The sequence below is a fragment of the Aedes aegypti genome, chromosome 3 (assembly GCF_002204515.2).
Source record: "Aedes aegypti strain LVP_AGWG chromosome 3, AaegL5.0 Primary Assembly, whole genome shotgun sequence".
NCBI classification, from domain to species: Eukaryota; Metazoa; Arthropoda; class Insecta; order Diptera; family Culicidae; genus Aedes; species Aedes aegypti.
Window position 1 is genome coordinate 292,616,170 of NC_035109.1, and position 572,942 is coordinate 293,189,111.

General features: G+C 37.5%; 4 protein-coding genes and 4 long non-coding RNA genes across 25 annotated transcripts; 5 read left to right on the forward strand and 3 right to left on the reverse strand.

Moving 5' to 3' along the window:
• Positions 1-6,999: 6,999 nt before the first annotated feature.
• Positions 7,000-7,644, forward strand: LOC110679675. The gene is made up of 3 exons (XR_002502701.1): positions 7,000-7,151; positions 7,214-7,311; positions 7,380-7,644. It is a non-coding gene; the product is annotated as an uncharacterized LOC110679675 (long non-coding RNA).
• A 38,002-nt stretch (positions 7,645-45,646) lies between these two features.
• On the forward strand, positions 45,647-406,095 carry LOC5564333 (igLON family member 5). 12 transcript variants are annotated; one of them, XM_021852752.1, is made up of 13 exons: positions 45,651-45,776; positions 46,562-46,702; positions 46,824-47,150; positions 287,481-287,486; positions 371,718-371,945; positions 386,811-387,009; positions 387,079-387,220; positions 387,283-387,448; positions 387,566-387,631; positions 387,833-388,080; positions 388,146-388,307; positions 404,252-404,319; positions 404,414-406,095. In XM_021852752.1, exons 3-13 carry the CDS (start codon positions 47,084-47,086, stop codon positions 404,643-404,645), a joined length of 1,584 nt encoding a protein of 527 aa, XP_021708444.1. In that variant the 5' UTR covers positions 45,651-45,776; positions 46,562-46,702; positions 46,824-47,083; the 3' UTR covers positions 404,646-406,095. The 12 variants fall into 12 exon arrangements, with proteins under 12 accessions (XP_021708441.1, XP_021708442.1, XP_021708444.1 ...); XM_021852749.1 differs by lacking the exon at positions 46,562-46,702 and having other exon boundaries at positions 45,647-45,785; XM_021852750.1 differs by lacking the exon at positions 46,562-46,702 and having other exon boundaries at positions 45,649-45,776; positions 46,803-47,150.
• Positions 266,426-270,237, reverse strand: LOC5564336. Its single transcript, XR_002502105.1, has 5 exons — positions 269,916-270,237; positions 269,736-269,848; positions 269,546-269,659; positions 269,364-269,458; positions 266,426-266,560 (listed from the first exon to the last, which is right to left on the reverse strand). It is a non-coding gene; the product is annotated as an uncharacterized LOC5564336 (long non-coding RNA).
• A 41,711-nt stretch (positions 406,096-447,806) lies between the features above and the next one.
• LOC5564338 (zinc finger protein OZF) lies at positions 447,807-449,807 on the forward strand. Its single transcript, XM_021852522.1, has 3 exons — positions 447,807-447,935; positions 448,252-448,382; positions 448,446-449,807. Exons 2-3 carry the CDS (start codon positions 448,277-448,279, stop codon positions 449,735-449,737), a joined length of 1,398 nt encoding a protein of 465 aa, XP_021708214.1. The 5' UTR covers positions 447,807-447,935; positions 448,252-448,276; the 3' UTR covers positions 449,738-449,807.
• A 7,826-nt stretch (positions 449,808-457,633) lies between these two features.
• On the forward strand, positions 457,634-459,290 carry LOC5563893 (zinc finger protein 271). The gene is made up of 3 exons (XM_001648152.2): positions 457,634-457,662; positions 457,778-457,916; positions 457,972-459,290. The coding sequence occupies exons 2-3, from the start codon at positions 457,802-457,804 to the stop codon at positions 459,168-459,170; spliced, it is 1,314 nt and encodes a 437-aa protein (XP_001648202.2). The 5' UTR covers positions 457,634-457,662; positions 457,778-457,801; the 3' UTR covers positions 459,171-459,290.
• A 6,131-nt stretch (positions 459,291-465,421) lies between these two features.
• On the reverse strand, positions 465,422-538,027 carry LOC5564332 (EH domain-binding protein 1). Of its 7 annotated transcripts, XM_021854520.1 has the most exons (14): positions 537,655-538,027; positions 490,911-491,497; positions 490,057-490,756; positions 489,419-489,621; positions 488,683-488,766; positions 479,499-479,744; positions 479,209-479,324; positions 478,968-479,066; positions 477,618-477,983; positions 475,999-476,122; positions 475,843-475,939; positions 475,583-475,771; positions 475,366-475,513; positions 465,534-466,786 (listed from the first exon to the last, which is right to left on the reverse strand). In XM_021854520.1, the coding sequence occupies exons 1-13, from the start codon at positions 537,756-537,758 to the stop codon at positions 475,432-475,434; spliced, it is 2,997 nt and encodes a 998-aa protein (XP_021710212.1). In that variant the 5' UTR covers positions 537,759-538,027; the 3' UTR covers positions 465,534-466,786; positions 475,366-475,431. The 7 variants fall into 7 exon arrangements, with proteins under 7 accessions (XP_021710208.1, XP_021710215.1, XP_021710214.1 ...); XM_021854516.1 differs by having other exon boundaries at positions 465,422-466,786; positions 479,209-479,744; XM_021854521.1 differs by lacking the exon at positions 478,968-479,066.
• Positions 505,075-506,232, forward strand: LOC110679560. The gene is made up of 3 exons (XR_002502589.1): positions 505,075-505,224; positions 505,283-505,622; positions 505,855-506,232. It is a non-coding gene; the product is annotated as an uncharacterized LOC110679560 (long non-coding RNA).
• A 208-nt stretch (positions 538,028-538,235) lies between the features above and the next one.
• LOC110679559 lies at positions 538,236-552,544 on the reverse strand. Its single transcript, XR_002502588.1, has 2 exons — positions 552,341-552,544; positions 538,236-538,269 (listed from the first exon to the last, which is right to left on the reverse strand). It is a non-coding gene; the product is annotated as an uncharacterized LOC110679559 (long non-coding RNA).
• Between the last annotated feature and the right edge of the window lie 20,398 nt (positions 552,545-572,942).

Here is a 572,942-nt window from a genome sequence, read left to right on the forward strand (position 1 = left end):
AAGAAAATCTCCATTACGAAAAGATCCTGAACCGACCGGGAATCGAACCCAGACACCTTCAGCATGGCTTTGCTTTGTAGCCGCGGACTCTAACCATTCGGCTAAGGAAGGCCCCAACTTATTCACATGCATTTGAAACTTTTTCAATTTTGCATACAAAATGACCAACTTTGGTAAGTTAGATCTCAGTTATTTATGGAAATATTTTCGTATGAAACTTTCACAGAACATCAGATGTAACTTGAGTTTTAACATATATTTTTGAATAATTTTTCCAATCACAAGTTTATAAGTAATAACGGTTTGACTAAACTGTAATTTTCGACGAAAAATTCAAAACTTTTTATCTTAAAATCTGATAGCCTTACACAAAAACTGTCTTCAGCAAACTTATTCATCTCGTCAAAATCTACAACTTTGCTGAAGATACCATGAAGCTATTCCTTCAATATGTTTAGTTATGTCAATTATAAAAAATCGTCAAAAAATTCACTTTAGTCAAACCGTTACTGCTGTTCAACGTGTGATTGGAAAAATCACTCAATAATATATGTTAAAATTTAAGTTATGTCTAATATTCTGTGAAAATTTCATTCTAATCGGTCCATAAATAACTGAGATATAGTTTATCAAAGTTGGTCATTTTGCATGAAAAATCAAAAAAGTTGCAGTTTTTTTTTCTCAGCGAAGAATCACACCATCAACGAAAATAGCGCGAAAGCAATAACCAATCGCGTGCGAGTAGCGAACGGAGTGACGAAACAACCAAGCGAGAACCCCACCACTCGCCATCAGTGAACGGAGCTCGAGCAAATAAAACAACTGGTTGTTCTGCTCCCAGCTCATTCACAAATCGAACGGCATAACGAACGGATCAAGCAGCGGAGCAGCAAAGAAGAGCGCGTGAAAGCCACAGCAGTGTGCGAGTAGCGAACGGAACCAGAGAGCAACGAAGCGAAAGCAACAACTGAAAATCATTCAGTGGACGGACTAGTAGTCAGCGCCAACCGGCGATCTGTTGGAAAGTAACGCCAGCGAAATATACACCATCTGCCTCTCCTGACCATTCATATTCTTGTACTTGATGAATTCAATGAAATGGTTTGGTTTGGCGATGGTGCAAAGAGTTATTTAGGATGATTTTACTTTACAAAGAGTTGTTGATAAATATTTCAATCAAAAAGAGTTGTTTTGAAAAAGTTCACTTTTAGCAGAATTTTCCTCGGTAAATTTATGCTTTACCAAAGAGTTGTTAATGAAATTCCTGCAGCAAAGGGTTGAGTTTTTCCCCACGAATATTTCCAGCCAGGACCAGTCATGGCCCCCGCTTCCAAAATTCTCGAGTACGGAAATTGGAAAATGTATTAAAATTGCGACAGATTTTAAATACTGTTCAATAAACTGTTTCTTGACCAATTGTAATGAGCAACTATTGATCTGAATTGATTTTTTTATATGTTGTCTATTGCATTGATCTGGAAAATAGGCTATATGAAATTGATGTCTTGGCAAGGGATATACAAGATGAGCATTATGCTGTTATTGCATCCCGACGGCACTGCAGCAGCGTTCTCGGAACATCCTCAAATTGTCGTATTGTAGATTATTCGTGATCAGATATTGTATGATGCTACGAGATGAATTAAGAGATTATAGCAAGTATGTGGTAAGCACATTAGGAAATATTACTAGCTATACTGTGTTTATCACGAGAAGTTCTTACTAGCTCGAAAGTGTAAATGAAATGAACCGAATCCTGTTGTTGTTACAGAGGGATTTTAATCCGAAGGTCATTCGTCCCTTAAATGAACCGAATCTGTCGAAGATAGTATGTTTTACATAATTTGAATTGCAGACGATACTCCTCCCTTTCGTATTCTTCGCCTTCTTCTGATTGACCAAACTAGGATAAGATACATGAAGTTGATGTCTTGGTTAGGGATTTACATATCTTGGAAAATTCACATGCGCGTTCGTATGGACAGTAAATATATCAACATTATTTTAACAGCTTACAATAAATTAAAATCACGCATGTTTTGGTTTCGTGCAAATTTTAAATATTTCTGATCAATGTTCAATGTGTTCTGATATATACTATGACATTTGCAATAGACTAACCTGTAGAAAAAATTCAGATCAATAGTTGCTCATTACAATTAGTCAGGAAACAGTTTATTGAACAGTATTTAAAATCTGTCGCAATTTTAATACATTTTCCAATTTCCATACTCGAGAATTTAGGAAGTGATTATATGATAAATCAACGATGCTGTTAGAAATACCATACAATGCTGAGTAGTATGATGTTATTACGGTCCGACGGTGCTGCAGCGGTAAATTCTCAAACTCATGTAATTATGTGGGGTAAATTATGTGAACCAAATTGTAGTATACCGCGATATTTAGATCATTATAGATAAATCAGTAAACATCATCCAATAAACCCTTTTATGAACGTATGTTGGCCCTGAAAAGGGCCGATTGAGCTTGGATGCTGTGACCACGAGTTTACCATGAGTCGAAATCTAGAAGCGCGGATCGGTCAACCTAGAAATCTTGAGCGATTTCACAAACCAGATGCTGGATTGGCAGCTTGAAGATTAACAGCTCAGCAGATTTCTAGCAGCGAGGTACTTTTCGCTGAGCAAGTTCGGAGGAGCTCTTACCAGCTCGAAAGCGGAATTGGAATGAAACTGAATCCAACGAAGGAAGCATGTTTTATAACATCAGAATAGCAGACGTTGCTCCTCCCTTTTGTGCTCTTCGCTTTCTGATCGACCAATCTGGGGAATGGGTATGTGCCAATAATGTGTTGGGCTTGGAATTACTTGAAAATTGCGTAGAATGCTAATGCGTGACAAATTGGTCAAACATGAATTGCTGGAATGATTGACATTAAGTAAATATTCAATACGAGCTATTGATAATCAATAGTTTTCTTTATTATGGCGGTAAATTTCTGATCCATGGGTGCCAAAATTATTACAATTGTTCAATGAGAATGTCTTTTCAAAAGCATTCTTAATATGTCGCAATTTTGTTACATGGGATAATTTTGCAAATCAAAGTGTTCCCGTAAAACATGGAACATCAAAGACGCTGTTGGAAATGCCACTCTATTTTACAATTGTTGTGGAATGTTGAGCACTCACCCCGACGGCACTGCAGCAGCGTCCACGATTACAGTCTCAAAATGTTTAGTCATAAATTATTCATGACAAATGAAATTTTGTATGAAGCTGTGAAATTGATTTAGGAATATAAGAAGTCATAAATAAAGTCGGAAATGTTTCTCTTTCAACTCTTTTGCACTAGTTTGATGGCCCTGAAAAGGGCCGATGGCTTTGTTAGCTTTGATGCTTTTACAGATAAATAACACTGCGGGATGTTATCAGTTGATTGCCATGGTCAAACGGGGAATCCTCAAATCAAATGTATAAATTTGAGCAAGTAATTTGCTTATACGACGAACCGAAAGTTTCGTGGCGTGGATGGCGCACAACAGTAACAGGTAGTGGATCACCGGGCTTAAGTCGAAATCTGATGATGGCGGCGATGGCGATGGCTGGGTGAACGCAAACAAGCGGTGAAGCACAAAGCCAGAATGACTTGCCCGACCGTGTTCACAGTTCGACCGCAAATTTTCCTGTGGACTGCTTCCTCTTCTTCTTCTTCTTCTTGGCGGCGGCAGCGGTGATGACTTTGGCTTCGGACGGCATCTTCTCTCGCTCGCTCGACAGTTTGATTTGAGCGAAGCAAGACAAACGGGGAGTTCCTTCGCTATCGATGTCTGTGCCTGAGAAGCACGCCCGGTCAGAGCCAGACGATCTATTGCCTGCTGAGATGCGATCCAAGCGGAGAATGGAAAGCAAATGACGTCAAATTTTCTCTAGCACCCCTATTTATAAATTTGCTTGAAATCAACGTTCTATTTTAAAACAGTAATTAAACTATTTGGACAGGTATGTGGGATTCAGTGAGTAAACGACATGACCCTTTGATGTCCTGTCTGTCAATTGAGGTGCCATTCAAGGAATTTCGTTAAACCAGCAAACAGTTATAAGAGTTCAAAATTTTTCATGCCAACGTAAGGCTCTTGGTTTTGAAATTCAAATTTCACTCCTGTATAGAGAATGTTTATGTTACTTTCAAACTGTGCGGTATAATCTGCGTTTGCATTTACGCATCCATTTCCCGATGGTTAGTGCCTGTGCTTTTACTGTTCATAAGTCGCAAGGGGAAACTTTCCCCGAGGTCGTATACGACTATGACAAAAGCCAGGATCAGCAATTGGTATATGTTGGTTTGTTGCGGGTTACTTCACTGCAAGGACTATTTTTGACAAACTCTTCCAATTTTTTTAAGTTCCATCACGCCAAAAGCAGCAATTCTCCCAAGAGGGTTGACTTGAGGAATGAGCTGCAGCGCTTAGGCAATCATCGATTAGTGACGCTTTGAGACGAACTGCGTGAAATACTGGATCATAGCGGCCAAGCCTGCATATTGATGAGTAGGTGTCAATGTACAGAGCCTAAATGCTCATGCAATGGATATTGCTACAGCCCAAAGCACTGGACCGATTCTATCGATTCTAACGATCGAAGCACCCGAGCTATCAAACATCTAATCTACTGGAGGAGTTTGGCGAACTACAGCTGGAGCCAGATCACCCAACCAAGCAACACAAGGAAGCAACGACCAAACAAACAAATTCAATCATCTGGCATTATTCCTGGAACACCAAACACTGGTTCTCGGAACCACAGAACGACAAATGGTTCTTTTCAAGACTACCAAAATGAGTCCAAAAAGAGTTAACTTCTGAAAACTTCATCCGATCAATAACAACACAAAACTAGTACACTTACAAATTCAAACACATGACAAATTATAAATCGTCGTAGTTCTACGTCAACCCCGCGGTAATGTAATAGACATTACCCACCCCAAATTTTTTTCCAACTCTCATCTGTGTTTTCGGCTGAAAAAATCTTTTTGCAATTCGATTGCGTATCGGATTACTTTTTATCAAGGAAATGACCTACATAACAGCCTACTTTTCCTACCGATACAAACAGTGCTGAAAAGTGTTACTTTTTAGCACTGATAACAGTATCGAAAAGTAGCACTTTTCAGTTTGTTTTGGAAGTTACCGAATCGGCGTCGGATCACCTCCATACGTCATTTATTGAAATGCTGTGATTTTCTCAAACCATCACTTAAGTTGATTCTCCATCCATTTGACGAACCGAATTAAATCGGATTCGGATCCTAGATTCAGAAGCTGGTTGACTGTGGGAATTCTGAGTCTTGCGAAAGTAGAGGATTTATGGGTTCACTACACTGAAAATAATCCACACGTTCGATCCTAATTCTTTTCAACGTGGATCTGTCGTGTCAAATGTCAAGATGAAATAACGTGTAAAACTTGTAATTCTGTTAAGGTTTGCTTTTGGTTCGGTATCAAAGGCTTTTACATACAAATTCAACGTGTTTTAGAATTGCGATACCAATCACTAGTAGAACTAGTTGGCCTGACATGACAAGGCCTTACATTTGCCATCCACGAGTGACATGTTTGTAGACATGTAATTTTTGGGAAACCGTGCGCGCGTGATGGGCGCCTGGTATCATAAAGTCAAGCCATAGCTGTGTTCTACACTCAGGCAAATAAATTAACGAATTTCATAAATTTTCCCTTATGAAGCGTTGAAAAATCTATAAAAACCCTTTTCAGAAGGCTAATATGGATTTCATACCGTTGATAATCATAATTCATAAAATAGTTAATTGTAATGAACGTTCTCAAATTTCATTGCGCGCCTTATGATTTCCATTGTTGTCATTAGTCATTTCCTTAGTGATACCATCTTTCATAAGGCCATTATGGATTTCATATTAGTTCAATGAAAACCATAATTGCGAAGCATGTTATACCTCATTAAGGTATATCAATTTCATTGGGCCACCTTATGAAGTACATAGCTGTCACTAGTGTGAAAAACTCATAATGTTATTATTATGAAAATTTGCAAATGGAAACAAAACTGCACGCTGATTGCGGATCTTAAAAGGTAATAAGTTGGTAATTTTTCGGATAATTTGTAATTAATACGGAATTGAATTTTCAGATAAAATTTCAGACAAAACCGTCATTCGACTATAGAGCAGCATGAAATCACCGCCATCGTTGACATCCCACATACTGCAGTCAACTTTTTTATAAATCTAGTTATGGGGAAGGAAGTACGGCAATGGAGGATTGTGAAAATCGAAAACAACAAAAGAACAGATTAATAAAAAGATAGTAATGGTTAAATCCAGTTAATATCTATTTTGCCTCAGAAAAATGGCTTAACCAACGTTTAAAAATCGAATTTTCATTCTTCGCCGCGTTACAGCTCGATATGCAAACTTCACTTCATAATATGCATATCATTATTGTAAATCGAGTAGCAACACGAGAAACTAGGTGGAAATTCGATTTCTACACGTTAGGTAATCAATTACCTAATATTAGGAAAATGAAAGAATTGAAATATTCAAGAATGGAATGTATTGTCAACGAGGTATGAAAACGAATAAAGACATAATAATTAGTGTTATGAAAAGTAATGCAGTTTATACTACTAAAAGAAGAAATTCTTAAATTATCATATCAATGTTCATAAGGCTGATCTATGAAATGAGCAAGACACCACATTGGCAGGATTCAGATAAATTCATAAGGTGAATCAATGAAATACTTACCGATTTCTTGTGGCAAATAAACATAAGGGAAAACAATGAATATTCATAGTATTTTTGCCTGAGTGTACAGCAAACTTTTCGAAAATTCGTAAATTAACGTGTTTTACATCTGTTCCGTCTGGGGGAACGAGCTAAGGGTCTGTCCCAATTGGTGAATTAAATTGAAATCGAACTTAAATTTGACAGTTCGAAAATTATTTCCCCTCCGATTTCGATCTGTCAAAAATAAGTCTGCTGCCGAGCAGACTTAAATTTGACAGACCAATAATTTTTCTCTCGGTCGTGTTCGCTGTTTTCTTGTTCACCCCTATATAGTTTTCGATTTCGGTAATTCGCGTAGTGACCGTCGCTCAGAACCCTCCGAATAGAACCGGAATCACGATTGAAGACCAGAAAAAGTAGATATCGACGGTAACAGATTCTTGCCAGGATAACACTTACCAGCGATTTGTTTACACAGTGACTGGCACAGCAACAAAGATAGCCTGCCGAATGGAATTCAACTGGAACTGAAGTTTTCTGGAACCGGAGGAAGCTTCCTGAAAAGCCGACATGGAGGTAATTATATTTTACACTCTTCCGTAAGTTCCGCCTAATCAGTTCCCAAATGTTTTTTTTTATTACAGCATGAAGACAAGTCAGCAACTTTATCAGCATTAACTTCCGTCGTATTGCTCAGTTTCAAAGCCGAAGCCAACGGAGTCTTGGTCGCCGTAGGAATGTGAACAGAATTGCCGGTGTTTCAAATGATATTTCTCTGATGGTCAGCCTCAAATCATCATGTGCCATTGGGCACGTCACGCCGTTGCAAATATGCCTTAGAGTGGATCGAACCATTTGCGGATCGGTGAACCCGCATAGAAAAATACATTTTGGCTTACATTGAAAACAGTACATTTCTTCTAACTGGTAAGGTTACTGTATCTCAAACCGTCACTTATATGTTGCACAATATAAAGCAAAAAGCTTTAGACTATGAAAAACGGTTTCACCAACTCATGTCAAATAGTGACAGTATGTCGTAATACTTAAATACTGTTTAATGATACAGGGATGAAAACCTGGAAGAAATTGTGGAAATATAACGCCACATTTTGTCAAATTGTTTGATAGTTGACATTTTTGCTACCTAACACACACATTGACATTTTACTATATGTTACATTTAATGAACTGTTCGGCAAAATGTTGAATGCATTGGCAGTTGTAAGCTATTTGCTTACCCATCGTATTCATGCACACGCATGAAAAAAGTGAAAAACTAGCTGTGCAAGTTCGATTTAAAAATCGATAATATCGCTCAATCGTTATTTTCCTCGTAGACTTGTACTCATGCATTTCATCAAAAAAGTAGACAAAACAAAACCAAAACCTCAAAAAAGTAGACAAAACAAAACCAAAAACCTCGATTTTCTTTGACCGATATGTGACTATACCGGGAAATAAACAAAAAAAAATTTGTCTAGCGCTGACTTTAAGCCCTGCAAAACCATGGTATTTTTTTTTAGTGTGCATATTGTTTATTTTGTGATAGCTCCTCTTGTGGAAAAATGTAGACGCAGTGAAAAACGAAAAAAAAACCGTGCATCTGCCGCTGATTCTCGAGGAATCTCAGTGGATCCCCCGGATGTATCATCGTGGCATCGGTTGGAATCTTCGAGCATCGGCAACGCTGAAACTTCCCCCCAAGAATTCATCCATAGTACCCGAACGACAGATTTTGACCACCGATCAGATTTCAATTCAACCTGATGATGTCATCCGCGGGATAGTGCTGCTGTTGCTCGCGGTACAGTGGTACCAGACAAGGCAGACATAGGAGGAGATTGCCTAACAGTGAGTGCATCAGGATCAGGATACATCGCTCTGGAAAAAGTGTTTTCCCGGAATGAATATCGCGTCTCCAGTTCAATGCTGGAATGATCGACACGCGAAAACCGATGTTTTTCTAATTCTATGCGTCCAACCTAACGTCGGTCATACTGCGCTGGACAGCGGATTTGGTGTGCTACACCACGCACGTTGCCCGACATAACTCCAACGCATGGATTTGAGGATAATTTGTGTTTCGCGGGTCGAAAATTGCGAGTTTCAACTGTGTGACTGAAAATCTTTTGTATTATTCAAAAGTTATGCAACTAATTTTTAATGTATTTTTAATGATAACTAAAAATGTTGAAGTTTATGCGATTCATATAATAAAAGTGTTTTAGTGCATTAAAAAATAAATGTTTGTTCTGGATTTATCGTGTTTGAAAGAAAAACATGGAATCATTTTTGGGTCTATTTAAAAAAAAAACATATGGTATGAATACAACAAAACAATAAAGCAAAGCGTTAAAATACCATTAGGCAAAATAAAACAATAGTTCTACATACAGTGAACATTTTTATTTCTCAGTTATTGTTAAACAGTTTTTGAACTGTTCGCATTATAGTGGATTGGGAGAAAAATGGATAGTATATTGACCAAATAGCAAATTGTAAGTCGCAAAATTTGTTCGGGAAAATCGCCAAATTTGAATGGTTACATAACTTAACCGCCTATTCCCCACATTGTAATTTGTTCAATTAACGTTTACCAAACTGTAAAAACAGTTTGTGGTACAGCAGACATATTGTTATTTTTTACGTTGCACGAAATCATTTCAATATTGTCATAAATGGTTGTGGATGGTATATGGAACAGTACTAGTATGGTTCGTATTTATGCGGGAACTCCATTCTGGCTGGGATCACCAAATAATGTTAAGAAAATGCTGTGGACCTCACGCAGGGCAGATCAAGTTGGAGAGAATATAGGAACAACAACAGGGGACGACAATGGCTTTGTCTGCAGTTATGATGGAAGCTTGGAAGCGGCTTAAAATTGTCATGCAGCAGGACGTTTAAATCGATTACTGACTTCAGACACAGTAGTGCAGTTTCACAAGGATTCGTCTATGGCTTCAGAAACCAGCACCTAGACATCGCAGATAATTGGTTCAATTCGGATGCATGGCAACACATTAATGCGAGTAGTTGGTCTCTTGAGGAACTTAATGAAATTGATAACATCAAGGACAGCACACGCTATGTCTGAACCAAAAGATTATAAAAATCGAATATACATTGGATTTTTATTCGCTGAGCAGTTTTTGGTCCATATTTTCATAGTCGGAAGTTTTAAAATATTCTATCAATGAAATTTTTTCCATACTTTTGATATGGACAGAAATGAATAACAAAGCGGGATTTCTATAAATTTTAGTAAGAAAAATCGCTAAAAAGTGAAAAAATCTTAATTTTACCGGTAGAATATTTTAAAACCTTCCATTATGAAAACATAGACTGAATACTAATCTCTAGCGAGGAAACATCCAATTTTTATAAACTCCTAGTTCAGACATAGCGTGAACCGTTTACCAGAATTTACTAGCGTGTTGAAAGATTTTTCACAAGCTTAACAGACATAGGTACTAAAGCTATACTACCACAATCCGAAGCAAAAGTCTGCCTTCGAAACCTTTGCTTTTAATGTTGCTTTCAAATGAGTGTCTCCCAAGTTACGGTCTCCTCAATTTGAAACCATATTTTGTTTCAGATGTGATGCGAAGGTGTCTGGGTTCGATTCCCGGTAGGTCCAGGACATTTTCGTGATGGAAATTTCCTCGACATCCCTGGGAATAGAGTATCGTCGTACCTGCCACACAACATGCGAATGCGAAAATGACAGCTTTGGTAAAGAAAGCTCTCAGTTAATAACTGTGGAAGTGTTCTTTGAACATGAAGCTGCTCTGCCCTGCATGAGAAACATGCTCTGCCCGAGTTGGGACGTAATGCCACGAAGAAGAATGTGATGCACTATGGCTGAATCGCTGCTAACAAGTAATTTCTTGGCCTATCTTGATGCATGGGAAATTCCTGCAAGGAATCGATCAATAAAGCCCTTTTTTCTTATCGCAGTTCCTAGGAAAGAAATGTCAGTTCAAACGGGAGCGGCTGTAGAAAATGTCTGCAAGGAATCTGTAAGAAATTTCTTTAGCGATTTCTTTCTAGCAGCAAATCAGGCTTTAGCGTGTGCAATGTGCATCTGCAATGGTGCCTTAAAATGCACTTGGGGCCCATTCACAAATTTCATAACGCTGAAGGGGGTGGGTGGGTGTCCTTAAAATGTTACAGCTCACACAAAATTCGAAAAATATTCATACAAAATGCGGTGGGTGGGTATCAAAAATGGCCATTTTCGGCGTTATGAAATTTGTGAACAAACCCTTGCGCATGCTAGTGCCTAGCTACAAATTCCACTTCTAGGTTTAAAATAGTAGACGCGAAAGATGATATATGAAACGAAAATCCAGTGAGGGTATTTCCACAATACTGACGGTATCAAGCTTGAAGATTTTTGATTAAGACTGAGGGGAGCCTTCTGGCATATTTGTACACTCCGCGTTCCTGGCAACGAGTACCTCTTGTTATAAGAACAGCATCCACACGTTTGCAAAAACATATAACGTTCAGTGACTCAAAACATGCTACACTTGTAAAGCAAATAATAAATAGTTAAGAATAAAAATAACAATTTGTAATAAGGTTTAAATAAACTGTGTTGTGATTATCTCGTTCCATGCGAAAACTCGTACTCACCTTCTGAAGCGATTACCGAAATTTGGGAATTGGACCAGGAGAGTATCAAATTTGACAGTTCATTGATTAATTGGAGGGGAAATAATTTTCGAACTGTCAAATTTAAGTGTGAATTATTTTTAATAGCCCAATTGAGACAGACCCTAAGTGGACTGTAACACTTTTTCGGGGGACGGTCGAAGCTAGAGGGTAAGGATCCCTCGCTGGACGCTTCTTGTAGCCGATACACTTTACGGCTCTTTCGGGAGGACACTTCTTCGGAACTAGGACTGGGTTACTGGGAATTCAACTAAAACACTGGGTTTTGTACTTAGCTACTGTATATTAACTACTAATTAACACGAGAGTTTGAACTTTCATCTAAACACGTTGGTTGCTGTCGACACTTTCTTGAAGACTGTACTTTTTCACTCTTCCTTCCTCTGCACAGAGCCTTGCGTGGCGTGATCGTGCATGAAGGTGGGGCGTGGAAGAAAAGTCTCCACACGCGCGGGATAGAAACGGTAGGGAAAGGAAACACAAAAGATGTTCACGCATCGCATGACTTCTTCCGTACACGGAACAACATCTGAATTCGGATTGCCAATAGCGACTGGTTTCACACCATCGATTGATGTGTTTTACAATTAGTGAAAATTCACGTGTAAAACACATTGATCGAGCTTGTAGAATGTTTTCAGTGTGTGAATAGTACCGGAAACAGTACAGATATGGTTCTCGAGTATGCGGGAAGAACCGCCCCATAACGTTCCCGTCCTTTTATATATTTTCGTATATTCGTATATTTACGTATTTTCGTATACGACGTTTGCACTGAGGCAAAAAAACTTAATAATTTCTTAAGGAATAATTATGATTTGGCGCCACAACGATTATTGTTGAAATTTGTAAGTTTTACTTATGATTTTGGTGAAGAATTGCAGTAATGAGTTTCATAAGTCAATCAATGAAATTCGGTAATAAACGCAATGATAATAAAACAAATCGAAATATCAATCGATAATGTTGTTCGCCTTTTATTTCAAGCGTGCTCAAAAATTGACATGTTTTGATAACATGTGATCTGTTTTCAAATTTTTCAAATTAAATTCATATTTATTTTACTTTTTTGTTTTGCATGGAAAATGATTTACAATTCAAGAGGTTGACCAAAGTGGTCCTTCAGCTTTGTTTCTGTCATTTGTTTTGTTACTTAGTTTTTAGTTCGGATTTACCCGGTAATTAATTTGGCCTTATAGGCTCTGGCAGTTTTAAAAGAAAAATTTGATAACCTAACTACTATATACAAGACTAAACGAATAAATTTGAGAACGTAAAGTGTGGGAAACAGGTCCCTAATGACCTGCTGGTCAGATGACTGGCAACGTGCCCTATACCTCTCTTTGAACTCACTAAAGCGATCTTCAAGTATTTTCATGTCGGCCAGACGATGGACCTCAGTGGTGCGCATCCGCGGGGGAGTGTTCAGGATCATTCTGAGATATTTGTTCTGAACTCGTTGGAGCTTCAGATGGTGTTTTCTGGCGCAACACTCCCAGACTGGCATGCCGTATTCAATGACAGGAAGGACAATTTGCTTGTAGACAGCAAGCTTGTTCTTCAGAGACAGGGTCGACCTTCGGTTGATCAAAGGATAAAGCGATTTTAGCAGGATGTTGCACTTGGTGATCGTCTTGTCGACCTGTGCTCTGAAGTTCGTTTTGCTGTCTAGGGTCAAGCCAAGATAATCAGCAGTGTCAGACCACTCCACCGCTGAACCGTCCATGATGATTTTACAGTCCTCAGGCGGAACAAGTCTCGGGGATTGGGAATGGGGATAGAGGATGACCTGGGTCTTCGCCGCGTTGATACAAATTTTCCAGCTGTGAAGGTACTCTGCTAGGACGTCTAGGCTTTTCTGCAGTTTGGAGGCGAGCGCACGTATGACCCTACCTTTGTGGACGACTGCGGTATCATCGGCGAACAACGACAGAGTTCCGTTATCAGGGAGCGGGGGCATGTCCGAGGTGAAGATGTTAAATAGAAGTGGACCTAATATACTTCCCTGGGGGACACCAGCGGAGATCCTTTGCGTCTCAAGCCGTACCGCACCGTTCAGATACACGCTAAACGCCCGTGACGAGAGATAATCTTTGATGATCTTCACAAGGTATGTAGCTGGGAAAATTAAATCGTTGTAGCTTGTACACCAGGCCATCGTGCCAGACATTGTCAAAGGCTTTTTCAATGTCTAGCAGTGCCATGGCGGATGTTTTGGAGACAGACTTGTTCCGCTTGAGGATGTTGGTAACTCGAGTCAGTTGGTTCACGGTGGACCGACCGCGTCGGAATCCAAACTGTTCCTTGAGCAAGATGTTGTTTTGGTCGGTAAAAGATAGGAGTCGACTGTGGATCGTTTTCTCAAACAACTTTGATAACGCTGAGAGAAGGCTGATGGGACGATAGCTTTAGGGGGAGGAAGGATCCTTCCCAGGCTTCTGAATTGGGATGACTTTCGCTGACTTCCAGGCGGAGGGGAAATAGCTAAGCCGGAGACATTGATTAAAGATTTCCGCGAGATGTTCAAAGAACTCGCGGCTCAGGTGTTTAAGCTCCAAATTAAGGATTTTGTCAAAGCCTGGGACCTTCATGTTTTTAAAGGACCTAATATTGGTCGACAATTCGTCAGTGGTGACCTCCAACCCCTCCGAAATGTCATTGGTGGTCAGATGCAGATTGGCAGCATCCTGTGATCTGTTTTCGATTAACTTGTAGCCAACATCGAAAGCGGAGTAGTTTTTCTAGCGATTGCTATGATAAATATTTCAAGTAATAGGGCGATATTCAAAACTGAAAAGGCAATAGATGGCTCTTTTTCAGTGGTAGTAAAAACGAAATCCTGAAGCAAAGAAAGCACCACGGAAGATGAACTGAACACAAAAAGTTATGTATTCACATTACACTTGATTTCTAATCACTACTTTTTTGATCCAGTTCCCTAATTGCAAGTAATTTACGTTTTTCATTATTTTCCATACGTTTTGACAGTTCTCCGACTACCATTCTTCCGTGCGCTTGTGTTGAAAGTTTGAGAAATTTGAGAATCCAGCGTAGCGCGATCAGTGGAAGGAATACAAACAACAGTGTCGTCGCTCGGCGGCCAGTGAAAGAAACTAAATGTTCTAAAAGTTGTTGTCTGTACTTTTTGCCGCTGGCGCCAACTGTTAGCGTTTGAGAACAAAATAAACAGTCGTTACCCTATTGTTGTTAAAGAATTCAAAGCTCTCACTTATGAAACTTATGATCCCATTTTCGAAATTTTTAAGCGTGCAATGAAACCATAATTTGGCTGTTTCATAAGTCTTGATTTATGGAAAACCTAAGTATTTTTGCCTCAGTGTGGATAACCGATGTGTTGCTTACGTCAGGATGCATACGTCAGCATAAGCATAGAGCAACAGATAGGACAGGTGGAATAATGATAACAAAGATTACAAATACGGATGTTTTACGAAGTTCTGTGTCATGAAACTTGTGCGCATTGTGACCTTCACAAAACTGTAAGTATTTGCTCGGCATGTTTAACTTACTAACAACCATAACATCTTAAAAATTATGTTCACAGGTGTTGCGGATTTCATCGTATGTAAGCCGTATGTAAGAATAAGTGAAAGAGCATAACCGGTAAATACACTGAGGCAAAAAAACTTAGGTTTTCCATAAATCAAGACTTATGAACCAGCCAAATTACACTGAGGCAAAAAAACTTAATAATTTCTTAAGGAATAATTATGATTTGGCGCCACAACAATTATTGTTGAAATTGTTAAGTTTTACTTATGATTTTGGTGAAGAATTTCAGTTATAAATTTCATAAGTCAATCAATGAAATTCGAAAATAAACGCAATGATGTTAACTTATTTCAAATTATCAATCGATAATATTATTCGCCTTTTATTTCAGGCGTGCTCAAAAATTGACATGTTTTAATAACATGTGATCTGATTTCGATTAACTTGTAGCCAACATCGAAAGCGGAGTAGTTCTTCTAGCGATTGCTATGATAAATATTTCAAGTAATTCTTGTTAAAGAATTCAAAGCTCTCACTTATGAAACTTATGATCCCATTTTCGAAATGTTTAACCGTGCAATGAAACCATAATATGGCTGGTTCATAAGTCTTGATTTATGGAAAACCTAAGTATTTTTGCCTCAGTGTATGGTTTGCACGCTTAAACATTTCGAAAATGGGATCATAAGTTTCATAAGTGAGAGCTTTGAATTCTTTGACAACAATTATATGAAACAATTATCATAGCAATCGCTAGAAGAACTACTCCGCTTTCGATGTTGGCTACAAGTTAATCGAGAACACAAAATTTGAGCACGCCTGAAATAAAAGGCGAATAATATTATCGATTGATAATACGAATTAAGCTAATATCATTGCGTTTATTATCGAATTTCATTGATTGACTTATGAAATTCATAACTGAAATCGGAGTCGGAGAACTGTCAAAACGTATGGAAAATAATGAAAAACGTAAATTACTTGAAATTAGGAAATTGGATCAAAAAAGTAGTGATTACAAAACAAGTGTAAAGTGAATACATAACTTTTTGTGTTTCGTTCATCTTCTGTGGTGCTTTCTTTGCTTCAGGATTTCGATTTTACTACCACTGAAAAAGAGCCATCTATTGCCTTTACAGTTTTGAATATCGCCCTATTGGCAAGGAAAAATAACGTGTAAAACTTGTAATTCTGTTAAGGTTTGACTTTGGTTCGACAGCAAAGGCTTTTACATACAATTTCAACGTGTTTCACGTTTGCGATATCAATCACTAGTGCAACTAGGTTACCTAACATCACAAAGACTTACATTTGCCATTCACGCATGACATGATTCTTTAACATGTTAGTTTTGGGAAAACGGGCGCCCATAATGGGTGGCTGGCATCAGAAAATAAAGAAATCGCTACAGCAAGTTTTTAGAAAATTTGTAAATTAACGTGTTTAACATTTGAATTTCGATTGCCGATAGCGACTGGTTTTACACCATCGATTGATGTGTTGTACAATTAGTGAAAATTCACGTGTGAAACACATTGATCGAGCTAGTAGAATGTTTTCAGTGTACCGCAACAAGAAGGCAGACGTGACCCAGTGTATGAACTGCCTCCATCTTGGCCACGGCACCCGGAACTGCCACTTGAAGAGTAGGTGCAATTGTTGTGGGGAAAACCACGACACCGACAAGTGCCCGATGAAGGAAGCCTCGGCGAAGCGATGCGCCAACTGTGGCGGAAACCATCCAGCTACGGACCGTAGCTGCCCCAAGCGAGCCGAATACATCCGTATCCGGCAACAAGCGACCACAACCAATCAACCCTGACCCTGCATTCCCTGCACTGTCCAAAAGCCCGGCAACCGCCGGACCACCGATCGCTACTGACAGTCAGCCTGCATCCAACACCGGGACCTACCCACGTCGCATTGATCCCCGCATCAGAGCGGGCGGGGACAGTTCCCGCCGAGCTGTGGAGCATCTTTACGGAGTTCCGTGGCCGGCTGCTCCAATGCAAGACTCGAACGGACCAAGTCAACATCCTAGGCTATATGGTATGCAAATATGGGGTCAATTGAGCCCCGCATCCGTATAGTTAACTGGAACGCTCGCTCTATCAGGGCGAAAAAGTTTGAATTGGGCAACTTCCTTACCCAACACGACATCGATGTGGGAGTGATCTCCGAGACCCGGCTCAACCCATCAATCAACTTCTCGCTCCCGACACACACCATGGTCCGGCTCGATCGGCCCATCCCAAGCGGCGAAGGCGGAGTGGCTGTCCTTATCAAGCAGGGCATCCGCTACGAAATTCTGACGCATCCGAAAACCACCGTCATCGAGGCAATCGGGGTGAAAATCCACGCACTCAGTGGTGACATCTCTCTCTATGCTGTATACGCTCCCCGACAGTGTACGGACAACTACGGCACAACCATCCAATTCTCCAAGGTCCTCGAGAAGCTCACCAGCGGAACTGGCTTAGTGATAGCCGGCGACCACAACGCACAACATACCCTGTGGCGAAACCACACCTGCAACAGGAACGGCAACCTCCTTGCCGACCACCTCAGCTCGAGGTCGTGCGTTCTGCACTTCTCAGACGAACCAACGTTCCTCTCTCCAGCCGGAAGAACTTCAACCTTGGATGTCTTCATCACGGACCTGGACCTCTCGAAGCCAGTCACCCACCAAGAACTGAGTTCCGACCACTATCCGGTGATATGCGAACTCGAATGCAGTCCAACACCAGCTGCGCCGACAATGAGACGGGATTACCATCGAGTCAACTGGGTGGCTTTTAGTCGCCTAGTGGACGCCCGTCTACCCGAAGATCCGGACTCCCGAAGCAATAGAGAACCAGCTCGGCCTGTTTGAGGATGCCGTACATGCCGCAGAAGACGCCTGTATCCGCTGGGTACCGGTGAGGCGACAATTCACTACGATTGACGCTTACACTCGGCAGCTAATCCAGCAACGCAACACGGTGGGGAGGCAATTCCAACGCACTAGATGTCCCATGAAGAAGCACGAACACTCGCTGCTCAACAAGCTGATCGGAGACAGGATGACCACAATCCGGAACCAGCAGTTCGCCAACAACATCCAACAAATGAAGGACCACTCACGGCCGTTTTGGAAGGTGGCAAAAATCCTGCAAAAACGACCAACTGCGGTACCCCCACTAAAGGACGACGACGGTGGCATCCTGGTATCACCGTGTGAAAAGGCAAATGCCATCGCTGGCAAGCTTGTTCAAGCGCACAACCTCGGTGCGGCCATGGTGAGCCCGCATGAAGCCTCGGTACAGCGGACCATCAATCAGTTGGACGAAGCTGACGGCGCCTCAGTGCCTCAGTGTGAACCTAAAGAAGTAGGCCGTTATTAAAATTTGTACGCGTCGTTGATGATTGTTGCTAATTTATCTCACGATTTCGAATTAAAGAAAATCAGTTGGTTTTGCACTGACACAGCTGTATATATATGACCTGACATACTTTTGATATGTACCTAGGGTCGGGATTTGTAACAAAATTTGTTATAAATTTGATATGCTGTTGTGAAAATTCGAGTCATTGTTCTGCATCTAATTTATAACATCGATTAACAGAAAAAAATAACGGTAACAATATAACTACAAAATCAGTGCGATCTCTTCTCTACAAATTTTACTGGTGTTTTCACGCAGTGCGTTGTTACATTCTCACCCAATGCTTAACTAATTTCCATTTATTGTGTACTGCAGTGAGAATGAAGAGAAACGAGAGCGTAAAACTTTAAATTCTGCTCAGCGGCTCTCCTTCTCTCCATCTCTATGTTGAGGCGTACCGCGTGCGTATCGTCGTGACTGACTCACATGTTCGCCAGCCACCATCACCAACCGACCGACCACGCTGTGTCTGCTTCTCGCGCCGTCTGAATTTGAATAATCGTCGTCCACTAACCAACCATGCGAGCAAAGCACCACGCGAGTCGAGAAGTTATTAGCAAAAGGGGGATTCGCGCGCGCGCCTTCGATAATATACAGTATGGGACAATACAATCGCAACTTTTTCGATTATTTCATACAGAATGGTCAACTTCAGAGGACCGATTCGATTGAAATTATCGCCGTTCTTCAAATATAACGTGAATTTCAAATTATATTTAGGAGTGTATTTTCTAATCCCGAGTTCAAAAGTAGCAACGATCTGACTCAAATGTTTTTTTTTTCACAATTAATTACAATTGATGTAACCCAATAATTGAAGCAATAGATTAGATAGAAGATACCACGACGAGATGTTTTCCAAATACATTTTTTTTTGCGTAGGGCCTTCATATTTACAGATAAATCGTATATAATTTTTCATCCACTTTAGTTAACTTACAGCGAGATTCTGATATTTCGCAATAATTAGTTTTAAGAATATCATTGGGATATTGTTAGGTCGTCCTTATGGAATCATATGATGGACTATGGCGTGAATGTATATATCCATAGTGTTGATTATACATAGTTTCTTATAATTAGGCAAAAAAAAAATCGTGGATATATGTGAATTTCATGATATGCTAGTTTGGACAAAGCCTTTCTTAAAATAACTAAAGAATAGTTCTAGAAGAATTGAACACAGCATTATCTGAAGTTTTGATTCGCATTGAATCTGCATAGAATAACTGGAAACAAAAATAGAAGGATTTGTGAAAAAAATCTAAAAAAAAGCAAGTTTGCTAGAGAAATACGTCATGAAAATACAGAAGTTCAATGATCTAAATCAAATCTAAAAAATAGTATAAAAAATTAGGATTTCTTTTCTGTATTTGTTTGAGGTTAAAGCTTTCAGTCTTAATTAAAACTCAAAAACGGAAGACATAACCTCAAACATCAACATAACAGTCGTACCTCCAAGAAAGTTTGCTGTATTTATTAGTTAATTTATGGAAACACATATTCAAATTGTTTTGAAGAACCCTATTTGGAAATATCTGAATATAAACCTGCAGTAACGCTTACATAAATCATGAATCAGTTTCTGAATGTTAACTGTAGCAATTACTGAAGGAATCCCTGAACATACATTTGGAAGTGTCCTTAGTACAGTCCCGGAAGAAAGATCTCTAAAAGAAATATTAGAAAAGATAGGTAGATAATTTCCAAGAAAGAAATCGGTAGAGAATGCAGCTGATACATCTGGTGAAATATGAACTTTGCCATTTAAACGACAAGAGAGATTCATCAAAGAATTGATTAAAGAGATTGATTAAAGAATTGAGATTAAAGAATTCACGGAAAGATCTTTAAAGTTTTGCGGGAACATTTCTGAAGAAATTCCCAAAAGAAGCTTAGAAGGTGTTCCTAGAAAAATCAATGAAGGAATTCCTAAAAGTATCCAAAGAGGGATTCACAAAAATTCTATAGGAATTTATTGGATGATTTCTTTTAAAAAATAAATCAGATCTTGGTTTCTTAAAGGTGACCTCCGATGAAACTTGTGTAAGTTCTAAAGTCACCCTTGATGAACAAGAATCTAGAAAAAAAAACTGAACTCTGCAGGAGTATTGGAAGATTTCCTCGATGAATTCCTAAGATATTCAAAAAAAAAAACATCAAGCGGAGCTTGGTTTGTTTTAATAACTTTTAGTCAGCGATATGTATTTTTTACTAAACGCGCAAGTCAAAAAAAAAATGTATCATGGTGTATAGAGGAGGATAGATCGCAATGAACTGAAAACAGAATTCTACCTTGAAGACACACACTGAAAATATTCTACAAGCTGGATCAATGTGTTTCACACGTGAATTTTCACTAATTGTAAAACACATCAAACGATCGGTAATCAGAATTCAAATGTAAAACACGTTAATTTACAAATTATCGAAAACTTTGCAGTAGGATTTATTAGCGATTGCTTGATTTTCTGATTTCAGGCTCCTATTACAGGCACCCGGTTTCTCCAAAAATAACATGTCATTTAACATGTCACGCGTGGATGGCAAATGTGAGTCGTTGTCATGATAGGCAAACTAGTTCTACTAGTGATGGATATCGCCATTGTGAAACACGTTCAAATCATGTGTAAAAGACGTTGCTATCGAACCAAAGTCAATCTTTCACAGAATCACAAGTTTTACACATCATTTCACCTTGCAATTTGACACGACAGATCCACGTTGAAAAGAATTAGGATCGAACGTGTGGATTATTTTCAGTGCACAATTAGATTATTGTTAGTAACAAGGAATACGCCAAATTTATTATCATGAGAAGATAGCTAAAGGACATATTTAAAATCACTTGTCATTAAGGTAAACGTCAAACATTTCGATTAAAGAAAGGGAGATGTGGTGACGAGTGCCTTATCCGTGCATTCTCATGCATACATGTACCTGCGTGGTGGCGTGACCGTCAGATGTACATCACACAATGCTTAGTCTTCTGTGCGCACTCGAGCTTGGAACACGCGGCTACCACATCATCTATATTCTATCGGATAAATTCCAAGTGAGCAACTTTGCCGAAGACTCCAACCTTCTAGCTTTTCAGGGTTTCGAGATACCCGTTGAATGGATAATTTGGCCACCTAAGACAATTCAGAATAACTTCGAAACCACTTGGACCATATTCCCAAGTTTTCCGGACCATAAACTAGAAGAGTTTAATAGGGAAGTTCTGAAAATTTCAACAAAATTCATCGAGAAAAAAAAATATGCACATTTCAGTGCGTTTTCCAGCATGTGGAAAGTATGATGGCTGGATGAAGGTTGATAACTGTGGAAGGGCTCATAAGAACACTCACTGAGAAAAATCTACACGTCAAGGTCGTGTGTTTTACTTATAGATTTGCGCAATGAAAAAAACCACATGATTTGAGTGTGGTAGCCATATGGATTTCATCATTGATTTCACGGTATAATAACATGTGTATCAACATTAGGTTGTCATGTGAAACAAACATGAATTTCCAAATATTAAATCATGAAACCCAACTGATTTGCTTATTGAATTCGAAATGTAGTAGCTTTAGATAGTCATGTGTGATTGAACATAAATGTCATGGGGCTGAAAGAAGAAATTTGGTAGAAAAACTTTTGCTCCCCAAAATATGGATCCGAGGCTCCTCTGCTTGTCGCAAGCTCTCTTGATTTTTTTTTTTCAAACCCGTGAGCCAGCAACAAGCGGGGCGCCGCAAATCCATAATTTGGGAAGCTAGGGATAAGCATATTCCATTTTTTTCGAAACTGAAAGCCAGGAAAATCTGTTAGTGGAATCCGATTTTTCTACTAAACCATACATTACAATCAATGTTTTCTTATAGAAAGGTAGAATTCTCGTACATCGGTCAACTTCACTAATAAAAGAAAAATCGAATTCACAAATTTTCATCTAACACTTTCAGCTTCAAAATTTGCTTCTTCTCTTTGGAAGCATGATGATGACTGTCGTTCGACACGAGGTCCAACCGCAATTCTGTTCACTATGCATCCCATGGGTTGATCACAAACAATTTAGAAGCTTTGAACATGGAAATCGATAGCATAGCTCATGGATTTCATCATAACAATCTCATTGCGCAAATCAATGAATCGACCAACTTGAACATGATGATTATGACACAAGATAACCATAAGCAAAACACACTGAATCCGTGTTGGAGTGATGATCTATGCGTCCATAGGTTGACACATACGAATCTGAAGAGAAAGCTTCGGGAACTTATGTGGAAAAAATATGGAATCCCTGTTGTCGGTTGATGAATCAATCCATGAAGCAAAACACAGGAATTTAATGTGTAACACACACGAAGTTTACAAGAAAATCATAGCAAATCGATATGGACGTTCATGAATCGATCCATAATTTTAAACACACAGATCGAGCGTGTGGATTTTTATCAGTGTAAGCTGAGAAGCAGGCTCTGTCCCAGTGAAGGATTCTACACCCCATTACCCCGAATGCCATTTTCCCGAATGCCATCACCTCGAATTCCATTACCCCGAATGTACCATTACCCGAATTCCATCACCCCGAATACGATCTCCCCGAATTTACAATTAGCTTGACAAGATGATATTGGTGACATTTCTTCATGATTTTGGAATTCGGGGTGATTGGTCTTTCGGGGTTTTGGAATTCAGGGTAATGGCGTTCGGGTTAATGGCATTCGTGGTAATGGGGTAGAATCCAGTGAAAACTTAATGACAAGAAGAAGAAACATCATCGAATTTATCGAGGAATTCCTGTAAGAGTTTATAATAAATTTCCTCCCTTAAGGAATTTTTGAGCAATTTCTGGGAGTATCCGTGAATGAATTCTTAAAAGATTACTGGAAGAAGAGTTTCTTGGAAAAAATCCCAAACGAATTTCTTTGAAAAATCTGCATCAAATCTTTGTGAATTTTCTCGGAATCTTTAGAAGCCGAGAGAACCTGAAGAAGGAATTGAATGGATAGTGCAAACATATCTGGAGAAAATCCTAGGATAATCTTTGAAACAAAGAATCAATGTTATTTCTGAGGAAATAACTGGAGGCAGTGGTGTTGGTGTGCGCGAGGCTTTCATGGAGCAAATTTTGGAGACATATCTCTAAGCATTATTTAAGGAACCGTTGGAAAAATAGAATTGATAGTGCAATCTCTAGAAGAATTTCTTGTATATTGTTCCAGATGAAATTTCTGATAAAATGACTAAGATAATTCCTGAAGCTCTTCCTCAGTTTCAGACGAAATTCTTGAAGAATCTGTTGAATAGTCACGTTATAGTTTTTGATGTTTTCTCTGAAGCCTGTAGAATTTTGCATAAGAACTCACTCCAATTAATAATGAAAAACAAAGATTTTATAGACCATTATGATTAAAATAGAGACTCCAAAGTTTTACATTACAAACCTTACATTTAAAATAGAGACTTTTAAGAGACTTGCATTAAAAAAAGAACAAAGTCACTAAAAAGAGATTTACTACCATACCTGTTACCTAAGAGGACAAAAATGTTTGCGCCTAAACCGTCGTTTTTAGATGGTGTCTCCGGGAAAGTTTCTCCATATTTTTCAGACATTTTTTCAGTAATTTGAAATTAGGGTGGCCCACGTGGTTTAAGAGGTCAGAATATAAACTTTTTTGCTTATGCATTATGCAATACAATGTTCTACACTGTTTTAGAACAATCAATTTGGAGCAACGTTTTCAAAAAACCCAAATTACTATCTCTGATAATTCACGAGTTATGTTTTTTTTAAACAAATAAGTTGGTGTTGTCCTGAAAAATCAGTTATTTTCTCAATAACTTTTTAAGCGATAACTTCTCGCAGAAACTTTGGTTCGATCCCTTGTTTTTATTTCGTGTTTTGGCAAAGAAACTACTGTTATATCTCTCATGGTTTCAGAATTAGTAGATGTTTTCTTCGAAAATATGGTTGTTTTCAAATGTCGATATCTCTGGAAGGCGTAGACGGATTTTAAATCTTTTGACATCAGTAGAAAGATTATCTTGTTTTGTTAATGGGGAGAATATTGTGAGGATGCTTTTTGTTTGGAAAGAATAATTGAATTTTGAAAATAATATGTTTTTAACGAAAAACGTTTATATTTTGACAAAAAATCAGCAAAAATGTGCACATCTGAAAGTTCTAAAAGTCTATTTGCAAGTACAGGTTTGACTTGATTATCGGGAGACTCGATTATCCGGTGACTCCATTATCCGGAATTCGATTATCCTGAATTTTAGACTCGATTATCCGGAATATATTTTTTATGTTCATGTTTTTCAGTGTTTATGCATAATTTTGAGATAATTGCAATTTACAAAATGAATTATTTAGTAGTTTTGGACGTACGAACGAAAACGTTTTTTTTTGTGTATTCCTGTCAAAAATCCATTGTTCTTCTCAAGACCCCTAATATTCCTAGAAATAATTTCTGGTCACGCCATTGCATTATATAAATAAAACAATAAAAAAAGATAATGTTTAAGTTCTTTTATCGCAGATTTCAATGTTTCTTTTGGTGATTCGATTATCCGGAGTGAAAAAATAATCGATACTCCGGATAATTGAGTCCGACCTGTAGTTGCAAAATAAAAAGTGCTAAAAGTGCTCGGAACAAAGATTTTGTGAGAAATTATCGCATAAAAAGTTATCGAGAAAAAAATGATTTTTCAAGACCACCCTAACTTATTGTCATGCCCCTAGCGCACCCTGCGCATTCGAACATCCTCATTCGTGTATCTGTCAAACATCGTTTGCCTTCGGGTTCGGGCAACAAATCTGTATTTGATCGGTTACCTTCCTGGAGAAGGAATAAACAACAGTTAGTTGATTTTGTGACTTGAAACGTGAAGGTTGTAATTTCACCGGTGTATAAAGGAAAGAACTTAAAAGTGGCGTACGAGGGAAAAAGTTGATTCGCGTGACAGTGGAACAGATTTTTCTGGCAGAATTCTCGGCACAGCAGCGGATTATAACGGCAGTGATTCTCGTCCATCCGACACTTGTTTGATCGAGACGCACACGCACGACAAAGAGAGGAGCAATCGTTCCGGACAAGAGTGCTGGCAAACATGTTGGAAGGTGTGAGGACGTAATCCGCCAGGAATCCCCAAGGTTTGATTGGTAATGGAATAAAATTCCCATTGACGTTTTTTGAGCAATAGTGATTATACCACACAGTACACGTTACTGGCAGTGTAGCTGGAGTACTTAATCGGTGCATTGGAACACGGCAACCTGTATCGGATCGTTTTCCCGCATCAAGGAAGCAATTCGCCGGTTTGTCCGGACCGCATTTTCTCCGGGACATCCTTTTTGTCGGAAGGTATCCGTTCGACAACGGTCGATTGTTGGCGAAGGTCAAAGGACGTGATCGATAAATTTTAAACAAATTTCACTTGAAACCTTATAAGTTTTTGAAAGCTGATAACCATGAGTTCAAGTGTTGCTTGCACTATTGAACCATATCGAAGAGGTGTTAGCTTCAACGACTGGTTTGCTAGATTGAAGTTCTACTTCAAAGTCAATAAAATAATTGACGAAGACAGAATGGCCTATTTTGTGACACTCAGTGGACCAGTAATGTTTGAGGAGATCAAACTACTGTACCCAACTGGTAACTTTGAGGAGGCAGGCTTCGATGAATTGATATCAAAGCTGAAAAATCGTTTGGATAAAACTGAGCCAGATCTAGTCCAACGTTATAAATTTAGTACAAGAGTGCAAAACCCTGATGAGACAACTGAAGATTTTGTTTTGGCTTTAAAATTACAAGCGGAATTCTGTGGATTTTCAAACTTTAAAGAAACTGCTATTTTGGACCGCTTAATAGCGGGGACAAGAGATAAACATTTACGTCAGCGCTTACTTGGCGAAGAGAAACTTACTCTAGCAAATGCTGAAAAAATCATAGTTACGTGGGAGGTTGCAAGGGCAAATGCGGGTACGGCAGTAGAGCCACTAAACGCAGGACCAGGGCATATAGGAGCAATCCAGCACAAACCAGGCATGCAGTATGGAACACATTACGGAAAGCTGAGACAGACGTTGGATTTAGCGCGGAAATACCAGGAAGAAGAATTCAATAGAGGAGCTGAAAGCAGCAGAGGTCTGGTGAAAAGTCGTCTGGGCGCGAGGCCATATGACATTGGACAGCAAGGGAGAGGACAGCGTCAGTATGGATCGAAAGCAATGAATTTCAGGCAGGATGGAAGAGACATGACAAGGCCTAAACCAGATTATTCGCAGATGATCTGCATTTTTTGTGGGATGAAGGGTCATATCAAGAAAAAGTGCTTCAAACTCAAGAACCTTCATAGGGATGCCGTTAACCTGGTGGATTCTTACAGGCCAGGGCCCTCTGCGGACCGCCATATAGCCAAACTAATGGAAAGGATGCAAACGAACGTTTCGGATGGAGAAGAGAGTGATTCAGATACGTATTGGAAACGTAGAGGCAATGGCACATCGAAACCAGATAAGAGTTCGTGAGGACGAGGCACTCGGGCAAAGGCCAAATATCATCATCACCAAAAGCAACCAATGCGAAACCAGGAACAATACGCTAGAGGATACGAATCAGAGAAAGGAAGGTTGCGAAAACGAAATAGAGGAGCTCTCAAGGGGGAGTGTCTGACGCCGAAAGCGGAAACACCAGATCTCTGACACGGATCAACATGAACCAAGAAGATCCAAACGCAAGACAAAATTGAACCGATGTGAAGACTATAGATATGATTAAGTTTCTGCTAATTGCTCTTTCGAATTATTTTTGAATTATCTCAGATTTACTATTCGATTATAGATGTTAAGTTATTTTAAAAGTGAATTCATAAAATATTGGCAAATGTCAATTCTGAATTAATTTCTATGCTAAATGGGGAAGGACTGTCATGCCCCTAGCGCACCCTGCGCATTCGAACATCCTCATTCGTGTATCTGTCAAACATCGTTTGCCTTCGGGCAACAAATCTGTACTTGATCGGTTACCTTCCTGGAGAAGGAATAAACAACTGTGACTTGAAACGTGAAGGTTGTAATTTCACCGGTGTATAAAGGAAAGAACCCCCCCCCCCTGTTTGATCGAACTTAAAACTTATTAGCATTACCATTAAGCATTTCGCACAAATTCGTAGGTGGTACAGTCCTAGACCATTGTATGAGGGTTGCCTCCTTCCCGTCCGTTACCAAAGTCAGAAATTTGGGATTAACCTCTAACTCTAAGACAAGATTGACGCATCCTCCAATAATCGAGAGCTGTCCTGGCCAAGTCCTTGCGAAAGCTGGGGAATGGGAAAGGATGATTGATTGAACGGCTACTTAAGGTGAAACTCCTTTGAATCCACTAATAACTGTATAAAAGTAGTGGTACACAAAAAATATTCTCCTATTTGTTGGTAATAGTGAAATTATAATTGATAAGACGTTGTTGCCAGTAATCGCTAATTCAATTTGAGTCTTTTCCCCTTCGACTAAATAAGATTGTTTGATGTCGTACGTAACCACGTACGTCTAGCGAAAGTGGTAAAATTCAGCGAAAAGTGTTCTTCGCTCGCAGGCGGATAAGTGTAAACAATTGTAGCAAAGTTAAACGTCCGTGTTGAAAATTAGCACGGTTCATGAAATTCCCACCAGTTAGGTCGTTTTCACCGGTGCTCCATTTTTTTGGTCCAATTGTATAACAGTTCTAAAAAAATAGATCACAAAATATAGAACAAATTTCATCCGCTCCCACCGCAGTTTGATGTAAATCCTGTTTCAAATAAATTTGTCCTTAATTCAACATCAGCTCTCATGTCTGATGGTGAAGCAAATCAAAAACATCTTTGCGGCGATCTGTGATAGTGAATACGGCGATTACTGCTCATTATCAACCAAGAATAGATTTTCTCGAAGTCTACGATGTATGTAACTTCGGAAACGGCGCGTTTTTTTTTTTTGTATTTTTTTGTATGTGATGTAATCTCAACTACCAAACATGGACATCTTGCATATTCTAGATTAATTCTAGAATTAATTTGGCAATAGGAATGCTTTGTTTATCTACCATGTCAACAATATCTGGGAAGAGTAAATATGAACCATATCAGAGTAAAAACGCATTTCTCCAAGATTTTGTCAAGAAATTTCTCAATAGGCAATAGTTCAGATTTTTTTTTCAAAAACTTGTTCAGAGAATGCAGTAATTCCTTCAAAAATTTCACCAAGAAATGTGTCAGATATTTTCAAAAATTCTTCCAATGACAGCTCCAGAGAGTTTTTAACAGTTCATCCACAGATTCCTCGAGAGATTTTTATGAAAATTCTCATAGGGACTCTTCCAGGATTTCACCAAGGATTCCTCCTTCTGTTGACCATTTTTTCCCCAGAAACTTCTTCAAGTATTTCTTCATGTTCATAAAAATTCCACCACGAAAGAATCCAGAGATTTTTTTCAAAAGCTTTTCCAAGGATTTCAATAGTTCCTGCAAAGATTTCACCTGGATATAGTTCAGACATTTTCCAGAAATTTCTCTACGGAATCCTCGAGGGATCTCTCCAAATATTCCACCTAGAAATTCTCCAGAATTCTACCAGGGATACCTCCAGGAACTCTTTCTACAAAAAACTCGACAAGGGATTCCTCATGAGAATCCTGCTGAGAATTTTTAAGGAATTTATCCATCGATTCCTCCAGGAGTTTCTCCAGAACTTTCTTCAGGAATTTCTCAAGGATTTTCTATAAGGACATATTGCCAGGAAATGATTCAAAGATATTTTTTAAAAATTTCTTCAGGTATTCCAGTTTTTCCTTGAAGAATTTCTTCGAATATTCCACCAAGAATTAAATCAGATATTTTCCACAAATTCCTCCAAGGGTACATGCAGAGACTTCTCCAAAATTTTCTACACGGATTCAACCAGGAATTCTTCCGAGGATTTCTCCAGGGTTCTACCAAGGATAGCTCCAGGAATTCCTTCTGCAATTTCTCCAGGATTTGCTCTAGAAAACCCTTAAGAGGCTTCCCAAGAAATTTCTCTATGGAATTTTGCCGCCAAAAAATTCAGAGACTCCTCTAGGGTTCCATCAAGGAGTCCTGCAATTTCTCGAGAGATTTTTCCACAGAATTATTTAAGGGATTCGTCTAGAAACTCCTTCAGCGATTTTTGAAGGAATAGATCTAGGAAAATTTCACCGCTTTATAATTTAGAGTTTTTTTTTTTACAAATTTCATCTCGAAATAATGCAGATTTTTTCCCGAAATTTTTTCAAGGATTCTTTCGGGATTCCTCTAGAATTTCACCCGAAATTCCTCCAGAGATTCTTCTAAGATTTATTCTTTCAATTTATCCATGGATTATTAAAGATGATCTTCCAGGGATTTATCCTGGAAAATTTCCAGTGATTCCATTAGGAATTTCTTCGAAATCCATTTAAAAGATATCTCGAGGAATTTGTCTAAGATCATTTTGCCAGAATATAAGAGATATTTTCGAGAACTTCTAGAGAACGATTTTTCTCTGGATTCCTCCTGTAATTCTTTTAGGAATTTGTCCTAAGATTTGCTTGAGAATTACTCTAGAAACTCCTTCAGGGAGTTCTCAACGAATTTCTTTAGGAACATGTCAACAGGAAATGGTTCAATGATTTTATTTTCGAAAAGTCGTCCCATGAATGCATTGAATCCTTCAGAGATTTACTTAATAATTTCCCCATAAAAAAATTAAGATATTTTCGAAAAGGATACACCTGAGAGTTTTCCAGGAATTTTCCAGGGAATCTTCCAAGAAGGGTTCCCTAGGATTCCAGTACTTTTTCTGGGATTCTTCTACATAATTCCTTTGACTTCTTCAGGAAGTTTTCAAGAAATTGCTTTTGGAAAATTTCGCTGCTCAATAATTAGGAGTTCTTTTTTTCTGCAGGAGATCCTGCAGAGATTTCAGTAATTCATCACCTTGACATTTTCCATGTATTTCTTCAAGGATTCCTCCAGAGGCTCTTCCAGGAGTTCCGCCGAGAATTCTTTGGAATTTTTCTAAGGTTTTCTTCAGGAATTTCCCCATAAGCTACTTAATGTATTTCTCATGGATTTTTTTCCAAGATTGTTTCGACAGGGAATAAGAGATATTTGCGAGAACTTCTCCATGAATTCCAGTATTTCCTTAAAGAATTTCTTCAATGATTTCACCAAAAAAGAAATTCAGATGGTTTTCAGAAATTCCTCCAGGAATACCTTCGGAGACTTCTCCGAGAATTATCTCTGGGATTCCTCTCAAAGTTTCACCTGTAATTTCACTCCGCAATTTCTCCAGAAAATTCCTTCAATGATTCCTCCAGAGAACGGTCTTCCTCAGAGTTTTTCAATGGATTTTGTCAGGAATTCTTCTAAGGCTTCCTTCAAAAATTTCTCCAAGGATTTTACCAGATATTGTCTTCGGAATTCCACTTAAATCTCGTCATGGAATACTACTGAAATGTGTATGCACCATGGTCTTTTGCCATAACCATCAGTGATAATTTCAGTAAATTCCCTAATAACCTCAGGAACACAACAGAAATTTTATCAGCAACATATGTACCTCCAGAAATAACACTTGGGGATCTTTCAGAAATTCTACAAGCAATACCTCCATTATTTCTGACAGTAAAAATCTCTTCAGGAGTTAAGCCAGCATTTTCTCTAGGAATTTTGGCAAAAATTCCGCCAGTATTCCTTGAGAAATTACGTCAATAATTCCTTCAAAAATACTTTCGGGAAAACTGCCAGAGATATCTCTAGGAATCCCATAAAGTATTCTTCGAGTAAATCACTCTAGGATTCTTTCACATAAGAATTTAACTATTAATTTTACCAAAAACATAAAAAAAAACTCGAACCGCGGAATACGCCTAAATGTAGGCAATTTACTAAGGAAGTTTTGCATTTTGTAAAATAATTAGCAAATTTAGCTTTATTGAACATAGTTATGAAAGTTTTGACAATGGAATCGTTTTTGGCGATGCCAAATTTAGTACCAAAAGCATTTTTTTTCGATCATATCGTTTGCAGAACTCATGTGAGACATGAATCTTCGATAGTGTCATCCATAATCATATAATTCACAGTTTCAAAAAGTTCAAAATTCACGCAAAAATGTAGATTCAAACAAAGAGGGTCATTCCGATCAATGTTATCCCGGATTACAGCAAATCACTGAAGATTCCTCCTGGAGAACTATGTGGAATCCTCTATCCATGTGGAATCCGTCTATCTCCCAATGGTGATAATATTTATCTTGGTCCAATGTTTTGCTAAAACACAACGAGATACTTGCTCCGCTACCAATGACTTGTAGGGTGAGATAATGAGTTTTTCGAAAAATGTACTATGGCAGCAAAGTTAACGATTTTTAACAAATCCGCAGATACAACGCAGCATACCCTTCCGCCCACAACATCGATTCTGAAATCAAAACCACAAACACGCCTACATAAACCACGCCAGAGAAAATTTCAATTTGCTTTTGTAGGGTTCCAAAAAAAAATAGAAGGGCTGGTTGTCGTTCCAAATGTTGCGCAGTGAACCGAGCAAAGTCCAACATCAAAAAGAAAGCAAATCGAAAACATATTTTGTTGTCTGCATCAAGTTGATATAATTTTTTCATTAATTTATTCTGTATCATATTTTGTTATATGAGAATATGAGGATAAAAAAATAAAGCAATCATCTTGACGCAGACTCATTTCTTTATCAAACGAAAACACGTTTACCTCAGTGCGTTCTCAATTTGCTGTCCATGATAGCAGAAATAGTTTTCAATTTGCTTTAACTGACGGCAAAAATAGTTTTCAACTAGATTTCATGGGAACATTTTTCTACTCTCAGTTTTGATATTATAACCGTTAAAATGACCAAAATGACAACAAACTCAAATAACTCAAAATCTACGACATCACAACATTAAAATTAGTTTTCAGTATGATCTCAAGCTTTTCTCGGGAATACTGCAATTATTGTTGGTTATCAACCAAAAATGCTTGCATATTCTAGATGAAAATTTATGGGGCGATAGGAATGTTTTGTTTTTCTACCATATCAACAATATCTGTGAAGAGTAAATATAAACCATATCAGACTTAAAACCATGGTTTTGTCAGGGAATTTATCAAGAGACATTATGCAGGCAATAGTTCAGGGAAAACGCCCAGAGAATGCAAATACTCCTTCAATTATTTCTTCAAAAATTTCACCAATAAATATGTCAGACATTCTTCAGAAATTCTTCCAATGACTCCTCCAAAGAGTACTCTCAAAGGGGCTCCTTCACGATTTCTCTTGCCTTTTCTCCAAAGAATGCCTCATTTTTTTTTTATTTAAAAACTCCTTCTAGGATTTCTTCTCGGCCATTTCTCAAGGAATTTATGTTGGAAAATTTCACCACGAAATAATTCAGAGATTTTTTTGAAACTCTTCCAAGGATTTCAAAACTTCCTTCAAATACTAGACATGGTGTATACATTTTCCAGAAATTTCTCTACGAATTCTTCCAGGGTCCTATCCGAGTACTCCACCAGGGATTCCTCCAGGAATTATAAATCTAGGGATTCCTTATGGGTGTGCTGTTGAGAAAGGAATTTGTCCATCGATTCCCTCAGAAATTTCTCCAAAAGTTACTGCAAGGATTTATCAAGGATCTCTAGCGACATATTGTCAGGAAATAATTCAAAATTATTTTTGAAAACTTCTTTAGGCACTTAAGTGTTTCATTAAAGGATTTCTTAAATGATTTCACCAAGAAATAATTCAGATATTGTCCACAAATTCCTCTAAGGATACATGCAGAAACTTCTCCAGAAATTCCTACACAGATTGACCAGAAATTCTTCCGATAATTCTCATCCAGGATTTTCTTCTTCAATTTCTTAAGGTATTCCTCAAAAAAATCCTTCAGGGCTTCCTAAGGAATTCCTCTAGCGAAACTTTGCCGTCAAATAATTCAGAGATTCTTTCGAAAACTCCTTCAAGGATATCAGTAATTCTTTCAAAAAAATTATCTTAACATATATCAGATACCGTGAATTCGGGTGAAATTGATCAGGAGGGTGAAATTGATCACTGTGTCATTCGATTTAATTTCTTCCTAATGAAGCACAAATATCAATGTAACCTGCAGTGAATGAACGTTGTTTGTCGTAAGTATGTCCAAATAGTGTGTTGTGAAGTTTTTTGCGTTCAAAAATGTTTATTTCTATGAAAATAATGTAAAATTTCAAAATCTTGTACGGTGCAGTGTTGACAAACATCAATAAACTTCTAGTTCTAGACAAGGATTTGGGCATGGTATAATCCTGAAAATTTGTAAGGATACTTAAGATATATCCTCAAACTAGATTTCATAACCAAAACTCGTACCAATTCGTTGATTTGGTTGAAATAATTGAATTTCTGTTAAATATCAGGAAATTCCTTAGGAAATTGCATACATTTAGGCGTTTTCTGCGTTATTCTTGAAATTTAAACATTCATTATTTCTATAAATATTGTATTGTTAAGAATTTGGCAAGCATAATCGGATTCAGGGAGCTTAAATTTATTATGTAAAGTTGTTTTGAAAACTAACAATAATGGCATTGATAAGTGATCAATTTCACCCCGAAATGAGATCTTCCGATTTTTTATTTTAGACTTATATTTTAGCACTAAAATAACATTTGTTAGAAAATTTCGGTACTTGAGTCAATGAGGCTCACCTTCATACTTGTTTTCCTGCATTCAGTTGTTTGCCATTGTCAACATTATAGAAATCAGACAAGAAAAACCGTGAAAAGTGATCAATTTCACCCGAAATTACGGTACTTTACAACAAATTTCCATGGATTTCCCCTGAGACTTCTTCTCGAATTCTTCCACAGATTTCTCCAGAGAGTCTTCCAAGAAATTTCAAAGGGACTCCTCCAAGGTTCTATCAGGGAGAGAACAATGTCTCGAGGAATTCTTCTAATGAATTCCTTCAGGAATTCATCTAGTCAGTAATTCAGCGGTTTTTCAAGGAATTGCTCTAGAAAATTTTCACTGTCTTATAATTCAGAGTTTTTTTTTCGAAAACTCCTCCAGAGATTTCAGTAATTCCTACATAGATTTCACTGCGACATAATTCAGATATTTTCCAGAAATTTCTCCAAGAATTCTTTCGAGAATTACTAGTTCAAAGATATATCGAGGATTTTTTCTAAGATCATTTTGCCAGGAAATAAGAGATAATTTCGAGATCTTCTCCACGTATTCCAGTAATTCATTCAAGGCCTTTCTGGAAAATCTCACCAAGAAATATTTTAAATATAACCACCAGGAATTCCTCCAGAGAATACTCCAAAAATTTTATCAATTCTATCTCCATAGATTTAACCTTGATATTTCCCATGGTGATTCCTATAGAGATTGTCTACAGGACATGTCTCCAGAGAACCTTCACAGTATTCCTCAAGAAAATCATTCAGCAAAAGGAATTTCTCTAGAGAAATTTCTCCACGAAAAAAATTAGAGATTGTTTCGAAAACTCCTCGAAGTATCTCAGTAATTCTTTCAAGATTTCACCTAGACCTAGACATAATATTTTTTTTTAGAAATTTCTCAACGGGTTCTTCCAGAGACTATTCTAGACTTTTTTCCAAGAATTCCTCCAGAGTTCCTCCAAAGATTCCTCCATGAATTCCATCTGCAATTTCTCTATTTTGCAATTGCTCTAAAGAATTTCTCAAAAGGATTCCTCTAGGAATTTGTTCTAGGATTCCCTCAGAAATTCCTCCAAGGGCTCATTCAGAGATTTTTAAACGAATTTCTCTAATAACATATCCCCAGGTTATATTTCAGAAATATTTTTGAAAACTTCTTCAAGGATTTCCTTAAAAAATGTCTTCAAGAAATATATCAGATATTTCTCAAAAATTCTTCTAAAGAAACATCTAGTAATTCTTCAAAAGATGTCTTCAAAGAATTCTTAAAAGCATTCCTCCTCATATTTCCTTCAGAAACCCCTATAGAAATAATTCAGGCATTGCAGTAATTCATTCGAAAATTTCACCCGGACGGATATCTGAATTCAATTTCTAAAAATTTCATGGCATTCCTTCAGAGTTCCTCAAGGAATCCGTCCACAAATTCTTTTCGGAATTTGTTCTAGATTTTTCTGAGGAATCACTCCAGAAGTTCCTCTAGGGAGTTCTCAATGAATTTTATCAGGAATATTTCAATAGGATATGATTCAATGATTTTTTTTCGAAAATTTATCCAGACAATGCAGTAAATCCTTCAAAGAATTTCTTCAAAATGAAGAGTAGAGTTTGGTCCATTGAATCTGTTGCATACTCCTTTGTGGACTAGCGACGAAATCAAGATCGTGTCTGGTTTGCGTAGTAACCGCGCTGTCGGTATCGTTCATCCGTTTATAAAGTCACATAATCATTTCAATATAAATCTTAATCGTTTTTCAAACGATATTTATCCTTTTTCAAATCTAATCCTTTCTCAAAACCAAACTCTCAGTGTTTTCTTGTAGAAGTGCAGAGGACTCCTCGGCTTCCATAAAGCAAGTAACAACATTTCCCTCCCATCCTCAAATTGACCTGCATACGGTCGCAGCCGATGTTGTTATTGTTTATTGTAATAAGGAGAGCACCAGTACTTCGACATTGAGGATGCTACTGATCGTGAGAAGCGCCCTTGGAAGCGTCTGTTGGTTCCCTGTGTAAGTACAGCTCTTTTTGCAATAGCATCTGCGGGCGGTCAATCATGCTCGTGCTCATGCTCATAGAATTACTTGAAAAAATCCTCAATGAAATATTTCAGATATTTTTGAAAAGGGTACACCTGGTACACAGGGTTCCAGCATTTTTTTTTTTTCAGGGATTCCTCCACAGAATTCCATTAGCTCTTTCAGGAATTTGACAAAGAATTGCTCTAGGGAAATTTCACCGCTAAATAATAAAGAGATTTTTTCGAAAACTCCTGCAGGAATCTCAGTAATTCCTCCATAGATTTTACCTTGACATTTTCCAAAAAATTCTTCTGGGATTTCCTCCAGAGACTCTTTCAGGGGTTCCTCCGAGAATTCTCTGTTATACCTGCTTAATGTATTTCTCTAAGATCATTTTGGCTAGACATAAAAAATGTTTTCGAGAATTTGTACATGGATTCCAGTATTTTTTCAAGAATTTCTCAAAGATTTCACCAAGAAAGAAGTTCAGATAGTTTCCAGAAGTTCCTCCAGGAATAACTTCGGAGACTCCTCCGAGAATTAACCCTGAAATTTCTCCCAGAGTTTCATCAGTAATTCCGCCAGGGATTTCCTCAGTAAACACTCCACAATTTCTCCAGAAAATTACTTCAATGATTTCTCCAGAGAATGTTCTCCTTCAGAGTTTCTCTATGTATTTTTTCAGGAATTCTTCTAAGGCTTCCTTCAAAAATTTCTCCAAGGATTCAACCATTATTTCTGCAAGTAATTCCTTAAGGAGTTCTGCCAGTAATTTCCCCAGGAATTCCGCCAGTTATTCCTCCAGGCATTTCGCTAAAAATTCCTCAAGAAAATTCGCTAGTAATTCCTTCAGGAAACTATCACAGATTTCTCCAGGAATCCCATAAGGTATTTTTTCAGGAAGTCACTCAAGGATTCCTACAGCAATTAACATAAGGATTTCACTATCTATTGTATCAGAGATTCCTCCAGAAGTTCCACCAGAAATTCCTGAAGAAATTCCACCAGGTATTCCGCTAAAAATTCCACCAAGGATTCCTCAAGATATTTTCGAGAAAATTCCAATTATTTACCCCCTCCAGACACCGCTCCAGGATATCTTCTATGATGTTTTTCAGAAATTTATCTTCGGATTTAGAAGGTCTATATTTATTCCCTTTCTACATTTATTCTTCAAGAACTGCAGGCAATATTCAATGGATTCTATCAGGATTTATTTCAAACATTGCTCTATAAATTTCTCCAGAAATTGTAGATTCAGAAAATGTTCCATATGTTCTTCCAAGGACTTCTCAAGTTTTTCATATTAATATTCCCATATATTTTTCCAGAAAACCGTCCAGTTTCCTCCAGGAAATCCATCAGGATTCCTTTAAAAGTTTCTTAAACTACGTACTACATACCCGAGCAGATGCATGTTTTATTTTGTATCTTTTTACCATATCACAGTCTCGGCTAGACGTTACACTTAAAATATTCTGCCAGGAAGTTGTAACTACTGAAATTCTTCAGAAATTTCTGATATTCCTTTAAAAGTACCTTCAAAGTTTTCTTCAAGAACTATCTTTGAAATTCCCACATTAATTCCTGTAGGCAATTCTTCAAGAAAATTTTATCATGAATTCCGGAGGTAAATACTGCATAAGAAGCGATCAGAGCAAGAATGCATGGCTGTTTTCTTGTATAACTCCTACAGGAATCCTAAAATGAATCGATTCTTTGGCAGAAAGAAGGCATGAAAGAATCCTTAAAAAAAATCACTAAGAATTCATTGGAAAAATTAATAAACAACACTGGAAAAAAATCCCACGAAAAATACATGGAGACATTACACTTAAGAGAAATTCTTCAAACTGTTACTTCAATGATTATTTAGAAGTTTCTTCTTCAATTTCTCTTCAGATCCCTCGAAAAATAAATAATTCAAATATTCATGCTAGATGCTAGTAAATATACATATCCGTTTCCGATCAATCAGCGGGGTAACATTGTTCGAAATGCATTTCATCGTCAAAAATTTGCAATCATTGTTTCGAATTAAATAAATTTACTCAAAAACAAAACTCATTTTTGGCAAAAACCTTAGTTCTTAGAAGCTCATGACACAATTGAAGATTCATGCTTTACATGAATGCTGCAAATAATTAACGAAAATCATGTTTTACTAAAAATAATATCACTGAAAACGATTCCGTTGTCAATTTTTTTATAAGTATATTCATTTTAGCAAAATCAATGCATTACTACAAAGAATTCCCAATTTTCCTAATTTTATTTTAATTTGGAAATAAGGCCGGAACAAATTCAAAATTTTACTTTTGTCACCTCGTCCCTTAAATTCAGAGAAAATCCAGAAGGGAGGAATAAATAAAATGACTTATTTTCAATGATGTTTTATATGACTTTTAGTGTTTTGGCTTGTTTTATTATTCATTCCTCACAATATTGTATTAGATATTAGACAACTGATATTATCAGATAAACACTTATGATTTGTTATGACAAACATGACCAAAGAGATATCAAGAAACATTAATTATTGATTTTTTCATAATGCAACCTTCTGCGCCTGGATATATTTATTTAATATTAATTAATATTTAGGGAACTTACATGAATCGAGAAATCCTTATTAAAAATAACCTGTATCTAAACTTACAATGAAAATCTTGTCAGAATGGTGCATCTCCATTATTTAAGTGTTCTTCTAATGTTTAGAATCATTTTTTTTACGGAAAAAAATTCATAAATTCAAAAATGTGTTTGTCGAAAACAGCACTAATTGTATATTTCAGTTTACTTTAAGGCTACTACAGTTCACGAAGAAAATTCAACTAAATTTTATTTTATTCACCAGTGGAATATGTCCACTTAAAATCATAAATTGAACTTTTTTTTTAATTTTCGTAAGATTTGATTTTATTTTGAAAGGCTACAAGATAACGTAACCATTGTTGCCAAAAGTCAGAGAGTTGATCATTGCAAATTAATATGAGCACATATTGTATAGGTAAATGTAAAGCTCAAGATAACGACGTACAGATCTAACTCAATGAAAATAATGAAAAAAGCAGTAAATTTGTTATAAACGTGGATTTCTAGCATTAAGGTGAAGATGAATCGAAGCCAAACCTCAAACATTCAAGAGCACAAATCTGGAGAACCGAACACCCGATTGAGCTGAAAAACTAATCGATTGGTCACCACCAGCTAGTGACCAATCGATTAAGTTTTCAGCATAAACGGAAGTTTGGTTCTCCAGATTAGTGCTCTTGAAAATTTGAGGTGTGGCTTCGATTCATCTTCACCTTAAGAATTAACAAAAAATGTTAGAATTTTCATTTTATCTTTAATTTAAGATTGAGACGAAATTTCTGCAAGAATTCATGGAGAATCTTGGCCAAAAATTCAAAAGGCTACAGAGTTTCGCGGATTTCCGCTTAAAATCCTCAAAAACTCATCCAGCCACTTTTGCAGGGATTTGATCAGGAACTACCGTAAATTCGGGTGAAATTGATCACTGTGTCACACGATTTTATTTCCCTCTAATAGAGCACAGAAATCAATGCAACCTATGTAAATGAACGTTGTTCGTCTTAACTATTGTCGAATTGCATGTTGTGAAGCTTTTTGTGTTAAGGAATGTTTATTTCTATGAAAATAATAGAAAATTCCATAATAGTGTTTTGTGTGGTATTGCCAGACATCAATAAACTTATAGTTTTAAACAAGGATTTGAACATGGTGTAAACTTGCTGGAAATATATCCCCAAAACGAATTTTATCATCAAAATTCGTACAAATTTGTTCATTTTGTTGTAATAATTGAATTTTTTATGGATTTCAGAATATTCCTTCGGAAATTGCCTACATTTAGGCGTTTTCTGCGGTATTGTTGAAAATTAATTGTTTATTATTTTCATAAATTTTGCATTGTTAAGAATTTGGCAAGCATATTTGGATTCAGGAGGCCCAAATTAAATAAGTTAAGTTGTTTTCAAAACTAACAATCATTGTTTTGACAGGTGATCAATTTCACCCCGAAATGGAATTCCTTGATTTTTTATTTTATAGACGATTTTCAGCACTAAAATCACAACTGTATGACAATTTGAGTATATAAACCAGTGAGGCTCACCATCGTACTTGTTTTCCTGGATTAAGTTGTTTGCAATTGGCAACATCATAGGAAACAGACATGGAAAACAGTGAAAAGTTATCAATTTCACCCGAAATTACGGTACTCCAGTAATTTTTCGAGGAAAGCCTAATAAATTTCCTCCAGGGATTTTCCGCAGTTTTCTGCAGTAGTTACTGTAGGAGACTTTCCCAAGATTCCAACAGAAATTCTGACAGGATAACTCACAATGATTCATTAAAATTCTACAAGAGTTCCTCCAGGATTTCATGTCTTTTTTTCTGTTATTCTTGAAGCCAATACCACAGAAGTTCCTTCGAATAATCGCTCCAGAAATTATTCTAGGAAATCCTCCCCCCAGAATTTCTTGAACAATCGTTCTGGAGAACTATGTGGAATCCTACAGTCATTTCAACAGTGTGTTCAACAACGACGTAGGAGGAACTATTGGGGCAAATCTCGGTTAGTTTATGATTTCGCCCTAAAAGCCATTGGTAACCAAGTGTGTAGCTTCTTGTTATTGGGCAAACGAATGGATACATGTTAATTAACAATGCTACGATGAAGAGAAAATACTCCTCTATCTCCCAGTGGTGATAATATTTATTTTGGTCCAATGATTTGTTAAAACGCAACGAGATACTTGCTACGCTACCAATGGATAGTAGGGCGAGATAATAAGTTATTTGATAAATGTACCGTGCAGCAAAGTTAACGCTTTTTAACAAAACCGCAGATACAACGCAGCATACGTTTCCGCCCACAACATCGATTCTGAAATCAAAACCCGAATCACATCTTCAACACAAACGTCGCCAAACAGAGCAAATTTCAATTTGCTTTTGTAGGGTTCACAAAATTTGGAACGGGCTGGCTGCCGTTCCAAATGTTGTGCAGAATGAAACGAAACCGTATGACAGTTTCATTTATTTGAACCAGAACTGTCCGAAAATCAAATTTAGAACGCCCCGGTGGAGATGCAAAACTTTGGTTTGATCTATTTAACTGTCAATATTTAGAATAGACCACGACCGGTGAAACCGACCTTACTAGTGTTGAAACTATGGTAATCGTAAGGTACCCAGACAACCAAAATGTACGTATAACTAAATCACCTGGAGGCTTTGTATGTGCAACATTTCACTTATAAGATGTCGCGAAAAGGCCTTCTACGTACAAAAGTGGAGGCGATATGCGTGCATATATTATGTGATGAATAATAACATACAATGCGAGTGTATAAATATTCCACCGAGCAAACCTGTGATCTTATGCGACTTAAGTTATGATAACAAATGTCGATTTGACAGCTGCTACGGATTGATTCGACTTACTTTGTACGAGTGTACGAGTCGAAACTAAATGTACAAATAAACTCAGAAAAGAAGTGTTTTATGCGAGGAAGCTCATCAATCTGACGAGTTTATCAACGGTGTTTTGCGAGTTTGATGTAATTAGTATGAATAAATGAGTTGTAACATGAACTTTCATGCGATTTCTGGTTGTCTGGGTAATAGTGTTCTGATGTCTCGTTAGCAATTTGGGAGTGAACTTAGTGTAGGTAAGTGAAATATTTTGAAAAATAATGTGGACTTCCAGAAATGTGTATATGCGAGGAAGCCATTTTCACTGCCATTGGGATTCCTTCCTTATTTACGCATCTTAATCATGCGCTTCTGATCAGAACAAACTCACCAAATTCCTTCTTCGAAACTTCTCTGAAATCCGTCGCTCCTCTAATAATGAAGCACCGCTCGAAAAATAGACATTAAAACTTCAATTTTTGAATAAACACACTCAACATACGCCGAAGATAAAAATAAAACGAGTCGCGCGAAACGAATTCAATTGCTGAGCACTCTCGAGCAAAACGCAAGCAAATCAAATAAAAGTAAAAAAAAAAACATTTTAATTACTTTGAAGAATGTATTTCCACAGAACATTTGCACGTGGCATAGCACCATCCGCCGAATCTGGTGAAAACCAGCCGAATTGAGAAAAAAGAAAAAAAAAGCGTGAAACGAGGTAAACGTGACACAAAATTCCTTCAGGACCACCCTGAATTATTTGTTTAAAAATAATAATAATTGTTCTAAGACATTGTAAAACATTATGTTGTTCGAAATGCATCAGCAAAAAAGTGTATATTCTGATCTGCTAAACCACGGGCCACCCTAATTTCACATTACTGAAAAAAATGGAGAAGTATCTAAAACTGATGGTTTAGGTGCAAACATTTTTGTCATCCTAGATATGGCTTTGGGACCAATGCACATTGGTCCCAGAGCCATATCTAGGAAGACAAAAATGATTGCGCCTAAACCGTCAATTTTAGATATATGGTGTCTTCGGCAAAGTTTCTCCATATTTTTCAGAAATTTTTTTCAGAGATGTTAAATTAGGGTGGCCCACGTGGTTTACGAGATCAGCACATAAACTTTTTTGCTGACGCATTTAGGACTACACAATGTTCTACAATGTTTTAGAACAACCAATTTGGAGCAATTTTGCCGAAGAACACAAATTACTATCTCTTATGGTTCGCGAGTTTTGATTTTTTTTAACAAATGTTGTTTTCAAATACCGATATCTCCGAAAGGCGCAAATGGATTTTCAATCTTTTGTCGGCATTAGAAAGATTATTTCTTTCTCTGTTTATGGTGAAAAAAACTGTGAGGACGTTTTTTGTTTGAAAAGATTGACAACATTTTGAAAATGATATGTTTTTCAACCGAAAATTGTCCATAACTTGAAAAATATTCGAGATAGCTCTTTGGTGCCTTCAGCAAAAATGTGCAAAATTGAATGTTCTGAAAGTGCTTCATACAAAGTATTCATAAAAAATCATTGCTTTAAGATATATTCACCATAAACCGAATTTTGTATGGTAAAGAAAGCGAAAAAAAGAGATATTTGCTGGAACAACCGGAATAACTGTATGTAAAGTCATTTAAAATTGAAAATATATGTAATGAAATAAGATCGATCACAGTAAGCGAAATGTTTGGAGTTAGGGAAAGTTAGTTGCTGAAGCAGTTTTAACAGTGATCCATGGAACATTGATCCAAAAAGGGGTTTCTTGTTATTTCACGCAACATAATGTTTGTCCAGCTAACGTATGCAGTGGTTGGTTATAAATTGCTACCGCTTCGGCTTACTAAGCAGAAGGTCATGCGTTCAATACCGGTTCCGTTTATTATATTATCAACCCCAAACGATAACAAAACGTATACTTTGAATAATTCCTTCAAATTACCAAAACCTTACTTCCCGTGATAGCCTCCCATAGAAATATAGAAGTATCTGCAATTATTATATCTGTACATCCAACTTAACCCTATTCAATTCAATCAAATCTAATAAATCTGCCACAACGAATTAGTCAGATTAGATTATTAATTAGATATAAATCCCAAATATCTGTCTAAGGTTACGAACCAGAAGGTGGGCCTTGATCACTTGAAAACTGCTTCAGCAAATAATTTTCCTTTTTTCAACTTCTTAGATTCCGCTTACTATGATCGATAGCAATACATGTGTATTCAATTTTAAATGACATTATTTCGATTGTTCTAGCAAATATCTCTTTTTTCGCTTTCTTTACCATATAAAATTCGCTTTATGGTGAATATATATATGTAAGCGTTGATTTTTTATGAATACCTTGTATGAAGCACTATCATAACTTTCAATTTTGCACATTTTTGCAGAAGGCACCAAAGAGCTATCTCGAATATTTGTCAAGTTATAGACAATTTTCGGATAAAAACATATTATTTTCAAAATTTTGTCAATCTTTTCAAACAAAAAACGTCCTCACAGTTTTATCACCATAAACAGAGAAAAAAATAATCTTTCTAATGCCGACAAAAGATTGAAAATCCGTTTGCGCCTTTCGGAGATATCGGCATTTGAAAACAACAATTTTTTCGAAGAAAATTTCTGATAACTCTGTAATCATAAGAGATAGAACAGTAGTTTCTTCGGCAAGTTGCGCAATCAAAAGTCCTAAAAGTGCTCGGAACAAAGTTTTTGCGAGAAATTATGGTATAAAAAGTTATCAAGAAAAAACTGATTTTTCAGTACCACCCTAACTTTTTTGTTAAAAAAAAATCATAACTCGCGAACCATAAGAGATAGAAATTTGTGTTCTTCGGCAAAGTTGCCCCAAATCGGTTGTTCTAAAACATTGTAGAACATTGTGTAGTGCTAAATGCGTCAGCAAACAAGTTTATGTGCTGATCTCGTAAACCATGTGGGCCACCCTAATTTCACATCTCTGAAAAAAATGTCTGAAAAATATGGGGAAACTTTGCCGAAGACACCATATATCTAAAATAGACGGTTTAGGCGCAATCATTTTTGTCTTCCTAGATATGGCTTTGGGACCAATGTGCAATGTGAAATGTACCCAAAAAATATACATCCCTTCTAGCACTTGACCGAATAGCGCCTTCCGCTTTTTTACTAGCGCTGCCTTCCCTGTACGTTGAACCTAATGTCAGAAGTAGTGCGCTGTATAGATTATCAGATGATCTATACAGCGTACTACTTTCGACATTAGGTTCAACGTACGTGGAAGGCAGCGCTAGTTAAAAAGCGGAAGGCGCTATGCGGTTTAGTGCTAGAAGGGGTATATGTTGAAAGTAGCGTTGGGCAATTTTGAATCGATTTTCCGAAAATCAATGTTTCCATGTAGATTAAACGATTTTTGAATTGATGTTAGGAGCAGCAATAATCGATTGCGTCGAATTTTTTATTCGATGGCTTGATTCAATTTAAAATAGTGAAATCAAGGTATATTTTTCTATATATATATATATATATATATATATATATATATATATATATATATATATATATATATATATATATATATATATATATATATATATATATATATATATATATATATATATATATATATATATATATATATATATATATATATATATATATATATATATATATATATATATATATATATAGATATATATATATATATATATATAAAAAAAAAATTTGAATTAGTTCTAAAGTATGTCATGTATACTTTTTAAAATTAAGGGTGAATAAACTGAAATAAAAACAATTTAAAATCGAATATAAATGGATTTTTATCTCAAACAGAGCGTTTTTAACTAAATTTTAATCGATTTAGAGGATTACATCAATTTGGTAAATCGATTCAACAGTTCAAATGCCTGACGTGCCGTGACAATTTCACTCGAATCACTAGCCTACCAAAATTGAACATTTTGGGTGGAAAATCTTAAAAGTTACCAATGTATTGTTCAATACTGTTAGTAGCGGCTAGCAGGCACGTAGCATAAAGAGCAAAACTACTCACGCTCGGGAACCGGCAAAGGCGGCCAGCGGGATTGCAGCACCATTAAGCGTTAGACAGCTTTTAGTGTCAATTTACCTCCCGTGCGGATCAGTTGGTTTTGTATCGCAGCGCTGCTCGACTCAGAGTCAGTTCAGTTCAGTTCAGTCAGTAATCGGTCGGTCGGTTGGATTGTTTCGCAACAGGGTTGGTTCGGTGTGTGACCTTTTCTGCTGAGTTAAGGTCCGAGGAAAATCGTTGCGCGGTTAAGGTGAAAATGCATCGGAGCCATATCTTAAAACATTAAGAGCACACATTTGGGGAACCAGATAGCCATTCACGAAAATTCAAACAACGAGTAACCAATAGATTAGGTTTTCAACGTAAACATTTTTAGTTTTACTGATTCATTTTTAATAGGCTCAAGCACCATTAGGCAACACGAAGCCGGTTATCGCGCTTTGGTCTAGGTTAGGGACACAATTATGTTTGATAAAAGGATTGTATTAGAAGTTCTTTTCATTGTTTTTCAGCATAAACAGTTGTCCTGTTCTCCAGATTCGTGCTCTTGAAGATTTGAGGTTTGGCTTCGATTAATCTTCACCTTAATCCGATTGGCGATTGGGTGTGGGGCTGACTTGGAGCTTTTATTGCCGCGCCTTTGAAAAGGTTCCATTCCGTTATCCTTGGACAGTGAGCGTGGACTGATTGGCGACGATTTCGCTCCTAGGGGGAAAGAGTTATTGTAAGAGGAGGACGATTTTTTCCGCGAAGAACTTGATAAATTGATGTGTCTAGTGGGAGAGGGAAAGCTGTTGGAAAAGTGTTTTCTATGCAAATTAATAGATATTGAAATCAGTAACGTGCGGCGTGGTGGTGATGAAATAAGAATAGTGTGACCCAAACTGCACGAAAGCATTAAGGCCATTTGCTGTGGTTGTGCATAATTTTCGGTGTATATGAGTGGTGTTATAATTAGAAAATTCTTCTAGTTTTCCCAACTACGCAGTGCATGCTGATGAATGCCAAGATCGTGCTTCAAATGTGTGGATTACGAGAAGAAGAAGGATGGTTGGCGCAAAACGTGCAAATTCACTATCGTTACTAAAAATCTAGAGAAAAGTGCAAGTGTGGTCTGTGAATCATCAGAACTTAAGAGAAAGGGGATCGAAATTTCAAACAGCTGTCAAATTCAAGATCAATCTATATTCCTTACCAAAATTTCATCTGTAGGTATTTTCTTTCGTTTCGCAGTTTTCCTGTTTCGGTTCGACAATTTATGATAAAAATAAATTGCCAGTAGAGAGTGAGAGGGCAAAAACATATCGCGAGTGAAAAAGTTCTGTGCCGGGAAGAAGTTTTGTTAAAACACCATCAGCGGAGTAGTGATTCCCGCGTCAGAGCAATTCCGTAACGCACAAGTGAGTGATTTCCACACACTGAAAATAGCCTGCGAAAACATCAACAGCGCAAAAAAGCCGACCCAACATCAACAACAGACTACGGACGACAACATGTGTCAGGATCGAGTTATGAAGCTGCTAATATTCGGCTTTATCGCCGGCTTCCTGCTTCAAGAATGTAAGTTGATCAGATCATAATTTTCCTCATTTATACGGAACGTAGAACTTTGGGTGCGGCGCGTACTCATGTGATTCATATGGTTCTGTTCGGTATCGAGGTATCAGGTACACTGAAACCGCTTTTAACGTAAATTGTGTTTACGTCATTCCATTCACGTTATTGTGAATGTTTTGTAAACTTGGATCGTTGCAGCTTGTGTTAAACTAAGAAAAATCTTAAAGGTGATTATCTAAGATATGTCATACAGAACCCTTGAACATCATTAAGGGTACCAGTGATAATCCGAAGCTTTATCGTTACAATTCATGCTCACCCAAGATCAAACAACTATTACTTATAAATTCTTGAGTTCAACATCTATCTAAGACCGTTTAAGTACACTTTTCACTATAGGACTGCAGATCTACACGCATAACCAATGACTTTTTTGTCTAGGAACTTCATTGAGTACTGAATTTTTGATCAAGAAACGTTATCAATTATCTCTTGAGGAAAAAAATAATTAATTATTAATAATATTTACACTCTTGGGGACTCTTTAAATTATGTTAATCTAAGTGTTGATTCCAAAAAAGCTTTCAGCTTGTCATTAAACATCTTTGAGTAAAGGACTTGAGTCTACAAGCATGAGTAATAATCTCTTGAAGGTGGGCAACGATAATACCAAAAAAGGCCAAATAAAACATGTCCTACCCAGAGAATATGATTATACTAGAGAAACGCGGAGAGAATTTTGACTTCACGCTAAACTTCATCCGCTCAAAAATGAGTGCCGAGTACACAAAATCCGCCTCTCTGCATGTAGCACAGATTATGTGCAAAGGGGGCTGTACACAGTTTTGTGCAAACGGTGGTAAACAAACCGAATGAGTGAAATGCGCAAAGAGGAGGAACGCTTGGAATGCGGAATTCGCTTCCATGTTTGTTTTGCTTCTGAAAACATTAAAAACATTCCGATTTTAAATTTTTCAAAGATTTTTTCATTAGAATAGCCGAAGCGGAAGCAAATGGGGAAAAAACTTTCTCATTTGCGACCATATTCCGGCTTTTCGCTGGAAAAAATCCCTGAAAACTCCTCATCTTACCAACGGTCAACTGTTTGCTGCCGCGCGGGAGATGACTGACAGCTCCATTTCCATCGATCCGCGCACAGCCAATGGCCAACACATCGGTTACACATAGCATGAGTGCGACTTACACAGAATTTCACTCAGCCAGCCAGTCCTGCATTGGTTGCCTCATTCTGTGTAGTTTTAACACATGCGCTGCGTTGAGCAGGCTTAGCGTGTAGTGTTCAAAACTAAAGATCATTCGATGAAAATGTGTTCACTGTGCTTCGGTTGGAAAATAAAATACAATGAACACATTTTCGTGTACATTTTCTTAATTTTCAACGAAAAAACTGCTTTTGAAAATTCCAAAAACAATGACGGATACTGCCTCCTTAAGTCGAGACTATAATCTATAATATATCTCTTTCTCCTGATTGCTGATCATTCTTTCTAGTTCAGCAAACTGTCACTAGAGATTATTTTTGCACCAGTGTTTGAACTAAATCATTTTCGGAGAAACGGGTCGTTCGGGGAAAAGTAACACAATCATGTTAAACAGTTGTAAAATTGTTGAATAGCATTTGAACAAAGTTTTCCCTTAAGATTTTTGCAGGGTCTGGCCATGAACAACTTAGTCATTTATTTTGAATTTTCTAGACTACCCTTCCTTATTCCTGATGTTTTGTATATATAAACGTTTTGAAATTTGTATGGGCCGTGGTCTCCGCCATAGATGACCAAGTGGTTAATGGATGGCCCCTTAGATGGTTTGCCTAAGATAAGGGATGTAAACATTCAACTTTTTAAGAGTCTTTTTTCGACTCAATTCCGATTTTATTCGCTGAGATCCATAGTAATGATTTTAACCGGGATTCGAACTTCTGGAAATTCGAACCAATGTGAAATGTACATTGTTTAAACTAAAAAAATAAAAAAAATAATGTTCCTCGCTCTTTAATATTTTATAAAAACGATACTGGGGAATGTCGTTCAGGGGTTTGACTTTCTGGGAAATATCCTACAACCTTTGATGGTTTGTGGGCATCAGATATGAATTTATTTCATTTTTAAAACTTTGGTGTGGTCATATTTTCAACACTCTTTTATGGGTGTCCTAGGACGACTTCTCAGTATACATTTGACAAATTTTGGGCATTAGGCATGGACCCGCTTTGATTTTATAGCTCTTGTGAAGTGAAATTGGCGAATTAATGATTTTCGCTAGCAAATATAAGATATTTCCCCGTTCAATACGCTGATATCCCTACTCACTTTTCCTCTTCTAGAAACCCTTCTACAACTGGAGTAGTGTTTGATCCTTTGGTCGCGTTGTGTTCGGAATCGGTAAAGAAATAACTATTTTTCTGTAGCAGTCCTTTTTTCGATCATCTCAAACTAAAATTAGATTTATTTCACAACATTTTCAAATATTTGTGTCTTAACTTACAAGAAATAGTTTTTCCTCACTCCAGCGATGACCTACCGCAATTTCAGCACTTTATGTGATGATTTCCAGCGCTAGTTCTAGATGAACAAACAATTTCAGATCAGTCTAAACTAATCCATTTTTTATCAGTGTTTACTCACGGCTATTGGGGGTAATAAGCTACCTACTAGCTTTCGGAACAGATCACTGCTGCTTCTTATCAATTGCACACACTTTCAGTGACTATGAAAATCCACCTAAACTGCCGTTTATACATAAAAAGTTTTCTACACAAAACTAATTCCTATCCAACACTCAGGCAAAAATACTATGAATATTCATTATTTTCCCTTATGTTTATTTGCCACAAGAAGTCGGTAAGCATTTCATTGATTCACCTTATGAATTGATCTCAATCATGCCAATGCTGTGTTCTGCTCATTTCATAAAACAGCATTATGAACATTGATACAAAAATTTAAGGATTCCTTCTATCAACAGTATAAACTACATTACTTTTAATGAAATAAATCATTATCTCACCAGTCGTTTTTTTATAATTATTAGTTGACTATTGTATACATACGTCAAAAAATGGAAATCTGATTTTTACACGTTGGTTCAGCCATTTTCTAACACAAATCAGATATTGAACCAATATGCAATTGGTTTATTCGAATTTTTATACAAACTGCAATATAGTTGACGTAAAATCGACCATTACTCTACGTTTATTATAGTCTACATTTGTTTATCTCAACAATCGTTCATTTCTGCAGTTCCTTCCCATGACTGGGCTTCTTGGTTGAGCAGTATGCTGGGTGTCAACGATAGGGAGCTGCTTTCCGGTCGAATGACAGCTCCTTACCTTTCTCTGGTTCCGTTCATGTTCCGCTGTTACCATGTCCAAACTATTTCGAGGAAGCTCGTTCTCGAATCGCCGTCTCTGTGATAGAACTGGCTGTTTACCTTCGTTGGCTAGTCAGACTGAAAGTTTGAAAAAAGTAAATATTTAAGTATTAAAGTTCACGTGCATTACGGCAAACTTTTTCGAAATAAAAATCTAAAATCGATTTCTCATAGCCGTCCATGTTAATGGCGATTTTTTTTAAAGGCTTATATTCAAACTTACCTCTTAATCGTCAGCTGGAGTACACCAATTTCGAGTCTGAAGTCACAATTAAATTATCTAAAATGTTATTGAATATAGGCCGGCACTAAGATCTCGATTTCATTAAGTTCTAGCGAGGATTCCGGCAGCGTAATTGCAAATTTTCATAATAACAACCATATGAGCTGTTCACACTAGTGATAGCTATGTGAATCGTGAGGTAGCTTAATGAAATTGATTACTTAAATTAAGTATAACATGCTTCGCAATTATGGTTTTCATTGAACTAATATGAAATCCATAGAAGCCTTATGAAATTTGGTATCGTTAAGGAAATGACTAATGACGGCAATGAAAATCATAAGGCGCGCAATGAAATGTGTGAATCTTCATTATGTTCAACTATTTTCTCAATTATGAGTATCATTTCAATGGTATGGAATCCATATTAGCCTTATGAAAGCGATTTTTATAGATTTTTCAATGCTTCATAAGGGAAGATTAATGAAATTCGATAATTAATTTGCCTGAGTGAAGAACATTAAGTTTGTTTTTGTTTTTAATTTCTCTCCGTTTCACAACAAATCATCGTCAATTCGTCATCAAACGTCAACATCCCTCCGCAAAATCGCTAGTGTTTGGAGGGGATTTTAACCTCCAAATTGCCAAATAACCTCCAAATCATCACATCCAAGTTAGTTCTAATACCCTTCGTTATATGAAATATGGTGGCGCGTCGATCGTCGAAAGTTTATCGTTAGACAGTCAATAGACTGTGAACGGAAAGATAGAGCTCGATACCGTCAACACGTAGCTTGCTATTGCGAAGGCAAGCGATGAACACTCGTGTAGCGTACAATGCGTTTATCGAATAATGTTCCAAACCCGGTTAGGCGTGAATGTATCATGGATCCCATCATTAACCAAAGGTGACTTCCAGATCTTTTATCCCACTAACTCAATATCCTTCCCATGACAACTGTGAAGATGCGAAAGATTATTCGATCTCTATATATACTATAGTAACAATAGTAACAATGGTTGTCTTACTAAAGCCCTCAGTACACTCTTTGCCAAGTGTGCAAATTTTTCCACACGCATAAACTAACACTTCAATATCCACTTGACACTTCAGATGTTTTGTCATTGTTGAGACCGATGTTTGCATGTTGGTTTATGCGTGCGGAGAAATTTGCACACTCGACAAACAGTGTACTGAGGGCTTAACATTCCTTTCCTTCCCCGATGACCCTAGGAACGTGGCCACCGTTATTGACTATCAAATTTTGAGCTCTTGATTTGTGCTCATTGGGAATGGTAAACTAAACCCAAGCCCCATTCATTGAATCTATGTGCAACTTCGATAGCTCTGGTCAATCACGGAGTGAGAACTACGAATTGTACGGTCATCTATGTTCATACTAGAAACCCTTCAATGATTGATTTGGTCTTAACCGACTCTAGTCACTTTATAGCCAACTGGTAACTAATGTTGATTTTGATTCTGATCATGAAATAAAACAGGGTATTTCAAATATCCCATGAAGCGATTATCAATCCTATCAGCTCAATTATTTTCGAGCCGACTGAACAACACCAACATATGACACATACATCGATAGTAATCTTGATCTTAACATTTCTTTGCAAACGAAACTTGATATTGTCAATGCTCTCGAAACGTTAACTAATTCCGTTTTCGAAAATTCCTGGGAGACTGATTTAGAAAAAGTTGAAACTATTGTGTAAAAAACAACGCTGGCGATGATGGATTTTTCTACATCCTCATCAAGAAACTTCCAGAAAGAAGCTTATCATTCTTAGTTGATATATTTAACAAATGTTTTCAATTAGCATATTTTCCTCACAAATGGAAAAATGCTAAGGTTGTACCAATTTTAAAACCAGACAAAAATCCTGTAGAAGTTTCTAGTTATCGTCCAATTAGTTTGCTTTCCTCCATCAGTAAAGGTCCTTTTGAACAGAATGATAGTCCACATCAATAAAAAAAATCAATTTCTGCCAATGTGTTCAGATTTCGCCATGGACATTCGATCACTCATCAACTTTTACGTGTAACAAATTTGATCCGTTCCAACAAATCTAAAGGCTATTCTACTGGTCTTGCTCTTCTAGACAAAGAAAAAGCATTGGACAGTGTTTGGCATGGAGCTTCAATTTTTCAACATATATTGTTAGAATAATGCAAAGTTATCTGTCAAATCGTACGCTTCAGGTTAATTATCAGAAATCCAATTCTGAAAGACTTCGTATAAGAGCCGATGATCCCGAAGGCAACATTTGGGACCAATATTATACAATATTTTCACATCTGACTTACCTGAGTTACCTCAGGGATGTCAAAAATCTTTGTTTGCGGATGACACAGGCCTCTCCGCCAAAGGACGAAGCCTGCGTGTCATCTGTAGTAGATTCCAAAAAAGTTTGGATACATAACTCAAAATCCTCTTAGAACACCAGCATGATAAATCCCATCAGTAGAGAATCCCACGTCAGAGCAATTAAATAACGCACAAGTGAGTGATTTCACTCTGAAAATAAATGCAAAAACATCTACATTACATAAACACGAAAAAAGCAAAAATCCGACCCAACATCAACAACAGACAGCAGACAACAACATGTGTCAAGATCGAGTAATTAAGCTGCTAATATTCGGCTTTATCGCCGGCTTCCTGCTCCAGGAATGTAAGTTGATCAGCTCTCATAATGTTCTTCATTTATACGGAACGTAGAACTCTTTGGGTGCGGCAGGCGCGCACTCATGTGATCCATATGGTCCATCGAGCGGTTTTGATGGGCGTTGGAGCGAATAGCAGGGATGATCCCAGTCAGTCGGCTACATAGATCGTTGACGGGCTTGCGCTAGTGCGATTGCAATATGGGACTTAATGCGATTATGTCACATAAAAGGTCGCCTGGATGTGGGCGATTGATGCACTTTTTTCGTTCGTTCGTAATGGATGTACTGAAAGAAGAGTATGAAGATTAATTGGGATCATTAATGCTGGGTGGATTGAGTCAGATAGGCTTATGTAGATACTTAGCACGATTCTGTGTTAGGAATGGGCATGAAGTGGTATTTCGATGACATTATTCAATGGAATCTATTAGTAAGTAGGGTTTTTGGATAATTTTATATTTATTCTTAATTAGATGCCTTCTCCTCACGTTTTTAAGACGGATCTAGAGTTTAATATCATCGTCTATAATCACGGATTCGAATTTTACTTCACATTTTGGTATTGCAATGCCTGTTGTTGTTTCAACAATGCAATCAGTTAAAGTTTTGAGAGCATTGTCAATATCATGTTTTGTTTGCAAAGAAACGTTAATATAAAGATGTATGTTTCATATGTATACCAGTTGGCCCGAAAATAATTGAAAATGGAGCTGATAGGATTGAAAATCACTTCATGGGATATTTGAAATGTAACAGGGACATGATCAGAATCAAAATCAGCGTTAGTAACCAGTTGGCTACAAAGATGACTAGAGTCGGTTAAGACTAAATCAAACTTAGAAGGATTTCTAGGAGAGGAAAAACAATTAGGGCTATCAGGGTATTTAATTAAGAAATATACTAAAGAGCACTCGTCAAATAATATTCTGTCGTCGGAATTACTTTGCGAATTATTCCATGAGCGATGTTTTGCCTAAAGGTCACCAATGACAAAAAATTTTGACTGAAACAAAATAACTTGCTGCCCAGTGCATTGAAAAGGCAAATAGGCAGCTATGAAAGTATATTTACCAAGCTGTATTTCAACTTATACACTTAAAGTTGAAAAAACTTTTGTTTCAAATGACAAAAAAGCTGCTGTTTTATATGCCTATGAATGCTATAGCAACTCCACCATATGCTCCATCCAGCCGAACAATTTGTGAGGTTTTTTGAATGGATTAGTTGAAAAAGAAAACGTAAATGTTTTCATAAACTTAAAATTCCACAGCATTTTTGAAAACACTATAAAACTAAGTACATATATATGATTCGCTACGGCTGTTTACACGTTGAGATAATATTTGTTATCCCCGTTGTAACATCTTCTACGCGTAGAATACCATCAAGCTCAGTGTCAAGTGATCCAACATGAGAGAGGAGAAAAAAAAATGAAAATATCGTTCAAACACGTCATCCATCTGCCGTCCCATATCGCGTCTCGTGGACGACCGGCATTCCCCCTCAATCACCCAAACGGCATCCACCGAGCTCTCGTCCCGACTTCTGCTGACCGGAGATGATCTCCGACGTCAAAACTGGTGGGCGTTCTATTATGAAATACGGATGGATGCGCGGTATATCGTATTTTTATCTCAATTACGACCAAATGATGCTCCCACTGAATTGAAGGCCTGGTCGTTGGTGCCGTTCGTTCTGAATCTATGTGCGGCTCCATAAATGTCTGCCTTGTATTCGGGGTGATGTGCTTCAATATTGTACGCCCGGCGACTGTTTTGGAGTTCGGAAGCGACAGTCCAATCTGTATCTGAGTAATTAGTATCGACAACTCAATGCCAGACTTCTTCGGTGCATCGGAGTCGGATTGCAAACGAGCGATCGGTATTCATCATCAAATCATGGTAGACAATACACCTGCGCAGGTCTGCAACTGATCTGGACTGACAAACACTTCACTTATGTAGTTGGAATGACGTAATTTAGGCGCCTCTAGTTTGAATCGAGCACATGGCTGGCTGCTGGTGATGCTCGTAAAGCAAACACATCCGTTGTTTGTGCACGGCTAGACCTGTGCGCCGCCGCACTTCTTGTTTTTCTTGGCATTAACGTCCTCACTGGGACAGAGCCTGCTTCTCAGCTTAGTGTTCCTATAAGCACTTCCACAGTTATTAACTGAGAGCTTTCTTTGCCAAAGTTGCCATTTTCGCATTCGTATATCGTGTGACAGGTACGATGATACTCTATGCCCAGGGAAGTCGAGGAAATGTTCATTACGAAAAGATTCTGAACCGACCGGGAATCGAACCCAGACACCTTCATCATGGCTTTGCTTTGTAGTCGCGGACTCTAACTACTCGGCTAAGGAAGGCCCCCACACCACGCCACTTAATTTGTATGTTCACGTCGATACACAATTCAATTCGAAAAAAATATTTAGGAAAAAGTTTACTTAGATACACACCAATAAAATCTTAGATTTACACGTAACGTAATATTAGCCTCAATCATGTAAAGCCATTTCTCATGTATTATTCAATGATAAAACCTATAAACACATCTATTCTATCCAACATTGTTACCAAAATCCTTATCCGCGAAACGTCTTCTCTCGAAGAATGTTGCATGCAAAACGGCTCGGTTTACACGATTTTCACGCTGAATGTTCAATCATAAATAATGCACATGGAATGACAAGCCGTCGATCCATCCATGTCTAGAGGAATTCGCGATTAGGGCTTATCTGACAAATCAATAACAATGAGAAAATATTAAATGAAATTCTCATGTTCAATTTTAAATCCCAATTGGAAAATATACTCAAACTTAAACCTTTTCACTTTAAAACATATTTCATAAACCTAGTTTTAAAATCCTCATCAACACCACACACATCTCCTATAATATTCCCTAGCTATTTCGTACTCAAAAAATCTTTAAAGGTTTCGCCTAAAACGTACTCGAGCCTGTAATCGATATTATTTTCAGTGTCGCCCATTACTTTTGCGCCCTGTTTACATTCTGGTTTCAATTAAGCCCGCCATGTACGCCTTGTTTATTTTTTGTTTGCAGTGTCGCCGTTTACTCTCGCCGTGTTTTGATTTCGATTTCAGATGCGCCCATCACTTTGATAAACAAAAACACAGGCGTAATCAATAAAGTGTGTGGTTTTGCATGAGGTGAAGTTTCGTCTTCTACAAATTTGCGTTTTCCGAATAGTTAAATTATCGATAGGGGGAAAGTTCAAGTGCAGTGGATAGACAATCAAGCTACAATTTCAACGCTATATTTTCTTAAATTGTGTACATTTTGTCAGTTTCGCCTGATTCGCGAATCTTTCTCGATGTGCATTATTTTTGACAGAATATTCAGCGTAGAATCATGTAAACCGAGAATTATTGCTTGCAATTTCACTTTCAAGATGCAAGAAAGCATGCAACATTGGCGAATGTTGAATGGAAGATCATGAAATGTTTCAGCTTCACTCAAGTTTGCAAGCATTATCGAATGCAATGAGACAGTTTACATTAATTATCGTTGAATGTTCAGTTGTAACTCGTTTTACATGATTATCATAAAAAAATACGTGCCATGTAAATTTGAGAATTTTTTGCTGTGTATTGTTTAAGAAATTCCTACAGGGATCTCTATAAGTTTGACCAATTGGCATTACAAGAATTCTATAAGAATCAAAGTTACGCAAGTTGTAACAATCTTGATAAACAGCAGCAGCGAAGGATAGCCCCGATGAGAGAACGATGATAAAACCCATTTTCTCGCTTTTTTACCATTCATTTGCTAGATCATTTTGCCGTTCTTCATACAAAATTGCCAGGTTTGGAAACTTGGATCTTGACTCCTAGAGCTCCGATTGATCTGAAAAATCAACCGGCTCTAGGAAATTACTTGAAATTTGTGCAGTAAAACACTCACACCATTTCAATCACACGCTTTTCACTTATCGCAAATGTCCCATATTGATAGAAATGTCTAAATTTTGGTTTTGATATATTTTGAAAAGTATGAATTTTACAGAAAAAAATGGTTTTACATACTTGTTTCTCTTGTTAAATCAAACATTTTTGCCAAAAGGTGAATGGCTCTAAATCTTCTCGTTTCAAAAATAGTTCAAAATGAAAAATTAATTAACTTGCGATAACTTTAAAGTGGGTGATCAAAATGTATTGTTGTACTACGTCTTCAGTTAAAAAAATAAATAAATAAAATACTGTGAATTTTTCACAAATTTCAAGATATTTCCTAGTTGCGTTAAAAATTTGCTCGCTCGAAGCTGCAGGTGCCAAGATCCAAGCCACATAACTTGATAATTTTGTATGGAAAACGGTAAAATGATCTATTTTTCGCCGGTCACTGTAGGTGTTTTATGCATGCTACTGGCATCATGAACAATCCCCAAACATAGCAATACTGTTTCCCAGGTTTGTGTTTGGATGGGTTTTATCATGCACTTTTATCCCCCCGATGTAATCAGAGCTGTAGCAATAGACGATACACATACTCTCATAATGTGTAGCGGATCATGATTGTTACGGGGAGCGATAAGTGAGGGATATTCTCAATTTTCTCAGAATTCAACTTCTGCTCATGAAATTTTTCATGGGTTTCCTTCAATAATTTCTGAAGTGGTTCGTCATGGAATGCTCATAGGCATTGTTATGAACACTTCCAAAGTTTGCACCAGAGCTTCCCCAGGAACTCTAAATGATTACCTCCGTTAGTTGACATGAATGATTTTCATATTTTTTCAGAAATGGATTCAGAAATTTCACTAAAATTAACTAGTTATATCTCTACATTCCTCCAAGAATTCCTATAGGGATTAGTAATGACTCTACGAATTTCCTGAGGAATTTGTCGATAAATTTAATCAGAAATTGCGAGAGGGGGTTTATAACGATTTTCTTCAGAGATTCCTCCAAAAAATCGCTCAAGTATTCAGGATTTTTTTCAAGAACTCTCGTGGGGCTTCTTCCACGAATTTCATCACGATTCCTACAGAGGTTTTATGTGGAAAGAATTCCTCCAGAAATTTATTCACAACGCACTCAGTTGATTCCTCCAGCAATTTCTCCACAGATTGCTGAAGAAATTCCACAAATGAATTAACACGTTTGTGCCTAATGATGTCTTCAGGCATTTTTCAAGCAAAGTAACCCAAGGCCAGGCTTGATAGAAATTCCTCTGCGATGCAAAGAGAAGGCGATTTTGCCGTTTTTTTTCTGAGGAGAATAAATTTAATTCAAAATTTTCAACAAAAATCCTCAAGCGATTCGAGTGAGAGTGCAAAAAAAATATGCGAGGATTTTTTCTGGTACTCTCTCTTTCTCTCTTGTTGCGATGCTCACCTTCACGCACGCTTCAAAAGAACTCTTGAGCGTCCCGTCCGAACAAGGCAGCCCTCGGGGAGTTGTGAGAGCATTCATTTTTGATGGAATTTTACTCTGGTGTGTTTTGTGCTGCTCATTTTTCGTTGCCTCTCTGCTGAGAACTTTTCCTCTCCCTCGCAAAAGGCAAAGGTAGCACGCTGCTCTAGAGTATGCCACCGAACTCTGATGAGGCAAGCTAGTTGTACTATAATTTTCACATAAATGTAAATTAAAAATGTAAAAAATGTAAATGTAAATGTAAAAAATGTAAATGTAAATGTAAAAAAGTAAATTTACTACTTGTATAACAACTACATCCAAGCTGTTTTCCTCATGCGATACATAGCATAGACTATCTGTACATGTGACTTGTTACTGCTCCGTGATTGATCGAAACTAGTAAGAATTGCACTTTGATCCAAATGAAAAATGGATGGGACTTTTCGCTTATTCTCGAAGTGCACATTTTAGCAGCATTAGCATTAGCCTTACAGTCCCAAGTAGCACACGAAACATCTTCCAAAGAGATGCTTTTCAAAAATGGTTTCATTCGCGTATCAATAAAAGCATCTGTAACTTACCTGTTTCTAATTCGGTTGCATATCAAGGCTCATAAAGTTTCATGGCCGTCCCAATGAACATGCATTTCACTCCTTGTTTGACGTTCAACATTTTTGAAACGACAAGATTTGCTTCAAATGTCCTTTGAAAATAGCAATGAAGTCAAGTTTATCAAGATGTTTTCAGCAACTTTTCAAACAAACTCTTAAAACTTCTCCCAAAATAATGGTTTTACTGTTATGTTTCAAATTAATTTGTTTCAGAGCATCCGCAACTTGCATTCAATTTTCGTTCCCATACCCACAACTCAAGAGGATTCATCCCAGTTGCGAGAAAGTAGCACTAAACTACGTATATGACAGCTAGAAGTTTGTTTGTTTCAATCCAGTTGCAATATGGTTGAGGTGCTCTTTACGTACCAACTAGCAACGAAACATGTGTTGCACGGAAGTTTTTGCGAATAGTTTACATTGTTTTAGGCGTTGCCAGATTTCGTATTTTGAAGGGTGCAGTAAAGTTATAAGCAACAAGATCCTATTATTGGGCCATGTGGTCGCTTTTATAGTGCATTGGTGAAGCAATTGTTCGAATATGCAATTTCGATATAATTTAAATATGTTGCAAACAGACTCCGCCTCTTGCGCCTTTTGCGTTGCTATTCAGTGCAATTGTAAATCATATTTGCAACAATTGACAACTCTGATTAGTTTCAAGAGATAATTTTATTCTTGATTTGAAACAAACTGTGCTGCTTGGGTTGGGATGGGGAAGGAATGTTAGTGTGTAAAGATTGTTGCTATTCGAGTTCGAGAATACCTCTGCATATCCATATCCACCACGGGAAGGGTGTTTATTAGTGAGGGAAAAAAAATGTGGCAGTAACGTTAGGTTGGTGATACAATACATGGATAAGGAAGTAAAACATCACTCTTACTTAAAACAAGATTTTTTTTTAAATTTTTTTCTCGTGGTGAAAAGATATTGGTAGAAAATTTAAAAATTACGTCGACATTAATAATGGTGAACTATTCAAAGGTTGTTTTTGGTAATGACAAAAAATGAATGACAAGTGTATATTGAAATTATATCAAAAAGGAATAAGGGTTTATTTCGACACTTGTAGTGACAAACCATCCATAGTTTGTTGAAAATTACTTAAATGGAACATTTCCACGTAAAAATTTGTTATTGTAAGCATGGAACGAGCTCACCAGTTGGTAATCCATCCTAGATTGAACACGAAAATCTATACGCACCTTCAGAAAAAGAACCGAACACGATTGATCTTGATTCCGTCGCTCACCCGAAATGAGCATGAAACAGATTAAAAACACCACTCACAACTACCTGTTTTCCTTATACGAGATTTTACATACAAACCCATGTAAATCGACTCGGGGCAAGCTGGCTCATCTTCAAATTTTAACGCATTTACAAAGTTTTGTCAAATGTTTTATTTAATATAGATAGCACACATCATTTAAGCGATTAGAAAGCCACAATTTCATGTGACTTTTATGATAAAAGCTTTATTTTTGACGGAGAATCACAAAAAAAAACAATGGAAATGGTCCATTGTATTATTTAACTAATAATGTTTTTTGTTTTGCATGAAATAATTCGAAATGGCTGTCTCTTTTTTATCATCGAATCGTATTTATTTAGAAAAAAAATAAACATTTTGAAAAGCCCTCATAAGTTGTTCATAGAAACTTTTCTTTATTAAAAATTTCTTCATCATGAAACTTTGTCTCAAACATTTGTTTCCCATCAAGATTCTATGGTGGAAATGAGTTAATATATATGTTTATGTAACTTAATATTTAAGTTTTATTTTTAAATTTTGTAATCCGTAATCCGAGGAAACATTGATCGCAATGACTCTCCTCGTCAAAAGTTCGATTCAACATTGATTGATGAAATATTTTCAATACATGAAAGATGATTCATCTCCTTTTCTTTATAAGCTAATAAAAATTAAGGTTTTGCGGAATTTGAGTTATGTTCGTGCGTAATTTTTTTTAACTTAGGAAACAATGATTTTCACAATTATGGATGACACGATCAAATAATAATGGCTCACATGAGTTCTGAAAAAGGTATGAGCGAGAGAAATGCGGTTGTTACTAAAAATGACATCGCCGAAAACGATTCCGTTGCCAAAATTTTCATTAATAGAACAACAATAATTCACAAATTACTATAAAGAATACAGAATTTCTTTAGGAAATTGCCTACATTTAGGCATATTCCACAATCTAAATTGTTTTTAATTTTGAAATAACCACATAAGCTAAATGAAAAAACCACTTAAAACATTTTCTTATAAAAGCTTTAAACTTAAAAAAAAGGTTTATAGAGGGAAGCTATGGGTGTCAGTACTTGTTTGATAGGCCATTTTCAAAACTTATTCTTGAGTCAAAATTATCGGTTTATCTATGGAAAACACTTATTTTACTAAACTGAAAACATGTGCAAAATTTACTGTGAGTCGAAGATGGTTGAAGTCTGTGACTGACCGATTTGGCATGGAATCCATCTTATGTGACTATCATTCTGTTTTAATATTTTTTTTTTTTCAAAAATCTTGCTGATGGAGGAAAGCAAATTGATTGGATGATTACTTTCTCCAAATTAGTCTCTCATCGTTTGTAGAACATGTTCTCTTGATTGAGAATGCTTTTGAAGTGTCCAGTTAAAACTATCGCCGGAATCATCTCCTTTTTTCTCCAAATTGTTGATTATTTTCAAAACGACATTTCTCCAGAGATTTTTTCAGGGATTCTACCTCGATTTCCACCAGATATTTCTTTGAATTAGTCTGATAATTTCTTCAGAACGCCTTTCATGGAAGTTGTCAGGATTTTCATTATAAGTTCCTGTACGAATTCCTCATAGAGCTTTCTCTCTTTTCCTGCAAGAGATTTTCTGAGGAATCTTGCCGGTGATTTTTTTGGAATATTTCTGGGATTTCACAATTGAAACTTCCAAGTATTTTTTCCAGGGATATATTTATCAATACATTATTTAAGGAAGATGACTTAAATGATGAATACAGAGATTGTTCTTTGTGTTCATATGAATTTTATTCCAAAAATAATCTCCCGCGCAAAAAAAAAACTTTCAAGGTATGCCCTTAGAGTTCATCCCAGAACTTTTTCAGTAGCACTTTTAGTAATGGTCGCAAGAGTTTGTGAAAGATTTCTATGATTATTTTTACAGAACTTCATGCAAAGATTTTTCCAGAAGTTCTTCAAGGAAGTTTTATGGTGTTTTTTCATATATTCCTGCTAGATTGTTCATGGATTCTTCTAGATTTTGTTTGGAGTTTCCATCGAACATTTCTGAAAGGATTTTGCTAGGAATTCCTTCAGGGACTGCATTCATTTTTCGATTATAAAAAAAAATTCTCACGTAATGTATTCAGAGCGGTTTCTTGAAGAAATTTTTTAAAGAAATTGTCTAAGAATTACCCAAAACAATTCTTAAGTACTAGGGTAGAAGCAATGGTTTTGGCCATGGCCATAGTTGAAGCCATAGTGGATTATACACCGTTTTACATAGCCAATTAGCATGAAACCTTTTGTGTCACATAGATCACATACACTACATTCATTTACTCGTCTAAATTGCTTCAAAACATAAGGACAACATTTTTTTTCGACTGTTTATTTTCCTTATAATTTTAACTCCCATACACCTAATTTGGCCACTCTCATAAGAAATCAATGTGATTGGCCAATTCAGGAGCTGAAATCTATGGTCGAAACTGATTCTGGTGGCCTTTATTGACCAACAAGATTTTCAAAGCGAAAAAATGATTTCAGCTCAGTTTCGATATTTTACATACATAATATGGATTGAAAGCTTGCATTTGACACATTTGTAGTATAAATGTGTTGATAGACTCACACTCAAATCTCAATCAATACGCTCTCCCGTGAAAGCAAACTCATTAGAGATCTGTTTCGCAAATCTCACGCTTGAATTTTTGATGCAAAATCACTCAATCAACTCAAAACGTAAAAAATGATTCAGTTGCAAAACTCGTCAAAAACTCGTGAAACCCGAATGTTGTTGTTTACGTTAGAAAGGATTACAATAATTTTACCAGACTAACAACAAATTATTGCCGTGTGTAAGTAAACTGTGGAAATACGAGACAATTAGTCAAAAAGGTGAGCCAACTCAACCATGATTTTTTGACTGCTGAGTTGCGTGATTGATAACTCACGCATGATAAATCTCAAGCGTGAGTTATGAGAAATTGAGTTTTTTACAACACTGCTTCCCGTATAATTTGTATTGACATTTTCTCTTAGGCTGGCCAAAGCCGGTGCTTTTACCCTACTTTACGAATTAATTCCAGGATTCTTGCAAGGATCATGAATTCCCATAGAATTGTTTCACAGAGGTTTTGCCTAGATTAATTTTTCAAGACTATTTTTATGAGTTTTTTCTATGAGAAATTCTTAAAGGTTTCAAACATTAGTTTCTCCATGAACTCCTTCATTTAAGGGATTCAAAAGAATATTGAAGGATTTTTTTTCAAGGAGCTTCATTGATACCTGAAAGTTAATACCATCTATGCTATTGCAAGACAGCATCTTGAATCTCTGTGTTATACAAAATGTAATATAAAGTTGTAGGGTAGGTGTACCAGTTATGGACATAGTGGTTCCCTATTTCGCCATACGTAATTACTTTAATATCTTCAAATTTTGAAAATTTTTGTTTGTTGTAGGAGTTAGATTTAAGATATATCTTGATGTTAAAACATTCAAAAAGATTTAAAATGTGAAAGTTATCAAAATTTCACATATGGCCAAATAGGGAACCACTATGGCCATAACTGGTACACTTTCCCTATGTAGTTTTTTCGAGGTTTCTTAGCTATATTTTCAAACATTTTTTAAATCAATCTTCTCCACGCTGATGTACGTTGCTTCCGATATTAAAATTTTCGGCACACAGCTCTATTCACGCTGGTTAGTAGCTACATCTGAATGCTTCGGGGAATCTTCCACTTTGAGTCGTCCCCTTAATCCCTTCGTTATCGCTTATCAGCGCTCTTGATTTCATTGTATACTCAATAAGATTGCACGATTAAAATTGTGTAATTTCTTCTCGGTAATTAGCGTATAGTTGCTTTCGATTACTAAAACGTGCCGCATGAGTGCTCGCACTTTAGAATTAGATTGTTTCGAGCGATAAACCACAGACAAATAGACGATTTTTTTCAAAATCCACCGCCCACTTCACACAGTCATCATCTAGTAGCATTGTTGCACGAACTACAATTATGTGCAACAAAGCCTGCAGAAGGCGCTAGTGTGAAACGTCAAACACGAAAAGACGATGCGTGCGCCTCTGGCGGCATTTTTTAACTGATTCATTGAGTGATCGATGGACCCATCTTTAGTGTTACGTCTATTTGTCTGTGGGAAAACGATGGCCTTGCTAATTATCGTTTTCCTGGACTATGATCTATTGCCAAAGGGTTTGCAAACACGATTCGGAACGCGTCCCCCAATTAGACACGGCAACATTGCGATCCGCACCTTAAAACGGCCCAAACACACGCGCGACCCGCTCGCTATAAATAATTCCGATGGGCAATTCAGCGCCTTAATTTCTTTTTATTGGAGAAATACATTAAATAAATTAATACATATCCATTTTCCCCCTTTTGTGTGTGCCCTGCTGAACCAAACTTTCGTGTGGCATGGGAGCGAGCAAGAGATGCGCCCCCTCTCGGGATCTGGTTTGGACGTATTTGGGCATGGCACCCTTTCTACCAGTAGCGGAGTGCCTCCATTATTGTTGGGTTATAGAGCAGCTCACTCCCCGCCGCCATGACAGTAAATGAGTTTTACGGACGTATCTTCCATTATCAGGCGTTGTGCGTTGGCGCTTTGTTATGCAACTATACCGATCTCTGTACGAACTCGAGCTCGATAAAGTTTTCACTTTTCCTATCGAACAGCTGAGCTGGAGATAATAGTTCTGGGCCTAGGTTTCTGCCTACGTGCACGAACATTTAGACACTTGGAGTCTATGTGATTGTTATCAATTTTATAGATAGATATTCAATTGTTACGGTGGTATCTGATAGAAGCCGAATTAAGTTAAACTGATTTAATTGGATGAAATATTCCTAATAGGGTGGGATCTATCGAAACACACCATTTCTTAGGTATATGTTGCTTAACAGTGCTCGATTCCGGGTAATAAGAAAGCGGACTCACATGTCAATTTAGGCACTGCACGCTTAGAATCAGTTATCCAGTACATGTGTAAGTTTTTTGCAGTAGTCGAGTATTCTTTTGTATTTTTACGCATTTTTGCGTTTTTTTCCAAAATTCTGCTTTGAAAAACTCCAACTCTTACAGGGAGTCTTTGAGACGTATAGTTTTGATAATTAACCTGAAGTGTACAGATTTGTGCCAATGCCTTCAGATTTGTTAGAACGAATCAAATTTGTTACACGTAAAATTTGATGATGTACGTCCATGTCGGAATCCAAAGTGTTCATTGGCAAAAATTTAATTTCTTCAATAATTGTTCCCTGTAGATGAAAAAAAAAACTTTTGAACTGCCCTTCAGGATTTGGAAAACAATCACATTTTACACAGTATCCCAGAAACGCTAAACTTTGCGTAATTGATTATTTCTAGGGTATGCTCGATGAACTTGTCAATAGCGAACATTCCTCAAACCCAACCCAAATCATCTTCCGCTTTTCCATTGTTCGAAAACATGCTTCCAATCCATTTAACAAATTCCATTTATCTTATCTAGTTATACTTCGGTTGCTTACTCGCTCGGTACCCACCATCAGCAAGCCAAAGTGATGCAACAGGCGAGATAGGGAAACTCGTTCATCTTCCCTGTAAGCAAAGGCACCTCTCAGCTCAGCATCGCGTCTGCAATGCTTAGAGGAGACTGGGGAGAGATGGTCACCTTTTCTAAATGCAGCTATGACTTTGCACGTTAATCAACATTTGACAAGATTGCTGCACAGGCTAACCTGTAAACATGTTTTGCAATATCCGAACGAGATATATTTTTTAAAATCGTTAAGGTATTCAAAATTTTGGGGTGCGATGAAGTCACCCCAGGGATCAAGTCTTCCCAGTCTCCCCTATGGACCGAAGTCAACCGAGAATCAAACAGACAAACAGACCGTAATGTTGACGACGAATCGGCGCGTCTATGCAATGCAAGCGAGTATCCGAGAAGACACAAGCTCGGTGTCGTCCACTGTTTGTCGTACTTATTACGACTTTAAGCCAGGTATCTAGGTAGTAAGACCGACGAATGTCTGAGAGAACCCGTTAGAGCGCGCGCGGGTAAAAGGAGTTAACTACCACGTGAGGGGGGTCGTAAAACATTCGGATAGATAAAAATACGCATACCGTCGTTGGGGGTGACAATGGGTCAAAAAGGGATATGTGCGATTTATTTTTTGAATAACTATCGCAATTTAACTCCAAAAAACTTCAAATTTGGTGTGTATGTACTTTGATGGTACATTAACAACTGTTCAAAAAATTAAAGACAAATATTTATTCACAGCGGCACCACAAGTGAATGAAAAATGACCCAATCTCACCCCATAGAGGGGGTGACATTGGGTCACTGTAATTGAAATAACTTGTTTTTGAGAATATGATTTCAAAACCATTCACAACTGAAAAATTTTGACAAAAAACGATGCAAACTAGACAAAAAGATATCTAAGATGTTTCACAAGTACGATAAACCCACTTAAAAGAAAGATTATACTGAAAATTGAAGAGCTATGAGAAAAATACGTAAACCCAACATTTATCGTCAAGTTTACATACATTTTCTTGGTTTTTCCCTCAAATTGTCTTCAAAGTCTCATCCCCATTGCTATAAAGCCCATTCAGTTTCCCCAAAGTTGTACTGAAACAGTGATTATTTTGAACCTTCGCAAATAGTTAAATTTCGGTGCGACATTCCACGATCAATAAATTTCAGGCAGAAGTTGATGTCATAATCCCAGTATTTCAGCGATCCAACTCATTTGTACTTCCGTGAGATGTATCTATAATATGAAAACACTGATAAAAAATCAAATTTAGAAAAAAAACACCCTTTTGATAAAAAAATTTACGATGTTGCTGCGCACGAAACACAGTTGCTGGTTTGAGAAGTTGTCAAAATGCGTTGTATTGTTATTCAATTTACGGAATACTCAAGTAGACTTGTTTGATGCTTCAGAGATGCTGTATTTAGAAAAAATAAACACATCTTGATGAAAAAAGAGAACACCCAGCACCGTAAAATGTCAAAAAAGTGGACTTGGAATTTCATTAACTATCGTTCTTGCTTGACCCAATCTCACCCCCATTTTCAATTTTTTAGACATCGTACAGAAAAAAATGTTTTTTTTTATGGGAAAATCAAACAGATTCCGGAATATACATGTGATGTATAATGAAAAGACTTTCAACATTCTACTAATACAACGATAGAGGCTAGAGTACATGCGTGATACTTTGTACAGGAGAAATTTAATGGTGTAAATTTTATCTAGTTTCAACATGCAAGTTTATTGACGTAGTATACAAAAACTACTATTTCTAAAAATGTATATTGTTATGAATTATGTGTAATAATATGTTCCCTAACATAAAAATTATTAATTTTAGTAATATCAGCGTTATTAGCTGAAATATTTCACAAAACATATTTTTCCGTTTTGACCCAATCTCACCCCCTAGACCCATTGTCACCCCCATCGACGGTACTGTTTAGAGACGACTAGTGCTCTACTTTCCGCTCCCGGTGGATGGTTTCCCCCTCTCATGCGCTACCGAAAGTGATAAACGATTCTTGGCTTCAATGCGAGTTTTGTCCACCACCGACCGTTAGCTTCGACAGTTGGCCATAGACAAATGAACAGATTATGTTCTCTCTCTCACTGTCTTTTGATTAACAGTGCAATACTAGAGCTTCAAGAAAGTTTTTTACTAAAGATCGAGAGACAATGTCGTTGGATTGCGTTTCTAACAAAAAAAAACGCAACAAACAGGTAAGGTGACTCTGTTATTGATTTAAGAGAAAGTAAACAAAGAGAGCCACTGAATAGGTTCTTTTGAAAAGTTACGTGAGAATTGTTTTATTTTTAAACGAAATTTCCTAATATTCGAATGTTTCTTTTACTGGTTTGTGTTCAACTTTAAACATGTTTATTTTGGTGCTCTAAGGGCATCTTCAGCAGAGTAACAAATTATATGGCGGGTTTAATAATGTTTGTAACACGTCTAACACACTTGCATTGAGAAGAGGTGAAGACTTATGATGACGAGGTCGCAAGTTAGATTTTAGTTTATATTTGTTGTTTTTTTTATATTTTAAATATTTTGCAACAAATAAGCAATTTCACCATAACAGTGACTATTCAGTGCAATTGTTAGTCATATCTTCAACAATTGACTACTCTGATTAGTTTTGAGAGATATTTTTATGCTTGAGTTGAAACAAACTGTGCTGCTTGGGCATTTAGAGATTTTCCTGAAGCAATCCTTTATGAAATTCGAGAAGAAGAAGCTACAAAAATCTTTGCAAGAATCGCTGTAGAGATTTTACTTTAGCTTAGCTTAGCTTAGACTGACTACACATATCAATGGTTGCTATTCCGTGATTGACCGAAGTCAGTGAAAATGCACAAAGAATCAACTAGAAGTTCGGCTGGGATTGGCCATAATCTTCTTCAGTGTGCATAATTCAGTGCCTCTATTTATACAGGGTCAATAACGGCGCCGGCCACGTCCTTGCAGTCAGGTGGGATTGGGGAAGGAATGTTAGTGTGTAACCTTTGCTTTTTGGAGACCGTGTTTGCCTCTGCATCTCCACAAAGGTTACTGGGAGGGATGTTTGTTAATGGGGAGGATCGTTGGGTCATAGGATTCACTTTGATAAGCGATTAGACCATGATAAACAATGATTTGTGAGATATATACATGCTTATACGTAAATATAATATTTTCATTTGATATGAACAATTTCTATGTAGAGGAAAATTATGCCGACACTTGAGGTGACGAACCATTCAAAGTTTGTTGAACAAATACCTAAATGTAACATTCCTACAGCTGTCAGGACGAAAGCATGTGTTATTATATTTTACTCATTTGAAAAGAAACAAAAAACTAGATTGGTTGGGACATCATAGAACACTCTTATTCTTATGCCGACACTTACAGTGGCGAACCATCCAAAGTTTGTTGAATAAAGTGAACCTTTCGCAAGTCTACACTTGTAGTGTCGAACCATTCAAAGTTTTTTTAATTACAAAAATAAAGGTATATAAGAGGTGTTCTGAAAAAAAAATGTTAAACATAAATAAATCATGAATCAGAGTTTGTGTCGACACTCACAGTGACGAACCATCCATAGTTTGTTGAAAAATCATATTTACATCCCACCATTGTAACGATTGAATGTGCAGTCATACATATTTTATAGATTAGAAATAGTAGCATGAAACGAGCTCACCAATTGATCCGTTATCCTTGACTGAGCAGCCACAATCCACTTTCGGCTTCACTCGTTTGCTCGGCTATAAAAAAGCACTCAGGAAAAAAAAATAAGCGCGCGACCCAAAAAGAATAAAAAAAAACTGTTCGGGCTTTCTTGACGCACTGCCCAGGAGCAAGCGTCAAGGTCGAAGGATCAAACAGAACTAACCGATCGCGGCACTTTTTCAGTTACTCCAACCGAACTCACCGATCACGCCACTTTTTCACTTACTAGACCAACGCGCGACATGTTTGATCCTGCCCTCGTCGCTCGCCCCGGCAAAAGCAAGTGTCAAGGTCGAAAGATCAAACAGAACTAATCGATCGCGGCACTTTTTCACTTTCTTCAACCGAACTCATCGATCACGCCACTTTTTCACTTACGAGAGCGACGCGCGACATGTTTGATCCTGCCCTCGTCGCTTGCCCCGGGAAAAGCAAGTGTCAAGGTCGAAAGATCAAACAGAACTCAACTTTGCAAGAATCGCTGTAGAGATTTTACTAGAGAAAAACCTGAATGAGTCTCTGGAGAAACTCCTGCAGGAATCTCTGAAGGGCTTCTAGAATAATTTCTGGAGAATCCTTGGAGGTATCCAAAAAAACCCTGTAGAGATTTTTCTGGAGATTTGTTGGAGGAATCCTAGGAGCAGGGATTGAATCCTGAGAAAATTGAGAGAATCTCTCACGTATCGCTCTCTGTAACTATCATAACATGCTGCACATTATGAGAGACTGTTTATCGTATACTGCTACAACTTTGATCAGATTGGGGGGATAGTAGTGCATAATAAAATCCCTCTAAACATGTTCCAAGCCTGGGGGACACTATTGCTATTGGAAGTTCGTGATTGCGCGAGTTGAGGCGCGTTGCGAGTCTCACTGGCGCGATCCGGTTTGGTGGCGGTGCGACAATACAATGACGAAAGTGGACCGCAACAGATGGGATGTTTTTCTTTGCTTGCTTTGATCGTGCTTCACACTCAAATGAGAGCGAATTCTGCAATGCCTGCCCAGGAAAAATCTCTGGAGGACTCATTGAAGAGATTTTCAAGAAGAAATTTATGTAGAAGATTTACTGGAGGATTTTTTGTAGAGATTTCCCTAAAATAATCCCTGAAGTAATGCTTAGGATAATTTCTGATGAAATTCCTCCAGGAATTCATAGGAGAATCTCTGAAGAAATTTTAAGAAGAACTCTTGGAAGAATCTCCGAAGGATTTTTTTTTAAAGGAGGGATCTTTGAAGGAATTACTTGAGCAATTATTGCAGGAAATCTTTGCGAAATCTCTAAAGGAATTCCTGTAAATATGTTTTTGCAGGAATCCTTGGACGAATTTCTGGAGAAATTCCTGGAGGAATTGCTAAGATATTCCTGGACCCTTGTCGGAATCGGTCTAAAATGTATCATGGGGAACAAAAGTTCTTTCTGAAGTAATCTCTGGCAAAAGCATAGCGATTACGGTAGAGATTATCGCTGAAGGGATCTTCGAAATAATTCCTGGAGAATTCTCTGATAGAGTCTCTGGAGATATTTAGAGAGTAATTAATGAAAAAATCTATGGAAGTTTTCCTATAAGAACGTCTGGTTACAAAATTGCGATTGGTGCCAAAAGTTATTATTCGCCAGCAATAACATATCGTTTTACTTATACAAAACAAGAATTATGACTGATTCCGATTCCTTATATTATATTTTTTTTCTAATGTAGTAATAACGGAAATGGAATTAGAGTTTGGTAACTTTATGTTTGAGAGGCCCATAAAGCCTTAGCGGTAAACGCACAGCTTTTCAGCTAGACCAAACTGAGGGGATTCGAATCCCGACGGTCGAGGATATTTCCGGGTTGAAAATTTTCTCGGCTTCGTGGTTGCCAAACGATATATCCCTTGTGACCCTTCCACGAACTTTTCAGATATTCAACCAGATTCCTCTGAGAATTCCTACGAGGATTTCTTCATGAATTATTTCCATATCTTTCAGTGCTTTCTTCAATAACTTATTTATCTGTTTTCACTTACTTCCACCTGAGATTCCCACGGAAAATCATTTCCGGGTTAGTAGTTATTATTCAACAGATTTTTATTTGAGTTTTTTTAGGTTTTCTAAACTTACCAAAAACATTCTAGAAGGATTTCTATCAAATTGTTTAAAAAATTCTCTTAAAGAATTCCGTCAGAGAATGCTTACTGATTACCTATAAATTTCAATTGTTAGTTCAAAATATCATACAGTTGTTCATTAATTATTTGTTCGGAATATTCTGGAATTATTGAGGATTTTTCCAAGAAATTCAAGAAGTCTCGCTAAAACTAAGGCCAACCAAGCAAGGATTCTTTCTACAAATGCTTCAAAGAATTCACCACCAGTATTTCCAACTTTGATTTTGAGGTTCTTCCTGAAGATTCTCTTCAGATTATTTCAACAAATCTTTCAGAAAATATTCCTAAAAATCTTCTAAGCTTATTTGAAAAATTGGCAGCATAAATTATCCGAGACTTCCTGCAAAAAAACATAATTTTCACCTCTAGGGGCAAAGAGTGGCAAGAAAAACTATTGCATGTCAGAAAGTATGGATGATTTGCTGCATCATAGTGAGTGATTCACTTTCTCGAAATATATTTTTTTGAAAATAAAAAATCGGTCATTTTTCATCGGCACACACTGTAGGTCTCAGCGCATTAGATTTTTTATTTAAAAATTAAATCATAACTTTTGAACTGCTCAACCGATTTTCAATCTTTTTTTATGGAATAAAAGCTTAAGATTCAGAAAAAATATCAAACTCTAAAAACAAAATTTTTTTTTTACATGAAAAAATATAAAAATTATAAATATAAAGTTATTTTTTGTATTTTTTCTTGGAAAAAAATAATATTTTTTTCACAGTTTTATATTATTTTTATGAATAGTTAGAATTTTAAGCTTCTTTCTATCAAAAAAGATTGGAAATTGGTTGAGCTGTTCGAAAGTTATGATTTTTTTTTTTTAATAAAAAATGTGGCGATGAACAATGACTGATTTTTTATTTAAAAAAAAAATATATCTCAAAAACTAAAAAACATACATTGCTGATTTACAGTAAACGTATACTTTTCTGAACTTTCAAGAAAAAATTAGAACAGCAATAGCCCCTTTTGTCCCGAGGCCTGTAAAACACGAAAAAACGGAAATTTCTAAGTTTTTCATGTAAAAAAACAATGTTGGTGAAATTTTATATTTTCCTTGAAAAGTCAAAATTTTTAGCGTTCACTTCGTCCAAGAAAATTGAAAATCGGTCAAGCGGTTCAAAAGTTATAATTTTTTTAAAAATAAAAATTTCGCAACATCGCGATTTTTTTGGTCACTCTAATCGAAAAATCCAAAAACACGTGTATCCTTATTTCGGATAAGGAACAAAAGAGCAATTTTTTACGGAATTCGGGGACCCACTAGATCGGTTTTTCATAGAATGGCTGTATGGGTTTTCCGTTTTCTCCGTGAGGCCTATTGAACAGGCCCAACCAAACGTCAAATAAACTGATTCCTACCAGAAATAGAGCTTGCTTGCAGCAGTTATTAGCGCACGTAAAAAGCTGGGTTTGCGTGATTACAAGCTAGTCTGTACTTTATTTTAGTGGTGACTGTATCCCAAAAATGTTATTAGTCGCAAATTAGATTGAAGCTAACTATTCGTTGTTTCCTAATCATTATCCGTTTGTCTGTGCTCAGAGTGAGTATGATGACACATATCAGCCTCTGTCGGGCGCACACCGTACAGGTTGCTCAAGGTTTTGGGGTGAATTCCTTGGCGTATTCAACCAACGACGACCGAGACGGCGAAAACGCACTGAATTATAAATAGCAGGTTCAAAAGTTTTCGAATTCCTTGCGAGTTTCTTGGTCTGTAAATGCCGCTCGGAGCAGATGTTCGACGGCACTGACTGTGGAGATACCGAAGGTATATCAATCAGTATGTATACTGCTCAGAATAAGCGATTTTTGGTGTGAAAGTTTCGATTTGCATTGGAAAACTTTTTGCATTAGATTTGAATTGAACTGGATGAAGGGCAAGGGAGATGGAGAGCCCTATCCCAATTTTTCAACGTGTATGCTTAGGCCAGAAATACATATTTACTCATTTTGTAAAGATTTGTATAAGCTTAAGGACAGAAAAATATATTATTCCGAAATTAGATGAAAACCCGAATTTGATACTATACCATTTAATTCAACTAGAGTTTGTATCCTTTGACAGATACGCGTATTTCGACCTCAACTGTAAGGCCGTCTTCAGTGTCGTATACTAGACATCGACTTAGACAAGTCGAGCCTAGTATGTATAAGACACTGAAGACGACATTACAGTTGTGGTCTAAATACGCGTATCTGTCAAATAATACAAACTCTAGTGGAATTAAATGGTATAGTACTAAATTCGGGTTTTCATCTACTTTTAGGTATTCCTCTAAACAGCTCGAAGATTTATTATCAATATTATTCTGGCTTCTGAGATTTCGCCACATTTCGCAATTTAAACTTTAATTTTTGATGAGTTTTGTTTTCCGTGGACCTTTTTAAATGTCAGATAAAAACCCTGTGGCGTTTTTGTTGATAAAGTAAACGTCAAAGTTGAATACCAAATGGTTGGTAACTAATTTTTCAATTGAAGTTTAACTATGCATAAGTTGTTATTTCAGCGAGATGCTTGACTGACACTTTGAATTATAAAGAATAATAATAAATTGATCATATTCTCTCTAGTAGGATTATTTGCATCATTTGCTGCTAATAACATGCCCAACCCAATCGTATTCAAAATAGCATTAAGTTCCCATGAGACGAAAGCAATATATCTACGGGGTCTTTATACCTGATAGTCGATAAACATACCTCAATTCGAAGAGAAATTGCACAATCATTAGCATCAGAAAGGAAACCCTTTCTCAACCAGCTGTCACTTGTGTGTTGGAAAACAGTGCCAATGGGAAAGAACTGATGAATTTGGGATTGGCGTTACTTTACTGTTGCGTCTTTATGTGTGGTTAGGATCACGAGACCAGGCATTCCCGATCAGAATAATATAACAAGATTATATTTAACAGCAGTTACAAATAACATAAATTGATATAATTTTGTTATCAAGAATGATGTTTTTAACTTGTTGATTTTTTTTGTAACAGATTTATTACAACATTTGTAACATTTTTGATATTGAATTTATAGATTTGTTTAAAATAATATTCAAAGCTATGAAGAGTAACAAAATTTGAAATTATTTTATTTTTTTTTGTTGTATCCTTGAAACACATTTTGTAATAATATTTCTATATTCTTGTTTTGTTATGTTAAATATTTGTTATTGTAACTACTAACGGTACACGTGTTATAACAAATGACGCTATAAAAAAGCTATCAGAGAAACACACTATGTTAAGGACATTATAAAGGGAAGCCAAAAATGGCTACCAGTATGGTGCTTACTGTACCTCCCCTCACTTCTTCCCCCACTGGCCTGTGGTTGGTTGGAGCAAACAGGCATATTGATCGAATTTTAGTCACTCTTACCTCTTAGTTGCAATGCAGAACTGCTACTGTTTACTGTTTACTATGAAAGTATTCCCCAAAACTCATTTATACCCTCAAATACGGCTTAAAAAGCTCAAATACTGCAATTTTCTCACGCACTTGAAGTGGCATTTCTTTCAGCTTATTCTTCCAATCTTCTTCAACACATTTTGGAAACATTCTTTGAGCTTCGTTTTTTGACATTTTCACACATAGAAATCTTATAAAAATGTTATCACTGTGATAATTGATCACCATATTATTCATCATCATTAGCAAAATTACGGAAAACCATCGGAAATCGCGTTTAACTGCAGGAAAAACCCAGATCAGATTTCACTTTTGCGAAATGTAAACAACCACGACGGTGACTAAACGCAATTTTGTTGAGTAGTAATATTGGTGACTTTCGATGCAGTGTTGCCATAAAATTTAAAGCGAATAATTCATACAGACCAAATTAATTTTCGATTCATAGTGTTTTATGTAATATAGAAAGCAACGAATGTATGTTTCCATTATAAAATACTCGTCTGAAATGTTGGTTGATCATTGAAAACCCATTTTTCAATAACTTTTCAATTACTAGGAATATTCAACATACAATATCCGCAGCACTGTTGTATTAGCTGGGACGGATGTTGTTGTAACATGTTTTTGTCACACAAATATTATCATTGTGTGTAAAATGCACATTCTACTAATACCTATGCAGTCATTTTACATGGCTTTGCTTTATAATGTCCTTAAAATCGTGTTTCTTCCGGCTGGTTGGGTTGAGATGCAATTGAGGAGATGGTGATCGTTTTCTTCGCACTTAATCCTGTATAGGTGATGTTTCTTCTGGGCGATAGATATTGCATCGAGCTGCGTTGTTTTCATTTCCAACACCACGAAAGCTGCGCGACCTGCAATGCAATTTTCTCATGAAAGATGCTGACAGTCACATGTGGGGCTGGCTCTCTGAGGCGGGATATTTATTATTTCACCAAGCAGGACTGCGTTATGTGTTTGTGTCCGCGGGAGGAAACCCCTTTCGTTCAAGCAAGATCGACGCTCTCGTCTTTCAGTGCCTGAAGCGAAATGTGTTGACTAGGAGAAATATGGGACTCGTAGGGATCGTTTTCGCTGCAGGAATGTGCAGACTGTCGGTGGTGTAATATGGATGATGTATATGGATTGTTGTTCACGATCAAGTTTTACATTAGATTGGATGGTTTTTCGATAAAACACACTTATATAAACTAAATTAGTCTTTTTATCAAGGGTCACTTATAAAAGTTATGAAGAGAGTCAGAAATATGCTAACCATTGATTTCACCCATCTAATGTCAAAATTGTTCGTTGTTCATCAAGCTTTCTGCCCACGCTGGGCGGGTAATTGTTCAAATTTATTAACGGATCCATATATGAACATTTCGCTACCCACGGTGATGTGCTAATATGTGCTAATTCCTTTGATCAGTGAGATGCTGCAATTTTTCCAGCATTGCAGTGAATGATGCTAATATAAACCCATTCTTTCCTAAGACGCATTATGCTATAAGATTTTGATAAATCTTGATCGTTTATAGGAATTATTGCAACAAAATTATTACTTACCGTTACCTATATTCGTCGTATCCATTTTCATTTCGGTCGCTATCGGTTTTGATTCGTCTCACAGCTAACGGCTTAATGTGATATAATGAGTGGTCAAAGCACAACACTTTAACGTTATAGTAATATGTTTTACTACAATATCGATAGATCCACGAGAATCTCTCGGCATGATGAAATATGCGGATTTCCTTTAAAATTCAATGGCGCCATAAAAATACAGCCCAATTCCTTTTGATCGAGCAATCATGACAGCTGCTTTCAAAAACGCACTGAAAAAACATTGCCAATTTCCTCAGCTTTGGATCGAACAAAATTTTAAATCAATGTGTCATTAGAATCATCTTAAATTCTTTGAAAAGCGCTCACGAAATTTTGGCGGAAAATATAAAAACTATTCAAAATCAGTGAAACAGTCAATCAAGTCATCGTGCAAAAGATTGGGTTCACCCCTCAGTATGATGCGTAACGTGCAAAAGTTTGGGATCACTTAAGCCGCACGCAAATCATTTTTGCCAATATCTCAGCAAATTTTCAACCTATTTCAACAGTTCATAGCTTTTTCAATCGAATATAATGGCGCGTACATGATTGGTTTGAGATTTTACAGATTTTTCGTGTTATAAGTAAGTTCAGGTGAACCCACTCTTTTGCATGATGACTTGAATGACTGTTTTATTCATTTCGGATAGTTTTCAGTTTTTTTTCCGCCAAAATTTCGTGAGCGTCCTAAAAAGAGTATAAGATTACGAATCTAATGACACATTGATTTAAAATTTTGTTCAATCCAATGCTAAGGAAATCAGCCATGTTTTTTCTGAGTATTTTTTGAAAAATGTCACAACTTTAGGTAAAAATTTAGTATACAAAATTAAGAAAATGTTTAAAAACAAATACGAAGTATGAATACAAGAAAAACTCATAACAACAAGTTGTTTTTTTCAGATTATTGGCCACTTGATCGACCCCAGTAATTACCTGCGAATAATACTTGAAACAACATTTTTTTTATATAGTAATACTTCGATATAACATAACGCGATTTTTATTTTCGGTACGTTATATTGAGGTTACGTTATATCCAAGCAAAATATTTCTTGTTTTAAATTTAGTTTAGCATGTATTTTTTATGAGAAAATGAATCTTAAATTTTATCAGGTATTTTCAGTCTTTCTTACATATTTTTTTTCTATATTTTTCCGTGGTTATTTTTTTGTTTTATTATTCTTTTTTTTGTATCATAAAGTCTCTTAAGTTATCCTTAGAGAAATGTATTCTGTAAAAATCTTTGGATAAATTCTTGAACACTCGGAGAAATCCATGGATGAGATATTTCAAAAATCTATAAAAAAAAAGTTAATTTTATGTCTTGCAGGCAATTATGGACCTTAAATCCAATGTATTTTTTGGAAGAGCTTTTTTTTGAGCGACCCTCTGCTCTCCCCCACACCAAAAGGCTCAAGATTGAGCCCCCTGGTAGTGGACACTCAATTCTCAGCAATGACAACACAATAATCAAATTGAACACATTAATTTAGTAATAATTGCTGAGAATAATAGAATTTAACTTTAATCAAATGAGAGATTGAAACTACAAATAAAAACAAAAAGGTGCTTCTAGTGGATGGAGTATCCTTTTAAAGAAGCACAATTGATTATTGAATACCAAAGATATTTTACGTAATATTAAGAAATATTATTTAATAATTTTATAAATAATTTAAGTTGTTTGTTGGCGGTTAGCATACATATTATAAAAAAGAAAAGTATAATTAAATAAGTAATTCAGAAATTTGGTATCTAAGGAAACGTTTAATTCAAAATTTAAATGATAATCGATTTGTTATTGATTCGATATTTCTTGGTAGATTATTGAATTTGGTTGGACCTATGGAAGTGAACCTTTTCTGCCCAAAGTTTGTATTTACACGAGATCGTGAGAGATTATGCCTTTACCTTGTGTTGTGCAGCCGTGGAAGAACATAAATATTTAAGTTATTCATACAGGATGGATTATGCAGAACATTATGAATTAAAAGTAGAGTTTGTTCATCACACATTCCTTGTACTGGCAATATCCTGTGTGAGAAATGAGTGTACAGCTGAAGAGATGAAAACCGAAAAGGAAGATTGTAAATTATTTTTAAGCATCTATTTTGTAATGCTTGCAATTTTTTAAGATTTGATTTGCAAGCTCTACCCCCAGCTACAATTTAATAATTTAAGTGGGAATGAATGTGGGCAAAGTAAAACATGAGCAGAACTTTTCGAGGGAGAAACTGGCTAACTCGTTTTAAGATTCCACACATGGATGAAACTTTTCCAGCTGTTTTGTTGGTATGATGTTCCCAAGATAAAGCACAATCTAGATAAATTCCTAAGTATTTAAATGTGTCAACTCTTTCTATTACATCAGTACCCATTACTAAATCTGGACTTCCTCGGGGAACGAAAAATCATGTAAGGTACAGTGGGGGAAGTGTATCAGTGGGGTAAGTGGATCATTTGTCAATATAAAGCATAAATGCTTGAATATGTTGAATTTTTTCGCACCATTGCTTCGTTTTAGGTTATATTCTTATGCCCACACTGATACTATTGCAAAACTGGTACTACACGTACACTAACACAAGCAAACTTGTTAGCTGCAAAAAGTAATTAATTTCAAAATTGTTTTCCATCAATCAAAAATCCATTGTATCTCTGTCTTAAATCGAATTCTATTATTTTTTTCGACACATGGTGAGCACTTCGGTTCTAATTGAATAAATCACAATGAAAAATATGCGATTTTTATAAATAAATACAAATATATTGGACATGGTACACTTGCCCGTACTTTTTGATGGGGTGGGGTAAGTGGATCAAGAATTATTATCATTTATTGGCAGACTGCTTACGAGAATTTTATTAAGCTTTAATATCCGCAAATGTTGTTTTCCTTTATTTTCTTCCATTCCCAGCTTGAATTAGTCAATAACCATAGAAAATTTGAATTAATCTACCTAAAAGTTTTTTTAACCTTTCTGGCATAAAAAAAAATAAAAGAATAATAATTTCAAAATGTACACGAAACTTTTCGCGTTTTATCTAAGTTGAGTTGTAAAAGAGCAATATATACTAATTCTCCAATTGAACGCTTAGTATCGTACCTTATTTGACCATGAAAATTGTTCTCGACAGATGATACACATATGTTCATTAATAAAATAGAAGTATTTCAGTTTGTTATTCCAAAGTAAAAGTAACTAATATTTTAGAAAATATCGTTAGGAATAATCCAACAATACTTCTGTATAACTTATGCGTATAAATAGATGAATTTTCTCCAAATTTTTCTAGAGTCAATGTTTTTTTTTTGTTAGATTTAGTATGAACTAATATATACACACTTTTATTATATTTTGATTAAATAAAGGAACTTTTTTATTCTTAAAGTATTATAATGTAACATTACTAGCACTAATAACAAGAACGAGAGTAATATCATTTTTATTATACATAATCACACCACATTTATTTCGAGAACAGATTTTTTTAATTGGTGATTCACTTACCCCACCATGGTGGGACAAGTGGATCATTTGGCGCAAATTTTTAAGTCTCTCATACTCAATACATAACAATCAGAAAAATAAAAATAAATGACGATTTGAAGTATAATAGTCCCTCATTTGTTATCCACAGAAAAAAGTTTGAATTACATTATTCACGTTAACTGTACATAACAATGAAGTTAATTATTGATTTTTCTGTATCCACTTACCCCACGGTACCTTATTTAGTTTTTAGCAAGTTGAGTGCTAGGAGATTGTCGCAAAAAGCGTCAGCCAGTTTACACAAAACATGGTCTAAAATATTTGCGCTCGCTGGTCTTGTGACAAAAGTATTTGAACATACAAAACCATATGATTGTAACAGATATTTATATTTTAGAACAACATTATGATTTGATAAGTCTTAGAATAAATGAGTAATTTTTGCTGAGACCGACCCATTATTTACACTTGGTCTTTTAAAATGTTCAAATTTATGCTTATTCGAAAGCCTCTGTCGAGTAAGTAAAGAAACTGCATTCGGTTGGTCAAATTGATGGACCCTTCGGTAGTTATGATTGGAACAGTTTTTGAGGACCCCTCGATTTTCGACAAATCTTATTTCACTCAAACTGCCATAACTCGGAAATTTTTCCAATAAACCCTGCACAGTAAAAATAAACAAAGGAGTTTCTTTTGCAAAAATAAAATATTTGGCGTCCATATTGGATTTTATCGGAAGAAATGACCCTAATTAGGCGTCCCTATGCTCATAAGCTATTAATATAGACACCATCCCAAACCAATAATATTCGACAATTGTCCCAACTCCATCACACCGATGCTGTTTTGCGTGTGACTAATTGTTCGCGTTGTTAATGATTACCATTTGTAACAGAGTGACAATTTCCTGAACATGAGGGCCACGTTGGGATGTGACTGTGACCAACCAGAACCGCACACCATCCCCACAATTACCGCCACCACCACCATAGTAATTGAATAATTGGGCACTCTGTGAAACATGCGGTTATCGACAATGGGCGTCTCGTCGTCGTCGTCATCGTTGTAGTCGCGTGTGTTTGGTGTGCTGTAGTAATTGTTCAAACACTTGACGCCCCACTCACAAATGGTCCGTCATTATCTGCGATTATCGCTCTATCGTCGCGTCGCCATCGTCGGATTGGATGGGTTGTGATCTCCCATCAGCGTAAACAAAAGACAGATTAATTCCTCTTCACGGTGTGTCTGAAACCGATATTGAAGAAAAAAAAATTCCAATTCCAATTCAAAAGTTATTGAAGTTTTTGTGATAAAAATTCTTTGCTTTTCAAGGCATTTTATTAGAGTTACAAATGTAGCACACCTATAATTTTTTGATGTAATACACAATTTCATTTTGTGTTCTGAATGCCGTCATAAGATATTTTTCTCCAATCAGAGATAAACATTATCAAATTAGGCGTGTTCTTGCAAGACAAACAACAATAACTCCCAAATGGAAAGAGGTATCAGATTCCTTCATTCGTCAAAAAACGTATTTCTCATTGCTCTAAAAGTGTTTCATACACTACTCTTATAAGATAATAGAATTGAAAACGTTGGAGCCAAAAAAAACAAACAGTTTTCTCTGGACTACCCTATAACACCATAGGAAAAAACTCCTAATTAAGCTATAAAAAACTTTTTTGACAAAATTGCTTGAAATTGAATGGTCTACATTTTTACTGAAACATGTATACCACATTTAGCTTTCGAATGCAATGAGACAGTTTACATTATTTATCGCTGAACATTCAGTTATAACTCGTTTAACATGTTTATCATAGAAGTTTACGTGCTATGTAAATTTAAGATTTTTTTAATTTCTTATTCACGAAGAAGATGCTTGAATACAATAACTCTCAAGTGATGGGGGCCAAATTTATGTACATTTTTCAACAATAACTGTTTCAGACACACCGTGTCTCCGTTTGCTCTCGGTTTATGGCGATGACAGGTGTGTCCGTCTCCACCCCACCGCTTCTTGGTGGGTCCACTTCAAGTGTGAAACCTTGAAATCGGCATGATCTTGACGGGCCCTGAGCGAGCGAGATCTATATGATCTTGGGGCCCTTGTTCGGTGTGGACGTGATCCGAAGAGGATTAATCAACTTAATTCGTTTAGCCATTCTCACATGGTCCGGACTTGTAGCAGGTCCCCGAATGTCCAAATCGCTCATTCTAATTTTAAAATTATGAAAATTAGGTAACTGACCCCCCAATTCTCACTTGTCCCTAGCATTCCGCGGACGAGGAAGACGACAAAGCGTGAAAACTAAACTTCCACGAGTGGATGTTTAAATATTTATAGCAGAATTAGCATAAATTTGGAGCGCTTGCTAATAGTTAACTTTACCGTCACTATCTAGCTGAAGTTAGCGCTGAAATCCCAAAGATGGTGGTATTTTGCTCTGTAAACCCTGCTACATCGAGCGAGCATAAGCGTAGCTAGGGTTTGCATGAGGTGGGAAAGGACAATCTCCCCCCCAGGAATTTTACGCAAAACGATAATTTTTGAAGCCCTTCGCACCAATCAGCAGCCTTTTGTATAGAAAACCTGGTTTGGGTGTATTGGAAAAAACGGTTAAAATCCGACAAGCAACGGGTTGTTTTTTTAACCATTCTCAATTGAAAAACTTTTCTGATTCAGAGAATTCTGAAGAATTTGTAACTAATGGAATTCCTTCAGAATTTCTGCAAGTATATCTGTTAAAGTCCTTGTAGAATATACTGTTGTGATGATTCTCTGAGTCTTCCAGCCTTTCTTACAGATTTATTTCCTATTTCGGAAAGGAATAGAGACCACAGAAGCCACGATATTCAGGAATTCCTTGAGGGATTCGTTTATATTCGATAGTGCACTATTTGGACACTTTAGTTATTCATCCAGAATTTCCCCTGTTATTCCTCAAGGAATACCTTTTAGAAAATTTATTAACAATTTCTTCTGCAGTTCCTATGGTGATTTGTTCTCTCATTTCCACAAGGATTGGTGTAATTTTTTAGACATTCCACCATCGAAATTAGCCGCAATTTCTTTTCCAAAGATTTCTCTTGGAGGTCTTTCTGAGATGTCTACACGAATTCTTCCAAGGAATCAATAATGATCTCATTAAAAATTTCTCAGGGAATTCGACCAGGGAAGTAATTTCTATGATTAGGCACACGATTTCTAATAGGAATCCTTTAGGTTCAGCGATCACCCAATGAAATCATTCTGGGACCCCATGAGATCTGCACGGGGATATTAAACCTTATCTTTAACGTGATCGATGCAGGGTTCCTTGCATGATGTTTTCCTTCTTCCTTCTGAGCAATTCCACCGAACATGACGATTTTTTTTTAAATTTAATTTTTGTATTTTTTGAATCGCCTGAAAATTTGCATACAGATTCTTTATGACCAAAAATGCCATTTTGCACCTTCAGACCGCCATTTTGAACCTCGCCTTATTTTTGAGAAGGGCGTATCGGAAAATGCATGGCAAATCTTTAAAAAACTGTAACTCGAAAACGGTTTGTCCGATCGATTTTGAGATCTTCTACAAAGTTGTAGGTATTGCTTAGGACTACAGTGAAACCTCCATGAGTCGATATTGAAGGGACCATCGACTCATGGAAATATCGAGTCATGGAACAGCAATCCTTTGGAAACCTGCTTCTAGGGACCATCATAGTAATCATGAAATTTTGTTTTTAGTATGGTTCCATGAGTCGATATCGAGTCATGGAACATCGACTCATGGAGGTATCACTGTATATGGAGAAAAATATGCACGGTAAAAAAAAGTTACAGATTATTTTTTATTTCAAAAACAAAATTTTAAAATCGATTTTCTCCAGAAACGCAGTTTCGGTTTTTTTATTTTTGGATATGTTTTAGGGGACAATTTATGTGATTTATTGCACAATTTTTCAAAATGGAAGAATTATGCACAAAAAAGTTATGATTTTTTAAAAAATTACAGATTTTGAAAAAAAAAAACAAAACAGAGGAAAACAATTATTTTTAATGTGATTATTTTAAAGTACAGAAAAATTGCAATCGAAAAGTACTTAAGTAATTTTTTTCTAGGTTGCATCAATTTCGAGATATACTCATGTTTATATAAAATTTTCAAATAAAAAAAGTTAAATAGGCCCTTTTCAAACATATTTCGTGTTTCTCCATTCCAGAAATATTTTATTTTGATTGAGTGAATCGTAGCTGAATTGTTTATTGTTTGATCAAAACCTATATACTAAAGTATTTAAAAAAGTATGCACGGTAAAAAAATATAAACGAAATTTTCAAATGAAAATTTAAAGTTTGAACCGCAAAATTGATGTTTTTAATTTTTGGATATGTTTTGCAACATATTGTTTGTAATTTCTTGCACAATGCCTCAAAACGGAAAAAATTTGGATAAAAAATAAATTATTTAAAAAAATAAATAAAACAAATTTATGTAAAACGATATTTTTGGTGCGTTTTTTGAGTACAGAAAAATAACTTTATATTTTTAAATATGAAACATTTCGAAAAATACTCAAGTAAAATTTAGCTGAGATGCATCACTTCCGAGATATACACGGTAAATCTAAACGTGGCATTAAAAATGTGATTCTATCACAACGATGTACCTTTGGTCCCCAGGGCTAAGCCCGGCTAATGGGTAAAGCCCTCTCATTGCGGCAAGATCGTGCAACCATGGAGAAAGAGTTTGTTTTTTTTTTATTTTTTTGTTTTTTTGGTTTATGTATATATATATATATATATATATATATATATATATATATATATATATATATATATATATATATATATATATATATATATATATATATATATATATATATATATATATATATATATATATATATATATATATATATACTGAAAATTTATTTCTTAATTGTATCAACTACTTTCTTGTTATCGTCACAGCTCAAAAATTGTCTTAATTCAATTTGTGTTTCAGAGTTTATTTCTGATATTTCTGAGTGCATTGAACTTGAAAATAGTTGGTTAAGTTCTTGTGCAATGATATCATATTCCTCAGTAGTTGAATAACAAAAGAAGATTTGTGTAAACTGCTCTTCTTGCCCATTTTTAGTCCAATCATATAGTTCCTTAGCATTTTTTATCGGATGTTCACGTTCTTTGGCAAGACTGGCTCTGGTAGCCATACGTTTTAGTGTCCCTCCTATGGCATCGCATGGCCCTTTTCCATGTGATGTTGCAAAAAATGCCATTCAACTTCTATATCATATTTGATTTTAAATTGTCAAAGAGTTGAAAAGTTCTTCCTATTTTTATACTGTGATGCAGCTCCGTCAGACATAAAATATATCTTGTTGATAGTTAATTTGTGATCCAATCGCAAAAAATCTATCATTTTAGATATGAATAAGTTGACAGATACAGAATCGTGGCGCAAATCTTCTGAAATTACAACAAAACTTAAATGATTGACTTTGCCATCTTGACGATAATATATTACAAACGGATGCAAAGTAGCTTGCTGAGCATTCCAATGATGGCTTTGAACTTCATCTTGAAGAATAAATGTGTAGTTTTCCGAAAAATCATAAATTACCACAAATTCACCTTCTATCAAATTGTTTTTTGTGTTATTTCAAAATGTAGCTTGCTCATTTTTGATGAAATCATGAGGTAATAGTTTCTCCAATTTACGAGTAGTTCTAATCTGCATCATAAGATCTAACCAATTTGACAGTTAACGAAATATCAAAGACATTCATTGTATTTTATAATAGGTTTGTAAGGATCAATTTCTTGACATTTCATAACCTATGAACCTCTATGAGTTGTTTTTAGATCTATTACTGAAAAAAAAAACAAAAAATGAAGATGTTTTGGAAAAATCGTAGAGAACGCTTCGGTATATTTCTCTAAAAAATCTAGAACAATTTTTAGTATAATTTGTTGAGGATTCTTGGAAATTATACACAAGAATATTTGGAAAATTTGTAGGGTGATTTGTGAGATACAGTGCTGTTCTGAATAATAGCAGCGCATGTCGATTTTCATACAAAATGCTCAACTTTGACATGCTGTAGTTTTGTTCCCTTTCAAGCAATCGAGTTGAAATTTTCTCCACAGAACTACAAATATGCCCAATTTTTTAAACACAAAATTTCAAAATTTTCTAAGCCCCTGCCGGAAAGTGAGATATTAGGTGAAATTGTTCGAAAAAATAGCAGTTTTAAAAATTTGAATTTCTGCTTGACATTATAGTTTTAAATTGTATATCACTTACCATTGGAACAATCTCCTCCTACTTATCAAACCTACACCTAAACCGAAAATGTTTAAAATATTTGTAGAAGAAAAATTTTAAAATGAAAAACTGCTATTTTTTCGAAAAATTTCACCTAGTGTCTCACTTTTCGGCAGGGACTCAGAAAAAACTGAAATTTTTTAGTTACAAAATTGATCATATTTGTAGTTCTGTGGAGAAAATTTCAGCTCGATTGCTTGAAAGAGAACAAAACTACAGCATGCCAAAGTTGAGCATTTTGTATGAAAATCGACATGCGCTGCTATTATTCAGAACAGCACTGTAATTCTTGCCGATATTTTTGAAAAAAAAATTGTTTGATTTTTTCATGAGATTAAATATGGAAGAGCAATCCATTCTTCTTACAAGACTCCTAGTTACATCCAAGAGAGTAAGTACTTAAAAAGTGGAATATCCGTCTCCAACGAATGGAGAGATAGGTAACAACCAAATTATTCCGACCACGAACTTCGGAGGCCAAAAAGAAAAAATCCTCACCGCACACTTCCCAACAAACACACATTAATTCCGGTCGGTTTCGTCGCCCACCAAACAAAGCCACTTTCGAAACCCTGGTGCTGCTGTTTTGTTTGCGGAAGTGTCTCTCAAAAAGTGTCGGAAGAAAAGCGCACCACTTTTCTCATCAGGGGGGGAAACTCTTTTCCTCTTTTTTACAGCCCGAGTGCTAGATATGGAGGTACATTCATTTGCCTGCTGCACTCAAAATTGAAACGACCAAAGGACTTCCACAATATAGCACATATCTACGTGTGGGTGGATGGCTTCAGAGTACCACTAGCCCACAAAGAGCATAAAGGATTCATCCGGATTCGGTACCACCAAACCGACACGTTCCTCCACTCACTTTTCACTCAACGAGCGATGTTCGTTTGTACCATTACCAGGAATTTTATAGGGCGGTTCCAGCTCAAAACTCAAATCTCGAAGATACTACACACCAAAAAATTAATAGATTTACACCTAACGTTACTTTAGTTTCAATCATGCAAAGCCATTTCTTATGTATTATTCAATGATAAAACCCATAAACACATCTATCATATCCAACATTGTTACCAAATTCTTCAATATTGAACGCGAAACGTCTTCTTTCAAAGAATGTTGCATGCAAAACGGTTCGGTTTACATGATTTTTCCACTGAAAATTCAATCACAAATAATGCACATGGAATGATAAGCCGTCGATCTATCGATGTGCATTATTTTTGGCAGAATATTCAGCGTAGAATCGTGTGAACCGAGCATTCTTGTTTGTGATTTCTTTTTCAAGATGCAAGAAAGCATGCAATATTGACGAATGTCACTTAAGATTGCAAGCATTTTCGAATGCAATGCGACAGTTTACAACAATTAAAGTTGGATGTTCAGTTACAACTCGTTTAACATGATTATCATAGAAGTTTACGTGCCATGTAAATTTAAGATTTTTTTTGCCGTGTACCTTTTTTGATTTGAATGACGCTTTGAATATGTGTATGTGGCTACCCAATGAGTCATTTTACGAAGCTGGTCAAATGACAGGAGACCTGGGAGAATGAGCCATTTTACGAGACGTTTCGGAACAGCTGATCGCCGCAACGGCGTCAATTGAAAGGAGACCTGGGATTAAATCCAGCGTGATTTTCAATAACGCCTCATCTTACCAAACGAGGACATGGAGAAAATGACAAAAATGAGATCCAAAAATGTTCGTTACTGCAACATTACACCTAGTTATTGTATCAGCTACCTCTTTGTTACCCATATTGCACATAAAAAAGCACTTTTGTGATCAGAAATATTTTGATAATTTTTCTCCATTTAAGTTTTCGCCTGGATGAAAAGCTACGCTAGAAATGCGCACAGTCATCAACCATCATCATCGCAAAAACTGACGCCGATGATTGAAAAATCCCAGGTCTCCTGTCATTTGACCAGGCTTCGTAAAATGGCTTATTCCATCATCGTCATCAGTTTTCGCGATGATGATGGTTGATGACTGTGCGCGTTTCTAGCGTAGCTTTTCATCCAGGCGAAAACTTAAATGGAGAAAAATTATTAAAATATTTCTGATTACAAATGTGCCTTTTATGTGCAAAATGGGTAACAAAGAGGTAGCTGATACAATAACTAGGTGTAATGTTGCAGTAACGAACATTTTTGGATCTCTTTTTTGGCATTTTCTCCATGTCCTCGTTTGGTATGATGAGGCGTTGTTAAAAATCACGCTGGATTGAATCCCAGGTCTCCTGTCAGTTGACGCCGTTGCGGCGATCAGCTGTTCCGAAACGTCTCGTAAAATTGGTCATTAGGAATGAAACGATTCCATAAAGGTACAGACACTTTTACTTGAAAGCAGTATTGCATGAAAGGGGAGCCGGATCATATTCTTGGCACTTTTGATTCACTAGGGCAGTGAAGTTTTTTGAATGCTACAGAGCTGATATTTGGCCACACTGTACGCCATACTAAAGTTTTAGATAATTCGTCCGTGAAAAACCTCCCATGCCAAAGTGAATCATGGAAGTGCCCAAGTGGTTCTGCACCCTATCGATACCAACAACTTATGGAATAAAAATTATTGATACACACTTGAACCATGGTCTACAAGCAAAGTGCCACGAATACCAACACACGATCAATGTAACACATGTCGATTTCATCAAATTCGAATCGATGTTTGATTGATGTCTTGTGAGCTTTCAGTCAACGTCAGTCCAATAAGGAATGCTCGACAGCAATTATGATTATGTTTTCTTTCTCACAGCAAACAAAAGCAATGTTGTGACAGTTCTCACAGCAAACAGAGAAAATTTAGTAAACATTGCACTACTACGCAGGCAATTGGATCATTTCAAAGAAAACGAAGAACAAATGTGATTAACCACATTTTTAACGTTCAACGCTCCGTCATCGTAATCATCGTCAGCATCGAAACTTCGAAAGCAGTTTTTCTGTTCAAAACTAAAAATTATTCAATGAAAATGTGTTCTCTGTGTTTCGGTTGGAGAAAAGAATACAGAGAACACATTTTCCCGTAAATTTTCTTGATTTAGAACAGGCCTGCCCAACCTTTTTGAACCGCGGGCCAAATCGCAGAAAAAAAATTGTGTGGCGGGCCACATTTTTGGACGTTCAAATATATGCATGAAGCCTGACAAAACCAAACCTCGGATTTTCAAGCGTTAGCGTTAGCGTAGTTACGGTATACTTCGTAGATTGGATACTAGCAACATTCATGTTTCTTTTTAATAATCTCATCCTGACTAATTTCAGGAACAAGGCAGGGGAGTATATCTTGTTCAAATCATAAACAAGAATACTAAAAGCATGAATATCACTATTCCCGGCCACGCCCATCTTTACCGTAACTTGGGATAGGGGAAGGAAATGTTGATGTAGCTTTTACTTAATGAGAGGCCACCGACTCAGCGACACCCTCATAAGTGCTACGGAGTTGGAGGTTGGGGAAGGTATATTGTCAGGATTCGCCTAGAAAGCTGGCGATAGACCATAAACATGTGTTGTTTAAGCGTTTTCAATTTGATCTTTTCAATGCCGGCATTCAAAAAAGAAAACAATAGTTTATTTATAGTATAAATAGTATTTCGCGAAATGCTTGGCGATTGTGCAGTAATATTTTTGCTCAATAGCCAGTAAAAAGCAAAACCGATCCCTCCAGGGTCATCGGATTGTATATAATAACGATACGCGTAAAAAAAAAACCACGCCCATTCAAAAACAAAAAAATACCCGGTGGTACTGTATTTTTAGATAATCGAAAAACGAAAGGTAGCGCGTTCGAACTAAACACCCTAGGATAACACAGTTGGTTTTTCTGCTCAAAATTCTACGAAAAGCAGAATCGGTCCCTCCAGGGTCAACGAACGGTTAAAAAGCATCCACAACCGATTGTTAGTTGCGTAACACCCGCCCGGACAGAATGCGCAATCTGAACATAATTATCAAACTCCGAAAATAACATTTTCCGTTCAAGAAACGATCAGAAGTTCCACGACGCGGACAAAAACGATCCGGAAGGCTCACAAAAGAAAAAGTATCATACTGGAACAAACAAAAAAAAACCTCAGATTTTCAAAAGCACAAACTAGAAAACAATCGTTCGCTGTAATTTTGATCGACTGGTCACCAATGGCTGTTTAGTTCCCTATATTTGTGCTGTTGAAAATTCGAGGCTTAGCTTCGATGTATTTTCGCCTTAAGTTCCAACATTGTTTATCACTCGTTATGTTCTCATAAAATAAACACAGTGAATATGACAGAAGTCAGTAAACGAAGTTCAACGAAACAAATTTAATTACGAAAAACTGAAAAACAAACATCCTGCTAGATATCGTAGAAGCTCATTTCAAAATTATGAAATAAATTCCAGCATATTTTGAAAGATCTGAGTACACCAGAAAATAAAAACCCTGTGAGAAAAGTGCCCAGGATTTTATAAAATCATACTCCGAATTCTTCCAGAACCCGACCTAGTATTATCAGAATGCCCCAGAATGTTTAAAAACCCTGAACAAGCTTTTACGAAAATCTTGGTTGGAATTTTCAGGATTTTACAAGTATCGTGTCTATGATTCCTTCAGAATCTCACCCAATAATCATTCCGGAATCCTTTCTTGAAAACGTTGTAAATGCTTACCAGTATATAAAAACAAATCTGCTCAATACTCTATCATTTTTTCGCTTAAGATTCTGTCAAAATCCTACATGGTGTGGTAACCTTTCCCAGGATTTTAGAAAATTACGTTTTAAACCACGCCCAGCTGTTGGTAAAATTTACTTTCAAATTTCTGTGAAAATTTGAGCCTTGATTTAGTAAAATTTTGTTTGAAAATTTATCCTTTTGACAATGACATTTTTGTTGTAATCACATTAATATTAATCTGATATTTGTGTTTTCTCCGTTTTCTCTCATAATGAACCTCAAATCATTATCTCAAGTCAGATTTATAAGTAGAATAAATTTAACCTTTATAAAAACTACAATCGGCAGTGCTTAAATCTAGCTGCAAAATGCCCAGATTCTAAAATTATGAACTCAAATCATTCACAAAATAAACAGTTTCCGAGCTAAAATGTTAGCTTGAAACTAAATTGCAAATTGAAACGGTTAGTCTTGGTATGCTCTATTTAACTTCGGGTTGGTAGAATAGCCAACGGGCCAAATATGAGAAGTATCTTTGAACCCTTCGCGGGCCGCACAAAATGCGGGCCGTACGTTGGGCAGGCCTGATTTAGAAACGAAAAATCTGATTTTGAAAATTCCGAAATCAATGATGGATCCTGCCCCCTTCAGGATCGCATAAACTTGGTATTTTGACCTGCTATCAAAAATTAAAAATCATTAAAGTATATGTTTGGGCATTTGAATTTTCTAGGCTATAGTGTCAAATTTAGAGAAAGACTTCAGCTTTCTCTAAAAAATGTATTTTTTACAGAAAGTAGTTGTTAATAATGAAACTGAGTTATAAATTCTCAATTATAAAAAATGAAAATGCCTAACGTATAGTCTACGAAATAATTACTGATTGCCACTACCACACCCAAGTAACACAACATGTCTTATATGAATCACAATGACTTCAATATGACTAATGAGAATGTTCTGTTTCATAGCGAAAAAACTGGAATTCATACTTATATATGACTGGAAAAGCGCAGAAGGTGGAGCTTGTGCAACATATTTTTGTTGTCACAATTATGTATCATATGGGTTTAGGTATACATAACTATGTATTATACTTTGTCCAACAAACCATTTACGCAACAAAATACTGAGAACATTTGGTAGTGGAAATGCATTGGATGGTCAACAATGAAAAATGTAAAAGTGCAAACATTGACAAGCCTTCATTTTTGATTGCATAACTGTTACTGATTGATAACTGTTATTTAACAGCAAATTAATATGCAAAACAAAAATTATGGTGAAATATGGAGTTTTGCTTCGAAAAAATTAATTCGCCCTTATACATCGTTCGATATACATTTTTCGACATCAATTTCCAAAAAGGAATCATCACATTTTGCAAATTAGTTCATTATTTTGTTTTTTACTAATACATTGAACTTTTACTGAACTATTATTACTTTTTTCAAAGCTTCAGAACAAAAGTCTCATCGTTATGATGAATATTCAAAATTAAATTCAAAAATTAAAGATGGTCCCCTTAGACACACTGCATGACGAGTGTTTTGAGAAAAGACAAAAAAATCATTGCTAATCATTTGCCATTGTTTCATTCAAGGCAGTGAAAAGTTTTCAGGGACAACTAGTGTGATCATGAATTTACAGTGTGATATAAGTTTGATAAATCACTTGACTATGACAGCATAAATGGAAGTTGTAGCATGGAAGTTGCTTCTCAAATCTCACGAACCGTTGTTGATTGTACCCGAAATAAAATAGTCTAATCAGATTATTACCAAAAACTATTCAGGCAAACTTTATGTTACAATTTTGTTGACGGAAAACTCCTATACCAAATGACTATGAAGTGTTTTCTGAGTATTTATATTTTTTTTTCCTACAATTTTTAACAAAAACACGTAAGCCCTGCATGAACACAACTGTAAGCGAGTTAGGTAATTCCATTGAACCTTTTTCGTACTAAACAGTGGAAAATAACCACCACACTCTATTCATTCATATCAATTGATAAATCAGCATTTAGAGCATACCTTTAAAATAATAATTTACTCAAAACATTTGCATAAAAGTATTCAGTGAACACCATATGGTGAATTTCTTAGCCGGCAGTGTATCATCCATGCTATCAAAAGTATTAAATGTCACTTTTGTTGCATTTGTTTTATAGACAACTAGAAAAACTTATATTTGACTGAAAATAAACATAATTTGTTTATTCAGAACATGTTTGAAAAGAGTATATATTATGACATATATGTAACATGAATATGACATATTGAGACTGTTTATTTGTCGTACATGTCTAAAACAACCGAAATAAGACATATAACCAAACACATGTTTTGATAAACATAAGAAGACAAATATAAAACATAATATGGTTGAAACAAATTAAACATAATTAGAACATTTTCAGCAAAAGGGTAGATTTGTATTGCAAAACAAATTAGGCCGGAACAAATCTTAAAATCTTCTTTTGTCACCTTCCATCAAAATGTGTCGAGGGGGGGGACAAAAAATAATAAAATGTAAATTCAGGGAAATGCATCATTTTTTATTCTCATATGGTGAAAAACCATGTTTTGCCACATATAACCGTCAAATCAAAATGTTTGAATATCAAACACGATATTTTTTAATTGTTCGTAACATTGATGGCATAACATTTTTAATAAAACGGCTTTCAAATTGTACTCTAGCTATTACCGATTTCAAGAAGACTGCGAAAATGTTGTACTTATATGTAACTTGAAATCATATTTAGATTGTATCAATTTGGTCCAACATGTATGTAACATTAGGGCGATTCAAATTTTAAAAATGTTTGAAAATCCAATCTCTCATATCTTTCTTATAATCTTCACCATAAAAATAGTGTTCTGTGAAATTTTCAGCTTTCTAGGTGGTGGATGGCCCAAAGACTATGTAGGTTTATATGAAAATCAATATGCAGAAATTCTGAAAAATGTTTTAATTACGTTAGTACTGTAAGTACAAACATATCATCCCATAGGGAAAACTTATTCTTCAAGTCTTAATGAAGGAAGTTGCTGAAGAAACAAATGCATTTTGAGCAAATTTTGTTTGGGATTTTTGTAGATGTTTGTAGGGCTGTGAAGCTAAATAATAGCTAACAAACTCCTGAATATCTTTTCTCCTATCGGTTGGATTGAATTGCTCTCTTCAACAAACTTCTTTATTATGGTTTGAAGAATGAGTTTTTACTATGGTATGATAAATTTGTACTTACATTCCAGTACTAACTTGCTTAGAACATTGTTCAACATTTCTCCATAGTTATTACCACATAAACCAACATAGTCTTTGGGCCACCTTCAAATCACCACCTAGAAAGTTGAAAATTTCACCGAACTCTATTTTTATGGTAAGGATTGTAAGATCCCTGGGCATTAAGTGTCATCGTACCTGCCACACGATATACGAATGCGAAAATTGGCAAAGAAAGCTCTCAATTAATAACTGTGAAAGTGTTCATAAGGACACTAAGCTGAGAAAAGCAGCCTCTGTCCCAAAGGGGACGTAATGCCAAGAAGAAGAAGAATTGATGTAAATCATCAAAAAATCTATTTTCATAGGCCACACTGTTACAGTAAAACAAACAGATTGAGGACTTGTAATCCAATAACACCTGTTATCTTATATAATACAGTTAAGACGAATTACAAAGCGAGCTAAAAACACGATGAATAATGAAAATTTACACTGAAAATACGATATTTTAACAAACAAACAGACGTAACACTCTTGTTTTCATCGTACAGCAGAATAGCGCCCAATTCTAATATTTTTTAGATGGCCGACGGGCCACTCGTGGCGCTCGCATCACTTTTGTTAGAGTTTGACGTTTGCTCACTACCGCCACCTAGTTCACGGTTGGCCAAATGAAGTATTTTTAGCATTAGGCGTAAATGTTCATGTGACTATGTTTTAAATTGATAATTGTTCTAGCTGTTACGTCTATTTGTCTGTGATATTTTATTTATTTTCCCCTTCTGACTTTTTGAAAATTTTGAAGGGGGGGGAGACAAAAGTAAAATTTTAAATTTGTTCCGGCCTTATATGCCTTAGTAGAACATCTCCATTCAAGTTCAATATTGAAAGGTTTAACAAAACAAAATAGCGACTTACGTGAGACATGACATGTTTCAAAAACTTTCTAGCAATCATTGTAGGACAAACTGTGTATTTTTAAATTTGGATTTATGTTTTCGGTGTTACTTGGGACATGCACAAAGTTTCATATTAAAATTTAATAATAATTAAATTAAATTAAAAAAAGTCCCAAAATGCCATTTTTATTTACATTTTAAGCTGGAAATACTCTATAGCTGCTTGGTGATAGAGCAACAGCCAGAGCACCCCCCAAACGACAAAAACGGAAAGGAGATATCTCGTCCAACATCGGCGGAGCAAAAAGGAACAATCGTTAAATAACACTGGCGCCGCCAGGATGTCTCCCGCCGGTCTCCCCCTTGGCCACCACTGCTCCCCTGGGTGCTTGAGGGTCCCCCAAATTGTGTTTGTAGTTCGGAGTGGAGAGCTCTCGTGTTCGTCCTTGCTATACTAGCTGGCAAAATGATGGCGGCAGCTAGGTCCAGTGGCGAAACATAAAGAAATGGAAAATTACTCCGTGTGAACTTATGGTTCGTCGTCGTCGATGTGGGAATTTTTCGAACTGGTACCTATACAAATTTAAGTTTTTTTTGTTTGCGATTATTCACTTTTAGTGAAGTGAATAAATATTCTACGTTTTGATAATGTGGTCCAGAGACAGATTAAAAGGCCAAAAAAATGGGGGTGGGTAATGTCTGTTACACTACCGCGGGATTGACGTAGGACTACTATGGACAAAACTTCGATCAATTCTGGGTCAGACTCTAACAACAGTGCTGTAGTTTTTTTTTTTCAGATGATAGAGGATAGGTGCTGTGATTGTGAGTATTCAATTACGTTATGGTTTTAAGAAGATCTATCATTAGGTTTGGAAGCTTTTTCGAAGTTTCGGATTTCAAAGTAAAATATTTCAAAAAATCAGTGGGGATTGTGTACAAGACACGACCGCATGACGTTAACTACGCCATGTGATTTGCTGCATTTGAATTTAAGTCAATTGTCATAATTGCAACCTTCAGAATGTAATGGTTTGTGAATTTAAGAACAGTGAGGAGCTTTACGTTCGGAGAACTACCCCAGTCATCGATATCGTCATCGCCACCGCATAACGTTCTCACTGGGACAAAGCCGGCTACTCAGTGTAGTGTTCTAAGAGCACTTCCACAGTTATTAACTGAGAGCATTCTTTGCCAAAGTTGCCATTTTCGCATTCGTATATCGTGTGGCAGGTACGATGATACTCTATGCCCAAGGAAGTCAAGGAAATTTCCATTACGAAAAGATCCTGGACCGACCGGGAATCGAACCCAGACACCTTCAGCATGCCTTTGCTTTGTAGCCGCGGACTCCAACCACTCGACTAAGGAAGGCCCCACTTGTAAGGCTGAAAATTTCACAGAACACTATTTTTTATGGAAAGGATGGCAAGAAAGACATGGGAAATTGGCTTTCAAAAGATTTTAAATTCTACAAGAAAAAAAAGAATTCCTGTAGTAATGATTGAAAATTCTCTGAATATATCCTCAATGGAATTTGGGGATGAATGCTGGAAGATATCTGAAGAAACGATCAGAGAAATTATAGAAGACATATAAGTTTAGAAGAGATTTTCAATGTATATATCAACAATATACTTGGCAAACTTGTGTCGTCATACCATGGATTATTAGAATATTTCAAGTGAGTCTCTTGCATGCAAAGAAGCAGTCATAAACCTACCGTAGTTTGGGATAAGTGATTAAATAAGTTGAATTAGATTCTAAATCATCATTGCCATATACTAATAGCAATCACCCTTTGCCAATTTATCTCATCGAGTGCAATTCTCCGTTGCCTCTCAAACAGAGATTCCAATTCAATTAAAACCGTTCGACAGATATTGATTATATTTTCATAGCATGTGGCACTGGCGAAATAGTTCTTTCCTCTGTGTGGCTCAAAAATAACATGATATCATAGCACTTTCTATCGCTGAACTGCATGTAGAGAGCTATATCGATGCATTCCACGCTGTTGTATCCTATGATATAATTCCCATTTCCCGTCTGCACCCCCGGAGCACTCTTCATTACTGAAAATATTTATTTTCTCGACAGACAGTTCCTTTGCTGCTGCTCTTCTCTTCCCGTTTCGATTCGTCCGACCGATCCAATCTAACCGAAGACGATCTGAATGAAATGCAATTTCCTCGTTTCTTCTTGTTTTCGGTATACTTCTTCTGCCCTGCAATTCCAATGCTGGAGGAGATGTTTTATCGGGTGCGAGATCGGAGAAAGAGATTCATTGTACAAATATACGAACGAACGAACGGACGGATGAACGAAGTGCATTTCCCTGCCCTAAAGGGGTGCACCAAAAGAACAGTGTGAGAATGAGGCAGCGTTGAATTGCGCTGAAGAGGCAATCGAACGGATCGAACGAAGAAAAAAAGAGCATTCCGATCTGAGTCCGGATCGGATCAACGGATCCCATCAATGAGAGAGAGTCGTCCCCATCGTCGTCACCACTTTCTCATTAAAAGGAGTTCAACTTCATTCATTCGCTTTGACAGATGCACAGTGGTCCACACGGAGAAATATTTTTACCTAATTTTTGAGTTTACTTTACCCAAAAATACTTAATCTAATAATCGATTATAGTTTCTACCCAAAATCTCTCGGTTTTCTCTTTCCCCACACGAATGTTGTCAAAAATAGAGAGAGCTGCATCTACCCAATGGGGGTACTTTGGCCCAATAAGCCAAATTTGGGTAAATGCAACTTTTCTTATGTTTGGGTCGAAAGAACTCAATTTTGCGTTAAATCAATCCAAAATTGAGTATATTTTTCTAATGAAATTAATGCCAAGCTACCTAGTGGGGACCTTGGAAATTTAGCCAAAATTGAGTTATTGGGCTCAACTACGGAATTGCGTTGAAACAACCCAAAATTGAGTTGAATTCCGTCTCCGTGTAGGTTAAAAAAAAATCATGGCGAAAATTACGAATTCTTAGGAGTTCACCTTTTTTGTTCATAAAAGTATTGAAGAACATGTGTAAGGGTTGAAGATCTTATTTTGGTCATAGCAACCATTATTTTGTTTCCACAAAATAAAACTTGTTTTCCATTCATTTTGTGGTAACCAACTTTTTTTTTTAAAAGACCAATGTTTATTCAAACCTACACTGAGGCAAAAAAACTTAATAATTTCTTAAGGAATAATTATGATTTGGCGCCACAACAATTATTGTTGAAATTGTTAACTTTTACTTATGATTTTGGTGAAGAATTTCAGTAATAAATTTCATAAGTCAATCAATGAAATTCGGAAATAAACGCAATGATATTAACTTATTTCGAATTATCAATCGATAATATTATTCGCCTTTTATTTCAGGCGTGCTCAAAAATTGACATGTTTTGATAACATGTGATCTGTTTTCGATTAACTTGTAGCCAACATCGAAAGCGGAGTAGTTCTTCTAGCGATTGCTATGATAATTATTTCAAGTAATTCTTGTTAAAGAATTTAAAGTGAGAGCTTATGAAACTTATGATCCCATTTTTGAAATTTTTAAGCGTGCAATGAAACCATAATTTGGCTGGTTCATAAGTCTTGATGTATGGAAAACCTAAGTATTTTTGTCTCAGTGTAGGCAAGAGAAATCTTGCCTAATCTGTTCCTTAACACCTCTACTAGCTGTATCATTTTTAACAACACATAACACTGCGGAACACGTTTATGTCTCATGCATCAAAATACCGCTATATACTCAATTAAGGGTTGCTGAATCCATTGCCGTTTGCAAAAATATGATAGCACGTCTACACTGAAAAAAATCCACACGTTCGATCCATATTCTTTTCAACGTGGATCTGTCGTGTCAAATGGCAAGGTGAAATAACGTGTAAAACTTATAATTTTGTAAAGGTTTGATTTTGGTTCGATAGCAAAGGCATCTACATACAATTTCAACGTGTTTTACGATTGCGATATCAATCACTTGTAGAACTAGTTTGCCCAACATGACAAGGACTTACATTTGTCATCCACGCGTGATTTATTTACTAACAAGTTAATTTTTGGGAAACCGTGCGCCCGCAATAGGTGCCTGGTAGCAGAAAACCAAGCAATCGCTAATAAATTCTACAGCAAATTTTTCGAAAATTTGTAAATTAACGTGTTTAACATTTGAATTTCGATTGCCGATAGCGACTGGTTTTACACCATCGATTGATGTGTTTTACAATTAGTGAAAATTCACGTGTGAAACATATTGATCGAGCTTGTAGAATGTTTTCAGTGTAGTTTTTGAGATATTGGCTGTTGAAAATACAAAATATGACTATATCAGCCAACTTGCATGCAAGTTCGCCAGCTTGTATGGAAATTTATTTGCTTAATTTGCCACAGAATTCAAACTTCAGTTCAGTAAAGTTCGATGCTCAAAAGTTATTTTTTGGAGATTTATGAAATTATTGTATTTTGCCATATAAGAGTAACCAAAGAGACTACGAACATGTTGATAAAAAAAGAGTTTAATCTAAATTTTATCGTGCGATTCAAACCGAATTATATCTAAAATGAAAGTTTAAATCCTATTTCGCATGCTTGGATTAGATTACGAAAAAGTTTGATAAATCATACTTTAAATTTCAAGAGAACATCAATTGAATCAGTGTTTTATAAAACTTTGGCTACCTGTAGCTAAAAATTGTGACGTGCAGGGACATTTCTAAGATCGGCATCAGATTCAGCGACCCAGAATTTACTAGAGACACATAATTTAATTCTTGAGACACGCAAAAATGTCATATTTGTTACGCTGTGTATTTGTTCAAATAACAACATTTTTTTTTGTTTCCCGATATTTTTGCTTCATTTCTTCATAAGTTCTAAAAAAACCTCTTCTTCTTTCAGAACCTGTGTCAATTTTGATCATTGATCTGAATCATTGTTAGACAAACTGAATAAAACCAAAATGGGGATCAAAGACATTTTAATGGGGAATGTCGGTCCACCAAGATAAATCGGGATATCTTCAAAACCTAAAAATTTTTGACTATGGGATCTGACAGCAATTTGAATGTTTGTTTGAGTCTCGAGAAATTTAGGCGAAGGCTAACACTCCTCTGGCATATCATCGTACCTGTTTGTAGCACACTCCGTTCCTGGAATCTTTGGTAGATATACTGCTGAAATTCTTTAAGGGATTGATGGAGAAAGCTTTGAAGTTTTGCAAGTGTGCGCTGAAGAAATCCATGAAAAATCCTCTCAGAAATATTCAATCCAACTTCTAAAAAATATATGAATATATGAGGATGTTTTCAAAAGATGAAAAGGATGAACCTCTGGAAAATGTCTTGCAGAAATTCCTAGGAATATTCCAGAAGAAATCCATAGAAATCTCTTGAATAAATTGACGCTTATATTGAGCTGTACGGTATTCCAATCCGCATGGTTATTAAATTAATTAACTCATTACGCGTGGTAAAGATGGACAAATTATGGGTGAAATTATGAAAAACCTTGTAACCAACTCAGTTATTGGGTCACCAAGTGGCTCGGTAGCTTAATTGGTAAAGCGCTCGTCTAGCATACAAGAGTCCAAGGTTCAAATCCCCCTGATCACTTAGAAAGATGGCGTCTTTGGCAAACTTGTTCTGTACACTGAAAAAAATTTACAAGCTCGATCAATGTGTTTCACACGTGAATTTTCACTAATTGTAAAGCACATCAATCGATGGTGTAAAACCAGTCGCTATCGACAATCGAAATTCAAATGTAAAACACGTCAATTTACAAATTTTTGAAACGTTTGCTGTAGATTTTGTTAGCGATTTCTTGATTTTCTGATACCAGGCATCCATTACGGGCGCACGGTTTTCCAAAAAAATAACATATTCATAAATATGTCACGCGTGGGTGGTAAATGTTAGTCGTTGTCATGTTAAGTAAACTAGTTCTACTAGTGATTGATATCGTAATCGTAAAACACGTTGAAAGTGTATGTAAAAGCCTTTGCTATCGATCCAAAGTCAAACCATAACAGAATCACAAGTTTTACACGTTATATCACCTTGCCATTTCACACGACAGATCCACGTAGAAAAGAATATGGATCCCACGTGTGGATTATTTTCAGTGTATGTGATCGGGCTCAGTGTTGTCACCTTTTTTCCGAATTTCATCTGTGTTTTTGGCTGAAAAAATCTTTTTTATCTTAAGTCAACCTCCAAAAATCTTGGTAAAAATCTGTGTTGCATAAATACCCATTTTTTATATTTTAGATCAAAAAGAATTTTTGTAAACGTATTGTGATAGTTTTTGGCATGTCAACAATTTTAAATTTGAACTTATTCTTCTAAAAGTAAGTTAAAGGTACAATGAACCTGCACACTGAAAATATTCCACACGTTCGATCCTAATTCTTTTCAACGTGGATCTGTTGTGTCTAATGGCAAGGTAAAATAACGTGTAAAACTTGTAATTCTGTTAAGGTTTGACTTTGGATCGATAGCAAAGGCTTTCACATACAATTTCAACGTGTTTTACAATTGCGATATCAATCACTAATGGAACTAGTTTGCCTAACATGACAAGGACTTACATTTGCCATCCTCGCGTGACATGTTAATTAACGTGTTATTTTTTGAGAAACCGTGCGCCCGTAATGGGTACCTGGTATCAGAAAATCAAGAAATCGCTGATAAATTCCACAGAAATTTTTTCGAAAATTTATTTTACATTTGAATTCGGATTGCCGATAGCGACCGGTTTTACACCATCGATTGATGTGTTTTACAATTAGTGAAAATTCATGTGTGAAACACATTGATCGAGCTTGTAGAATGTTTTCAGTGTGGTACATCATAGTTTCTAAAATATTCAAACACTTAAGTTTATTTTGTTTTATGGCTGTAGCGGTCATGCGACTCAAAGCTTCAGGGAGAAGCAAATGATGGAAATGAATAGGTGGATAGGCGTCGCAAGGGAGCGACAAGTTTGAAATTGAATTAAGTGTTGAATAATAAACAATCACGGTTGATACCTTCTCCTATGTATCAAACACTTAAGTTTTTGAGAAAAACTAAATAGAGTAAAGGCAATTCTGATTTATATCTTCCAAAATCGTGTTCTAAACTTGTGAAATATCCTAAAATCTTAAAAATCTTTTTTTTTATCTAAAAAATCTGTGATCTGTTATCACAGATATCTGTAGGCAAGAACAGGAAAAAATCTGTGTAATTACAGATAAATCTGTGTATGTGGTATCACTGATCGGGCTGCTTTGATATTTGCAAAACAAATGTTTCATGATCATTGACGTCTCCTGGTGGCAACATTTAGAATCAACTAGGTCGATCAACGATTGCCCTTGGATTATCAACCATATTTTCCGAAGACGCCATCTGGTGGCAAAATTTCGTATTTTTTGGCTCAAATAATGATAGCCCTTGAGCTACACAGCAAAAAAAATCTGAAATTTACATGGCACGTATTTTTTTATGATAATCATGTAAAAGGAGTTGCAACTGAACATTCAACGATAATCAATGTAAACTGTCTCATTGCATTCTATAATGCTTGCAATCTTGAGTGAAACTGAAAAAATTCATGATCTTACATCCAACATTCGCCAATCTTGCATGCTTTCTTGCATCTTGAAAGTGAAATTGACAAGAAGAAATCTCGGTTTACATGATTCTACGCTGAATATTCTGTCAAAAATAATGCACATGGATGGATCGACGGCTTGTCATTTATTGTGCATTATTAATGATTGAATTTTCAGCGTGAAAATCATGTAAACCGAGCCGCTTTGCATGCAACATTCTTCGAGAGAAGACATTTTGCATTCAATATTAACGATTTTGGTAACAATGTTGTATATAATAGATGTGTTTATAGGGTTTATCATTGAATAATACATGAGAAATGGCTTTGCATGATGGAGGCTAAAATTACGTTACGTGTAAATCTAAGATTTTTTTGGTGTGTACTGAACAACTTTGCCAAAAGCGCAATCCTTCTAAGTTGTCAGGATCCTAAAACAAAAGTTTCATGCTCACTAGCACCACCTAGTGGCAAAATCTCGAATTTCTTGGCTGAAATAATGATAGCCTTTGAGCTACTGAGCAAGTTTACCGAAGACGTCATCATTCTAACTGGTCAGGCTCACGAGATATTTGCAAAAAAAAACTTTCATGCATCATTTTCTAGCGCTGCCTAGTGGCGGAATTCCGATACTGAATAATCACCGCATGTTAGCCATTGATCTCATAAACAACTTTGTCGAAGATGGTTTTTCTATATTTAATCTAGATCGCGAGGTCTTTTCGATCGAAGTGTGTGGTGATTAAAAACGGAAGCAAAAATGTTTTGCTCCGTCAATTTTCTGAAAATTGTTTTATTTTGCCTAGTATAGAAACATGACGAATAGTTCAAGTAATTTGTGTAATTCGTTCAATTCTGGATGTGATTTGTAAGCCGCTCTATTATGGAGTTATTGCAACTAAGTATCGACAGGACCCGATGGATCGTGGGTCGCTCATCATCCTTCTTAAATGGTTCACAGATAAGGAGACGTTTCAGCTGAAAGGTGTATCCGGTGAGTTTGTTTCAATTGAATCTCACATGGTTTGTGATTGCTTGAGGGCCATTGGTGCTCGAGTGCGGATAATGCTCTAAACTCAGAAGCGACAAACTGCACAATCGATGACCAATTGCTTTTGAACATTCCATGAAACATGTGAGGATTATCCTAATGATTACTCCGCCGTTTTTCATTTCATGGGGGGAAAGTAATCATATAATTTGTGTACTGGACACAAATCGAACATGGGTACAAAGAGGTAAGATACTTTAATAACACTATATATGATATATTACTATATATTGGGTATTGGGGAGGGGTAGCCTAAGGGAGTTAATTGAACTGTTGACTGGATGAAAGTGCGTGGGGTCGCCAGCCTTTTATCATGAGAAAACAGCCTTAGTGTCTTCCAAAGGTCTTCAAAGATATTAACTAGCCCTGCTACAACAAACCATCAGGTAGATCATTCCATCCCGGTATGATTCTGCAGCCATAGGTAATCCTTGCGCTGATGGTGGCTAAATAATCATCATCATCATTTAATCTAGATCGCGAGGTATTTCATAAGTAGATGAAAAAACCGAATTTAGTACTATACCATTTAATTCCACTAGAGTTTGCATCCTTTGACAGATACGCGTATTTCGACCTCAACTGTAAGGCCGTCTTCAGTGTCGTGTACTAGACTCGAATTCGGTTTTTTCATCTACTTATAGGTATTCTACTAAACAGCTCGAAGATTTATTATCAGGTATTTCATGTTGAACATGAAAAAGCAAGGTTGTTGTACAAAGTTTAACGCGCGACTACTCGCGTTACAAAAATTCGCGCAACAACTGAAAGGTTAAGACAAGCTTTGCTTAATTTGTGTTCCCACAACTTAAAAGAATTTGTATAACACGAAAGGGATTTTTATTAGCTATATCACGTATCGCGAGATTTTAGAAGAAACAAGGACGCAACATGGTAGCGGCATAAATAATAAAATAATAGTTGCAATGGGCAAAACGGCTCATTTTAGTGAACCGGATCTTTGAACAATTCAGTGACTCAGTGGCTTGCAAAGGAAGAGCAAACTGAACCGAGTGAATGGAAGAAAGAGCGGTTCACTTCCTGTAGCGCGCCATGCCTCGCATGTGTGCCGTGGCGTGCAAAGCAAGGCACGTGTCAAGCGTTATAATAAAGCCGAGAAACGAACGAAGGAGAATGGACTTTGACGTTTGAGCGGTGCCGAATTCTCTGGTTTTCATGGTCACATAAATAACACGGCACCACTAAAACGTCAAATAGTGATCTCTTGCATGGGTCCATACGGGAAAATAATAAGTTCATTCTTTTTCCGGGTCTTTTGTTTTTGTCTAATCCGTACTGATCAAATGATCCGACTCTCACCAAAAAAGAGCTACGGATCACTCGTTCTTTTGAGTGATCCGGATCTTAGAAAGACTCCGATTCTTTTTGCCCATCTCTAGTTTAGTGATAAACAAATGACACCATTAACAATTTACGTAACACTCTATGGAGAGTCAGAGTTTGGGATTATGGTTTGAATAAAATAAAAAAAAATAATGAAATTGAAAATATTTATATAAAATGCATTCTGTAGGTGAGGAAGTAAATCAATAACATTCAAATATTACAATAAAGAATCAAACGCCACATCAAGATAAAGAAATAAGTTGATGAAAACCAGCAAAAAAGGTCGTAAAACCGAATTTTTATGGTTTAACTACATTACAATCAAAAGGCCGCTCCAAGCCAAAAGTTTAAAGTCTCATTTGAAAGTCAAAGAATAGTTCTTTGAAAATTGCAAACGGTTGTGTGCGTCATTCTGCGTCCCAACTAATGCTATCAGTCGAAAAAACCCCCTAAAAATCGATTACTTGAAAACTACTATTTTACCATAACAGATAACAAGTTACAATGTTCAGCATAAACACGTAGTTTTGGTAGGTCAACAACTTTGTAGAGAACAAAAAAAAATTTAGAGAACAGTTATATAAACAACACGATTTTTAGGGACGATTATGAGATGATATGACATATAATAATGAGATGTCCTCTCAGGTTAACATAAAAAAACATTTATTTTCTTCTTACACACTAATTACACTTGCTTAAATGACTAATACCTATCACTGATCACTACTAAAAGAGGCCGATCGATTGTTCGATCGGGCTTTTGTACCTCAAATCTGCTGATGGGACAATTCGTCGGGTTTGCTGATGGCGTTGGACTTTGCTCGGGTGGCGTGGTTCAATTATTGATGACTTGTTGGTTCTACTGGTGGTGCCTGGCCTAGCCTGTCACGTAATTATATACATTGGCGTAGCTAGGATTTTTTTCTGGAGGGGGCCTAGGGGGAGGGAGGGGTGTTAGCAAATATTTGTTTTACAGATGTAATGTCGGTCACAATAATCACGATTTTCACAAATTTCATAGTTTTAACAGATTTGTATTGATTTTTTTTCTTATTGTCATATTAAGTTCGTTCGTTTTGTAATCCAGTCAAAAATCCTTCAAGAATTGAAGCAAAAAAAAAAAAAACTCACCAGATATGTCCTATGTGATTCTTTCACGAACTTCTCAGATATTCAACCATGTTCTTTGATGAGATTCCTCTGATAATTCGTACGGAAATTTCTCCATGAATTATTTTCGTACTTTTCAGTACTTTCTCCAAGAAATCCCTTACCAGTTTTCACTGAGTTCGTCTCTTGAAGAATTCTGCCAGAGTATGCATTTGAGATTCTTTTAATTATTTCTCCTGAAAGGTCTCCTACGCACTTATTACATATAAATTGCAATTGTTAGTATACAGTGTTTATTAATAACTATTTTTAATGTATTCGAATCCTCTGAGCAGAATCTTAAAAGAGAAACTTAAAAGTAGATTGGAGTATCTTGTACCTTTTAATTCCACCCTAAATGCTTATATTTGACAGATACGCGTATTTTGGCTACCACTTGCAGTCTTCTTCTGTGTCAGTTACTCGTATCCCTTATTTATACGAGTAACTGACACTGAAGAAGACTGTAAGTGGTAGTCGAAATACGCGTATCTGACAAAGATAAGCATTTAAGGCGGAATTAAAAGGAAAAAGGTACTCCAACCTACTGTTCATTAATAATTTGTTTAGAATTTTTAGGAATATCTGAGGATTTCTTCAAAATATAGTACCCAAAATTCTAGGTTTCTCACCAACAATGACTTCAAGATCACTAAGCAAGTATTCATTCTACGAATTCTTGAGAGAGTTTACCAACAGTTTTTCCAACTTTGCTTTTGAAGATCTTCCTAAAGTTTCTTTACACGAAATCGCAGCAATTATTTAGGCTTCCTGCTAAAAAATTGATTGACTCTTCCTAGTGTTACTGTAAGGATATAATACTGTAATATTCCACAAGAATTTCATGAGCAATTACGGTGAAACATCTCGGAATCCAAAGATGGCCGGCACAATGGCCGACTTCTCCCCCTACTCACGTTTTTAAAGGCACAAAACTGGAGAAATAGTTGGCAAACGTTCCTGATCTTCTTATTTTAAGCTTTCTGCTAGTGCACAAAGCCAAAATAAAAAGTTCACTGTTGGATGTTTTCTTCGCGATATTTGTGCCTTTGAAGTTTCAGTGCAATCTTAAGAGTTGATTCCAAACTGTGTCACCTTAAACGATTCTTTTGGGAAATTTTTGAAGAAATTTTTCATAAGATTTATTAGGATTTAGCATTTTTTTCTCAACTTCTCAAAAAATTTCTCCAAAAATTCCATCAAGTATTATTTTTGGTTCTAGAAATAACTTCTTTTTTTTTGGAATGGTAATCTCTGGAATCTTCCATAAATAACATTTAAAAGTGTATCCACTCTCCAGTTTTTTGGTTCAAAAACTACTCCCGGAATATCTCAATATTTTTTAGGGATTGTTTTACAAAATCCTCTACGAATCACTTCATACCAGATTTCTAAAGAAACAAAAACAAAAATAACTTTCTTGGTATTTTTTAATAATTTTAGCTTAAATGTTATTTGGAAAATTTACTACATTCTTGTCGTAAAATTTAAGAATTTAAAATCGTTGAATTTCTGAAACTTGTTGACAATCTACCTCACAGAAAAGCTGCACTACAAAAATTATTGTTTTTTTTTCTTCGTCTTTTATAATAGAAAATGATTACAGTTAAAACGGATGGAATTTTTACTGAAAAACTAAAATCTAAAAGATAATATTTTGCATGAACTCAGAAGTTTCATGATACTATGGTGAACATACTGATTCCTACCTTTAGAAAATCAAAAAAAAAACTTTTTTGAAGGGTCTATTAGCGATTAACGAATTAACGCAAAAATATTACAGGTGTGTTTTTTAAGAACATTACCGAAGATGTATTGTGATAATATTCTTAATTTAAGATTTTAATGAATTGAAATATAAGGGGAAACTTTTGCATTACTTTGAAAATTTGATGAGGATCTCCTGATGGACTTTTAGGAATCAGGAACTATACCAAGGAAGGGTTAACCACAAAATGTTGAAGCAGGTAGAACAATAGATGGGCAATGGCACAATGAAAGATAATTTATAATCTTTAAACCTCTATAATTAATTTACGAATAAAACAAATTTCTCAATTAAGTCCATCAAAATCTTCTTTAGAAATAATCCTTGAAATCTATCCTTCCTTGACTTTTGGTTCTCTAGAATCCACTCTGTCAATAATTGGAAAAATTATTTCTAAAGAAGTATTTTAAGGAAGATCAAGACAAAAATCTTCAAGAATATCTTAATATATCTCCTCACTCTTCCCAGTTATTTTGCTACATGTTTCTCTAAAGAATCCTTTACCGCAATGCTGATTTCGGAAGCAAAAGTTTTCCGTGGGGGGGGGGGGGGGGGGGGGGGGTGAACAAATTCCCTCTGAAAATTCGGAGGCAAGAGACAACAACAATTTTCTTTCTAATTCTTGGATAATTCGGGGATTGAAAGCAAAATTTCTAGAAAAAAAAACATAGAAGAATTTTTGGCGCAATTCGTGCAGTTTTTTGGAAATATTTCCTAAGGACTTTCAATGAACTTCGCGAAAGAATTTGTAATACATTTTTTGGAAAATGATATAAAGAAATTTACAGAAGAATTTCGAACAGAACTTTCAGCAAATTATCTTAGTGTTAGATTAAACAGAATCAATGTTTTTTTTTGGAAAAATTGCAAGGAAAAACTGAACTTTAGAAAAATAATGAACATTTTTTAGGTGAAACCCGGGGAAATTTTCCGGAATCAATTGCTAATGAAAAGTATACATAGAAGGAATGGATGTCAGCCAGGAGGAAGTTGCGATGAAAGTATGAATAAGCCCCACAACTGTATTTGGCTAATTTCCAAGAGATTTGCAAAAGGTCTGAGGCCACCCTTAAATATTCCTTGAAGAATTTGATTATTTATACTAAAATTCTATAAAGACCATCGAAATGTTTTTTAAAATTTATGTTGGAAATTAATCAAAAAAATTATGAAATAATAAGCTGTCCTAGAAAAATAAAGTTTAAGCAATTAATTTATTAATGCAAAAATAATTAATGATTTGAATCAAAATCAAAGAGAAAATTGATTGCTGAAATAAAACACTATGGTCGGTTTTGTTACATCTTTTTATACCAGGTTAAGTTTCTGTTATTCATCGGAAGAAAACTTGGCCATGCCGGAAAGTCTTGAAAGTTAAGCCTATTTTTTTGACAAAATTCCCCGCTTTGTATTGTCTGAGAAATTCCTTTAGTAATCTCGTTTAGTTTTTCAATTATTTGTTTTCGGATTCTGTACGAGTTATAGTTAATTTATGGATTTCTTTAGTGAATTCTTTTAAGGGAAATCTTCATCACCGGACACCTCGAGAAAGGATTCCTCCAAACACATGAGAATGCAGTGAATGTTCTGCTTTATGCTGAAACAGCATTATTCAGAAAAAGACGAATTTTGGGAATCGAATTTCCAGGATATCAACGCTTTTTGCACCAGGGTATTTTTTTGCAACAAAAATGTCGAAAAATTAACAGTAGCCATTCGATCGACAGCCGGACGGTTAAGCTTTCGGTTGTCCTACGATTCACCGAAGTCAGAACTACCACGCTGATGTTGTGTAAGACAAGCGAGGTTTTCTCAATATAGTTGTACAACATAAAATAACGTAAAAATTCAGAAGATTCTGCTTCATCCTAAATTGTTTTATTTTTTCAAATTTTTATTTCTATTACCATCGAAAATTCTGGGGGGGTTGCTTGGATGATTCTGAAGGGCGCCAATGGCCGCCACAAAGAAGCTCGCTTTCTGGCAGGGACTAGGCGATCTGACATTTGGCTTGGGTCGTTTGATAGTACATCGATAATATCGATCTAAAGCTTATCGATTAGCTGTCAAACGACCCAACCCAAATATCAGATCGACAAAGTGTCTTCAATTGACGTGTGCAACAACTTTGATGAAGACACCATTTTTTTCTCTCACTTTTAATTATCTGGCCGCTAGTGCTAAAAGAAGTGCTCATTAATTAATTAAACTAATACTAATCAAGAAACATGCAAAATTTTTGTAGGTACTTCATGATTAATCCATGAACAAGTTATTGGAAGAATCTCCTGAGACATCTTCGAAAGGATCCAGATATAGTGAAGGAATTCCAGGAGGAACTCCTGAAGACATTCTAGGAGAAGTCCTTTGACGAATTGTTGTAAAATAAATGGCAAAGGAATATTGTAAAATAATCTCTAAATAAACTACTATGAAAGTTGTGTAGAATACTGAAATGACTAGAAGGGTTCGTTCCAGTGAGAACATAAATGCAACAAAGTGCTCAATAGAATTAACATTTTTCATGTAAATGTAACAAATACTTTGAATTGATAACTAATTACCGTTTTGTCTCAAATTCCAAACCTGACTCATATTCCGAACTGTGACGATTTTAAAGGTAAGAATTGAGACTTTCACAACTTTTTAATGAAGAAGATTTGAATTAAATTTGAGTGGTTCTATTCAAAAATTGTTTAAAAAGTAGAGTGTTCCGAATATGAGTCATGTTCAGAATTTGAGACAAAACGGTACTATTCGTGGAGTAAAATCATTCCACGATGTACAAATTAGGTTTCGCGACATTTCCAGATTTTGTGCGGCCACCTTCTAAGATTAGTCAACTTGGTCCTCAAAAACCCACAAAATGTTCGAGCGCTAATAAGATGATAACATTTATCATAAATTGATAACAAGTTCACATGAAACCAATAATTTGGAAGCATGAATCTACCGGCTTAAGTGTCCGGTACTGGGGGTTCTTCCCCTATTATTCTAAAATGTGCAATAACTTGAAAACGGATTAATGTACAAAATTCTTCGGCCATTTCTGACGGATTGCATTCGCTTTTGTTGCAATGAAATCGTTTTTTAAGAGTCAATCAGAATAAGGTCCTGTAATTTTTGACAAAATCTTGTTTTCATTAAACAACACGAAAGAACGTGTTCTTGTTACTACTTTGGTACATTTTCTTGCTCAAAAGCTAAATACATCATATTTAAAGTTTAATTTTTAAAATGGATCCATATTTGAACCTTGACATACTCTAAAGGGTTTAAACTTTTTAACACAGGGGTGGTTCCTATCTGACATTTCGGAATGGATACGGAAAACAAAATATACACAAAACTTGAGTTCAAACCAAAATGTATGACAAAATCTAAGCCGAAAAAAAATGTTTTTGTACATAAACCAACGAAAAACATTTTAAAATTGAATGAACATGTGTTTATTGCCTAAACATAAACCACAGACCTTAAACATTTGGTATTAAAATTGCGACAGGGCTTCAAGACCCATTTGACGGAAAAGGAAGTTGGGTTTTTTATCCGATTTGACCCGAGTAACTGGATTGGTAAACATTTCCAATAGTTCTTATGACCCTCGGAGAGCAAGACATCCATTTGAATCCATCAGAGGTAACACGAAAGTAATCCGTCAAGTCTTGCCGAAATGATAGAATTTTGAATTTTTATCCAGTTGCTGTATGGTTCCGGGCTAACAAAATTGAGAGGAATTTTAAGTAAACTCTTATTTTCGTATAATTTTGCTATTTTGTCTTTTATATTTTTAATCATTTGACCATCTCAGGCTTTATGGTCAAACTTAGGGTTAGGCTTCAGTTTTCTCAATAAAAAAAAATATAATAATGATTATGAGAACATCGGCTTTACATGAAAACCTAACTTAAATTCACTTAATTTTTAACAGTGTGTGGTAGCTCTTGTTTTGCTTCTTTAACTTCCTAGTAGACAGTATTTTAATCAAATACACCGATTTATGAGTTACAAATTTTCAAATTATAAACATTATTTTATTTTAAAGGCTCTTTCCAAAACGTTGTCTATGAAATTTCGATATATTTTGATGGGAAATGTAGTATTGTATATGTAGGTACTAATACAGATGAAGAGTTTCCTTCGACGCGTTTAGCGCTTCCAGCTAGAAATGGTCATGTGATTCCATACTATCTGATACTGTCTATGAATATTCATAGTTGTATTATGTGACAACATATTTGAAAAATTTGATTTTTGTCAGTATTTTATTAAACCTGAACCTCTGTGCAACAAAGACGTGATGATTGACGCTTCTTACGGGGACCGGCTGAAATTGCATTCGACTATCACTGTTAGATTATCACATCACTGGGACTTGACCTACATACATCTTCTTCCAGTAGTCTACCCGGTCGACCGGAAAGAGAGATGTGCTTCTCACTGCTAATGGAATGCATTGCGCACCCATCACATCATGTTCTCTTCGCCCATTATCAATGGGAATCGATTATGTATCGAATTACTGCCCGCGGAGATCCCATCCCGTCCCATTCCAACCCAAGAAGACACAGCACCAAACACTGGCTAGATCTGATGACGGTTGGCAGATCCTATGACATCATTCGCTCGATGCACTTTTGCATCTTCTTCGGTCGAGATAGAAGCACCCCACGCGTAAAAGACGGAAAACTTGGCTTCCATTCAGAGATCCAACGAACGGAGATAGAGGAATCTACAGTGGTGGACAATACATCTGCAAATTTTTCGATTTTACATACAAAATGGTCAACTGTTTAGATCTGAGATATTCATGGAACGATTTGAATGAAATATCGCGTAACTTTTCAGAAGGACCTATGAAACAATGATATTTTCTCTCTTCGATAAGAACAGTTCAATACTGAAGCTTTTTAAAAGTTTTTCTCTATAGATCGAAAGACAATGTCCTTGGCTAGCGTTTGATACAGAGGTTAAGAGAGGTAAAAGTGGCTCAGCTATTGATTAAAAAAGAGTAAACAAAAAGAATCTCTCAATGTTAGATAGGCCCTTTTGAGAAGTTGAGCGATAAATCATCAAATATCATGCCTTCTTGTATACATTAGTGTTGATGGACTAATTAACACAAATAGCATATTTACACTTAAAATTCCTGTTAACACTAATTAACAGACATATGACCAGAGCTTGAGAGGTGAGAATTTTCCATTGGTACATACGGCCTTTAGTAAAATTCAGCGAGAATTGTACTCAATTCTCGCGAAACATTACTAAAGGACCTATGTACAAATGAGAGATTCTCTCCTCTCTTACTCTCTTTCGATTATAACAGTAGAATACTAAAGCTTTTGGGAATTTTTTCACTACAGAATGTGACTTAGTTATTGACCAAAGAGAAAGTAAACAAAGAGAACCTCCCATTTGTACATAGGTCCTTTAGTAATGTTTTGCGAGAATTCAGCTAATTCTTGAATAAAATTCGAGAGATGTTATTTTTATTTCAACTTCACTCTAATATAGCAAAAATTTAAGAGTGCTTATTTCACAGTGGACATCAGTAAGATAAATTAAATAGTTTTGGTAAAACAACAGAAAACAGGGTGGCGCTATTTTAATTTTGCTGAAATGCTGCAGAAACTTCATTCAAATCGGTTGATCATTTCGTACGAAAAATCAAAAAACTTGCCAATGCATCGTCCAACACTGTAGCAAGTGGTCGCGTTTCGTGACGATTGTACATTTGCGATGCTTTTTCCTCTTCAACTTGTTATTTATTTGATGATGAAAATGCTTTGCCCTAGTTCTCGCTCTTTTTTTATGGGACTGACTATCAAACGATACACACAAGTACCATCATCATCGTTGTCGTGAGCTTTCGTGAGCCGGAATAAAGACAAGATGGTTCGGTTCGGAGACAGAGTGGCGAATGACGATTACCAGCGACTGACATTATGGTAGTGACGGGAAAGATTCTTTCCTCCGCTTGGGACTCACGGAAGCGTGAAATGGAAAATGCTCAGCTGTTTTGACAAAATGGTGATGCGGAAGAGTTGTGGTAAACCATGAACGGAATGATATCAATGTGCGTTGAATGATTTTTATTGGATCAAATACATTTATGTTAATTCAAATGTAATGTTTTATCATAGCTTTTAGATTAATTCTTCTTCTTCTTATTCCATGTCCACTAGGATTAAAAAAGACTCTATGTTCAATAAGTGCACTTTTACTATTCTTGTTTAATTTCAAACTATACATTCATTTGTTATATCTAGCTGTTCTGTGCTTTGTAACACTATTTTGGTAAATCCAAATTAAGCTATTATTAACATTTTGTTAACAGTATATTAAATTTCTTTTGACGTAGCAGTTCAAATTTGTTACAAATGAAGTGAATTCAGCTTTTTATAAGAGTAAACAAACGCTTTAAAATAACTTTACCTAACATTACCTGAATATATAACAAAGATTTTTACTTAATCCGTATTTTTCTTCTCCTTACAGGTATGTACTCTTCTATTTCATTCCATTAAACTGATGTCATACACTTTCATCCAAATTGTTTAAGTAATAAGTAAGTACTCAGAGTATTCCGATTCAGTTTCAGGAACGAACTAGTACGGTAATGACGGATGTTATAAATTACAGTCACTCCACGCAGTTGAATCACCCACAATTTATGAATCAGCTGATTTCAAAATACAAAATTATTATCAAATTTATCACAAAACATCACATAATCATTTTTACTGACAAGCTTCACATAGTGTTCAACCATTTCAAGGCTTTTTATCTCAGTAAAATAGATCTTGATCGCGGTATGAATCAACAATATTACTAAATTCTTCTTGTAGCTATTTGGGCTGTATTTTTGGACAACTTCGTAAGCTGTGTACCTATTGACGCCTAGCTAGAAATGACGTTTTGAAGTATGTATCAAAGATTTTTTGTGAGAGTTCGAGCCCCAGACAACATTTACAGATTCAATAAACATAGCTATTAGAGATTTTGATGAGATTTTTGAGTAAAATACTTGATCAATAAATTGTGGGAAATATACACACCAGTCACAATTTATCAATCAGCGTTCAAACTACTAGTACTTAGATTCTAAGTTTCAAAAAATGTTCAATGTAAAATTTTGTTACGGGAGAGCAAAAGTGCAAAGGGACCGTTCATAAACTACGAAAATTTCTTTTTTATTGTGGAAAAGGAGTCTGAACATACCGTCGTTGGGGGTGACAATGGGTCAAAAAGGGATGTGTACGAATTATTTATTGAATAACTATCGCAATTTAACTCCAATAAACTTCAAATTTGGTGTGTATGTACTTTGATGGTACATTAACAACTGTTCAAAACATTAAAGAAAAATATTTATTCACAGCGGCACCACAAGTGAATGAAAAATGACCCAATCTCACCCCATAGAGGGGGTGACATTGGGTCACTGTAATTAAAATAACTTGTTTTTGATAATATGGTTGCAAAACCATTCACAGCTGAAGAATATTGATGAAATACGATGCAAACAAGATGAAAAGATATCTAAGATGTTTCACAAGTATGATAAACCCACTTAAAAGAACGATTATACCAAAAAAATAAAGAGCTATGAGAAAAAATATGTAAACACAATATTCATCGTCAAGTTTACATAAATTTTCTATTTTTTCCCCTCGAATTGTCTTCAAAGTCTCATCCCCATTGCCATGAAGCCTATTCAGTTTCCCCAAAGGTGTACTGAAACAGTGATTATTTTAATTCTTCGCAAATAGTTAAATTTCGGAGCGACATTCCACGATCAATACATTTCAGGCAGATGTTGACGTCATAATCACGATATTTCAGTGTTTCAACTCATTTGTACTTCCAGGAGATGTTTCTATAATATGAAAACACTGATAAATAATTAAATTAAAAAAAAAAACAATCCATTTGATAAAATTTTACGATGTTGCTGCGCACGAAACACAGTTGCTGGATTGAGAAGTTGTCAAAATGTGTTGCATTGTTATTCAATGTACGGAATCCTCAAGTAGACTAGTTTGATGTTTCAAAGATACTGTATTTAGAAAGAATAAACACATCTTAATGAAAAAGAGAACTACCGGCACCGTAAAATGTCAAAAAAGTGGACTTGCAATTTCATTTACTGTCGTTCTTGCTTGACCCAATCTCACCCCCATTTTTGATGTTTTAGACACCGTACCGAAAAAAATAATTTTTTTGTTGAAAAATCAAATAGATTCCGGAAAATACGTGTGAAGTGTAATGAAAAGACTTAAAACCTTCTACTAATATAACGGTAGAGGTTAAAGTACATGCGTGATACTTTGCACAGGAGAAATTTAATGTTGTAAATTTTATCTAATTTCAACATACAAGTTTATTGATATAGTAAACAAAAACTACTATTTCTAAAAAATTATATTGTGATGAATTATGTGTAATAATATGTTCCCTAACATATGAATTCTTAATTTTAGTAATATCACCGTTATTAGGTGAAATATTTCATAAATCATATTTTTCCGTTTTGACCCAATCTCACCCCCCAGACCCATTGTCACCCCCATCGACGGTAATAATGAATTTCCATGATGTAAAATACGTAAAGAATTTTATAACTACACCTGATAGGTTCTTCCTAATTTTTTAAAACGGGGTTTTGATTCTGTAAAAGGACCAAAAGCAACAAGTGGGAATTAAAAGAACTGGTTTGCATCCTACCTGATTGATATAAATACCGTGTTTTGTCATTTTTATGATCTCTTTTGTTGCACGTAAGTTTTTTAGATTAACTCCCAGGCTAAACTGTTGGCTCTTCTATCAGACACATGGAGAAGTAAAAGATATTCACACTTTTAAAAAATCCAAAGAACAGAGGTCATGGAGTATCGTTTACATTCCGATTTTTCACGTGCATAATGTGACACCATATAATATTGGAATTCAAACACTGAGGAATATCTACGCGTCAAGGTCATGTGTTTTACTTATAGATTTGCGCAATGAGGAGACCACATGACTTGAGTGGGGTAGCCATATGGATTCCGTCATTTCTTCACATGTGTATCAAAATTAAGTTGTCATGTGAAGCAAACATGAATGTCTAAATAATAAATTATGAAATCCGACTGACAGATCCATGTGTGACAGAACATGAATGTCATAAGAATGAAGGAAGTAATTTGGTAGAAGAACTCTTGTTCCCCAAAATATGTATTCAAGGCTTCTCTGCCTACATTCAAGCTCACTTGAATGTTTTTTTATTCAAGTGAGTCAGCAACAAGCGGGACGCTGCAAATCCATAATTTGGGAAGCCGGGGATTAGCATATTCTTTTTTTTTCAAACCTGAAAAACAGAAAAATCTGTTAGTAGAATCCGGTTTTTCTTCCAAACCATATATTATGTTCCATTTTTGTAGAGAAAGGTAGAATCCTCTTATATCGGACAACTTTACAAAAAAAGAAGCATCGAATTCACAAATTCCATTTAACACTTTCAGCTTCAAAACTGGCTTCATCTCTTTGGAAGAATGATGACTGTCGTTCAACACGACGTCCAACCGCAATTTAGTTCGCTATGGGTTGATCACAAACAATTTAGAAATATTGAACATGGAAATTGAGCAAAGCTCATCGATTTCATCATAACAAACTCATTGCGCAAATCGATAAATTGACCAATTTGAACATGATGATCATGACACAAGCTAACCATAAGCAAAACACACTGAATTCGTGTTGGGTAATGATCTATGCGTCCATAGGTTGACGCATACGAATCTGAAGGGAAAGCTTCGGGAATTAATGTGGAAAAATGAATCAATCCATGAAGCAAAACAAAGGAATTTAATTTTGTAACACTCACGAAGTTTGCAAGAAAATCACAGCAAATCGATATGGACGTTCATGAATCGATCCACAATTTTAAACAAACAAATCGAACGTGTGGATTTTTTATAGAAGACAATTTACACCGTCTTCAGCACTTAAGCTGCGCTGCACAGACTGAACGATCACTAACATTAGGCAACGGACAACACGAAACACCCAGTACTCCAGCGATGAATTTTTCGTTTGACGAAAACTTTCCACCGACTGGAGCGGGAATCGAACCCACACCCCGTGGCACAATACGCCTAGACGACTGACGCCGCTAACCGCAAGGCCACGAGGCAGTGCTCTAATAAACATATGAACTATATAGCATTTAATTGCAAAATAATTGAAAGTAGACAACTGATTCATAAATCGTGTTCACTTTGATTCATATTTGTGGACAACTTTTTTGCCGATTCATAAATTGTGGTTTTAGACAATATTCAAATAAGTGAAAATTTCAAATGTTTTCACTAATTTTAATGACAACATTGTGCATGAACTGCAGGTATATACCCCACATTACCATTCGGAATTGATTTCATAAGAGAATATTGTTTATTTTGTTCTCTATAATTTTTCAAATTTAAGCAGAGCCTTAAATGATTCATAACTGTGGGACCAGTGTATGTGCAGGATGATTTTAAATTTTTCATATCGAAATTGTAACATATTTTGTTGCAAACAACACTTCAACAGAATTTTAAGTCCGCTTTGGAAGCCCAAGCATATAGTTTCGTATTTTTTCACCACATTCAAAGACTCTTAACGCGTTTTTCTGTCCAGTGGTTTGCGACGACAATGCAAGCCATCAGGATCATTTGCACAACCTACACTCGTGGACATTTTTGTTTGGACGGTCGATTGAAGGTTGAACTGCAGAGAAGTTTGAAATGCAGAATTTAGTGAGTTTGTTCCAATATGGACCGTGGAGTTCTCTGCATCTTTCTTAAGTACGTGTATTCGCAAGGACGTGGCCAGGGCAGCTCTCAACTGTTGGATGTTCGTCGTTGTATCAGTGTGAATGATCTTTGATCGCTCTTAACTTATCGTTAGTACTCTGATCAACAATTATGATAGTTTACGAAATCTGTTACTCGCAGATAAAGGCGGCAACGAATTGTCGGGTTGCTTGGAAAATGCCCATTTTCGTCTCATTTCCGCGACAATTTCATTCACTGCTGGTGAGAACATACACTTCCGTGCAAAAGTTTGGGTTCACGCCCTAAAAAACATGCAAAAGTGATCTGCCCATATCTCTGTGATTGAATTTTAAAACAATGTGTCATTAGAATCGTAATCTTATATTCTTTGAAGAGACGCCACGAAACTTTGGCGGAAAAATCTGAAAAGTATTCAAAATCAATGAAACAGTCAGTCAAGTCATCGTGCAAAAGTTTTGGTTTACCTCTCAGTATGGTGTATCGTGCAGAAGTTTGGGTTCATCTGAACTTACTTAAATCTGTGAAATCTCAAACCAATCATGTACGCACCATTATTTGCGCTCAAAAAAGCTTTAAACTATTAAAATCGCTTGAAAAATGACAAAGATATTGACAAAAATGATGTGCGTGCGGCTCAGGTGAACCCAAACTTTTGCACGATTTGCATCATACTGATGGGTGAACCCAAACTTTTGCACGATGACTTGACTGACTGTTTCATTGATTTTGAATAGTTTCCAGATTTTTCCGCCAAAGTTTCGTGGGGTCTCTTCAAAGAATATAAGATTACGATTCTAATGACACTTTGATTTAAAATTTTGGTCGACCCAATGCTGAGGAAATTAAATATGATTTTTCAGTGTGTTTTTTGAAAAATGTCACAACTTTAAGTAAAAAATCAGTATACAAAATTCAAAAAATGTTTTTGGAAAAATACGTACGAAGTAAGAATAACTCAATAAGAAGTGTTTCAATTGGACGTGTAATCACAGAGATATGGACAGAACACTTTTGTATGTTTTTGAGGGGGTGAACCCAAACTTTTGCACGGGAGTGTATAAGCTAAAATGCCTCTTCATCATCTTTGCTCTGAGCATGGACTTGTCTTTCTTTAAGGTGATATTTGCTTGAGTATGGCCTATATTATTTGAAGTATCAAACCTTATAGGGCGAGGGATGGTTTTCAACTAACAGCATTCTATAAGGTGTTCACAATTTTCTAGTTTTTTATAATGCAAACACGTATATGGAGACAATGAAGTACTCAAAAGTGAGTACATTCCACTCAATTCCTGGGGTTCGTGCATTAACCTAATTTTGAGTTGATACGGTAGAAGTTGTTTTCATTAGAAACCATGCAAAAATACCTACTGGCTAAGTTCTTTTCACTCAACCGGGAGATCAATTAACTCAATTTCCAGTACTATGCAATTTACTCAAATTTGAGGTAGCGTACTATGGTTCGGTTTTTGGGTTGTTTTGCTCTTCATTCAACAGTATAAGGGGCGAATGAAATAGAGAGAGAAAAATAACTCAAAAATAAGTTTAAAAATATGGGTTTTCCGTTTTCTCTGTGCAGCGATTTGTGCAAAAATACCACTCATTGAATTACACCTTTTTCACGCACCGTGTTTTTGTTTGTTGACTTTTCTGTGAACGATCTAAAACTTTAATTATATTCATACTCACCGTAGTAATTCAAAAATCTGATGTGATACTTGAAACACTTTGATTTTTCTTGCATCGTGTTCCTGAGAGCAATAAATCACTTATATTCATCAATTTGTCTTCGAAAAACAACACAGGAACGTGAGTTTACTGAGACAATATTGTTTATGAAAGGAATGTGCAACTCTCACTGATTGAAAATAATGCCAGTTTTTATATTTTAGAGTATTTTTTCTATGTTCAAACGCTCGTTTCAATCGCATGCTCCACAATTTTAAAACTCTCCAGAGGTTTACAATGTCTCAAGTGTAGCGAAAGATTTTTATGTGTGAAAAAAAAAATATATATAAGGCGCAATGTTACAGCAAAAATGATAATAACATATAATACATTAAAATTTACCGTACAATTCCAATGCATACTGATGGAAACTCAGTGGATAGCGAGATAAAAGAGAAGAAAACTGTTAAAAAATGTTAATAAAACACGTGTAGTGTGTAAAATGCTTGAAATTTTGTTCGAAAACCATATTTTCACTACAAAATGAAATTAATTGCGATTTCAAGCTTTTTTGAATATATTGATGATACATATCTTCAATAATACGATTGTATGGAATGAAAAAATGAACAGAATAACAACTACCGAACTAAAACTTCCACTCGGCTGGTTGGCCCTAAACCACGATTCATAATTAAAAACAAGTATGAACAGAATAGATGAAATTTGAGCTGCAGCAAAAGCACGATTTCTTTTCTTTTCTGTGGAAGAATTAATATAATTTTACGTATGAGCCTTATTTAAAACCTCCGATAGATCTCTAGTAGATTAGAAGGCTTGCCATTAACCACTGGTTACCGTTATAAATCTTAATACCTATACTTCAAAAATTTCGTAAGATCAGGAAAACATATCGTAGATCATCGCGATGGACTTAGTTCCCTTTAGATGTGCGTATGGTTTTGCATACCCAAGCAACCAAAAGTTCAGATAAAAGTGCATGTTTTGGCTTAAGCAGCTAGCTTTTTAAGTAATTAACCGAACTTCAGCTCACAAAAAGTTCATTTAAGTTCCTTAATTAGTATGATGTTTACCATAAAATAAGGGAAAAGTTCTTAATATGTACATTAATTACTTTTCCAAGAATCATCTGTAATTTTCTCTTATTCAGCGATTTAGCTTCAATGGAACTCAAAATCTACTAGAAGTGAACTTTTGAGTTCACTGCTTAAGTAAAATCCGAACTATTGTTTGCTTGGGTAAGCTTCAATGTTTCGAATTGTTATATTGTATGAGTTATATGAATGCTATGCGTAGCATCAAATGAACACGAATAGGATAGGCATACTAGCTTTGGCCATGTTGGTTTCCTGGTTCACTATACGTGATAATTTGAATGTTTCCACATTTCGAAAGATTTTGTGTGTTTTAGTAGTATGATATATCTTGTTGTTAAAACATACAAAAAGATCAAAACTGTAAAAGTTATCTAAATTTTACATATCACCAAATAGGGAACAACTATAACTATAACTGGTACTTTCTTTTATTTATTTGCTTAATATTAGGTAAATAGAATTTACGGTAATTAGAAGAAGTACGAAGTAATTGACTGATTCGATAAAGTTTACTTAAAATGTGTTACAAGAAATTACAGAAATCAATAATATACTGCCTAAATATCTTACATCGCATTTCCAACTTAATTATTCCGTTGATAAATTGATTTCTGTGGCAGCTCATCGGAGTTGTGAAATATTAAATGCTAAACGCTGTTCAGCGTCAGCCAAAACTTCAATCCACCTCCAACGCCCGTCCCGGGGCCAGAATAGCAACAAGATACCTCGAGTTCGAAACCGCCGAAGAATGTGCATTGTACGCGGTGTGTTGAATAAAACATTTCGTAAAGCCAAATCATTGCTCAACTCACACATCTCAGCGCACGTCACTCACATGCCATGTAAAAAAAGCGCGCTGCAACAGATGCTTCGATCCGATATGTGGGCCGAGTTTTGGTTTGGTTGATTGCACCAGCCGCAGCATATTAGAACCTCACGTACCTACGTTGGCCTTTTAATTTATGGATTACAATGTCCATCGCATCGAACCGGCGATGCCCCCTCATTTCCCCCTGAATCCCACCGAGTAACCTCACATGGAACACCTTTAACGGTATCCCCAGATACGTCTCTAGAACATGTATAGCCCTGCAGTTGGCAAACGTGGTTCATTAGGGTAGTTCAAACAACAAAAAAGTTGGAATAGCCCATCTTCCATTCTTCCTTATAATGTTTGTACGGAAAATAGAATACTCTCAAATTTTCAGTCGATTTGACAATGAATCGCCCAAAGCCATTAAACGATTAAATGGAAATTTATGAGCATGAACATATCATATCTATTTCTTGTATTCTAAGGTAGTGCTGCCAGCTCCGGATAGAATGTAAATAATATAATATAATAGGAATCCTCGATAATTCATAGTAAACTTATAAAACAAAATTGACTCGTTTATTTAACATTTTGGAATTCTGAGGTGATTGTGACTTTCACTATTTTTTCAATATAAAACACGCTTAATGAAAAAAAAAACAAATTTTGATTTTTTTTTCAGTGCGGGCCACAAATGATAAGTTGCCATTTTCCGATTGAATTATTTTGAAAAAAAAAAAAAAATCCGATAAAGTTAAGTTTGGCCTTTTCCAAGTGAAAGCACAGATAAATTTTGGAAAAACTAAGTATGCAAAGTGGCTTACTAAGTCGAGTCCACGGTCCACAAAATTCCATAGAAATCTGAGAGAGTGCGGCCAACTCAGAATACGATTTGGGTCAATCGATAAAACAACGTTCAGTTTCTGAAGGGATGTGCGATTGCTAGTACACAGTGAAGTGGAACTCTTCTTCCGGCTGGTTTCCTGATTTTATTCGGCTTCATCTATGGTTACATTAATCTAAAGCCTGAAGACGAGCAATTGTGGTAGCTGTTCCAATTGGAAGTTTCACTCCAATTCGTCGCCGATTTTTTCTATAAACCGGTTCGCAAAATCTTATAGAAACTTCTACTAGGAACAATTGTTTCTGAAACCCCTTCAGTAAGTTCAGTATCGGTTGTATGATACGTCATACCTGTCAACTTGACGTTTTATGAGACGTTTCTAATCATTTTACAAGTTTATGAGACGTTTCGAATCATATGGTTTCCGTTTGTTTACCAGCTTTGAAAGTTTCTGGCGGGCCAATTTATTTACGTTTCTTCTAGTGCTACATTTGGAAACAGCTTTTTTCAACAATGGCGCTGGTGACAATGCAACAAATCAGCAGGCAGGGAAGATATTTTTCATCTACATGTAACATAAAACATATAAACCGGGTAGAAACATGCGCTGAAAGAGACGGGGACGTCATCACCAACATGCTAGTTTTTTGAACAACAACAATGAGCGGCCCGCCAGAAAACGTCATTCGAACGTCTCGTAAAATGGCTTATTTACAATGACTTGCTGAACAATGTACACAAGTTTGACGAGCTCTGCGAAAAGATGCAACCGATGTTCCAGAAAGTTCAAGACAACATTGCATCTAAAGTCAATGCTCACCAGCATGAGCTCAGTGAGAGGATCAACTGCATTAAGGCCCGTATTTCAACTATCCGTGATGAGAGCATAGCCAACGTCGAAAAAATGATCGAGAGTGTGAAAAAAGTTCGCTCGGATTCGATAAGCTACAGTTCGTCAACAGAAACAAGGAACTGATCATTTTGGGAGTTTTAAACGATGTAAACAAGAACCTGTATGAAGTTTTCCGCAGTATTACCGAACGTCTGGAATATGAGGATAAAGATGTCTGTTTTCGATTTGGATCGATTACCTTCAACATCATCAGATAAATCCTTCATAGTCTGCCGTTTCGCACTCCGTACTAGTAGATACAAGTTCTTCAAAAGCTATCTGTCGGATTTGTCCCGTTGCTTAAAGGATATTGGCTACCCTCCGAACCCTAACGATACCAATGGAAGTCTGTCCCGTATATTCATCAATGAAGGCCTATCGAAACGAGTACGAGATGTTTGATCTACAGTTCTACAGCAATGAGGATGAAGAATGCTGAACTCATCGAGAAGGTGTCGATCGACGGCGAGGTTCTGGTGCAGCTGCACAAGATGGATCCGTTTCTTTCCTGTCGTACCAAGCAGGCGCTTCTATAGAAGTTTCTGTAGAAACTCTAAACCTTTCCAAATAAGTTTCTCTTTTCCTGCCCAGTTTCTTCCCATGTTGCCTCTCCTTCCATTAAATGTTATCCTCCCCTCCTGAAAGTTATAAAATACTGATTTGAACCTTTCCTCATTATGCTCTTTTATCCTTATCAAAATTTCTTCCTGTGTTTCCCATCCCTGTCTGCCGGAATACGATGACAACCATTCATTCACAAGCTTTGCTATGGATTTAATTGATTTGTTACTTCTTGGTAGTTATAAGTTCTTGCGTGCTGTTGTGTTTGTTATGCGTTCTCTCAGCTTTTGGATAGGTGTTCGTTTTTGGCTCGGTGTTTGTACTATAGAGGATTATGGCTAGTTCACCAATTGACGATACCTCTTCAAACAGCATCATTACTAAAGCGGTGATGGATTCAGTGTTTAGGACTGATGAATTAAATATATGCCATATTAATGTTCAGAGCGTTTGCGTTCGAGAATTTTCCAAGTTTGATTAATTGAAAGCGGTGTTTTTCAACAGTAAAGCTCACATCGTCTGTATGTTTGAAACATGGCTAAATGAATCAATCAATGATTCGATGATTCGAAATGAAGGCTACAATCCAATTCGTAACGATCGAACCCGTCATGGTGGTGGACTATGCGTCTACTTTAGGCAAAATTTAAGCTTGAAGCTCCTAAAAAGTCTACTCTTAGTCCGTATGAACCTAGTCATATTACCGAATATTTGCTATTTGAAGTTGCTACAAGCAATCGAAAGTTTTTTCTTTGTGTATTACAACCCGCCGAATAGCGATTGCAGTAATTTGATTTTTGAACATCTCGAGGAGTTCAAAATGAAACACGATTTGACGTTCATTACGGGGGATTTTAACACAGATTTGAAAAAAGTTACACCTAGGACCAACAGATTTACAGATGTTTTATCTAACCTATCATATGTTTGCTTAAATCAAGAACCAACTTGTTTTCATACAACAGGTTGCTTTTTACTTGACCTTTTCATTATTGATTCTCCGGAGATTGTCTTCAGAATTAACAAGGTACATACATGATACGATTCTTGCAGTTCTAGATATTTTCTCCGATCCATCCGAACAAGGTTTTTTCCATCGTGATTACAAAAACTATGACAGTCAAGGATTATTCACTGCTTTTAATAACATACATTGGAATTATTTCTACAGTTTTAGTGATTTTGATATGTTGATTCACATTCTGACTGAACACTTCCAATATTTACATGGAGAATTTTTCCCTCTAAAGTTCAGTAAATACAGAAAAAATCCTTGGTATAATGAAGACATTGAAAAGGATATAATTGACAGGGATTTAGCCTACAGAAACTGGAAGGCCAGTCGCTTACAATCTCATAATCTTCTTTTCAAAACACTGAGAAACAGGGAAACTACAATTATCAGGAATGCAGGGAGAAATTGCTACAATCAGCGGATTAACACAAATGTTTCCAGTAAGCAAATCTGGAGAAACATTAAAAGTATAGGAATAGCCAACAAAAAACAATCTTCTGCTAATTGTGATACAACAGCTGATGAAATCAATGATTTCTTTTCAAAAAATTACGCTTTTGATGAAAATCCTCGTTTAAACTTAAACTACGGTCTCCTTGGTTTCAGATGTGTAGAAGAATTTGAAATAGTTAATGCACTGTTTTCAATTAAGTCTAATGCCAGTGGTCTAGACAATCTTCCAAAAGATTTTTTTTTCAAAATTATGCTCCCACTAGCCCTTCCACTCATTTGTTCAATACAATCATTACAACTTCCAAATTTCCACAAGCTTGGAAATGTGTAAAAGTGATTAGAATAAAAAATAAGCCTCGTTCAACTAGCATTACCTCAGACCAATAAAAACATATAAAATGCGCTTTCCAAAGCATCTGCTCAAATTTCTGCCTATGTGAACAGAAATAATTTCTTAAGTCCTTTTCAATCAGGTTTTGGCCGAAACCACAGTACTGAGACAACTTTGACAAAGGTGCATGATGATATTGCTTCATCAATTGATAAAAAAGGGATAGCAGGGATCTTGTTGATAGATTTTGCGAAAGCGCTTGATCGTGTTTCACATAGAAAACTGTTAAATAAACTTGGTGCTCTTTTTGGATTCTCCCGTCCTGCTGTCAAATTAAAAGAAACTTATCTTACAAATAGATACCACGACTTTTCTGACCTTCTACATAGTTATTTTCAAGTAAACCTACACTGTCTTTGGGTCAACTTCATATCACCACTTAAATTACTGTAAACTTGACAGAACTCACCATCTTGATTGTAAGGAAAATATGTAAAATCAGATTTTCCAATATTTCTATTATTTGAACCGCCCTATTGGCTCATATGCATGAATAAGCCCTATTTTTAGATTAATGTGCACGCTATAGACATTTCGAACTGGCCAAAGCCAGAACGGTTCGGTTGCTAATGGTTGATCCTACACTTGGATTTGGGGAGCTGCCACTTCTAAAGCACGTACGTTGAGACCCACATGTATAGCTTCCCATTTAACGTATGGGAACAGATAGTAGTGGTCAGCGAGGTTGAAAAGTCGATACAAATCACAGCTTCGCCACCTTCTTCATCAGTGCTGCAGAACGAGTTCTTTTCTGATGAAAACGTTTAGAAGTGTGATTAATCGGTGCGGCGCATAGGTCCACCATGGGCGAGCAAGTGGCCAATGATCGGAAAAATATATAATGACTTGTTCTGATAGGATTTTATTGTTCAGCATACTTTTTGTCCCAGGCTTCAAATTATTTCCAAGACTATTTTAAGATGTAAACCAAAGGATCATGAAGAATTTAGCTGCATACATTCGCACTTTTTCATTTAGGGCTTTTTGACTTATATTTCGATTTCAAGTTTCAATATGTTTAAGGGTTTTCGCATAAGTGGCCTATACGCATCATTAGTAACAAAACTTCTTATTTCACTATAGACCCTATTTACAAGTTTGTCTAAAATTTTTTTTAAGCAAAACATCGAACTTGTATCACAAGACTCATAAACATGGCATGAGACGAAAAAACCGAATTTAGTATTTTTTCATCTACTTATAGGTATTCTACTAATCAGCTCGAAGATTTATTATGGCATGAGACGCCAAAAATATTTTTGGCCACCAGTCCACATGGAAACTGCCCATAGTGATAGGTCGATAGGGGGGTCATGTCGAGAGCAGACACTTGATCACAAAAGGCAGCAAAACTTTCAACTTCTGATTTATTCAGTATGCATATTTTCTCATTTATCACATGAAATGCTCCCACCAATCCACACAATTGATCCATCTTCAGGTTCTGTGCGGAAAACTCACTTCAAAGCAGAAGTAATCTTCGAATACCAGTTGGAGCTCAAAGGAATTCCTCCGTAGCCAGTGGTCAACCCTCCCCTCAAACGGAGCCCTCTGACCGAAAACCTACCTTTTAGAAATATTAGAAGCAGGAAGGCATGTGCAATGCAATGAATGCCTGGCACGAACCGGCCACCAATCCAGACTGCTTTCATATTCAAAGTGTGGTTGGGTAAAAAATCTCGCTTACCTTCGTTCAGAATGTTAGACTGAAGATCTCTATCAAATGAATTATGCATGTGATTTACGAATAGCAGACGTACAAATAGCGGTTTATTCATTTGCTGAAATGGGACTCATTGTTGAGCTTTGCTCGGTTCATAAATATGTCGAATCTCAATCAAATATTGAATATTACAGCGATTGAAAACTGGCGTTGAATTGGCATCCGATTCTGAAGTGTTTAAAAAAAATCTGTAAATTTTTGCCATTTCAAACTAGTACAAAAGTGCCACGAATATCATCAAATGACCAATCTGACACTAGTCGAGCACATCCGAGCTTTCTTCTCTGTTTATGTTTCATTTATCACAGCAAACAAAAGCAATGTTGTGACAGTTTTCACAGTAAACAAAGAAATTTTGTCAACATTGCACATTTTGTCACATTTTGTCAACATTGCACTACTACGCAGGCAATAGGCCTGTTCCCAAGACGTTCCTAATCAACTGATCGGGAAGCTCTTTGACAGTTCTTCTACGTATGAGCCATTTTACGAGACGTTTCGGAACAGCTGATCGCCGCAACGGCGTCAATTGACAGGAGACCTGGGATTAAATCCAGCGTGATTTTCAATAACGCCTCATCTTACCAAACGAGGACATGGAGAAAATGACAAAAATGAGATCCAAAAATGTTCGTTACTGCAACATTACACCTAGTTATTGTATCAGCTACCTCTTTGTTACCCATATTGCACATAAAAAAGCACTTTTGTGATCAGAACTATTTTAATAATTTTTCTCCATTTAAGTTTTCGCCTGGATGAAAAGCTACGCTAGAAATGCGCACAGTCATCAACCATCAGCATCGCGAAAACTGACGCCGATGATTGAAAAATCCCAGGTCTCCTGTCATTTGACAAGGCTTCGTAAAATGGCTTATACGTATATATATGGAAATGGCAGCCTCGTGTATGCACTGGCTCTTTACCGATGTTAACAAATGCATAGACGGACCTGTCACATGAAAAGGCTTATTGGATTGGTCTACACGGAGAAATCTGACTACTAAAAATAAGTTTTTTAAACTGAAATTTGAGTAAACTGCATTCAGTTTTTACCCAGAGTTGGGTTGTTTTATCTTTCTCGCAACAGCAATGTTGTCAAAAACAAAGCATACAATGCCGGTGGAATAAGTCAATTTTTTTGTTTCGAGTTCACCTAACTATTTTTTAACCCACTACAAAGACTTCGAAAATTGTTTACACGAAACCTACCTACTGAGAGTTATATGCCAAATTTGGGTTATCCCTTATCCCACGGATTGCAATGTAACGTAGATACAATGAGCTCTTTTTACAAATAAATTATAGAAATAAGCAAACCCGCAGCGTTTTCTAATAACGTCATCGTGGTCAGCTGCATTCAATTGACATTTTTCTTTCGTACGTTCGTTTGATCGCTCGTGTTGTGAATGTTGAAGGCAATTCATGTCGAAGGTCAACAAAAACGTATCGAATACCGTGCGTGATTGCTAACAACACTGAGCATAACCAATGATGATTTTGAGATTGATTAACATGGATTATACTTATGACCTGAAGGCTCATACAATTATCTCACAGACAAACAGACGTCACACTCTCATCGTTGTCCATCGACCACCTTTTTAACGGTCAATTCAAAAATATGTTAGGTGGCCAATCCGCCACCCACAGCGTTCGCTTCGTTTTTGTTCGCGTTTACACACTACCGCCATCTGTTGGCCCGTCGGCCAATTACACTACTTTTAGCATTGGGCGTACATGTCCTCGTGACTATGATTTGGATCGAGATTTTTTCTAAGTTCTTCTTCTTCTTCTTCTTCTTCTTTTCTGGCGTTACGTCCCCACTGGGACAGAGCCTGCTTCTCAGCTTAGTGTTCTTATGAGCACTTCCACAGTTATTAACTGAGAGATTACTATGCCAATGACCATTTTTGCATGCGTATATCGTGTGGCAGGTACGAAGATACTCTATGCCCTGGGAAATCGAGAAAATTTCCAACCCGAAAAGATCCTCGACCGGTGGGATTCGAACCCACAACCCTCAGCTTGGTCTTGCTAAATAGCTGCGCGTTTACCGCTACTGCTATTTGGGCCCTAAGTGTTACGTCTGTTTGTCTGTGATTATGTTCTACCTCGTTTTTATTTCAACTACGCTTCCACTCTTCCAGGTTATCCATGAACTCCAAAGAATATTTGCTATCAGATCTACAAGCATATCCACTGCTTTTTGGAGTTTACTTTGACAAAATATAATTGTGTAAGCCTAAACGCCTAGATACAAAACTCTTGACATTCACATTCATACATTATTCATACCACAAATTTTACGTTACGGTTTGTGTCAATGCTCATATTTAGAACTAACACTCCTTTATTACTTCTCTGTTAATTTTATTAGACTCCATTTCTGCAGAGAACTTTTTGGAGGACACTGTAAAGGCCTGTACACCTTTTTATATTTTTGTAGACTTCTGTGGAAGGTTGTGACGACCACCGTGAGGAGCCCTGTAAAGACAATTGTGCTTACAGTGGAGATCTTTGTAGTAAGTCCTGTCGATGTTACTGTGGAGCCTCAAAATTTTAACTCCAGATCTGAACTGTAGAGTCTTACCTTTCGGATTAACGCCAACACTCCAAACCAATTCACAAAACACTTTAGATTTCTACTCGTTTATTTTCCACAACCGTCCGCTTACAATACACAACACCAAGTCCCCTCCGGTTCCGACTCTCCTATCTCTCTACCCCGCTTTTCTACATATCTCTCCAGTTACACTCTTATTTCCAACTCAACAGTTTACCATACTCTACATCCCTCTCCTACTCAAAAAAAAAAAAATCATTCGACTGTATTGATAACTTGTACATATCTTTTAGGCACTTTTTTGTTCCTCATGGGACGTTTTGCAGGCGTGGCTTGTTCCCCATGTGCATTACCATTCTTCCGCTTTCCTTCATTTGAGCATCCGTGTAAAGATGTTCCGTCCACTCCTTGATTAGATGATGTGAGCGATGATGGAGAGGCCGGCGTTAGTTCTGATGAAGTTTGTTGAAATGATGCAGATGGTGATTTGGGCCATTTCCTAAGATGGGTAACAGAGCGACGCAACGTGACCCCGTCTTCGCCTTTAACGGTAGTGTCGTTTCCAGACTTACTGACGACTTTAAATTTTTCCAGTCTGAAAGTAGGCTCCAGTTTTCCGCTATTGAAGTTTTTGATCATCACTTCATCTCCTACTTCTATCTTGGAGGTTTTGGCATGTCGACGCTGATCAGCATAGATTTTACCCTGCATTTTCCTAATGGCATCTTTATCACGCACGCTTTCGTCGCGGTTCCAAGCTGGGTCCGTTCGCAAGGACGGTAGTAGATCTTTTACCGGACGTCCTGTTAGAAGTTCCATCGGTGCTTTCTCAGTAACCGAATGAGGAGTCGTATTATAGATGTACACATGCTCCTTCAATGCTTTTCGCCAATCCGTGTTAGTCGCTTTAGCGATCCTGAGTGCACGAAGAATACCCTGATTCACCCTTTCTACGAGCCCGTTCATTTGGGGCCAGTACGGTATTGTGCGAACGAGCTTGATGTTTTTAATCGAACAGTAATTAGCAAATTCTTCACTCGAAAATGGCGGGCCGTTGTCGCTGCGTATACACTCCGGGTACGTGTGATCCAAGAAAATTGCTTCCAATGCATCAACTGTTTTAGTAGCCGTTGTACTTTTCATTTCGACGACTTGCAAAAATCTGCTATAATAATCAATGACTACTAAAAACGTAGCACATTCTTTCGCCGAAAAGAAGTCGATAGCTATCTGCTGCCAAGCACGATCCGGCATTTCCTTTCTGAACATCGGTTCGGGTGGCATTTGACTTCTGACAGCTGCGCAGCCAGCACACTCCTCAATTTTCTCGATAACGTCACGGTCCATACACGGCCACCACACCTTTTCCCTCAAATTTCTACGCATGGCTACTATTCCGGGATGGCCCCTATGAGCAATATCCAGAGCCCTGGAACGAAGTTTTTTCGGAAGTACAATTCTTTCATTCCGAATAATTATACCATTGGAAATCCCCAACTCCTTAGAAAATGCCTGGAAGCGGAATAAATCAGGGTGCCAATTTCCAGATTCAAGTGCCAGTTTGACTGCGATCAATATTTCGTCCCGTTTAGTTTCGTCTCTAATTTCCTCGAGCGATATTGCCGTGGGTCCTTCTCCGACGGCGAATAGGTAATGATCAGCGTTATCGTCAAACGGAGCATCTATTTGGGAGCACAATCTGGATAACGGATCAGATATGTTCATCAGCCCTGCAATGTGTTTAACCTCAAAATCAAACGGTTGAAGGCGCAGAGCCCAGCCTTCGGCCCTCGAAAGAGCTCTTTTCCCTTCTACGTGCTTGTTTCCGTAAATGAACTCAAGCGTTTTATGGTCCGTGAATATGGTGAAGCGTAGACCGAAGAGGTACAAGTAAAATTTCTCGACGGCCCATACAACTGCTAGCGCTTCACGTTGTGTTTGAGGATACACACGTTCGGCCGCAGTTAAACCCTTTGACGCGAAGCAAATGATTCTGGGGGAACCTCGATATCGCTGTACCAGCACAGCCCCGAGGCCAACGGGAGACGCATCTACGTATAATTCGGTCTCATCAGCCGAATCAAAGTAGCCTAGTTTTCTTACGCTGTTAGCCAGTTCACATCGCAGGTCATCAAATGCCTTTGTTTGCTCCTCGCCAAAGACAGTAGCATCACCACGAATAAACTGACGTAAGGGTTCTGTTCTAGTCGAAAGATGAGGGATAAAATGACCTACGAAGTTTACAAGCCCCAGAAAACTTCTAACTTCCTCCTTGCTTTCAGGTTTTCTGAAGTTCTTGATAGCTTCAATTTTCTCTTCCGTTGGACTGATACCCGCAGCACTCACCTTGAAACCAAGGATTTCGAGCTCACCCACGCCAAATACACACTTGTCTCTGTTGAGTTTAGCGTTGTTTTTCTCAAGAATCTCCAGGACCTGTCGCAGTCGTTCATCATGCTCCTGCTGATTTCTACCAAATACGACAATGTCGTCAATGTAAACGATTACCCCTTCAACACCTGAGTTAAAACAGAGTATTGTATATCATGTAATTTAACCCAACCCCTTAAAAGCATAAGGAACATAAAAACGTACCTGCAAGCATCTGAGTCATGATCCGCTGAAAGATCTCAGGGGCACAGTTTATGCCAAACATCAGCCTTTTAAACCGCATTAGACCTCTATCCGTCATAAACGTAGTGATGCTTCGTGACTCTGGATGCAGCTCCACGTGATGATATGCTGACGTTATATCGAGCTTCGAAAAATACGTAGCACCCCGCAATTTATTTAAAAATGTTTCGATAATCGGTAATGGAAAATGCTCGCGCTGAATCGCTTTGTTGGGGTGTCTCATATTTATACAGAGCCGGATGTCGTCCTTGCCTTTTGGCACAACGACCATAGGTGAAATCCATTCCGCTGGACCGTTGGCTGGTTCAATCACGTCAGAACGCAACATATCCATAATCTTCATATCCACTTTCTCTTTCAGTGCTTCGGGTACTTTAAGGTAAGCAATTTTCCGAGGAACAATCGACTTATCAATGGACAGCTTTACAAGTACGTTGGGAAATTTGGGAAAATGTTCGGTCGACACATCAACATTGTTCACATCGAGACCAATTTTGAGTATTTTCAATAGTTCGGCGGTAGTTTTGCTCAGGAGTGACTTGGTTGCTCCTTCTATCACAAAAAACTCTGCGTAACAGCTGGGTTTCGAATCATTAACTGAAATCCATGCTTCGAACATAGCTCTTACTCGTAACGGTTGTTGGCTCGCGTATGCCGTAAATGTTCGATTGCATTGTAGTTTTGTTTTGTATACAGTTGCATTATTTCTAACGAGACTGTTCCATACCTCCTCCGTGACAGCGTTAATTGCTGATCCCGAATCAACTAAGAAAGTCACCGGGTAATTGTCTATCGAACACTCTACCATTCCATTACTACAAACATCCGGTTCAATTAGAGTTTTAACCTAGGACAAATAAGAGAACAGTGAGCTATATGGACATATACGTTCTTATTAAATAAAATTCTCAAAATATTCGGTTTGATTTATTCATCAGAAATCCAACCCATCATTATTATTCACATTTTTTTTAATTTATTTATAACACACTACCTTTGGTCTCGGCTCCTCATCAGTTAGCGGTTTTGTTTCCTTCGTCCACTCTTCGTAACGGTTAACAGCATTCAGATCAGCATTCGGGCGACCTCGTCTGTATCGAGTATCGGAGCCAGCGCGTTGTCTGGTCACGTTCCGACCAAGGTACCGACATTTCCTCATGTAGTGCCCAAGTCTTCCGCACCCATTGCAACGTGCATTCCGGGCGTAACAGGTTGGAGATTCGGTCTTGTGGTTTGATGATCCGCATCGGCCGCATTCGGACTGATCCCGTTTACCAACGGTTTGTCGGTTCTCGACCTCCAAATTTCTACGATGTTTGACCTGGTTCGCATCGTTATAATTTTGCCGCTTATTCCAGTTCTGATGCACTGCAGCTACTGATGATCCCGGTTGCTCATCTCCAAGTAGCTTCGATTTTCCTTTTTGCTTCATGAGGATTTCACGATTGATGGCGTAATTGATCAATTCGTCGAGGTCCATAACATCCTCAAGCCCCTTGTCGCGCACTCTTTCATCCTGTGCGCCCATGGTGATTTGTTGAAGTACCTCTTTTTCTTCTCGGTCGGAAAAATCGCATCTCGCTGCTTGTCCACGAAGCCTCAACAGGAATTGATTAAAAGTTTCATCACCTGTCTGTTTCATCGAACGGAACACTTCCAACTCAATCCGTTCATTCCGTTTGCCAATAAAGAACTTATTTAGCCTCTTTATGGCGTTATCGTACTCGGGAACTTCAACAGGCATCAATGGCACTTTCACAGGTCCGGGGTAGATTTCATCCGACGACGGCCTCAGGTTATAAAATATACGCTGTAGACCTCTTCCGCCGCTAGCTAGCAACAGAACGAGTTTCTCATGTTGCGACTCGAGATTCCGTAGCTCCAGTGTCAACTCGAAAGCTCTGTGCCACTCCTCCCACTCGCGCCTTAAATCGTGGGTGTCGACCTTATCATTGAAAGGTTCAAACGATAACTGCTTTCCTTCGAAAACCATCTGTAAATGTTGGTCATAAGAATGTAATTATAGCACTTGATTTTCTTAAGTTCTTTGCAATTTACTTCAATAGTTTCACGTAGACGACGGTTATGAGCAAACTTAACACCAGCAGATAAAAACAAAACCGACACTCAATGTTTATGTTCATCGTTCTGTAAACAGATGACAGTTCGATAGGTACACCGAAAGAAACGATCGACCTAGTTTATGAACATATATCATTACTTTAATATTCAGCGTGAGGTCTAGGAAGTTTGAAATAATCGTGAATTAAATTGAAATCGTTAACATGCCGATGATTTAACAATCAGGAAGGACGTCAATACCGTTAGATATTTAAAACTCATTGAGAATAATACGTAATAAAACACATTAAAAAAAAACAAATCAAGACATGGAATTTCAAAACTTTTTTTTTCTGGTGTTTTTTTTTTCTCTTTTTTGCAAGCCAAAGATAAGCTGGTGAGCTAAGATTGTAATGGTGCGCTTGGGTGTGTGTACCGGACTCATATTTGCTCCCAGTGTATGGGCTGGGCTGATTTGTAGTGGTGCGCTTCGGTACAAGGCCGGACTCGCTGACTATACTATTGTCATATGTCTCTGCGCTTCGGTACAAAAACCGGACTCGCTGAACAGTATTGGTGCGCTTCGGTACTGAGCCGGACTCGCTTTTTTTAAATCACATTTGCAAATGGTGCTAGTGCGCTTCGGTGCAAGACCGGACTCGCTAATTTCACAGCATACAGACTGGTATTGGTGCGCTTCGGTACAAAACCGGACTCGCATTAAACATTTGTTCTTTGGTTATGTTTTTTTTTTCGCTGCTGCAATTTTTTTTATTATAATCGTAATTATAATTTTATAGCTTGCGGAATCATATCCTACCGACGGTGCGCCAAAATGTAGAGTCTTACCTTTCGGATTAACGCCAACACTCCAAACCAATTCACAAAACACTTTAGATTTCTACTCGTTTATTTTCCACAACCGTCCGCTTACAATACACAACACCAAGTCCCCTCCGGTTCCGACTCTCCTATCTCTCTACCCCGCTTTTCTACATATCTCTCCAGTTACACTCTTATTTCCAACTCAACAGTTTACCATACTCTACATGAACTTATGATCCCTTCTTTAGAATTTGTCTTGCCGAATGTTTGGAAACTTCTTTAAAGCCCTTTTTGGAAGGTTATATGGAGAATCGCTATGAAACCCTTGAACAACAGATATTTGAGGGAATCGTTGTAGAGATAGCTTTGTAAACTACAGTGGAGGTAATCGTGTAGCCTCTTGTGCTCACCGGACACCGTCTTCAGCCATTTAGCTGCACAGACTGTAGTTTAACACTAGACAGCGAAAGCATGCTCCAATGGCATAGCCGAGAAACATTTCCGATGTAAAGTTTTTATGGAATCAAAGTCACACTGCATGACACGATGCGTTAAACTGCATGACGGTACTCTCTACACGACCATGAAGCCCAGAAGATAGAAGACATAATAGACGAATAAACAGGAGAGACAGAAAAGACCGATGATACAGAAAAGACAGAATAGACAGGAGAGACAGAAGAAACAGAAAGACGGAAGAGATAGAAGAGATAGAAGAGGCAGAAGAGATAGAAGAGACAGAAGAGACGAGAAGAAACAGAATATACAGAAGGTACAGAAGAGACAGAAGGGACAAAATAGGCCTGAAGAGACAGAACAGAAGAGACATAAGAGACAGAATAAACCGGAGAGACATAAGAGGCAGAAGAAACAGAAGAGACGGGAGAGACAGAATAGACAGTAGATATAGAATAGCGAGACAAGACAGAAGACACATAAGAGAAGGAAGAGACAGAAGAGACAGAAGAAACAGAAGACACAGAAGATACAGAAGAGACAGAAGGAACAGAAGAGACGAGAAGAGACAGAAGATACAAAAGAGACGGAAGAGATAGAATAGACACAAGGAACAGTAGGGATAGAAGAAACAGAAGAGAACGAAAAGACAGAAGAGATAGATGAGACGGAAGATATAGGCGGGACAGAAGAGACAGAAGGGACAGAAGAAATAGAAGAGACATAAGATACAGAAGAGAGGGACAAAAGAGATGATAAGAGATAGACACAGGAGACAAAAGAGACGGAAGAGATAGACGAGACAGAAGAGTCAGAAGGGACAGAAGAAACAGAAGGGACAGACGGGATAGAAGAGACAGTAGAAGCAGAAGAGCATGAAGAGACAGAAGATACAGAAGAGACGGGAGAGATGGAAAATACAGAAGAGACAAGAGAGGCAGAAGGGATAGAAGAGACAGGAGAGGCAGAAGGGATAGAAGTGACAGAAGAAACAGAAGAGACAGAAGAGACTTAAGGGACAGAAGAGACGATAATTAACAAAAGAGCCTGAAGCAACAGAAGAGATAGAAGAGACAGAAGAGCCTGAAGAGACAGAAGAGCCTGAAGAGACAGAAGAAACAGGAGAGACATAAGAGACAGAAGAGGCAGCGAGGTTGAGAAGTCGATACAAATCACAGCTGCACACCCTTCTTCATCAGCGCTGTTGAACAAGTTCTTTTCTGATGAAAACGTTTAGAAGTGTGATAAATAGGTGTGGTGATTGGATAGGTCCATTGAAGAGGCAGAAGGCAAAGAAGATACAGTATAAACAGAAGAGACAGAAGAGACAGAAGAAATAGAAGAGACAGAAGAGACAGATGAGATTAAAGAGACAGACGAAACAGAAAAGACGAAAGAGATAGCAAAGACAGAAGAGCCAAACGAAACAGAAGAGGCAGAAGAGATAGAATAGACAGAAGAGGCAGAAGATCTGTATAAGAGACTGAAGAGACAGAAGAGAAAAGACAGGAAGCAGAGAACGGAAGATAGAAAATATAAAAATAAAATCTTTAAGAAACAGAGTTTTTCTACTATTCTGACCAGAGCTGTTGAATGTCATGAATATCACGTGCCTTTGACAATTGAATATTGCTAACATCTGTCTTCCCCGTGAAAAAAGTCATCGGAAAATGTTTTTCCCGGTGACTTTTTCCGAATAACTATCGGTTGGTAAAATTTGCTGACGTGATATTTCATTTGGAAGGGTACTATAAGCATTTTAAATTTTCAACAATGTTTCTGACACAACTGGAATCTTTTTTTCTGTCTTTTTTGTCCCTTCTATATCTGTCACGCTACTGTGAGAAAAAAACACCCGTAGACTACGGTGACCCCAAAACAGCGTTACACGGCCTTTTCAATAAATCATAACATCACATATATTTGTCCAAATGCTGAAAGTTTTTCACTAACGAAAACATTGTAGTCAAACTCATATAGAAAAATAACACACGTAGCAAGGTAGACGATCCGTAAGGGGCTGGGCAAAGATGGTCAACCTGAGATAAAACAGCGTTACAATGGTTCAGGGCTCATATCTCAGCCATCACACAAATAAATTTTAGTTTTATTTCATCGTTGGAAACATTCAGGACCAGCACTGCATGGAAAAATAACAAACAGCGTCGTAGCAAGGTAAATGGAGAATGGGGGGCTCCCATTTGGAATGTTTACCAAACCTATAAAAAAATATTTTTGTTCCGTTATGCAATCAATTTTTGATTTTATTTCACGATTCGATACTTCTAGTGTAGATTTTCAAAAGAAAAATACTAAACATGGTCGCAGCTAGAAAATATAGAAGTGAGGGGCTTCCATTAAAAAATTGCCATAAAACTTCAAAAAATCATAACTTTATAATGAACTAATCGATTTTTGATTTTCTTTCACCATTTGAATGCTTAAAGTTATGTCTTTCGAAGAAAAATAATATTATACATAGTCGTAGTAAGATATTAGGTTTTTGAGGGGCATTCTTTGTTTATTGTTTGTTTTTTTTTTGCCTGGAAATTAAAAAATAAGGGATGACGTAGTTTTATCTCGATAAGATTGATTATAAAAGTCTTGTTAACAAATTGGTATAGAGGTTCACATTTTTGAAAACACTCTAAACTGATTTTACCCTAAAACTACAAAAAAAAAACTTTTTTTAAATCTGTTTGCCTATGGCTGAAAATTCAAAGCAATGGCATGTTTTTTTTTCGATATACAATTGATTGAAGAAGACAAGTTTAGATGTTAAGTGTATAAATAGCAGTTTTTAATAACACTCAAAATTCATTTTACCTGAAAAGCTACGTAAAGTCCTGTTTCATAAACATGTTTAATTGTAAATTGAAATTCGGCAACGGCAATTAGTTTTTTCTTCATGAAATTGATTGTAGAAGTCAAGTGAACATGTTTGAGAAGAACGAGAAATTTTTGATAACACTCAAAATTTATTTTACCTAAGAAGCAATGAAAACCTTTATTTTATGAATCTGTTTGCTAAAAACCCAAATTTCAAAGCCATGGTTGTGTGTTCGGCATAAATTTACTTATAGATATGGAGGGATCATGTTTGAGTAAAAAAATAAACTTTTGATTACACTCAAAATATATGTTATCCCAAAACCACGAAATAATATTTGTTGTACCTGTGTGTCTGCGGGGGGGAGGGGGTGGCTTCCTAAGCCAAGTGGTTAGAGTCCGCGGCTACAAAACAAAGCCATGCTGAAGGCTGCCATACGATATACAGTGTTGGACAAAACATTTGCAACTTTTTCGATTTTCCATACAAAATGACCAACTTTGGTAAGCTTTATCTCGGTTATTTATGGACCGATTTGAATGTAACTTTGGCCGAACATCAGACATAACTTGAATTTTAACATATAATTTTGAATATTCTTTTTAATCACGAGTTTATAAGTAATAAGTGTTACACTAAACTGTAATTTATGATGAAAAATTTAAAGCTATTTATCTCAAAATCCGATACACAAAAACAGTCTTCAGTAAACTTGTTTATCTCGTTCAAATCTACAACTTTGCTGAAAACACCATGAAGCAAATCCTTCAATATGTTTAGTTAAATCATTTATAAAAAAAATCTTTAGAAAAATCACTTTAGTCAAACCGTTACTGCTTTTGAACTTGTGATTGGAAAAATCACTCAAAAATATCATAAAAAAAATAATAATCAATTAGCATGGAAGAAGAAATTTTACACTTTTTTCTAATTATCGAAGAAGATTATGATTCTGAATTGAGAAATGCTTATGTGGAAGATAAAACCATTCCTCCCCCTTTTGATACCTTATTCCTAGCTACGACCATGACTGATGATAACTTTCAAATCTGATGTTTTCTAGGGTATGACTACTTTTGCAGACATAACTGTTTGAATAACTGTGTATTTTTCCCTTCCCATCAATCAATCGCTTAGAGTCCAAGCAAAAATACTAATTTATTATTTTTTTTAGACATAAAACATAAATCAAAACTGTTATATATGTAAGCTTTTTCTCGTTACACCCCTTAAAAACCTAATTCTAAGCTTTCAAATTGTAAAAGAAAATTGAAGCTCAGTGAGTTCATTGTGAAGTTATGATTTTTGAGAATCTATGACATTTGGTCGAAAGACATTTGGTCGAATGACATTTAGTCGAATGACATTTGGTCGAAAGTACATTTGGTCGAACGGACATTTCGTCGAATGGACATTTGGTCGAAAATGTTTAGTTGTAACAGGAAGCATATGATATTTGGCCGAACCGACATTTCGTGGAAAAGATAGTGGTCGAATCTAAATAGTATGAAAACGAAGGTTTACCTTTAGTCTGACTATCGTCAAGAGTAGCATTTTGTCGTTAATACAAAAATGATTGAGTAATTGAAAAAGTATCAGTCATTTTACCAATATTCCATATACGCAATCCCACTTTTGACGCCTCAGTCAACTCGTCTTCCCATAGATTTGCTTGAAGAATATTATTAAGCTGGAAGTCATAATAAGCCAATTGGCCATAAGTAGAGATACCGACACCTAAAAATCACTTCACCATAAAGGGTTTGCCCAAACAAATTTTTTTCTTCCGTTTTATTCCTAATTTCCACATCAAAAATCTTACCCACGTCCATAAACTGCAAGACACGGAATTCAAAGAAAGATACCGAGTACTCTCTCCGAATGCTTCCATCAGGTGAAGATCAGCAGTTCATTACGAATAACGGTGACATTTCAAAAGAATAATTTATAATAAAAACATTATGTTCGCATCGTTGAGCAATAAAATAACTTTTTTATTAGTTTTTTCAAACAATGATGAAATTTTCAAAGAATAATAAATTTACTAGAGATAAACAGTTCAGGCAATGTACAAAAACCTACATCTTAAACTAAACGTCATTCGACCAAAATAAATGTTCCAAAGCAATTCGACCAAATGTCCATTCGACCAAATGTCCATTCGACCAAATGTCCTTTCGACCAAATGTACTTTCGACCAAATGTCATTCGACCAAACGTCATTCGACCAAATGTCATTCGACGAAATGTCCTAAAGCCGATTTTTGAAGTTATGGAGAAATTTTATAATGAGAGTCCCTTAACACTGTTTTCTCTAGCTACGACCATATTCATTTTTGTTAAGATCTGCACTGAAAGTGTCGAATCGTGGAACAAAATTAAAATTTTCTTGAATAACGCACCGATATATTCAAACCTATGGTGAACATTTAAAAGAGGAATTCCCCATCCACCATTTTCCTTATTACGAACATGTCGGATATTTTCCCCTGAAATACCAGCGTTTTTGATGGTGAAAGAAAAATGAAATTTTATTGTCTGAGAGCTGCAATATAACCTCTGAACCATTGCAACGCGGTTTTTTTTTGGAAGGCCTGTTTTTATACTCCCCTTAAGAAGCATTGTAATTTGCTACGACTATGTAGGATATTTTTATTAATTACTTATAATGTCAAGGTTTTGAACTATGAAAGAAATTTGTTGACCGTTAATTTGTGGCACCGTTTCCTGACAGCTAAACAGTTTCTTAGGTAAAATAAATGTTGAGTGTAGTAAAAAAACTGTATTGCTTCTTAAACATGTTTGCTTGACTTCTAAAATCAATTTAATGTTGAGAAAAAACGACATACTGTCACTTTGAATTTTGATTTTAAAATATATATGTTTATGAAATATAGTTTACCTATTTTCTTGGGTAAAATAAGTTTGGCGTGTAATACAAAAATTCTATTTCTGCTCAAACATGTTAACCTAATTTCTATAAGCAAATTAATTCGGAAAAGCTACATGCCATCGAATTGAATTTGCATTTATAGACAAACAAGCACATAGAATAGGGTTTTTCGTAGTTTCTTAGGTAAGATAAATTTTGAGTGTTATCAGAAAATTTATATTTCTCCTCAAACATGTTTTTTTCCTTCTATAAGCTGTATCATGCCGGAAATAATATTTGTTATTGCTTTGCATTTTGATTTACAGGTAATAAAGGCTAATGAACTAGGGTTTTAGAAAATTCTTGGATAAAATAAATTTTAAGTGTAATCAAAAACTTCTATTATTATTCAAACATCTTAACTTGACTTCTACAATTGATTTACTGTCGAAAAAAAAAATGTAATTGTTTTAATTTTAAGATACAGGCAAATAGAACAAACAATATTTTATGTTCTTTTTAGTTAAAATTAATTTTGAGTGTTTTCAAAAATGTACACCTCTATTCTAATTATTAACTAGATTTCTACAATAAATCTTTGGAAGATAAAGCTACGTCATCCCTTTGATTTTTGATTCATAGATTCATTTTGATTTATAGGCTAACGGAAACACGAAGGAAGTATGCCCCTTAAAAACCTAACATCTTGCTACGGCTATGAATAATATTATTTTTCTCTCAAAGACACAACTCTAACCATTCAAATGGTGAAAGAAAACCAAAAATCGGTTAGTTCATTAAAGAGTTATGATTTTTTGAAGTTAAAGGGCTCTTAACACTGTTTTCCCTAACTACGACCATGTTTAATATTTTTGCTTTGTAGGTCTACTTTAGAAGTGTTGAATCGTGAAACAAAATCAAAAATTGATTGCAAAGCGGCGCCGAAATATTTTTTTATAGGTTTGGTAAACATATCAAATGGAAGCCCCCCATTCTCAATTTCCCTTGCTACGACTATGTCTGATATTTTTTCTCGAAAGGCTAGTCTTGGAAGTTCCCAACGGTGAAATAAAATTAAAATTCATTTGTCTGATGGCTGAGATATGAGCTCTTAACCATTGTAACGCTGTTTTTTTAAGAGGACATACTTTCACAGCCCCCTTAAAACTCTTTGGTCCTTGCTACGACTATGTAGAATATTTTTATTTATTAGTTGAAGAGTCAAGCTTTACTACTGTGAAAGAAAATTGAAAATCGAATCATTAGTTTCAGAGTAATGGCTGTTCAAAAATCTGTGTAACGCTATTTTTTAGCACCGTATCCTGACAGATATTGTTCCCCAAGCATACATTACTGATTAGCATAATCGGCAGATTTGTGTGGCTCCATATTAAATGTAGCAGTTGAAGCTTCCCAGTCAATGGCACACCAGAGGCAACGTGATCTGTTTAAGCAATGACCACCGCAAGTCGAACAAAAGGGCGCGAAATAGCTTTCCTAGGAGTACACGATCGGCACCGCGCCACGTCGCTGATCGTAATCGCACGTGGACCTTGGGCCATGGACAAATCTTTCGAAGAAATCGGTCAATTGTTCGGTGCAAACATGGATTGAATTTTGAACGTTTGAAATTTCGACAGAAAAATGGTTCATTATCCAACACGTTACGTTGGGCAATTCCAACTCGATGAACGGTAAGACATGAATTCAAATCAATTAGGGCCACTCACTTCCAATGCACTAAATATGTGCCCTAAAACAATCGGCTCTCATTCCCGGACAAACGCAGCGGAAATCAGATTCCACTGATTTCGATCGACCGACAGACAGACAGAATGAGAACGAAGTCGCAGCAAAAATGCTGAGCGCATTTCATGAACAGCTGAACAATCAACAGAAGCGCATTATAGACGCCATATATACCCTGAATGGGTCAACTTTTATTTTATATTTTTTCCGCTACGTCATCAGGTTCCAGACGGTCAATCGGTGTCGTCGGATGGCTTGCTGGGAGGCGGGTGCGATTATAATGACAGCTCAATTTGATCATCGGAACGATTGGACGGAACTTGATGATGATGATGATGATGTTTATGGGAGGCACGGCCGTTCAGTTCGATGAAGACATTTGCGCTTATTTCCATTCCAATCAAATTAAGTGCTGAATAAAGGGAATGGCCAGGGCAATACATACAAGTTTTTTAGTTGTGCGTATACGCGAACAAATTGAACAAATCAATTTGCTGATATGCATTAAAAAGCTAGTTCCGGAGATGAAAAATCTCAAATTGGACGATCTTTTTGGCTGTTCCTCGAGGAATAAATGAAGATTGATCACTACATCGGTTTGCCAAAATCGCCTCAATCCGCTTTCTTAATTTGCCATTTATTGTAAAATTGATTGCAACAGCTTTTTCAAGTTGGTTTTCAAGGAGCGTTAGGATCAATGCATCGAAGTCTGCCTTAGCCTAAAGTTAACGTCTGCGGCTATAAAATAGAGCCAAGCTGCGTTCGATTCCCGGTCTGTCCGAGTGGAGACGTAAATGAACAAAACGATCAACAGACTTATTTTCAGAGTCATCATTGACAATGCACTGCATCCAGTTGCTTGGAAAATGTTGGCCTTGGCATATCATTGGTACTTCGCGTACCTCCTTCATCTTCTTTATGGCGTTACGTCCAAACTGGAACAGAGCCTACTTTTCAGATTTGTGTTCTTATGAGCACTTCCACAGTTATTAACTGAGAGCTTTCTTTGCCAATAGAGTTATATTTTTCTATGAAATCTTATTTTTATGTAATGACACGATGGAGCATGTTCCTTGGAACCACTTTGGCTATTTCCCCGGTCAAATACATAACAGAAAATCTATATTTAAACTTTTGATCATCTTTAAATTTCATTTCACCGAGAAAAAAACACACTGGAACTGCTATCAACATTTCCAGAATCAGACACTAACTTTGAATACTATACAAATTTACGTCATTTGGCTCGCTTCTTTTATGTGAATCCCAAAAGACGAAAATCACATGATTTTTTGGGAGTGTGTACTTTGGCTATTTAATAAATCTCGCATAATCTGGGATAACGCCCTAAAAGCCATTGGTAACCAGGTGTGTAACTCGTTGTTTCTGAGCAAATGAACGAATAAGCATCCAAACCTACACCACTGACAGGTAGGGAATGATCCTTTCTTCACTATAGCGTTGTTAAATAACGTGTAATTCCATTCAAATACTCAGAAACAACGAGCAACACACATGGTTACCAATGGCTTTTAGGGCGAGATCATAAGTTATGCGTGAAATAACAGCAAATCCATAATTAATCTATAATTTAAAAAATGCAATGAAATTTTAACCTTGATACTTTAGATTATCTTTGACGTTCACTTTGCCGAAAAAAACCACTGGGGTTTTGCTTTTTGACATTGCCCATTGCACGGTGACGTCATCAGAAAATCGCTCTCTCTCCCTCCTTCGAGAAATCTGAAAACAACGGTGCCAGTTCCTGTCAAAGTTGACAGGTACTGGCACCATTGTTTTCAAGTTTCGTTGAAGCGCGAAAGAGCGAGAATTTCGCCGTGAAATGCCTAATTGGGTTTGTTCCTACACGGAGAAAATGAAGTACTCAAAAGTGAGTCCATTCCACTCAAAATCGAGAGGGTTTTGAGTAAGCCTATTTTTGAGTTAATGGGTTTGAAATTGTTTTCACTCAGAAACACGGGTAGTCACAGAATGACTAAATTTTAGTAATTTATGACTATTTTCTATCTGCTTCTCTTTCATCCTGTAGGGAATTTTATTCCTATTTCCATTCAATTCACCTTAGTTGAAGCATCGCTAAGCTTCAACCCAGGCAAAATGACTGTTAGAGTGAAAATTCACAGTAGAATGAAAGAGAGGCAGATAGAAAATAGTCATTAATGCATAAACTTTAGTATTTCTGTGAATATTTTTATTTCATACGAAAAAAAACCTGGCTAAGTTCTTTTCACTCAAGATCAATTTACTCAACTTTTAGTACTGTGCCACTAACTCAAATTTGAAGTAACGCACTACACGAAAAAAAAACCGTTGTCGATTTCATGTTTTTGTTCAAAAAAATTTTTTTGTTTCATAATATCATGACTACGAGTCATGAAACCATGACTTATAATCAAGAATTTTTATGCTTAGGGCGTTACACAAATCTGTCACTATTTCAGCTTAGTATTTTGTTATCGGTGGTGTTTTTTTTTTGTTTGAAATTATAAAATGTCATCGATATGATGACAAAGTTATAAACAACAGTGAAAAAGGTTAATTTGAAGACCATGATCATTAGAACTTTGTCATCATATCGATGACATTCCTTATGACCTAATTAAACTGCCAATGCTGTTAGATGTTCCAAAACATACTAGCAAGCTGATAGGCCTATTCAAATGACGTCTCAAATCAGCTGATCGGGAAGCACTTTGACATTTCTTCTATGAAAATGACAGGCCCGTGTTAGCACCGGTCCTCCACCGATGTAAACAAATGCATAGACGGATCTGTCACATCAAAAGGCCTATAATGCAGTACCAGGCAATGATTGACATACAGTGAAGATTCGGTTTGACAAGTGCGTCGGTGATTTTAACTATTTGGATGTGATGGAAGAATGCAACAAACATTAGAGCAGCTCACACAAACCTTCGGTAGTCGGAAGTTCCAGTTCCACGTTCCACTATTTTTAAGACACAGTCGCCAATACAATCCAGCAGCCATTTGTATCTCACGGACGATCTGCCAATTTAATTGATGTTTGAAATAACATTTAGCGTACAAACCTAACCACCGGATGCTAGCGATCCTGCTAGAAATGTGTGGCTCTTGTTAAGTTGACTCTTTATTCCGAAACTGCGATCCCAATCTTCGTGTTATTTGTTTATCTATGACACCTATAAACTGGGATCATAATCGACGTTTGTACGTTTTCATGAAATTAGTTCAAGATTGCAAGATCCTGCTTCACAATTTTATTACTTATATTTCCACTTATCATCATCAAAACCGAAATCATAAACGACAGGTATCTAAATTCATGAATAATGCATATGTTTTCATGAACTGCATTCATGATTCCAGATCAGTGTTGATAGATTCACACTCAAATGTCAATCAATAAGATCTCTCGTGAGAGCAAACTCATTAGAGATCTGTTTCAAATAACTCACGCTTGATATTTTCATTCAAAATCGCTCAATCACATTCAAGCCGTTAAAAATTATTCAGAAAACCCGTCTGAACTGAACTGAATGTTGTTGTTTACGTGAGAAAGGATTATTATGAGTCTACCTTACTAACTAGAAATCATGGCTTTGTACGAGAGAACAGTGGAAATACGAGGCAATGAATCAAACAGTTGAGCCAACTCATCCCTGATTTTTTGACTGCTGAGTTGCGTGGTTGACAACTCACGCATGAAAAATATCAGAAGTGAGTATGAGAATTTGAGTTTTTCACAAGACTGTTCCAGATCCTACTTCATGATTTCATGACCAAAAATGCCACTTTCCATATCAAAAATAAGAATCTTAAATGACAGATAAAACTAGATCCATGAATAATGGTTATGTATTCATAAATCTTATTCATGGTTTCAGCATACATACTTTATGATTATATTATTTAAATTGACACTTTGAAAACGTAATACAGCTGGCATACGATAAAATTATTCAACCCTAGTACCATTGATAGCTGAATAGCAGCTGATTCAGCTAAAATTCAGTTCATGAAGCCTTTTTTTCAGCTGAATAAACTGTTATTCGGCTGTTAATTGGCATGATTTCATGACTTTTGGTCCATGACACCGTCTTCCTGACATCATAACTTTTTCTCCTTGTTTGGAGTGTCGCATTTTTGCATTTTTAGCGAATGAAATAGGGAGAGAAAAATAACTCGAAAGTAAGTAAAAAACATTCAATTAAGGTACCCCGAGGTAAGTGAGAATCCAGGGTAAAGCTTATGAAAAGCTTTCGTCATAACTTATGAAAAGTTTTCCATGGGGATATTCTTCAGAAAGCTACAATGACAAGGAATGTATTAAGTACAAAAAATATTGTTATTTTTATTACCATGTGGTTCATGTAACAGTTGCCAATTTTCAACTTGCATGATAAATTGTGATACGTTTCACGTCTTGCATTAACACAAAAAAATGTGTTGTAAATCGAATTTCCATCAGTAAGCCATAATTTTAAGTATTAATACAAACTGCTAACGATAAACAGGTTTTTATGTTTTCATTTCATATGAAATTTTCGACAGTATAACTTACGTTTGGTACAAAAATTCAGATGGGGCTTTAGGACCCTATTGACCATATTTGCATTTGTGTATCGAGTGGCACACGAATTAAGATCTGATTCCCAAATCGTGATGCCATGAAAGTCATAAATTGGTAAGTTGATGATGGACGACTAATCCTGGTTCCTGGATTCATAATCATGATTTTTCACAAGGGTAACATCCAGAGTGAAACTACTAAGCGGTGCGCTTTGCTGCAACTGATTCATATCGATCACTCATAATAGGGTCCTAAAATTTTTAATGAAATCTTATTTTTCGTTATGAACAGTTTGAACGTTTCTCGCTCAAATAACGACTAGGAAAAGTGTACCAGTTATGGCCATAGTGGTTCCTATTTGGCCATATGTGAAATTTTGAGAACTTTCTCATTTTAAATCTTTTTGAATGTTTTAACATCAAGATCTATCTTAAATCTAACTACTACAACACACAAAAGTTTTCAAAATTTAAAGATATGATAGTAATCACGTATGGCGAAATAGGGAGCCATTATGTCCATAACTGGTACACCTACCTCATATCATATTTAAATTTTGATCTTAAAAATCAATTTAAATATGAATCTTGACACTTTTGGCCATGTTTGACGTTAACAAAACACCACAGTGGCTTTAGTTTCAACACTGGAGTTGTTCCTATGGACTTTTATCCACGGTCTTCTTCTGCTGTCGATTTTCTTTTTCTTTTCCATTCTCAATGCGTTTACATAAAATGACATCCGGACCAACTTGCAGTGAATGAATGTTCACCGGATGAACATTGAGTGGATGAATGCGCAGCAAAATCCTTCATTTTTTGTAAACACGACCTGCAATAATGGTTTTCTGCTCGCTGAAAGTTGCAGCGTGACCTCACCGTAAATTAGAATTAGGTTTGGAGCTTGTTTAGATGGGTTTTATAATGCATTGTTATCCCCCCGGTCTAATCAGATCCGTAGCATAAGACGATGAATAGGCTATCATGATGTGATGTAGATCATGATTTTTACGATCTCTGGATCTTGACAGTTCTTCTATGGGAATGACAGGCCCGTGTATGCATCGTTCCTCCACCGAAGTAAACAAATGCATAAATGTCACATGAAAAGGCCTACTCTACTTCCTACGTCGGTGGGATTCGAGCCCACGACCCTCAGTTAGATCTTGCTGGGCCAATAATGATAAACGCGAATAAAATATAATAAAATCAAGGGTTCTTACCCAAAGGTCCCATGGCGCTCCAAGAGTACTCGCCCGAGCTGCTGCGATCGATAATCGATGTACTCGTACCACATCACCTCACAAGCCCATGGAACCCCGGAACCACACAAAGAAGAAGTGACGAGGGTGACGTACGAGAGCTGGCCGAAGTCGTGAAATCATTCGCGTCAAAGAAGGCACCGGGACCCGATGGTATGCCGAATATTTCCTTAAAAATGGCAGTCAATTTGGATCTTGGATATTCAGTACCGCGATGCAATGCTGCACTGATGAAGAAATTTTCCCGGATGTATGGTACCTTGATACCTTGATGGCTACAGCGTAGCATCACGCCATTGCCGGGCGTATTGTAGAGCTCCATCTTCGTCGGTCTTGGGCGAAACTTCTCCAGTTGCCCCGAACGTTTTGTAACATCTGGACTGTCACTGTAATAAATTGACCCAACTCAGTTGATTGTCGACACAAGAATGAAATTTTATTTTTCTCTATGCTTAATGCTACTCGCGGTTGGTGTGCCTACGTGACACTTTTCGCTGCAGTCAGCATAAACAGCAATGGTCCGAGTTTGTTTAACTTTGGACTTGATTGCGGTATGCTGACCGTGCATTGAATAAGGTCCGTATCTACCACACGCCCTATATATAATTTTAAAATTTTTGCTTCAGTTAATAATTTTAAATATAATAGTTATAATAAATTGTATAGTTTACAAACTTTATAATGCTTTCTTTATTATTATAGCTATTATTATTATTATTATTATTATTATTATTATTATTATTTTATCACTAAATATTACAATCATTATCCACCACACGTCTCTAGCGTTAGCGTAGTTACGGTATACTTCGTAGATTGGATACTAGCAACATTCATGTTTCTTTTTAATAATCTCATCCTGACTACTTTCAAGAACAAGGCAGGGGAGTATACCTTGTTCAAATCATAAACAAGAATACTAAAAGCATGAATATCGCTATTCCCGGCCACGCCCATCTTTACCGTAACTTGGGATAGGGGAAGGAAATGTTGATGTAGCACTTACTTAATGAGAGGCCACCGACTCAGCGACACCCTCATAAGTGCTACGGAGTTGGAGGTTGGGGAAGGTATATTGTCAGGATTCGCCTAGAAAGCTGGCGATAGACCATAAATATTTGTTGTTTAAGCGTTTTCAAATTAATCTTTTGAATGCCGGCAATCAAAAGAGAAAACAATAGCTTATTTATAGTATAAATAGTATTTCGCGAAATGCTTGTCGATTGTGCAGTAATATTTTTGCTCAACAACCAGTAAAAAGCAAAACCGATCCCTCCAGGGTCATCGGATTGTGTAACGATACGCGTAAAAAAAAAAAATCACGCCTATTGAAAAACTGTACTGTGCCCATTGAAAAACTGTACTGGGTGGTACTGTATTTTTAGATAATCGAAAAACGAAAGGAAGCGCGTTCGAACTAAACACCCTAGGACACAGTCGGTTTTTCTGCTCAAAATTATACGAAAAGCAGGATCGATCCCTCCAGGGTCATCGAACAGTTAAAAAGCATCCACAACCGATTGTTAGTTGCGTTACACCCGCCCGGACAGAATGCGCAATCTGAACATAATTATCAAACTCCGAAAATAACATTTTCCGTTCAAGAAACGATCAGAAGTTCCACGACGCGAACAAAAACGATCCGGAAGGCTCACAAAAGAAAAAGTATCATACTGGAACAAACTCACCGGATTGATTCTCTAAATTTATGTGCTGCATGTCACTTCCGGATGGTTCGGTGAACTTCGGGCGGCCAAAAACCAACAGTACTGAGGACACAAATCAAACAAATCACTTTTTCATTTTTCACTATTCCATTTCTGAATGTAAAAACGGTCCTGCTTGGGCTTCACGAAGCACTACCCAGCAAGACGCTCCAAAACAGAAGAAAAAAAAAATCTCCGGCGACGAAAACATGCGCGAAACTGTGAGCTAAATCTATCGAACGACGCAAAACCGAACTGTCCTGCTTGGGCTTCACGAAGCACTACCCAGCAAGACGCTCCAAAACAGGAAAAAACAAAATCTCCGGCGACTAAAACATGCGCGAAACTGTGAGCTAAATCTATCGGACGACGCAAAACCGAACTGTCCTGCTTGGGCTTCACGAAGCACTACCCAGCAAGACGCTCCAAAACAGGAAAAAACAAAATCTCCGGCGACGAAAACATGCGCGAAACTGTGAGCTAAATCTATCGGACGACGCAAAACCGAACTGTCCTGCTTGGGCTTCACGAAGCACTACCCAGCAAGACGCTCCAAAACAGGAAAAATTCATTATCCACCACACGTCTCTATTGTATAAACTTCTTTATCCGATTCTTATGCACTAACTCTGTTTTTCCATTGATATCTATTTCTATATTCGGTTCTTTGTCACAAATTACATTAAAAGGTCCGAGATATTTACTATCTAGTTTGGTTCCTGTTTCGTGTTTCACTAGAACGAGTTCACCAGGTTTGAATTTTGAGTATACCTTGTTGATACCGTCGATGGGGGTGACAATGGGTCTAGGGGGTGAGATTGGGTCAAAACGGAAAAATATGTTTTGTGAAATATTTCAGCTAATAACGCTGATATTACTAAAACTAATAATTCATATGTTAGGGAACATATTATTACACATAATTCATAACAATATACATTTTTAGAAATAGTAGTTTTTGTGTACTACATCAATAAACTTGCATGTTGAAACTAGATAAAATTTACAACATTAAATTTCTCCTGTACAAAGTATCACGCATGTACTCTAGCCTCTATCGTTGTATTAGTAGAATGTTGAAAGTCTTTTTATTACACATCACAGGTATTTTCCGGAATCTGTTTGATTTTCCCACAAAAAAAATCATTTTTTTCGGTACGATGTCCAAAACATTGAAAATGGGGGTGAGATTGGGTCAAGCAAGAACGATAGTAAATGAAATTCCAAGTCCACTTTTTTGACATTTTACGGCGCCGGGTGTTCTCTTTTTTCATTAAGATGTGTTTATTCTTTCTAAATACAGCATCTCTGAAACATCAAACAAGTCTACTTGAGTATTCCGTGCATTGAATAACAATACAACGCATTTTGACAACTTCTCAAACCAGCAACTGTGTTTCGTGCGCAGCAACATCGTACATTTTTATCAAAAGGGTGTTTTTTCTAAATTTGATTATTTATCAGTGTTTTCATTATAGAAATATCGCACGGAATTACAAATGAGTTGGATCGCTGAAATACTGGGATTATGACGTCAACTTCTGCCTGAAATTTATTGATCGTGGAATGTCGCACCGAAATTTAACTATTTGCGAAGGTTTAAAATAATCACTGTTTCAGTACACCTTTGGGGAAACTGAATGGGCTTTATAGCAATGGGGATGAGACTTTGAAGACAATTTGAGGGAAAAACTAAGAAAATTTATGTAAACTTGACGATAAGTGTTGGGTTTTCATATTTTTTCTCATAGCTCTTCAATTTTCAGTATAATCTTTCTTTTGAGTGGGTTTATCATACTTGTGAAACATCTTAGATATCTTTTTGTCTTGTTTGCATCGTTTTCTGTCAAGATTTTTCACTTGTGAATGATTTTGAAATCATATTCTCAAAAACAAGTTATTTCAATTACAGTGACCCAATGTCACCCCTCTATGGCTCTCCTGTCACCCCTCTATGGGGTGAGATTGGGTCATTTTTCATTCACTTGTGGTGCCGCTGTGAATAAATATTTGTGTTTAATATTTTGAATAGTTGTTAATGTACCATCAAAGTACATACACACCAAATTTGAAGTTTATTGTAGTTAAATTGCGATAGTTATTCAAAAAATAAATCGCACATATCCCTTTTTGACCCATTGTCACCCCCAACGACGGTATTATAGTTTGTGGTTCTTTTCTGTTTAGAAGCTAATATTTTTTCTCTTACTTCTGATTGGAGGGTTTGTAATTTAAATTTTAACACTTTACTGTATTCATTCTTCTTCTTGGCATTTACGTCCTCACTGGGACAGAGCCTGCTTCTCAGCATAGTGTTCTTATGAGCACTTCCACAGTTATTAACTGAGAGCTTTCTTTGCCAAAGTTGCCATTTTCGCATTCGTATATCGTGTGGCAGGTACGATGATACTCTATGCCCAGGGAAGTCAAGGAAATTTCCATTACGAAAAGATCCTGGACCGACCGGGATTCGAACCCAGACACCTTCAGCATGGCTTTGCTTTGTAGCCGTGGACTCTAACCACTCGGCTAAAGAAGGCCCCTACTGTATTCATATATATTATAAATAGGATCAATTCTATCGGGTTCAGTAAGGCTGGTTGGCAATTGACATTGTTTCCCAAAAACGAGTTCAAACGGAGTTTTATCAGTTTCTGTATGACAAGTCGTGTTGTAAGCGAATTGAAAGAATGGCACCCAAGATGACCATTCAAAAAATTTGCTGCTTGAGTATATTCGTATAAAATTTCCAAGTGTGTTGTGTGCGTTTTCTAACGCTCCTATAGATTCGTGATGATAAGCTGTCGAATTGAGCTTACCAATTTTTAATAATACACATATGTCTTTAAACAATTGTGACATAAATTCTGTACCTTTATCCGTCGCAATTTGTTTTTTGTTTTGGCACTCCATAGTTAAGAATAACTTTCTCCACGAATGCCTTTGCAACTTCCGCTGAGCATTTGTCTTTAATTGGTGTTGTTGTTATATACTTGGTTAACTCGCATTGAGTCGTAAGTATATATTTGTTTCCTTCTTTATCTGGCACTAATGGCCCAACTAAATCCAGGTATAGTTTTTCAAATGCTGTGTTAGCAGTTGAAGTCATTACCATAGGTGTCTTCTTTACTGGTAAAATCTTGTTCTTTTGACATAGTTCACATTTTTTAATAAAGTTTTCTATGTCTTTGTTTTGAGGGGCCCAGATAGCCGTAGCGGTGAACGCGCAGCTATTCAGCATGACCATGCTGAGGGTCGTGGGTTCGAATCCCGCTGGTCGAGGATCTTTTCGTAAAGGAAATTTTCTCGATTCCCTGGGCATAGAGTATCTCGTACCTGCCACACGATATACACATGCAAAAATGGTCAATCGGCAAAGAAAGCTCTCAGTTAATAACTGTGGAAGTGCTCATAAGAACACTAATCTGAGAAGCAGGCTTTGTCCCAGTTGGGACGTAACGCCGCCAGAAAGAAAGATGTCTTTGTTTATATTTTTCCAGAAATATCTTTTTCTAATAGTTCTCTGAGTCCTCTTGATTCCAGAGTGACCTGAGGTTGGTAGTATATGAAAATCGTTCAATATTATTTGTTTCTCGTTATCGTCATGGATTATTTTAATATTCTTTTGCAAGATATGAATTTTAGGGATCCCTTCTAATAAGTCATTTTTTACGACATTTTTATAAAATTTTAGTGCACTTCCATTATTATTCATGATAACGAGCTCGTTTATATGTTTATCCTTGCATATTTCTGTCAGACTTCTCATTGATCGCCGTAGCTGATCCAATGACTTTGCTGGATTTAACACGATTTTCTTATTACACGCAGATATTTGTATATCAGTTTGAATTTTATTGTCAAATATAATTTCCGCAATCCCTTCAGTAGAAGGAGGTTGGCCATTCTTCTCTCTCCGCTGAGGATGCAGTCTTAGCTTTGTTCTTTCTCGTTTGTGCTCTGGTTGTCATTAGCACATCTTGATTGATTTTGTTATTATTTCCTTTAACTCAGAAGATGAAATACGTGACAACGCGTCCGCTACCACGTTTCGACTTCCTTGTATGTAGGTAATGTCAAATTCGTATTCCTCAATTGCCAGTCTAAATTTAGTTAACCGACTTGAGGGTTCTTTCATCGAGAAGAGATAGACTAGCGGTCGATGATCTGTGCAAATTGTGAATTTCTTCCCATATAAATATGGTCTGAAATGCTTAACTGCCCAGACTACCGCCAATAACTCTTTCTCAATTGTTGCGTAGTTTTTCTCTGCCTTGTTATGAGCTTTACTGGCATAGGCAATAGGTTTTCCGTTTTTGTTTGATAAAACGGCTCCAATTGCGTATCCAGAAGCGTCTGTATGTAATGTAAAATGATTATCTTCTCTGAAGTCTGGAAATCTAGAATCGGTGGTTTTGCAAATTTTTCTTTTAGAGTGTTGAAAGCTTTTTGGCACTCTTTGTTCCATATAAATTTAGTGTCTTTCCGAGTAAGTTTGTTGAGGGGTATGCAAATTTTTGCGAAATTTTCAACATGTTTCCGATAATAATTTGCGAATGCAATAAACCGCTTGACCTCATTGGCATTTTTTGGTATTGGCCATGTTTTGATACATTCAGTTTTTTCAGGATCAGGTCTGATTCCTTCCGAAGAAATAAAATGACCAAGGTATAGTAACTCTTGCTTGAAAACATTACATTTCTCGGGATTTAATTTTAAATTGACTTTTCTGAGTCTATCAAATATGTCAATAAGGTTTCTATTATGTTCTTGTATTGTACTCCCAAAAATGATTAAATCATCCAAGTAAACTAAACACTTTTCCATATTCAATCCTGACATGGCTATGGTCATCATTCTCGAGAAACTTGATGGACTGATTTTAAGTCCCATTGGCAACCTGGTCATCTGGTATTGACCTGTTGGTGTTGTAAATGCTGTTATAGCTCTATCTTTGGGTTTTATCTCGCATTGATAATAACCCTGTGACAAATCCAAATGCGAAAAATACTTTGCTCCTGATAGCGAATTAATGACTTCTTCGATGTTCGGTAAAGGAAACTTATCATCTTGAAGTTTTTCGTTGACTTTCCTGTAGTCCACTACTAAACGCCATTTTTTGCAATCATTCGCGGATTTTTAAGGAACCAGCAATATTGGGCTGTTCCATTCAGATTGAGCATTTTGGATTATATTGTTTTTTTTTTAACATTTTACTTATTTGCGCATTAATTTCATCTTTTTGATAATGTGGGATTTTGTAAGGGTCGCCAGGTCCTCTTCCACTGCGTACAGCCAGCGTATTCGTGGTCTTCCCCGAAGCCGCCGACCTCTACCTGGTTCCCTGCTGAATATTATTTTGGCAATTCTTTCTTCCGACATTGGCACTAAGTGACCAGCCCACTGAAGTCTGCCGTATTTTACACGATTGATAATATTCGCATCTTTGTACAGTTGATACAACTCGTGGTTCATGCGTCTGGCGCACACACCATTTTCGAGTTTCCCACCGAGTATTGTCCGCAGCACTTTACGCTCGAAAACACCGAGAGCTTTCCGGTCTGACTCTTTCAACGTCCACGCTTCGTGCCCGTAGAGAGCCACCGGAAGAATCAATGTTTTATACAGGGCGAATTTTGTTTCCGTTTGCAAGCTGCGGGACCTAAGCTGGTTACGTAGTCCGTAAAAGGCCCTATTTGCAGCCGCAACACGTCTTTTCACTTCGCGGGAAACGTCGTTGTCACATGTCACAAGTGTTCCAAGATAAACAAATTCTTCAACTACTTCAAACACATCCCCATCAAACACTACCTCAGCACTTACACCACCATGCCTGACTCTATCTCTACCTGCAACCATGTACTTCGTCTTGGTAGAATTGATGGTCAGGCCTATCCTCGCTGTCTCCCTCTTCAGAGGCACGAAGGCCTCTTCCACTGACCTGCGATCGATTCCAATCAGGTCTATATCGTCCGCAAAGCCAAGGAGCATGTGTGACCTTGTGATAATAGTACCATTTCTTTGCACGTCAGATCTCCTAATAGCACCCTCAAGTGCAATGTTGAACAGTGAATTCGAAAGTGCGCTTCCATGCTTCAATCCGTCTAACGTCACGAACGAGGTTGACACCTCGTCTGCGTTCCGAACACTTGATTTCGAACCATCCAGCGTAGCATCAGCCTAATTAGTTTCGCCAGAAAACCATTTTCAGACATTATCTGCCAAAGCTCATTTCTTTTCACTGAGTCGTACGCCGCCTTGAAATCAATAAACAGATGTTGAGTCTGCAAGTTATACTCCCGGAAATTGTCTAGGATCATTCGCAAGCTAAACATCTGGTCCGTTGTCGAACGGCCCTCACGAAAATCAGCTTGGCATTCGCCGACGAAGGACTCCTCGAGCGGTCTCAGTCTGTTAAACAGGATGCGCGACAGAATTTTGTACGCCGAATTCAGCAGGGTAATTCCTCTGTAATTGGCACACTCCAGTCTGTGCCGTTTCTTGTAGATAGGGCGGATGAGGCCATCCAACCAGCCGGTGGGCAATTCTTCGTCCTCCCATACCTTCAGAAGTACTCGGTGGATCGACTGGTAAAGCTGCTCGCTTCCGTGCTTGAGAAGCTCGACCGGGATCTCGTCCTTCCCAGCAGCCTTACAGTTCTTCAGCTCGCTGATAGCCTTTTTAACCTCTCCTATGGTCGGTGGGTCCACAGCTTGATCGTCATCATCTATGTTCATCCTGTTCCTCGCTACATTTCCATTCTCACCGTTCAACAATTGCTGAAAGTGCTCCTTCCACCTGGCAGCCACCGCCGTTTAATCGGTCAGCAAATTCTCTTCTTGGTCATTGCACATGGCGGGCACTGGTACGGTATTGTGCCGCGCACCATTGACCGTTGCATAAAATCTCCGCATATCATTCCGGTTCATGCTTTCTTGTGCGTCAGCTACCACACTTTCTTCGTGCTGCCTTTTCTTTCTGCGGTGGATTCGCTTTTCTTCGGCTCTCGCTGCCCTGTACCGCTCTCTGTTCTGTCGTGTACCGGCCACAAGCATACGGCTTCTGGCGACATTCTTCATGTCTGTCACCCTCTGGCACTCTTCATCGAACCAGTCGTTCCGTCTTCGTCGTTGACCAGTGCCGATCACTTCCCGCGCCGTTGTTGTCACAGCTTCGTGGATAGGGTCCCACAGGCTGTCGACGCCTCCAGCAACGTTGACTCTTCCCTCCCGCGCCGTTCTTTTTCTCGTCTAGTTGCTGACGGTACTGCGCAGCTACCCCATCAGTCGACAAGCGTTGTATATTGAAGCGTAGCGTTCTGTGTGTTGCGGAACTCGTGACGCTGGATAACCGCGCCCGAATTTTAGCTACAACGAGATAATGATCCGAGTCGATATTAGGGCCTCGGAAGGTCCTGACATCAATGACATCTGAGAAATGTCGCCCATCAACCAGCACGTGGTCTATTTGGGAGCAGGCATCGCCACTCGGGTGTCGCCAGATGTATTTGCGGATATTCTTTCGCGCGAAGTATGTACTGCTGATTGCCATCCCTCTAGCAGCAGCGAAGGTTACTAGCCGCAGGCCATTATCATTGGTAACGGAATGAAGGCTTTCCGTTCCAATGACGGGTCGGAAGAAATCTTCTTTCCCGATCTGCCCATTTGCGTCGCCGATGACTATCTTGACGTCTTGTTTTGGGCACTCTCCGTAGGCCTTATCCAGGCTCTCATAGAACTCATGCTTCATGTCATCGGGCTTATCGTTCGTTGGCGCAAATATGCTGATCAGGCTGTAGTTGAAGAACTTACCCTTCATTCTCAACACACAGATTCGGTCGCTTACCGGTTTCCACCGAATAATTCGCTTCATCTGCATCCCAATCACTATGAAGCCAACCCCACTTTCTGCTCTGTCGCCACCGCTGTAGTAGATGTGGTACTTGAATGAAGTGTTGGCGATGGGGTCCACCGCTCGGAATTCGAGTTCTCCGGTTCTCGGCCAGCGTATTTCCTGGATAGCTGCCACGTTCACGCCGACATTCCGCAGTTCACGAGCCAGAAGCCCAACACGCGCGGGTTCATTCAAAGTTCTCACGTTCCAAGATCCAACTTTCCAATCGTTGTCCTTTATTCGTTGCCGGGTCTGCTGCCGTAAAATCAATCCGTTTGCTCTACTTTTACCTTTCTTGGTTGGTAAAGAGTCTTCGATAGGCCACCTAACCAGGGTTTCGCTACCTACATCGTGCTAGAGGGGCTGCCTCCTCGATGCTGACACGATACAGCATCGTCCGCTTGTTCTTTACATGATGACCACGGTCATAGCCATCACAACCATCCACCTTTATCAGGGCTTTGGACCTGTAGCTCTGGTTCTCAATAGTTTCAAGTTCTTTCGGACATGCTACTATGGTGAGCCGTCATGCGCTAGCGGTGTTCATGGATGTATGGATGAATGGAAGCGACATAAATTGGTGCTATTACCAAAGGCGGAAAAACCACCCAGTCGGCGTATAAACCTAGGGGCTGTCCATTTATTACATGAAACAATTTTGGCGGTTTTAGACCGCTCCTCCCCTCATAGTAAGCTTTTTTGTGTGAAAATTAAAAATATTTTGAATGGCAAGAAATCTATTTTCATTTTGTTTTGTTGACGGATAATTTCGCAAGGCAGCTTTTCGAAGAAAATTGTTGCGAGGGAGAAATCCATTATCGTAAGAGTAAGTGAGAATTCGGAACCTTGCAGTACAACTCTGCTGTAATGGCCAGCAAACGCAAGCTCCTTGCCGGCGTAGCGTCCATACTGAGGTATGGAGGACCGATCTGGTCAAAAGCGCATGGAACGAGCAGAAACCTAAAGCGATTGGAATGCACGTATAGTATAGAGGTTTGCAGCAGGAATAAGATAGCTCCACTAAAGGTAGATGGACCCATCGGCTAAAACCAAATGTGCTAGATTGGTACCGTTTTGATTCATATTACGGACAGCTTCAAATTCCGGACACTCTCGTTTGTATGGGAAACATTTCACACGAAATGTTTCAATTTTCGCCGTCCAAAAGTTCTCATTTTCGAGGCTCGTTTTATAAGGTTTTTTCCATGAATATCATTGCAAATTTATAATGCCCAACTACCTTAGACGTCTCTTAAGTGGTTGAATGATTTCAATTGATTATTTGACTGTTCCATCAATGATTATCATGAGCTGTCCGTAATTCGAATCAAAGCGTCCGGAATATGAGGCAAAAGTGAGGGAGCGTCCGGAATAAGAATCATGAAAAGGCCACATGTTTTTATTTATTTAAATTTATTCAAGTTGCGGACGCGTATTCTTCACCCACCATCCGAAAGTTAAGGGCTTCCGACGCTCGATAACGCTAAAAAATCATACAGAATGATTTATTTTGTATGGTCCAAGCTGGGTTATACTTCACTGAGGCCTTAAGTGTCCGTAATATGAATCAAAACGGTATAAAAGAAACCATAGGAAAGTGAACTTCCACCTGACGCAGTTTCTGTCAGGACATGGTTGCTATAGGCATTACCTGCATAGGTTAGGCCACTCATGATCTCCTGCGTGCCCCAATTGTGCTGATGTGGAGGGTACAGCGGAGCATGTCGTGTTCGATTGCCTGCGTTTCATTGCTGTGAGAGATCGCATGTTCGCTAAATGCGGAGGAGATATGTCCCCGGAGGTGTCCGGCCATTTGGCCGAACGCCGTTTGGCCGAATGCCGTTTGGCCGAACGCCATTTGGCCGAATGCCATTTGGCCGAAAGGGTCATTTGGCCGAATGCCGTTTGGCCGAATCATGAACAAAAAAATAAAAATTGCTACAACGCTGATGTGTAGGATTCATAAGTGTGACCCAATAACTGATAAGCTAATTAATTAGTTGATTTTTATGATGTGACGGGACGTCATGTTTATTACTATATAAGAGCTTCAAGAGAATGATAACATCGACCCTTTTATTCAGGACGAAGTTGTGAACTCCACACTTCACGTTAAGACTCTGAGGTGATGATTGATTCGCCACTGAATTACCAATGGTGTAATAAGGTTTCAAGTGCTTTTAATGATTTCATCAGAAATTTTTCCTTCTTTTAAACATAGGCTATTCTTTCTAGTTATACTGGTTCTATTACTACCGGCAATGATTGACCTTATATTTTAATTGGGAATTTTTCCTTCTTTAAATCATCGGCAATTCTTTGTTGTTGTACTGGTGAATTAAATTATTATATGCATTGCACTTGTTTTAATTTTCATAAGAGATTTATCCTTCTTTTGTTCATAGGCTGTTCTTTCAAGAGGGAAATTTTTTTCATAATTAATTTAATTAAAGCTTAAAATACGTTCTTTCAAAACATATTTTTTAGCTCAAGGGTTAACTTACACACTCCGAAAAAATCATACGATTTTACGTCTTTTGGATGCACATAAAAGAAGCGAGCCAAATGACGTGAATTTGTGTCTCATTTTAAATACGATGGTGTCTGATTTGGGAAATGTCAATCAAAGCGGCATCGTTTTCATGTCCTTCATCATGTAAAATTACATTTTTCTTTCAATACATCTCTCAGAACCCATTTTTACGTCATTTCATCACTTACATAATATGCCATTCAATCATAATGTGAATTACGTCCGGAGTGATTTTCATTATTTTAAAGAGTGTAGATGAGATGTCATTCTCCTCCAAGATTAAAATTACAACTTGGGAACTGAACACTGCACCGTTTCTTGAATATAGCAATAAACGACTCGGTAAACACTTACGTCAAAGAAGTACACTGTTTATCCGTTGTGAAAAGAAGAAGCCAAGACTTGTTGATGTCAGAACTAGGACATATATTACTAAGTACGATTCGAGGGATCGAAGCAAGCCGATCCAGCAGAAGGACGAATAAGTTTTAAACTGTTTCAGTTACTGTCAAAAGTTAACTACAAACGCGATGCCAAAACATCTGCTGGTAGCTATTACCACTAGCATAGCATTAAACAACTGCTTACATTTAGGATGTTCTTCTTTCAGCTCTGACAGTTTGTTCAACTAACACTAAAAAGCTTCTGTATATCAATGATGATATCTCCTATTTTTATGAATAAGCTAAATACGTTCTTTGAAATTCATAATAAATCCATGCTAACTGTAGTTCACTTTTGTTTTCAATTTCGGCCAAACGGCATTCGGCCAAATGGCGTTCGGCCAAATGACCCTTTCGGCCAAATGGCGTTCGGCCAAACGGCATTCGGCCAAATGGCATTCGGCCAAATGACCCGGAACCGTCCCCGGACCAGGGCTGGAAAGCGTCAATGTAAATAGAAAGTATCGTGCGACTTTTACATACATGCTTCCCTCGCTGTCATCGGACGGCGAGACAATGACAGAGATTTTTTTCAAACTCTCTTTCATTTTTCCGTCGCTACGGCTTGTGACGGAATTGTGAACTTGATAATTTTTAGTTCATTGTAATGTATAATTGTTATTCATAACGCTGGAATCATAGAAGGATGTTCACTCAACTTATCAAACACATTTACTTCCCAAAATTTTCCAAAATGAGATAGTAATTTTAAAAGCAAAACAACATTAGAATTGCTCTCGTGAAAGCCCGTCATCGCGACGTGACGAAATGAGCGCACTTCGTCTAGTGACAGTGAGGAGACTCGTTTCGTCAGTGTTGCAAGTCGGTCATGAAACTTCACAGCCCTGCCCCGGACAATGTAATCCAGAGAATGTGTGCGCATGCCGAGTGCTGAAATGCAGTAACTACGGCTGTCACTCACATTATACAACACTATAGTGCAAACTTATGCCGCAAGGCTGAGGTATCAATAAAATTGATTTCTAAGCAAAGCACTAAAATTTTCACGTTATATTAAATGTACTCTGAATGTTATTAGTTTCATTTTTTTTGGTTTTTCATATTATATCAGAACGGCTCAGAAAACAACTTCATTTATAATTTCGTAACAATTTGATGAAGTTTTCATGTTTGTATCTATGATCAGCTGACTTAATAAGGTACCAAATCCATGCAGTGTTGCCAGGCCATCTGTCTCGTATGTCAAATCCACCCACTGCGATCTTTTGCCCCGAATTATTGTGCTCTGCAAGATAAAGCCACGTAATGCGATTATCTGGAAATGTAGATATACCGTCGCGATGATAATAAAAATCACCAAATGTTTCAGATTTAGCAAATTTGAAACATTTGCGTCCATGAAGAACGAAAAAATCCAAGCCTACTTGAATTTTGACGTTGCGTTCGAATTGCGCGCATATCTTCTGCGCGTTACCGCCGCCGCTGGATGTGGATTTAAAATGAGCGCCGCAATACTCTATCTCGGACATACATAACAGTGCGTTTCTTTCATTCTATGTCGTATATTCTTTGAATTTAATTAAAAACTTTTATCTTTTCATCAATGGCATCTTTACGGTAATTCAGCTCGGTTATGTCTATTTTTTCAAGGCATGTGAGTATTTTTTGCTTCGATCAACTTCCTCGCATTAATTTTTCTACTGTTTATTTACCTTTCGGTCCACGTCTAAACCTTACGAGTATAGAACGGCGGGGCATTAGCTGCTGCTGCTACCGGTACAGATGATGGGCAAGTGAGAATGAAATCCCCGTGAAACACAGCGGTCCCACTTCGAAGATGGTGGCAGCATCATCCAATTTTTTCCCTCCCATAGTTAGAGACTCATAAAACTGATCATCATGCTTTCAACACTCAATAACAATATTTTCCGGGCGGAATGTTTTATTTACAGTGCCAAGGTGCTTTCGCTGCCGTAGATGGTGGGCTTCCCGATGCGTATTTGGAAGTGTAAATCAGCTGACAGAAGCGGAAGTAATCGCCTAGGTAGATGGCGCGGTGGTACCAATTTGTATCGCCCATACATCAGTTTTTGACAGTTGATTTCGTCGAGCTATCGTGAATTTGGCTTGAACTCGACCAGGTTTTAGTATCTCTGACCACGTGTCTCGATTGGCGCCAGGCCAAACCATGCCATGCCGGAAAAGTGCGTTGGTGGAATGTTTATGCGAGTCATCGTAGATGGACGGCACACGCGACTTTCACAATAATTACGACCAGACCCGACCAAACTGAATGTTTAGGTTAGCCGCGATTTAAACGATTGTTCGTTCCATCATTTCTAAATTTGCGGCCAATTCGGAGAAAGGCGCGCGCGAGTGTGCCATATCGTAACGGGGTAGAAGCGTAAAGTTAGGTCAGGCTATCAATTTTCACCTTTTGGCTATGACCGTTGCCTTCCCACGGCTGAACCTTTCAGGAAACCACGGTTCGTTGAGTGCGGAATTCCTCGAAATTCCTACCTGTTTAGATACGGACAGATATCTACCTCTTTTCGCCAATCCGGTTTGCAAGAAGTTCCTCTGCTGCCTCTCGCACAATTATGTTTGTTAATGAGCCGAACCGGTCTTGAAGATTCCACCAGTTTGACCGCCATCATAAGCACCACACGCGGCTTTGTGATGTTTCTTAGATCGAAAGAGCCACTTTATGTTTATACACCGATTCTCGTAAACAAGCACTCTGTTTTTAGCGTTCAGCTAATATTATTTAGCATCTCGGCTGATTCGATGTGGTTCAGGATTATCATAAATGTCCGCCAGCAAATGCCTTCCCTTTGATGGAAGAGATGCGCCGCCTGACTACATGACGTCACGAAATAAACGCGCAGCTCTATGTCTGCCAAGGTCACCAAACCTCTAAGCTAAGCGACTTTTCGGCTGATCGTGTTTTCAGCTGAATCGGTTTACATTTCTCCTGAAAGAACACAAAGGCGTGAAAAAGTTAACTGCGCGTACCATGTGACATAATTTATTAGCACCGTCAGTTAGCGAGAATGCAGTACCCGAGCAGAAGGGAAGTTCTGACCATCAAATCGAGATTGGTTTTGATTGACATAAGAGATACAAGGTTTGAAGATATTAAATATCAAAATTTCGTACTACTGAGCCATAGCAAAATATCATATTTGCAGATCTAATGAATATATTGCTGATACTGGTAAGATCTTACAAAATCTAAATATGATATGCTAATGGTATTCCACAAGTAAATGTAAGATATTATTTTCAGATCCCTTATATCTATCAAGTTAATATCACTTTTAGATGTAAATATCAAATTTTTCTATTACTAAGCTTTAGGGGCCTATTTTGTAAATCGAGCAGATTCATGTGACTCGTCTGTAATCACTGTCGATCAAAGTAAGCATGCATATTTCAGATGTCACCCGTCGACTCCCATAGTAATCCAGTCACATAGAGTGACAACTGTCGAGAAACTCGAGTGACAGAGCCGAGTCGAGCGATTTTTTGGTCGACAGTGACTCCAGTCGAGTCATTTCGATCGACTCGACTTATAAAATAGACCCCTTATTCACCTGCTCGGGTACGGTTCGCATCTGAATGTCACTGTTACTTACAATAGTTGCGCGATCACCAATGAACAACGCAAAATTATATGTAAGGCCAACCAAGACAAAGCAAACAAAATGTGTCCTTCTGTTATAGCTTTTTACTATCATTCTAGCATGTTCAGAAGAGTTAGCGTCATTTATTTATGGATTAGTCTATATCAGCGGTTTTCAGAACGTGCTCCTCGGAGCACTTGGCACTCCGCGAAACTTCAGAGCATGTGCTCCACGATATATTTTTTATAAATTTCTGACGATGATCTTAAATACCTCAACTTTCTGCTTTAAAATACTCCTTTATTTTTTTTTATTCAGTACACATCTGAACAAATAGCACCGAATCAACTATTTCACAATACAATGCTCGATTCATGGCCGCATCTATCTATCCTCGGTTCCCACGCTCGTCAAATCGCTATGCACTTGATCCACCCAGTAAGCTCGCTGCCCTCCACGCCTTCTTGTACCGACCGGATTCGGAGCGAACACCATCATTGCAGGGTTTCTGTTCGGCATTCTTGCAACATGCCCTGCTAGTCGAATCCTTCCAGCTTTTGCCACCTTCTGGATACTGGGTTCGCCGTAGAGTCGGCCCAGCTCGTGGTTCATCCGTCGCCACCACATACCGTCTTTCGTCAACCGGTGGGCGCTGAACTTTCCTCCTCCTGGCCATCTTGAGCGTTTAGATCTCTGGTAGATGGTATGGTTATCACTAAACGTTCGCACCATTGATCCCTTTCAACAAACTTCCTGCAGCGCTACGATGCCGAATCCACGATCCTTCAGCACATCAGCGAGTTTCTCCCTCTTCCCTGTCAGCATACGACCAAAGTTCCTGAAGGGGTTGTTTACCCGATCTTTTCTAAGTAGGCTTACCAGCGGATAACATCTGGGAGGACATGTCCTCCTTTTCGATTAAATGTCCTCCCGTCCTCCTTTGGACTTATTTGGACTGAAAATGTCCTCCTTTTTTGAAGTAAGCAAACATCCATTCTTATCTCTTAACATTTTTGTTGAAATGTCAACTTTTCTGGCTTGAATAAACTTTGATGAAAGTCTACTAAGTATGATACAAAGTAAAACAAGTTTTCATCAGTTTTTCAAACGCTTGTAAAGTGTATACCATATCACTGTTCTTCAGAGTTTTCAAGATGTTTTTGCATTTAATGTTTACGTTTTTGCAGCTCTTGTTGGATCACAATGCTCGTATATCAATATAATTATGCATACCACCAGCATACCTACCATTTATCCGAATGTTCTATTTATTACCCTGATTTCTATAATATTAAATGTACCATTACCCTGAATGACATAACTATAGAGTAATGAAATTTGGGGTAGTGGTCAGTTCAGAGAGCTGTTATTCTTAGTGATAGCAGTTAGTTTTATGTAATATGGGTTGCTTGTGAAGAATCAATAGCTATCGCGCTATTGCATCCATTTACTAAGTAGAAGTTCAAGTTTATCCCAGGACCAGAAAAAGTGAAACCTACTCTATACTCAGCTGGGACTGGGACATTTCGCATACCAAAAGAACGTTTCGCATGAGCGAACAGAGAAATAATGAGAAGGGTCTTCTTTAAAATGTTTCTGTACTTTTATGAAACTGCTTTGTGTGAAACATCTATGATGTCAACGTCCTTATGTGAAACTTCTCATAAGAATGTTCTTATGCGAATCGTTTTTTTTTCTACGAAATGGGACAAATGCCCCAAATCAAATGTCACTAGGACGGACGTGACCAAGGTATCTTTTAATATTGTAAAAAAAATGAATGTCCTCCTTTTCCAAAGCCACTCATCAAAAATGTCCTCCTCTCCAAATTTTCATCTGGTAAGCTTATCCCTAAGGCTGCTCGTACCGCGAGGAGGTTGCTATAGGAGTTGCTGGGCAGGAGGGTAAGGACCAAACAATGGGGTATAATTTATTCCTTCAAGAATGTAAGGTACCAATGGTATGCCATGCCCAACATTAACCATAAAATGTCAGCTTCTTCGGGACTGTTTCAATGAGTTCAGATCCTATATTATCCTTATCAGCTGCTTTGTCGTTCTTGAACTGTTAGGCATCCTCAATTTGCCATAAACGTTGATTTCCATCGTCCGCAGCACTGACGAAGATATTTCCACAGACAAACAGACGTAACACTTAGAACAAATCTCGATCCAAATCATAGTCACGAGGACATGTACGCCCAATGCTAAAATTAGTGTATTTGGCCGACGGGCCAACAGATGGCGGTAGTGTGTAAACGTCAAACACAAATAAAAACGATGCGAGCGCTGCGGGTGGCGGATTGGCCACCTACCATATTTTTGAATCGACCGTTAAAAAGGTGGTCGATGGACAATGATGAGAGTGTGACGTCTGTTTTGTCTGTGATATTTCCTTCGTTGCCTTGACCCTCATTGCCTACGTTATCAGCATCATTCAAGTGTTCATCGAACTGCTTATGCGTCCCATACTCATGCTTGTACAATATAGAGGGAGAACCTCCAGTGTTGTATGACATTTGCCAGAAAATCATTTGCCAGAAAGCCGTTTGCCAGAATGGATCATTTGCCAGAAAACTATTTGCCAGAATGGACCATTCCCCAGAAAGCCATTCCCCAGAAAAACCATTTCCCAGAAAAAAAAAAAAAAATATATATATATATATATATATATATATATATATATAACCTAACCTAACTTATCCTATATAATATATATAATATATAATATATATATATAATATATATATATATATATATATATATATATATATATATATATATATATATATATAATATATATATTATTATATAATATATATATATAATATATATATATATATGTATATATATATATATATATATATATATATATATATATATATATATATATATATATATATATATATATTATATATATATAACTTAACCTAACTTAACCTAAACATATATGCCACGATTAGCAATAGAAGATTGTAAAGATTTTTGCCTGAAATTATTTATTATTTTATTTGACATTTGTTCCAATGTTTCAACATTGGATATTCTATGTAACTCATTGGTACTATACCAGGGAGGAAGCCTCAGAATCATTTTCAAAATTTTATTTTGAATTCTCTGCAGAGCTTTCTTCCTGGTATTACAACAGCTAGTCCATATTGGTACAGCATACAACATGGCTGGCCTGAAAATTTGTTTGAATATCAAAAGCTTGTTCTTAAGACAAAGTTTTGATTTTCTATTAATAAGGGGATAGAGACATTTTACATATTTATTACATTTGGCTTGAATGCCCTCAATGTGATTTTTGAAAGTTAAATTCTTATCTAGCATGAGCCCTAGATACTTAACTTCATCTGACCAATTTATTGGAACCCCTCTTATCGTGACAACATGTCTACTTGAAGGTTTCAAATAAAGAGCTTTTGGTTTATGTGGGAATATTATTAGTTGAGTTTTGGAAGCATTAGGAGAAATCTTCCATTTTTGCAAGTATGAAGAAAAAATATCCAAACTTTTTTGCAATCGACTACACATGACACGCAGGCTTCGTCCTTTGGCGGAGAGGCCTGTGTCATCCGCAAACAAAGATTTTTGACATCCCTGAGGTAGTTCAGGTAAGTCAGATGTGAAAATATTGTATAATATTGGTCCCAAAATGCTGCCTTGAGGAACACCAGCTCTTACAGGAAGTCTTTCAGATCTGGAGTTCTGATAATTAACCTGAAGTGTACGATTTGACAGATAACTTTGAATTATTCTAACAATGTATGTTGGAAAATTAAAGTTTTTTAATTTTACAATCAAACCTTCATGCCAAACACTGTCGAATGCTTTTTCTATGTCTAGAAGAGCAAGACCAGTAGAATAACCTTCAGATTTGTTGGAACGGATCAAATTTGTTACACGTAAAAGTTGATGAGTGGTCGAATGTCCATGGCGGAATCCGAACTGTTCATTGGCAAAAATTGAATTTTCGTTGATGTAGACCATCATTCTGTTCAAAATGACCTTTTCAAAAAGTTTACTGATGGAGGAAAGCAAACTGATTGGACGATAGCTAGAAGCTTCTGCAGGATTTTTGTCTGGTTTTAAAATTGGAACAACCTTAGCATTTTTCCATTTGTCAGGAAAATATGCTAATTGAAAACATTTGTTAAATATATCAACTAAAAATGATAAGCTACTTTCTGGAAGTTTCTTGATGAGGATGTAGAAAATTCCATCATCGCCAGGAGCTTTCATGTTTTTGAATTTTTTAATAATAGTTCTCACTTCTTCCAAATCAGTCTCCCAGGCATTTTCGAAAACGTTCTCTTGATTGAGAATATTTTCGAACTCCTGAGTAACTTCATTTTCAATTGGACTAGTAAGTCCTAAATTAAAATTGTGCGCACTTTCAAACTGCATAGCAAGTTTTTGAGCTTTTTCGCAATTAGTTAGTAATAATTTGTTTTCCTCTTTCAATGCCGGTATAGGCTTCTGAGGTTTTTTTCAAGATTTTAGATAATTTCCAAAAGGGCTTAGAGCCAGGGTCCAATTGAGAAATTTTATTTTCAAAATTTTTGTTTCTTAATTGAGCAAAACGTTTCTTGATTTCTTTCTGCAAATACTGCCATATAATTTTCATAGCAGGATCGCGAGTGCGTTGAAATTGCCTTCTCCTCACGTTTTTAAGACGGATCAAGAGTTTAAGATCATCGTCTATAATCACGGATTCAAATTTTACTTCGCATTTTGGAATTGCAATGCTCCTGGCTTCAACAATGGAATTTGTTAAAGTTTCAAGAGCATTGTCAATATCAAGTTTAGTTTCTAAAGAAATGTTAACATCAAGATTAGAGTCAACATACGTTTCATATGTATTCCAGTCAGCTCGTAAATAATTGAAAGTGGAGCTGATAGGATTGAGAATCGCTTCTTGGGATATTTGAAATGTAACAGGGACATGATCAGAATCAAAATCAGCATGAGTAATCAGTTGGCTACAAAGATGACTAGAGTCGGTTAAGACCAAATCAATCGTAGATGGATTTCTAGAAGAGGAAAAACATGTGGGGCTATCAGGATATTGAATTGAGAAATATCCTGAAGAGCACTCATCAAATAAAATTCTGCCGTTGGAATTACTTTGAGAATTATTCCATGACCGATGTTTGGCATTAATGTCACCAATGACAAAAAATGTTGGCTTATTGCGAGTCAATTTTCGCAAGTCAGTTTGGAGCAAATTAACTTGCTGTCCAGAGCATTGAAAAGGCAAATAGGCAGCTATGAAAGTATATTTACCAAACTGTGTTTCAACAGAAACACCTAAAGTTTCAAAAACTTTAGTCTCAAATGATGAAAACAGTTGATGTTTTATACGCCTATGAATGATGATTGCAACTCCCCCACATGCCCCATCAAGTCGATCATTACGATAAACAAAAAAGTTAGGATCTCTTTTGAGTTTAGATCCAGGTTTTAAATACGTTTCGGTAATAACTGCTATATGCACGTTATTAACCGTAAGAAAATAAGAAAAATATATTACTTCATTACTTCTTTTTTGTATAGGGATAAACGTGCAACTATTCAGCAAGTCTTAGCTAACGGACGTGGGTTCAAATCCCACCGGCCGAGAAATTTATCGAATTGGAAATTTTCTCGACTCCCCAGGGCATAAAGTATCTTCGTATTTGAAATCGGTTTTTTTTTATAAGGCACTCTGTGCTCGTGGCCACTACTGTGCCGGAATCATTTGATCTATTTATTTATTATTTATTTATTTATTTTCACTAAAATTTGGAAGAGGGAAAAACCCCTTTGAGTGATCAATTGAAAAGATCTTTCTCAAAAAGGCACAAAACCTCTTCATCTTTTCTAAAACGTTATAACAAATATCTTATGAACTAAAGGCACACTCGGCTTGAACCATAACAGCGCCAGGATCTTGATCTTCCGATGTTGGATCAGAAAAAGGAAAAGGAGAATCCGTCTTGGTAAATTGCTCAAATTTTAATCCTGAAAATAAACAAAGAAAATTACGGCAGTAAAAATCAAACAAGATATGATATCTCATTTAAATAATTAAATAATAAATTCAAACAAGGATGAAATTTACTACCAAGGATATCACGGACAGATGTAGGAGGAGTTTGATATAAAGTTTTCAAACTACTAATGAATTTACTTCTGGGTACCGTATATTTAGTACACACAAAAACAATATGATCAATATCTTCATAAAATTCCCCACAATCACATAAATTTGAATCCTTCATATCTACACTGAGAACAGCGTTGCGGTTGAAAATACTATATCAGAGGGTTAAATTAAATACACAACGCCACTTGATTTGTGCAGACTAAATTCGCATTTATTTAGAATATTTTGTGCATTCAATTTTACCATGGCACCATTTGTATAGTAAAAATTACTATATCATGGTTAAAAACTTGCAGCAGACCAGAATCGAACCGAGGATCTGGCGATTGTCAAGCGCGAACGCTAGCCGCTCGGCTATCGACGCGGTTGGATAGAGCGAGAACAAAACGCAAATAAAAATTGTTCATGATAGCTCAATCATGGTTGGAATAGTAAATTTAAAAACACGTTCATGGTTCTCATTACTGCAACGCTTGTTTCAGTGTACGCGATATAAATAGCTGTTGCATATGTAATGGTTCGATATTATTCGTGAAAAAATCATTTGATCTGTAGCTTCTTCTTTATCGATACAGATCTATTTTCAACTTATCTATATTTACATCTTACTTTCACTCTCTCCTACTCTTTTACTCTCACACCGAGCAGGTAGGAGAGAGCTCTGCTGTTAGTGAGGCTAGCTGCCTGCGAAGAGGGTCAGTTTGTCTCAGTCACCATCTGATACTGACGGAGAATGGAGGTGCTCCCCAAAGCACGGTCCTCCGTGAGGCGTCTTCTGGTGGCTGGACGGGTTTTTTGTGGAGGGGCTGGGAACCGAACCCATGACCTTCCGCTTATGAAGCGGAAGCGTAACCTCAAGGCTACAGACCCCCCTTAAAATACGTTATATACATGCAAAAATGGTCAATTGTCAATGAAAGCTCTCAGACAATAACTGTAGAAGTGCTCGTAATAGCAATAAGATGAGAAGCAAGCTCCGTCCCAGTTTGGACGTTACGGCAAATAAGAAAGAAAAAGTACCCAGGTAACCAATAAGCACTTGAAACAGCATCCATTCTGCATTATATACGCATACACGGCAGTGTATATAATGCTCATGGACCGTATAGCTGCATGGCGTGCTACCCAAAAGCAGGTTTTGGCGAAATAACGGGCTGCTTCAGTGCTATACCTTAAGGAACGTTTCATTTTACTGTCAAAAAAGCGTAACGCCTCCGAAAGGGCAAACCAAAACAAAAAAGTTTTCCACCTTCTCCTCCTTGTATCTCTCATCTCGCTGTTGTTGTTGGAATTTATTGGATACTTTTCAATGTTGCGGTGCATGTTTTTTGCCTCTCATTGCTGATAGCGAATTGAACTGGTGATCCGGTGATTGCTGATGCTGATAGAAGTGTCTCACGCTGCAATGTATGCTACAGATGATGCAGTTCCGAGCATAGATTTTAGACATTCATTAAGATACGTTCTGACCAAAGGTTCATTCAATTATTGAGCAGATAACGAATATCTTTGATATTCGATATGCGATGTTGTGATTATTAGGTGCTAATGCGTTGAACTTAATCAAGATTAAGTCAAATCATATTTATTCCCTAATACCACATCAGCCAGCGACATTTTTGATCGTGATACCAGCCCTCCCGAAAAAAATAAATTGGCGCCTTCAGGCTAGCTCGATGTTTTCCCTCACCCGTAATCGACTCCACCAAATGTCAAAACAAGGCACGGGTGTGAGCGAGACGAAATACAATGTCAAACATGTAACATACTACCTGCGCCACTTTTTCATTGCATTCGAACAGCAACAAAAGAGCATTTCTATTGCTAAATGACGAAAATATAATTTGCAGTGGAAATGCATGTTAACAACTAAAAGATTTTAAATGGCAAAGCTTATGCTGATTCAAGACAGGTAAGCAATCCAACTGCTTGAACAGGGCAACAGGCAGATCAAATGCTGTAAGCAGTCTATTGTGTGGCCTATTGGAATGCTTATTGGTTACCTGGGTAATATAGACTTCCGAGTTTTTATAGTTCCTAAAACAACTATTTCTTAATAATGTTATGGTGATCATCTTCCAGACTATTTTGTAAGCAACTGATTTTCCCTTCTTTGAAAACTAGGCTGTTTTTTAGGGCTAACTAATACAAGGACTTACCGTTTTGACTCATATTCCGAACACTTAAGGCCTACAGTGACTTCAAATGCATCTGATTACCATAAATTGGCTTATATTTGTGTAAATTTTAATTTCTTCGCAAAGTCTAACTGTTAGTTGTTGATTTTACCAATAGTAATTTTGATTTAATTAGTTTTAATATTGTTTTTACCTAGAAGTATGGAACAACATTTTGATTCACATGCCGAACGCTGTGATCATTCTGTCTCATATTCCGAACACCTTGATTGAAATTCCGAACAGCACGAATAAATCGTATTCAAATGAATAATTTCGCAAATAAATTTATCTGAGCTTATTCTACTGGTCTCAAACTAGAGAATCATAACAACTCTCGTGGTATAAATAATATTAAAGAAGTTAAAATTGAATTGCAATTGATTGCCATTTCCTTGTTATTTGGTGCCATATTTCAGCCAAACATTTCAACCAAATCGCCATACAAAAACCGAGTGTTCGGAATATGAGTCTGTTCGGAATTTGAGACAAACGGTATATGCTTCATAGGAGATTTGCCCTTCTTTAGATCATTGGCGGTTCTTAATAATTTCAATTTCATTTCAATTTTAATTAAATACAGTTTAAAAAAAAAGCAAAGAAAAACTGGTGGCAATAAAAATGTATGCGAAGAAGACTAAAGTGAAATTTAAATGCAAAAATCGGTAAATGGATAGACAACACCTGTTCCTAAATAAAGAAGCTATACAGAAAGTTAGTTGATCATGGAATGTTAACCATGACGTTTATCTAATTTGTAGTCTTCGATGTGTCGAGTGATTCCAAAAACATAAATCTTCATAACCGACTTGCTCCGTATCTCTGAGTTTTACTGTTTACACTGTAAATCATGGCCGCGTTGCACTCTTCCAAGGGATTTCTAAATATTTCCGGTACCAGATAGCTAAAACTAATAATCAGAATACTGAATGCTGAGTATAATACTGAAGATTGAAGAAATTTTCAGCAGCCTGTCACAAATGGTGTGAACTAATTCATAACAAAAATAACGTGGTACAAATTATTTTTAGGAGTAACAAAGTTTAACGTTCTTCTCAAGGACTGAATAATCTATTGTAGCAGGCTTTGATGAATACTAAGTAGAGAATATGATAATAAAGTAATCCTTGTTCGGAACTACATGTATCTTCCTTCAGTATACAAATGTACAATGCTAGTAATCCAATCCTCTTAATATAAATAATATGAAAGTTGGCTACACAATCTTTAATACTATAAGTACAAATAATATTAGTATAATCAGATACCAAAATGACGAGTATCGAAAAATTCGGTAGCCATCAATTTTCCATAAATTTGTCGTCAGAATAACTGGTGCTCAGTGACCAATTGTCAGAATAACTTCCAAGAATCCTGCACAGATGGTCAGGTACCTTGGTGTATCCAGCAAGTTTTGGTAGTAGTACTAGTTTTTGCCTTTTCCAGTGATATGGAAAACGGATTGTATGACATTTGCCAGAATCATTTCGCCAGAATAATACAATAACTAGAGAAATACTATACAATACTAGAGAAGGTAAGAAGAATATTTCTTCTTCTTTTATTCTGGGCAACTAGCACCGTTCGGTGCCAGTTGTTTGTTTAACGTCGACAAGGTCTAGAAGCGAAGAATTAAAATCCCAACGCCCAAAGAAACAGCCACACACACATTGGACCCTACATATCATCATATGGACTGCGACCAACGACTTTACTTCCCTTCCAAAGGAAGTCGTGAACAGAGATTTTATGTCTCAGAAAATCCCAATGGCGTTGTCGGGAATTGATACCCGACCGACTGGGGTGATCACGCTTACCACTACACCACCGACACCACTCAGAATAATATTGTGATCAATGCGGGCGTGCCCCAAGGCTCTATTCTGGGTCCGACGTTGTGGAACGCAATGTACGACGGAGTGCCGAACCTGAAGCTACCAAGAGGCGTCGAAATCGTAGAATTTGCAGATGACATAACGCTGGTGGTGGTTGGCGAATAACTGGAAAGAGTGGAGATGTTCGCTACAAAGGCAGTTGAAAACTGGAAGCGGGTGAAGAAGTTGACCATAACAATAGAAATATTAGTAGTAGAACGCTAGTGGCGCTGTTACCACAAAACTGATTTCAATTATTTTTACCTTCAGTTATGAGTTTTCGCTGTTTTCAAATGTCAATGATTTGTTTTGGTCTTTAAAATTGATTTGACACTTTGAGGCCCGGTACTCAGGCTGTCAGCGCGTGGCAAACTAGATGTTGGTAACATGAACAGTAGCGACATTAGCATTCTTAGGTTAATGCTTCTACTACCATGACTCACCAAAAAATGGATTGGAGCTCATCAGCAACTGTAAAATGGTTCATAAGGCTGGAATCATAGTTGGGAAACACGTCAAAGCCTCAAAACGTGTATTGAAATAGCTCGGCGTAATGATCCATGATCAGCTCAACTTTGATAGCCATGTCGATTATGCCAACGAGAAGGCAACGAAGGTGATTACGGCGCTGTCCAGAATTATCGGCTACGATTTGGAAGAAAATTGTGAGTGCTACGAGGCCAAAGGCACTAAAGGAGTTCGGAAGACTGTAGGAATCGAAATAATCAAATTTCTATCAGGCCACGGCTGTTTTAAAAAGTACCTGCATAGTACGACCACGTTGGATCGCCGCTCTTTTTTTTTCTATCTTTTTTAACGAGATTTTTAGCCCTGGGCTAGTTCATCTCGGGACCAACGGCTTTACTTCCCTTCCGAAGGAAGTCGTCACTGAAATTTTTTGTGACTATCTCTGGGATGGGATTCGATCCCAGGTCCTCGGCGTGAGAGGCGTGTGTTCTAAACCCTACACCAGGTCCGTCCCCTGGATCGCCGCTCTGTCTAGAGTGCGGCGATGTAAAGAAAACGCCGGAACTCGGAATTGTCGAGTGCCCACGTTTCTATACGGAGCGTAGAAAAATGAAAACTGTCAGTGGTGAAGACGTCCGAGTAAGCAACATCGTGGACAAAATGTGTAGTGACGAAAATATCTGGAATACGATGAATGTCGTTTCGCCAGCAAACGAGTGATTGTCGATACAATTTTTGCCGGGTGTCGTACGACGAGGAGCTCTGACGGAGTTGGGTAGATCCACCGCCTGCGGCTATCCGAGTAGAGCACAGAAACTTTATAGGTTTAATGGCTCACGGTTGGTTGCGCAGTGAATTCCTTTGGAATAAGGCAGACTCACCGATGAGGACTGCCGGAATAGAACACGATAAACGCGAGAGCCAATGGGCGCGTCTACTGTGGATCAAGTAGAGAGCGCGACATGACTCGCTGTCGGTTTTCGGGAGATCTTCCAACGGCGTGGAACTCTTGGTCGTAGTAGGGATTATCCGAGTAGAGCCGAAAAGTTTGACAGCTCAATGGCTCACGGTCGGTGTTGGGGTAAATTTCTTCGTTGAGAACTAACTGGTTCCAAGATGAGTCACTGAATGGCGACAGTTGAACAAAGTAGGTTATGCTAACAGGATCGCTGAATGGCGAAATTATGGGACTCTGCACAAAAATCATTTGGTCTCTTTCACTCCTCTGTGAAATTAGTAAACAACAAGGCCAGTAAACGTCAAAGTCCCATGCAAAAATCTTTCTCTCTCTTTCACTCTTACATATAATTTGTAAACAACAAGGCCAGTAAACGTCAAAATCCCATGCAAAATCAAAACAGTGCAGAGCCCCATAGCATGTTACCAATAGCACTAACAGGAGCCAAAGGGCTATAGAATACGTTGAAATCTCACATAAATCGGTGCAAACAGCACATAACACCTCTCTTTCGAAGTAATACTGCAAGGTGTTGCCGAAGGGGAAGTCTGGTGAAAGGCATCCTATGAGAGTGTTTTAGTGGGAAGGCACACAAGTAGAGTGTGCATCCCAGGACATCCCGGGACAAATAATCCCGGGATTAGACGATTTTCGGGATTTCCCGTTTCCCGGAATATAAGATCTGACGTCCCGGGAATCCCGGGTTTCCCGAATTGAATATAAATGTTGATGAAAATCACTTAAGTTATATGCAAAACAATGAAGTTTTTCTTCACCCTCAAGCTTTTTTCGATAAAATGGAAAAGCACCATAAAGAGAAGTGAATAAATTTAAAATAAATATCATGACGAGACCAAATTACGAAATAAGGCAAAAATATTGTTAATTGTCTTGTTGTAAAGGTTTGTTCTCTTATTCAATAAAGCCCTCGATAAGCCTAGGCTAACAAAGCTAATGTGAAAGTACACATTGACATCTGTTAAGAATTTTAAGTTATTAACTTTCAGTTTATTAATATTAAAAATTTTGTTTTGTTCTTCAGAGTTTTGATTATGTTTTTTGTGTTTTCGAAATTGTTGAATATTATGACTCAAATGTTCACCATAATTTCATTTATATTATAAAGAATTGAAAGAAATCACTAGCAAAACCATAATAAATCAAAGTTAGCTTTTACTTTTGTTCTTAATTACTTTATCATAATTAAAAAGAAAGTCATGTATGTAAAACACAATATGTTGTAACTAACTTCTTATCTAGGAATTTTTTTTTCATTATATTTAATTTTGAAAACATTGTGTTGATGAAATTTTACTTTCATTTCAACAAAAAAAAAACAGGTTTTATTGAAAATCTTAAAAATCTCGGGATTCCGGGATTTTCCGAGACAAGCATCAATTTTTGTCTCAAATCCAGGGACAAGCAAAACGGGCGGGAAATGGACACTCTGCACACAGGTGAATCCCACGCAGCGCCAACCAAATCTGTACACTGGCATGTGCATAAACAATACGCACAACAGGCCAACCTTTATTAGATTTTTAAACTTCTAGATTGCATACACACTCCGAAAAAATCATGTGATTTTACGTCTTTTGGATGCACATAAAAGAAGCGAGCCTTATGACGTGAATTTATGTCACATTTCAAATACCACAGCGTCTGATTCTAGAAATGCCGATCATAGTGACATCGCTTTCGTGTCCTTTAACGTGTAAAATTACATTTTTTGTTCAATACATCTTCAGGGACATTTTTTGTCGTTTTATCATTTACATCATGTGTCATTCAGTCATACTATGAATTACGTCCACAGTAATTTCCATTATTTTTAACAGTGTAGCATTGACGACTGTACAATGCTCAACTCTATTGGTTTTGAGAAATCTAAAAGTAATGTCGCAAAAAAAGGTTTGGGATGAACGTCTTTTTCTACGTAATAGAAATACACAAAACAAGCATCACATTGTACACATAGCCATGTCCTCAAAATCGCTAGGGGAAAGGAAGGAATGTTAGTTCAACGTCTACTTAAGAAGATACAGGGAACCCAAATTAGCTTCATAGACGTCACGGGATAGGGAGATTGTGTTAGTAGGGAAGGGTGTATATAAAGATCAGCTCAATTCAACAATTTAGAGCATTTTTGATAATGGAAATAATAATATGTATCTATTTTGGATTTACCTGATCACTTCAATGTTTGGTGATGCTCTAACCAGATTCGCGATATAATTCGATACTCACATGTACGCCAAACAAGTGTTCATCATTCGCCCTCGCAAGAGTAAGCGACGCGATCAATAGATCAAACACTAATAACGATCCCCAAATAGCCGTAGCGGTAAACGCGCAGCTATTCAGCAAGACCAAGCTGAGGGTCGTGGGTTCGAATCCCACCGGTCGAGGATCTTTCCGGGTTGGAAATTTTCTCGACTTCCCAGGGCATAGAGTATCTTCGTACCTGCCACACGATATACGCATGCAAAAATGGTCATTGGCATAATAATCTCTCAGTTAACCCCTCTACCGGCAGCTTCATTTTTTACCGCAAAATTCAAATTCAAATCGTTATAACTTTTTTGTTTCCAATATTTTTGCACCATTTTTTCACAAGTTCTCAAACAACTCTTCTAGTTTAGGAATCCGTGTCGATATTCATTATTGGTGATCTGGTTTTAAAGATATTCCGATATTCCTTGGGGGACCGACATTTTCCATATAAAATGTCTTTGGCGGCCAATTTGTTTTTGATCAATTTATCAAAAATAAAAATAAAATATGGGCTATATAATGCCAGGTAATACGGAGCTTCTCTGAAAAAATCATACAAATCGGTTCAGTATTCTTGGAGATATCTGAAAATTACGATATGATGTTTTTTTGAAGATTTTAAGATCTTTATTTAGCCAGCGTGGTTCCAGAAACCTAAATGGTCATTACTTAAAGACGGCTGCACCAAATTGCTTCATTTTTTCACAACATACTCTCATTAATGTGTTGTTCCGAAGAGTGAATATCCGAATACGATAAAAATTCTGTAGCCAGAGAAATTAACGGGGGGTTCTAGTTACGGTTCGGTACCCCAAGGAATTTTGGAATATCTTCAAAACCAGATGACCAATGATCAATATCGACACAGATACTAAAACTAGAAGAGTTTTATGAGAGCTTGTGAAAAAATGGTGCAGAAATATTGAAAAAAAAAAAAAAGTTATAACGATTTAAATTTGAATTTTGCGGGAAAAAATGATGCTGCCGGTAGAGGGGTTAATAACTGTGGAAGTGCTCATAAGAACACTAAGCTGAGAAGCAGGCTCTGTCCCAGTGGGGACGTAACGCCAGAAAAGAAGAAGAACTACTAACGATCCGCGGTGCTTTTTCGTTTCCCTACACCAGCGGTTTTTAGATCGTGCTCCGCGATTGTCTTGGCTGGTGCTCCGCGATTGTCTTGAAGATTTGTACCAATGACTTGAAATATTTCATTTTAATGCTTTCAAATATGGTAGATTGCCAATTATTACACAAGCGCTTCAAACCAAGCCATACCTATAATTTTCAAGAGTATAAACTTAGAGAACAAGACAATCGATCGCGCTGTGAATTTGATCGATAAGTAACTCGTTGGTTGCGACCAATTGATCGATTTTTCATTTAAGACCACTGTTTTGTTCTTTAAATTTGTGTTCGCGGCAAAATTCTTGAAATTTTGGGGTTACCAAAACAATAAAACTAAAATTCGCGGCTTGGTCGCGGTTCCATAGTTTTGATAACATGTTACATAAAAAAGCATGTTTACAGTGAAAATATCCTTTTTATGTATAAATTTCACGAAATTTCATTGTTTTTTTTTTACAAATTGAGATGATAAGTTTAATATCATTGTCAATGTAAAATTTAAAACAAAACAAGGAAGCTAGAAAAGCGTCCAACATGCAACTTATTAATAAGAACATGTTTGATGGGATCTCTACCTAAAAATTAATTTAAAAAAATCCATAAGCAAAACTCCAAAATTTACTGCGTTTGTCAAATAAATTCTCAAAAATTAACATATTTCGTAGCGTTTCGCGGGATTCGCTAAATTTCGCGGCTACTGCGAAACCGCGAATTTCCATTGTTCCTTTTTATAATGGACGTCACACATTCCTCTACGAGTCTTATACATACAGTGCCAACATGTCGAACATTATCAAACTTTTATGTACCTTTTTAGGAAAACGTTCAGCGTTTGGGCTAAGATTTCGGAAGGTTGAAAATAATCTGCCGGCAAAAATTTTCCCATACATTTTATATGGGACAGTTTTAGCTGCAAAAATATGAAAAACAACCCTTCAAGTTGAAGAAATCAAATATTCCCCGGCAGAATATTTTGAAACTTTCAGGTGTATAGATGCGAGCTTCATCAAAATTATGAATATTTCCGTGAGTGTTGAACTTGTAGTTATTCCGTTCAAACACTCTAATAAAGGGTCAAAATCAAATATTTCGCTTCGAAAACTCGTTCAGTTCAAAACAAAACTGAAACAAAATTTCTTAACGAAAGCAATTTTGCGTTTTTAAGCCATGAATTTTTGATTTTTTGACGAAAACCCAAATCTAGTTTCATGTAGCTGCCTTATTGTCACAAATTAGTCTGTAATTAAAAAAGATTGCTCAATTGAATAAAAAAATCTTCTTAGATTAGTATTAAAAGTAAACCTAAACTTATTGTTGTTTACGTTTGACGTGCAAACCTTGGCTAACACAAAGCAATGAAAGGATACTTAGCAACCAGGATCCAAATCACCGCCAACCTAGCAATGAAAATCAAACTTTGACTTCGCCTTCCTTGTAAAAAATCTTACCGCGTTCAGTGTTCCCGCATTTCATATTTGCATTTCAAACACACACAGCAATAAAATTATTGAAAGATCGACCAACATAAATCTCACTTCAAGATTTTATTAGAAATTATAGGGTAAAACGACCTTGTAAAAAATCCAGTTTTAAACAAAGTGGTGACACGTGCTCAGCGCAACAATTTTATTTCAAAAAGTGCTCCGCGAGCCAAAAAGGCTGAAAACCCCTACACGATCAACGCGTGACATGTTTGATCCTGCCCTCGTCACCCGCCCCCGCAGGAACAAGCATGTAGGTCGAAGGAGCAAACACTACTCATCAGATTTCAATACACAAACATTACTCTCCATAATCCTAGCTTTCTTTTATTCTAATACATCATCTTAATTGGACCATGTCTTCTAAATTTTTCGACTTTGTTCGGTATTGAGTGCTGTCCGGTACTGGAGGGATTGTATGACATTTGCCAGAAAGTCGTTTGCCAGAATCAATTCGCCAGAATGGACCCCTTGCCAGAAAACCATTTGCCAGAATGGACCATTCCCCAGAAAGTCATTCCCCAGAAAGACCATTTCCCAGAAAAAGATATAACTCTAGAAAGATTCGAGAATTAGGCGAAACTGACAAAATGTACACAATTTAAGAAACTATAGCGTTGAAATTGTAGCTTGATTGTCCAGTCACTGCACTTGAACTTTTCCCCTATCGATAATTTAACTATTCAAAAAACTATAAGGGCACATCCCTATGGGGTTGTACGAACTGGTGACGTAGGACCACGATGGTTAATTTAACTGAATTTGATGTCGTTCTTGTTGCTCGTTTTGACTTCATACTGTTTTCAGTGCTCGAAACTTTCGTAAATATTTATGCATATAACGATTTGCAGCCAAGTGTACGTTCTATCATGTCCCAAATATACTTTATCTTTATTCGATGAATTCGTCATATTTATCTATGAAAATGTGAAATTTCGCTTCAGGTTGTATGATAATTTTGAAATAATATTAGTAACCTCCTATGAAATATATGGTAGCATCGGAAAGAACAGTAGTGATTGAGGCTTGTTCAGTATGCTGAAGCAAAATCTAAGTAATTCTAATTAAAGAATATTTAACAGCAATGTGTATAGGATGTTATTCGAGGATTATAATGAAAGCTTCAGTCATCGCTTTGTTGATGCTTATGGTTTGAGAGAAATATTATTCATTGCTTGGTTATCACATTAAAGTCGAAAATATTACTCTGTTAACTCTCTTACACACATTTGGTGGCCCTGAAAAGAGCCAAAGGCTTTGTTAGCTCGGATGCTGTCATAGATGAATCGCACTACAGGATGTTATCAGTTGATTGCCATGGTTAAACAAAGAATTCCCAACCAGTTGAATGTTTCGTGGTGTGGATGGCACACATCGGCAACAGCTATTAGATCACACGGCTGAAGTCGAAATCTGAAAACGTAGCCTAAGTTTGAAATCTTGAGCGATACCACAAGCCGGACGCTCGATTTGTCTATTAAAAGTAGTAATGATGCCTAACGGGCTTGATTCTTGACTGCACCACAGATGAGTTTATCACGAGCCGAAATCTCATAAACCAGATGCTGATCAACAGCTCAGCAGGCTTCTGGCTACGAGGTGCTCCTCGCTAAGTAGGTTCGGGGAGCTCTTACCAGATCGAAAGCGAAAATGGAATGAAACCGAATCCGGCGAAGGAAGCATGCTTTAAACCCTTAGATTAGCAGATGATGCTCCTCCCATTCGTGCTCTTCTCTTCTAGTCTACCAATCTGGAAAATGGGTATGTGCCAATAATGTGTTGGGCTTAGAATTACTTTAAAATTGCGAAAAATGGTAATGCATGAGAAATTGATCAAATATTAATAGTAGGAATGCTTGACATTTACTAAATGTTTTCTAGTTAGCTATTGATAATCAATAAATTTCTTTAGTATGAAGAAAAATTTTTGATTAATGGGTGCCAAAATGATGGAAATTGTTCTATCAGAATTTCCCTTGAAAACCATTCTAAGTATGTCGCAATTTTGTTACATGTGATAATCTTCATAATCGAAATGCTCCCATAAAATATGGCAAATCAAAGACACTGTTGGAAATGCCACTCTAGTTTACAATCGTTGTGAAATGTTGACGGCGACGGCACAGCGGCAGCGTCCAAGAATAGTCTCAAATTGTCGTGCCATCAATTATTCATGACAAATTAAATGTTGTACGAAACTGTGAGATTGATTGAGGAATGAAAGATGTAATAAAGTCGGAAATATTATTCTTTCAACTCTTTTCCACAAATTTGATGGCCCTGACAAGGGCCGATGGCTTTCTTAGCCTCAATGCGGTCACAGATAAATTGCACTGCGGGATTGATCAGTTGATTGCCATGGTCCGTGGATGGCGCACAACAACAACGGGTAGTGGATTACCGGTCACAAGGCGAAATCTGGAAACGGTGCTCACTCTTGAAATCTTGAGCGATTTCATAAGTCCGACGCTTGATTCGCAACAGCTCTTCGGATCAGCAATTCTGGGGGCTTCTGGTACTTGGCTCCTAACGGGCTTGCTTCTTGACCGCCGATAACCAGACGCTGGATCGCTAGCTTGGAGTTCAGCAGGTGCGAACGTCGCTACACAGGATCGGAGGAGCTCTTGCCAGCTCGGAAGTCGAAACGGAATGAAACCGAATCCGACGAAGGAAGCATGCTATATACCCTTAGATTAGCAGATTATGCTCCTCCCATTCGTGCTCTTCTGTTTCTAGTCGACCAATCTGGAAAATGGGTATGTGCCAATAACGTGTTGGGCTAAGAATTACTTGAAAATTGCGGAAAATGATAATGCGTGAGAAATTGATCGAACATGAATAGTTGGAAGGGTTGACATTTACTAAATATTCTATAGATAGCTATTGATAATCAATAGTTTTCCTTTGTATGAAGGTGAATTTCTGATTAATGCGTGCCAAAATGATTAAAATTGTTCTATCAGAATTTCTCTTCAAAACCATTCTAAATATGACCAGGGTGGCCACCAAATATCGATTTTGAAATTCCCGCTTTTTTCCCGGTTTTCCCGGTAAAATTTTCAAAATTTTCCCGGTTTTTAATTGAATAGCCCAAACGCAAAATGGTCGGTTTTTTAATTGAATACACTAAAAAAAATCTTCATTAAGCTTTTCGATAATACTTTTAAGTGTTTTTTTGTCCAGAAGGAAAAATAATATTATTCATAGAAGGTTGGCTTGTTTTATAACTCCTGTACAATTAGTATAGAATGAAAAAATCTGAAAAAAAAAACTTTAAAGTTGATTTCATCAAAACAAGGTTTTTGTCACTTACACCGTTTTGTTTCTAACCCCGTTTCCCGTTTTTTTCGGGGGATTTCCAAAAATATTATTCCCCACAAACACGTCAGAGCCCTAGAGGAAGACAAAAGTGAAAGAATGGTTCAAATCGGTCGTCCTGTTCTCAAGCCAACTCGTGACATACAAACACCATTCCATTTTAATTTATATAGATATGCCCCTTTTTTACATCTTATTACCCCTTATAAAAGAGTTTCAATTCCTAATCATTCGGTTTTTTTTTTTCTTCACAAAAATGAAGAATTCACTAAAACAAAAACGTTTAAGGTAATCCAATATTTTTGAATACATAAACATTCTGCAATAAAAAAAAACTTTGAGTCAGATAAGTTAGAAAAAAATCAAGCCCACATAAGGTAAAACGAATAATAAAATATTTCGAAACATTGCCAACCAACTTGAAACATTTCTTAGAAGTTTTGTGTAGTAAAATAGACATTATTAAGTCTATTTTACTACATTAAACTATAGAAATGAATCATTAATGTTTAAGTGTTATTTCGGTATGATTGCACATGTCTAATGTCAATACTATCAACCATATCCATATTATTTTCGGGGGTTTGTAAATTAAGAGCATGAAGATATTAGTTCAGAATGATTTTCCCGGTGACCATCTCAAATTCCCGGTTTTTCCCGTCTTTTTCCCGGCGGATTCCAATTCCCGTCTTTTTCCCGCTTTTCCCGTTTTTCCCGGTTCGGTGGCCACCCTGTATGACGCAATTTTGTTACATGTGATAATTTTCATAATCGAAATGCTCCCATAAAATATGGCAAATCAAAGACACTGTTGGAAATGCCACTCTAGTTTACAATCGTTGTGAAATGTAGAGCTTCCACCCCGACGGCACAGCAGCAGCGTCCAAGAATAGTCTCAAATTGTCGTGCCATCAATTATTCATGACAAATTAAATTGTGTACGAAGCTGTGAGATTGATTGAGGAATATAAGATGTAATAAGGTCGGAAATATTATTCTTTCAACTCTTTTCCACAAATTTGATAGCCCTGACAAGGGCCGATGACTTTCTTAGCCTCGAAGCGGTCACAGATAAATAGCACTGCGGAATTGATCAGTTGATTGCCATGGTCCGTGGATGGCGCACAACAACAACGGGTAGTGGATTACCGGTCACAAGGCGAAATCTGGAAACGATGCTCACTCTTGAAATCTTGAACGATTTCATAAGTCCGACGCTTGATTCGCAACAGCTCTTCGGATCAGCAATTCTGGGGGCATCTGGTACTTGGCTCCTAACGGGCTTGCTTCTTGACCGCCGATCACCAGACGCTGGATCGCTAGCTTGGAGTTCAGCAGGTGCGGACGTCGCTACACAGGATCGGAGGAGCTCTTGCCAGCTCGGAAGTCGAAACGGAATGAAACCGAATCCGACGAAGGAAGCATGCTATATACCCTTAGATTAGCAGATTATGCTCCTCCCATTCGTGCTCTTCTCTTTCCAGTCGACCAATCTGGAAAATGGGTATGTGCCAATAACGTGTTGGGCTATGAATTATTTGAAATTTGCGGAAAATGATAACGCGTGAGAAATTGATCGAACATGAATAGTTGGAAGGGTTGACATTTACTATATATTCTCTAGTTAGCTATTGATAATCAATAGTTTTCTTTAGTATGAAGGTGAATTTCTAATTAATGGGTGCCTAAATGATGTTTTTTTTTAATATGAAGGTAAATTTTTGATCCATAGTGCCAAAATTATGAAAATTGTTCAATGGGAATTTCTTTTCAAAAGCATTCTAAACATGTCACAATTTTGTTACATGTGATCATTTTCGTAATCGAAGTGTTCTCATAAAATATGGCAAATCAAAGACACTGTCGGAAATTCCGCTCTAGTTTACAATAGTTGTGAAATGTTGAGCACTCACCCCGACGGCACTGCAGTAGCGTCCACGAATCAAGACCAACAATTGAAAAGGCCTCAAGTCCAAAATGTAAACAAATCGGGTTTCTGCTGATTTAAGTGTATAAGAGCCTATTCTTACTGTAACATACAATAGTCATGCAAAAATATGCATGAAAGTTGAAAAAATATCATTTTTCTAAAAGGCCCCATCTCATTTCCCGATAATTAGGATATTAATCGCAAATGCGGCCTTTTTCCAAAAAGGCCCCATTTCTATATTTACTTGAAACCGAGTTGAGGCCTATTAAACAAACATCAAAATTGAAACTAAAATTACGAAAAAATGTTTCAAATTTACTAAGCAGATACAAGTTATACTTCAGCTGCTCCGCTCCATGTATTATTTTACACAGCGATAGTCTCAACGGCGAACATAATCAAATTTTCCGTCGGGTTCCCGTGGAGTGATGTATTTTGTATCATACTACCTAATAATACCTGTGTCAGCATGTCTGTACTTCACGACTTATTGATAACAACACGATTTCGTTACAATTGCATAAAACATAACGTTCAATTGAAATATTACTTCAATTGAACAAATATTTCCATATAATTGCTCGACGACACTCTCGCTTAGCACATCCATTATGTTTATCGATGACGATGATTGGATAAATCACATATTTAATCGACCGCAAGAATCTCCTCTTGCTGCAGAGATCCCATGTACCTTGCTTTACCACGTAACACTCTTCTACACTTCAATTATCGTATTTTATCATGAATTTTGAATGATTTCCAAAAGGCCACATCTGAAGATGATGAAAAAACAAGCCACAACTAGAAGGCCTCAACACATTTTAGAGTAAACAAAGGCGTCAACTCACAGGCCTCATCAGCGTCGGCCGGCGTCTATGGGCACAAATGAAAAGGGCTGCACAGCTTTTGGTGAAATAAAAGCCTCATTTCCTTTGACTCGTTTTTTTAGCAGGATTTTTTGCTAAAATGATAGTAATGAATATTCATAGCTATAAATCAGTTTATCCATCGACTTTCTGGACGATAAAATAACATAAAATGCTTAAATTCATAATTTAAATTTGATTTATTGTTTGACAAAACAAGAATGCATTTTTCTCATTGTTTACTTTTTGGAGATGAGGCCTTTTGAATTGTTAGTCTTGGAATAGTCAATTATTCATAACAAATTAAATTTTGTATGAAGCTGTGAGATTGATTGAGAAATATAAGATCTAATAAGGTCGGAAATATTATACCTTCAACTCTTTTCCACAAATTTGATGGTCCTGACAAGGTCCGATGGCAGATAAATAGCACTGCGGGAAGTTATCACTTGATTGCCATGGTCAAACGGGAAATCCTCAACGCAAACAGCAACAGCAACGGGTAGTGGATCCCCGGGCACAAGTCGAAATCTGGAAACGATGCTCACTCTTGGAATCTCGAGCGATTCCGACGCTCGATTAGCAGCAACTCCTCGGATCAGCAACTCTGGGGGCTTCTGGTAATTGGCTCCTAACGGGCTTGCTTCTTGACGGCCGATGCTGACTTTATCACGGGTCGAAATCTGGGAGCGCGGATAAATTTGCGGCGGCGACGACGATGGCTTGGACGCTTCTCCGAGCAGCAGTAGTTTGCCACTCGGAGAAGCGCCCAAGCCATCGTCATCGCCGCCGCAAATCAATCTTGCGTCTTCCTCTTCCGACGACGCAAATTGGACTGTGACGCGGGTGCAAAAGCAAAGCGAGAATGACTCGCCCGATCGTGTTCACAGTCCGACCGCAAAAAGAAGACTGAGGGAAGAAGCAGGGACCCGTTTGCTTTTATAGTGGGAAGCGATACCGTCGAAAAATGCTCGAACGTGATTGGTTGGATAAGAAAGGGGTCAACATTTATCAAATTTTCAATAGTTTAACAACAAAATTCACTTATCGGATATATTACTTACGATGCGTAGATACATTTCTGATCGAATGATACTAAAATCGTAATAATTGGTTCATAAACAACTGGGTTATTAACGTTCAAAATCTCCCCTAATTTCGTTACATGTCTCATTTTCCGTACTTTTAAAGAGCACCCCAATATAGAAAACAAAGACGTAGTCCTACGTCAAAACGCAAATTTGTAGAAGACGAAACTTCACCTCATGCAAAGCCACACACTGTATTGATTACGCCTGTGTTTTTGTTTATCAAATTGATGGGCGCATCTGAAATCGAAATCAAAACACGGCGAGAGTAAACGGCAACACTGCAAACAAAAAATAAACAAGGCGTACATGGCGGGCTTAATTGAAACCAGAATGTAAACACGGCGCAAAAGTAATAGGCGCCACTGAAAATATTATCGATTACAGGCTCATAACATTGGGCGATACTGGCATTCTTGAGTGTGTTTAAGGCGAAACCTTATAACACAGACAAACAGACGTCACACTCTCATCATTGTCCATCGACCACCTTTTTAACGGTCGATTCAAAAATATGGTAGGTGGCCAATCCGCCACCCGCAGCGCTCGCATCGTTTTTATTTGTGTTTGACGTTTACACACTACCGCCATCTGTTGGCCCGTCGGCCAAATACACTAATTTTAGCATTGGGCGTACATGTCCTCGTGACTATGATTTGGATCGAGATTTGTTCTAAGTGTTACGTCTGTTTGTCTGTGCTTATAATATATTTATTATTACGAAATAGCTAGGGAAATTGTAGGAGATGTATGTGGTATTGATGAGGATTTTGAAACTAGGTTTATGGAATGTGTATTAAAGTGAAAAGGTTAAAGTTTGAGTATATTTTCTCCAATAGGGATTAAACATTGAACATGAAAATTTCATTAGTTATTTTCTCATTGTTATTGATTTGTCAGATAGGCCCTTAATATTTTCCAACCAGCGAACATCCAACCATCGAGTCATTGCATGTAGCGGACCCCAGTTGTGGTCGAAATATGCGTATCTGTCAAAGGATACAAACTCTAGTGGAAATAAATAGTGTAGTACTTAATTCGGATTTTCATTTACGTAAGGATTGGGAAGATTTTATTTCAAACCATTATTAACAACAACAAGATAACGCCGATCGATTCACAACCAGAAGTGATTCCAGCTAGTTATAATTGATTAAAATTTTGAAAATAGTCAACAGAATATGTCTTTGGTTAACCGGTCTTAATGGTTTATTCATATCACATTACATTTTCAACGGCTCAAAATAACGAGAATACTGAATTCAAATAATGATCTCTTACCATTTCCCAACGTGAAAATAACATGATAAATCATTGCGTACAACTAAAACTAATTTCGAAATTTTCTTATCTTTACAGGTACGTATACAAACCCTTGTTTATCAGACAACTAGGCTACAACCACTTCACTAATCTAAGGCGACAAGGTAATCTAGCTCCAGTTCAGATTTGAACTAGTTTCCACATACCTATCTCTAATCGCAATCAACCGCGATAAGATCTGAATCTGTGTAACATAATGCTGGGATTTGCACTTTAGTCGTAAATTATTCGGAAAACATGGTCGGGAGTATTTAAAATTTAACGATTTATTGAATTTTGATTCCCATTCTATTGAGTCATCAGCAATCGAAGTACTTTAATGCCTCCGCAATTAAATGATGTGCATGTACTATACTCTCTCCCTCTTTCCAATGAGTATTTGAATTTGACTGCATCCGTGTCATCAGAGCCACCATCAGCTGCATCAATCACATCACTCACTCACTGCATCTCTATCGGCAACTTTCGAACCAACCAATCAAGATTAATTCACGTTTGCACGATGATTTAATAACCAGCCGTAGCTGTTTGTTCGTTTAGGTCCCTGTGCCTGAAGTTGTTGATTGCATGATGCACATAATCATTGTTTTATTATTAATATTAATAATAGCCACCGTGCAGCAATTGTAGGTTCTTTCTCCTTGCCCTCCCTTTGCTCCGATAGACGTCGCGACGAGACGTGAGGGAATCTAATGAACGTGCAACGTGGTTACCTCCAATGCAATTCACTCTGAAACATCCGTCTGCTGCTTGCTGAACGCCTACCCAGTCGTAGTCAAGCAACAACGCTTCGAAACGTGTACTTTTCAGCTGTCCCGTATTACAGCTATTAGTACTAAACAGCAGATTGCAGCCTCTAATCGAGTTTTGATTCGTTCAACCGGCGCAAAAGGTTGACCAAACATTGCGCCTAGCGTTGTTGGGTAATTGTTCGTAACACCTACGAAATTTGTTCGATTGCCGCGCCGTCCGTGTTGGAAGTTCGTGTGAGATGGTGACGTCGTTCTTGATCGGAAAACGAGTACGTTACGTTGTACAGTGAAACCTCTTTTTTCACGTAAATTCAATTGATGTATTTTTTACGATGTTCGACTTAAAACAACTAAAGCGACTAAAGTTTCCGAAATGTCTCAAAATCGTGTACTCCTCTGAATTCAAATCACATAAAAAGAAAAACCTCAAATTTCGAATTTGCAAGTTATGAAATATGACCTTCAGTGAAGTAGTTATAACTTCATTTTCAAACCAATTTTTAAGCTTTTCCATCATTCTCTTCAAAATGAAATTTATTATTAAAAAATTTGCAGAATATCTCAAATTTGTCTAAAATCAAAACTAGTCTTAGTTAAAAGTAATTTTCTTTAAATTTTTCCACTTTTAACTAAAAAAATACATTTTTGTTTGACCATCACTTCATGAATACTCATCCGATTCCAGATCTTTTTACATACATTTAATTTTGTCACAAATAACTGAATTTTTCATAGGCTCAAGTGCTATGGGACATTACGGAGCCAATTTAATCATGTAACTAACCTTTATGCCAGTGTGTCCAATCCAAATAAAAAAAAACACCAAAAAAAGGAAGCACACGAAAAATTCTTCAATTAGTTAAATATTTAAACCACTTTATGATAGACCAGCTAACTACTCCACAGAACAGTTTAAGATTTTCCGGAAACTAAAACACAACGTTTCACTATTCATTCATTTTTTACTTTGCTGAAATTGTGTCTTGTGTGCGCTAAACTAATAAAATTTTAGGTTTTGATTAAAACATGCAAAAGTGGTACGATTTTGAATTCGTCAATCCGAGCAGAAAAAAGCGCCACATAACAGGCGTAACTCAAAACATTGTTGATCTCTTTACCGAAACATCAATCCAGAAGCTACAAATAACTAAACAAATAAACTTTGAACCAAGTTTTGATGGCCTTCTTCAAGGCCGCAGCCTCTAAAATTCTTGAAGAAGGAGAAATATACTCCGAAATGTCGGAGCCGATAAAACCCAGGAAGAAATCTAAAGAGTATTCATCAAAAAGGGTACTGCGATCTGTCAAGTACAATACCAAGGGACTGATGCAGTGCACTGGAGCATGGGCGTAGTCAGCGGAGGGGGTGGGGGCAGATTTAAGTCCGTTGCCCTCCCCTCCCCTCCTGGCCGGTGGAAAACAAAATTCCAAATCAACTAGTTTGCTATAATGTTTAGCATACTTTTTTAATTTTCCATAGATTGTTTTCAGCATTCGTATTTGAAAATTTCCTTGACTTCCCTGGGTTTAGAGTATCATCGTACCTGCCACACGATATACGAATGCGAAAATGGCAACTTAGGCAAAGGAAGCTCTCAGTTAATAACTGTGGAAGTGCTCATAAGAACACTAATCTGAGCAGCAGGCTTTGTCCCAGTGGGGACGTTAATGTCAAGAAGAAGAAGAAGACATGTTCCTGAAAGAATTTCTAGAGCAGGGGTTTTCAGCCTTTTCGGCTCGTGGAGCAATTTTTGAAATAAAATTGTTGCGCGGAGCCCTATTTTTCATCATCATTCAGTTTGAAATCTGATTTTGTACACACTGAAATCTATCTTCTGATTCCTACGATAATCGTGAATAACGATTTATGTTTGTCAATATCTCATTTATATTGATTTTATTTTTTAAATTGATTTCTTTTATAAGAGGAATCAATGTCGATTTCAAGGCATTGATGCAAATATTCAGAACTGTTGTAGAACACCTGCGGTGACGATATGAAAACCGCTTTTTACTATTGTGAAGAAGTTTCTAAAGAAATCCGTGAAGTAATTTTAATATGATAGATATATGTAGGAATATTGGTGATCTGAAAAAAAAAATCATAGTTCTGCTCAAAGATATCTTTGAAAGAAAGTTTGATAAATACCTTGTAAGAATTTCATTATTTTTTTAGAGAAATTTCTCAGGGAATGAAATATTTTTTCAAAGAATTCATGAGTAATTTATGGCAGAGCCCCAGCAAATTTGCCAAGAGTAATAGGTATAATTAGCAATAATTGTAATACTCTTAGGAAATATCTTTTTTTACTTATTCGTTTATTTTGTAGGCTCAAGCGCCGTCAGGCATAATGGAGCCAAATTCATTTGATTTGGTTTTCAAAATTTTGTATGTTTCTTAAGCATCTGTGTTAGTTTTGGGGAACCGTAAACTCGCGCTTTGGTCGAGGTTAGGGAAGAAAAGATAGCCAATTATCTTTGGGTAAGGATGGGATTCGAGGGTTTGATTGATCTCAGTTGACAGCAAAGTGGCGGTATGATGCTGTTCGTCAATCTAGGAGCGGACTTAAACGGCCTGTAACGATACAACAAAATAATTTCAAGGGAAACGAGGCGGACAAGCGGGCGACAGACAGACGGGTTATGAAATAATAACAGTATGAAATATCTTGAGGATATCTCAAGAAAGTGTTAAATGAAATTTGAAAGAGTTCCTTCAATATTCAGAGGAATTTCAAATGTGATTATTTAGTGGATTCAAAAGGAATTATAAAAGCAATCTGTTGAGAGTTGAACCCTTAAAAAAGTGTTAGGTAGAATGCAGACAAAAATCACTGGAATAGTTTACGAAGGAATCTCTGCAATAAATGTTGGTATAAATCTCATGAACTCATGTCTTCTGTTTTAAAGCAAATAATTCGATGGAATACTCTGACAGTTTATAGATAAACTTCTTAAAGATTACAAATCACTTGCAGAGAAAATTCAAACCAAATTCAGGAAAAAGCTCTACGTGAATCCGTAGACAAATTTCTGAGGGAATTTTTGTCTGATCATTGGAAAAATATATGCGAGATGCCTAGATAAATTTGGTAGATATTCCTAGAAGAAATGCTTGTGGAATCTATTATTAGGAACTGTTGGATGAATTTAATGGAATCTTTATATCCCGTTTCAATAACTGGCTTCGCAATTGGTCAATGGACCTTTACCAATCAAATCTTCAGATTTTTTTCCAATCCGGAATTTCCTAAGGCGTTATTGAGCTCGTTACTCATCCAACAAATTGAACCAATGCGCGTTTCAAATTGCACTTTGCTAACTGTGAAAGAAAAAGGATGTGGATGACCTTCAAAGTTTAATGTTTCAAGCAAAAATGGTAAAGAGGTTGTGTATAATGATCATTTTGCGTAAAATTACTATACATTTTTAAAGTTACTCGCCCTCCCTCATGAAAATTCTGGCTACGCCCATGCACTGTAAACTAAGTTTACGAACCAGATTGGGGAGTTCGTTAATGAGTCTGTTCGAAAAACAAGGCTTGGCTTTTTGAAAATAAAATGTTTGAAAAAGTATATTCACTTTTTTGGACTCATAGAGCTAATATACGATATACAGGACAGAATAAAAATCACATTGGTTGTTTTCCCTTCAAATGGCCATGATTGGAGGCTTTTTTGATTGACTAGTGCTAGTGCTTCGATTGACCTATGATTTTCACCGCAGCTTGAACATAATTTAAAATTTGATGAGCTAAAAGTTCAGAGCTTTACCTAAGCAAACTTTAATGCTTTCGTCAATCTCAATTTGGCAGAAATTTTGTACTTTGAATTAGAAAAAAATGGAAATATTCAGTGCAATATGCCCTTCTGCAAAATTGTTCAATTTGCTAAAACACACAAAATTGTAGAATAACATTTTTCAGTGGAACTGATTATTTATAGAATATTTTAAGAATAATATTTGCTATTTTCCGCAAAATGAGAAATTTTTGGAAACTCGAAAGTTTGTGATTCAAACATTGTGATTTTTCAGTTGAGTAAAATTCATATTGTTTCTGATATGTGGTGCAAAATTTCAGATGTATGGCCAGTAGAATCCAAGCTCCAGATATCCAAACTTGACCATTTTGTATGAAAAACGTCCAATGCGTACTATATGTTGTTTAATACCTACCTTGATACCTTGATGGCTACAGAGTAGCGTCACGCCATTGCCGGGCGTATCCATCTTCGTCGGTCTTGGGCGAAACTTCTCCAGTTGCCCCGAACGTTTAGGGTCGCCAGGTCCTCTTCCACTGCGTACAGCCAGCGTATTCGTGGTCTTCCCCGAAGCCGCCGACCTCTACCTGGTTTTCTGCTGAATATTATTCTCGAAATTCTTTCTTCCGACATTCGCACTAAGTGACTAGCCCACTGAAATCTGCCGTATTTTACTCGATTGATAATATTCGCATCTTTGTACACTTGATACAACTCGTCATTCATGCGTCTGCGCCACACACCATTTTCGAGTTTCCCACCGAGTATTGTTCGCAGCACTTTACGCTCGAAAACACCGAGAGCTTTCCGGTCTGACTCTTTCAACGTCCACACTTTGTTTGTAAGCTGCGGGACCTAAGCTGGTTACGTAGTCCGTAAGAGGCCCTATTCGCAGCCGCAATACGTCTTTTCACTTCGCGGGATACTTCGTTGTCACATGTCACATGTGTTCCAAGATAAACAAATTCTTCAACAACTTCAAACACATCCCCATCAAACACTACCTCAGCACCTACACCACCATGCCTGACTCTATCTCTACCTGCAACCATGTACTTCGTTTTGGTAGAATTAATAGTCAGGCCTATCCTCGCTGTATCCCTCTTCAGAGGCACGAAGGCCTCTTCCAATGACCTGCGATCAATTCCAATTAGGTCTATATCGTCCGTAAAGCCAAGGAGCATGTGCGACCTTGTGATAATAGTGCCATTTCTCTGCACGCCAGATCTCCTAATAGCACCCTCCAGTGCAATGTTGAACAGTAAATTCGAAAGTGCGTCTCCCTGCTTCAATCCGTCTAACGTCACGAATGAGGTTGACACCTCGTCTGCGATCCGAACACTTGATTTCGAACCATCCAGCGTAGCACGTATCAGCCTAATTAGTTTCGCCGGAAAACCATTTTCAGACATTATCTGCCAAAGCTCATTTCTTTGCACTGAGTCGTACGCCGCCTTGAAATCAATAAACAGATGGTGAGTCTTTTGTACGCCGAATTCAGCAGGGTAATTCCTCTGTAATTGGCACACTCCAGTCTGTGCCCTTTCTTGTAGATAGGGCGGATGAGGCCATCCAACCAGCCGGCGGGCGATTCTTTGTTCTTCCATACCATGAGAAGTACTCGGTGGATCGACTGGTAAAGCTGCTCGCTTCCGTGCTTGAGAAGCTCGACCGGAATCTCGTCCTTCCTAGCAGCCTTACAGTTCTTCAGCTCGCTGATAGCCTTTTTAACCTCTCCTATGGTCGGTGGGTCCACGGCTTGATCGTCGTCATCTATGTTCATCCTGTTCCTCGCTACATTTCCATTTCCACCGTTCAACAATTGCTGAAAGTGCTCCTTCCACCTGGCAGCCACCGCCGTTTTATCGGTCAGCAAATTCCCTTCTCGGTCATTGCACATGGCGGACACTGGTACGGTATTGTGCCGCGCACCATTGACCGTTGCATAGAATCGCCGCATTCATTCCGGTTCATGCTTTCTTGAGCGTCAGCTATCACACTTTCTTCGTGCTGCCTTTTCTTTCTGCGGTGGATTCGCTTTTCGTCGGCTCTCGCTGCCCTGTACCGCTCTCTGTTCTGTCGGGTACCGGCTGCAAGCATACGGCTTCTGGCGACATTCTTCATGTCTGTCACTCTCTGGCACTCTCCATCGAACCAGTCGTTTCGTCTTCGTCGTTGACCAGTGCCGATCACTTCCCGCGCCGTTGTTGTCACAGCTTCGTGGATAGGGTCCCACAGGCTGTCGACGTCTTCAGCAACGTTGATTCTTCCCAACTGCTCGTCTAGTTGCTGACGGTATTGCGCAGCTACCCCATCAGTCAACAAGCGTTGTATATTGAAGCGCAGCGTTCTGTTTGTTGTGGAATTCGTGACGCTGGATATCCGCGCCCGAATTTCAGCTACAACGAGATAATTATCCGAGTCGATATTAGGGCCTCGGAAGGTCCTGACATCCATGACATCTGAGAAATGTCGCCCATCAACCAGCACGTGGTCTATTTGGGAGCAGGCATCGCCACTCGGGTGTCGCCAGATGTGTTTGTGGATATTCTTTCGTGCGAAGTAGGTACTGCTGATTGCCATACCTCTAGCAGCAGCGAAGGTTACTAGCCGCAGGCCATTATCATTGGTAACGGAATGAAGGCTTTCCATTCCAATGACGGGTCGGAAGAAATCTTCTTTCCCGATCTGCGCATTTGCGTCGCCGATGACTATCGCGACGTCTTGTTTTGGGCACTCTCCGTAGGCCTTATCCAGGCTCTCACAGAACTCATCCTTCATGTCATCGGGCTTATCGTTCGTTGGCGCATATATGCTGATCAGGCTGTAGTTGAAGAACTTGCCCTTCAATCTCAACACACAGATTCGGTCGCTTACCGGTTTCCACCGAATAACTGGCTTCATCTGCTTTCCAATCACTATGAAGCCAACTCCACGTTCTGCTCTGTCGCCACCACTGTAGTAGATGTGGTACTTGAATGAAGTGTTGGCGATGGGGTCCACCGCTCGGTATTCGCGTTCTCCGGTTCTCCGCCAGCGTATTTCCTGGATAGCTGCCATGTTCACGCCGATATTCCGCATTTCACGAGCCAGGAGCCCAACACGCGCGGGTTCATTCAAAGTTCTCACGTTCCACTATGGGCCAGAAAACAAAATTTCGCGACAAAATTCCAAACACCTTCAAAATGAACAAAAATGAACCTAAAAGTAATACAAACTTAAGGAAGCATGAAAATGTTGTGTTTGGGATGACTAAGGTGCATTTTAAATTGAATTGAGAATATTTGTAAGAATTGGGAGTATTTGAGTATTTGGGAAAATATGGTAATTAACCCCTCTACAGGTATTCTAAATTTAGAAGAGTTTTATGAAAAAAAAAATGAAGTTGCCGTTAGAGGGGTTGAGGCATTTTTAATTCATATTCATATCAATTCATATATCATTTTACAAAATATATAGTACATTTTCAAAGATATGTTTCAAACATTTCAAAGTATTTTGAAGATACACTGTTAAGTTTCTCAGAATAGTTAAAAAATGCATGAAAAATGTGATTATAGTTGTTTGGAATCCATTGACAACTGTTTATTTAATGTGTTTATTGGTTTTTACCGTACATTTGCACTATTGCACTATTAAAATTTTCTAACGCAACATTGTTACTGTACATAACCTATGAAAAAGCCATACAACCATCAGAGAGTTATAAAGGCATGGTCCAGAATGGAACAAGATAATATGGATTACATGTTTGTAGATGTTATGCTGTTTTAGAATGTGACAATTCAAATTTTTTGAAGTGTTCCAATCAAATTCACTTTCGAAACATTATTGTCAGAAATATTTTGGCTGTAATGAAGTTCAAACTTGATAGGTTAGAACTTCATAACATCTGGTTTACACAAGCTTATGAAATCCATTATATGATTACGTGCAACAAATTCTTATATAAGAAACGTGAATTTTTGTCCAGATCTCGTATTTGATTGATTATAAATTGAAATAAATCAAGTAGTATTAAAAATCTTCATTTCCTTTCAACGGAATGAGATGATTGTTTTATGTACAAACGAATAGTTCATCTGATAAAACTAGTAACATTCTCCAAACAAAAAAAGGAATCAAACGATTTTTTTTAACGTTCTTCGTTGATGGCCATTTGGTGCTGTCTTTTTTATTTTTGTTTTCTTTCAATCTTTTATATTGTATTTTTCTGATATTCCAACGTAGTTGAGGAAGATAGTACAGGAGGTTGCCTAATTCTTTTATAATCTATAAGGGAAAATCAATTCACTCTATGTGAACCATCAAACTTAAAAACGGTCAAATTTTCGATGTTTCTACTTAATGTTTATAAATTTTGTAAAATATTATACCAATGATTTAATCCTGGTTGAGAAATAACCAGCAGAGTTTGTATGATATTTTTTAAAAAAATTCTACTAAATATCTATGTTAAATTTAAGCCACTGCGATTTGAACAAAATACATAGACACATAACAATCTCAGCCGTTTCATATTTCTTCAAAAATCTGTTATTTTTAACTGGATGTTGTCCAGAAACCACGCATTAGTCCCTATATCGTGAACCTCAAACAGATTCCTCTGTTATGGTCTTATCATACCATGCAAATCATGGCCTCGAAGAAAATTAGCAAAACTATTATTTTTTGTAATTTTTCAACCGACTCAACCCAGATTTCTGGATGTCACCTAGCTAATGAATGGAAACTTGCTCAAAAGTAGTGGATTATGACTGCTTTAGTTGTTTTATTCCAATCAAACTTATTTAATTTGTGATTGTATGAACAGCAGCGAAGTTAAAAATATGGGGTTAAAAAATCGACTAAATTATCGCATGTACTTAAACCGATGTATCTCGTCCATCCGCAAATATATGCAAAAACTTTTGGTAGCACATAAAAGCGTGGAGTCTAGGCTTCCACCTCTTACTGGTTGCAAGCCGAATACGGTGGAATACCTTAACTTTTAAGGTGAAATAGTAAAAATATAGTGAATATTACTGGTACATTGTAAAATCAATACTAAAATTTAAAATTAACGTTATTATTATACCAGACATGTAAAATGCACTTAATTTGCTTTTCAAAAATGTACTCACAATAATTTTGCTTGCCATTTTTCCCCTCAAACCAAATTTTCGTAAGATAGGGTGAAATTCAAGTTTTACTGTTTAGCCAATATTGAGCCCCATAAAGTGCAATAAAATAATGTAATTAATCAAATAAGAAAATTTATTTTTGTTTTATGGCTGTATCGGTCATGCGACTCAAAGGTAAAGGGAGTCTATAGAAGCAAATGATGGAAACGAATAGGTGCATAGGCGTCGCAAGGGAGCGACAAGATTGAAATTTTCAAAATTTGGAAATTTTCCTTGCGACGCCTATGCACCTATTCGTTTCCATCATTTGCTTCTATAGACTCCCTTTACCTTTGAGTCGCATGACCGATACAGCCATAAAACAAAAATAAATTAAAAACAATCACGGTCGAAACCTTCTCCTTCAAATAAGAAAGTTGGTATACAATCACACATGTTCTCAATAATAAGAAATTCATCTCAATAATTCATGTTATTGAAAAAAGGTTTTTGGACTTTTGTCGCGAAATTTTGATTTCTGGCCCATAGTGCGTTCCAAGATCCAACTTTACAATCGTTGTCCTTTATTCGTTGCCGGGTCTGTTGCCGTAAAATCAATCCGTTTGCTCTACTTTTGCCTTTCTTGGTTGGTGAAGAGTCTTCGATAGGCCACATAACCAGGGTTGAGCTGGCTACATCGTGCTAGAGGGGCTGCCTCCTCGGTGCTGACACGATACAGCAATGTCCGTTTGTTCTTTACATGATGACCACGGTCATAGCCATCACAACCATCCACCTTTATCAGGGCTTTGGACCTGTAGCTCTGGTTCTCAATAGTTTCAAGTTCTTTCGGACATGCTACTATGGTGAGCCGTCATGCGCTAGCGGTGTTGACACGCAGTGCAAATTTAATTGTTTTTTGATTACTTGGGTGGGATAGAGCCTGTTTTTCAGTGTTTTTATGAGCACATCCATCCAACTGAGAGTTTTCTTTATCATTTTACCATTTTTACATTAGTATATTTTGTGGCAAATACCTAAGCACGAAGTTATTCTATACCCCGGGAAGTCCAAACCCGAAGAAATCCTTGAACTGCGTGGTTCAAACTTGCTGCCCCCGGCATGGTCTTGCTGAATTACTATGCGTTTATCGCTACGGATTTCCAATATCAATGGAAACCTTTTGACGTTCATTATGCAAGTTACATCAACCAAAGGCCTTTAAAACCAGCACCACCTAGTATTTTCGTCAAAACAAACACACTAATTCAGCATGAAAGTCAAAACAACCAACCAATCAATATCCAATCACGACTTCGAAGTCATTACAAACCTCCGCGAGGCACAACTCTGCCCTACGCCATTACATCTCCAGTGAGCTACAATACAAGACTGAATCCATGCGAAGGTGATCATCACCTCGACGGTTCAAATCATAAACCGAGCGCCTTCTTGGTATCCAAATGGCAGACGCGCGCGCAGCTGGCAGAAGATGAATAGAAAATTCCCACCGCGCTCCCACTTTACAAGCTTGTCAATTATTCGTCTTCTTGACAGTGGGCAATAAAATTTGATTGCAACCGTCGTTGTATTCATCGTCGTTCGTTGTGTTATTTTTGCTGTATTCATCATTCGTGTAAAACTATCAAGGGCATATTTATGGCCACCTCGCAGGAATAGGGCCAGAGAGGGCTTCTGTTTGAATTCGAAGTGTATACTCTTTCGATGATCGTCTCACAATGTTACAAAGGTTATCGCCGAGAATGCGGTTGCAACATTCAATTACACTGGAATCTCAGTTTACAAACTAGATCGGGTTTGTAATTTGAATTAGTTCGTAAAACATGGTGTGCTTTTTAGAATGAAACGATATGCTGGGCATGTTATTGATTTTTGTGCATCTTAATAAGACTAAATTGTTTTCAAATGAAGGCCTACCAATTATTTGCAAATGGATATCTGATTTTTAAGGTATATGAACATCTCGTCACTTAGAAGATCTTCAACTATTCGTTGAGAAACTTATGATCCAGTCTCTGGAAGAACTTTGAAGTTATCTTTAGAAGATTACCAGGAAGAATCTCTGGAGTATTGCCTGAGAAAATGTATGTATGAGTATAACCAGATACACCCTTGAAGAATTGCTGGTTCGAATTATCGGAATAGCTCTTAGAATCTTAGAATGAAGTTCTGAAAGAATCCCAGGTAGAATTTCTGGAATAATGCAAGGAGAAAATTCTGAAACATTTAGAAAGAATCCAGAAAATCACTGGATGAGATCCTAGAGTAATGAATACCGTTCTGATTCAAATTCCGGACACTCAACTTTGTATGGGGAAGGTTTCAATTCAAATATTTCAAAATTTGCCGTTCAAATGCTCCTAGTTTGTAGATTGGATTGAATAAGCTTTTCCATAGCAATCCATGAAAATTTACAGTGCTAAACAGGTTTTGACGTTTTCTAAAGACTGGTAGTGTTTAATAAATGGTCGGCGTTAAGTCAGAGTGGACCAAGTGCCATTTTTCATTTTTTGTGAAAATGGGTTTAAAGTCTAACGCTCTGTAATTTTTGAACTCGTTTCAAATTTGGTTCAATATGTCTACACATCTTTGTGTTACTTTCAAACAATATAATGTGATGTGGTAATCATGAACAATCATAATCCAAACCTCTGATAGAACGATTTTCTGATGGACTATGTGAACTTGGTCCACTTTGACTGAACTAAAAACCACCGTTCAGTGAGTTGGTTCACTCTGACTGAACAATTTATAGGAAAATAACAATCATTCACTGCTTGCATGGTCAAACTGGGGCATATCTCTAAAAAAAACAGATTATCAAGACCCTTCGACACAAGTATCGCAAATTCTTCAATAATCCATATCGTCAATACCGAATTCAGTGGCATTACGATAGCTTGAAAATTAAGGTTTTGCAGGGTCAGAGTATTGAAGGCCAGAAATATTCAAATATGTGTTCAGTCAGAGTGGACCACGTGAAAATCTTGAGTACCGACCAAAATATACCGGTCCAATATGCGGGTTCTAACACATTTCATACATACACCAAAGAACTACCATAAACTTCTATCGGACTCTGAAATTGACTCAAAAAATGCAATAATCAATCAGTTTATTGCTTTTCAACACTTGGTCCACTCTGTCTGAACAGAAATTGTTGCAATTTCTGACCACCCATCCAAATATGGTAAATGGTCAAAAATCAAATTCAAATGCATCGAATTAAGTGATATTTATAAATTTTTATTGATAGATAAGTAGAAGAACCATTCGATGTTGAGAAATCCGACAAATCTCTTGAAATGGTTTTCATTTCCTCACATTCCTCAGCGCGCTGGTCATTTTCGCTGATATGATAATAAGTACTTGGTCCACTCTGACTGCACACTTTTATCGATTTTTATTGATCATTCAGAGTAAATTTGTTGCACATCTCTCGCAGTTTATAGTATTCTTAAAATCTGATCAAAGTGAAACGGAGGTAAGGTAGTTTCGCATCTAATGAGGGAATAATCCAATTTTCCCAAGTTTTGTACTTGGTCCCCTCTGACTTAACGCCGACCAAATGGTTTTACTTTTCCAACGTTGCTTTTTACGAGCTGTCCGGAATTCGAATCAAAGCGTCCGTAATAAGAAGCAAAAGTGAGGTGGTGTCTGGAATAAGAATCATAAAGAGGGCACCTATCCGGCATAGGTTCAAAGTGACGAATACTAGCCCGAAGTTATCAAGGAGTATCTGCGGATAAGTAACAAAGTTCGAACAAGAATTAACATTTGGTGACCTCCAGAGAGGATCAGTGCTGAAAGAACTCACGTGCAGAACGGATTTCGGAGAGAATGTCTAAAGCCAAGTATGTCATCAACACCGTGGGCAATTGCCGCCTTTGCAAGGAACCTGATGCTAAGGATGATATGATAGCATGCGACGAGTGCATGTCATGGTTCCATTTTTGCTGTGTCGGGATCACGGAGAAACCCGGCAAGGATGACAAATGGTCTTGTGTCAAATGCAGTGAACATGCTGCATTAGCACAAAAGGTAGAGGAACTAAGTCAGGCTCTTTCCAAATCAGCCATTGGAAATCCTGTGTTGGAAACAAAACCATCACCATCTACGGGAAATGCATCGAAAACGTTTACAACGACGTCGATTCCAGTTACAACAGCTATTCAAGATAGCATAATGATACATCTGAAGCGTCAAGCATTGCTACAATTACCAACGTTTTCTGGTGCTGCCAAAGATTGGCCGAAATTTAAACAAATTTATGACCAAACAACAAGGGAAGGTATGTTTAGCAATCTGGAAAACTTAACCAGATTACATTCAGTGCTTCAAGGAGCTGCAGCAAGGAGTGTGCAGCTGCTAATGATGGATCCAGCGAATATTCCAAGAATTATCGCAAGATTGGAAGAAAACTTTGGAAAAAGAATAATAAAGAATAGAATATAGGATGAAGAAAGATGCTCACAACTCCGTGATAGAGGTATCAGAAGCACTAGAAAATCTAGTGAACAACATGAGGGCTTTAAATAAGCCAAATTATCTGCAAGATCATCGTTTAATCGATGACATCGTTGAAAAATTACCATATGGCCTGCTATTGCAATGGGCAGATGTGCTCATAGGAAATGCGAATGCTGCGCAACCTTCATTGGTTGATCTGAGTGACTGGCTGATTATCGAAAGTAAAAGCTACGCATAATTACGATCGAAAATTACCAATCAACTTCCATGAAACATCTCATGGAAAATGTATTCTATGTAAGCATCCACATAAGCTATATCAGTGCAACAACTACAAACAATTGAAAGTTGAGGACAAAATTCAGCTTGTTCGATCGAAGGATTTATGTTTCAACTGTTTACTTTCGGGTCATCGTTCAATGCAATGCAGAAATACTCGAAGGTGCAACGTGAATGGTTGCACTAGGAAGCATCATGCATCCTTGCATGAATCGAAGCCAATGAAACAATCAAATACGCTAAGTAACAGTGAAAAAAGAACAAAACAGCAACCCATTACACAAGCACCAAACAAAATTGAGCAAAAATCAACGGACATTGTTGAAAATATAAATCATCACCAGCAATTCAAACGGAAAATCCTGTACCAAATTATTCCGGTAGAGCTAAGCAGTGGTTCTAAGAGCATAAAGACCTTTGCCTTCCTAGATTCATCCTCTACTCTAATTGATCAAGAAGTAGCAGACTATCTGGAATTGCAGGGTAGAACAGAAATAATTACCCTAAATTGGACTCAAAATATAAGCAAAGATGTTGAAAGCAAATATGTGACATTGAGAATCAAAGAAGTCACAAATCATCAGTTTACATTAAAAGGAGTTCAAACGATCGAGAACCAGCAATTACCAACACAATCTGTAAACCCACTCATTATTAAGGAACAATTTTTACAATTTGAAGACATCAATATTGAAGGATACGAGAATGCCAAACCCACTATTTTAATTGGAGCAGATAATGCTCATCTTTTGTTACCTCTTAAATGGAAAGGTCATGGACCATATTCCATAAAAACAAAATTAGGGTGGACTTTGTTCGGAAAAGTGACGGCATCAACAAATGAAAAAATCTATTCAATGGTTATCGATTCCTATAAAATTGAGAAAATGCTGAATAACTATTTTTCCATTGAGGATCATGGAGTGCAACCGGATGCCCTAATTAATCTTCCCAAATCCAAGGCTGAGAAACGTGCAGCTGATATAATTGAAAACACTTTATAAAGTACAAAGATGGCCGATACGAAATTGGATTACTTTGGAAGCAAGAAACAATCTGCTTTTCGGATAGTTTTCATTACGCATTGAAAAGACTATCTACGATGGAAAAAGGACTGCTCACTAATCCAGAACTAAAAACTTGGGCAATCAATACTTTCAAGGATTACGAGAGAAAAGGATATATTCGTAAACTAACTCAAGCTGAGCTAGCAGAACCAAATAGTAGAACATTTTACCTGCCACATTTCATCGTAATCAACAGAAATAAGCCAAAGCCTCGATTAGTATTCGACGCAGCAGCCGTCGTAAAAGGAACTTCTATAAATTCCACTTTGTTGAGTGGACCACCCAAATAACCAAGAAGCATTTAAAAAGGCATATAATCAGCATTATATGCGCCAGCACGGCAGAGCATTTAATGCTGATTGAACATATAGCTGCTAGTAGTGCTACCTCATAGCAGGTTTTGGAGAAATATCGGGCTGCTCCAATGCTGCACCTTCAGAAACATTGTATTTTATTGTCAAAAACTGTAACGCTTGCTTGTAGAAAAAAAAAAAACGAAACAAAAATATTTCGGCCCGAACTGATAACCTGGTGATTATTAGTGACGATATCGACGACGTTGCAGGATATACTGCAGTTGATGTATTGTCGAGCATTGATTTATGAGTATACCCTATTAGGCATAAAGACGTTAGGCATAAGGACGTTAGGCATAAGGATGTTAGGCATAATGGACGTTAGGCATAATGGACGTTTGGCATAATGGATGCTAGGCATAATATACGTTAGGCATAATGGACGTTTGGCATAAAATAACTTGCGCGTGTGTCATTTGAAACTCGTCTTATATCGAAAAATTTTCGGGCCCATTTCAATTACGCTGATGGGGGTGGGTATTTGTCCTTAAGGTGTGACAGTTCATAAAAAAGTGCGATGTTCAAACAAAAAGCGTTACGAAAGGGTGGATTGATTGGCTAAATTGATTGGTATTAAATGACTTTTTGCGGTGCTATGAAATGTGACCATGAATCAAATGACAGATATGGAGGTTAATTGGTTGTCATTTTTATTGTCATCATTCTAAAATCCAGCTCAATCCATTTTTGTAAGTATCAATTTAAATTTGCGATGTGCAATCAAAGTGTTATTTGTTTCTAAAGATGTTTATTTTAATGAGTATATGACATTTTTTGTTATATTTCTCTTACATAATTGAGTTAATTCTAAAGAAGGGAAATCTTCCATATAAATATTAATACTTACACACAAAAAAATTGTGCGGTAAAAACTACAATTTTAGGGGGTTAACTTAAGCGCTCGCACCGGCAATTTTCAGCAGACCAGACATGCGTTTGTTTTTACCATGTCTGTAGTTGGAATCAGATTGTTGTAAATCAGTTCTGTCAAATATACCAGTAATGCGGTGGGGTGTACCGTAAACATAGTAAATTGGACTGAATTTCCATGGTAGTTTTAAGAATGGGCGTAGTCAGCTAAAATAGTTATTTTTACCACAGAATTTTTTCCCGTGTATAGTGCAAATGAGTACCTTGAAGACAAAAATCGAGAGGCAAGTCAAGAATTTATGTTATGATAGGTGACATTATCTTCAGCAATAATTTTCTGGTGGTATGACAACTATCTTCTTGGCGTTACATTGCTACTTCGAGTCTGCTCGTCAATTAATTGTAGTGAGAACGGTTCCTTTGCTACTTGTGCAAACAATGTTCGATGATTTTCAATCAATTTCCTCGATATTCGTCGAGTTTGAAAATTAAAATTTGATTAGATATTTATGCAGCATTAAACAATTCCAGAAACTATTAGAAAAATAAAAATACAAATAACAACATATATTGGAAGAAGGTGATTTCTCAAACAGTCTTTTCCTCCAACCATTTGATTAACCGTATAAGTATAAAGAAAAGCCTATGATTCAAAGAAGGGAAAATGTATGATGGAAAAATTAAAAGCAATAATGACAATAATGTCTCGAAAGAACAGCTTATTTATAGAAGAAGGGAAATTTTCTGATTAAGGCATTAGCAGCACTAACTCCAATAATTTTGTTAACATCAAAACTATAAAGAACAGCCTTCAATTTAAAGAAGGGATAATCTCTGATGAAAAATTTGTCAGTTATATGTGTAGAACCAAACCCAAAATATGAGCAACAGATCATGTACAGCGTCGTTCTTATTCTTGGCTTTCTCATTTGTGCACGATACACGATTATGCTTCATGGCCAAGAAAGTGAAGAAAACGAGAAGATCCTGGATCGACTAGGAACCGAACTAAGATACCTTCAGCATGGCTTCGCTCTATGGTTAGAACTCACGCCACTCACGCCGAAGACCTGGGATCAAATCCCAACCCCGAGATAGTCACTTATGATATGAAAGTCATAGTTACTACTTCCTTCGGAAGGGAAGAAAAGCCGTTGGTCTCGAGATGAACTAGCCCAGGGCTAAAAATCTCGTTAATGAAGATAGGAAAAAAAATTATCAAAAAAGTCAATACACTTTTCCAGTAAACCATTTCTATTTTCATTTTGAAAATTATGCCTATCGTCCATTATGCCTAACGTCCATTATGCCAAACATCTATTATGCCAAACGTCCATTATGCCTATCGTATTTATGCCTATCGTACTTATGCCTAACGTCTTTATGCCTAACGTATTTATGCCTAACGTCGTGCACCCTTGATTTATGCCCTACACAAGGTACGTTTTGTCAGTAAAAACATTCATTTGCGAACCAACTCATCATGAATGGCTCCGTGAATGGTTACCTAATGTAGGAACGCGCTAAGATAATTAAAATTTATGAAGCAGATCAAGATAGGTTGATACATTGGTTTCATCTCACATGTCAGAAGGATCTGTGAAACTACCGCTCCAATAAAAAAAATGGCAGCTACCGTGGAAATCAGTTTGTTTTTAACTATACTTCTCGTACACTGAATCGTCTCCATAAGATGCCACTCGTGGGTGAGAAAGAGATGAAAAGTGTTGTGAAACATGTAACACACAACCCGTACTTCTCTTTCATTGCATTCGTGCGGCTATCTGAAAGCATTTTGTTTGCTATGACTCGAAAATAGCCTGTGCAGTTCAATTGCTTATTAAGAACCGATAGATGTTAAATAGCAGTGCTTGTGCTGGAGCATTGCTGCTAAGCAATGAACTTGCTTCCATAGGGCAGCAAGCAAAGCAAATGCTGTTGGGAGTCTACTGCGCGGCTTATTTTAATGCTTATTGGTTACCTGGGCAGATGCGACAACTCCGTTGTTTGGAGTGTTATTGCGCTTCCGCGAAGGACAATACGCTGTAAGTGGTGACATCGCAGAAATGTTCACCCAGATCAAAATTATAGAAAAAGATCAACACGCCCAACGATTCTTGTGGCGCGATTGTAATCCAGAAAAGGAACCCGAAGTATTTGTCATGCAAGGTAATGACATTTGGATCCACATGTTCACCTTCATGTGCCCAAGCCGTAAAGAACTTTAACGCAAGCAAGTTCACGGAAAAGTATCCAAAAGCAGCTATAGCAGTCGTTAAACAACATTAGATTGACGATTACTTGGATAGCTTTGATACGGAAGAAGAAGTTTCTCAAATAATAAATCAAGTGATCGACGTTCACGATACGGCCGGATTCTTCATTCGAAACTTCATTTCGAACAGCAAATCAATTACGGATACCTTACCGAAGGATCGTCAAGAGCAGAAGTCTATGAAATTATTCAGCCAGAAGGAATCTGAGTTTGAAAAGGTTTTGGGAGTCTATTGGAATACGAATAATGACGCAATAGGCTATACAATAAACATGAACAAACTATCCATCGAAGTTCTTCGGCAGGTAAATCTACCTAGGAAAAGAGAAGTGCTAGCCTTCGTTGCATCTATTTATGATCCGTTAGGATTAATTGCCAACATCACAATTCATGATAGAATATTAGTTCAAATGATGCACAAGGAAACTATAGATTGGGATCAACGAATGTCTGAGCATATGGAACAATATTGGACACATTGGTTAGATTTGATTAAACAAGCTGAAAACTTGTCCATACTAAGATACGTTTCAACACCACGTGCAAGTGATATTGAGCTTCATACATTTGTTGATGCATCAGAACGTGCTTATGCCGCCTGTATATATGTAAAGAGCAAGAATAAAGATCAAGCAATATCAAAATTACTTTGCGCTAAATCAAAAGTTGCGCCTACGAGAACAAAATCCATTCCAAGATTGGAGTTGCAAGGAGCACTTCTTGGAGCAAGACTACTAAAGCAAGTCAGGGAAGACCTAAGATTAGTACCATCAAAGGTAGTATTATGGACTAATTCTCAAAATGTCCTTTTTTCGATCGCCAGTGATCAGTGGAAGTACAAACAAATAGTTGTAGTAAGAGTTGGAGAAATACTCACCACAACATCATTAGACCAATGGAGATGGGTGCCATCAAAATTAAATCCTGCTGACGAGGCAACAAAAGAAATAACTGGAAAATCAATATGGTTTGATGGGCCAGATTTTCTTGGATTACCTGAAGAGCATTGGCCAGCAACAAAGAAAATTACTGAGCCAACAGAGGAACTAAAACATGTCGGAGTGCATGCGGAGACCATTCAGCAGCCATTTGAAGAGAGATATTCCAGTTGGGAAAGATTAATTCGTCATATGTGCATTCTAAAGAAATTTGTGGAATGGCTACGGAATAATAACATCAAACGTGAAATCACCATGAAAGATCGTACCTACGTAGAAAGAATCATATTTAAAAGGGTACAGTCTGCAGCTTTTGCAGAAGAATTTAAAGATATACATAACAACAAGCCATTGTCAAAGAAAAGTAAGCTTTGTCTGGTAAACCTAATCATTGATCAATATGGATTACTACGAATTAATGGGCGATTAGCAAATTCAACAATTCCAGAAGTACCAAATTTTCAAATTATATTACCCAAAAAACAACATGCGACAAATTTAATACTGACAATGTATCATGAAAAATTTTGGCATCAAGGCGATAACATAGTTATATACAACTTTTCACTGAATTTTTATGTACCAGCGTTAAATTATGTCAAATCTAAATGTCCAAGATGTATTTTGTTGAAGGCAAAACCGGTATATCCTCAAATGGCCTGTGTTCCTGATTCAAGATTGGAAATTTATGCACCACCATTCACTAATACTGGTGTAGATTATTTTGGAACTCTCGAAGTAAAGGTGCATCGTTCAATTGAGAAACGATGGGGAGTTATATGTACATGTATGATAACTCGAGCAGTACATCTGGAATTAGCAGAAAAACAGGGGCGCAAACTATTAAACGAACAAAAAATGCAAACTTCAGTGGGTTGGTCATATAGTGTGAATGCCGTAAGAAAAAGTTACATCATTCAGGTGGAGGTCAGCGGCCCCGTGGAACACATCCGCGTATGTTCATTCTGATATTGACGTGAGCGTACCAGAGCAACCAAATCATTCCAGATTTGAAACAAACGGTTGATACTAGTTCTAATCGACTATGAAAGTATTCACATGGGTTATCTTCTTACTATTATTGTGCTACATTTGTTCTCAAATCCTTTTTTTAAATAACAACATTGTTTATTGTTAATTTATTTGATTAATCTTTCAATCGGTTCAACATAGAAAACAACAATCAATTAAATTTAAACCGGTAAACTATGAAAAGCTATTGCAAAATTTTAATAAGGATTATATTGAAATTTTGAGTCAAAAATTCCAAATCAAGATTTCTTGAGATTCCTCCTAGGGATTTTTTTTGAATTGTTCCAGAGGTGCAAAAATGACATTATGAATTGAGCCAGGTGCTCAAATTTGATGATCATTTTTTTTCATAATAACGGACTGTTGGGGCACCGTGAACAAAGTTCAAATTTTAATCAATTAGTTCAATTATAAAATATTTTTTTGAAACAGGAATACGGGATTATGTCGACACTTGTAGTGACGAACCATTCAGTTTGTTTGAAAATTACATAAACTTGACGTTGACTAGACAAAAATGTGTTATCATAAGCATGAAACAAACTCATCAGTTGGCAATCCATCCTCGACTGAGCACGAATATCTATTCGCACTCGCCCAATACGAACTGGACATTATTGATCCTGAATGTCTGTGGAGCCAACGAACCAATTTGGGAGGGAATGCTTTTTAGTACCGACCTGATCGAATTCGCCCAGTGATCAATTTGCCTCCGGTTTACGGTACATCAATATCCATGCGCCATTCGGGTTTTATTATCCAAAACCAAAATATTGCCCAACCATCTCTCCCTTACTCAATAGACCTCATACCTTGTAATGCACCACAAAAAAAGGTGATCTTACAACTCCACGAGCCAAAACGAAGACTCAAACGCATGATCATAATATTGATCGAAGGTTGATGAGATTAGGCGGGAAAATCGTACTGAACTCCAATGATCAAACTCTATCTGACCGCGTTGACGAGCGAGACATGGTGTCTCCTCAGTCAATCAGTAGCGGTCGGTAGTTTTCCTATGATGGCTCATTCTGGTGGTAGATACAAAAAAAAACTACGTCTCACATTAGTCCCGCTTACTCGTTTACGTCCCTAATAACGAAAGGTGTTCAGTAGGTGGCCCTCTCAGGTGATGTTTATGTTTGTTGTTTTTAATTTTTTATATCTTGAAGGGGAACCAGCGGAAGTAACTATGGGAGAGAGTGAGTGGTTAAACGCACCGACTACCTCACCTATTCCACGGTACCTTCCTAGAGGGAGGAAGCCGGTTTACGATCAGACACACTCGAGCGTGTTGTTTGGTATTATTTAGCAAGTCAGCGTATGAACTAGCAAGCACCGTGTCCCATTAGGGGGAATCGGGGTAAAACAGAACCCTGGCAGAACTATATGAGTTTGACACCTTATTGTTTCATCTCTGTAGTATAAGGAAGGTGTCTGGGTTCGATTCCCGGTCGGTTTAGGATCTTTTCGTAATGGAAATTTCCTTGACTTCCCTGGGCATAGAGTATCGTCGTACCTGCCACACGACATACGAATGCGAAAATGGCAACTTTGGCAAAGAAAGCTCTCAGTTAATAACTGTGGAAGTGCTCATTGAACACTAAGCTGAGAAGCAGACTCTGTCCCAGTGAGGACGTCATTCCAGAAAAAAAGAACGTTTAGTAGAAGTAGTGTTTTTATATTACTTTGGCTTTGGAGCAATTTTTCGCAGGACACATTAATGTAAGAAGGGCATAAAACCCCACCCACCCCTACTAGTAGCTAGTGCTGGGGTAACCGCGAAGGCAGGTGTGCACGACCGGTATTTTAATTGAAATTAAAATTCATTCAAGATTTTGACCTCTTTGGGTGCACGTGAATGTTGTTTTGGGCGAACATTACGCGGAGAAGGGGGAATATACATGATGGTCATGAGGCGTTAGGTTTCGTATTTTGATGGAATCGACAGCTATATAACAGATGGTTGGAAATATGTTTTGAAAAATAATGTGTTTTAAGCTGAAATATCATTACTTCGCCTACCGTATGGATAATTTATTTAACATTGCTATTCTTACACTTATCACATCACGATGCCACTCTATCACAGTAACCCTCGAAAACCCGCTCTCAAATTATCATATCAATCATAAAGTTAATGATTCGTATCCTCCCCGAGTCCAGATTAGCACCCTGTGGTCAACTCGATTGGAGAAACCGGTGTCATCATTGAGCAGTTTCACATGATGTTGATGAGCCGCGCAAAAATCTCACCCTCGTCCATCTCTTCTCACATCATCCCATCATAATTTCGATCCTGTAGTTACCTACCAAGTGAAGACCTTGTCATGATCGCTACTTGGTCAAATTATCTCATGTTCTTCATAATCGGATTTCCTCGCACCCACAGACTCCGGTTCCTCTTCTAGTTAAAAGATGATGGTCTACTCCACGATGCTATCACAACTCGGAATAGACCAGTTTTATCGAGGCGACAGCTACAGGCGTAGCCAGGACTCCCTTCACGGTAGGGGAGCAAACAGTCTTTGAAGATATTTCTCATAAAATTGTATGTTCTTGAAAGAGGGTTCTTTATAAGATTACCCAACATCCCAGGTAACAATTTGATGCTGCTCAAAAAATTTTCTAGCTAATTCAAATATTTGGAAAACAATAATTATATTCTTGAACAGATGCCTACCAAGAAAAGCTTAACGATCGCTTATTCAACAATAAACAAACAAATATTAACAAATTCATAGTTTTGGGAATTATTAATGCCACTATCAAGTACATGGAAGTGATGTATGCGGAAATTTAAAGATGAATAATAATCACGAATAATTGAGAGTTCAGTGCGCATCGTACCTTCGTGCTGTGCGTACACGAATTCTCTCTGCTCTTGGAAGTTTTCTTAAAAACTACCTAAAGCAATAAAACAGTACTTTTCAGTGCTAAAATTAAAAACGGTACTTTTCAGTGCTACTTAAACAATACTTTTCAGTACTATTTTTTCTACTATTGATCCCTTTACGATCCTTGTTTGGACCCGTGCCTTCGATTTTTCGTTGGACCCGTTGGCGAAAGCTAGCGGTGGTAATCCTTCTTGGACGCCGTCTTGGGAAAAAACAATAGAAATATTAGTAGTAGAACGCTAGTAGCGCTGTTGTCACAAAACTGATTTTAATTATTCTTACCTTTAATTATGGTTTTTCATTGTTTGTTCAATGCCTTGTCGTTGTTTATGTTTTTATAATTAATTTGGCACTTTGATGCCCGGTACTCAGGCTGTCAGTTCGTGGCAAACTAGATGTTGGTAACACAAACAGCAGCGACATTAGCATTCTTAGGTTAATGCTTCTACTGAAAAAAACCTCTTAGGAGGTCTTCCGTTTATTAACTTAACATGGTATCAACAACAAACAAAAGGAAGGGTGAATCTCTGAATTCACAACTTCCTTCCAAAAAAGTGGGATTTAAAACTGTCACTAAACGTGGCAAGAATGGAAGAAAGGACGTTTCCCCGGAATGCGAACTTTTTTCCAAGGGTGAAATGAATAATTGTATCGAAAAGAGAAATCAGTTCGATGCTCTAGACAATTTTCCGAACACCAAATCGAAGCAGCCTCTAGCCCAGGCTCTTTGATTCAAGTGAGGAAACAAAGAGTGCCGCCTGACCACGGTTGTTCCGAATTTGCGGGATTTAGGCAGGAGATCTTGAACTCCATTAGGGGAATCAAGGTTTCCTTCCAAATCGCAAAGAAAGGAGACTGTTGCGTTTTGCCGGAAACTCTTAAAGATCGCGAAATTCGTCTCAAACATCTTGAAGAGAGGAAGCACACATTTTTGACGTTAACTACGTCTTACGGCAATATACTGGGTGTCAATTGAAAATCTAAAATTTTGCGACCGTCACGAAATTATGAAAGATTTTGAACGCTAATAACTCAGTCATTTATCGATAGATTTTCAATATTTTCCCACCAATCGGTCGGAAATTTATACAACAATTTCCTCGAATGGAGAAAACTTTTGATTATTGACAATAAACTATTGAAAATTGGGAAAATGTCGACCCCTTTCTTACGCAACCAATCACGTGCAAGCAGTTTTCCACGCTTCTTTTGCGTTCCGCTTCGCACTATAAAAGCAGACCGATTCCTGCTTCTTTGCTCATTCTTCTTTTTGCCGTCAGACTGTGAACATGGTCGGCGAGCAAGTCTCGAGTGCCTTTCGCATTCTCAGCTCAGTTTTCAATGGAACGCGAATGGAATAACAACACGCTGCCGCGACTGAAGCCGCTTGTTGAAGCGCCCATCGTCATCGCCACCGCAAACCTCATCGGGCGAGGAGGATTTCTACCAGTGCACCGTCAAAATGTGTCCGTGTTACGCAAATTCAACAATTCAATCGGCCTTTTCCAGAGCCAACAAATGTGTTTTAAAGAGATGATTGTGTAATATTCCCTAATGTGTTTACCACATCTCTTTATTCATCTCGTAGCATCATTCAATAACCGATTTATTACGAATAATTGACAATACGGCAATTTGAGGATGCTTTCGAGGACGCTGCTGCAGTGCCATTGGGATGAGTGCTCAACATTTCACAACGATTGTAAAATAGAGTGGCATTTCAAACAGCGTCTTTGATTTCCCATATTTTATGGGAAAACTTCGATGACGAAAATTATCACATGTAACAAAATTGCACAGTCGAGTCTATTACACGACACTGAAGACGGCCTTACAGTTGAGGTCGAAATACGCGTATCTGTCAAAGGATACAAACTCTAGTGGAATTTAATGGTATTATACTAAATTCAGTTTTATAATCTACTTCAAATTGCACAATTGTAATAATTTTGGCAATTGTAATAATGGATCAGAAATTTACCTTCATAATAAATAAAACTAATGATTATCAATAGCTAATTATTGAATATTTAGTAAATGTAGTAAATAAATATTGAATATTTAGTAAAACAAATCATTCATTTCCTACGCATTAGCATTTTCTGAGATTTTCAAGTAATTCTCAGCCCAACACATCATTGGCACATGCCCATTTCCCAGATTGGACTATCAGAAAGAGAAGAACACGAAAGGGAGGAGCATCATTTGCTATTCTAAGGTAATAAAACATGCTTTTTACGTCAGATTCGGTTTCATTCCATTTTCGCTTTCGAGCTGGTAAGTGCTCCGAACCTGCTCAGCGAGAAGCCTGCTGAGATGTAGATTTTCAAGTTGCCAATCCAGCGTCTGGTTTGTGAAATCGAACAAGATTTCTAGATTGGCTCGCGCTTTGAAAATTGGACCTGCAGGAATCAGGATATTTCTCAATTCAATACCCTGATAGCTCTACATGTTTTTCCTCTTCTAGAAATCCATCTAGGATTGACTTGGTCTTAACCGACTCTAGTCATCTTTGTAGCCAATTAGTTACTCATGCTGATTTTGATTCTGATCTTGTCCCTGTTACATTTCAAATATCCCATGAAGCGATTCTCAATCCTATCAGCGCCACTTTCAATTATTTACGAGCCGACTGGAATTTATATGAAACGTTTGTTGACTCTAATCTTGATGTTAACATTTCTTTAGAAACTAAACGTGATATTGACAATGCTCTTGAAACTTTAACAAATTCCATTGTTGAAGCCAATACCAGCATTGAAAGAGGAAAATAAATTATTACTAACTAATTGCTAAAAAGCTCAAAAACTTGCTACGCAGTTTGAAAGTGCGCACAATTTTAATTTAGGACTTACTAGTCCAATTGAAAATCAAGTTACTCAGGAGTTCGAAAATATTCTCAATCAAGAGAACGTTTTCGAAAATGCCTGGGAGACTGATTTGGAAGAAGTGAGAACTATTATTAAAAAATTCAAAAATATGAAATCTCCTGGCGATGATGGAATTTTCTACATCCTCATCAAGAAACTTCCAGAAAGTAGCTTATCATTTTTAGTTGACATATTTAACAAATGTTTTCAATTAGCATATTTTCCTGACAAATGGAAAAATGCTAAGGTTGTTCCAATTTTAAAACCAGGCAAAAATCCTGCAGAAGCATTTAGCTATCGTCCAATCAGTTTGCTTTCCTCCATCAGTAAACTTTTTGAAAAGGTTATTTTGAACAGAATGATGGTCCACATCAACCAAAATTCAATTTTTGCCAATGAACAGTTCGAATTCCGCCATGGACATTCGACCACTCATCAACTCTTGCGTGTAACAAATTTGATCCGTTCCACCAGTCTGAAGGCTATTCTACTGGTCTCGCTCTTCTAGACATAGAAAAAGCATTCGACAGTGTTTGGCATGAAGGTTTGATTGTAAAATTAAAAAACTTTAATTTTCCAACATACATTGTTAGAATAATTCAAAGTTATCTGTCAAATCGTACACTTCAGGTTAATTATCAGAACTCCAGATCTGAAAGACTTCCTGTAAGAGCTGGTGTTCCCCAAGGCAGCATTTTGGGACCAATATTATACAATATTTTCACATCTGACTTACCTGAGTTACCTCAGGGATGTCAAAAATCTTTGTTTGCGGATGACACAGGCCTCTCCGACGTCGATTGCAAAAAAGTTTGGATATTTTTTCTTCATACTTGCAGAAATGGAAGATTTCTCCTAATGCTTCCAAAACTCAACTAATAATTTTCACACATAAACCAAAAGCTCTTTATTTCAAACCTTCAAGTAGACATGTTGTCACGATGAGAGGGGTTCCAATAAATTGGTCAGATGAAGTTAAGTATCTAGGGCTCATGCTAGATAAGAATTTAATTTTCAAAAATCACATTGAGGGCATTCTAGCCAAATGTAACAAATATGTAAAATGTCTCTATCCACTTATTAATAGAAAATCAAAACTTTGTCTTAAGAACAAGCTTTTGATATTTAAACAAATTTTTAGGCCAGCCATGTTGTATGCTGTACCAATATGGACTAGCTGTTGTAATACCAGGAAGAAAGCTCTGCAGAGAATTCAAAATAAAATTTTGAAAATGATTCTGAGGCTTCCTCCCTGGTATAGTACCAATGAGTTACATAGAATATCCAATGTTAAAACATTGGAACAAATGTCAAATAAAATAATTAATAATTTCAGGCAAAAAACGTTACAATCTTCTATTGCCACGATTAATGCGTTATATGTTTAGGTTAAGTTAGGTTAAGTATATTCAAAACGTTTTTTTTCTCTTATAAACAGGTGAAATCAATTCAACTGTAAAAAATCTGAACTGCTACGGCAAATGAAATGTAATATGTTGTTAACAATATGTTAATAAAATCTTAGATTTGTTTTACCAAATTAGGATGATAGTGTTGTCTAATAACACAGAACAACTAGATATAAGAAATAATGAATGTTATGTTTGGAATAATACTAATAAAGAATTATAAAAAAATTGAGAATTGAACTGCGATTCATTGATTTATAGCCAACCTTCCTTATCATAAACTCCACACAAGACTGTATGAACATTACTCGAAGAAAGAGGATAACTTAACTACTCGTTTGAATAACGGTTACATTCTATTTAAGTAAAGGTTACATTGAAGCTGGAGAAACGAAATCAACGCTTTTCGGAATCACTAGAATTAGCTGTTATAAGTGTGTTGATTTGTGTTTTTTAAACGACATCTTACGTGTTTATAGAAGCCCAACCCAAATAACCAGAATGTAAGTATAACGAAATCGCCTTTTGCGTTATGCGATGGTTATATGCGCAAAATTTTCGTATTAGATGTCATCAAAAGCCCTTACACAGTATGGCCCATAAAAATATGCGATTTTCGTAGATTAATGTAATTTCTGATTACTGTAGTGTATTCTCACATAAATTCGTCATGTAGGACAAGCTTAGTCATATATTTTTTAGTAACCTATATAATATTCTAAAGAATAAAAGGTCGATGGTTTTGTTCTCTAAGAGATAGAAAAAGCCACCATACACTTTCAAAAATTGCATCTATTTGCTGAAAAATATAAATTTGTTCGGTATTAGAGGATGGAGGAGGCCATAGAGAACTTGTTTTCAATGTTCACTATATAAAGCATTTTTCAAAATTCATTGTTTTGGAAGCAATAGGGTAACGCCTGTTCTTAAGGACATATAGGAAGGAATCTCTATCATGGCAGAGAAATTGACTTCCTCACACATACAAATACATTTCCTAACAATTCACACTATTTCTCAAAATATTTCACTTACCCTTTATTTGATCATTCTCAAATTGCTAACAGGACATCAGAACACTATAATCAAACCATTTCCATAGTTATAGTAACTCTAAACTAGTTAAATTTCTCGAATCGTGCTCATTTTCAATACAAACGACGAACATTCCTTCGTTTGTTTATATTTATTCATCCGCGAATGGAAGACACTTTTCACCCAATTCTATCATTTTCACTGCACGTAGAAAACCGTACACGGTTTACTTTCACTCCCTGGTTATTAAAAACACTTTCTAGATAAATTCTGATGGACACAACTTAATACTTCACAAAACCATGCTTCAAACAATCACCGATAACACTTTCCGCTTTTTTTTTATTTTTATAATATCGAGTCGGCTTCCTGCTAGCTGTGCTGTCAGGAATGTTGATGATTGCATACAGCATCAAGCAATATTGTTCAATTGAAGTGAAAATGACTCAAACTGACACAGCGATTACTGGCAACGACATGTTATTAATTGATTATTAATCATGTGACGAGGGATTACTTTGAAAGGACAAGACTAGTGTGGCTGTAGCATTGTAAGAATGATCTGAGGTAGATAAAACTTGGCAACAAAGTCACGAGAAATGTTCCTGTGTCATCGGGGTAGCTCATGTTGATTCCAAGCTGTAAATTTTCACCCACATTTCGAATTATTCTTGATGTTTTCGGCTGACACTGTTGTAGCCCTCGTACTTGCTTCAGCCACACTTAGATTCGGCCTTGCTGTTCATGAAGAAGCAGTATTTCATTGAGTTAGATACACTTAGATAGAACGTCAAGAAATTCGAGACAAGTTTATTTTGAGCACAGAATGGTGAAGATTTGTATAATCCCTTCTTATCAATGGTTTATCAATGCAACTAAGTATGTCGTGTCAAAATTCTTGAATTGGAATCCATCGGCCGATGACATCATGCTGAGATTGCTTGGAGTAGCTTGGCAAGGTCGCGAAATCCTGGGCGCAACACATTTTGAACAACTCTAAATTTAAGGATTTTCGGAAATAGTTATTTATTCAACAAGTTGTGAAAATATGATTTTTCAGCACGAGTTGTACATTTATCCAACGAAGCTCAAAATCAAAATCTTAATCTACAATCTTTAGAAACTTGAAAATATTATAATATTGTAAAAAAAAAACTGTAGATTTCCTGAAAAGTTGAACCCAGCTAACTTTTTTTTGTTGGTTATTAGTCTGTGAACTTTGGTAAGACTCATGAAACTATGAAACTGTTAAAATCCGTAAATTTCCGAAAGCGTTGAATAAATATCAATGGATTTTCGATTCCACAGCATTAAATGCTTCATTTAACTCATAGCTAACTTCCCGTGTGATGGAATTATCAATTTGCATTGGCCAAAATCTTAGCCAGCACGAGACTTATTTCGATTGCAAATTGTCTGCTCGTTCGTTTGGCACCATTGGTTTTTCCTCAAAATGCTTCCAATCCTGAGCCATCAAAAAATTCCAACAATTTGTAGGTCCAAAGAACCTTACAGCAGCATTTATTTTTTTTTTTTTTTTGAGGCTAAATAGATGCTAACTACTACTACCTTTCTCGCTACGTTGTCCCTTCTGGCTACGCCCTTGCCTACTACCTTCTAGTGGCGCGCCCAACTCATCGCTCAGCCCAAGCCTCTCGCTGTTGTAGTAGAGCCGAGCATATTTTCACACTAGGATGTAAATGAACTAAGTAAACACCGGACGCCCGGACGGACATCCATTTTGGCTTTGGCTCGCTCGCTGGGCCCTGTCCCACTAATCGCGTGCTGGTTTAGATGGTGTTGTTTGTAGATTGTTAGCGTCATCTTCACGCTTGCCAATACGTTCCTCCGTGCACATGGTGCTGCCCTGGCCAGTATCTACGGTCGATGGCAGGCTCCATTCAGATTTGTTGACTATGATAGCATCACGCCATCGACCGTCGATGGGTTTTAAACGAATAGAGTAGAGTCTGACGCCCAGCAGATTCCGATAGTCATCAGGCAAACACACATCTCTTCAAGCCCATCCAAAGGCAGTCGAGTAGATCCATGCGGGAAGTTCAGGGTTATGATTGATGAGCACCGGTCAGAGATCGAATTAATCGTCCCCCCGTATTTAGCTGTGGAATTTGATACGCAGTTTATGAGTCATTTGAGGAACAATACCCGCTCTAGACAGATATGCTTATAGAGTCGACGAGTGAAGACTACAGCGTCATCACTAACCTTGAGCTTCCGGCACTGGCTAGTTGCCTGTAGGTTTTGGCTCTTCCATTTGAATTTCATCGCTACGGTTCACCCTGACTGGGAGCGGGCAATAAAAACGGCTCCCATGTGGCTGCGAAGTTTTCCAATGTCCGACGGACTGCACAGGAGAACGCGATGGGGACAGGATGACGAACTTTGGTCGAACAGCTGATATTTTTATTTTTCGCACTGAATTATGTCAGACGCAGTGGCATTATGAAATAAAATCGAATCGACTTGTGTACGATGGCTTGACAACAGTTACTTCTTTTGTGTAGGCTGGACAATTGGTTCAAAGCAATTCCATGCAAATAATGTATGGGGCGATGCATGAACCCATTTGAAATTCGCATTCTTCAACTTCCTCCAATTCCTTCGTAGACTAAAGTAGGCTTTTAACAAACCATCAAATAGAATTATGGTAAACATTGGATACACAATTACACCGCATCAACAAATCTACACCATAACACTTGATGTTGCCTGCGGCATTCTTATTACATGCCTTTCCTACTATCGTATTCTTACAGCTTCTGAATACAACCGATTCTGTTTTTGCACGGATTTTTTTTACACGGCCGTGCAAAAAAAAGTTTCCATACATTTTTTTTCGCCAAAACCTTATTTTTGCATGAAACATCGAGAAATTGTGTTACTTTTTTTGCAGGGTTTTTGAAATTTTCTACTGAAAACTTTTTTTTTGCACGGTACGCATCCCCCGTGCAAAAACAGAATCGTGGTAAAGTTTTCGCCACAACACACTGCCAAAGATGGTTTTTGGTACCCGTGGAATGTCAGTACAAACTGATCAAGGTTTATTAAGGTTTAAGGAATGAGTTTACACTATGGGATGACAAGTTTGTATTTACATTACAATACTAGCGTGCTTGGAATATTTCTCAAACTTTCTCCATAGTAATTTTCATATAAACCTACATTGTCTTTGGGCCACCTTTAATCCACCACTAGAACAAGCTGAAAATTTCACAGAACTCTATTTTTATGGTAAGTATGGTAAAGAACATATGGGAGACTAGATTTTCAAACATTTTTAAATTTTGAATCACCCTAGTGTATATGTCTGCCACCGTTTCATATATTCTTCTGATCATATCTATGGCATCAGCGAAGCAAACTAATAGACTGGACCTTGTGAAATCGTACGTCGGCTGTAAAATCTGGCTCTCTACATGACACCCTCTCCGCAATGTTGAACAACTAACATGTAAGCCTAACATCTTATCTTATTCACTTCGCAGCACCAATCTGGAGTTCGGTTGAACTTCTGAAGCGAAGTTTTGAACGAACTAACTGTCATTGCTCTGCCGGCTCGGCTTTTATCTCGACTGTTTTTGAAAACAGTCCAACATCACGTCGCCGGAAGAAGTTTCACCACAACGGAGGATTTTTCAGTTCGAGCGCGCCAAAATCCTTCCGATTGAAAATGTGTTGGCGGCGCTTAAGGTGCAACTGTTTGCTATACATAAATGATGATCAATTTTGTAGTTTTGGGGATGTGATATCGGTTCTACCGGACAGAGATGAACTGAAAGTGTATCAACATGCCTGTTGTTAGCAAGTATATGATCCGATATATGTATTTTATTAAGAATTATATCACACTAATAGCAATCTGTACGACTTAGTCGAATATGAAGTATAAATAAATATATAAACCTCCGTGCTTTTGCTCTCATAGCCATTCAGATATTCATGGAAGTGCTGTTTCCAACATTCGATCAACTCATGTTCGTTTGACAAAATGCTCCCATATCTATCCCTGCATATTCCGGCTAGCAGCACTCGACTTTTTATAGCGATTTTCAAGAAAATCACTCAAGTATCTGCACAGGATGATCAATTCTTCTATGATTTGAGTTCATAAATCATGCTCTACGATTTTGAAGTATATGGCGAACATCATTTTTTGTTTAACAAAGTAGCAAGTATTTCATCGTTCTTCGAGTCGAGTGAATAATAGGATTATCATTTTGAGTGAAAACATCTGACGAGCATTTTAGATTTGGCTCCGTCTGAGAACACATTAAGTTCAATTATGAGGCTTTCGTTAAGAAACAAACAACCAGGTTATTTCAACCTAATCTCTTAAGTATTCGCAAAACAACCACTATGGGACTATTCCTGCGCCTCAGCTGTTTATTTTACTTTTTTTTTGTAAATGTTTATCCGGTGGCAGTTAAGATTATACCTAATAGCTCAGAAAATCTAGAAAATTTTCAGCTCAAAATATTTAGAGTTTTCATTAGCACTTTTAGCAATGCTTCACATTAAAACTACAGATTTAATCGTGAAACTTACTTATGCCCCAACGTCCAATCTTTAACATTCTAATACCGAATGTTTTATTTCCGATCTAAATATCATTTTGCGTTATTTTCATATTTTCTTGAAGCCTCTCCTGATTACTGATCTTTGACAATAATAAAAATTCAAGTTTCTACGTTACTTTTGAAAATATTTAATTTTATTTTTTTCTGGGACATATTTCATTTTCCGTGTAACTAATATAGAAAACAGGTTCGAAGTTATATTAATACCATCAGACTCTTCTTCTGTGCAAAAATATTAAAGATACTGTCGGATTCACTTATTAACAACGCACTTCTTAAACTTTTACAAAAACCATTTATTTGCGACTATCCGTTCACGCTACCGTCCGATCCTCAACTGCTTTTCCTCTCTCCTCTACTCAACGTCCTGTGTTGCCAGACTTACCTATTCTATGACCCAGTATTACAAAGGGCCTAGTTGGTCCCGACATCCCCCCTTTTCTTTAAAGTCTTACACTGCATCCGTTTCGTATTCATTAAGATAAGCTGGAATACGATGAAGCCTTTTCGGTCGTGTGGTGTTGCTGGATTCACCAGCAACGTTGTCGTCATTTATGGATTTATTCTCGTTCATTCCCGTTGGCGTTGGTTCTTCCGTTTGTTTACGTTCTTCCGGTTTGTCGCTAGTCAGCCGTCTGAGATGAGCCACATTTCGATGCACTTCCCGACCCGAGTTGATTGACCGCAATGAGGCATCTGAACCTTCCAATCTAATGACTTCATACTCCTCTGGTGCAAATGTGCTCGACAGCTTATTCTCTTTCACCATTCGCTTGCACACTACTACATCGCCCTCCTTTAGGTCAGAATGCTTTGCTTGCCGGCGTTCATTCGAGTATTCCGCATCCTTCAATTTCCGCTCCTAATCTCTATCACGTATTGCTTCTTGATCCATTCGTAATGATACATCTCCGAAAGCAGGAAATTTGTCACGTAATATGCGTCCAAACATTAAAGTTGATGGAGCCACTCCAGTTGATGCATGAGGGGTTGAATTGTACATCAATAGGAACGATCTTAGATCCCACATCCAATCATCACTTCCTGTCTCTTGACTTATTTTAAGGTGCTTCAATATTGTTTTGTTTGCCCGCTCTACTTCTCCGTTGGCCTGTGGCCAATACGGTGTCGTCCTCCTGATCCCATATTCTTCACAGTATGTTTTAAATTCCTCGCTAATGAACTGTGGTCCATTGTCTGATCTAATGGACTCGGGAACACCGAATCTACTGAAGGTTTCATGCAGTGCCTCGATTGTACGCCTTGCGGTCATCGTTCTCATAACAACTGCTTCCGTAAAACGACTAAAATAGTCAACTATTACAAACAGCGAGTGACCTGAGGGCAGTGGACCCATAAAATCTACTGCGATATCTTTCCAGGGCTTTTCCGGTGCGTTTCAATGGTTCTGGAGCTCCTAGACAGGAAACTATAGTACACTCTTTACACCGTTTAACAAACGACTCCACCTGTTTGTCCATTTGTGGCCACCATACCTTCTGGCGAAGCCGCCGTTTCATAGCTGCCATTCCTGGGTGAGCTTCATGGGCCAAAGTAACTATTCGTTCTTGTAGCTGTGTAGGGATGACTAGCCGATTACCTCTCAAGAGTACGCCATCAACCGAGCATAATTCATCAACATACGGTTTGAATTCTTTAGGCATATTCTCTCGGATTCCCTCCTGTAATGCTTCAATGGCTTTTTGAATACTTGCATCATTTTTAGAATCTTCAATGACCTTCTCAAACGTTACTGCAATTGGTATTGATTCTGCAACGATATTCCGTATATATCCTTCAGTCGGTTCATCAAACGTCTCGTTTACTGGCATACTTAATCTTGATAGTGCATCTGCTACGTTTTCAGACCCTGGAACGTGTTCTACCTTGAATGTATACCCTGAAGCCTTAGAACCCAGCGCTCAATGCGGGCACAGGACCTCGATCTAGGGTTAAAAAGAAACTTTAGAGCTTTGCAGTCAGTTACTATAGTGAACCGGATGCCTAGAAGGTACAACCGGAACTTTTCGACTCCCCAGACTAACGACAAAGCTTCTCGCTCTGTTTGAAAATATTTCCTCTCCAACTCCGTTAAGGCCTTACTCGCGTATGCAATCACCCGACATCTTCCTTTACAGTCTACTTGCATAAGCACGGCTCCTAGTCCGGTTGGACTGGCATCGGTCATTAATTTGGTTTGATCTTTTGGGTTGAAAAACCCGAGATGATGAATTTGAGAGATTTCATCTTTAATCCGTTGAAATGCAGAATTGTGCTTCAATGTTCATTCAAATTGATCTTCCGAACGCAGCAGTTGTCTCAGAGGATCTGCCAATGACGCCAGGTTTGGGACAAATCTTCCCACGTAGCAAACTAAACCCAGGAAACTTCTTAATTCTGATAAATTGTGAGGCCCTCGGAAACTCTGTATGGCTAGAATTCTACTTTCCGTTGGTTTAACACCTTCAATGGATAGCTGATGACCCAGAAATTCTAAAGTGTCAGTGTTATACACGCACTTTTTCTCGTTAAGCAGAATCTCGTACTCAGCAAACCTTTCGAGAACCGCTGCCAGTCTACGGTCATGTTCATCAACTGTAGTTCCGTAAACGACTGCATCATCCAAATATACAATGACTCCATCCAACCCCGCAACAACTGACTCCATTACCTTTTGGAATAATTCGGGTGCACAACTTACTCCAAACATGAGTCGTTTGTATCTAGATAATAAACGTTAGGAAAAACGTATTTGAAAATAAACTTGTTTTTACAGTATTTTTTTTTTCCTGAAATCAATTACTAATAACAAGAAAACCCTTTTTTATTAAAAACTTCTCTCTACCTGAATAGACCCTGTTTGGTTATGAATGTGGTAATTGGCCGCGAGCGTTCCGAAATTTCAACCTGATGATAGGCATCTTTAATATCGATTTTCGAAAATCGCACGGCTCCGCAAACCGATCCAAGCAACTCGTCAACTAGAGGCAAAGGATGCGATTCGCGCAACACTGCTTGGTTGGCTCTGCGCATGTCGATGCACAAACGAACTTCACCTGAATCTTTCATAACTAGAACCACTGGTGATACCCATGGAGATGGCCCTGAAACTGGTTCGATGATGTCCAGATCCAATAGAGTTTTCAGTTTTGCTTCTATTTTTGCTTCCACGCGATTGGTGGCCTCCTGTAGGCTTGTTGAACTGGTTGAACATCAGGGTCAATCGGTATTTCGACGACAACTCCACGAATTTTCGGAAACGGTTTGTTTTTGTTTGTGCCAACTGCATTTATGTCAAATCCGACTTTTAGAACGTTTAGTTCTTTTGCTGTTCGGTCGCCAAGTAAACAGCGCTGACCATCCTCGACCACATAGAACTTTGCAACAGTCTTGTTCTCTCCGGCCTCGATTTGTGCATTGAATGTTCCAGCAATCTGCATTGGCTGCTTACTGGCATATCCAACAAGCGATCGGTCTGCCTGTGTTGTCATTTCCATTGCTTCCACCTTAGCTTCCTTCAATTCCTCCCATACCTTCTTGGTGATGATGTTCGCATCCGATCCTGAATCGATGGTCATAGGTATTTGAATTCCTACAACTTTGAACGTAAACACGTTGCCTCCCATCGCATAGAATACGTAATCCTTCGATTGCTCCTTCTCGATTTCTTCAGCTACCGCACGGATTCGCTTTGCCTTAGGATACGATACAGGATGGTTCATTTTACGTTTCACTCTACCGGAACTATAACAACGTTTAGCCCAATGCCCAACTTTCCCGCAAGCAGCACAATTAGTATGCTTGGCTGGACATTCGCTACTTCCGTGAATATGTCCTCGACGACCACAACCGTAGCAGCTGAAACGGTTGGTTTGATTATATTTAGGCTGATAACGAGGTTGAAAACCGAACTGGCGCTTCATTGGCTGTTGGTCATTTCGGAATGGTCGATTTGATACAGCATACACTTCCGGTTCGTGACGTGTAATGGGACGGCCAAGTTTCTTGGATTGCTGGTGTGACTCTGCCAAGCTTGTTCCCAACGTTAGTACTTCATCCAGAGTACGGTCTTTCTGTAACAACGTCCGTAGCTCCTCCGAAGCACATCCTTGAGCAATACGATCCGCCAAGAGTTCATCCACCACCCTAGGATCATAACTGCACCTTGCAATCTGCTTACGCATACGCATCACAAAATCCGTGAACCTTTCGCCGGGTTGTTGTACAATCTGATGAAACAGATGCCTTTCGTTTGTCTTGCGACGAAAAGGCTCAAAATATTGATCAAGACATTTGATCGCGACATCATAGTATGGTGGATCGATTGTTACGTGTGGAACCTGATTGATTCCAGGAAGATGGCGAAGTAACTCCTGTTAACCAGGACCTCCAAGGTATGCCAGTTGCGCTCGCTTGTCCGATTGTTTGTCTATGCCATGTGCCAAGAAGAATGACTCCAAATCTAGTTTCCAGGTCTCCCACTCGGTTGGTAAACGACTGGTTTCAATGGAAACATCAAAAGGCTTGATTCTGCTTTGCAAAGCCATCCTGTGAACAATTTTTTTTATGTTTAGACTCAAATTTTAACCAAAGGAAAACCCTTTTATGCTGTTGACGTGCGTCTTCCAATATCGAAATAATGTGCTTAAAACACCGTTACTTGGTATGTTTAATTTCACCCTTTTTGTATATTTAATGAGAAAATCTGCAATGGCATAAGGATGTTTTTTTTAATCCCTACAATTATAAATAAGTAGCAATAAAAACCTCCCATATTACGAAATGTTCAATAATCCATGTTCAACAGGAACTAAATATTTATAAAATTACAAAATAGAATGTTTGACTTACCATAGTTGAGCGTGCAACGATTATACATATTCTGTGCTGAATTACCAGTATCTTTTTTTTTTTTTTTTTTGTAACGGTAATTCATTCCGACATCAGTTAAGTAACACTTACCAATTCAGTTATTCAAAATGTTATCATGTCAACATATCACCAGTTTACGCAACAGTCTTCAAATTGGTACATAACCATTACGTAATCATTTGTTCGGCACACAGCTATCATTATTTCTTTCTTTTGGTACAAAACCATAATACAACGACACCAGCGGTACTTAACCATCTCTTTCTAAATCAACTCATTCAATGGTACAAAACCAAATCACCACTACAATAATTATTATTTTCTATCTTCAGCACAAAACCGTTTTCACCCAATTGATGTAGCATTCAATGCAGATACACAGCCACAATCATGTAGTAATCTCTGTATTTTTCAACATTTTTTTTCCCACAACTTCATTCCTTGGACATACCATGATTACTTTGTCACTTTTGTTTTCAGCCGCCTTCCCTGCATTTTTTTTTATTTTGAAACACACTCTTTCCATGGTACAAAACCACCACCACTCTCTCTCATTTTCATAAATATTGTGTATCTTTGTCACATTTGTTTTTTTTTCAGCTGCTCTCTCTTATTTTTTTGCTATTGGAACATATTCTTTCCATGGTACAAAACCACCACCGCTCTCTTCCATTTTCGTAAACACTTTGTATCTTCAGGTCAACGAAGAAAAACATCGCAAATTCCCCATTTTTTTCATAAGAACACATCTCTTTTCACAGTACAATAAGGTATATTGCTCTCTCTTTCTTACGTGTTTCGTACTCGCACTGATAATGACAAATTTCTGGTACCACAATCTGGAACACTAAACACATGCATATTTTTTTCACACTCATTCTCCATTCCTTTCTGCCATGCGATTTTTTCTCATTAAACAGACACACTGGGAAAGCACATCACAGCATTCCCCTTCATTTTATTCGTTTATCTTTTTATCTCACTTACGCTCACAGCTTAGGCACAACAGGCCCAACTCGTTGTCGCTCATCCAACCGTTCTTCACCGCAAATCAAAATGGCGTTCACTCGCGTCTACTGACACAGATTTTTTTTTCCAAAAAAAACGTCTTGGGTCGATTCACAAAAAAATCTCGGGAATCCCGATTTAGTTGAAATTTGCACTTTTGAAATCACGTTTTATCCCGTCGTCGCCAAATATGTCGGATTCACTTATTAACAACGCACTTCTTAAACTTTTACAAAGACCATTTATTTGCGACTATCCGTTCACGCTACCGTCCGATCCTCAACTGCTTTTCCTCTCTCCTCTACTCAACGTCCTGTGTTGCCAGACTTACCTATTCTATGACCCAGTATTACAAAGGGCCTAGTTGGTCCCGACAGATACGACTTTTTATATTACACGTAATATTAAGCCCAAGCATTTGTAGGTTATATAAAAATACAATTTTTCAAACATTTTTCAAAAACACAAAAAAGTTTCAAAATTCAGAAAAAAAACTTTCCTTATATGCGTGTTATGAACCAACAATAAAATCATTTTGATTTCCGAGCTACGAAAAAATACACAAAATTGCTAAGTGTACCCCGTCTAAAGGTGGGGTTGGGTAAAACGTCATTCAATTAGCAACAGCGCATATGGTTCAAAAAATTGATTATTCATTTCAATCAACAGTTTTAAAGCAAATGAATGAAACAATGAATGCTATATCTGAGTTCGAAAGTACCAAAGAAAGATATGTCAAAAGTAGCAGAAAAGCATTACATAAGGAAATTCCTATTTAATAACCTACATTTGCCACAAATTAAGCTGAGAAACAGGCTCAGTTCTAGTATGAAACGTATTCAGTTTTCAGTGTTAGCTTCATAATTCAAGGTGCAAAACTTGTTCTACTACTGCAAATCAAAATGACCGCAAAACAAAGACAAAATAAAACCACCATGTCTCTCGCAGTTGCCCAAAATGTTATGGCGCATAAGGTAATAGATCAAAATCTAGAATTCTGTGAAAAGTATACTGCGATATGTCAAACTTGGGTACCTTATGCAGTACAAAGGGATCAAATGCAGTACTAGAAGTAGTACCCATCCTGAGCCCGAGTGGGACGGACCTGGTCAAAACTCAAGATGGCCGCCACATTCTTTTTCTCTCAAAATGACACTTCTATTCTTCACTCGACTCGAAGAAAGAATCAACGATTGAAAACCTGTTACTTAGTTGAACAAAAAATGTTGTTTGCATTGATTGCACTGGTTTCGTTCTATTACGTCGTAAGCGCTATTATTCGTCGTATCAAACTTAAAATGCTTCGTTACGGCGGATATTCCAACTTACCTGCAACATAGATTCTTTTTCCAAGTGTATTTTTGTGAAAGCTGTTATGGTTTGTACACTGTAATAAAAATACTGTATTTCGTTAAAAAAAACTGCAGTTCAATTATCCACTTTGCACTGTTTCACCGAAATCGCATGGACAAACACGATTTGAGAGAAATGCTTATCGATCGACACCAGTCACACCTGATACAAGTTTCTTCCCGTCCCCCTGTGTGACTTACTTCACGGGTTAAAATGCAGCACTCTAAAACAGGAGAAAGAGTCATGATTTCGGGAGGAATGTGTGTTTTCATGTAATGAAAATACACCATGACCAAAAGTCATGAAATCATGAAACATTCTACCGTAACGCCGGCTGTACGTTACGTTTTCAATTTTCAGTGAAGAAAAATGTCAATTGAAATCCTCAAATCATGAAGCATGTATGCTGGAACCATGAATAAAATTCATGAAAACATAAGCACTGTTCATGGATTTAGTTATCTGTCATTTATGATTCTTATTTTTGATACGTAAAGTGGCAGTCATGAAATCATGAAGCTGGATCCCTGAATGATGAACTCATTTCATGAAAACGTAACATTATACGTCAATTAAGATCCCAGTTTTTAATTTGCCATTGGTATACAAATTATATTAAGATTAAAATTGTTACCGCTTTTGTGCTGGTAGATTTGTATTAAACCATAAACATTCCACAAATGTCAATCTAACGAGTGTAACGTCTTTAGCAGGAACGCAAACATTCGGTGATTTGGTTTGCACGTAAAATGTTGTTTCGAGCATCAATTGAATTGGCAAATGGTCCCTGGGCTGGTGGATTGCATGAGTGATGGAACACTCCTTAACGACTCTGCGGACGTGGGGAATGCATCACTTGCGAATAGCTAAAGTCGCCGACGAGCTTGTCAAGCAAAAACTTCACTCGAAGCCAAACATTGCCCGGTTCTGCATAGTCAGGATGTAGTAAGTACATTATGGAACATCCAACAGCTCCAGCAGATTAATTGTGTCGTGAAACAATGTAGGAACTCACGGGAATTTTTCCAAGAATGTCATCGATATGATGACAAGGTTCCGAAGAATTTCAAAAACAAAACTATTTTTATAATTTCACTAGAAAACATTGATTGATTGATTGACTCTTTATTAAAGGTAAATTCAGCCCGAGGCTGGTTCATCCCCGACTAGAAAACATCACCGATCGCTATGAGACACGTTGACTAAGGTGAAAAAGTGACAGTTGGATTTGTGTAACGCCCTGAGCATACGAATTCTTGCATAATAGTCACGATTTCATGACTTTTAGTCATGATATCATGAAACATAAAATTTTATGAATTCATGGATTTTTGTTCATAAATCCGGCAACGGATTTTTTTCCGTGTTCGCCAGGCACTTATTTTCACTATGGAAAGCTTTCGTATACGTATACATCTTCACTGAAGGATTTCATTCCAATCGCAGGCCGTAAAAGTTCTATAATTCACGAAATTTAATGAAATTTCCTCAACGACCGCGTAAAATTAAGAATGTAAACAGAGTTTAATCCGTCGTACCGAGAAAAAAAAGCTTGTGCGCATCAATGTGTGCGCGATGCTCGACGTAAAAATTCGGTTCCTTTGATTGTGTTGTTTTCGCTGCACTGTGAGCAAATTCCATAATTTTACGGTCGAATGGAATTGTGTTCATATGTTTGGGCAGAATTTTGATGACGAACAATGAACTTTAAAGGAAATTAGTATATTCCATCATGCTGAAGGAATGGAGGGAGATGCCCGTAGATCTATATATTCTAGTAAAACGTTTTATTATAGCGTTGATATGTTGTGTTTTGACCACTCACTATATCACAGTAGGCCGTAAGTTGTGAGACGAATCTGATTGCGACAGAAATAGAAACGATACGACGGATTGAGAATACGCAAGATGGATTTTCTTTGCATTATTTCCAAAAAGAGATCAAGATATATCAAAATCTTATTGTACAATGCTAAAGCAGTTTTGAGAAAGAATTGTTTGGCATCGGTTTGTATCAGCATCAATCACTGCAATACTGGGAAAATTTTAGTTCTCACTGATCAATGCTTAATACGATGGATACTAGCACATCACCCTATCTAAACTTCACTATCGCAAGTTCTAAGGAAAAATCAAAGGCACTGATTCTATCATGTATCGAAAAGGGACCAAAAGGTATAAGTGCAGAACTCAATAGTAATGTTTTGTATCTCTGAGCAGTATTGTTTTCGTGGGTACCGACTCTTTCGTCATCAGAAAGGTTTTGGGTTCGCACAGTGCGAGAGTGACAATAAAAATGACTTCATTATTTGCGACGATATTTGCCTCCATAACACATCCTGCCAAGATGATTCACAAGATTCGTTTTTGCACTTTCGTCCACATGTTTAGCTGACAAATAGTTTACCCACGTTGAAGAAAGCAAACAGTTCAACTCTTCCCAGGATGACCAAACATTCGTCATAGCCGAAATCGAAAAAAAAAAACTTACAATGAGCTCATCACCCATGTAGAAAGAGCATTAATCAGCCATGTGGAGACATTGCTGCTCGATTGTCCATTCACCGAAGGGTGTTTCCCCGGTAAGTTAATGTCACCCTCCGAAGTTGAACCCGTAAAAGAGAATAACACGACCGCAAATTGATGCGTGAATCGAACGAACAAAAAAAAAACAGTAAAAGTCGCGGGTAGACTATGGACAATGTGAGGCATCATCGCGGTCATTGTTCGATTAATATGTTACGATGGACGCCAACCGACGCACAACGCAGCGAGCAATGGCCAACGGGTGGCTGATGAGAGCGAACCATCCGAAGGGAGTGCCCCTTTCGATAATTTACCTTATGAATTGCATCGCAGGTTCTGTGAACAGAACACCGATGAAGCTTGTTCATGTGAGGTGGATTGCAGTAAAAAAAAATCAAGCGACGCCAGTTACGCATGATTGCATGTCTCATCGGCGGACAACGTCGCTTAATGATATTTCAGTGGATGGTAGATTAAATATTTTAATATTTTTGATCCCCATAAGCTACAAACCTGGGGCCCAGATAGCCGTAGCGGTAAACGCGCAGTTGTTAAGCATGACCATGCTGAGGGTCGTGGGTTCGAATCCCGCTGGTCGTGGATCTTTTCGGGTTGGAAATTTTCTCGACTTCCTTGGGCATAGAGTATCTTCGTACCTGCCACACGATATACACATGCAAAAATGGTCAATCGGCAAAGAAAGCTCTCAGTTAATAACTGTGCTGCCGTTATACGCATAAATGTCCCATGTTCCAAAATATGAAACCGAGAAAAACGCGAGAGAAAATTTGAATAATTTCTTCATAATAATATGAGGCAATGGGTGTTCTTTATAGTCAAGAATTGGTTTTGGCGAAAGAATTTGAATTTTGCTATGAAATTCAAAGTGGGACGGTTATGCCTAGAAATACTGCGTTTTGGTGGAATTTCTACGCATAATTCTCTTGATGGTAGCTTTGACGAGAGTTTTATACAGAAAATGAAAGATGCGTATTGTAAAGCTTATGTTGAGGGTCCAATCGAAGGCTCGTGTGGCATGTAGCAAAGTGGAGCCGTATATGGGTATGTGAGTCAATGGGCATGGTGTACCATTGGATACCTAGTACACCTGAAGCAATAAAACAGACCCGTTTGAGTGGTTCGTTGTCTCCAGTTATAAATGTTCCTGTGCTGATGCATTTTTTACGGTTGGCTTGCAGGACACAAACCCCCAAGATTTCCGGAGGACCGTTCCCCCTAATGTTTGGAGGGCCATAGTGCACAGTTTAGCTTAAAGTTCTTCTCTGGCACTCGAACGATGATCAGCCACCCCCAACATGGGGAACAGACGCTCAAGGTTTGCAGAAGCAAACCGTGGAAGGGGGGAGGGGTGTGGTTTCCTTGTCAGCACACGTCCAAAGTTCTCTTCTGGGTTGATTACCCGATCTTCTCTTAGGTTGTTCGAACCCCGGCCATTACCACGAGGAGTAAGGGATATGGCAGTAGGTTAAGGACCACACTAAGGGGTATATTTTATTCCTTCCGGTACGCGAACTACCAATGGTACGCCATGCCCAGTATTTACCAACCAAATGAACCATAATGTGGCATTAGATTGTCAATTAGTTGTAGTTTCTAAAAAAAACATCGTTGACATGAATACAACTACACACCAAACAAAAATACAAGCAACAGAAAAAATGTGATTACGACATGAGCTCAGAAAACCTGACACATCAAAAGAATATACATGGTCAAGCAAGTTGCTGAAACTAGATAAAATTTTCCGTCGAATGCTTCTGGATGCATCCAATTTCATCCATTTTTCAAAAAGTTTCAAGCATTTGAATTAAGGAAAAATTTCGCTTAACTCAATTATTTAACCTATCCCCTGTACAACACCTGTCTTAGAACACTATTGTATTGTGAGAAACAGGCAGTGGGATGTAAAGCCAAAGAAATATGATGATATAAAACGACTTGACGCAGCTCAATGAATCCTATAAATTTAGTATTTTATTTTACTGTTTTTTGAAAATACATAGTGGGACAGATATGCGTAGAAATTCAGTAGCGAGACAGTTATGCGTAGAAATTCAATAGTGGGACAAATTGACTTGGTATGCTTTTCATAGAGTGTTCAAACAAAGTATATTTTTTTAAATTGTTTTCTCATAATATAGGTTAAAATAGACTTTTTGGCTACAAAAACTAAAAAATGACAAAAAGTAACATGGGACAATTATGCGTATAACGGCAGTGTGGGAGTGCTCATAAGAACACTAATCTGAGAAGCAGGCTTTGTCCCAGTTGGGACGTAACGCCAAAAAAGAAAAGAAAGAAGCTACAAACCTTCTCTGAAAATTTGAACGAAATCGATAAAGGTGATGGTGCTCATCAAGTTTGCATATGAAAAATGGGTTCAATGTATGCATAAGTTAAATGGTTTAATATTAATGCAAATAGAAGAGGTTGTAGAAGTTCAATCACTTCCTAATTTTGAATTTAACTTTGTTAGCACCTAAAAACATTGTGAAAGATTCAAAGGTTTTAAATGGACAATATAATAATACGTTAATTTGTTTAGGGGCTGATATATCATCATTGCACTAACCAAAAGCGATTCCAATTTTTTTTATTTATCCCGGTAAATCCAATGACAACTGTGGAGATGTAGAGGTATACTTGGTCTCTAGTAACAAAAATTATCTAACATTCCTTTCATTCACCGTTTTTAATCGTAAGGAAGTGATCGGCGTCCTAATAATCATAACTCAAAGTCTAAAAGACTCCCTGTAATAGCTGGAGTTCATCAAGGAAGCGTTCTGGGATCATTACTGTACATCTGTAGTAGATTTCAAAAAAGGGTTGGATAGTTTTACTTCATAGTGAAAGATATCTCCTTACCCAAGTAACCACTAGCCCGCTAATTCGCCTTTTCGGGCTTATATGGCTGATATAGGGCATGTCAGTTCTATAAATGCCTTATATTAACACGGAGGGTGAATTAAAGTGCTATTTGGTTACTTGGGTATACTTTCAAAAACTTAACTTAAAATATCCCCTCATAAAACAAGAGTTGATTATTTGACGCTTTCAAAAACATGTTGTCATATGTTTGGAAGATACTTCTAAAGAAATTAAAAAAAGTGAAAATTAAAGTATGAAATCGCAGTGCAACTAGTAAAATGGTAAAAAAGACTAAACGATCACTCAACGTAAGAAGTTTTTTTTCACAATTGTTACGCAAGCATGTATTACGTGATCCGTTGGTACAACAAAGTAAATCATTGAAATCGGTTTTTGTTCCGTTCTTGACCACTCGCCACAGAACATCATCGCCCCACAATCATACATAATTCTTCGCGCATAATAATCTTGGAACAAAAAGTCATGCTGTGTTGGACCCATTAGGGAAAAGTCAACATCCAAATCGTCAGCGAAGGAAACTGAACTGAAAACGTCAACAACCGCGAGGCGGCAGCAAAACAACAGTCGACTTATTATGAATGCTTCTTCTCTTTGGAGGTCCCCCAGGTTTTGCGCCCATAACTACCTTATAACTCAGCCAAGTAAGAAAAGGAGGAAAAAAACACTGCCAGCCGGTATGGGAAATGAACGCGGAAAAGAAAACAAAATATCCATAAAGTCTAAAAACTCGATAAACAGAGCAAAACGAATGAACTTTTACACACACATCATATCGTTCGAAAGAAGTGGGAGTCAAGAAGAGAAGTTGTTATTCTATTCACACATCTTGGGCACAATCCACACCATTGCACAATGGTCGGAAAAAAACGAAGTTTGGCCAAAACTAGTTTTTTCGCCTTAATCGATGAAATATGTAATCTGAATATGTTATTTGGCTTTTTTATTGTTTCAGAGGGGATTATTCACATATTACGTAACTTTTTTTAAGTTCTTTTTTTTTTATTAGAAATGCGATCAAATTTGGTTGAAAGCACGAATTTTGTTTGTATTTTAACGAGTTTGATCAAAATATGTATGAAGAGTGGTTAAATATATTTTATATCAACTTTGTATGAAAAATATCTTCAAAATGTATGAAAATATTGAATTATTCAAATAGCTCTAACTTGCAAATCAGCAAATTTCTGCAAAAAATTTAAACGTTTTTTGTAAGATCTAAAGATGCTTTTTAAAGTGCAATATTCGAAATTGCGGCGACATGACGCGACAAGAGTTGTTTTTCATGTTCAAAATCATCAAAATTACTAAAGTGTAATATTGAACAGTATTAAAGTTTCAACCAAATATTTTTTTCCATCTTCATGCGCGATAAAAGTGTTGAACAATAAGCTTTCGGATAGTGCGTAACTTTGGGAAAATATTGCATTCCTTACATATGAATTTTGTACTTTATTTTATTGTTACATTTTTCAATTTTTCGACTTCAGTCAGTTTGACGTCATAAAAGTCTAAGAAATTTAAATTTTAGTTCAATTTCAATTAAGAATCATATTAATATAATACATTAGGTTTATTTTAAAATGATAAAAACCATAAAAATCTCAAAAAAGTGTTTTGGTAGTTTTGGCCGCTCCTTTATATGGAGCCCGACCATAGTTCATTGGTCCGCGCACATGACGCGGACTTTGTTGAAATGAGAACTTGTCCTTTCGCCACTTAGTCGGTCAGTCACACAGTGGCTCAAAGTAAAAAGATGCAAATGTTTCCATAAATATTTTCTTGCTTTCTTTAGTATTGAATAAACAATAATTCCCCAATGTTTTAGGTTAACTAGTGTATATTATGATTTTGAACACAATCTAAACTGTAAAGATATTAGCTGAAATCAAACTTATTGAATTGTTCACATTCCGTGAGTTTTTTTTAAAAGATGTGGCCACTATGCTTTGGTTGTTTTTATGCTTGATGGGGGAGGTGACTGAATGAGAGAGCATTGTATTCCTGGGACACATTAAATGTGGAAGTAAAAATGCGACTACCATGTAAAATTACATCGCGTCCAGACCGGCTGCTCCGGTAAAGTCCCTGCTGCGGTTCATTTGCGCCATTATTGTCGCCACTGTTGTTGCTGTCGTCGTTTGTCGGGTAGCAACTGCTGCTAACTTATGATTGCTTCTCTGCACCAGAACAGGCAGAAGCTTTTTCGCGGGGAAATTAGTCCCCTCGGAGTCAACCGCGGTGTCGCTTTGCTAATGACTTTTCAGGTGTTTTTTTTTACACCAGCGAAGGTGTATCAGTATTCGAAACCCTAAAGAAAAGTATTTTTTTATGATTTAGTCAAAGTGAATACTGTCAATACGTTGAACGAAAACTTTCTATCCATGTGCAGTAGGTAAGATATGGGGATTTTTTTTATTTCCGTACGGGTTTAGGCCGAAAGGTCTCAGATTTTCATGAAACTTTTTCCACAGGCATGGCTCATCAATATATGAATAAAAAAAAAATGAGAAAATTCAGGGTCGCCTATTTTCCCGAAAAACTCAGTTGGATTTTTTTTGTTTTCCCCTGACCCTGACTTGAAAAATCATAACTCAAGAACGAAGCATCATAGAAACAAATTTTTTTTTATGAAAATGAAAGCAAATTTTCTCAGGAATAAAAAAAATATTAACTGGAAAAAGTTTTCCACAAAATTTTCCACCGTAAAGAATAGCCGGAAAAACTATGCTCTAACTCGTGGAAAATTTTCAAAAAAAATTTTTTGAGAAGATAATTTCATAAGCTTTAATTGCTGAAATTTTTAAAATGTACTTTTTTTCGTTTTTGAGTTATTACCAATTTTGTAAAAAATGTGCCATTTTTTTTTTTTTTTTTTTTTGTATGGTATTTAGTTGGAGCTGCCTGACAGCTTAACTTGTCAAGGCTGAACCCTCGGTCTGGCTTTTGCCAAGTTTCCCCTCTACCAGGACCAATACTCAGACGGACTAGGCAATGGCGCCCACATGAACACTGTTTTTTTATTAGTATTGTGACGTGGTAGTTTTTGAAAAGTACCCATATTCCCTTGCTTCTGAGAAAAGGAAGCATTGTGAAAATCAGCAGCTCCATCAGAATTTGTTTGAAATAGAAGTGTAGTAGTGTCATTACTAATACTGTCTAGTCGAAATGGTTTTGAATAATTTGTCATTCATACTATTCTGATTACTCCTGTCTTTTACGTAAGATTAGAGTCTTAAATGTCAATTGTCGTCAAGTCTTAACAAAATTAGGCTGTTTAGTAGTAGTTCTAGTTAATTTAATTTTTTGTTGTTAAAAGTATTTATTGGTCATTACGTTCATATATCCTTAAAGAAAAAAGTCGCTTTCCTTGTCTGTTCAACAATTTTTCGAAACTATCAAGTGTATCATAATGATCGATCTCAGCGTCTTACTTTCCATAGTCATTTTTATAGTATATATATTGAAAAGTAAAGTTACCTTAGGCTTCTAGTACAGTCTCCTACAAGATTCACTTTTCGGTGGCAAATGCAATGCTTCACAACGCCTACTTTCTACTTGTAAATTTTGCGAAAATGAAGCTGGAATTAGATTATTTATACCGCTGTTACAAAAGAGGTATTTCTTATTATGGCATTGTAAAAACCATATTAAAATAAGATTGTCGCCACTTATTTCTACTCAGTGAATCTACTAGTCATTCTCCTAAGAGTTCCTAAGTATTTCCTACGTCGTATATGATAACGATGTATCTAGCTAGCTAATAGTAAGAGTGGCTACGGATCATTCTGGTTAGCAAAAGGCAAACTGAACGTTACCAATAGTATTAATGTCCACTTCGAATAGATTTATCATTTGAAATGGGCATCAATTCTATCAATGACGCAGAATGTCCGTTGGATCACATCCGAGATATTATTGCGTCTATGCCATATGAATTATGACGCGGCTTTAAGCAAAAAATGCCAAAATGTGATACCACCACTACAGGTTACGCCTTTGGTTTCCATCATATGGGCTAATGGATTATGCCCTCCCATCGCGGCAAGGTCGCATAACCAAGGGGAGGGAATTTTGTAAAAAAATGTGCAAATGTGCCATTTTGAGCCTTTTCTTTGAAAAATCATAACTCAAGAAAGAAGCATCGTAGAAACAAAGTTTTTTTGTGAAAATGAAAGTACATTTTCTCAGGAATAAAAAAAAAATTAGCTGGAAACAGTTTTCCACAAAATTTTCCACCGTTGAGAAAATTCGTAGAGAAAAGCCGGAAAAACTATGTTCCAATTAGTGGAAACTTTCAAAAATATATTGATAAGCTTAAATCGCTGAAATTTTTGAAATGTACTTTTTTTTTGTTTTTGAGTTATGGCCAATTTTGTGGAAAATGACCATATAAGCCTTTTCTTTGAAAACCCATATTTCAATCGAAGCATCGGAAAAACAAAGATTTTATATCAAAGCAATTGCAAATTTTCTAAAACATCTGAAAAAAAAAGATATGGGATTGGTTTTAATGAAGTATAAGTCGGAATGGATGATATTTTTCATGAAAAATTACACCGCTAAGAAAAACTGAAAAAAACTGTTTCTGCCTCAATTTTTCATTACACTGGAAAGGGATTCTTTCTTTTCTATGGAACAAATAAGATTATTATTATTATTATTTTTAATTTTGTTTATTCAATAATTCAGTATATAACTTACATTTTCATCTTAATACTATCTATTTTTTCAACCGGGAAGATTTCTTTGGTTGCTAACACCAGAAGATTTTCGTTTCTTTGTACCGTCAAGCCACCATTCACCGTGCATTTAAAAAAAAACCTACACTTCAAAAATTATATATTTTTTCCAAATCATTAGAAGCGAACAATTATGCCATAATTTAAGAAAAAAACTAAAATCAGTGATGCATAACAAAAAATACTAAAAAATTATGTTTACAAATATCATGTTAAGGTCGCCTCGTACCGTTCTATGTCACGCTGGTGCACCATTTACCGTGCGTATAGTTTTCGTCATGATTTAATTTTGTATTTTGAAGGAACGTTGTAGGTAGAGCAAATATATTGCTAGTGGTGTGAGCACTCATTTTTAAGGGTGTTCAAATCTTATTTTACAATAAAAGCCATAGAAAGTTAAAAAAGTGTTAAATTATTTTTTTTTCATCAAAATCGTTATAGAAGGTTTGACTGTATTGTCCAAACCATTTCATATTCGCTCAAAAACTAAATATGAAGAAGTTAAATCACGACATAACAATAAATCCAATATTATCCAATAATTTCAAGCCTTTTATACAAATGCACGGTAATTGGAGCCATAAATATTGAAAAGGGTCCATTCACCGTGCATTTGTGTTTCGACTGAAACACAATGAAAAAAAAAAAAAAAATATTCGCATAAAAACTCATGATTCATACAATAAAATACATGTTACTAGAAGTATCTACAGCGAAAACTTGTTGAAATTATGAAATATTTGATACTCTAACGTAAAAATGAAAAATGATATTTTTTGGCGTTTCTACTAAGAGTGTTAAAAATCCCATTATTAAACAGAATTCACATGATTTTGACTACATGAACTAGTTTTTTCAAAATGTTTTGCGACAAGAACTACTTCATTTCATCAGTTTTTTCTTATTTTGCTGACAAAACAATAATTTGTGAAAATTGTATGAATATTATGTATGAATTTGTATATGTGCACGGTGAATGGAGGCCGCACGGTGACTGGTGACTTAACGGTATTATTAAGAACAAGCGGCAAGCCTCGTAGGATAAATTTACGACTCGTGCTGTAAAAATCATCATTCTGCAACTTGTTCCGTAAACTACTATTATATTTATTTGAGTAAAAATGATTAAAACTAAGCAACCGCGAAAAGCGGTGAAATTTTGGTTTTATTGCTTTGGTTTACCGCGTAAGTTCAAAAATATTGTCGCCAATTTCCATTGTCCCTAGTTAGTTGACAATAATTTTCTTTGACTTCGAACCGATTGAGTTCACTCAAACTAGAAATATTTGTGCAAAAGTTTCTCCAGCCAGATCATTCAACTGATCCAAACTCGTACATTATTGAGCCTAGGCAGATAGAAGTTCCTCCATGGGGTGCTTTTAGTAGTCTTTACAAACCGCAGAGGATATACTTGTTCAAAAGCTTCCATAATGTAAGATGTTGTAATATCCACGGCATCATCCAAATCACTCGGATTTCAATGGACGGTGAATCTCTGTTTGTTGACCGGAGATTCCTCAGATAATGATTTCTCATTAGGTACATGCCAATTCGTCAACTCGTCACTGTTTTTTTCGAGCAGTGCATTATGTCTAATAGTTCAACTCGATAGATATGAAGGTTGGCCGATTGCTTTTGTTAAGTAAACCAAGATCTGTACCACTTAGGTATTCCATAAGGCTTGAACCTCTCAAATCAATATCTGAGCAGCCCCATACGATGCCATGAACATTTAAATCACCGTTCTCCAAATTTTCACTACCAACCAAACAGTAGGACGAACACGGCCGGTGCAACATTGTCACAAACAAACACCTCCATTCATGCTTTCTCCGCCAAAGAATCGTTCATCATTGTTGCACTCGCCCGACCTTCTTTTTCGGCATCTGTCTTTGTTCGGCATTCAAAGCTCGAGATAATCTCCGTGCGGCGGTGGTTTCCTTCCTTCCTAGCAGACGGATTTGTAACAGATCTCGGTGCAACATGCCACTCTGGCTGCAGCCGCACTTTGCTCAAATATTTACAATGTTTGCTCTCCCGCCAAAAGATCACACGGCCGCAAAGACCACGTTTTTCGTGGAAATTCTCGCATCCCATCGCATCGCGGCGGCACCGGAAAACCGAAGTCAACGACGAGTGGCAACACTGAGCACTGTTTCGGAGCGGAGAAGTAGCAGTCTTCCGTCAACGTTTGAAACGAGGGAAGGATGAATCAACAGACAAAGTGAAGTAGCACTAACGAAATTTGCATCGGCCACCTAAAACGATTATTTCAAATTTCCTACACAGCAAAAAATCTCTGATTTACACAGCACGTATTGTTTGCTCCAATCATGTAAAGACATTTGTAATGTATTATTCAATGATAAATCCTACAAACATAGCTATTATATTCAACATTAACTACAAAATCCTAAAAATTGTACGCAAAACGACTTCTCTCAAAGAATGTTGCAAGCAAACCGCTCGGTTTACATGATTTTACGCTGAGAAATAAATCCTTAACAATGCACATGAAATGATCAAGCTGTCGAAGAATATTCAGCGTATAATAGTGTAAATCGAGCATTCTCGTTTGCAAGTTCACTTTCAAGATGCAAGAAAGCATGCAATATTGACGAATGTTGGATGCAATATCATGGGATGTTTCAGTTGCATTCATGATTGTAAGCATTCTTATGTGCAATAAGGCAGTTTATGGTTGAATAATCAGTTATAACTTACATGACAATCATAAAAATTACCTGCCATGTGAATTTAAGATTTTTTTTTTGCTGTGTAGTGTCACTTTGTAATTGTATTATTGGCTTTCAAATACACCTCAATCTGTAATATTGAAAGATTTCAGTGCATGTTCACAAGAGATTAATACAAAATATCATTTCTTTTTTTTTCTTGGTGGATCACAAGCATGAATCTCAACGGCAGTGGGTCGCAAAATTGAAAAGTTCGGGAACCTATATTCTAAGTGCTACATCTGTTTATCTGTGATGAAACCGTTTGTGTCGTGTCATTTGAATGGCAGCATTCGACGAAAGGCAGAGGAAGAACGAACAACAGCAGTTTTGAATGTCATTGATAGGTCTGTTTGAAGAGTGTGTCTATGTGAGGATAGTCACTTCACTGGGTTGCTTTCTCGCGCTCCCTCGTCGTCTGTAGTCGTGTATTCGCGGAATGGGGAATCCATACGGTCACAGATGATGATGGCGATGATGCATTGGAAGCGAGTTCAATATAAATTGATATTCAATTAGTTTTGTCTATTTGTTAGACAGAATCAATTCTCTCCATTCCGCCTGACTGAACGTCATTCGATTGGGAGGAGCGATCCGTCAATAGTAAATTGATGTTCGAGTTCGGGACAACATTGTATGGGAAAGTTCATTTGCATTATGGGCTTTGTCAACTCGTATAGTTGGGATGGTAATTTTAAGTTGAATGGCATTTGAAGGTTTGAAAGAAAATTGTCGTAGCTGGTCTTTATTGCTTAACCCACCGTCGGTCGCCCTAGTGTACTGAGTACACGCACTTTGCGAAAAGTCGAAAAACACGTTGAAAATCCCTTCAAATTGATCCGGGTGTTGGTCCTATTCCAAGATCTACTCTTCTTCTTGCTTGTAGAGAAGAAATTTTTCGAAAAAATCAACGAACATCGAAAACATCGTGTTTTTAACCTAAGTTTTTAGGCGTGTACTCAGTACACCAGTGCGACCGCTCGTGTAACTTTTTTTTATAGGGCCCGTCACACGAGCGGTCGCATCGTGTACTGAGTACACGCGGAGCAAATTTGATACTAAATCCAAAGCTAGGAAAGATAGAATATGGATGTCTTCGGCAAATTTCTTCAGTTCAACGTTACCAATTGGTCAGTGGACAAAAAACACTTTGGGAAAATCCTCAACTTCCTGTGGCCATCGGATTGTGCCCCGGGGGAACCGATGAAGTGGACATTTCGCAATGCAACATCTCGAACACAAATATCTCAGGATCTAGATTTTTAGCAAGATGGTATCTTCGGCAAAATTGTTCAGTAGGTCAAGAGCTAACATGTGATAGGCTGCTTGTTTCGAAATTCTGCCACCAGATGGTGCTAGTGAGCATTTAATTTTTCAAACACCGATATCTCAAGATCCTGATTACCTAGAAAGATGATGTCTTCGACAAAGTTGTTTAGTAGGTCAAGGACTAACATATGATAAGCTACCTAACAAGAAAAACTGCCATGAGATGGCGCTAGTGAGCATGCAATATTTTAATCACGAATATCTCATGATCCCGATTTTTTAGAAAAAACGTGTTTTCGGCAAAGTTGTTCAGTAGTTCAAGGGCTACCATGTGATGATCTTCTTGATTCAGAATTCTTTCAATAGATGGCGCTAGTGAGCCTGATATTTTTCGAACACAGATATCTCAGGAACCTGGTTACCTATAAAGTTGACGTCTTCGACAAAAGTGTTGAATAGGTCAAGGTCTAGCATGTAATATGCCACCCAACTTGAAATTCTACCAACAGATGTCGTATTTTGATCGCGAATATCTCAGGATAACGATATATTAGCAAGATGGTATTTTCGGCAAAGGTGTTTAGTAGATTAAGGACTCAACATGTGATGCGCCGTTTGATTCGGATTTCTTTCACAAAACGACACTTTTCGAACGCAGATATTTTTGGATTCTGATCGCTTAGAAAAATGATCCTGAGATATTTTCATTACTAAGAAATATTACCCCTTCGGCAAGGTTGTTCATAAGATGAAAGCCTAAATGCAAGGAACCTCAAATTTTAAAATTCTTTCAACTGGCGCTAGTGAGCATGCATATTTTGATTGCTAATATCTGAGGATCCCGATTACATCCAAATATAAACTTCTTGGCTCAAAATTTCAGTAAGTCAAGTATAAACTTGTGATAGGCCACACTTGTTTGGGAATTCTTCCACTAGATGGTGCTACTGAGTATGCTATATTTTCAACCCAAATATCTAGGATCGTATTTGCTTAATCATGAAAATGACGTCTTCAACTAAGTTGTTTATTCTTTCCAAGACTGAAGCATGTTTAACATGTAATAAACCGTTTGATTCGAAAGCGGTGCTCTTCAGCATGAAAATCCCATCAGAATGTACTTCAGAATTTCAAGTACAGTCAATTTTTCGATATCGAACTATAAAACTTCGACTAATACAGGTTTGACTATATTTGAAAATATGACGATCAAAATCATTGCCGCGAAAACGTGTAAGCCCAATGCTAAAATTACTTTGTTTGGCCGATGGGCCAATAGGTGGCGGTAGTGTGTAAACGTCAAACACGAATGAAAACGACGCGAGCGATGCAGCCTGCAGTTGGTCGCATATATACGAATCGGTCGTTAAAAAAATGATCGATGGACACCGATGAGAGTGTGACGCCTTTTTGTCTGTGCTGAGATCAAAGAACTGTCAATAGTGGTTACTATAAAGCAATAAGCCTTTTCACGAGACAGCTGATTCGGAAGGTCTTTGACAGTTCTTCTATGCAAATGCCGAACGTGTCAGTGGTTCTAAAAGGTAAACAATAATATAAAATAACGATCAAATAATGATGAAGGCGTAATCGGTTTTCTAAATAACATCTATTCTGTGAATTCAACTGATTTTCTGATAAAATTGTCAATGGCATACTGCAGTAGCACGTAGTATTTTTCTGCTTTCAAAGAGTATATTTCAAGCACAATGATTGGTTTAAATAATGCAAATAATAGCCTTAAAACTGGTGCTAGACTTAGTACACGCGGCATTGAAATTTTACTTCCATTTGACAGTCGCTCTTCACCATTGGTAATCACCGGTCCTTCACCGATAGAAACGAATGCAACATGAACCTGTCCCATGAAAAGGCCTTTCTAATATCTAATGAGCCTATGCATGCTATAAAACGTTTGACTTTTACTGTGCGCGCTGTTTTCAAGTTGCCCGTGAGAGAGAGCGAGACAGCACCAACACACGACGCACAGTAAAAGTCAAAAGAACAAAAGAATTTATGGCACGTACAGAGGCTCATGGGCGGCAGAAAGCTGTTAAACAAAAACGAAGATGGATGTGAGTTAGTGCAAAGTGATATGAGAAACTCGGTCTCTCATGGCGACTCACGGGATGACACGCACACTACAACATTTTTCGAATCACCTCGAAAGTGATAGTCATTGCCTGTGTTGTTTACAAATCAATTCAAAGTGCTCTTTGTACTAGTATAACCATATTATGATTATACTAGCTCAAAGAGCACTTTGAATTTATTTGTAAACAACCAGGGAGTGAAATGATCGGTCACGGTGATAATCATAAGCCTATCGCTCAAGCTGATTTTCCCGAGGAAAAAGACGTGCCATAATATCAAACCCGACCAGTACTGCGAGAGTGTGCTCTCACGAGATGTGCAGCAACAAATTTAGATTATTATCAGCAACGAGAAGTTTGCGTCCTACTTTTCAACTAAATATAAAAATAATATTGTTCAATTTGAACCTAGAATTTGAAGTAGAATGAACCCTATATGTTTAATTTTATTTTGTGCTTATCTATTAATTTACTGGTAACGAAATGTTTTAACATTTGACAAAACGTGTATTGATGAGCCCAAATGATCAGTATCATAAGATGTTCAGAAAATTAAATGCCCACTGGCGCAGGGTTACATAATTCCAAATATAATTGCCAATAACATGTGAGCACTTTCCTTACCCAATAATTTTGATGAAGACGTCAAGTTTTAAAATAATCGGGAACTTGAGATTCTGTATTTGAAAAAAAAAAATAAACCAGGAGCTCTTTCTCTAGCCTGATGGAAGTATTTGAAATCTAGCAGCCCATTGCATTTTGAATTGAATGTAGAAGATTTTTGAGTAGGTATATTTTACACTTGACACGTTGGCCAGTGATATACAGAACAACTTCATCAAAGACATCATCTTTGTAATTAATTTAATTTTCCTAACCAGGATCCTGGAATACTTGCATTCGAAAATTTCGTTTTGTGGAAGAATTCCGAATCAAACTGCATATACCATGTTTAGTCCGTAGTCCGGCCCAGATAGCCGTAGTGGTAAACGCACAGCTATTCAGCATGACCAAGCTGAGGGTCGTGGGTTCGAATCCCGCCGGTCGAGGATCTTTTCGGGTTGGAAATTTTCTCGACTTCCTAGGGCATAGAGTATCTTCGTACCTGCCACACGATATACGCATGCAACGCCAGAGAGAAGAAGATGTTTAGTCCTTGATCTACTAAACATCTTTGCCGACAACACCATCTTGCCATATCATTATCTTAAGATATTCGCGATCAAACCTTGACCTATTCAACACTTTTGTCGAAGACGTCAACTTTATAGGTAACCAGGATCCTGAGATATCTGTGTTCGAAAAATAGCAGGCTCACTAGCGCCATCTATTGAAAGAATTCCGAATCAAGAAGATTATCACATGGTAGCCCTTGAACTACTGAACAACTTTGCCGAAAACACGTTTTTTCTAAAAAATCGGGATCCTGAGATATTCGTGATTAAAATATTGCATGCTCACTAGCGCCATCTCGTGGCAGTTTTTCTTGTTAGGTAGCTTATCATATGTTAGTCCTTGAGCTACTAAATCAGGATCTTGAGATATCGGTGTTTGAAAAATTAAATGCTCACTAGCACCATCTGGTGGCAGAATTTCGAAACAAGCAGCCTATCACATGTTAGCTCTTGACCTACTGAACAACTTTGCCGAAGATACCATCTTGCTAAAAAATCTAGATCCTGAGATATTTGTGTTCGAGATGTTGCATTGCGAAATGTCCACTACATCGGTTCCCCCGGGGCACAATCCGATGGCCACAGGAAGTTGAGGATTTTTCCAAAGTGTTTTTTGTACACTGACCAATTGGTACTGTTGGACTGAAGAAATTTACCGAAGACATCCATATTCTATCTTGCCTAGCTTTGGATGTACAATCAAAATTGCTCCGCGTGTACTCAGTACACGATGCGACCGCTGGTGTAACTTTTTTTTGAGCGACTGACGGAAGGTTAAATTATGATGTCATTAAGGAAATTCTGTTCAGTTTAACTTTGACCGCTACGAGTTGTATAACAAAACTTAATTTGATGATTTTTATCATTCTTCTTTCTTAGTGTGTCAAAACTAAAACTATTTCTTTGATTCTTAATTTTAATGGTAACGTCGCACAGTGGTACCGCCCATAGGTCATAAATCGAAAAACAAAATGTCTTGGTTGTCATTCATATTCAAAGAATTTATTACATAACAGTATATTTGTAGCTACCTGAAATGAATATACAAAATAATGAAATTTTCTCTACTCATACTTCAATTCGATATGAATGCGCTTGCAACATTGTATAATGATTTAACAAGCATTTTAAGTGGGGGCGCTGAGACAATAAAATCATATTAAATTAGTATTGGTACAACAGCCAAACTCCCAAAGTGTGGGAGAAACGACATAAAATTGCTCTTGTATTTATTTTGGGCACAACAACAAGATATTCAACGACGTTGCAGCATCTATATATACAGCGCTAAAAATATAGAATTGTGAGAATAAATAAATATTGAGAAGCAACAAAATATTACCAAAAATTTCATAAATTATTTCTCAATTGTAAATATTTGAAACTTTAGGTTAATTACGTTATGTGACATGTTCGTTATTTGATTTTGGTAGAGATTTGATGTGAAATTGACCTTATCAGTTAATAACCTTTTCAAGTATTTATTTGGTATGTACACTCTTAAAAAAAATGAATTTTACATGTGACCTAACTGAACATGCACTTAAATATATTGTGACGCAGTCCCATTTATAACTCAATAATATGTTTCTTTTGATTTATAATTGAAAAATATGCAACCAAATATGATTTCAAATAAAACTAGACTAAGAATTAAGTCCAGAATGCATATTTACAGAATTCAAAAACGTTTGTGTCAATTTCCTGATTTCACACGTGATGTGTCGTAATATATGAACATTAGACTGAAATTGTCATTTCAGAAGACACAAATTTACATGAATTTTGACTTTGACGTCAGACTTGGTGTCGGCATCATTGAGTTTGCTTTCAACATGGCCGGTGTTGTGCGTCGCGATGTTTTTCCTCTGTGTTTATACGAGAAAATACTTGCAAATTGAGTGGAAATAAATCGTGCTTGATTGTGAAGTGTGTGATCAGCTAGCCAGTGCATTATTTGGTTTCTTGTGAAGTGATCGATTTAGAGTAGTTGTATTTATCCCTGTTTGGTAAACGTTTTCGCATTGTATGTTGTGCGGATGTTTTTGAAGGAGCAACGTTTGAAATTGTTATTCTCGTGTGGAACTGGCGCCCACCGCCGCCTAGAATAGTGATCACTGGTTCCTCTTTGTTGATGCCCGTCGGATTTAGTTTTGTTTTCAAAAGCATCATGAAGGTAAGAGTTTTGGAGTACCCGAATGCGCACATAACATCTCAGTTCTCAAAGAATGACAGGAGGAGAAAGAAATTACACGCCAGGATGTAAAAGTCAGTTATAACGACTTTTACGTCCTGGCGTGTATTTTTTTTTTGGTTTTTCAGGGACATGTAATTTTAAGAACAGATTTAATTTTATGTCAAAAGGTTCGCTTCTTTTATGTGCATCTAAAAGCACGTAAATTTAAATGATTTTTTGTTAGAGTGTACATCTTCAGCACTTAGAGAAGTGTCCATTAGCTTTTTAGATCCACATACCAAAAATAGGCGAAACAACATGTGAAGAATCTCTGTGAGTGGAATATTCTCAAGTTGAACAATAATAATCCTGATGTATTGCTTTCAATCTATAGATTTAATGGTACTTATCAATAAAAAATTATATACTATTGTTAATCTTGGACACGGCAAGAGAGATAATTGCAAGTCAGTTTTATGCACTTATAATAATTCATAGCATTCACAATATAATATCCACATCCTAATCAGAATTTTTGAAATGAAATCAATAACGACATTAACCTCGATGGAGTTTTAACAGTCAAAAATAATTAATTTGGCAATTTCTAATGGTATTTACCATCAGATATTGAGTAAAATGATTTATGACCGCTTCGTAGAACAAATGGAACCACTGTGCGTTGGTGGCTATAGAGTTTATTTGTTATCAGGGTTATCTCTCAATAAGCAGTGAGAGAGAACGAGGGCTCTCTGTAACAAATATCATCTTTTGTACATTATGAGCGCCTAGTTATCATCCACAGCCAACATTTTCGATTTCCTCTAAAAATCGATGAGTTGCCTCAGAGAATGCTCTACGATTTTTCCAATAATTTTCTCCGGAATGTCTCCAAGAATTCCAACACAGATTATTCCATAAATTCAAAAAAAAAAGGAAAAAAGACCATTGAAAAGTAATATAGAAGAAGGTCAACTTAGTCGTACACAGTAGAGTGTCCATCCCGGGACAAAAAATCCCGGGATTTGACAATTTCCGGGATTTTCCGTTTCCCGGGATATTAGTTGTGTCATCCCGGGAATCCCAGGTTTCCCGAAATGTACGTAGAATTTGATGAAAACCACTAAATTTCAACGAAAAACAATGACATTTATCCTTACTATCAAGCCTTATATGATCAAATAGAAAAGCATTATGAAAAAGAGAATAAACGAGTTACTATTTTTATAAAAAGACCAACTTAACAAGTGAGAAACACATATGTGGGCTTCGTGGCCTTGCGGTTAGCGGCGTCTGGGCGTATTGTGCCACGAAGTGTGGGTTCGTTTCCCGCTCCAGTCAGTGAAAACTTTTCGCCGAACGAAAAATTCATCATTGGGCTGCTGGGTGTTTCGTGTGCCACTTTCGTTCGTTGCACTAAAACGATTGCCCATCTAGTGAAAAACATTCACTAATCGGGTCAAGTTCTCAGATGTCAAAAATTCGAATACAATAGAAATTCAGAGCTATCAGAATTGATAAATCGTGATTATGTAAAAAAGTGAGGTTTTTCTTCGTTATCGCCTAATGGAAGTCCAATTAAAACGAAGGTCACCTAAAGATAGTGTAACGAACAAAATTTGACTGTACACCTAAACTTCAGTCAAAAATTTTCAGTAATTAATTATTAGCATGAGATTCCACAATACCTTCAAGAATCTTAAATCCTTTCTTTCGTTCTAAAGTTGGATGACTTTTCAAATGTCTAAATTGCTTTCATATTATGACTTAATGTTTTACCATACTTCCAATCAAAATTTTGAAAAATCCCAATAAAACTCGTAATTAGTCAAGTTAAGTTTTGAATTTTGTTAAGTTACTTCATCAGAATAAGAAAGTCATATATGAAATGTGATTTGCTATAATTAACATATTATATTAGAAAGTTACATTATCATTGTATTTCCTCGAGAACCATTGTATTGTTGAATTTATACTTCCATTTCAAGCTTAATAATAGTTTTATTGAAAGTTTAAGAAATCCCGGGATCCCGGGATTTCCCGGTGCAAGCCTAGATGTTTATCCCGAATCCCGGGACGATCAAAATGGCCGAGAAATGGACACTCTAGCACAGTAAGTGTATTCAGCAAAAATACGTATTTTAGATATGTCTACAAGGTTGTAAAACATTATTTTAAATATTCAGCAATTTAAGCATAAGCATAAGCAAAGCATAAGCATAGATGACCGTACAATTCGTAGTTGCTACTCCGTGATTGACCAGAACAATCGAAGTTGCACAGGGAATTAATGAATGGGGCTTGGAATTAGCTTACCATTCTTCAATGTGCACAAATCGAGAGCTCAAATTTAAAAGTCAATAACGGCGCCGGCCACGTCCTTACGGTCATCGGGGAAGAGAAGGAATTCTAGTGTGACTAGAGACCGAGATCACCTCTGCATCTCCACGGTTGTCATGGAAAGGATATTGGGTTAATGGGATAAGGTAGAGATCTGGGAGCCACCAATGTTTGGTGATGCGATCCATGATATAATCACGCCTAACCGGATTCGCAAAATAATTCGATAATCGCATTGTACGTCGAACAAGTGTTCGTCACTCGCCCACGCAAGAGCAAGCGACGCGATCAATAGATCAAAAACTACTAACGATCCGCGGCGCTTTTTCATTTCTCTAAGCGAACGACGCGCGACATGTTTGATCCTGCCCTCATCACCCGCGCCCACAGGAGCAAGCGTCAAGGTCAAAGGATCAAACAAATTTTAAATATTTAGCAATTTAAGTATAAAAAGCAAAAAAATACTGATATTGAGACTATGTTACCAAACTGCTATTATATCATATGAATAATATTTAGAAAACAAAATCACATCCATAAGCGAAATCTGATATCATTCTCGAGCGTGACTCACGATGACATCAATCATAAACAGCAATGAAACGTACTGCCAAATTAAATTATTCCGTAACCGCCACCAAACACTCCAACCTTTAGGTGAACCCAACCCAGAAGCAACGCGACTGTAAATCATCTAAGATTGTCTAAACAAAACGACTTTTATTTGCTCTATCGGTGTAAACTTGCCATGATTATTACTAGCTACGGGGCCTGGCCAATCGAACACGTTTCTATTCAAGCTAGACCTAAACATAATACTGACTGTGCAACGACGATGACGATGACGGAAGCTGTGTAAATTTCTGCAAAACGCCTGTTCAAATATTTACTCCACCTCCAGACCTCCCCTAAAGTCTAAACGTACTGAAACTACGACAATGTTTTGCTAAAGTGTATAAATATTGAGCGATCGAAGGCGACGACGCACTATGGGGCAGAAACGTATTTTGGCTGGTCAAAACCACTAGCAGTCTGGAGATGTGTACATTCAGAAATAAAAATAGACATCGAATTACCAAAGTTTAGGCATCAATGATTGTTTTCTATATGCCTCTCATTCATTCTGCTGTGATTTTTAACACTTGGTTCACGCTTTATTTTTATTTTTATTTAATTTTTTTTTTTATTATAACTAAATTAATACGTGGATGAACAGACATTTTATATATTTGTTACATTTGGCTTGAATACCCTCCATGTGATTTTAACTGAGAGCTTTTTCTTTGCCAAAGTTGCCATTTTCGCATTCGTACATCGTGTGGCAGATACGATTTTACCTCTATGCCCAGGGAAGTCAAGGAAGTATCCATTACGAAAAGATCCTGGATCGACCGGGATTCGAACCCAGACACCTTCAGCATGGCTTTGCTTTGTAGCCGCGGACTCTAACCACTCGGCTAAGGAAGGCCCCTTTGTCTACTTGAAGGTTTCAAATAAAGAGCCTTTGGTTTACGTTGAAATATTACAAGTTGAGTTGTGGAAAAATTAGGAGAAATCTTTCATTTTTGCGAGTATGAAGAAAGAAACTTTTTACAATCTACTACAGATGACAAGCAGGCTTCATAGTTTGGCGGAGAGGCCTATGTCATCCGCAAACAAAGATTTATGACATCCCTGAGGTAACTCAGGTAAGTCTGATGTGAAAATATTCCATAATATTGGCCCCAAGATGCTGCCATGAGGAACACCAGCTCACATGTAGTCTTTCAAACTTGGAGTTCTGTTAATTAACCTGAAGTATACGATTGGACAGATAACTTTGGATTATTATAACAATGTATGTTAAAAAATTAAAGTTTTTTAAATTTTACCATCAATCCTCCATGCCAAAGACTGTCGAATGCTTAAAATTGTGCGTGCTTTCAAACTGCATAGCAAGTTTTAGAGCTTTTCCACAATTGTTTAGTAATAATTTGTTTCCCTCTTTCAATTTCGGAATAGGTTTCTGAGTTTTTTTTTTCAAAATTTCCAAAACGGTTAGAGCAATTTTATTTTCAAAATTTTCGTTTCTTATTCGAGTAAGACGTTTTTAAATTTCTTTTTGCAGAACCTGCCATTATGAGCATTATAGCAGGATCGTGAGTGCGTTGAAATTGCCTTCTTCTCACGGTTTTAAGACGGATCAAGAGCTTTAAGATCATCGTCTATAATCACGGATTCGAATTTTACTTCACATTTTGGCATTCCAATGCCCCTTGCTTCAAAAATGGAATTTGTTAAAATTTCAAATGCATTGTTTTGTTTGTAAAGAAATGTTCACATCAAGTTTACTGTCGATATATGATTCATGTGTATTTGAATTGGGTCAAGCTTAGCGATGCTTCAATCCAAGCGAATAGGGTCCCAGTTCCATTTTTAGTACCAAGCGCTTAAGTTTACGCCAGAAACACATGTTTACCCAATTCTTAAATGTTTTCGTTGGTTTAAGTCCAAAAAACATTTTATTCCGGTTTTTGAGACTTTGTCACACCCCTTGGTTGAAACTCAAATTGAGGGGTATCTTTTGTTTTTCATGTCCCTTACGAAATGTCAGATAGGAACAATCCCCGTGTCTTAGCATTTTGACGACCAGATGAATATGCCTTACCGTGTGAAAATAAGATTTGATTAAATATTCTAGGACCCTAAGGACAAAAAGAATGGCGTTACGTCCCAACTGGGACGAAGCCTGCTTATCAGCTTAGTGTTCTTATAAGCACTTCCACGGTTATTAACTGAGAGCTTTCTATGCCAATTGACCATTTTTGCATGTGTATATCGTGAGGCAGGTACGAAGATACTCTATGCCGTGGGAAGTCGAGAAAATTTTCAACCCGGAAAGATCCTCGACCAGCGGGATTTGAACCCACGACCCTCAGCATGGTCATGCTGAATAGCTGCGCGCTTACCGCTACGGCTATCTGGGCCGATGTCATCGGCAAATTGTCTTAGGTAAATAAGAGCTTTATTTTGACGGTATTGAATTTGGTTTAAATTACTTACAACTTATCTAGATCAATTTAATCTTTTGATCGTCTCTTGGGAGTCTTGGCAAACCACTTTCTTCTGCAGAGTTGTTCATTAAAATGTTTCGAACTAATGTTCCGAGGACACCAATGTATGTTTCTATTTGAAATTTAAAGAAACATTGTTCAAAAATCCGTTTATTATCGTTTATGAACTACTTTCAACTTCAAAATCTTGGAAAAAAAGTGTGATCGCCCTCTTCTGAAGATATTTTATTTTCAAACTGAATGTTTTGAAATTTTAGTATCATTTTGTTTTATCTTCGATTATATAAATCAGATTTTATAACTAAATTTTGGTCTTGATGAGCTAAGCCTGATGTAGATTTTTTTTGTCTTTTCAAACAATTGAATTGTATCTACATTGTTATAAGATAATGCTACCAACAGAAGATATTCTGATCAGTTTAAACTAATCTTGATCAACAGTTATTTTTCATTAAAATAAATAAAACGCACATCATAAATTGCGGATCCTCTACAAAAGATTCATCATAAAGCATATACAATAAATAGTTATATATTAAACTCAGGCGTCATCAATCTTTCAAAACACTAAATATTTGAACCTATGAAGAAGTTTTTGATTCCATTATCCTTAAAACCTTGAATAATAAAAAAGTGTGTTATTTTCATGTTTCTTATTCCGGAGGCTATCCCACTTTTGCTTCATAATCCATACATTTGTACCGTTTTCATTCATATTAACCCGTAAAGGCCTGAGTGGAAGCAAAAATTCTAAAACCCTCACCACTCAGCGAATTTTTAAGGGATTCAAATGATATTTTGTCAGTACACATTTCTAGTTTCTAGAAGTGGACAGAGGAATGTGGAAATATACTTGTGGCCGGAGTTATTCCGGTGGATCACTGGGTCAGGTCGGGTGAGAAGGGTACTGTGCGTTTGTGCCCCTGAAAGTAGGCAAATTTCAAGTCACAGATAATTTCCGGAATCGGCTATAATAAAGCCACTGCATGACGGAATTTTATGAAAATTGCATCAGTGTAAACCTTTTGAGAAACGATTGAATTAGATAACTATGAGTTTTGCATATGATTTATTCTACAAATGACCATTTTCGGGTCCCGGGACGCCTCAAACTTATGATAAAGTGGCCAATTTGTATCTGAACAACTGTGCTAAACTTATGGGAACGCATTTTAGTGCACAATTATGTTTGATTTCTACTTTTCGACATTTGAACCGTTTCAGTATCCAACAAATCTACAGTCGGTTCTTCCGGGCATTACGTCCGAATGGCCACATCTGGTATATTTCAAACGTTGCAAAACTCTTCATTTATAATGTTCAACATCAGATCTTAATGATTTATGCAAATTAAAATGAATGTCATTGAAAATAAATAAAGGTAACTTGGCATGTCCCAAAAAATAGCCCTTTTTTACCCGACTTGACCCAGTGATCCACCGGAATAACTCCGGCCACAGGAATATTTCCGAGTTCCTCTGGCCACTTCCAGAAACTATATATGTGGGCCAATGAACTGACAAAAAATCATTTGAATCCGTTAAGAATTCGCTGAGCGGTGAGGGTTTCAGTATTTTTGCTTTCACTCAGGCCTATACGGGTTAAGGACACTTGGGGCCTTAGTGAAGTATCTCGACCAGAACCACATAACAAGATTATAACACATCCCTATCAGCAGCAGTCAAAAATAACAGAAGTTGATAAAATGTTGCAACACATTTTGTAATAATTTTGATATAATTGTAACAGGGTTTGTTAAATTGTAGTTTAATTTGGTGCAAATTTTGTTAGAATTTTTGTTATTTGAACTACTAACGGTACATATTTTATAACAACTGGTGATATAAAAAAATCATATCAGGGGAACACATTCTGTTATAATCTCGTTTCTTCCGTCTGGTCGGGATAACTCGTTAAAGAGCATACAAAATGAAGCGTTCTGTATGGTTCTTCAGCGTTATCAGGCTTCGAAAACACTTAACTTTTGGCTGATGAGTTAAGATTTCGCTTCCGCAATTTGAATAAATTTAAATAAATTGAAATGTGTGAATAAAACAAATCATTGATTGAACTCACCGCGCTATTAGAGAGACACTTAAACGAGGTGGGCGTTATTTATTTTGATTGATCCCTAATGATTTTGTCCTCCAATAGACTCAAACAATATCGGACAGTCTGTTAACACACTCATTCATTTCATTTATTTAGTCAACATCTAGACAGATAACACTGAATCAACAATTTCACGCCACAATACTCGGTTCGTGGCCGCATCTCTCCATCCTCGGTTCTGCCCCACGCTCGCCAAATCGATACGCATTTGATCCACCCACCTAGCTCGCTGCGCTCCACGCCTTCTTGTACCAACCGGATTCGAAGCGAACACCATCTTTGCAGGGTTGCTGTCCGGCATTCTTGCAATATGCCCTGCCCATCGTATCCTTTCAGCTTTGGCCACCTTCTGGATACTTGGTTGGCCGTAGGGTTGGGCGAGCTCGTGGTCATCATTCGCTGCCAGACACCTTTTCCTGCACACCGCCGAAGATCGTCCTATGCACCCGACGTTCGAAGACTCCAAGTGCTTGCAGGTCCTCCTCGAGCATCGTCCACGTTTCATGCCAGTAGAGGACTACCGGCCTTGTGAGCGTTTTATACATGGTACATTTAGTGCGGGTATGAATCTATTTTGACCGTAGCTTCTTGTGGAGGTCATAGTAGGCCCGACTTCCAATGAAAATGTGTCTCCGTATTTCACGACTAACGTTATTGTCAGCTTTATGCTTTATGAATTCAGCTCCGATACCATCCTTACCAGCAGCTTCATTGTTCTTGAGCTGGTGAATGGCATGCTTAACCTCTCTCAAAATGGGAGCTGTTTGGTTTCCATCGCCTGCAGTACTGACGAATGCATTTGCTCCGTTTGTCCCGTCCTTCATTGCCTATGCTCTCAGCGCCATTCAGGTGTTCGTCGGAATGCTGCTTCCACCTTTCGATCAACTCACGCTCGTCCGTCTAAATGACCTAATCCTTATCCCTACACAACTCGGCTCGCGGCACGAAGCCGTTGCGGGATGCGTTGAGCTTCTGATAGAACTTACGCGTTTCGTGACCCGGCACAGCTGTTCCATCTCCTCGCACTCCGTTTCCTCCAGGCGACGTTTTTTCTCCCGAAAGAAGTGGGTCTGCTGTTGCCGTTTCCGTTTATAACGTTTCACGTTCTGCCGGGTCCCTTGCAGCAGCATGACCGCCCGCACTGCATTCTTCTCCTCCAGAATCTGCCTACATTCTTCGTCGAACCAATCGTTCCGTCGGCTCCCTCCCACATACCCGACGTTGCTCTCAGCTGCATCGTTGATGGCTGCTTTCACTGGTCTCCAGCAGTCCTCAAGAGGGGCTTCATCTCATGGGAGGCTGTGCTGGAAACAGGTGCTACGAATGGCCTTATTCTGGGAGGCGGCGAAATCAATTAGACGTAAGCCGTTTCGTTTGTCATCCGGTGGGAGCTGAACTTTGCAATAGTCGGTCTGAATTCCTCCTCCTAGTCAACCTGAGCGTTTAGATCTCCTATGATGATTTTGACGTCATGGTTTGGGCAGCTGTCGTACTCGCGTTCGAGCTGCGCATGAAAAGCGTCTTTCATCAGTGGTTTCTGAGTGAGGGCTGTGCACGTTTATTATGCTGAAGTTGAAGAACCGGCCTTTGAGCCTCACGCGCCTCTGCATATCACCCATCACTATAAAAGCCGTTCCCAGCTCGTGTGCGTTGCCGCAGCTTTGGTAGTTGGTATGGTTACCTCTAAATGTTCGCACCATTGATCACTTCCAACACACTTCCTACACGGGTAAAAATCGGATCCCAAAATCATAAAAAAAGACTCATGATTTCTGGAGCCTAGGGTATTTTCAGTTTATGAAAATACACCATGATTCGATAGCATGATATCATGATTCGGTGCACCCGTAACGCAGTCAGTGCGTTATACTTTTGGCAGAATCATAAAGCTAAATCATGATGTTGGGATTTGGAATCATAATTTCCGGTGCCCATCTTTATGATTCTGGTCGGGTTTGCAAGCGCCATAAAGCTAAATCATATATTTAGGCTTTAGAATCATGATTACAGGTGCGCATGGTTTATGATTCCGGTCGTTTTTTACAGGATCATGCAGCTAAATCATGCCATTGGGATCCCAAATCATGATTTCTGGTGCGCATCGTTTATGATTATCATTATATTTTCGGACCATAAAGTGAAATCATGATACTGGGATTTGGAATCATGATTTTGGGTGCGCATCATTTATGATTCTGGTTGAATTTGTTGGCACCATAAAACCAAATCACGTTTTTGAAATTTAGAATCAAGATTTTTGGTGCGCATTGCTAATGACTCTGAGGAGGATGTAACGACAAAATTGCGTTGATACTTTCATTTATTGTAAAGAACTACTGTAGTGTGAAAGACAGAATAATATTTTAACTATTATTGTGCGTAAAGTTGACTTTTCATGTTTGGTGATTTGTAGATAATATTGTATTATTTTCTTGTTTATTGAAATGATGAAGGTTTGTTCTTTGGTAAATGCTACTACACATAGAGTACCTACATACACTCCCGGTCAAAAGTTTGGGGTCACCCCCTGAAAGACATATATAAGTTTTATAGTGATATCTCTGCGAATTTTCATCCGATTTCAAATCCTTTAGGCTCATCTGAAAGATAAAGAATTAAACTTTGTACATAGTTTGCAGATAATAATTTTTACATATGGTCGGTGTTAAGTCAGAGTGAACTAGGCGATATTTTGGACAGGTGTAGACAAGCCAACAATTTTGACAACTCTGAACTTTTCGATGCTATTTTGTTAGAGATGTTTTATTACATAAAAGAACTATGGTATTTCAGAAAATAAAGCGTTTGATGTGATATCCCAAGTGCCTGAAGGACATTTTTCTAAAATCATTGAAAAATACATGGTCCGGTCTGACTGGACATCGACCATATAGTGTATGGAAAAATGACCCAAAATTTTGATATTTTCAATTGCGCCTACCAAATTTTGAGATGAAGGTTGTAATAGAAGCCTAGTTCTATACCCTCTCAGCCACTTTTAAGAGATCATGGCGGAAAAATCTAGGAAAAAAGGTATTCCAAAAAATATCAACTGATGTCATTGATAAAATTTTTGGGTCACCCCTTAGTATGTTGCAATCCTTAAGTTTTGAGTCTCTTTCATAAAAAATGTAACAATTTTTCGTTCATATCTCTATCATTTTTTTTTTTCTAAATTATATTTCTACACTGCTGGTGAAGGATAATGAATAGTACTCATTATAAGTCTTACGAAAATGAACTCAAACTTTTATGGACTGCTTCATACTAAGGGGTGACCCAACACTTTTGGTAGATGACCAAAATGACTTTTGTGTCAATTTTTCATATATTAAATGTAAAAAAATATTGCCTGCCAACTTTTTACAAAATTAGTTTCATTCCTTATCTTTCAAATGAGCTTAAAAGATTTGAAATCGGATGTAAATTCGCAGAGATATGACCATAAAACTTTTACATGTTTTTCAAGGGGTGACCCCAAACTTTTGACTAGAAGTGTATGGTACTAAATTTAAGAAGTTACCTGTCATTTTAGTACCTTTAGAAGTTGCTTGTAGTATTCCTAACTGGTAATATCAGCTATTAGTAACTACATATGGATTAGCTAGAGTCTAGCTAATCCATATCAGGGGTTCCCAAACTTTTTGTAATCACGGCGCCCTTTGACATTTTTTATCAGAAGCGCGGCGCACTATTATCATTTTATACAAAAATATGAATATTTTCGACAAAGTTTCTGCCAGACTTTTCATGCTAGAACAAAATCTACTTTTGCAAAAAGTACGTTCTTTGATAATTCAATAAAATTATAGATATGAAAAACAATTGCACATTTTTTTTACAAAAATAGGAATCTGAAAAAAATATTAAATTATATTTTGAACTATCACAGTTTCTGGTGTTTCTGGATCCTGTAGTGAACTTTAAATTCTAGCTAAATTTGCGCCGCTTGTATTGTAAAAGCATAAAAATAGAAAAAACGACAAATTTTGATCGAAGCAGGATTTAAAAAAAATCGTCAAAGGATTCCTTTCAATTCGAGGCTATAAAAATGTCTTTACATTTGCGAAAGATTTTAACATGGTTAACATTTTTGCATCAGAATAAGAAATAAGAAAAGTTAAATTGTTTCTCCCAGTGTTGTGCAACCCCCTTCTCGATATAACTAAGCGACTTTAATTTTGATAAGGAGAATAAAAATTATGGCATTTTCCAGGTTAGTTTACTTTTTGACATATGATCGCAGAAATGAGCCAGCCTAGAACTGCAATTCTCTTAAACAGTTAATAACATAAGTTCTTCCGTTTCTATGAAAATGTGTAGTATAACACAGGTAAACAGAGGAAGAGCAAGCAAGCAAGATGAAAAAATCATAGTGGAGCTTTTAACAACACAATGCACAGTGGTCCAGATAGCAAGTTTACGCGGACATGAACTTTTCGACGTCATTTTGTGGTTTTAGAGTATAGGTTGCTTCCCAAAAGTGTCTCGAAAATAGTTGTACTACAATTCGTACGAAAGGGATTTTTTTCTGCACTAATCGCAATAGTGTCCTATACGCCAACTTTTTAATGTTAATAGATAGCAAGTTGGTATATTCAGCAAAGTTGTAGCATATTTTAATACAAAAATCTTTGTAGAACAAACTTTTTCTCTATCTCTTATACTTTCTGAGATTATTGACTTTTTATATAAAAAAATGAAGAAAATCATTTTTTCACTCATAAGTAATTTATTTACAAATTTTAGCAGCCTACTATGTTCTACAAAGTTTTTGGTACTATTATATTCTACAACTTTGGTGAATATACCACAGTTGGGTTTCTTCTGGTTTTCTTATTGTAGGAGATATTAATTTAAAATCATGCCGTATTACAGGCCAATTAACTCGCAAAGATGCACTTGAAAATGAACCTACCTGTCACACCGTGGCTCTACACCCCTTAAAAAGTATTTGAGTGAAATTTGGTAAATATTTTATGTTTTTATATATTTTTAAAACTATTTTCAATGACGGGTGATTTGCAATTAAAACACAGTCATCTTTTCTATAAAACACACAAAAGTCATGGCCGCTGCGATTCAGCATGAAATAATCAACACCTGTTTAGATTTTGTAGAGTGTACTATATTTTTTAAAAAGCATAATTTTCAAAACTTTTTCAATAATTCTTGCGCTTCTTCGTGCAATTCCGAATGCTTCTGTGCGATTCGACGATTTGTCAGTGAGATCACTGGATCTGATGTGAGTAGCAATCGCAGTTGTATTTTTTTGACATGGTTACTATGACTGATTTCAATACGACTTTAACTACTGTAATAATTACTGCTATACATAAATCAAAGACTCAAGATAAATAAATTGAATGCCTCTCAATTTATGCGCAGTTGTATTTGGAATTTGAAAAACTTTGAACATAGATATTATTTTTTTTTTTTTGAACTGGTGAGCGATATCTCAAAGCTATCTTAATGTTTTCACTCCCAAAAAGTTGCATTCAACTTCTGTGGCGAGCAGCTTAATTGTCTTCTTTGTTCGATTTTCGTATTCAACTTTCGTCTGATGCTTTCGATCAATGTAATACAATTATAAGATAAGTTGAGAAGGTTTGCCAGGCCTTACTTTTAATCGGCCCACGGCGCCCCTGAAAAAGATTTAAGGCGCCCCAGGGCGCCGCGGCGCACAGTTTGGGAAGCACTGAGCTAGAGGTTTTGTCTGTCATTTTTTGCAGACTAAACTACTGTGTGACGGTCTGATTAAGGACATGGTTTGTGAAATCTAAAAATGGCTATCACAATGGCCGCCTCTCATTCTGCTCTAATTCCCATGATCATAAATCTGATCATCCAGCAGGTCTATGAAGCTGAAAATATAACTCGTTGCTCGCTCACTCGCAGTAAACATTGTGGTACATTTTCAGATTGAGGCAGATTTTCAGATTTGTGCTCGAGAAAACGCGAGGCAAAATGCATAGTTTTGAAAGTAAACGCACTGCACCTTCACCTTAAGCTATTTGTGAGTACAATATTTATTTAAAACATATTTTGGGGTTTTGAGTTTAATTCATTTATTCTATTCTTTTCACTTGAAAAAAGATTATTTTAAGAAAAAAAAAAACGATCTTCCAGTTTAATTATCTATACCTTTTAGCAAATCACGTGTGCTCTTCGGGAGCTCAATAATGGACGCCGGGATTTTGAACAGGTATGACTGAACAAAGAGCCACAGCGGTTTGCAGTCCGGAGTATATCGCAAATTTAGCACATAAGTGATATGCATACAAATGCATACAGCATGCACAATATTATCTGCGATATACTCCGCGCCGCCAAAAATAACCATCGTTGCTTTTGTTGAGTTGCTCGTGCCCACTGCGACAATTTGAGGTTGTAGCGATGATTCCCCAAATTTTTCGCGGAGATGGTTCAGTCGCCGCTCGATCCTCCCTTCTATATCACCTGCGTTCTGTATAAAAAAAGAAAAAGTAAATACGAAATTAAATAATAAAGCATAAAACTATACTCAAAGACAACTTTGTTATGAAGTGCAGCTATAAATTATGTGGTACAATTGATATAATTGTGTTCTCATGAACACTAAGTTGAAGAGGCAGGCGAAGTTCCAGTGGGGACGTTTGAGACAGAAAGAAGAAGAAGAAGAAGAATGTGTAACATCCAGAATATGCAGATGGTCGATAATCATGATTTTCTGTGCTGATATTAACTACATTTATTAGGGCTTCTGTCACTATGAATACAAGGTATAGTTTTATTTGAAGCAAGTAAAATTATATTCTTCTTCTTCTTACTGGCTCGACGTTCCTTACTGGAACTTGGCCTGCCTCTTCAACTTGTGTAGAGAGTACTTTTACAGTAGTAGAGCACTTTAACAGTTATCAATTGATCGGCTTTATTTGCCTGCCTTTGCATGATTTGTACATTGTGTGGCAAGCACAATAATACTCTATGCCCAGGGAGTCGAGAAAATTTCCCGACCGGACCGGATTGGCGATCCAAAGCCTTAACCACTAGGCTAACTGGAGACCCAAGTAAAATTATATTACACTTAATCATTATCTTTATACAACAAACGGACTAATTCTCTTTGAGTGGTCCTCAGCTTGTCCAAAGGTAAATATAGAAACATTTAGAATCAATCAAGTGATTCATTTAGAAGAATACCTGCAAAGAAAAAGAAAAATAATATTTTTTTCACTTTTACACATTATTTTTCCCCTTTCCAGAGGGAGGAGGGGCTCCAAACTACCTTTAAAACCTTCCCCGTCCCCAAAAACCCCTGTATGCAAATTTTCACGCCGATCGGTCCAGTAGTTTCCGAGTCTATAGCGGTCAGACAGACAGACAGACAGACAGAGACAGAAATTCATTTATATATATATATAGATATTGTTCAAACAATACATCTGTTTTTCTCTGGAAGTACAACTTTCATTCCGTGTAAACTTCTACTCGCCAAAGAATAACAAGGATATTAGACTCAGAATACTTATTTTTATAATGAAGCAAAAGAAACCATACTTACTCAATGTTTCTCATTACATATTAGCTTTGAATGGAAATTGCCTTTCGACCATCGGGTAGGTTATGAAGATGTGACGGAGGATTACTTATATCCTCAATGCAACATTTCCCAACATCGTAATCTTCCGGGTCCACTATAAACGAATCTAGATGCTCGTCGAACAGATGGTTTCGGTATATATGGACAATGAAGGTAATGGCGCCATCGCTTTCAATAATATGTCGCACTTCGTTGAAGACGTAGCTTTGAGGTTTGGTAATCAATACGCTTCCTGCCTTGATTGTTGTTTTTCCTAACATAACATGTCGTAATACTTGAACAATGATGTTCTCGTCTCCGGAAATTAGTTCATATGGAAACGGTATACAGCCAAGCTTGATGAAAAAAACTGTGCCTTCGATGAGCTTCAACGGTCCAAAATTGATCTTGTTGGTCATCACGTTGTATGCCATTTTGAATTGATCTTTGATTGCAATGGTCAGAGCAGTGTTTTTTCTTGACGCAGTTGTTGTGGCAATTTTTTTGAAATACTTGTGCTTCATCTCAGGGATGAAGGTAGATGTAAACCTGGTAGGACCAGTCCATTGGATCGCCAGTGGGTAATGGGTCAAAAAGTGAGCTTTTGGCTTAAGGTGTTTTTTAAACAACTGTTTATACTGGGTTAATGTGATGTTGATCAGATCTTTAAGTTCCTGGATTTCAGTAGATGTGAAAGATGGTTTCATTATAGTTGTTCCTATTCTGGTCACATTCACAAGAAATCGCCATTCCTCAACTGCAGGTACCAAATCTCCAATCATTACTCCAATCATGACCCGATTTTGTCAGCTCCATTTTGCGACAATCTTTATGCTTTATGCTTTATGCTTATCATTTTACAAATGAAAATTTTCCAAATCTTTTTGGTTCATCATCAAACTGCTTTCGAAAACTAAAAAATAGAGCGATAAAAAGTTGAAAAATATGTTTAAATTTTAAAGGAGAGCAAAACATGTTCTCCAAACAGGAGCTGACAAAATTGGGTCAATAATGTATGTACGATAATAAAGTTACAGTTACAATGAAGTTAGAATATTATAATAAATTATAGAAAAATAGAATGACCTCGAAAGCAGATCCTTATGATGCTTCCTGGTCAGTTCAATTCCATCATGGGGCTGATATGCAGTTACTTTGGGTTTTCCAGGTAGCGTAGTGGTTAAGGCTTTGGATCGCCATTTCGTAGACGACGGGTTCGATTCCCGATCCGGTCGAGGAAGAATTTTTCTCGACACCCTGGGCATAGATTATCATTGTGCTTGCCACACAATGTACAATAATTATTCGTGCAATGGCAGGCAAAGAAATCTCTTCAATTAATTACTATGAAGTGCTAAAGGAACACTGAGTTGAAGAGACAGGCCAAATTTTAGTAGGAACGTCGAGACAGAAAGAAAGAGTCAAAAACTAACATGGGACAATTATGTGTGGAGTGGCAGATTGAATGTCTGCCTGATAAAAATATTTAAATTTGTATTATTTGTTGCTAGACAACAGAGATTGTGTTGAAAACTACAGTAGTGCTTACGTCGACTATATGATTATGGACAGGATAGTAGGAGTGGGAATGGGGCACCCAAAACAGCAATGAAAATGGAAGCTAATTACGAATTAGAAGGCGGTGGAAAGTGGTCAGCATTTGATTTCCATTGCAGATGCAAAAATAGATTCATTTTGTAACACTTACCGGTAGTTGTGGGGGAAGTCGAAACGGGAACACCTACTGGGCGGAACCAGCCAAGGCTGAAAACGAAACGTCCGGAACGGCAACAAAATCGGGAGCTTATTACGGAAGAGAAGACGGTGAAAAATGGTCAATATTTGATTTCGATTAGAGGAGCAAAAATACATTAATTTTGTATCACTTACCGGTAGTTGGTAGGGCGGAGCTGGTCACTCAATGCGGAGCCGGAACGGATGCACCTATTGGACGGCAACAGCCGCGGCGGGAATGGCGACAGTGGCACTGGGACAATAAAACGGCTAAAAAGAGAAGACGGTGGAAAATGGTCAAAATGGATTTCGATTACAGGCGCAAAAATGATTTTGTATCACTTACCGGTAGTTAGTAGAGCGGAGCCGGAAGAATTTTCCCTCAATGCGGAGCCGGAACGGGTACACAGGAGCCGGAACGGGCAACAGCCACGGCAGGAAAGGAACAGAATGAAACGGCTAAACAGAGAAGACGGTGGAAAATTGTCAGCATTTGTATTGAATTGCATGCATTTTTTTCACTTACCGGTAGTTCTGCAGAGCCGGAATAGCTCGATATTAACGGAGCAGGAACGGAATAGTAGAGCAGGAACGACAGTAGAGCAACAGCGGCGCAGGAAACCGGCAATAAAAGTGACCTTTTTTTAAAAAAAAAGGGCAACTTTTCCGTGAATGCGCAGCCAACTATGCTTTGCACAAGCTTTGCTAAACACGTTTTGACAGGTGCACCGTGTGCGTAACGCTTTTCATGGTCATGATTTGGAGCTCATGAAAATGGTTGCTCTGAATCATGATAGTGGTAGCTCAGCTTCAAAAATCATGAGTCTGAACCATGATTTCGTCCCAAGAGCAATTTATAATTTTCATGATTCGTAAATCATGATAATGGGATCAGATTTTTTCCCGTGTACAACGCTACCATGCCGAATACGCGGTCCTTCAGCACGTCGGCGAGTATGGGTGTGCTTCCGATGAAGCTAAGAGATTTACAGTTCCACGAACCGAGCTTCCAATCGCTAGTCCCTTTACGTTGCTGTAGTCTTTGCCGATTGTTCCGGATCGTATTCTCTCGTTGATTATTCGTTACTTGATTTTTTTACGGGTGGCTTGCCGGGCCTGACCCCCTAGATTTCTGGAGGACCATTCCCCCTAAATGTTCGGAGGACCATAGCACGCAGTTTAACTTAGAGTCCTTCTCTGGCACTCGGACGATGATCAGCCGCCCCTGACATGGGGAACAGACGCTGTTGTGAGCCGCTCCTAACATGAAGTACAGACGCTCAAGGTTTGCAGAAGCAAAAGCAAACCCCCTTCCTTATCAGCATACGACCAGAGTTCCCACCGGAGTTGGCTACCCGATCTTTCCTAAGGTTACTCGTACCCCGGCCAGTACCGCTAGGGTCCCTACTAGGAGTTGCTGGGCTAAGGACCACACAGAGGGGTCTATTTGATTCCTTCAGGTACGCGAGGTACGAATGGTACGCCATGCTCAGCCACTTACCAACCGTAGTAACACACTGTAAAATTTAAATTTGCAAAATAATCTTCAACTATGAGGCTATCGAACATTCAAAGAAGCTTTCTGTAAACCATTATGTATCAAACACTGCAATAAAAAATGTTTCACTAGATGATTCTTCAACAAAAAGTTTTTCGCGATTTGGCTTGTGCGTCCATAGATTTGGAACTCGACTTTACATAAACCGCGATGAAACGACGTCCAACAGGAGCAACTAGTTTATTTTTATTATTGTTATCGATTATTTGGCAGTGGTAACTAAATTTAAAATAACAGTACAATGATCTACAATGTTAGAAGTAAAAAAACGTTGACAATTTTGATTTATTAGCGTTCAAATCTAGCTTTAATTTATAAATATTGTTGGAGTGTCCGGATATTGATGCCGTCCGGATTTCGATTCATCATGGTAGACATACGGAGAAAAAATTTGGAACAAAAAATCAACAGGAGCACATCGAGATATGGAGATATCGAGATAAGGAGGATATTGAGATATGTAGAGAGAAAATGTATGCAGACTGAAGGGACCGAAGAAATCATCGACATAGGGAGAGATATCGAGATATAGAATATCGAGATGTGGAGAGTCGACTGTATGTTATAATTTTCTACATAAACTCAAAATCCTCCTGACAAAAATGAAACAAAATGTGTTATTTGTAACAAATCTTGATATAATTGTGCTACAATTTCGTAGTAATCCACTGGTCAGGTACTTATTCAGCCAAGATAATTTGCGGAAGACATAAAACCTCTAGAACGCACTCTCAGAGCATTAGAGGTTTTGGCCAACCAAAGTAGGTTCCTGTCCCATAGTGGCGACGATTGTGTTTGCTGTGTGACCCAAAACTGGGATTCCCTACGAAGGTCAAGTGCTACGAGGGAGAGTATGCTGTAATTCATAAATATTATTTTAACTTTGGAGAGGACGGAATCCTTGAATAATTGAGCACGCACCCATATTATACGCAGTTTGAATTGTTCCAAAACTGTTACTCCAATGTTGCGTCTTAATTACTATCTTGGCCTGGATCCAGAAATAATCGAAAAAGAGGGTTCCATTGGTTTCAATCTATTGAACGTGCTAACGATTCCATACAGTTTACAAATTTTGTGTTTGAAGGGCCCTTCTGCCGACGTATTTGGATGGCAGCATGTCATTGGCATTGTTTCCTGTTTCTGTCTGCATTCCAAATTTCCCAATTCAATAGGTAATTATATGTTCAACAGCTAAACGACTATGACACTGACTTTTTGGGCGACAGAAGTAACTGTTTTGAATATAACACACTGCAATTCAAATTCTGAACTTCTTTTCCTTCATATATTTAGGTGACGCTAGGTTGAGTTTATTAAGACATGATTTTCTCTGAACTGCAACAGCGAATGAAATTTTTAGCAAAATGTAAAGAATAGCATAATTTAATTTACCAAATTATGACGATAATGTTGTCTAACACAGAAACAGAAACATCCGCAAATGTTGACAAACAACATTTAGAGAGTGACGAAATTGTGATGCTCAAACAATTTTCGAGTATGGGCGTGACATGAATCACCACAATTCCGCAACCAAGAATGATGCATATTTAATGCATCCGTCGCGCCACGTTCTGTGTAAACCACAAAAACCCCAAAACATAAACTATGTTCACCACCATCGAAAAAAAGAGCGAGAAACAACAACAAACTATACCCAGTAATCCACAGTCGACCGCACGAGTCAATGAATCATGAATCATTCCTTTTCTCTGGCTTGCAAGAGTTTTTTTTTCGTAAGAGTTGAATGTAATGGGCGTGCGCTGTACTCTGTAGAACCAACGAGTCATCAGACGCTGGAATCCTGCCAGGAAAAATCGTAAATCGAACGGCGACAAGGACCCCCCCTAAAACAAACCATGGCCCGCGGTGGTCGAGTCGAGACAGTATCCATCCAGTCTCAAAGTCAAGCCCTTCGATTGCAAGGCGGCTTATTACTCTATGAAGGAAATTCGACGACCGCGCACCAGAAGGGCATTCAACCGCAAGTCGAAAGATGCAAATTTTTCAATGGATCTTTGTTGCGTTTGAAAATTATGCGGCAATTTACGCGGTTTGGCCTGCGGGTTTATGACGGTCGACGAAATACGACTTGGCGTTGGAGATATGGTCAATGGGACACTATTAAAACTTACGAAAAATTCCATTATCAATGAAGAAAAATTATTTAAATATTTATGAATGAACAAAAAGTCTTAAAAATTTGACCGTTCCTATAGTGGTTATCACGCATAATGGTATGGATGCCCTATTGAAGATGTAGTTGTGAACCTTAGAGGAAAAAATATGCACTCTGTCTCGAAAAACACCCAGAATCCGGGTGTAAATTTTTCAAATTGAGTAATATTTCCATATGCACTTTGATGAGTCTGGAAAGTGTGTGCAAGTTTCTTTGAGGAAAACATAAATAAACTGTGTATGACGAGCGTATGCTAGTCTCCGTGTGTTCAAATGTCACTAAGCTCTATTGTTGACTGCACTCCCCTACACGAAAGAATGCATTGTGGCTCTCTGGATGCAAATCACGTCAGTCACGCTCATCATGCAAAGCGAAAGAATGTGATGCGCGAAATGTTTCGACTGCCAATCGCTTAGTACTTAAGTGCCAAAACAATCGACTCCGTCCGGCAATCAATATGAATGAAACCATTCAATTCAGGTTCCCCAAACAACCGCTCAAACCCCTATAATTAATGGCGATTTGAGGGGTTTTTGGAACAGGGCGTTGATGGAATTTCAATTAGGATTTTTCGGATAATGGCACGCGTGACACAAATTTCACGGAAGTCATACCTCCAGGGAGCATCCTTCTTTTTACTGGAAATTAAATTCATTGGAACATAAAACCCTGCCGATCAATGAAAGCGTACTTCGATTGCCAAAACGCGGCCCGGTCGTTAAAGTTGGGGTCGTAAAATTTATTTCGGGAACCATTGAACGGAATTGTGTGTCCGGAGTCATACGTCAACTTTAAAAGCCATGGGCTACGTCATACGATGCCGCGGTGAGTAATGTTTGACTGGAAAAGCCAATGACCAACAGTTTGAGAATGAGAGTTAGCCTAAAATTTGATTTGTGCAATGTAAACTAAAACTTGAATTAACAAGATTGTAGTTTGTAGTTTATTGACCCACATGTAGGCCACAAGAATGCGAGCGATTATTGGCAGCGGAATACAGTACTGGACAGCATTTAAAAACCATATTTTGCCATTACGTTGCATATAAGCCTACTTTATATCAAGGAAATGATCACCATAAGAGCCTACTTTTCCTAGCAATGAGTGCTGAAAAGTAACACTTTTTAGTTCTGTTTTGGGAATCATCAACTAAATATTTGCGTCTCTTCATACGCCATTAATTGAATTAGTATATCTCAATGATTAGTTTTTGACCATGTTTCTGCTTCTGCAACCTTTGCGCCATCCATATCCCACTTTAGTGAGTCTAATGAGTCCAGTGAGTCATTCTGATTTAGATGACATCAGTATACGAAAAGGTTGCTAAATCCTAAAATGTCCGGAACCTAGCTACCTAGCTAAATGAAGGAGCGCCTTCACGGTTTGTGCAAGCAGTTTGGGACATGATAAATAACTAGCTTAAATAAGTTGTCTTCTTACCTAGTCCGTCGTCGAATTCAGATCAATATTGGAGTGAGAAAATTTGTGCCTGTCATACTCAAGATCACGGTGTACTATAATAAGAATGTGACATATTCCGGAAACTGTCAGTTACTTGGCGACGTCATTCCTATCCACCTCGAACAAATTTGCGAAAAAATATGATCTAGTGGTCCGGAACGCATATGGTACGATAGAAGTGACGTCACATGTTTACAATCAAACTTGATATTTACATCAGTAATGCGCCTGCCTTGTTAATGTTAATGCCGTGTTCAAAATCATCTACTGTGTCGGAACCTACCTGATTGAAAACTATGTCTATGCGTTGCATGAAAAGCCATGTGAATATTCTTGAAACATGACAACTCGTGCTGAAAAAATGATCATTTTGCAACTTGTTGTATAAATAACTATTTCCTTATCACTAAACGAATAAATGTACTGAAGATGCATATTATTTTTGATTAGGCGTCGGTAGGCGCGTGGTGTACGCACAGACCTAACGATCGCAAGGTCCTTGGTTCGATTCCAGGTTGCTGCGAGAAACATTTTTAAAGGCTTTGCGAGGACCCAAGCAGTCCGATTCATTTTCGCGCGTTCGGAGTGTATTTTTGCTGGCGTCGTTCGTTTGCCAAGTGCTTTGCGAAGGCTCAAGCTGTCCGATTCATTTTCGCGCGTTCGGAGTGTATTTTTGCTGGCGTCGTTCGTTTGCCAAGTGCTTTGCGAAGGCTCAAGCTGTCCGATTCATTTTCGCGCGTTCGGAGTGTATTTTCGCTGGCTTCGTTCGTTTGCCCAGTGCTTTGCGAGGACCCAAGCAGTCCGATTCATTTTCGCGCGTTCGGTGTGTATTTTCGCTGGCGTCGTTCGTTTGCCAAGTGCTTTGCGAAGGCTCAAGCTGTCCGATTCATTTTCGCGCGTTCGGAGTGTATTTTTGCTGGCGTCGTTCGTTTGCCAAGTGCTTTGCGAAGGCTCAAGCTGTCCGATTCATTTTCGCGCGTTCGGAGTGTATTTTCGCTGGCTTCGTTCGCTTGGGTAGTGCTTTGCGATGGCCAGAGCAGAGTGCGTGGTCTTTCGATTTGGTTGCGTGTTCCGATGGAACGCGCGACGGAATCAAAACAAATCGTGTTCGGTTCGCGTCATTCGAGTGCGGAAAAATAGAAATCGATAATAGTGCGTGGTCTTTTGATTCGGTTGCATGTTCCGGTGGGACGCGCAACGAAGTCAAGACCAATCGTGTTCGGTTCGTGTTGATCAAGTGCGAAAAGCTTCGTGTTCAGCAGAGGATGAAGTACTGGTGAGATCGTTTCATGATTATGATAATTCATTTTTATCGTTGCTATAAGTAGCTTTTATTTTATTTTCAAACAAGCTATGAATGGTTCGTCACTACAAGTGTCGACTTTTTCGCGTTTCATATAAACTTAATATACCATTATGTTTCGTCATTGGTCAAAATAACATTTGAATAGTTCGACATTATGAATGTCGACGTAAGACATTTTTTTTTTTGGTTGCAATGTAACTTTTTTTTTTAATTTTCAAACATGCTTTGAATGGTTCGTCATTACATGTGTCGACAATACCCGTATTTCTGTTACATACACTTTTCAAATACACAATCCTTTCTGTCTTCGTCATTATTAAAAATAACCTTTGAATAGTTCGATATTATGAATGTCGACTTTTTTATAATTTCTTTCAATATATTTTTACTGCGATACAAAAATGCAACACTAGTTTTAAGTTTCGTATTTTCCCTCCTAATCCATGGATCGCATCACCGACCAAAGGTGACTCCCAGATCTTTTTCCTCCCTCAATAACCACACCTGTCCCGTAATGATTGTGGAGATGCAGAGGTATTCTCGGTCTTTAGAAGCAACGATCATTACACAATAACGTTCCTTACCCTTCCCAACTGACTGTAAGGACTTGGCCGGCGCCGTTATTGATCAATAATATGAGAGCTGCTAAAATTGCACTTCGAGAATATGCGGAAAATCCCATCCCTTATTCATTTGGATCGAAGTGCAATTCTTACCGGTTCGGATCAATCACGGAGTAGCAACCATTGACATGTACAGTCAGTCTATGCTATGCTATGCTATGCTATGCTATGCTATGAAGATGCATATTATTTTTGATAGATCTCTTTCTATCATTTTTTGTCTAAAATCTACCTATCTGTAACTGTTTTGAAACAATAGTTTTCACCAGTGCTGGGAATGGTAATAGTAGTAGGCTTGAATTTCACAAAAATCACGTGGCTCTCTCACTACAGTAGTTTAAAATCGTGAATCTCATCAAGTAGCCTATATTGGGTACATGAATTTATCTAAATCGGTAGTGTCATTGAAGGCCCTAAATGCGGGAAATGCAGCGGGAAATAGAACATTTTTCTACAGTAATTTTGGGTTGCCCTTAGCAACGGGTGTTTTGCAATTCTCAAGGCTTTTTGCCTACAGCAGCGATGGGCGTGAGTGTCACTGGCTTCGCTGACTGTGATTGGCTTTGTTTGACTACTGTAGAGTGAATTTCAGATTTTTTCCCAACCCTGGTTTTCACACATTTGTTTTAATAGTTATTAAAAATTGATATAATTTTAAGTTTGTCACAAAGAAATGAAAAGAAACGGTTGAGAAATGGCGAAGATATACACTAACCATCATAAATACGGACTCACTAAAAAAGTATTGCAGCACCCTGTTGAACTCACCCCTTAAAAAGTTTAGCATCACCTCAAAATAGGTAAATTTGCATTGCTATACCTCAAGATCCTTATGATTTGCATAGAACCGATTTTCAGCAAAGTTGTTCAGTGGATTAAGTGAGCATGTAAAATTGAGCATTTTAAGTAAGTTCTATCTTGTGATCCACATGAGCTGAAAAGAACGAGTCTTCGGTAAAGTTGTTCAGAGTGTCAAGGACATCCGGAAAGCAGAGTATTTAATTAAAAAAACCGTTTAGTGCTACTACTGAGCAAATAAAAAATTAAGCATTTCAAGCGAGTTATATCTTCTAATCCAGATAAGATATAAAATTGGAGTCTTGAATATTCAATGATTTAAACTCGAATCAATATGAAATGAAGTAAATCAGGACTGAATCACTGGAACATGGAGTGAATTAGACCTGAAACTCTTGAATATGATGTTATACTTGAATCACTTGAATATGAGGTGAATCTGACATGATTTTTTAAAAATTAAGTAGAGCAATCCAGAATCTCTTGAAAATGAGGTGAATCAGTCTTTAATTATTTGACCATGAAGTGCATCTGTCATGAATTATAACAAAATGAAGTGAATCAGTCCTAAACTGCTTGGAATACTGAATCACTGGAAAATGCATTTAAACAAAATTAAATTACTTAAACTCGAAATTATTCAGACCTGAATTACTTGAATATGAAGTTATTCAGATCTGAATTACTTGAATATGAAGTAATTCAGACCTATGAAGTGAATCAGACTTGATGCACTTGAATATTAAGTGAATCTGTTCTGAATCACTTAAATATGAAGTATGACAGACTCGAAACATTTGAATATAGTGAATCAGTTTCGATTATGAAGAGATTTCAATCTAAATTATTTGAATAAAGAGTCACTTGAGTCACTTGAACAAATATTAAACATAACCTAAGTACCTACTTTAAAATGAAGTCTAGAATGAAGTAAATCAGTTCTGTATTCCTTAAATATGAAGCAAATCAGGCTCGAATAACTTAAAAAAATGAATTAAATCATACTTGAAACACTTGAATATGAAGTAAATTAGTCATGAATTAATTGTAAATGAATGAAGCAGACCTAAATCACTTAAAATCAGACTTGATTCACTTGAAAATGAAGTGAATCATACCTGAGGAACTGTAAAATACAGTGAAACAATACTGAATGTCCTAAGTTCTAGGTGAATTGAACCTGAACTACTTGAATAACAAGTATTTCATACTTGAATTAGGTGAATATGAAGTAATTAAGACCTGCATCACTTGAATATGTAGTGAGTCCGACATAAATCACTTGGATATGAAGCGAATCTATCATGAAACAATGGAATATGGAGCGAATAAATTCTAAATCACTTGAATATGAAGTGAATAAGTCCTGAATAATTAGAATAAGAAGAGAATCAGACCTGAATCACTTGAACATAAAGTGAATCATACATGGAGCACTTGAAAATGAAGTGAAAAAGACATGAAATCATCACTCTTGAAATTATTTGAACATTGAGTGAATCAAACCTGAAACAGTTGAATATGAAGTGAATCAAACCTGAAACACATGAATATAAAGAGGGTCAGACATTAATCACTTGGGTACATTGGTTTGATTTTGAGCAAAAAAAACTGGTTTTCATAATTTGTAAAACGATGATGGTTATTGAATAATTTGAATATTATGGTGAAGATGAATCGAAGCCAAACTTCAAATTTTCAAGAGAACGAATCTGGAGAACCAAACACTCGTTTGAGCCGAATACTTAATCGATTGGTCACCACCAGCTAATGACCAATCGATTAAGTTTTCAGCATAAACGGATTTTCGATTCTCCAAATTACTGCTCTTGAAAATTTAAAGTTTGGCTTCGATTCATCTTCACCTTATATGCGCCAGGCATGAATCACTCGCACATGAAGTAAAACATACCTATAGGTGAATTCCGGCGCACATTTTCTTCGAAGAGAAGAATTTTTTTTCCATAACTACCCAGCAAGAAAATTTGCTTTTCTTCGAAGAAAATACCGTTTTGTCTCAAATTCCGAACAGATTCATATTTCGAACAATTGGTTTTTGTATGGCGATGTGGTTGAAATGTTTCGCTGAAATCTTTTATATACTAATAAAAATGCAATGGTTTTTGTATGTCACGAAATGGCTGAAGAACGGATCAATGGATTTTCATGATTATTTAACAGTTGGAATCGTGAAGGGCTGCCACGTGTTAGTGTGAAATGAAATAAGTCAAAAACTTCTGAAAAAATTAGAAATAGACGACAAAAATACATACCTGACATATTAGCTCGATACTGTTTGGCATAAAGTACAACAAAACTACAACCCAGACAACCAGAATGTACGTATAACCAACACACCTTCTGCGTTATGCGATACATATATGTACAAAGTTTCACATATAAGATGTCGCGAAAAGGCCTTATACGTACAAAATTGGAGGCGGTATACGTCCATATTTTATATGATGAAACATAACATGCAATGCGAGTGTGCAGATTTACTTGAGAATTAGTCTGTACTCTTATGCGACTTCATTTATTATAACAAAATTTATTTGACAGCTGCCACGGACTTACTTCACACAAGTATACAAGACGGAACAGAATGTACATATGAACTCATAAAATAGCGTTTTATGCAAGGAAACTCATCGATCAAACGATTTCATCCACCATGTAGTGCGGGAGTGCTGCAATGTGTACAAATAAGCGACTTTATTCGAATACTGTTATGCAACTTCTGGTTGTCTGGGAATACTTTTCATTCGTTCTATCCTCACCTGTATTTTTAGTTATACGGCATAAATTTGAAGACATAGTTTGTCGATCTAAAACAGGCGATTTATTTTAATTGGGTTGTTAGGCGATGAAAAATTTACAGCTTTTAGTAGCGTGGTCAGCTTTGGAAAATTTAACAATTGTTTACGTGCCATAATTTTATCCCATGTATACGCCTGCATTCTCACAACGCGCATGACATTTATCGTTCATGGAATACAACGAGCCATGAAAGAAAGACAGACACACACCACCCACTGTTTTCTGCCGATCATTATGTGCCACCACTCGCTGACACACTCTCATTTGGATCATGAAACATAGGGGCATATTTTCTATTTTCTGTGCTATGGGGTGTTTGTTGATCCAATAATTAAGTTGTTTAAGGTTGCATCACCAAAATATATAATTATTACCATTTTAATGCAAAACATAAAGCACCTGGATGGCTCAATACTGTTGTAGTCTGTGAGAGTTGCTGCTCTTGACCACTCTCACGCCACGTGCAAACGAGAGAGGGAATGTTTACATTCAGAGGGCTCTCCGATTGCAAAGTGCCACGAACTATTATGGTTCACGAACTGTTACACTCTCAGAACATGGTTTGGTCGGCTTATTCGATTCAAAATCCAAACACTGAGCTTTATCGAAAAAACTCATTTTTTGAAGTATAAAACATTTTTCTTCTTCTTCTTCTTCTTATTCTTCTTGGCATTTACGTCCTCACTGGAACAGAGCCTGCTTCTCAACTTGTGTGTTCAGTGTTCATATGAGCACTTCCACAGTTATTAACTAAGAGCTTTCTTTGCCAAACTTGCCATTTTCGCATTCGTATATCGTGTGGCAGGTACAGCATAATCGTATGCCCAGGGAAGTCAAGGAAATTTTCGTTACGAACAGATCCTGGACCGATCGGGAATCGAACCCAGACACCTTCAGCATGGCTGTGCTTTGTAGCCGTGGACTCTAACCACTCGGCTAAGGAAGGCCCCCAACAATTTTATTGCCATTCAATATATTGATTTTGATATTATCTGTAGTAACATTGTAATGACATTTCAATTCACATAATGACAGCTCGTCCCCAAGATAGATTTGCCGAGGGGTGATTCAACAGTGATTTTCATACTAATTCAGGGTCGCCTATTTTCCCGGAAAACTCAGTTGGAAATTTTTTGTTTTCCCCTTACTTTGAAAAATCATAACTCAAGAACGAAGCATCATAGTAACAAAGTTTTTTATGAAAATGAAAGCAAATTTTCTCAGAAATAAAAAAAAAAATATTAACTGGAAAAAGTTTTCCACAAAATTTTCCACCGTTGAGAAATTCGTAAAGAAAAGCCGGAAAAACTATGCTCCAACTCGTGGAAAATTTTCAAAAAACTATTTTTGAGAAGATAATTTCATAAGCTTTAATAGCTGAAATTTTTCAAATGTACCTTTTTCGTTTTTGATTTATGGCAAATTTTGTGGAAAATGACCATATAAGCCTTTTCTTTGAAAACCCATATTTCAATCAAAGCATCGGAAAAACAAAGATTTTTTATCAAAGCAATTGCAAATTTTCTAAAACATCTCAAAAAAAAAAGATATGGGATTGGTTTTAATGAGTTATAAGTCGGAATGGATGATATTTTTCATGAAAAATTACACCGCTAAGAAAAACTGAAAAAAAACTGTTTCTGCCTCAATTTTTCATTACATTGAAAAGGAATTCTTTCTTTTCTATGGAACAAATAAGATTATTATTATTTTCTTTTTAATTTTATTTATTCAATTATTCAGTATATAACTTACATTTTCATCTTAATACTATCTATTTTTTCAACCGGGAAGATTGTCTTTGTTTGCTAACACCAGAAGATTTTCGTTTCTTTGTATTATTAAGAACAAAGCATGCTGTATTTTCTTGGTTTTCATGTGCATCTGAGAATTCACTAGCAAAAATGCTTCGTTCGTCTTTTGGTATAAATGAATGATATTTTTTTGTTCCAGGAATTGGAACAAGGTTAGAAAATCTTTCCTGAAGAAATTTTTCAGCCTCTGAATAGTCATTTTCAGTTACATAGATAAATTCACAATATTTTTTAAATTGGTTTAAACAAAAAAAATCCAACTGAGTTTTCCAGGAAAATAAGCGACCCTGAATATTTCTCAATTTTTTTTTATTAATATGTTGATTAGCCCTGCCTGTGGAAAATCATGAAAATCTCAGACCCTTCGGCCCACTTTGTACGGAAATAAAAAAAAATCCCATAACAGTCCCATGTTCTATGGGATTTCCTATAAACATGACGGAACTGTTATGCAAATATGGGCAATGCCCGATCAGTAGATTACAACAGAATTGTAACAGAGTTTTCTAATTAGTTGGAACGTTTTTTCTTACAAATTATGATATGATTTTGTCTGGTTACAGTTGGTTAAAATAACAACAAAATTAACTCTACGTTGAACAAAATTGGAACAAAATTAATTTACAACTAATTTAGAACAGCCTTTGTTTTTATAACTGTGATATAATTTTCTTAATAAATTTTTAACGCTTCTTACAGAAATAAAACAAAATCTGTTATTTGCAACAAATTTTGATATAAGTGTGATAAAGTTTTGTTTTAGTTTGGTCGGGTACAACAATTTGGAGATGTTTTTCGATGAAGTGTCTATGTAAACCGAGGGAGTTGAAAATGTCTATGGTTGTGGCATAATTTATGCTAAGCATCATTTAAGGAGGATTAAAATTGTATTGAAATGTACTGATAAAGGTAGTCGAAAATGTATGATTTAATCCTCCTGTAAATTGGATTTCGGGAAATGGTATAGAATCTCATATAATCAATAATTAGCGACTTTCGATATGAGTTCTGGCAGGCACCTTAGCTAAATTAGTAGAATTTTTTAAAGGTTTGTATTTTTGATAAAATTATTGAAAGATTGTTTTTTTTCAGTCATATGACACTTATTCTTCTGTCAGGAAAAGTAAGCCGTTATGTTGTTCATTTTCTTGATGAAAAGTAGAATAATATGCAACGTGATAGCAAAATCAGTTATTTATACAACAAGTTGAAAAATGAACATTTTTTCGGCAAGCCTCATTGGATAAATTCGACGAGTGCTAAAAAATTGTGTTATTCAACAAGTTGCAAACAACTTTTTTTTTTCAATGACGAAAGTTGTCGTTATATTTGAATTATTTCTAGGAATACAATGCTATTTTCACCAAGAATTCCTCACCTTAGCCCAGTGCTTCCCAAACTTTTTTGACTTTCGCCCCCTTGAGACCATTTTTTTTTTGGAATCGCCCCCCTAATACAAAGTTTAAACATTTGTATTAAGCAGTAAATTTACGTTGAAGTATTGATCAATACCTCATCATAAGTTTACCGAAAGTTGGTCAAATTTTAAAAGCGTAGTAGTCAATCATAATATTTCAATTAAAATACCCCAAAAAGAATGTCTTCTACTTGTATTTGCATAAAAGAGTTAACTAAAGTTAAAGATGTATATCTATCATATGCATCGTATCAACAAATCTATTATTTTGGATACTGTGCGATCAACGAAACAATTTAGGTTCACTCTGCTTTTTTGTCTTCTTTTTAAAGATCATTAAGTTGTTAAAATACATTTAAGAAATTTTGGGTAATACTTTTTCAGCTGTTCTGGAAACAGTCCAATCTAAAGTCTGTTCTGATTTAAAATTCATAAATTTCAAGAAGATTTATACATATTTGCAAAAATGTTGACAAATATAAAAATAACATAAAATATAAAAAATATAGGTAAACTCAGACTATTCTTCAACTCTTCATTCACCGAATTATAACTTTCAGTGCAAATTGTGTTTTTTTGATGCTTTGATCCATGCAATTATATGTCACTCAGGCCTTTTTTTAAGAAGGGTGATTAACGTAAGTGGCATTTATTATTATTATTATCTTTATTAAGGAGATTTTCAGCCCTATGGCTTAAATGGCATTTAGTGGATTTATCATTGATACTCGATTTTATCCACTACAGTAACATAAATGTTATTTTTTTTATAAAATGATGTGTATGTTACTGTGATATGTATGAATACTGATTAGATTGCGTAGAACCAATATATCAAAATGAGTAGTGTAACAAATGCGTGAAAAAATAAGTAAAATGAGTATATACTTGGAAATAAATTTCAAATATCGCCAAAAGTTCTCACACATTTTCTTCTTTCAAAATACATTAAATGTTATATTAGTCAAAAACAATTCAGATCTCAATTAAAGTCGGCAAAATTGTCTATCATTATTAAAAATAGAGCGCAGAGAGAAACACACAAGAATAAATGAAATAGTTAGGAGTCAATTCTTTTCAGATGTAAATGCTTTCATTGAAATATGAGTGTCTCTTACAAACTTTGAATCTATTTGTGTTTTTTAAGTCCTGTCAAGCCATCATTTTCGCCCCCTTTCTAACATTTTCGCCCCCCAAATTCAGTTTTATAAATTTTCGCCCCTTTGGACCTGAAAATCGCCCCCAGGGGGGCGAATTCACCCACTTTGGGAATCACTACCTTAGCCGAATACGGATCGTCCAATGGATGTAAAATCTGAAGCTAGTTCACTAAGTCATTGAGTAAAAAAAAAAATTACCAACTTAAAATACACAAAATTTCAAGTAATTTCTGACCTTCGATAAAACTTTCACGTCAGTCACTAGATGCAGAGTTGAAAGTTTCTAAACATGATTATTCTGTATTACGTCCAATGCATACTTTAACCTGTTTAATATTGAACCAAACAATTCAGAATGTATGTCTATGTGTAGACCTGACAAAATTGATCTTACTAACAATAATATTGCTAAGATAATTCTTATGATAAACTAGTGGTCCCGGCAAACTTCGTCTTGCCATCAAGTAGGCTGTTGGAAAACGTCAAGAAATCCCCCATACAAAATGACACCTTCATCTTCTCTCGTTTACCCCATTATTCCGGCGACTTTCCTGAACGGTTTCCTCGCACGAACACGTCGCATCCCTTGTGGAGGGCAACAGTGAAAAACTTGCGTCAATCCGTTGACCCGTTCTCGAGCCATTTCGTGACATACAAACACCACTCCATTTTATATATATATATATATATATATATATATATATATATATATATGATTCTATGACACTACCCCGAACGCCACTACCCCGAATGCCACTACCCCGAACGCCATTACCCCGAAAGCCATTACCCCGAATGGGTCACTACCCCGAACGCCATTACCCCGAATGCATAACACTTTGAGACTTATTCTAGTTAGAGAGTTGGGAGATAATTGTACGATTCCTTATGAGTATTTAACAAGTTTGGCTCAACAATGTGTTTTTCAAATTTTAGAAGATAAAAAAGCAACTAGTTTTTCTGCAAATAAGTTTTACATACTTCATTTTTTTTGGATTTGTCCTCTAATATTGGTGAGATTCACACAGCCACATTGCAATGCTTTGAAGAACAGCCTATTTCAAAAAGAAGAGTGAATTTATTTTGGAAAGGATAGCTATGATATGCACAAAACTAGGATGTAGTAAAGTCTCTTATTGGACGTCGGTATACCCACTTCCTTTACTCACTTTTGTTGGTGTCGGGCAACTAGCTTTATGATCTTCTTAAAGATTTTGTTTCGTAAACGACGGTAATGGAAGGTCACCTTGAGATTGTCACTACAAATGTTGTTCTATGCAACCCGCTCAAAGACCAACCTGATAGACAACCATTCCGTTATAGCACTTGTACACTTGTACATGTTAGAAAAACGGCGGCCTCTGATTACCGCTACAGTAAAAACTCGTTGGTTTATGGTATCATTAATATGAATTTCGGTGAGATAACCACGAAAGAATTTTTTTATTCAAGACAATGAAGAAATGATGATGGCAGAAAAGTGATTAGCAAATCCATAAGAGACCTGCCTGTTTTAATCAAAAGAACAGCCTATTTAAGCAAGAAGGGCAAATTTTTGGTGAAATGTTTGCAGCTATGACGTGAATGATCACTGTAACAACGTGATACTATGGCACAACCTATATTCATAAGAATGGAAAATGTTTGCTTAAAAACTAAATTGAAATGTGAACACCACAAAGAAGTCCAAATACCGGTGATCACGCAGCTGTTCAGCAAGACCATATTGAGGGTTATGAGTTTGAATTCCTCCGGTGGCGGATCTTATGCATTGAACATTTCCTTGATGTTCCTGGGCATAGAGGCACATGTACAAGAATGGTAAATTGACAAGGAAAACTCACAGTCAACAAAAGGCTTATTTTATTAAAAGCCCATTCCTAAATTTTTATAACGCTGAAGGGGGTAAAAAATGTTGTAGGTGGTTGTCCTCAAAATGTTACAGCCCATTCAAAATATGTAGAATTTCCATACAAAAAAATGGTACGACGGGGAGGTTAGGTGTCGAAAATGGCTATTTTTGGCGTTATGAAATTTGTGAATGAACCCCTGAACTGCGAAAGTACCCACTGAGCTGATAAACAATCACTATCTCAGGAAGAATGTAGAAGATAGTTGCCAACAAGATGTTTCGAAAAAATAGCTGTCATATGAAAGAAGGGAAAATATATGATGAACATTTTACAGACGAATTTTACGCGCCATTAATTACCAGTTTTCATGAGAGACGCATTTTGCCCGCAAAACAAGATACTGCATTGAATCTTATACTATTCGGGGTAATGGCTCATTCGGGGTAGTGGCGTTCGGGGTAATGACCCATTCGGGGTAATGGCTTTCGGGGTAGTGACCCATTCGGGGTAGTGGCGTTCGGGGTAGTGGCGTTCGGGGTAATGGCGTTCGGGGTAATGGGATGGAGCCATATATATATATATATATCTATATATATATATATATATATATATATATATATATATATATATATATATATATATATATATATATATATATATATATATATATATATATATATATATATATATATATATATATATATATATATATATATATATATATATATATATATATATATATATATATATAATATATATATATATATATATATATATATATATATATATATATATATATATATATATATATATATATATATATATATATATATATATAATATATATATATAATATATATATATATATATATATATATATATATATATATATATATATATATATATATATATATATATATATATATATATATATATATATATAATATATATATATATATATATATATATATATATATATATATATATATATATATATATATATATATATTTATAGATAGAAGATAGATAGATTTTCCATTCCGTTTCCTCCAATTGTGCAACACTGGATGAACTAATGTTTATGTTTTGTTCTTTTTCAGGTCATGGTAAGCCAAGGTCTTCAAATAACCAGCTTAATATTCTGGCTACAACCGTAAGTCAGTGAAGAACACACAACTAACTAATTCCGGAGCTCATTCAATCTTAAAATCCTTCCAGATCAAAAGTTAATCGCCATAAATAGAAATCATCTCTCGATCATAGAAATTGACACTTTCCGGTTCGGATTGGAAAATAGGTCATACGTACATACTCGTACAGGTTCCATTATCTTTGACACTAATTCAATCCAACTGATGGAGGGCTATGGCAACAAAAAGTGCCTTGGAGAAACACGAGGAAGTGCTTCCGTATCCTTGTCACTATAATAAGTACAAGTTTTTCCTTGGGTCGACATGCCATCAAGTGGATGAAAACAGGCAACAATCCAACAAAGAAAACGCAAGATGGAAAATGTACATTTGTGTAAACTAGTAACGAAGCACTAAAGAGAACGATTTGATAACAAGGAGTGGTTTCCTCCAAGGCATTCCGAAGGCTATATAGAGCATTTCCAGCGCAAAACGTAAACAGAAATGGCATTTTCAGACTGACTGTTCAATGCAAATGAATCTTTGCATTTTTTTTTCAAGTTTCCCTCAAATACGTTTGGAAAAAGGTTTCTTTTTCGTAGCTTTAGCTGGTGAGCAATCAAATTTGCCGTTTTAAGTAGGAAATCGTGTACCCTACAACAATCTCATTCAATTCCAAAAAAGTTCATCTACGTGATTTGCGTGTTGGGTTGGAAATGCTCTATAGCAACCACACCGGACAATGTCCTTTTGCTTCCGTTCCGAGGAAGCATTTTGCTCATATCGTCGTCAAGCATCACGTCATCAATTCCACTTCTGTATTTAGCTTTGATGGCCCGATATGTCAAGTGCGTATGGAAACATGTCCATCGCTAGATTTTTGTGTGACCACTGCTATGCAGTGAATGATAGTGGACATTCCGAAGGCCACCGGATTTCCCTTATCTGATCGCATTTAATGGGTAAGCTTTCTGAGCGAAGAAATCATACAATTAGGTTTCGGTTTATGCGAATCATACGATGGTTTTTATTGATTCTTTTGTCGTCCGAAAACAGGAATAGTTTCACTGGAAATGCGTTCATAAAAGGAGCTCACCCACAACGCACCCCTCCCATGCGTATGAAAATAAAGGAAGAGATATGCAAGTTTTCCCCCATTTTCTCGGTTGCAACTCCCTCGCTTTTACCCCTATCGGGCCGAATGCTCTATGCGAAAGTATGCTATGGCAAAACTATTCATGCGACGCGTCGTGTGTCCCATATTTGTCAAAGTCACTTCCTCATTTTTATGCGGCTCTAATGGATGTGAATCTAAGGCGAGCTTGCACCCTTGGTTGTTTCTTTTAACGACTTATACGGGGCAATAAATTCCGAAGTTTTAGTTCGCGCGGAATGCAATTGGAGGGAAATAATTTGAGTTTCACTCTTGGTACTGTTTTAAGTGAGTTGAAAATCATAGAAACTTTCGTTTTATGGCGGAATGCTCTTCAGCCAGAACAATAGAATAAATGTCCTGCGACCTTCTTGAAAGAACATCTATTTGAATATTGGTCGCCAAATGCTACCTTGCAGAACACCAGCTCTTACAGAAAGTCTTTCAGACTTGGAGTTCTAATAATTAACTTGATGTGTACGATTTGACAGATAACTTTGGATTATTCTAACAATGTATGTTGGAAAATTAAAGTTTTTCAATTTTACAATCCTTCATGCCTAACACTGTCGAATGCTTTTTCTATGTCTAGAAGAGCAAGACCAGTAGAATAGCCATCAGATTTGTTGGAACGGATCACATTTGTTACTCGTAAAAGTTGATGAGTAGTCGAATGTCCATGGCGGAATCCGAACTGTTCATTGGCATAAATTGAATTTTCGTTGATGTGGACCACCATTCTGTTCAAAATGACCTGTTTCAAAAAGTTCACTGATGGAGGAAAGCAAGTTGATTGGAAGATGGCTAGAAGCTTCTACAGGATCTTTGTATGGTTTTAAAATTGGAACAACCTTAGCATTTTTACATTTGTCAGGAAAATATGCTAATTGAAAACATATGTTAAATGTATCAACTAATAATGATAAGCTACTTTCTGGAAGTTTCTTGATGAGGATGTAGAAAATTCCATCATCGCCAGGAGCTTTCACATTTTTGAATTTTTTAATAATATTTCTCACTTCTTCTAAAACAGTCTCCCAGGAATTTCCGAAAACGTTCTTTTGATTGAGAATATTTTCGAAGTCCTGAGTGACTTGATTTGCAATTGGATTAGTAAGTCCTAAATTAAAACCGTAGGGTCCAATTTAGAAATTTTATTTAAAAAATTTTTGTTTCCCAATTGTGAAAATAGTTTTTTGATTTCTTTCTGCAAATCCTGCCATATAATTTTCATAGCAGAATCACAAGTGCGTTGAAATTGCCTTCTCCTCACGTTTTTGAGACGGATCAAGAGTTTAAGATCATCGTCTATAATCACGGATTCAAATTTGGTATTGCAATGCTCCGGGCTTCAACAATGGAATTTGTTAAAGTTTCAAGAGCATTGTCAATATCAAGTTTAGTTTCTAAAGAAATGTTAACATCAAGATTGGAGTCAACATACGTTTTGTATATATTCCAGTCGGCTCGTAAATAATTGAAAGTGGAGCTGATAGGATTGAGAATCGCTTCTTGGGATATTTGAAATGTAACAGGGACATGATCAGAATCAAAATCAGCATGAGTAATCAGTTGGCTACAAAGATGACTAGAGTCGGTTAAGACCAAATCAATCGTAGATGGATTTCTAGAAGAGGAAAAACATGTAGGGCTATCAGGGTACTGAATTGAGAAATATCCTGAAGAGCACTCATCAAATAAAATTCTGCCGTTGGAATTACTTTGAGAATTATTCCATGACCGATGTTTGACATTAAAGTCATCAATGACTAAAAACATTTACTTATTGCGAGTCAATTTTCGCAAGTCAGTATGGAGCAATTTAATTTGCTGCCCAGAGCATTGCAAAGGCAAATAGGCAGCTATGAAAGTATATTTATCATGCTCTGTTTCAACTGAAACACCTAATGTTTCGAAAACTTCAGTTTCATATGACGAAAAAATGTGATGTTTAATACATATAAACAAAAAAGTTAGGATTTCTTTACAAAGGTTTCAAATAAGTTACAGTAATAACTACTATATGTAATTAAACAGCTCGTCCTCTTTACCATTCAAAGAACAAGCATTCCAATTCAACATATTTAAATTATTATTTGGATCCATTAGAAAAACGTAATCTAATAACAATTTGATTAGGAAATTTTACACCAACTTGGACTGCTTCAGTCATAGTGGTGGCTTTGAACATTGCATCAATTATTTGATTCAATTGTTAAGTTAGAAAAATAAAATCAGAAGGAGACATATTATTTGAAGTAGGTACATCTAAGGGACCGTTCAAATATTACGTAACGCAACAGGGGGAGGGAAGGGTCTTACATAGTGTTACGGTCCATATAAAAATTTAAAATTTTCCATACAAAAGCTGTTACGTGGGGGTGGGTGGGGGTCTAAAATTGACAAATTTTGAGTTACGTAATATTTGAATGAACCCTAATGATTTTCCGTTAGAATTCTCGGTAGACGAAGAGGCGAAATAGAAGTTTCCTATGGCGGCAGGGTTTTTTTTCATTCGATTTAAAACACTTTATAAGTTTATAAGTTTTTCTGATGACTTTGATCAAGAATTCAAATACTAAATTTCATAAGTCGGCCAATGAAATTCAGCAACAAACACAATGATTTTTGCTTACCTAAAATTATCATTTTTAATGAATGGTTGCCTTTTGTTTCAGGCGTGTCCAAAAATTGACATGTTTGTAAACATGCGATCGTCTATCGATTAACTTGTACCCAACATTGAAAGCGGTGCAGTTCTAGTAGCGATTGCTATGAAAATTATTTCAAGTAATGGTTCTTAAATATTTCAATGCTCTCACTTATGAAACTTATGATCCCAGTTTCGAAATAATTAAGCGTTCAATGAAACCATAATTTGGCTGATTCATGAGTCATGAGTTATGGAAAACCGAAGTGTTTTTGCCTCAGTGTACGCGAAGGGCAATCCCAAAAGCTTGACTTATGATGGCCCCCACAATTCTAGAATACAAACTTTTTGGTATTTTCTGAGAATTCTCCCATGTTACACGGAAATCGAACATAAGTCTTGCTTTTTTTATATAAAAATAAAAATTAAAATTAAGTTTCTATGCCTTAGATTCCAATCAGTTCAATTTTTAATATATTTTAAAAAACTGATAATTGTTTGCCTAATGCAGATTTTTTCTGGATCATCCAAAAATTCTTACCCACCTTAGATCAAATTTGTCCATGTTGTGATATATGTGCCACGATCTACAGTACATTTTCCAAATATCCAGAAGACATGCTAAAAACAAGCAAAACATGTTTCGACCAACGAAGATGAAAGCAGAAGAATAAACCAAACTACACTGAAAATAATCCACACGTTCGATTCTTATTTTTTTCAACGTGGATCTGTCGTGTCAAATGGCAAGGTGCAATAACGTGTAAAAATTTTAATTCTGTTAAGGTTTGACTTCACTGAAAACATTCTACAAGCTCGATCAACGTGTTTAACACGTGAATTTTCACTTATTGTAAAACACATCAAACGATGGTGTAAAACCAGTCGCTATCGGCAATCCAAAATCAAATGTAAAACACGTTAATTTACAAATTATCGAAAACTTTGCTGAAGGATTTATTAGCGATTGCGTGATTTTTCGATTCCAAGCACCCATTACGAGCGCCCGGTTTTCCCAAAAATAACATGTTAATAGGGTTGTTGCGGCTTGCAACTAGGTTTGCTTGCTTAAGGACCGATGGCTCCACAGGAATGGACTCTTAACAACTCAAGTCTTGAAAAAGACTGTTTTTGCTTCCACTAATGGAGAGAAAGGCGGTTTCGTTACTTTAACTGTACTATATTCTTCACTTGATGATCGCACAAAAGTTGAAAAGAAACTGAATGAAGAGCTGCGTACGCAAGTTCATTAAATAGCCTACAGGTAGATGCCAAACATTGGATGCGCAGCGGTGGGGTTGCGATGGAAACTTCCACTCTCTTATGTATTGCTGAACTCTGCTGCAATGGGGTGCGCTCAACGATGGGGACGGTTGTGGTGGTGGTAGTGCAATCTGTGTGGTTGGCACGTTCGCTATACATAGCAGGCTAGATGGATGGTGAAATGAATAAGCTGAAAAGAGATGCGACAAAATGGCAACAGTGGGGTATTTTCCGCTCCCTATCCTGATACGGCAAACCGGGTAGCGAAATGCAAGGGTGATGATGGAATATTCCGCTGTTGCCTGCTGCCACCGCTTCTCAAATTGCTTCTTGTGACGTTGGGACGGAACAAGGGTAATGACTGTTTATTTTGTTCTTAAAAGCTAACAGTTGGCGCCAGCGGCAAAACTTACAGACAACAATCTTTCGAACATTTAGTTTCTCTTACCAGCCGCCGAGCGGCGACACTGATGTTTGTATTCCAATCACTGATCGCGCTACGCTGGATTCTCAAATTTCTCAAACTTCCAACACAAACGCATGGAAGAATGGTAGTCGAGAACTGTCAAAACGTATGGAAAATAATGAAAAACGTAAATTGCTTGCAATTAGGAAACTGGATCAAAAAACTAGTGATTAGAAATCATGTGTAAAGTGAATACATAACTTTTTGTGTTTAGTTCATCTTCCGTGGTGCTTTCTTTGCTTCAGTATTTCGTTTTTACTACCATTGAAAAAGAGCCATCTATTGCCTTTTCAGTTTTGAATATCGCCCTATTGATTTCTTAGAGGAGATATGTTTGAACAATGCGACGACTGTGTGCATAAATAGTATACATAATCGAGAGAATAGACAGGTTAACAGATTCATGATGTCCAAATTCCAATACGTGCTCCTTCTGTTCAAAATTGATATGCAAGCAAAGACAAATTTTCGTTATTCTCTTCAAAATTAGTCACACATTATTGATCGCCGTGGCATTTCGTAGCAAATTCTATGACCTATCCGCAACGCTTGATCAAGATAGAGTGAATTTCCAGAAATCGGATTCCCAGTAAAATTGATTGACCATTACCCGAAACAGAGGCGACTCTCCCCTGTGCCGAGGGCCCCGTGCAAACATAGGTTCGATACTCGATCGCCACGCGGTTGCCATAGAGTTTAATGGTCGTCACATGAATACTAATTGACGTAACCGTCAGTCCGTGACCTATAGGCACGATGAGTCCACCCTCTCTTTGCTTCTTTGGTTTTTTCTTCTGCTTTCATCTTCGTTGATCGAAAAATGTTTTGCTTGTTTTCCGTATGTTTTTTGGATATTTGAAAAATGTACTGTAGAGCGTAGCACATATGTCACAACATTGAATAATTTGATCTAAAGTTATTAATGTAAGATTTTTTTATGTTCCTGAAAAAAATCTGCGCTAGGCATACAACCATTGAATTTTTTAATTTTTTTAACTTATTGGAATCCAAGGCTGCAAATTTTATAAACAACAAAATGTTCGATGTCCATGTCACACGAGAGCATTTCCAGAAAACTGGAGGAAACTTCCAGAATTCACCTTAATGCCGTCGGTTCCAAAATTGGGATAATGGTTCCAAACATTTCCGCCTGGATGCTGAATGAATGATTTGTGAAGGCAGCCATAAGTCTTACTTTTGGGATTGCCTTTCGCGCAAACGAATCGTTGAGGCTCGTACCAGGCAGATGGACGGCAACGGTTTTCGTAGCTGGAATTTCCTAGGCAGAATCTTCAATAATTATTATTTATCTGTAAACCATTACTTGATTGATAACCGCACCCATCAGGTAATTTCTAATCATTCTCGTTTACAAGTTAATTTTCTTCCGTCGGGTAACTAAGTAAAGCCAATGTTGTCGCAGGTATTTTCAGTTCCTCCTCTTCATATTTTATTCCTACGAATAACCGTTCAAAGTGTTACAATTCAAATGGAAATGCACATAATTATTTCGTCGCATGTAGTTACTATTCCGTCTCTTCCTCAACGGAAAACCTCAACAAAATATTTACCTTCTTCTAGTAACATGTCCCTTCTGATTTTGATTTTTAATCATAATAATTGAGTCAAATGGTTGATGCAATGTTCAAAACCACCACTATGCTGAAGCAGTCCAAGTTGGTGTATAATTATCTACTAATTTCTCTAATGGACCAAAATAATATTATGAATATTAAGATTTGAATGCTCGTTGTTTGAATGGTAAAAAGGACAAGCTGTTTAATTTGCTAACAACTAATAGAGTAAAGTGGGGCAAAAGTTCGAGTGGGGTAAGAGTTTCTTTTTAAGATTTCTAGCTCAATTCAAAACAAATCTTATAAATGTCATTGTGGTTCGAATGCTATTCAAGCAAGAAACTTTTACTCCAAATATCATATAAATCGATTGAGATTTGGAAAAGTTATGGCTATTTGTTTGTTTTTCGACGTGAATATTGTAATTTTTGGTCAAACTTTCGTTGCATGGAACCAATTGAAGATAAAATCTTTTTCAATATTTTATGTAAGGGCGTTTCTAGGCCTATCATAAGGTTGCTTTGACGTGTATTAGATTTTGCATAAATGCTTGAAAACAATTTTTGGCCCATAGTGGGGCAAAAGTTCGAATCAGCGGGGCAAAAGTTCGACCCATGTATAAAATCACGGAAAAATTTTCAAATTGCCTAGAATCCACATATTATCTTCAAATTTATTTAAATTTGTCTGATCGTGTGAAAACTGTCACCAAAATTTTACATTTCCACTTAGTTTCGCGAAAAACTGCTATTTTTGAGTACATTACAATTAACCCGGTTTTGGGCAATTTTTTGATGAAAATTTAGTGTGTATTTTTCGGCAAACTTAAGTTTACGGCTGGTGTAAAGTATGCCTGTCATAAAAGGATCGATATTTAGTGTTTTAGCCAGCGAACTTTTGCCCCACACTAGATTCAAACTCTTGCCCCACCGGTGGGGCAAAAGTTCGATTAAGACAATAAATTTTGAAACTGTTATAACTAAAAATGGGTAAATATTTGGACACAAGTTTGTTCAGCAAAATTATAGTCAATATGTTGAAGGTTCACTGTTTGGTATTTGTTTTGTTTAAACTGCTATTGTTTTCCTGGAAACTTTGATTATACCACTAAGGTCGACCTTTTGCCCCACCTTACTCTAACATGCACACAGCAGTTATTACTGAAACTTATCATTCATCAACTTTTTTGTCATTTGAAACCAAAGTTTATGTATGTTTCTGTTGAAACACAACTAGGTAAACATACTTTCATAGCTGTCCATTCGTCTTTTCAATGTAAAAGACAGCAAGTTAGTTCGATTCTAACTTGCGGAAATTAATTCGCAACAAATTTGTTTGTCATTGTTGACTTTAATGCAAATCGCTCAGCTAATAATTCGCAAAGTAATTCCAATGGCAGAATTTTATTTGATGAATGCTCTTCAGGGTATTTCTCAATTCAATAATCTGATAGGTTCGTTGGTGATACTTTATGCTCAGGAAAATCAAGGAATTTTCCAAACCTGAAACATTCTGGACCTTCAATGTGGAATTGTTGCATCATTAAACCCGAAACTCCAAACCCTCTACGATCAGTTAATTGATAACTATCCATCAAAATATGCCTTCCAATTCTGTCCTGCAGGCTTACCCACTTTTGTCAACATCCATTTATGGTCACCGAAAATTTGACATGACCAATTGACCGTCACCACATCACCGTTTTCCGTCTCAATATGCTACTACATAGTTCCAATTTTGAACCTCCCTCCGGCCCCATCATTGTTTGCATAGCCATCATAATCTGATCATTCCGGCCTCGTCGAGCCGTGTTTGACTTTGGGCGAACCTTTAAGGCACTGACTGGCGCTATTTATTCAAACATTCCACCCATAAGGTAACAATACTCCGTTGCGATCAGTGGCCAGCCACCCCCCGCAGCTCCAGCTGATTTGGTAAGGGAAGACGGGGTAATATGCGCTCCCTTAAGAAAAAATCAATTTTAACTGTAAATCTAGTTGAAAAGTTCTAGTGAGGTTTACAGGAAAATCGTAAGAATAAGCTTAGAAAAGTAAAATGAAATAGCGTTTTAACTGCTTTTCTAGACTGAAAGAGCCGAAAACCGTTGAAAATACTACAGTCGACTATTACAATCGAAAGCAACCCACAAAACAACCATTAAGTAGGTATGGCGCATTTTGCCACACGTCATTTACATCCAAGGTTGCCAAGAATGTTTATGATTTTTCCAATGTTTTTGATGTGGAAATTGGGAAATGTTTTTCTGTGAGAAGCGTTAAAGTTGATAGAGATATCGCATGAAATGATCTAATTTGACTAAAACACCTTTTATAACGCAGTGGCACATTCTACCTTGATGGCGCATTTTATACCAAGTACCCCCTACATTGTGGACATTGTGCGATCATTATCGACCCTTTGATGGTTGAGCTGGTACGGTGATGGCAAGAAGGGCCGATTTCGATGCCGATGGTTTGTAAACTGTTTAACGCCCTTCATACCGCGATCAAATGTACGCCAAACGTGCATTCAAATTAGAAACCCGATCAATCACGGTCAACTGCTTGTAATAGTAGTCATGTTTGTTCCAACCAAATAATAGACAAGTATTCAAGGTATAGGTATACAAATTTGTAGCCCAGATAGCCTTAACAGTAAACGCGCAACTATTCAGCAAGACCAAGCTGAGGGTCGTGGGCTCGAATAGCACCGATCGAGGATCGGGTTGGAAATTTTCTCAACTTCATAGAGTATCCTTGTACCCGCTACACGATATACAAATACAAACATTTTCAATGGGCTAAACAAGCTCTCAATTAATAACTGTGGAAGTGCTTAAAAGCCGAGAATCAGCCTTAGTCTCATAGGATGACAAACACAAAGTGCAAATAAAATCTCAGCAAAATGTTTCAAACCATATGTTTGCTATAAGGCTGGTCAAAGCAGGTTACGACTGTAAATTGCTTGTCAGCTAAATCTGCATCCGTTCAAGTGAACAAGTGGTCAAGCATTTTCATTCAGACGAATATGTGCCAACAGATGTCGCACTCATTCTTGTTTCAAACGGAATGCGACACACTTGTCTGATTCACGCGACAAAAATTTCCCGCAGATGCTGATTCTTCCATAATTTGAAAACTTCAAATGACTGGACATTGGCTGTACAAGACATGCGATCCCCAATGCTCACCACCCGATGAGAATCCAGGCGATCATATTTTTCAAAGGCGCGCGCGTTCTGTAAAACTGTCACGATCACTCTGCGCTGCGGCGGCACGGCAGGCACTCGTGTTCATAATGCTTTTGCGCTTATGAATTTGCAACGGATGCAGTTTCACTTCGATCTGAGGCGCATAAGGGTGACATTTCTGTGAACGGTAGCATGCATCGTGTACTTCATGGTTTGGATTCTGCCATCGTGCAGAGGAGGAAACCTTCGGGGTGACACATTTTGATAAATCACTATCTTGTTACCGCGCGGATCACTTGCACACATTTTCCAGGGCTGGTAGCGATTAAGTGGGTGGTATCAGAAATCATATCGTGATGCTTTCACCATTATTCCAAAACTGTCGTGTTATGTTGCATTACGCAACTCAAAACAGTTGCGTAATGGAAAAGCATTGCGTAATAACTATTACGCAACTGATGTGAGTTGCGTAATGACTATTACCACACTTCATAATTCAGTGCAGGAAAGTAGGCCGTTCCATGACAGATTAGCGTGATGAAAAACAACCTATTACAATTAGAAATTGCAAAATAGTAGTTTACGGAACAAGTTTCAGAATGATGATGTTTACGGCACGAGTCGTAAATTCATTCTACGAGGCTTGCCGAGTAGGATAATTACGACGAGTGATGTTAAAATCGAGTTCTGCAACGAGTTACGTACAACATTTTTTGCAATTTCGTAGAAGATCACTTAAGAGTATCAGAAATTATACTGGAATGCATTCACTATCATTTCACAATTTCTGAAAAAAATCTATGTAAATGAATCATTACACAGTTGCGTAATGAGAAAACGTTGCGTAATGAATCATTACAGGACTGGTTTCAGTTCCGTAATGACTATTGCCATACTGCATACTTCAGTGCAGGAAAGTAGGCCGTTTCATGACAGATTGGCGTGATGATAAACAGCCTATCACGATGAGAAATTGTAAAAACACATTAACAGGGCTGTTACAACAGGCGCGAATTTCGCGATTCTCGCGGATTTCGCGATTTTCGCGGATCTGTAGCGGATTTGGCCAGCCAAGCGCGAAAATCGCGGGTGAATAAAATTCTGTCGCGAAAATCGCGGATTTCCCAAATCATGCAACAAAAATTGCAGTTATATACATACAGTCGTGATTTCATAATTAGATAATTTCTATTTAAAACAAAAAAATCATGTCTCTTTTTGAGAGCCCTAAAGTTCAGTTATTATAGTCACTGGTATCGAAAATGTTGTTCAGGGAAATATAAAAAACAGTAACATTTTATTTGTAAACCATTCTCATTTTATTTGAAGTCATATTTCTCGAAGGTCACTAGGCAATCAAGAGATCGTTCTTCCCTAAATTCTTAATGACACTAATCTAAATTTTTTATTTGTGTTTACGGCGATCGGTAGGTTTTTGGTTAAATAGGTTAAACTGGAAATAGAAAATTTTCATTTCTTTCTCGTAAAAATCTTAGAAAATGGCGCTCATTTGGCTTGGTTTTTCAAATATCTGAAATCAGAAATGAATGAATATAATATGTCAAGACATTAAACCATGTAGGAATTTGTGCGAATAATATGCGGACACTCTGGCTGAGTTTTGGCGCTGCAGTCATAGTTGGTTACCCTATGAAAACTTATCATCAATAGAAAAGTTTAAAACAATATATAGCTCCGCAGTCAAATTAGGAGTTTTGTTAGTGCAGAGCATTGTAAATCTAGAAGATAAAAATTACTTGAAGTTAATAGAAAGCAACACTGAAAATTGTATGTATAATTAATGCAATAGTGGATGAAAATATAACTAAATAAAATCTTTTGCAGTTTAAGCTGATCGCCATAAAATCGTTTTACGATCTGCTTTGAAAACCAGTACAACGATTGTTCGGATAAACGGGAATGAACGGTACGGCGGTGAATCCCCCGACAGATTGTTAACAATACGAATGCAAAGAGATAGACGTCAATCGTGATGACAACCATACACTGAAAACATTCTACAAGCTGGATCAATGTTTTTCACACGTGAATTTTCACTAATTGTAAACCACATCGATCGATGGTGTAAAACCAGTCGCTATCGGCAATCGAAATTAAAATGTAAAACACGTTAATTTACAAATTATCGAAAACTTTGCAGTAGGATTTATTAGCGATTGCTTGATTTTCTGATTCCAGGCACCTCTTACGTGCACCCGGTTTCTCCACAAATAACATGTCATTTAACATATTACGCGTAGACGGCAAATGTGAGTCCTTGTCATGATAGGCAAACTAGTTCTACTAGTGATGGATATCGCCATTGTAAAACACGTTCAAATCATGTGTAAAAAGCTTTGCTTTCGAACCAAAGTCAATCCTTCACAGAATCACAAGTTTTACACGTCATTTCACCTTGCAATTCGACACGACAGATCCACGTTGAAAAGAATTAGGATCGAACGTGTAGATTATTTTCAGTGTACCTAAGGCGAGATGTTATAGACGAAAAAACGTGTACACCATATGTGATGCAGATGTGCTATATGATTGCGAATTTTTATATTGAATTGTGTCGAGAAATTACTGAATTTAAAGGCTGATAGGATTAGATTAAAGTTGGATAAACCATATAAACTGTAAAGTGAGTGAAACCTGTCAAAATAAGAGTTCTTTGCGATATTCCCTAAATTTATATTCTTTAGGTTAGGCATTACTGTAACCCATTGTTGGCTGATCATAATTCCAGGGTTATTTTGTCGCTTAAAGCGTAAGTTTCTATAATTATATGATCTATTCCTGATCTAATGTGCTATTACGTGTAGTAGGACTTTCGGGCAGAAAGCGTTGTGAGGTCGTACGTGGGATTGTCAGTAAGGAGAAAAATTAATGTAAGATGCCTTGAAACGTAACCTTGAACTATCCAGAATTCTAAAATATACATATATTTTTAGCTTTGAGCGAAACACCAAAAATCGCTTCACAGAAGTTTTTCTACCCACTCAAAGTCCGAACAACGATTGAATCACCACCACAACACACCAGTTAAAAGTTATCATCTGTTGAAATTGCCAAATTTATAAATTTGTAACTCTGGAAAAAATGGATCATTAAAATAACCAAAACGGCCGCTATGGAAAGCATAGATTGCACCACCGTAGCCTTGTGTGTTTGACAGAACAGCAATGCTGTCACAATGTTAAATCCCATATACAGTGGCGCTTTTGTTTGAAGCGGTGAGCACTTGCAAAAACTCGGGGCCCAGATAGCCGTAGCGGTAAACGCGCAGCTATTCAGCAAGACCAAGCTGAGGGTCGTGGGTTCGAATCCCACCGGTCGAGGATTTTTTCGGGTTGGAAATTTTCTCTACTTCCCAGGGCATAGAGTATCTTCGTACCTGCCACACGATATACGCATGCAAAAATGGTCATTGGCACAGTAAGCTCTCAGTTAATAACTGTGGAAGTGCTCATAAGAACACTAAGCTGAGAAGCAGGCTCTGTCCCACTGGGGACGTAACGCCAGAAAGGAAGGACTTGCAAAAACTACCTTCAATGATCCATTGTTGAACACCGATGAGTGAAGAAAAATTTAAACACACTTAGAAAACATCATTTAAATTTATGTCATATATGCCCGACATATTGAAGTAAGTAGAATTAGGTAAACTTAAGTCACAAATGACGTAACTTTCCGTCATAATGAACTAAAGATTATTCGAATCACAAATTTGTTTTAATCACGTTGGATGTAATTTTACAAGAATGACGTATTTTTAATTTCTTATGCCATAAAACTTACGTTACGTACGTAATATTAGTTTTTTCTTAGTGTGCAGTACTATGACAAATTTGGTGATAATAAATTTGAAGATATTTAGAGTTCTCTGTCAAAATTTCATGCGTTTTTCTCTAAGGAGAACAAAGTTTTAGCATGTTAAAGTTGAACATTCTATATGAAAATTGGCTTTCACTACTATTATTCTGAACACAACTGTATGTACCAGTGTTGCATTTGAACGCGTTCAGTTTGCGTTCCAGTTTATTTTTTTGAAGGAGAGATCAAGTAGGCTTGAACATTGATCAGTTCAAAAATTTGAACTCAGAAGAGCTGAAAAGTGAACGCGAAAGGAAAATTGTTTCATGGCGGATTAAAAACAAATTTTAAAGCAGAAAGATTTTCTGAAGCTGCGAGGGACATTTAAGGTTCCATACATTGTGCGTGATATGAATTCAACATAGTTTAAAGAAGTGTTTTTTTAGTGTTGTGCTTCAAAGTGCATTTTAAGGTGAACGGGCGTGTATAGTCCAATGTACTGCCAATGACTAATATTCATTAGTCATTAGTTCATTACTGAAAAAAAATGTATTGCTGTTTGTATTTGAGATGCTAATGTTGAGTAAACGTCACCCAAATGCGGTAACACAAAGTAATCAAAGGACACTTAGCAACGATTACATAAATCACCGCCGCCCTAGCAAGCAGTGTTGCCACATTAATTTCGAATTTCATCTGTGTTTTAGGTTGAAAAAATCCTTTTTATCTTAAATCAACCTCCAAAAATCTTGATAAATATCTGTGTTGCGCAAAAATTTGAAATTTAACTTTTTATTTCAAAAAGAACCTTTACAAACTAATTATGGCTGTTCTTGGCATGTCAACAATTTTTGATTTGAAGTTATTCTACTAAAACTAAGAAGAAAATGCATAATGCATAAAAAAATAATCAGAGTAATGGCATTGTTACTCAATATCTTCCACATCCATGTCCCAAACTTGTATAATATCCTAAAATCTTAAAAATATCTTTATCTAAAAAACCTTTGATCACAATATCTGTAGGCAAAAACAAGTAATAATATGTGTAGTTACAGATAAATCTGTGTATGTGGCATCACTGCTAGCAAGAAAAATTGACATCGCATTTCTTATGAATAATCTTACCGCGTTTGGTGTTTCCTCATTTGATATTTGCATTTCAAACGCACACAGAAATAACATTTTTCATAAAAACAAATTTGTTAAAAATATTAAATTATCACAACAATCTTAAGTATTTTTACCTCAAATTGATTGAATATTAAGACTTGAAGTTTTATAAAAATAAAAACAGTTCTCATACAATGAATGGTATGCATTTCAAACTTATTGTTCTACTGTCCACATCTCATAAATAAAACAATATTTTTGCAACATTATTTTCTTAAACAATATGATGGTGTTTGCCTATCCATGTATTGCATGAAAAAAATACACTATTGGCGATCTAATTATATTAATGGCAATCTTTTCGCTCTCGATAACATAACCACTTAAAATATAGTGTGAACTTAGATGAGAGAAAATTGTAAAATTAATGTGTACGTTTTTCTTCTTAAGTTATCAATAATAACTTCATTTTGCATCTCCTATTGTATGCAAAGATCATATCGAATTGTGTTAGGTGTAGTTGCAAACTAGGCCTCCTCTCTGCTTGTAGTGACGCTACCATTTATTGAATTGCACGATTTTGTACAAAAAAATATATTAGGGGTATTCACTAACCGGCGTAACTCATCGTGTTTATCGCGGTAAACTGATTATTTAATATACTTCATAAAATTGCGTAAGCTTCGAAGGAAAGATTTCAAATTGTTGAGATATGACAGTTGACCAATCCAAGATTGCTTTGGTCGTTGTAGCAACTGTTATAAAAACATTATAAACAAACATTATTCTAACTTAGAAAACGAAAACTTTTTTTTTTTCTATCTTTATTAACGAGATGTTTAGCCCTGGGCTAGTTCATCTCGGGACCAACGGCTTTACTTCCCTTCCGAAGTCGTCACTGAAATTTTTTAGTGACTATCTCAGGGATGGGATTCGATCCCAGGTCCTCGGCGTGAGAGGCGTGTGTTCTAACCCCTACACCAGGTCCGTCCCCTTTCCAACGAAAACTTGTTTCAAGGATTTCAACTTTGTGATCTTATCAGACATGATAAACACCCTAAAAGCGATCACGAAAGCAGGAATTTTCACAAATTCGAAAGCGCGTTGTGGAAAGCGGCATCAGAATGGTTAATTTTTCAATATTATGACAGTGGACACAGTTCTTCAGAAACGAGAAGTTTGAAATCCTCATCCAGTTTATTTTCTTACAGGCAAGATGTACTGTACATTCCGGATATTGATGGTCTTGTTCAGACACAGTGAATAAAGAAAGACACCATTTGGTGGCAGAATTTTGTGTCCAAATATCTGTACATATATGAGCAAAAATAGTGTATTAATCCATAATAAAATTGAGCGCAATAAACTTTGAAACTTATTGAATGGTATCGAATTTAGTTTCTTCAGTGAAAGGAACCCTCATTTGGCCATTTGAGTATTCATGACCGCACTTTTTGCATTCATAAAATAAAAGTGTAAAACAACTGATTCTGAAAATTTTCCGGTCGCCGCCAAAAAACAGACCTCGCACATACACTTCCAATTGACGCCAACATGCAGGTTTAGCAGTTCATTTAGCTCCAGAATAAAATTTTGATTCAAAATACAAAATGTAGTGGGGAAGATTCTGGGTACCGTGAAGAAAATGCGATTGTCAACGGGCTGCACAAAATTCAGTCAAAAATTGTGTGCTCTGACATTATTATTGGGTAACTAGATTGTTGTATTGAACCAGAAAAGGAATATTTCATTTGAAACGTTTCATCCGTACCGTCATTGGGGGTGACAATGGGTCAAAAAGGGATGTGTACGAATTATTTATTGAATAACTATCGCAATTTAACTCCAATAAACTTCAAATTTGGTGTGTATGTACTTTGATGGTACATTAACAACTGTTCAAAACATTAAAGAAAAATATTTATTCACAGCGGCACCACAAGTGAATGAAAAATGACCCAATCTCACCCCATAGAGGGGGTGACATTGGGTCACTGTAATTGAAATAACTTGTTTTTGATAATATGGTTGCAAAACCATTCACAGCTGAAGAATATTGATGAAATACGATGCAAACAAGATGAAAAGATATCTAAGATGTTTCACAAGTATGATAAACTCACTTGAAAGAACGATTATACCAAAAAATTGAAGAGCTATGAGAAAAAATATGTAAACACAACATTCATCGTTAAGTTTACATAAATTTTCTATTTTTTTCCCTCGAATTGTCTTCAAAGTCTCATCCCCATTGCCATGAAGCCTATTCAGTTTCCCCAAAGGTGTACTGAAACAGTGATTATTTTAATTCTTCGCAAATAGTTAAATTTCGGAGCGACATTCCACGATCAATACATTTCAGGCAGATGTTGACGTCATAATCACGATATTTCAGTGTTCCAACTCATTTGTACTTCCAGGAGATGTTTCTATAATATGAAAACACTGATAAATAATTAATTAAAAAAAAACAATCCATTTGATAAAATTTTACGATGTTGCTGCGCACGAAACACAGTTGCTGGATTGAGAAGTTGTCAAAATGCGTTGCATTGTTATTCAATGTACGGAATCCTCAAGTAGACTAGTTTGATGTTTCAGAGATGCTGTATTTAAAATGAATAAACACATCTAAATGAAAAAGAGAACTACCGGCACCGTAAAATGTCAAAAAAATGGACTTGCAATTTCATTTACTGTCGTTCTTGCTTGACCCAATCTCACCCCCATTTTTGATGTTTTAGACACCGTACCGATAAAAATAAAATTTTTGTTGAAAAATCAAATAGATTCCGGAAAATACGTGTGAAGTGTAATGAAAAGACTTTAAACCTTCTACCGTTATATTGGTAGAGGTTAAAGTACATGCGTGATACTTTGCACAGGAGAAATTTAATGTTGTAAATTTTATCTAATTTCAACATACAAGTTTATTGATATAGTAAACAAAAACTACTATTTCTAAAAATGTATATTGTGATGAATTATGTGTAATAATATGTTCCCTAACATATGAATTATTAATTTTAGTAATATCACCGTTATTAGCTGAAATATTTCATAAATCATATTTTTCCGTTTTGACCCAATCTCACCCCCCAGACCCATTGTCACCCCCATCGACGGTAATTACTCAGTTTACGCAAATTTAAGTGAACACCCCTATTGAAATGTTGATGACAAATACATTTCGAGTGATATTGTTGAATACGATTTTTCCGATGTAAAAATGGTTGTTTCTAGGCGCGGATCGAATTTCTCCAATCGCGATTTTCGCGGATACGATTTTAAGATTTTTGTAACAGCCCTGCATTAACGCAACAGAAGACGTTTTTTGTATGAAATGTTAGCCCATGACTGGGAGGGAGGAACAGATACTACACACGAAATATTGTACAACACATTTCCAAACTTCAAGATAAATCCAGCTCGCCAACGACAATCAAGGCAAGCTTGAGGAAAATCGCTTGTTTTCTTTTGTTGTAGATCTGCACCTTCGATCTTTCCGGACAAACATGGGAAAATGGCCAAAGTTTTTTGTGCGTTTTATTCTCATTTTTATTGGAAAATTTAAATAGAGATGAAAAGATACCAGTTACCAGCCCTGCGTTTCAGATTTCGCACTAAGGTTGTCAATTTGTTCATCGAAACGGGGAGTGTCGCAAACAACTGCTGAATCTCCGACTCTCAACTCCGCGGGTCATACGCTACATAAATATATCAGTTTGATTTATCGCTTGCGGAGCATTATACGGAAGTGCACCGAAGCTGCCATAAATCTCCCAGTTTGTAATTGAGTGGTTGTTACTCTCAATGAACCGTTTTTTTTCTGCGAGCCATAATGAACCAATTAATCTAGGTGTTGGTTCTGCTTAGATTCTAATAATGAGATGTTATCGCTCCAGTTCGAGCAAATCTCGGAAGACGGTTGAGATTTAACATGGCGTGACAGATACTCGCCTCGGAGCTTGAGACAAACTGGCAAGAAGTAATTTATGCGCTCGGGAAAATTAATTTAATTCGTATAAATATTCATTCCTTCGCGATTGATGAGATGATCGCCTCTAGGCACACTCGTGTCAAACGTCGTCAAAGTCGGTAAGGAATTCTTCGAATGCCTTTGGGCCTTTTTTTGTAGATTTCGATTACTTGACACCGATCGAGCGTTTGTTCAATTGAGTCAATTGATATACTGGTAGTAGATAGTAGTTGTAAGATTGCATCGAAAGCAACTGCAGCAGCAGAAGTTTATAGTAGAAGGCGGCATTCTTTGGATCCCAGTCAGAGCTGTTTGTATGAGGCCAGAGCATGGAATGCAATTATACAATTAATCGATTCAATACGTTGCCATCGCTAGGGAAGTGTCGAAGCGTGGAGGTGACGAATGGTCGCCTGAAAGTAGTGAACGAGTGCGAGTTGTGAAAGATTAATTACCGTGGGAAATGGGATATTTTGAACTGAAAATTTTATGCACATACGTTAGCAGAAGAGTTTCAAATAAGATAAACAGAAGCAGTGTTGATAGACTCACACTCAAAATCTCAATCAATACGCTCTCCCGTGAGAACAAACTCATTAGAGATCTGCTTCGCAAATCTCACGCTTGAGATTTTGAGGCAAAATCAACTCAATCAACTCAAACCGTAAAAAATGATTCAGTCGCAAAACCCGGCAAAAACTTGTGAAACCCGAATGTTGTTGTTTACGTTAGAAAGAATTACTATAATTTTATCAGACTAACAATAAATTAATGCCATGTGTGAGTAAACTGTGGAAATACGAGACAATGAGTCAACAAGTTGAGCCAACTCAGCCATGATTTTTTGACTGCTGAGTTGCATGATTAACAACTCACGCATGATAAATCTCAAGCGTGAGTTGTGAGAAATTGAGTTTTTCGCAACACTGAACAGAAGAAACCTAATCATATATTGTTGGATACGCAGTTTGGTTTCAACAGATGCAAGGAAATGAATGGAGTTCTGTTTGATCTTTCGACCTTGACACTTGCTTTTCCCGGGGCAAGCGACGAGGGCAGGATCAAACATGTCGCGCGTCGGTCTCGTAAGTGAAAAAGTGGCGTGATCGGTGAGTTCGGTTGAAGAAAGTGAAAAAGTGCCGCGATCGGTTAGTTCTGTTTGATCTTTCGACCTTGACACTTGCTTTTCCCGGGGCGAGCGACGAGGGCAGGATCAAACATGTCGCGCGTCGGTCTCGTAAGTGAAAAAGTGGCGTGATCGATGAGTTCGGTTGAAGAAAGTGAAAAAGTGCCGCGATCGGTTAGTTCTGTTTGATCTTTCGACCTTGACACTTGCTTTTCCCGGGGCAAGCGACGAGGGCAGGATCAAACATGTCGCGCGTCGGTCTCGTAAGTGAAAAAGTGGCGTGATCGGTGAGTTCGGTTGAAGAAAGTGAAAAAGTGCCGCGATCGGTTAGTTCTGTTTGATCTTTCGACCTTGACACTTGCTTTTCCCGAGGCAAGCGACGAGGGCAGGATCAAACATGTCGCGCGTCGGTCTCGTAAGTGAAAAAGTGGCGTGATCGATGAGTTCGGTTGAAGAAAGTGAAAAAGTGCCGCGATCGGTTAGTTCTGTTTGATCTTTCGACCTTGACACTTGCTTTTCCCGGGGCAAGCGACGAGGGCAGGATCAAACATGTCGCGCGTCGGTCTCGTAAGTGAAAAAGTGGCGTGATCGGTAAGTTCGGTTGGAGTAACTGAAAAAGTGCCGCGATCGGTTAGTTCTGTTTGATCCTTCGACCTTGACGCTTGCTCCTGGGCAGTGCGTCAAGAAAGCCCGAACAGTTTTTTTTTTTTATTCTTTTTGGATCGCGCGCTTATTTTTTTTTTCCTGAGTGCTTTTTTATAGCCGAGCAAACGAGTGAAGCCGAAAGTGGATTGTGGCTGCTCAGTCAAGGATAACGGATCAATTGGTGAGCTCGTTTCATGCTACTATTTCTAATCTATAAAATATGTATGACTGCACATTCATTCGTTACAATGGTGGGATGTAAATATGATTTTTCAACAAACTATGGATGGTTCGTCACTGTGAGTGTCGACACAAACTCTGATTCATGATTTATTTATGTTCAACTTTTTTTTTTTTCCAGAACACCTCTTATATACCTTTATTTTTGTAATTAAAAAAACTTTGAATGGTTCGACACTACAAGTGTAGACTTGCGAAAGGTTCACTTTATTCAACAAACTTTGGATGGTTCGCCACTGTAAGTGTCGGCATAAGAATAAGAGTGTTCTATGATGTCCCAACCAATCGAGTTTTTTGTTTCTTTTCAAATGAGTAAAATATAATAACACATGCGTTCGTCCTGACAGCTGTAGGAATGTTACATTTAGGTATTTGTTCAACAAACTTTGAATGGTTCGTCACCTCAAGTGTCGGCATAATTTTCCTCTACATAGAAATTGTTCATATCAAATGAAAATATTATATTTACGTATAAGCATGTTTATATCTCACAAATCATTGTTTATTATGGTCTAATCGCTTATCAAAGTGAATCCTATGACCCAACGATCCTCCCCATTAACAAACATCCCTCCCAGTAACCTTTGTGGAGATGCAGAGGCAAACACGGTCTCCAAAAAGCAAAGGTTACACACTAACATTCCTTCCCCCAATCCCACCTGACTGCAAGGACGTGGCCGGCGCCGTTATTGACCCTGTATAAATAGAGGCACTGAATTATGCACACTGAAGAAGATTATGGCCAATCCCAGCCGAACTTCTAGTTGATTCTTTGTGCATTTTCACTGACTTCGGTCAATCACGGAATAGCAACCATTGATATGTGTAGTCAGTCTAAGCTAAGCTAAGCTAAGCTAAGCTAACAGATGCAAGGAAATGAATGATTTCTTCAAGTATCCAGCAAACTCTACGAAAGTGACATTGCAAAAACAATTTTTAAACAGATTTATGGTAGGAAAAGTGCTAGAGCTTATTCAGATATGCAAAATAATACCTTGGAAGAATAATTAACAAACTTCAAGCATTCAAACTATTAGCCGCTACTAAGTTGTAATCGTGTGTCGCAAATGAATGCAATAAAATAATAATGGCACTCAATTGTTCTCCAGCTACATTGTTAGATTATTCCTGGATGGCTTCCGCCGAATACTTTGTATGCTCCATTCTGATTTTATTGCCATCCACTAAGGAGACGGCATGGTTTTTTGAACATCACGTACTAAGCTGCTACGACAGAAAGTGGTACTTTGTTAGCAAATACTGTTTTACTGTTTCATGAGAAACTAACGTGAAAGTGTCCATTGTAAAATGGAGTATACATTGAATTTCTTAAGAATTCATCCATTCGCCAGAATTTCAAACTCTAATCTTAAACCTTCCCTTTCTATCGTTGCCCCAATTATTTCGAAAGCTGACGTCATAGAGGGAGAATTACTTCCCCTTCGCGATAAGCAATTCATGAGAACTATCCCTTTTCCGTTGCGATGCGATGGGTGTGATACTTCAAAGAATATAAATTTTCATTTCCCCCGTTTGCAAACAGCTGTGGGCAAGTTTTCCGGTCTGGTTTTTCCACTCCATGTAGCGGTGGCATGTCCTGCTATAGAGTACCTTTCTGCTGAGGCCGGAAGGTGTGCTCGCGTGACATCGGCCACAGTCAGCCAGTTAGTGTAAGTTGGTCGGCGATCGATGCAAAGCACCTTCTCTACCTTGGTGGATATTCAACCATTAATACTAGCTCAGGTCGGTGGCCTGAAGATTAAACTTCCAAGTAGTAGGAATAAAAGAGTTTGACTTCGAACGACCCAAATAGCCAATGAATGAAGGGAAATTTATATCGAATTTTTATTATTCAATTGATGCATGAAAAAAATGGGGAAAAATCGTTGAGAAATTACTTTTGTAAATAAAGTTTCTGCGCGACAAGTTCTAGCGAAAGTTAAGTGAAAATCAAGCAAAAACTCAATGATATTTGGTAATTGGTAAGTAAAAATTTACTAGATAAAATCTAACCTTAACAGAGAGTCCTTCTGTGGAATCGGTTCTGGGCCAAGGGATTTGATTCATCATTTTATTCGTTAATCATTTGTGTTCTAATCATCGCAATTAACCGGAAGACCATTACCCGGAAAACCATTTACCGAAATGAACCATTTACCGGAAAACCATTACCCGGAAGGACCATTTACCGGAAAATTATATCCCATTTCTCGACTTTTTTCATTAACTTAAGTGGTCCCGGCAAACTTCGTTTTGCCATCAAGTAGGCTGTTGGAAAACGTCAAGAAATCCCCCATACAAATTACACTTTAGTCTTCTCCCGTTTTCTTGATAAATCCGGCGACTTTCCTGAATTTTTTCTTCGCACGAACACGTCGCATCCCTTGAGGAGTGCAACAGTGAAAATCTTGCGGCAATTCGTTGGACCGTTCTCAAGCCATTTCGTGACATACAAACACCACTTCATTTTTATTTATATAGATAGATGACCACCAGGTTCTTAGTTCAAAATACATAAGCACCAAAGAAAAGTCTAAGATATCTTTATACTTGATCATGTTAATATGCACCATCTTTATATATTTGCATTTCATAAATGATTCACCCTTCTTTAAAAAATAAGCTGTTCTTTCAACTTATCTTTTCAGCTTGTCTTAATTTGGCTACATCTATGTAACTTTACGTTTAATATTCGACCGTCAATTCTCGAAGCGTCCAAATGTTAATAAATAAGCATTGATTAGAATTTCAATGCCGTTTCCGCAAACGTCAATCAACCGATTTTAAATCCCCTGTATATTCCTTTTTTCTAGAATGACCCATTTCGGATCATCTGATATTCACCCTTCTTTATTTGGTTGGCGGTTCTTTCGAGTTCCACCGATCTCAGCAGTTTTGGCAAAATGTGTTTAGTCGAAAATGGCCAAATAAATATCTTATTATTTTGATTGCTTATTGTTCTTTCTTGTTCATTACACTGGCATTGAATTTGGGAAAACGACATTCAGAATTATGACATTAGAAGAAAAATAGCGCAATCAATCAAATTCAAAGGAAAAGTAGATCTATTGAGGTTCCAAAGATGGACGTTACAATGGCGAATAGTGTCCCTACAATAGAAATATTAGTAATAGAACGCTAATGGCGCTGTTATCACAAAACTAATTTTAATTTTTTATACCTTCAGTTATGTGTTTTCACTGTTTGTTAAATGCCAATGATTTGTTTTGGTTGTTAAAATTGATTTGACACTTTGAGGCCCGGTACTCAGGCTGTCAGCGCGTGGCAAACTAGATGTTGGTAACACGAACAGTAGCGACATTAGCATTCTTAGGTTAATGCTTCTACTGTCCCTACTCTCAATCACCAAGGCACTCTTAGTTTTCGACTTGATTGTTTTAGCTTACCCCAAACCATAAAGCTGACATGAAAATTGAACTGTTGCTTCCCTTGCAAGATAAGTGTTTTTTTTTATATTTTGATACAATATTAAAATTGGATTCTGATCTGTTTTAACGTAAAGGAATAAGAAAAATATTTTTAAATGCTGAGATGTTCTTATTTGTTACACAGAAAAAAATTCTCAAATTTACATGGCACGTAATTCTTTATGATAATAATGTAAAACGAGTTGCAACTGAACATTCAACGATAATTAATGTAAACTGTCTCATTGCATTCGATAATGCTTGCAAACTTGAGTGAAACTGAAACATTTCATGATCTTCCATCCAACATTCGCCAATGTTGCATGCTCTCTTGCATCTTGAAAGTGAAATTGCAAACAAGATCGCTCAGTTTACATGATTCTACGCTGAATATTCTGCCAAAAATAATGCACATGGATGGATCGACGGCTTGTCATTTGATGTGCATTATTTATGATTGAATTTTCAGCGTGAAAATCATGTAAACCGAGCCGTTTTGCATGCAACATTCTTCGAGAGAAGACGTTTCGCGTTCAATATTAAGGATTTTGGTAACAATGTTGTATATAATAGATGTGTTTATAGGTTTTATCATTGAATAATACATGAGAAATGGCTTTGCATGATTGAGGCTAATATTACGTTACGTGTAAATCTAAGATTTTTTTGGTGTGTATGCTTTTTTCGATTTCGATTTATAATGATGGTACCTTCCAAGTGGTCTCGGATTTAAAAGAAAATTAATAATTCTTTTCATTCTCTTTACCCTTACCTGTAATATTTAGTTTTATAGCCTAAATTTGAAGACATAGTTTTCCGATCTATATCAGGCGATTCTTTTCTAATTACACGTTCAATCAAATATTGGTATCGTGATATTCGTTCACAGTTTAAATCTTACGTTGCGGCAAAGTGAAGTTATTCAGAAAGAGCAAGCTGAGGTTGGTAGAATTTAATACCACCGGTTCAAAATTATTTCTGGATGACAAATTTGACAACGTTTCAGAGCTAGAGTACTTACATACTTGACAAACTATGAACGAATGCAAAAATGGTCGGTTGACATCTCTCGGTCGGTTGGGTTCTCAGCTATTAACTGTAGAAATGCTCCTAGAACAGCTGAGCAGGTTTTGTCACAGTTGAGCCGTAATTCCGGCAAGAAGAACAGCATATTTGGTCCATAGCTGTTTGGAGATGTCTTTTGAAATAGTGTTTATGGAAACCGAGGGAGTCGAGAATGTCCATAGTTAGAGTGACATAATTTGTGCTGCGCATCAAAGGTCGTCGGAAATAGAAGATTTGGCTTTCCGGGTAATGGTGTATTCCGGTAAATGGTCTTCCGGTAAATTGCCTTCCGGGTAATGGTCTTCCGGGTAAAGGTATAGAATCAATCATCGTCTGTAGAGCCATTGTTCCCTTGTTCTTCTTCTTCTTCTTCTTCTTCTCTCCTTCTTCTTCTTCTTCTTGGCATTACGTCCCCACTGGGACAGAGCCTGCTTCTCAGCTTGGTGTTCTTATGAGTACTTCCATGTTGAAGATTAATCAAGTAGGCTAGACTGGAGGAGCACTATAGAGTAGGCGAGAAACCATCACAGAGCTGTCATCAATTTAGTATAGGGTGTCAATGCTAGTAATGGACCCCTTAGTAGCTGAAATTCATTCTCGACGCCTTTCCGCAATTATATCTCAGGCGGATATAAGTTTTGTGGAGGCTAATAACAAGTTCAATGTCTTTACTTCACAGTACACCCATGCAACATACAAAATCATACGATTTTCCCAGAGAAATATGCATTTGGAAAACTGTTGTCCGAATGCCTATCATGGACCCTCCCGGGGTCCATAATAGGATTGTTTACAAATTTGACGTTGCGTATTATGAACCCTCCATCTGATTCCCATGTAATCCGGCTCGCTGCCGACGTGCCTATTATGGACCCACCTGGAAATGCGTATTATGGACCCTCTTGTGCACAGCAAAAAAATCTGAAATTTACATGGCACGTATTTTTTTATAATAATCATGTAAAAGGAGTTGCAACTGAACATTCAACGATAATTAATGTAAACTGTCTCATTGCATTCTATAATGCTTGCAATCTTGAGTGAAACTGAAAAATTTCATGATCTTACATCCAACATTCGCCAATCTTGCATGCTTTCTTGCATCTTGAAAGTGAAATTGCAAACAAGAAATCTCGGTTCACATGATTCTACGCTGAATATTCTGTCAAAAATAATGCACATGGATGGATCGACGGCTTGTCATTTGATGTGCATTATTTATGATTGAATTTTCAGCGTGAAAATCATGTAAACCGAGCCGTTTTGCATGCAACATTCATCGAGAGAAGACGTTTTGCGTTCAATATTAAGGATTTTGGTAACAATGTTGTATATAATAGATGTGTTTATAGGGTTTATCATTGAATAATACATGAGAAATGGCTTTGCATGATTGAGGCTAAAATTACGTTACGAGTAAATCTAAGATTTTTTTGGTGTGTGTGGTTTCATTTACAAAACTGTTCAAATATCTGTATGTATGCGCCTCAAACCAAATATTTTGCCTGAAACTGCTGACTAACAATGCAATCGAAGTTCCCCCGGTGGATTTTCATAGGAATAAGGTTGCTTTGAGTGTTAATTTTATGTTTTTCTGTAGGGGGTCCATAATACGCAAAGGGTCCATAACCGGCATCGACTCCCTAAATATAGGCATAGCAAATAAATGTATTCATTCGTGATTTGACCACCAAGCTGGTAACAAGTCTTATTACTTGTTTGTGATCTACGACAACTCTCCCTTTCAAGAGGTTATGGGCCTTTTGGATCAGCTGAACAGTCTTGGAGAATCATTCAAGCTAGCCGGTCGGAACTTTGGGTCAACTCAAGATGGAAGCGAACAAGGTCGTTTTGGAGCGCCTGAACAACGCCAACTATAAAAGCTGAAGGTTCAAGACAGAAATGTTACTAATCCGGGAGTCTTTATGGAAGCATGTTTCGGAAGAAGCCCCGACGCCGATTATCGCCGATTGGAAATCCGGAGACGACCGTGCTCGGGCAACCATAGCATTATTCGTTGAAGACAGTCAACATCCAACCATCATGAACTGCAGGACCGCAAGAGAGACTTGGGAAGCTCTGAAGCAACGTCATCAAAATGCGTCGTTATCGTCGAAAGTCACAATCCTCAAGCAAATTTGCCAAATGGAGTACCGTATTGGAGACAGCATGGAACGCCACATTCAAGACATGGAATCGCTCTTTTCCCGCATGTCGAATGCTGGACAAAAACTGGATCCGCAACTGATGGTAGCCATGGTTTTGAGGAGTTTGCCCGACTCCTATGATACTTTGACGACGGCATTGGAAACACGCTCGGACAACGAACTTATGATGGAACTTGTGAAAGCGAAGCTCATTGATGAATCCTTGAAACGATCCGGAACTCACTCCGTCGGAGAATCAATTTTGAAGACTGAAGCTGGACGGAAGCAGATCCTGTGCCATTCCTGCAACAAGCTTGGACACAAAATGAGAAATTGCCCGAATTCAAACCGCCAACACCGTCAGGAGAATCAAGGATTTCGTCCGAAAAATGAATCTCGTCCATCAACATTCAAACCGAAGCCTAAAGCCAGAGTGGTCCGCGAGGAGCCAACCGTTTGCTTGGCCGTTAACACCCGAACCTTTTTGCTTCACCGTTAACACCCGAATCAAGTCCAGAAACCTGTGGGTCGTCGATTCCGGAGCTAGCTGTCATATGTGTGAAGAACTAGATTTTTTCGAAAAATACGAGGAGCTTTCCGGAATGACCGTTACGTTGGCCGATGGCAATGAAGCAGCAGTTTCTGGAAAAGGCAGTGGCACGTTGATGTGCCTGGATGAGATCCGTAATCAGCATGAAGTAAAGCTCACCGAAGTATTACACGTACCTTGTTTGGATGCCCACTTGGTGTCAGTAGGAAGATTGACGGTAAAGGGTGCAGACGTCCTGTTCACTCAAAACACTTGCAAGATTATGAAAAACGACAAGGTCATTGCTACTGCAGACAAAAGCGAAGGTTTGTACCGTTTGAATCTCGTCCGAAGGCGTTGCTCTCAATCAAAAAGCATATATTCAGAAGTTGCTCACACGATTTGGCATGGATGAAGCTAAACAGTCAAAAATCCCACTCGATCCCGGCCACCTTCTAACAAAGGAGGAGGAACCAGTGCTGCCGACTAACAACCAGTATGCCAGCCTGATTGGAGGATTGATGTACGTGGCCGTCAATACTCGTCCTGATGTCGCAGTGGCTGTTTCAATCCTAGGAAGAAAAACCAGTTGTCCAACGCAGTCCGATTGGGTTGAAGCAAAGAGGATTTTACGTTATCTAAAAGGAACAATGGATTATGAACTACATCTTGGCGTGAACTCATCCCCATTAGAGGTCTTCGTGGATGCTGACTGAGCAGGCGATGCCAAAGACAGAAAATCAACCACAGGGTACCTGTTCCAATACGCTGCAGGAATGGTTTCGTGGTGTTCGAGAAAACAGGACAACGTGACTCTCAGTACCACCGAAGCAGAGTATGTGGCCTTGGCAGAAAGCTGTAAGGAGTTGAACTGGATCCTGCGACTCTTCGATGACCTTGGAATCCCTACAAAACTACCCATAAAAATACACAAGGATAACCAAAGTGGCATTAAGCAAATCGGTGCAGCCAGCGTTAATCGAAAATCGAAACACGTGCAAACCAAACATCATTTTATACGACAACTAAAGCAAGAAGGAGTAATAGATCCCCAATACCTTCCGACTGAAGAGATGATAGCTGATATGATGACCAAGCCTTTGCAGAACATCAAGTTATCGCGTTTCCGACTGAGAGCTTTCTTTGTCAAAGTTGCCATTTTTGCATTCGTGTATTTTGTGGCAGGTACGATTATACTCTATGCCCAGGGAAGTCAAGGAAATTTACATTACGAAAAGTTCCTGCACAGACCGAGAATCGAACCCAGACACCTTCAGCATGGCTTTGCTTCGTAGCCGCGGACTTTAACCACTCAGCTAAGGAAGGCCCCATCGTATATCCTATATTATATCCAAAACGTGAATTAACAGCTGAATCTGATCAGGCATTAGATCATATCTGGTTAGGGTTGCATTGACATGCACATGCAGTTTGTTCTGATCTCTACATAATAGATTTCGTCGAGTGAAGGATTTTAAATCGCATGGCATTCCGTTATATTTATCTGCATATAAATCATTGACAATGTTCTACATTTTACTAATTAAACCATAAAACATATTTTGAATCGGCCATAAACTAAAACTATTCAACGATCGCTTCCCATCTGTGTTCTCCAATTTGATGAGAAAATGATTTGTCGCCACTTCTCAAGAGTTTCGATCCATAAATAGAGTCCTGAATCAAGTTCGTAGAAACTCAGCTAGAAGATGCATCTTGAGCGGTTCCGACAGGTCACGTGAAACTACATTTCAACATACTATATTCAAAAATCGAAAAAGCACACTAAATCATTTTTTATCGTTGCTTCATCATGATTTGAACCGTGGCGTGGACTGCGCGCCGCTCGAATGTTTATTTGAAAAGTGCCAGAACCATTTCGCGCTTTCTTGCCACGTGTCGTCGATGCCGTCTATATACGATACACTGGAACATTACGCTGCACATTGGTCGGGTTTCATACAGAGAGGTGGCCAAAACTGCCAAAAATAATTTTGACGTTTGTATATGTTTTATGTCTTGTGTATTATATGTTTGAAATCCTTTGACCTTCACTTTGCCTAGTCGAAAAATTGGAAAATGTGATATCGTTCTGTTATTACCATCTGAATGTTTATGGCTTGATGTATATTCAAAACCAGGTTTCACATTTTGTTTGCAGCAATTTACTGGTTTTCAATTAGAGTTGTTTGAAAAATACATCATTTTACACAAACATATTGACTAATTATATTTTCGATTAGGGTGATAAAACTAGTTTCTGCCAAGCTTTATTATTCTACAACCATAGTGCACTGCATCATTTCAGTATGCGGGCAGGAAGCAACGTATACGGATCCACCGAATTTCCGATGATGACGCCCCGAGAGCACGACGATGCCAGAATTTCGTCACGTCGATTTCCATAAAACATGTCTGCGTTTCTTCCAGCTCAATGGCGGCAAAGGTTCTACCGGATCACGTGTTTGGCAGATTTAACCCGGGAGACCGCGAGACAACATCTGCGTCTTCTAGGTTGTGGAACGCGATTACGTTTCTTTCTCGGTCGAAATTGGGTCACAATTGGGAATGGATTGCACATTTTCGGTTGGTACATTTGAGTTGAATATGTTCTGATGTATTGATAACAGCTTGCAATACTGGTGCAGGCAATTTAACAATTTGCAATGGATTCAATAGTTTTTTTTGCCCGTTGACTTCTAATCTATACTTAGAACTTTCTAAACACGTGCAGTAAGATGTCACATAATGTTCGAACTACAAAACTACAAATGCTCGTTCTTTGAAATTCAAAGTTTGAATGGTAAAGACGAGCTGTTAAATTTTATAACAGCTAATAACATACGTATAGCATTTATTACCTAGTGATACTTATTTGAAACCTGGATAGAAATTGAAAAGAGATCCGAGCACTTTTGTTTATCGCAATGATCGACTGGATAAAGCATGTGGTGGAGTTGCTATTATCATTCATAAGCATTTAAAACATTAACTTTTTCGACATTCGAAAACCAAGTTTTTGAAACTTTGGGTGTTTCGGTTGGAACACAACTTGGTAAATATACTTTCATAGATGTCTATTTGCCTTTTCAATGCACTAAGCAGCATGTTAATTTGAAATTGAATCACATTAAGTCAAAAAAAAATTGTCACTGAAGGCTTTAAAGCAAAACATCGCTCATGGAATAATTCGCAAAGCAATTTTAACTGCAGAATTTTATTTGCCGAGTGCTCTTCAGGATGTTTCTCAATACGATGCCCTGATAGCCCTATTTGTTTTTCTTCTTCTAGAAACCCTTCTACAATTAATTTGCTCTTAAGGGTTCATTCTAATATTACGTAACGCAAAATTTTCCAATTTTAGACCCCCTCCCTCCCCCACGTAATACCTTTTGTATGGAAAATTTTAAATTTTTGTATGGATCGTAACACCACGTAAGACCCCCTCCCTCCCCCTGTTGCGTTACGTAATATTTGAACAATCCCTAACCTACTTTTTTAATCTTGTAGTCAACTGGTTACTCACTGATTTTGATTCTGATCATGTTCCTGTTACATTTCATATATTCCATGAAGCGATTCTCAACTCTATCAATTCCACTGGATTATTTGCGATCTGACTGCAATACATATGAAAAATTAATCGATAGTAATAACATTTCATTGCAAACAAAACTTGATATTGACAATTCTCTCGAATCTTTAACAAATTCCATTGTTAAAGCAAGGGGCATTGCAATACCTAAATGTGAAGTAAAATTCCAATCCGTGAAAGTATTTAAGGGTAAGAGCTTACCGATAAGAAGGCATGTCGAAGACGCGTCAAAACAAAACACCTGAACAAAAATCACTTCCAATATATCTTTCGCCAGTGCTTCATCGCATGATGGGAAGCCATCCATTCAGGTGGAAATCGTCTGCACCCTTCAATTTCGAAGAAACGTTGCTCCTCGTATTGACGTTCGTCTTTACAAACTTACTCCCCTTGCTACCCACGCCAAATGAACGGTTCACTTTCATGTTCATGTCCTATTGCCGTATTCCCGGAAAAGGTATCATATTCCCGGGTGCACTTTTCAATGTCGCCTTCAGCAAATGACGAACGGATCGAACGCTTCCCGAACAAGGTGTGCAGTTTGACCCAAAAAGTCACCCAGTCGGGAAAATTCACGCATCCACGGCTGGCAAGGCTGGTAGCGAGTCACTTTTTAGTTTTTGGTCAATTTGGAAGCCAGTCTCTTTCTATCAAAGTCACCCTCTCTGGAAATAAGTCATCATTTGCAACTATTTTTAGCAAAAAAAAAAAAACAGAAAAAATATGAATCAGCCAATTTTTCGTGAAGTTTAAAGAAAAATTAGATTTTTTTCAATCTTATAGGGGAATTTACGTATTCTCGGCAGTCTAAGCCGATGGTGCGCTTTTTTTAAATATTCTCAGACAATAGAAGACAAATTACGTGTATGTCTGTTTACATTTATGCGCTGCTCAATCCTCTATTAATTGACACCGACAGACTTGTTAAAATCTTTTAAGAAACGTTTTTATAACGCTTTGAACATCTCTTGTCAAAGGTGACTATTGTCGGCAGCTTTCCTATGAGAACTGCAGGTGAATTTGTTCCGAAGCTCCAAAATCAGTCGCGTTTTGAGGCGTGTTCATTAGAATTGATGACATCTCTGGCGAAATTGTTTGTTCAGTCTCGGAAATCTCGTGAGCGAGAAGCTGACAAAACAAATAATCATCTGAGTGTTTTAATTGGTGTGTTTTGATAGAAAAATACTGTGCATTTGGCGTTTGAAATTTGATTGCCGACAATAGTCGAATGGTGTCGAAACCATAATAACCCTTTTTTTTTTTTTCAATGAATCCTGTATTTTATTAAAACATACTGTTTATTCTTCAAAAAAAAAATCAATAAATATTGGAGAAGTGGCCCTGATCAGCCGTACGACTCAACTTATTCGCGATGCACTCACAAGAGCGCTGGACGGCATTGACGTCCATCTTCCGGATCCTCGTGGTTGACTGCCTTCCCACCAATTAATTTTGTACACTACACTGAGGCAAAAAAACATAACATTTTCTTAAGAAATAATTATGATTTGGCGCCACAACGATTATTGTTGAAACTTTTAAGTTTTACTTATGAGTTTGGTGAAGAATTTTAGTAATAAATTTCATAAGTCATTCAATGAAATTTGGTAATGATAATCTCTTAATTCGAATTATCAATCGATAATATTATTCGCCTCTTATTTCAGGCGTGCTCAAAAATTGACATGTGTTGATAACATGTGATCTACTATCGATCAACTTGTAGCCAACATCGAAAGCGGTTTAGTTCTTCTAGCGATTGCTATGATAATTATTTCAAGTAATTGTTGTTAAAGAATTCAAAGCTCTCACTTATGAAACTTATGATCCCATTTTCGAAATGTTTAAGCGTGCAATGAAACCATAATTTGGCTGGTTCATAAGTCTTGATGTATGGAAAACCTAAGTATTTTTGCCTCAGTGTAGGACTAGAGTTTCCATTCCCGGGAACATTTCCCGCGAAATGAAATTTCCCGGGACTCCCGTTTCCTGTTTTTCGGGATTCCCATTTTCCTGGGAAGCTTTGTTTCAATAAAGAATTGACCATCTATATTCAAATCAAACCATCGCACAATTTACTTTTCATATCATACCAACCAATATCTTCACTAGATCACTAATTATATTTTATTGTTTATAGGCTAATATTTTCAAAGCTAAACGATCACTTCAACATCTGGTGGATAGTGGAAGAACCGTCAAAAAAGGATTCTTTGTTAGTGGTTAAATTTGTTATGAAATCACGCGTATCGCAAGAATAAAGGATCAGGCATGAATATGCCAATGGAAAAAAGTTCAATAATTGATCAATACAGTCGCCTCTCCACATCTCGATATCGAAGGGATTATCGAGATAGGGAGAGATCGAGACATAGAACAAATTTTTAACGAATACTAGATTGAAAATCACCCCGTTGCCAGGAAAATCAAAAACAAACAGATGTCATTTCATCTTCGCAAATTGTTTTGAATCTCTAAAATCTAGTAACCTTTGATAATGGGCATATCGATATACGGAGAGAAAATTGGGAACGACAATCACATCGAGATATGGAGATTTCGAGATAAGGAGGATATCGAGATATGGAGAGTAAAAATGTATGCAGAGTGAAGGGACCGAAAAAATCATCGACATAGGGAGATATATCGAGATGTAGAACATCGAGATGTGGAGAGTCGACTGTAATAATTTTTGATGTAAACAAACATTTTCAGTGACATTTCTCTCCTTCTTCCCCAGCGACCTCTATGATGGTGGCGCATTGTATTTGCCTATTGTGATTTTCGTAGCCAAAAAAATGCATATCTTTTTTCCAAGGAAGCTTATATGAAACACAATAAATTTTCAAGGGATCAATTCCATGTTTTGAGTAGGATTTTAAAGTTTTCATGGTTTCTATTTAATATAACAGTCACAACTTTTAACGAAGTTTTCTTCAGTTAGTTTATTGTAGTGTTCGAAAAGATTGATTAAATTTTGGCAAATATTATTTGAACTCCATATCATTTGTCTAGAATGACCCCCACGTGGACTTTTACTTAGTTTTATTAACTTTTATGCTTTGAAGCCTAGCCTTTGGAGAATCATAAATAAAGTACCCACAAAAAAACAAATAAGCGTACAAATTTACTGTTCTAAACATAATATACATAAAATATAAATAATTAAAAACAAACTCCACATAAATATCTTAATTTTCACGTTGTTAAGAATTTCCGGGTATCCCGGGAGTTCCAGGGGAATGACAATTTTATTTCACGTTTCCTGGGTGGACAAATCCCGGGAAAATTGGAAACTCTAACTAGGACACTGAGAGAGCCGAAAAAATCCTCAATCGGACGGCACTGGGACAAATTGGTCAGGTTCTTTTCTTTCGGCTCGCACGGCATTCAGTAAAACCGTACAACACGCTCGTGGAGTGCTTGCTGTTTTAACGCCATCTTCGATTGAAATGAAACCCGAACCAAAAAGAACATGCCTCCAATTTAATTATCGAAAGATATTGAAATCAATCTTATTTTTAAGTGAACACCCGTTAGGGTTTCGTTCTCTTCGTCGTAAGTGCTATTATTCGTCGTATCAAACTTAAACTCGGCGGATAATCCAACTTACCTGCAACATAGATTCATTTTCCAAATGTAATTTTGTGAAAGCTGTTATGGTTCGTACACTTTTACACCAGAAATGCAATAAAACTAGTGTATTTCGATAAAAAAAACTACAGTTGAATTATTCACTTTGCACTTTTTCACCAAAATCGCATGAACGAAAACGATTTGAGAGAAATGTTTAACAACGACACCAGTCATACCACTTTATGATACAAGTTTCTTCCCGCCCCGCTGTGTGATTTACTTCACCGGGCACTTATTTTCACTATGAAAAACCTTCGTACTTCTTCACTGAAAGATTTCATTCCAATCACACGCCGTAAAAGTTCTATAATTTACGAAATTTTATGAAATTTCCTCAACGACCGCGTAAAATTGAGGATGTAAACAAAGTTCAATCCGTCGTAATGAGAAAAAAGCTTGTGCTTATCAATGTGTGCGCGTGGCTCGACGTAAAAATACGGTTCCTTTGATTGTGTTGTTTTCGCTGCACTGTGAGGAAATTCCACAATTGTACGGTCAAAAGGAATTGTGTTCATATGTTTAGGCTGAATTTTGATGACGAACAATGAATTTCAAAGGAAATTAGTATGTTCCATCATGCTGAAGGAATGGAGGGAGATGCTCGTAGATCTATATACTCTAGTAAAACATTTTATCATAGCGTGGATATGTTGTGTTTGGACCACTCAATATATCACAATGAGCCGCAAGTTGTGAGACTATGTCACAGAGCCGACCCGCACATGGTTGGACATGACTATGCCTCTTTCTTCTTCGGACCATCGGCACACAGGACGTGTTGTGAGGCGCAGCGCAACTTGATCCCGCGGGAAGCAAGCGAACCTCGCACACTGGCACGTGCTAGTAGCTCCCGCCGATCGACCTTTGCAACGCATAGTGTTTCGTTCGGCAGTCACATATGGTACTGCGTCGGCTCCGTACCTTGCAACCCGCTGTCTTCAGCAACTCGCCTCGGATGGCGGCGAATCGACTCACCCCAAAGCAGTAGAGGTACTGTTCAAGAACTTCTACATTGATGATTCGCTTGGTGGGATGGCATCAGAAGAAGAAGGGATCACGCTGTGCCGGGAACTGATCGACCTCCTCAGTTCAGCTGGTTTCAAGTTACATAAATGGGCATCCAATAGTCCGAGAATTCTACAGAACATCCTTCCAGAACTTTGGGAAGATTAGCGTATATTGGAACTAGATTCTTTGACATCGCCGGTGAACACATTGGGACTGAAGATACCGTTATAACCGCGTGGCATGTCAACAATGGAGCTTGTCGATCACATTCTGTGGTGGCAAGGACCCCAGTGGTTGCAGCAACCTAACCGCTTTTGGCCCGATTCAATTCAAACTTTCGATGATCTCAACTCCGCCCAACTCCAGGATAGACCCACGGTTTCGCTGCCAACAGTCATCCAAGGCACATTTTCCCCGTTGAAATCGTCCTTTTCTAGTCTTGTCAGACTGATAGCCTACATGCAAAGATTGTGCAACAATGCGAAGGATTCAAACATAGAAATCAGAAAAACAGGACTGTTGTCAATAGCAGATTTGGAAGAAACGTTGATCGTTTTGGTCAAACTGGCCTGGCAAGAATCTGTAGTATCCGGATCCACTAAAACATTCACTTTCGGCCGATTCCGCCATCGGCCGAATTATCATGAGCTGGGATTGAACCAGCACAACCATCCGAGACAAAACCCTTTTTTAAAATTCGAGTTCTCGACCACGGGATAAAGCTCAAATCGTTTTTAGCGCTCATTCTCTTTCTGTTAATCAAAAGCACGTACATAAAATTCATGTCAAATATATTGCACACTGACAACAAATCGTACGCACTGAAATAAATAAATAAATAAATGAACTCTAGCTACCACAGAATCTTTTGCAGAAGATCTGCTTTCTATCCGCATCACTGGTCAAGTGAAGTCGACATCGAGGTTCAAGACCTTACCTCCAGTGCTCGTGAAAGGTGTTCTACGTACGAGAAGATGTCTTAACTATGCAGCTACTCGTACGCACAGAAGCAACCAGTTATCCTAGACAACAAGCATCCGTTCATTCTACTAGTAGTTCGATATTACCACCATAATAATTTCCACGCTGGACCTACTCTTTTAATGGCAACCGTGCGAACCAAGTTCTGGCCTCTCCGGTTGCGCAATATTGTGCGAAAGGTTACGTACGAATGCGTCTCCTGTTTCCACAGTCGACCCAGCGTCGCTGAACAGATCATGGCCGATTCACCTCCGGTTAGTGTATCGCCAACTTTACCGTTTCTGAACACCGGAGTGGGTTTCTGCGGTTTATTCTACCTGCGGCCTCCAACACGAAAAGCTTCGCCCTTGAATTCGTTAGTTGCTATATTCGTGTGTCTATCAACCAAGGCAATACATCTAAAATTGGTAGCCAACTTATCTGCGGATTTATTTATTGCTTACAGAAGAGGTTTGCTGCACGCAGAGGAGTTCTGCAGACCAACCACTGTGATAATGCATCAAATTTCGTTGGAGCTCGGCAAACACTGAATTCTTGTACTTGTTTCGCCTCCAGCAGAACCGCTTGGATGTCACACGCCAATGCTCCGCCGAGGGCATATCATTCCACCGCGATCACCGCACTTCGGTGGCACCTGGAAAGCATCAGTGAAATCCCTTAAAACACATCTTCGTCGGACGATCGTGAACGTACTGAGCAATTCCAATAGTTAATCACTCAACTCCCAGCCTCTAACTCAACTAAGTAATTCCCCTGAAGACTTGACCGTCCTTACGCTAAATCACGTCTTGGTGCATAGACTATCCAGTTAACCACGTATCGTAAAATAATGTGCATCTAAAATCACATATTCGTACGTCAAAAATCAGAATCGCACAAGATACCAAATAAGGCGTTATTAAATGTCAACACAACTTGTATATAAATCCCAGCTACGATTCATAAACAACTATCTATATTGACAACAAAACTTGTCGTAAATAGTGCAACATAGAATCGCGTCAAGTTGTTAAAACTGATAGATCATATATCAATTCAGAAAAAAATCATATAATTTCGCAATAACTTAGCAGAAATTGAAAACTCAAAGAACAACATAGCAAGTATCGCTGTACATGAAACATGCATTGATATTGGTAAATAATCACGTGCTTGTTATGTATCCCTTGGTGGTACAGTGGTAAGGTGTCCGATTTATCATCCAGAAGACCCGCGTTCGAGGCTTGGTGAAAGCTTTTTTTGTTTTCATCCAAATTTTGTGGCATCGTCTGATCTTTCAGAAAGTCTGAAAAAGTCGTGCTAAGTGCGTAAATAGCCTCCACTTTGGTAGCCTCTTCATGCATTCTATACGATTGAATTGATTCGGTCGGGTGACCGAAGTTTGTCCTGGACTCCTGGAAACGACGGACTCATCCGAGTTGTCAACATCCGTACCAAGAAGGACGGTATCTATAAGAATGCAATCACGCGCATCTGTGCCCTTCTTATTCCCGACAATTATCCAGAGAACAAAGAAGCTCCTTAGCTCCGGCTAATTGTTCGAGGTTCCAGCAACACAAGCAATGTCGGATTGGAGGATTGGAGGGGACCTTATGGTCTTCTCCCAAGTTAAGAATATGTTTTGACGTAGGACTACGTCTTTGTTTTCTATATTGGGGTGCAGTTTAAAAGTACGGAAAATGAGACATGTAACGAAATTAGGGGAGATTTTGAACGTTAATAACTCAGTTTATGAACCATTTATTACGATTTTAGTATCATTCGATCAGAAATGTATCTACGCATCGTTAGTAATATATCCGAGAAGTGAATTTTGTTGTTAAACTATTGAAAATTTGATAAATGTTGACCCCTTTCTTATCCAACCAATCACATTCGAGCATTTTTCGACGGTATCGCTTCCCACTATAAAAGCAAACGGGTCCCTGCTTCTTCCCTCAGTCTTCTTTTTGCGGTCGGACTGTGAACACGATCGGGCGAGTCATTCTCGCTTTGCTTTTGCACCCGCGTCACAGTCCAATTTGTGTCGTCGGAAGAGGAAGACGCAAGATTTATTTGCGGCGGCGATGACGATGGCTTGGGCGCTTCTCCGAGCGGGGGACTACTGTCGCTCGGAGAAGCGTCCAAGCCATCGTCATCGCCGCCGCAAATTTATTCGCGCTCCCAGGTTTCGAATCGTGATAAATAAATTCCGCATCGGTGGTCAAGATGCAAGCCCGTTAGGAGCCAATACCAGAAGCCCCCAGAGTTGCTGATCCGAGGAGCTGCTGCTAATCGAGCATCAGACTAGTGAAATCGCTCAAGATTTCAAGAGTGAGCATCGTTTCCAGATTTTGACTTGTGCCCGGGGATCCAATACCCGTTGCTGTTGTGCGCCATCCACGTCACGAACCATTCAGCTGGTTCGTCGTATAAGCAAATTCCCCGTTTGACCATGGCAATCAACTGATAACATCCCGTAGTGCTATTTATCTGTAACCGTATCGAGGCTAAGAAAGCCATCGGCCCTTGTCAGGGCTATCAAATTTGTGGAAAAGAGTTGAAGGAATAATATTTCCGACCTTATTACATCTTTTATTCCTCAATCAATCTCGCAGCTTCGTACAAAATTTAATTTGTTATGAATAATTGATGGCACGACAATTTGAGACTATTCGTGGATGCTGCTGCTGTGCCGTCGGGGTGAGTGCTCAACATTTCACAACGATTGTAAACTAGAGTGGAATTTTCGACAGTGTCTTTGATTTGCCATATTTTATGAGAACACTTCGATTACGAAAATGATCACATGTAACAAATTTGCGACATGTTTAGAATGCTTTTGAAAAGAAATTCCCATTGAACAATTTTCATCATTTTGGCACCATGGATCAGAAATTTACCTTCATATTAAAGAAAACTATTGATTATCAATAGCGAACTATTGAATATTTAGAAAATGTCAACCCTTTCATTCATGTTCGATCAATTTCTCACGCATAATCATTTTTCGCAATTATCAAGTAATTCTAAGTCCAACTCATTATTGGCACATATGCATTTCCCAGATTGGTCGATTAGAAATAGAAGAGCACGAAAGGGAGGAGCATAATCGGCTAATCTAAGGGTATATAGCATGCTTCCTTCGATGGATTCGGTTTCATTCCGTTTCGACTTCCGAGCTGGCAAGAGCTCCTCTGATCCTGCGCAGCGACGTACGCACCTGCTGACCATCAAGCTAGCGATCCAGCGTCTGGTGATCGGTGGTCAAGAAGCAAGCCCTGGAAGGAGCCAATTTCCAGAAGCCCCAGAATTGCTGATCCGAAGAGAAAAGAGCAGCGAATCAAGCGTCGGACTTATGAAATCGCTCAAGATTTCAAGAGTGAGCATCGTTTCCAGATTTCGCCTTGTGCCCGGTGATCCACTACCCGTTGCTGTTGTGCGCCATCCACGGACCATGGCAGTCAACTGATCAATCCCGCAGTGCTATTTATCTGTGACCGCATCGAGGCTAAGAAAGCCATCGGCCCTTGTCAGGGCCATCAAATTTGTGGAAAAGAGTTGAAAGAATAATATTTCCGATTTTATTACATCTTATATTTCTCAATCAATCTCACAACTTCGCACAAAACTTAATTTGTCATGAATAATTGATGGCACGACAATTTGAGACTATTCGTGGACGCTGCTGCAGTGCCGTCGGGGTGAGTGCTCAACATTTCACAACGATTGTAAACTAGAGTGGCATTTCCAACAGTGTCATTGATTTGCCATATTTTATGGGAGCATATCGATTATGAAAATTATCACATGTAACAAAATTGCGACATATTTAGAATGGATTTCAAGAGAAATTCTGATTGAATAATTTTCATCATTTTGGCACCCATTAATCAGAAATTCACCTTCATACTAAACAAAACTACCCAGTAAACACAAACTCGTATGCGATAGCGCATAAGAGTACAAAAAATGAGGCGATATACGTACATGCGCCATAAGCCTGCATGAAAAATGTACGTATATCACCTCCACATTTGTACTCTTATATCGTATTTTATGCGATCATGTGTTCACTGGGTATTGATTATCAATAGCTAACTAGAGAATATTTAGTAAATGTCAAGCATTCCAACTATTCATGTTTGATCAATTTCTCAAGCATTATCATTTTTCGCAATTTTCAAGTAATTCGAAGCCCAACACATTATTGGCACATACCCATTTTCCAGATTGGTCGACTAGAAGAGAAGAGCACGAATGGGAGGAGCATCATCTGCTAATCTAAGGGTTTAAAGCATGCTTCCTTCGCCGGATTCGGTTTCATCATCATTCGAAGTTTGACACTCGTCGCGTACGGAAGTGTATTGGAAGCTCTCGTAATAAAAAGTTAAAAGTAAAGTTCAGTTCGGAAGTGAGTTAGCATGTCGCAGCCGGCGACTGATCCAGTGGTGAATCCAAAACACACGAAGAAAAGGAAGAAGTTGGACGACGGAATGGACGGAAGCGATTCGCTTCTCTCGGGGAATCGTTTCGCCTTGCTAGCGAACAACAACATAGCAGATGGTCATACGGCGACCTCTGTCAGGTTACAACTTGCAGAAGAGGTGAACATTGCAGCTGGTCATGAGGCGACCCCTGCCACAGTGAGCAAAGCACCAGTCAACCAAGCGGCTGCCCCCATGTTGAAGCTTCCGCCGATTGTGGTGGTGAATTACTCCTTCGGCGATTTGCGGAAAAAGATCTACGAGGCGAACATCAAGCCGATCTTCAAGATCACCCGATTCGGGATTAAAGTGACCTGCAGCACCGAAGCAGAACACGCCAAAGTGATTTCCCTCCTGGCGGAAACGGAGGCGGAATTCTACACCCACGACCGTGTGGATTCTCGTCCAGTCAAGGTGGTTCTGAGCGGACTTCCCAACGTTTTCCCTGATTCACTTAAGGATCAACTGAAGCTCGAAATCGGTGTGGAGCCGCTCGCAGTGTACAGAATGACGCGCCGTGCGGAAGGAAATTCCAAAGTCAAGGACACGCAGTACCTGATCCATTTCCCGAAGGGATCGACGACGCTGAAACAGCTGCAACAAATCAAGACGGTCGACAGCATTGTGGTACAATGGGATCGGTACCGCCAACGGAAAAATGACGTGACACATTGCCAAAACTGTCTCCACTTTGGCCATGGCTCACGTAATTGCCATATGTACAGCAGGTGCAATCGTTGCGGCGCCACCCACCCCACTGATGAATGTGAACAAGATGCTACTTCGATGGCCCGATGTGCTAACTGCCAAGGTCAGCATCCAGCTACTGATCGCTCGTGCCCGAAACGCGCCGAATTTCTACAGATCCGGAAACAGGCATCGTCCATCAACCAACCAGGAAGGAAGCCACCGAAGCTACCGGAGTACACTCCCGAGTCGTTCCCACCCCTAGGAAGGAAGCAAGGTGCAAATGCGAAAAGCGAAAACCACCAACGGCAAGCTACTCCCCCTGCTGGATTCCGGACGTTTGCAAGCGTAGTCACCGATCCTCCGCCCCAGGACGCACCTTCCACTCAGCTGTTCTCCACAGCCGAACTCATGAGCATTTTCATGGAGATCACTGCGGCTTGTTACACTTGCCGCACAAAAGCTGAACAGCTCAATGCTCTGGCCAACATTGTTATCAAGTATGGACCATAGGCCCTTCAAAATACTAAATTGGAATGCTCGCTCCATTCGAGCGAAAAAGTTAGAGCTTAGCGCGTTTCTTAAAGAGCATGACATTGATGTGGGCATAATAACGGAGACCCACCTCACACCGAAGGATGCGTTCTCGATCCAGGAATACAGCACCATTCGATTGGACCGAGTTAGCTCAGCAGGAGGAGGAGTTGCTATAATAGTGAAAAACGGAGTAAGTTTCTCTTTGATGCCGCACCTAAACACCACGGTTATAGAGTCTCTCGGAGTGGAAGTAGCAACATCCATTGGCGTTGTGGCGATTGTTGCAGCATATTGCCCTAAACAATGTCAAGATAAAAGCGGTACATCACAACAGTTCAAGAATGATCTCGCTAAAATCACCAGGACCAACACCAAGCTAATTGTTGGTGGAGACCTAAATGCGCGGCATGAACTTTGGGGCAATCATCGGAGGAACAAGAATGGATGTCTTCTCTTCGATCATCAGCAACTGGGATACTACACCGTTGAACATCCAGACGATCCCACTTACATCTCACAAGCTGGAATACCTTCGACGTTGGACATCTTCCTGGCGAATCACGCGATAACCAAACCAGTCACTATCAACGACCTTAGCTCTGATCATCTGCCGGTGGTGTGTGAAATAGGCGCTACTCCGTCGGCTGCTCCCCTTCGACAACTGAAAGACTACCATCGAGTGAACTGGGTGAATTTCCAGCGAACAGTGGACAACCTTATTGAGGAGGATCCAGTCATCGATACCACGGAAGACATCGACGGTGTTATTGAGGCGCTCCAGACCGCTATCAACGAGGCTGATGAAAGATGTGTACGGAGGGTTCCTGTAAGGGGTGAGTATGTAAGCATCGATTCCCACACAAAATATCTGATTGCGGTTAGGAATAACTGTAGAAGACAGTTCCAGAGAACTGGAAATCTTGATAAAAAATATCAAGTCATTGCGCTGAATAAGCACATTAAAGACCGCATGGAGATGATTAGGAACAAGAATTTTGAACGAGTTCTCCAAAGTCTGGACGAACGCTCCAGACCGTTCTGGAAATTATCTAAAATTCTTAAAAACAAGCCGAGGTCTATCCCTCCACTCAAAACTCAAAATTCTCTCCTGATTACTCCTGCGTCGCACAATCTAGGTTCAACTATCGCTAGTCCTCTTGAAAATAGAGTCACTGATTGTATTACCCATTTGGAAACCGTTCCTTGTGTTGTTCCCCAAGAAGCCAGAGTTACCCCTGAACAGATTTGCCAAGCAGTAAAGGGCCTCAAGAACATGAAAGCTCCGGGTCTTGACGGGATTTTCAATCTAGTACTCAAAAGGATGAGTAATAAAGTGTATACGTTACTAAGCAATGTATTTAACAAATGCTTAGAGCTCCATTACTTTCCCTCCAAATGGAAGCTCGCCAAAATCATCCCAATACTCAAACCTGGCAAAGATCCTACGTCCCCGAGTAGCTACCGGCCAATAAGTCTCTTGTCTTCTTTGAGCAAACTGTTCGAAAAACTCATCCTGTCGCGTCTCCTAGTCGTGGTAGAGGAAAATAACATTATGTTACCTGAACAATTTGGCTTTCGCCGCGGCCATTCCACATCCCATCAACTGCTCCGATTGACCAACAATATCAGATCAAACAAAGCTGTATCCAAGTCGACTGCTATGGCGTTATTAGATGTTGAGAAAGCATTTGATAACGTATGGCACGACGGCTTGGTTTACAAGCTTGTTAATCTGAACATACCATCATACCTGGTCAAAATTATACAAAACTACCTCAGTCAAAGGCATTTCAAGGTTTCACTGAATGGCCGGGAATCTAAAGAGTTCACCATTCCAGCAGGCGTTCCTCAGGGTAGTCTGCTGGGCCCGATTCTGTATAACATATATACATCTGACATACCGAGACTTCCTGACGGAAGCGGTCTTTTCCTGTTTGCAGACGATACTGCAATCACCGTCAAGGGCCGAGCTCCAAAGGAGCTCAAAAATAAACTTCAGCGAAGCTTGGATGCCTTTGCAGATTATGCAAAAACATGGAAGATCAAAATAAATTCTTCCAAAACACAGGCCATCATGTTTTTGTATAAGCAATCTCCAAAGTTAAAACCGGCAGGTGATTGCAAAGTAGTTATGGATGGATCTAGAATTGAATGGTCGCCTGAAGTTGTCTATCTTGGAGTTTTGTATGATGAGAAACTTCTCTTCCGCTCTCATGTTGATAAAATCGTCAAAAAGTGCTCAGTGTTGGTTAGGGCTCTGTATCCTCTCATCAATCGGAAATCCAGGCTGTCTAAAACAAACAAATTGGCAGTTTATAAACAAATCATTTTGCCAATTATTGATTATGCTATTCCAGTGTGGGAATCGTGCGCTTACACTCATAAGCGGAAAATTCAAATCGTTCAAAACAAAACATTAAAAATGATGTTAAACTTACCCCTACATACCCCAACGATGGAAGTACATGAACAAGCTGTGATTGATCTAATCGATGATCGCATTAGGAAACATGTTGATAAGTTTAGGAACAAATGCGGTATCTCTGAATATGATTTAGTTAATTCCTTGTACATTTTGTAAATAGTAGTTTTAGGTGTATGTGTATGTAAATATTGTAAATAGTAGTTGTTAAGGTTTCAAAATCAAATCGCCTAGTCGATAAATGGTCAAACATGCAAACGAGCAAGTGATACACATGTATTTGAACACAAATTCAATCAGAGCTGAAAAGTAAAACTGAATCTCTCGAACGTGAAACAATGTAATACAAACACAATATTGAATAAAAGTAAATTTTAACTAACTAACTAACGGATTCGGTTTCATTCCATTTTCGCTTTCGAGCTGGTAAGAGCTCCTCCGAACCTGCTTAGCGAGGAGCACCTCGTAGCCAGAAGCCTGCTGAGCTGTTGATCAGCATCTGGCTTATGAGATTTCGGCTCGTGATAAACTCATCTGTGGTGCAGTCAAGAATCAAGCCCGTTAGGAATCATTACTACTATTATTAGACAAATCGAGCGTCCGGCTTGTGGTATCGCTCAAGATTTCAAACTTAAGCTACGTTTTCAAATTTCGACTTCAGCCGTTTGATCTAATACATGTTGCTGATGTGTGCCATCCACACCACGAAACATTCAACTGGTTCGTCTTATAAGCAGAGAACTTATACAAATTTCTACACTTGCGTTGGGGATTCTTCGTTTAACCATGGCAATCAACTGATAACATCCTGTAGTGCGATTCATCTATGACAGCATCCGAGCTAACAAAGCCTTTGGATCTTTTCAGGACCACCAAATGTGTGTAAGAGAGTTAACAGAGTAAAATATTCCCGACTTTATTTATCACATTGCCAAGCAATGAATAATATTTCTCTCAAACCATAAGATCAACAAAGCGATGACTGAAGCTTTCATTATAATCCTCGAATAACTTCCTATAGATACATTGTTGTTAAATATTCTTTAACTAGAATTACTTAGATTTTGCATGCTGAACAAGCCACAATCACTACTGTTCTTTTCAATGCTACCATATATTTCATAGGAGGTTAGGATCGATGTACCAATAGCCGCATAGCTAAGAACAAAAAATCATAGAAAATCGAAAAATAAAGCTAGCGTCATTATTTTTACATCATCTGAAAGCTTTTTATCTTGGTTTTGTGGGAAAAATATGAGAACTACGAAAACACAAATGTTTGTATTTATTATCGCGTATGCCACTATAGGAATACATGTGCCTATAGTAGCACTATTTCTAATTCCTGTTCCTATAGTAGCACTAGCATCACGGCGTTGGGAAAATACTTATCAAAATCGTATTTTTACAAAACTTCTATATTTTTCCTACACAGTGTGGATCAAAAGCTTTCGATTAATGTAAAAAAAGTTCTTATTTCATCAATTATTTTGTATAATAAAAAATAGTTTCTCTCAGTAGTGCTACTATAGGAACAATAGGTTAACTATAGGCGCAAGGGAGCTCAAATTTTAAGCAAAACTAATTATTTCGATCATTTTTTGAAAAAAATCAAGCTGTGTATAAATGTTACTTAGATTAATAGCTCCTGACCTTCATGTCAAAAAATATTTCGAAAAGATTTATAGCAAAACGGCCCTAAAAAGCCACTAGTGCGACTATAGGGAACTGTCCACTAAGGGAACACCGACCCTACTAATATAATTTCAAAATGATCATACAACCTGAACTGAAATTTCACATTTTCAAAGATAAATATGACGAATTCATCAGATAAAGATAATGTATATTTGGGACATGATTAAACGTACATTTGGCTGCAAATCGTTATATGCATAAATATTTACGAAAGTTTCGAGCACTGAAAACAATATGAAGTCAAAACGAGCAACAAGAACGACATCAAATTCAGTTAAATTAATCATCGTGGTCCTACGTCACCATCTCGTACAACCCCATAGGGATGTACCCTTATAGTTTTTCTTTGCTGTTGTTTTGTCTTCTCCGTCCTAAAGTTTTTTTTCTCAATCATTTTTTTGGCTTCAATTTTCGCTACCAGCCCTGGGTTAGTAGGTATCGATTGTGTTCATGATGAAACCACAGCGGAATTAAATATCTCCCCCGCTTTCACAAACACAAAATCGAACTCGATTCCTGATTCCCCTCGTAAAGTATTTTCATTCCTCCAAACAAACTCGGGAAAACCTGATCGACGACGGGACAAGTGCCGTGTGCTGAATTTTGATATGAGAGAATCCCCAACTTTTTCCGCGTTCGTTGAGGCGTTTTTCCGCCGATGACGGCCAACCGATATTCGATATGGCCGATATGGTTTCCGACTTCGGGATCGGTAGGTTTTGGTCACATTCTAAATATAGTCCCCGCGGTTGGGACTTGGCGGCACACCATTCCGACATTTGGGCGTGCATGATTGCGATTTTCTCGAGCGTAGGGAATGGGAAATCAATTCATTATTCAGTGGTGTATCGGTATTTTACACGCACCGCAGAACGTTGAGTTTTGTTTACGATTGCCGCAGTGAAACGACGGTTGTTGGTCAATTTTTGGGGGTCATTAATTTTATAATAAATATTGAGAAATGTTAATCAAGCATATTCTTTATTTTCATTTAAAACTTCGTCTTGCCATCAAGTTGTTGGCTGTTGTTAACGCTATTGATCGTCCCATATAAAATGACAGTTCCATGCACTCTCGTTTTTTTTTACTTTCCCGGAGAATATCCTGGGATTTTTATACACAAAACACTCAAAAGAGGGTCCAACGAGTCTCAAATTAGTGTCAACCCATGGTCAACAAGGTGATAAAATCTGTCCCAAGTGGGCCTGTTATATTGTAGCACATTCATCCGCTCAAATGGTTTGCAACAACTCCATCAAAAAAAAATAACACTATTATCCGTTGACAAGTCGACATATTGCCAACACCTCTCCGAAAGCGAGAAAATGATGAATGAATCAATGGACGGATGGTGGAAAATTAATCATCACAGTCTGCTTGGCACTTCTGCTTGGAACAAGTTTGGCTCGGTCGAAATTTATGGTCACGTTTTTTTTTTCCTAGCTACTAGTACCGTTCAGAAGAAGTCGGTGGCGCACTGCTCCTAGGTACATAATAGACTAACCAAACCTGAACGCCTGAGGTATTGGTAGGAACGTGACACTTTCGTTTTTCCTTTTGAAGCCGACTACACGGCAGTGCAAGTGCAATATTGCATCCTCTCCGCTTGCTGAAGCGGCCGAAGTCTCAATTCAATGACCAATGCATAGAGTTGCGTGAGACCGAAATTGTGAGCTTAATTCGAAAGCACCTTTACACGTGATTTTTAATAGTGCCCTCGGACGATTTTTTATATATAACACATAGAGTAATTTACGTATTCTTGGCAGTCTCAGCCCGCTTCTTTTGCAAATTTCTCGGGCATCAGCATACAAATTGTTAACAGCTTTTTAGAAACGTTTTTACAACGCTCCGAACAGGTTTTGTCAGTGTGGCTATTGTCGGCGGCCTCGTTTTCTTCGGCAGCTTTCCCATAAGAACTGTGGGCGAATCTCTTCGGCAGCTTCAAATCAGCCGCGGCGAATTCGTTTGAATTGATCACGTCTTTGACGAAATTGATTGTTCAGTCTCGGAAATGTCGTCTGAATGTTTTCATTGGTGTGTTTCGATTGAAATGTACTGTGTATTTGGCGTTTTAAATTTGGTTGCCGATAATAGTCGAATGCTGCTGAAGCCGTAAGTTACCGTATATTCCAGCGTTATTTGTGGATGGTGCGAAAATTTTTGTCCGTAAACACCATTCCAAAAATTATCAAGTTTAAAGTTGCTTCTGAAATAAGTTCACGATTCCAGGCATAACGAAACTCTGTGCCGAAGTCGTCAATATGTACGTCACACCGCAGAGGGAAAGATATGCCACTCGGATTGGATTGATTTTATGATGCATAGTTACATGCTGTAAAGTATGATAATTAACTGGCGATATTTACGGTTGCTGTTGTTGGACACTGGCAATTGCCGAGTCGCTTCGAGGGTGGCAAATAGCCGAGACTCAGTCAATGAATGGCTGGTGTCTCCTCAAACATTTCTTCACCGGCATTTATACGGGCTGTTTGAATTACTATTCACCGTACGAGGAAGATTTATTTGCCGTTTGTATTGTAACACCCGTTTACTGAATTGCATTGGTGGGTTTTGTGTAGAACACAGTGCCAGTGGCCATGAGCCAATGACGGGCTGTTAGAAATATGCATCACGCGGTGACACCGGTCAGGCCGGTTCCGAAAGCCAGACGTCCAACAATCCCAAGACACTTGTTCGAGTAGAGCGGGTATTTGCTTGACATGACAATGGTGATCGAGTTGATGAACAATTGCGAAATTCGAAGGGTACGATAGGTTTGTAGAAAAGCTGATGATGAATGTAGAATTTAAAGCAGTATATATCTGAGATAGAAAGCAGTTATCAACGAATCCGAGAATAGGTAGGGAAAGTGTACTAGTTATTATCATAATGGTGCCCAATCCCACCTGACAGCAAGGGCGTGGTCGGCGCCCCAGACAACCAGAAGTCGCATGAAAGTTCACGTAATAACTCGTTTATTCATACAAACTACATCAAAACCGCAAAACACGGTGGATAAAATCGTCAGATTGGTGAGTTTCCTCGCATAAAACGCTTCTTTTCTGAGTTCATTTGTACATTGTGTTTCGTTCCGTACACTCGTACAAAGTAAGTCGAATCAATCCGTAGCAGCTGTCAAATCAACATTTGTTATCATAAGTTAAGTCGCATAAGATAACAGGTTAGCTCGGTAGAAAATTTACACTCTCGCATTGTATGCTATTATTCATCACATAATATATGCACGTATATCGCCTCCACTTTTGTACGTAGAAGGCCTTTTCGCAATATCTTGTAAGTGAAATTTTGCACATACAAAGCCTCCAGGTGATTTCGTTATACGTACATGTTGGTTGTCTGGGGCCGTTATCGACCTTGTAGAAGTAGAGGCACTGAATTATACACACTGAAGAAAATTATGGCAAATCCCAGTCGAACTTCTTGCTGATTATTTATGCATTTTCACTGACTTCGGTCAATCACGGAGTAGCAACCTTTTATATGTGTTCAATATTCAATTTCCCTTCTGGGCTAAATAAAGAATTAATTTCAAAACAGGAATTTTACTGAGAACATCTCCATGAATTGCTTTGCACCTAGCTATTTTTCCAGAAATACTGATTGGGCTTCTTTACGGAAGTTTTCAGAATTCTTCATATATTTTGAATTATATACGCAATATTATAAACAAATATAAAATTTATAAACAATTTATTGGCTGACAGTTGTCTGGTCATAAGCTCTTAACACTGGAAATTGAGGATATCGCAAACGATTTAATATCGCTAGTTGAGTTCAGAAAAGTTTTTTTTTTTGTTTTATAGTATACAACAAGGGTAAACAAAACAAAGAATGTTAAAGGTATAATCTTAACAACCTCATGTAGTGTGAGCCTATTTTGGTCTAACGGAGTTTTATCAAAGGTTTATTAAAGTTGTTAAGACTAATAAGTTCTAAAATGAGTTTTAACGAAAAAGTGGTAACAACAGCTTGTAGTAAGCGAAAACATAAACTGAAAAGGTTGCATAGAATTCTATAAAAGATTCGTACAAGAAATTAATCTAGAAATTTTTCCTGAAGTATTTTAAGGATTTCTTTAAAATTTGCTCAAAAGATATACAATTCTATTAGTATCGAGAGTTTACCCATAAGTACCTAGTGTTATGTTTTGATTTCTTCCATGTATTAAGCGCTGTTCATAAATTACGTAATGTTGGAAAGAGGGAAACGATACGCTTTATACAAAATTTAAAAAAAAATAATACAGAAGGCGTTACAGGAGGAAGGGGTCGAAACAATTAATTTCAGCGTTGCGTAATAAAGATACGGCGCTTCACAATCATTCTTATTGAAATATCTCGCATTGATTTCTACAGAAATTAGTCCTTAACTACTTTTTCGCCCCAGACCAGATGGCCACAGCAGCCTCACTTTCTGATAGGGATCAAAAGATTTTGGCTTGGACTCGTTCAATATAAAACGACTCAAGCCAAACAATAGAAAGATAAGTAGTAGAACGGTAGTGGCGCTGTTATCACAAAATAGAATTATTTTATTAATACATAGTATTGAAGTTTTTGATTGTTTGTTTAGTCCTATGTTGTAGAGAATGTTTTGTTGTGGTTGAAAAAAATAATTTGACACTTATAGACCCGGTACTCAGACTGTCACAGCGTGGCAAACTAGATGTTTGTCACACGAACCGTCGCAACATTGGCCTTCTACGGCTAATGCTTCTACTAGCCAAACGTTCGATCTCCCGATCCCTACTAGAAAGCGAGCCTATTTGGGGTAGTCGTTAGCGCTCGGATAGTTTACACAATTTTTAGGAATGTATTAAATGATTACTTTGCGTTTTATATTCATAATAATTATGTTTAACTATTCTATGATCACTATTTGATTGATAGCCTAATAAAGATTGGACTCGGAACAAATGCGACACTTTGCCGAAAACCGAAAACGGAATACCCAGAGAAGGCGCGGAAGATAAGACAGTACTTTAAGAATAACCCGAACCTTTCCGCCCGAGACGTTGCCAGAAGGTCAATTCATCGAAGTGGTTTGTCCAGAAGACCATGAAACGGGCTGGGCTACGTGTAAGGTCAGGAAGGCGCCAAACAGGACTGACAAGCAAAAAACGGTGGCCAAATTGCGTGCGCGGAAGCTGTACCGTGAGTCAAGCAAGTTTGTTTCGTCATGGACGACGAGACATACATCAAGGCGCACACCAAACAAATTGCTTCGTGGCATTACGTCAATTGGTACGATGCGAAGGGCGTTTATGTAGTCCCGTAGGAGGCGAACCCGCCAAATACACCAGAACTTTGTACGATCGACAAGTTTTGGGCGATAATGAAGAAGAAGTGGATTAAAAGCGGAAAAACATTCAAAACTGATGAAGCTTTGAAGAAAAACTGAAAGAAATTGTGTAAGAAAAATGGGCAAAGCCCCGCCTAAGAGCAGTTTTAAGCATAATGTACAAGCATTCAGCTTGGGGGAGAAAATTCAATAAATATATTACGCCAAAACATAGCTAATACACCCGATTCTGTTTCTGCACGGATTTTATTAACATTTTTTTGTCGTGCAAAAAAAGTTTCAATACATTTTTTTCCGCCAAAACTTTATTTTTGCATGAAACGTCGAGAAATGGTGTTACTTTTTTGCTCTGTTGTTTTGCACGGTTTGCATCCCCCGTGAAAAAAACAGAATCGGGTTTATATGGTTATATATTACCTGAAAATTTGAGAAGTATCCGATTTAAAATGAATTTTTGGTGATCATTTTTGTGTGTCTCATTTTTTCGAACCCAGTATTTAGATCTTAGGTTCGATCTCAACTCTCTAAGTGACATTTTAACAAATTGGGACCACTTTTGTAATCGATATCAGATAGCTTCATATAGCCCTGGAATGCTTAGAAGTATGCAGCGTCCTATTTACTCTATTTTTTTTTTTAATTTCTTTATTAGTATCATTCCAAACATTACATTCATTTCTTATATCTAGGTGTTCTGTGTTATTAGACAACACTATCATCCTAATTTGGTAAAACAAATTTAAGATTTTATTAACATTTTGTTAACAATATATTACATTTCATTTGCCGTAGCAGTTCAGATTGTTTACAGGTGAGTTGATTTCACCTGCTTATAGGAGAAAAAAAAACGCTTTGAATATACTTAACCTAACTTAACCTAAACATATAACGCATTAATCGTGGCAATAGAAGATTGTAACGATTTTTGCCTGAAATTATTTATTATTTTATTTGACATTTGTTCCAATGTTTCAACATTGGATATTCTATGTAACTCATTGGTACTATACCAGGGAGGAAGTCTCAGAATCATTTTCAAAATTTTATTTTGAATTCTCTGCAGAGCTTTCTTCCTGGTATTACAACAGCTAGTCCATATTGGTACAGCATACAACATGGCTGGCCTGAAAATTTGTTTGAATATCAAAAGCTTGTTCTTAAGACAAAGTTTTGATTTTCTATTAATAAGGGGATAGAGACATTTTACATATTTATTACATTTGGCTTGAATGCCCTCAATGTGATTTTTGAAAGTTAAATTCTTATCTAGCATGAGCCCTAGATATTTAACTTCATCTGACCAATTTATTGGAACCCCTCTCATCGTGACAACATGTCTACTTGAAGGTTTCAAATAAAGAGCTTTTGGTTTATGTGGGAATATTATTAGTTGAGTTTTGGAAGCATTAGGAGAAATCTTCCATTTTTGCAAGTATGAAGAAAAAATATCCAAACTTTTTCGCAATCGACTACAGATGACACGCAGGCTTCGTCCTTTGGCGGAGAGGCCTGTGTCATCCGCAAACAAAGATTTTTGACATCCCTGAGGTAGCTCAGGTAAGTCAGATGTGAAAATATTGTATAATATTGGTCCTAAAATGCTGCCTTGAGGAACACCAGCTCTTACAGGAAGTCTTTCAGATCTGGAGTTCTGATAATTAACCTGAAGTGTACGATTTGACAGATAACTTTGAATTATTCTAACAATGTATGTTGGAAAATTAAAGTTTTTTAATTTTACAATCAAACCTTCATGCCAAACACTGTCGAATGCTTTTTCTATGTCTAGAAGAGCAAGACCAGTAGAATAGCCTTCAGATTTGTTGGAACGGATCAAATTTGTTACACGTAAAAGTTGATGAGTGGTCGAATGTCCATGGCGGAATCCGAACTGTTCATTGGCAAAAATTGAATTTTCGTTGATGTGGGCCATCATTCTGTTCAAAATTACCTTTTCAAAAAGTTTACTGATGGAGGAAAGCAAACTGATTGGACGATAGCTAAAAGCTTCTGCAGGATTTTTGTCTGATATTTAAAATTGGAACAACCTTAGCATTTTTTCCATTTGTCAGGAAAATATGCAAATTGAAAACATTTGTTAAATATATCAACTAAAAATGATAAGCTACTTTCTGGAAGTTTCTTGATGAGGATGTAGAAAATTCCATCATCGTCAGGAGCTTTCATGTTTTTGAATTTTTTAATAATAGTTCTCACTTCTTTCAAATCGGGGTTGGTGGTCTGATGGCTACCGCTTCTGCTTCATATGCAGAAGGTCATGGGTTCAATCCCAGGCCCGTCCCTTTCCTCGTACTTTGTAGTTGTATATCTCTCACTTGCTTCTATCTTCCATTCTAAATATATCACACTCAAACTATTCGTTCATAGCAAACGCTAGAACCAGAGACGGACAAGAAACCGTATCCCTAACGCTTCCTACTTCCACGCGCACGCCTTTCTTACGCCTGATACATAGGCAGTCTGCTAACCACAAAAGCAAACCTCTCTGCCATGCCTTACCCCAATCCATACACTCCCGCATGAACTGACGTGGATGCAGTGGAATATACGGTCTACGTGGGAGTCAGTTCAATGCATCATCAATTCCTCCCCCTTCCCCTCATTGGTCAGCATTCTGACGTGGCAGGTGCCATTGTTGCCTAAAAATAGAAGATCACCAGCACTTATACACTGAGGATGCCTGTTAGTCCCAAGCAGTCATCCGGTTGGTTCCTTGTGTAAGTGCAGCTGATCTGGCGATACTGGAGTGCATCCACGGGCGGCCAATCAAGCTCAAGCTCAAGCTCAAGCTCAAGCTCAATAGTTCTCACTTCTTTCAAATCAGTCTCCCAGGCATTTTCGAAAACGTTCTCTTGATTGAGAATATTTTCGAACTCCTGAGTAACTTGATTTTCAATTGGACTAGTAAGTCCTAAATTAAAATTGTGCGCACTTTCAAACTGCATAGGAAGTTTTTGAGCTTTTTCGCAATTAGTTAGTAATAATTTGTTTTCCTCTTTCAATGCCGGTATTGGCTTCTGAGGTTTTTTCAAGATTTTAGATAATTTCCAAAAGGGCTTAGAGCCAGGGTCCAATTGAGAAATTTTATTTTCAAAATTTTTGTTTCTTAATTGAGCAAAACGTTTCTTGATTTCTTTCTGCAAATCCTGCCATATAATTTTCATAGCAGGATCGCGAGTGCGTTGAAATTGTCTTCTCCTCACGTTTTTAAGACGGATCAAGAGTTTAAGATCATCGTCTATAATCACGGATTCAAATTTTACTTCACATTTTGGAATTGCAATGCTCCGGGCTTCAACAATTGAATTTGTTAAAGTTTCAAGAGCATTGTCAATATCAAGTTTAGTTTCTAAAGAAATGTTAACATCAAGATTAGAGTCAACATACGTTTTATATATATTCCAGTCGGCTCGTAAATAATTGAAAGTGGAGCTGATAGGATTGAGAATCGCTTCTTGGGATATTTGAAATGTAACAGGGACATGATCAGAATCAAAATCAGCATGAGTAATCCGTTGGCTACAAAGATGACTAGAGTCGGTTAAGACCAAATCAATCGTAGATGGATTTCTAGAAGAGGAAAAACATGTAGGGCTATCAGGGTATTGAATTGAGAAATATCCTGAAGAGCACTCATCAAATAAAATTCTGCCGTTGGAATTACTATGAAGATTATTACATGACCGATGTTTGGCATTAAAGTCACCAATGACAAAAAATTTCGACTTATTGCGAATCAATTTTCGCAAGTCAGTTTGGAGCAAATTAACTTGCTGTCCAGAGCATTGAAAAGGCAAATAGGCAGCTATGAAAGTATATTTACCAAACTGTGTTTCAACAGAAACACCTAGAGTTTCAAAAACTTTAGTTTCAAATGATGAAAACAGTTGATGTTTTATACGCCTATGAATGATGATTGCAACTCCCCCACATGCCCCATCAAGGCGATCATTACGATAAACAAAAAAGTTAGGATCTCTTTTGAGTTTAGATCCAGGTTTTAAATACGTTTCGGTAATAACTGCTATATGCACGTTATTAACCGTAAGAAAATTAAACAGCTCGTCCTCTTTACCATTCAGAGAACGAGCATTCCAATTTAAAATATTTAAATTATTATTTGGATCCATTAGAAAAACGTAATCCAATGACAATTTGATTTGTGAATTTTACACCTACTTGGACTGCTTCAGTTATAGTGGTGGCTTTGAACATTGCATCAATCATTAGATTCAATTGTTCAGTTAGAAAATTAAAATCAGAGGCAGACATCTCATGTGATTTCCCATTAGAATTTCCGGTAGACGAAGAAGCGGAATTACCTGTGGCGGTAGGGTTTTTTCCATTTGATTTGAAACAAGTGGAATGGGTACCCATGGATCTAACAGGGGAGGAGTTCAAATTTCCTGCCACGATATCGGCAAAGGATTTACCGTGGGTAGATACATTCGAAATTGAAAGATTCGAACGGCTACCCGACGGATTAAAATTAGTTTGTGAATGAGCATGATTATGATCTTCCTGATGGGTATGATTCATGATCAAGCGATCGTTAACTGAAAAATGAGCATTGTTCGCTACTCTACCAGGCAAATTCCGGAAACGACCGTTATCGTCACGGATATTATCTTTCATCTGCCTGGCACGAGCCTCAATGACCCTTTTGCGTGAAGGACAATTCCAAAAATTGGACTTATGGTTAGCCCCGCAATTACAGCATATGAATTTGGTGGTATCTTCCTTCACTGGACAGACGTCTTTGGCGTGAGAAGAACCTCCGCAAATCATGCATTTAGCATCCATGCGACAATTTTTTGTACCATGACCCCACTTTTGGCACCGAAGGTACTGAGTGAGGTTCTGGTAATTTCCTCCAGGTTTCTGGAAATTTTCCCATGTCACACGGACATCGAACACAAGTTTTGCTTTTTCTAAAGCTTTAATATTATTTAGTTCTTTTTTGTTAAAGTGAACTGAATAATATTCTTGAGAAAGCCCTTTCCGAACAATGCCAGATTGGGTTCTCTTTTTCATAATGATTACTTGGACTGGGGAAAATCCAAGTAAATCATCTATTCCATTTTTGATCTCTTCAGGTGACTTATAGTCACTTGAGAGACCTTTCAAGACAACTTTGAACAAACGTTCAGTTTTGTCGTCATAAGTAAAAAAAATGTGCTTCTTCTCTTCAAGGTGTCTGAGAAGAAGTTCACGATCTTTAAGAGTTTCCGGCAAAACGCGACAGTCTCCTTTCTTTGCGATTTGGAAGGAAACCTTGATTCCCCTAATGGAGTTCAAGATCTCCTGCCTAAATCCCGCAAATTCGGAACAACTGACCACGATAGGCGGCACTCTTTGCTTCCTCACTTGAATCAAAGAGCCTGGGCTAGAGGCTGCTTCGATTTGGTGTTCGGAAAATTTGTCTAGAGCATCGAACTGATTGCTCATTTCGATACAATTATTCATTTCACCCTTGGAAGAAAGTTCGCATTCCGGGGAAACGTCCTTTCTTCCATTCTTGCCACGTGTAGTGACAGTTTTTAAACCCACTTTTTTGGAAGGAAGTAGTGAATTCAGAGATTCACCCTTCCTATTGTTAGTTGTTGATACCATGTTCAATTAATGAACGAAAGAAGACGTGGCCTTCGAAAGGTTTTTTTCCCAAGACGGTGTCCAAGAAGGATTACCACCGCTAGCTTTCGCCAACGGGTCCAACGAAAAATCGAAGGCACGGGTCCAAACAAGGATCGTAAAGGGATCAATAGTAGAAAAAATAGTACTGAAAAGTACTGTTTTAGTAGCACTGAAAAGTACTGTTTTATTGCTTTAGGTAGTTTTTAAGAAAACTTCCAAGAGCAGAGAGAATTCGTGTACGCACAGCACGAAGGTACGATGCGCACTGAATTATTTACTCTATTTAATTTGCTCAATTGCCCATTTCTATTCCAAAAACAAATTATTCATATTGAAATCTCTGTTCAAGCAGAAAAAAAAACAATCGCTTTTTTCTCAAATATGTAACACTTTTATACAAATACTTATAGACTTCTAATATCCGGGTTATGGTAAAAGTCTACAATTGGCTTGTTTAATGGTATCCAGCTTTCTACATACTCTGATTCTTCGTTAAAAATTGAGCCAGAACCCAAAATTTTATGATTTCCGTGCCTTGGAACTATTTTTAAAAAAATGATTGAAGTTATTATAGAACTCACTTTTGAATCATCCCTCGACTAATTTTATTACGGAACGAGCTGTCATCATGCAAATTGAAATGTCATTGAGGCAACAGACTGAAATCTTCATTAATAATTTATAATGTCAAGTGATTTACCAGAATTTTATCCAGGTAATACTACTGCAACCTATCGGGTAATTTTTCAAGTATATTTTCTATGGATTCTACAGAAGTTCATTGAAGGCTTCCTCTAGGAAGTGATACGGCAAATTGTTTTATAATTTCTACGACTATTCCTAAAAAAATCTACAGGAAGTTCACCCAAAATTTTCAATGGATTGCTCTAGAAAATTCTGCAGGATATTTAGGAATTCGTTAGGTATTTTTTACAGTAGTTGTTCTAGAATTTCATGCAGATAATACTTCAGACGTCGAGTCTAGTACACAACATTGAAGACGGCCTTACAGTTGAGGTCGAAATACACGTATCTGTCAAAGGATACAAATACTAGTGGAATTAAATGGTATAGTACTAAATTCGGTTGTTCATCTACTTATAGGTATTCCACTAAACAGCTCGAAGATTTATTAGCATCCATTTACTACATTACGCAAAATTTGGAAATTGTTGACCTCCGTAACGGTTTTTGTATGTTTTTTTTTTTAATTTTGTATAAGTCGAAACACTTGAGTTTATCATCTGAACCGCCCCGAGCAATACGTAATTTGTGAAAGACGCCTCATGATAATTCTCTGGAAAATTTCACGGGGAAATCCCTCGATAAATTCCTCAAGACCTTCCTTGGGAAATTGCTTGAAGAATCTTTGAAGGAATTTCTAGAGGAGTTCATGAAGATATCCATGGTGAAATTTCCGGTGGAACTCCTAAAAACAGAATGTAAATTTGGGAGGAAATTCTGCATAAGTCTGTGGAGATAAACTGTGAAGAATCTATAGAGAAATTTCATGAAGGAAACATCGCTAGATAAATTTTTGGAAGATTCAAATCTTCTGTTTGATATTTTTCCGAAAGAATCTTTGGAGAAATGACCTGGATAAATCTTTGAGAAAAACATGCCTTGGACAGCTCAGTAGTAATTATTGGAATTATTATTATTATTGAATACGAGCTTTTGCATGAGTAAATCGTGTGGATAGCACGAAGATGCTCTATGCGTTAGTAAATCGAAAAAAAAATCTAAAGAAAGATTAATTTTCTATTTTTCAGCTTTATCCCATACAACTCTGTTGATATTTAGGTCAAGCTAAATCAACAAAATCAATAGCTGCACTGTTTTCACGGGCTACTGCCTTACATATGAAACATTTCCATTTAGGATTAGGATTTCCCCTCAGATGTCGTATTAGTCAGCACAAATTAAATAGGTCATACTCCCAGAAACCATTACTACGCGACAACGCAACAGAACGAAAACAAAAATGCGTAAATTCTTCCTAACTGGCGTGAAAGGGATTAACCGATTTTCTCGTTCGGTTATTTTTTGTGTTTAGAAACCTACCCCACATTTACATCACCAACCAGCTCACACCAACTGAAAGAAGATGTTTAGTTTTTCCCTCCCGTAGGGTTCAAAGCGGGCGATGGCGTGGGATGCCTAGTTTACTCAATTCCGCTGTCATTAGACATTAGAGTCGCGATATTTTTGAGTCACCACATCATCATCAGCGCTCCCGTTCGTCTCATCCATTGATCGTTTGAGTTGAGGCAGGGTGACGTTTTGTTTACATTCGATGACTGAACAAACGCATTTGCAAACATTGGAATATTTGCTTCAATCAGCCCACCCACCAAATCGTATTGAAGTACACGGTAACGGGTTGAGTGACTTCGCTCTCGGATGCGTTGTTGAGTAACTCACAGAAATTAAACGGAGTTTTTAATAAATATTCCAATCAGAGACGCGAGAAATAGGTAAGACATGTCCTATGTACGAGAATACTTGCGAAGGACAACCATAGGATTGTCCTAAACATTATTTCATATGACGAAAAAAATTTGAACAGAATTTCTAATAAGGAGAGCATAAGAAGTAGATTTGAGTATTGTGCCGTTTAATTCCACCCTAATCAAGGTGTCTTCGAGTTACCTTGGTCCTAATTGCTCATATTTTGACAGATACGGTGCAGACCTACTTGGGTACTTCCATCATTCACTTTGGCATGCGGGGTTTTTCACTGCCGAATTTTATGCAACTTTGCAACAAGAAGCACTTCAATACGACGTGTATGGTGACCAAATATGAGCTCAGTAGCTTTCAAAAAACCCCACTGCCGAAGTGAATCAAAAGTGCCAAGAATAGGATCCGGCTCCCTACGCGTATTTGGACTAACACTTGCAGTCTTCTTCAGTGTCTGTTACTCTTATCTGTCACATTCGAGCAACTGACACTGAAAAAGACAGCAAGTATTAGTCGAAATGCGAGATCTTATCTAGATAGGTACTCTAGAGATTTTTCACAATTTCTTCCTGGGATTCATCCAGAATTTCCTCCAGCATTTATTCAAGAAATTCCTATAATTATAAAGAAATTCTCCTCACAATTCAGAACTGTCCAGAAAATCCAACGCAACTACCTCCAGTGACTTCCACATGGTTATTCTGAAAATTTTCCCAGATACTCTTCCAGGATTTCCTCAAAAGATTTTTCTTTCAAGTCTTCTACCAATTTCTCAAGTAGTTACTTTTGTAGATCTTTCGAACTTTCTGGGACACCCTAAAACAAGTAACAGTGTCCGACAAGTAAAAATAGAAGCAAAAGGAATTTGCAAAGCACTACTGACGATTGATTTTGATTCCGAATTCCAATTGACAGTTAAGCTACCTGAACCTGACACCCAATTATTTAGATTTCCAACACATGCCATGACACGCGTTGCGAACAATTCTCGAACAGAAACCGTTATCCAAATCCTGAACAATGACGAATTGGTCGGAACCTGATCCGAAACCTAATAGCATTCGCTCGAATTTGTTGCCTATCCCGATGATGTCATTGATCGAATCGATGATTGAGTGTTCGATTAGATTAAAAATAGTTTTATTGCATTTTGTTGCTGCTCAAATGACGTATGTGGGCCACAATACCCCTTACTTTGGGTGACTTCACTCTCCGGGAGCCGTATAAACAGTGAAACGGCCATCCATCAAGATGGCTTATAATTTCGGATTGACTTTAAATCGCTTGACGGAACAAAAAGAAAGATTCATACGAATATGTGTCGGTTTTGGCCAATCGAACAAGTTAATCCGCGCGCCCGTCAGCAAAGCTTCCCGAATAAAAAATACAATACAAAAACAATATAATGTATTGTAACAGTACCATTCAATATATTGGAAATACAATACAGTATATGTAAAATGACAATACAATTACAGTACAATATATTGTTTTGAACAGTTCACTGTATGGTATATGAGATTTTTGCAATATAATGTATGGGTGGTTAAGTATCGTAACAATACAAATATAGATATTTTCTCATACAAACATTTTGAAAATACAATACGATATAATGTTCATGTATTGTCTTGATTAGCAATTCGTGTATTGTTGTACAATACAAAAACAATTCCACGAACTGTAACAAGGTTGCATTCGTCGTTACAGCTAATGTCAAGTGACTTCTAAAAAATTACTTATTTTAACTTTTTGAATATTTTTCACTCAACATTTCTTGCTTTCTGAACTTGTTTTGTTTATTTCTTTCAGCAAAGCTACATAGAAAAAAGAAACAGTTGTTTTACGCGAAAATAGGAATTTGACCAAAATTGTAAGGTATAAAACCAATTAAAAACAATACAATGTTCTGTTACAATATATTATATTGTTTTTGAATTGTATATCCAAACAAGAATAATATTGTTTCGACATTCAATTACAATACGCTGTATTGTATCCAATACGTTATATTGTACATTAATGGTTTATTCCATTCACTGAATGATACGTTTTTATCCGGGTTGCCTGCCGGGAAGGAGGCCAAATGAATTCGTATTCCGGGGGCTGTTCAATATTGAGTTCAACAGTCGCACATAGTTCGAAATAATGAAATTTAGTCAAAATCAGTTTTATCACCTTAATCGAAAAAATATCTAATATTCATATGCTAATCTCGACTAATTCTTCAAATCACCGTAAATAACTTTCATACGGTCTTGGGAAGAAATATAAAGAATCAAAAGTTTCTTTTAAGGTGAAACAGCATTGAATCACCTTCTAAGATTGCACTAAAACTTTAAAGGCACAAATCTCGCAAATAAAGCATCCAACAACAGTGCACTTTTTATTTTGGCTTTTTGCACTAGCAGAAAACTTAAAATAAGAAGATCAGAAACGTTTTCCAACTATTTCTCTAGTTTAGTGCCATTGAAAACGTGAGTAGGGGCACAAGTCGGCCTTTGTACCAGCCATCTTCGAATTCTGAGATGTTTCACCTTAAAACCGTTTTATTAAAATACTTACCGTAGTCCGGGGTAGCAACAGTTTTATGTATATTTATTAAAGATTACATTTAAAAATACAAATTTTGCAAGTTTTATACTTTTAAAACCAGTACTGGCACTTATTGCTTGTGATTATATACTGTATTTCGTTTTGATATGATATGAGCATGTTTAAAAATAAGTTATTTATGAGATTTTTTAACTTTGCCGATATGGGGTAACATTGATTACTCAAGTAAACAATGATCGGTATTATTTAAAATGACGTTACATACTAAAATCATGTCCCCTGAAGCCGAATATGACGGCCAAATTCTTACAAGTCATTTGCTTTTTAAGTTATTTTAAAAAAAATAAAAACACCTTACGCCTATAAATGATGAGTCGAACTTCTTACTAGGAAGGACATTCCGATCATGTTACCCCGCTGATCAATGTTACCCCGGATTACGGTACGATGTTTTTGTACCAGTGTAAGATCGACTCAAGTAGTGTTATGTTTTGTTTTGTACTTACGTCGCTTTGTCTCTCCATATGACGGAGCGGTGTAAGTAGAGGTTAGGTATCGAAAGATGAACATTTGACTTAGGTCGTCTTGTGAAACCTTCCTTGTGCATTGGAATCATTTTTGGCCAATCGGCACAGCAAAGCTGTAACTTTGTGGAGAAAAGAGATAAAAATCTGGAATTTTCAGACTATTTTACAACACTAGGGACTAAGGGAATCCGGAACCTGTTTCAGAAGGAACTGGCACATATCATATTCAGAAGTTCATATGCATGTATAGCAGGACGGTTCCAATTTCATGGTCTTTCATTCCGCTTCACAAGAACATAAAGAGAACCAACAATTCGATTTGGCCGGATTTGGTCGGAGTATTCCGGAACCGGTTCCGGTAGGGTGTGATGTGGACATTCAGACCATCATATAGTTCCATCATGCGACAGCTCAAAAGTCATGATTTTTCCTACAGATCCTATAGACCTATAGACACCATGACATAAATAAACTATAAAATTATTCTTCTTGTTTTTGACGTTACGTCACAGCCGGAATAGAGTCTGATTCTCAACGAATTGTTCTTATGAATCAGTTATTTACTTAGCTGATTGACCATTTTTGCATATATATGTATATCGGGGCCCAGATAGCCGTAGCGATAAACGCGCAGCTATTCAGCATGACCATGCTGAGGGTCGTGGGTTCGAATCCCGCTAGTCGAGGATCTTTACGTAATGGAAATTTTCTCGATTCCCAGGGCATAGAGTATCTTCGTACCTGCCACACGATATACACATGCAAAAAATGGTCAATCGGCAAACAAGGTTTCAGTTAAGAAGAAGAAGATGTATATCGTGAGGCAAGTATGAAGATGAACATAGACTGTTTTGATAAGCCGAGAATAATTCCAATGCAAAAAAAAATCGTAGACCGCACAGAGGGACGTTTTATAAAAAATTGGGACATGTGTGTTTGTGCTAAAACTATTAGGTTTAGCGTTTTGAAATGTTCTACAAAGTTTCATCATTTATTGAGAACTTCATTTAGACACTGAAAAAAATTTCACTTAAGGAGATATACACTGAGAAAAAAAATAACTTTTTGATTTATTGTCAAAATTGAAAACTGTCTAAAGAAGTATTGTAGGCGACATCATTTCATGAAAGTTTGTCGAACACGGAAAAGCTTCACCTCTTACACTGACGAAGTTAGGGGGTAAAAATGATGGGTACCCCCTTAAAACTCATATTTTGTCCATAACTTCTAAATTTGAATTTCTACATTTTTACAATGTTCAACAATGTTTAAGATGCTGTGAAAATACACATTTTTGCCGAAGACATCGAAGCGCTAGCTCTTCATTTTGAAGATTTACGAACGATTTACTCAGTTTTTTCCATCAAATTGAAGTGTGCATATCATGTATAGTTGCAAGAAGTAGCAGCTAATTTTAGCATCATGCTGTTCCTCAACCTTTACCCTTTTAATATATGCACAAATAATTGCGGGGTCTAGCGGGGTCCATAGCAGTTTGTTTAATTGAAAATTGCATTTCCTATAAATAAAAATATGTTTTTCATTTTCAAATTACCGTTCTTATAGGACTCCAAGAATATCTTCATCAATTTATCCAGGGATTTGACAAAGGATTTCTGCAAGAACATTCCTACAGGAATTCCTTTAGAGATTTTGCAAGGAGTTTCTGCAGCAACGTCTCCATTGATTCCTCCAGGAGTTTCAGGAATTCTTTCAGGATTACTCCGGAATTTCTTCGAATATTTTTCCAAGGATTGTTTAACCGTTTTCTTTTGGTATTTCTTCAGAGGATCTTCCAGTGTTTTCTCTAGGAATTTCCCCAAGAGTTACAGTACAATCTTCTCAAAAATTACTCAAGATATTTCTCTAGTGACTTCTCCTTCGAGTATTCCTCTACAAATACATACAAAGATATCCTCAAGTAGTCATCTCAACAATCAACCACGAATTATTTCGGAGATTTCTCCACGGATTCAGGGATTCAACCAAGAATTCCTCCGGGAATTCCATCAGGAATTCTGACAGGTCTTCTACAACTTACGAGTTTTTCAAAGGACTCCACAAGAATTTTCTCTAGGAATGCTCCCAGAATTGCTACCAGGTAAATCGTTACATGACTTACATTAGTCCAGATAAACCCTCAGTGATTCCCCAGGAGTTTCTCCAAGGATTCGTTCTGGGCCTCCAAAAATCCCTCCGGGGAGAGAATTTCACTCTTGAAATTTCTCCAGAGTTTCTCCCATGAACCTCCGCAGTAATTTCATCAGGCATTATTCTAAGAATTTCTCCAGAGTTTACATAAGGAAAACCTCTACAAAAAATTCTCCAGTAAAAACTACATAAATTGCTTTTGGGTAAAGTCTTCATGGATTCCTCCAGAGATTTATCCTGGGATTTGTGCATTCATTATTCCAGGGATTTTTCTAGAAAAAAAATTTTTTTTTAGGGATTTCTCTAGGGATTCCACCAAGAAATCTCAACAGTGATTATTCTTGGGATACCTCGAAGGATTCCTCCAGGGATTCCACCAGATATGTCTCCATGAGTCCATCAGTAATTAGCTTAGATAATATTTCAGAGATTTTCTCCATAGACTCCCTCAGGGATTTCTCCATGAAAATCTCCACAGGCTTTATGCAGAATTTCTCCAAGGATTGCTCCAGAAAAACTCTACATAATTTCCACTTGAAATTGTTCCAGGGATGAGCTGGTAGAGAATCGACAACGCTTTTTGTCTAAGCGTTTTGTGTTTGAAATACGCTTTTATCTACGCGTACTTTATTTTTAAAAAAGTCGTTAAAAAAGACTGCGTAGCCGAAAAGAATATTTGATATTCAAGAGAATTCTTCAGGAGTTTATCTCTTGATAGTATCCTGCAAGAACTGCTTCAAGGATTCTTCCAGGACTGCACACGGGAATTCCTTTAGGGATTATTCTAGATTTTTTTTCTAGAGGTTCTTTCGAGGATTTCTCCAGGAAGCGATTCCTCAAAAAACTTTTTCGGGAGAGCAGTTCCTGGAGAAATCTTTTAAAAATATCGTAGAAGATACTCGGGAGGAATTCTTAATCTTTTTAATGAAATTCCTAGAGGAATTCATGGATCAATCCTTGTATGAATTTCAGAAGGAATTCTTGAAGGAATACCCTGTCGGATTTTTTGGAGGTCCAGAACGAATCTTTGGAGAAATTTCAAAGGTAATCCTTGGAGGATTACCAGGAGAAACACTTAGAATAATTCATTTAGCAATTTTCCTGGAGGTATCCTTGCAATAATTCCTGAAGATTATTTATTGTGGTATCTATCACTTGAAGAATCCTCGTTGGAAACTCTGGTGGAAAGTTTTCCAAAGAAATACTTGTAGAAACACTTGGAGAAATCCCAGTGAAGATTTTACTGGAAGAATCTATGGAGGAATCACTGGAGGTATTCCGGTAGGAAGTTTAATAGAGGAAATTAGGGTAGGTAGGAAATTGCTAGAGGAATCTTTGTAGAAAAATCCCTGCAAAAATTCCATGAATAATTCTTGAAATAATCCATGGAGGAATTCCTGGCAAAATTCTTGAACATATTGTCGAAGGTATTATCGGTGCCCTATCCGAACCAGTCTAGAAAATCTAGTAGCGAACGAAAAATCTTCCTGGAGGAATCTCGTGCAAAACCGCTAGTGGAATCCCGGGATAAATTACTGTAGGGATTACGGTAGAGATTATCTTGGAGGAATTTATGGTAAAATCCCTGAAGGAATCTTCGAGAGAATTCCTGGGTAAATCTCTAGAAGAGTCTTTTCAGATATTACGAGATGAATTATTGAACAAATCTCTGGATGTTTTCCTGTACGATTTACTGAAGTCCCATTTGAACTAGTCCAAATTTTATGATTGCTGTTCTTTTTTCTAGAAAGCCCGGCTTCCACTGATAAAGCTAACGTTATTATCAGCCGTCAGCATAGATCGAACTCATCCCCGTCTATCGTAACACTGCTACCTAAACGAGCCCTGTCGCGTTCGGCTCCACCTACTAGCATGTTGTACTTTGTCTTGGAAGCATTCACCACCAGTCCAACTTTTGTTGTCTCACGTGTCAGGCGGGTGTACAGGAATAACACTTTGTAGGCCGCGTTCCCATCGTCTGCAGTACTGACAAAGGCATTTCCTCCGTTAACTCCACCATCATAGCCTGTGCTCTCAGCGCCATTCAGATGTTTGTCGAAATGCTGATTCCACCTTTCGATCACCCCACGTTCGTAAATAAACATCATTGTTTTAAGAAAGAAATAAAAAAATAACCCCTTATTAGTAGTCCGGCACAGTCTAAACACAAACATATATAATATAATTTTGTAATATGTTTCTGTTTATAGTTATTTCTCATAGGTGCAGTAAACTTATCTCTTTGAAACCGCCTAAAACTTTAAGACATTTGTATGAAAATCTCAAAAATCAACAAAAACGACAAATCAGGCCCTAATGCCCTGTCTCAATTTCAGCACCAAACGCTTAAGCTTTGGCCAGAAACACTTATTTACTCCGTTTTGAAATGTTTTTATTTGGTATAAGACCTAAAAACAATAGCTTTCGGTTTTTGAGAGCCACTTAGTTTAAACTCTAATTTAAGGTGTATTTTGTTTTCCGTGTCACCTCCGAAATGTCATATAAGAACAACCCCAGTGTTAAAATGTTAGTGTGAAAATTCACAGCAAAATGAAAGAGAGGCAGATAGAAAATAGTCATTAATGCATAAACTTTAGTAATTCTGTTACTATTTTTATTTCTGAGTGTACATGATTTTATCACAAATGCAATCATATAGGATTTGATCAAAATGTTTAACCTTTTTTTTGAGATTTAAGGTTAAAAATGTGTTACTCAAAATGGAAGCAACATGACGCGACACAAGTTGTTTTTCAAGTTAAAAATCTTTGACAAAATATGTTATTACATCCTGAATTTCGTATTGAATCATAAGCTTTAGAAAACACTAGAAGCCAAATATATGAATTTTATACACTAAAACCTCAATTTACTAAGTCTTTATTTACGCTACCTCAATTTATGTCACTTTTTTACGAAGTAAACTCAATTTACGTCACCTTTTTACGCAGTGCGTAAATTGAGTTTGAACCCCCGTTAGAAACCCATACAATATGGGTATTTTCGGAACATGCACGACGAGAGGATTACGAAAATCGATGTCCGACGCCATTTTTGAATCCTAGATGGCGACCTCTGGTAGGGACGTTCCGATACTTCCGATATATCGGAGTATCGATATTTTGCTTTCGATATTCGATATTTTGGTATCGATATTTCCTATTCAATATATCGGTGGTATCGATATTTTCTTCCGATATATCGTACATTAATATAAGAAAAACAATTGTAGGGTTTTCTTCATGCATAATTCAATTTATGTACCGTAAATTCGGGTGAAATTGATCATTATGGTACACAATTTTATTCTTACCAATAGAGCACCAAAATCAATAAATCTTGTAGTGAATGAACGTTGTTTGTCTTAACTATTGTCGAATTGTATGTTGTGGTGGTTTTTCTGTTAAAGAATGTTTATTTCTATGGAAATAATGTAAAAATGCAAAATCATGTTCGTGCGGGTATTCGAAGACTTCCATAAACTTCTAGTTCTAAAAAAGGATTTGAACACGCTACCATTCTCAAAACTTGTGAGTTTGCTAAATATATATCTCCAAAACAGATTTTATAATCAAAATTACCAAATTGCTCATTTTGTTGAAATAATTAAATATCTGTTAGATATTGAATGTCGAAACACCAATAATCTTGAGTATTCAAAGATTTTTTTTAGGAATTTTGCTTTATATAGATATATCAAATGATATTCTGATATATCGATATTTTGATTCAATATATCGGTGGTATCGATACTTTGATTCGATAATCGTATCGAATCAAATATCGATACTTTGCAATATCGGAACGTCCCTAACCTCTGGTTTGAAAAAATCATTAGAAACCCATGCAATATGGGTGTTTTCGGAATGGGCACGACAAGCGATTGGCGAAAATCGATGTCTGACGCCATTTTAAAATCCAATTCACTAAAATCTCAATTAACGAAGTCTGTTTTTACGCAAATTTATTTGACGTCACTTTTTTACGAAGTATACTCAAGAACATCAGTACTGATTAGTACAGGTCGCACTCGATTATCCGGAGTATCAATTTTTTTTCACTCCAGATAATCGAATCACTTAAAGAAAAATTAAAATCTGCGATAAAAGAATTTAAATTTTATCTCTTTTCTTTATTTTATTTGTATGATGGAGTGGTGTAGCCAGCAATTATTTCTAAGAAAAATAGGGATCTTGAGAAGAAAAACAACCCCTTTCTTACATACGTCCAAAACTGCTAAATTATTCATATTGTATATTGCAATACAATTTATTATCTCAAAACTATACATGAAAACTGAAAAACAAGAATATAAAAAATATATTCCGGATAATCGAGTCTAAAATTCCGGATAATCGATTCACCGGATAATCGAGTCCAACCTGTACATTGATCCATTTGCTTATATGAAGATTTTATGCTATATTTTAGTATTATCAATATACAACTACTTGCGTTTGTAGAATACTCAGGCCTATATTTCGTGAAGTCCTTGGAAGTCCAAAAACATCGACACAACTCAATACAATACTTCGTTTGTTAATATGGTAAAAAGGCGTCTTTGAAATATTGAAGAACTATCTGTTGATCACGTTTGTAGATTCAAAGGCCTATTTTCGATTAATGAGTAGTGTTTGATCCTTCGACCTTGACGCTTGCTCCTGGGCAATGCGTCAAGAAAGCCCGAAATGTCGTCAGTTTTTTCCCTCTCGGGTCGCGCCTATTTTTCTGAGTACTTTTATATAGCCGAACAAACGAGTGAAGCTGAAAGAAAAGAAAATATGTATGACTGCACATTTAATCGTTACAACGCACAATGGTCCGAGGGCGGCCAAAACCTCAAAAATCAAAGCTATTTTATCCGAACAGTAATATTTTTCCCGACTTCCTCAACACTTCTGTTGTTCAAATCCAAAGTTTGAAGCAAATTAATTGGAGTTTGAATTTTCTACAGCTCCTTGAGTGGACCGTGGACATGATTTTTCAAGAAAATTAATATTTACGATCAATTTCTCACAAGCTTTTTATGAATTTAAAGAGAGCTCAAGCCGCAATGGTATCTTCAGAGAAGTTGTTTGTATATACATAAAGTACACCTGAGTTGAATCAAAATTTTCATTATATTCATACAAAGTGAATTAAAGTTAAAATTGTTCAAAAAACATATTATTTTTTATAAAAGTACCCTAAGAGATCAGTAGCCCGCGAATGCCCGCGATGAGAATAAGTTCATTCGAAAGCTAAAAACAAAAGCTTTCAAGTAGGGTACAAATTTCTTTGCGAAAACTTGCGATAGACCACTTTCAACGCATTTGAAGGTGTACGGAGTGCAATTCTAATTAAATAATAATAATCCTGTAATACGCTAGTACGTGCATTGCAATCGCAGTAGCCATGAATTGCATCCCGTCCCGAGAAGAAACGAAACACTCGCTCCAATCTTCTTCTTCTTCTTCTTTTTATTTCTGGCGTTATGTCCCAACTGGGACAAAGCCTGCTTCTAAGCAGGCAGGTGTTCTTATGACCACTTCCGGAGTTATTAACTAAGGACTTTCTATGCCGATTGACCATTTTTGCATGTGTATATTGTCTGGCAGGTACGATGATACTTTATGCTGTTGCAAGTCGAGAAAATTAACTTTACCAAAAGACCCTCGACTGGTGGAATTCGAACCCCTGCTAGAACTCTCTGGGCCCCTATGTATGCAATATTTTGGTGTTATACCTTATTTAAATATTGTCTATACCTTTATTCGATATTATTAGGATATTAAACTACCTTGAATTTAAATTTGAGCTGTCACTAAATAAAATAACACAAATTATCTCGGCTTATTAAGATGGTTGAACGGAACTATTTCCTTCGACATGCAGCCTCCAAAATTGGAAAAATCATTCCCTACGTGGACTTGCTTTAGCTGTTAAAACAAGTATAATAACAGACTGAAGCTAAATACATGACATGCTGAAACTGATTATATGGATAATACTTGCATAAAGGCAGGGATAGATCTGAGATATTAATGGACAAATGTGCATGAAATTTTCAAATTTTTTTTTCAGACGTCACATGATTTTCAACATATATTTTTGAGTGGTTTTTCCAACCACGTGTTCATCTTAGTGATTTTTTACAAATTTGAAAAGTTGGCGCATTTGATAAATGGTGGTCATTAAGACAGGATGAACATATTTACTTATGATGGTTTTTGTGTAGAGCTTCCATATCTTTGGAGTGGAAGGAGGGAATAATATACCCAATATACAAAAAGGGTGACAAGTTAGAATGTGAGAACTATCGAGCGATCACCATTCTTAATGCAGCCTATAAAGTGCTTTCCCAGATCATCTTCCGCCGTCTATCGCCACTGGCAAGCAGATTTGTTGGAAGTTATCAAGCCGGATTTGTGGACGGTCGATCGACGACAGACCAAATCTTTATGTTGCGGCAGATCCTCCAAAAGTGTCGCGAATATCAAGTCCCTACGCACCACCTATTCATCGATTTCAAAGCGGCCTATGATACCATCGACCGCGAAGAGCTATGGAAGATTATGGACGAGAACGGTTTTCCCGGGAAATTGACTAGACTGATCAAAGCTACGATGGATAGTGTACAGTGCTGTGTGAAGATATCGGGTGCTTTATCGGACCCGTTTGAAACACGCAAAGGACTTCGACAAGGCGATGGTCTTTCCTGCCTCCTGTTCAATATTGCGCTAGAAGGTGTTATGAAACGGGCGGGCTTCAACATGCGGGGCACGATCTTCAATAAATCCAGCCAGTTCATTTGTTTCGCTGACGACGTGGACATTGTCGGAAGAACGTTCCAGGTGGTTGCTGAACAGTATACCAGACTGAAACGTGAAGCAGATCGGGTTGGATTGAAGGTAAATACGTCGAAGACGAAATATCTGCTGGCTGGAGGAACCGAGCGCGATAGAGCTCGCATAGGCAGACGCGTGACGATCGACGGGGATGAGTTCGAGGTGGTGGACGAATTTGTCTACCTCGGATCATTGATAACGTCGGATAACAACTGCAGCAGAGAAATTCGAAGACGTATCATCGCCGGAAGTCGTGCTTACTATGGACTCCACAAGACCTTGCGGTCTGGTAAACTTCACTTCCGTACTAAGTGTACCATGTACAAGACGCTAATAAGACCGGTAGTCCTCTACGGGCATGAGACGTGGACAATGCTCGAAGAGGACCTGCAAGCGCTAGGAGTTTTTGAACGACGTGTGCTTAGGACGATCTTCGGCGGAGTATGTGAGAACGGCGTATGGAGGAGAAGAATGAACCACGAGCTTGCGCAACTCTACGGTGAACCCAGTATCACGAAAGTCGCCAAAGCTGGAAGGGTACGATGGGCGGGACACGTTGTGAGAATGCCGGAAAACAATCCCGCAAAAATGGTGTTCAACTCAAATCCGGCCGGTACAAGACGAAGGGGAGCGCAACGAGCTAGGTGGTTTGACCAAGTGGAGCAGGATCTTGGAAGTGTGGGGCGATCGAGGAATTGGAGGTTAGCAGCCATGGACCGAGTTAGTTGGCGTAACATTGTGGCGCAGGTCATGTCTTGAAGGACGTAGCGCCAGCAAAAGTAAGTAAGTTCCATATCTTTGAAAGAATAGTTAATATTTTTTGTCAAAAATTGCGCTTTAGTCTAGTTGTTTTTACTATTGCAGTTGTGCATGGAAAAAATACTCAAAAATGTCGCCTGGCATGCTGTGAAAATTTCATTTTAATCCGTCAATAAATAACTGCGAACCAGCTTGCCTAAGTTGATGATTTTGTATGGAAGATTGGAAAAGTTGAAAATGTATTATCCAAACCTGAATATTCTAATTATCAGTCCGAAACAAGAAAAAATCGAAAATAAAAGTCCATAACAGTTCAACATGGCATAAAATATGTCAAATATATGATTTCAGCTATTTTAAAGAAAGTTTGAGGTTTTGTCCGGCATTTGTTCTAGATCGAACCACTGTGCAACGGCGGGACGTAAATATGATTTTTTCAACAAACTATGAATGGTTCGTCACTATGAGTGTCGACATAAACTCTGAATCATGAATTATTCATGTTTACCGTTTATTTTTTTCAAAACACCCTTTTTTACCTTTATTTTTGTAATTGAAAAAAAAAATTGAATTGTTCGATGCTACAAGTGAAGACTTTCGAAAGGTTCACTTTATTCAACAAACTTAGTTGGTTCGCCACTGTAAGTGTCGGCATAAGAATAAAAGTGTTCTATGATGTGCCAGCCAATCGAGTTTTTTGTTTCTTTTCAAATAAGTAAAATATACCACCTCAAGTCTCTACATAAAAGTTGTTCATATCAAATGAAAATATTATATTTACATATAAGCATGTTTATATCTCACAAATAATTATTTATCATGGTCTAATCGCTTATCAAAGTGAATCCTGTGACCCAACATCCCTCCCAGTAACCTTTGTGGAGATGCAGAGGGAAACACGGTCTCCATATAGCAAAGGTTACACACTAACATTCCTTCCCTCAATCCCACCTGACTGCAAGGACGTGACCGGCGCCATTATTGACCCTGTATAAAGAGAGGCACTGAATTATGCACACTGAAGAAGATTATGGCCAATCCCAGCCGAACTTCTAGTTGATTCTTTGTACATTTTCACTGACTTCGGTCAATCACGGAATAGCAACCATTGATATGTGTAGTCAGCTAAGCTCAAAGGCCTATTTTCGATTAAGTTTTTTAAGGACCAAGGATATCGCTACAAATTACTACAATACTTATTCTATTGCTATGAATAGATAAGGGTCTGTGCCATATTAAAAAAGCATCCGCTTATAATTGGTTACGCTTGTAGATCCTAAGGCCTATACTCGATATAGATTGGATGGAGGACCTAGGACATTCACACAAACTAATACATTACACCGTTTTGCTCACAGGAATGGTTAGGGGCCTTTGGGATGGTACACAAATTATGTCACGCTAAATTTCAACTTTTTGGACCCCCTCCCCCCCCCCTTTGTCACGTTTTTTGTATGAGTCCTCCGACAATTTTGTAAGGCTTGTCACGCTTGGCTTGACCCCCCCCCCCCTTGGAGCTTGACGTAATTTGTGCATGTCCCCTTTGGTGTTTTTCAAAACTATCCTCTTATCACTTATTACGGTCGTAGATCCCAAGGCCTATATTCTATTGAGTCCTTGGAGGGTCAAAAACATCTGTATAAACAAATAGAATATTCCGATGACTTAAATGAAGTCCTTGGAGGAGTTAGGATATCGGTACAGATTTTAACAATACTCATTTTACTGCTATGAATAAATAAAGGCATAACAAAAAACATCAAAGGATCGTATTTAGCCAGTACTCCAAACTCCAAAGAGTTCTTGGAAGACCTTAACTTGTATACATTCTAGCCTGATTAAGTACCCAGTATAACCATTATATGTTAATGATGCTAAATGAGTATAATTTCTCTAAATAATATACATTATTTTCATACAAGTAGACTCTAAACGGCAAAACCTCGTTTAACGAACTGAGTTCCCTCGTTTTACGCACCCCCGATCTAGTTCGTAAATTGAGGTTACAGTGTATTTAATTGAATATTGTATTTTTCAATTTTCTCTTCTTCTTCTTCTTGGCATTAACGTCCCCACTGGAACAGAGCCGGCTACTCAGCGTAGTGTTCTTAGGAGCACTTCCACAGTTATTGACTGAGAGCTTTCTTTGCCTAAATTGCCATTTACGCATTCGTATATCGTGTGGCAGGTACGTTTATACTCTATGCCCAAGGGAGTCAATGAAATTTCCATTACGAAAAGATCCTGAACCGACCGGGAATCAAATTCCGACACCTTTGCTTTGTAGCCGCAGACTCTATCCACTCGGCTAAGGAAGGCCCCTTGGCTAAAGAAGACCCCTTTCAATATTCCATTTTAGTCAATTTAGAACAAACAGACAAACAAAACTTTAATTTTAGTACAATTACAATCAAAGGTCATATGAACAGACTGAACGTAGCGGTAAACGCGCAGTTATTCAGCAAGACCAAGCTGAGGGTCCTGGGTTCGAATCCCACCAGTCGAGGATCTTTTCGGGTTGGAAACTCTCTCGACTCCCAGGGCATAGAGTATCATCGTACCTGCCACACGATATACAAATGCAAAAATGGTCAATTGGCAAAGAAAGCTCTCAGTTAATAACTGTGGAAGTACTCATAAGAACACTGTGCTTAGAAGCAGACTTTGTCCCAGTTGGGACGCAACGCCAGAAAAAAGAAGAAGATGAACAGACTAAAAAAAAATAAAAATTAATAAGTAAAATCTTAAATCATTTTTGGTAGTTTTCACCGCCTCTTGTTTGTTGGAGCCCGACCATTGTGAGTCGGTTTATTTCAAACTCGTTGATGATCCCTTGAGCAATTAATTCACATGCCATGATGTGATGCTCCAGTCAGGATGTTGGCATGAAAATCCATTCAATTTCGTTGTGTTCGTTTTGGTTATTTCGCCGACCATAACGGTAGTTAACGCAGTTCAAAAGTTCACATAATGTGAAATCCAATTTACGAGATCGTATCGCATTCGAGTAACCTTTTATAACAGCCCAAAATTTGCTACCGGCATAACCCACATATAGTCGAATTGCCCACCCAGGACATTGCGAGCCGCGTCCCTTCTCATACATATTTTAAAAACAAAAGCAACAAAAGCGGAAATTGAGTCATATTTAACCCTCCGCAAGGCCATAAATTATGAACACTTTCGCACCCGCAGCAATGTCCCTTGTACCACCCGAAAAAAAAAATCACAGCGGCGCACATATGGGTTACAATACAAGTACCGAAACGGAAAAGAATACATACAAGTTGACCTTTTGCCAGTTTTCGAAGGTGTAGGTAGGGCATACCTTGTCCGGGTTGTCGTCGGCTTTAGGCAATAGAGCACTCTATGCACTTCAATTGAACTCCCCCATGTAGGTACATGCAGTGATGACGACAAAAAGTGAATTACGTTGCGGTCATCTTTCCTCAGTGTACCGTGCCGCTCTTCCTTTTGCTTCCGACTGCTCAATTGGCGCCGGTTAGTCTAACTATCAGACGTTCTCAACGTTTGTAATGTTAATCAATTAAAAATTACGTAGGTATATCAAAATGTCATTTGCAATGATAATTTGCTCGACAGAAAATCTCCCAAGAATTGGAGGTTCGATCTACTTCGTCGTAAGCACTATTATTCGTCGTACCGTAAAATGAGATAACTTTGATAATGCGGGTAACTTTGATAGTGCGAGACCCACAACATACTAAACGAAATAACAAATTTTCTGTTAATCAGTTAAGCAAAACGAATGCAAAAATTAAAAGTATTAGAATGATACTTCATACAGTCATCTCTCCCTTACTCGATATTGAAGGGACCATCGAGTTAGGGAGGTATCGAGTTACAGAACATAAAATTAATGCAACTGCGATCCAAGGGACCATCGAGGTAGCCATGAAAACCAACTTTTACTATGGTTCTCTAACTCGATATCGAGATACGAAATATCGAGTAAGGGAGAGATGACTGTATTAAAGCTATTTTCGTTGGAATCAAGTACATTTTAGGCTCATTATTAAATGAGTTAATGAGTTTGTCATTTATCCTTGACAGTCTAGTTGTAATAGAACATGCATTTGGTCTCAAATCTCTTAGCGAAAGCCATTTTTGCAAACTGGGGCTATTTTTTGCAATCTCAGTCAGAAATTTCCTTATAGCGTTAAACGCCTAGAGGTATGCAATGCCCTATAAATGTTCCGTAATTCAATCAATTTTGTTCCATGTATACTTTAGTGCAATCGATAGTAAGGATGCCAGTACATGTTTCAAAAATATAAATTATAATTCTTTGAAACAGAATGCACAAATGTTCAAGTTTTCTTCGTCAAAACTATCAAAGTTACCCCGTTTTGCGATACCTAAATTTAAATGCTACACTACGGCGGATATTAATACCTACCGGCAACATAGATTCATTTTCCAAGTGTAATTTGTGTAAACGCTAAAACTTATATTTTAATTTGAAAACATTCATTTGGGATCCAAACTTGCACCTACGTTCAAACTCTTTCAATCCTCATGCTTTGAAAACCTCTGTAACTTCACCATTGCAAGGCTTCACCCCTTACTATGCCATCATACGGTTTTAGGGAAATGCATTTCTCCATTTAAACCCTGAAAGGGAGAATGTGGTTCATATATAAGTTCGGTTTGCGGCAACTGATGACTAATAGGGAAATGGGGACTGAGCACATGGGCATAAGCAGCGGATAAGTTCTGAGTCTTGGCAGACAGCCTGACCCCGACCATGCCGACGAAACGAACCACTGTCGATAATATGAAGGTAAAAGTCACCGGTCAGTCGGTCTGTCGTTTGTAATGCGACCTAAGCTCCACTCCGCCATATATCTAGTGGAAATCGACCGTAAACGGGGAACCTGATTTGCGTTGTAATCCAATACAATGCTGCGCTCATATGGATAATCTATAATGGGAATCATGTTTGCCGGCCTCAAATAGACGCGGACGCCATGTCGCTTAGAATTCGGATCCTAAACGAAAATCACCATCTCGAAGTCATTAACCCTGATTCTATGGCGGGGGAACGTGACATGGGCGTAGCCAATTTTGAAAGATTGCAGCATTTCTTTACAAAAAAAACAAGCATCATGATATAATTCTTTGGGAATATCAAGTATTCTTAGAGTCAACTTAAAAATCTGGCTTTTGCTAGATTTTTGTCAAGAATTCACAACCGAATACTGCAAATGATTTTGTCAGCGTAACTATAAGTTACTAAAAATAAATGTATTCAGGAACGATAAGCAATGAATCATCAAGATACTATCTATCTAGAGTTCCATCTAGATATTCTTCCATTTTTTTGATTCATGCGAGCAATTTTTCATATGTTTTGAGAATACATGTTGATTTCCCTTGATATTTTCCCAGGAACTTTCAAAAGAATTTTTCAATGAATTCCTTTGAGAATTCTTATAGAAAGGAAATTATAGGAATTTATCTAATGACTCCAATAATAATTATCATAAAACCTTTTGATATATTATATTTTACAACATGAGACAATTACTTCATAAATCCTTACTTCTAAATCTTAATGCAATTCTTTCTTGAACGACTCCACGAATTCCTCTTAACATTTAATGACAGCTGCGTGGAAAAAAATCTCTAGAAAACTGTAAATAAATGCAACTTGCGAATTTTACAAAGAAGTTCTCAAAGTGAAGATGCGTCGAAGCCATACCTCGAATTTTGAAGAGCACAAATCTGATGGAACTAAAATATCCGTTTAAGTGTTTATGCTGAGCAATGATGGCCGTACAATTCGTAGTTGCTATTCCGTGATTGGACGGAACAATTAAATTTGCACAGGGAATCAACAGAAGTAGCTTGAGAGTAGTGTACCTTCTTCAATGTAAAATTTCGAGGACCGTAAAACGGGGTAACTTTGATAGTTTTTTCGAAGAAAACTTTCATTTTCATTTTCATTTTCATTTTGCAGCGTTTGGTGGGGCAATAAGAGCGCAAGTCAGTCCAAAGCCGGGGGAAGGGATAGGTAATGGCCGTAATAGTCTATGCGGACCACTTGAACACCATCGGGAAGGATAAGAAGGGTTGGGGTAGGGTATAGGGAATGGAGAAGACTTGACACAGTAATGCGATTAATGCTGCAAAATGTAAATGTGCTGAAAGCAATTTAATTTGAGTTTTGAAGTTAGATTTGACTTATTAAAATTCCAAATAGATCGGCCATTGTACAAGTAAGAAAGAATATGCTGATCGCTTTCTAGAAATTTTATAAACAACAAAATAATAACAATATGAGAGTGATGCTAAGGGCTGCTGATGGCACAATGCGACGCTTTAGGAGATTTTGATACTGATTGAACATTACTATACAGAGCGCAATTCAATCGATGGTGATAACTTTACAAACTTTATCTGTTTTTGCCCTGATTGACGATGCTGATTTATATAAAAATATTTGATATTATTAGTTCGTTTGTTTGTGTGATCTAAGTGTTAATAATGGAAAAATTTTACATACCCTTTATATTAATACTTCCCTGATCAGAAATATTATATTTTGAGCACCCTTTTCGAAGCTGTTCTATCCAGGTATCCATGTACTGCTTTCAATCCTGAAATTATTCTTATTGTGCATGCTCATGCATTATATTAGTGATGATCATAATCATGCAACAGATAAGAAGGAGAGAAAAAGAGAATATAGGAACAGTGATTAGTAATGAGTTAATTATGTAGTTTTGTTAGAATTATAAACAATTAAACAGTAGTAAGGCTGATACAAATATTCAATTTCTTTTATGTCCGAGACAACTTGGAAGGTACGAGGGGGGGGATAAAAATAAATAAGGAACAAAATACTAAATATGAAAAAAAAGTTATATTTTCGAATTTTTATTTTTAACGATAATTGTTAAACTTTTTTCAAACGTCCTCTGGATAATTATTTTACTTGTTTTTTACTTTAAGAATTGAAAAAAATCTAACTGATGTCAAAAAAATGATGAAACTATTTTTTTCTCCCCTTCAAAATTTTCGGATTTTTGAAGGGGGGGGGGTGACATAAAAGAAAATTAATATTTGTATCAGCCTAATGAATAGCTTTTAAAATGACTTTGCAGCATAGCTGAGCCTTTCGGATCGTAAGACCGATGTATAAAAATAGTTTGTTTCGAAATTGTCCGCGTGGTCTTCTAGTGCCCCTATTAGATAAGAATCAGTCATAGACATACATACCGAATGCTCGCCATGACCCTATGACCAACATTTGTATATGTATAGCCTTAGCTGATGTGGCTTTTCTAATAGGTAGTTCTTTCACTCATTGATTGTCTTCAAAACCTTGTCAAGTATAGAAAATTGATTTTATTTCATTTATTACTACATTGAAGCTACATTGTACTTATTATGTATAAAGTATTATTTTATGTTTTTATCACTATTGATATTATCAAGGCCAAAATTCCCAGTGAGTGAAGAATTTTATAGTACTAGAACACCATAGAAGTTCGCTAAACATTACCTAATCATGGAACGGCTTTTTGCTCTATTATTTTAGGTAGATGCTATTGATCTCCCTTTGCTCCTATCCGCAACCCGGTGCACGCGCCCTGTTGGTTTTCGAAAACCTCGTAGAAGATTACAAACCGTCAATGGCATTCCCAATTACTACCCCACATTGCACATTCAAGGGTCTGATTGTGCTCCTAACCCACCCTCAGTTCGTAATCTTCTCGCCAGTTTGAAATTATATTTTCCCGAAGTGAAAGTAATTTTGATGAGTGATAGCCTAGTGCAGCCCAACTGCATAGTACAGTAGTTTAACCAGAATTTTTAGGTCAGAAGATAAAATCTAAATTTTGTAATAAAAAGGTTGCCATTGCTTTGAAATTCACCCAACATCTAATCAAAACTACTAACAACAGCGATCAATTATCAAAATTCATCGCTCCCTGGAAAATATAATCCCAAGCCCAGGGTAGTTTTTTCGAAGAAAACTTGAATATTTATGCATGCTGTTTCAAAGAATTATAATTTATATTTTTAAAACAAGTACTGGCATCCTACCTATCGATTGTTGTTGATAGATTGCTAAAAGATTTATTTTGGATGGATATATATTTTTTCATATAATCGAAAGCCGGTTTTCTGTTTTGGGGTAACTTTGATAATGGAGTATGCATCGAACAAAATTGAATGAATTACGAACATTTGTAGGGCATTGCATACCTATAGGCGTTTAACGTTATATGGAAATTTCTGACTTAGATTACAAAAATGGTCCCAGTTTGTGAAAATGCTTTTCGCTAAGAGATTTGAGACCGTATTCAAGTTCTATGATAACTAGGCTGCCAAATATAAGTGGCCAACTATTCAAAAGTACATCAAATAGTGATCGTAGAACAGATTGTTTGTAAGCGTTTCAAAAATGCTAAAATTGTGTCAATTTTTAATATTCGTGTAAAAAGCCTCAAATGGTCTCGATTCAAATGAAAACAGCTTTTATATGGAGTGTCATACTAATATTCTTCAGTTTTGCATTCGTTTTGCTTAACCGATTAACAGAAATTATGATATTTCGTTTAGTATGTGGTGGGTTACGCACTATCAAAGTTACCCGCATTATCAAAGATACCCCGTTTTACGGGACTACAAATTTAGTAATGCCAATAACAGCGCTGGCCCCGTCCTTACGGTCATCGAAGAGGGGAAGGAATGTTAGTGTGACGTCCATTGCTATTAGAGACCGAAATCACCTCCGCATCTCCACGGTTTTCACAGGAAGGAGATTTGTTAGTGGGAGGGTTCAAAAGCTCCTTGATCAGGATTCACCTTGGTAAGTGATGCGATTCATGTAGCCAAAATTTGAAAAAGTTATCTATCAGTGGGTCGACAATTTTGATGTCGAACTGTTGAACCGTTATTTTTAGTAATTGCGACAAATATATAAAGAATATGAAGGTGTAGCTCAAAGTTTTATAAAACTGAAACTAGGGGTTAGACTGACACTCACAGCATTTGTGAAGTCACAAGCATGAAACAAACTCACCTGTTGATTCACCGCCAGTATCTATATTAAGAAAAAAACAAGGAATTTAAATAAATAAAAAACAATCGGAAACAAAACTAAAATTAAGAAAGCAAGAAAATTATACTCATCCAATTCAATGAGAAAAACTTGTTGAATTCTTTCTAGAAAGGATCAACTTCAAGCTTGTTGACTCGCCAAATCCAAAAATCTGAACTTGCTTATCTAAACTTCAATCGCACTTCAAAATTCAGGAACAATCTCCAATTACTTCAAATCCACTGTCCAAACAAGGAACGTTTTCCGAATCTTGATCCGTTTTCCTCAGTTGAAACGCACCCAAACACAATAGTCTGCCGTTAAACACGCATCTAAATATAGCTGTACTCCGAAAATAGTTTCTCCTTAAAAGAAATGTCAGACGCAAGTGTTCTTTTGTCAAAGCCTACTGCCGTTTCCCATGATTAAACCAAACATCCGTCGAAACTAAAAATTTGATAAATTGATAGCTTTCTGGTGGTGGTGATTAAGTATTCAGCTCAAACGGATATTCGGTTCTCCAGATTTGGTGCTCTTGAAAATTATTTGGTTTGGCTTCCATTCTTCTTTACCTTAAGACTTTGCTCCAGAAACTCCATTTATTTTGATCCGGTATTTTTCACGTGTTTTCGGAGCAATTACACTAACATGTTTATGACGATTCTTGAAACAAATTCTTCCATAAACTTATTGCGAGAATAAAACACACAATAGGACACACTTGACGAATTTCATGTCAAATCGGTCAGTCACAGAACTCGACCATCTTCGATCTACAGTAAATTTTGCACATGTTTTTGGTATGATACAATAAGTGTTTTCCATAGAATTTGAAAAATTCTAACTTCGAGGTTGTTGATTTTAGATAAAAATGTTCTATGAAGAAGTTGTAGTAAACCGTTTGGACTACAAGAAAAAATATACACTGGAAAAATATTTTATTTATCTTCATAAAAAAAATCAAAAATCTTAATCTTAATAGTAAATGGATATTTGGGACAAAGTTAATTGAATTTGTATTTTTTGCATAGTACAAAAACTCGTCCCGCAGTATAATAGAAGAAAAAAGGGTTACGTCTCAAGCAAAAGTTAAGTATAATCAGTTAACCTCACACAAAAATGCGTAAGATATCAAAAAGTATCTTTTTTGTGAAACTGGCGAATAACGTCTTCGAGACCGTTTGCCACCTTTCTGATTTAAATCCTGGCTACGCCCATGGTTCGCCATCTGTTTCGCAAAAAAAACGTAAACGAGATTAATTAGTTGATATTTCAACTTCTAAAAAACTGCCGAACGCGTTCCACTCTGATGAAGACTTGTAACCTATGTATATGACTAAACGTTACCGGCTGCCAATATCTACCACGTATAGACATCTTCCAGAACACAAACATAATCTTGACAAGCCAAAGTCTAATTTCATTTTTTTTTTGCTTTATCTATCTCATTTCAGCCTCACCTCATCCGGCCAGCAGTAGTCTATCGAAGGAACGGAGAGGTGGAACGACGGCCGAGGAGGACGACTACAACTACGACGACGAGGATGAACCCTCGAAGGAGCTGGGAACCAACGACGTGAACGGGGCCGATCTCAACACGATGCTCCTGACCAAAAACCACACCGTCGAGACGGAGATCAACGATACGGTGACGCTGCCCTGCCGGGTGACCAATCCGCAGAGTGAGTTTTTGTTTCCTAGTCATAGTCTTAGATACAATTCGTCATCTCGGTGTTATCTTAGCGTGATGTATTGGAATCGTAACAATTGAAGGGCGCTGAGATTGAGATGACCTTTGCGTTTCATCACTCATGTTACGCATCTTGAGAGTGATCTTGGGAAGAAGATTCATCAGTGGCTACTAAATGAGGCCGGCTGTTCTCCGTATGGTATCTTAATTAATGACTGATAAGTGTAACACAGTGCGTTTTCATTTATAAAATGTCTAAGGACAAGGTGAAGGGTTCCAAAGATGCTCTATAAGAAGTTTTCAAGAATTGCTTCAGGAATTTCTACAAGGGATTCCTACAAAAATCGACTAGGGATTTCTTAAATAATTTCTACATGGAATTCCTCTTCCACGGTGCTCCCCAAACGGTTATTAACAGAAAAAAAAATCCAATAAAATCCCCATGGTTCCCATCTATTCCCATCATTTTTTTCTACGGCTGAACCGCGTGTCTGAGTAAAATTCAAAAAAATTATCGTATGGCCCATTTTCATGTTACGCTCTTTTCATGATATAAGTCCACATATTCAAAGGATATCAGAGTCATTCAAACGGGTTCCTATTGAACGCGAAAGAAGAAATATACTAATAAAACTTGTTTTTTTTTTTTAAATTATTTGTATCTTTTGTGTGGATTTTTGAACGGAAAAATCAACAAAATTTTGTGTTACGCCCTTTTAAAGGCGTAACCATTAAAACCAAAAATTTTAAACTACGAGTTATTCTAATACCGTTTAGCATGTTCGAATGTTTTCAGTAATACACTGTAATTGTATGTCGCACAATTAATTGCTTTTTTAGAAGCTCAGGCGCTATTGGCCATTAGAGAGCCAATTTAATCAAGTAATTAAATTTGATTTTGTAGCTGAATCTGGATAGCTTAGTGAACCTATACCGTGATGAATCAATACCCAGACGCTTAAGTAGAGGCATATTTTCGAACACCATTTTTAACAAGTATTTTTCGAATAAAATTGAAGTGTGATATTGCCACAACTAGTTATATGTTAGTTCTTGCTATAAACGGTTAATTGTATGTTAAAAAATATGAAAATGTCAAGAAAAACATTGAAACATTCAAGCATGTCTTGTCCTTAAATCCGGACAGCCAATGCATACCTTGGTTTTAAATCCGGACAAATATGAATCAAAATCCGGACACCTGTATTGTAACTTGAAAAATTGGCATAAAAGTGTATCAGAATTCACTATTACGTGAATTTGTGATCATTTGATCAAAGATTCGATGCATGCGTTTGGTTCTAGAAGCTAATAAACGTAAAGTTTAAGTAAATATGTGCTTTAATTACCTCTACTGGCTCAATACTCATGCGATTGGGTACATGGTGTTTATTCTGTATAAAAAATAAGTCACACTGATTTTCTTAGCACTTGTAATCTCTCGTTACCTTCCAATGATAGTATTTGCTGCTTTTATAATTAATTTGCTTTCCAATTATTAATTCACGAAAGTAAAACACAACACTTTTAAATAATGTCCGGATTTGAAGCCACTGGTTTCTTATTCCGGACAGTACCTTCTTCACAATTTACAGATTATTTTCAAGTTCTTCCACAAATGTAGTGCTTCACAACATCTAAACGATTGTTTCGTACACTGTTCTAATTGAAACACTTCCAAAATAATGTAATTTAAGCATAGAACTGTTAACTTAATATTGTGGTGCGATCGTCGAATCACTTTCAAAACTGATCCACGCCGCTAATAAATCACGTCAAACTGGAGCATCAATTTTGTTTTTATTTTTATGATTTATCAGGTAAGCATTGCCTTACAAATGAAACTAAACTGATAAGAAGTGTTAAAATAAGAAATTATGTATAAAATTATTTAAATTATTATACAATATTTACATTTAATTAATGATAATTATCAGAGTGTCCGGATATTGGTACCGTCCGGATTTTGATTCACCACGGTAAACTGACGAATGAATATATTTTACAAGCAATTCACTGCCGTTATACGCATAATTGTCCCATGTTAGTTTTTGTGCATTTTGACTTCAATCAAACAGTTTATTTTAACGTATAGTTTTAGAAAACACTTACCAAAAATTTAATTTGTTCGGAAACTTAATGACTATCATTTGGATGACTTTGCCACATGCTGGGTTGTTCCGAATACCGGTTCACTGGTGGAAGTGGCCATCATATTGGCGAATCTGAAACCTGGATTGCGACATATCAATTTTCACTAAAGGTGGTTCAGATGTATTTGAATGACTTGACTGTATGTCGGATTGTTCAGAATTCCTGGTTTCCTGAGGGAAATGGCCACTAAATTGTCGGTTCTGAAACTTAGTTCCCAAACTCCGTGAATTTGAAAATCAAGTCAAAAGAAGAATAATTCAAGAGGTTTTGGATGAGCTGGTTATTCTTGATAACTGGTTCTTTGGTGCAAGTGGCAAACATGTTGGCGGTTCTTAAACATAATTTGCCATGATTTTGTAAACCAAGTCCAAAGAAATGTAAAATCGGGTGAATATTTGTGTCTTGAGTTTTGAGATGAATATTTACTCCGCTAAATAACCTTGAATTCTCCGATGAGTTTCTGTCAAGCCTGCAGCTGGAAGTGTCGATATAGGAATTTATTACATCATATAAACTCTCTAACTTACTCATCCACTCTTTCTTTCACTAACTCATACATTTTCTCATTATCACATAAACAGAAAACTTTGCTTTCCATCCCAAACTATAAAATCGTATTTCTTCACTTCCCTTCCGTGGCTCCGTTTGGCACATGTCACTTGAGCCTTCATTAGGTGCCTTAACATAGTCTTGAAGATATACGTCCTCTACATTCGGTACAATATATACATAGGAACGGTCATCTACAGCAGTATGCTTAGCACATAATTGATCACTACTATCTGTGAGACTGTTATGCGTAGAAATTCACCAAAAACCCCGTATTTCTAGGCATAATAGTCCCACTATGAATTTCGTATCTAAATTTACATTTTTCCCATAACACAAACTCTTGACTCTAATGAACGCGCCATTCTTTATACTACTGTAAAGACTTTAATTTAATTTACCACACACCTGGTCAATACGAGGCCTAAATATGTTGAAATCTTTAAACGCGTTTTTCTCGATTGCATATTTTGGAACATGGGACAATTATGCGTATAACGGCAGTTCATTGGTATACATATTGTATACACTGAAAATAATCCACACGTTCGATCCTACACTGAAAACATTCTACAAGATCGATCAATGTGATTCACACGTGAATTTTCACTAATTGTAAAACACATCAATCGATGGTGTAAAACCAGTCGCTATCGGCAATCCGAATTCAAATGTAAAACACTTTAATTTACGAATTTTCAAAAAGTTTGCTGTAGGATATAATATTAGCGATTTCTAGATTTTCTGATACCAGGCACCCATTACGGGCGCACGGTTTTCCAGTAGTCTAGTCTACTTATACAGTGACTCAATCTCATTTTCGTACGGGGCACTGTTTTCATATCAAGTTGGTATAAATCTATTAAATGGTGCATGAACTTCGATATACTTTATCAATAATGAAGGTTATAGGTGTCATCTATTGTTTGACAATGACAAACTGTATTCATTTGCTTAAATCTTTGGAATAATGGAAAAGTATTGAGATTGTGTCTATAATTGACCCAATTCCATATTCGTACACCTAACAAAAAAGAAATATACAGCATTCAAAATTAATTTTTAATGGACTAGATGATTACTTAAGCTCTTCGTTGTGTTGTTCAGATGCAGTATAATACATTTGGAAAATTTAAAAGCGGATATATTTGAAACTTGAGTAAATTTGAGAAAAATACCAGTTTTCCAATGTTTTTTGCTAAAATATTCGGTAAGTCGAACAATAAATTGCATTTTTTTCAACATCACTTTCTTAAGAATGATAACTGCGAATATTGCACAAGTTTCAAAAAATTATAATCAGTTTTAGAGTAGCTAGGAGTGGATATCGACAACTTATATTTTTGAATCTTAGGTAGTATAACATTTATAACAAATCCAAAACCAAAACTTTTAGTCAATTTCTTTATGTTTGGCTCCTAAATGTATAAACATAATCCATAGTTAATGTTCCTATCAAAACATTGCGTAATTATCATTTTTAATTTACATTTTACTACCAAACATGATTATAGAGATTTAAAGAATAAATATTATTGCCATAACCTCAACACAAACGTTTTTTAAAATGATGAAAACAACAGGATTTATTCTATTAAATAGTATATCAATGCTCTCTGCTCATTCAAGTTATTTTGTATCTTTCTTATAAAAACAATAAATTGCAAAATAGGGTGCTATTTTGAATATTATTTCAAAGATAGTTGAATATTACGATGACATCAATTATGTGGAGGTATGTACAGCGAGGTTTAGGGTACTTTATTGTAAAACGAAGTTCGTAGTTCAAATTATTTTTACAGACAAATTCAAAATTAACATTTACCTGTTGTTTAGAATGAAAATTTGGTTTACATTGATTAAAAATATCATTTTAGAAGAGTTTTAAACTTATGGCACAACAATTTTCTGAACTCAAAAGGGATAAAAACTGTTTATGATTTCTGTAAACTATATATATTTCAACTAAATTTCTATCAGAGCTTACGAGTATAATCTATAGATTGGATCCAATGACAAAAATAAACGTTATTGTTCGAATTATAGGATGTAATAGCAAAAATCATTGGAAAACTGGCAATTCTCATAACTTTACCTAAATTCCATATATGTCCACTAATAAATTGTCCAAATGTATTTCACTACATCTGAACATCATAATAAAGCATTTCAGTATTCAAATAGAGCTTCTAAATTTAGTTTTGAACGTTGTGCGTATGAATTTTGGTAGGTGTACGAATATGGAATTGGGTGAACTTTAGACATCAATTCAATACTTTTCTATTACTCCAAAGATGAATGTAAATGGAAACATTTTGGGATTGGCAAACAATAGATGACACCTGTTACCTTGAATGTGGATAAAGTATTTGTAGCTCAATACTTCATTTAATAGTTTTTTACTAACTTGATGTGGAAACAGTATCCTGTACGAATATGAAATTGGGCCACTGTACATAGCCAGTACCGATTTGACTCATATTCCGAACACTTAAGGCCAACACTGACTTCAAATGCTTCTAATGGGCATAAACTAGCTGATAATTGTGAAAATTTTAATTTCTTGGCGAAGTCTAATGGTTAGCTGTTAGGTGTGCCAATAAAAATGTTTGTTTAAACTTTTTTAGTATTGTTTTAACATGAACGTATAGAACAACATTTTGATTCAAATGGCGAATACTGTGTTCATTCTGTCTCATATTATGAATACCTTGATTCAAATTCCGAACAGCACGAATAAATCGTATTAAAATGAATAATTCCGCAAATACATTTATCAGAGCTACTTTTACTGACCTCGAACTAGAGAATCATCACTATTTCGAAGATTTAAAATAGATTCGAAGACGTTAAAACTGAATTTCAATTGACTGACATTTCCTGGTTATTCGATTACATATTTCAGCGAAACAATTCAACCAAATCGCATACAAAAACCGAGTGTTCGGAATATAAGACTGTTCGGAATTTGAGACAAAACTTGAAAGAATCCTGAGAAATGGTAGTATCGACAAATTGTTTCATTTTTATTGACAACATCAATATATGCAGCATATCAATAATATGACACAAATATAAAAACGGCCAGGTCTACTCGTGCAAAGTTGGGGTTTGATGTTACACCATTACTGCTCACCTCTCTGGGATGGGACAGAATAGTATTTCCACCTTTTGCCCGGGCTGATTAGCCTTGGCTTAAGCGCCATTGCTCGCTCTCTGGAACGACAGTAAGAGTTGTTTTGCGGATTCCTCCCAATAGTTATTCTTACAGGCAAAGCAATTGAAACACAAACGAACAAATACAACTCTCATGAACTTCTGCAAGAGAGAAATCTTATAAAAAAATCTGAATGAAATTCTGAACCCTTCAAGACGTGTTAACCTTCATCCAGCCAACATACTTTTCACATGCAAAAAAACACACTAAAATGTGCATAACTTTTTTTGTTTCTGGATGGATTTTGTTGAAATTTTCAGAACTTCCCGAAAAGCTCTTCTAGTTTATGTTCCAGGAAACTTAAGATTATGGTCGGAGTGGTTCCGGAGCTATTCCGGATTGTCTTGGGGTGCCAAAATTGGCCACATCATCCATTCAACGGATAGCTCAAGACCCAGATAAGCTAGAAGGTTGATGGCTTCGGCAAAGTTGTTTAGCAGATCAAGGGCTATCCGGCAGTAATAAATCTAATTCAAAATTTCTCCACCAGGTGGCGCTAGTAACCAATTTTCTTCAATCTTCTATATCTCAAAATCCTTATTAGCTAGAAGGTTGATGTCTTCAGCAAATTTGTTGAGCAGACTAAGGACTATCTGGCAATAGCTATATCAAACTATATCAAACTCTAAAATATCTGCATTTTATATATAAATAGTTCTGTATACAAAACAACGAAAAACACGGTGTTTTACAGAGGAATCTTTATGACTCTATGACACTACCCCGAACGCCACTACCCCGAATGCCATTACCCCGAATGGCTCATTACCCCAAACGCCACTACCCCGAATGGGTCACTACCCCGAACGCCATTACCCCGAATGCATAACCTTTTGAGACTAATTTTGATTTGTAGGTGGGGTGATAACTGTACACACTCAAACAGAGTGTGAGAGTTCGGTAAATAAATTTACCGAAACAGATCTGTAACTCACCGAAATACCGAAGTCTCGGTAATAGGTGAGCTTTTGACAGTATATCAGAAGTGAAATTAACGATCTCCGGTAGTCTACTGTTGAGCTGTCAAAAAAATCACCTAACCTTCTGTGAAGCACCAGTATTAAAATTTTTTACTGAACCTTCAGTAGACTAAGGGTAAGATCACCGAAATCGGTAATTTGACAAATTGACAACGTCAAACTGTTTTTTTTTTTCGTCGACGTGTCGTGGTGAAAATTTTAGCTTGCCCAAGTTCTATCAATATAATGTTTTTTATAAGGATTTACTCAAACCCGTACGCCGTATTTACAGATCTTCGGTAAACGTTTACCGAAAACTCGGTAGTTTTAACAGTTGAGGCGCGAAACGCAAATTACCGAAAGGTCGGTAATCTATTCGTTTACCGATCGTTCAGCTGTTGAGATTTCGGTAATAAGATTACCGAATTCTGTGATTTGGTTTAACTGTGTACGGAGTATTAAACGATTTTAGCTTTACAATGTATTTTTCAAATATTATGAGATGAAAAATGGAGCTAGCTTCAGCAAATAATTTTTACTTACAAAGTTTCGTTTGGATTTGTCGTCTATTTTTGGTGAGATTTACAAAGCCACACTGCAATGCTCTGCAGAACAGCCTACTTTAAAAAGAAGGATGAATTTATTATGAAAAGGATAGTTATAATATGCAAACAATAAGGATGTAGTAAAGTCTCCTTTTGGACGCTGCTACCCACATCCTTCACTAATATTATTTTGGATGTCGGTCTACTAGCATTGGAATCTTCCAAAATATTTTGTGGCAATTGAAGATCATGTTGTTCTATGGAACCCGCTTAAGACCAACCTGATAGACAAATGTTCCGCTGTGACATAGAAACGCTCATATACTTGTACATATTAGAAAAACGGTGGCCTCTGATGGCCGCTACAGTAAAAACTTTTGTTGGTTTGATGGTCATTCCGCTGAATTTTGATAAGATAACCACAAAAAATAGTTGTATTTGATTCAAGACAATGAAGAAATGATGATGGCAGAAAAACGGTGAGCAGTTCGATAAGAGACCTGACTGTTTTAATTAGGAAGATAAAAGAAGGGAAAATTTCTGGAATATCCTTTCTCTTATCTTCTTGTATTAAATTAAGGCAGGATTAACTTCAATGGATGCCTTAAGGATATCCTGCTTTTCATAAACTTAGCTGTTCCATACGAAAATATTAGAGACTAGATTATCCAACGTAAACTTGAAAGAACAGCCTTCTAAAGAACGAAGGGTAAATTTCTAGTAAATGCTTACAGCTATGACGTGAATAATAACTTTAACAACGTGATTCTATGCTACAACCTGTATTCATAAGAAAGGGAAATCTCTGTTTAAAAACATAATTCAATTATGAACACCTCCAAGGACTCCAAATACCGGTAAGCACGCAACTGTTCAGCAGGATTATATGTTCTGGGTTCAAATTCCTCTCTGGTGGCGGAGGAAATTTATTGCATTGACCATTTCCTTGACTCCCTTGGCACAGAGACACATGTACAAGAATGGTAAATTGACAAGGAAAGATCTCAGTAAATAAAAGGCTTATTTTATTAAAAGCCCATTCATAAATTTCATAACGATCAAGGGGGTTGTTGTCAAAATATTACAGCTCATACAAAATTTGTTGAATTTCCACTGTGGCTGGGTGTCGGAAATGGCCATTTTTGGTTTTATGAATATTGTGAATGGACCCTTGAATTCGGTAAGTGCTCACTAAGCTAAGAAATAGGTTCTGTACCAGAAAAAATAAGAAGAAAATAGTTGCCAACAGAATATTTCGAAAGAATAGCTCACATATGAAAGAATTGAAAATATATGATGAAAACCATTAAGTTTACATTAGAGACACATACATGAATGGTCAATCTTTTATAACAGTATGGTCATCATTTTTTGTCCGCAGAACAAGATACTACATTGTATCTCATACTATTCGGGGTAATGGCTCATTCGGGGTAATGGCGTTCGGGGTAATGACCCATTCGGGGTAATGGCTTTCGGGGTAGTGACCCATTCGGGGTAGTGGCGTTCGGGGTAATGGGATGAAGCCATCTTTATATGTGCAATCACCATAATGATTGCAGATTAACGACAATGACACCCTTATAATAAATATCTGAATTTTTTAGATTATTCCCTTTTTTATTTCTTTTAGGAAATCTGTAGTAAAAACTTATTCAGTAGAATTTAATTTTTTTTAAATCCCTTAATGAGTTCTAAATTAAAAAAAACTGGGATAAACCTTCGGGTTTAAACGAAAAAAAAAATACAATGTAGGAACAAACGAAAGATCTTCAAGAACAAGCTATTCAACGTACTTCATTGTGTGCGGCTCACCAAGAGTTTGAAGATTCTTCTCATCTTTGGTCTGTTTCTTGCAAATTGAAGTTAAAACATACCAAGATTAACTTTTTTGGTGTTCAATTTCGCTAACACTGTAGTTTGGTAATTATTGAAATTGTTTTTCATTTTATCTTAACTACTGGCTTAGTTTAAAATAAACTGAATAAAATATTTGAGAGATCCTAAATAAGACACAAAATGATCCTGAAAACAAGGTGTAGCACAAAACTTCACTCGTTTAAAGGCCAACAAGAGGTAGTAATGACAGTAATAATATTTTTTTGATATTCAAACATTAATCATGCCATCCCTGTAACACTGAAGTATAAAAAATGAAAAATTGTTTGTTTTACTGAATGTCAAGTGAGGCCAACTACTACACACGCTATGTCTGAACCTGACGATTATAAAAATCGAATGTACATCGGATTTTTTCTCGCTAGAGATCAGTATTTGGTTTATATTTTCATAATCGGAACGTTCTAAAATATTCTATCGGTGAAAATTTTTCCATACATTTTGTATGGGCGGAAATGCGTCGTAAACTAGATTTTCATGGGATTTAGTATGAAAAATGGCTAAAAAGTGTAAAAAATCGAAATTTCACCGATGGAATATTTTAAAACTCTCCGATTATAAAAATATAACCCAAATACTAAACTCTGGCGAGAAAAAATCCGATGTACATTCGATTTTTATAAACGTCTGGTTCAGACATAGCGTGCTACACTATAAAACTTACATTGATTTCACCATATACAGAGACTTATTAAAATTACTTCAAAAAGAACTTAAATAAGTTCAGTTTCTAGCCTTGAAACATTTAAACAACAATATCCAAATTTTCCCGATCAGAAAAGATATAATTTGGAAAAACTTTACAGTAAAATTCGATTTTGAAGCGATTACAATCAAACTGCATCTTCGTAACAAAAACAACGCTGATGCTGTGTATATCAAGCGAGGTATTTTCCATCAGTGTTGTACAAAATACAACAGAATGACCACTGAATTCTTAATCACATAAAGAAATCTTGCCAGAAATATTGTGTGCACGGTTGTATACTTGAGTGCATTACCCATTGACCAGCATTTGACCAACAATAACAGTACGATTGCGATAGGGAGTTGTACAAGTTCACCTTGAAGTAAAATACCTTCCGTCATTAACATATCGCGAATGTGCATGCCATACACCTCTATGCAATGCAGGTCTAATCCTTCCAAGCATTCTAATGCCAGTACGGTTCTCGCCCAGAGAGGGTAAGGATCAAATGTTCGCTCAATTAATTTGAGTAATCGTCACGTCCGATCTTTATCGTCTGGCTGTCCTTCGAGTTAATGGCGTTGGAATGATATTCTTAGTGTAAATCGCCATGCACCGCTACATTTAATTCAATTAATCTTGCTCCATTTTCCAACTTCGACAGTCACCTTTCAATAAATGAAAGCAATATCCTCATTTTTTCCTATGTTTGTCTAACTTATTGACACGGGTGCCAGATGCCCGATATGGGTTCACTCTCGAAACTAGGTTAGTGAGCCACTGTTCGTCCAGCAAAAGCACCATCCATCATCCAGTCGATGACAGCTTTGCGCCAATTTGTTTGCTCAGTGCCCGCGTGGTGCAGTGTTCTAATGGGCACTCCAACCTGCAACTAAAAGGGAAAAAATGCATTTTCATCCTTTCTGGGACTGGACGTGCAAACGATCTCGGTGCATTGTTTTATCACGGCATTATACACATTTTGCATCCGAGCAGGTTTCGTTCGTGATTTTATTGTTATTACGATGAATATGACTCATTAGTACATCATGCAAACATTCGCCGATGACCGCCGCCGTATTGCGCTTATGAATACATAAAATGATGGACTCACAAGCTCGCTCAAATCTACACCTGCCAAGGAGACGACCACTTGTCTTTTGATATTTGCACAACAGTCACGAATCGATAGTAAATATGAACACACGAATCGGTATGTCGGGAGTGGTTTTGGCTGGGATGAGTAAAGGATTCCGTCATTTATTACTGTCTAGTTTGACCAAGTGAAAGGGATGAGCAATTGGCAGTGAATCATCGTAAAATGTTTTTTTTTTTATCAATAATTAAATTTTCATAACCATTCAATCAGGCTGGTAGATGGCTGGGCATGGCGTACCATTGGTACCTCGCGTACCTGAAGGAATAAAATAGACCCATCTGTGCGGTCCTTAGCCTCCTGCCCAGCAACTCCTATCCCTACCTCCTCGTGGTACTGGCCGGGGTACTAGTATCCTTGGGGAAGATCGGGTAGCCAACCCCCGGTGGGAACTTTGGTCGTATGCTGACAGGGAAGGGGGGGTTTGCTTTTGCTTTTGCTTCTGCAAACCTTGAGCGTCTGAACTCCATGTTAGGAGCGGCTCACAACAGCGTCTCTTCCCCATGTCAGGGGCGGCTGATCATCGTCCGAGTGCCAGAGAAGCACTCTAAGCTAAACTGCGCACTATGGCCCTCCCAACATTTAGGGGAAATGGTCCTCCGGAAATCTAGGGGGTTCGTGTCAGACCCTGCAAGCCAGTCGTAAAAACATCAAGCAACGAATAATCAACGAGAGAATGCGAACCGGGACAATCGGCGAAGACCACAGCGACGTAAAGGGACTAGCGATTGGAAGCTCGGTATGTGGAACTGTAAATCTCTCAACTTCATCGGGAGCACACGCATACTAGCCGACGTGCTGAAGGACCGCGGATTCGGCATCGTAGCGTAGCAGGAAGTGTGCTGAAAGGGATCAATGGTACGAACGTTTAAAGGTAACCATACCGTCTACCAAAGCTGCGGCAACAGCTTTTATAGTGATGGGTGATATGCAGAGGCTCGTGATCGGATGGTGGCCGATCAATGAGAGAATGTGCAAGTTGAGGCTCAAAGGCCGGTTCTTCAACTTCAGCATAATAAACGTGCAAAGCCCTCACTCCGGAAGCACTGATGATGGTAAAGACGCATTTTACGCGCAGCTCGAACGCGAGTACGACAGTTGCCCAAGCCATGACGCCAAATCATCATAGAAGATCTAAACGCTCAGGTTGGCCAGGAGGAAGAGTTAAGACCAACTATAGGAAAGTTCAGCGCCCACCGGCTAACGAACGAAAACGGTCTACGACTAATTGATATCGCCGCCTCCAAGAATATGGCCATTCGTAGCACCTACTTCCAGCACAGCCTTCCATACAGATACACCTGGAGATCACCACAGCAGACAGAATCACAAATCGACTCAGCTAACTATCTGGTGATGGTCAAACTGCGCCCAAAACTCTCCGTCGTTAACAACGTACGGTACCGACGACCGCCCCGGTATGACCTAGAGCGGCTTAAGCAACCGTATGTCGCAGCAGCATACGCGCAGCACCTCGAGGCTGCCCGGAAGAGGGTGAGCTGAATGAAAGGACTGCTGGCGAACAGTGAAAGCAGCCATCAACGATGCAGCTGAGAGCAACGTCTGGTACGTGGGACGGGTCGACGGAACGATTGGTTCGACGAGGAATATAGGCAGATTCTGGAGGATAAGAACGCAGCGTGGGCGGTCATGCTGCAGCAAGGGATCCGGCAGAACGTGGAGCATTAAAGACGGAAACGGCAACAGCAGACCCGCCTCTTTCGGGAGAAAAAAAACGCCGCCTGGAGGAGACGGAGTGCGAGGAGATGGAACAGCTGTGCCGGTCTCAAGAAACACGCAAGTTCTATCAGAAGCTCAACGCATCCCGCAACGGCTTCGTGCCGCAAGCCGAGATGTGCAGGGATAACGATGGGAGCATTTTGACGGACGAGCGTGAGGTGATCGAAAGGTGGAAACAGCACTTCGACGAACATCTGAATGGCGCTGAGAGCACAGGCAATGAAGGTCGGGACAACGGGGGAAATGCCTTCGTCGGTACTGCTTAGGATGGAGACCAACCGGCCCACACTTTGAGGGAGGTTAAGGATGCTATGCACCAGCTCAAGAACAATAAAGCTGCTGGTAAGGATGGTATCAGAGCTGAACTCATCAGGATGGGCCCGGAGAGGCTGGCCATTCGTCTGAACCGGTTGATAGGCACCATTTGGGAAACAGAACAGCTACCGGAGGTGTGGAAGGAAGGGGTAATATGCCCCATCTACAAAAAAGGCGACAAGTTAGATTGTGAGAACTTTCGAGCGATCACCATTCTAAATGCGGCCTACAAAGTATTTTCCCAGATCATCTTCCGTCGTCTATCACCTATAGTAAGCGAGTTTGTGGGAAGTTATCAAGCCGGCTTCGTTGACGGCCGATCGACAACGAACCAGATCTTTACTGTACGGCACATCCTTCAAAAATGTCGTGAAAATGATTATACTTTGTTTTGCGTTTTAGTGTTAAATACCTATATTACAGATTTTGTAAAATTTTAAAGAGCTAATCTGCCTATAAAAACAAAACTGTCCCAACACCTTTTTTCGTCGTAACCTCCTTGTTTTGATGTAAACTTTACTATTGTGGGCTTCGTGGCCGAGCGGTTAGTGTCGTCAGGCAGTGAGCGCATCGTGTCATGGGGTGTGGGTTCGATTCCCACTTCAGCCATCGAAACTTTTCGTTAGAAATATTTCGCGATTGTGCCACTGGAGCATGCTTGTCCGTTGTCTAGTGTTAAGTTACAGTCTGTGCAGCTAAATGGCTGAAGACGGTGTCCGTGTCTTTAAAAAAAAAAATCATATACAAATAAACACATTTTGTTTGAAAATGTTGTGGAAAAATATACCGTTGGTACAATCCTATATTGAAAAATAGAAGCATAACTGTCTCTATATGAACTTTCAAACCAAATAGCAACTGCAAAACGTGAATTTTGGTCAAGTTTATATCTTCTGATACTCAATAGAAGCAAAGTGAATTATCGTTCTTGTTGTGTATAATGAATATACAAGAAAATATGTAAATCTGTATGAGAAGACATGTTTAAAACATTGAGCGCTATTTTCTCAATGCCTACTTTTTACATATGGAACAGTAATGCCTTTATGGGCAATAATGTGCTTCATACTTGGATGGTTTGGTTCAAGGTATATTGAAAGTACAGGTACAACAATCTAAGCAGTCACTGGATGCGGGGAGGTGTACTCTGAGAAGGGGTAAAAAAGATTAAAAAATAGTTTCAATCAATTTATTAAAAGCATTGTTGCAGCTCCTTTTTTGCCTGGGTAAAAATCCTAAAACAGGATAAAACGCTTTAAGACTAACGGTGTTGAAACAAATTTGTTGTATTGTTGAACCAATGGAATGAATCAAACAGTTTTCAATTGATCGGGTCGTTTTTTGGCATTTATCTTTCGCAATCGCTTCTCGGAGAAATTTGCCAACATTATAGTTTTTCCGATTATCTCTGTCCGATGCAACTTCTTCGATTTAAGGAATCCAAAGCATTAGTTTGACAAATCCGATTGAGGGTGCCCTGAAAGATTCCGAATACGGATGATTAATTTCTGCAGAAATGCGTCAGATTATCATTTACCTTTTTGCCAATAGATCGTGAAGTATGCAGTACACAGTACAAGTACAGTATGTGTCAAGTGTTCAATTACTCACCTGTCTACATTTATTCAATTACAGACAACACCATCGTTATGTGGTTCAAAACCACCACCCTGCTGTACGTCCGGGACAATAAGCACTCCAAAGACCCTCGGCTATCGCTGGGCAGCGATTACTCCCTCACGATCCAGAACGTCAACGTGGAAGATGACTCCATCTACAAGTGCATCGTCTACCCGGTCAACAAATCCGCTTACATCACCCTGAAAGTCAGAGGGTAAAAAAGACACGCAATCGATCCGGAAATGATCAACAGCTCACTCACGAATAAATATTTATCTTCCAGCCCACCGTACAACGTGATGATCACCCACGGTAACAACGATCACACCAATCGCAATTTGGTGATCCAACAGCGCGATCGAAAGTTTATCATCCACTGTCGGGCCTCGGGTTTCCCCACGCCACTGATCTCATGGTCCTTCCGGGTAAGTGTTCCACTGAAATGATTCAAGGGCAGAAACTTGACGATCGATGATCGTGATTTTAGGGAAAACATTTGGACGAAAATCACGCCAAACAGACCGGCATCAACATTCGCAAGGAGTTCCTGGAAATTCATGACGTCAAGCCTCATCATGCCGGCGATTACGAGTGCTTGGCCCAGAACGGAATCGGCGAACCAGTGAGTGCCGCTGTGAACGTTCAGATCAAATGTAAGTATTAGGAAAGACATTTCTTTGATGTCAATCATCTAACTCGCCATCGAACTGTGTATTAACCTTCATTCATCAATCATTGACATCCACCGAAAACTAATCAAACCCCTGCAGCCAGAGTTGTACTGATTGGACCCAGTGAAGACGACAGTAGCGCTTCGCCCCCGGACGATAAAGAAGGTTTATGGACTTTCCATTTCTCCCTTGTACATAGAAAGCTCTTAGTAGAATCATTAGACAAAAGCTAGAATCCACTGTTAGAAGTAGCACCGTTTCCTCGATTGCTCCATCCTCGCACTGCACCTTTCCTGTATCTAATTGATCAGCTAGTTTCAAATTCGCCTCAACTAATCGGCTCCCCTTCCTATTTTCGTTCATTAGCAATGCCCTCGATCGCTAAGCACATCGATTATCTGAACACGGCCATCGGAGACACCGCCGAGTTGGTTTGCCTGTACCACAGTGATCCGACCGCCATCAAGATCCAGTGGTTCCGAGGAGACGAGCCACTGCACGACAGTGCCAAGTTCACCATCAGCCGGGATCACCACAACCACCACATGAGAACACGGTTAACCGTCAAGGATGTCGAGCAGAAAGATTTGGTGACCTACGTGTGCAAGATTACGGTTTGTACTGGACGGGGAGAACCATTATGGGTACAAGAAGTTGACGAATGAATCTTTGCTTTCAGAACAACCTTGGAGAAGCGATGGCCAAGACTACCCTGGGCTTGCTGCCAGGTGCCGCCCATCTGGCGAACTTCAGCTATTCGGACGGACTGCTGCATACCATCTGGAGGGTGCGAAGCGTACAGCCCCTGTCCGATCTGCAGATCCTGTACAAGGGAGAAAACGTAAGTGAAAAGTTATATTAAATGTTAGATATGATGAGAGGGTGATGATGACTCCAAACTTGATGACTCCAAACTTCTAAAGTTGAACTTCAATAATTTTGCAAGTCATTACTCCTAAACAACTTATAAAAATTGCAAATATGTTTCAAGAGATTATGTAAGTAATTGAAGACGTCGTCTATTATTCGATTAATATCTTCCTCTCAAAATTTTCTCATCCAAGAATTCCTGTTGAAAATTTACAAAGAATTTCATCATTATTCAAAATTCAGGATTGACTCCAAGAAATTTCCTAATAGTTCTTTTCAAAATAATATAGTTATTTGAAAATCATTGTTCCTTACAAACACAGAGCATCTTCCCGAGACTACCTTGCAACTCCCCTTGGAACGACAGATTTCTCCAGGGTGTCTTTCGATGATTCCTCTTGCTTTTCACCCAGAAAACTTCTCCATTTATTCAAAAAATGACTATCCTAAACATATTTATGGACATGTGTAGCTAGAAGGGGTCCGGGAGCTTTTTTCCTGGCGGATTGGAGTTACATTATAATTGCGTTTACATATTACAAATAACGACGGATTTACCAGAACAATAAAAGTTGCACCACGCTTAAATGGAAGAGGCTTGGGATTAGCTTACCATTCTCGATGTGCCAGAGTTTGGATTTTTATCCGAATAAGTTACACTCTCCGAATAATCCATGTTCGGAGAATAAATATAACTGACTTGTCATCAAAATCAAATGAAAACAAACTGATTCGCATGCAGGAATGTGTCAAACGAGAATCTTCTGCTATGGACCAATGCACGAGTTCATTATTTGACTTTTGAGCGGTGCCGTGTTATTTATGTGACCATGGCAACTAGTGAATACGGCACCGCTCAAACGTCAAGTTAGTGAACTCTTGCATTGGTTCATAGAGTCATACCAAAAATCTCTGAAGTTCTTCCGATAGTCCTCGTGGAATCCCTTATATTAAATCCTTCTGAAATGTATTTTTATTAATTTATTTTTTTAAAGGCGCTCTGCACACTAAGCTCTTACGGTGAATTTCACCGTTATATCAACAGCTGAACAGTTTGGTGAAATAGATCACCGTAACTTCGTCGGAATTTAACGGATTCCGGTGATTTTTTACCGAATACTGTAAAAATTTACCGTACTCCGTTAATGTATTTAACTGAACTGTTCAGCTGTTGAAATTTCACAGGAATCCGTGAAATTAGTTAAGTGTGTGTGCTGGTGGCCACTACTGTGCCCATATTTACATCTACTTTCACTCTCTTCTGCTCTTTTACTCTCACACCGAGCAGGTAGGAGTGCTCTGCGGGTAGTCTAATCGATTTCCATAAGCCATATCAAGGTCCTCCGTGCGGCGTCTTCTGGTGGCTAGACGGGTTTTTTGTAGAGGGGCTGGGAATCGAACCCATGACCTTACGCTTATGAAGCGAAAGCGTAACCTCAAGGCTAGCCCCCCCCCTTTAAGGATTTTACTTCAGAAATTCCTCTTGCAATAGGGTAACGACTGTTTATTTTGATCTTAATCGCTAACAGTTGGCGCCAGTGGTACAGACAACAACCCTTCGAACATTCAGTTTATCTGTGCTGGCCGCCTAGCGGCGACACTGATGTGTGTATTCCTTTCACTGATCCCGCTACGCTGGATTCTCAAATTTCTCAAATTTCAAACACAAGCGCATGGAAGAATGGTAGTCGGTGAACTGTCAAAACGTATGGAAAATAATGAAAAACGTAAATTACTAGCAATTAGGAAACTGGATCGAAAAAGTAGTGATTAGAAATCAAGCGTAATATGAATACATAACTTTTAGTATTTAGTTCATCTTCCATTGTGCTTTCTTTGCTTCAGGATTTCGTTTTTACTACCACTGAAAAAGAGTCATCTATTGCCTTTTCAGTTTTGAATATCGCCCTATTTCTTTATGATACTATAGAAAAACTTTCAGAAAATCTTCCAAGAATCCCTGTGGGATTCTCCCAAAAACCCCTTCTGAGATTCTTCCGGCATTCTCTCAGAAATTTCTCTTAGTTTATTTCGGAAATCCTTCTGAAACTATTATAGTTGTATCTCTGAATGCTCTGTGATTCTTCCGAACATCTTCCTTTTTTTTTATTATCTCGGAAATTCTTCTTGGATTTTTATGGAATTCTGCCGAAAATGTCTCTATGATTGCTTTCCTGAGGGATGGAATTCTTTAAAAAGATCTGGAATTATTCTGAATATCTTTTGAAGATATTTCTAGAAATCTTTCAAGATTTCTTGCAAAAATCCCTTAGGATTTCTTCCGAAAATCCATCTAATATTATTATATTGAACCCTCTGAATTTTTCCAGAAATCCATCAGTAATTCTTTCATGAATGTCCCTGGGACTTTTTTGGATATCCTTCTTAGATTCTTTCAGGATTTTTCCGATTCTTCTGTGTTTCCCCCAGAAATCCGCCGAAAACTATAGTAAAATATCTATTCTTCCACTGTCAGATTATTATCGTTCAATATCTTGCGATTTTTTCAGAAATCTCTATGGAATACGTCCAAAAATCATGTTGAAATTCTTCCAGATATCTCTTGGGAATTTATTTTACAATCGTTTTTTTATGGAAATACAAAAAAAAAAACAAAATTACTATAGAGAAATTTTTGAAAAATTTTCTCAGCAATTCTTCCGAAAATTCCTCAGAAATTGTTTGGAAATCCTGTTGGCCCTTTTCTAGAATCCCTTCTTCAATTCTAACGGAAATCATGTTAAAGTTTTTCCAGAAATCTTCCTGAGAAAATTTCGAATATCCGTTTGGAATTCTGACATTCTGATACAATCCCCATGTAATTCTTCGGCAACTGTTCTTGATTTTATGATTTATTAGTTAATTTTAATTTTTGATTTATTAGTTAATTTTCAGAAAATCACTCTTGAATTAAAATGGAAATGGACAGCCCTCTGAGACTCTTAAAAAATATCCCTGAGATTCTTACGGAAATCTTTCTAATACTCTAATAAAAGTTACTCTGAGATAGCTCCGGAAATTCCGTTTAATATTCTTCCGTAAATCTTTCTGGAGATTTTCCGGACATCGCTCTGAAGTTCCGGAAAATTTTCAGGAATTCTTCCGGATATCTTGGTGAATTCTTCAAAATGTGAATTTCCTGAAAATCTTACAGAGATTCATCCGAAATAACTTCTGGGATTCTTTTGGATATCACTGTGAAATATATACATTGGCGTAGCTAGGATTTTTTTCTGGAGGGGGCCCAGGGGGGGCCTAGCAAATACTTGTTTTACAGAAGTAATGTCGGCCGCAATAATCACGATTTTCACAAATTTGGTAGTTTTTACAGATTTGTATCGATTTCATTCATTTATAATTTTGTCTCATTTTGTGGCATATCAGTGATATTTGTAAATTTCAATTATCGCTACGAAAAAGATTCATTCTTGTTGTAACCAGTCAAAAATCTTTAAAGAATTCTAGCAAAAAGCTCACAAGGATTGTCTTTTGTGTTTCTCCTTTGATTATTTCAGGAATTAATTCATGTGCTTTGAAGAGTTTCCTCTGAGAATTCCTACGGGAATTTATTCATGAATTATGTTCGCACTTTTCAGTGCTTTTTTCAAGAACTCCTTTACTAGTTTTCATTGAGTTCGTCCTGGGAGAATCATTCTCAGACTTTTCGATCTCATCAGAAAATTTCTCGAAGAATCTCTATCGAACTGCTTAAAAAATCGTTTGAAGAATTCCGCATTACAAATTCTTTTAATACTTTCTCCTCGAAGGTCCTCTAGGTACACATTACATATAAATTCCAATTGTTAGTTTAAAGTAATTTGTTTAGGATTTCTAAGGATTTCTCCCAAATATAGAACAAAAATATATAGGATTCTCACCAAAAATGACTTCACAATCAACAAGCAAGGATTCATTCCACTAATTCTACAGAGAGTTCGCCAACAGTTTTTCCAATTTTGCTTTTAAATTTCTTTCTAGGGTTTCTCTCTAGAATTGTTTGAAGAAATCGTTGCAAAATTATCCAGACATCCTGCAAAAATATTAATTGACTCTGCCAGGTGTTACTTTAAGGATTCCTAGCAATATTCCACAAAAATTTCCTGTGTAATTTAAAAGAATTCAATTGGGAAATTTTATTCATGATTGCTCAGAGAAGCTCTCCGCAATAAATCTGTATTTTTTCACAGATAATTAATTTTTTGATTTATCTAAAATCAAGGTGCAACATCTCTTCCGTGAAAATATACAAAAATTCCCGAGTAATTTGTACAGAGATTTATTAGAGAATTATATTATTGTTTTTGTAGATTCTTCTAAAAAAATACCAAAGATTCATCTTAGCATTTTCCAGAGCTTTTTTTTCATAAAACCGCACTAACGATTCTTTTGGGATTTTAATTGAACATTTTTTTCACCAGATTCACCAAACACTTGCAATTCATTCTTAATCTTCAAAAAAAAAAAATCTCCAGAAGTATTCTTTCAGGTTCTAAAAATAACTCATTTTTTTGCGAATATAAATCTCTGGAATCTTCCATAAAAAAAGACATATAAAAATTTAAACACTCTCCATTTTTTGGGTCCAAAACTACTCCTGGAAAAACTTAATATTTTTTAGAAATTGCTTTATAAATTCCTCTATGAATCACTCCATATCAGATTTATAAAGTAACGAAAGGTTTTAAATAACTTTCTTGATAAGTTATTGAATAATTGCAGCTTAAACATAATTCGGAAAACATCACTGAATTCCTGTCGTAGAATTTAAGAATTTCTGAGACATGTTAACAATGTACCTCACAGAAAAGCTTAAGTTGTTCTTGTAGGATTTACTACATAAAATCGTGTTCTACGTGTTTATCGTGTTCGACGTCTTTTATAATAGAAAATGATCCATGTTAAAACGTATGAAATTTTTACTGAAAGTATTTGTAACTAGAATCTTATATAATATTTAGTATGAACTATGAAGATTCATGATACTATGGTGAACATATTTATGTAGAACCCATTTTTTCCTACCTCTAGAAATTCCACCTGGCACCTGTGCTACCATGGGAAAGAGAGGGTTAAATCTTAGTGGAAACTTCTGCATTACTTTGAAATTTTGTTGAGGAATTCCTGATGGATTTTCAGGAATTAGAACCCATACGCATAAGAATTCTTTAATTTTTCACAATTTGTATAATTAGATTTAGATTCTTTAAAACGTTGCTTTTTGGAGTATGGAAAGATTTGTACGAGGTTCCTCAAAGCGATTTGCGAAGGAAGAAGAAACATTAAAATGTTGAAGCAAGTCGAACAATAGGTGGGCAATGGTACAATGAAAGATAATTTATAATATCTTCTCTACAGGTAAATTACAGGATATTAAAATATTCTCTAATGAATTAACAAATAAAACAAATTTCTCAAGGTCCATCAGAATCTTCTTTATCCTTAAAAGCTATCCTTCCTTGATTTCTGGTTTTCCAGAATTCTGCCAGAAAACCTCTAGAAATTACGCTTTCGTATCGCACAAAAATTCAAACCAAGAACCAATTTCTAACGAAGTGTTTTAAGGAAAATCAATAAAAATTTCTTTATGAATATCTTAATAAATTTTCCCCTTCCCAGTTATTTTGCTACAGACTCCTCTACCGTTATGCTTATTTCGAAAGCAAAATTTTCATGGGGGTTTTCAACAAATTTCCTCTAAAAATTCGAGGGTATGAGACATTTTGAAAACATTTTTTTTACAATTCTTGAATGATGCGGGGATTTGATTCAAAATTTCTAAAAAAGAAAACATAGAAAACTTTTTGACGCAATTTGGGAAATATTTTAGAAATATTTCTTAAGGACTTTTGATGAAATTTGCGGAAGAATTTGTAATAATTTTTTTGGGAAAACTATTTAAAGCAATTCAAAGAAGAATTTCTAATAGAACTTTCAGCTAAATACCTCTGAATTAGATTTAACAGAATTAATGACATGTTTTTAATTATGAATCGTGGTTTACGGCTAACCAGCCGAGTGGAAGTTTAACAACTACCGAAAAGCTAAACATTACATATAATTTGCAATTGGATTAGATGGACAAATTGATGTGAACCCACGACTCCCCGATCTCTAGTTGGGGCGCGTTACCACTACGCCATGAGTGGACTCATGAACGCAGAAGTTAACCTGAATTCGATTTCAGCTCAATAATCACGTGGTCCTTTTTCGCAAAGTGCACCTCTTTCGGAACAATTAGATGCCCATTCAAACACAACGCTTTCTATATATATCCAATGCCTAGCCCGAGAGCGCATTGTTTTTTAGATATAGGAATAGCACACTACACTAGCCAGCAACTGCGCTGGCTGAGGTATCTATTGTGTGGGCTTCCAATGGGTCGCGACGTTCTCAAACGACCGGTTACGGAACATGAGTCCGTTGCTCGATAAATACATGTTTTTAATTATGAATCGTGGTTTACGGCTAACCAGCCGAGTGGAAGTTTAACAACTACCGAAAAGCTAAACATTACATATAATTTGCAATTGGATTAGATGGACAAATTGATGTGAAGATTTGCGAAAAAGTTACACGTCTTCTCAGTGGGAATCAAACCCACGACTCCCCGATCTCTAGTTGGGGCGCGTTACCACTACGCCGTGAGAGGACTCATGGCCGTAAACCACGATTCATAATTAAAAACAAGTATTTATCGAGCAACGGACTCATGTTCCGTAACCGGTCGTTTGAGAACGTCGCGACCCATTGGAAGCCCACACAATAGATACCTCAGCCAGCGCAGTTGCTGGCTAGTGTAGTGTGCTATTCCTATATCTAAAAAACAATGCGCTCTCGGGCTAGGCATTGGATATATATAGAAAGCGTTGTGTTTGGATAGGCATCTAATTCTTCCGAAAGAGGTGCACTTTGCGAAAAAGGACCACGTGATTATTGAGCTGAAATCGAATTCAGGTTAACTTCTGTGTTCATGAGTCCTCTCATGGCGTAGTGGTAACGCGCCCCAACTAGAGATCGGGGAGTCGTGGGTTCGATTCTCACTGAGAAGACGTGTAACTTTTTCGCAAATCTTCACATCAATTTGTCCATCTAATCCAATTGCAAATTATATGTAATGTTTAGCTTTTCGGTAGTTGTTAGAATTAATGATTTTTTGGAGGAATTGCGAGCGAAAACTGAATTTTTCAAAGATAAAGTTTCATTTTTTAGGTAAATACGGGAACATTTTCCAAAATAAATTTGATAATAAGAAGTTGACATAGGAGTGAATGTCCACCAGGATGAATTCGCTTTGAAAGTATGAACAAGTCCCACAATATTATTGACTAATTTCGAAAATATTTGCAAAGAAGCCCCCCTTAAATATTCCTTGAGGTATTTGATTAAACTAAAATTTTATAATGCATATTGAAAAGCTTTTTGAAAAATTGTGCTGAATTTATTGAACATTAATCAAAAAATTTTGGAAATAATAATCTTTCTTGAAAAATTATTGTTCAAGCAATAAATTTATTCATGCAAAACTACTTAAAAAATTGAAACAAAATCAAAGAGTCACTATGGTCGATTTTGTTACATATTTTTTCACGCCATGTTAAATTTCTACCATTCATTTGAAGAAAACTTAGCCATGCCAAAATTCCTTGACAGTTAAGCTTTATTTTTTCGACAAGAATTCCCGCTATGTATTCAATTATTTTTTTTCGGACACTATACGAGTTGAAGTTAAATGGATTTCTTTAGTGGATTCTCATAAGGGTAATCATTATCACCACACACCTCGAGCAGGGTATCCTCCAAAAACATGAGAAATCAGAATGCAGTGCTGCTCTATGCTGAAACAGAATTAATTGGATTGTTCAGAAAAAAAAACGAATTTTTGGGATCAAACTTTCACTTTTTTATACCACGATATTTTTGGTAATGGATATGCCAGAAAAGTTTTGTTTACCGCATACAACATAGAGGGACGAATGACCTTCGGGTTAAAGTCCATCTCAAACAACAACAACAACAACATACAACATGAAGCTAGTTCTAACAGTAACCAATCGATCGACAGCCGGACGGATAAGCTTTCGGTTGTCTTGTGATTCACCAAAGTCAGAACCATCACGCTGATGCTGTATAAGACAAGCGAGGTTTTCTCGCTATAGTGTTCCACAACATAAAATAACGAAACTACTGAAAAAATTTTTGTTAATAACAAGAGTCATGTACCTAGATTGATTCAGAAGATTTTGCTGCAAGTTAAATTGTTTGCGTTTGTTTTTTGGTTTGTTTTTTTTTTTAATTTTATTATCATCCAAAATTCTGGGGGGGCCTGGATAGTTCTGGAGGGGGCCAGGCCCCCCTGGCCCCCCCTGTTCCTACGCCAATGAATATATACAAAAATCTATTTGTAATTCTTCCATAAATCTTCATGATTTTTACGGAAATTCTTAAATAATTCTTCCAGAAATTCCCCTCAAAACTCATTCAGAAATATCTCTGTGATTATATCGCAAATTGTCCCGTAAATTGTTCTACAATCCCAAAGAAATTCCCAGGAGGATTTTCAGAATAATTCCAGAAAGTTATTCGGAAAAGACCTAGAATTATTGTCTGAGGTCCCAATGGTAATTCCGGACGAATACCAGAACGATTAACGGTAGAATCCCAGGAAAACGTCCGTTGACATCCTTGAATTATATTTAAATGATATGATATTTTCAGATGAACCTCAGAAGCTATACGGAAGAGCACGAATAATTTACGGAAAAAAGGAAGAATCTTTAAAAGATATTATGGAGCCTTCAAGCAAAATTTCCGGAAAAAAATCAGAAGTATTCCAGAAAAATTTCCAGAAGAATCCTAGCGAGATACTCTATAGAATAATCACACAGAGATTTCTTGAAAAAATCAGGGAGAATGCGCAAAAGCATCGTAGAAGTAATTCCGGAAGAACTTATGAATTCATTTCATTTATTTAGTTAACATCTATACAGATAACACTGAATCAACAATTTCACGCCACAATACTCGGTTCGTGGCCGCATCTCTCGATCCTCGGTTCTGCCCCACGCTCGCCAAATCGATACGCACTTGATCCGCCCACCTAGCTCGCTGCGCTCCACGCCTTCTTGTACCAACCGGATCCGAAGCGAACACCATCTTTGCAGGGTTGCTGTCCGGCATTCTTGCAACATGCCCTGCCCATCGTATCCTTCCAGCTTTGGCCACCTTCTGGATGCTGGGTTCACGGTAGAGTTGGGCGAGCTCGTGGTTCTTCCTTCGCCGCCCCACACCGTTTTCCTGCACACCGCCAAAGATCGTCCTAAGCACCCGACGTTCGAAGACTCCAAGTGCTTGCAGGTCTTCCTCGAGCATCGTCCACGTTTCATGCCCGTAGAGGACTTCTTCTGGAGGTCATAGTAGGTCCGACTTCCACTGATGATGCGCCTCCGTATTTCACGGCTAACGTTATTGTCAGCCGTCAGCAAGGATCCAAGGTAGACGAACTCGTCGACCACCTCGAACGTATCCCCGTCTATCGTAACACTGCTACCTAGGCGAGCCCTGTCGCGCTCGGCCCTACCAGCTAGCATGTACTTTGTCTTGGTCGCATTCACCACCAGTCCAACTTTTGCTGCCTCGCGTTTCAGGCGCGTTTTGGTCTACCACCTTTTCAAATGTTCGACCGACAAAGTCCATATCATCCGCGAAGCAAGACTGGATCTCGTAAAAATCGTACCCCGGCTGTTAAGCCCAGCTCTCCGCATAACACCTTCTAGCGCAATATTGAACAACAGGCACAAAATTCCATCACATTGTCGTAGTCCCCGGCGTGTTCCAAACGAACTGGAGTGTTCGTCTGAAACCTTCACACAATTTTGCACACCTTCCATCGTTGCTCTTATCAGTCTCGTGAGCTTCCCGGGAAAGCTGTTCTCGTCCATGATTTTCCATAGCTCTACGCGGTCGATACTGTCGTATGCCGCCTTGAAATCGATGAAAACGTGATGCGTTGGGACCTGGTATTCACGACATTTTTGAAGGATTTGCCGTACAGTAAAGATCTGGTCCGTTGTCGATCGGCCGTCAACGAAGCCGGCTTGATAACTTCCCACGAACTCGTTTACTACAGATGACAGACGACGGAAGATGATCTGGGATAATACTTGGTAGGCCGCATCTAGAATGGTGATCGCTCGAAAGTTCTCACAATCTAACTTGTCGCCTTTCTTGTAGATGGGGCATATTACCCCTTCCTTCCACTCCTCTGGTAGCTGTTCTGGGAAACGATTGTGCCTATCAGCCGATGCAGACAAATGGCCAGCCTCTCTGGGCCCATTTTTATGAGTTCAGCTCCGATACCATCCTTACCAGCAGCTTTATTGTTCTTGAGCTGGTGAATAGCATCCTTAACATCCCTCAAAGTGGGGTCTGGTTGGTCTCCATCGCTCACAGTACTGGCGAAGGCATTTCCTCCGTTGTTCTGTTCTTCATTGACTGTGCTCTCAGTGCCATTCAAGTGTTCGTCGATGCGTTGAGCTTCTGATAAAACTTACGTGTTTCTTGAGACCGGCACAGCTGTTCCTTCTCCAGACACCTTCAGCATGGCTTTGCTTTGTAGCCGCGGACTCTATCCACACGGCTATGGACACCCCAAATGAAATGAGTGAGGGACGTTTATTAGGCTGAAGTTGAAGAACCGGCCATTGAGCCTCAACTTGCACATTCTCTCATTGATCGGCCACCACCCGATCACGCGCCTTTGCATTTCGCCCATCACTATGAAAGCTGTTCACAGATAGTGTGTGTTGCCGCAGCTCTGGTAGATGGTATGGTTACCTCTAAACGTTCGCACCATTTATCCCTTCTAGCACACTTCCTGCAACGCTACGATGCCGAATCCGCGGTCCTTCAGCACGTCGGCGAGTATGCGAGTGCTCCCGATGAAGTTGAGAGATTTACAGTTCCACGTACCGAGCTTCCAATCGCTAGTCCCTTTACGTCGCTGTGGTCTTCGCCGATTGTTCCGGTGTCTTCTCTTTTACAGAAATAAAATTCCCTGATATTTCCAGGCTTTTCCAGATTTCAAAAAAAAAATTCCAGGTTTAAGAAAATCTCCAAAATACATAAATGATTGACAATGGTCAAATTTAGGTGATTAAAAATTTATTTTCAAGGATAGGTAGCTTCGAAACACTTAAACAAAAAAATCTAACGATAAATTTCAAAGTTGTATTCACTTCAATAAAAAAATATTTGTTTTTCTATTTGTCCTAAATGCGTAAACAACATACGGAAAATTTAAAGACATCCGGTTTTTATTATTCAATTTCTACGAAAACAAAAATGTTTATAAAATTCTCTGAAAGTGTATAAGATGAAAAACTCAGTAGATATGAAAAAATATGCTATTTGATCTTAAAGAAAAAAATAAACTTTCGCTTAAGATGGAATTCAGATTTATGGACATCCCGTGACACCGAGAATATTTCTCTGGAGGCTGTTTTGTATTTTTTCCTATAGGTGATATATTGAGGGAAACAGGGCAAGTAGTGACTGATAGGCTTAGAAGTAAGAACTTTAGAGAACTCTTACTTGAAAAAAAAACAACATGAACCAAAAAAAAACAATGAATTATGAACATAAAAATAAACCTAACATGAACCACGAAATGAGATTTTGATTCCTCATTTGAACAGATATCAAGAATATTTCTAAGCCTTCCTCGTGAAATTATGACAAGTATCAAGTACTGATCGTTTCACTGTGAATTTCTCTCAATTTGTTGGTTCTTTATCATGGCGAGCAAATTACTTCGATCATTACTGCCATCATGAATTGCTCCAAAAATCGTTTTAGACATTTTTCAAGGAAGTTCCAAGTTCTTCGGAAATTTATCCATTGATTCATTCATTTATTTTTCTAGGACTTACTCCATTTTTTCCCTTGGGTTTTCGAAGCTTCGAAGGTTTTTTTCAGTTATTCATCCTGGGTTGTTTTCCGGAAAATGTCAAGAAAAATTTTTACCGCGAGGAATTTCTAAACAATATGCTAGTGTAATTTCTAATGACACTTATGAATGATGAATTCCTATGATATTTGGAATTCCTGGATTCTTGATGAATTTCTTTCTAATATTAATAAGACTAAGACTTGATAAATTGCTAAGATAGTAAAAAAATCGAAGCTTCGAATAATTTTCTTGGCTTTTTGTAGAAATTCCGACAGAATCCACGAAAAAATATCTATCAATGATCGGACCAAAAACTGGCGTGGAACCTTGAATTCAGTCTTCTAAGAGCATCCTTCTGCTCCCAGATTTAAACAAGCATGCTTTGAAATCATCTCAAAGCGCGGGATCGTTTTGAATCCTGAATTTTCTAATCTCAGCGTGCGTGATTCATGCAAGGATTCAATCCCCTGATTGAATCTTGCCATTACGCTCATAGGCAATCGAGTCCAGGTAAAATGCTCTTCATCTGGAATGTTTGACGTTTCATTGGGAATTAAGACAAATATAACCTGCCTACCGAATATGAGAGGAAGTGATATGGAAGGCAATGAAGTTCAGCAAGTGAGGATAGAGGAGAAATGGTATCATACCACAGCAAAATGCAACTAGGTGCTTTTGGTCATTTCCACTCAAGGACAAATTAATCAAGACAAAGATTTGAAAGCTAGAGTTTCGTTGAATCCTGACATGTTTCAACGGAAATTCAATCTAAATTGTCCTGATTCATATTTTCTGTAAAGGAGCTCGAAGTCCCGTCTACATGTGAATTCATTACGTCAGGTCAGAATGTTACCAAAAATTATCTCTAGATTCCTGAAGCCGTTCACTAGAAACAGCTGTGATGAAAATTCCTGTCAGATAAAAGTTTCCAATAGATATGGAATAAAATTTCAATGCTTACTCGATTCATTTACCCGGCTAACAATCGATTAAGGATTGAATCCTGAGATTCAATCCTCTCACACACGTGGCATGATTCATTGCATGCCTGGATTTGAGCAAAAGATAAGCGCGGAAAAAATCTTGCTCTTTTTGGCTTTTGATCTCAGCAGCTCTTGGAGTGGGATTTTTTTAAGACTGCTTGAATTTGGATATTGAATTTGAAAAATGTTAGTGAAGTGGTTCAAAGCAATAGTATTTTGATGAGCAATAGTATAGACCTGAGTGAAAGCAAAAATACTAAAACCCTCACCGCTCAGCGAATTCTTAACGGATTCAAATTATTTTTTGTCAGTATACTGGCACACATATCTAGCACTATCTAGTTTCTAGAAGTGACCAGAGGAACTCGGAAATATTCATGTGACCGGAGTTATTCCGGTAGGTCACTGGGTCAAATCGGTTAAAATAAGGGCTGTTTTTTGGGGCATGCCAAGTAACCTTTATTTATTTGCAATGACAATCATTTTGTTTTGCATAAATCATGAAAGATCTGATATTCAACATTATAAATTAAGACTTTTACACCGTTTAAAATATATTGGATGTGGCCATTTGGACTCGAAAAGTAGAAATCAAACATAATTGTTCACTAAAATGCGTTCCCATAAGCTTAGCACAGATGTTTAGATACGAATTGGCCACTTTATCGTAAATGTGAAATGGCCATTTGTAGGATCTGCAAATGCAGGACTCATACACAGAAAAAAATCCGTTCTCGTATCCGTGAACAGCAGACGTGAACTCGTCAACAATCAAAAATACACCGTGAACTAGATCATGTTTATGCGTAAACATGATGGTAGTTCATAGTGTATTTTTAACAATTCACGTTTTCCAGAACTCTTTTTTGAGCGTGTAGTTATCCAATTCAATCGTTTCTCAAAAGGTTTACAAACGCACAGTACCCTTTTCACCCGACCTGACCCAGTGACCTACTGGAATAACTCCGGCCACGTGAATATTTCCGCGTTCCTCTGGCCACTTCTAGAAACTAGAAATGTGTGCCAGTACATTGACAAAAAATCATTTGAATTCATTAAGAATTCTCTGAGCGGTGAGGGTTTTAGCATTTTTGCTTCACCTTAGGCTTATACGGGTTAAGAAAGAATCCCAGATGCAATTGATCGAGGAATTGTTGGAAAAGTTTATAATAGATTTCATCGAATAATGCCTTAAGTAAGTTTTGAAGTAGGAATTATTCTAGGGTTTCTTGTAAGAATATCGATTTTTTCCGAAAACTCTTAAAGGTTTAAGGTTTTTTGGGGAAGAACTTCTGTTGGACCTGTGGGAAGAATCCTAGAAGTAACACTTAGAGAAATCGGGGAAAGAATAAGTGGAAAAACATCTGAAAAATACACTGATTTTTTTTCTTCGTAGTAATCTCTGTGAAAATTACTGGAGGTAGTAGCGTAGGAGTGTTCTAGAATTTTCTGGATCAAATTCTGAAGAAAATCCATCCATCTGAAGGAATCCATAAAAAATGCTGGTGGCATCCATGGTGGGGTTATTGGAAGTATTCCAGAAGGAATCTCTAGAGAAATAGTTACGGAATAGTCTGAAGGTTTTTCTAATTGCCCTCTCCTTCCCACGACTTTGATCGACTATATCTTCATGAAAAAGCGTTGTTATAAAAAAAAGTAATTTAACAAACAATGTTTCAAATAATTTATTTTTCAAAACCAATTTAAAATTTGTTGGTTGTTTTACAATACACAGAAAAAAATCCGTTCTCGTATCCGTGAACAGCAGACGTGAACTCGTCAACAAGCAAAAATACACCGTGAACTAGATCATGTTTATGCGTAAACATGATGGTAGTTCATGGTGTATTTTTGACAGTTCACGTTTTCCAGAACACTTTTTTGAGCGTGTAGTTAATTTATTGTTTATCAAACAGATGACTTTTGGATTAACCTAATGTGTAAAGAATCATATTCTAGTATTCATCTGGTTCGGTTTGTCTCAAGTTCATCGAAAATTAATGGAGCTCTGAAGCTAACATGGAAAAGAAAGGGTTTAGGCAAAAAAAAGTGACTTTAGAGACCATATTGATTAAAATTTCGTTAGATAATAACCAAAAATAATCAAACCTTTAAAAAATGACCTGCTAACTAGAAAATATACTATTTTTAGTACCTGTTGTAATCGTTAATCTTTTCCTACAAAATTATTTATTTCATATGCTCTTGAAAGAAATCCAACTGGAAATGGGAATCGTACTTGCTTTTACCATTTTGGCAATCCTAAGTCCTGCTTCCTTGTTTGGATAGGTTTTATTCAGAATAAATAGAAATAACTATAAATTAAATGACTGTATATCTCAAATAGCGTTATAATAGTGGCGCAGCCGAAAATTTTGTTGATTGAAGAGGTTTTTTGTTACAAAAAGGCCATATTCTACCATGAATTACTGGTTCGAAATATTTTCCCTGAGTACAGCCAAAATTCCCTGAGAATTCCAGGTTTTTTCCAGGTTGATTAAAATTCCCTGATGATTCCAGGTTTTCCAGGTAGTAGACACCCTGGTATTCTCTCGTTGATTATTCGTTGCTTGATGTGCTTGCCTGGACGTGACCTTTGGGTTTTTGTAGGAGTTCAACAGAGCCCTGCATTGAACCCCGCCACGTCCTAAGCAACCTCACCTTAGGCTGACTGAAAATAGGTAAACCGAATCCATGGCCCGGTCAAGCCAACTGGTGGTTTTTCATTGGAGCTAGGGAATAAATCCCTAACTTCTAACGCAATTGAAGTGCTGCTGTCACCTCTCATCCGTCAAAATGTTTCCATCATTATCCTTGCACATTTGGATTCGTGATTCTGCGTCCCTGCTAGATGCGTCGAGCTGCTGGTAGAACTTTCGCGCTTCTTGAGATCAGTCTAGACTCGTCGAACCAAGCTTTCCATCGACTTCGTATCCAACGTATGTAGCTTGCATTAACCAAGAATTTCCCATTTTTCATTTACAGACCAAATATACCACTATCGACGCTACCATTTCAGAGCAGAACAAAGAGGAAAACGGCGATTTTTGGAAGTAAGTGTTTGAAGCACCAAGTATCTACTATTTCTCCTCAAAAGAATATCATCGAGAATCTAATCACATTGATCCTTCCCTCTTTCTTCCATAGCATCAAACGCTCGATCCGGCTGCCCGAGGGCGAATGGTTCATCACTGCCCGCGCCAAAAACACCGAAGGTTGGGCCTACACGGAAACCGTTCCTCTGCAGTTCCAAATCCCCGGTGAAGTCTCGCTGGAGAACCGAGCTCCCGGAGGCAGCTCCGGTGCTTCCATCCGACAGGTGTCGTCCGCCAGCTTAGCCGTGCTGGTCCTCCTTGCGGTGCTTAGACGAATGCATTAAGTTGCGGAGCGAGCGGACTGCTGACCCGTGAAGGAAGAAGCTTATTTTGGTTGCCTTCTTCCGATTGAAATTAGAATCGGTCTGGAAGATTTGCGTTGACTACGTTGATGACGAATAAAAAAAAGTATTTATTTGGAGAAAAAAATCGAAGATCTGCTAAGTGCTAAGGGACGCCTTCTTGAGCAGGAAAGCGATGCGTAGTTATGTATAAAACAAATTAGAATGTGTAGATTAGCCAACGAGAGAAATATGCGAAATGCCTTGTAGTTTATCACCAAAAGCCACATCCAAAAAAAAAACGCACGAACCAATGGAGCAAGTTAAATCATAGGAAAATCCAGCAAACACACGCATTAGACCGATTTTGAATCGTTCACGCTTTGACCCACGTCCGAACCAACAGCAAACACCGGAAATAAAGCACCACCAATGTTTCATGTATTGTAAATCTAGTTAAACGATTGTAAGGTTCGCTAAAACACAATATCAGCGCAGAAAGAAAACCAAATAAAAACGCTTACGGATTAATTTTTATGTTAGACAGTTGTTATAATTTAGTCTATGTTCTGTTCATTCTCAACTTATGTTCTGTTTCTACTCCGATCATACTTTTACTAGAGCCTAGAGTTAATCAACTATTTTCCTGCCCTTCGTTGTAAATTTGAACTACTGTTTAAGGATTTATTCAGATATAGGTTCATAAATAAATTTCCAAACTCTGTGTAAAATATTAATGAAAAGTGAAATCTAGTACATATACATACATCTATTTTGTAACAATAGAAGACGTACTAATTTTAGCATTATTGAAAGTGAAACAGTAGAAACTATACTTAACACATTGTAAGATCTAAATCAAATCCTACATAAGTTCTACTACAGTCATGCACACCGATATAAGAATACATACAAAACACACAAAATAGGCAGCAAACACAACTTGTTTAGGGTAGCTAGCGGAATAATTGTTAACTAAAAACAATTCAGTGTGTTGAATGCCACCGTATTTAGCAAGTTACAGAAAACCACGCAAAAATTTCAAGGGCGACCCTTCGATGAACGCGAATCATCATCGCCAGGAAGTGCGCCGTAAGCCATATTTATATTTATTAACCATGTACCGTACCATAGTGTAATACTATTCTCCTATAGCAAAAAACATATTCTCTCTACTTTCGATAGTTATACGTCTTTTCGGTATCACAGTTCGAATGCGGAGGAGTAACAGTTGGGCAAAAGTCGATGGGTAGACATGCGTAGATGCAGGAAACAGGATAGAACACTAGAACATAAGATACGGTCGGCTATGAACTCGATTGGAGGGACAAAAACTGGCTTATGAATTGGTGAAATAAGTGTAGGTTTAACGTGTAAGAAAAACTAATTGCAGTGAGACGGATGGAATGTACTAGGAAAGTAAAATTGAAAATAAACTTAGAAACAGTAACAATTGCAATGTGTTTGATTCTTATGGAGGGTTGATTGGTATCTGTAACTATTTCTAGCTTGATCATTGAATTTTACCAAATTATTGTCTCAATTATGTTCAGCAATAATGTCACAAATTGATTCTGGCGAATATACCGTACAATATCAGGAACAAGCGTCTCTTATCTAAGATTTTTCGGAAGACTATTGAAGAAAATCAGAGGGCCTTCCTTAGCCGAGTGGTTAGAATCTACGGCTACAAAGCAAAGCCATGCTGAAGGTGTCTGGGTTCGATTCCCGGTCGGTCCAGGATCTTTTCATAATGGAAATTTCCTAGACTTCCCTGGGCATTAGACTGATGCAAATTTTGGAGTTTTTGCTCCCCTATGCTTAAACGATGTCAATTATGATGAAAATGATCCTCCCAAAATTTGAAGTGATTCGGAAGAAATTTGGTTGTGCACACGCTATTTGAAGTTTATATGGAAATTACTATGGAAAAGGCAAACCTTTTGTGTTCAGTCCTTTAACTGCTCGACATAATAATCTATGGAAAAGTAAACACACTCATCTCCTGTGAAAACTTCCCAGCTACAACTTTGCCGAAGACCACTTTTCGATGGGACGTAAGGATAATTTGTTATTTTTGATAACAAAGTGTAAATTATGTTGAGATGATCATTCACTTACTTTCAGAGCAACACTGCTTTTTTGCTGTAGAACATAGTAGCCTGGATTACTTTGATCTATTCTTCCCGCCAGGAGCCACACTGTTGCCTGCCGAACAGTTGGTGAAGCATGCTACATGTAAACCAACTTTATGTTGATGAATAACAATTAATCCTGAGGTCCTATCAAAAAGTGGTCTTCGGCAAAGTTGTAGCTGGGAGAATTTCACATTAGAAGAATTTGTTCACTTTTCCATAAAATATTATGATGAAGAGATAGAGGGCTGAACACAAAAGATTGGCGTTTTCCATAGTAATCTCCATATAAACTTCAAATGGCGTGTGCACAGTCAAATTTCTTCCGAATCATTTCAAACTTTGGGAGGATGCTAATTACCATAAATAAAATCGTTTAAGCATAGGGGAGCAAACATTTCAAAATTTGCATCACTCTACAGGGCATTGAGTACCGTCGGACGGGGCTACTTTTGATTCCAGGGGCTACTTTGGACACTCACCTTTTGTATTTATTAGCAGCGTAAATATCAATCTGAGCAATTTTGTGTCTTCAGCACTTTTATTAACCAATATATGCTCTACCACTAGGCATGATTTTTTCTTGGAACAGCACCAACAATAACAGGATAAACAAGAAAACATTTCAAAAAAGCCCGAATAAATATTCACAAGGTATAAAACATTGGCTATACAAACATTGTTTGAATTTTACCCATGTCTTGGAAACTTATTGGGAGCATCACAAAACTATCGAATCGTCATGTTTCATGAAAATCTTCTGATTTGTTTTGCATAAAATTGTTGTTTTATTAAAATAATTGATCAAAGGTCTTATTTTTGCGACTTTTATTTTATTATAATGTTTTGGTTTGTGTATTTTACAACATAAAATAAAATGAAATAAATGATTGTAAATGTGAATAGACATAAAACACATATATTTCAATACGTACTAATGTCAAATTCACAACATAATCTCTAAAAAAAACTATTTTTCGTCATATTTTACATGAATTTGTAGTACAGAACAGTTGCATCCTTCAAATGCCTAAATTAAACTACCCTTAAGCCAGCTCTAAACTACTAAGAAGCTAAAAGCATATTACAAAAGCAAACTTATTTCTTTACGATCGTGCTAAACTTTACTTCATAGATTGCGTTTTTAATGAAAATTACTTACTGGTATTAAATTAGTTACCGGTATTAATGTGATCCTTCAACATATCGTTCGTATAATAGTAAGAACAGAAAAAAAAGAGTTTTTGTACATAACTCATTCATCATCGCAGTACCTAGTAGTTACGTCGTTCGTTTATGTCAACTTGAAAATCGAGCACTCGTAACTGATAGTTCCATTTAGGAGGAAGTTAAAAATTTAAGTTTCATACTGCAAACTGAGAATAGTGAATGGCATGTTTCGTTGAAACTTGTTATATATGTGTAATTGATTCTAGTTTTGCAATTTTCTACATTAAGTTTATCAATGAAAAACGTTCCATAACATCACAGTGGACGACAATCTATTGAATCAGTTTGAAAGTTATAAGGAAAAATCATTTAATTAGCAAATTGTGAAAATGTCCAAAGTAGCCCCTTTTTTGTCTTGAAAGACACACTTTTTTCGCTATTCAAGCATTTTTGTTATTTCTTGATGGATTTGCCTCATATTTTGCACATTTGTTACGTACATATACAACTTAAATATAGGCAAAAATTATCAACATCTATCCATAATTCTAAGAGTTACAAATTCTCAAAGTTAAAGAATGTGGAAATAATGTCAAAAGAAGCCCCGTTTGACGGTATCATCGGACCTGCCCCACGATATACGAATGCGAAAATGGCAACATTGGCAAAGAAAGCTCTCAGTTAATAACTGTGGTAGTGCTCATAAGAACACTAAGCTGAGAAGCAGGCTCTATCCCAGTGGGAACGTTCATGCCAAGAAGACGAAGAAGAAGATTGAAGAAAATCAGTATTGAGCTACTTGAGCAACCAAAGGCGATCTTCTGTGCTAACTCCTCGGTAAATGAAAAAACGATTTTGTTTTATTCATACTCACTACTTGTGTTTGGTAAGCGATTTATATTCCCAGGTCCTTCATGGTGCCACCATCTCTAATCCCCTTAATATTTGCTTCTGTATACGTCTGTCACGCGTAGCCATAAATATATTTTCTAATTTCGCCACGACACTTAATGTTTAAAAGCAAGTTACTAGAACTAAGAAGTTGTTAACAAGTTCCAATTGAACTAATTGAAGGTAAATCGATGCAAAAAAACCTAAACATACCATTTAATTCGAACTTTTGGTTTATTGGGCCGGGATGAGAATAAGGGATAAGAACATGATAAATGAACTTTACTTGAAATACGAACAATATAACAAGTTTTTGTTTATTAAATAATTTTACTTTATTTCACTGGTCATTATAAACCACTTTTAATTAAATATTAATCCGAAATTATTCTTCGCCTTCCAAAAGCGATGAGCGATCGCTGCTGAACTCCTTCTTCGAAGCCACCGAGAAACTCCGCACTAAACTGATCATTTTCCCAACCGATTGGTGGAAACTAATTCCACCTAATCCTGTTTGATGGCCGTCTCTAAATCCGTCTGCTTGTTGTTTCGGGATACTCGCCGAGCGCGCCGTTGTACGATGTAATTGAACTAGTGCCACTGCACGATTCATCTCTGCTGCTAATTGTCTCTTGCTTGAATGATGATAATATTCTGGTAATGAACTTGTTCCATGATGCCCTTTTTATACCCGAGCGCGAGGTGGAAACTTACAGCATAAGGTATGAACTGTTGTCAGCAGGTATGATTGAGGGTAGTTGTATGTTTCAAGTTTTAAATAACCGTGCTTGGGTACATTTACTTGAAAATGGCAAATATATGCTTTATTTTATTACTGATGTTTTAATTTATCCGTAAATTTGATCATTATTCACATTTTGGAGCTAGCAACAAAATTCACCTAGAATAAGATTGCTCGAAAAATAAAAACCAGTGATACCATCAGCGCACCAGTTGCCGCTATTACCGATCACTATAGTGTGAAAACGGATTTATCTTGTAAAAATGCAATCATATCTATTCTAGCAACATCAACAACATTGAAATGAAATCGTCTGACACTATTTTCATTTGTTAAAATAACTATTTATGTTAAAAACACAAGACCCAGTGAGCGGCTATTGGATCAGTAAGTATTTTTGTGTGTTCCAATAACCGCTGCAAAAAATATCCAAAATTTTAATATACAGCCGTCTTTATTGTTGTTGTAGCATTTGTTTGACCATGAATAGCGCATATTTTAGTATGTTTGTCAAGAAATCTGTTAACCGTGAGCAGAAATAGGAACACTTAAATGCAGTAGGGTCCTGAAACTATGTCCCAATTTTAGTGCCAAACGCTTCAGAGACATTCAAGCGTAACGCGACACCACGAGGAACCAACTTTCATTATCAAATGAGGCCTGTTCTCGGAAATATGCCTTGTGACCATGTGATTAAACAGCCTTTATATTTTGCATATTAAATGTACTTGGTGTTGTGACATACATTTTGAAACATAACACTGTATATATGGTAACTAAAAGCAGTTGCATTTCGTAACGCGACACCATCGCTGAAATGAACTTTTTTAAACATCACTCTATAATCGCCTATATCTGCTCTGCTATAATTTTTACAATCCGGGTTTGTTCTAGGAAATCCTTCTATGTATTGATAAGAATCAGAGTGTGACTTCAAACTGGAAGGAAATATTGAATAATTGCAGAAATCATTGATTTCATTTCATCAGCGCTGCGTTACGTTTATCTTCCAACAGGGTTCTGCAAATGGTGTCGCGTTACGCAAAAAGCATTTTTTATTTTTATTGATAAAATCGGTAATGTTGCTTTCAGGTTTCAGAAAAAATGTATAGCTAGTATTGTTATTTGTTTAACACATTCGACATTCTGCCTCACAGTGGGGTAATTTGATCCGACACTGGTTAAAATTAATTTAATGTTTCTGTAAAACCCTTTGAGAATGTCGTGCTTTGTAAAAGCGTAGATGTGGTCACCATATAAATTTGACTAAATTCTTTGCAGTAATATTTAGATGATAATAATTTTTTTCATCTACTAATATTTAGATATTTCTGTGATTTTTTAAGAATGTTTCTGGTACAGTGCTTTCCGATGGCGGCGCGAATAATCTTGAGCTTTGATACATGTTAGAATGATTGAATTTGATTGTAAAATAAAATGACATAAACCTTTCAACGATGTACTTTTAAAAGTATGCTTTCGGCAAAGTCGACAAGCAGACGTTTATGGTTGTCGTAACACGAGACTCAAGGGGCCCAGATAGCCGTAGCGGTAAACGCGCAGCTATTCAGCATGACCATGCTGAGGGTCGTGGGTTCGAATCCCACTGGTCGAGGATCTTTTCGTAAAGGAAATTTTCTCGATTCCCAGGGCATAGAGTATCATCGTACCTGCCACACGATATACACATGCAAAAATGGTCAATCGACAAAGAAAGCTCTCAGTTAATAACTGTGGAAGTGCTCATAAGTGCTGAGAAGCAGGCTTTGTCCCAATTGGGACGTAACGCCAGAAAGAAGAAGAACACGAGACTCGCGAAGACGGTCTTCTTTTCTGCAATTGCTGAGTTTTTTTCTTATTCCACTCAGTATTTACATTAATCTTGCGCAAGCCGTTCAAGCTCTCACATGGTCATATCAGCAAAACGCTTTTGCGTTTGCATCACACCAAAGCATAAACGGCATTTTAAGTGAAATTCCATGCCAGCAAACGTTGCAGACATTATAAATAACTAGTCTTGTGTTTAGATTTATCAGCATCTGTGGAAAAACCACTCCGCTGACTGTGATTTTTTTATAATAGTTTATTTTGAATACAATACTTTTCACTTTTTCAACCATAAAAACGACGGGCTGCATTTGACGTTTTGTGACAGCGGAATCTGGGCTGCATATGACGTTGATATTTTTCCTCTTCGCGAGTCTCTCTCAGGTCGTAACTACCCGAAATTCAATAACACAGTGGAGTTAATGGATCTGATAAATGAGTAAAATTATGAAAAAGATTCAATAAATTATTTTAAGAATATTGTTTCAGAAATTTGTCCCAGACAACCAGAATGTACGTATAACGGAATCACTTTTTGTGTTGTGCGATGCTTATATGTGGAAAGTTTCACATACACACTCAATCACGATTTGCTTGTTCGGTAATTTTTTATACTGGGTACGAATTGTAAATCATAAAAAATACCGAACTTTCAGCTTTTTGACTGAAAACTTCTGAGGTTCAGTAATAATTTTTACTTTTTACTGAACTACGGTAGCTGTCAGACCCAATTTTGCAACATTACCGAACAGGCCGAAAAGTCAGTAAAAACAATTACCGACTATTCAGTAGTTGATGTTTTTTTTACTGACTTGTTGTCAAAATCAAATCAAAACAAACTGATACGCATGCGGGAAAGTGTCAAATGATAATCTCCTGCTGTAGAATCGACCGGCGCCGGAAGACACGGCTATTGCAACCAAACTTTTCCTGCACCTATTTTGCGCTTTCTCGTGGTAAGTAGTCGAAATTTAGTGAGAAAATCAACCATTTTAAGCAGCCAAAAGCACGATTTTAACTGCTTACGTTGGAAAATTCGGTTGGTTTCCATACAGGAGGTAAATTCATCTGCATCATTGAGTTTGCCTCTTGTATGCAAACCAACCAAATAATGGTTTTGTCACACATTTTTCGATTACTTCCACTGAGATATATGCATACCGTAGATGTTTATTCGTAAGAAAAATGCATGTCGATGTTCATGTTCATGTCGATTGGGTTTTAATTTGAATTGATTTCTGAAAAAAACAGTATCCGGAGAAGCAAAGCATGAAGCATGGGAAACTGGAAAGCCAGTAAAAACGCTTAATATTTTTACTGACTAAGTCAGTTATTTCCATCAATCAAAACATATTAAGGATTACTGGTTTTTTTCGGTAATCGTAAAAATTACCGAAAAAACCGTAGTTCCAAAACCCAGTAAAATTTTACTGGGGTCGGTAATCTGAAATGGCTGTGTATAAGATGGTGTGAAAAGGCCTAATACGTACAAAAGTGGAGGCGATATACGTGCATTTTTATATGATGAAAAATAGCATGCAATGCGAGTGTATCGATTTTATTGCGAATCAGTTTGTACTCTTATACGACTTAATTTATGATAACAAAGTTCATTTGACAGCTGCTACGGATTGATCCGACTAACTTTGTACGAGTATAAGGAACGAAGAAAAATGTACATATGAACTCAGAAAATAACGTTTTATGCGAGGAAACCCATCAATCAAACGATTTCATCCACCATGTAGTGCGGATGTGATGCAATTTGCATAAATAAACGACTTTGTTCGTAAACTGTTATGCGACTTCTGGTTGTCTGGGATAAAAGCTTCCTAATGATCGGACGAAAAATATGTAGAGCTGCTGTACAGTGGGGTAATTGCACTTTTTTTGAGTTAAATTTTTTGACTGTTCCTTTGATATTTTTTGAAGATGATGAAAACATCCGATGTACATTCGATTTTTATAATCTGCTGGTTCAGACATAGCGTGTGTAGGTGTTTATGATTTACTAATGGTGGTCTGAAAGATACACAATTTTGTGGCACAGGGGTGTAATTGAACCAGATATTGGGCCAATAAAATTTCAACGTAGCCATGTAGTATTTTAAGGATCATCTTTTAGCAAAATTGTTAAGGTCGTTTATGGTCTCAAAATAGTGATCTGAATATCATGGAATTCTGCAACACAGAAGAGTTATTAAATCAAATTATTAGGCGAAATTGTGAATACATTTTAACTCATACAATTCAGTTCCTCAATTATTCAACCGATTGTTTGAGCTTTCATTGAAAGGAAATAGTTGTACCAGATTTAAGCGTTGGCGCAATTCTTCTGAAACCTTTCGCGTTTTTGTGAGAAGTAAATACCTATGTTTCTTTTTTTTTTCTTTTTTTGCACAAAGCTAATCAAATAGCTTTGGTTTTAGGTCTGGTTTAAGAAGCGACCCAAATCTTATCAGAAACGTGCCGGTCAGTGAACATGTTGGGGACTGCTTGGCTTCAATAGTAAACAAACTGGATCACTGGAAAATCCGCAATATTCATAAAAATTATCAATTTATAAAATCATCCAATCAGGACTGCCCATGGACAACTACAACTCCCTTGGAAAGATTCGCAAAACTGGGCGTAAAAAATAACCCAGGATCACTGTGCGTTTTTTCAACACGTAAAAAACATAATTATAGAACTTGTAAAATTTGTAATACACGTATAATTGGGGGGGCCTTTCTTAGCCGAGTGGTTAGAGTCCGCGGCTACGAAGACAAGCCATGCTGAAGGAGTCTGGGTTCGATTCCCGGTTGGTCCAAGATCTTTTCGTAAAGGAAATTTCCTTGACCTCCCTGGGCATAGAGTATAATCGTACCTGCCACACGATATACGAATGTGAAAATGGCAACTTTAGCAAAGAAAGCTCTCATGGTGGTAAGCTCCATCGAAGTTAATACGCCAATCGCGTATTATCCTCGATTTTCCCATAGTAAAATCGAGGATAATACGCGATCGGCGTATTAACTTCGATGGAGCTTACCACCATCAGTTAATAACTGTGGAAGTACTCATAAGAACACTAAACTGAGAAGCAGGCTCTGTCCAAGTGAGGACGTAACGCCCGGAAGAAGAAAAAGAAGTAGTATATTTGGTATTGAAATTAAAGACCACCTTGATTACCGAAGTTTATTGCAAAATCAATCAAATTCGTTATTATACAACGTAAAGGATGAATGTCAACATAGATAAATGTCATGACAATACATCCAGAAGATTTGAAAAAAAAAACTACGTTTCTAAGTTGATTTTTACGAGATGACCATTATTTACCTGGGTGCTGCGAACTAAACCCCTTTATATTTTCAAGCAAATCTTGAAACATGTTTCTTGTGAAGAATTGGGTTTGTCGTATTAGTCCCTCAAACGTCACTTTTAATTCTCTGTTTATAGAGCACTGCATATGACGAGCCAAACCTCACTTATTTGACAGCTGCTGGTCCTGTTGTTTACGTTTCGGACTTAGTCGTTTTTTTTTCATCATTTTTTCATCTTCGCATTTCTATCACCAGCATGCTGATGGTGACAATTTTCCACGGTAGGAAGATAGAATATGTGCAGTGGATTTGACCTCTCCTCGCAGCAAACTTTCACGAAATTAAGAATGATTCGAAAAAGTACTAAGTCCAAACTGTAAACAACAGGACCAGTACCTGTCAAAATTGATGAGTGACGTCACAGTGCAGTGGAGTATTGAATTTCGCTCTCTGATCTCTCTCTGGAGAGCTTGTATGCGTTCTATCTCACATGACTTTCTCAAAATGTGCTTATAAATATCTTGAAATTGACTAATAGCCGGTCTGCGAGAAGTGCGTGGATATATACAACTTTTATGTTATTGTGCCTGTGAATTACAATGCGGTGTTCGTTCGTAGGTTGTCGAAGGAACGCACTTTCCCCTCAATCAACAAGGGGGGCCAATATCATGTATGAACTCGATTCCTAACATCATACCGAATAACATCGAAAGCAAAGATTCGGGTGGCATCAGCATCTCGAACGCACTTATTTAATTCATTGCTCACTCTTTTTGATTACATACGCAGATTTCATAGATAAAGCCTCTGATGTGGAAGATCATATATTAAAAACAAATATATTTTTTATCTCTGAGATAACAATACCTTCTCGTGAGATTACAATACATTCTCAAGAGACACCTAACCACAATCTTCAATGTTTGGCTCCGGCAATCAGGCTCCCGCTTGACAAGCATTTTGAGTTAGTTCGCAGCAACCAGTTATTTACGATTGCTCCAGATCCTCCTAAGAGCTTTATAGTGGCCACCTATATCCAAGAACAATCCCAATCATCCGTTATGTTTAGTAATTGATTTTTGATATGTTTTGGAAAAAAATCGCAGGATGATTCTCACGAAATGACCATTTTTACGGAAGTTCCGGATATTCCAGAGGCCATTATTGTGACCACCTAGGTCCATGAACAATTCAAATAACCTATTGCGTTTTATAATCAGGAGTTCTGATGAGTTTGCAAAAAAAAAACTGTCTTGGATTATTTTCATGAATTGACCATTTTTACGGATATTCCGGATTATCCGCTGGAGAACCACGTTGTTTACCATCGAAGCCAAGTATTCCACAACATGTGAGAGACTATTCCTGCACTAAACGGCATCTGTCTGATAAGATTTGGGTCACTAGCCAACGAGTTCATTTAAAACCAGCGCTACTTGATCAGATTTGAGTGAAAAACAAGAGAAAACAGACATATCCACATTTTACAAAAACGGGGAGGGTTTAAGTGGGGTGGCACCAACGCTGAAAGCTAGTATAACTATTTCCATCTACTAAAAATCAAAAATTTCGAAAATCGGTTGTAGCATTGCTTCATCCTGAAAATTTACGGCTAAAATTAACGTAACGCGACACCAAAACTTTGCACCTAGTGTAACTTTTCGAAGAATGGTCCAATTTCAATTTTTTTTTTATGGAAACACGTATTTTGATGAGTAGGAAGAGAATCCAAAATATAAGAGTTCTATAAGAAGTATTTATTTTACGATATCAAAAATAAGGCTATTTTTGTAACGCGACACCATAATAAGGTGACTATTTGAAAAAATACGTTTTCAAAGAACCAATAATTCGTTTGAAAACATTAAACTCGCACATAGCAATGTCATCTAATACCCTTTTAGTTAACGGATAAGACGATTGTCTAACACTTGATAAACTATGATACAGGGCTTTCATAAAAAAAGTTGTTTAATGTCTCAATTTCTCATTAATAAATTATATAAACTTTATATAACTTTTCAGGTATGTTCTTCACTGTATTTTCAATCAAATTTATGTTTTTTATACAATAGGGTCCTAAAGGCCTGTCCCAAATTTAGTGCAAACGCTTAAGTTTAGGCAAAAAAAACACATGTTTACTCAATTTTTCAATGTTTTTCTTTTGTTTAAGTCCAAAAAACTTTTTTTTTAGATTTTGTCACACTCCTTGGCTTAAACTCAAATTTTGGGTATATTTTGCTTTCCGTGTCTTTTCCGAAATGTCAGATAGGAATAACCCCAGTGTTAAAACTAAAACCCCTGTGGTATTTTAGTCGAATAAGCGTACGTCAAACATGATCAAAAGTGTCAAAGTTCATTTATGAACCCAATTTTTAAATTAAAGTTTAAATATGATGTAGCCGTTATTTGAGCGGAAAAAATGCTAAAATAGTTGCAGTAACATGCTCTTTCGTGTCATTAAATAAAAACAAGATTTTATTAAACATTTTAGGACCCAATTCAACATATTGTCTTTTATGTTCTGCATAGCTTTGGAAATATTTCAGAGTTTGAATTTTTGATATCTTGGTGTAGATGTGCGCGGAATGTGTCTTCAGTTTTTATGTTAACGGGTTTTACAGTTTGGTTAACTGTAATAGGGTCCTAAAGCCCTGTCCCAATTTTAGTGCCAAACGCTTAAGCTGGTTTAAGTCCAAAAAACATTTCTAAATGTTTCTTTAAATTTTGTCACACTCCTTTGCTTAAACCACAGAGAAACAGACGTAACACTTAGAACAAATCTCGATCAAAATCATAGTCGCGAAATCATGTACGCCCAATGCTAAAAACAATATAGTTGGCCGATGCACCAACAGGTGGCGGTAGTGTGTAAACGTCAAACACGAACAAAAACGACGCGAGCGCTGCGGGTGGTCGATTGACCACCTACCCAATATTTGAATCGACCGTTAAAAAGTTGGTCGATAGACAGCGATGAGAGTGTGACGTCTGTTTGTCTGTGCTTAAACTCTAATTTTGGGTACATATTGTTTTCCGTGTCCCTTCCGAAATGTCACAGATAGGGACAACCCCAGTGTTAAAACTAAAACCCCTGTGGTGTTTTTGTCGACTAAGCGAACGTCAAACATGATCAATAGTATGTCAAGGCTCATTTATGGACCCAATTTTTAAAATTAAAGCTTAAACACGATAAAGCCGTTATTTGAGCGGAAAAAAAATGCTAAAGTAGTTGCAGTAACATGCTTTATCGCGTCATTAAATAAAAACATGGTTTCATTACAGATTTTAGGACCCAATTGAGCAAATTACCATGTGTGGAATAGGCAATTAAGTTATCTTCTTCTTCTTCTTTTTATGCTTCTTATACTTTTTCTTAGCATTACGTCCTCACAGGGACTGAGCCTGCTTATCAGCTTAGTGTTCAATTAGCACTTCCACAGTTATTAACTGAGAGCTTTCTTTGCCAAAGTTACCATTTTCGCATTCATATATCGTGTGGCAGGTACAATGATACTCTATGCCCAGGGAAGTCAAGGAAATTTCCATTACGAAAAGATCCTGGGCTAACCGGGAAGCGAACCCAAAACACCATCAGTATGACTTTGCTTTGTAGCCGCGGACTCTATCCACTCGGCTAAAGAAGGCCCAAACAAGAATCATCATTAAAGGGTGTATTCGAAAAAAAAAAATGACACACACATATTTTGTCAGAAAAATTAAACCAGATATCGGAGTTTCTTAAAATTTTCAGGGGAAGAAAAACCACTGATGGTGGGTTATGGTTTACAACATTTGTTTTATTCAATTTCTTCTCCCATCCCAAATGCCCGCACTTTCCTTTTCACTCCATCCATCAAATTTTGTACAACAGATTTTCCCAGTGTTGTTGTGTTTACCCAAATTTTCTTCAATTCCAGCTCTGTTTTAATGATTTTAGGGTGTTTACGAAACTTCGTCTTCATAATTGCCCAGAATTTCTCAATTGGGCGCGAAGTTCCGGTGAATTCGGTGGGTTCATATCTTTTGGCACAAACTTGACTCCGTTGGCTCGGTACCACTCCAACACGTTTCGCACCGTTCATTGTTCCGGAAGTGATTAAAGGAGCGCTTGTTTCACCACATCCGCAAATCGCCTGCCAGATTAGAAACTTCATTGCAAATTTCGATACTTTTTTCTTTCGAACATCCTCCGGAACATCGAACTTAGACTTGGCAACGAAATATTACCGAAAAGCTAAACATTACATATAATTTGCAATTGGATTAGATGGACAAATTGATGTGAAGATTTGCCAAAATGTTTCACGTCTTCTCAGTGAGAATCGAACTCACGACTCCCCGATTTCTAGCATGGCGTAGTGGTAACGCGCCCCAACTAGAGATCGGGGAGTCGTGAGTTCGATTCTCACTGAGAAGACGTGTAGCTTTTTTGCAAATCTTCACATCAATTTGTCCATCTAATCCAATTGCAAATTATATGTAATGTTTAGCTTTTCGGTAGTTGTTAAACTTCCACTCGGCTGGTTGGCCGTAAACCACGATTCATAATTAAAAACAAGAACGAAATATTCTTGTCCAGGAAGTTGACGGAAGTTGGCCTTTACATAAATTTCGTCATCCATCACGAGGCAACACGATTTGGTGAGCAACTTGGTGTAAAGTTTTCTGGCGCAGGTTTTCACAGTCATCTTTTGTTTCTCATTCCGGTTTGGGGCTTTTTGCACCTTGTAAACAGCACGTTTCATGGTTTCCTGCACAAAACCGACTGACATATTATCTGTGTAATTTTGCCGATGACGCCAGCGGAATCCCATCACAGAGCGCCGCTACTCACCTTAGATGCGTCTACTCCGGTTGATGGCTGAAACAAGAAAGAGGCCGAGCCCAATGCGTAATCGGGCACGAGGCCTGAGTTGCATTTGTATTGGTTCCACCCGATGCGTTACAGATGTGATGTTGACACATCTCACATCTCTAATTATGTAAGGTTGTTCCACATACACACATCTCCCTCCTTGTTCCAAATGTTTTTTTTTGTAATTTGAAACTTTTAGAACGTAAATCTATGCACCTAAAACCCCCAACTTAAATTTAGCTTTTTTTCCACGTAAGCCGACCCTCAAATCGGTGCGTTTACCCAAATTCGATTTTACCCAATGTACATAAACTTCGGTTGTTTTAAACTTATATTCTTAGTAGAAAATATTTTTCCGTGTAGTCTAAAAAAACTAAACCATGAACAGGCCTTTCATCTCAAATGATCATGAACAGGTCTATTGGCTCTAAGCAGGATTTGCTTTTCTTCCATGAACAGGACTATTAGCTCTCCGTTTGTTTTGTTTACCTGGTCAAGACGTCAAAAATTTTCACCGTCCTGCTGGCGCAACAGTTGAAACAGAAGTTGAAACTATTCGAAGCATCAAAACTATTTTCCCGTTCCAATCAATGTTCCTGGTGATGAAAAATCCCTTAGTTGAATGAGGAACGGCTTCGATCAAAGTATAGATCATGAGCTGAGTCTCGAGCTTCTCACTCAAATCGACAGGTAAGTGAAAATGTAAGTTTGTTGCTAAATTTCTTCTTTCTTTTCTTTTCAGGTGTGTAAGGTGGGGCTTCTAGTGTTGCAGTCGTTTCGGTGTTTTTGTTTATTCAAGAATAGGGGCAATAATCGTTTCCAAAAAATCGTACCAGTTCAAACATTTAATTTAACTTTTCTGACCCTCTTTGTGATACAAGCCTGCATCAGTCATCACTCACAGTCCTCACGTAATTTTGCAAATATGCTGGCTGTTTCCTTTGGCGCTCTGGTCGATGGGACTCTTTTTCAGACTCGTCAACAGCAGAATCATTTCGCGTTTCATCATCGGTTTCGTTACGCCAATTTCCAACCTTCTTCGTTTGAGTGACGTGTCTCTTGAGCGTCAGTCCATTGCTACTCAAGGTGAGATTACCGTTTACTTCTTCAAGGACAGTGAACTTGTTATTATCAAATCTGGGTTCACCTTTAGCTTTGTTCTGGCGCTCGATAATGACCGTATCACCAGGCTTAACTCGACATTCTCGAGCCCCGCGGCGTGCATCCTCTCTCTCCTTCCCGAGTAGTTTTGCTTTCTTATCCTTCGCGTTCAGAGTTTCGTCGTTATATTCGGCTCTTTTATAATCCACGAGTGGTAAACGTCGCTTGATCTTCCGGCCCATCAGAACTTCTTCCGGCGGTATTCCTGTTATGGAATGGGCTGCTGCGTTGTGTGCATTCACAGCTGCTTGAAGCTCATCCGTGAATTTAGTGTTGTTTTCGGTAGCTGATGCCATCGCACGGTTTATGAGTTTCATATAATTTTCTACCATCCCATTTTGCTGGGGAAATAGGGGAGTGGAAAATACGGTTTGTATTCCTCTCTGTGCACAATATTGCTTATATTCCGTGCTATTGAACGGTGGGCCGTTATCGGAACGCATGGTCGCCGGGAAACCTTCTCTAGCGAAGACATCTTCCAATACTCGTTTAGTATGGTCAAAGCTAGTGGACTTGACCGGGCGTGCAATCAAATACCGAGATCGATAATCTACAATCACCAGTATGGATATTCCACCATGTTTGACGTATGGCCCATTAAAATCTAGGGCGATCGTTTCCCATACGGATTGAGGTGCAAATATCCGTTTCATAGGCGTCGGTTTCTCGGGTTTGCCATTAACAGCACACGTTTTGCAAGATTGTACCCATTTTTCAGCATCAGAAGTTATTCCGGGCCACCATACGCGTTCCCTTAGGATGCTTTTTAATTTAGCTGTCATAGGGTGGCCATCGTGAGCCAGTTCCAAAGTCCTTTCCCTTAAGCTCTCTGGGATTACTGCGCAGCCGTTTTTGATTAGCAGCCCATCACGTAGGGACAGTTCACGCGTAACGGCTTTAAATTTATTCAGATCCGCCGGCCAAACGCCCGACTCAACTGACGCACATACTTTTTGCAGTATTGGGTCGTTCAGGGTTGCTTTCCTTATTTCATCTTCAGTCAAGAAACCTCCTTTGTTTGAATCAAGGCAGGCTACCTCCCATGGACTCTTCTGTTCATCGAATGGCTCATCAACTCCAACATACAATCGGGATGAGGGGTCAGCTATGTTATCCCGTCCTTTGACAAACTCTACATCATAATTGTAAGGACTGAGGCGAAGGGCCCAACCATCAGCCCTGGTTAACGCTCGTTTTGAATCCTCGCGTGTCCGATTTAAGATGAAGGTTATGCCTTCTGCATCGGTTCGCAGCGTAAAGTGTCTCCCGAGTAGAAAGAAGGAGAAATGCTCGATAGCCCAAACTGCTCCGAGTGCTTCACGCTGGTTTTGGGCATACTTCTTTTCTGTTGGAGTCAACGACTTCGATGCAAAACTTATAATTCTCGGAGGATGTCCTTCCTGTTGCTGCACCAGTACCGCTCCGAGAGCATCGGGGGAAGCGTCCGTGTAAATTATGGTCCTGTCTTCTTCTGAAAAGTATCCCAGCGTTGTAGTGCAATGCGTGATTTTGTTCTTAATTTCTTCGAACGCTTTTTGTTGCTGTGGTCCCCAGGTCCAAGTCCTACTTGAAGATACCGCCCAGAGTGGATGTGTGATGTTAGCGAAGTTGTCTATGTACGGGCTAATGAACGTAGCTAATCCCAAAAAGCTTCGAAGCTCGGATCCAGTAGTGGGTGGTCGAAAGTTTTCTATGTCCTTTATTTTTGCCTTATCGACGTGAAATCCGTCCTCGTCAAGCTCGTGACCTAGGAACTTGATTTGAGTTTTCTCGAACTCACATTTCGATTTATTGAGCGTTAGGTTATTTTTACGCAGGATCTCCAAAACACGGCTGGTGATTTTTCGAAGTTGCTCGGGAGAATTGGCGAAAATAAGTACATCGTCGATGTAAATGATTATATTGTCTTCGCCCTCAAGAATACGACACATTTCTCTCTGGAAAATTTCCGGAGCACAGTTTACACCGAACATTAATCGGGTAAAACGATACATGCCGTTCTCGGTCATAAACGTTGTGAGGTCGCGCGACTCTTCACTCAACTCCAAGTGATAGTAGGCATTACTCAAGTCAAGTTTCGTGAAATGCTTGGCTCCGTGTAGCTTGATTTTCATTTCATCCAACAGAGGGAGTCGATAATACTCCCTTTTTATAGCCTTATTCGCCGACCGCATGTTGACGACCAACCTGAAGTCATTTTGACCCTTTGGGACCGCGGACATTCCGCTAATCCACCCGGGGGCGCCAACTACACGTTCAATAATACCTTGCTTCTCCATATCACATAAACGAAGTCTTGCTCCCTCGCGATATGCTGCCGGTACATTAAAGTAGGCATTTTTAACTGGCGGTACCGTTTTGTCAACGCTGAACTTTACAATCACACCCGGCATCTTTGGAAAAATCTCTGGCTGAACTGTGTCACAGTTATTAACTGTTAGGCCTACCTCTAGTAGTTTCATTTCTCCAGCAGTTGTTCTTCCTAATAAGGATCGCCGACCTTCACTGACTACCAAGAAAAGTGCCTTTACTACTGGTTTTGACGAACCAACGATTTCTACTGTCCCACGGAAAGAACATTTCACTGCCATAGGGTTTGAGGTCGCGTAAGCTCGCAGTTCCTGGTTAGGCTGGGTGTTCATGATGTCCAAGTCTACCAATCCCTTTTGGTACTGATCATACAAAACGGACCAATCTGAGCCACCGATGACATTAACATCGGCTCCCGAGTCAATCAAAAAACTAATCGGTGTAGATCTACCCACCCGGCAGTTGACCATTACATCGTCGAGAGTAATCGCGTTAATTTCCTGAAAAAGGGGATAGGTGGTCCTTAAAATAAATGACATTCATGGTCTTGAGGTAAACCAATTCAGAAAATTTATTTTTATTTCTCTATTTATTTCTCATTGAACTCATCATACCTGTTCGGCATCATTGGACGTTCTTTCTTCTCTTCTTAGAGCACCGGCAGTCTTCCTCCTGTCTCGACAGGCTGCAGCAAAATGGCCTTCCATCCCACAGGTGCGGCACTTCCGGCCTAGGGCTGGGCATGGACCTCCATTATGAGCCAATCTGTTGCACCTGGAACAGCGGAATCGTCGCCCTTTCCGAAAATTGTCTCGGGCATGTACAGCTCGTCGGTTTGATTCGTTCGTGCGTGGACGTTTCCAAGCGGGTCCTGGATTTGCTCCTGGTTCTGATTTCGTCTGTGTGATGGCATACACATCTGGAGCGTCATGTCTGGTTTCTCTATCATAAGCTTCATCGCGAGTGGCCGATTGCACAACGAAATTAGTCTCGTATCCAAACGTTCGCGACAATTTGGCCAGCTCTCGATTGGCCAGTCCTTTCAACAGTTGAGCTCGTACGAATCGCTCCTGGTCCGATGGTGAATACCCACACAGTCGAACTTTTTCCATTAATCTCGAATGGAACGATACGGCTGACTCGCCTTTCTCTTGTTTCATGGAAGTAAATGCCTCGTGCTCGGCCGATGTGTCAGTCATTGCCTTCAAATGTCTGTCGATGTTCTCGACAAAAGTCGAATAGCATGTTGCCTCATTAAGGTTCGGGCGAAGTTTCGCAGCGCGCACAATGCCTTGTAGTTCTCGCCCCATTGATACAAACAAAAGCTTTGCACGGCGTACGGGATCGAGAGGATGCGATAATGACACAGCAATCTCAAAATTTTCGAGAAACTCTTGCCAAGCTTCCCAAAGTTTATTTGCCGGAACGTCTTTCGGAAATGGGGGAATCGTTTCCATTCGAATAGACGAATAACCAGCACCTTGAGATCCCGTTTCTTTAGCAAATCCCCAACCGATCTCGTTTTGCTCAGCCGGTACGTTCCTTGCTGAAGTTTTATGGGAACTTGCTAATTCGAGCATCATTCTCTCCAGGCGGTCAAGTCTCTCATCAATGTGTGCATTCGTTGAGCAAGCGTCTTTTTGATTTTCTTCCATTATGGTTGCATTCGGATCGTCTTCTGTTGACCACATGACCTCCTCGGCCGATTGAGGCTCGCCTTCACCATCGGTGTCGATGGGCTCAGTTATCCCTACTACCTCATTCGCACCCAGTTGACAGGAGTTCAGATCGTCCGAATATTGGGACTCGACCACATATAACTCGGACTCCTCCTCATCCATATACGCATCTGGTGCGCGAACATACATCCCGTTTGTCGACATAACGATTAGGTATCTGAAAAGTATCGATTGAAACGAATTGATAAAATACTTTGTTGCGTATACAACCATCCAATCGTCACTATATTTTAGTAGACATGCTGATCTGCCTACTTGAGTCTCTTCAGTGATAAATGACTTTCCCAGTTCATTCCTTGGCCATACATACAACCATTTATTATTTATTATTAACCTCCAGAACTTTCTTTGTGACAAGCTCTTCCCAGAGAGTGTATGAACTCCTGGATTGTAATTAGTTATATCGCGGGTGATCAACATGTGGGAATGCTCGCACCGAAATCATAAATGGTTATCTAAACGCATTACAATTTTCCTATTCCATCACGTGCGCTATTGCTAGTGTCTTAAATGACGGACTCTCGTCAACGCTTTATTCTGCAAACTTTTACGGGTGTTCATGACATGCCCCTATGCGAACTCTCGTCAACGCTCAGTGGGGGAAACCTGTCTCTTGTTTGATAAATGCATGATCTCTTTTTCATTTGGTTTACTCGATATCCGCTACTGGTCTATATGGTTTTTCAACACTCATCTTTACAGTAATTAAACGCTTTTAATGGCGGTCTCAGCTCATTGATCATTATGTTCTAACAAACTCATAACCTTTATTATCGATGGCTGTCTCAGCACTTGCAAGCAAAGTTAGATATATTTTTTTTTGGGAAAACAATTTTACTACCCCTCGCTTGAGATGGTAATCTCTACTCATCGTGTCGCATTTGTATCAGAGGTTATGATGGTAGCATTGCTTTGCAGGAAAATTTGAAAATGTAAGGGAATTCCGAGGTCATCGACTGATCTTTTCTTTATTAGCTGCTTCAAAAGAACAGCTAACCTGGCTGGATCGCCATTGTGTAATTTTGCCGATGACGCCAGCGGAATCCCATCACAGAGCGCCGCTACTCACCTTAGATGCGTCTACTCCGGTTGATGGCTGAAACAAGAAAGAGGCCGAGCCCAATGCGTAATCGGGCACGAGGCCTGAGTTGCATTTGTATTGGTTCCACCCGATGCGTTACAGATGTGATGTTGACACATCTCACATCTCTAATTATGTAAGGTTGTTCCACATACACACATTATCCTTTTACTTTATTAGTATCATTCAAAACATTACATTCATTTCTTATATCTAGGTGTTCTGTGTTAGACAACACTATAATTCTAATTTGGTAAAACAAATTTAAGATTTTATTAACATTTTGTTAGTAACATATTACATTTTATTTGACGTAGCAGTTCAGATTTTTTGCAGGTGAGAGAAAAAAAATGCTTTGAATTTACTTAACCTAAACATATAACGTACAAATGAGTTGGATCGCTGAAATACCGGGATTATGACGTCAATATCTGCCTAAAATGTCGTGGAATGTCGCACCGAAATTTAACTACTTGCGAAGGGAAACTAAATAAGCTTTATGGCAATGGGAATTAGACAATTTGAGGGGAAAAACAAGAAAATTTGTGTAAACTTGACGATAAATGCTAGGTTTACATAGTTTTTCTCATAGCTCTTCAAATTTTTGCTATAATTGTTCTTTAAAGTGGGTTTATCATACTTGTGAAACATCTTAGATGTCTGTTCGTCTTTTTTGCATAGTATTTCATCAATATTTTTCAGCTGTGAATGGTTTTGCAACCATATTCTCAAAAACCTCTATGGGGTGAGATTGGGTCCTTTTTCGTTCACTTACAGCGCCGCAGTGAATAAATATTTTTCAATATTTTTTTGTACAGTTGTTAAAGCACCATCAAATTTGAAGTTTATTGGAGTTAAATTGCGAAAGTTATTCAATAAATAAATCGTACATATCCTTTTTTGACTTATTCTCACCCCCAACGACGGTAACTCGAAATTTAGGAAAATTTACTAGAAACATATGATATGATTTTTGAGATACGCAAACGTGTTATTTCTGTTACGCTGTGTTGTTTTTCAGAATTCTGTGTTGCTTCTTAAGAGCCAGTTCGCGAGAACCGCAACCCCCTTTCCAAGGGAAGTTGTATTGATGTTCTCCGATCAGGCTGAAATTTTCAGGGATTGTTCTTCTATATAAAAGATGATGTTTTGCAAAATATTAGATTTTTATATTAGGGGGAAGTGGGACAAAATGACCCCCAATGATTTCATGTCACTAAACATGCAAAATCACAAAAACTGATATAACTATAGTAAAAGTGCACGGATTATGTTGAAATTTGGCATGAATACTCTACGTTATATGAACTTTGAGATTGGCATGGTATATGGATTTTGAAAGTACTTCAAATCGAGAAAAATGAGTTTTTCATAAAACATTTAGTGATTTTCAAATCGATTTTTTTCTTACCAACCGAACTAGGTCAAAAAACTAAATATGACGTTTTGTAGGGTAACTCATGAGCTTACATTTGAGGTGTAATCTAGATATGCCGTTTTAAAAATTTTCGAAAAAAAAATTTTTTTCTGTGTAGTGTTTGAACTTGAGCCATTTTGCGAGTACCGCAACCGCCTTGTCTAGAGAGGTTGTATTAATGTTCTCCGATCGAGCTGAAATTTACAGGAAATGTTTTCCTATATAAAAGAAGATATTTCGCAAAATTACAGATTTTTATATTAGGGAGAAGTGGTACAAAATAACCACTAATGATTTAATATATAAAAAAATACAAAATAATTAAACTGCTATAATAGCGATAGTAGGGGCCCAGATAGCCGTAGCGGTAAACGCGCAGCTATTCAGCAAGACCAAGCTGAGGGTCGTGGGTTCGAATCCCACCGGTCGAGGATCTTTTCGGGTTGGAAATTCTCTCGACATCCCAGGGCATAGAGTATCTTCGTACCTGCCACACGATATACATATGCAAAAATGGTCAATCGGCATAGAAAGCTCTCAGTTAATAACTGTGGAAGTGCTCATAAGAACACTAAGCTGAGAAGCAGGTTTTGTCCCAGTCGGGACGTAACGCCAGAAAGAAGAAGAAGAATAGCGATAGTAAAAATGCACGAATTTGTTTGAAATTTGGCATGTTTACTTTACGTTATATGAATGATCATTTTGGATAAAAAAATGTTTCAAATCGAGAAAAACCTGTTTGTAAAATTAGTTTTTTTTTTCAAACCGACTTATTTTTGGTCAACCGAACTAGGTTGAAGTTTTGTAGGACAACTCAAGGGCTTTCATTCGCGGTGTACCGTGGTTAATCAAAATCCGGGCGGTATGAGCAGCGTATGGAGGCCTCTTGTCGGTAGTTGTAATACCGATTATATTATACCGTGTTGCCGCTGCCTTATCTGAAAGAAATGTCACTTTCTTGTAAAAGTGATGATGTGGATAACAATAAGTCATTGCACCAATGTTTTCGTTAGCAGCTTCGGCGGTTCAGTAGTAAGCGTTGTGTATTCTCACGCTGTTTGGATGGGAATCAACTACTGCATTTTTTTAATTTGGATAATGTTTGATGGGTTTGATTAGGAGGGTCATATGTATGTGTGTATAATGGTATGTTTGCTAGAGATCAATTTGTAAATAATTGAGTTTAACTTAGTTTAGACTGTCTGCACATATGGCTGCTATGAGACACTGTACTGTTTATATCTTGAATGGAATTTTGACTTTTACTAGCCTTGATGTTTGCAAATTTCTTGAAAGAGTAAAAGAGAGACGAAGATTGTTAAAAATTGCATATTTCCACGGAAAATTGCGTGTTTTTTACAAAAAAAAAAACATATTTTTCAGTACAATCTGTTTAAACGGTACAGTAGTTCTTGTGATTTTGTGTGTTTTCCGACACAAAAATATTGGGGGTCATTTTGACCCACTTTTCCCTTATAAAAAGTGTAGTTCTGCCAAATGGGTTTCTTTTTGAATAGTAATGAACACATATTGTGTAAGCTATGTTTGTGATTTAGTTGTTTGGACAGACATGTTGGTGGTTTAAACTGCAATCATCACTGATTGGTTCAATGAACGACGCACAGTAGTGTTCTTATTACATATTTTTCATGTTTTGATGATGTTCAAAGTATTATTCCAGTTTTATTTGAAAAATGTGCACTTACGGCATCGAAACATACAATTCCAATACAATGTCCGGATTCAAAAACATTGGGCTCCAATTCCGGACAGCCTCTTTTTACTTTTTTAAACCATATTTACAGCATATTTTTTCAATGTGGTGTCACTAAACTTTTAAACTATAACTTTGTGTATTATTATGTTACAATCACTACTACTGCGACGATTGCCTCCATCTAAGCGCCCCTCGAACGCATGGGGGAAATGTCAAGTGGGGGAATGAGAATTGAAAATAAATACCTACTCATTGTTGATTGATCGATGTGAATGCAAAATCGTTTATTAAGTGAATTATAATTTATATATTATTACTATATGCTTATTAAAACTGAATAATTACAGATAGCGACCTGAATTACCCTATATTGAATTTAAAAATTTGAATTTGTTTGCCTAGTAAGAGACCAAATGTAAGTAATAAAAATATGCTATACGATTATCTCTAACCAATAAATTTATACCTTGGAGCTGATCTCATCGGGGACATTGATGAGTTTGTTGAACAGACCTCCGAAAGGCCAATACGTCGTAATAACTACAAAAACAGCCATTTTTTCATTCAATATAGTTGTATAAATGTTGTCAATTTAGCATTTTATTGGTAAATATTATCAGAGTGTCCGGATATTGGTACCGTCCGAATTTTGATTCACTACGGTACACCGCGAATGAAAGCTCCTGAGTTTCCCTACAAAACTTCATATTTATTTGTTTAAACTAATTCGGTTGACAAAAATATAAGTCGATTTGAAAAAAAAAAACTAATTAAAAAAAATAAAACAGATTTTTTTATCAATTTGAAACATTTTTCTAATCCAAATACCATGTTCATTTTGAAGTTCATATAACGTTAATTAAACATGCCAAATTTCATGCAAATTCGTTTATTTTTACTATCGCTATTATAGCACTTTAATTTATTTTGAATGTTTTTATATATTAAATCATTAGTGGTTATTTTGTACCACTTCTCCCTAATATAAAAATCTGAAATTTTGCGGAATATATTCTTTTATATAGGAAAACAACTCCTGTAAATTTCAGCTCGATCAGAGAACATCAATACAACCTCTCTAGACAAGGCGGTTGCGGTACTCGCAAAATGGCTCAAGTTCAAACACTACCCCGAAAAAAAAATTTTTTTCGAAAATTTTTGAAACGGCATATCTGGAATGCACCTCAAATGAAAGGCCATGAGTTACCCTACAAAACGTCACTTTTAGTTTTTTGACCTAGTTCGGTTGGTAAGAAAAAAATCGATTTGAAAATCACTAAATTTTTTATGAAAAACTCATTTTTCTCGATTTGAAGTACTTTCAAAATCCATATACCATGCCAATCTCAAAGTTCATATAACGTAGAGTATTCATGCCAAATTTCAACATAATCCGTGCACTTTTACTATAGTTATATCAGTTTTTGTGATTTTGCATGTTTAGTGACATGAAATCATTGGGGGTCATTTTGTCCCGTTTCCCCCTAATATAAAAATCTAAAATTTTGCAAAACATCATCTTTTATATAGTAGAATGATCCCTGAAAATTTCAGCCTGATCGGAGAACATCAATACAAGAAGGGGTTGCGGCTCTCGCGAACTGGCTCTTAAGTCTGAAATTCTTCAATATCACTCAAGCTTTCAAAAAGTCTTGAGTGCAATGATTCAGTTTCAACTTATTTTTCATGATAATCGAAAACATTTACGTGTCGTGCCTTTGAAGATGTTTATGTTGTGTATGTTTGGGCTAAAATCCATTACACACTTCTGTTCAATGCGATAGCTCTCATAAAACAAGCAATTGAAATTAAAGTTTCAGAGTGTCTTCTTTTAATTCCAAAAACTTACATCTGAAATACCGCGTGGCATTCTTCATTTTAAATTTTCTTCCACACAGTGCTAGGCCAGTCTAATACGTATCGTGTTTGCTTGATAATCAGTGACTTGGCAAAATTAGTCGTAGGCCTGTTTCCAAATAGCTTTCTTCCCAAATAAATTGATAGCATCTAAACATTTGTGAAACGTGACTGAATGTGGATTAACAGGTACTGCAAATATAGGCACAGTAAAACACAAACAAGTTTCAATCATTGTGCTTTACATCAGTTCTCTCTTCCGAGTGTTTCACTGCAATTACTTATTCCCACCCACCAGAAGTTTCTAGCTTGTTATAGGGTTTTCTTTCAATATATTAGCAATAGCAAATGTTAATTAGGATGATGGTTTATTGAAGTTCTTATGTACAATATTTACAATCTTTTTGTTTATAATTTAGATCCGGTCCCACTCATTTTAGTGCTTGCTTATAAGTTTCCTGGACCACTTCAATAAATTGTCCATTGGATGTATCTTCACAGCGACAATGGCCACCTCCGGGCGGATCATAACCGCATCTCGCATTTTACTCTCCAAGGAATCGATTTTCGCATCTTGAATCGGCGCATCCGAACCTTTCTTATCACTGCGGGACTGTTGCTGTTGACTGGAGGCTGGTGTGATGAACGTTTTGTAAGATTGTCCCTGAAGACGGACCAAAGCCAAACCACGATTCATTGCTATGCTGGATGATGAGCTGTTTTGCTTGTGTAAAACTTTGAACTTGTTCGTTGAGAGGTTCACGTTGTACTAATGCCCTCATTAGGCATTGAGCCAGTATTTATGCAAGAAATGTTTCAACCTGCGGCGTTACCTATCCATATGCTCCGCAATGCAACCGTCGAAGAAGAAAGTACAATAATTCCATTAGGACTAACAGACGAAACGATCCGCCCCTATCATGAAGTAGAAGACTCCCAAGTTAATTGCAGAGACACCAGGTAAAGGGATCGTTCAAACAGAGAGGTAACATAGCAAAGGACAACATCGCCCGGGAAGAAACAAATTTTGACACGAACACCGACACCCGCCCCGGGGAATTCCTTCGGGAATTTTTCCAAGGTGCTGAAAGTTTGTTTAGGATTTTGGAAGGAGTGAAACGGCGCGGCGAAGTAACACTTGTGCTGTCTCAGGGGAGACTTGGGGGTTGTGCCTCAGATCGCCGGTAAGAATACCATACTGATTGGTTTGGCTCGGGCCATCTCCAAGAAATTTATCTATTGGAAAGTTTCCAATGTTTGTTAGAAAGAAAAAGCTTGATGGAACTGAGCATTTAAAACACTTTTCTGCGGTGTAAATTTCTCATTTTCCTCTCTCTTCAAATCATAATGTAAATTGTTATTCACTCCGAGAGAAGTGGTTTCGGAAAGTTCGTTGAGCTCCCATATAAAATACATAAAAATATTGGAGAGGATAAGCATGATCGAATTATGCATATTTAATGGAAGCTTGTGATAGAGTCAACGTCGTAGTGAATGGACTAATCATCTGTTAAGGGCTTCAGATTTTAGAAAAAAAAAACACGTGATAAAAGATATGCGAGGAAATAATAGTCGAAAATTTAAGTAACAGTGTGCCAGTACCATATGAAAAAATCTAAAAACTAAAAATAAATAAAAAATCACTAGTGCTCAAGTAGTAGTCATTCGGGAATGATGCAAAAAAATACGAACGAAATAGTTGATTTTCACATAGGTGTAACATAAAGTGATCAGAAATGTTTTGTTCCAATGCGGGACACAATTCATAAAACCATGGAAATACTAATATAAAAAGCCCACATTATTTCTTACTATTTTTTTGTAGAAATAACTACAAGTCTCTTTATTTTTGTTTTTTCATTGCACTTTTTGAGTTGACCCTCCCCTTTTTGGATACCCTTGTTTAAAATATTATGGAAGTCCCTCATTTTGTTTTAAGATTTTAGCGAGTTTGTGAAAAACCTTACATTACAAATTACATATCACAATAATCGAAGCAATAGTCACCTAACCAAATCTTCGAAGTCTCCTATACCGAATATATTTGTGCTGTTTCTGCGCGGCGCGTGAGGTGAGACGATTGATCGCGTTGCTTGCTCTTGCGGGGGCGAGTGATGAACACTTATTTGGTGTACATGCGAGTATCGAATAATATCGCGAATCCGGTTAGGCGTGATTACATCATGAATCGCATCACCAAACATTGGTGACTCCCAGATCTCTATCTTATCCCATTAACCCAATATCCTTTCCATGACAACCATGGAGATTCAGAGGTGATCTCGGTCTCTAGTAACAACGGTATTCACACTAACATTCCTTCCCTTCCCCGAAGACCGTAAGGACGTGGCCGGCGCCGTTATTGACTTTTAAATTTTGAGCTCTCGATTTGTGCACATTGAGAATGGTAAGCTAATCCCAAGCCCCATTCTTTAAATCTCTGTGCAACTTCGATCAATCACCGAGTAGCAACTACGAATTGTATGGTCATCTATGCTTATACTTATGCTTAATGACAAAATGAAGATTTTTGAATGCTGGTGAATTTCAAAGCCAACAATAGTAAAAAAAAAGAGCTGAATTTTCGCTTAATTACTGTGGAATATTAACTTCTTTATGATGGCGAAAATTAACCATAGGCTGTTTTTATTGAAAACTGGTAGAAACGGACACTTTTCACTTATACTGGTTTCTATAAAACGGGTCAAATGAAAACTCTAACTTCATGAGGTTTGTGTTAAGGCAAGAATATTGATCACGTAATGTAAGGCAGCGTTGTATCTCATGAGTATTGCAATTGAGAAATTCAGCGAAATATGTGAAATTTTGCGGATCTATGATATTTTGGACTACCAAACTGTTCAGATTGTAGTGCAAATTCATCGGAATTCGTAATATAAGCTTATTAAGTACAATTGCCAAAGGGTGCGTGAAATATTCCTCCACAATGCGTTCATCTTAATAAAAGCCTGTCTTAGAGGCTTACATGCTTACCGAACAAACAAATAATTCATTGCAGTGTTTGTTCAAAAATAAAAATTTTATTGGGGACATGGCCTCTCAAACTAAACGAATGTATAATGAATATCCTACATGTCCATTTTTTTAAATGTAAATAAATTTGAGATGAACACGTAACTTTTGGGTAGAACGTACATCGAATCATATTTTTACTGCTGTAACGTGCTGGAAGCCCTGTAAAAAAATGAAATGAAGAACTTCTTTTCTTATCAATTTATACCATTCACTTACTTCCGTTGATTGTTTTCCTATAAAAAGTGAAACAGCTTGGAATCAACTTTTAAGATTGCACTAAAACTTCAAAAGCACAAATCTAGCGAAGAAAGCATCCAACAACACACAGAAAAAAATCCGTTCTCGTATCCGTGAACAGCAGGCGTGAACTCGTCAACAAGTAAAAATACACCGTGAACTAGATCATGTATACGAGACCAATCATGGTAGTTCACGGTGTATTTTTGACAGTTAACGTTTTCAGTGCACTTTTTATTTCAGCTTTGTGCACTAACAGAAAGCTTAAAATAAGAAGATCAGAAACGTTTGTCAACTATTTCTCTAGTTAAGTGCCTTTGAAAACGTGAGTAGGGACACAAGTCGGCCATTGTGCCGGCCATCTTTGGATTCCGAGATGTTTCACCTTAATGTTATCCTCTTTGTTAGACAGTACACTCAAAATAATCCAAACGTCATTGGTACGTGAAAAATCACGTACATCATTCCGAATTCATTTTGGCTCCTATTCACCTGACTAAGTACCAAGCGTACTTACGTGAAAACCACGTAGGCCCATAAATTCATTTTGACATCTGCGTTTGGCGTTCATTCTCTGTTGAGTTCAAGTTTAAAAATGGTGGTCGCAAGGTTTTTCAGGAGCTACTGGACTTCAAAATAATTTTGAGATGAATTTCAAGGTAAATATGTGGTATATACTGGACACTTATACGTTTTTATTCTTATTTAATTTTTATTATAGCTTATGAAATGCAGAATAAACAAATCCGATCACCTAGTGCAGGATGCCAACGTGTCAATCAGTGTTTTGATTAGGCTTTGAAATGCTACATTGGATAAATTGTGACTGGCTATTTGGCCATACGGCCGGATATTTTATTGGAATATAATAAAAAGTTCAACCGTTTATTTGGTTGAATAATTTTTATATAAATTTAAGCTATTTGATTGCACAAACCTATGCAAAACGGAATTGGTTTTTATGCATAACAGGTGCTACGTGAAAAGTGAGATGGAAAAAAAACAAGTACTTTTTCACGTAACAATGACGTTTAGATTATTTTGAGTGTAGAATATTCCACGCGTCCATGTTTGCACTTTAAATTCATTGGTAAGCAGTGTCGTCATCCGACCTGTTTCCCATCACCACACGGATGGCTTTGTTTGGAAGATTTCATCTAGTATCAAATGAGTGAAAGATATTAATCAAAGATCAATCAAAGAGCTCTAAGATGGAATTGCATAGTTCGATCCTTATCTTTCTCAGATGATCAAATGATGAGATGAAATGCAATGGCAGATCTTTTGCATTGGAGGCTATCTATCCGACAAAAATAAAGGGTATGAAAGGGTAAGACAAGTCAGTGTCATTTTCAAGCGCAGCAATGGTGCAATCGAGGGGGCGTTTTGCGGGTCAACTTCCTTTATTATTTTTTTTTTCGAAATATTCTTTGGAATTTCTTTCGGAATTTTCTTCATAATTCCCATAGAAATATTTTTCTTCGAAATATCCTTTGAAATTTCCTTTGATATTTACATAGGAATTTCCTTTGGAATTCCCTTCAGAATTCTTGTTGGAGTTTCTTCGGAATTCCCTTTAGAATTTCCATTGAAATTTCCGTTGGAATTTCCATTAAAATTTCTCTATGAATTTTCTTTAAATTTTTTTTTAATTTCCGTGGGAACTTTTTTCTGAAATTTCTTTTGAAATATCGATCCAAAATTCGTTTGGAATTTCGTTCGGAATTTTCTTTGAAATTTGTTTGAATTATTCTTCGGAATTTTCTTTCAGGTTTTCTTCTAGAATTTCCTTTTGAATTTCTTGGAATTTCCTTCGAAATTTGTTTTGGTATTTTCTTTGGAATTCCCTTCATAATTTCCTTTTAATTTTCCTTTGGAATTTCCATTGACATTTCTTTAAGAATTTTCTTCGGAATTTCTTTTCATTTTTTTTATGAATATCCTTTGGAATTTCTTTCGGAATTTATTTAGAAATTTCCTTCTGTAATTCCTTTAAAATTTCCTTTTGGAATTTCCTATGGAATTTCCTTCTGGAATTTCCTATGGAATTTCCTTCGGAATTTGCTCTGGAATTTTCTTCGAAATTTACATAGGAATTTTCTCCGAAATTTCCTTTGGAATTTCCTACGAAATTTGTTTTGGTATTCACTTCGGAATTTCCTTTGTAATTACCTTCAGAATTTCCATTGAAATTCCCTTTGGAATTTCCATTGAATTTTTTTTATAAATTTTCTTCGGAACTCCCTTTATTTTTTTCCGAAAGTTCTTTGGAATTTCTTTAGGATTTTTTTTTTAATTTCCATAGAAATTTTCTTTAAAATTTCCTTTGAAATTAACATAGCAATTTCCTTTGGGATTCTCTTCAAAATTTCCTTTGGAATTCCCACGGTGTACTATATTAAGAAGGTGATATATTCCGAAAACTGACAGCTATTTGACGACGTCATTCCTATCCACCTCGAACAAATTTGCGAAAAAAAAATGATCTAGTGGTCCGGATGGTATGGGGCTCTGCACAAAAAAATATTCGGTCTCTTTCACTCCTCTGTGAAATTGGTAAACAACAAGGCCAGTAAACGTCAAAATCCCATACAAATTCAAAACAGTGCAGAAGCCTATATGGTACGATAGGAGTGACGTCACATGTTTACAATCAAACTTGATATTTACATCAGTAAAGAGCCTGCCTTGTTATTTTTTATGCCGTGTGGAATTCCTTTTGGAGTTTCTTTTGAATTTCCATTGAAATTTCCATTAAAATTTCCTTAGGAATTCTCTTCGGAACTTTCTTTAATTTTTTTTCACAAAATTTTCTTTGGAATTTCTTTTGGAAATTCCTTTGAAATTTCCTTGGGAATTTTCTTAGGAAGTTACTTTGAAATTGACATAGGAATTTCCTTTGAAATTTTGTTTGAAAATTCGTTTGGAGCTTCGATCGGATTTTTCTTTGGAATTTCTTTTGGATTTCCTTCGAGGGCTTTTTTTATAATTTTCTTCGGAATTTCCTTTGGGATTTCTTTTGGTATTTCCTTTAAAACTCTTTTCGAAATTTTCTTCAAAATGTGTTTTGGTATTTACTTTGGGATTCCCTTCATTATTTCTTTCAGAATTTCCATTGAAATTAGTTTTTGAATTTCCATTGAAATTTCCTCAGGAATTTTCTTCGGATTTTTTTTTCGGAATATCTTTTAGAATTTCTTTCAAAATTATCTTCTTTTGAAATTTTCCTTCTTCTGGAATTTCCTTCAAAATTTACATAGAAATTCCCTCCGAAACGTCCTTTGGATTTTTTTTTTTGCGAAATTCCTTTTGGTATTGACTTAGGCAATTTCTTCAGAATTCTCTTCATTATTTTCTTCGGAATTTCCATTAAAATTTCGTTTAGAATTTCCATTGCAATTTTCTTCGAAATTTCCTTTCAAATTAACATAAGAATTTCCTTTATGCCGGAAATTCGTTCAAGAATACCTAAGTAATTCACAAAAAATTACTCCCTAAATACTCCTCCAGGATTTTCACAGGGATTTTTCCCAGGAATTCCTCCAAAAAATTCTCTTAGGATATCTCAGAGAAATTTTTAATCATTCTTTTTTGGAATTTTTCCAGAAAGAAACTCTAGGATGAAATCCTAGAGCACTTTCTGGAAAAACAGAGTTTATTCGAGAAACTCCAAAGGAAATTAAAAAAAAAAATGGAAATTCCAAAGGAATATAAAAAAAAATCCGAAGTAAATCATGGGAGTTCCGATGGAAGTTCCAAAGGAGTTCCTAATCATGAAGGAAATTTCAATGGAAATGGCAAAGGAAAATCCAATGGAAATTTCGAAGAATATTTCGAAAGATATTCCGCAGAATATTTCAAAGGAAATTCGGTAAAAATTCCGAAAAAAATTCTTTATTCTGAAGGATTCCAAAGAAAATTATGAAGAAAATTCCGTAGGAAGTTCCAAAGGAAATTTCGAAGAAAATTCCAAATAAATTTGCGAAGGATGTTCCAAAGGAAATTCCGATGGAAATGCCGAATGAAAATCCGAAGAGAATTCCAAAGTGAATTACGAAAAAAATATATGGGTGATACCGAACAAAATTCCGAAGGTAATTCCAATGGAAGTTCCAAAGATATTCCTATGGAGATGCCAAAGGAAAATCCAAAAGAAATTTCAAGAAACATTTTGAAGGAAATTCCAAATAAATGACAAACGAAATTCCAAAGAAATTCTGGAGGAAATTCCTATGGAAGTTCAAAGAAAATTCCGATGGAAAATCCAAAGGAATTTCAAAGGAAATTCAGAAGGAAGCTCCGAAGAAAATTCCAAAGACAAATTAGAATTCGAAAGAACTGCAGAAGGAAAATTCCAAGCTAATTACGATGGAAATTCCGAAGGAAATCCCACAGGAAATTTTAAAGGCATGTCCAAATAAATTTCCGAAAAAAAAATCACAGGGAGTTCCGAATTTCAAAGAAAATGGCGAAGGAAATCCCAAATAAAAATCCGAAAGAAATTCCAAAGGAAAATCAGAAGGTAATTCCGATAAAAAAATTCTATGAAAAAGGAAAAGTCAAAGGAAATGTCAAAGGCATGTCCAAAGACAATTCAGAAAAATGCACAGGAAATTCCGAGATCCGAAGTGAATTCCGAAAGAAAATTAAAAAAAAATCAGATGGAAGTTCCAAATTCCAAATTCTGAAAATAATTCCACAGGGAATTCCGAACGAATGTCTAAAGGAAATTCCGAAATTGATTTCACAGGGAACTCCGAAGGGAATCACAATTCCACAACATACCAAAAGAAATTCCCGAAGCAACTTCCTAGAAAAAAATCCTTTAAGAACTTTTGGAGGAATCTTATGGATACACTACCAGAAGGAACTGCCGGAGAAACTTCCGGAGGAAAATCCTGATGGAACTACGAGCTTTTCCGATAAACATCTAGAGGTGGATGATTATAGAAAAAAAAACTTCCTAGAGGAACTTCCGGGACAGTAAGATTTTGGCTAAGAGATAGCAATCAATGAGAATTGGTAATAATAAGTAGAAGTTGAATCATAATATTAGCTGTCAAACAATATCGCCATAATATCCAGTGTGAACGGGTTTCGTGATACTGTTGGATACAACCATCATCATGATACAACTCCGTAGTCTGAACAAGCCATAAGCTGACTATATTTTGTCTTTCATCGCTTTTGCTGCTTTTACAAAGCTGAGCGGTTCCATTTGAATTCGAATGTCGCGGTTTACTTTTGTATTTTTTGATTTGGATGAAATTTTGCACATGCTTTCTTTATGCCCAAAAATGCCTTTTTGCATCATCGGCTCGCCATTTTGACTCTAGCCTTACTTTTGAGAAGGGCCTAAGAAAAAAATCCTTAATAATTTTCAAAAAAATATAACTTAGAAACGGTTTGTCCAATCAGTTTGGTGCCATCCGCAAAGTTTTAGGTTATTGTTGGGACTATCTGGAAAAAATATACACTGTAAAAAAAAATGTTGTATTTTTTTATATATCGAAAATAAAGCTTAAAAATCAATTTTCTCAAAAATCGTATTTTTGATTTTTTTTTTATTTTTTTATATGTTAAAGTAGACAAAAAATGAAGTCTTTTGCACAGTGGGTCAAGATGGAGAAATCATGGGATCCGTTTCTAACTTATATTTTTTTGAAAATTATTAGGGATTTTTTTCTTAGGCCCTTCTCAAAAGTAAGGCTAGAGTCAAAATGGCGAGTCGATGATGCAAAAAGGCATTTTTGGGCATAAAGAAAGCATGTGCAAAATTTCATCCAAATCAAAAAATATAAAAATGAAATTTGGGAAAAAAGTCGTCATTTTCTGTGGAACCGCTCAGCCAGCTGTAACTCGAGTGTACTATTTATCCTGATATGTAACATTTGAAGAAGAGCCCTTTCAAATCATATTAGCGAGAAATAACTTCTCTAGATTCGTTACTTCAATCAAAAATCTAAGTTTTCCATCATTAAGCTTAGATACTAATATAAAACTAAAATATATAATTCAAATTTCAAAGGAAAAAATAAAATATAAGTCATACAACACAGCATAGAATATGTTGACGGAAGATACATTTTTGCAAAGAATTGTGATGTCTACTTTGCTCCCTAGGTGTCTCTAAATTAAGTTTTACGTTTCATTTAAGTTCACTATGTTTTTTCGATGAATGATAAATTGACACCCTCACATTTTCCACTTGACAGCGGAGGATCAGAGAAATCTCCAACCGTTGGAAACTACTGCTATATTTTATCGCCCGGCGCGATTTCAAACAAACACGGAAAGTCCTCTAAGGTCTTCCTATCCTAATTATCGTTTCTTGAGAAGCATTTATCAGGTAAACCACGTGAACAATGGGTGTTATGCGCCCGTCCTACCCGGACATAAAGTTAACTTGCAAAGCGCATTCAATGCAATTTGCTTTGGGCCTTAGTTGGTTTTACCGTTATGTGCCTCAAAAACGACTAGAAAATTTTCCAGATACTTCTTCCATGCAGTATCGAACGCCTGCCATAAATATCCTGCAGTTTCCAAACAGATTATCAGTTGATCTTGAACCGTAGTAAGGAACAAAGGACAATTCAACATTTTCTCAAGAAGCCGAAGTTAATCACTACGCATTACAGTTCAATATGAATCGCTCATTAGCATTGGTTCGCTTGCAAGGACCATCGTATAAGGCAATGATCAAATCGACGGCCCACCAGGAGCAGCTTCAAGTTACTTATCAGGCGGTTCCGGATGAATTGGAGAATAAACGAATTGTGGGCATTACGAGCGAATCTAGCTGTACTGGAATCAGCAGTCAAACTTTGTTGGAGTCACATCGAATGGATAATTTGTGGAAGTGGTGCAAAAAGTTATGTTCTAAGTGTTGAGGTGCCCGAAATCAAATGGATTTTTCTGTCAATTGTATATATTGTAGTAGCATTAAGGCATAAATAATAAGGAATTGCAATAAAGCAAGGTTGTTAAGACACACATAGATTATGATCTTTCAATGCATCTTCCCACCCTATATCACCGATCATACGTGAATGAATACTCCCTCTAAACAAAATTATTAATTTTTCAAGAAATTTGAAATCTTTACAATTAAAATGAAATATACTTCCTCTTTCTCCATGCTCTCTTAGATGGTGTTTCTACACATGTTTTCCGGTTTAACTCACAACCAAAAATACGTGGCTGTTTTTGACACTGTATGTGCGTTTTTTTTTTCTATCTATTGCTATCAGAGCCGTAGCGTGGTCTCATGGCGCCCTTGGCGAACTGCCAGTCGAGCGCCCCTTACTCAGAGTTTATATTTTTTAACATTGTACTAGTTTACATTCGAAAAAACGTCAACGATAATTGTCAAAAGTCTATGGTAACTTCATGATAAAGCTTAATAAATAATTAAACATTAGAAATCATTCAATTATTTGTAAGGCTTTGCAAAAATGCATATGTACTAAATGTTTCAACATTATTTTAAGGTGGAGATGAATCGAGATCATTCCTCAGATCTTCAGCAGCACAAATCTTGACAACCAAACAAAGGTTCCAGCTGCAGACTTGATCGTTCGATCACCACCAGTGGGTAACTAATCTATCAAGTTCAAACTTGAATTGCAGTCTGATGCCCTAGATATTCTTCTAGTAGATTGGAGGAATGACTTCAATTTATCTACAGCTGAAATGTCTGTTAGTCAGGAGGTTATCTAGAAGATGTATCTTGGTGAAGATTAATCGAAGCAACACCTCACCTCTACAAAAACACAAATCTTCAGAATCAGAATGTTTAGAGATGTACTTGCAAAAAATACTGGATATATTGATTTAAACCTTCATTGAAATCTCAAAAAAATCATATTCTTAAATGATCTATTGTAAACATTTCCTACTCGTTTTTGCATAGTTTTCTAAAACATTTGGTCAATATTGGAAACGAAATTTTCAGGAAATCTCTTAATGAAATCTATTAGCCATATATTGTTGACCTAAAAATCACGAGATAACTTTAGGATTTTTTAATTTATTCAGCAACTTTTCAATTAACAACAATTTTTTGAATGTTTTTGCCTTATATATTAAATTTACTTCAAGAATCTTTGCGATAGTCACGGTGCTCCCCTGACCGTTATTATCAGAAAAAAATCTCCATCAAATCTGTGCTCAACAGTCGATTTCGATAGCTAAGCTGCATGTCTGGGCAAAATTTAAAAAAAAATCGTAGGGCCCGTTTTGAAGTTACGCCCTTTTGAATGTGTAAGTCCAATAATTCAAAGGAAATCTGAGATATTTAAACGAGTTTTCATTGGCCGTAATTATCAGAATAGATATAATATAAAAATCTGAATCAAAGTTGGTTTATATAGTTATTTGTAACTTCTGGGAGAAGTTTGACGAAAAGAAAGACGAAATTCGGAGTTACGTCCTTTTGGAAGCGTAACCATTGAAAGCACAAATTTTCAATAGAATTATTAGGCATTTTTGTAAGCAGGCATTCTGTTAAGCATGTTCAAATGTTTTCAATGACACATTGCACTTACATGTCGCCAAAGTCTTTCACAATTGATTATTTGTTCAAAGACTCAAGCGCTGTAAGGCATTACGGAGCAATTTTCGTATCATTATTATTATTCATAAAATATTGTTATGGCCCAACTAGCTACCTTGGGCCGTCCTTAGCCGAGTGGTTTGAGTTCACGGCTACATAGCAAGGCCATGCTGGAGGTGATTGATTTCAAATCCCGATCGATCCAACATCTTTTCATAATGGAAATTTACTTGACTTCCCTGGGCATAGAGTATGTTCGTACCTGCCACACGATATATGAATGCGAAAATGGCAGCTTTGGCAAGAAAAGCTCTCAGTTAATAATTGTGGAAGTGCTCATTGAACACTAAGTAGAGAAGCAGGCTCTGTCCCAGTGGGGACGAAATGTCAATCAGAAGAAGCAGAAGCTACCGGCTATTGCAGCTAATTTTGTAGAATATAGATAGAATAGAACTCTAGAATACTGTCAATACTTTTGTGATCATTTGTAGCATACATTACTACATTTATATTTTTCAAAAATCTACATTTTTACCTTTGGGTTTCTCGGTTTTTTCGATTACACAAACATGTTAGAGCTCTGTATAAATACAATAGTGAAAGAATTGTATAAATTAATCAATCCATTCACATGCTAATTCGTGGAGAGAAAAGTAAGTAACTTTCGTTATTATTTGGTTTCATTGAATTTAAAATCATAACACTTTTAGAGCTTTATGTTACTTGTCTCTTTTGAAAATCAAACTCTCTTGAGAAGATTTTAAACCTTAACTCCGAATTTCATTAACCCGAGTGTCATCACCCTGAACGTACTATTACACTGAATGCTATTGCCCCGAATATATAATTACCTTGCATGACATTGTCTCGTGATAATGGAATTCGAAGTAATGCCATTCAAGAAACTGGAACTAGTGGAGATGGTCTTCGGGTATTCGGGATAATGGAGTTCAAAGTCAAGGGATATAATTTTGAAAAGATACATAAAATATGGTTAAAACAGAATTGTTCATGCATTTTACGTAAATTCCAGTTTTGACTACCGGAAAATCGTAAATTGTTCTGTGGCCCTGTTGATAACCTGCTGGTCTACCTATCAGAATATGGTTTCAATCCTACACAAACTGAAGATTTCCATGTAAACTTTTATTTGTTTTCGATCGCAGACTGTGCTTGTGAAGTAAAGATTCACCAGCTGCTATGACTAATCACAAACGAAAAAAAAAATCATATTTTAGAAGCTTCACGAAGACAAACACTTAAAATTAAGCTCTGTAAATGCTACAATTTTGAACTCCATTAAACAAAATAACAACAGATGTTCTAAACTTTGCATTGTTTTCTTCCATTTTTTACGTTGTTAATTTTATTTTATTCCATACACTGCTACCCATAACCGAAAACTTAATTCGTAAAGTATGACGAAAACTTAACTCGTAAAGTATTGACGTATACTTCGCTTCGATGTACAACAGGTAACAATCAATTGCATGTAAAAGAATCTGAATCGTAAGAACATGGGTTCACCAAACTAGCCAGAATATTGAGCTACAAGAACTAATTTGGTTACATGGTGAAATTATCTCAATAATGTCTTAAAACACATGAACCTATGGAAAATCAGTTGATTGTGAAATACTTTGGCGGCATATAAGTGCAATGTGCCATTTAAAACATTTGAATATGCTCAAAGGTATAAGAATGCTTAATTAATCTATTGGAAATTAGTGTTTTCAATGGTTACGCTTCCAAAAGGACGTAACTCCGAATTTCGTCTATCTTTTCGTCAAACTCCTCCCAGAAGTTACAAATAACTATATAAACCAACTTTGATTCAGATTTTTATATTATATCTATTCTGATAATCACGGCCAATGAAAACTCGTTTAAATATCTCAGATTTCCTTTGAATAGTTGGACTTACACATTCAAAAGGGCGTAACTTCAAAACGGGCCCTACGATTTTTTTAAAATTTTGCCCAGACATGCAGCTTAGCTATAGAAAACGACTGTTGAGCACAGATTTGATGGAGATTTTTTTCTGATAATAACGGTCAGGGGAGCACCGTGATAGTAGCTCAGAAAAGAAACTTGTAAAAATTGAAGAATTTTCAAATACTCAAAGAGACCAAAATAGCATTCTGATCGAAGGAATTTTCCAAGATATCCTCTAGAACCTTAGTGATCACGGGGAAACAGTTCACTGAATAATGCTCTTTTCAACGAGATTTTTATACGATCAGAAGTCCGCGGTCTCCCGGCTGGGAATCATGGCTGCATTAAAAAGGCAGCATGAAATAAAATAGAAAATTCTGTTGTAAATCAGTAATACCTTTCTAGAAATGTTAGAAAATTCTGCACGGGTTTTAAAGGAATTCTTTCTTGAGAAACAAAAAATATTGCTGTTGTTAGGAAGTATACCCAATTTCATGTTATAATTTTATAATTCTCTGAGAATCTCGTTCGCCAATAATTTAATGTATTCCGCTGTTCTACTTTCGATCAGACTATAAACATTCGTTTGATAGATTGATTTCAAGATACCTACATGTTTTCTGACACAACAGGATTACAAATTATTGAAGAACTCTTTTAGAAATCTTTATTAAATTTACTGAGATGAACCAGCCTCGATCTGAAAATCTCGTTAATAAGGATAATAATGATAAATATAACATTGTTATTATTTTCTCTAAAAAGTTTTCAATTAACGAATCCTTTAACATCTTGTAGATTGCTTTCAAAATATTTTGCTTAAGTCGATTCAGAAACTGTTTTAACTGTTCATGTTTCTGTCAACTATATTTTTCTCGAAATTTTGACTTAAGAGGTGCTCTAACTAAATATGCATTTCTAAAAAATTTACCAAACGGGTCACGCATTTTGGCGCCCCCTGAAGGCTGGCGCCCTTGGCGGTCGCCAACCTGGCCAACCGCACGCTACGGCACTGATTGCTATATCATAATTTTGCTTATCATAAACGATAGCTACACAGTAGGGTGGCCAATAATCATCAAAATGCATAAATCTTTAGTTTTATCTTTTAAATCTGTTCATTTGAATTCCCAGAAGCTACTGTGAAAATTTAAACATAATCCATAAACAAGTAACATCAAGTATAAAGAAAGCGCAACGAGTTTGAAGTTTGTATGAGAAAAACGACCAAATGTTTTGATCTTTGTTTTAAATTATTAGATTATTTTCGACAATGGACCATTGAAGGTAGTTTTTGTCAGTGCTCATCGCATCAAAATAAAGGCGCTACTGTATATGGGATTTAACATTGTGACAGCATTACTGTTCTGTCAAACGCACAAGGCTACGGTGGCGCTATCTATGCTTTCCATGGCGGCCGTTTTGGTTATTTTAATGATCCATTGTTCCAATGTTTCAACATTGGATATTCTACGTAGGTGGCATTTTGACGGACGAGAGTGAGGTGATCGAAAGGTGGAAACAGCACTTCGATGAACACCTGAATGGCGCTAATAGTATAGGCAATGAAGGTCGAGACAACGGAGGAAATACCTTCGCCAGTACTGCGGAGGATGGAAATCAACGAGCCCCCACTTTGAGGGAGGTTAAGGATGTCATTCACCAGCTCAAGAACACTAAAGCTGCTAGTAAGGATGGTATCGGAGCTGAACTCATTAAGATGGACCCATTTGTCTGCACCGGCTGATAGGCACAATCTGGGAAACAGAACAGCTATCGGAAGAGTTGAAGCAAGGGTAATATGCGAGGGCGGACAAGTTAGATTGTGAGAACTTTCGAGCGAGCACCATTCTAAGTTATCAAGCCGGCTTCGTTGACGCCTAATCGACAAAGGACCAGATCTTTACTGTACGGCAAATCCTCCAAAAACGTCGTGAATACCAGCTATCAACGCCTGTTTATCGATTTCAAGGTGGCATACGACAGTATCGACCGCGTAGAGCTATAGAAAATCATGGACGAGTACAGCTTTCCCGGGAAGCTCACGAAACTAATAAGAGCAACGATGGAAGGTGTGCAAAATTGTGTAAAGGTTTCAGGCGAACATTCCAGTTCGTCTGAATCCCGTCGGGGACTACAACAAGGTGATGGACTTTCGTGCCTGTTGTTCAATATTGCGCTAGAAGGTGTTTATGCGGAGAGCCGGGCTCAACAGCCGGGGTACGATTTTTACGAGATCCAGTCAAATCGTTTGCTTCTCGGATGATATGGACATTGACGGCCGAACATTTGAAAAGGTGGATTGGTGGTGAATGCGGCCAAGACAAAGTACATGCTAGCTGGTGAGGCCGAGCGCGACAGGGCCCGCCTAGGTAGCAGTTTTACGATAGACGGGGATACGCTCGAGGTGGTCGTTCGTCTACCTTGGATCCTTGCTGACTGCCGTGCTGACAGTGCTGACAATAACGTTAGCCATGAAATACGGAGGTGCATCATCAGTGAAAGTCGGGCCTGCTATGGCCACCACAGGAAGCTGCTGTCAAAAAAGATTCACGCTCGCACCAAATGTACCATGTTCAAAACGCTCATAAGGCCGGTAGTCCTCTACGGGCGTGAAACGTGGACGATGCTCGAGGAGGACCTGCAAGCACTTGGAGTCTTCGATCGTCGGGTGCTTAGGACGATCTTTGGCGGTGTGCAGGAAAACGGTGTGTAACGGCGAAGGATGAATTACGAGCTCGCCCAACTCTACGGCGAACCCCCCAACTAACAATTCAGATCGGTAAAAGTGCAAATATTTGAAACTTTAACATAAGACAAGTTTTCTGCAGGCATATCATTATTTTCTATCAATCGATTTGAGTGTCGTAACCAGGCCCCCATGCATCCCCACCTTGCGTGCTAATTTAGTGCTACTATACAGCTGACATGACCTACATTAGCCGTATAATAGCCTTATAATGCCAAAAAGGCGAATCAGCGTGTGGTTACTTGGCACATTGGCTAAATTAAATTTGGAGGTTTTGCAAATATTGATAAGTGTTCCAATTTTCGTATATTTCTATCCGGGCTTTCTACAGGGCTCGTTTCCAATTCAACTGTGAACAGATCAGAAACGAGCGATTCGCATCTCTATGAAAAAAGATGCTATAAAATAGGTAACTAAACTATACGTACAGTATTTCACGTGCATTGGTGTATGTGCGACAAATGCATTTATTCCAGGTACTCAGAATTTGTGTTTTGAGCCTGAAATTCATAGAAGGATTGACGCCAAACAGAAAGTAGTGTGATCAATTGCGAACCGCATTTCAAAATTACAGTGAGGATTCGCTCGTTGGGGGTCCGCTACATGGAATGACTCGATGGTTGGATGTTCGCTGGTTGGAAAATATTCCAACTAAAAAGCACTCAAATGTCAACAGAAAATGTCAAACTGACTTTGACGTCTGAGTACCGTCGCATTGCAGTTTCCATATATAGAACAAATGCGTATGTATATGTGCGTTTCATGACGATTTCCTCTCCAGATGCGTTAGTGTGGAGCATTTTCACCAGCCGTCAGTTGTTCCAACTAACGAATCGGATTCGCTAGATGGAAGGCAATCGTGTTCCAACCAGCGAATCCCCACTGTATTGTGATTCAACCATTCAAAACCATGCAATCAACTAAGAGCAGTGCTCTACAGAGTGAATCCATTGCTGAGCTAATAAATATCATTAGACCTGAAAGTACTACTGTGAAGATTGAAATCGCCAACAACGGTTAGATAATTTTACAAATTGAATCCAAATATTAAAAATTAAGCTTATGTATATTAATTTTAGAACAAGATATCGCTGAGGACATCATATCAACGGAAACGATAATCGTCAAACAGGAAATCAATGAACCACAATATGATGTTACATGTACTATCAAGTCTGAAGTAGAATTTTTCGAGACGAAACTCGAATTTGAGGAAGCGACAGTTAACGTTCTAGAAACTGCAACAACGTCTAAGAAAAGGAATCTACAGAACGGCACGGATTCAAACGAAAAACGATACAGGTTTACCGTGCCAGAAAAATGTCAAACTTGTGGACAAACATTTGGCGGCTATTCGGATTACAAGCAGCACTCGCACTTTCACGAAGATAAACGATCTAGGCGTTGTCACCATGAAGGCTGCAATCAAATCTTCAGAACGCCAAATCTTCTTTTAAGGCACCTCGCAACTAGGCACGCCACCATCTACAAAGGCTTTGAATGTGGCATTTGCGATCAAAAGTTCCAATTGGCCGAAGACTGCGAACGTCACCGTAAAACGCTGCATCCCAAACCGTTTTCATGCTTTGCTTGCGGGCAGTACTTTGCATTCAAAAAGGATCTGCTCGAACATCGCACAGTGGAGCATTCCGCATGGGAAGTCGATTGGGGCGAGGATGATGATGACGATGAATCTGAAACGGATGATAGTGAGCAAGACACTTCCACTGATTCAGAAGAATGTTCTGAGTCTGACACAAGAGACAGTTTCGAAAAATTGAACGAGGGACAATACGGCTGTGCTATTTGTAGATCTAGTTTCAAGTCCAGTCACGACTTGAATATCCACGTAAGAAGCCACACCGAAGCGAACGCCTTCAAGTGTTTGATAGAAGGATGCGAAAAGATCTACAGCGATGCCACTGATCGGAACAAGCATACGCGTCGTCATCTACATCTGTTAGAGAGGAGCGACGTTACCAAGTCCAACGTTTGCAAATTCTGCAACAAAGCCTTCGAGGACTCTGTCACTCTTCAACGACACATATCCGTCCACGTAGCGCAAGAACCGAGCTTTCACTGGTACAGTTGTGAGCTTTGTGAAGAGCGATTCACCACGGCACAACAGCATCGGCTGCACATGAACCGACACAAGGGTCAGAAACCGTTCAAGTGTTCCGAATGTGGCGAAGGGTTCACTTCAAGGTATAACCGCAATCGCCATGAACAGAAGGACGCCTGCGTCGGCGTTGAGATGGTGCTCTGTTGCGTGGACTGCGACGAAGAGTTTGACAGCGCGCTGAAGCTGTCCAAGCACAAGGAGATGAATCTGTGCCCGGTGAGGAATCGGATTCGTGTCGAGTCTACCTAAGAGCTGTAGCGGACATTGCTATGATAAATAAAATAATATTAATTATTCCAAATAAAGATTTAAAAGCCTGTCGATTGTTGAAAAAATTAAATAAAAAACTCAGAATTCGTAACATCCGAAGGCCAGCATAACTCATCGTAACTCATAGACAAGAAATTTCCTGCTCTCTAGCAAAGCCTGATGCCAGAATTCCGTATCTAGCGGTTCATCTCTCGGCAGCATAATATTCTATATATTATTTTTTTTATATCTTTATTAACGAGATTTTCAGCCCTGGGCTAGTTCATCTCGGGAACAATGGCTTTACTTCCCTTCCGAAGGAAGTCGTCACTAAAATTTTTAGTGACTGTCTCGGGGATGGGATTCGATCCCAGGTTCTCGGCGTGAGAGGCGTGTGTTCTAACCACTACACCAGGTCCGCCCCCCATAATTGAAAGAATTCTCAAAGAAACTCCTAAAGGAACCTCGGAAGAATTCCTGGAGAAACTCCGGAAGAATTTCTGGAAGAATTCCTCTCTGTATGAACTCCGGAGGATTCCAGGAGAAACTCTAAAGGAACTCCGGAAGAGTTATAGGAGGAAGTCTTGTGAAATTCCCGAAGGAACACTAAGGAAATCTAGGACAATTCTCGGGGAAACTTAAGAAGAATTCTTAGTGGAACTCTGGAGTGTTTCCGAGGAATAACTGGAGGAACTCTGATAAAATTCCTGAGGGCATTATGGCGGAAATCCGAAGAGATTCCCGATGGGGCACTAAAAGGATTTCCGGAGGAAATCTGAAACAATTCTCGAAGGAACTCCGAAAAATTCTCGAAGGATTTTCTGAAGGCATTCTGAACGATTTGCTGGAGGAACTGCGGAATATTTTTTAGAGAAACTCCGGAGAAATTCCTGAAGGAAATCCCCAAGAAACTCTGAATATTTTTTTAGGATCTCTAAAGGAATTCCTGGAGGAGCTTCGAGGAATATCTGGAGGAACTCCGAAAGAAATCCTGGAGAATCTATGAAGGAAATTCAAAGGAATTCCCGGTGGTGCTACGTAAAATTCCCGGCAAAATTTTGAAACTTTCCTGGAGGAATTTTTAGAAGAGCTCCGAAAGAAGACCTGTAGAAGCTCCGAAAGAGGTCTTGGTCTCCGAAAAAATTCCTTAAGAAACTTCGAAGCGAATTCTGGAGGAACTCTAAAGGAATTCCCACAATTCTGTAAGAAATTAAAAAAAAAAAATCCTGGAAGAACTCCGGAAGAATTACACGAGGAACTCTGAAAGAATTCCCAGAAGAAGTCTAGGGGAACTCCCGGAGAAACTCTTGAAAAGTCTCCAGAGAAACTCTGAAGGAATTCCCGGCGAAAATCTAATAAATTGGTCGAAGTAACTCAAGAAGGATTCCTAGTGCAATTCCGGAGGATTTCCAGATGATTTCCGAGGAATTACTGAAAGAATTCTGGAGGAATTTGCGGCAGAGAAGCGAAAAAATTCTCGGTGGAGCTCCGGAAATTTTTCCGGAAGAACTGCTGATAATTCCCCGGAGGAGTTCCAAAGGAACTTTGGTGGAACTCTGGAGGAATTTCCAGATCAACTCTGATGGATTTCCTGCAGGAACTTTGGAATATTCCCTGGAGGAAGTCTGAAAGAATACTGAAAGAAACTCCTGAGGAACCTCAGAAGAATTCTTAGAGGAACTCCTGGAGAAACTCTGAAGGAACTCCGGAGAAACTATAGGAGAAATTCTTGTGAAATTCTCGGAGGAACTCTGGAGGATTGGGCAATTCTCGGAAAAATGTCAAATTGCTGGTGAAAATCCGATCGATTTCGGAAGAATTCCTGGAGAAACACCGATAAAATTTCTTGAGGAACTATGGCGAAAATCCGAAAGAATTCCCGTGAGAGCTCTAAAGGAGTTCCCGGAGGAAATCCGAACATTTTTTTAGAGAAACTCTAAAGAAATTCTTGTAGAACTTCCAAAGGAATTCCTGGAGGAACTCCGTAGGATTTGCTGGAGGAACTGCGGTATATTTTTTAGAGAAACGCCGGATAAATTCCTAAAAGAGCTATAGAGGAAATCCCGAAGGAATTCTATAGAAACTTTGAGGAATACCCGTAGTAACTCGGAAGGGATTCTCGCAGGAACTCTGGAGGATTTTCCGACGGAGCTCTGGAGGATTTCCTGGAGAACGTCTGGAAGAATTAATGGAGGAACACCGGATGAATTGCGGGAGGAACTCTGAAAAATTCTTGGAGAAATGCCAGGAGCAACTCTGAAGGAATTCCCGGAGAAACTCTTAAGGCATTCCTAGAGGAACTTAAAAAGAATTCCTGGAGGAACTCCGGAAGAATGCTGGAGAAACTGAGGAGGAATTTATGGGGGAAAACCTAAACAAACAAGAGGAATTTCTGGAACTATGGACTATGGAAAAATTTTAAAAAGAACTATGAAGGAAATCCAAAGAAAGTCCCGGAGAAGTTCTGGAGGAAATGCTGAAAAAACTAAGAATAATTTCTGAAAGAACTCCGGAGGAACTTTTGGAGGGACTCCGGAGCAATTGCTGAAGGAACTCCAGAAGCGTTTTTGGAGAAACTTTGGCTCCGTTTCTGGTGGAACTCCGGGCGAAGTTTCCTGGAATTACTGGATAAAATTAAAAGGAATAGCTGGAGAAACTCCAGAGGAATTTCTGGAAGAATTCCAAGTGGAAATCCGGAGGAAGTTCCGAGGAATTGCGGGATGAAATCCAGAGAAATTGCTAGAGAAAATCCGAAAGGGAATTCCCGAGTAACTCCATCTTAACTGCAGTAGAATTCTCGGAGGAACTCTAAAGGAATTCCCGGTGGAGCTCCGAAGGAATTCCCAGGAAATATTCTGAAAGAATTCTTGAAGGGGATGGTATACAAATTATGTCACGCTAAATTTCAACTTTTACGAACCCCCCCCCCCCCCCTTTGTCACACTTTTTGTATGAGTCCTCCGAAAAATTTTGTAAGGCTTGACACGCTTGGCTCGACCTCCTCCCCCCCTTGGAGCGTGACGTAATTTGTGCATGACTCCAAGGAGCTGCAGAGGAAATTAAAGAGGAGCTCTGAAAAAATCCTGTAGAAACTTCGAAGCTAATCCTAAATGAACTCTGAAGAAATTCATGGAGGAATGTCCGGAGCAAATCTGAAGTAATTTTCGTATGACGTCTGGAGAAAATCCCGGGAGAAATTCTGGTAAAAAAAATCCTGGAGGAATTTCTGGAGGAAATCCCTGAAGGAAACCCCCGCAGGGATTCCTTGTGGAAACTTTAAGAGCAGTTCCTGGGGGAAATCCCCGGAGGAATTCCTGGAGCAAATCGCCAGAAGTTTTTCTGGAGGAAATTCTCGAAGGAATTCCCCGACCAAATCCCCTTAACAATTTCTGTAGAAAATCTCCGGAGCAATTTCTAGAGGAAAGCCTGGAAGAAAGCCGGCGAGAAAACCTGGAAGAATTTCTGGACGAAATACCCGATAGATTTGCTATTGGAAATCCCCTGAGAAATTCCTGGAAAAAATTCCCGGTGGAGTTCTTGGAAGGAAGAGAAATTCGTAGAGGAAATCTCCGGATAACTTCTTCGATAAAATTTCCGATGGAATTTCTGGAGTAGATCTTTGGATAAATTTTTTAATGAATTTCTGGACGAAATCCGCAGAGGAACTCCTAGACGAAATCCTCGGAGGAATTGCTACTGACGAATTCATCGTAGGAATTTTTGGGAGATATCTTCAGAGGAAACACTGGAGGAAATCCCCGGAGGAATATCTGGAGAAAATCCCGGGAGGAATCCCTGGAGGAAATCCCCGGATGAATTCTTGGAGCAAATCTCCGGAGAAATGCCTGGTGCAAATCCCCAGAGAAATTCCTGCAAGAAATCTCCGAACAAATTCTCTAAAAAAGTCCCCGAATGAATTTCTGTACAAAATCCTCGCAGGAATTTCTTAATGAATTGCTAGATGAAATCTCAAAGGAGCTCTTGGAAATCATCTCCGGAAGAATTTCTGTAGAGAATTCCCGGGGAAACTCATGGAACTAATTCCCGGAGAAATTCCTGGGGTAAATCCCAGGAAGAATTCCTAGAGTAAATGCCCGGAAGATTTCCTGGACGAATTTCTCGGAGAAATTCCTGGCTGAATTTTCTGGAAAAAGAAAAGAGTTTCTGGAGGAAATGCCTGCAGACAGAGGCGCGTCTACGTTCAAAACTATGTGTAAGACAAACGTTGCCGAATATTTTGTGCATAGTGATTCTTTATAAAGATGACTATGTTACAGTAGCTAAGCAAAATGTTAACCCTGGACTGGAAATTGAAAGTTACTATATTTAGTGGCTCAAACGCGAAAGGGTGTAAGTGACATGTTGGTCGGTTTTGAACTGAGTTGAGGATATTCTATTGTTTCCAAGCATCAAGCGATATTTTAAGGTGAGTATCCCACTCAACTGAAAAAATAACATCATTTTCAGAAGAATGGCTTGTTTTTTGACACCCATACAACTTGTATAAAATGAAAAATTCTTCACAGCATCAGATCAGACATTTCTCTAAGACCTAAGATTTATTTTTTAGAATTCGTCATGAATTTTATCAGAAATTTATTTTGGTCTTTGCACAAATGTTCAGATATTACGCCTAAAATTTCTGAGAATTCATTTAGTGATCATTTCCCAAAGAATTTCTATATGAATGTTCCTAGAGAATTTCTTCTAGAATTTTGTTAAGGATTGAGGTACTTCAACCTAGCTTTCTCCAACGAGAACTATAGAAATAAAAGTTCTCCAAAGATTATTTCGGGAATCATCTTTGACAATTTTTTTCAAGAAAGCCCAAACTCCTTCGTTATGTTATCCAGTGATTCATCCACCGATTTCCCTGAGACATCCTCTAAGTTCCCGGTCATAACGTCGTCCAAAGTTGAATCAATAACACAGAGAAACAGACGTAACACTTAGAACAAATCTCGATCAAAATCATAGTCGCGAAATCATGTACGCCCAATGCTAAAAACAATATAGTTGGCCGATGCACCAACAGGTGGCGGTAGTGTGTAAACGTCAAACACGAACAAAAACGACGCGAGCGCTGCGGGTGGTCGATTGACCACCTACCCAATATTTGAATCGACCGTTAAAAAGTTGGTCGATAGACAGCGATGAGAGTGTGACGTCTGTTTGTCTGTGTCAATAACTTCTCCAGGAATTTCTTGGGATTTCCTTTGAAATTGTCTTTCAGTATTGTTTTCAGATTTCAACTAGCGATGCTCCAAAGATTCCTTTTAAGACTTCTATATAAATAAAAGAGAAAAATTAATATTCGAGTAATAGTATTTCTTTGAGATTTTCGCAAGTAAGTCTTGATAGTTTTGTTTTTCAGGAACTCTTCCAAAAATTTCTCCTGGGAAATGCCAAGGAAATTATTCTGAAAACTTCATTCATGTTTTCACTGTTGTAAAACGTCATGCAATCTCCGATATAAAATTAAACATTAGTCTTCTACCAGATTCTACCTTTCCAGAGTATTCCGTAGATTTTCTCGATTTTTTTTTCTAGCAGAATCATGTCGCATCCCTTGTCGAGTGTAACAGTGAAAAACGTCAATTCGTTGATCCGTTCTCTAACCATTTCGTGACATACAAACACCACTCTATTTTTATTTATATGGATAAAATCACTTTATACATATAGATAATTCCTGATGGTTTTCCTCGGAAAATTTCAGTCGAAATTCTTGAAGAGCCCGTTGAACCCGTTATAACCTCTGAAGCTTTCGTCAATTTTTCGTCAGGATTCAATGCAAGCGATGTAAGCAGAATAAATAAAAAAGAGACTTTTTGACCATTTTGGTTAAAATGGATAGTTTCCTCTTCTTGGCATTAACGGCCCCACTGGGACAGAGCCGGCTACTCAGCTTAGTGTTCTTATGAGCACTTCTACAGTTATTAACTGAGAGCTTTCTTTGCCTAAGTTGCCATTTTCGCATTCGTGTATCGTGTGGCAGGTACGATGATACTCTATGCCCAGGGAAGTCAAGGAAATTTCCATTACGAAAAGATCCTGGACCGACCGGGAATTGAACCCAGACACCTTCAGCATGGCTTTGCTTTGTAGCCGCGGACTCTAACCACTCGGCTAAGGAAGGCCCCAATAAAATGGATACTTTAGAGACCCTTAATTAAAAATAGAGTCTTGAATTAAAATAGAGACCAAGTCTCTACTACCTACTACGAAACCTACTACCAGTCCTGTTTTTAGAATTGTTCATTGGATCAACTTTTGTTACCATTCATATTCAAAACTTTGAATATCTTTCAATTATCAGTAGAAATTTGATCAAATCAGTTTTCAGGAAATAACTAAGAGCTACTTCCAGAAATTCTTACGGCCATTCTGAATCAACCAGAACTTCTAGAAAGTGTGCTGTTGGAGTTCTATAGGAACTTTCTTGAAATCGTCAAAAGATTCAGTTATATTTCGATAGATTATATCGCACGTTCAGAAAATGCTAGCGCCACCACACTCGTGCTGTGTATAATACGATGCGACTGATCTTAGATTAATCCATCACTTCTTTCAAAGAGTGTTTCATAATCTTCTAATAATTCTCTCTGGATGTTTCAAAAACTTTTCTAGAATTACTTCAAGGAATGGTCACAGCAAATTGTCCCAGATCATAAATATCAGGGTTAGCCGTAGATTGTTTTCAGAAGCCATCAATTGATTCATTCACAGTCATAGAGAATTGCTCCATTAGCTTTTCTAACGGTTAAAGAAATTTCTTCTTAGTTTCCCAAAATTTTCACTCTAGATATTATCAAATGTTCTACAAACGCGGTACAACTTTTGGGGGTCATGCACAAATCATGCCACGCTTCACAAGGAATGATAAACCATTAAAAACCTGATACCGTTTTGATTCATTTTACGGACAGCTTTAAATTCCGGACACTCCACTTTGTATGGGAAACATTTTACACGAAATGTTTCAATTTTTGCCGTTCAAAAGTTCTCACTTTTCAGGCTTGTTTTAGTCAACATTTTCCATAGATAACTGTACATTCCACAGATAATTTATAATGCTCAACTGCCTTAGACGCCTTTTCAGAGGTTTTCTGATTTCAATTAATGGTTTGAATTTTCAAGAGCTGTCCGGAATTCGAATCAAAGTGTCCGGAATATGAGGCAAAAGTAAGGAAGCGTCCGGAATAAGAATTAATAAAAGTCCACATATTTCTATTTATTTAAAACAACTCAAATCTTGGTCCAAATCCGACCAAAAATGGACCAAGCAGTTAGCCTGTTTCAAAAAATAGACCAGAAAACTTGTATCAAATAAAATTCGAACATCATTCGCAGCACCGGTGCAAGCTCCAATTTTTACCATGGACCAAAAATTTGGACCACCAGTGAATTTGTTCTTATACCCTTAACTCTTCCTCGTCTTAAGGAGATTATAAAACGAAGTCAAATTTTGAATTTTGAAGTGCACAAGACTGAAGAATCTGACAACAGTTCGCGTTGAAAATCAATCAAATGACTTGCTTGCTGGTGGTGATCAATGGGATAAATTTTCAACGCGGAGCGCTGTTAATGCTCAAGTTTTGTTCTTTTCAAAATTTGAAGTTTGGCTTCGTTCAATAATCACCTTAAACAGACTATAGTCCACGAAAAAGAAGCCGAATTCAAAATCTTCAGAGTAATGAAGCAATATGTACATAATGCAGACAAATGATAAAAATAACAGACTAGTGTTCGTTTAGATAAATTGTCTGCTGTCGATAAAAAACGACTATTTCCGATAATTTGCACAGTGGCAGGCTTCTTTGTCTGTGCTATCCGGTGCTATAAAATACCCCGTAAATGCATAAATGGCCCAACGACCAAAAACATATGACCGTCCAATATGTGTGCGTGTGATTTTAGTTCAGGTAAACATCAGAAGCGATTCATTATTTTTATAAACGAAGTTCGCTTTGGGCTGCTAATAGAAAACAAAATCTTAATCTTAATCTCCTTTTGTTGATATATCTTCTCTCAATTTAGTTTTAAGTCATTCCTGCTGTTGAGATGGAATCCAACAATATTGTGGTAAAAACTGAAACTGATAATAACTGTGTGGCTGGAACTGACAGTTTCAATAAACTAGAAATCACAAGTGCGAAGACTGGATTCGCAGACGAAGGTAATTTGTTATATGATAGGGACGAAAAGTATAACCGAAATCACATTACTTTCAGATGAATGCCATATACAATCAGGGGAATCAATAGCGATCAAGCAGGAAGTACACGAATTTGAAGACGATGCAACTGAATTCAAATCTGAAGAAGTCTTGTTCGAAACCAAGATCGAACACGAAGAGCCAGTGGTTAACTTTCCAAAGAAAAGTTCACAAAACCAAAAAGGCAGCGAACCAAAGAAGAGCTCTGTTGCAAACTTAGGTAACGAACGCTACAAGTGTGTAAAATGTACCCTAATGTTTAGCAGCCATACAGATCTGTTACATCATTCGAATAGTCACGGTCCTAATAACAATCTTCGGCTCTACCGTTGCGGTTACGGAAACTGCTTTCAAGTTTCAAAGACGGCCAACCTCCTGTTGAGGCACATTGATCTCAAACATGGGAATTGCCGTCAGCCCTTTGCTTGTGGCATATGCGGTCAAAAATTCGATACCGTGGCAGATTTTGAACGGCACCGAGATGCTATGCATCAAAATCCATTGTTGTGTATCGAATGCGATAGATTATTTGGCAGTGAAAGCGAAATAGTCAAACATTACAAAACGGAACATGGTGACAATGCAAAACCCAAGAAATCAACTAAGCCGAAACTCCCTGCCCTGACGCTATTCGAGCGAAAGAACCTTGAGAAGAAAGCCGCCCAGACCTACGTTTGCAAAATTTGTCTGATCGAATTCAAAGATCCTGTAGACGCCAAATATCACGTTAATCATCATCACCCGGATGTAAGACACCGCAGCTGTGAAAAGTGCGGTCGAACTTTTGTCCGCAGAACAGATATGCTACGACATTCCAGAATAAGTAATTCATGTGGAAACCCGGCCTTGAAATGGAGGAATTTTGTTTGTAATTTTTGCAACAAAAGCTTCCCCAGTATACACGATCTGAATCAACATGTGACCCTGCACGCAGATCAGGATCCCGACTTCAAACAGTACACCTGTGAGCTGTGCGGGAAATCCTTCACGGTAGCGGCTGACTACGAGATTCACGTGAAACGCCACAAGGGCCTCAGGCCATTCAAGTGTTCCGATTGTGGCAAACGCTTTGCCGACTTGGTGACGCGCAACCGGCACGAGAGCACCGGCGTGTGCCCGAACCAGATGGTGATCTGCTGCGTGGAGTGCGATGAGGAGTTTAGCGGAGTGCTGAAGTTGGCTGCACACGTGTGCCCGGGGAAGAAGGCTGGTTGATGGGAGAAAGAACCGTAGATGGAACTCAATCTGGTTTATTAGAGTTTACATCGAGTTAGGAAATACTTGGAAAAAAGAGCATCATTAAATTTAAATACAACCTATCAAAAAATCGAAAAATCTTTATTTTTTCATATGTGATGAATATCTATGCGATTGATGTCTTCTCAAATGAATCAGTTTTTAGAGTGCAGCGTATAAACATCAAATTACGTTTTCGGTATAATAAGTTGCAGCGGATTGCCTCTATTCCTCCTAAACAATAATTATTTTTATCGGATAGCCTTAACTCCATAGTAGCTTAAATGATCCAATTTTTCGGATGGTCTGAGCTCAGGGTGTCCACCCAAAATAAGTTTTTCAATTCCAAAACAACAAAATGATCCTATGATAGGAAAACATACGTGAAATTACAAAGATAATAGGAGATAGAAATCATTCCTTCTAAAAACATGTTACACTAGTATGTCATTGTTAATGACCACCCTTAATTGGAATGCGCTGGTGGGAAAATTTACGCAGCAAATGTGGCTGCAATCTTTGCGTACACTGACGTTACAACAGAAGGCGATCATGCTGAACACGTTCGGCACGTCGAAGCTGAGGTACGTTTCATCCGTATTGCCACCGCTACGAGTGCACACGGCAAAAGTCACCTCCACGATGGGTGCGTTCATGTGGAGAGGAATTCCTGCCCGCGTCCCAATGGTACAGCTGGCTCGCAGCAAGGAGAATGGAGGGTTGAATCTCCATCTGCCAGCATTCAATGCGAAACAAGTTTCAATCTCCTGGAATTGTTTTAACATTCATATGGAAAACGACTTTGGAAACTTCGCAGTCGATTTTCTCAATGCCTACATTTACTTGCGATTAACGGCAGTAAAGTAACTCCAGCACAGATCTCTGATGAAATCCTTCCTGACGCACCTTATGAAATTATGTATGAGAGAACCCTTGAAAAAGCCTTCAAGTTTCTCTAGATGAACTGGTGGATTGAATTTTGGAAAATTACCAAACGATCATAATCTCCTGCATGATTTTCTAAATAAAAATACACGAAAAACTTTTTGAGAATTCCCTGCACGACAAATCCAGGACTTGTTTGAGAATCTGTGGAAAATTCCCTAGAAGAGTCCCCAAAGTAAGTACTTAAGCAATCAGATGGAAAGATTTCTCGGTTTAATACCTGGAAGAAATTCAAAAGCAGTTCATGTGGAGGAATGCTTGTGAATATTTTTTGAAGAATTACTAAAAGAATCGGCGATAAAATTTCTTCCATAATAAACCTTTGTACGTTTTCCTGTTAGAATTCCTTATAAGCTTTGAAAGATCGCCTGGAAAAACAACTAGAGGAATGGCTGGAATAAACTATAGTATAAATCTCCGGAAGAAACAATAGCAGAATTTATTCAAGAGATACTGGATGAAATTTCTCAGATTACACAGCGTAACAAAAATGACATTTTTGCTTGTCTCAAGGATTAAATTATTTATCTCTAGTAGATCTGGGATCGCAGAATCTGATGCCGTGCTCAGAAATGTCCCTGCACGTCACAAATTTTAGCTACAGGAAGCCAAAGTTGTATAAAACACTGGTTTAATTGATGTTCACATGAAATTCAAAGTATGATTTATCGAACTTTTGTGTGATAAAATTCAGCAAGCATGCAAAATGGGATTTCAGCTTTCAAATTTCAATCAAATAATTTCAAATCAGAAATTATTTGACAGAAATTGCTCGATAAAATTAAGATTAAATAGATTTTTTTCAACATGCTTGCAGTCTCCATACAAAACTCTTCGTTTCTCCCATATGGCAAAATACAATACTAAAACAGCAAAAGAACAACTTTTGAGCATCGATAGTATTATGAACGTTGCTGATAAGTATTGTTATACACATAAAGCTTGAATTCTGTGACAAATTAAGCAAAAAAATGCCTTACAAGCTGGCAAACTTGCATGCAAGTTGGCTGAAATAGTCAAATTTTGCATTTTTAAGAGCCAATATCTCAAAAACTAGACGTGTTGTGATATTTTTGAAAACGGCAATGGATTTAGCAACCCTTAATTAATTAAATAGCTGTAGTTTGATGCTTGAGACAAAAACGTGTTCCGCAGTGTTATTGTTGAAGGAATTTCTAAGAAATATCTGTTAAGTCGCTGAATACGCTCCTGAAATAATATCAGGGGTGTCCGGTCATTCGGCCGAAGTACGTTAGGCCGAATTTTTGGGGCCGTATTGATTATTAGGCTGAATGAGTCATTAGACGAAAACTTTCAAAACCTGACAGGAATCAGATTTTTTTTCTTCTTTCTCCGTGTTTAACTCACTCAGCCTAATGACACGTTCGGCCTGGTGTCCAATTCGGTCTAACGTGGTTCGACCTAACATACTTTGACCACAGACAAACAGACGTAACACTTAGAACAAATTTCGGTCAAAATCATAGTCACGAGGACATGCACGCCCAATGCTAAAATTAGTGTGTTTGGCCGACGCACAGTGCTTCGTCCCTTGGACAAAAGTCAAAAAATCAACTTTCATATTCGAAAGAATCAAGTAGGCCATGATGTTGACATATACATATGTAATACAGATACTAGAAAGTCCGTGCGCTTATTAAAACAAACCAAAACACCAGGTGTTGACAAGTTGTTTCATCGTTCTATATAATTTATTGTTTTTGTGTCAATCCAATCCCTTTTTAATTCGCTTTATTCCCATACTAATCACATTTTCAAAGTGAAAGTCGTTAAGGATGGTGTTGAAACAAGTAAGTAGGAGTCATTCCGTTTAATTTTCTGTGATATATTTTAAAAATTGTAGAAAAAGATGCTTCTGAAAATAAACTCTTTAATACAGAAGAAAATTAAAACTCCTATCTTTTTGTAGCCCATACAAAAAAGTACCTCAAAGTACCTTTCTTAAATCCACCTTAAAATAAAATTTGAAGTATTTTTCAAATTCTGAAAGTGATTCCAGCTGCATATGTTTGCCGATTGTATGTCATTTTATGATTTTTAAGTTATGCTGCCAGAATCATCAATAAAGATTGTTTCAAGCAATGGTATTCTGCCAATCCACGTATTCGAAAAAATCATGTTGTGGATTTCATGTACGGTTGTTATAGCACTGATTCTTTCTCCCAGATATTTAAAAACAAGTTAAATGCGTTTAGCAAATTTTATTACTGCAAAATACACCAAAAATGGAGTAAATATAGAAGATCATACGATATTTTTGTGAAACAAAACTCCGACTGATTAGCAAAGCCAATTTTGCTTCCGCGCCAACAGGAAATTGGTGATGCAGAGTTTTCCTTTTCGGCTGTTAAGGCTGGCATGGGAAGGCCTTTCTACCGTTCAATGAATTTTCAAGAAAAACCTATATATATCTTATCAACAATAATGAACCTGAAGAGCTCGCGTTCGTAGCCTATGTATAAAATTGTTTCTAATAATCATCAAACAGAAACCCGCGACATTTCAACTATCTTTGTAGAAAAGAAGATAATGATTCAATTGATATGTTTTTGGATGATTAATAGCTGGTAAATGAATTGTATTGCTAATAAAAATAAATTTTATATAACCTTTTTATTGGGTTTCATTTTAGTCGTTGGAATAATCCGTGCTTTAATATGTTTATAAAAATTTGGTTATTGAGACACTTTTACATTAACGCATACCACATACATCGTTTATGCAAACGACTCAATTACGTTTTCATGCGTTTTTATTTTAAACATTTATTTAAAATCGAGCACTGCTCTATGGTGTCAAATGTAAAACGTGACGTTTAAGCCACTTATGCCATTACTGATGTCATATGTGTCATTCATGCCAATAATGAGATTTTTTGTGTATAACGACTTTCTACTCAAATTCGTAGGGCAAAACCGCATTAAACATCCAGTTCTGACTTTTGTCCCCAACAGGGTGGCCACCAAATTTCGATTTTGAAATTCCCGCTTTTTTCCCGGTTTTCCCGGTATGTTTTATAGAATATTCCCGGTTTTTAATACATTCTTGTCAACGACTTTAATTGAATTTTCTATATCAAAAATGGTTTTCATATATTTTTTTAAATCGGTTTAAAAATTTTTTGTTGTATTTCTACAGTAATTTGATTATTTATTAATTGTTTCACTATCAAAACAATAAGTTGACTATTGGATTGTTCTCATCTATATTTAATATTATTCTGAAAACTTTGGAATAGTATAGTATTCATATGAATCTAATCTAATCTGTGCTTATAAAACAAATCCTACTCTTGACACGACAGCATTCAATGCTATTTGAACTAAATTTACCAACAAAGCAGCCAAACTTCAAATTTTCAACTTCAAGTTTTACTATCTCGAGTGCCTGACAACCTTTCGCGTTAAAAATTTGATGGATTGGTTGCATTTTGGTGAAGATAAAACGATCAAAATTTTAGCTCAGAGCTTTGTTTGGATCTCTAGACTCGTGCTCTTTAAATTTCGAGGTTTGACTTGGATTTATAATCATCTGCATCTTAATGCTGAATTTCAGATAATTTGGTCGAGAAAAGCCCCAAGTGCCTAAGTAAATCATCAAGATGCCCAAGTAGTTCTTTACCGTAATTAAAATCATTTCAAATCTTAATCCTTTGATTTTTTTTTCATAAAAATAAAGAGTTCTCTAAAGCAAATAAGCTCGAGGTATGAATGAAACAAGGCCACACATGTAGAATAACTTATTTAGGGCTCACTCACAATTTTAATTTAACAAAAACTATCATTTTTGACATCCACCCACCCTCTCGTAATGCTTTTTATATGGATATTCTACACATTTTATATGAGCAGTAACAGCTTAATCGTTTTTTTAACCATATATGAACTCTTATTCAAAACTTGTTCGATTAGATAACAAGTGACATACTAAAAGCATTTATAATTGAAAGCTTGTTTTCAGGATTAGTTGTGGTATTCAGCAATAACAGAAGTGTGCTGAACCAATCTGCAATAAGTAATTAAACTTCGATTCAAAACGTCAAGTAAAAGAAGTTAGAGAAAAGTTAAAAAAAATTAGCCCTGACAGTGCGAGGACAAAAATTCAAAAAAAAAAGTTCGAAACATTGCTAAGAAAAGAGTGGAACATTTTTTTAAGAAATATGGTGTAGCATAGAAATTAAATCATTAATGTTTGAGAGATATTTATTCAAAATTACGGATGCCTCTTGGCAATATCATTAAACATAACTACTTTCTATAACTTATTATGGAGGTTGGTTTTTCGATTTAAGCTCAAAGATGTTCGTTCAAAACGATTTTCCCGGTGATCTTCTCAAATTCCCGGTTTTTCCCGTTTTTTTCCCGGTGGTTTCAAATTCCCGTCTTTTTCCCGCTTTTCCCGTTTTTTCCCGGTTTGGTGGCCACCCTGCCCCAAGTGCCATACGTTCGAAGCACTGTGCGACGGGCCAACAGATGACGGTAGTGTGTAAACGTCAAACGCGAACAAAAACGATGCGAGCGCTGCGGGCGGTGGGTTTGCCACCTACCATATTTTTGAATCGATCGTTAAAAAGGTGGTCGATGAACAAAGATGCGAGTGTGACGTCTGTTTGTCTGTGCTTTGACCTACCGTACTTCGGCCCAATAATCCAGCAACAATAGCAGGAAAAGAAGAAAGCCTACGACTCTTCCTTCAGAAATTTGTGACCGATTTTTTGAAGAAACGGTGGAGGGGTCATGTTGAAAACTCTGGAACTATTAGCAGTCTAGGATTATTCAACGACAACAAAAGTTACGAAAGTTTTATATTGATTCGAAAAAATCCTTCAATTCTATTGACAGCATTGCTTTAATTTTCTTTCTTTGGATACCTATGAAATGTCTATTTAATAATAACAGTAGGTTTCCTAGTACTTCATCTTGTAATTCTGTTGATGGTGACAGAATTGGTTCCAGAAGTGCTATTAGATTCTCCCGGAAATAATAATTGACACGAAACCCAAGTAACATTTTCAGCTGAATAACAGTTTATTCAGATAAAATATACTCATTTTAGCTGACTAAGCTGTTACTCAGCTACAAATGTATAAATGGGATATATCTAACCAAACCCCTATTATTTTCAATATCAGCCAGGACTAAACAAAAACAAGTTTTAGGGATAACAAGGAGTTTCTCAACTGTATAAAATTCACATTTCCTCTGCAATGACTACTACATATATAAATATATTAGAGCTCTCTGTTTCCATTATATACCGTTTTATTCTGGTTGTTTTTTTTGGTTAGTCGAGTCATCTTCGTTTGTTCGTCTAGCAGTAGTTAAGAGTTTTGTGATTTTTTGTGTTTGTGGTATTGTGTATATATATAGAGCACAGTTGAATCAATAATACTATCATTATCCATACGATATATTAAATTAGTTTTCCCCGTGTTTAGCTACAACTACTACTCGAATGACTAGAATATCATAATTTGTAATAATTCTCTTGTTCTGTCTGACTTGTTTACCTAATCCTTTTGCTGCGGTTGTGCCGGAGAAAAGCAAGCCAAAGCTACTCAAGACTGGCTTCAAAAACAGCTATCGGATCGATTGAAACCCTTCCAAAGCTCCTCTGTGAAAGTTCTACTAGGTTATATTGGAATTAGCGCAAAATCTACTTTTTCTTCTCTACGAATTTCAAATGTCAGAGAAAAACTACTTAAGTCTGATGTACTAAAAAAGCTTACAAAAATAAAATATATGTTTATAAATTGGGATTTTTCCACAATTGGTATCACGTAAAAGTTTCCTTTTATAGCATTATTGTAATCATTACCTCAAAAGGGTACAATATGTCTTCCGCGCCTCTAACCGAGCTCCAAAAAAAGTTTTAAAACGAGTAAAATATTTGCACACAGAATGTTTCCTTATAAAATAAGTTCCTAAGCTGCTCACATCCATTGACTGATAATGGTGTTTTGGAGAGCTTAAATGATTCGATTTTTTTTTTTGGTTAAAACATGGTTTAAAATTAACAGATATGTACAACTGAGAGCCGAGTATGAGAACTTAAAACTTAATGAAATCCCTTCTTGTCGAAAAGAAAACAGTTTCCCTCATCAAATAAGGACAACTAACAGCGTTTGCACGTATTGCGTGAGTAGGGACCATGGTAAGGAATATAAATAGGTTGCAGCTGTAGGTACCTTCGTATCATCAACCATTACAACATCGAGTACATTACGACGACACGATGGAATCAAATCTCCCGGACGGAATCGATACTAAAAAGACAACTGACACTGAATCGATAAATATACCTCGATAAACTTCGACTCAACTGACTGCTAAATGTAAATAGTTTTCAACCGTTTTCCCGGCGCTGACGATTGTACCTTTCCTTTTTTCCCCGCTCAAAATGTTTGATGATGAATTGGTTGGATTCTGGTAAGTCACGATCACTGGTTCCGATAACGATGATGTGGGAAAAGTAGTACGCCTTAAGGTTTTTTTGAAGTACGAGCGGTTGCGGATTCCTGTACCCACCACGGTCACGGCATATTCCTTGGAACGACGATAGACAACTCTGTATTTATGAAAAGAAGCTATCTACACTACGCTAGATGCACGGTAATCTCCATAGATTCCCTAGAATAAAAAATGAAACAAATTGAAAAAGTTATGTGACGAATTAAAACACGAGCTGTAAGTAATAAAACATTTTTGAGACTTTCATTACCCTTATATAGTATCTAACAAAAAGGTACGCTAATGAATCAAAAACAACGCACACAGGAATAAGTAATAATAATAATTGACTCTTTATTATGGGGTAATTCAGCCCGAGGGTGGTTCTTCCCCGACAGGAATTAGGAAATATGAGTTTTTATAAGCACTCCCACAGTTATTAACTGGGAGCGTTCTTTCCCAAAGTTGCCATTTTCGCATACGTATATTGTGTGGCAGGTACAATGATACTCTATGCCCAGGGAAATCAAGGAAATGTCCATTAAGAAAAGATCCTGGACCGACCAGGAATCGAACCCTGACACTTTCAACATGGCTTTGCTTTGTAGCCGCGGACTCTAACCACTCGGCTAAGGAAGGCCCCTTAAATGAATATATGTATGAAGCGCCATTCTGAGTCCGTAATAGACATGACAACCCAAGTTGCGTAAAATCGAGCGGCGATCTCTCTATAGCAAAAGGGGTCGATTTGACGAGATACGACCACGTCGAAAGCCGGCCCCATTACTAACCATCTCATTGAGCCAACGTTGGTAGTATGGTGGAAACAAGGCAACAGTGCGACGCTGAAAATAAAATCTCTGACTGTTGTTCATAGGCATGCTTAGGATAGTCGAATTGGGCATCTTAAGAAAGCCGAAGGAGATGTAGGATTGTGAAGGAGAAAATGGAGTCGTGACGGATTTTAGTTTCAGCTTGGCCGATTGCGCTACAGAATCGTTAAGAATCGAAAGAAGTTCTGTGGCGTAGTTGGTCAACGTGCCCAGTCTAGCGTGTTGGAAATCGTGGGATCGAAGCGTATGGAAAGCACATTGAAAAATACACATTTGATCAAAATCCAAAAACTTTAAAAATTCATAAACTGGCGAAATGTCAAGGAATTTCAGAGTACGCCGAATCCATTCCTCACTAGGTCAGTTAAAAACACCCAGGAGTTCTCCCAGAAACTATTAGAGTTAGGACACATCGAGGATGTCGAGATGATGGTTTCTTTCGGCTCTTTTCCTCAGCGTTCCAGTAAAGGATTCCCTAAATCTTCTCGAGGACTGGTTATTACCCCAAAGGATGGATGCAGCATGGAAAAGAAAAGGTCAGGACATACATAAGGTTAGCAAGATTGTGCATGGGCGAGAACTACTTTCAATTTCAAGGAAATTTCTACAAGCAGATGAAAGGAGCACCCATGAGAAACACTCTCTCCCCGTTTTTGTGCGAACTTTAGGGCAAATTTAAAGAAACAAGGAGTATTACCGGATAAACGGTGGAGATACGTCGACGACATTTTCAGCGTTATCAAGCGGAACGATCTGGCTAGATTTTTGAATACAATCAACAGCGTACGAAAGGATATCATATACTCTAGTGGAATAAAATTGTATAGTCTATAATGGCATAGTATCCAGAAAGATCCCCCGTGATGACGTAAAATCCTGGTTGAACCCCTTCCGACTTTGGACCGCCTGGTCCATAGAATGGCACCGGAACAGAGGGTTATTCCTTCGCAAAATTAAAAACACCACAACAACATGGCAAGACCAACCTGCTCGCCGGGAATAGGTCGTCCTCTCTCGGCTGCGTTCGGGACATACACGGCTGAAACACGACATGGGTAGCACAGGGAGCAGTTTCCACCGCCAGTGCGAGACATGCAGGACACAAAACACCGTCGAACATTTTCTGGTAAACTGTCCTACCTTGGAGCACCTAAGAATAATCCACGAGATCACCGGTATCGACAGCATCCTCCAAAATGACGCGGTAAAGAAACGACAGCTGATAATATTTTTAAAAGAGGCTGGACTCTTTACGTTAATATGACCCCTGCTAAGACCCTGGACCTGTAAACGAACACGAAATCACCACATCCCCTACTGTTACGACCCCTGCTATGACCTTGAACTTGATACGGAACTTGCACATCATTCGACAACACCAGTGAAACGAAAACACCGCAACATACACTGTTAATTATACAATTTAACTCCCTCTCCTCCTCCTTCCTTGCAAATGATTCCTCCTAAGATTCCTTCAGGAAATTCTTTGAGAATTTTCTAAATGAAGTCCTTGAAGAATTCAGGATTTTTCCGAGAATGTTCCAAGGAAAATGATAGGGAAATTTTTAAAAATTATTAGATAAATTCCTGAGGTGGTGTATCTAAACAAAATCACAAAGTGATAGAAATTTGTAGTGAATTCCTGCAAGGATCATTGAAAGCAATACTGAATCTTTTGAAGAAGTCCAGTTGCAAAGATTGTAATAATTGTAATAATAATCAATCGAATCCCTGGACATCCAACAGAATTTTCAAAAGAAATTCCTCGAAAAACATCAGACGGAATTTCTGAAGAAACTTTTGAAGGAATGATTTGAGGATTTATTTGAATGATTGCTTTAGTAGGTATTTGCTAATGTGAAATCTTAAATGATTTTTTTAGAAACCATGAAGAATTCACTTGAATTACTCGAGAAATGTTTGGAAGAACAACGGAAGCAAACCCTACCCTGGATAGAATACCTGGCATAATTGAACAGCAGGGCGAGGCTATGGCTAGGTTTCCGAGGCGTGGCCAAATATCAGCACTCATGTTTTGTTTCTATCAGAAAATGGATCATTTATGACCAGTGAATCATATTGTCATCAAAGGAGACGAAAAACAAACAACAAAGCAAGGTCGCTCACAACCGTTTATCCTAACTTTTGCGGATACAATCAAAAGCAAAATTGTCATGACAATCACAGGACGCAACATTGTTGCAAGCTTTCCAACTCACGATTGATCAGTTATTTGGACAATGTCTTTGTTGCTGTATGTTGGGTGGCAATTGATTCACCCAGTCATAACCAGTAAATCATAAGGGGCGCGCCTTCGTTGAGTTAATCTTACATTCTTCGAAGAGCCCCCACGAAATTTTGGCGGAAAAATCTGGAAAGTATTCAAAATCAATGAAACAGTCAGTCAAGTCATCGTGCAAAAGTTTGGGTTCACCCCTCAGTATGATGCAAATCGTGCAAAAGTTTGGGTGCACCTGAACTTACTTAAATCTGTGAAATCTCAAACCAATCATGTACGCGCCATTATTTGCGCTCGAAAAAAACTTTAAACTATTAAAATCGGTTGAAAAATGACAAAAATGATGTGCGTGCGGCTCAGGTGAACCCAAACTTTTGCACGATTTGCATCATACTGAGGGGTGAACCCAAACTTTTGCACGATGACTTGACTGACTGTTCCATTGATTTTGAATACTTTTAAGATTTTTCCACCAAAATTTCGTGGGGTCTCTTCAAAGAATGTAAGATTACGATTCTAATGACACTTTGATTTAAAATGTGGTCGATCCAATGCTGAGGAAATTAGATATGATTTTCAGTGTGTTTTTTGAAAAATGTAACAACTTTAAGTAAAAATTAAGTATACAAAATTCAAAAAATCTTTTTGGAAAAATACATACGAAGTAAGAATAACTCTTTGCCTTTCGAATGTGGCTTAGAGATTTTCACTGAGATATGGACAGAACGCTTTTGTATGTTTTTTAGGGGGTGAACCCAAACTTTTGCACGGGAGTGTAAATCGTGGATGATCTGTTGGGTCTCTTGAAATAAAAATGCCTAAAAGAACACTGGAAACATCGGCGAAGGAACTCTTGGAGCAATCTTGTAGATTTCTGGAAAAATCCCTAATCGAATTTCTTCAAAATCACTCTGAAGATTTTCTTGGGATACATTTTCAGCGTAATTATTGTGGAAATTACTGGTGGTAGTAGCGTTGGATTTACTTGAGCAAACTCTGGAGCATCCCTTTGCTAATCTCTGGAGGAATTTCTGAATGAAATCCTAGAAGAATTGTTGTGTACTTTTGGAAGGATGTTTGGATGAGTCTTTTAATGTATTCCCCAAGAAATCACTACAAGCATTTCTAATGCTAAGAAATCAATATAAAAGTTCCTAAGGCTTTAACTGGAGGAATCTGAGAAGAAACTCCTGAGGAACTTGTGGAACAATCGCGTAAGAACCTCTGAAGGTTTCTCCAGGAATCACAGCAAGGAGAAAAGTGAAAATAGTAACTTTAGAGACCATTTTGTTTAATAAAAAGACTTTAAAGACGTTGCATTTAAAGAAAATACTTTTTAATGGCATGCATTAAAATACTGACCCAGTGGGCCGTATGAATAAAATGTAGTAAAGTTGAGTTTACTACATTCTCGGTAGTAAACGCTATATGTGGAACACGAGTGGAACATGTTTGTGTCATTTTTCTTTCTACACCTTTCGAACATACTACAAACAACGCATTGATATGAATAAAGGTAGCATTTACTACAAAGCTATACTGGTAGTTAACTTCAGAGGTTGCTACACATGCCTTGAGTTTGCGGAATTGAATGGAATAATGGGAAAACGATATGAGTTTTTATATATCGGAAGGTATTTTGAGTTTTGCAAAGGAATTCTGAGGTTACGAAAACTTTCGCTCCGCCAATTCTGAGATTCCGGTAAGATTACCGGCAGTAGCAATTTGTAATATCCGTGTGAATTCTGGCATTACGATAATTATGTTATTTTCTAGGAATTTTAGGATGTCGGTAGGAATTCAGATATTGATAAAGTAATTCTGAATTTTACGTGTAAATTCTGACATCTCAGATTTCCTTTTGAATTCCGGAATTCCTGTAGGAACTTTGAGATTCCTATAGGGATGTCGGATTTTTTATGATAATTCTGAAAATTTAAAAAACCATTCTAGTAATATTGCGGAAATATTAGGAACCTGGTAAAAACTCTAAAATTGGGGTGGGAATGGGATTCCGAATATTAATCTCTTGGAATTCTGTGGGTATCTTTGAGACGGTATTTCTGTAAGAAGCTATGAGATTGCGGTGGGATTCCTGCGAATTATTGTGTGAATATTTGTAATTCCGAAAATCAATCTTTGTAATTATTGTAAAAACCTTTAAGATTCCGTTGATCTCCAGTTCCGTTGGAATTTCAAAGTAAAGCTTTAATATAAACGTTTTGAATGTCGGTAAATATTTTATAGATTTCAATGGGATTTTTTGTGGAATCGTTAAGAATTTTAATAATTTCAAAGGGAACCCTGGTGTTTTAGGGGAGATCCTCATTGAATTCTAACGACTACCAATGGAATCACTACAATTCTCATAAAAATCTCTACATTCTAAGTTCTAGACAGTCCCAGGATACTATCAGAAACCCCACCAAAATAACGAGAATATCACAGAAACACTTAGAAGAAAACACTGTTAAGAAAACACACGGGGAGCATCAAAATTCTACCGCAATTTCACCAGAAACTCAGTACTGGTGCTAGAAAATATGTGGTTCCAAATTTAATAGCTGTAATCTAAAGATCTCTTCATAAATGTTAAGCTAGTATTTAAAAAATCATCGGCGTTGGCGAAGGCCGAAAACCACCCAGAAAATTCTTTGATGTACCATCATCATAAAATCATAGACATAGAGAGAATACCAGACTAATCGCAAAATTACACTACAAATCTTGTCAAATAACAGCACCTTCATGATTTGTGCAAATTGTCGCGTAATCGATTAGATTCCATGCATCTTCTTCATATGCATGATTGTATTAATTTTAAGCGTCACTCTGAATAGATTATTCTTTACGTGCAGAATCACTCTGCACTCTGAATGGAAATTTCTTAACGTGCAGCTTCAGTCACTGCTCATGTTCGAAAGTAGTAAGTACTACATGTTCTAAAAGTTTTTTATTCATTCCAAAAGTGTAGTAAACTTTGTGGATTTTGTTTTTGAGTAGATGCTACATGTAGTAAAGTTCAAAGTTTTTTATTCATATCACCCAGTTCTGATAAGAGCCCTGGCAGAAATTACGCTAGAAAATCTTCCAGGGTTTTCGCTAGGAAATCATCTATCATCATGAACTGTCACTTAGAGACTACCGATGATTCCACCAGGGAATCCTTAAGGAACTCATTACATAAATCCCTTCACCGAATTTCCACCATTTATTCTACATACCACAAGGAATTCCTTCTGAGTTTATATCAACAATTCCTGCATGTATTCCTGTATTCCACAATGATTGCATAGCATGATTTTTTCCAGGAACTTCTCCAGAGATTCCATCAAGAATCCCTCGCGAGATTTCACAACAAAATCTTCCAGGAATTTGTCTGTGGTTTCATATAGGATTTTTTTTTTTCACGTATCCCCCCCGGAATTCGTCCCAAGGATTTATCAGGAATTTCTTCAGAGATTCCTCTAGGGATTATTCCATGAATTCACACAGAGATTCTTTCAGGGATTCCTCTAGACCAGGCCTGTTTAACCTTTTTGGCTTTTTTATATATAAACAAGCAAGCGACGACGGCCAGGGTGGGATCACAAATAGGGTGCAACGGAAAAGACTTGCTCTGATCAGTGTTTCCCAAACACCGACCTTTGGTTTGCGACGAACTTGAGACAAACCGAATCAGATAAATACTAAGCAATAGTTACTAGAATATAAAGCCATATTCATCAGATTAATCGAATCATCAACTGTTTCACAATTAATTTTAATGTTGGAAAACAGCTAAAGAAATATGAACTGATCTCGAAAAGAAATATTAAGTCCATTTGCAACATTGTTTGTAGGTACAAATGAAATGCAAATTTCAAATGCGGGAACACCAAACGCGGTGAGATTTTTCACAAGGAAGGCGAAGTCGAAGATTGATTTTCTGTGCTAGGTTGGCGGTGATCTGTATCATGGCTGCTGAGTAACCTTTGACTACTTTGTGTTACCGCATTTGAAGCACAAGATTCGCATCCCAAACTCAAACAGCAATTTAATAAAAAATCGAACCAAGTCGTGGGAAAAATAAAGTTAAATGTAGGTAACTTCACTCCAGGTTTATCTATCATATTCTCCTGACATCATTTGTTTTGGTCTTCATTATGACACACATTATGAAAATAAATCAACATTTTATTGAGCCTTCTCTTCTCAAACAGACGTCACACTCTCATCATTGTCCATCGACCATCTTTTTAACGATCGTTTTAATTATATGGTAGGTGGCCAATCACCAGCAGCACTCGCATCGTTTTTGTTCGTATATGACGTATATGCATTACCACCCACGGTGTACTATATTGGGTACCGGGTCATTTGACCGAATGTCATTTGGCCGAATGCTATTTGGCCAAATGCCGTTTGGCCTAAACTGAAAAGAATAGTGAACTACTGTTAGCATGCATTTGTTATGAATTTCAGAGCTGAATTTCAAAGAACAGTTTATTCTTAAAGAAGGATAAATCATCTTTGATCAGCTGTTTAGGATGATTCAAGTTCAAGAAACAGTCAATGCTAAAGAAGGACATCCTAAATGTAAGCAATAATTCACTTCTCTGCTAGCTCATGGTAATAGCTGCCAGCAGAGGTTTTTGCATTGCGTTTGACAGTAAATAAAACGGTTTACGGCTTATTCGTCCTCCTGTAGTATCGTTTTGCTTCAATGATTTGAATGTACTAAATAAATTAATTAACTATATTAAAACTATAGCAACCACGAGTTTTAGCTTCTCCTTTCTACAACAGAGAAACAGTGAGCCTACTTGACTTAAGTGTTCACCGAGTCGTTCGGTTTACTGATAAACGGTGCAGGGTTAATCTCCGAGAAGAATGGCATCTCACCTAAGCTAACCATTGTTCTAAAAGTATGCTTTTTATAAGACTCTTTATGAACGTATCATAAGCCATAATTCCTATAAACTATGAAACATATTTAAAAGAACAGCCTATGATCCAAAGAAGTAAAAATCTCTTATAGAAATTTAAGCGAAATGCAAATAATTGTTATATCAATATAACTACAAAGAACTGCCGATGATTTAAAGAAGGTAAAATTCCCAATTTAAATATAAGCTTAATTGTTGCCAATAGTTATGGCACTAGCACAAATCGAAAGTACAAGCTATGTTCAAAATTAGAACAAAATTCTGATGAAAATCACTCTAAACCCTAGCACACCGGTGGTAACCCAGACATGAACCAACCATCAGCTTAGAGTCTTAACGCGAGTTTTCGTACTGAATCAACCGATCATTTTAATTATTCTCTTGGTGCACTAATATAGCGAAAAACATGACGTTCGGCCACATAATAACAATCAACAAATTAATTAGCTGATCAGCTATTGGGCCACACTTATGAATCCTTAACTTCAGCGTTGAAGCAATTTGATTTTTTTGTTCGTAATTCGGCCAAATGTCATTCGGCCAAATAGCGTTTGGTCAAACGGCATTCGGCCGAATACCCTATATTGAGCCTGCCTTGTTAATTTTGTATGCCTTGTTACCTGGCCCATCGGCAAGACACACAGATTAAAACATTGGGCGTACATGTCCGCGTGACTATGGTTTTGATAGTGCTTTGTTCTAAGAGTTACGTCTGTTTGTCTGTACCTTCTCTTTTGTTTAAAATTTATCACAACTTACCTTAGGACATAAATCCAGTTCGTATCAATCGAATTTTGAGTATTCAAACATCTCCCAGCAACAAGCCTACTGAATGACGCATTTTTCGTCTTTGTGATTAATGTCCACGGTTTCCAGCTTACGTTCGATTTCGTCGTCATCCTCAATTCTGTATTCAATATTGGAACAACAGTTATGTAGATTTATGTGAAACGCTTTTCCTTCAAGCTCAACTTACGCTTGCTCCTGGCTGTGCAAATTTTGCACCAATTCGTTGCGCTTGTCCACAATGGCGACCAGTTCGGCCAGCAGCAGGGCCTCCTTCTCCCGCTGTTCCTCCGTTTTGCGCCAGTCCTCGATCGAGAGGGCCGCCCGCAGTTCCAGATTCAGCATGTCGTACTTTTTCTCAAGATCGTTCTCTTGTTCACTGCAATTGGATTGGTCGATCGTGAATTTCGAGAAATTAGATGATCTCATTTTGAAATATTTGCCACTTACAGTAGATTCAGCTGCATCTGCCGCCTCAGCAAGGCGTTCTTCTTGTTGACCAACGTAAACCACTGGGACATGAGTTGATCTTCGGTTTCGTTCACATCTGAAAAGATTTTAGTTATTTTTGAAAAGAGCTTGATTTTTAACTAAAAAGATCATTACTGGACATTGTGCCTCCCATCACAGCTCGTAGTTTCTTTTCCAGGGCATTGGCCTTCTGATCGATGGCTTCTTGCTCCCGTTCCAGTTTGTTCAGCTCACTTTGGATATAGTTGACTTTTTCCACCTAGAGGTAAATGAAGAAAATCGTTAACTATTTTCAAGAATTGATTTTAAAGAATGTATGAAGTGGTTGAAAAATCGTTTTTGCTGCAAACCGCCTATTCGATTTTATGTAAGTCAGATTCTGAATGTCCACCAAAAAAAATTAACTAAATTTAAACTTTCAAGAAATATTAGAAACCGATGAAAAGCGATACCGTGCCGGCACCATATTCTGAACGCTTAAGAAAATCTGAAGATAATGGCTTAATTAAAAGAAGAGTTTTTCTTCTTAGTCTTCGGTATTTACTACCTTCGCATGTGCTAAATATATATTTTAACTTATGGCTAGATATTGGTTGTATAATCATAAGGGATCAGACAGACGACTTATTTTTGAAAACCGTGTCTATGTTCCTTATTCTGAACAGTCAACAAGGAAGTGTTCCTAATAATAGACAAAAGTGTTCCTAATTATAGACAGGAATAAATCCATATGTAACAAACAAAAGCAATGATATTAATTAATGGTTCGAAGAGGCAATCTATTAGCAAATCTCCAGGGCTTTTTAGTGGACCTGATCGCTTTCTTTGCTGTTTAGATTGAGATACGTCTCGAAATATCCGGATGTCGGTGCAAAAACAACTGAATTCATTTTCTTCTCGGAATGTTATTTGGAAAGTCAACTGATTTTCCGGAAAGAACTATGTACTAACCTACCGATATTCTTAAGCGGTTTATGTCGATGGAGAAGCCAGATTTAGCTGACCGGACTATATAATCCGATATGCGATCCACATCTTCTTCCGACAATATGGTTGGTGTTCCAGGGCGGTTATGTATAGTAGATTTTTCACCTTGGGGTATAGAATACTGACATCAATTCCGTATACAGCTGTCCTACTTCGAAAACCTCTTCCCGACAATAGTAATAGCCCTTTCCAGCTTCCACGGGTCGTGTACGAAGATTCTTTTTGCAGCGGCATATCTGTCAATCAACAATTGGTGCCGATCTTTGAACACTTGATTAATTAGAGATCCAAATATTTGTAAATAATATAAAGATATATTCTCACCGATCAGTTTCCTGCAGCTACGATTGGAATTTGATTATATTGTCAACCCAAAATGAAGCAAATGTTTTGAACGGCGTCTTGGTGCACAGGCTTAGCGGCCATGTTTTTTTCACGTTTGGCGAAGTGCAAACTTTATGTTTCGTAAATTCGCGTGAAATATTGCCAAAATAAATCTGTGTCTCGGATATTCGATAATAAAATATGTAGCTGATGTAAGTTATTAAAGTTTTTGTGCAAAAATTTGGATTAGAAGATTGAAATCATTAAGTTTATCTGTTCAGAATATGGAACTGTCTATAATATGGAGCACGCACGGTATGTAGCAAATACGGTTTTTTGAACAACCCTGTATAAACAATGATAATTGGGAAAGAATTATATAAATTATGAAATACAAACAAATCGAAACTCAAGAATAATCAACTCAAAATAACACTACTCACCCTCCCCTCGTTTTTGGGCGCAATCAATTCAAGCAACGAAGGCGACACCTTGTTCGGCGAGGGCGTCCCCCGCTTCAGCAGGTGATTCCGATTGGCATCGCTCCCCCGGTCGATGGTTCGCGCCTCATCAGCCCCGAACCGCACCGGCGAATCTTTGCCATTCCGGGCGCCGAGTATTCCGACGCTGGGAAAAATGAACTCCGGAACGTTGTTGATCGGTGAGATAGTCCGTTCCGGCGAGAAGTTCATCTTCTGTGCCGTGCTGATCTTCGTTGGAGACGACGGCGAATCGAGGGTTAGCGTTTTGGCTTTCGTCTCGGCGATCAGTTTTCGCGCCTGCTCTCGTAACCGCGTTTGGCGTTCATTCTGTGAAGGTTCGCGTGGTGTGCGTTAAATTGAAGATGGGAAATGTTGAAGCAAGTGGGGGGTAATTAGCCAGGTGAATGTTGTGTATACTGCTTTTCATGAGGATATGACCACCCATATTTTTCATAAACAGGAGAATATAAAAGAAGTCTTTGACACCTTAAGGGCTACAAATATAAATAACTGAGTAAAAAAGTGTTTCATAAGAATAAGCATTATGGAAATAATGAACATGGTACTGGGTCATTAAACCGAATGGATCGTTAGGCCATAGTGTCATTAGACCAAATGAGTTAAAAACTAAAAGAAGAAAGGCCTATAATAAAGGAGGGATCTGATTCCCGTGAGATTTTTTTTTAAATTTTTGAACTAGAAACCCATTTGGTCTAACGCGAGCTTCCATCTAAGGGACTGTCCATTTATTACGTAAGACATTTTTCTGGGTTTTTCGACCCCCCCTCCCCCCATGGTAAGATTTTTTGTATGAAAATTAAAAATGAATTGTATGGCGCGTAAAAAATCTCAGAACCCCCCACCCCCCATAAACCCTTACGTAATTAATGGACCGCCCCTAACGTACATCGGCCCAACGTTCTGCGGCCTATTGATCTGACACCAATGGACATAGGGGTAGGCGGGGCAGCCTTTGTTTATGACGTTCTTACCGCGGTTTTTCAATATATTATTTGGAATTTTAAGGAGTGTATCGAAAAGTAGTCGCAAACATTCGTTAAGAATCTCAGATTACAGTGGTTCTTCTCAAGCCTTTTCTCAAGAAAATCTTTATTACATCATTAAGTTTTAAAAATTTTCCTTTGTACGAAAAACCATGGGTAGTCATATCATTATGGATATGTAAGAACTCTAAGAAGGAATGAAGTGCAAACTTTTTGAGACAACACGTCGTCAGGTGTCGATTGAAAGTTAGGAGGAAATCAAATATACAAAATGCACAAAAATACAAAATGAAAGAACAAAACTTACAGCATCAATGTCACCACCCTTATCTACACTAGTCGCTCTAAGTTTTTCAATCATTAATTTAGCCTTCTCACTCATTTCCTTATGCCGCAAAAGAATTTTCTAGAAGAAAAGAATCAAAAAACAAAACCGAAAAAAAATCGAAACAAAATAAAACCCAAATCAACTCCAAATCAAAGCTAAAAATAAACAAAATCATCAAAAACCAAATTCAAAAACTTTGGTCGTCACCATATATACTCACATTCGTCATGGCCGAGTCCAGCAGTGGTGGCACCTTCCGGTCCCCGTCCTGGTCGCTCCTGGTCGTGCTATCACAAACTCCCTCCAGCTCGTCCGGTACCGTTCCGTTCAATTCCGCTGTATTATTATTGATACTATTGTTATTGATTGCACTATTGCTAATATCATTTCCGCCACCAATACCACCACCACCACCAAGCCCGGAATCGTCTCCGGTACTATTACTACTACTACTATTGCTAGTGTTCCCGCCGGGGGGACCACTATCGACCTCCGCGACGGCGGACGTACCGTTGGGCATCGGTCCATTGCCGCCATCGATGGCGGCAGCCGGCGTGGGGAACTTCTCTTTGGTAGGCGAAAGCACCTTACCCAGCAGGGCTTTCGAGTTGGCCAGCAGTTGCGCCTTGCTGGCTTCCCGCTTCAACGGATCGTCCTCCTTGGGCGTGATCATGTCGTTCAGGTTGAGCAGGTCTTTGGTCAGCTTGTCCGATTTGTAGTTGCCTATGACGTAGCTGGAATCGTCCGAGGTTTCACCTGTGGGCGGGGGTAACAGGCATTAGAGGAACCAATCACCAGTTTGTGCGTGTGATCCAGTAATGTGCATTGAAGCACTAGGATAAATACGGAAGCGTGATGTGCATTTTACGATGAATTTTGGTTTATTAAGGGTACAGAGTGTTATATAGGAGTGCCATGATGAATTATTTTGTTAGAATTTATGGTTTGCCGAACGCGGTCAAAAACACTAGAGATTAGCCCTGCAGTGATAATAGCGTTCTGAATTTTTCATGAGCATTTTAAAACATACGCTTTTGTGATTCTGGTTTCCCGATTACGCGTCAATATCATAAATCAAATGACTAACCTAAGGTGACTACCAGATCCTAACCATATCCCAATAGTCATTCTTTCCACGATAACTGGTGAGATGTAGGATGAAAATGTTCATCACTTCATCTGGGACAGCTCACTTTACAATTTGAGTGACTCTAGTCTGATGGAATATTTAAGTAGTACAGATCTTGGATAACTTAATGTAGGCAATCGCACAACCTTCATAGTATCTACTAGAGAAGAAGTATTAGATATAACGCTCTGCTCGAATAGAATCAGCCACGAGTTGACGAATTGGCATGTATCAGATAAGGAATCATTATCTGATCATCGCTACATCTTCTTTCAACATTCAAATGTAACTGCGCAGACTTTGCATTTTAGGAATCCCCGGTCAACAAACTGGGAACTCTACATAGAGTTGATTGCGACCAAATTCCGTGGTTACTCTTCGTCCACTGAAAATCCAAGTGATTTGGATGAAGCCGTTGATACCAGAACATACTACATTATGGGAGCTTTTGAAGAAGAATGTCCTCTGCGGTCAGTGAAGATTACAAAAGGGATGGTGGAATACCGATCTGACTAGACTCAGGAAACAATCCTACAAAAACACCGTTCAGCTGGATCAGAGCCGTTCAAGTCGGTTCGCAAGGCTTATAAGAAGGCTCTTTGATCTGCTGAACGATCCGGCTAGAATAAAATCTTTGTACAAATGTTTCCAGTTTGAGTGAAGTCAGTTGGCTAAACAAAATCCTTGCAAAATCTAAAGATTTCCAAGTGAACGAAATTTGCTTCCCTAATGGCGACTTTACTTCTTCTGATGAAGAAGTTTTATCATGGTTTTTCAATACACACTTCCCCGGATGTACCAGAATAACCAAATGATACTGCTCGCAGTTTCAAAACTAGTGAATCGATTCAATGGGCACTTAATAGTATTGCTCCTTTCAAATCTCCAAGAGCAGATGGGATTTATCCTGTTCTGCTCCAGAAGCGATTTGAGTTTATCAAAGATGTTTGGAACAAGCTACTTATAAGCAGTTTTGCTACCGGGTATATTCCCAGATCCTGGCGTGATATTACTGTGAAATTTATCCCGAAAAGGAGACCTGCGTTGTATGAAGAAGCGAAGAGTTTTAAACCAATCAGTATGACCTCTTTTCTTTTGAAATGTCTGGAACGCATTATCGAACATCACTTCCGTGATTTCTATTTGGCAAATATGTCTCTTCATGTGAATCAACATGCTTACCACTGAAGCATCCAAAAAAGTCCACTGAGCATTTGCTCTGAAGCAATCCTGCTTGGGTATTTTCTTGAGGGTGCCTTTGATAACACGTCTTTCTGTGCTATATTGGAAACTGCACTAAACCATGGGCTACCTACAATGAACCGATTAAATTCACCAAATTCTCAAAAACCGTCATCTATCCTCGACATTGCGTCAAGCTGCGATTCAGTGTTTACGGATGCCTCCAAGGAGGAGTCTCATCACAACTTTGGAGGTGATAACTCAAATATAACGGTTTTCCAACTCATGGATTTGCCGACGACTATCTAGCATTGATAGTTGGTATGTGCATAAACACCCTGTTCGACCTGATGCAAAATAGTTTTTCAAGTAGCTGAGAGTTGATGTCGCCAATATGGCCTTTCGATTAACCCGAATAAAACATCTATTATTCTTTATACGGAAAGACGAAACCGCGACGGAATTCGACCTTTACGTCTCTTTGGCACTGAGAATAATGGAGCTGATCAAGTAAAATATGTCGGAGTTATTCTAAATTCCATACTTTCTTGGATATCACACATTGATTTCAGCGTCAAGAAAGCTTGCATGGCCTTCGGTCAATGCCGGCGAACCTTTGGTAAACTTGGGGCCTCAAAACCAAGTATATCAAATGGATTTACACAACAGTTGTTCGACCAATATTGGCAAATGAATATCTTGTGTGTGAACAATCCAATCAAAATTGGGCCTTTGGAGATGTACTTGATGGCGATGTCTGGTACGTTCTCTACGTCTCCCGGAGAGTGTCACTACACATACTTAAACAAGAAGGATTTTCTTGCTCTTACCGTTTCTGGGTACTGGATCTACTGAAGAAAAATCCAGTGAATCGTGAATTGGGCCAAAATTGTCCTTGCTCCAAATGATCTCATAATAGCTTGTCACTTTCCTTACAAGACATTTATCACACAGTTCCCTTTACGGAAAGAGTGGACGTCTGGCTATTTGGAAAGAAGTATATCAAACAACATAGTATGTTGCACTGATGGCTCCCTTCTTGAAGGCAGAGCTGAGGCTGGATCAGTTTTACTAACTTGGTAGAAACTGCACCGTTTTTTAGGCGGAAATATTTGCTCTTATGTGTAGAGTACAATCAGCACTTCAACAACGCGTAATGGACACATTCCACGCACATCTACGCCAAGATATCAAAATTTGAAACTCTGAAATATTTCCAAAGATATGCATAACATGAAAGACAATATGTTGAAGTGTATAAAACACGTAAATTTGTTTGAAAATACCATAAGAAACATACCTGAAAAGTTATATAAAGTTGTTATATTTTTTTGGTGAGAAATTGAGACATTCAACAACATTTTTCAAAAGTCCTGTGTCATAGTTTATCAAGTGCAATATGACTGTCTTATCCGTTAACTAGAAGGGTATTAGATGACATTGCTATGTGCGGGTTTAATTGTTTCAAACAAATTATTGGTTTTTTGAAAATGTATTTTTTCAAATAGTCACATAGTTATGGTGTCGCGTTACGAAAATTGCCTAATTTTTGACATTATAAAATAAATACTTCTTTTTGAATTCTTATATTTTGGATTCTCTTCCTACTCATCTAGATACGTGTTTCCATAAAAAAAGATTCAAAATCGGACCATTCTTCGAAGAGTTACACTAGGTGCAAAGTTATGGTGTCGCGTTACGTTAATTTTAACCGTAAATTTTCAGAATGAAACTACAAATTTCAAAATGCTTGTTCTCAGCAATGCTACGACCGATTTTTGAAATTTTTGGCTTTTGGCGGAAGGGAATAGTTATACTAGGCTCCAGCGTTAGTATCACCCCGCTGAAACCCGCCCCGTTTTTGTGAGATGTGAGTATGTCTGTTTTTTCTTGTTTGTCACTAAAATCTGATTAAGTAGCTCTGATTGTTGAAGAAACTCGTTGGCTAGTAACCCAAATCTTATCAGACAGGTGTCGTTTAGTGCAGAAATAGTCTCTTACATGTTGGGGAATACTTGGCTCCGATGGTAAACAACGTGGTTCTCCGGCAGATAGTCCGGAATGTCCGGAAAATGGTCAATTCATGAAAATAATAAAATAAAGTTTGCAAACTTATCAGAAATAAGTTCTGAAGTTAAATAAGAACGCAATAGATTATTTAAATTGTTCATGGACCTAGGTGGTCACAATGACGGCCCCTGAAAAAACGGAACATCCGTAAAAATGGTCATTTCGTGAAAATTATCCTAGATCACTGCGGTTTTTTTTTTAAACATATCAGAAATCAATTACTAAACATAACGGATGATTGGGATTGCTCAAGGATTTAGGTGGCCACTATAAAACTCTTAAAAGGATCTGGAGCAACCGTATAAATGGTCATCTCGTAAAAATCAACTTAGACACACGTAGTTTTTTTTTCAGATCTCTCGGATGTCTTGTCATGACATATTTCTATGTTGACATTCATCCTTTTTGTTGTTATGAATAAATAATGAATCAATAATGAAATTGATTAATTTTGCAGTAATCTTCAGTGGACAAGGTAGTCCTTAGACATGAACATTTCAAATTATACGTGTATTACTAATTATATATGTTCTATAATTATGATTTTTGACGTGTTTGAAAAACAAAACGCACAGTGGTATAGGATGATTTTTACGACCAATATTGCAAATATTCCAAAGGAAGATGTAATGGTCACTTATGTCCATGGGCAGTTCCGATAATCTATTACGTTATATAATAACGAACTCTGATGAGTTTGCAAGAAACTGCATTATTATGGATGTTGTGAATTTGCCAGTGAACCAGGTTTTTTATCATTGAAGTAGTTCCAAACATGTTTTAGGCTATCTTTTTACTGATCGGCACCTTAATGATAAGATTTGGGTCGCTTCTTAAAACCAAACCAAAAACCAGAGCTATTTGATCAGCTTTGTGCAAAAAAGAAAAAAAACATATTTACCTCTCACAAGAACGCGGAAGGTTCCAGAGGAATCGCTTCAACGCTTAAAGGTGGAACAACTATTTCCTTTCAATGAAAGCTAAAACAATCGCTTGAAAAATTGAGGAATTGAATTTTATGAGTTAAAATGTATTCACAGTTTCGCCTAATAATCTGATCTAATAACTCATCTATGCGACAGAATTCCATGATATTCAGATCACTATTTTGAGACCATAAACATCCTTAACAATTTTGCTAAAACATGATCCTCAAAATACTATATGAACAGTTGTAATTTTATTGACCCAGTTTAAGGTTCAATTACACCACTGTGCGGCAAAATTCCGTATGCTTCAGACCACCATTAGTAAATCCTATACACATACACACGCTGTGTATGAACCATCAGATAATAAAAATCGGATTTTTTTTTCTCGTTAAAAATCAGTATTTGATCCATATTTTGGTGTGATGTGGGTCACAAAACGGGATTTCTATAGATTTTAGTATGAAAAATAGCTTAAAAGTGAAAAAAAATCAAAATTTCACCGATAGAACATTTAAAAAAATTCTGAGTATGAAAACGTAGACCAAATACTAATCTCTAGCGAGAAAAAAACCCGAAGTACATTCGACTTTTAAAATCTCCTGGTTCAGAAATAGCGTGCCACATTCTTAACGCAGACCACAAAATGTTCTCTATAACGTAGTCGGAAACATCATCTTGAAAAAAGATCAAAGGGTCGGTTAAAATATTTAACCAAAATAAAAAGTGCAATTACCCCACTGTACAGTAGCTCCACAGATTTTTTTGTCCCATCATTAGGAAGCTATTATGGTCTTTTACAAATTTCTGAAACAATATTCTTAAAATACTTCAATAAATCTTTTTAAGAAATTTTACCCATTTATCAAATCTATTAACACCACTGTGGGCTGAAAATCTCCTTAATAAAGCCATAATAATAATAATAATAATAACACCACTGTGTTTTTGAATTTCGGCTAGTTCCGACAACCATAAACGTTTGCTTGTCGACTTTGCCGAAAGGATACTTTGCAAAGTACTTCGTTGAAAGGTTTACATAATTTTATTTTACAGTCATTCAATCACTTTACAGTTTATTCAATCACTCTACCATGTGTCAAAATTCAAGATTATTCGCTCCGCAATCCGAAGGCACTGTACTGGAAACATTCTTAAAAAACACACAGAAAAATCTAAATACTATTGCAAAGAATTTAGGCAAATTGCTACGGTGATTCCAAGCGCCATCTACGCTTTTACTAAGCATGACATCCTCAAAAGGTTTCACAGAAACATTAAATTAATTTTAACCAGTGTCGAATCAAATTACTCCACTGTGAGGCAGAATGTCGAATGTACTAATCAAATAACAATACTAGGTAGGTACACATTTTTCCGAAAGCTGAAAACAACACTATCGATTTTGTCAATAAAAATAAAAAATGGTTTTTGCGTATCGCGACACCATTTGCAGAAACCTGTTGGAAGATAAACGTAACGCAGCGCTCATAAAATGAAACCACTGAAATTCTACAATTATTCAATATTTCCTTCCAGTTTGAAGTCACACTCTGGTTCTTATCAATACATAGAAGGATTGCCTAGAACAAACCCGGATTGTAAAAATTATAGTAGAGCTGATATAGGCGATTATAGAGTGATTTTTAAAAAAGTGCATTTCAGCGATGGTGTCGCGTTACGAAATGCAACTGCTTTTAGTTACCATATATACAGTGTTATGTTTCAAAATGTATGTCACAACATCAAGTACATTTAACATGAAAAATATAAAGGCTGTTTAATCATATGGTCACAAGACATATTTCCGAGAACAGGCCTCGTTTGATAATGAAAGTCGGTTCATCGTAGTGTCGCGTTACGCTGGAATGTGTTCGCTCAAATATTGTACTGTCAATTAGCTAATGATTAGAGACGATGTTTGGACCCCTGAAGCTCAACACATTGATGACATAAAAAAATGCCGGTCGTCCATCTAAACATGGCTTATTCAGTTTACCATTTGGATGGATCCACCTGTGCTTTTGGATGTCTACTAGCGATACTTTATAGAGATATACTGCCGTGAATCACAAGTCAGTCCCATCTGCATTTTCGTCAAAATTGAGGTTAATTCAGTTTTCAACATATTTTCCGATGCTCTTTCAGCTCCACTCATAAGATAATATGATTTGTTCGGAAAAATAAGGAAAAAAATAGCAAGTCAAATTGTCCCATAATGAAAAGTAACCGCATATCAGTTCCACTACAGATTTCCACCCCGTGTAACACAAAAACTAACCGTGTTTTTATCATCTCTATATTTTTCTCGAAAAGATATCGAAGTGAAAAGCAAATTGTGAAAATTTCATTAAGATCTGATCATGTTTCAATCCTCTGGGATTTTTTTTAATATTCGTATGGAAAACGAGTTTGGAAACTTCACAGCCCATTTCTCAATGCCTACTTTTTACAGATGGGACTGACTTGCGATTCACGGCAGTATAGAGGATCGCTAGTCTATACGTGCAAAGTAGGTGCTGGTAAGACGATAAAGTATGTGCAGTCTTGTAAATTTCCTGATTTCCTTGTGTATAGAGTATCATCATGCAAGCCACACGATAGGTAATTTTCAATGAATTCAGGAAAACGTATTCAAAAGATTGCCAAATCATTCAAGTCTGATTGAAGAATGCAAAAATTACATCTCTTCACTCTCTATCACCTAATCACTTTTTTTTTAGTCTGGGCCGTCTGAAAATTTTCAAAGGTCTGTCACACTTTCCATTGCGTCCCACCTACTTTTAAGAATGTCATAATTTGAGCATGATTCCTGCCACCGGATTCTCACAATTTCAACACAACGTAAGAGCTGGATAATAAACTCGTTTTCTATCTTGTATCCAACGGAGCTCAAAATCTGGAATTCACAAAAAATATGGTTCCTTACCTACCACTAACATTTTTGAAAATATTAAACATCTTTTGGTAATTTAATTGTAACGGTTTTCCAAGATCTTAGATATGATTAATCAGCTATTCAACAAGACCAGCGATCATCAACCTTATTGATTATATGGAACACCTCAATGTTTTCAAAACATAGCGAGAGCCCCAGGATATCCAATGGAATTTCAAAAATCCATCATGAACACGTAAGATCAACTTTCAGATGATAACTATGAAAGTGCTCGTAGAACACAAAGCCGGACACCAAACAGAAGAAGAAAAAGAAATCTCTGAAATTTTTAAATGATACTCTCTTCATCTCCCGGAGGGATTAGAAGACCATTCGGAATGACTTCGATTACGTATACAGCTTTTCGCTTTCCGTTCTTCTTTCTACTATAAGCTTACTACTCAACTGTAATGTTTTAAGTTTATTGTAACTCAAATTTATATGATTTTGGATCACAAGAAAAATGAAGAAAAAGGATCTTGGATCTTACGACGATATTATTACTTATTATTACTAACGAAGCACAAATGTGAGCAGGATCAATCATGCTGCGCGTCGCTCGCGTGGCGTGATATAATAGTGTCGCGGATCGCGAATCGGATTAGTAGTGTTTTATCTTTTGATCGTATCGCTTGCTCCTGCGAGGGCGAGGGATGAACACTTGTTCGGCGTACAATGCGATCATCGAAAAATACCGCGAATCCGGTTAGGCGTGATTATATCATGGATCGCATCACCAAACATTGGTGACTCCAAGATCTCTACCTTATCCCATTAACCCAATATCCTTCTCATGACAACTGTGGAGATGCAGAAGATTCTTCGGTCTCTAGTGACAATGGTTGTCTAACTAACATTCCTTCCCTTCCCCAGTGACCGTAAGGACGTGGCCGGCGCCGTTATTGGCTTTAAATATTTGAGCTCTCGATTTGTGCACATTGAGAAATGGTGAGCTAATCCCAAGCCCCAATCATTAAATCTCTGTGCAACTTCCATTGCCCTGGTCAATCACGGAGTAGCAACTACGAATTGGACGGTCATTTATGCTCATGCTCATTATTGTTACTAACGAAGCACAAGGTCAATTCGTATTTGTTTTAATTCATCGTTCAAAACCCTTGAAGTTCCCTTACTGCCATCAAGTAAGAATTCGACAGTATTCAAGATGAAAAATGCAAGATTTTCGTATACCTATATACAGCAATGATTGATTATGAATAAGTTGATCGTTCAAACTCTTGTGCATAATGATCGTGTAGAGCACATGCAAAGCTGTTGTTAAATCGCTCAATCAATTCAGTTGCAGTAGATGTTTTATTTATATTCCGCCTCGACCAAGAATGCAACTTCCATCCATCTCACAACAAGCGTTTTTTGTTCAGTTCGGTTAGTAGCCAAGCCAAAATCTCTCTCTCATTTTTTTGCGTTGCAATTTCTTCCACCTACCCCGCTGTAACTTTTTCGTTTGTGAATAAATGCACATGGCTTGTTCGGCTGCTAGGTAGCATGCCTGGCATGGAATGCCCGAATCTAACAGATACGAAACACACAAATGAAAAAAAAAATGAAATAATTATACCGCCACCAGCACACCCTTGCTAAGGTGGCCCATTTTTATATGGGAGAAATAAACTTGTAAACATCTTAAGCTACATCCCCCAGATCAGTTCATTTGGACCCCTAGAAGCTACTTTGAGAGAATGAGTGAAATCCGTCAAATCTAAGCAAGGGCTAAACGAGCTTGAAGTTTGTATCGAAAAAAATCGTTTAAAAATACTGAAATTGATATTGATTTCAAGATTCTCCCATCAACAGAGAAAATACCGGTTTGCTACAGTCTCTTCTCTATTGATTGGAGAATCTTCAAGTCAATAATGAATAATATACATCAGCTACATCGACTCATATGGTCAAAACCATAATTAGAGTCGTTTTCCCCATATCTTTAATCGATTTTCTCCATACAAATTTCAAGTTAGTTTAGCCCCTCTTTAGAGTCGATAAATTCCACTCAAATTTTTACAGTAGTTTCTGGGGTTAAAATGAACAAATTTGAGGGGCATAACTTGAGATTTTGCTCATTATGGGCCACCCTAACCTTCAACCACTGGAAATGACCCATCAATTATGCACTCATCTCAGAGAGAGAAAAATGAGATAACGGTAGCAAGCGATCACTCACCTATCGTGTGCACCTCCAGCTGGTGGCCGGTGAAGTGCGCCCGCAGCTGATACAGATAGGTCATCACGGCCAGCTTGTCCGGCACGGCCAGCATGTTCATATCGCGCGGTTCGATGACTCGTGGGATGCCCAGCTTCTCCGCCGCGTCGAACGCCGTCCGGCAGTTCTCTATCACGTTGCCGGGTGATAACTTACTCATATCGCTGGAAGAGAGAAGCAAGAATGTCTGGTTAAAAAAGAACGATAACTGGCGTACTTTCATTGCTATCTGAAGGTAACAGTACTTTTCGGTGCAAGTTTTTTCTACTATTGATCCTTTTTCGATCCTTGTTTGGACCAGGGCCTGCGATTATTCGTTGGACCCGTTAGAAAAGGGAAAATTTCTTCCAATGCTTCCAAAACTTAACTTATAATATTCCCACATAAACCAAAAGCTCTTCATTTGAAATCTTCAAGTAGACATGTTGTCACGATGAGAGGGATTTCAATAAATTGCTCTGATGAGTAGGAGTATATTGGACTCATGCTAAACAAAGAATAACTTTCAAAAGTCAAATTGAGGGCATTCAAGCTAAATGTAACAACGGTACTAATGAAAAAAATAAAGAACGATAACTGCAGTTTGGCAAACAACTTACATTAAACTAGGGTAAAAGTGATGAATGATCGCACAGAACGCCATCCCGTTGCGCCAGCTGGTCGTGAGATTGGTAACCTTGACTCCGTTGTAGCTTTTCGTGATTTCCTTGCACCACTCGAGCAGATCCTGTCCCGGAGTGCTGTCCCGCAGGATCGGTTTCTTCGGCTCGACTACCGGTTCTACCGGCACCACTGGGACGGTGACTGTGGGAGGAACAGACGGGGGAGGAGCCGCAACGGCGACTTTCTTCTCCTCCGGCTGGTGATCGTAGCTTTTGATAAGGTTCAGCGGTTTCAGCTCCGCCCGACTGCTCTGCAATTCCTCGGGAGATTTTTTGGTAAGTTCGCTATCTATTCTTGGGGTAAGGGGTAGGAGGGGTGCCACTGGAGCCGGTGGTTTCGGAGGACTCTTTTCCTCCTCGAGTGCTTCCAGTGGATCTAGATGTTCTTCTTCTAATTTGTGATGTTCTTCCACGGTCACCGAGTTCGATGTGTCCTGACGTGTTAGAGGCTCTGTTCGCGGAGGGTCTTCTATAGTCACTTCGGGAGGTTTCTGTTTGTTGTAATCTCTTTCATCCGGTTCTTTGATGCTACCGGTATCGCTGGTCAGTGAAATATAGCCCCTATCGTTGAGGACCTCCTTGAACATATCCTTCGAACCACTCATCACCGGTGTTTGGTCGTCCGAAAGCGATGGCACTGTGGAGTACAGAAAATACAAAATTAATTGATCCAGAGTTTCCATTAGGAATTACAAATATAAAATAGCAACAATAGGAGTTTTAGGAAACTCACATTAGAATAGTGGCCAAGTTTCTACCTGCCCTGTAAAACGCTATCCTAAATATCTTACCACTCATGGGCGTCGCCAGGTCTGAAGTATTCAAACTAGTCGTAAGCTGCTCCAGCTGATGGGTGAAATCCAACACGTGCTCTGAAATCTCTATCGAGTTCTCCAAATCGGGAATGTCTTCCAAATCGTCCAACGGGGCAATGTCCGTCACATTGTTGACCGACATCAGCGAAATAATGCTCTGCATGTCCTCGTCGGTGGCTTTGCCCTCCCTCAGGAACACGCAGCTCAGTGTCAGTTCCAGCTGTGCCGAGAGGATCTTCTTGGAAACGGGCCTCAGCTCAAGCATGAACGTCTGCTGTGTGGATTCTATACTGGCGTATCTGCGCATGTTGATCGTGGCGGACGCCAGTAGCCGCTTTTTGCCCATCTGGGACACGTCCTCCAGCACGAAGGTCCAGTCTTTGTCCTCCAGTTCGTGTGTTCGGATGTCTTTGAACAGAGTGACGGCTATGGTGTGGTTATCCGGCATTGGCCAGGCCATTGTGCTGCAAACGGGGTTGACCAGGTCCGGTTCCCATGCCATGGGACTGGATACTACACGGCGGGAGCGACGGGTCCATACTACGTGCAAGCTGTGGGGGCGCCTAGAAGGGAGATAGAGAAAAATAATTATATATAGTGCACTGGATGGTATTCAAAATAAGGAAATAGCTCAAGACCTCTTGATTATTTGGCAAAATTTCTTCTTTTCTCAGAAAATAGCTTACCCAGGCACAAGTACTTTTTCTGAGTCTTCTTACATTTGTTTAAAATTGAGTTGTTCGAGGGAACAACGTAATCAATAATATACGATACCGACGCCCGCTTTGGTACGACATGTTCTTCTTCTTCTTGGCATTACGTCCTCACTGGGACAGAGCCTGCTTCTCAGCTTAGTGTTCAATGAGCACTTCCACAGTTATTAACTGAGAGCTTTCTGTGCCAAAGTTGCCTTTTGTATATCGTATGAAAGCAAGGAAATTTCCATTACGAAAAGATTCTGGACCGACCGGGAATCAAACCCAGACACCTTCAGCATGGCTTTGCTTTGTAGCCACGGACTCTAAAAACTCGGCTAAGGAAGGTTAGACATAGAGCTGCTGAATCAACAGGAATATATCCAGGAAGAGTGAGCAAGTAAGGGAGAGTTTAATTGGTTCCCTGTTGAGAAATATTGTAGGACAATTGAAGCACCTATCATCGCACAACCGTGATTACCATTAGGTCTGTGGGGTCAAGATTAAAATTATGATTAGTTCGACAATGAGTTCAGACAGGCAGAAGTGGAAACAGCAAATTTACCAATTCCGTTGTAAAGATTCTGCCCTAGCACGTGTCGAGAAGTGAAAACAGAGATGATCGAAAGGTTAAAACAGCATTTTGACGAACACCTGTGTCATTCAGGTGTTCGTCAAAATGCTGTTTTAACCTTTCACAGCACACAGTTTGAAAGATGAATGAGTTTAAGTATGCTGGCTTAAGTACAACAAGGTCTTGGCAGTGGGAGAATCTTGGAGATGAAAAAACTACCGAAGAAGTACAAACCTTATTGCAGAAATGTTTGACGAAATTCCTAAAATAATTTCTTACAAACCTGTTAATTAATTTTAGTCGAATTCGTGGAATAATTTTAGACGTCGTTCTTTGTGTAAACTTTAATTAGAATTGAGTTTTTGAGAGGTATTGAGGTTATTTCGTTGATAGATTTGACGTTCAAAATTGACTCCAATAGGGTGCAGAGCTACTTGGGCACTTCCATGATTCACTTTTGCATGGGGTTTTTTTCTCGGTCGAATCGTCTGACACCTTGCAATAAGAAACACTTTAGTACGACGCTCATTGGGGCCAAATATGAGCACAGTAGCTTTAAAAAACCCACTGCCGAAGTGAATCAAAGTGTCAAGATTTTATCAAATTATGGGTCTCGGAAGTATTTTTGATAAATATTTGAAAATTTTGAAGAAAAAATGTAATTTAGACACCATGACATAAAAAAAACTGCACTATGTTCGTTCAGACCACTCTTGTTCATTCTCGCAGCTTGGGCCCAAGAGTATATATACAGAGAGTTGCGCGAAGAGACTTCTATGAAAGGTTGTTCTTCTTCGTCTTCGGAAATAGCTCCTATCTGTTTTGCTGGTCTGCTCGATAGTTAGACGGTTTGATAGTTTGACAGGTATATTTGGTTTCACTGTTTGCGCAACTCTCCATTCATAGACTCTGTTGGCCTTCTTTGCAAACTGTGCACGATAAACGTGAACCACTCAGAGTTATGGTAAAAAATTTGCGATTTTTATTGATTTAAATAGTTATACTATTGCATTCAGAAAACGTTAAACTACCTAGTGGATACAAATTTGACATCTTTTAGAAATTTTTTAAAACCCAATTCCTTGATATAACCTGTCGACATATCTGAATAAATTTCTGGTGTTATTCGGTTCTCGAGTTGTAAAGTAAAACACTCCAATCAGGGTGTCTGAAGCATTTTCTAATGAAATTCAAAGAATTTATCAGCGGAATTCTAAACAGTGTTGTAAACATTAGACATTTTTCGCAACGTCAGCAGTCAAATGATTTCTCTCCACTTATCCACTGTCACATTTCACATACAGCACGAGCGGTAGAATGAATATCAAGAAACACAAAAACTGTGGAATGAATGCCGTCAGACTCGATGACATTTTCATAAATCAATAATTTTGCATTTTTTTAGAAATGTCTGGCCATGAACAACAATAACAGTTGAATCTTGCTTGTTATATCGAATGTGACACATATACAATGAAAGCAGTTCTTATTACGAAAAATGATAGAGGTAAACAAAACTGTGTCGTTTCTGGTGACGCCATCGTAGTCAGCTGCATTCAATTGACGTTTTTTTCGTACGTTCGTTTGATCGCTTGTGTTGTGAATGCTAACGGCAAAGGCTCTCGAATTTCAACGAAAGCGTGTGAAATATTCAAAGGCACTTCTAACTTCCTTGGACTTGCGAAACCGTCCGCATTTACAAAGCAAATAAGTAGTGAAAGTCTAGGTTCGATTTCTGAATAGTCTAGGATCTAGGATCAAAAATACGTCATATAAATTTTGCCGAAAAATCCTTTTGAAAATCCTCTGGAAATTTCGCCAGTATTTGCCGCTGGTATTTTATTTCAGAACTAGTTGTGTCTGAGTATCATAATGATAATACGACATGAGATGGCATGACCACATGCTTCGAAACGTAAACTGAAATAGACCAAACATTGATTTCTCAAAGAATCAGACATGCCATTTCTCAGTGGACACTTCAAAAAATTTTTTGGGGATTCCTCATGACATTACGCCAAATGCTACTTCGAGTATGTTTTCGTAATTGTCTCCTTCAGGCATTTGCCCACAGTTTCTTTCAAGTTCAGTGATTCTTTCGCCGGTTTCTCTAGTAAATTCTACAAGACATTTATCTAGGATACCTTCATGAGTTCAACTAGCTCTATACCTACACAAATTACACGATTCTTCAAAAAAAATCTACCAAAAAAGTCGAAGAAAGCTTCAGTCTTCCAAGATTTTTTTCTATGTTTTACTTCAGGATTTTTTAAAGAATTCATCCGTGATTTTTTCAAGGATACTTCCAGAAGTTAATCCAGCGACTCCTGATGAAGATTCTCCAGAGATTTTTAAAGTAGGTCCTCAATTAATTAATTCATGGATTTATCCAATGGATTTTCCTTCAATATTTTCGTTTAAGACTTCTTCAAGGGCTAAACCAATAACTTAAGTGAGGAGATATCCAGGTATTACTCCAGAATTTTCTTCAGTTATTCCTTTAAGAATTTCTTCAGTTATTCCTTTAAGAATTTCTTCAGAGATTCTTCTAGACATTTCTGGAGAGATTTCTGGGTGAATTTTCCCCCAAAATTCCTTCTTGAGTTTTTGCGACAAATTCATCAAGGATATCATTTTTCAAGAGCTGCCTGACAAACGCAGAAGCGAACTCCTTCAAGGATCTATAAAGAAGCTTCTGGACAATTGAGATGAACTCAGAGGGAAAAGAATTGCTGAAATAATTATTGAAAAATGTCAAGGTAACCCTTGATAATATTCTGCAAGTTTTTTGAAAAAAAAAAAATCGACCGTAATACCTATGGTAATTATCGGAAGAAAAGCTGGAATAATAATTGTAGCATTTCCTGGTAGAAGCCCTGAATAATTTTCTTGAGAAATTAATCGAAAAATGTTAGGAAAAAAAATCTAAGGTAGAAATTTTTAGACGAATTTATTGACAAATTGCGGAGGCATTTCAATTTGAATTCCATGAGGAATAAGGGAATCGGAGAAACATTTCTGGAGGATTTTCCGGGTTCACTGCTAGATGAATTTCTGTTACAAGTAAGTGAAACCGTAGGATTTTTTTTTCGATTCATGAGGAAATGATCAATCATTACTACTGCAGGACTAGACTAGAAATACTTCATAACAAATTTCTTGGAAAACCTTGAAATTTACTTTCAGATTTTCCTGGAAGAAATCCTGTGTGACTTTTTGGAAGTAATAACTGAAGAAATTGGTGGATTAATCATCGGAAGAATATATTTCCGAAGAAATATCTGGAGGAAATCGTGGGACATTTAATTGTGGAATTTACTGAAGGAATCAGCGTTAAACTGTTGGAGAACTTTCTGATGCAAATTCTAGATGAATGTTTTCACATATTCTTAGACGGATTTCTGGACGAAGGAATATCTGGACGAAAGAAAGAAACATTTCTGAAGGTTTTTTTTTATTGATCCCTGGAGGAGTCTCTGAAGGTATTCCTAAAGGAATAAATAGAAGTATTCCTAAAACTCTTTCTCAAGGAATCTGTAAAGAACCTGTGGAAGAGTCAAGGAGAAATATCTGAAGGTTTTGCATTTTACAGTTTACACCGGGATTCTATGCATTCCCTTTAAATTCCTTTACAATCTCTTCAATATTTTACGCAGCAATCTCACAACCAGAAATTCTTTCAGAAAATTCTCAAGAAAGTTTTAGGTCCTCCAGGAGTTTATCCGATGATTCGATTTTGCTGGCATTTCCTCCAAGTTTTTCGTTTAGGACATCTTTAAGAATTCAACCAGTAGATGCCTCCTTGGATTTCATAGGATTTCCTATAAAATTGTCGTTCAAGATTTCTTTAAGATTTGAAGCAGCAAATTCTCTAAAGATTCCTTCAGAAACTACTCCAGAGATTCTTCCTGTAAATCGTTCAGAAGGATGTCTTCGAAAAATCATACAAGAATTCTTCCAGAGATGTCCTTTACGAATTGTCAAGAATATTTTTCAATATTTTTAGGTGAATTTCCTGATGATACTTCTGTCGAAAATTCTGATGAACTTATGCAAGAATTTCAGAAAGAACTCATGGACTCTTGAAGAAATTAAGAAGGATTTGACGAATCTTATTCAAGATTCATGTTGGTTTTCTGGGAGAGGAGAGGCAGATGTCTAGTAATTTCAGTGAATTAAGTTTGCTACTCTATTTAAATCCTTCGTTTTACTAAACTGTGGTTTCAGAAACACAGACTGGAAGAATAACTGAAAAAAATCAGCACTCCAAATCTCCTGAAAGAGGAGAAAATAATGATGGATTTTTGAATTAATTCATATATAAATGGCTAGAAGATTAATTGTAAAAGTCGGCATAGGTATCCCTCACAGAAATTTTGTAGTGTTCCTGAAGAACGCCCTAAACGGATTTCTTCAAAAACTCTGTAATAAACCTTTGTAGATTTTACTGGAAAAACATCGGTGAAAATTTTTGGGAAATCTCCTAGAGTAATAACTGGAAAAATCGATGGAAGGATTAGTGGATAAATCTCTGGATAAATCACTAGAAGAATCCTTGAAGCTTTTCCATCAAGAATTGTAGAAATAATTCTGGAATAACCTTAGGAATAGATGCTTAAAAGTCTCTAAAAGTTCTAGAAAGTCACTCCCCCTTTTTTATGTAACAAAAATTGGCCTTAAACGGATATCTCAACATACAAATGAGCTTGAAGGTTGATGTCTTCGGCAAAGTTGTTCAGCAGACCAAGGGCAATTAAAAATCTGATTGAGAATTTTTCCGCTAGGAGTCGCTAGTAACCAATTTTCTTCAATTGTCTGTATATCAAAACCCTCACCAGCTAGAAGGTTGGTGTCGTCGGTAAAGTTATTCAGGAGATCAAAAGACACCAAACTTCTAGCTGATAAGGATCTTGAGGTAGAGAAGATTGAAGATTTATTTTACTAGCGCCACCTAGTGGATGAATGCTCAATCAGACTATTCACCACCAGATAGCCCTTGACCTGCTGAACAGCTTTTTCCTAGGACACTAACATTCGATGATAATGATGAATGATGACGAACTCTCAATCAGACTTTTGATCGCGAGATATTCCTTGATCTCCTGAATAACTTTACCAAAGACTCCAACCTTCTAGCTCATTTGGATGTTGAGATATCCGTTCGAGGCTAATTTTGGACCCCTCGTGTCAACGCTTTTTCTGTTACCTAGAAAAGGGGGAGGGGTCAGTGAGGATGTCTCACCCAAGGATTGTAAGACCAACTAACCGCATTTTCTTCAAAATTTATTTCAAATTAGTTGGCTTACTGGTCTCCGAATTGTGGCCATTTTAAAACTCAAGGTGTATCTCGGGCTCCAAAGGGTTAACTGAGAGTGTGTATGGAAATTAATATGGGAAAAGCAAGCAATTCATTCAATCGATCATAGTGTTTGCCTATATGCTCTTGAAGTCTACAGTTATGCTGATACTATCAGATACATTCAACAGCTCAGTAATTAGTTATTGATTAGTAACTTTTGCACGATTTGCATCCTACTAAGGGGTGAACCCAAAATTTTGCACGATGGCTTGAATGACTGTTCCATTAATTTTGAATAGTTTTCAGATTTCTCCGCAAAAATTTCGTGAGTGATCTTCAAAGAATATAAGATTCTGATTCTAATGACACCCTGTTTTAAAATTTTGGTCTGACCAATGTTGAGGAAATCAGCTATATTTTTTCAATGTATTTTTTTGAAAAATGTCACAACTTTAAGTACAAATTTATTACTCAACATTCAAAACATGTTTTTGGAAAAATACATACGAAGTAAGAATAACTCTTTGCCTTTCGAATTCGGCTTAGAGAGTTTCAATTGGACATGTAATTACAGAAATATGGACAGAACACTTTTGTATGTTTTTGAGGGGGTGAAACCAAAATTTTTGCACGGGAGTGTAGGTCTTTTAGTAAAGTTCAGCAAGATTTTCTCATTACGAAAACATCCTAGCCTGACCAGGAATCAAAACCAATCGAAACGGTTTGAATCCGCGAACTTTACCACTGGGCTAAAGAAGCCCTCCAAATCAAGTGCTAAATTAATTCGAAAACATCAATAAAAGGTTGGCATTGATGTTAAGACTTGATACCTTTAATTTATTCCGTCGGATGCATCGCTAAAATTCGCATATTTTTTCAACACACGTGTTTGGTTATAACAACCATTCAACCCACAATCAACAATCGTACAAACCCCATCAAAAACACCCTTGATCGCTCGTGGACGGTCGGGGTCATTCCACCGCACTACTGCACACAAAACACAACCCAACCAAAGCCCGCTTCGTCCGTTCCGTTTCTTCTCTAAAATCTACACAAACCAACCCATGGCGGCGACGAGTGTTACACTAGGGCGGTTCCCATAAAATTTGCCATATATTTCTTACAATTCTAGCGATTAAATTCCAGATTTTTCGGTGATGATTACAATGTAGGTTTCAGAAAACCTCTGAAGCCATTAAAGGAGGAAAACAAATTATTACTAATTAATTGCGAAAAGCTCAAAAACTTGCCATGCAGTTTGAGAGCGCGCACAATTTCAATTTAGAACTCACTAGTCCAATTGACAATAAACGCATTCTCAATCAAAAGAACGTTTTCGAAAATTATATTATTAAAAAAATCAAAAATATGAAAGCCCCTGGCGATGATGGATTTTTTTTTACATCCTCATCAAAAAATTTACCTAGAGTAGCTTATCATTCTTGCCTAATATATTTAAAAAATGATTTTAGTTGGCATTTTTTTCCTGACAAATGGAAAAAATGGCAAGGTTATACCAATTTGAAAACCGGACTAAAATCCTACCGAAGCTTTTTTAAACATGTTGAAAAACTTATTTTGAACAGAATGATCAACGAATCAACGAAAATTCAAATTTTGCCAATGAACAGTTCGGACTCCGGCATAGACATTCGACGACTCATCAACTTTTACATGTAACACATTTAATTGGGGCCAACAAATCTGAAGGCTATTCTACTGGTCTTGCACTTCTAGACATAGAAAAAGCATTCGAAAGTGAAAGCTTGTTTGTAAAATTAAACAACTTTAATTTTCCAACATGCATTGTTAGAATAAACCAAAGTTATCTGTCAAATCGTACACTTCATATTAGTTATCAGAACTCCAAGACTGAAAGACTTCCTGTAAGAGCTGGTTTTCCTCAAGGCAGCATTTTGGGACCCATCTTGTACAATATTTTTACATGTGACTTACATGTACATGTGACTTACCTCAGGGATATCAAAAATCTCTGTTTGCAGATGACAGAGGCCTCTCCGCCAAAGCCTGCGTGTCAACTGCAGTCATAATTTGTAAATTTGGATGTTTTATCTTCATACTTGCAAAAATGGAAGATTTCTCCTAATGCTTCCAAAACTCAACTAATAATATTCCCACATAAACCAAAAGCTCTTTATTTGAAACCTTCAAGTAGACATGTTGTCACGATGAGAGGGGTTCCAATAAATTGGTCAGATGAAGTTAAATGTCTAGAGCTCATACTAGATAAAAAATTAACTTTCAAAAATCACATTGCGGGCATTCAATGTCTGTATCTATTTACTTATTAACAGAAAATCGGAATTATGTCTTAAGAACAAGCTTTTGACTTCCAAACAAATCTTCAGGCCGGCCATGGAATTTAGGAACTTTCCCACTTTTTGAACCACCCTACTAGTGTAACACGTGCACCGAAAACCTCGGTGGAGAAAACTGCGCCCAAGTTCATCGAACATAATTCGCGAAAATTGATGGCCTCGACAGCACCGCGGACACGATTTGCGATTTGCGGTGAAAAATTGACGACTCATTGCAGCAGTGGTACATCAATTTCCAGCGATTACTCAATCAGCCGGGGTGGATTTTTCCAATACCCAGTAGCGGACTGTTCAAAATCAGAACTCGGAAGCGAAATCAAAAAAAAAAAAAAAAATAGACCGTCATGTGCAGCACCCATCATTGATCATCGCACAGTGTTTTGAATCATCGATTTTACGATCGAAATAGAATAACTGCATATTATTTCTATTAGATATATTGTGTCTTCGATGAAGTTTCGTTATATAAAAAGGCGCTTTTGGTATTGTGATTTTTTGATGATCATCTAAAAGCGAAACATCATTTTTACCAACAGATTGTCTCCAACGCCCGTATAAACTCGTTTTTTTATAATTAACATTTTAGCTTAGTTTAGACTGACTACACATATGAATGGTTGCCATTCCGTAATTGACCGAAGTCAGTGAAGATGCACAAAGAATCAACTAGAAGCTCGGCTGGGATTGGCCATAATCTTCTTCAGTGTGCATAATTCAATGCCTCTATTTATACAGGGTCAATAACGACGCCGGCCACGTCCTTACAGTCAGGTGGGATTGGGGGAAGAAATGTTAGTGTGTAACCATTGCGATTTGGAGACCGTCTTTGCCTCTGCATCTCCACAAAATTTATTGGGAGGGATGATATGTAATGGGGAGGATCGTTGGGTCACAGGATTCACTTTGATAAGTGATTAGACCATGGTGAACTATTATTTGTAAGATATAGACATGTTTGTAATATAATATTTTCAATTGATATGAAAAATTTCCTAGTAGAAGAAAATAATGTCGACACTTGTAGTGACGAACCATACAAAGCTGTCAGAACGAAAGCATGTTCTATATTTTACTCATATGAAAAGAAAAATAAACTCGATTGGCTGGACCATCACAAAACACTCTTATGCCGACACTGTCGACAGTGGCGAACCATTCAAAGTTCGTTGAATAAAGTGAACTTTCTGCAAGTTTACACTTATAGTGTCGAACCATTCAGTTTTTTTTTAATTACAAAAATAAAGGTGAAAAGAAAGGGGTATTTAGAAAAAAAAATATGTGAAACATAAATAATTTATGAGTAACAGTATGTCGACACAATTCATAGTTTGTTGAAAAATCATATTTTCGTCCCACCGTTGTAAGTCATACATATTTACAGATTTGAAATAAAAGCATGAAACGAGCTCACCAATTAATCCTTCATCCCTGAGTGAGCAGCCACAATCCACTTTCAGTTTCACTTACAGCATACAGACTTCGCTCGGAAACAAACAAAGCGCAAAGCAAGAAATTAAAACAAAATCACACCGGACGTTCGAAAGCGAACTCCCGATGTACAGTAAGAATCCGTTTTTAGCATAGCATAGCATAGCATAGACTGACTGTACATGTCAATGGTTGCTACTCCGTGATTGATCGGAACTGGTAAGAATTGCACTACGATCCAAATGAATAAGGGATGGGAGTTTCCGCTTACTCTCGAAGTGCAATTTTAGCAGATCTAATATTATTGATCAATAACGGCGCCGGCCAAGTCCTTACAGTCAGTTGGGATGGGGAAGAAATGTTAGGGTGTAATGTTTGTTGCTTCTAGAGACCGAGAATACCTCTGCATCTCCACAATCACCACGGGAAGGGTGTTTATTAGTGAGGGAGGAAAAGATCTGGGAGTCACCTCTGGTCGGTGATGCGATCCATGGACAAGGGGGAAATATACAATTTGTATTTAAAGCTAGTTTTGTATTTTTATCTCGAGAAGTTTTTGGAAAAAAATACGTCAACATCTATAATGTCGAACAATTCAAAAGACGTTTTTATTAATGACGAAAACTGAAAATTGCACGTATATATTTTAACTTATATGAAACATGAATAATGCCGACACTTGTAGTGACGTAGTTGTAGTAGTTTGTTTGAAAATTACATATGGGTATTACTGTGCATTTTGTCTCGATATGGTAGAAGTTTTTAAAAATACGTCAACATTCACGATGTCGAACAATTCAAAAGATAATTTTTAATAATGTCAAAAAGAGAAAAAATATATGTATATTGAAATTGTATAAGAAAATAGCATAATGCCGACACTTATGGTGACGAACCATACAAAGTTTGTTTTAATATTACATATAAGTTACGCTTTCAAGAAAAAATGAGCATGAAACGAACTCACCAGTTGGTAATCCATTCTCGACTGAACACAAAACTGACACTGACAGCAAAACTTCTTGGCGTCCCGAAAACAAACCGTCTTGCTCGGGCCTTCCCAAATACGTACCCAGCAAGACGCTCCAAAACAGAACCCATTTTTCCTATTTTTTTCAATAATTGATTTTTAGAACATCATTAGGATGTTATAACATGTTTTAAATGTCTTCAATGATTTTTCCTAAACTATATGTGTATACCTTGTATGTATGGTCGATTTAAGAAGTGTGTATATAAATACACTAAGGTTGTTTACACGGTTCTCCGTGCCGTGCAAAAAAATTCCGCGCAAAAAAAACCGAGCTGATTCCGGAATCTGTGTAAAAATAAACCGTGTTAATTCTGAAATCCGTGTAAATAAGAAAAATAGCCGTGTTTATTTAGAAATCCGTGTAAATAATTAATAAAACCGTGTTATATTCGAATACCGTGTAAAAAAAGTTCCGTGTAAATTCCGGAAGGCGTGTAAAAAAAAACGTGTAAAAAACTTTAGTGTACAGGAATACAACGAAACACATTTCTGTATTCTTACAAAGACGTATTCACAAAAAATTGTTCTTAATCTGGGTGCTACACAATTTAACGAACATTAAAAATCAATTTATCCCTTGAGGTGAAGATGAATCGAAGACAAACCTCACATTTTTAATAGCACAAATCTGGAGAACGAAAATCTGATTGAGCTTAAAACTTGATCGATTGGAAACCACCATAAAGCGACTAATCCAACAAGTTTTCAGTGCTAAAGGATGTACGGTTCTCTTGATTTGTGCTCTTGAAATTTCAAGCTTCGATTCATCTTCACCTCAAGAGATAAACTGATTTGTATTGTTCATTAAATTTAAAATCATCACTTTAGTTCGCCCTGCTTGGTAATAGCTGACATGCCCTATAATAGCCATGTTAGCCGTATAATAGCCGTATTACACCAATAAGGCGAATTAGCAGGCTAGTGGTTACTTGGGAGATTCAGAGCATTTATTTTTGCATCCTTGTAAGAATACAAAAATACGTTTCATTGTATTTCTGTGTTCAAACACAGTTTTGAGGTAGGCTGCTTTGAAAAATGTGTTGCAATTGCTCTACACAAAAATATGGCATTTTAAAAAACAGAGTATCGACTAAGCTTTTGGAAAGATTTTCATAGAAATATGGATAGTGAAATGATTTCAGAATGGTATACAACAGTGGTGTTTTACTTGGGCCGCATGAAGTTCTCATGATCCATAAATGCAACTCGTAGTTTCGTAGAATACATAAATAAGATTCTTATCATTTTAATTTTAAATGTGTTGAGTTACAGACGTATATGCCATGAACGTACCATATTAAATCAATTACAGGCTTTCGCTATGAAATCCCAAATCCACAGGAACACGCTAGGACTTTGACGTCTACAATTATCAGAAACTCGCATTGGATTCCAATAGAATACGACATATGCCAAAGAGCTTAATAGAAACTCAGAGGCTAGATTCTTAAGACTCCGCTGCGATAATGCAGGAAATTCTCAAGACTTCGATAAAAAATTTCAGAAGTTTATTGCAATCCTCAAATTCCGCTGGAAACCTATTCGAATTCCTCAAGTTTATTTTTTCCAGAAATATTCTAAATACTTATAACTAGAAATCCAAGGTATCTCGCTAAGAATTTACAGAACGTTCTATAAATCTCAGTGGTTCACTTGGAATCACAAGGTTTCACGCAGCATCCCCATTATCATTTTTTGTCCAAGAATCCCGCAGGAAAACCCACAAAGTCTGCTAGGGACTCTCAGACTCCACTCAATATCCTTAAGGGTTCCGAAAATCCTAAATGCAGTGCGGAAACCCCCAAGATTATTTTGTTTGGCTCATATCCTTGACTAAAATTCTTAATATGACACGTAGTATCCCAGACAACCATTTTATACGTATAACTCAAAGTCTAATCGCATTATGCGTGCACTTATACGTGATACTTAAATCGCATAAGATGATGCAGAAAGGCCTTATCCGTACAAAAGTGGAGGCGATATACGTGTATTCTCTGGAAATAGAATGCCTTATGCGATATAAAAAGTTGGTTTATGCGACTTAGTTCAACAATGGTTTGTTTACATCTAAAGCATATTGTGGGATACTCTACTATTTTATGCGACTAAGAATGTTCTTTCCTGCGATTTATTTTTGTTGCGTTTATGAGTTTTGTTGAGTATTCTCACGAGTTAATTTAGTGTTTTATACGACTTAAATCATAATTTTCTTTTGAACAAAAATAACAAAAAAACAGCTCTTGAACAGTATACAGTTTCTCCGCACTGCGTCATAATGTCATAAATGATTTCTTTGATGCTGATGATAGTTTGATACATTTTTTTTAATTCACTGATGTAATTAGTACTCCATCCAGATACGAACCTCGGACTCCTTGGTTGGGAAGTGGCATCCATTGCTCTCCTCTATTTATGCTTTGATGAAAATTATGATTTGATACCAAAGACATTCTTCCCATATCGCATAAATGAACAGATTACATCGTCTATTGAAATTACAATCATTGTCGTATTGCGAGTTAATGCATCCTGCTGTACGGGATATGTTATAGTTTATTTATCGCTTAATTTATGATCTCGCCTCAAAAGCCATTGGTAGCCAAGTGTGTATCCTGTTGTTACTGAGCATACAAATGGATTTACACATTAATAAACAATGCTACGATGAAGAGATTCTACCCTATCTTCCAGTGGTAAAAGCTTTTATTTCTTTCCTTTCATTTGCCCCAAAACCACAAGCTACAAAATCGGTTATAAATGGCTTTTAGGGCGAGATCATAAGTTATGCTAGATTTGCTCTGTTTCCAACTGTCAATTGCCAACCGTTGTTTGTTTTCAATCGTCTCACAAAAAACGCGATCCGCTTGTAAAATTCGTGCAATTTCCCATTTAAAACGCTCATAATAACGATACAAGGTAAGAAATTGATAACTAGTGAGAGAAAAACATGATATGTAACCTATTTTACCCATAGATGTTCACGGTGGCACAATTTTTCGAAAAGCAGCAATTGCGGGTGCTCGCTGTTCCTGTTTCGTGGGTACGTGACGGTTTCTTGTTGTGGCCAAAACTCTCCTCGAATGAAAAGCTGGATAAATTGCGTACCGAAGGAGTGGAATTTCACGGTTCCACAAAAAAAATTCCAGTGATAACGAGTCGAAAATACAAAACTTTGAAAACAGCAGAGGCCGCCGCTGATGATCTGCTCAAACAGGATGTATCGGACATCGAAGCGAAGCGAAAGCTGCTAAAGCACCGGAAAATAAATTCCAGCACTCCTCGCCCTCTTAAGGATTACAACAAGATGATTACAGGTAAATAAGAATGTTCTACCAACTATTAATTTGGAGGAACTTGCGTATTTTTGGTCGTCTTGTCCTCTTCGTCATGAGGGATTTTTGACGGCCAAATCTTCTGAAATTAGGCAGTATATACGCTAAAAGTATTGATGCAAATTTTGAGCTCAATAGCTTAAAAAAAACACCCATGACGAAAAACGCAAAGCTGACAAAAATACATGTCACCCTATCTCAATATTTTCAACAGAAATTTCATCTGCGAAGTCGGCTATGCCTTTTGCCCGCGAGGATAGCTCTCAAAAACAAGCAGGGCCGTCTGGACTACCAGCAGCTTCTTCCGAATCATCCCGTATTCAACAGCAGTTTCCAGTAAGGGGAACAGGTGATGAGCATACATCACAGCGTTCGCTTGCCAGCCAATATCTTGAGAAAGAACTGAATTCACCAGACTTATCCATAACTCTCCCAGCTATCAGATGCCTGCCGGAGGTGCCAAATGAATCACAGTTTTTTAAAAAAACGTCGAAGCAGCAAGCGTATCCAACAGGTAAGAAACATCATTCACAAATAGCTTTATGGACCGATGCACGGGTTCACGAATTTAACGTTAGAGCGGTGCCGAATTCATTCGTTGCCATGGTCACGTAAATAACACGGCACCGCTCAAACGTCAAATAGTGAACTCGAGCATCGGTCCATGGACCAATGCACGAGTTCACTAATCTGACGTTTGAGCGGTGCCAAATTTACTTGTTGCCATGGTCACATAAATAACACGGCACCGCTCAAACGTCAAATAATGAACTCGTGCATTGGTCCATAGTATACATAGCTTTAGGGTATGGACCAATGCACGAGTTCACTAATTTGACATTTGAGCGGTGCCGAATTCACTCGTTGCTATGGCTACATAAATAACACGGCACCGCTCAAACGTCAAATAGTGAGCTCGTGCATTGGTCCATACAAGCTCACGTTTACTGTTGTCAGGTATCCTGCAACACTGTTCAATCAATTTGCAAGTTCACAGTTGTCTTCGTTTGTTTGACTGTAACTTAGTCACGAGTTAAACGTGAAAAACGGTTATCTTAGATTTGAGACAACGGAGAAACTACATTGGCACAATGTTGCAAGATTCTTAAGGTGAAGATGCATCTAAGCCAAATCCTGTATTTTCAAGAGCACAACTCTTGGGAACTAGATCATCGTTTACACTGAAAATTTGATCGATTAGTCCCTCACTGGTGATGACCAATCGATCAAATTTCAGCGTTAACATTTATTTAGTTCTTTAGATTTGTGCGCTTGAAAATTTGAGGATTGGGTTCGATGCATCTTCACCTTAACTGTATTAGTATTCTTTGTATGCCTCTCACTAGTTCTCTTAGATAATAATCGATTTCATTTTTGAATAGGTGTTGCATTGAGTGAAATACTGGAACCTCTGCATGATCAGCAGCAAATGCAGCCCATCATGATGCCAAATGACAACATTGTGTACATCACTCCACCGATAGCTGAACCTGGACTTGTGGGAGCTTCAGGTGAGCACTGTACTGGGTTACAAATTATTCAGTTGTCTTGTATCCAATTTAATTCTGTAAATCATTGTCCTATTTATATAAACAGATTTGCAGACTAAATTACGTAACGCTGAACTCAATTAGTTTTTGGCCTTTACTAATCTCTTTGTAAAGTTTTTCGAATGTAGATGATAAAAATACCATATGAAAAGTAGAGGAAGGGGTGGTAAAATGAACACCTTAAGGATATCATCTTGTTTCTTATAGAAAACCGAGGAGTTTGTTTAGTTTTATCCCACAACATGAAAAATAGGGATGTTATCTCCTAGCCACGAATTCAGACTGAACTATCTTATTTTTCACATATTTTTATCGCTATCAAAAAACGATGCAAGTGTTCATTTTACCTACACTATGTGGGTAAAATGAACAGCTGTTGGTAGAATGAACATCATGCAAAAAACGTGAGCAAAACAAATATTTTTGAAAATTTTCATTGTATTCCCAAAAATATATGCATTAATGATTGTAATCCATTCAAAAACCAATCTAAAGTTATCAGATTTGACATCATATCATAACGATATTGACCTCAATGAAAAACCTCAAGACTCCTGAGCTTAAACTTACGTCAGTTCCAATTTTCAAACGTGGTTTTTAGTTTTCGTAAATATTTTCGCTTAAATTAACCTCCGTATCAACCCGAACACTCCTATTCATTCTTTAAATCGTCCGTGCGTGATTTATTTAAATTCAATTAAATTTGTTTTTTCTCAGTAAAAGTTCATTTTGCCACCACTTTCCCTAATGCATCAGCAGAAAAACTTCCTTCCCCTCAACAGTGTTTCGTAATTCATGCACAAATCCTTAATAGGCTTTTTGGTCCTATATTGTTCTGCCTCGTTTCGCATAATTTTCACATGACCTTTGATTTTCTGTAAATACTGTCAACTCTCCATAACTCGATATTGTTAGGACTCTAGACGAATTCCTTGTCGAATCGGTCAGTCACAAAACTTGACCATCTTCGATTTACATTACATTTTTTACATGTTTTCGGTATAGTAGAATAAGTGTTTTCCATAGAAAAATCCATAATTTTGACACAAGAATTACTTTTAAAAATGGGCTATTAGTTTATGCAAGCAATATATTTGAAAAAAATATACTCTGAAATAATATTTAATTTTTTTCATGAACAATTCAAAAATGAAACTTAAATTATATATTACACAAAACCCCATTTGAAATATTTTTTAAATTTTCGCTATAGAGTTTTTATAAGAAGCAAGTGTCTGGGACAATGTTTCATGATGGAGAAATTTTTAATATTGTTTTTTTTTCTTTGAACCACTTTTAGTCGATTTTCAAAAATCTGATTTTTTGTCAAAATATATATGAATCTCACAATCTTTCAGCCAATTAGGTCAGGTGCAATGCAGAAAATCATTATTTAAATAATAAAATAGGTCATTTTCATTATTAATTCGCGATTATTCATTAAGAACAATACGTTTCGAGAGTATGAGTCATATTTATCTCCTTTTACTTATTTTTCTTGATGGATAATCGCGAATAACTAATAAAAATGGCCGGTTTTATATAAAAATGGCCGGTTTTATTATTTAATGAATATTTTTTTTGCATTTGATATAATTCAAAAATGGCTACTTCTAGATGACTTCTAGATCTAGTGATCATAATAATCATTATGGTTGAGAATGATTTCAAGATTCTTGTTGTATCATCAGAACGTATTTATTTTGACAGGAAAATCAAAATTTTGAAAATCGATCAAAAGTTGTTCTTGTATTAAAGGGACCATTTAATATCGAGTTATGGAGAACTGACTGTAGTATTATCAAATATTAATTACATATTTTATCGTTTTAGATGAAGTTGTCGGTTTATTCAGCGAAATAAAAGCTGCCATATCAACGTTGGCTTCCGAGGTCTCGGTATTGGGAACTGCAGTTGCCGCCTTAAAGGCTGATATGAATGAAATGCGCGGTGAAATGACTAAACTTAAGCTGGCTGTTGTTGACTCCGTTAACAAATCGGTGCGGCAGGTGGCAGAAGAGTGCATGGAACAAAACTTCCCACGTTTCGCAGCCATGCTGGATATGAACCGCAACGATCCTTGCACCTCCCAGGAAGGAAAAGCGGTTGAGGATCATAAGCTGATAAATGATGAGGACGATCTTAACGAGTTCAATAAGTTGCTGGCCACAAAATCGCTGTTTGATGAATACGTAAGTTTTATGGAATCTATAAAGAAAACTTTAAAACCCTTTACATGGGGTAATGTACTACTTGGGCACTTCTATGATTCACTTTGGCATGGGTGGTTCCCTCGGTCAAATTTGCAGTAAAAAGCACTTTAGTACGACGCACATTGTGGCCATATATGAGCCCAGTAGCTTAAAAAACATTCTGCCACAGTGAATCAAAAGTGTCAAGAATGGAATGGAATCTTGGCTCCTACCACCGCCCCCCCCCCCCCCCTTTTTTATTTTCTTCAGGTCCATTCAAAAATTTCATAACGCCAAAAATTCCTCTCATAACGCTTTTTGTTCGATTACTTTACAAACCAAAAAAAAAAATATGAGCTGTAACATTATATTAACACTTACCCACCCCCTTTAGCATTATGAAATTTGTGATTGCGATTTTCCTCTTCAATCCAAGTTTATATGGGACTTATCATACTCAGGCTAATCATGTGAGTCGGGTGAGGTGATGAAAGTCAACTCACTCTTATTTGATTAATCTTTGTTGTCTCTCGTCACTCGAGGTCATAGAGAATGGTCTTGACTCATCCGACTTGTAGAATAAGCCTAACTAGGAAAGTAGAATCTACTTGAATGTTATTCTTGATTATTTCACGTGATACACAAATATCATAACGCTGCAATTAACAAAATTCTTAACAACTCTTCCTCCTTCCTGCATAAAACGGATTACATCCAGAATGAGTCGAAATTATTAGTAGGGAAAGTGTACCAGTTATGGCCATTGTGGTTCCCTATTTGGCCATACGTAAAGTTTCGAAAATATCCACATTTGGAATCATCTCAAATAATTTAACATGAAGACATCATTGTGCACATCGTGCACAATAATTTTCGATTTGTATTAAATTTTACACATGTTTTCGGTATGGTAGAATAAGTGTTTTCCATGGATGAACCGATTATTTTGACTCAAGAATAACTTCTGAAAATGGCGTATGAAGTTTTGCATTCAAATCAATTTGAAGCTCAGAAACTGTTGGTTTTAGAAACAATGTTCTATTGAGTAGATATAGTGGACCTTTGAACTACAAAAATATAATACACACCTTATTTTTTTAATCATAAAAAAACAAACAAACTTATTTTGAATAACAAAAAAAAATATTTTCAATATATTTTAAATTTTTAACATAGAATCCTACTAATAAACGGATTCATATGGGCCCATTCACAAATTTCATAACGCTAAAGGGGGTGGGTGGGTGTTCTCGTGGTGTTACGGCTCATACAACATTTGTAAAATATTCATACAAAAAGCGTTACGAGGGGGTGGGTGGGTGTCGAAAATGGCCATTTTTGGCGTTATGAAATTTGTGAATAAACCCTATGACTGAGTTTCATGATAGAGAGTTTTTAAATAAAATGTTTCACTAAGAACAACTGTTAGTAGATTTTAAAAGTTGAGTGTTTGTCAAAAAAATACGATATTTTACGAAATAATGTGTAAAATTTAATCTAAATCAAAGATGGCTGGATTCCGTAACAGATCGATTTGAATTCGTCATTACTCTTTCTGTGTTGGAAGTCAAAAATGTCTGTGTGGTTTGTGTCACTAGCGTAGACCACTTTCCTTCTTTTATAGCGTTACGTAATTTATGTACGATGTTCAATAGAATCATACTGATAATATCCCACAATCTGTTTTATTTGATTGTTTGTCTGTTTTTATTGTGATCTTGTGAGTTGAATAACAAATTTCGTTTCAGATCAAGTATTTCACCAAAATCATCCCTCCAGCTACATACTCAGGAAAAGGTGATGCTGCGTGTTACCTCGTTGTAGACTGTTTGTTCACTCGAGCGTTTTGGAATCTTTTCACTTGGACTGGTATCAACAGGGGAAATAAATCAAAACGCGGATTCCGAGAATTTGCGAATGTATTGCAACTATTACTTGCAATTGTGTCTGTTGGGGATCCAACGTACACTCGCTCCAGATTGGAACTTTTCTGCCGAAACCGACTTTTCCGTTACTCAAAAGCTAGATCATCTAGCAAGAATCTAAGGAAACCAACATGTCGTGCCAGAGGAAAGAAGCATCAGGCGGACGATCTGGGTGACGATCAAGCAGACGATGAAGATTATCTTGATGAACCGGAGGATAATATTACTACCGAATCAAACATGGAGAGTGTAGCTGATGAAAACGAGTATGATGATTTTGATCCGGAGGGCGATGATGAAATGAAGTATGCTGCTTCGATGAATTCAGATATGGATTGAGAACATGTGTTCCAGCATGAACGGTTACCGGATTTTTTTTACTGGAAAAAACGTTATTTTTCTTTTTTCTATTTGTTTTTATATTTGTTATACTTAACGATTTCAATGTACAAATGTAAAAATTACATCTTTTGAACTATTTCAAATCAAGTGTGTGAATAAGAGGAACAAATACAATTTCCTTCCTACGTTTTAAAGCAACTAGTTTGCACATAATACAACTAATATCGTACAGTTCCTCCTTAGACATATTATGTTTTCCTTCACTTGCTGCATAAATATGAATAAAAGAAGATTTGAACGGTTTATCGAAGAAATCATACTTATTCAATATTGAACGACCTTTAATCTTCCAATCCGAATCATCCTGAACTGCGTTTTCCATCCCAATTATTGAAAATGTTTTAGTCAAAATCCATTTATCCTCAAAACTAGTATTCAGAACAAAATCTGTTAAAGTAATTGCAACTTTTGATTTTGTTTTCTCTACTGATTTTACAACCCTTTTATTTGCATGGCAAGCGTTTTTGATGGTTTTGGGAGTCTCACTATTAATAAGTTCTGTTAATCGATTTGCAATTGAATTCAAAGGAAGTGGTCCCGAATGAACTATTTTTTTAATTTCGTGTAAATAATTTTCGAAAGGATAAGCGGATAATGTTGATAGAGGTCCGAACCTAGCAACTTCGTCAACTAGCTAGCTTAGCTTAGCTTAGCTTAGCTTAGACTGACTACACATATCAATGGTTGCTATTCCGTGATTGACCGAAGTCAGTGAAAATGCACAAAGAATCAACTAGAAGTTCAGCTGGGATTGGCCATAATCTTCTTCAGTGTGCATAATTCAGTGCCTCTATTTATACAAGGTCAATAACGGCGCCGGCCACGTCCTTGCAGTCAGGTGGGATTGAGGGAAGGAATGTTAGTGTGTAACCTTTGCTATTTGGAGACCGTGTTTGCCTCTGCATCTCCACAAAGGTTACTGGGAGGGATGTTTGTCAATGGGGAGGATCGTTGGGTCAAAGGATTCACTTTGATAAGCGATTAGACCATGATAAACAATGATTTGTGAGATATATACATACTTATACGTAAATATAATTGTTCATATAATTTCTATGTAGAGGAAAATTATGCCGACACTTGAGGTGACGAACCATTCAAAGTTTGTTGGACAAATACCTAAATGTAACATTGCTACAGCTGTCAGTACGAAAGCATGTGTTATTATATTTTACTCATTTGAAAAGAAACAAAAAACTTGATTGGGTGGGACATCATCAGAAGGCCGGCTCCAAAGGCACGTTCCCCACCAGTTGGGAGATTTGTGAATAAAGTGAACCTTTCGCAAGTCTACACTTGTAGTGTCGAACCATTCAAAGTTTTTTTAATTACAAAAATAAAGGTATATAAGGGGTGTTCTGACAAAAAAATGTTAAACATAAATAAATCATGAATCAGAGTTTGTGTCGACACTCACAGTGACGAACCATCCATAGTTTGTTGAAACATCATATTTACATCCCACCATTGTAACGATTAAATGTGCAGTCATACATTTTATAGATTAGAAATAGTAGCATGAAACGAGCTCACCAATTGATCCGTTATCCTTGACTGAGCAGCCACAATCCACTTTCAGCTTCACTCGTTTGCTCGGCTAGCACTCAGAAAAAAAAAAAAAAAAATAAAATAAAAAAAAATAAAAAAATAGGCGCGTGACCCGAAAAAAAACACGGACGACAGCTCGGGCTTTCTTGACGCACTGCCCAGGAGCAAGCGTCAAGGTCGTCGAAAGATCAAAATGAACGAACCGATCGCGGCACTTTTTAACTTACTCCAACCGAACTCCCCGATCACGCCACTTTTTCACTTACGAGATCGACGCGCGACATGTTTGATCCTGCCCTCGTCGCTCGCTCCGGCAAAAGCAAGCGTCAAGGTCGAAAGATCAAACAGAACTCCCCAGCAAAACGCGCGAAAACGAAACACAAACCCCGGCGTCCCGAGAACAAACTGTCTTGCTTGGGCTTTCCGAAACACTGCCCAGCAAAACGCGCGAGAACGAAATACAAACTCCCGGCGTCCCGCAAACGCGCGAAACTAAAAACAAAAACAAACTCCTGGCGTCCTGAAAACAAACTGTCTTGCTTTGGCTCTTCCAAGCACTGCCCAGCAAAACGTGCGAGAACGAAACACAAACTCCCGGCGTCCCGAAAACAAACTGTCTTGCTTGGGCTTTCCGAAACACTGCCCAGCAAAACGCGCGAGAACGAAATACAAACTCCCGGCGTCCCGCAAACGCGCGAAACTAAAAACAAAAACAAACTCCTGGCGTCCTGAAAACAAACTGTCTTGCTTTGGCTCTTCCAAGCACTGCCCAGCAAAACGTGCGAGAACGAAACACAAACTCCCGGCGTCCCGAAAACAAACTGTCTTGCTTGGGCTTTCCGAAACACTGCCCAGCAAAACACGCGAAAACGAAATACAAACTCCCGGCGTCCCGCAAACGCGCGAAACTAAAAACAAAAACAAACTCCTGGCGTCCTGAAAACAAACTCGCCTGTTTCTAATCACTGTACCACTTCCTGTTTAAAACTCACTAGGTTCTAGGGTTTGAAAAAAGTAGTCGCAAAGCTGGGAAATTGAGCAAACAGTTACCGTTTTCTACATTAGACCGAAGTACAGACCGGAAAGTTCAATACGGGAAGAAAGGAAAATTTGCGCGAGCTCAAATGTAAATAATGCTATGCTATCTCTCGTGTATGGTCGTCGGTTTCTAAAAAACAGATTCGCAAGCCACTGCTTCCTACCAGACTATAGTGCCGGCCAAGTACGCCTGCCCAGACTCTATAATCAATCATTGTGGTAGGTAATTGTTGTCGGCGCAGACGCTTCTTCCCGAACCTAGCAACTTCGTCAACTATATGACAAAGATTGTGAACATTGCTGGTGAGATATTCTACGCCGTATAGCTTTTTGTACTCATTTATGAAATCTACGAATAAATCCTTGGCTATGGGTAAAAATTCTTTATACGTTTCAGATGAACAAATCCTCACTGCGCAAAACAACATGAGAAAATGGTGAAAATACTTTTCTGATAAATAATCTTTAAGCAATACCGGCCCAACATAATTAAGGAAATTACGGTATTCTAAGCCTTTCCATAGGGATAAAAATTCCAACGAACGCATTCTTCGGTGGATTTCTTTTGGGAAACGTATTTTCACAAGCCAATTAGATATTTCAGTTTTCTCGGTATTGCTCCACTTAGCACGCTTAGTCATTGATCCTGTACGCCATCCGTTCAATAATCTTCGCATCACTCCTAATTCCAATAAATGTAGAGCATCTGAGACTATGATGTCTTCAATAATATCGATTGGCAAACGCACCAACGGTGTATCGCTACGCTGGTGCTCAGGATAGCCATTGTTGCGAAACATTACGTTGGTTCTAGCCGGTGCATCAGTTTGTGGGTATACTACAGTGTTAGCAGTGTGAGAATATGTACCTTTTGTGGTACATTTGAGACAGCCGTGTTTACCGTTGAAATTTATGACTCCTTTGATGAACGACCTCGCAGGAGAGTCATAAATGAAACAGCGTATTGTGACTTCAACATGATTGCCATTTATCATTAAGCCTGATTCAAGAATTGGAAGTAGCTCGTCAATAAATGGATTAAGGAACTCGGTGGCGCTTTTAGGCTTACTAACTCCATAGTATATTCCAATAGCCATAGGCGGAATATCGGGAAGCTCATGTATCTTACATAGGATTGGCCAAAAGTTTTTGGTACTGCTTTTGTGAACTGGCAAGCCATCAACGTTTATGTTGAGGGAGATCGAAAGAGACCGGTCGAGTTGCTCCAAAACTTTTCGTAAGCAGTTTTCAAAACCCTGGTGCCAATATTTTCCATTTCCCGACATTTCAACTATGTGTATGTTTCTAGGAGTTTTCATGATCGTGCGAGCATCGCTTGGAAAATTTAAACCCAATCGTGTATTGAGTATTCCTACAAGGGATGTCACTGCCGCCTGTTTGATGTGAAAATCATTTGACCAGTTCCGGATATGAACAACCAGATTTGAACTGTCAGCTGAAAAAAAAGTTCTCATGATTTATGTTGGGTATTTACCAAGAATAGAAACTATTACGACTCTTGTTAGGTACGATAGAATTTGAATCCGCCGCAGTAAATACATCTCTTTCGCCATTGATGGATGCTTCCTCAGGTAAATGATTTTCTTGCAGGATCTCTTGAGGCAATGTATTTTGTGAATTGTCTAGTCCTGGCACTTCACTAGGTACAGCATCAATATTTTTAACTTGTAGCCATTTTTTCCTGTATTTTTGCAATGATCGACTATAAGCACCACTTTTTCGAGCTTTTATCAATCTCCTTCTGTTTAAATAATCCCGCATCTTTCTCTTTATTTGCTGTTTTATTACAGGAATCTTCTTCAGAATGGTCGATTTTGTTTACAAAAGTAAAAATAAAAATGATTTGCAATAGACATGAACCGATTTGAAATGTTTACTTTTTTATTATGGTACCCCAATCCGTAAAAGGAGTTGTAATTGCTCTCCTTGTGCGATTTCAGTTATACATAGTCCGATTTATTACACACCTTTTGGTATGTACCATATAAAAAGCATTTTACGGAACACTTCCGACTTGGTTCATACATAATACGAGTTCATTTGCATGCTTATACGAGTTTGCAGAGATCATCGTAATAAGTTCTAAAAACAACATTATATGCGATGAAAACTATACATGTGTCATTCATATATATGATAGTGATTTCAAATAGCTCTTTGTATGATTTAATGCGTATAACCTTATGCGACTTCAGGTTGTCTGGGATACTCCAGCCAGAGCACAGCTAGAAGACTTTTAGAAAATCTAACGTCCTACAGAATCTTTAACAAAAAGGGAAGTCGAGTCTAGTACACGACACTGAATACGGCTTTACAGTTGAGGTCGAAATACGCGTATCTGTCAAAGGATACAAACTCTAGTGGAATTAAATGGTATAGTACTAAATTCGGTTTTTTCATTTACTTAAAAAAGGAGCGTTGCTTCAAATAATCAGCACAGATAGGTCAATATACAAACTTCTCGCGAAACATTACTAAAGGACCTATGTACAAATGAGAGGCTCTCTTTGTTCACTTTCTCTTTGATCAATTACTGAGTCACATTAACCTCTTCTGTTGTTTTTTTTTGTATGAAACGCTAGTCATGGAAACTGCCTTTCGATCTGTAGTGAAAAACTTCCCAAAAGCTTTAGTATTCCACTGTTATAATCGAAAGAGAGCGAGAGAGGAGAGAATCTCTCATTTGTACATAGGTCCTTTAGTAATGTTTCGCGAGACTTAAAACGCGAACAAACAGTACTTGAGAGGCGAATGACCGCTTTTGCGATTAAAGCCTCTTTAAACCAACCAATGAATGAATGAATCAACAAACAGTATAACTCAGTAAGGTAATGGATACATTTTATGTTACTGACTTCTATTTTGGCCTTTCGGTATTATTTCATTTTTTTCAAAGAATTTCAAGTGACAAAATAAGCGACATATCTTGTAGGCCCAAAAAAGATACCTGTAGGTAATCAATTAGTCTAGCTTTTGTCAAAATTGTGGGATATATGTTAACACTTCTGAAATTTACTCGAATAATGCCATTTATTGCATGAAATTCCATAAAAGTTAAGAGGCACAACTTTTTGCATAATTTGTTTCTACTTCTGCGGTATACTTTGAAATGCATAATGCATGTTGTAGTAACCGAAACCTAACTGATCGGCCAAACTTGAGCCGAATCAACGAATAAACACACTATAGCAAACACCTCCGTTCGCTACAAAAGTTGTCACCAAACTGATCGACTTGTTTTCAAAACTGGCTTCTTTTCCGCACAGTTCTCGTTTCGCCCGTTTCGCCTAATCTGCTTTTCGTTCATTTTCGCTCGTTGTTTGACATCTCTTGTACACGTTAACATAATATAAGTAGAATCGAAAACTATTTACTTTATTATTTTTTTATATTTCAATTTATAACAACTCTATTCGCCACACATGTAATTCCACAATGATAAGACCTGTGAGCAAAGAGTCGAGACAAAATGTGTGCATTGTGGCGAGACAATGCTTGTGCTTTGTTAAAATATGGTGTTGCAAATCTGAAGATTTTTTTGAATTGTATCTACCGGCAGTGGGCAGTGAGCTGGTCACACTGTGAATGCCTGAGAAGATATGTTGGAACTCTATTTGAAATACTTATAGATATTAATAACGCCATGAAACGTTGTGAATACAAGACCAGTCCGAAGTAAATAAGCTCGTACAGGAGTCTTAATAGTTGCTGGGATTTCGACGAAGATGGTGCTCTGGAATGTGGAACACGATGATTAAAAAAAAAAATACAAATTTGTATGGTATTCGAAAGTGTTTCCAAAAGCGGGGGTGCCAAAACTGGAGCATGCCAAAAACGGAAGCCTACTGTAATTAAAATCCCCGTATACCTCCCGGTCATTTGAAATTCCTGGATATTTTTCCGGTCCGCTGGTCACCCCAGTATTTTTTCTTTCTACCCGGTTATATAATTTCAGTGTTCATAAAAATGTATTTAAGCGAAAAATAATCGTCATTGTTTCACGAATTCTATGAACAAATTTTTTTAATGAACTTTTCCACCGAAAATTTGAAAAAATCTATTTTTTTAATAATAATGTTTTTATCTCGCTTCTAGATGGATTGACCAAATTAACTATACCAAAAGAATCTTCATCACAAACACAAAAATCTTTGGTTTTAATGTTATTCGATTTTGTTGATGAAATCGTTGATTCAAAACACTGTGCTGTCGGTCGTCAACCGAAATTAGCCGTGAAGCAAACGGCAAATAAATCGGCGGCGCATATGTGTCCGAACCGAACAGAAGAGAAGCGCTAGGAAAACGCAGCAAACAGTTCTGCGGCCTGCTGCAGATGGCAGACGGGGAGCAGCAAAACAATTTCATCAACGCCACGATCGAGGTTCCTTCGCCGGTTCATTAGAGAGAAACAGATCAAGACGTAGAACGCCATCGAAGAAGACGCATTTCTATCGCCGTCGTCGCATGCGGACTACAATTCAGTTACTTCGATCGTTGCTTCTGTGATTTATTGGGAATCATGGGCAAATTGAACAGCCGAATCGCCATATACTGAAGTGTATGAGCCACTTCATCCTAAACAACGATCATCACACTTTATATGGCGACCTTGAACTTTGCACAATCGCACCTCCGGAAATCTCTCCAAAACAATAAAGATCGCCAAAGTGCAAACACACCTATCGGAGAGGGGAGGCGATTAGCGAAATGAGAGAATTCTCATGCTCTATACACCTTGTCTACTTATAGAACACTCTAACAAGCGGCTTAGTGTGAAGTTGGGTGTAAACAATTTCCTGACCTATTCGATTACATATAACTACCGACCGCAGACTTGTGTTTTCATCATCATCACCGTCATATGCATACTTGTAGATACAGTGACTCAAATTCATATTCGGACACATCAAGTTAGTAAAAAACTATCAAATCTCGATCAATTTATGATCTAGCCTTAAAAGCCATTGGTAACCAGGTGTGTATCAAAATGTTACACAAGGCGAAACATCTCGGAATTCAAATATGACCGCCACAATGGCCGACTTGTGCCCCTACTCACGTCCGTTTGGGACCTTTCTCAGGGACTCAATTGAAAGATTTGTGCATTCAAAGTTTCAGTGCAATCTTTTAGAAGTCTTAGAAGTAGATTCCAAACTGTTTCACCTTAACAAACGAATGGATTTACATAGTTGAAACTTAAATAAATTGAAACTTAAATAAATCAAACAGTAGCGCACATTTTGTCGATTTTTTAAGAGCTACCTACTTAGGATTATTTTTTTCAGAATTTTGGGAAATTCGCCGAGTTGACAAATTTAATAGCAAAAAAGAAGAGATGATAATTCAAATAGTCACGCTAAAAGTAGATATCGAGTTAAAGAACCATAGTTAAAGTTGGTTTTCATGGCTAACTCGATGGTCCCTTGGGCCGCATTAGCTTTTTGTGTTCTATAACTCGACACTTCCCTTATTCGATGGTCCCTTAAATATCGATTTATGAAGTTGACTGTAAGATATTTTTTACCAACTTAATGTAAATACAGTTGCCCTGTCCAAATATGAATTTGAGTCACTGTATACCACTCACAGGTCTCAACATTTGCACTGAGCAGAAATGGAAAACATATTTATTGGCAGCAGTTGGCCAGTTCAATAGCTATTTCGCACTTTAGGTATCGGCTTTTTGTTTCACCACCACCTCTCTCTCTCTCGTTCTTCCTCCAATGGTGCCGATTGGCCATCATCTGCTGCTGTTCTATTTACCCAAGAAAAGGCATATTTACACTGGGAGCTAGATGGTCATTGACACACCTCATAAGTGCTTTTCTCATTATAAGTTTAGATATAGGGTAAATGGTCAATTATAAGCACGGTGGAAAATTAGCCAAATGTTCCACACCTGGACATGTGCACAATGTCGTTCCTTCTTCGTCATTTTGATGTTTCTACGTTTCAACAGTATCTACAACTGTTATAATATCGTTAAGCGGGATAACTTGTTACCCTTTTCGACTACAAACAATCTTTCAACTTCTTCGGAGCAGACTCTGTGCCATTAGAAACGTAATGAAAGAATAAATAAAGAAGAATAACACTGTTGGGGCCCAGATAGCCATAGCGGTAGACGCGCAGTTATTCAGCAAGACCAAGCTGAGGGTCGTGGGTTCGAATCCCACCGGTCGAGGATCTTTTCGGGTTGGATATGTTCTCGACTTCCCAGGGCATAAAGTATCATCGTACCTGCCACACGATATACGCATGCAAAAATGGTCATTGGCATAGTAAGCTCTCAGTTAATAACTGTGGAAGTGCTCATAAGATCACTAAGCTGAGAAGCAGGCTCTGTCCCAGTGGGGACGTAACGCCAGAAAGAAGAAGAAGAAGAACACTGTTCGACAAAAAAAGTCGATCGGAATGCACAGAGACCGGACACCCCGGGCTTGAAAGTATAAAAATAAACAAAAATAATGGCGTTTTCAGAATTTTTGTGTCTGCTCCAGGTCATTTTTAAAATATACATGACCATTTTTCATTTTTTATTTAAAAATCTAATTTAATCAATAACCCGACACAGTGTTTTATTTTCAAAACAGCAGAATTCATGTGCCATATTATGTTTCAAACTTGAAATTCAATATGAAGAGTTGTATTAAGATTTGCATGGACACCCTCACCCCCCCCTTTTTGTGCCCATCCCATTTTTAAAGTATTGCAAATGATGGAATATTTCACGGCGTGTATATGGGAAAGGTTTATCACAAAAAAATAGGCATCGCTAAATCTTTCACCATTCGAAAATATAGGTTTTTAGCTTTCATTTGACGTGTTCCCCAAAAAAATCCACCGAGGGATCCCGAACATTTTTTTTTATTTAAAATTTTTGTTTTTTAGAGTACATTATTTTTAAATGTAATCATTGCAAAAGACAGCTTCGTTGGATAAAAGTTTTATTTTCATATAAAAGTTCATGAAATAAATATACATACATATCTATTGAGTTTCATTTTGTAAAAAACAAAACTGTCCTATGTGATTTTGAGGATTTATTGAGCTATAGGACACTTATTCGATTAGATATGTTGTAAGTTCGACTGTTCACTTATTCATACTGTGGAAGTAAATCTAACCGAGCATTGATTCTTTTCATGGTTAGAATACATTACATTTATTCTTCTTCTGCCTGGCATTACACCTCTGCTGGGACATAGCCTGCTTCCCAGCTTAGAGTTCGTTGAGTACTTAGTTATTGATTGAGAATTTTCTTTGCCAATCAACCGTTAAAGATTAAGAGTAGAATGGATCAACATTACAACGGCCTACGGAAGTAAATGGAATATACTTAAACGCCCTGTTATCCAAGCCATAGCAAAAAGCTTAAAAAATCCTCATTAAGAATATTATCCAGGCACCCGGAGTAAGTGACACTACACAGACTTTGTTAATAGTATTGAAGTTATTTTGATGTTTTTAGCTTGGAATTTCAAAATTTAATAAAAATATAGTGGAAGATATTTCCTGTTAAATCAAATCATAAAAATAATTCCACCGTGAAAGTGGTTTTCTGACAAGCAGAACAACAATAATACAATTTTAACAATTACTGCAGTAATTAAAACACGTAAGTAGCTTACAAACAAGAAAGTTTTACCATTAAATACTCCTTTTAGATTGATATCATATTCATATAATATATGTTTTCAACATGAAATATGGTTAATTATGTGATTATTGGCAACGGTAAGTATTATGAGGAAGAATAAAAAGTTAAATTTCATGTGCCCCCTTGCCCTGTAGAGTTGAGTAACTGCAATTTACACAGTAGATTTTTATGACTCTCTTCTAAGGGTTTCAATATCTCGAAAAGATACCTTCCCATCATCCCCTGCGGACATCAGTGAATACAGGGTGCAACTTTTGCAATTTTTTGAGCTATTTCATGAAAGCAATATCAATCAAGTGGTTGCATTTATTACCTTTTGGAGTTTTTTGGGGGGTTTTGCGATGATAGCGACTCAAGAGTCTGCCTTGAGCTCTGCTTCTGTTTTTACAGTAGCTCCATAAACTTAAGTCAGGAGGAGTCAAATTAGGATCTCCAAATTCAAATCATGTGTCCTTTTTTATGTCAGATGTCCATGGAATTTCCGTTGCAGAGAAATATGAACAAACTTCCAAAGATATCGAATTTATAGACTGTTTCGTACTGTTTGGAAAAAAAATGATCAATGATTCTTTTGGTCTGGTCCAATCTGTTAGTACTTACTTGGTCATGGAATGGCGTTTCTTGAATCTTGAATGGATTTTCTGATCCTCAAATGTGGCATTTTTGCTTATTTTGAAGCCAGATTGTGCCTGTTGACCACGATATTTTCAAGGATATAACAGTTGAGTTAACACAACTGCAAGACTATTTTCAATTCAAACAGTCACAATTTTGGCATGTTGTTTTTTATATCATTACAATTGTGGAAAATATGACAATATTGATCCAGCAGCAAGTGATATTGATTTGTAAAAATGGTTCAAAAGAGCTCTATTTCGTATCAATCGTTTGGCAGCGTCCATTTATTACGTAACGCTAAAATCGGAAATTTTTGACCACTTCACCCCATCCCCCTCCGTAACGTTTTTTGTATGGAAAAATTAAACGCTATTCCCCCATCCCCCTAGAGCGTTACGTAATTTGTGGAATTTTCAGAATGTTTGATTAGATCTCATCGGTCGAGTATATTTTTCTTACACACAATATAAAAAAACAATCATGATAAGCGAATCAAATTCTCAGTTAATGAGTAACCGAAGAACTCTTATTTGAGAACCTGGCTTTGTCTCAATAGGGGTGTAATTTCAGAAAAAAGGAAAAAAAAATAATCTTTTCTAAATATGAACAGAAACAGTTATACACTAGAATCAAATACACACTTAAATCCCAAAGCCGATCTCAGCTGTGCAAATCTCGGTAAAAGGTCGTTTGTTGACATCTTAGTAAAAGTGACGTTTGGTAACGGCACCCAAAGGTGCTGTTTTAAGTAAACTTGATGTTAGGCTGACATATCAGTTAAAATTAATTTGCTTACCGCTCAGCTGTGCGGATCTTGGTAAAAGAATGAAAATTAGTGTCGTATCCCCAAGATCACATAGGACAGTTATGTCTATTACAATATGTAATCTTATATATCTATGTAATATCAACTTTCATTTGAAATTTTGGCTACCATCGAGCTTGAGAGAAAAAAAAGCTGTCCTTTGCCATGATTATATTTGAAAATATTGTACTTCAAGGAACAAAAATTTAAAATAAAGAAAATGTTCGGGATCCCTCGGTGGATTTTTTTGGGAAACCGGCAAATGAAAGCTAAAAACCTATATTTTCGAATGCTGAAAGATTTAGCGATGCCTATTTTTTGTGATAATATTGTTCTACCAGACACGCCGTGTTTGATATAAATGGATGAAATTAGCGATTTTAGTGATTATCTCCAGAAATATCGTGGTTTATGAACAATCCCTTTACTATACTATGGAACCGTCCATAAATCGCGTGTTCATTTCAGGGGGGGGGGCTGTTCAAAGGTTACGGTTCATGTAAATAAAAATAAAAATTTGAAGTGGACCACAAGGGAAAGGGGGATGAAAACTACCAAAAATATAACCACGTGGTTTATGGAGGACCCCTTGCAGGTTATTTTGTTTCTTGTTTACAATATCGAATTTTAGATCAAGGGGCTCTCCATAAACCACGTGACTTTTCAAATTTGTATATGGACAAAAGGCCACGACGGGGGAGAGGGATCTTGATTTGAAGGATAAAGAATGCTGAAATTGAAGCTGTTGGAAATCGATACATTTCACATTGATTAATTGGAAAACAAACAATACTTGTGCTTCCTGGTCAACGATTTACAGGTAAGATCAATTTATAAAAACAGGTTTCTGGCACCACCATACTACCCCATGGGAAAAACGAGCCAAAATGCATCATGCGCCATTCATCAAAATTCTGAATGATTGCTCCCCACAGTATTTCGTCTCCTTCAGTTTGACAGCAGCGATTGCGTCTTAAGACCTCGTATTTCTGGTTTGACTATCATCAGCTTCACCGTTTTGTAGGCTTCGCGGCCGTGCGGTTAGCGGCGTCAGTCGTTTAGGCGTATTGTGCCATGAAGTATGGGTTCGATTCCTGCTTCAGTCGTTGGAAACTTTCCGTCAAACGAAAAATTCATCATTGGGCTACTGGATGTTTCGTGTTGTCCGTTGCCTAATGTTTGTGATCGTTCAGTCAGTGCAACCTTGAGTCTTTTTTTTTGCTACGCTCTTTCACACGAATCATCATAACTATCGCCCATCTGCACTCTCAGTTTCAAATGCGCCCTGCTGCCATACTCAATCTCAAATGCGCCCGTTATTCTGGTACTGTATTGAAACATTTAAAACTGAATAAAATCTTTTTTCTATGGTGAGCCTCGCAGTTTGATGCTCACTACAAAAACAAAAAAATGGTTGATTTTTGCTGTTGTTAAACTTGCTTTTTTCGAGTGGGTAGCTAAAAATCATTTTTTCAAACATCACATTCTGCCGTGATATGTTTTTTTCATTCAAGTGAAAAACAAAATAAAGTATCAATGCAAAGTGAAAATGGATAACTCAAAATGTGATTTGGTTCGAAGTCTTTTCTGTAACATATGTGGTTTTAACATGCCAAGACACAAGCAAATAAACTTAACTGGTAATTGACAAGTACAAGCAGTACTTTAAAAGGGATCCACAAATCAAAGATTTGTCTAAAATTAATCATTGTGTTTGCGATTCTACCCCTTTACCCTGAATGCCGAAATTCTAAAGTGACGGAGGATCTTTTCCCAAAAGTAAGTCACTGAAATTAAGGGCCTGAAATTCGAAATATATTCAAAAGCACTGATTTTGATAACATATTAACAATTGATGAAAAATCTACATACCAAAATTTCAAACTTGTTTGTGCTGGTTTTCTGGGGAACCATAGAGCCAACAACTACAAAGAACTTATAAGTAACATGATGGCTAGCTATAAAAAAATAGACATTTATGTTACATTGAAAATGCATTCTTTGATTTGTCATCTTGCAAGATTTCCTGCAAACCTGTGGAAGATAATCACCAATAAAAACAAAATATTTCGTTCTTCAATACATCTAGAAAAAAGGTTAATAAAAAGTATCATGGAATATATATTCCTTTTTATTTTTCTCAATCCTAAATTCTAATTTACATTGTAGCAAAAATATAAAAACGTGATGTACAAAAAATAATGCAGAAGATACTGCCCATAACTGCATATTTGTAACATTCGACAAAAGTAGGCATTGAGTAAATGGAATACCAAGTGTGCATTTTATGATATTTTGTACAACTCATATCGCATACTAGGTGAATAGTCAGAAAATAATTCTGCTAGAAATTTCATTGCTGTTACATTACGAGGCTCATTGATAATTTCAATGTGACTGTTATGCGGTTATAATTACCAATGTGACAAAACAACTTTGTATTTTTTTTCGAATTTTCTAGAACAATTGAACTGATTTCAGTAAGTTGATCGAAAGTATTTATCATTTGATGACTCTCCATGGTATTATTGTCAAAAATGCCGAAAGTGCCTGTTATGCAGTTAGCTGGTGGATTGTAGAATCACTAAAATCGCTTATTTCAACCATTTTTATCAAAGATTCCATCATTTGCAATACTTCGAAAATGGGGAGGGTTCAAAAAGGGGGGGGGGTAGGTGGAGTCCATGAAAATTTCAATACAACTCTTCATATTGAATTCAAAGTTTAAAACATAATATGGCACATGAATTCTGCTGTCCTGAATATAAAACACTGTGTCGGGTTATTGATTAGATTAGATTTTTAAATAAAAAATGAAAAATGTTCAAGTATTTTTAAGAAATGACCTGGGGCAGACACAAAAATTCTGAAAACACCATTATTTTTGTTTATTTTTATACTTTCAAGCCCGTGGTGTCCGGTCTCTGTGCATTCAGATCGACTTTTTTTGTCGAACTGTGTAATCATAGTATAATATATCATATTTGATTTTGATGCTATAATTTGTCAATGACACAAAATTCACCAAGGTTACCACAAAACAATATCAAAATATAAAAAAGACAAGCTGAAATCACTAAAACTTGGGAGGGAGGAACAGATATTACGCACGAAGTATGAAACAACACTTTTCCAAATTACAAGATAACTCCAGCTCACCAACGACAATCAAGGCAGACTTGAGGAAAATCGCTGTTTTTCTATTGCACCTTCGATCTTTCCGGGCAAACATGGGAAAACGGCCAATGTTTTCTGTGCATTTTTTTTTTTATTGGAAAAGAGTAAACAGATGCGTGTTTCAATACTTTATATTCAATCAAAATAAATGCCAACTTTGATGAAATGCAAAAATATGTTTTGATGAATTACGCGCATTTTCCATGTTTATACACTTATTAAGATCCGGGCTCACAGTGACAGTTCGTGACAGCAAAATCTCGGCTCAGCTTCACGTACAAAATTTTTTATCGTTGGTCCCTTCCAGACTAAAACCATCCATCGGAAAGGGTTACCATCCGTCTTGATTTAGCAGGACATGTCCTGATGCTGGGATTCTTTTGAGGCGTCCTGATTTATTTTTTATATTTCAAATTTTGTCCTGCTTGATCCAGCTTGGAATGTCGAAGATACCGTAAGGACGCCATTCACCGCTCAGTGAATTATTTCGAATTCGCAATAAAAGTTATCAACTTGCATTAGCATATCAAAAAAGTTTTGCTTGTGGCCACTACTGTGCCGGACTCAGTTGATCTTGTAGCTTCTTTACCGATACAGATCTATTTTTAACTTATCTATATTTACATCTAGTTTCACTCTCTCCTACTCTTTTACTCTTACACCGAGCAGGTAGGAGAGAGCTCTGCTGTTAGTGAGGCTAGCTGCCTGCGAAGAGGGTCAGTTTGTCTCAGTCACCATCTGATACTGACGGAGGATGGACGTGCTCCCCAAAGCACGGTCCTCCGTGAGGCGTCTTCTGATGGCTGGACGGGTTTTTTGTGGAGGGGCTGGGAATCGAACCCATGACCTTCCGTTTATGAAGCGAAAGCGTAACCTCAAGGCTACAGACCCCCCTATCAAAAAAAAAGATTGTATTATAGTGAAATTCATATGATTGTATATTATTTATTTTGTATTAAAAATTATTTCAGGTGGTATAAGTTATTAAACATGAGTTTATCATTGATTTTAATATGGCAGATTGAAGAATGCTCCTTAGCTGCTAGGGTTTATTATGTTGTCATATTGAAATACAAAGAAAACAATCAGCTAGTGAAAGTAAATTGATTCCAACTGGTATACGATATATAGGACCACATACTTAGGATGAGCGGTGAATGGCTAAATCTGTATCATTGTCATTGTTGCAGGGAGGAGTTCGGGCCATCATCTTGGAAAACACTTTTTGGAGTATGTTGCTCGCAAATTCAAAACTGTAATTCGATAGCTGTATAAATTACATTGATTTTATGGTACATGAATGATATAACTTAACCTTCCACTCGTCGCGCGGTTAGCCACCGTCAGAACCACCACGCTGCTGTTGTGAACAAAAAGCGAGGTTTTTTCAGCGGTGTTGTACAAAATACAACAGCGCGACGACTGAAGTGTTAAAGATTTATAATAAATCTTCGAGCTGTTTAGTAGAATACCTATAAGTAGATGAAAAAAACGAATTCAGTACTTTACCATTTAATTCCATTGGAGCTTGTATCCTTTGACAGATACGCGTATTTCGACCTTACAGTTGAGGTCGAAATACGCGTATCTGTCAAAGGATACAAACTCTAGTGGAATTAAATGGTATAGTACTGAATTCGGTTTATCCATCTACTTAAAGATTTAGTTTTCTATTCATAGTTCAGACCCCACGAATCTCACAGCACTAGCTTCCTATGCTCAACCCTATAATTAGCTCTATTGATGATGAATTCATACATTCAATTTACGACAACTTACGATAAGTAGTTATTCAAATCTAATCCAATCCAATTTAGGCAGACCCCTCTAGTGTACGGTATTAATTCCTACGGTAAGTATTTCACAGTAATAACAACATGGTTCGAATAACAGACATACTACTTACTATTATCGATCAAGGTATACAATTATTTATATATTTATTTCAATTAATTTCAACTTAATTTTCTCAATTCTTGCAAATCTCTATCATCTAAATTTTCATCAATACAATGCCGAAAACTTTCCAATATGTCAGCGCCCTGTGTTTATATTGCCCTACAAAAACAAATGTTTTCCCCAGCAACACACATGTTATAATTGTGTATTATCGACTGATATATGACCAAAACTAGTCATATTTAATTTGATAATACACAATTATAACATGTGTGTTGCTCGGGTTATCTTATCTCTAGCGCAAAAAGTTGTGTAAAATATTAAAAAAACGATTTTTGACAGAATTTAACATGTTAGCTAATTATCACAAGATCTCAATGGAAACTTTGCATAAGTTTCTTTGTGAAACTTCTAAAATATTCTAAGCAGCTTTTTGTGAAACCTTAACTCAAAGAATGCAAGCGACATTTCCTTGCACGACGTTAAACAAATTTCTGAAAGGACTTTAAGTGGATTCCGAATATTTTTTTTAGATTCTATGAAATATGCTTTTGAAAATCTAAGGCTGTTTTGATCTTCTTAGCAATTTCCTAGCGTTCGGATCATAATCAGTTTTTTTCAATTATCGATAAATTTCTGGCAAGACTGCTGCAGGATTTCCTGGACTTGATTGGTAAATGGATGTTTCCCTCGGTAGATGCATGAAGGTTTCCTGTTGGTAGATTCCTGACGAAATGCTTGATGTAATTTAAAGCGACAGTCTTGCAAAAACGATTCCTACTATAGTTTTTGGTAGACTTGAAACAAAACACAGTCAAAACACTTTAGTGTCTTTGGAAACGTGACATGTTATTGTAATAGCAAAAGGGTAGTTATATTTTAGAACAAATACTTCTGCTTATACCTGCGAATTAGATGTTTTTTTGTGATCGTACTTACAAGTCCTCAACATTAAAAATTGAAAAAAAAATCTTTGTGATCGCTGCTGTTCGGAATAAGATTTATGTCTAGAATTTGAGACAAGATAAAATTTTCCTAAGAAAATTGTAAAGATTTAGGAACGTCCTGATTTTTAATCTTCAGGAGTCTCGGAATCTCGGAAACTGCAAGAAATTTTCTTTTTCCTTTCTGAAACTATAAAGATTTTCTCGGAAGATGAAAAAGTGCCATATCTTTGTTGTTCGCAGTTGGAAAGCATCTTTATCTGAACCAGAAAAACTTCCCTTCTAAAAAAACTAGTAAGTTCCATTAAAGAATGCTTATCTTTCACAAACCGAAAATCTTTTCTTTCAGAAGTTTGAAAGCCTCATTTTCATAAGCTGCTCTTTCAGGAGCAAGAATGATTTCCTTCAGGCTCTGGAACATTAAACGATCATTGATACACGAGCCATATTTGTATCCCAATTATCCGCCTGCATTCACACAACACACATGACATGTATCGTTCGTGGAAGATAAAGAGCCACTAAAGTAAAAAAACAGACACACACCACCCACTGTTTGGCGCCGATCAGTGTGTGTGTGTCACCACTTGTAACATTAGCAGACACAGTCTCATGCTTATCAAGAAACAGAGGCAAATATTTTCTGTGCTATGTTTGCAACCAAAGGGGTGTTCCATGATCCAATAGCTCATAGTTAAGTTGTTTGAGGTTGCATTACCAGAAAATATTAAAGTTATTAGCAATTTTATGCAAAACATAAATCACCCGTATGGCTCGATAGCGTTGTAGTCTGCGAGAGTTACTGCTCTTGAACACTCTCTCGCCACGTTCAAACCAAAGAGTGAATATCAACATTCATAGGGCTCTCCAATTGAGATGTGTCACGAACTGTTACACTCTCTGAATATGGTTCGATCGGCTTATGTGGATCAAAATCCAAACACTGACTGCTTTTCTCTTACAGAACCTGGAAAGTTTTTCTTATAAAACCTAAAAAGCTTAGCTTAGAAAAGGTGAAAAATATATAAACTAGAAATCTTCTCTTTTAGAAGCTGAAATATTTCTTTTGAAAGCATCTCTTTTCTGAGCTGGAGAACTATTCTTTCAGCGAGCAAGCTTCTCTTTCAGAATCAGGAACATCTCTATTTTCGATGCGAGATAGCTTTTTTCCAGAAGCTAAAAATCTTCTCTTTCAGAAGCTGAAATGTTTATTTTTTTTCTCTTTCAAAATTCTTTCTTTCTCTCTTTCTATCTTTATTAAAGAGATTTTTAACCCTAGACTCGTTCATCTCGACACCAACGGCATTACTTCCCTTCCGAAGAAAGTTGTCACTATAACCATCTAGTCATAAGCGACTTTTTTCGGGAATGGGATTCGATTCTAGGTATTCGGGGCAAGAGGCGTGTGTTCTAACCACTACACTAGACCCGATTCCTTCCTTCAAAATTTATTGGAATGTTTTTTTCAGATGTTAGGAATTTTCTCTTTCAGAAGCAAACATGTTTCTCTTTAGGAATTGTTCTTCAATAAGCGTTAAGCTTTTTTTCAGAAACTTCTCTTTCAAAAGCTGTAAAAGTTTTTGTTCAGAAGCTGTAAAGCTTTCTCTATCATATACTACAAATCTTATCTTTCAGGAGCCTTAAAACAGTTCTTGCAGAAGCTGTGAAGTTCTCTTTAGGAAACTACAAATCTCCTCTTTCTTTAGACGGAAAAGCCTCTCTTTCGAAATCTATAAAGCAATTTTATCAGAAGCTGGCGTAGTTGTTCTTTCAGAACTGAGAAAGCTTCTCGTTCTGAAACTGGAGGAAAACCTCTCTTTCAGAAGGGAGTAGACTTGTCTTTCAGAAGCTGGATAACTTTTGGTTAAACTTGGACTGTTTATGATCATTCATAACCTAAACCTGGAGTTTCTCTTGAAAAATCTGGAAAGCTGCTTAAATCTTTTAAAAGCTTGAAATTTTAAAAACTAGAAATCTTCTCTTTTTTGGAAGCTTTTGAAACCCGACCAGTGGATTACAACAGAGTTGTAAGAGATTTTGTTACTCAGTTAGTGCATTTTTTTTTACAAAATGTGTTATAATTCTGACTGGTTAGTAGTTAAAATAACAAAAAATATAACACAATGTCTTCTACACTAAACAAAATTGCAACATAATATGTTATATTTTAAACAAACACATAACTCATTATGTTTCAAATCAAACAAAAATATAACTCATTTTGTCATTCACTATAACAGAATGATAACAAAAATTGTTATTTTCTCAGCTCCCAGATTTTTTTAAACAAATTTTGTTATAATTTAGCTTTAAATTAAAACAAATTTGAAACAACTTTTGTTATTATAACTGATTTTGTTTCAATTGTGTTATAATTTCCTCCAACAACTAAAACCGCTTCTAACGAAAATGAAAAAAAAAAATGTTATTTGTAACAAATCTTGATATAATTTTGTTGTTATCCACTGGTCGGAAAGCTTCTCTTCTAGAAGCTGGGAAGCATTTATTTCAGAAGCCATAAATCTTCTCTTTCCGAAACTGAAGAACTTTTCATTCATAAACGGGATGCCTCTCTTTTGGAAGCTAGAAATCTCCTCTTTCAGAAGCTAGAAAGCAACTCTAATTTTTTTTTCTTCCAGATTGTAGAAAACTTCTCTTTCAAAATGTGTAGATATGTTCTTTTAGAAGTTAGAAAGTTTCTCTTTCAGAGCAATTTTTTCTTTTTCGGAATTGTTTTTTGAGCGGTAAACACTTTTTTTAGAAGCTTCTCTTTCAGATGCTGTGAAAGTTCTCGTTTAAAAACTTTGAAGCCTCTTAATCAAAAGTTTAAAAACTTTTCTTTTAGGACCAGTAAAAGTACTCTTTCTGGAACTTCAAAACAGTTCTTGCAGAAGCTGTAAAGCTACTCTTTAAGAAACTAGAACGCTCTTCTTTCACTAAACGGAAAGGCCTCTCTTTCAAAAGCTTCTTCTTCTTCTTTTTGACATTACGTCCCTACTGCTACTGCCAGCTTCTAAGCTTAGTATTCTTAGGAACACTTCTCCAACTTTTACCTGAGAGCTTTCTTTCCCAATGGACCATTTTTGCATTCATATGCTGTGTGGCAGGTACGAAGATATTTTATGCCCAGGGAAATCTTACGAAAAGATCCTCGACCGGCGAGATTCGTACCCACGACCTTCAGCTTGGTATTGCTTAATAGCTGCGCGTTTACCACTACGACTATCCCCTTTTAAAAGCTATAAAGCTTATTTTTCAGAAGATGACGAACTCTTTTAGAAGTGAGAAAGCTTCTCGTTCAGAAGCTAAAAAGCTAGAAAATCTATGGTTAAACTTGAACTGTTTGTGACCATATCTTTCTTGTTCTCAGTTGAAGAGCTTTTTTATCTGAATCAGAAAATCTTCTATTTAAGAAGCTGAAATAAGCTTCCCTTCAAGAATTATGTAGGATTGTTTTTTTTTCAGAAGTTAGAAAACTTCTTTTTGAGTGGCTTAAATGTTATTTTGTCAGAGTTGTTCTTTGAAAAATATAGCATCTTTTTCAGAAGTTAAAAAGTCCTCATTCAGAAACTGTAAGGCTTTTTTTAAAAAGCTGCGAAACTTCTCTTTTAGGACCTGTAAAAGAACTGCAATGCTCCTCTTTCATTAGATGGAAAAGCCTTTCTTCCGAAAGCTATAAAGATATATAGCTATAAAGTGAGAAAGCTTCTCGTTCAGAAGCTGGAAAGCTTCTCTTTCAGAGCCTAAATTGTTTCTTTTTCAGAGCATAAATTGTTTCTCTTTCAGAAGTTGGAAAGCTTTTCGTTCGTGAACTGCAAAGATTCTCTTTTAGAAGCTTTAGAGCGGTTGCGCTACCATTTAGGTACATGTATGTCGAAAAACATTGTGTGCAAAAGATATTCGTCACCACATCTCTTTACTTCAATCTAACCTGAGAAGCCAATCTTTCGAAGATAAAAAGCTTCCCTTTCAGAAGCTGGATTACTTCTTTTTCAGAAACTGCAAAGCTTCTTATTCAAAAGCGGGAGAGCTAGAAAGCTAAAAATCCAAAGAGCTGTTCTTCCAAAATCGGGAAAGCCTCTCTCCCAGAAGTTGGAAAGATTCTCTATAAAATTCAGGAGAGCTGTTCTTCTCTTTCAAAAGTTGAAAAGTTTCTCTTCTAGAAACAAGACTCCTTTCGCCAAAAGCTGAAAAGCTACTTTTTTAAAATTTGTAAAGCACCGGTTGTAGAAGCTGAAAAGCTTTACTTTAAGAAGTTGGAAAGCAAACTTCTAGAAGCTGCTCCATCCGAAGATATAAAGTATCTACTTCTTGGCATTACATCCACACTGAGACAGAGCCTACTTCTTAGTTTAGTGTTTTAAGAGCACTTTTACAGTTATTAACTGAGACTACTGAGAGCTTACTTTATACCTAAGTAACTATTTTCGCATTTGTATATCCTGTGGCAGGCACAATGATACTCTATACCAAGGGAAACTTTACGGATTACGAAAAAATCCGCGATCTACCGGGAATTTTACTCAGGCACCTACAGCCTGGTTTTACTAGCTGCGAATTACAAAAGCTAAGGAAGGTGGAAGTCATCTCTTTCAGAAGCTACGGATTCTTTTCCAAGTGATAGCGTTCAGAAGCGGAAATACTTATTCTTTCTTTAGAAAACTCTCTTCAGAAGAGTTTTTCTTTAAGAAGCGGGACAGTTTCTTATTATAAGCATATGTTTCATAAGATTGCAGAAACGCAAAGCCTTCCTGTTAGAAACTGGAAACACATTACTTTAGAAGCTGGAAAACTTCTTTTTCAAAATCTGAAAAGTTTATTTTTCAGAACCTGGACAGCTTCTGTTTCAGAAGCTTGAAAACCTCTATTTCAGAAGCTGACATGTTATCTCTCAGCAACTTTTTTTTTATAAACTGATAAGCAACACTACCAGAATCTGAAACAATTCTCTATCAGAAGATTAATTTTTAGAAGCTGAAGTTCCAAAAGCTAGAAGAAGTTCCAAAAGCTAGAAGAAATTCCAAAAGCTTGAAACAGTCCCTCACTAGAGCCATATTTAAGTTAAAGTTTATAACATAAATTCGACATTTCTCTCGTAACAATTCAAAATAGCCATTCCTCAGATCGTTGATTCTGCGAAAATTCGATGTTCATCACATTTTCAATTCCTACTTCTCAGTATTCAGAACAATAAATGTGATTTCTTGCCCATTGAGTGACGATTTACTATGACTACACCTTGATAATCGATTTTATTCTGAAAGCTACCAAAATTGTGGAAAATATTACGAGTTTGAATGCTTGGCCCATTTTTGATTTTCAACCAAACATTGGCCCTTTTCATAGGCCCACTTGAATTTTGTTAGCGTGCCTTGGTCCAAGGCTAGGCCCTTTTGGTTTTTAAAGAATGAGCAAGAGAGAGTCATTGGCTTCTCACCAGTGACAGTTTGAGATGTTCCGACTGTAGGCTCTCTTGATGGAGAGAGATCCGATCATTGGCCTTTGAGAAGGGAGCCAAAGAATAATTTGAAAAAAAAAGATTATTTGCCATTTTGAAGTTTTATGATTATGTTGACAATGTTTGCATAGATTGTGGGTGTTGTGAGATGCTATCGAACTGTTCCAAAACCCGGTTTGGATTTATATGGCCTCTTAGATTTTTAAATCAAAATAAATTGTTGCTATTCAATAACGCTAGCTTTATATACACCGATTTCATTGCATTACTATAGCTTGAGCACGATTGTTATTTGGGATGTCTCCGAAACCACTGTTTCTGCTTATTGGCATTAATTCCTCACTTGCAACTTAGTGTTTTTAGAGCACCTTAACACTTATTAACTGAGAGCTGTCATTGCCAAAGTTGCCATTTTTCGCATTTGTATACTCTGTGCCCAGGTAAGGCAAGACGATTTTCATTACAAAAAATATCCTGGACTAACCAAGAATCGAACCCAGATACTGTCAGCATGGTTTTGCTTTGTAGCCACGGAGATTATCACTTGGCTAAGGAAAGCCCCTGTCGTCGAAAATCATTAATGATCTTAATTTGCACAGAGTATAAAATATAGTATGGTTGAATATTTTAATTAAGATATAACCCAAAAGTTCGTTAATTGCTTTTTCTCTATTGTCACGAACATAACAAATCATCAGGATCAAGAACCATTCAAATAAATCCTTCAAAGAACACCTGGAGAAAATCCAGTAATTTTAATGAAAGATATCCTGATGTATCCATGGATGACATCTTAAAGTTGTTTGTGACAGAATTCCAGGAGGATTTTTTGGATAAATTTTAGAAGATTTAGAAGATAATTCTGAAGCAACGTTTGGCTAAATTTCGTATCTTATCCCCAGAGAAATCATTTGGACAATATCTGGATATATCTCACGCAACTTTTAAAAATTACTTATCTAACATTGAGAGGCTCTCTTTGTTCATTTTCTCTTAAATATATAATTAAGCCACATTTTTGTTTCATTTTTTGTATGACACGCTTGCCAAGGACATTGTATTTAGATCCATATTGAAACATTTCCCAAAAGCTTCAGTATTGCAGCGTTATAATCGGAAGATAGCGAGAGAAGAGAGAATTTCTCATTGTTACATAGGTCCTTTTGGAAAGTTACGCGAGAAATCAGTGATAGAGTTTGTTGTAATTGCTAGAAGACTTGCATAGAGGATTTTTTCTGAAAAAACTCCTGAAGATATCTTTTCTCGTAAAGATAAAATTTAAATGTTAAATAAAATTAAAATTTAAATATTAAATATTCTTGGAAAATTCCTCACAAAGTTCGTTACAGAAACTCTTAGAGGAATCTGTGAAGGATCTTGATATAAACGCTTAAGTAATCCCTAGAGAACTTACAGAAACAAGTTCAACTTGAAAAAACCGAATTTAGTACTATACCATTTAATTCCACTAGAGTTTGTATCCTTTGACAGATACGCGTATTTTGACCTCAACTGTAAGGCCGTCTTCAGTGTCGTGTACTAGACTAAGTCGAGTCTAGTACACGACACTGAAGACGGCCTTACAGTCGAGGTCGAAATACGCGTATCTGTCAAAGGATACAAACTCTAGTGGAATTAAATGGTATAGTACTAAATTCGGTTTTTTCATCTACCCATAGGTATTCTACTAAACAGCTCGAAGATTTATTATCAAGTTTAACTTGATACTTGTACGAAGATTCAAAACAATCAATAATGTAACACTCATTGCACAGCAATGAGGTCGTATGGAGGAGCACGGTTTCTGATAAGCGGGAAATTCCATGAGGTAGTAGTAGCTTGATCTACATTTTATGAGTTTCAACATTTTTAATCACAAACCATCGTGTAGTGTGACTCATAAACGGGTTCACCATCGGGTAATCATTTCCAACAGCATTCTTAATTAACTCAGATTAAGTGCTGGGAAGGTCGTCTGATGTGAAACCGAAATATGAGATGATGATCTGCCACCGTGACCCTTGCACTAATACGAGAAACGCAAATGGAACATTCAGCACCAGAAGGAAGTAATTCGATAGAACCCACCAAGGGCCAACAACCGCGCGGTGCGATCAAGAACCGATCGAATGGTGATCCAATCACGTTCATTAACTACTATACCAAACGAACGCACAGAGAGAGAGAGAAATTCAAAACAGACCCCATTCGCTGCGAGTAATTTACATTTACGAGAAGGGTACAACTAGGGTGTACCAGGAAAATTCGTGGTATTCAATCCTGGAACGAAATATACCTAGGTATACACAATGAGAGGAAACAACGAGAGATCCTCTGCCCATAAATGCATGTCAGTCCCATCTTTGCTGGGTTTCCTATGCACATGGGACAATTATGCGTTTATGGGCAGTCCTCTCCTAACATGATTTTGAACTTAAAAACGGTAAATTTGATTACTCATCAATAATTTCCCAATAGATCTCATAGAAAAATAATAAAATGTTTTAAAAATACAGTCAACTCTCAATAACTCGATATTGTTAAGACCATCGAGTTAGAGAGGTATCAAGAGAGGTATCAAATTTGATCGAATATAGTCATTTTTTACAACATGATATGGCGGAACATATAAACGAGTCTTTAGATAGTTGACTTGTTCTACTAAAATACTTATAATAGGCATATCTATCATTTTAGGGTTAATCAACATTGTGTTCTTTTTCTGGTGCACCCTAGGGTTCACAGAGCTTCTTATGCAGTTGCGTATATGCACTTACCATTTGGCCGTCGTTTCCATCCGCAGTTCATGGTACGACACGGTGAAGGAGAATTTGGCCGCCCGCTTGTTGACGCGCTGCAGCCGCTTCCAAACGCTGCCCATTGTTTACTTAGGGCGGGTGTGCGGCGAATGTTCTTCCTCAACTCCCTGAACTGGTTCTCTTCTTCTTGCTCCTTTTCGTCTTCTTCTTCGACGGGGGCAACTCCCTTTTCCGGGATATCACTCACTTACAACAAACACCACAGGGCAGGCGTCCTATTCTTGGCAGCGGTGCTCTACTTTTGTACGACCTATAGAGCTTAGTGACATTTGAACACACGTAGACTAGCATACGCTCGTCTTACACTGTTTGTTTTTGTTTTCCTCAAAGAAACTTGCACACGCTTTCCAGACTCACCAAAATGCATATGAAAATATTACCCAATTTGAAAATTTTAAACCCGTTTTCTGCGTGTTTTTCGAGACTGAGTGCATATTGTTTTCCTCTAAGGTTCACAACTACATCTACACTAGGGCACCCATACCATTGGACGTGAAAACCACTATAACAACACTAGGCTTCTTCTTCACTGGCCATCGTTTTTCTTTTTAGTATTCGCGCCAATTCAGCTCACTGTAAAACATAACAAACCAACCGTAGGTATAAGCCATTTTACGAGACGTTTAAGTGACGTTTTCTGGCGGGCCGCTCATTGTTGTTGTTCAAAAACTAGCATGATATCTGAATGGCGCTGGTCACATTTTTGTTGGTGATGACGTTCCCGTCTCATTCAGCGCATGTTTCTACCCAGTTTACATGTTTTATGTTACCTGTAGATGAAAACTATCTTCCCTGCCTGCCGATTTCAATTTTACATGCGAAAATTAAAAACTTTGTTGCAATGCCACCAGCGCCATTGTTGAATAAGCTCCTTCCAAATGTAGCGCTAGAAGAAACGTAAATAAATCGGCCCGCCAGAAACTTTCAAAGCTGGTAAACAAACGGAAACCATATGATTAGAAACGTCTCATAAAATGGCTTATTACGCTTTCTCGGTTCAATTCACGCCCTTGTGCTGATAAGAATCTTCTTCCGTTGTTGGTGTTGCCCTGTTTTCGTCTTCTCCCTTCCGTTGGGTGCTCCGCCCTATTTGCGGTGCTTCGAACGGACTTATGACGATATGACGACGATTTCTTAGATCTAGCGTAACATCAGAGAAGGGCCCATAATTGAACTGGGATCAAATCGGCTATATTCTAAACCTATTAGAATCAAGCTTGTTGAGCAACGGTAGCTTCTAAGTGAGTTAACCCCAATAACTTTTATGTTTCTCGATATTTTTGCACCATTTTTTCACAAGTTCTCAAAAAACTCTTCTAGTCTTAGAATCTGTGTCGATATTGATCGTCGGTCAACTAAATCCTGAGATATTCCGAAATTCCTTGGGAGATCAACGCGTATTGGGATATTCACTCTTTGGAACAATACATTAATGAGAGTATGTTGTAAAAAAATGAAGCAATTTGGTGCAGTCGTCTTTGAGTAATGAGCATTCATGTGTCTGGTACCACGCTGGCCAAATAAAGATCTTAAAAAATCAAAAAAAGCATCATATCGCAATTTTCAGATATTTCCTAGAATACTTAACCGATTCAAATGATTTTTTCAGAGTAGCTCCTTATCACCTAGCTTTGTATAGCCCATATTTTTTTTTTTTTTTTTTGATAAATTGACGTAAAACAAAATGGCCACCAAATAAATTTTATATGGAGAATGTCGGTATGGATTCTCAAACTAGAAGAGTTTCTTGAGAACTTGTGAAAAAATAGTGCAAAAATATCGAGAAACAAAAATGTTATCGAGGTTTGAATATTTTTTTAGCGGTACAAAATGAAGCTGCCGGTAGAGGGGTTAATCAACGTGTGCAAAAATGGACAAATTATGAAAAATCCATATGGTTTCGAAACCACGACGATAAGCGCTTTACCAAATAAGGTGATTATAAAACAAACTTTAAATTTTCAAGTGCACATGTCTGGAGTTTCTGACAACCGTTCGCGTTGAAACCCGATCGAATTGCTTGCTTGATGGTGATGACCAATCGGATATACCTATTTTCAATGCGCAGCGCTGTTTGGTTCTCAAGTCTTGTGCACATGAAAATTCCAAGTGTGGCTTCGTTCTATAATCATTTTAAGCCACTACTCTACTTCTCTAATAAGAACTCATTTGTCAGAATGACACGAAAAGAGCAGAATCTGATTTCAAAATCTTATCAAAATATTATCAAATTTGGTTTTTCAGAATAATTTTCTAGAACTGAATCTGACTGATTTTAATTATGTTGATATATCTTAAGGCTAAGTAGCCCGTCATTCGTTTTGACAGCCATGTTTATTTTGCAGCTTGCAATTTCAAAGTGACCAAACTCAGTCATCTTAAGTAATATTTTTTTTCAGAAATTCAGAAAAGTATCACTACTTGCGCTTACATGTAAGTGTTGCATGCCATACAGTCGGCCGAAGCACAAATGTTCATGTGGCTGGCAACGCTGTTTAATAAGAATTAGGAAAAAAATAAAATCATAAAACTTGGGCGGAATAGAAAAATACATAGAAATACTCTTCAGCTGTATTCCAGGTTTTCATGAAGGGTTAAACATTTTCAAGTGAAATCGATAAAATTCAATATATCAAATTTCTGCACATTATTTAAGTCGAATCCTGCGAAAGGTTGAAGTATGAATTTTGTGTTACAAATTACGTTCGGGAAAGCGAAACACTATCATTTTTTTACGCTGGCAACACTGATAAAATGGTTCGAGTCTAAGATAAGATCGGACACCTGGCTTTTTTTAGTTGTTCTTCTTTTCATCCATGAGCCCAGTTGTGAATTTTTCACCCTTGCGTGTTACGTAAAAACAGTGTTGCCATTTGTATGGAAGACGGTACACTATTTCACAAAAATATATTCCTAATTATTATTTATTTTTTTAATTGTATTGATTAGGTGAATTATAGTGTATTCTTCTTCTTGGCACTACGTCCTCACTGGGACAGAGCCTGCTTCTCAGCTTAGTGTTCAATGATCACTTCCACAGTTATTAACTGAGAGCTTTTATTGCCAAAGTGGAAAATTTCGCATACGTATATCGTGTGGCAGGTGCGTTAATACTCTATGACCAGGGAAAGGAAATTTCCATTGCGAAAAGATCCTGGACCGACCGGGAATCGAACCCAGACACCTTCAACATGGCTTTGCTGTGTAGCCGCGGACACTAAAATTTGTTTTTTCAATTTGTTTTTCAATTCGAATATTTTCAATCGATTCAATTTTTCATATATTTACTTTAGACATATTTATAGGGCCTTCCTTAGCCAAGTGGTTAGAGTCCACGGCTACAAAACAAAGCCATGCTGAAGGGTTCTGGGTTCGATTCACGGTCGGTGCAGGATCTTTTCGTAATCGAAATTTTCTTGACTTCCCTGAGCATAGAGTATCATCTTATCTGCCACACGATATACGAATGCGAAAATGGCAACATTGGCACAGAAAGCTCATAATTAATAACTGTGGAAGTGTTCAGTGAACACTAAAAGCTGAGAAGTAGGCTCTGTCATTCAAATTTATTCCCAGTTGTCCTATCTTTATCTTAGGTTCGAGTAAGCTAAATACAGTCAGGTCTCCTATAAGACACATGGAATGGGGGGCGTTATAGAAGACCCAGGGCTTCCCTAACGAACGTCAAACATGTTGGGTACTGATGTTTTCGTATTCGCTTCGATCCCTGTCCTCGTGTTCAAACCGAAACCACGAAGCCGCTCACGACCCAGTACCTAAACCCGAACTTATGTTTGGAGTACCAAAGTTTAGAAACCAGTCAACCGCACAGTACACCGTCACGAGTACGCGGCAGCATCAGTGTGTTTTGTGTTGTATTTTTTCCCCGTAGCAACGTGTTGTTTGCTTAGTTGCCAGTGCTATTTGAGTGTAGTAAGCCTTGCATTCGGCTTTAGTCAGTTCGTACGCACGCTTTAAATTTTCTACCTAAAGCTAAGTATGCTGTTTCACTCAAGAAAAGTAAAGAAATTTCTTGACTGAAAGGGTCAATAAATTTCCTACAGAGAGCCCCCTTTGAAGTGACATTTCTTCTCAACTGCGTACTGCGATCAGAAAAAAAAATGATTTTCTTGACCATTTCTTGGGAGAAATTTTCCACGCATCGAGATAGGCGATTCCTTTTCTTGTCAGTAGCAAACCGGCCTTAAAGCTATAACCTGTGATATGTGATAAACCATATATGTGATATATCATAAAGTTAAATTTTATCAGCGTGCATTCGAACTGTTTTCTTTCGGTTTGTTTTGTACCATGGTTTGAATCGGTGTTTCAAACCTCGGTTCAACCGAAGTTCAAGTGTACCGGGTTCAATGTGCAACGCGAGTTTTTTGCCGTCGTGCGTTCGCTGTTAAACGCGAGTAGAAAGATGCGAACCCAAGTTGAACATCGGTAATGCTCATGGGAAGACTGCCCAGGGCTTATGGGATTTCATTAAGGCCCAAGTAAAAATGTCAAAACTGAAATAGCAGTTTTCTTTTTGAAGCTAGGTATGCTGTTCCGCTCAAGAAAAGTAAAAATTTCTGCTCAAGAAATGGTCAAGAAATTTCCTACAGTAAGCTCCATTTGAAATGATATTTCTTTTCAACTGCGTACTGCGATCAAAGAAAAATGCTTCTCTTGAGCATTTCTTGCAAGAAATTTTCCACGCATCGAGATAGCAATTACTTTTCTGTTGAAGTGCATACTTTGCTTGAGAATCTACAAATCGGAAATTTGGTTTGAAAGGAGAAAACTAGTTTTTAAGTTTGACATTTGATCCATTTTTATTTGGGCCTTAATTTGAGGGTATTATTCAATATCTCGTACCGTGCACCCCCGCTAATTTGAACGGTACCTTATGCAAACCATCGGGGTTCATTTCTAATTTGAACATTTGGTCACCCTAGAGACGTGTTTTTGGTTAATTCTTTTACTGTTTTGTTTTGATTCTGCGTTCCGTTCCACAGCGTTCCATCTCACTTCACTCCGTTCCATGAGCTAAATGACGTTTGAACCATTTTTAATCTGAACGATGTGCAAATTAGCGAGGTACATATTAAAAAGTGTTCAGATTAATTGTGGTCAACGGGGGTACCCGGTATATATTTTAGATAGTGCTAAAGACACACTGCTAAAGTTACTAAAGACGAAATAAAAAAAAAACTCCATTTTCCTTGCAGTTGCCCAAAATTTTATGGCATATGAGGTAATAGAGCGATCTGTCAATATTGGGTACATTTTGCAGTACCAAAAGTGAGACTCATTCTGAACCCAACTGCTACGTCTCTATTCGTCTATGACATGGATTTGGAAGGATGGTGTCTTGGAAAAAAGTTGTTCAATAGGTAAAGGGCTGACATGCGGTGGTCATTGAGCTGAATTCCGCCACAACGCAGTGCTAGTGTGCATGAAACTTTTGTTTTGGGTATATGTATCTCTCGATCCTAACCATTGCGGAAAAATGTTTATTCTTGCCAAGAAGTTTGATATTCTGCCAACAGGTGGCGCAAGTTAGCATAAAACTTTTATTTTGCAAATACCTTAGGATCCTGACTACTTATAAAAATGACGCCTTTGGCTAGTTCAGTAATACCTTGGACAGACATCTGATACATATACCATGGTACAAGTTGTCAAGAAAATTATTCCAAGGCTATCTTGAATAAAGACAATTATCAGTATGGAGTTTTGGGAACTTGAAATCAGAAGACACAGTGTGTTTGTTTGACAAATTGAGACATGAATTTGCGAAAAAATACGCGTTCTAGTGAGACTCGAACTCACGACTCCGTGTACGCTAGACCGGCGCTTTAACCAACTAAGCTACAGAACACCTTAAGACTGTGTCTTCTGATTTCAAGTTAACAAAACTATGTTTCGGACATACTAGCAAATCTGGTATATGCCAGTAAAGGGCAAACATTCATTAATGTATCCCGAGTTGCGTCCTCCTGGCGCAGTTGGTCGTAGAGCGTGCGACCGCACTGAGAGCTCAACGCATACTGAATTTCGTGCCGAAAGTGTTCGGCTTATAGGTATGCGGCAGTAGAGCGTAAGAACTCAGCATCGATAAACAATTCGCTCTCACTTGCGATCGGGAGATACAAACGTGAGCGTGGTGGGGGTTTGGCATCTAAGTCCGAAAGAGACATGGATTTGCGAAAAGAGATGTGTTCATAGTTAGTACTCGGATTCAGTTTGGCTTTCTATTCCGCAGAATCATAAGGTGTTCTGTAGCTTAGCTGGTTAAAGCGCCGGTCTAGCGTACACGGAGTGGTGAGTTCGAGTCTCACTAAAACGCGTATTTTTTCGCAAATTCATGTCTCAATTTGTCAAACAAACACACTGTGTCTTCTGATTTCAAGTTCCCAAAACTATGTTTCGGACATACTAGCAAATCTGGTATATGCCAGTAAAGGGCAAACATTCATTAATGTATCAGTATGGAACCCATTTCAAAATAATTGTACCATGGTACGTATACCACAAGTGTGTCATAAGTATAAGTCAAGGATTATAATTGTTCGACCCGTGCAATTCAATATTTTGCCGGCAGATGGAACTAGTGGGTACCTATGGTTTTTTGCAAAAATCTTGAGCCTATTGGCAAGAATAAACATTTTTACGAAGACGAAATCTTTCTAAATGGTCAGGATCATGAGCAGGGATTGAATCCTGAGAAATGTTTCGTCCAGGGTTGACCAGGCCCTACGTTGTGTGATTTTTGGTCCCGAAGGGGCAGACGAATAACGAACGATTTCTAGTTTCACGATAATTAATTTATTGCCCACCACCGAGAGGCAGTGCTCCTGCTCGGTGGGGGATACGATAGGTGATGATTACAGCTTACAACCCCATCGTAAAAATACCTATCGAGGTCTGTATTCAGAATTTTTATAGAGGACAATGGACGACCTCTGGCGATTTTTCTTTGCAAAAGTAAGTTTTCCCATAGTAAATCCCATACAAACTTTGAACGGCTGGCGCTAAAATATAGTTTTTCCCATCGAGCTGAAATTTTGCACAGTTCTCACGGGACCTAAATGTAATCCAAAAAGCGGACTGGAGCGAGAATCTAAATTTTGTCCCACACTAATGAGTACCTAATGGAGATTACCAAGATACATTAATCAACTTTGACCTTTCTGCTGCATTCAAAAAAAGTTACAATTAAGGCATTCCGGGTCATATTGACCCGGATTTGACACAGCAATTTTTCAGACATTTTCCAACCAAATTTCAATGTTTTTATACTCAAAAGAATCGTGAGTTTATAAATTTTATGAATTTGGTATAAAATTCCGGGTTGGTCAGGTTTAGCCGCTCAGAATCGGCGCCGAACTGATCAAGGTTTGGCCATTTTTGGAATGGCATGCTTTTACGATAGGAGAGCCACGAACAGGATTCTGAGCCCCCGTATAGATACCAGAGACCCCGGATATATGGCCAATTTACAATTTATGCAGAAACCAGCCATGCGACATTTCAAAATTTGAAGAATTGCATAGAAAAATAAACACTTCAGGTATTCTTAGATGCCCTAAACCAAATGGCCACCCTGTGGCCACAGAATCGGTTGCAGAGCTCCCGGTAGAGCGACCGATTTTCAAATTATGTACAACCCAGCTATACGACACATAAAAATTTGCAAAATATCATGAAAAATAAACATTTCAGGTAATAATAGCTACATATGCTTAGCAAAACTGGCCACCCTGATCACGGAATTGTTTACAGAGGCCCCAGTAAAGCGGTCAAATCAGGTCCGTCCCACTCGGGCTCAGATGGGGTACCACTTCTAGTACTGCATTTGGTCCCTCGGTAGTGCAAAAGGTACCCAAGTTTGACAGATCGCAGTACACATTTCACGGCATTCTAGATTACCTTATGAGCCATAAAATGTTGGGCAACTGCAAGGGACATGGGAGTCTTTAATTTGTCTTTGGTCAAATCACGCACTACGTATAATCCAGTAATGCAACATATCAAAAATTGCAGAATTTCATGAAAATAAAACCAATTTACTTAATCCTAGCGATCCAGAGCCATGTTTGTCACTAAATAGGTTCTAGAGGACATAGTAGGGGTGATCGGGGCAATATGGGCCGCCTAAGGAAAACGTCATGGAATGCATAGAAAAACGGCAAAAATTATGGTTTAAATGCAAGTGACTTGTACTATAAAATGTTTTCTTCCATGTTACGTCGATAATTAATGTTAACATCAACTTGCCAATTATTCCAGGAACTTTTTGGAAAACCATGTTTTTCTACGTGGTCACCAATCATATGGGGCATTATGAGCCACCCTACGGGGCAGTATGAGCCACCTCATTCAATCGAATGATTTTTATTTAAAACAGTATCGAGAAGAGTTAGTGGTGAAGAGTACATTATTGGAAAGGAAATTGTATTAGCTTTGCTTGAAATGATTGATTCTAGTGGCTTATTTTTTAAAGATACATAATACATAGTAAACAGACCATGTTATACTAGTACTAAATTGCGATACTTGGTTCAACGTATTTTCTAGCAAAGTGTTCCACTTGTAATGGTGCATAAAGATGACTATGCAGTAAAAAAATAATCTAGTATATTTAGGCAATGCATTTTTATGTTCAAAACATCGTTTGTTTTGCTTAAATCTAGGTGGCTCATTTTGCCCCGCCCCTTCATCCTGAAAATAATATATTGTTTTTCTATAATTTTGTTTACGAACAAATCTAATTTCGCTCACGAACTGTTCATTATGATCAGAAGTTTCAATGGATTGGTAAGATTTACCAGAATTATAAATATAATTGTCTTATAGGCTTAATTAAAAACTGCCAAAATTATAAGCTTTTCATGACGAAAGACAAATTTGTACATTTTTGTAAATATCTTGAGTGTTCAAACGGATATTCTTACGGTTTTTATTGTGGTGGCTCTTTGAGGCATCCTTTAGCAGATCATAATGACACTAGACATTAAAACACTGTTTTTGAGGTCAAAAACGGGGTGGCTCATATTGCCCCGTATGTTCATATTGCCCCCATTGCCCTAACACAGGTAAATTACATATCATGTATCATTGACACGGGGGCCTTCCTTAGCCGAGTGGTTAGAGTCCGCTGCTACAAAACAAAGCCAAGCTGAAGTATCTGGGTTCGATTCCCGGTCGATCCAGGATCTTTTCGTAATGGAAATTTTCTTGACTTTCCTGGGCATAGAGAAAGCTCTCAGTTAATAACTGTGGAAGTGCACCACGCTGAGAAGCAGGCTCCTAGGACAGAGGACTTAATACCAAGAAGAAGAAGAAGAAGTATGGTTGACTCGATATTGAAGGGACCATCGAGTCTTGGAGGTATCGAGATACAGAACACATCTCGCGTTCAGTATCGGCGTCAAGTGTATATATAGTGATTTAGCCTTAGCCGGGTGACTGCTTTCAATCGATATTTTTATTCAGCATAAATAACTCATCGCCTTTCAACATTATGCATCGTAAAATGAAACGGAAATTGTTTGAATTTCTTCTACATATTCAACTGGAAAATCTCCTAACAGAAACCGACCCCTGCAGAAGCGCCTGTATTACACTAAATGCTAGACGTATCATTCATTTCTACAAGTTTTCATTGTTTCACAAAGTACATTTGAAAAAAATAATTTTCACGTAAAAAGTAAAACTTTAACTCATTTTCCTAAACTTTAACCTTCAAAATGCTATCACCCTCAAATGCGTGGAAGGGATTGGTGTATTCGACAAAGATGTTCAATAGACAAGAGTTATATGGCAGTGTCAAACCTGATTCTAAATCTCAATTTCCTGATAAGCTACAAAGTTGATATCTTTAGCAAAGTTGTTCAGCAGTTCAAGGGCTGTCTGACAATGACAAACAAGATTGGATACTAATCCGATAGGTGACCCTAGGAACACATTTCTTTTAATATTCTATATTTTAAGATCTTGGTAATTTAGGAGGTCGGCAAAAATGATTCCACGAGATAAACCACGATATATAGAATATTGAAAACAAAAATGTTGCTAGCGCCACTTAGCAGATTAATTCCCAATCACTGCCTTGTGCATTGGGATCATTTTTGGCCAATCGGCACAGTAAAGGAGCTGTAACTTTGTAAAGGAAAGCGATAAAAAATTGAAATTTGTCTGACATTTTCTAACCTCTTAAAACGAACGTTTTCGTGCTTAAAGAAGCTTTCCGTGACCTTTAGGAGCGGCGCTATAAAAAAAGTGACATATAATGCATTAAGAGTCAAAACTGACCCATGATCAGTGCTGTAAACATTCAAAACTTTGCGCGACTTTCGTTTCGTTGGCATGGTCAGCAGTCACAGCACGAGCGTTAGAATGAACGTCGTCAAACATGATGACATTTGCATAAATCAGCAATTTCTCCTGGGACTCCACTAGCAGTTTTGCCAGAGGTTCCTCCAGGAGGAACTTTTGTTCGCTACCATATTTTGTAGACCAGTTCCGATAGGGCTCCAGAAATACCTTCAGCAATTCGTTCAGGAATTTTGTCAGGAATTCCTCAAGGGATTCCTCCAAGGACTATTCCAGGAATTTTTCTAACGATTTCACCGGGAGATTCTGTCAGAATGCCTTCAGTGATTCCTCCAATAAAATATTTGCTGGAATTTCTCTTGTAATGTTTCCAGGAATTATTGCAGAGATTTTCAATTTCTTCAAGGATTACTTCAGCTATTTCTCCAGAATTTCCTCAGTGGTTTCTCGAAATTTCCTCTAGGAATTATTCCTGAGATTTCCTTCAGGATTTTGTATCCAGAGATCCCACCAGAAATTCGATGGAGGAATCTCAGAAAAAAAATCTCTGTAGATGATGAAATCCGTAGAGAAACCCCTAAAATGAACCCCTGTGTAATTTTTTCTGAAGAAATCCCAGGAATTATCTTGAAGAAATCCATAGAGAAATTTCTATTGGAATCTTTCAAAAGATTTTCCAGAAGAAATTTTTGTAAAGATTTAACTGGAGGAATTTTTGTAGAGATTTACCTAATGTAATCTTTGGAGAAATTCTTAGGATAATTTCTGATGAAATTACTGCTGGAATTCATGAGGGGAATTTTAAGAGGAACTCTTCTAGAAATCCCCGGAATATTTTTGAAGGCCAAGACCGAATCCTGGAGAAACTCCTGGGGAATATCTGGAGAAATCCATGATGAATTATCTGGGGAAATCCTATGAGTAAATCATGTAAAGATTTTCCTAGTGATAACTCTGAGAGAATTCCCGAAGGACTTGGAGAATCCCTTAATGATTCCTGGTAGAATTCCAGGAGCGATTCGCGTTGGAGTCCCGTGAGGAATCCCTGGATAATTATCTGGAGAAATCCCTGAAGAATTATCTGGAGAAATTGTTCCAGTAAGTTATGTAACGATTTCCTGGTGGTAATTCTTGAAGAATTCGCGAGTTGTTGAACACTTGGAGGCATCACTTGAATACTTGAAGAATCCTTAGAGGTATCCCATAAAGAATCGCTCAACAGCGATTCTTTCATGGGTAGAATCCGTAGATATATCCCTGAAAAAAAACGTAGATTTTCATGGAGAAATCCCTGGAATAAACCTTGTAGGAATTCATGGAGAAATTTCTGATGAAAACACGGGAGACATCTATGGAGGTATCCATGATGAAATTGTACAGAAGAAATTTGTGTAGAGATTTTACTAGATGAATTTTTGTTGAGATTCCCCTTATGTATTCCCTGGAGAAATTCTTATAATAATTTTTGATGAAATTAATGCAGGAGTTCATGGGAGAATCTCTGGAGGAATTTTAAAAGGAATTAAGGAGGCCAAGAACGAATCCCTAGAAAAATTCCTGGGGAAACCATAGAGAATTATCTGGAGGAATCCCTAAAGAATTATGTGGAGAAATCTTTTGAGTAGGTCATGAACAGATTTTCCTAGTGGTAACTCTGGGAGAATTCATAGAAGACATTTTTGAGGAATTTGTGAGTTGTTGAACACCTGGAGGAATTACTGGTCGAATCTCTGAATTGACCTGTGGATGAGTCCTGGAAGGAATCCCTGGCGAAATTCTTAGGATAATTTCTGATGAAATTCCAGCAGGAATTCATGGAAGAATCTTTGTAGGAATTACAATAGAAACACTTGGAAGAATCCCCGGAGGATTTTCGAAGGCCAAGAACGATTCCCTGGAGCTACCCCTGTAGAATAATGTGGAGATGTCCTTGGAGTGAGTCATGTAGCGATTTTCCTGGTGGTTCCCGGAAGAATTTCATGAAATCCCGTAAGGAATTCCTGATAGAATCTCTGGAGCGATCCTTGGAGGAATTCCAGAAGAAATCTCCGGTATAATTCCTGGGTGAATCTAGAGAGGACTACTTGGGGATATCTTTTTATGTATCCGTGGAGGAATCCTCAGAGGAAAATTTGGAGAAACCACCAAATGAGGAAATTATAACATAACTCTGTTTCAAATCTGTTTAATTTTAAAACATAATTATTACACAGTTTGTTATAAAAAGCTATAAGCAATTGCTTATACATGTGCGCTTTTATTCAAGTAAAAATTAACAAATTTTGGGTACTTTGTTTTTGACGCATTCATCACCAGTCTGACTCTTGTTGTTTCGCGTTTCAAGCGGGTTAACAAATCTTTTATCGTTTCAAATTTTCTTCCAATAATATTCATGTCGTTCGCGAAGCAGACAAGTTGTCCGGATCTCGTGAAAATCGTACCCCAATGGTTAAGTCCGGCTCTCCGTATGACACCCTCTAGCGTAATGTTGAACAGCTGGTTGGTTTCCACTGTCCGCTGTGCTGACGTAGCCATCACCTTGTTTTGACCTTCTGTACCTGTGTTCTCTGCGCCATTCAGATGTTCGTCATAGTGCTGCTTCCACCTTTCGATTACCTCGCGTCCGTCCGTCAAGAAACTCCCATCCATATCCCGGCACATTTCAGCTCTCGGCAAGAAGCCTTTGCGGGATGCTTTGAGCTTCTGATAGAACTTTCGCGTTTCTTGAGAACGGTACAGCAACTCCATCTCTTGACTTCTATAAAAACTGTAAATTGACCACATTACCGGGACCTGTGGAACCTCCGGAACCTATTATATGGCCACCTAGTCTCCAACATGGGCTAAGACTGCTAAAACTACCTCAGAGCTAAAACTCCTTTTCAAGAAAATAGGAAAAATCAGGAAATTTCAGAGCGCTAGGTGGTTCCGTTAAAAAGTTACAAATGCTCAAAGGTCAGTTTCGGACCATTTTGACTCGAATGCAACAGGAAGGTTAATAAAGATAGAATAAAAAGGAAGGTTAAGCTACTCTCATATTTTTATCAATAACGGCGCCAGCCAAGTTCTTACAGTCAGTTGAGATCGAGAAGACCTTCGGTCGGTAATGCGATCCATGGATAAGGAGGAAAAATAAGACTCTTACTTAAAACTAGTTTTGCATTTTTATCTGTTGGTGAGAATATATCGGTAGATATCATATTGATAAAATTTAAAAAAGTAGGTCGACATTCAAAATGTCGAACTATTCAAAGGCTATTTTTAGTAATGACGAAAAAAGAAAGGTAGGTGTGTATAAGAGTTATATGAAATCGGGATAAGGATTTATATGGATACTTATAATGAAGAACCATCCATATTTTGTTTGAAAGTTACATAAACGCAGCGTTGCCGATAAAAATGTATTATAATTAGGATGAAACGAGCTCACCAGTTGACAATTCATCCTCGACAGAACACGAATATCTCTTCCCACTCGTACAACACGAACCGGACACGATTGATCTACATTTCGTTTCTCGCCCTGCGGGAACATTTAACGGAAGTTTTTAAACTAATAGGTTATCGTCACAAATAAATGAACATACATACATACATACATACGGAACTAATAACCACACACTACTCTTAAAAAAGGTATACATATTTTTTAATAAATTATTATCGCTTAATTTATCTTCTAGTAACATTAAATTATAAACTTTCCTATTTGGGAGCCTTTCCCATTTGTTACGCTAGATTTATAATTTACAGCAGCTCGCAATCTGCACCTTCCTTCAGCTTTTTAAGGCTGATATCTATCTCTTCTCAGTTACCGTCAAACTAATTATCTAAAACAACACAATATGAAATTTCTTCCTTGTGAAACCCGAACGACACTATGCCCAATGCCATGGGAAAACAATCGCACATAAAATTCGGAACGTTTTTGTGTGACTTTCCTCACTCAACCCCGAACACCCAAACGGAATCGGAATCACCCCCGGATTCGTCGAACTTCCAATCCCACCCAAAAACTCTTCTCTTCTACGGCTCTTCTTCTGATGATGACGACAACGACGATGATGATTCCGATGGTTCAAGGTTGGAAATCATTATTTTTTCACTTTGCTATTTTTTGTCATGCCGATGAGGAGAGTTTCCTAGTCTGCTTGCTGTCTGTCTCCGCTGAAATCACCATTCCTACTCGACAAATCCTGATCCCACTTCTCCTCCTGCTGCTTCCACCATTATTCAAAGAAAAAAGATCTTGTACAAATTCCCAAAGCCACTTCCCGAAATCGACGGCACTCGAAAACTGATCAAACGCGCTTACCGGAACTCACGCAACTCGAAGTAACTGTTCTTGAAAGCTCCTTTTTTCTTCCCCCACAAAACTACACAAATTCTAATTGCGGTCCGCAATTTGCGGATGGCCACTAAATTCTTCGCGATTTGAAATCCGTTCCGTCGTCCGCACGCAACTACTCTCGAAATGGTACTGCACAAAAAGTTTTTTCGATGACAGTTCGATCAATCGAAAATCGAACGGACGGCGAGTGCAAAACGGAACGGGCGATAATTTGACAACAATGCTGGCGGGATTGTTTGTTGGCGGGGGGTGAATCATGTGATATTGAAGTCCGCCAGGAAGATTTGAAAAAAAAAAAAAAACGATCAAGGGGAAGGTGCATTGTGTCCAACAGAGAACCAAACGGTGTGTTTTATTGTGCTTTACTTTGATATATGGATTATTGGGAAAGTTGTGTATCGCACTTCGAAGGTCACCAAGCAGTGGTTCCAAATATGTCTCCATGCAAATGGATCCATACCCAAAGTTCTTCAAATCTCGATTACTTTTTCAAATCGACGTAAGTAACTTTCATACGGTTTTGAGAAAATTAATTCAGAAGAATCATTACCTGTCTTCTAAAACTGTTTTAAAATGAATCACCTTTTTAACATTTTTTCTCAGTGTACACCACTTAAATTTTGCATACAATCAGCTCGCGTTCAAAAACTACGTATTTTCTATTATTTCCCAAAAAAAAAAATTATACAAAATGATAAGCCGTTTCATCAAGTTACTTTCGACGTTTTTCTATCAGTGTAAAATCGGCTCAAGTAGTGTTTTGTTTTGATTCGTGGTTAAGTCACTTTGTCTCTCCATACAGCGGGGCGGCGAAAGTAGTGGTTAGGTTGCGAAAGTTGAAAATCTTACTTTCGTCGTTTTGTAAATCCGGAAATTAAACGTTCTAAAAGTGAAAAGTTGAGTTTATATAGAGCGGTACGTGTAGAATTCCGCCTGCTTAACACGTAGGATCGATAAAGTAAGTTTGTATACTTTTTTGACTTGAGTCTGTATGAATAAGTTTTCGAGAAATGTACATTTACGCGATAAATTATACTGGTTTTTCTATTCAAATACATAAGCGTTTGGCGGGTCCAATAACCCGCATAGATCCGAACCGTACCAAAACCACATTAAAAATGGTTTATGTTCTATTAAAAACCATATCTATTATGGTTGTACCGACCATAATCGAACCATTGCTGGGTGAAGTTTTGGCCATATTCACTGATGTTTTTTAGAAACTCGACCATACGAATAACGGGTTGTTAAGAATGTTTACCGTTCCAAATTAATCATTTTCCCATATAATTTCTGCATGAGCACCTCACCAGTACCATAGTCCGTATGCTCAGGAATTAGGCATCGAATTGTTAGTACTGATGTTGAGGTATTGTTGCACCATAATGCTAAACAGTTGCCAGTATGGTTCAATTGAGAATACTAGACCTTATTTAAAAAATAACAAAAAAAATGAAAATCAAATTCATTTAAGGTTGGTTTATTTATTATTTGTACCTCAAACACTCTTCAAAACGAAAATATATAAATTTCACATGGTATGAATGACTATGAATGTGTAGAAGTCGATCTTGTTGGCTCCTCGGTTACCTTAATGCTTCGGTCTGCTTGGGCACGTCAGGAGTTAATCATCAATATTAACCTCCTTTTCCCGAGCAGCCTAGATAGCCGCGTAGTGTCGGTAGCGGTTGTTTCAACTGGCTAAGAATTAACACTACGGACTGCCTGTTCCGGTGGTAAAAGTCCACCTCACAGGTGACCCCTAATTTATGGTGTGATGCGTACCGTGCCTAAGAATGAATGGTTAGGGGGGTCTAAATAAAACCTAACCGCTAACGGAGCCTGTGGGGTACCAGGGCGCCCTCCACAGTATTGAGTCCTTCCTGTGCTACCCGGAGCAATGGTGCAGGTGACCTTGTGTTTCTCCGAGATAATCGGCTGCCCTTCTTCAGTCTCTATCCTGAGGCTTAATAAGGGTGGGATTATGAATATGTTGACATTTAATTTAAATTATCACCTATATGGATTCGCATTATGCGTTTTACACAGTGTATTCTGTGCTCTTTCGCCTTTGGCGACTTTAAATAGATACCGATCTGGTTTTTTCGTTGCTGGTCTTTTTCGTGCTGAGATTGCAAAAAGCTTAATCCTGCCTAGTTTGGGTAGTGGCTACGGTTAGGTTAGCTCAGATCAATCTTCAGCATAAAAGAACAGCAACGATCAATCTTTGCAGACTCATGCAAAATGGTGCAGCCCAAGTGGCGCTAGTTCAAGAACCCTACTTTCGTAGAGGAAACTTCTATCTAGGTAACCTTGTGGACCCAGTTTTTGCTACTTTTAGCAAGCTTGAAATGGCAAACTCGCGCTCCATGCCCCGCGCATGCGTGCTCGTTAATAAAGCAATCGTTGCTACACTCATTTCTGAGTTAACTACCAGAGATGTATGTGCTGTCACAATCGATGTTTCTGTTGGTGACCTCAACAGGAAGTACGTCTATTGTTCGGTATATTTACCACATGATGAACCATCCCCAACGGATGACTTCAAACGAGTTGTCGTACACTGCGTAACAAAAGGCCTTCCGCTGATTGTGGGCAGTGATGCCAATGCTCATCACATCATCTGGGGCAGCTCGGATATCAATTTGAGAGGCTCCAGTCTGATGGAATACTTAAGTAGTACAGACCTTGGATTACTTAACATAGGCAATCGCCCAACCTTCATGGTTTCTAATAGAGAAGAAGTGTTAGACATAACGCTCTGCTCGAATAGAATCAGTCACGAGTTGACGAATTGGCATGTATCAGATGAGGAATCATTATCTGATCATCGCTACATCTTCTTTGAACATTCAAATGTAACTGCGCAGACTTTGCGTTTTAGGAATCCCCGGTCAACAAACTGGGAACTCTACATTGAATTGGTTGCGACCAAATTTCATGGATATTCTCCGTCCATTGAAAATCCAAGTGATCTGGATGATGCCGTTGATACTACAACATCCTACATTATGGAAGCTTTTGAAGAAGCATGTCCTCTGCGGTCTGTAAAGACTACAAGAGGGACCCCATGGTGGAATTCCGATCTGACTAGACTCAGGAAACAATGTAGAAGGAGTTGGAACAGACGCCGTTCAGCTGGATCAGAGTCGTTCAAGTCAGCTCGCAAGGCTTACAAGAAGGCTCTTCGTTCTGCTGAACGATCCGGCTGGAAAAACCTTTGTACAAATGTTTCCAGTTTGAGTGAAGTCAGTCGGTTGAACAAAATTCTTGCAAAATCTAAGGATTTCCAAGTGAACGAAATTCGCTTACCTAATGGTGACTTTACTTCTTCCGATGAAGAAGTTTTAGAATGTTTATTCAATACACACTTCCCCGGATGTGTGGACATAGCATCTACGGATGAACCAAATGTCTTTTCATGTAGTTACGAGTCTCTGGCCTCGGCTCGCAGTATCGTAACTACTGAATCGATTCAATGGGCACTTAATAGTTTTGCCCCTTTCAAATCTCCAGGAGCGGATGGGATTTATCCTGTTCTGCTCCAAAAGGGATTTGAGTCTATCAAACATGTTTTGAAAAAGCTACTTGTAAGCAGTTTTGCTACCGGGTACATTCCCAAATCCTGGCGTGATATTACTGTAAAGTTTATCCCAAAAGGAGGACGTGCGTCGTATGAGGAAGCGAAGAGTTTTAGACCAATCAGTCTGACCTCTTTTCTTCTGAAATGTCTGGAACGCATTATCGATCATCACATCCGTGATGTTTATTTGGCAAACATGCCTCTTCATGTGAATCAACATGCTTACCAATCTGGAAAGTCCACTGTGACTCTTTTACACAAAGTTGTATACGATATCGAGAAAGCATTCGCTCAGAAGCAATCGTGCTTGGGTGTTTTCTTGGATATTGAGGGTGCCTTTGATAACGTGTCTTTCGATGCCATATTGGAAGCCGCACGAAACCATGGGCTACCTACAATGATTACCAATTGGATTCATCAAATGCTCAAAAACCGACATCTCTTCTCGACATTGCGTCAAGCAGCGATTCGAAAATTGAGTGTTTGCGGATGCCCCCAAGGGGGAGTCTTGTCACCACTTTTGTGGAATCTCGTAGCAGATACGCTATTGAGGCAACTCAATAATTGCGGTTTTCCAACTTATGGATTTGCCGACGACTATCTAGCTCTGATAGTTGGTATGTGCATAAGCACCCTATTCGACCTGATGCAAAGTGCTCTTCAGGTAGTCGAGAGTTGGTGTCGCCAATATGGCCTTTCGGTTAACCCGAATAAAACATCTATTGTTCTTTTTACGGAAAGACGAAACCGCGATGGAATTCGACCTTTACGTCTTTTTGGCACTGAGATTAATGTGACTGATCAAGTAAAGTATGTCGGAGTCATTCTAGATTCCAAACTTTTATGGACAGCTCACATTGATTTCAGAGTCAAAAAAGCTTGTATGGCCTTCGGTCAATGCCGGCGAACCTTTGGTAAAACTTGGGGCCTCAAACCCAAATATATCAAATGGATTTACACAACAGTTGTTCGACCAATATTGGCATATGGATGTCTTGTGTGGTGGCAAAAGGGCGAAGTGAGAACAATCCAATCAAAATTGGGCCATCTCCAAAGGATGTGCTTGATGGCGATGTCTGGTGCGTTCTCTACAACTCCCACAGCAGCGCTCGAGGCCCTTTTCGACGTTGCGCCACTACACATATATCTTAAACAAGAAGCACTTTCTTGCTCTTACCGTTTATGGGTACTGGATCTACTGGAGAAAAATCCAGTGAATCGTAGATCTACACACACTTCGTTGTTTCCACTTTTGGTGAATTGGGACAAAATTGTCCTTGCTCCAAGTGATCTCACAATTGCTTGTAACTTTCCTTACAGGACATTTACCACACAATTCCCTTCACGGGAAGAGTGGACGTCTGGCTATTTGGAAAGAAGTATATCAAACAATATAGTATGTTACACTGATGGCTCCCTTCTTGAAGGTAGAGCTGGTGCAGGAGTATATTCTCGTGAGATAAGGCTGAATCAGTTTTACTCACTTGGTAGAAACTGCACCGTTTTTCAGGCGGAAATATTTGCTCTTATGTGTGGAGTGCAATCAGCACTTCAACAGCGCGTAATGGGTAAAGTCATATACTTCTGTTCAGATAGTCAGGCTGCTATAAAAGCTCTCGCTTCGGCCAACTCAAGGTCGAAGCTTGTTATCGCATGTCGAACTCAAATTGAGGAACTGAATTCAGTCAACTCTGTAAACCTTGTATGGGTACCTGGCCATTCTTCCATCGCTGGAAATGAATTGGCTGATGAGCTAGCTCGCGATGGAGCATCGCATGACTTCATTGGCCCTGAGCCGGCTATTCCAATTTCGAAGTGCTGGGTGAAGCTTCAGATAAACTCTTGGGCGGCAACTCAGCACAAGCAATATTGGAATAGTTTGGAGTCGTGTCGTCAAACAAAATTGTATATTACTGAGCCATCTCCAAAGGTGGCGAAGTATTTAACAAATCTGTCAAAGCAGAATTGCAGTCTCTTGGTCAGAGCGTTGACAGGCCACTGCCGACTCAACTATCACATGGCAAATATTCAGCGTGCTGACTCATTTGTGTGTGATAGTTGTGACTCCGATTATGGAACTTCGTATCGCCTGATATGTAACTGTCCAGTTTTTGCGCAAATGCGATTCCAATTACTTGGTAAACACTTATTAAGTGAAACTGAATACAGAAGCCTGAATCTTCAGGACATCCTGTTATTCTTAACCCGCTGTGGTAATGAGCTATAGGCTCTCTTTACGCTCATGCGTTTTGCAGTGCCCTTTTTAGGGCGCTGTTCGAACCCATTGTGGTATGGAGCTACATGCTCTCATTTCGCTTATGCGATCTTCCCTCTTCAAGGGACCCCACTCCTATTTCCTCCCATCTTTCCCTTCCCTTTCCTCTCCCATCGGGTAGATGATGAAATAGGCTCAAATATGGCGATGGCACAAATCTCCCAACTGGTGGGGAACGTGCCTTTGGAGCCGGCCTTCTGATACCTGATGGTTCAATTGAGAATACTAGACCTTATTTAAAAAATAACAAAAAAAATGAAAATCAAATTCATTTAAGGTTGGTTTATTTATTATTTGTACCTCAAACACTCTTCAAAACGAAAATATATAAATTTCACATGGTATGAATGACTATGAATGTGTAGAAGTCGATCTTGTTGGCTCCTCGGTTACCTTAATGGGGCCCATTCACAAATTTCATAACGCTGAAGGGGGTGGGTGGGTGTCCTTGAGATGTTACAGCTCATACAAAATTTGAAAAATATCCATACAAAAAGCGTTCCGAGGGGGTGGGTGGGTATCAAAAATGACCATTTTTGGCGTTCTGAAATATATGAATGAACCCAATGGATTTGGTTTCCAGCTCAGCTTGTTCCTAAATATGATGAGACAATCGGCAAGTAGCGCGGCATAGGTTGTACTTCACTGGACCCACTAGTGGCAAAAGCATTTTTTGGTAGCTCCATCGTGCGACAATCGGATCAGTTTTGTCTGGTCCGTGGCTGAAAAACAAAACATTTTTTTCATTTTCTCGATCAAGAGGATTTCATTCCTATAAGTGCAGAGAATGTGGCACTTACCTGTGATATCAATGTTAGCATTCACGCTGCCCATTTTATTGAATTCATGCTTATAAACTCACTTTTTTCCCTATTGAAACAAATCGAAAATTTTAAACGAAATCTTGTTTTCATTGAATTACACGAAAGAGCATGTTACTGCAATGGATCATTAAAATAACCAAAACGGCCGCTATGGAAAGCATAGATAGCGCCACCGTAGCCTTGTGTGTTTGACAGAACAGCAATGCTGTCACAATGTTAAATCCAATATATAGTGGCGCCTTTGTTTTGATGCGGCGAGAACTTGCAAAAACTACATTCAATGATCCATTACTTTGGCAATTTTTCCCGCTCAAATAACGGCTATATCGTGTTGAAAATTTAATTTAAAAATTGGGTCCATAAATGAACCTTTACACTTTTGATCATGTTTGACGTTTGCTTAGTCGACAAAAACACCACAGGGCATTTAGTTTTAACACTGGGGTTCCCGGATAAAAACGTATTATTCAGTGAATGGAATAAACCATTAATGTACAATATAACGTATTGGATACTATACAGCGTATTATAATTGAATGTCGAAGCAATATTATTCATGTTTGGATATACAATTCAAAAACAATATAATATATTGTAACAGAACATTGTATTGTTTTTAATTGGTTTTATACCTTACAATTTTGGTCAAATTCCTATTTTCGCGTAAAACAACTGTTGCTTTTTTCTATGAAGCTTTGCTGAAACAAATAAACAAAACAAGTTCAAAAAGCAAGAAATGTTGGGTGAAAAAGATTCAAAAAGTAAAACTAAGTGTTTTTTTAGAACTCACTTGACATTAACTGTAACGACGAATGCAACCATGATACAGTTTGTTGAATTGTTTTTGTACTGCTGTGAACTGTTCAAAACAATATATTGTACTGTAATTGTATTGTCATTTTACAATATACTGTATTGTATTTCCAATATATTAAATGGTACTGTTGCAATACGTTATATTGTTTTTGTATTGCATTTTTTATCCGGGTTGTTCCTATCTGACATTTCGGAAGGGACACGGAAAACAAATTACTCTCAAAATTTGAGTTTAAGCCAAGAGGTGTGACAAAATCTAAAAAAAACATGAACAAAGGTTTTTTGGACTTAAACCAATGAAAAACATTAAAAAAAATTGATTAAACATGTATTTTTGGCCTATAGAGCTTAGTGACATTTGAACACACGTAGACTAGCATACACTGAAAACATTTCACAAGCTCGATCAATGTGTTTCACACGTGAATTTTCACTAATTGTAAAGCACATCAATCGATGGTGTAAAACCAGTCGCTATCGACAATCGAAATTCAAATGTAAAACACGTTAATTTATAAATTTTCGAAAAGTTTGTTGATTCGTTAGCGATTTCTTGATTTTCTGATACCAGGCACCCATTACGGGCGCACGGTTTTCCAAAAAATAACATGTTCATAAACATGTCACGCGTGGGTGGTAAATGTTAGACCTTGTCATGTTAAGCAAACTAGTTCTACTAGTGATTGATATCGCAATCGTAAAACACGTTGAAATTGTATATAAAAGCCTTTGCTATCGATCCAAAGTCAAACCTTAACAGAATCACAAGTTTTACACGTTATTTCACCTTGCCATTTGACACGACAGATCCACGTTGAAAAGAATATGGATCGAACGTGTAGATTATTTTCAGTGTACGCTCGTCATACACAGTTTGTTTTTGTTTTCCTCAAAGAAACTTGCACACGCTTTCCAGACTCATCAAAATGCATATGGAAATATTACCCAATTTGAAAAATTTACACCTGGTTTCTGGGTGTTTTTCTAGACTGAGTGCACACACGCAAACAAATTTTGTTGTATAATCTACCAAATCCATGGTAGAATTAAGAACTGCACCAACGATTTTCAACCGACTACAAAAATCTGTTAAGTTTACTATAATCTGGTCAAAATCACTGAGCAGTGCAGTAAATTTGACTATGTCCATAGTAGCATCCACTTCGAAGCATTGTTTTTCAATCCGTGACACCCACCGTAATACACAGTGTGGTCAAAAGTATGATGCTAAACTTCTCAAATCTAGAATGTTTCTAGTCAAAAATACTACCACTCTGGTTAAATCAACAGAAGAAATATTCTTGTGTGGTTATGTTGACTATGTTTTGGTAGAGTTAACAGATTAATGTAGTCGGTTGAAAATCGTTGGTGCAGTTCTTAATTTTACCATGGATTCAGTAGTTTCTACAATAAAATTCATTTCAGTGTATTGTTTTCCTCTAAGGTTCACAACTACATCTACACTAGGGCACCCATACCATTGGGCGTGATAACCACTATACTTAAGCGTTTGGCACTATAATTGAGACAGGGCTTTTGGACCTTATTTTCGCTGGTCAAACGAATACAAGCGGCTGACATTCACAAAACTATCGACTAACTTCTGGAAAGGTCCAAAATTCAAAATCTGAACACCGACCATATAGTCAGTGCAATAGCTAATCAGAAAAATCTCTCACAGAAAACAGATATTCACTATAATCTATGTTAAATATGCATTTTAATCAAAGAAGAATGAAAATCAAAAATGTGTGCAATATAAACAATTTTCAATATATTAGGCACAAAAAATTTTACAACATTTTGGTTTTGAGCTCTTTTAAAATGTTAGTTATTAATGCCGACCAGAGCACTATACAATATCTATTATGGTTAAATAACATTTCGATATGGTAGCTGATGAGGGTCGTGGGTTCGAATCCCACTGGTCGAGGATCTTTTCGTAAAGGAAATTTTCTCGATTCCCAGGGCATAGAGTATCTTCGTACCTGCCACACGATATACACATGTAAAAATGGTCAATCGGCAATGAAAGCTCTCAGTTAATAACTGTGGAAGTGCTCATAAGAACAATTATCTGAGAAGCAGGCTTTGTCCCAGTTGGGACATAACGCCAGAAAGAAGAAGAAGATGGTAGCTAAAACAAGAAACTATTCTACTATTAAAGAGAAAATTTACACCGTCTTCAACCAAAGGCTGCACAGAATGAACAATCACGAACATTAGGCAACGGATAACACGGAACACCCAATAGTCCAGTGATGAATTTTTCGTTTGACGAAAAGTTTCCACCGACTGGAGCGGGAATCGAACCCACGCTTCTTGGCACAATACGCCTAAACGACTGACGCCACTAACCGCAAGGCCACGAAGCCCACAAAGATTGTAATCGATGTGGTAACCTCAGTTACTGTTATCAGTATCAATGTTCTACTTCATAAATTTGAATGTAAGGTCAGCATATCAGTAATGGGTAACAATATTGGATATTGTGGTAATGGATTCATAGTTCTATATAATACTTAAAGTTTCAATATATTGAAGCTATAAGAAATACATTCAAATTAGATCTTAAATAAATGATGTCGATAAGCATCATTTGAAAATAGGACCATTTCAATAATAACGCTCGATTGAGCATCACGCTGGATGTACCCTCCAGTGGGTGCGTTATTTGAATCTGTGTAGACTTCGGTTGGAAGAAGCCGTTTATGTTTCTCTCTCTCTCTTTCAGCAAAGAACAGAACGAGAGAGTGTGTTCGCGAGTGATACGATCACAAACACAGTCATAGGGAGGTCTGCTGACTATGCAATGATCACAGAAGAAAAATTGAGTCAGTTAATCGGTCATAGTTGAAAGCAACGGACGTGTTGCGACGGTTTGGCTGAGGATGCTTACCATCCTCAGCAGGTTACGACATGGTGCAGCCGGTAGCTGAACCAGTGTGGATTCTTTTTAGTAGTCGGAATCGTAAATTTGGTTTATATTTGCAAATTAAATAGAAAAATGAAATGAAGTGCTTGAAGAACAGATGGAGTAAAGGCTAAAAACAAAAAATAAATGTGATTAGAAATGGAAATGGAATGAGAAAACGGAAATGATATGAAGCTAAAAAATAGACGGGGCTTTAAAAAAAAGAAACAGGAAAACCGACAGCCAAAAAAATAGATGTGGCTAGAAAAAAAGTATGATAAAACCGAACATGATATGACGTTAAAAAATAGATGTGGCTAAAATAAGAGAAAAGTAAAAGAGGATAATAAGGACATGATAAAGAAAGCTAAAAAATAGATGTGGCTAGAAAAAAGATGAGAACGGATGATATGAAGCCAAAAAATAGATGTGGCTAAAAAAATATAAGGGTTAGCAAAACTGACATGATATGAAGCCAAGAAAAAAAAAAGATATGACTAACGAAAATAATGGAAAAACCGGACCTATGGTGGGGTCACAAAAAAAAAATCCGATTGAAACAAATTGCAATGAAAAAAATATTTGAATGAGTAAGATTATGAAATAATCATCAAACAATTTATTGAACAGAAAAAAAAACCTAAAACGAGAATTGATCAAGTAAAACAAGTCGTAAAGATATTCAACCACAAAGATTTAATGATAAATAATAAAAATATCAATTTCTTAGAAGTTGTCTCAAAATTTTAATAAATTAAGCTATTTTAACATTCATCAGATAATCTTGTGCGTAGTATATCAATATTTCGTGAATACTGGAGTTAAAGGGTGCTATAATTAGTTTGACAAAATCGGACGTGTTTCTCCAGTCGAACCAACACCTGATTCCGTTACAGATTGAAATGAATTTGTATGGGATTTTTATTGGATTTGAATTCGATATTAATAGAATTTTGTTTTGGATGAGATTTGGAATGGATAAGAATTAAATTTGGATCGGATTTGTGTTGGATTTGGATTGGATTTAGACAGGACTTGGATTGAAGTTCTATTCGATTTGGATTGGATTTGGATTTGGATTTTAATTTATATCTGAATTGGATTGGATTGGATTCGGATTGAATTTGGCTTGAATTTGGATTGGATTAAGGATTTGAATTCGATTCGGATTGTATTTGGATTGGATTTAGATTAGATTTGGAGTGTTTGTATCTGGATTTAAATTTGTTTCTGATTAGGAATAGATTTGGATTAGGTATGGATCGAATAGGATTTGGATTGAATTTGATTTGGATTGGATTTGGATTGGATTTGGATTGGAATTGGCATGAATTTCGATAGGATTTGGATTTGTTTAAGATTGAAATTTAATCGGATTTGGATTGGATTGGATTTGGATTAGATTTGGATTAGATTTGGATTGGATTTGAATTGGATTTTGATTGGATTTAGATTGAATTTCGATCAAATTTGTATTGGCTTTGGATTTAATTTCATTTAGACTGGACTTGGATTGAAATTCTATTGGATTTGGATTGGATTAGATTTGGACTGAACGTGGATTGAAGTTCTATTGGATTCAAATTTGTATCTGATTTGGATTGGAATTTGATTGAAATTGAATTAAATTGGATTTGAATTGGATTGGATTTGATTTAGATTGCACTTAGATTGGATTTGGATCGCATTTAGATTGGATTTAAATGTGTTTTTGATTTGGATTAGATTAGGAATTAATTTGTATTTGATTTGAATTGAAATCGAATTGGATTTAGATTAAATTTGGATTGAATTTGGACTGTATTTGGATTGGTTTTAGATTGGGACTGTATTTGATTGGTTTTGGATTTGGACTGGACTTGGATTGAAGTTCTATTGGAATTGGAATGGATTGAATTTTAATTTGTATCCGATTTGGATCGGATTTGTGCTGGATTTGGATTGGATTTAGAATGAACTTGGATTGAAGTTTTATTGGATTTGAATTTGTATCTGATTTGTGAATAAGATTTGCTTTGGATTGGATCGCTTTTAGATTGGATTTAAATTTGTTTCTGATTTAGATTGGATTTGGAATTAATTTGGATTGAAATTAAATTGGATTTAGATTGGATTTGGGTTGACATTGGCTTGAACTTGGATCAGATTTGGATTTGAATAAGATTGAAATTTAATTGGATTTGGATTGGATTGGATTTGGATTAGATTTGGATTGAATTTGGATTGGATATTTATTGGATTTAGATTGAATTTCGATCAAATTCGTGTTGGCTTTGGATTTAATTTCATTTAGACTGGACTTGGATTGAAATTCTATTGGATTTGGATTGGATTAGATTTGGACTGAACGTGGACTGAAAGTTCTATTGGATTCAAATTTGTATCTGATTTGGATTGGAATTTGATTGAAATTGAATTAGATTGTATTTGAATTGGATTGGATTTGAATTAGATTTAGATTGCACTTAGATTGGATTTGGATTGGATTTGGATCGCATTTAGATTGGATTTAAATGTGTTTTTGAATTGGATTAGATTGGGAATTAATTTGTATTTGATTTGGATTGAATTCGAATTGGATTTAAATTAAATTTGGATTGAATTTGGACTGTATTTGGATTGGTTTTAGATTTGGACTGTATTTGGATTGGTTTTGGATTAAGTCTGGACTTGTATTGAAGTTCTTTTGGAATTGGATTGGATTGAATTTTAATTTGTATCTGATTTGGATCGGATTTGTGCTGGATTTGTGCTGGATTGGATTGGATTTAGAATGAACTTGGATTAAAGTTCTATTGGATTTGAATTGGTATCTGATTTGTGAATAAGATTTGGTTTGGATTGAATTTGGATTGGATTTGGATCGCTTTTAGATTGGATTTAAATTTGTTTCTGATTTAGATTGGATTTGGAATTAATTTGGGTTGAAATTAAATTGAATTTAGATTGGATTTGGGTTGACATTGGCTTGAACTTGGATCGGATTTGGATTTGATTAAGATTGAAATTTAATCGGATTTGGATTGGATTGGATTTGGATTAGATTTGGATTGAATTTGGACTGGATTTAAATTGGATTTTGAATGGATTTAGATTGAATTTTGATCAAATTTGTATTGGCTTTGGATTTAATTGCATTCAGACTGGACTTGGATTGAAATTCTATTGGATTTGGATTGGGTTGAAGTGGGTTCAAATTTTGTTTGGATTTGGATTGGATTTGGATTGTATTTGGATTGGTGTTGAATTTGGATTGGATTGAAATTGGATTTGGATTGGCTTTGGATTGCATTTAGATTGGCTTTGGATTTGATTGGATTTGAATTGGTTTTGAATTTGGATTGGATTTGAAATTGATTTGGATTGAATTTGGATTGGATTTGGATTTAATTTGGATTGGATTTGAAATGGATTTGGATTGAATTTGGATTGGATTTTGATTGGATTTGGACTGGATTTGGATTGGATTTTGGATTGGATTTAATTTGGATTGGATTTGGATTGGCTTGGATTGGCTGTGGATTGGATTTGGATTGGATTGGATTGGATTTGGATTGGATTTGAATTGGATTTGGATTGGATTTGGATCAGCACTCATCGCATCAAAACAAGGGCATCACTGTATATGGGATTTGTCATAGTGACAGTATTTCTGTCTGTTCTGTCTGTTCTACGGAGGAGCATTCTATGCATTTCAAAGCGGTTGTCTTGATGATTTAAATGGTCCATTATAAACAAATATTTCGGAACAATAAAAATCAAAAATAGTGTAGAACAAAAACAAAACAACTAAATTGTTCATTTGAATACCGTTTAAAAAGTCTCTAGTCACTAATATCGTTTTTTCACTGAATGGTTTAAGAAACCACTTTTGTTTGATCACAGAACGCAGAAAGGAATTTAAAATGGAGCATGCTTTAGAAACTTTCTTGATTGTTTGCTAAGGAATTTCAATCCATAATGCCTAAACATATCTTAAACAAAATTAGTTAAGTAGCAATACTCTACAAAGAAATCGAGATCACGGCTGCAAGCATTCACGGCAATATGTATAAGGTATATATACAGGATATATTACAGAATTTTTCGAACAGCTGATCAGTGTAATCTGAATAAGTTGTTTCGTCAATACTTATTTAATTTTTAATACTTATATAATTTGCGAAATGTTTTGTGTTCTTAAAGGTAATTTGTAAACTTTTAACTCTGATTTCTCAATTCCTTTTTTCTTGAAATATCAACAGGGCTTGCTATGTAGCACAATTTGTATATTTTTAAACGCAATAAAACAAAACTTAATGGTTTTTATGGTAAGGACTACCTTTGTTCTAAATTTGTGTTATGCATCAATGTCAAGACATAGAACCAGAGAAGTTAAAAAAAAAATCTAGTTTGAAATTGTACTGTTGCAGAAAAAAAAATAACTTGAAACAAATAAAATATATTACAAAATTGTATGTGACTTATCTTGTTGAAGAGTAGAGGTGAGAGGGATTGTGGTAATGGATTCATAGTTCTATATAATACTTAAAGTTTCAATATATTGAAGCTATAAGAAATACATTCAAATTAGATCTTAAATAAATGATGTCGATAAGCATCATTTGAAAATAGGACCATTTCAATAATAACGCTCGATTGAGCATCACGCTGGATGTACCCTCCAGTGGGTGCGTTATTTGAATCTGTGTAGACTTCGGTTGGAAGAAGCCGTTTATGTTTCTCTCTCTCTCTTTCAGCAAAGAACAGAACGAGAGAGTGTGTTCGCGAGTGATACGATCACAAACACAGTCATAGGGAGGTCTGCTGACTATGCAATGATCACAGAAGAAAAATTGAGTCAGTTAATCGGTCATAGTTGAAAGCAACGGACGTGTTGCGACGGTTTGGCTGAGGATGCTTACCATCCTCAGCAGGTTACGACAGATATGTTCATAATATGTTAGTGAATATTATAGATACGGTAATTTACTATGCGGAAGGTGGGAACTGCGCAATATTTGCCTTCGATATATACTGTGGTGGCAGCAAGGACAGCGTCGGGACTTGTTCTCAATTATTTTCCCTAGAATCAGTGCGCATCGTACCTTCGTGCTTTGCGTACACGAATAGGGTCCTAAAATGTTTAATGGAATCTTGTTTTTATTTAATAACACGAAAAATCATGTTACTGCAACTACTTTAGCAATTTTTCCCGCTCAAATAACGGATATATCATATTTAAACTTCAATTTAAAAATTGGGTCCATAAATGAACCTTGACACTTAAGATCATGTTTGACGTTCGCTTAGTCGACAAAAACACCACAGGGGTTATAGTTTTTTCACTGGGGTTGTTCCTATCTGACATTTCGGAAGGGACACGGAAAACAAAATACACCCAAAAATTTGAGTTTAAGCCAAGGGGTGTGACAAAATCTAAAAAAACATGAAAAAAAGTTTTTGGACTCAAGCAAACGAAAAACATTAAAAAATTGAGTAAACATGTGTTTTTGGCCTAAACTAAAGCGTTTGGCACTAAAATTGGGGTAGGGCTTTAGGACCCTATTCTCTCTGCTCTTGGAAGTTTTCTTAAAAACTACCTAAATCAATAAAACAGTACTTTTCAGTGCTACAAAAACAGTACTTTTCAGTGCTAAAATTAAAAACGGTACTTTTCAGTGCTACACTGAGGCAAAAATACTTAGGTTTTCCATAAATCAAGACTTATGAACCAGCCAAATTATGGTTTCATTGCACGCTTAAAAATTTCGAAAATGGGTTCATAAGTTTCATAAGTGAGAGCTTTGAATTCTTTAACAACAATTACTTGAAATATTTATCATAGCAATCGCTAGAAGAACTACTCCGCTTTCGATGTTGGCTACAAGTTAATCGAAAACAGATCACATGTTATCAAAACATGTCAATTTTTTAGCACGCCTGAAATAAATGGCGAATAACATTATCGATTGATAGTTCGACTTGAGTTATTCTCATTGCGTTTATTACCGAATTTCATTGACCGACTTATGAAATTCAGTACTGAAATTCTTCACCAAAATCATGAGTAAAACTTATAAATTTCAACAATAATCGTTGTGGCGCCAAATCATAATTATTCCTTAAGAAACTATTAAGTTTTTTTGCCTCAGTGTACTAAAACAGTACTTTTCAGTACTATTTTTTCTACTATTGATCCCTTTACGATCCTTGTTTGGACCCGTGACTTCGATAGCGGTGGTAATCCTTCTTGGACTCCGTCTTGGGAAAAAAACTTCTAAGGAGGTCACTTCTTCTTCCGTTTATTAACTTAACATGGTATCAACAACTAACAAAAGGAGGGGTGAATCTCTGAATTCACAACTTCCTTCCAAAAAAGTAGGATTTAAAACTGTCACTAAACGTGGCAAGAATGGAAGAAAGGACGCTTCCCCGGAATGCGAAGTTTCTTCCAAGGGTGAAATGAATAATTGTATCGAAATGAGCAATCAGTTCGATGCTCTAGACAAATTTTTCGAACACCAAATCGAAGCAGCCTCTAGCCCAGGCTCTTTGATTCAAGTAAGGAAGCAAAGAGTGTGTCTATCGTGATCAGTTGTTCCGAATTTGGGGGATTTAGGCAGGAGATCTTGAACTCCATTAGGGGAATCAAGGTTTCCTTCCAAATCGCAAAGAAAGGAGACTGTCGCGTTTTGCCGGAAAATCTTAAAGATCGCGAACTTCTTCTCAAACATCTTGAAGAGAAGAAGCATATTTTTTTTACTTATGACGACAAAACTGAACGTTTGTTCAAAGTCGTCTTGAAAGGTCTCTCAAGTGACTATAAGTCACCTGAAGAGATCAAAAATGGAATAAATGATTTACTTGGATTTTCCCCAGTCCAAGTAATCATTATGAAAAAGAGAACCCAATCTGGCATTGTTCGGAAAGGGCTTTCTCAAGAATATTATTTAGTTCACTTTAACAAAAAAGAACTAAACAATATTAAAGCTTGTGACGTGGGAACATTTCCAGAAACCTGGAGGAAATTACCAGAACCCCACTCAGTGCCGTCGGTGCCAAAAGTGGGGTCATGGTACAAAAAATTAGCATTTTTCCGTTTGTCAGGAAGCGAAGTGACTCGCGTCACGGCGAAGTTGGTCAAAAATCTAACTTCACACGTTGGTTCATCCATTTTTATGCGTATGTACCTGAAACGTAAAGCGCTCAAGTAAAATTTCTTCCTTTTTCCAAAGTAATTTTGACAACTAATTCAGAATGAGTGAAACTTTTACTTGCGGAATAATTGGGTCCTAAAGCCCTGTCCCAATTTTAGTATCAAACGCTTAATTTTAGGGCAAAAACACATGTTTACTCAATTTTTAAATGATTTTCATTTGTTTAAGTCCAAAAAACTTTTTTTTTATGATTTTTGAGATTTTGTCCCACACTCTGGTTTAAACTCAAATTTTGGGTATATTTTGTTTTCCGTGTCCCTGCTGAAATGTCAGATAGGAACAACCCCAGTGTTAAAACTATATGCCCTGTGGCATTTTTGTCGAAACTGTGAATGTCAAACATGATCACAAGTGTCAAGGTTCATATTTGGAATCATTTTTAAAATTGAAGTTTAAAAATGTTATAGCCGTTATTTGAGTTAGAAAAAATGCTAAAGTAGTTGCAAGAACATGCTCTTTCGTATTAATAAATAAAAACAAGAATTCATTAAACATTTTAGGACCCAATTGAGAGTCACATTTTTCCGTACGGAAAAATGACAGCTCCATTTGATTTGCACAGCAGACGTTACCGACGTTATGAAATCTCGCGTAACTTTTCAAAACGTCCTAAGTAACAAATGTAAACAAATCGAGATTATCATTGCAAATCATTTGCGGTGCACCACTTAGCAGCACACTAGAACACTCGTTCTGATATATTAACAACAAATTAATCTATTCAAAGCTTAACAAAATGACCAATGTTCAAAACTGCATCGCTTTTAATCAATTGTTACATTGGACCTTTGATCAGAGAACCAACCACATGTCCTATGTAACATTTATGAATAAACACGATTCTAATGTTACATTGGACATTCCTGAATAAAGCTTTCTAATGGAGTTTAAAAGGTAGAATGATTTGTAGAAGCGTGTCTGAGACACTACTTAGATGTATAGAATGCCATAATAACTGCTTCTCAATCATTTCAGTCGATATTTTCAGAGTCGCACTGCCTCGCAAAATTGAAAACGCTCAAGTGACAAAAAGAGAATGAGTTACACAAAACTGTATTTTGGTCTTTTTGCCAAACCATGTTTTACCGTTTCGCTGGATTGGATCAGCTGCAACATCTCTTTTCATATTATTAGCGCATTGCGTGCATATAGGGGAATGATATTGAGCACAAAATTGAGCAGCATGATGTCATTGTATCAATCTGATTCAGATGTATGGTCGATCAAGCATATAAATATGCTTCCCGGCAGCAACACGAGCAACGTACATGCGCGACTTGCTCACACATATTTGCAGAGCGATCAATCACCGAAGAGAGGAGAAGCTGTATGTATTTGTTAGTCGTGGGCTCCTTTCTCGAGTTCCTACAACAAGATGGACGGCGTCGTCATCGTCATCATTCCCCACCGCAATTTCTTGTTTCAACCGACGGCTGGTGCTGATTGCAACACAGCCGTCACCACCACCACGTCATGCAGTGGGAAACTCTCACATGATCATGTGGGCGAAACCGTCATAAAAACGGGGGGAAAATTGAGGGAGAATCAGTGAGAGAGCAAAATGTCCTACATACAGCTCAACGTTTCCCCTCCTTCTGTTGTTACATAGGACACATAGACGGATGGGAAGAAGTGACGTCGTGGGATTGAATGAATCAAAACAAAGCACAGCTGGTGTCTCCGATTAGCACACCGCAACAAACTGTCGATTATCAGCGTATTGAGTGCATGTAGGGAAATGATATTCAGCATCATGATCTTATTGTATCAATCCGATTAAGATCCATGGTCGATGAAGCATATACATATGCTTCACGGCAGCAACATGCGCAACGTGCATGCGCGACTTGCGCACATATATTTGCAGAGCAATCATTCACCGAAGAGCGGAGAAGCTGTATGTATTTGTTTGGCATTGGTTACCTACAACATAATCGACGGCGCCGTCATCGTCATCATTTCCCACCGCTATTTCTTGTTTGCGCCGACGGCTGGTGCCGAATGCAACACAGTCGTCACCACCCGTCGTGCAGTGGGTAACTCACACACGAACAAGTGTGGGCGAAACCAGCATTGAAACGGGGGGAATATTGAGAGAGAAACAGTGAGAAAGCAAAAAGTCCCAAATACAGCTCAACGTTTCCCCTCCTTCTGTTGTTACATAGGACACATAGACGGGGGGAAAAAGTGACGGCGTGGCATTGAATGAATCAAATTGTTGTTTTTCGTGAGAGACTTTAACCCGAAGGTCATTCGTCTCTTCTTCAAATGAATAAAAACAAAGCACAGCTGGTGCCTGCGATTATCACACCGCAACAAAATGAGCAGTTCAACTTGAATGTTGAAGCAGTTCAACGCACGTGGATACAAAATGAAATAAAACATGATTGTTGTGTGCTCAAATCAAAATATCCGATGTTACTATAACTGAAACAAAATGACAGAAATGAATGTCCAATGTAACAATTGTTGAAACAGAACGACCTATGTGATTTATCCTATGTACATATTTTTGGTCAAAACGTCCTATCTGATGTTTTTATAGATTTCAGTGTAATTTCCAAATAAATTGACAAAATTTCATTTCATACGTTGAACTCTATTACACAGCTTCCCTCTACAAGCAACACAGTGGGGAAAAATTGTTTCATTTTGATACAGTTTCAAAATATATTTTCACAACCTTCAAGCTCGATTTACTCGAAATGTGTGAATTGTTAGATAGGCCGTTTTGAAAAGTTACGCGAGAAATCAGCTCTACTTCTCATCAGCGTACAGCTCAAGTAATTTCGGTAGCGGAATCATTCCTTGACCGTTTCTTGTCCTATCCTTTTGCACAGTACTTATGATCAGCGTACCTGCCATTAAGCTAAGTATGCTGTTTCGCTCAAGAAAAGTAAAGACATTCCTTGACTGAAAGGGTCAAGAAATTTCCTACAGAGAGCCCCCTTTGAA

What these genes read in the sequence shown, in the direction of transcription:
- LOC5564333 (XM_021852749.1), top strand. Translation starts at nt 47,084, where the DNA reads ATGTGTCAGGATCGAGTTATGAAGCTGCTAATATTCGGCTTTATCGCC. An exon ending in TGATCTCATGGTCCTTCCGG is followed by an intron (nt 387,221 to 387,282) that starts GTAAGTGTTCCA and finishes TCGTGATTTTAG; the next exon opens with GGAAAACATTTGGACGAAAA. An exon ending in GCCCCCGGACGATAAAGAAG is followed by an intron (nt 387,632 to 387,832) that starts GTTTATGGACTT and finishes TTCGTTCATTAG; the next exon opens with CAATGCCCTCGATCGCTAAG.
- LOC5564338 (XM_021852522.1), top strand. Translation starts at nt 448,277, where the DNA reads ATGCAATCAACTAAGAGCAGTGCTCTACAGAGTGAATCCATTGCTGAG. An exon ending in GATTGAAATCGCCAACAACG is followed by an intron (nt 448,383 to 448,445) that starts GTTAGATAATTT and finishes TATTAATTTTAG; the next exon opens with AACAAGATATCGCTGAGGAC.
- LOC5563893 (XM_001648152.2), top strand. Translation starts at nt 457,802, where the DNA reads ATGGAATCCAACAATATTGTGGTAAAAACTGAAACTGATAATAACTGT. An exon ending in GACTGGATTCGCAGACGAAG is followed by an intron (nt 457,917 to 457,971) that starts GTAATTTGTTAT and finishes CATTACTTTCAG; the next exon opens with ATGAATGCCATATACAATCA.
- LOC5564332 (XM_021854516.1), bottom strand. Translation starts at nt 537,758, where the DNA reads ATGGGCAGCGTTTGGAAGCGGCTGCAGCGCGTCAACAAGCGGGCGGCC. An exon ending in ATGGAAACGACGGCCAAATG is followed by an intron (nt 491,498 to 537,654) that starts GTAAGTGCATAT and finishes TCTCCCTTCTAG; the next exon opens with GCGCCCCCACAGCTTGCACG. An exon ending in GATGGGAGGCACAATGTCCA is followed by an intron (nt 475,940 to 475,998) that starts GTAATGATCTTT and finishes AAATCTTTTCAG; the next exon opens with ATGTGAACGAAACCGAAGAT.